Source organism: Halichoerus grypus, chromosome 1 (assembly GCF_964656455.1).
Source record: "Halichoerus grypus chromosome 1, mHalGry1.hap1.1, whole genome shotgun sequence".
Taxonomy (NCBI): Eukaryota; Metazoa; Chordata; class Mammalia; order Carnivora; family Phocidae; genus Halichoerus; species Halichoerus grypus.
This window is the reverse complement of record NC_135712.1, coordinates 206667672-207179831: the sequence shown is the minus strand read 5'-3', so window position 1 is coordinate 207179831 and position 512160 is coordinate 206667672. Positions and strand designations below refer to the sequence as shown.

At 53.7% G+C, this 512160-nt stretch overlaps 20 protein-coding genes and 7 long non-coding RNA genes across 54 annotated transcripts; 14 read left to right on the top strand and 13 right to left on the bottom strand.

The window, feature by feature from the left end:
- The first annotated feature begins 77245 nt into the window (after positions 1 to 77245).
- YJU2B (YJU2 splicing factor homolog B) lies at positions 77246 to 89410 on the top strand. 6 transcript variants are annotated; one of them, XM_036066484.2, is made up of 12 exons: positions 77340 to 77748; positions 78035 to 78075; positions 79508 to 79566; positions 79661 to 79860; positions 81114 to 81167; positions 82406 to 82488; positions 83873 to 83928; positions 85280 to 85340; positions 86067 to 86209; positions 86292 to 86464; positions 88433 to 88571; positions 88715 to 89410. In XM_036066484.2, exons 4-12 carry the CDS (start codon positions 79858 to 79860, stop codon positions 89194 to 89196), a joined length of 1194 nt encoding a protein of 397 aa, XP_035922377.1. In that variant the 5' UTR covers positions 77340 to 77748; positions 78035 to 78075; positions 79508 to 79566; positions 79661 to 79857; the 3' UTR covers positions 89197 to 89410. The 6 variants fall into 6 exon arrangements, with proteins under 6 accessions (XP_035922376.1, XP_035922379.1, XP_035922377.1 ...); XM_036066486.2 differs by lacking the exons at positions 77340 to 77748; positions 78035 to 78075 and adding an exon at positions 77294 to 77326; XM_036066485.2 differs by lacking the exon at positions 78035 to 78075.
- A 950-nt stretch (positions 89411 to 90360) lies between these two features.
- On the top strand, positions 90361 to 99195 carry MRI1 (methylthioribose-1-phosphate isomerase 1). The gene is made up of 8 exons (XM_078054687.1): positions 90361 to 90661; positions 90741 to 90979; positions 91805 to 91980; positions 93403 to 93579; positions 93657 to 93881; positions 95339 to 95468; positions 97198 to 97253; positions 99114 to 99195. The coding sequence occupies exons 1-6, from the start codon at positions 90410 to 90412 to the stop codon at positions 95464 to 95466; spliced, it is 1197 nt and encodes a 398-aa protein (XP_077910813.1). The 5' UTR covers positions 90361 to 90409; the 3' UTR covers positions 95467 to 95468; positions 97198 to 97253; positions 99114 to 99195.
- C1H19orf53 (chromosome 1 C19orf53 homolog) lies at positions 96768 to 99533 on the top strand. The gene is made up of 3 exons (XM_036066495.2): positions 96768 to 97076; positions 97198 to 97253; positions 99114 to 99533. The coding sequence occupies exons 1-3, from the start codon at positions 96857 to 96859 to the stop codon at positions 99255 to 99257; spliced, it is 420 nt and encodes a 139-aa protein (XP_035922388.1). The 5' UTR covers positions 96768 to 96856; the 3' UTR covers positions 99258 to 99533.
- Positions 99534 to 102046: 2513 nt separating this feature from the next.
- On the bottom strand, positions 102047 to 109940 carry LOC118519191 (uncharacterized). The gene is made up of 2 exons (XR_013441114.1): positions 109724 to 109940; positions 102047 to 104329 (listed from the first exon to the last, which is right to left on the bottom strand). It is a non-coding gene; the product is annotated as an uncharacterized LOC118519191 (long non-coding RNA).
- On the top strand, positions 105888 to 124181 carry ZSWIM4 (zinc finger SWIM-type containing 4). Its single transcript, XM_036066461.2, has 14 exons — positions 105888 to 106258; positions 108260 to 108461; positions 109919 to 110275; positions 110880 to 111028; positions 111128 to 111278; positions 112098 to 112265; positions 112885 to 113244; positions 114529 to 114666; positions 115017 to 115271; positions 115784 to 115919; positions 118435 to 118589; positions 119733 to 119896; positions 121700 to 121781; positions 122164 to 124181. Exons 1-14 carry the CDS (start codon positions 106106 to 106108, stop codon positions 123021 to 123023), a joined length of 3330 nt encoding a protein of 1109 aa, XP_035922354.1. The 5' UTR covers positions 105888 to 106105; the 3' UTR covers positions 123024 to 124181.
- Positions 124182 to 126028: 1847 nt separating this feature from the next.
- Positions 126029 to 132635, bottom strand: LOC118519187 (uncharacterized). The gene is made up of 2 exons (XR_013441112.1): positions 132501 to 132635; positions 126029 to 131657 (listed from the first exon to the last, which is right to left on the bottom strand). It is a non-coding gene; the product is annotated as an uncharacterized LOC118519187 (long non-coding RNA).
- Positions 132636 to 155001: 22366 nt separating this feature from the next.
- NANOS3 (nanos C2HC-type zinc finger 3) lies at positions 155002 to 157751 on the top strand. Its single transcript, XM_036066494.2, has 2 exons — positions 155002 to 155460; positions 157614 to 157751. The coding sequence occupies exons 1-2, from the start codon at positions 155007 to 155009 to the stop codon at positions 157679 to 157681; spliced, it is 522 nt and encodes a 173-aa protein (XP_035922387.1). The 5' UTR covers positions 155002 to 155006; the 3' UTR covers positions 157682 to 157751.
- BRME1 (break repair meiotic recombinase recruitment factor 1) lies at positions 157646 to 180790 on the bottom strand. 5 transcript variants are annotated; one of them, XM_078054645.1, is made up of 11 exons: positions 180534 to 180790; positions 180037 to 180100; positions 179523 to 179574; positions 175765 to 175939; positions 172175 to 172256; positions 171829 to 171939; positions 167116 to 168393; positions 163289 to 163399; positions 162948 to 163036; positions 160846 to 160938; positions 157646 to 157814 (listed from the first exon to the last, which is right to left on the bottom strand). In XM_078054645.1, the coding sequence occupies exons 1-11, from the start codon at positions 180788 to 180790 to the stop codon at positions 157646 to 157648; spliced, it is 2481 nt and encodes an 826-aa protein (XP_077910771.1). The 5 variants fall into 5 exon arrangements, with proteins under 5 accessions (XP_077910771.1, XP_077910785.1, XP_077910777.1 ...); XM_078054659.1 differs by lacking the exon at positions 180534 to 180790 and adding an exon at positions 180389 to 180429; XM_036066472.2 differs by lacking the exon at positions 157646 to 157814 and adding an exon at positions 159847 to 160600.
- Positions 180730 to 195733, top strand: CC2D1A (coiled-coil and C2 domain containing 1A). 4 transcript variants are annotated; one of them, XM_078054637.1, is made up of 29 exons: positions 180730 to 180862; positions 182215 to 182350; positions 183933 to 184048; positions 184143 to 184208; positions 184464 to 184598; positions 184697 to 184931; positions 187516 to 187640; positions 187974 to 188046; positions 188194 to 188265; positions 188376 to 188506; positions 188585 to 188657; positions 189324 to 189457; positions 189811 to 189922; positions 190004 to 190176; positions 190900 to 191022; positions 191109 to 191167; positions 191259 to 191375; positions 192625 to 192698; positions 192773 to 192831; positions 192947 to 192998; positions 193123 to 193222; positions 193303 to 193393; positions 193710 to 193847; positions 193953 to 194014; positions 194591 to 194654; positions 194749 to 194875; positions 194949 to 195025; positions 195125 to 195172; positions 195249 to 195733. In XM_078054637.1, the coding sequence occupies exons 1-29, from the start codon at positions 180803 to 180805 to the stop codon at positions 195267 to 195269; spliced, it is 2853 nt and encodes a 950-aa protein (XP_077910763.1). In that variant the 5' UTR covers positions 180730 to 180802; the 3' UTR covers positions 195270 to 195733. The 4 variants fall into 4 exon arrangements, with proteins under 4 accessions (XP_077910763.1, XP_035922359.2, XP_035922358.2 ...); XM_036066466.2 differs by having other exon boundaries at positions 193950 to 194014; XM_036066465.2 differs by having other exon boundaries at positions 189808 to 189922.
- A 14-nt stretch (positions 195734 to 195747) lies between these two features.
- PODNL1 (podocan like 1) lies at positions 195748 to 201231 on the bottom strand. Of its 3 annotated transcripts, none has more exons than XM_036066476.2 (10): positions 201081 to 201231; positions 200728 to 200952; positions 200067 to 200160; positions 199708 to 199772; positions 199472 to 199581; positions 199010 to 199166; positions 198634 to 198749; positions 197501 to 198158; positions 196754 to 196902; positions 195748 to 196602 (listed from the first exon to the last, which is right to left on the bottom strand). In XM_036066476.2, the coding sequence occupies exons 1-10, from the start codon at positions 201081 to 201083 to the stop codon at positions 196452 to 196454; spliced, it is 1728 nt and encodes a 575-aa protein (XP_035922369.2). In that variant the 5' UTR covers positions 201084 to 201231; the 3' UTR covers positions 195748 to 196451. The 3 variants fall into 3 exon arrangements, with proteins under 3 accessions (XP_035922369.2, XP_077910792.1, XP_077910796.1); XM_078054666.1 differs by having other exon boundaries at positions 196441 to 196602; positions 196754 to 197066; XM_078054670.1 differs by lacking the exons at positions 199708 to 199772; positions 201081 to 201231 and having other exon boundaries at positions 196441 to 196602; positions 196754 to 197066; positions 200728 to 200827.
- A 12214-nt stretch (positions 201232 to 213445) lies between these two features.
- Positions 213446 to 221254, top strand: DCAF15 (DDB1 and CUL4 associated factor 15). Its single transcript, XM_036066504.2, has 13 exons — positions 213446 to 213596; positions 215321 to 215418; positions 215528 to 215663; positions 216371 to 216477; positions 216560 to 216699; positions 216783 to 216953; positions 218811 to 219245; positions 219334 to 219425; positions 219515 to 219643; positions 219744 to 219829; positions 220061 to 220165; positions 220246 to 220361; positions 220716 to 221254. Exons 1-13 carry the CDS (start codon positions 213465 to 213467, stop codon positions 220769 to 220771), a joined length of 1803 nt encoding a protein of 600 aa, XP_035922397.1. The 5' UTR covers positions 213446 to 213464; the 3' UTR covers positions 220772 to 221254.
- Positions 221255 to 221335: 81 nt separating this feature from the next.
- RFX1 (regulatory factor X1) lies at positions 221336 to 252558 on the bottom strand. 2 transcript variants are annotated; one of them, XM_036066500.2, is made up of 21 exons: positions 252137 to 252558; positions 244655 to 245009; positions 237667 to 237776; positions 237361 to 237444; positions 236560 to 236667; positions 235472 to 235588; positions 234254 to 234349; positions 232589 to 232683; positions 229236 to 229617; positions 227529 to 227710; positions 226436 to 226555; positions 226233 to 226348; positions 225888 to 226006; positions 225681 to 225790; positions 225208 to 225359; positions 225026 to 225123; positions 223824 to 223973; positions 223518 to 223726; positions 222993 to 223146; positions 222868 to 222913; positions 221336 to 222758 (listed from the first exon to the last, which is right to left on the bottom strand). In XM_036066500.2, the coding sequence occupies exons 2-21, from the start codon at positions 244959 to 244961 to the stop codon at positions 222589 to 222591; spliced, it is 2925 nt and encodes a 974-aa protein (XP_035922393.2). In that variant the 5' UTR covers positions 244962 to 245009; positions 252137 to 252558; the 3' UTR covers positions 221336 to 222588. The 2 variants fall into 2 exon arrangements, with proteins under 2 accessions (XP_035922393.2, XP_077910724.1); XM_078054598.1 differs by having other exon boundaries at positions 244655 to 245005.
- LOC144379038 (uncharacterized) lies at positions 239560 to 245242 on the top strand. The gene is made up of 2 exons (XR_013441063.1): positions 239560 to 239999; positions 245019 to 245242. It is a non-coding gene; the product is annotated as an uncharacterized LOC144379038 (long non-coding RNA).
- A 16007-nt stretch (positions 252559 to 268565) lies between the features above and the next one.
- Positions 268566 to 271419, top strand: RLN3 (relaxin 3). The gene is made up of 2 exons (XM_078054580.1): positions 268566 to 268759; positions 270733 to 271419. The coding sequence occupies exons 1-2, from the start codon at positions 268566 to 268568 to the stop codon at positions 270956 to 270958; spliced, it is 420 nt and encodes a 139-aa protein (XP_077910706.1). The 3' UTR covers positions 270959 to 271419.
- Positions 271420 to 271746: 327 nt separating this feature from the next.
- Positions 271747 to 287576, top strand: IL27RA (interleukin 27 receptor subunit alpha). 2 transcript variants are annotated; one of them, XM_036066510.2, is made up of 14 exons: positions 271747 to 271942; positions 272386 to 272503; positions 275863 to 276020; positions 276109 to 276266; positions 277747 to 277906; positions 278008 to 278081; positions 280128 to 280311; positions 280406 to 280594; positions 282392 to 282493; positions 282569 to 282727; positions 285698 to 285823; positions 286213 to 286306; positions 286501 to 286594; positions 286721 to 287576. In XM_036066510.2, exons 1-14 carry the CDS (start codon positions 271849 to 271851, stop codon positions 286973 to 286975), a joined length of 1965 nt encoding a protein of 654 aa, XP_035922403.1. In that variant the 5' UTR covers positions 271747 to 271848; the 3' UTR covers positions 286976 to 287576. The 2 variants fall into 2 exon arrangements, with proteins under 2 accessions (XP_035922403.1, XP_077910702.1); XM_078054576.1 differs by lacking the exon at positions 282392 to 282493.
- Positions 287577 to 287790: 214 nt separating this feature from the next.
- On the bottom strand, positions 287791 to 296134 carry PALM3 (paralemmin 3). Its single transcript, XM_078054585.1, has 8 exons — positions 295939 to 296134; positions 293458 to 293506; positions 292369 to 292449; positions 291671 to 291813; positions 291449 to 291533; positions 289789 to 289834; positions 288574 to 289673; positions 287791 to 288321 (listed from the first exon to the last, which is right to left on the bottom strand). The coding sequence occupies exons 1-8, from the start codon at positions 295977 to 295979 to the stop codon at positions 287800 to 287802; spliced, it is 2067 nt and encodes a 688-aa protein (XP_077910711.1). The 5' UTR covers positions 295980 to 296134; the 3' UTR covers positions 287791 to 287799.
- A 4728-nt stretch (positions 296135 to 300862) lies between these two features.
- On the top strand, positions 300863 to 303242 carry MISP3 (MISP family member 3). Of its 2 annotated transcripts, none has more exons than XR_004909050.2 (3): positions 300863 to 301993; positions 302368 to 302588; positions 302860 to 303242. XR_004909050.2 is itself a non-coding variant. In XM_036066512.2 (3 exons), exons 1-3 carry the CDS (start codon positions 301426 to 301428, stop codon positions 302875 to 302877), a joined length of 660 nt encoding a protein of 219 aa, XP_035922405.1. In that variant the 5' UTR covers positions 300863 to 301425; the 3' UTR covers positions 302878 to 303242. The 2 variants fall into 2 exon arrangements, 1 of the variants encoding a protein (XP_035922405.1); XM_036066512.2 differs by having other exon boundaries at positions 302515 to 302588.
- Positions 303243 to 307397: 4155 nt separating this feature from the next.
- On the bottom strand, positions 307398 to 310221 carry C1H19orf67 (chromosome 1 C19orf67 homolog). Its single transcript, XM_036066558.2, has 6 exons — positions 309887 to 310221; positions 309034 to 309178; positions 308813 to 308913; positions 308540 to 308725; positions 308048 to 308182; positions 307398 to 307590 (listed from the first exon to the last, which is right to left on the bottom strand). Exons 1-6 carry the CDS (start codon positions 310219 to 310221, stop codon positions 307416 to 307418), a joined length of 1077 nt encoding a protein of 358 aa, XP_035922451.1. The 3' UTR covers positions 307398 to 307415.
- A 1322-nt stretch (positions 310222 to 311543) lies between these two features.
- On the bottom strand, positions 311544 to 314700 carry SAMD1 (sterile alpha motif domain containing 1). The gene is made up of 5 exons (XM_036066513.2): positions 313362 to 314700; positions 312641 to 312935; positions 312452 to 312548; positions 312242 to 312353; positions 311544 to 312148 (listed from the first exon to the last, which is right to left on the bottom strand). Exons 1-5 carry the CDS (start codon positions 314313 to 314315, stop codon positions 311990 to 311992), a joined length of 1617 nt encoding a protein of 538 aa, XP_035922406.2. The 5' UTR covers positions 314316 to 314700; the 3' UTR covers positions 311544 to 311989.
- Positions 314701 to 315881: 1181 nt separating this feature from the next.
- PRKACA (protein kinase cAMP-activated catalytic subunit alpha) lies at positions 315882 to 332843 on the bottom strand. Of its 2 annotated transcripts, none has more exons than XM_036066515.2 (10): positions 332602 to 332843; positions 325125 to 325186; positions 324536 to 324664; positions 322113 to 322211; positions 320985 to 321067; positions 320063 to 320189; positions 319865 to 319960; positions 319641 to 319763; positions 317536 to 317700; positions 315882 to 317124 (listed from the first exon to the last, which is right to left on the bottom strand). In XM_036066515.2, exons 1-10 carry the CDS (start codon positions 332645 to 332647, stop codon positions 316999 to 317001), a joined length of 1056 nt encoding a protein of 351 aa, XP_035922408.1. In that variant the 5' UTR covers positions 332648 to 332843; the 3' UTR covers positions 315882 to 316998. The 2 variants fall into 2 exon arrangements, with proteins under 2 accessions (XP_035922408.1, XP_035922409.1); XM_036066516.2 differs by lacking the exon at positions 332602 to 332843 and adding an exon at positions 329183 to 329219.
- SMIM46 (small integral membrane protein 46) lies at positions 327073 to 327735 on the bottom strand. The gene has a single exon (XM_078061999.1). The coding sequence runs from the start codon at positions 327625 to 327627 to the stop codon at positions 327475 to 327477; it is 153 nt and encodes a 50-aa protein (XP_077918125.1). The 5' UTR covers positions 327628 to 327735; the 3' UTR covers positions 327073 to 327474.
- Positions 332844 to 334965: 2122 nt separating the features above from the next.
- Positions 334966 to 343328, bottom strand: ASF1B (anti-silencing function 1B histone chaperone). Its single transcript, XM_036066523.2, has 4 exons — positions 342861 to 343328; positions 338335 to 338450; positions 336559 to 336735; positions 334966 to 336176 (listed from the first exon to the last, which is right to left on the bottom strand). The coding sequence occupies exons 1-4, from the start codon at positions 342967 to 342969 to the stop codon at positions 335970 to 335972; spliced, it is 609 nt and encodes a 202-aa protein (XP_035922416.1). The 5' UTR covers positions 342970 to 343328; the 3' UTR covers positions 334966 to 335969.
- Positions 343329 to 343602: 274 nt separating this feature from the next.
- LOC118519203 (uncharacterized) lies at positions 343603 to 385514 on the top strand. Of its 3 annotated transcripts, none has more exons than XR_013441046.1 (5): positions 343603 to 343722; positions 362637 to 362744; positions 364463 to 364601; positions 364896 to 365103; positions 384739 to 385514. It is a non-coding gene; the product is annotated as an uncharacterized LOC118519203 (long non-coding RNA). The 3 variants fall into 3 exon arrangements; XR_004909052.2 differs by having other exon boundaries at positions 364896 to 365876; XR_004909051.2 differs by lacking the exons at positions 364463 to 364601; positions 384739 to 385514 and having other exon boundaries at positions 364896 to 365732.
- Positions 358517 to 384919, bottom strand: ADGRL1 (adhesion G protein-coupled receptor L1). 6 transcript variants are annotated; one of them, XM_036066520.2, is made up of 23 exons: positions 384785 to 384919; positions 381395 to 381608; positions 377966 to 378075; positions 374296 to 374313; positions 369922 to 370722; positions 368732 to 369046; positions 367909 to 368012; positions 367420 to 367605; positions 367094 to 367132; positions 366734 to 366917; positions 366299 to 366421; positions 365562 to 365776; positions 365095 to 365265; positions 364433 to 364642; positions 364114 to 364334; positions 363847 to 363913; positions 363329 to 363420; positions 362624 to 362792; positions 361285 to 361413; positions 361035 to 361131; positions 360814 to 360942; positions 360622 to 360639; positions 358517 to 360184 (listed from the first exon to the last, which is right to left on the bottom strand). In XM_036066520.2, exons 1-23 carry the CDS (start codon positions 384852 to 384854, stop codon positions 359442 to 359444), a joined length of 4425 nt encoding a protein of 1474 aa, XP_035922413.1. In that variant the 5' UTR covers positions 384855 to 384919; the 3' UTR covers positions 358517 to 359441. The 6 variants fall into 6 exon arrangements, with proteins under 6 accessions (XP_035922413.1, XP_035922410.1, XP_035922412.1 ...); XM_036066517.2 differs by having other exon boundaries at positions 374296 to 374310; XM_036066519.2 differs by lacking the exon at positions 360622 to 360639.
- Positions 385515 to 389269: 3755 nt separating the features above from the next.
- Positions 389270 to 390703, top strand: LOC144380091 (uncharacterized). Its single transcript, XR_013443889.1, has 2 exons — positions 389270 to 389453; positions 390414 to 390703. It is a non-coding gene; the product is annotated as an uncharacterized LOC144380091 (long non-coding RNA).
- Positions 390704 to 477116: 86413 nt separating this feature from the next.
- Positions 477117 to 505667, bottom strand: LOC144379022 (uncharacterized). Of its 3 annotated transcripts, XR_013441020.1 has the most exons (5): positions 505606 to 505659; positions 492575 to 492698; positions 491718 to 491798; positions 487867 to 488000; positions 477117 to 478691 (listed from the first exon to the last, which is right to left on the bottom strand). It is a non-coding gene; the product is annotated as an uncharacterized LOC144379022 (long non-coding RNA). The 3 variants fall into 3 exon arrangements; XR_013441022.1 differs by lacking the exon at positions 492575 to 492698 and having other exon boundaries at positions 505606 to 505667; XR_013441016.1 differs by lacking the exon at positions 505606 to 505659 and having other exon boundaries at positions 492575 to 496316.
- Positions 504830 to 507887, top strand: LOC144379027 (uncharacterized). The gene is made up of 3 exons (XR_013441029.1): positions 504830 to 505121; positions 505569 to 505697; positions 506561 to 507887. It is a non-coding gene; the product is annotated as an uncharacterized LOC144379027 (long non-coding RNA).
- Positions 507888 to 512160: the final 4273 nt, after the last annotated feature.

The following is a 512160-nucleotide window of genomic DNA, read 5'->3' as shown; positions in this document are numbered from 1 at the left end:
TCATTTCGGCTCAGGTCATGATCTCAGGGTCCAGGATCGAGCCCTAGGTCGGGCTCCATGCTCAGGGGGGAGTCTGCTTGAAATTCTCTCTCCCTCTGCCCTTCCCCCTGCTTGTGCTTGCTCTCTCTCTCTCAAATAAATAAATAAATCTTAGAAAAGAGAGAGAGAGAGAAGCACCTGGGTGGCTGTCAGTTAAGCTTCTGCCTTTGCCTTGGGTCATGATCTCAGGGCCCTAGGATCAAACCCCACGTCGAGCTCCCTGCTCAGCGGGGAGCCTGCTTCTCCCTCTCCCTCTGCCCTTCATGCTGGCAGATAAATAAAATCTTTTTTTTTTTTTTTAAAGAGAGAAAGAGCGAGCTAAGAAATAACATCTCCACGTGAAATCTCTATCCCCCACCTCTTCTCTCTTGTTCTCTCTCAGCCTTTCCTCTTCTTCCTTCCACTTGTTTGAGGCTCTCCTGGGTGGTTTCACTCCTTCCTGTCTTGTCTGTGTGTTTAAACCTCAGTCAATAAAGCATCTTAATCTCACCCGGGACAAAGAAGGGTTGCTAAGACCCATGGAAATGGTATCCCCTCCAGAGTTCTAGGCTGAGTGTGAAATTCAGCAGACCGTGGATTCTAACAGCCAGGATGACGATAATCCAAATGTCATTTTTAAACGACCTTCAAACACATTTGTCACCTTCCGGATGATGTTTTATTTGGCTGATAGTAAAAGTAATTTCCGAGCCCTGAACAAACAATCTCCAGAGCAGGTAGCCAGGTATGAGGCGAGTGTCAAGGCCGTGCCTAGAAGTAAAAACTTATAACAGGGAGGAACAAAGGCGAAAATCAATACATGGAACTACATCAAACTAAAAAGCTTCTGTTCAGCAAAGGAAACCATCAGCAAAATGAAAAGGCAGCTTACTGAATAGAAGACAATGGTTGCAAATCATGATCTGATAAGAAAGTCAGCATGCAAAATCTACAAAGAACTCATACAACTCAGTATCAAAAAAAAAAAATTAATGGGCATAGGGAATAGACATTTTCCAAAGAAGACATCCAAATGGCCATCAAGCACATAAAAAGGTGCCAAACGTCACGAACCATCAGAGAAATGCAAGTCAAAACCACACTGAGATATTCACACCTATTAGGATGGTTATTATCAAAAGGCCAAGGGATGATACATGTTGGCAAGGGTGTGCTGAAAAGGCAAGCCTGTGCACTGTTGGTGGGAGTGAAAACTGGTAACAAGCAAACAACCCAGATGTCCACCCACAGATAAATGATAAACAAAATGTTGTACATATGGACTGTGGAATATTATTTAGCCCTTTAAAAGTAAGGAGATTCTTTTCTTTTTCTTTTTTTTTTTTTCAGGATTTTATTTTTAAGTAATCTCTCTATCCAACACGGGGCTCGAACCCACAACTCCGAGATCAAGAGTCCTATGCTCCACCAACTGAGCCAGCCAGGCGCCCCCAAAAGGAAGGAGATTCTAACACCTGCTACAACACGCGTGAACCTTGAGGACATCATGCTGAGTGAAATAAATCAGTCACAAAAGGACAAATCCTGTCTGATTGTACTTGCATGAGGTCCCTAGAGGAGTCAAATGCATAGAGACAGAAAGTAGGATGGGGGAGCCAGGGGCTGAGTGGGGGAGGGTGGGGGGGGATGTCCATGTTTCATGGGGACAGAGTTTCAGTTTGAGAAGATGAAAAAGTTCTGGAGATGGATGGGGGGATGCTTGTACTTAATGCCACCGAACGGTACACTTAAAAACTGGCTAAAATGGTAAAATTTTATGTTATGTGTATTTTGCGAAAAATTTCTAAATGTGTAAAAAAGAAAATCATAAGAGATGATCCAGAAACACCCATGCGTCTTAATGAAGGTACTTCATTCCTAGTGGTCCCAGTGTATCAGCCTTCCTGCCTCCCGTCCTGACACCCACTTACTGAGGGCACAGTAAGCAGAGACAGACGTCTACAAAGGCTACCCGATTCGGGCAGTGTGGACTCACCCCACACCCCACCTTCGCACAGAGACGCAAAGAGCAAGGTGCCATGAAAAATAAAGCCAGGGCCAGCAAGAACTCTCATTGCTTGGGGCAAAACTCCAGAACTGCCCCAAATACATGAGAACAGAACTGAAGAAAATGCCAGGCCAAATGGCAGAGGCCGAGGGCTGGGCTGAGACCAGACCGCCAGCACGGCCCTGAACACGGCTGCAAAGGTCCATACCCTGGTGAGAAGAAACCACGACACAGTTACTGTCCATTTTCACCTGCTTTCTCCCTCACTGGCCAAACACAGCACAGCTGGGACACGCGGACTCCCTCCCATGGGTGTGGACAGATCGCCCAGGATGCCTGGATTTCATGGGCAGCCCCAGGACATTGGCTGGGACTGAGGAGGGAGAGAGGAAGGGAGACGCCCCCCCCCATCGTGGGGGCCGCTGGGCAGGATCCACGTGAGCCACTGAATCTCAAGCTGAATTCTTCCTCCCAGTTTCATTCAGGTCATGCCTTCATTATCCTCCCATCACTCGCTCATTCACTCATGTATTCATTCGCTCACCCAGCAGTATTTATTGAGCACCTACTGTGTGCCAGGCATTGTTCTAGACACTGGGAACCCAGCAGTGAACAAAAGAGACTCGAGTCCCTGCCGTCATGGAGCTGATATTCCAGTGGGGGAGACAGACAAGAAACAAGATAAACAAGTAAAATATGCAGAATGTCAGAGAAAAGAAACTGGGAGAGGAGAAAGGTAGGGGAAGTGGCGTGTCATTTAGAGAAGATGCCCAGAAGAGGCCCCAGTGTGGAAGAAGCCTTGGAATAAAGACCTGAAAGAGGTGAAGGGGGAGCCATGAGGGTGTCTGGGTGGAGAAAAGCATTCCAGGCAGAGGGAAGAGCCCGTGCAAAGGATCTGTGGCTGCAGCATGCCTGGTGTGTTCAAGGAACAGCAAGGAGGCCTGTGTGGCTGGAATGGAGTGAGTAAGGATGAACGGAAGGAGGTGAGGACAGGGAGGCGATGGGGACAGAGGGTGCAGGGCCTTGTGGGCCATTCAAAGGACTTTGGCTTTTGCTGAGTGAGGTGGGAGCCATGCAAGATTCTAAGCAGAGAAGGGAGATGCCCAGACTCAGGTGTTCACAGGGGCCCTCTGGTAGTCAAATTGGCAAGAAACTCAAAATGCAGTGGAATTCATCCTCCCAACCACTGTGGGGCCCCCTCTCCCCTTCCTTCACCCCACATTCTACTCATTGTCAGGGCTGGTGACTCCACCTCATACTTCCTCTCCCACTGGCCATGGTTTCGGGCCCTCATTTGCCCACTCAGATGAACCGTAATGCATTCCTCCAAGCTCATAGCTCCCTGAGTATCTCCTCCCTCCAATTCATCATAGACTAACAGGTCATCCATTGGATGCTTCCAAAATGACTCCTTAGTGCCAATCCTCAAAGCACCCCCGAGTTCCACACCTCTCTGCCTCCATCCTGAATGCCCTACCCTCTCCCCACCCCAAACTCCAGCTCAAAAGATGCTTCTGCTAGGAAGCCTCCAAGGGAATTCAGCCAGTGCCCACACCCCTCACCTGTCCACACATGCCCATGGCTACCGACCTCCAACACCTGCCACTCCCTGCCTGGGGCTCTTCCTGGCCACAGGACCGAGGAACGTCCTGTGCTGGCGTCCCTGTGCTGGAGGTTTTAAAAGTAAAACGGTCAGGGGCGCCTGGGTGGCTTAGTCGGTTAAGCATCTGCCTTCGGCTTGGCTCGTGATCCTGGGGTCCTGGGATCGAGCCCCGCATCAAGCTCCCTGCTCAACGGGGGAGTCTGCTTCTCCCTCTCCCTCTGCCCCTGCTCACGTGCACTCTCTCTAGCTCACTCTCTCAGATAAATAGAAGATCTTTTTTAAAAAATAAGAGTAAAAAGGACAGACTGCCAGGGGGAAAAATTTCTCCCATGGGAGAGTTCTCCTCCAATGTTGTTTCTTAAGCTAAGCCATCCGACATCTGCTCTCTACAATGTCCTCAGCAGGAGTTGGTGGGTAGTTTTGCCTACACTCCGCATCTCTGGATTTTTTCCCCTGTTCGATACGTGTTTTTGACCTCAGGTGAGGGTTTCACTATCCCCTCGCTCGTTCTGCCCCTTCGGCCAGTCATTGGCTGTGTGTGGTATCAACATGTTAACATGTTATGACATTAATTCATTATGACGGTAATTATTAGTGCTGATGTGCTTCCTTCACTCAACAATTATTTATCGAATGCTAACTGGGCGCCACCATGATTCAGCCATCTTGTGTCTTGAGATCTTAAAACTCTCAAGAAATCATCTAGAAACTGTCTCCCCTTAAGGCTGAAAGAAATTTTAGTGATGGTTTTGGCTGGAGAGACAGAACTGGATACAAAAGTTGGAGCCACTTTAGAAAAAGGTGGGTAGCCCTTGCACCCAGTCTTAAAAAATGTTTGAAGACTGAGCCCCCCCTACACTTTGTTCTTGGTAACTAAGAATGAACATGTAGGTCCAGTGATATGGTTCTGTTACTCCTATCTGACCTGCATGATTTAGGGCAAGGGTAGGTGGATCATGTGAAAGGCAGGGAAGAGGGAAATGTGAGCTACAAAAAAAGAAATTAGAAGTGAAAGAAGCCAGACACAAAGGCTACCCATTGTATAATTCCATTTACTTTTTTTTTTTTAAGATTTAATTTTAAGTAATCTCTACACCCAACATGGGGCTCGAACTCACAACCCCAAGATGAAGAGTTGTGTGTTCCGCTGACTGAGCCAGCCAGGCGCCCCTGTATGATTCCATTTATATGAAATATGGAGAATAAGAGACCCACAGAGACAGAACCCAGACTGGCAGTTGCCAGAGAGGAGGAAGACAGAGTGACTGCTTCATCAATAGGAAACTTCCCTTTGGGGTGATAGAAATATTCTGGAACTAGATAGAGGGGATGGTTGCACAACATTGTGAGTGTACTAAATGCCATTAAAGTACACACTTTAGGGGCGCCTGGCTGGCTCAGTTGCTGGAGCATGCGACTCTTGATCTTGGGGTTGTGAGTTCGAGATCCACATTGGGTATAGAGATTACTTTAAAAAAAATAAATCTTCAAAAATAGTATACACTTTAAAATGGTAAATTGTGCCTTATGTGTATTTTATAATTTAAAAAGAAAAGAGAAGGGCCCCTGGGTGGCTCAGTCGTTAAGCATCTGCCTTCGGCTCAGGTCATGATCCCAGGGTCCTGGGATCGAGCCCCGAGTCAGGCTCCCGGTTCCGTGGGAAGCCTGCTTCTCCCTCTCCCACTCCCTCTGCTTGTGTTCCCTCTCTCGCTGTGTCTCTCTCAGTCAAATAAATAAATATTTTTTAAAAAAGAAAAAGAAGAAATTGGACATACACCTTCGCTCTGGAGAGTAATTTCAAAGTAGCCAATTTATCAAAAGTCTAATGTCCTTGTCCTTTCTTTTAAAACTCAGTGTAACTACATCCAGTGACATGTCCTCTTTATAAAATAATGTAACTTTTTTCATTAAAAAAAAAAAAAGATACAGGGGCGCCTGGGTGGCTCAGGCGGTTAAGTGGCTGCCTTCAGCTCAGGTCATAATCCCAGGGTCCTGGGATCAAGCCCCGCATCAAGCTCCCTCTCCCTCTGCCTGCCACTCCCCCTGCTTGTGCTCTCTGTCAAATGAATAAATAAAATCTTTAAAAAGTAAATAAATAAAAAATAAAAATATATAAAAACGAAACAGAAACAAATTTTAAAAGTTAGTAACTTAAAAAGAAAAAAATTGCTTATTAAAAAAGTAGCCAAGATTTAGTGAGCACCTCCTATCCACCCAGGACTGTGCATCACCTAGCCAGACCTTCCAGGAAACCTAGAAGGAGGACACCAGTGTTAGTCTGGTGGTCAGCCAGGCACACTGAGGCACTGAGGGTCCAGTCATGCTCTCATGGCTTCTCAGACTCCTACCAGCTCTGGGCTGCTCAGGATGTGTTCAAATGCAGATGCTAACTCAGCAGGGCTGGGTGGACCTGAGACTCTCCATTCCTAGAGGGTGCTGCTGGCACTTTGAGGGGAAGGTCTGGGGATTCTGATGAGCGGCAAAGTCAGTCAGCCTCCTCCATCAGACAGGCTTGGCCTTGCCAGAGGGAGTAGAACAACCCAAGAGTCCTTGCCTGTCACAGTGAAGACAGAGAGGGTTGAAAGATCCTAGAATAGAATCTCCCTTCACTTGCCCCAGGTCATTAGGGCCCTCTGGTCCTATAAGCTAACATTTCAAAAAGAATAATAAAATAAGTAAAACCCTCTGCCAGAGTTTTTGATGTCCCAGAGTTGCACTGGGCATTACTTCGCAGGTCATTGGCCCAGTACTTTGTTCAATGTCAAATCCACACTTTGTCTCTGGAACCCTGCTCCTGATCTTTCTGTTTACTGGGGTGGGAGGAGGGGTGGGTGGTGGACACACAGCAGAATTGTGTTAAATCCCTCTTATTAAACCCTCCAAAAGGAAAGATGGTATTTGCCCCTAAGTGACATCTTTAGGAGTCTCTGCAAATCTCTGGAGAAAAACAAAATATCAACAGGGATAAACTCAGCTACTCAAGATGTGTGGAGTTCCGGGGGCCTTCCTGCAGCCCGGGGTTTGGGGTGTCCTAGGGCCTAGAGGCCAAGTGGGAAGGGAGAGGCCAGCATCGAACACAGACCCCCAGCCTCCCTCCATTCCCCACCTTACCACGGCCTCCCACTCTCCCAGCCCCCAAAGGGGCCTAAGACTGTCCCTGAAAGAGTCTGCCTGGGAAATGGCAACGAAGCTCCGAAGTCGTGGACGCTGAACAGGAAAGGCGAGGCAGCCGGATCCCTGGTGGAGACCCATCCCCAGGGCCCTGGCTCAGAGCTAAGGAGTGAGGGGGCGCAGGTATGGGCTCCCCACTCCTGTCGGTTCAGCCCCAGCGAGGCTGCCGCCTCCAGAAAGGTGCTCCGTCCTCCTGTTTACAGTCTATTCTAGTTCCTTCTCGGGGCTCAGTCTCCCAGGGGCCCCCGAAGCAGGAGCCCAGCCGCCCACCTCCCCCTCCCGCCCCCTCGGGTCGCCGCGGCACGTGTCCTGCGAGGCTGTGACTGTTGGCAGCTAGAGCAGGAGAGAAGGGAGAAGGATCCCGCTGCCAGTCTCTCTCACTTCTTGAGGAACGACAGCCACCCCGAGAGTCAACTGTGTCCAAAATAAAAGGGAGGGATTGGTCTAGAGGGGTGACAAGCGCTGTCGCTGCTTGTCATTTGGCGCAAGGGAGGGGAGAATATTAAATATTAAACGGAGCAAGCGCTTTGCTAAGACGATGTAATTATTCTCAACAGCCTAAACTCCATCTGCCATCTCCCGTTTTCCAACGCATTCACGCAGCCTTGAGCACAGAAAACAAGGCTGGGCCACACGGGGCGTAGGCAACTTTTGTTTCGGGGGGACCCCCAAACACAGAAGCGATGGGGGAGGGGAGGCGCGCATGATCCCGAGCCGGGTCCCTTGTCCAGCCTGCCTGGGTCTCAAAGCGGAGAGCCAGCCGCTCCTGTAGACTTGAGTGAAGGCGGGGTGGGGGCGGAGGACATAAAAAGTACAATCTGGCTTAGATCAGAAACTAATCACTGGGAAATAGCACAAGCCCAGGGCAGGTGGCAAAGACAGAGGCGCTACAAGGTGGCCAAGCGCAGTCGAAAGAGAATGGATTTTTAAGAAACAAGTACGCGCTGGAAATGAGGGGTCTGCCCCCCACCTCTCGCGCAGAGAAACTATTCAGAAAGGGGAAGCGGTTTTTTAAGACAGAAACAAGGAGAATCTGGAAATAAACAGTCTCTCCCCCACCCCCCAAAATACTATTCTTAGGAAGGGGATGAGGGAGGTCATCACGTTTCCACTTTTGCAGACGGAGGTAATGTTGCAGCTAGGAAGTAAGGATTAGATGCCCCGCAGGACTCAGCCCCGGCATCCGCAGCTCTGGAAGACACGCTCACTTACCGGTATCGCATGAGCTCCGGGGCTCCGGCGGGGCGGCTAGTGGCCAGCGCAGCGGGTCCTCCAGCTGTCCTGAGGGTCGCACCGTGCCAGCGCCTGGGGAGCCGAGCCAGCGGAAGCCCACGCACCCATCGCCCGTCCAATGGAAAGGAGAAGAGGAGAAAGAAGGGGGGGACGCCAGGAGCAGCCGCGTTCTGAGCTGAGGGCTCCCCACAAAGGCAGGCACCAAGTGGGGCTGCTGTGCTAGCTGCCAGGGGGGTAAAGAGGAGGAGGAGGAGGAGGTTTCCCTGATTCTGGGAGGAGGGAGGGGAGGACCGACAGCTCATCAGCAACTGATCATTCCCGGCAAAGTGCTCCACGGGGACCCAGCACCGGGAGGAAGATCCAGCCAAGGACGTGCCCCCCCATTGCTCCTCAGGGGAAAATTAATTTCTTGCTCTCTTCTCCGAGCCCCTGAACACCGCACGGCCACCTCCCAGCACGGAGCAGGACCCTAGTTTCTAGAAGGATGCTGTTGATCCTCCAGTCCACCTCCCTTCGGATGGGCTTCTCCTAAGGAACAGAGGAAAGATGGTAACAGGAGGGCTCTCCGTCTTCCACTTGGGGGGTCTGCGGAGGGGGCGTGTAGAACAGGCGTGAGGCAGCAGGCTGTGGAAACACGCTTAGAATTTAGCCGTCTGCCCTCCGCCAATAGCAACCTAAATTATTGATGCCCTTACAAACACACACACACACACACACACACACACAAAAACAGTCATTAGAAGACAGCTGCTAACCCTCTCCCTGAGTGGTTTTTGTTCATTCTCCAAACAGCTTCCCCTTACCCACCCCCCACCTCTTCTTAGCCCGAGGGGTTGTATTATTTGAACAGAAAAGCAGAAAGAAGGACGACAGCCTTTCCAAGCAACAACAACAAAAAAAGCAGTTGACTGCAAGTTCCCGGGTTTGTCTGCCACAGGCAAAGACTTAGGTTCTAACAACTGAGGCAACCCTCCGGCGATTCTATTTAAAGAGGGCCTCCTAGTGAGGGTTATATTTTTCCTCTAAGAGGCTTCTGGGGGCACAGAGGGACCCCACATTTTTCCTAAGGTGGAGTCAAAGTCGGGATATCTATCTTCCTGGGGAAATCGGCACTGTTGTTGTTTTTTAATTGAGGTCTAATTGACATAGAACATTGTATCAGTTTCAGGTGGGCAACATAATGATTCGATATTTGTATACACTGTGAAATGATCACCACCTATATCTAAGAAAGTGGTGTGGTTTAGACAGGGAGAATGGAATTCAGTCTGGGTCTTAGGGAATCCTAAGGAATTAGTGTTCGTTTTTAAAGGTCTGTTAATAGTATTTTTATCGTGTTGGGTTTTTAGGTCCTTATTTGTTAGAGATTCATACTGAAGTATTTATGGGAGAGATGAGAGGTTGTTTCCAGGAAACAACCAGAACTTCCATCAAGGGACAAATGGATGAAGACAATGTGGTTCATCCATACAATGGAATATTATTCAGCTGTAAAAAAAAAAGAAAAGAAAAATGATTGAGGGGCTGACACATGCTACAACACAGATGAACCTTGAAAACACGATGCTCAGTGAAAGAAGCCAGACACCAAAAGGTCTCAGAGTATTTGATCCCATTTATATAAAACATCCAGAACAGACAAATCCATAGAGGTGGTAAGTAAATCTCTGGTTGCCAGGAGCAAGGGGAGCGGGGGATGGGGAGTGACTGTCATGAATGCAAGGTGTCTTTTGGGAGGGGAATGAAAGTGTTCTGTAACTAGACAGAGGGGGGTGATTGCATGGCATTAGCAGTGTACTAAACTCCGCAGGGTTGTTCACTTTAAAATGGTTAATTTTCTGTGATAGGAATTTCCAAAAAACTCCAACAAAAAAGGGAGGGAAAGATAAACACAAAAAGCAGAATGATGCTGAGGAAGCTGCTGATGGGGACAGGGAGCCTATTGTATTTTTCATTCTCTTCTCCCTGCCTTCTGTATGCTTGACATTTTCACTTTTAAAGAGATGGGGGTGGGGTGGAATAGGGAGAAAGCATCACGTGGTGGTGGTTGGGACCACCCGAAGGAGGTGGGGGGCTCCCCTGTGGGTGAGTGCAGCCCCCAGTTCAGGTGAGCCCCTGGCCTGCAAAGTGAAATCACAAGCCCTGGGGTCCCATGGTCTGGGACAACAAACGGGCCCCACTCCACCCTGCCAGCCCACCACCTCAGACAAGCCTCAGTCTCCTCATCAGTAAAACGGGGCTAATCCGTCTTACCTTCTGGGGATTTTGTGAGAATTACACGAAATCCCGTTGAAAAGTGAAAAGAAGAATTTTTGCTTCTGTGCATGCTAAAACCATCTCTGGAAAAAGGCCTGAGAACAAATCACAGGGGCTCTCGTGGGGGTGGGGACCCTTCCTGAGAGGACAAGGATGGAGGTGACTTTCTCTGCTTACCTTTTTATATTTAAAGGATTTTGAAACATGTGAGTATAGTACAGATTAAAACATTAAATTAAAAAGTGAGATTGTGTATGTCAAGAGATGGCACACTTTCTCTATAAAGGGCCAGATAAATATGTTAGGCTTTGTCAATCGGATGGCCCCTGTGACATACCTCAGTTCCGCCTATAGAAGCACCACATGTGTAAATAAATGGGCATGGCTGTGTAGTAATAAAACTTTATTTATAAAGACTGGTTACAGACTGAATTTGGCCCCTGGGCTGTAGTTTGCTAACCTCTGATGTATGGAAATTCCTTAGCTTCTGCCACATATCAAGTGCTTTTCTTAATTCCAGGCTCTGGCACTGGTAAGCTGTGTGGCCTTGGGCAAGTCACGGAAGATTCAATTGCCTCCTGTTCAAAACTAGGAGAATAATACTGTGGGGGTTTGTTTTGAGTATGTACTGAGACATCCAATATTTAAGTGCACTGCGTACTCTAAAATGCTGTGCAATGTAAGATATTATTATTGTTATGCCGAAAGCTATAAGTCTGTGTAATTAGCATTGACTTTTCCTATTTTTAAATTATACAACTTGTATGAGTCACATCATGATGAACATAAATAGCCATCCTGGTTTCCTTTAAAGTCCTTTGAAAATGTCAAAAAGTTCTGCTTTTTCCCTCATGCGAATGAGACCATCCTGAGTCAACCATCTTTTAAACTCTTGTGTCTTTTGCAAGAGTTGGTGACCATTAATAGATGGAACAATTGGCCCCCATTATTCACTCACTCCTGTATCCCTATCTTTGCCATGTTCTCTTTGTGGGTGGTGTGTACCTTCCCAACCCTTGGCTTTGGACTTGCTTCGATCAGTGGCTTGTGGGCAGAAGCAGCATTGAGCCAGTTGCAAGCCTGGGTCTTAAGAGGCCTCAAGTGCTCCCACCTGCCCTTTAGCACTTCTATTCTGGCCATGACAACAAATGTCCCAGGAGGAGGATGAGAGACATATGGAGCAGAGTCATCCAGCTGAGTCTTCTCCAGAGTAGCCAACTCTGGCTGACTCACAGGTGTAAGGGGATATATAACCATTGCTTTAAACTACTGAGCTCTGGGGTGTTTATAATGCAACCGTAACTGTGACCATCCACTGAGTCACTGACCCAGGGAAGAAGCACACAAACTGTGAAATGCAAGCAGAACCAGACTGAATTCAAAGTAAAAAGAAAATGAAGTCAGCCCAGTAGCCAAAGTCTGGGCACCTTCTCCATAATTCCAATTAGTTTTCTAATTCTTCTCACAAAAATGATGCCTGAAGAGAAGCATTTCAGAAGGCAATCTGATCCAGTCAAGGAACTGGGAGGACAATGGTCCACTGGTCCAGTAGAAGTACACAAAATGGTCCTTCACTTACCTCCCACTGGATTGGCTGCCCCCAACAGCAAGGAAGACCAGGACATGTGGATTTTGGTGAACACTCAGCAGTCTCTGCTACAGTGATTTTAAGTGTGGCAAGTTCACCTAATAACGTTTCTGGGAGATGGGAGATGTTCACTAAATGCACTTCTCCCTTCTCTCCCCACTGAACTTTGAGTGACAAAACTAGGCCTCAGGGACTTCACACTTGCTGTTCCCTCTGCCTGGAATTCCCTTCCCTCAGATAGTCCCCCAGCTCACTTTGTCACTTTGTTCAGGTCTCTGCTGAAATGTCACTCATTCAGAGAAGCCATTTCTATTTACGCTATCTGAAAAACATCCCCAGTCACTCTCTACCCCTTACCCTGCTTTCCTCTGTTGTCCTTTCTTTCATGCATCTAACACTACTTGATATTGTATTATATAGCTTTCTGATTATGCATGAATGCAAGCTCCATGAGACAGGAGCTTTGTTTCATTCACAGCTGCACTTCCAACACCCACAACTGTTTGTAGCATATAGTGTGTGCTCAATAAATATTTGCTGAATGAATAAAGAAGTGAGTAAATGGATGAATAAAATGAGCTCTTCTAAAATGTCAAATGAACAAGTGAATGAGCAAATTTCCTTTGCTCTATGTCTCTTTAAATAACAAAAAAAGTTTCCTCTCCTTCCTCCTTAAGGCAAGAAAAAAAGAGTTTTGCTAAGTGAAGATAAAGTGTATTTCTGAGGGATGATGGGAATGAAGAACCTGTAATTTCTGAGAGGAAAGAAAAGATGGTGTAAAGCTCCCTCCAGGACCAGGATCCATGCAAACTGCAGCTCATATGGGACAGAGGATATCTCAGGCTTTTGGACTGAGTAGTATTAATCAGGACAGGCTATGTTATGCTGCGATAACAAGCATCTCCAAAATCTCAGTGGCCAAAATGGTAGAAGTGCATTTTCACTCATGTAAAATATCCTGCACATTATACTCTGTTCCACATCGTTGTCATTCAAGTTCCCAGACTGTTGACGCTCCCACCATCTAGAACAATGTTGGTTACCTTGGCAATGAAGAGGGAGATGGAGAATTGTGCCCTGACTCTTAAGTGATCCCTCATAGAAATGACTCCTATCACTTCTGCTCATTTGTCATTGGCCAAAGCAAATCAGACAATCACACTCAACTTTAAGAGCATAGACAAGAGTAATCTTCCTCCATGTCCATGTATCAGTTAGCTTTTGCTGTGTAACAAGCATCCCATAATTAGTGGTTTAGAACAATAAAAGATTTATTATTTGTCTCAATTTTTTTAGATTAACTCAGTGGTTCATCTGATTGTGGCCAGGTCAGCTGATCTCTATAGTCTCCTGGTAGTTTGGCTGGGGCTGGGTGATCTATTATGTTCTCATTCATGCCTAGAGGTTGACATGTCTAGTGGTTGGGTTCTTAGCTGGGAAAACTCATCTCTGCTCCATGTGGTATCTCATCCACCAGTAGACTAGCCCAGTTGTTTACATGGTGGCAGAAGAGTTGTAAGAAAGCAAGAACAGAAGCTGCAAGTCTTCTTGAGGCCTAGAGTTGAAACTCTCATGCCATCATTTTTGCCATATACTATTGTTCAAAGCATGCCACATGACCCAACCCATTCCTTCATGGGCATGAGGAAATGGGCTCCACTTAGTGATGGGAAAATGTGCAAATAATGTGTGGCTATTTGCATCCATACAGCCTGGAAGTAGGAAATAACCAAATATTCAGCATGGTAATAATGTATCACTCACAAGATGATCATGAGCTACTCCAACCGGTTACTCCATAACCACTGTTTTGAGATCTCCATTCCAGGATATGAGGCAACTGAAATCAGAGACAGGAAAGAAAGAGATTGGCATCATACCAGGTCTGCTGTATACTGCTAGGGTAGCCCCTAGATTTGTGCAGTGCACAACCCATACAACCAATACAACCAACACATGCTGGCCAGTCAGTATCCCTTGCCCCATCTTTTACCCACCTCCAGGAAAGTGTGAGCATGTGAGTGTGAGTATGTGAGTGCATGGCTCTGAGCCTAGAATTGTCAAACTTCCTGTATCAAGAGCTTTCATAAGTCCTTGTCCAAAAACAAAAATGGCTACTTGGGCTTCCTTTCACCTCTACCTGGTTCTCTTTTCTCTCTCTCTCTCTCTCTCTCTCTCTCTCTCTCTCTCTCCCTCTCTCCAGTATATCTATTTCTGACCCATCCCACCAACTAAACATCTAGTTGGTTCTTATTATGGGCCAGACACATGTGGTTATGCTGAATATCCAAGTACCCCCAAAATCTATCTCAAGGGAACTTCTGGACTCAGATTACAAGAAAGAGTTTGCCTCTTCAAAGAAGACAAAAATCAGTCAACATTGTACCTCCTTTTTTTTTTTTTTTTAATATATTTCTTACTCAGGACTTGAGAAAGTGGGAGGAGAGAAGCTCATTGAGGTTAGATGGGATGTTAGACTCCGAAGTCCTATTTGTATAATTCAAAACCACTATGAGAGCCCATTCAATCTGGACTTCAGCCAAGAACACTCGAGAGTCATGTCAAAACCAAAGAATAAAAAGAAAGCAGAACACCTGAATGTTGAAAAGTCCCATTTCCTCAAGCTAGTCTCCTGACATCAAGGTTGTTGAAGCTTGAGAGGGTGCCTGAACTTTCTCCCACCTCTCACTCATGTTTCATTTGAGGCTCCAGAATAGCTGGGCTGGATGATGTAGCCCATTCATGTCTTGTTGGCAGGCTGGTTATTCTGGGGTGCTTAGCTGGGACAACTCATCTCTGCTCCATGTGGTATTTCATCCTCCAGTAGACCAGCCCTATAGATTAGCCCTACATATATCCATATACATGTCCATATATACCCCTGAATATATACAACTTTTTTGGCCACTGGGGAATAACCAAGAGATTATTCCCCATCTGAACAGTTGAGGCAGACAACTAGTTGTCTCTCAAATTCCATTTTCCCCACCTACCAGAGTAAAACAGTTTTAGCTGGGCACATGGCAAAGGACAGCATTTCCCAGCATTCCTTGCAGCTAGGTATGGCTAAGTTCTCACCAATGAAACATGAGCAGAAGTGATGTATGTAACTACCAGGTCACCTACTTAAAGAGAATCCACTGGTCCTGAACTTTCTCTCTTTCCATATTCCCCTGAGCTATATTATGGAAATAATGGTGACCAGCTTTAACCATGCACATGAGGAGAGACAGAACCTGGGTGAGACAGAACCACAAGATGGAAGGAAGCTGGGTCTTGGATGATCTCAAAGGAGCAGAACCATCTACTTATCCAAGACATCTACTTACCTCCAAGCTATTACATGAAAAAGAAGTTTCTTTTTTTTATTTAAATTCAATTAACATATAGTATATTATTAGTTTCAGAAGTAGAGTTTAGCAATTCATCAGCTGCATATAACACCCAGTACTCATTACATCAAGTGCCCTCCTTAATGCCCATCACCCAGTTACCCCATCCCCCCACCCACCTCCCCTCCAGCAGCCCTCAGTTTGTTTCCTAGAGTTAAGAATCTCTTATGGTTTGCTTCCCTCTCTGATTTCATCTTATTTTATTTTTCCCTCCCTTCCCCTATGATCCTCTGTTTTGTTTCTTGAATTCCACATATGAGTGAAATCATATAGCCTTTCGCTGACTGACTTATTTCGCTGAGCATAATACCCTCTAGTTCCATCAATGTCATTACAAATGGTAAGATTTCTTTTTTCTTGATGGCTAGAAAAAGAAATTTCTTTTTTTTTTTAAGATTTTATTTATTTATTTATTTGAGAGAGAGAGAGAGAGCACAAGCCAGCGGGGAGAGACAGAGGGAGAGGTAAAAGCAGACTCCCTGCTGAGCAGGAAGCCTAATGCCGGGCTCAATCCCAGCACCCCAGGATCATGACCTGAGCTGAAGCAGACACTTAACCAACTGAGCCACCCAGGCGCCATGGAAAAAGAAATTTCTGTCTAGCATGAGCCATTGTATTTTGGCTGTCTTTGTTACAGCAGCTTAACCTATGTGCTCACTATTATGACACATAGTGTCCATAATTATTCTACTTAATATCTACCCCCTAAAACCTGTGTTTGAAGTGAATATTTTGACTTTTTGTCCTGTTCAATGTTTCTGTACCATTCTTTGTGGATACTAAACTTTTGTTTCAGTGCCAATATGCCCTATATATACTATGACCATATGTATCTGAATCAAATATTGAAATACAGATATATCTGCAGAAACAATGGGGGCGGCAAAATTCTGAGCATGGCATCTGCAGTCCTCCAAATGCTAATTTGAATCCTCATTCTGCCTCATGCTAGTACGCGGGCTAACTTATCTCTTTGGTCCTTGGTGGACTCTGCAATAAACTGTGGATGATAATAGTGCCTACCATGAGAAGTTATGGTAAAGATTAAATCAAAAATGCAGATTGAGGGGGCGTCTGGATGGCTCAGTCCGTTGGGCAGCCAACCCTTGATTTCAGCTCAGGTCATGATCTCAGGGTCCTGGAATCAAGCCCCACATCAGGCCCTGTGCTCAGCGTGGAGTCTGCTTGTCCCTCTCCCTCTGCTCCTCCCCCCACTCATGCTCTTTCTCTCTCTCAAATAAATAAATAAAATCTTTTAAAAATGCAGATTGAGAATGTAACATGGGACCGGAACACAGCAAGCATGCATTATATGTTAACTTCTGCTACCATTATCATCATCATCGTCTCTTTCTTCTTTAACCAACTCTCAATTGCCAGTTCATCATCAGTCACTTTCTGAATCCCTGTGATTTGGGTCATTTTTCTCAGCAATCTGCTTGACCTGATTTTTTTTTCTTCTCCAACCACCAAAGGAAACAGATACAAAAGGGAAAATTAGATTCTCCAAGGAACCCCCAATAAATCTTAGGGCCTGTTCCCCCTACACATGTACATCCATCATGACATCTGGTTTTCAGCCAGCCCTCCTGAGAGAGAAGGGCCATTACTACACTACGTTCTCCTGATCATATTTCTCTCGGTCAAAAGAGCAGACAGCTGGTCAAACTTATAATGCCCTCCAGGGTGGCAGAGGTCTCTCTCAGCCCAACAGCTGAAGCTGCACACACAGCAATGATGGGACATATAACACCATCCACCATCAGCACAGTGAATGCCTCTGCCATCTGCCCAGAAGAGAGAATTGCTGCTTATCTATCCTGGGCAGAGTCCAGTGGCAGGTAACAGAGAGGGAAGGGCAATCAGGACAGAGGAAAGCAAGAGACAAAAATGTGAGATAAAATGTCTTCATTCCTTGCCTGAATGAGCCAATCATTAAAACCAAGGAAGGGCACACAGCGACATGTTCAAACTCTGACATTGAGCCTCGCTGTGTGCAGACCTCTGCTCTGCCACCTCCTACTTCCATGATTTCTAAGCTGCTGTTTTCATTTGCTAGGGCAGCCAGAACTCAATACCACAAACTGGATGGCTTAACCAACAAAAATGTATTTGCTCACCGTGTTGGAGGCTAAAAGTCCAAATCAAGGTGTCAGCTGGCTTGGTTCCTTCCGAGGGCTGTGCCGGAGAAGTATGCTCCAGGCCTCTCACCTTAGCCTGCAGATGGCAGCCTTCATGTTCACATGGTGTCCTCTCTAAAACTTCCTGTTTTTTATTAGGACATTGGTCATATTGGATTAGGGCCCACCCTAATCACCTCATTTTAACTAATTACATCTACAGTGACCCCATTTCCAAATAAGGTCACATTCTAAGGTACTGAGAGTTAGGACTTCAATATATATGAATTTGGGGGGTGCTATAGAATGAATGTATGTCCCCAAAATTCATTTACTGAAAGCCTCACCCTCAAGGGGATGGTATTAGAAGATGGGACTTTTGGGGGGTGATGAAGTCCTGAAGGAGGGCCCTCATGAATGGGATTAATGCCCCTATAAAGAAGACCTCAGAGAGAGAGAGAGAGCTCCCTTGGCCCTTCTGCCACATGAGACCACAGCAAGAAGGCAGCCATCTATGGACCAGGAAGCCGGCCTTCACTGCACACTGAATCTACCGACACGTTGATCTTGGACTTCGCAGTCTCCAGAACTGTGGGCAATAAATGTCTGTGGCAATCTGTATATTCTGTGATAGCACCCCCAACAGACTAAGACGGGGGAGACACAATTCAACCCACAAGTGTTACTTAATCTGAATCTCAGTTTCCTCTTTATAAAATAGGTTAAGAATCTCAAATGGGGTGGGGCCCCTGGGTGGCTCAGTCGGTTAAGCGTCTGCCTTCAGCTCAGGTCATGATTCCAAGGTCCTGGGATCAAGCCCCGCACCAGGCTCCCTGTTCAGCAGGGAGTCTGCTTCTTTCTCTCCCTCAGCCTGCCGCTCCCCCACTTGTGCTCTCTCTCTCTGTCAAATAAATAAATAAAATCTCAAGAAAAAAAAATAAAGAAAGAAATTCTGGGTTAGCAAAAGACATACTGAAGGCTTCTAGGTGGAGTCCAAAGGTTGGACAGGATGTGGAGGAAAGCCTCTCGTTATATCAAGTAAGGAAGCTCAATAATGCACAACATATTGTAATCGACTTCCTTGAGGTACAAATTACCTATGACGCAATGTACCTATCTTAAGTGTCCAGTTTGATGAGTTTTGACTAACGTATATACCATGTAACCATCAACACCATCAAGATTGGGAATATTAACATCACTCCAGAAGTTCCCTGCTGCCCGTTTGCAGTCAATGCTCCCATTCCTGTCCCCAGACAACCACTGGTCTCTTTTCTGTCACTATGGCTTAAACTCAACTATTCAATAATTTTATCTAAATGGACACATACAATATGTCCTCTTTTGTGTCTCACTGCTTTGACTCAACATAATGCTTTTGAGACTCATCCATATTGGTCTGTTTATCAGTATCCGTTCCATTTTATTGTGCTCTGTTTTATGGCCAGACCCACAGTTTGTCCACTCACCTGTTGATAGACATTTGGCTTGCTGCCGGTGTTTGGCTATTATGAATAAAACTGCTATGAACATTCACATATAAGCCTTTGTGTGGACATATGTTTTCATTTATCCTGGGTAAATACCCAAGAGTGGAATTGCCGGGTCATCTGGTGAGTGTAAATTTAACTCCAGAAGAAGCTACCAGACTGTTTTCCATGAGCAGTGGGCATGTTTCTCCAGCCTCACCCACACACGGTACTGCCTGTCTTTTTGATAGTAGCCATTCTAGTTGGGGGGTATGGTCATATTTCTTTGGGGTTTTCATTTGCATTGTCTTAATGGTTAATGATGTCATACACATACACATGCATGAATGAGCTCTAAAGAAATAAAGGGTTGCCCAGGAGTCAGAGAAGAGATAGCCAAGAACCAGGGGGTAGGCATGCAAGATGGCAGCACAAAAAACTTGTATAGCATAGGAGTGGGGCATTTTACTGACCCTGTGGGATGAGGGACGAGGCCTCATGTCCCTGGTGAGTGGATGGTGAATAGGAATTGACATTCCTTATAGAGATCTGGGATGTTTGTAGGATCACACCCTAGGGAGTGGATACCAGGAAAATCTTGTTTACCAGCCCAGGAGGATCACAAGGAAGTTTGTCTCTTCCCTGCACATTAAAATATATATATAATAACATCCAGTGTGGGCTAGGTATAAACTTTGGGGAGAGCAAGATAATAATTAAATATTAAATATTATTTTAAAATCTAAACACACATGCTTATATCTATTTGGGATTTTTACACAATTTTTAGTGTAACAGAAATTAACTAAAGTTAGTCTAAGCAAAATGCTGGTGGATAATTATGATGGTAAAGGGGAAATAATGCAAGATCAGAGGAACTTGGACCAGTCATCATGAAGCCATCAGAAGCCAGTAGAACCTCAATGTGTCTTTAGCCATGGGAGGTCAAGATTATGAGCCATCGCTATTATCAAAAAGACAAGGGATACCAAGTGTTAGCAAGGATGTAGAGAAAAGAGCTTACACACTGTTGGTAGAAATATAAATTGGTAGAAAAGTTCCATATTATTATGGAAAATAGCATGGAGTTTTCTCAAAAAATTAAAAATAGAACCACCATATGATCCAGCAATCCTGCTTCTGGGTATATATCCAAAGGAAAGGAAATTTGGATCTTGAAGAGATATCTGTGCTCCTACGTCCATTGCAGCATTATTCATGATAGCCAAGATATGGAAACAACCACGTGTCTGTCAACTGGTGAATAGATTTTTTTTTTTTTAATGTGAAGTTAAGTAAGTGGGCTGAAACCTATCACAGTAGCACTGAGCTATACGTTTTGTTTTGGAAACTTTAGAAAAAAGCTTCCCTGATTTAATCTCATTTCTGCAGGCTGCAAAAGCAGCTTCTGAGCATTATACTGGAAATCCAAGAGAACAGGAAGTAAGGAGCTAAGATAAAAAACAGGTTCGGAAATCATGAGTGATAGTTGGTGCCAAAAGGCTGGATGAGCTCCCCTAGGGAGTTTGGGAAGAAATAAGAGTAGAGGAAAGGCAGGCAAATGGGGAAGAAGGAGAAAACAAAGCCACCAAGGACAGCCAAGGTGAGCGGGATGGAGCAGCATCTCGAAAGCCATGGGCTGGCCGAGTTCCAAGGTGGGAGTTATCTACAGTGCCAAGTGGTAAAAATGATCAAGGAAGTTAGGGCTGAAAATTAGCCATGGGCTTGAGCAAAAGATGAAGTCACCAGTGACCTTGGCAAGAACAATTTGAGAGGAATGGTGGGTTGGGAGGCAAGGTTTGGAGTGAACAGAGAGGAGGAAGCAGAGTTGCAAAGTGCAGGCACCTCTCGAAACAGTTGGCTGAAAAAATGAGTAAGCAGGCCTGATTGCTGCAGGGTTGTCATGACAACCGAATAAGACAATGATGGTGAATGCTCTGTTCTTAAAGGAGGTATATATATATATATATATATATATATATATATATATAATTTTTTTATTGAGGTATAATTTATCTATAGCCAAATTCAACCTTTATTATGTACAGTCTTATAAGTTTTGACAAGTGTCCATAGTCATGGAGCCATCGCCAAGATCAAGATACAGAACAGTTCCATCCCCCTAAATGGCTCCTTTATGACCCTTTGTAATTAACCTCTTCTTGCACCCCCAGCCCCTAGCAATCATCAATCTGTTTTCTGTCCCTATGGTTTTTCCATCCCCAGGACGTCCTATAAACAGAAGTATACAGTATGTGGTCATTTGAATCTGTCTTCTTTCACTCAGCATAATGCATTTGAGATTCATCCCTGTTATTGTGTCCATCAGTATTTTATTCTTTTTTATTGCTGAATAATATCCCATTGTATGTGAAAGCAGGTTGTTGAACAGTGTGAAACACTACAGAAAATCGTAGGGACTTACTATTCTTGGCAAAAATATAGGCATGATGCAGCGGGGTGTGTGCCTTAGTTTGGACTCCCTCAAAGACAAACTCTTAGACACTGTTCAGTGAAAGTTGTTCATTTTAATTTTTTTTAAGTTTTATTTATTTAAGTAATCTCTACACCCAACATGGGGCTCAAACTCAGGACCCCAAGATCAAGAGTTGCATGCTATTCTGACTGAGCCAGCCAAGCACCCCAAAAGTTGTTCTTTTTTAGAGGTGGTTCCAGGAGAATCAGGAGGGGAATGGCAAATGAGGCAGGGAAGGAAGGTAGACAGTGCAGAGTGTGTTGAAAGCAAGTTCCTATGTTGGGCAACTGGAAATCAATCCCACTGGGGACCTCTGAGAGGCAGCAGAGAATACAGACCTCAGTATTGCCCAGCTGAGGGGTGAGAGAGCTGGGGTATTTATCCACCCCCTCCTACCAACCACTGGTTGACAGCCATTCATTGAAGGCCTTTCCCTGGCCTTTCCCGCCTAACTGTGTAGATTACAGTGTGCACCCCAAAGGCCAAAGAAAGTCCCCAGGCAAATGAAAGCAGGTGCTGACTCTTGGAAGTTGGACCAGGGTGTGATGATTGTGAACAAGAGGAGAGGGACCAGGGACTGACAGTACTCGTGACCGAGCTGATACACAGGCAGATCATGAACTACCTCCTCTGAATTTTCATCCCTTTCTTGAGCTGTAAACATCAAATATTTTTATAGCTACTCAAGATGTTTTGCACGAAGACCTTCTAAATCATCTCTCTGTCCTCTAATTGGGCTTGTCACTCACAGCTAATATTGCTATATTTATCCTGTCTCCATATAGGGTCTGGAGGTCTATTTTTGGGTTTGTGAGTCAGGCACGCATACCCCAAGTATGCGTGTTCATGTCGCAATTTATCTGTCTCTGTGGGAAAACAGAGCGTCACTTCCCCTTTCTTCTCCTGCCTTGCTGTGCCGACCTCTGACTCTCAGCTGGCAGCTTTCTTGTCTATATTAATTTTCATAAATATCTTCCATGAACATCATATTTTCCCAAATATTCACAGCTACATTATTTTACTTACTCTGCATTGTAACAGTAGGAGGCCAGCAGGGACCTCCTGTGTCTAAAGCATTTTCCAGATGAAGAAAATGAGGCTCAGACTTACTAAAAATCTCTTAAGTCTCTGCTACATTATTTAGGAGGCTTCTGGTTGGGAATAACTAAAATCTCAAGCTGAATTGAACATTAAAGAGAATTATCAGCTGCCATAAACTGAATTATGCCCCCCTAAAATTCACATGTTAAAGCCCTAACCCCTGATATGACTGTATTCAGTGGAAGAGCGTTGAGGAGGTAAAAAGGTTAAATTAGATCATAAGGGTGGGGCCCTAATCCAATAAGACTTGTAAGAAAAGAAAGAGAGAGAGATCTGTCTCTATATGCATGCACTGAGAGAAGACCATTGTGAGGGCAGAGTGAGAATATAGTCATCCATGACCAAGGAAGACAGCCCTGAAGAAAAAAGGAAACAATCTACTGGGACCTTGATCTTGGACTTCTAGCCTCCAGCAATGTAAGAAATAAATTTCATGGGGCATCTGGCTGGCTCAGTCAAGAGGAGCATGTGACTCTTGATCTTGGGATCATGAATTGGAGCCCCGTGTTGGGTGTAGAGATTACTAAAAAAAAATTAAAAATAAAAATACATAAAAAATAAGTAAATTTCTATTGTTGCAATCACCCAATCAATGGTATTTGGTTATAGCAGCCCAAGCAGACATAATAAATATAATAAATGAAAAGTAGGGTAGGTTTCCAAGAGAGGCATGATGTGCCAGTGCAGGGATGTCAACAACAGCTTTGCTTCTTCCAGTCTCTCTGCTCTGCCCTCCATGGTGTTTGTTTCAAGGTTGGTCATCCATCCTCAGGGTCGCAAGATGGCTGCAGCTGCCCCAGAGCTTCAGGCCTCCTGTCCACAACCAGGCAGGGTTATATACCGGCTCTGTCCTGAGACTCACTCGGATTGGCCAGTCTATAACACATGACCATATCTGAGCCAACGACTATAGGTAGGTAGATGGAGTACACTGATGGGCCTAAACTGGGCCACATGTTCCACCCAGGAGCAGAGAGTGAAATCTGCTTTCCCCAGAAATAAATGGAATCCCAAGCAAAAAGCCATGGGAAAGGAAAGATAATTGAAAGGATGCATGGAGGGCATGTATACTAGTTTGCTTGGGCTGCCATAGTCAAGTACCATAGACTGGATGACATAAATAACAGAAATTTATTCTCTCATATTTCTGGAGGCTGGAAGTCCAAGATCAAGGTGTTGGCAGTTTCTCCTGGGAGGCCTCTCTCCTTGGCTTGTAGATGGATGCCTTCTTGCTGTGTCCTCATATAGCTGTTCCTCTGTGCATGTACACCCTGGGGTCTCTTCCTCTTTTTTTAAGATTTTATTTATTTGACAGAAAGAGAGATAGCGAGAGCAGGAACACAAGCAGGGGGGAGTGGGAGAGGGAGAAGCAGACTCCCCACCAAGCAGAAGCCCGAGCAGGGCTCGATCCCAGGACCCTGGGATCATGACCTGAGCTGAAGGCAGACGCTTAATGACTGAGCCACCCAGGTGCCCCTCTCTTCCTCTTTTTATAAGGACACTAGTCCTATGGGTTTAGGACCCCACCCTTATGAACTCATTTAATCTTAATTACTTCTTTAACAACCCCATCTCTAAATATAGTCATATCAAGGGTGAGGGCTTCAACATACCAATCTGGGGAGGACACAATTCAGTTCATAACAGTGTGCTAGTTAAGAATGGGTTCCTATGGTTCCCTCAAGTCTTTGAATTCATTGAGTGTATGATTCTAAGAAATGTGAGCCATGTGCATTAGTTTGCCAGGCCTACCATAACAGAATATCATGTACTTGGTGGCTTAAACAACACAAGTTTGTTTTGTCAAGGTTCTGGAGGCCAGGAGTCCAACATTAAGGTGTTGGCAAGATTGGCTCCTTCTGAGGACTCTTTCCTTGGCTTGCAGATGGCCTCCTTCTCTGTGCCCACACACGATCGCCTCTCTGTGTGGCCACATCCCTGGTATCTCTCTGTGACTAAATCTCTTCTAACAAAGACACCAGTCAGATTGAATAAGGGCCCCCTAAAACAGCCTCATTTTAACTCAATTACCTTTTTAAAGTCCCTATCCCCAGATACAATCACATCTGGAAGTCCTGGGAGTTAGGGCTTCAAGATATGAATTTGGGAGGAGGGACACAATTCAGCCCAGAACACCATGATTTCATTTATTATACCATGCTTGAAAAAACATTTGCTAGAGGAGCTAAAAACTGACATATAACCTTCTAGATAATCCCATTGGCATTTATGTGTGTGTGTGTGTGTGTGTGTGTGTATTTATATAACTCAAACAGTACACAAAATTCCAAAAGGAAAGGGAGAATCTTCCCTCATCTCTAATTCTCTCATTACAGATAATGTATTTATTAGGATACCAGGATAAGCTGCTGAAACAACAAGGCCCCACAATACAATGGCCTAATGAAAATCATGTTTATTTCTCTTTTGCAAACAGTCCAGAAAAGGAAGTCCTGGTTCATGGGTGGCCCTGTTCAATGTGTCACTCAGGGACCCAGGTTTCTTAGCCAGGCACTTCTGTTCTTCCATTTTTCAACATGTGATGCTGAAATTTCATGGTGATCTGCCACTGGGGAAAAATGAGGAAAACAGAGGTAAAAATACTTGGCATCTGGCAAAGACCCAATGCAATTTAATACACTTCTTTTGCCATTGTGCATAGATCTGACTTCCCCTCTGCTTAACCAAGTAGGCACCACAATGTCATGCATGGTGCCTTGTCTTGAATGGGATACCCTGGAAGCAGAGCCTAAGACAAGGATTCAAGAGCAAGTAGTTTATTTGAGAGCTGGAGGATGCATTAGTAGGGACATTAAATAGGAAAAGGAAGGAGGCCAATGCAGGTATGTTAGTGAACAGGTTACCACTGACTACTGATTCCACTGGGAAACTTTGGGAGACAGTGTAGAAGATGCACCTCAGAGTTATTGCACCAGAGGGGTGAGGGAGCTGGGGTATTTATCCTCCAGCTCCATGCATCACTGGATGAGGGCTGCTCATGGGAGTATTTACATCTAGCTAATCCCATATATGATCAGCATGAGTTCCTACAGCCGGAGAAAGCCCTCAGGCTGAGTCAGAGTTGCAGACAGCAAAAAACCTTTGATGTGTATAAGAAAGTTGAAAGCCAAGGGGGTATGGAAAGTCCACCCACTGTGTCAGTACTCAATAAATATTTGTTGACTGAGGTGTTAATCACATGGAACTTCTTTGCTCCTTGTAAAAATGCAGAGCCGCAACGATGTAGAAAAAATATGGCCACAGACTTTTTTCAATCAAAATCAGTAAATGTGTAATCAATCCTACATTGGGCAGTTGAGAAATTAGAAGCTTTGCAGCTTGGGAGGTGGAAGCACATGGCCTGGGAGGCCGTGTGTGTGTGTGTGTGTGTGTGTGTGTTTCATGTGACTTTATCCCGTGTATAGATTTGTAGAACCACCATCACAATCAAGATACAGAACTGTTCCCCAGAAGAACTCCCTTGTGCTAACCCTTTATAATCACAAACTTCCCTTCCTTTACCCTTGGCAACCACTAATCTGTTCTCCATCTCTATAAGTTTGTCACCTCAAGACTGTTATATAAATGAAATCACACCACATGTGGCCTTTTGAGATTGGCTTTTTTCACTCAGCATAATGCCTTGAAATCCTGCCAAGTTCTTGTGAGGGTCCATGGTTTGTTCCTTTTTATGGCCTAATAGGATTCCACCTGGGGGTGCTTTTTAATCCTACATGCACACAGTCACAAAAACTATCCACCCTACATGGGGCAGTCCCATCCCTGTTAAACAGTCAGTCTACAACTACAGTGTTTCTAACAGGGCTGTGTCCTCTCCCATAGATTTGCTGGGTAGTGAGAAGGCGGGGAGGAGGGAAGGACAAAACCCACTGCTTGTTTTAATCACCTCCCCTTCACCCTATTGGTGAGGGAGGAATGGGATTCCAGCCCTAGGGTAGGGGGATGGCCAAGCACACAACATCCAATACTGCACAGGTGAATTCAGCAATGGCTTATTAGGCACATTAGTGACTAATAAGAATGAGAAAAGATGGGCACCATGTGCCATGCAGGGCCACGCTGGGGGAAGGGGGGGCTTGCCCTAGGGAATAGAGTGAACAACAGGCGCTGTGGGAGACAAGTTTTGTAGTACCAAGAGGTGGAGGTGGCCCTTGCTGCCCACAGGAGGGTGTGATTGGCTTGTTTGGATAATTCCAAGGGCTGGCACTGTGCTTGGCCTGTTTGATAAGGAGGCTTGTTTGGCCCAGGGTCCTTCAGTGCAGGAGTCAGGTTGGAGAAGAACTGTGATCAGGCCATCTCAGCCCCTCCCAGTTTCACCAGATGGTAAGGCCGCCCGTAATACTGAGCTTTAATTTAGACATTATACCACCTTGCTTCAGGGCAATATTTTTGAGGATTTATTATAGAGCAATGAAAAGGGAGAAACATTTCCCTGAGGGGCTCTATTCATAATTGCTGGGAGTTGTACAGAAATCAGTATGCGGTGTCTTGGTTTTTTCTCCCCTTGTCCTGGGGAACGAAGCCCCCAGTGAAGTGATCTACAGTCAGAAAGAACTTTAACCTCGCTGCCTTGGAGACCACGTTTCTCACTCATGGGGAAAAGGGGAGTTTACAGGAGGATTTCCTGAGGCGATAAGGCACCTGGCCATTGGCGATTCCAGGTACTTGATCAACAGGCAGGAAATCCTGGGAATTTCCTGGGATTGACAAACAGAGAGGGAATCTTGGGATCTGTGATTTATAAGAAGAAATACATATTTAATCTTTGTCCCAGTTTCTGGTTTAGAGCTCCTAAATCCCTTGGAATTTCCTGTGATAAGCATGATAAAGGTGTCTTTTGTTATGTTAATGAGCCGGCTTTTGGAAACCACTTAAGGATGAGGGCTGGTTGCCAGGGCAGCCAACCATGTGATCAGAGGGTTGAACTTTCAGTCCCACCCTCTGCCCCCACAAAAGGAAGAGGCTGGAAGTTGAGTTCAATCACCAATGGCTAATGATTTATTCAATCACGACTGTGTGACGCAGCTTCCATAAAACATAAAAGAGTGGGGTTTGGAGAGCTTCCAGGTTAGTGAACCACAATGCTTCCAGACTCCACGGGGACAGAAGCTTCTTAATTTGGGACCTCACCCTGTGCATCTCTCATCATCTGACTGTTGATTCACACCCTTAGAATTCTTTGTAATAACCAGTAATCTGGTGAGTAAACTAGTTTCCTGAGTGCTCTGAGACACTCTAGCAAATGCATCAAAGAAGGGGATCATGGGAACCCCTGATTTATACCCAATTGGTCAGAAGCACAGTACCAACCTGATGTCACAATTGGTGTCTGGGGTGAGGGCAATCTTACAGCCCCGAGATGTAACCTGCAGAATCCAAAGCTGTCTTCAAGTAGACAGTGTCAGAATTGGATTGAATTGGGGCGCCTGGGTGGCTCAGTCATTAAACATCTGCCTTCAGCTCAGGTCATGATCCCAGGGTCCTGGGATCGAGCCCTGCATAGGGCTTCCTGCTTGGTGAGCCTGCTTCTTCCTCTCTCTCTCTCTGCCTGCTGCTCCCCCTGCTTGTGCTCTCTCTCTCTTTCAAATAAATAAATAAAATCTAAACAAACAAACCAAAAAAGAATTGGGTTGAATTGTAGGACACCCAGCTAGTGTCATAGAACTGCTTGGTGATGTGGGGGAAACCCACACATTGGTCCTGGTATTGGAATCATCAGGATCAAAATGTTTCTTTGGAGAGAGGCCTTCTCTACCTCCTCATTCTGGATCAGGCCCCCAGTTCTACTCCCTCAGCATCTCCATCAGAGATACTCACCATTGGCAATTACACACCATTTGTGTCCTCCTTGAAGGTGAGCATCATGAGTCAGAAAGCATGTGGGCTTTGTTCATTGCTGTGTCCCCAACAGAATACACCAAGAACCAATACATATTTATAGAAAAAATGAACTCACCAATTTATACACACTTACTGACTTGCTGTGGTTTCTGATTTGATGAAATCATTAAGGAAGAGAGTAACCAACCATTCCGGTTTGCCCTGAGCTGAAGGAGTCCTGGCGCACTGAGCTTGCAGTGCTAACACCAGGAAAGTCCAAGGCAAGCCAGGATGATGGCTAACCCTATATTAAGGCACTAAATGACAACAGAATAAGTCACCCAAGCCTTGTTCCTAACTTAGAAGAGATGCTTCCCGAAAGGCCCACCCACTGCTTTCCTAGAGTGATCTCCATGCAGCCATGGAATCTTCCTTGGGTATTCAGCTCTTTACACTATTAACAAGTCCCATCCCTCAGTCTTGTTGAGTGGAGTCTTGTGGGTCTAAATCTGAGATTGGGGAAGCATCTCTCCAGAGTGGGTTTTCCTATGCTTCTGCCAGGAGCTTCTGCCAGGAACCACCACTGACCTGGGACCACTCAGACTCCCTTTGAGCCCCTTATCTCTGAATGAGAGTCCCAGACTCCCCAATCCCTACCAATGCTCAGTTTCCCAAGAGCAGGGACACTGGTGGCATCCACATCCATCAGTGACCTCTCCCACCCCAGCTCACACTTCTGTTTTTTCCTGCAAGGGGAGATTCTTGGAAGTGCTTTACGTCTTGTAGGACCAACAGTGTTCCTAAGAATGCATCCTTTCCCTGGTCTGTTTCCTGCAACAGGAGGCACCTCCCCAACATTGTGATCGCTCTGTGTCATCTTGTCCTGGAGCAGTGTGTACTGGACACTTTGGGTCTCCCAACGTCTCAGGAAAGCAGCTTTCTCTTCATCCTTGTAGCCTCAGAACCTGTTCAAGGACCCTCCTGGGACCAGCACCCATGCCACTCCTCCCTTTCCTCCCTGCCTCCCAGATCCATGGGCACCAACAGCCTCTCTCTCCCTCCCATGAAAGCCCGAAGCCCGCATGCAGAGCCATGTGGTACAGGGCACTCAGGGCCCCTTGTCCAGGAGAAGATGGATGGTAAGAAAACCGGGCAGGGGGTCACACCCATGTCAGGGGTGCCACCTAGTCTCAGCCCAACTTTGGTAAAATCCAAGGATGGCAAACCCCTATCTTTTGTTTTCCTTTTTTATGTGGTTAAATTATCTTTCTTTTTTGCTTTCTCTCTACATCCTCGTGAAACAAAGCTTCTTCAGAAAAATTCTAGCATTCCTTCACCATATGTTATAGTCACCTGGAGAGCAGAGGGACCCTCACTCCAAGTTTGATTTTGATCTTGAAGTTCATGAAGGTATGGCACCCACATACCGAGGGGGTATTAAAAAATGGGCTTATGACTCACATAATTGATATCTCCAGGGAGAGCAGGGGCGGCCTCTCCAGCAGCTCCAAAATGGTGTGAGAGCAAGGAAAAGTGCCTGGCTTTCATCAAAAGGACAAGAGATAACATGTTGGTGAGGATGTGGAAGGTAAGCTGGGGCAGCCACTATAGAAAGCAGGCTAGAGATTCCTCAAAATATTAAAAATAGAACTACCAGCAATCGCACTTTGGGATATATAGCCATAGGAAATGAAATCAGTGTTTCAAAGACCTATCTGTACCCCCATGTTCAGGGCAGCCTTATTCACGAGAGCCAGTTCTTGAAAACAACGTTAAGTGTTCATCCACAGGTGAATTTTTGGATGAACACTCTCCTAGATTAGCACAGCCAGGAAGCATGTCTTTAAAAAGCTCCACAAGTAAAAAGGAACAAGGTACTGATACCTGATACGACGTGGATGAAACTCAAAAATGTGCTGAGTGAAAGAATCCGGTCATGCAAGGCCACACAGCGAATGATTCGTTCATATGAAATGTCCAGAATAGGACATCCATAGACACCGACAGCAGACTGGTGGTTGCCAGGGGCTGGAGGAGCGGGAGGGGGAGTGAGTACTAATAGGCCAAGTTTCCTTTTGGGATGATGAAAATGTTCTGGAACTAGACAGAGGTAGTGGTTACATGATATTGTGGATCTACAAAAGGCCACTAAATTGCTTATACTTTAAAATGGTTAAAATGGTAAATTGTATATTATGTGTATTTTACCACAATCAAAAATTTAAAATCTCCATGAGCAACTTGAATGCTCAGCCAAGGAATCTCTCCCCATCACCTGCGGTTATATTCCTGGCTCTGGGAGGGGCATTCCTGGAGGAGTCTACTGGGCTCCTGCCCATTTGAGGAGAAATATGCTGACATTGAACCACATCAATGAAAGGCGGACAGGGCTTTCCAAGCAAACATGGGAGGTCAGAGAAAACAGTGGGTGAGAGATTCAAGCTTTACCCAAAAGAAGACCCCTCCCTCAAATGTGTCCTGAAGACAGCACAGTTATTTTGATGACTTTTTTTTTTAAATGGAGTTGAGAATTATTGGGACACCTGGGTGGCACAGTCAGTTAGGCATCCGACTCTTCATCTCAGCTCAGGTCTTGATCTCAGGGTCATGAGTTCAAGCCCTGCATTGGGCTCCACTCTGGACATGGAGCTTATTTAAAAAAAAATGGAATTGAGAATTATGAACGAGAATTGCCATGTTTTGCCCACTGCAGCACTGTTCTAGGTTGAATTGTGTACCCCCTGCCAAAAATATATATATATATATATATATATATATGTTGGAGTCCTAACCTCCCCATACCTTAGAATGGAATCTTAATTTGGAAATAGGGTTGGTGCCGATGTAATTAGTTAAGATTGGATGAAGTCATACTGGACTAGGGTGGGCTCCTAATCCAATAGGACTGGTGTTCTTAGGAAAAGGGGAAATTTAGACACACACACTCAAGGAGAAAGCCATATGAAGATGAAGGCAGAGATTGGGATCATGCTTCTACAAGCCAAGGAATGGCAAAGATCACCCACAAATCACCAAAAGTTAGGAAAGAGACATGGGATAAATTTCTCCTACCCCAAATTTGGTATTCCACCTAGAAGTCTGGCTGTCAAGGAACCAACCCTGCTGATACCTTGATACTGGGCTTCTAGCCTCCAAAGCTGTGAGACAATAAATTTCTGTTTAAGGCCTAGAGTTTGTGGTACTTTATTATGGCATCCCGAGGTAACAAACACAAGCACACAAGAAATTGAAAGCACGTTTGCCAAGGCCTATCTAGAACCTGTATGGAAGAGTTTGGAACAATTGGAATCACTGTCAAGTGACCCCTCAAAACATAGACACTCAGGGATACTTGGGTGGCTCAGTCAGTTGGACTTCTGACTCTTGATTTTGGCTCCAGTGGTGGTCTCAGGGTTGTGGGATCGAGCCTTGCATCAGGCTCTGCACTCAGCAGGGAGTCTGCTTGGGATTCTCTCTCTCCCTCTCCTTCTGCCCCTCCCCCCGCTTGTATTCTCTCTCTCTCTCTCTCAAATAAATAAATAAATCTAAAAAAAAAAAGAAACACACTATAGTTTACTGAGCACTTAAATTTGGTATTCCACCTAAAAGTCTGGCTGCCAAATATTACCCCATGCATTTTACACACGTGTACACCAATGGTAGGAATTTCCATAATGTTCTAAAGGAACGTTTTATCTTTGTGTTATCTTGAGTTGGCCATGGTTTTATTTATTTTGGTGGGGGTGGGGGGGAGTGGGTGCCTGGGTGGCTCAGTCAGTTGAGCAACCCACTCTTGATCTCAGCTCAGGTCATGATCTCAGGTCATGAGATCAAGCCCCAGGTTGGGCTCCATGCTGGGTGTAGAGCCTACTTAAAAAAAAAAAAGCCTCACACCATTTTTTTAGGGAGGGGGAGGAAGGGCAGAGAGAGAGAGCAAGAGAGAATCTTAAGCAGGCTCCACACTTAGCGTGGAGTCCAACCTAAGCCTCGCTCTCATGACCTGATATCATGACCTGAGCTGAAATCAAGAGTCTGACAATTAACTGACTGAACCACCCAGGTGGCCCCAAGTTGGCTTTCTTTTTTAAGATTATTTTATTTATTTATTTATTTACTTGACAGGGGGAGGGGGAGAGAGAGAGAGAAGGAGAGAGCACAGGAACGGGGAGCCGCAGGAAGAGTGAGAGGGAAAAGCAGGCTTCCCCACTGAGCAGGGAGCCTGATGCGGGGCTGGATCCCAGGACCCTGGTATCATGACCTCAGCCGAAGGCAGGAAGGCAGATGCTTAACCTACTGAGCCACTCAGGCACCCCTGGCCATGGTTTTCAAACGCTGCTCTTTTTGCTTAGCTAATGATAAATCATTGTGGGTTTAACTTGTTATTGTCAATGTAATTTGTTGTGGGGTGTTTGGCAAATCCTACAGGGCTTAATAACACTCATTTGCATCAGCAGTATGTTTGGTCTATAATTTTTCAATAAGTAGACTTTAAGTCATGTATGCATTGAGTGAAAATAGGAATCATCTACCCTTGTATTGTTAAAGCAAATGTACCCACAATTCCCCAACTTTTAGGATGACACTCCATTTTTACCACCCAATTGTTTTCCACTGGAAAGTGGGAACAGGTGGGGTCTTCATTCCCCTCTAATTGTATTGGAGACAAAAAAAAAACATTAGAGCTAATGGCTCAGTGGACTTTGTACATACCAGTTTTAATATGCTGGAAAGTTTATGCGGTGGAGCAGTGGAGTATATATTTGAAAAACTGGTCTTAAATTATGGAAGGACCGAAAGCTGATCTACACAGGGGTTGGCAAACTCCTGTAAGGACCAGATAATAAATCATTTTGGTTTTTTCAGGCTATCCTATCTACCTTGCAACTCTGGCGTTGTAGCACAAAAACAGTCATAGATCGTAGGTAGGTGAGTGGGCATGGCCAACAAAACTTTACGTGTGCCAACAAAATTTAATCACAAACACAGGCAGCCAGCAAATCTGGCTGGCGGTCCATGGTTTGCCAACCCCTGGTTTCAGAGTCTGGACTTCCTTCTGTTGAACCCCTGAGAATTTGCAAGTGTGAATTTCAATTCCCAATGTAAATACCTAAGAGAAGATGTAATTTTATTTTTTTGTAACAATTTCATTACTAGTTCAAACCCCCATTCTGTGGCATGGTGGAAACTTCATCCCAGCTGATTTGGGTACATCTAATCAAAGACCCAGGAGGATCGAGTAGAGAAAATAGAGGAAAGGCAAAACTTAGAGATAAGAACTGCAAATTTTTTCAAAACTTATGAAAAATGTGAAGTCCACTGATTCAAGAAGCATAACCTATCCCAAGGGGGATAAAACAAATAAATGTATGCTAGACACATCTTGGTGAAACTGTAAACACCAAAGACAGATCGTTAAAGCAGCCAGAGAGAAAGTACACATCACCTACAAAGGAATGTCAGCGCTAATGAGCAGACTTTCCAACAGCAGTGATGGAAGGCATACTGCACTGAAATGTAATCTTGACAGCTTTGGAGGAAAAGCCTTTACCCCACTCAAAGACCCTTGGCAGCTTGGGTGCCATGAGAGCTGAGAAGGCCATCAGCAAGGATCGCAGGGCCCTGGAGTCCAAAAGAACAGCACCCGTGGAAAGCGCTAGAGAAGGTAGCAAGGTGGCCACCACTGAGACTTTAACAGCTGTTTAAACCTGTTGTGAGCAAACTTTTGCCGGACACAAATGAAATAGTCCCTCGGAATTCTGCAACACAATGTGGGAGAGGACATGGTGAGGTCCTCCGGGCAGAAAATAAGGAGTTGTTGAAATCCAGGCATTCATGTTAATGTAGCCTCATCTGTATTCATAGGCTAGCTGGGACCAGACCCACTTGTTTCTAGGGTCTACTAACTGACCAATAAACTCTAAATTTTTTTAAACAAACTTTGACTCAGGTTAGGGACTAAATCCATTTCCCTGAGATATAGTCTAATGCCCAGATTGTAAGTGATGTGTTACTGAGCATAGAAACAAGATATGGAAGCAAAGAGACCCAGGAAAACGATGGTTCAAGTAAGAAACAAATTTCATTCTCTCTCACCTAGGACTCCAGACATGGGCAGGAGGTCTGACACAGGCAAATGGTTTCACTGTACAAGATCACTGAGGGACCAGTTACTTCTATCTCATAGCTCTGCCATCTCTAGAGTCTATCTTTATCCACATGCCCAGCCTGGCCTATCACCATGTCCTTATTCCAGCTGTCACGGAGAGTGCGCGGGGGAGAAAAAGTGGAGGACAAGCATTTCCTCTTACAGAAGCAAGACAGAACTTTATGTATTGCTTCTGCTATATTCTATTGCTAGGACCTTGGTTGCATGGCCTTATATAGCTGCAAGAGAAGCTGCATAACCATGCCCTCCGCCAAAATTCAAGTGAGTTTTACTAAGAAAAGTATGAAGTGGGAAGGGATTCCTGGGGTCAATGGCAATGCCTGCCATGGAGGGAGGGGTAAGGAAGAGCATGCTGTGACTTACTTACAATTGTTCGCACTAATAGTAAAATCATACCAGCTAGTGTTTGCATATGATATGGCAGGCACTATTCTAGTACTTTACCTGCATTAACCCATTTAATCCTATTATTGTTATAGTTACTAGTGTTAATCTCATTTTATAAATGAGAAAATTAAGATATAGAAAGGCTAAGTGTTGTGACCAGTGACACGCAGCTAGTAAGTGGTACAGCTGGAGTTTTAAAACCTTAGCCAAAAATCTTAAGAAAATCCATTTTCAAAAAGGTGACTTTGCATTCCCCTGCAAAGTAATTATTTGGGGGGATGCCAAGGGCATTCCCAGAACTGTGATCAAGAAAGCTCACAAAAGGGGCGCCTGGGTGGCTCAGTTGTTAAGCGTCTGCCTTCGGCTCAGGTCATGATCCCAGGGTCCTGGGATCGAGCCCCACATCGGGCTCCCTGCTCAGCGGGAAGCCTGTTTCTCCCTCTCCCACTCCCTCTGCTTGTGTTCCTGCTCTCACTCTCTCTGTCAAATAAATAAATAAAATCTTTAAAAAAAAAAAAAAAAAAAAAAAAGAAAGCTCACAAAACACCTGATTGGAATTTAGTACAAAGAAGGCAAATTGCTCTTGAACATAGAACAAAAACCTTCTCCCTGGTTCATCTCTAAAGGCAAACGCTTTGAGAGAACATACTCTGTTGGCCCATGGGATAAATTCAGGGCAATTTCAATCTAAGGGTTTAATCTTTCTGCCAAATATGGGCTTTGTTACTAACCCCCTTGGCTAGAAATCTTCAGGATCCAGAGAACATTCCTTTCAGGTCTCTAACACACAGATGCTGAAAGCAAATGTCTGTCCCCTGGGAACCTTGGCAGGGAAAAATCTGAGAATGGCTCTTTTTGCCACCAAGCTACTTTGGGAATTAAGATCATTAAAGGCTAATAGCAGCTGTTAGGTACTTAGCAAATGTAGCTAATCAGCCTCCCACACATGGGGAAGTGTTCTAAATACACTACTGCTGCTAAATCCCATGGTGACTGTAGTACTATCCATCTCCCTCCTGACCAATTAGAAAGAACGGGATACCCACCTTGGCCAAACAGCAGAGGCAACGATATGTCACAACCTGTGATCTATCACAATCTGTGTGGCCAGATTGCAGGTTGAAAGTGTCTCTGGACTGAGAAATATCACAGTAAAAATGATGCATAACAGAGGCTGAAATTCATTGAGATTTATCATGCTCCAGAGCCCACGCAGGAAGTTCTGATTCAGTAATCCAAGGCAGAGGTGGAGATCTGCAGGTCTAGAAAGTTCCCAGGCGCTGCTGATGCTGCTAAAGCCACAGAACCCACTTTCCGGAGCCAGGATTTCAACCAGTTCACGCCCCTGACTCCCCCTAAGAATTAGGAGCTAAGTGTCCAGATTCCCAAATTCTAGTCTCAGATCTCACACATGACAATGATTGTTTCCTAAAAAATGTTCCTCTTTCGGGTGCCTGGCTGGCTCAGTCGTTAAGCGTCTGCCTTCCGCTCAGGTCATGATCCCAGGGTCCTGGGATCGAGGCCCGCGTCAGGCTCCCCGCTCTGCGGGAAGCCTGCTTCTCCCTCTCCCACTCCCCCTGCTTGTGCTCCTGCTCTCGCTTTGTCTCTCTCTGTCAAATAAATAAATAAAATCTTAAAAAAAAAATGTTCCTCTTTCTTTGCTGTTCCCCTCTTCTGGAAATTAGTTGGATTCATATATTCAGGTTTTTTTTTAATAGGCAGATTCTCTTTCAAGCATTAGATTTCTCCCAGGAAGGTGTCACGCTTCCAAAGGGCAGCCACCATGAAATTGTGATATATGATACCACTTTCTGGGGAAATTGTGACAGCAGTCTCACCCTCTGTCTTACTCTTGCTCTCTAACCCAAAATAACATTCATTGAGGCTGTTTGGAAAAGGTGACACAAGTCTGTGCTCATTTCAACAAGAAACATTGGCTCCATAAATGTAGAAACATTCTCAGCCTGGAGGGATATTATAATCAACAGCAAAACCATTTCAGCACCCAAAACACTTATGAAATGTATCCCTGTTCCACCCCAACTCCAGCTTGAAAAATCAGCACATTCCAAAAGTAAGCCAAATTCAGTTCACAAAGGAGAAATACAAATGGTCAGTAGGTATATGAAGATATTTGATATTACTGGCAAATGAAGTTTAAACAAGGTGCCATTCTTCACCTGGAAAACAGGCAAAAACCAAAAAAGAATATTAATATCCAGTGCTGTTGTTGGTGAGAAGAAATGAGCACTCTAATTTACTATGAGGGAGAGTGTATGTTAGGAATCATGTGGTTGTAAGTGACAGGATCCTGATTCAAAATAGCTTTATCATAAAGGGAAGCAGCAGGGAGATATATCGGTTGGTGACTCTGGGAAGGCCAAAATTGAATCCAGCTGCAAATATGACTGGATCCAGAGCTGTCAAAGATGTCATTAGAGGGCGCCTGGGTGGCTCAGATAGTTAAGTGTCTGCCTTCGGCTCAGGTCATGATCCCAAGGTCCTGGGATCGAGTCCTGCATAGGGCTCCCTGCTCCTTGGGAGCCTGCTTCTCCCTCTGCCTCTCTCTCTCTCTATCTCTCATGAATAAATAAAAATTAAAAAAAAAAAGATGTCATTAGAACTCATACTATTTCTCACATTTGTGGTCCATTGGGTAAGGACCTCCCTCCCTCCCTCCCATAACCTAACCATGACAGCTAAGGTAGATGGGATTGCACTTCTAGAAATTCAGTACATATACACCCTTTTCATGTGACCATACAATGCCCTTCCACTGTGGGTGGAGTATATTTCCCCAATTCACTGACACTAGGCTTGATCAGATGACTTGCTTTGGCCAATGGATCTTAGCAGATATGAACAAAGGTTTTAAATGTTCCTGTATGATTTAATTTAGCTCTTACACTCCATTCTTTTGTTAGGAAAAGAACATAGCGAAGGGAGTTGCTTCTGCTTTATCTTGGGCCACAGAATTAACAGACATGAAGTGTAAACCCAGTCCTCAACGTGGCACCAACTAAATCCAGACAATCCACAACCTAAAGCAAAATGACCCAGCCTGTTCAAGGTTTTTGCCCATTTTGTTATTCATGTATCATCTAACTGGTTTGCAGGAATTCTTTATACTCTGAATATGAGTCCTTTGAGTATACGCAAAGCAGATTATCTTCTCCAATTCCATGGTTTGACTTTGTGTTCTCTCAATGGGCTCTTTTGATGAAGAAAATTTCTTAATCATTTTTTTTTAAGATTGTATTTATTTATTTGAGAGAGAGAGAATGAGTGGCAGGGAGGAGCAGACAGAGAGGGAGAAGCAGGCTCTCCACTGAGCAGAGACCCCAAGGCAGGGCTTGATCCTAGGACCCTGAGATCATGACCTGATGCTTAACCGACTGAGCAACCTAGGTGTCCCTGAAAATTTCTTAATCTTGGGTGCCTGGGTGGCTCAGTCGTTAAGCGTCTGCCTTTGGCTCAGGTCATGATCCCAGGGTCCTGGGATCAAGTCCCACATCGGGTTCCCTGCTCGTCAGGAAGCCTGCTTCTCCCTCTCCCACTCGCCCTGCTTGTGTTCCTGCTCTCACTATCTCTCTGTCAAATAAATAAATAAAATCTTTAAAAAAAAAGAAAATTTCTTAATCTTGATGAAGTCTAACTTGTCAATATTTATGGCTCATGTATTTGGGGTTTAATTCAGCTTCTTATTCAAGCAAAACCATATGCCTTGTCATTGAAATTCACAAAGTACATTCAATTTTAGTTCACTTTAATTAGCAAAATTTCAAAAATTTTAGGAGCATTTATTAATTTTTGCCTGCAAATGCGGAAGAAAGACATTTTCTGTTATTATTTTCTGTAATGAAAGACAATATGAGCCTACAAATCATATTGATGTTGCCTTCCTAAAAGATTTTGAAAGGCAATTTGGGTCACATGCAGCTTTTGCCTTTTTCATTGCCTTCAGAAACTTAATCATTATATAAGGTGCAACTCCACTGTAAGAACAAACTGTGGGGGCGCCTGGGTGGCTCAGTCAGTTAGGTGTCTGCCTTCAGCTCAGGTCATGATCCCAGGGTCCTGGAATCAAGCCCCACATCAGGCTCCCTGCTCAGCGGGGAGTCTGCTTCTCCCTCTCCCTCCGCCCCTCCCCCTGCTCATGCTCTCTCTCTCTCTTTCTCTCTCAAATAAATAAAATCTTAAAAAAAAAAAAAAAAAAGAACAAACTGGTTCCCCAACAGCCCATGTGCTCCTCTACATCTCCCAATACCCCTTGCATTTTTTAAAAGATTTTATTGAGAGAGAGAGAGCGTGCAGAAGGAGGGGCAGAGGGAGAGAATCTCAAGCAGACTCCGCACTCAGCATGGAGCCTGACTCAGGACTCAATCCCACAACCTTGAGATCATGACCTGAGCCAAAATCAAGAGTCAGACACTTAACCAAATGAGCCACCCAGGTGCCCCTACCCCTTGCATTCTGATTAGGATCAGATGACTAGTTTCAAATAAAGAACTGAGCAGAAATGATGCATGTCATTTCCAGACTGAGGCAGTTAAGAACTGGTATTTCTCCTCTGCCCAGTAACTTCAGAAACCATGTATTCCATTTGGTGCAGCTACAAGATGGAAGATGGGGCTGCCCAACCTACCTCAAACTGCAGGTGAATGAGAAATAAACCTTTGTTGTGTAAAGCCCCTGAGATTTCAGGAATTGCCTACTATAGCAGCTGACATTGCTTAATCTGACCCAAGGAACTCCCACTAATAGAAACTACCAAATCTCTGCAAGTGGAATTCATTTCCCAGCAGTTTCTGTGTCCTCAACTCAGTACTCAGGTTACCTTTGGCGAAGTTCCGCATCACTAATTTCTTAGGTCAGATATTCCCAGAAGCAGAACTGGAGACAAGAATTCAGATGCAAGTGATTTATTAAGAAGCGCTCAGGGCACCTGGTTGTCACAGTCAGTCAAGTGCCAACTTCTGATTTAGGCTCAGGTCATGATCTCAGGATCTTGAGATCAAGCCCCTCATCAGTCTTGGAGCTGGGCATGGAGCCTGCTTAAGATTCTCTCTCTCCCTCTGCCTCTTCCTTCCCACCCACCCCCCATAAAAAAAAAAAAAGAAGAAGCACTCCCAGATAACTGTGAAGGGAGTGGGGCATCAGGGAAGGCAAAGGGAGGAAGCCACACAAATATGCAATGTCAAGTGCAGTTCTGACTTCAGACTGATCCAGCGGAGAGTTCTAGGGTGTAAATTATACCTCAGGCAAGGGAGCTTGGCTTTGGAACCCTGTATTCATCTGCTAGTGCTGCTATAACAAAGTACCATGGACTGGGGGGCTTCAACAACAGAAATGTATTTTCTCACAGTTCCAGAGGCTGGAAGTCCATGATCAAGGTGCCAGCAGGGTGGAAGTCTAGCGAGGGCTCCCATCTTGGGTTGTGCTTGGTTGCTTTCCCACTGTGTGCTCACATGACCTTTCCTCAGTGCATGCATAAAGAGAGCTCGAGTTTCTCTTTCTCTTCTTATAAGGACACTGATCCTATCTGACCAGGGCCTTGCCCTTAATAACTCATTTAATCTTAATTGCCTCATAAAGTTCCTATCTCCAAATACAGTCACATTGGGGATAGGGCTTCAACACATGAATTTTGCAGGGACACAAACACTCAGTCTATAACAGCCTCCTAAACCCAACAGAAACTGGCCACCCAGGATGCGGGGGCAAGGTAAGATAAACTCCCCAGCACTTCTGGCCCTCCATATGAGCAAGTTGGCTCCAGTGCACATGAGTGACCCTCTGAAGGTCACAGGTGTGAACAGATAGCAAGTAAGCTTGAAGAAGCTTGGGGATGAGCACACAGAGCTGGGGTCGAGTACTTCCTGCTACTCTGGTGTTGTATCACTGAGAAACACCTTATAAATCTCTTTTAATGGGGGAAGTAAATTTCTAAAAAATTTTATTTATTTATTTATTTATTTATTTATTTGAGAGAGAGAGAGTGAATGAGTGGCAGGGAGGGGCAGAGGGAGAGGGAGAAGCAGACTCCCCACTGAGCGTGGAGCCTGAGCCAGGGCTCCCTCCCAGGACCCTGAGATCATGACCTGAGCCAAAGGCAGACACTTAACCGACTGAGCCACCCAGGCACCCCCAAGGAAAGTAAATTTTAATTGTGTACCTACAGATTTCTGTCACTCCACACCAGGCTGCAGAAATCTTCTGCTAGACTCAAAAATTTGCACAGAGTTAGTCTCCGATCTCTCACAGCCTGGCAATTTAACCAAAAGAGTTCTTAGATTTTTCACAAAATCCATAATGGTGACCACAGGGCTTTGATTCCCTCCTCATTCAGATGGTCCCAAAGTACTGCCAGCACCTGGTTGATTGCCCAGATTGGTCCCCTGCTTGATCTCTGAGAGTGAGCAAAAACACAAGCAAGTTCCACCCAAAGCCCAGTCAAGCATTTGTCTTAAGAGCATTTGCCTTGAAAGCCAGCCAACTTCTGTACAATAAAAAAGAATCCATTTTCTGCATCTATTTCTTGACCAACCCCCATGAAGAAGCAGTGATTCAGGACTTGGGCTCTGGAAGTCAGTGGTTGGCATAGGGGCAATGAGACTCCTATCAGCAGGCTGGCAGTCCCTGACCATGGTGTGTGCCTACAGAGAGCCTATGACTCAGGAGGGCAGGCAGCACTCCATCATCCCCTAGAGCAGCTATGCCAGGTCTGGTGCGAAGTATTGCAGGTGCTTCTGAGCTGGAAGAAAATCTACAGTTTTCTTCCAGTTGAAGTTGTGTTTAGCAAAGAAATTGTTCAGATTTTACAGATATCGACAGCCTTGTCATTTTCCAAGTGGGGTCAGAAAACGGAAGTTCTTGGATCCTAACAGTGGGCACATAATCGGTGTGCATTTGCTCTTTGCACTCAGAAATGTCTGCAGTGCTATCCGGCTGCATGCTGAGGAGAAATGAGGAGCTGCCAACTCCTCCTCGACCCACTTCAAAATATAAAAGGAACAGTTAGCAATTCTGAGCTGATAGCAAATGCAATTCTTTAGTTTTCTTTCCCTGCTTCAAGTCACAAATCAACTCAACCATTTCTAGATACATGGCTCAACTGGGGGTTCTGTTCCAGGTGCTATAGGAGACATCCAAACAAAGTCTTGTGTTGGGACACTGCCAACTCTCTGTAAGGTGTTTGCCTTTCCAAATTGTGCTTTCTTCACACACACGCACACACACACACACACACAACCAAGTTCAGGTTGGATAGACTTAATATATTCAATCTATTTTGAGAGTGTCTTAATTTGAATTCCCCCAGAAGTCAACCCTGAGACAGGATTTGAGGATAAGTCAAGCATTTAGGAAGGAGCCCTCAGGAAGCATCACTAGAAAACAGGGAAGTAAGATGGAGAGAGAAGGCACCCAGTAAAGGATGCGTTGACCAGAGAGTTACCGTGTGGGTAACTAGAGCTTAATCCCTCTGGGGAAGTCTGGGAGCCAGTGTAGAACATGCCCCTGAGAGTATGCCCGCCTGAGGGGCGAGGGAGCTGGGGTATTGACCCACTGCCTTCTGTCAGTCATTACTAAAAGGCTGCTCCTGGGAGACTTTAATCCCCCAGCATTTCTGGCTGCCACAGTGCGGCAAAACAGACTCTGGCTGCAAGGGAAAACTCCCAGGGAAAGAAAGTCAGGTCACTGTTCACTCGATTCCCCACATCATCACCATCCCTAACAAACCTCTCACATGGCTAATCTCATCTTGACCTCTGCATCTTGGATGTCTCAGATCCACAAGGGAAACCATTTACCAAACACTCCACTGATTTCACATGAGCAAAAATCATCCTTCTGATGCCCTAAAACATAGCTGTTACAGCAACTATTGTTACCTTAATTAACACAGAAGGGTATCTATCAGAAGCCACTTCCCAAAATGTTAACTGCAAAACCACAATCCCAGGTCATGATTCAGGGACCAGGAAGCAGGACCAAAACTTCTCTTGAAATTCCCAAAGCTAGGCACTGGGCATTGGAATTCTGCTAGGAAATAAAAATGGAAAACCAAGGTCTCCTTAGTAGTAGTAACAGCTGAAGCAGTGAAAAGCTGGCCTCCAACTCACCACACTTCCAAACCTAGCGAGCTTCCAGTTGGTTGGATGTGATTCACCTCCAGCATTCTAGCTGCAAGGGATTCTTTGAGGTACCATGTTTTGCTGTCTAGCCTCTGCATTACAAGAAAATATATCAGGACATTGGGATAGATGCTGGGTGCGAATCCACTTACACTGAACACTAGCAAAACCTTTAGGACACTTTCTGTTCTTTCACATTTTCCAACATGCACCGACTTTCCTACAAACAAAAGTAGATGGCCCATAATCCTAATGAAATGTGTCTTAGTCTGGATCTCCTCAAGAGCAGCCCTGGAGATAAGTATTTCAGTGCAAGTAGTTTACAGGGAGGTGATGCCAGGAAGCAAGGTGAAGGAGCAGAGAAGCAAGATACAGAAGGGAAGTCAATAAAAGGTGTGATGATGAGCATATCATTTGTATAACAAATTACCCAAAACCTAGCAACTTAAAACAGCACACTTTAGGGGCTCAGTCAGTTAAGCATCCAACTCTTGCTTTCGGCTCAGGTCATGATCTCAGGGTCGTGGGATCAAGTCATGCATTGGCTCCATGCTCAGCGCAGAGTCTGCTTGGGATTCTCTCTCCCTCTCCCTCTATCCCCCCTGCTCTCTACAATAACATAAAGAAACAAAATCTTTTTAAAAAAATAATAAAAAATAACAGCACACTTTAATGGTCTCTGAGGGTCACAAATCCAGGAATGTCTTAGGTGGACCCTCTGCATCAGGTTCTCTAACAGGCTGCAATGATGTCAGCACCACAGTCTCAGCCAAAGGCTTGACTGGCAGAGGATCCACTTCTAAGATCATGTGGTTGTTGGCTGGATTCAGTTCTTTGCAGGCTGCTAGACTGAGGACTTCAACCACCTTCCTTCCCGGTGGTTGACTAGCATTGTCCTCAGTTCCTTGCCACGCGGCTGTCCCCACCATAGTGACTGTTTCATCAAAGCCAGCAACAGAGAGCCTGCTAGAGCGGTGACTATCTATGGAACATAACCATGGAACAGACATCCCATCACCTTTGCCACAGCCTGTTGGTTAGAAGCCAGTACATCCACCCTATAGGGAAAGGGATTGCATGAGATGTGAGCACCAGGAGGCAGGCACCATTAGGAATCATCTTAGAGTCTATGAGCCCTGAGCATGTCCCCCCTCTTAGCAATGAGGGCTCAATCCTGCCAGGACGCTCTGAGAGACTATGTAGCAGACCCCTCAGAAGTGTCCCACTGAGAAGTAAGGAATAGCTCTCCATCAGCACCTGTCCCACGTTGTTTGAGGGCCACTCTGGAGGCATAATTTTACAGCACTTCTGACTTGCCTACTCTCTTAGTCGTTTGGGCTGATATAACAAATTGCCATAAACTGGGTGGATGTTTATTTCTCACAGTTCTGGAGGCTGGAAGTCCAAGCTCAGGGTGTCAGCATAGTCAGGTTCTGGTGAGAGCCTTTTCCAGGTTGCAGACAGCGGACTCCCTGCTCTGTCTTCACCACATGGACTAATACAGTCAGAGAGCTGAAGGCAGTTATTGGTATAAAGGAGAGCTGTTGATGCAAAAGAGAGAGGTCTCCGGGGTTTCTTTCATAAGGGTACTAATTCCATTAAAGAGAGCTCTACCCTCATGACCTAACCCCACACCAGTGTCTCACCTCCAAATGCCATCCCATCAGGGGTTAGGACTTCGACATATGAACTTTGGAGGGACACAAGCATTCAGACCATAATACCCACGCCGGCTGAGAACAAGGGCCTTAATGTCCATACCCCAAACCCTGTGAATGTGACCTCATTTGGAAAAAGGATATTTTAGGATGTAATTAAGGACTCAAGATGAGATCATCCCAGATTTTGGGTGAACCCTAAATCCAATGATTGATGTCCTCCTAAGAAGAGGAGGTAACACACAGAGACATGTGCAGAGAAGAAAGCCACGTGATGACAGAGGCAGAGGTTAGAATGATAAGGCCACGAGCCAAGAAATGTCAAGGATTTTTGGAAACCACCAGAAGCCAGGAGAGAGGCATGGGATGAGCTCTCCCTCAGAGCATCCAGAAAGAACCAACACTGCCAACACCTTGATTTTGGATTTCTGACCTCCAGAACTTAGAGATTTCTGTTTTTAAAGACACTGTTTGTGGTCAATTGTTAAAACAGCCCCAGGAAACTAGTCCAGTGGGCTGAAGGCAGTTGTTGATGTAAAAGGGAACAGCTTGCAAGTGACCTCCAAGGTGGTCCAAGGAGGGAGGAACACCAATGACATCACTGGAGCAGGATACGAATTTTTTTTTTTTTTTTTTTTGCTATCTCTGTAAAACGTTGTAAATGCAACAAAGAAATCACAAAGGTGACAGCACCTCATTCCGTCTGGAGAGCTGACTTTGGCTGTATTTCTGGCTATCCAGCATCTAACCTTCTACCTTCCTGTTAGCACCCCTTTTCCCTTTCTGCATGGGTGGGGGAGGATTCCCCTCGGAAAGTGGTCTTTGCACAAGAGCTGTCCCAACACCAGCATCCCCTCCTGGGGCAGACATGGGATCCACGCTTGGCCAACCCCTGCCCTGGCTCATTGCTTTGACTCCAGGGTGAGTGGCCCAAGGTCACTTGGGAATGTCTGAAGGGCAGGGATGGGGTAGCATGTGGCCAGAGCTGTCTTCCATGTGACCTTGTCTCTGAATCCTCTTGCTGGCCCCCAAGGAGAAAGGCTCATCTAACAGACATGCTGAGGATGAACTTCCTACAAACTTTTTATCCAGCCTGAATGTGCACAAGCATCCTGTGACAATACATAATTGACCAGGAGAAGGGGTGCACCGACCCTGGCTGGGAGCTCCCCAACCGCTCCTCACCATGTCCAGTGTTAGTTGAGTACTAATAGAAAGAAGGGGAACTCGGAGCAGAGCTGTGCTCCCAGACCTGGGGAAACCCACTGTGCCCAGCTCCTATTTCAAGGGCGGCTGTCTCCAGGCAATGGGGAAATTTGGGAGAAACTTCTAGAGGCTGATATTGACACTACTTCTCAGCCCTTCCCTCTCAAAGTGGATTCTAAATTCCTGGGTCTGGAGGCTTCTGCCATGGAATGCAGTTGTCTTCACTTGGGTCCCCCCAGAAGTAGACGCTGACCCAAGGACTCATGGGTAAATCGTTTATTTGGGAGGTGACCCCAGAAAATGTCAGTCCGGGATTGGGGGTGTGAGACAGAAAGGGAAGGGCAGCCCATACAGGTACACTGATAAACAGGTTACCCCACAGGCCACTGGGGCTCAGTTCTGCTGGGGAATGCTGTGGGACTAGGCAGTACACAGCCCTCAGAGTCATCCCACCCGAGGCCGAGGGAGCTGGGGCATTGACTTACCAGCAGCTATCAGTCATGGGTTGAGGGCTGCTGACAGTGGCAGGAGTGGGATGTAGCTGTTTATTCACAGGCACTTCTGGCCTGCTGTGCAGCCTTTGGCAGCTTTAGACAAGGCCCTTGGGCAAGCAGATGCAGACACAGGTGGCCAGGAGTATCTACTGAGGCTTACGGCCGTGCACCATTATCATCAGCAACGAACAACCCTCACAGTGCCCACTAGATTCCCAGAGCTCCTTCAGTTTCTCTCTTTCCTCCAAGCCTGTTTCTCCAGCTTCTGGTCAACGCTGAGCACCTCTGATATTATTTCTATATAACCCATCCTTTAAATGTAAGACCCACCGAATCCATTTCTGCTGCATACAAACAAAAACCCTGACTCCTTTCCCCTGCCAGCCCAATGGGGCATCTAATCTATTTTCTCCCAAAGACAATTTTCAAAGTAACAATAAGAAATTTAAAGGAAAAAAATATTTGTCCCCAGGTTTCAGGGGCACCCCCCATACCCATGTCCATAGTCCCTGTTTAACTGCTATCACCCTGGTCCAGGCCCCACTATCTCCTGCCTGGTCCAGGGCAGTCACCTCCTCTCTGGTCCCTGGGCTCCCAGGACCACTCTTCCCACCCTTGCCTCTTCCCGCCACAGCAGTCTGGGGGGTGCTTGGGAGCACTTGAGTCAGATCACGTCTGTCCTCTGCTCAGAACACTCCACCGCTCCCACCACCTCCAAGCAAAAGCTAAAGCCCTCCCTACGCACCACAAAGCCCTGCACACTCTGCCTCTTCATATCCCTGCCATCACCTCCTCCCACTGCTCCCCTCGTCCACTCTGATCCAGCCACACTGGCCTCCTCACTGTTCCACAAACATGCTGGCCCTGGTCCAGCCTCAGGGCCCTTGCACTTGCTGCTCCCTCTGCCTGGAATGTTCTTTCCCAGATATTCATGGGGCTTACTTCCTCACTCAGACGTCAGTGAGGCCATACCAAGCCACCCCATCTAAAATTGCACAAACCCTAGTTTTAAAATGTGGGTTTTATTCTCATTCAGGTATGGTGAGGCCAACAGATCAGGAGACGGCTGCTACAAAAAAGATAGTTTGTTATTCTCCATTCCCACAAGGAGGAGGCACACGGTGTCATGTAGGGCCACACGGGAAGCAGTGGGTCCAGTCAGGAGGCAGAGAGAGCAAAGAGAGACATGGGCGGGAGCCTTTATTGTGGTTCCTGTGGAAAGAAACAGGTGAGGCAGGGTGGACAGGCTCAGAATTGACTGGTCTGAATAATTTCAGTGGGTTCTGGAGCATAAGAACTGTCCCTACTTGTCTGCTGTCTGGTTCCTGTGGTTAATAAAGCAGGTGGAGAGTGGCCCAGAGCGTGAGAGCCAGCAAAAGAGACAGCTGGGATGTGGAGTCTGGATTGGAGCCCTTTACTAGCTCCAGGAATTGGCTGACCCTTCGAGGGGCAGTCTGTCCAGGCTCAGTCAGGCCCCCTATGTCAGAGTATCGGAAATGTGGTTCGTCCAAACCCCCCGCCCCAGCACTGCCCATGCACCTTTCCTGCACTATTTTTCTCCATACCAATTAACGATAGCTGGCGGACTGTATAGGTTATTATATTGTTGGGTCCCCGACTGGGATGCCAGCCCCATGAAGGCAGGAATGTTTGTCTGCTTCAGTCCCTGTGGAAGACCAAAACCTAGAACAGCGCTTGGGACAATGAACTGAATGAATGAACTGATCCATATATTCCTTGAGTTGTAGACTGACCGTTCTTCAGCAGTTGGTAGTGAAAGTTCAGAGCCTGCACAGAGCCTCCGATGTGACCCTAGAGCACTGTGTTTTTCTGCAGCTCCAGCAGAGCAGGAAATCTGCCAGGCATTCAGAATCCAGTATTGAAGGAAACCGTGTCATGTGACCATCTACTTCTCAGACTTGAGCCATTCACAGGAGTGGGCATCTCTGGGCAGTGGGTGAGGCCCCGTGTCCTGAGCAGTGAAAGGGGAGGCTTCTCCCTGGAGGTGACTCTTGGTCACATTTTTCCTTCACCCCCTCCTCTGTCCTAAAAATAGCCAGGATGCTGGGAGCGGTTGAGGCTGCACTGAGCTATTTTTAACAGATCCAGGAGTTGTGACCAGACTGGGCTTAGCTACAGAGAAGGGATGTCCGTGGGAGGTCTCACCTCAGAGGGGTTTGTGAGCATCCCTATAATGTGCAAGTTCCAATTTCTGACTTGATAGATGGTGTAAACTGAAAGTTATTAGGGGGGCGCCTAGCTGGCTCAGTTGGAGGAGCATGCAACCCTTGATCTTGGGGTCGTGAGTTCAAGCCTCACATGGGATGTTGGAATTACTTAAATAAATAAAACTTAAAAAAAAAAAGAAAGTTATTAGGAAAGAAGCAGAGGAATGAGTGAGATGCATTCATTCATTCATTCATTCATTCAGTGTTAGGCTCTGTTCTGGGCATTGGGAATACAGGAAATAACAAAGACAAAAAAACCTCTGTGCCCTGGAAAAAACAAGAAGAGCTTAGAATATCTATTCCTGTTAGAAAGCAAGGAAGGGGCTTTCAAAAACTAAAGAATTTTGTCAAAAGAATACACGAACTAGATTGAAGGGACTCTCACTTGTCACAATTCAGATAACATTCTACTCTGTTGGTCAAAAGCCAGTGTCATAAAAACCTTGCTTACAGATGTTAAACCCAATTTCTTTCAGCTCCAATCACAGCAACTAAATGAACAGACTGTTTGACATACCAAGAAAAATAACCAAATACCAGGGATTTTTGAAAAGCAAAATGGGGCATCATTTCCCTTGGGATAGTCATGCTGAGCCATGCATTAGTCAAAACATGGAGCATAGCACCCTCAGAAGCATCCCATAACCAGGAAGTGTGATTTCTGATTGACTTATTCCACTCTGGAATAGTAAGCGATGACAATTACTGGGTCCTTTCGAGGTACCAGACACTGTTCTATGTGCTTCGGGTAGATTTATCTCACTTGATCCTCGCCACAACCCAGCAAAGCCAATACCAATCACCAGGGTCTCACCGAAGAAGCAACTGAGGCTTCAGACCCTTCAAAGCACGTTTGAGCAAAGGAGGAGGAGGAGGAGAAGGAGGAGGGAGGAGGAAGTATTTTAGTAGTAGTCATTTCCCCTTTCAGTATGTGAATAAGTCTACCGATTAGAATTTGATTCTGCTGCATAGATCAGAAAACTCAAATAAAACAGTGACTATATAAGAGAGAGGATACTTTTCTCTTGTGTCGGTTTACAGCAGTAGGCAGCTCACAGCTGGTAGGGCAGCTCCACAGTTATCAAGGACCTAAGGGTCTTTTAATTTTCTGCTCTCTCATCCTGGGCTTCCATCCTCAAGGATGTGTCTCATAGCCACAAAATGGATGCTACAGCTCCAGCCATCATATCCGTGTTCTGGCACTATTAAGAGGGAAGGGGCTAGGGCACATCTCCCAACTGAGGCATTACCATTAAAGGGTTGCTAGAAGCTCCTCTCAATAACTTCCACTTATATTTCATCGGGCCACTGCTATCTTTATTAAAGGTTAGGAAATGTAGATTTTAGTTTTTGTTTCTTATTTTCTTTTTAGCAGAGTACCTTGTCATCCCCAACAAATGTCTGCATAGGGTGAGGGGGTTTCTGCTGGAACAAAGAATAAAAGACGGATACTGAGGATGTACTAAGCAAGCAGTCTCTGTACACTAAGCATGCTGCATTTTCCTTCTGGTTTTTATTTCTTGCACAGGGATTCTATCCCATGCCCCATGTCTTTACCCCTTAGTGCACACCAGCCTGTCTTCCAGCTGCCCAAATTGGGGGCTTTTGTTTGCCTCTGAATCCTGTTTGCCACACACAGGCCACAGAATTAATGCCCCCGAGGAGCAGCTCTCCAGCAGTAACTAACGGAGTTGGTGGGTAAATACCCCAGGTCTCTCGCACTTTAATGGGGGCAGCTCTGAGGCATGTGCCCTGTGGTGGCTCCCAGAGGTCCCCAGCAGGACGAAGCTTTAGTTGCTCCACAGGAAATTCCTTGAAACACACCCTTTATCCCAAATAAACTACTTGACCTCAAATCCTTGTCTTGGAATCTGCTTTTGGAAGAACTCAAGCTGGAGGGGAAAAAAAAAAAAAAAGAAGAAAAAAATGTAAAAAGAAAAACATCCACAATCCCATTACACTAATATTTCAACTTTTTTTCAGACAAACTTTCTTCCAGTCATTGCATTCCGTCTGCTGCATTCTTCAGTGAGCTCTGTCTGTTTTTGTGGTGCTGGTGGTGAAGATGTGGCTCTCATGATCAAATCATTGCAGAAAAGGACAAGCTCTAGAACCCAACCACCTATGTTTTTAACCTTTTGATTTTGAAATAATCACAGATGCCCAGGAAGTTGCAAAGAAATGTACAGAGAGGTTCTATGCACCCTTCACTCACCCTCTCCCCAGGGTAACATCTTGCATAACTATAATACAACATCAAACCAGAAATTGACATCACTGGTATCATTCTACGATTTGCAGAGCTTATTCAGATCTCATCAGTTACATATGCATTCATGAATACCCGTGTCTTGTGTGTGTCTGGGGTGTGTGTAGCTCAATGCAATTTTGTCATGCACAGCGTTGTGTAACCACCAGCACAATTAAGAAACTTAACTCTACCATCACTACAAGACTCTGTCTTGCTAGTCTCAAGCCACTAATCAGTCCTCCATCTCTACAATTATATCACAAATTTTATACAAATGGAGTCACGCAATATGTACCCCTCTGTGATTGGCTTTTTTCACTCCACATAATTTCCTTGACTGGCTGAGCCTAGTCAACCACAGCATCGTGAGAAATTACAATCGCGATTGCTCTAAGCTACTAAGTTTGAGGAGTTTCCTACTCAGCAATAGATAACTTGAACGGATAGTATAGGAGAGAGACAAACCTAAAATTTAGTCTATCCGGACTGACCTGCCCTCACTGTGTTCACCCTCTGCTCGAAGCCGAGGTTTCAAATATCTGAGCAGAATACCAGCCTCAAACAAATGTGATTTACTTGGTCTTGTGAGAGATGCGGGGTTTGCCTGCTATGGACAGTTAAGAGCAGTGGCATCTTTAGATGTCTGTTTTTCAAAAAGGGAAAGTGTTCTGACCTCTTTCATTACCCTGGAGATAGCCAGACACAATTCTCTTGTCATAGTCAAGGTACTAAAAGGCAGGTCTCTCTTTTCCCTAATAGAAAGAAAAGCCGTGTTTGGCGCTCACCCCTATGTTTTCCTACATTTCCCAGACCCCCTTGCAGCTGGGACAGGCCCATGTGACTCATTCTAGCCAATAGATGATCACGACTGGGACGGAAGTAGTGAAGAGCAGGTGCATGTGTCCCGAGGTGGTTAGGAGAGCCATGTGAGAGGTGGTGCTGGTGCCCTATGGAGGAAGGTTGGCTCTCTGAGTCACTGCTTGGAGGCGAGCCCTGCTAACCAGCTTTACAGAAATGAGAAGCAGACTTGTTCTGGGGGAAGCCACTAAAGCTTCCCATTTGTTTGTTATTGCCACTGCATGGAGCCTTACGCTGACTCTCGAGCCTGCTTTCTGGACAAAGGAAGAACTCTTGGGGACATTTTACAGACAGTACATTTCATTTTCCACAGCTACAATTTGTATAATTCATTATGCAAGAAAAACTCACAGAACTTAGTGAAGAACCAAGATCAGTGGACAGCAGTTTGCGGATCCCATTTGTTTTCATGAGAGAGGAAAAATCATTTGTTACACAATGACCTCCAAGGGATCTCTTTAAAGGGGGATGTAGCCAAGAGCCTCTCCTAAGAGTGATGCACATAAGTCACTTCTCCATTCTGGGCCTCAGTTTCCCCATTTGGAAGGCTGGATGGAAAAGTCTCTGCAATCCATTCTCTCATCAAAAAAAAAAAAAAAATCTCTTGATTGTAATTTCTGTCTGGCTAATTTGGGAAAGGAGAGCAGAAAGAAAATTTGGGAATAATTTCCCCTCGTGTAGCCATCCCTGAAAATCACGGAAAGGTTATAGTGTGAATGGGAGCAAGGATTCTAAAAACTTCACTCCTAGGGAACCTGCTGTCCTAAATTTAAACTTGGCAGAGATTTTGGCAACACCCTCATGCCTCTTTCTGCCAACAAACTCATTGAAATTAACAAATGGCCTGTTTGCTTATGTTTGGTCTGTCCTCAGTATGGGAATGGTTCCGTGCACATAACTGATTATATCCAAATTTACTTCGAGTTTTTTCTCTCCTGTCTGCTGTTGTGTCCTCAGTTTGAAAGGTCACATTCATCAAATTAGAATATGAGGGGTTGTCACCCAAACATTTCATGTAAATGCCTAAGTGCCTGGGGCAAGATGAGGAAGAAAAAAACTTTTGCAAAAGAAAAATAATTATAATAACAGCCCTGGCGCAGTCCCAAAGTTGTACATATATTAAATTTAGCACCATTGGACTTCATTTTAACTGCCTGATTTTCTCTGCATACGTGATTTCATTTGCCCAAACCATGCCAATAAATTTGTGGTGCATAAAAATGCAGCTATTATACTAAACTGTAAAATGTGAATGGCCGGTGATCTAAAATAATCCAAAGGCTAACACCCTGGTCTGAGCTTCCATCATGTCCCCCCTGGGCTGGTGCCTTGTTTCTGCCCAGGTCTCCTGGCTTCCACCCTTGCCCCCTAGTCTGCTCCCCCTGCAGCAGCCAGAGGATGCTGGTGAACACCTGAGTCAGGTCACATCCCTCCAGTGCTCAGAATTCTCCATGGCTCCCACTTCGCTTGGGGTATAGGCCCATTCCCATGGTTCATGAGCTCCTGCACCATCTGCCCCGTCACCAACCTGCCCTCATCTCCTCCTTCTCCCCAGGCTCCTCCCATCCAGCCATGGTGGCCTCACTGTTGCTCAAACCTGCCAGGCACAGTCCTGCCTCAGGGCCTTTGCACTTGCTGTTCCCACTACCTAGAAAGCTCTTCCTCCCAGCTTCCCCCCTCAGCTGCATCAAGTTTACTCAGTTCTCACATTCTCAATGAAGTCCACCCTGACTCCCCAAGCTGCAACCTACCCCCCACGCACTCTGATCCATTTACCAGTTCCAGATTCTTTTTTCCCATAGCACTTGCCACCTCTAACATATGTATACTTATTTTTTCATATTTATTGTCCATCCTCCGCCTCACTCAAATTGAAGCCCCATGAGGCTAGGAGCTTTGTTTATTCACCCCTGTATCTCAGGCCCCTAGAAAATACCTGGCCCATGGTAGGCTCATATTAGTTGAAGGAATGAATGAACAAATGAATTAAAGACCTGCTTCAGAATATCTAACTTTGGAATATCTCGAAGTTGGCTTTTTACTTTTGAATAGGTTTGCATTTCTTTTTTCCTCTCTACTGTATCCTGTTTGAGCTTGAACCCCATTCCTCCGTCATCTAGAATTCTCTCCCTCTTCAGACCACACAGGCCTCGCTCTCCAACCTTCTGTATTTTTACTAAACCTGAATCTCATGGAATTGTACTCACACCTGGGCCTTCCTGGGGACACGACAGCTCTGCTGGTTTCATATAATCAGAGGCCAGGGTTTCTCAGCCTCGGCACAGAGGGGTCCAGATCATTCTCTGCAGTGACGACAGGCCCAAGCATTATAGGATGTTCACAACATCCCTGGCCTCCACTCACTAGATTCCACTACCTCTTCACCTGCCCCCATTCCTGACAATTAAAAATGTCTCCACACTTTGCCTAATGTCCCCACGGGGCAAAGCCACCCCAGGTTGAGAACAACTGAGTTAAATATCTCTTCCAGATTACCAAACCCCCATCTCAGTAAACTTCCCAGATAAGGCTCTTTGGGTTCATAGTTAAACTAGCACTATCTTCATTTATACCCACTTCAGACAAAACCCAAGGGCACACAATAGCCAACAAGCCCCCAGCCATGCCCAGAGGCAAACACAGCACCACTCCCGTGATATTCCTGCCAGAAACACATATATCAGGAGGAAACATCAGACAAACCCAAACTGACGGGCATTCTACAAAGTACTTGATCTTCACTGTCCAAAAGAATCAATGTCATGGAAGATGAGGAGAGACTAAGGGATCATCCGAGGCCAAAAGAGGTAAAAGGGACCCAAACACCTAAATGAGACACATAACTCTGATTGTTGGGGCCATCGGTCAAATGGGAATGGGGCCTGGGCAGTAGATGGTCATATTGGTGCAAAATTGCCCTCCTGATTTTGACAGTCATGCAACAGTGTTGTAGGAGAGTGTTCTTGGGCGTCGGAAACCCAGCCTGAAGTATTACAGGGTAATAGGCATGGTGTCTGCAATGAGCTCTCAAACAGCTCAGAAATGCTGGCCATCCAGACCGTGGGGAAAGGGAATGTGTGGTCTGTGTGCTATTTCTGCAACCTTCATAGACACTGCAAACTTTAAGTTTTTAAAAAATCACCCAGGGCGCCTGGGTGGCTCAGTCGGTTAAGCGTCTGCCTTTGGCTCAGGTCATGATCTCAGGGTCCTGGGATCGAGCCCCACATCAGGCTCCACACTCAGCACAGAGTCTGCTTGAGATTCTCTCTCTCCCTCCCCCTCTGCCCCTCCTCCTGTTCTCTCTTTCTCTCTCTCTGAGATGAATAAATCTTTTTTTTTTAATCTTAAATTTCCCGAAGTTGATAATTATATTGTAGTTACGTAAAAGATTGTCCTTGTCCTTAGGAGATGCACAGTAAAGTATTTGGGAACACAGAGTCAGGGTGTCTGTAACTCTCAAAGGGCCCAGGAAAATAATAATCATTACAATAATAATGAGTAGTGGCAGTATTATGTATGTGTATACGGACATACATATATGTGTGTGTATAGATAGAGAGAAACAGAGAGGCAGGGAGATGGCCAGAGACACAGAGAGATGACCCCAGCGTGAGAAATGTTAACAACTGGGGAGTCTAGGCGAAGGGTCTGTGGGTGTTTGCTGTACTGTTCTTGTCATTTTCCTATAGGTCTGAACATGTTCAAAATAAAATGATGGAAAAAGAAGTCACCCGGTCTATCCCCCAAATTTTGATTATTTCAGGTATGGCAGCTGGCTATCAAAATGTCCCCCTTGTTAGAGCCTAATAAAGGAAATAGAAGAAAATCGGAGACTCTCAGGAAATATTTGGTTACCGCCACACACGAGCCACGGATGATCCACGTGTTTCATCTCCACCTGCAAGCAGCTATCCCACAACTATTGTGTGCTCCCAAACAGAGAGCTGCCTTCCTCCTCTGAAAGCAGGAACTCCTTCAAGATTTGCAGAAGCCGCTTTGGAGCCAGGGAACCTTAGCATAGATGGGAATCTGGGAACGTGGGCTGTTCGAATATTTTGAAGCTGGCAAGAAAAAAAAAATGGAAGTAAAACAGAATGTCCACGCGGAGGCATCTGCAAGACAACACGGGGGCCCCGGACAACACTCGCGACAGATAGAAACTTCTCTGCCCCTGTGAGAACAGATTGGGTGGAGGGAGTTGAGGGGTGGGAAGGCAATGCCGCCAGCATCCCAAAATAGAGCCGTTTAGAATGCCCTTCACAGCGCGCCAGACAAATGCCGGGTGGGGACTGTGACATCCTGGAGTGATTGAATGTCAAGTGGAGACAGAAAATGAGAGGGAGCAGAAGCTCTGCAAGAAAACATACCCTTTCCTCCCTTCCCATATCTGGGTCCAAACACCCAGCTGGGGGACCAAGCCAATTTTCTCAGCTGTCTGTGAAGCTACGGCACCTGATCCAAGTCTCTCTCAGGGCACCAAGACGGTTGGGCTTCCTATTATTAATTGATTTGTTTGGTATACAGCTGTAGAGTGCTTGTGTTCTGGGTGTTACGCTAAGCTTTGGAAAACACAGTGGATTCTCCCGGTTCCTCTCCAGTGAGGGAAAGAAAACTAGTGACCAGTGCGGTCGGTTGAATCGTTGGTCCCCACTTCATCCCTCCCCTGACCCACACCCTGCACCGTGGGCTTTGTTGTCACTCACTAGAGGCAGAGGCCCTGCCCCTTGTGTTTTCAAATGTAGCGTATTAAGAGGAAGCTTAGGGGCGCTTAGGTGGCTCAGTCAGTTAAATGTCTGCCTTCAGCTCAGGTCATGTTCTCAGGGTCCTGGGATCCAGCGACGTGTCCTCAGGCTCCCTGCTCAGCAGGGAGTCTGCTTCTCCCTCTCCCTCTGCCCCTCCCCACTGCTCCTGTTCTCTCACTCCCTCTCTCTCTCAAATAAAATAAAAAATCTTAAAAAAAAAAAAAGAGGAAGCTCAATGTATAGTAAGGCCAATAGATCAGAAGATGATTCCCATTGACAAGATGGTTTATTACTCGAAGTTTCCAAGAAGAGAGGTCGCACCTGCCATGCAGGGTCACACGGGGAAGGACCAGGGCCAGCCAGGAGGCAGAGGGATGGGGAGTGTGATTGTGATTTTCCTGGGAAGAAACAGGTGAGGCAAGGTAAACAGGTTGGGGGTTGGCAGGTTTGAATAATTTCAGCAGGCTGTGGGGCATCGGGGCTGCCCCCTTCTTGTCTGAAACCTGGCCCTGGGGCGATTAGGGCAGATGGTCAGGGACCCAGAGTGTGAGAGCCCAACAGAGGAGGGGGCTGGGACGTGAGCTCTGGGTTGGTTGGTTCACGTATGAAAGGTGCATTTAAGTGCAAGTTGTTTACTATTTCCAAGAATTGGCTACGCCTGGGAGGGCCAGTTCCTCCCAGGTCAGCAAGGCCCCAGATGTCAGAGCATCACAATACAGAAAATAAAAGACATGGTTAATACACCCTGACACTGGGTCACATGACCAGCTCTGGTCAATGAAATGTAGTAAAAGAAATCCTGTGTCAGCTTCAGCCTAGACCTCTAGAGAGGTGTTCCCACCTGCCCTCTCCTCTCCATCATGATCTCAGGGAGAGCTCCCCCCCTCCCCCGCAGCAATGGCTACTCCTTTGGCCCAGGCCCCAGAATAGACACAGGCAGAGCAGAGCTGAACCCAACTGCAGAGAGAAGCTTGAGCATGAACCAAGGTCACCCAGCAGACCCCCACTTGCAACAGCCAAGTCCCAACCCCAAAAAATGGAGTAAGGGGGGATTCACTTGTTCTTTCCCTCTCTCTGCCTGACCAGTTGAGCGGGGACACCTGCCCTCAGTGCTCCTGGTTCTCAGGTCTTCAGCCCCAGACTGGAACGCACACATCGGCTCTCCAGCTCTCAGGCCTTCAAGCAACACCATGTGGGGAGCTCCTGGGTCTCCTTCTTGCAGACAGCAGATCATGGACTTTTCAGCCTCCATAATCATGTGAGCCAACACCTTAACTACATCTCTTCCTAGATAGATACAGATATTTGTCGATATATATATAGAGAGAGAGAAGTAGGGATGGATATGGATAGAGGTCCTATCAGTTCTGTTTCTCTGGAGAACTGTGACAAATACGAGGCCCATCCTGATCCAAAATGGCTTCATCTTAACTAATTATATCCACAAAGACCTTGTTTCTATGGTCACATCCTGAGGTTCCAGGTGGACATGACTTTTGAGGGGACACTATTCAACCCTGCACAGATAGTAAGTTGAAAAGATGAGGCAGGCACTTTTTGGCCCCATGTCCTGGCCTCTTGGACCACCTCCAATTTCAGCACAGAAATGGCAGAACATCACCATAGTTCTGTGCATCCATAATGCCTCCCACCTCAGGGGCACTCCATGGTAACTCATTTTCCTGCCTCAAAGCTTTTCTGAAGCCTCGGAAGGCTACTCTCCATGTAGGTGCTGCCAGAGACACAGAGGGAATCAAGGCCCCAGGAGGGAACTCAGAGCCAGGGAACAATGAGAGTCAGTGAATGAGGGCACCTGGGTGGCTCAGTTGGTTAAGCGTCTGCCTTCAGCTCAGGTCATGGTCCCAGGGTCCTGGGATCGAGCCCCGCATCAGGCTCCCTGCTCAGCGGGGAATCTGCTTCTCCCTCTGCCCTTCACCCCAATTGTGCTCTCTCTCTCAAATAAATAAATAAAATCTTTAAAAAAAAAGAGAGAGAGAGAGAGAGTCAGTGAATGAGACTCTGCCCCATCCCACCGGGGACCATCATGAAGTGTGACCTCACCAGGTACCCCCAGTGGGAACCGACACAGTAATGCCCCATATTAACTTTCCCTCCTGACCTGCCTCCCTCTGTCAACTCCCCTGCTACTACTTCCTGAAACCACTTGCCAAATAAACTGTCAGCAAAACAAAAGTAAGACACGATAGAAGAGACGCTTTTGTTTGGTTTTATTTTTTTATTTTTTATTTTAATTCCAGTGTAGGTCACATACGGTGCAATATTAGTTTCGGGTGTACAATATAGTGATTCAACACTTCCATACAACACCCAGTGTTCATCATGGTAGCTGTACTCGTAATCCCCTTCACCTGTATCACCCATCCCCCCACCCACCTCCCCTCTGGTAACCACCACTGTGTTCTCTAGAGTTGAGAGTTTGGTTTTTGGTTTGTCTCTTTTTTTTTTTTTCCTTTGTTCATTTGTTTTGTTTCTTAAATTCCACACATGAGTGAAATCACAGGGTATTTGTCTTTCTCTGACTGACCTATTTCACTTAGCGTTATACCCTCTAGACCCACCCATGTTGTTGCAAATGGCAGATTTCGTTCTTCCTTATGACTGAGTAATATTCCATTGTTTATATCTATACCACATCTTCTTTATCCATTCATCAGTCGGTAGACACTTGGGCTGCTTCCATAATTTGGCATAGGGGCACATGTATCCCTTTGATTTAGTATTTTTGTATTCTTTGGTTAAGTGCCCAGTAGTGCTGTTACTTAATCAGAAAGTTGTTCTACTATTAATTTTTTGAGGAACCTCCATACTGTGGAAGAGAACACTTTTAAAGGCAAAGAGTGATCATAACGTCAAATGTTGCAGAAAGATCACAAGAAACAGTCATGATGAGACAAGCAAAAAAAAAGGGCTTGGGAAAGAAAGCATTTCAAATCCCTAACTCATCCCAGGGCAAAAGGAGAAGTGTTTAGTTCTATTCTGGAAATAGTGCGCTAATTCAAATTTATAGAGAGAGCGAATAAATGTGCTCCCTCTATTTCTACCTATCTTTTCTGTTCTTCCAGCATGTGGGTAGAGGTATTGGAGATAATAAGAACAGAGTTGCTAAGGAGACATGAAAAAACATGAGAAATCTTCATGATATGAATTCATACCTAGGGGCCAGCCCATCCCACCTGTGCTCATTCTAAGACAGGGAATAAAAATACAATTTCTCTGCTAAAAAAAATTTTTTTAATCCAGGTATATTATGCTAAGTAAAATAAGCCAGACACAAAAGGACAAACGTTGCATGATGCCACTTACATGAGGTCCTTAGAGGAGTCAAATTCATACACACAGAAGAGAGAACAGCGGGTGCCAGGGGCAGGGGGAGGGGAAAGGGAGTCAGCGCTTCAGTCTGGAAGATGGTAAATCTCTGGGGGTGGATAGTGGTGATGGTTGCATGATGATATGAGCATATTCATGACGCTGATCGATACTCCTAAAAATGGTTTAAATGGTATATTCTATATTATGTACATTTTATCACAATAAAAAAAGAAAAAAACAGGGGCACCTGGGTGGCTCAGTCCTTTGGGCATCCAACTCTTGGTTTCAGCTCCGGTGGTGATCTCAAGGTCCTGGGATGGAGTCAGCTCCATGCTCAACAGGGAGTCTGCTTGGGATTCTCTCCCTCTCCCTCTGCCCCTCCCCCACTATTGTTTGTTCTCTCGCTCGCTCTCTCTCTCTCAAATAAATAAATAAATCTTTAAAAAAAAATCCAGGTAGAAAGCAATCATTGTTTCGGGCAAGAACCATCAGTAGGGGCGCCTGGGTGGCTCAGTTGGTTAAGCGACTGCCTTCAGCTCAGGTCATGATCCTGAAGTCCCGGGATCGAGTCCCGCATCGGGCTCCCTGCTCGGCAGGGAGTCTGCTTCTCCCTCTGACCCTCCTCCCTCTCATGCTCTCTGTCTCTCATTCTCTCTCTCGCAAATAAGTAAAAAAAAAAAAAAAAACCTTAAAAAAAAAAGAACCATCAGTAGATGCTAACATTAGCGGTCGGAAGTTTAATGAGAAATGGGATATTTGCAAAATCTCAAAGCATCTCTCCCTCTCCACAGGACCATTAAGATATTACAGACTTCACAGTGGAGAAACCTAGTAGACACCACTGTGACTGAGCTCTCTTAGACAATACTGGGATTGAACCCATCTGTCCACTAGATATGAGTATCTCATCAATATTAATTTCCTGATTTTGATTCTCATACTCTAGTTTTGTAGGAGGTTACCATTTGGGAAATCGAGGTGAATGATATATGGGAATTCTTTGTGCTATCTTTTTTATCTTATTGAGGGGAAACTCATATAACATAAAATTAACGAGTTCAAAGTGTGCAATTCACGAAGTACACTCACAACATTGTGCAGTCTTGCCTCTGTCTAGTTCCAGAACATTTCCATCACCCCAAAAGGAGACCCTGTGTCCATTAAGCGGTCACTCCCCATCCTCTCTCCCCCAACCCCGGGCAACCACTATCTACATTCTGTCTCTATCGCTTTTCCTACTTTGGACATTTCATAAAAAAGAGAATCCTCAAGTATGTGAGATTTATGTCTGACTTCTTTCACCCCCACCCCCAATGTTTTCAAGATTCATTCACATTGTAGCCTGTGTCCATAGCTGAATAATATTCCACTCCACTGTATGATCTCCCACATTTTGCTCCTCCATTGATGGACATTCCCACCTTCCAGCTATGGTGAATACCGCTGCTGTGAACATTTGTGTACCCGTTTTTGTTTCCAATATACTTGTTTCCAACCTTGTGGGGTATATACCCCTGAATGGAACTCCTTGTACTATTTCTGCAACGTTTTTTAAGTCTGAGATTACTTCCAAATAAAATGTAAAATCATCATCATCATCACCAGCATCATCATCATCCAGGTAGGGTTGGTGAATAAACTCACACTCATGGAACCAATCAGAAGGAAGGAGTAAGTAAAAGGTTTCCTCCTGAAGCGACGTCTAAAAATCCAGCTGCCATGACAGATCTCCTGTGCCCTCCTGTGGGCGCCATGTGCTAGAGTCCCAGCACAGCTCCGAGTCCACCTGGTGAGAACCGTAGGGGCTCCGAGTTTTCAGGCGTGAGCATCCGATCCAGTGGTGCGATTCCACGCAGCAGGAGGGTGAGCAAGCTGGGACGACACCGCAGCAGCCTGAGAGTGAAAAGCTGGATGAAGCAGGCGACTTAACAGCACAATGTGGTTTGCATGAACGGTTTGGAGAGCCTCCTGGGGGCTGCAGATAATCCTCTGTTTTGATCTTGGTGGTGGTTACATGGGTATGTACATGTGTAAAAATCATCAAGACATATGCTTAAGATTTATGTATTTGTGGACCTAAGTTTTAGCAATGCAAGCTTTTTCTACCCCTGCAATTCTTCCCACCTCCAGCTAACTGCCCCTTCTCAGTCTCCAAGGCTTTCTGTCCACAGTTTAAATTTGCCATAGTTATATATACCAAGAGTTGGCAAGCCTTTTTCCTTAAAGGTCCAGGGAGTAAATATTTTCAGCTTTTTGGGCCAGATGGTCTCTGTCACAGTGATTCAACTCTGCCCTTGTAGTGTGAAAGTAACCAGCCAATACATAAATAAATGAGCATGGCTGTGTTCCAAAAAAACTTTATTTACAAGCACAGGTGGGGAACCGGTTTGGGCCCTAGGGCCATAGTTTGCCGGCCTCTGGTATGTACCATGTTTTAATTGCTTCATCTGTCTCCTCTATCAAGTGTAACTACCTTGAGGGCAAGGGCAAGTTTTTCCATCCCTGTGTCTTCACCATCTGGTCCAATGCCTGCACAAAATAAATGATTGTGCACAAACAAATCAATGGGTAAAGTAATTAATTAATTGCTCAGCTTGCACCTAAGTGAGAAGGGAAAGAAAAGCAAAGTTGAGTAGTAGTATTAGGGCATGGCAAAAGATGCAACCCCAACCCTATGCATACAACACATTCCAGGGAACCCCTGTACTATAGGGGTTCTGGCTACTGCATTCAACCTGTTTACTGAGTGCAGGGTTTTCTTTTGGGGTGATGAAAATTTTCTGGAACTAGGTAGAGGTGGTGATTGCACAACACTGTGAATGTCCTAAATGTCACTGGATTGTTCATCTTAAACTGGTTAATTTTATGTTTTGTGAATTTCGCTTTTTTATTTTTAAAGCAAAAAAAAAAAAATCTACAAATTTGAAAACTTTGCTAAAAAGGAAAAACAAAGGCTCCCTCTGGCTGCTGTATGGAGAACAGACGCTACTACCAGGCAAGAGCAGAAGCTTGGAGGCACTTAGATCCTGGAGCTTCGATCATTTTACTTCTGTTATTTCTGAATTATTTCTTGAGGGACACAAAAGGTTTGGTCTGGGTGTTACTGCGACTGCTTAGTTTCCTTGGTCTTAGGAACTGCCAAGAAATAAAGGTGCTGCCAGTGGGCAAGCTGGTGGGGTCCCCAGTTTGAGGATCTGAGACAGGTACCGCCTGATGTTGTAATCTCATACGTAGCACTGGGCTAACCCCCATGGAGCGCCAAGCACCACCTGAATCCACTTCAGCTTGACCACACCATGAGCTGATGGGCTGTTGCATCATTATCTCTGTTGCAGCAGACCCTCTGGTGGCTCGGGTCCCCTCCTCTCAGTCCCCTGGGCTTTCAGTGTAGGGGACAGTTCCTACAAGCTCTGAGTCACCTCTTGCTGACAGTATCACATTTCAAGTCTGCACCACACCTATACCTGTTCCTCCCACCCCTTCCAACTCCACAGGGCAGCCCAAAAGTGGGGTGCTAGAGAATATGGGTGTAATGATCACAGATAACATCAGCATAATGCGTGTCCCCTAATAGGATACATTCAAACAGACTGCCATTCACTGGATGTGTCTCCCCAAAATGGGCATGTTGAAAACTAACTCCCAAGGTGATGACAGAGGTGAGGCCTTTAGGAGGTGGTCAGGAGGGCGGAGCCCTTTGCATGGGATTTTGGGCCTTTATATAAAAGACAAAAAAGTAGATGGTGGGTGCCAGAGGCTGGGGTGGAGAGAAGGGGATGGGGAGTACGTGTTTCATAGGAACAGAGTTTCCATTGAAAAGAGTCCTGGAGGGGGCGCCTGGGTGGCTCAGTCGTTGGGCGTCTGCCTTCGGCTCAGGTCATGATCCCCGGGTCCTGGGATCTGAGCCCCGCATCGGGCTCCCTGTTCCGCGGGAAGCCTGCCTCTCCCTCTCCCACTCCCCCCTGCTTGTGTTCCCTCTCTCGCTGTGTCATTCTATGTCAAATACATAAAATCTTTAAAAAAAAAAGAGTCCTGGAAATGGATGGTGGGGACGGCTGCACAACAGTGTAGATGTACTTAATGTTGCCGAACTGGACACTTAAAAATTGTTAAAACGGTCAATTTTATGTTATGTCTATTTAATCGCAATTTTTAAAACTGATTTTCCAGGTATAAAACTACGATCATATTTCTGCTAGCAGTTGTGTTAAAGAAAAAAAAAAGGCACAACCTCAATATAACTGTGAGAAAAGAGCAGGAGGGACTTTCTACAAAATACCTGGTCAGAATGCTTTAAGATCACGGAAGACAAGTAAAGCCTGAAGGCCTTTCATGGACCGGCAGACAAACAGATGTGACAGCTAAGTGAAACGTGATGTCCTGGATGGGTTCCTGAACCAGATAAAGGAGACAAAGGACACTAGTGGGAAACCTGGTGAATTCTTTTTTTTTTTTTTTTTTTAAGATTTTATTTATTTGACAGAGAGAGACAGCGAGAGAGGGAACACAAGCAGGGGGAGTGGGAGAGGGAGAAGCAGGCTTTCCACAGAGCAGGAAGCCCAATGCGGGGCTCGATCCCAGGACCCCGGGATCATGACCTGAGCCAAAGGCAGATGCTTAACGTCTGAGCCACCCAGGCGCCCCACCTGGTGAATTCTTAAGGAGGTCCATAGTTTAGTTAGTTGTGTTACACCAGTGTTGATTTCTTAGTTTTGATAAACGTTCTCTGGTTATGTAAGATGTTAACACATGGGCGACGGGGTTAAAGAGCATACTGATCTCTCTGGACCTACCCTTGTACCTTCCCCATAAATCTAAAATTATTTCAAAACAGGAAGTTTAAAAAGAAAGACTCCAGGGGCACCTGGGTGGCTCAGTCGGTTAAGCGGCTGCCTTCGGCTCAGGTCATGATCCCAGGGTCCTGGGATCGAGTCCCGCGTCGGGCTCCCTGCTCGGCGGGGAGTCTGCTTCTCCCTCTGACCCTCCCCCCTCTCATGTGCTTTCTCTCTCTCTCTCTCTCTCTCAAATAAATAAATAAAATCTTTAAAAAAAAAAAAAGAAAGACTCCAGGTTTCAACCCTCCAACCTCCAACCAATGGAGAATGTGATCCAGCAGATAAATGTTCATGCCTCCAGCTTTCAAGCAGACACTGTTGGGAGAAATCTTTATCCTGTGACCCACAGCAGTGACCCCAGTGACACGCCTTCTCTTGGTTTTTCCTCCTTCTTGGTCACAGTCTCCCAGCTCTCTCACTCCTGCTCCCTGGGGTCACCTCTGACGAGGACCACTCCCTAACCAAACTGTAGGGAGGTTTCTCTGAGCTCTCTTCCAGACTAGGCCTCGCCATTGGCCTGCTGAGCCCAATTTAGTAATAATCCCCCAACCCTTGACACCTAACCAAGTTCCTCCTAGTAACTGTCCATCCACTGATTCCCCTGCCCTGCCCATTGGCTATAAATCCCCAGCTGCCCCTGCTGTGTCTGGAGTCAGGTTCAATCTCTCTCCCTCCCTGATTGCAATAGTCTTGAATAAAGTCTTCCTGGCCTGTTTAACATTGCCCCCATGCAACTTTTCTTTGGCACCTCCCAAATAAACAAACCTGAACCAAGTCTTTGTCTCAATGGGACCCGAACTAAGCGAATCCCCATGTAACAGACGAGGAAAAACAAGGTACAGTGAAGTTAAGGAGCTCTCCCAAGCTCACACAGCCAGGAAATGGAAGAGATAAAGCACGAACCAGATGGCCCAGCACCAGCATGTGCCCTCCTGATGACCGCACTACCCCACCTCTAAGAGTTAAAGGATTCTCCATTTTAAATTTCACCTACTTAGACCCAGATTTATATCCCCATAACTCCCTAATACAAACCCAAACAGCATTCTTCTGCCAACTTATTTGAATAACGTGTGTAAGGCAGAGAAAAGTGACAGCTTGAAACTACTCTAATTTTACTTACAAATAATTGAGGTTGATTCATGCTGTTTTCTCCAAGACCTTCCCCCCCCCCAAAAAAATGGTAATCTGATTGGTGTTACATGATGCCAACCCTGCCACATCTATCTCTCACAACTTCTACAATTCTCCCTCGAAAGCAACACTCAGAAGCAGTCAGTGGCAAAGCTAGAGTAGTAAGCGAGGTATATTCCAAGAGAGGAGAAAGTGCACTTTCTAAACAGATGGAGAAAGAAACTTCCTTGTTCAGTGTCACGATGTTCATTAACAAGCCAAGAAAGGAAGGGAGGGAGGGAGGAGGGAGGGAGGAAAGAAGGAAAGAAAGAGAAAAACTAAGTTGCTATAACAGACACCCCCCAAAACATGGCAGTTTAAAGAAGGTAGAAGTGGGCACCTGGGCGGCTCAGTCAGTTAAGCGTCTGCCTTCGGCTCAGGTCATGATCTCAGGGTCCTGGGACCGGGCCCTGCATCAGGCTCCCTGCTTGGTGGGGAGTCTGCTTCTCCCTCTCCCCCTCGCCCTGCTCGTGATTTCTCTCACTCAAATAAATAAATAAAATCTTTAAAAAAAAAAAAAAAAAAAAAAAAAACTAACTAACTAAAGAACGTAGGAGTATGCATCTATGGCAGGTGACCACCCTCAGGCGCATGGTACAGGTGTACATGCAGCGCCCCTCTGGTCCCGTGGGACCCATGTTCTTTCCATTTCCTTGCTCTGCTACTCTGTTCAACTCCTAGGGCTTCTGTAACAGAGTGCCACATACTAGGTGGCTTAAAACCTCAGGAATTTCTTCTCTCACAGTTCTGGAGGCCAAGAGTCTGAAATCAAGGTGTTGGCGGGGCCATGCTCCCTCCGAAGTCTCTAGGGGAGGATCCTTCCTGGCCTCTCCCAGCTCCTGGTGGCCCCAGGGGGTTCCCTGGCTTGTGGCCACATCCACTTCAACGTCTACCTCCAGCTTCACATGGTCTTCTTCTCTGTTTCTCTCTGTAGGGTCTTCTTATAAGGACACCGGTCATATTGGGTTAGAGTCCCCCCTTTAAAGACCTCATCTTAACTCGATGATATGTGCAAAGACCCTATTTCCAAATAAGGTCACTACCGAGAGAGGGGAGGGAGTTCCCACACCAACAACCAATTTTCTGATTCTCTGGACACCAACTGGGTATCCAACGATTCAATTGAATTCTGACATTACTACCCAGAATTTGCATCAGACCCATGGGTTAAAGGCTCAGTCCCACAAGACTGTCCCCACTTTAGATGCCAATCACAAGTCCCAAGCTTCCCATACTTCTGACTAACTGTCTAGAAATCAGGAGTTCCTGTGGTCGCCTTCCTGGGTTCAGTAATTTGCTGGAACAGTTCATATAACTCGGGGGAAATGATTTAGTTACTATTACTGGTTGACTATAAAGGATATTATGGATACAAATGAGCACAGATGAAGAGGTACACAGGGTGAAGTCTGGAAGGGTCCTAAGGGCAGGGGCTATGTCCTGTGGAGTTACGGTGTGCCACCCTCCTGGTACATGCATGTGCTCACCAAACTAGAAGCTCTCCAAACCCCATAATTTCGGGGGTTTTATGGAGGTTTCATGACATAGGCATGATGGATTAAATCACTGGCCATTGGTGATGGCCTCAACCTCCAGGCCCTCTTCCTTCCCCAGAATTCAGGGGGATGAAGCTGATAGTTCCAACCCCCTCTCTAATCATGTGTTTAGTCTTTCTGGCAAACAGCCCCCATCCTGAAGCTACCTAGGGGCCCCCAACCACCAATCATCTCATTAGATTATAGAAGACATTCACCAATCTGGAGATGCCACAGGTCTTAGATGGGTCTCATGTCAGGAACGAGGGACTAAAACCAAATATTCTAACAAGAGATGCTCTTATCACCCCTATCACTCAGGAAACTATAAAGGTTTTAGGAGCTCTGTGCCAGGAACCGGGGACAAAGACCAAATACCCATTTTTTAGATGACAAAATCACAGTCACATTCACGGGTACCAGGGGTAGGACTTCAACATATCTTTTTGAGGGACACAATGCAACTCATAATAGCTGTCACCTAGGGCACTGTCCCCACTGCAGGATTGAAGCTGGGCTGGAGGGCTACCCGTGTTCTAGCTCCAGGAAAAGGGAAGAAAGCACAGAGGAACATTATGCCTGGTGTTTTGAAGTCCACACCCAGACATGCTACACCTCACTCACCACTGCTCATTTTCCACTGGAGAGACAAGTGTCCCACGGCCACCTGCCAGGTAAGCAGCAACATCACCACCACTATGGAAGCAAAGCAAACCAAAACAGATTTTGGGATTTTTTGGAAGATAGCTGCCATCTTTGTCACAAAGAGGGGGGAAAGGCAATCATTGAATAAATCAAACCGGTGTATCACTTTTTAAAACCTTTTTATTTTGAATCACTAGATTTTTCAGAATAGTTGCACAGACAGTACTGAGAGTCTCCTCCAGTCTGTGGCAGTTCCTTGGCTTTTTTAAGATTACTGGTGACAGGGGTGCCTGGGTGGCTCAGCTGATTAGGCGTCTGCCTTTGGCTCAGGTCATGATCTCGGATCCTGGGATCGAGTCCCACACTGGGCTCCCTGCTCAGCGGGGAGTCTGCTTCTCCCTCTGCCCTTCCCCCCACGTGTGTGTTCTCTCGCTCTCAAATAAATAAAATCTTTTTTTAAAAAAAGATTACTGGTGACATATTTTGTAGAATATCCCTCAAGTTGGTTTGCCTGATGTTTGTATCAATTTTTATAATAGACAGCATTTAAATTTTATTTCCTTTAAAATTAACAGTCTCTTTTTTTTTTTAAGATTTTATTTATTTATTTGACAGAGAGAGACATAGCAAGAGAGGGAACACAAGCAAGGGGAGTGGAAGAGGGAGAAGCAGGCTTCCCATGGAGCAGGGAGCCCGATGCGGGGCTCGATCCCAGGACCCTGGGATCATGACCTGAGCTGAAGGTAAACACTTAATGACTGAGCCACCCAAGCACCCCTAAAATTAAGAGTCTCTTGCTCGCAAAAGGTTAAATGAGAGGCATGGTTTCCATATTTTTTTTTTAATAGCAATTAGGTGTTGACACTAACATTTCAGCACTCTTGCCTCTTTTCCCTCTGGCTATATACTTTTGTGCAGCTTGCTGGAAATAAGAGTGTATTGTGAAGGAACAGGTGAGATATTTTTACCATAGCTAAGGGTTGGGGGTGGGGGAATCACAAGTTCTGAGCACTGTGCTATGAGTTTCCCATATGTTTCTCCCATTTACCCTCACTGTACCCTGTGAAAAGTGGGTATGTGAGCCATTTTGCAGATGAGAAAAACTGAGGCTGAGTGGTGATATAATTTGGGATGAAACAGTAAGTGGCACAGGCAAGGTTTGAATCCCGGCTTCTCCACTATGCAGTGCTGCTTATCAATTATAACAGGACCTTTCTTCCTCAACCAAAAGCCAAGCACCATATGTCTGCTGTCTTTCTTCAAAAAATTTGATGACCCAGTCGTCATCTTCAAGGGGGCTTACAATCACAAACTGTCCCCCGAATCCACTCTCTCTTTATTCCTTTTAGTAATAGAACTTCCTGGATTGTAGAGGAGGGGGGACGCCTGGCCCCCAGCTGGAAAGCACATTCCCCAGGAACCCTTGCAGCCAGGTGTGGCCATGTGACTATGTTCGAGTCAATGGGATCCCAGAAAACATGAGAGAAAGTTGGAGGTCATCTCCTTAAACACAAGCTACTTGCCCTAACTTCCTCCTCTCCCTTTCTGTTAGCTGGAATTTGGAAATGGAGGCAAACAAGGTCTTCCCATGTAGGTGAGGACACCCCTAGGGGACAGAGGAACAACAAGATGGAAGGAATCTAAGGCCCCAGAGCCCGGAAAGAGAATTACTACCCACCCCTACAAAACTCTCTTTGCGGGCGCCTGGGTGGCTCAGTTGGTTAAGCGACTGCCTTCAGCTCAGGTCATGATCCTGGAGTCCCGGGATCGAGTCCCACATCGGGCTCCCTGCTCAGCAGGGAGTCTGCTTCTCCCTCTGACCCTTCTGTCTCTCATTCTCTCCCTCGCAAATAAATAAAAATCTTAAAAAAAAAAAAAAAAAGACTCTCTTTGCACTGTGTTTAATTTTTTTTTTTTTTTAAGATTTTATTTATTTGACAGTGAGAGATACAGCGAGAGAGGGAACACAAGCAGGGGGAGTGGGAGAGGGAGAAGCCGGCTTCCCGCCGAGCAGGGAGCCCGATGCGGGTCTCCATCCCAGGACCCTGGGATCATGACCTGAGCCGAAGGCAGACGCTTTAACGACTGAGCCACCCAGGCGCCCCTGCACTGTGTTTAATTTTAACCAAAGATTTGAGTCCACGTGAAATCTGTGACATGCATTAAATGGAATGACACACTAAAAAAGCTTGTTATAAGCATTCCGTAAAGCCCAAAGCCATGCAACTGGTTACTGTTAAATTATGTGCAGCAAGGCACATTCAGAAATTTCCCAACCTCATGCAAATAGAAAAAGGCACCCACTCTGACAGACAAGCTAGAAGGTGCACTGTCCTCCAACTTGGGGAACACAGCTACGCTGGATTTCAGCCCCTGAAGTCCTGAGGGATTCTCGTGCCCTCAGCCAGGCACAACTGCACAGCGAACCACATACAGTGGTTTATGTCTAAATGCAAAAAGGGGAGGGAGGGAGTGGGGGGGGGGAAGAGGTCTTGAATTTTATCTAAATGAATTTTATATAAAGTGAATAGTCAGGCACTGAGGACGTTTTCTATTTAAAGAAATTCGCTGTGAACTTCTTTGCAGAGACTGCTTGCCTAATGGAGTTAGTCACCACTAAGTCATTTCTGCAAAATCCAGATTCGTGATTTGGTCTAAGCACGATCTGGCCGGAGAAATCAGATAAATTATAGATGCCGTTAATAAATTATAGAGTACTCAAAGGCAGAAGAGGAAAGAAAAAGTGACATGTGAAGCTGAATGGGATGGACTCCGGGAGTTCTTAAAGTGGTCTCCCCCTGCACCTAATCCTGGCCAGGATCCGCCCGCCCGCGGTTGTCATTTAATTAACTGCAGATGTTCCTGGGGATAGGAAATCAACTCTTGTCCAATTTTAAGTTAATGAACGAAGGGACGAGGAACAACCCGGAGAAGCTTCGCAGAGTTTAGGCAAAAGACCGACCATTAAAGAACAAATAGAGGGGACTCAGCCGCTTTCTCGCCCCGCCCCCGTTGCCCGGACAACCGCGCCGGCGTCAGGGCTGAGCCCGGGGTGCGCGCGCATGCGCCTCGGTGGCAGCCATGGGCCCCTAGCTCCCAGCTAGGCTGTTCCCGCCCCCGCCGCCGGGACACTCGCCCAGCCGGGAAGTGGGATCGCAGGGGCTCAGGAGAGAGAAGCAGCTCGTCTGGGCGCCCCCTTGGTGCTGAGCGCCCTTCGGGGAGCTCTGGAGAAGACCCCTGCCTTCCAGGCCAGCCCGTTCCCTCAAAGCTGTGAGACCGTGGTCCAGTTCGGTGACCCCCTCCAGCCTCAGTTTCCCCATTTGTAGAATGTGGGTTCACAGCCCCTGTCTCAGAAGCTGAAGATTTAGAAAACTGAGAGCAAGTCGGGCTCCGTGGGGAACGCTCGCGAGGCCTTTGTGGCGGGAGTGATGGGGTGAAGGGCCCTCCCCAAACAGCCCTAGGATGTGGGTGTCATCATTCTCCCCATTTTACAGGGAAGGAAACTGAGACGCAGAAAAGTGAAGAGACCCGCCCAAGGGATTCAGCTAGTGTCTGGCAGGCCTAGGAGGGGAAGATACCCACCTTAGGGTAATCCCCACTGGAGAATCTGGGGGTGGGGTGAGCCTTTGTGATTTGGCAGGGGTGGGGAGAAGAGCAGGAAAAAGCAGCCCAGAATGCACTGGACACCATCTGGACCATAATCAGGATGGGGAAAGTGTTGGATTTAGGAGCCCAAAGATGCTGACCTTTGAAACAGTGCTTTGCTGACAAATTCTTCAGCCCTCTTGGCACCCCCACCATGGTCAAGATAGCCCACCTGAGCTTCCAACGTGAGCTCCCGTTCTGGGTTTTGTGCCTCTACTGCAGAGTTTCTGAACATCAGCACTAGTGGTATTTGGGGCCAGATCATTCTTTGAGGGGGTGGGGATGGGGCTGCCCTGTGCACTGTAAGCTGTTGGTGTTCAGCAGCATATCCAGCCTCTACTCACTAGATGCCATAAATGCTACAGCCCTCAAGACGTCACAACCAAAAGTATCCCCAGACGCTGCCACATGTCCCCTGGGGGGCAAGAACCCAGTTGAGAACCACTGACCAGAGCCAAAAATTAAAAGCAGATATATTTGTTAGTTTTCACTAAATAGATTTTAAATTCTCTCACCATTGTTCTGTGCTCCAAAGTATATGCTATATTAATTCTCTCTCTAAATGATATGCAGATTCTTAAAATAGCCAGATTTTCTGGAAACTAGTCCAATTAGAGTTTATGAAACAATAGATGATTGTCATGGACAGTTCAACTGAGCGGACCAAGCATTGGCCAGAATTGGAAACCTTGGGTCTGTCCCCATTTCTGCCATTACAGGCCCTATGGCTTTGTCACTTAACCTCCTCGGACTCATTTTTCCCCTCTGTCAGATGAAAATAGTGAGATGATTTCTAAGGACCTGGAAGTGCTCAGATTCTTTTTTTTTTTTCCTTAAGATTTTATCTATTTGAGAGAGAACACAAGCGTGTGTGAGCTGGGAGGAGGGGCAGAGAGACAAGCAGACTCCCTGCTGAGTGTGGAGCATGACCCAGAGCACAATCCCAGGACCCAAGATTATGACTTGAGCTGAAATCAAGAGTCGGATGCTTAACCAGTTAAGCCACAGAGGCGCCCCCGGAGGAAGTGCTCAGATTCTGACAAGATCCCCACTCCACCTCCCCCCACCCCCCCACCCCTCCCCGCCCCTTGGAGTTATTAAAGCCACCAGCCTCCCTCCCCTCCCGGTGTCCTCTTCACCTCCAAATGTCTTTTGTTACTTCTCTCAGCCTCCCCTCCCGGCCTGGTCCCTCAGACACATCTTTCAGAGTCAGTTTTTCCAGGCTGTTGCTACCACTCAGACAAATTCATTATTATTGCTGATTCTAACAAGTAAATTATGGTGGTGTTTAACACAGCAGTGGCAGGGGCTTGTTAATGGGAAATTGCGGTATTTAAACACAAGACACCCTGGTGTTTCCGTGAGGAAAAATAAAATGAAATTAAACACCGGCCTTGTAAAATGCTCCATGATGTGGTGCTAAATTATAGGAATGTCCCAAGCATCCACATAAATTATTCTGACCTAGCTAGGATTCATACAAAAAGCCATAGATCATCCCTTTAGCTAATTCTCTTCAGCACCCACCTACCTTTCCATGTACTCTGCAGTGGCCGGGTTGGGTAATGGGTCAGAAGATTCTACCTTCTCGCGGGCGCCTGGGTGGCTCAGTTGGTTAAGCGACTGCCTTCGGCTCAGGTCATGATCCTGGAGTCCAGGGATCGAGTCCCGCATCGGGCTCCCTGCTCAGCAGGGAGTCTGCTTCTCCCTCTGACCCTCCCCCTCTCATGTGCTCTCTCTCTCATTCTCTCTCTCAAATAAATAAATAAAATCTTTAAAAAAAAAAAAAAAAGAAGATTCTACCTTCTCTCCTCAAAGAACAGGAACTTGAAATAAGGAATTGAGATCCTGTTCCTAGAAAATGGTCCGCCCAGGACAATGCAACCTGAACCCACCAGAATGTAAGCTCAAGAGAAAAGAAAACTGATTTGCATATCGCTTCACCCCCAGTGCTTAGAACAATGTTAGACACCTAGTAGCACTCAGTAAATACCTGTCGAAGGAAGGAAGGAACAAAGAGTACCTGGCTTATTTGGGTAAGTAATGAATAAAGGTGATCTAAACATTTTTGCTTGGGGTTTGAAATTATGTTCTAGAAAGTATCGGTGTACTAGACATTTCCCTCTCTTTTCACCCCTTCCCCTCATTTCATACCTTTTTTCTGTCTGTTACCCTCACCAGTATTCATTTGACAAAGCATCTCCTGCCTCATTGGGTCCGTTCTGTGTGAGCAGCGCCTTTCTGGAGAGCTGTATTTACATGTGCTGTTGGTGGCCAGAGAAGGGATTTATTACATGGGGCTGGGGGTGGAGGTGGGGGGCAGTTCTGCGGTCCCTAAACCTGATTCGTGCACCCCGCCCTCACCATGTTGCACCTGGTCTTATCCCAGGAGTTTGTTCCATATGTTTGTGGTTTGCTGTTTGAAAACAGCACCTTAACTCAGACAATTCAAAACAGGTGGACGCAATGAAGAAATGTCATTTGGAAATGGAACTTCACAGGCAAACTTCATGCTGCCATTTTCTATCCCAAGGGGTCCGATCCTATTTCATAGCATCTTCATGTTTTTATTAGAATCCATCACAGAAGCAATCAAGGGACAGACTTCCTTTTAAAAATGGTCAATAATATTCATTTCTTTTGGACAACGACTTCTTAAGGAGAAGAACCATCTGTAGTAAAAATCTGTATTTGGCTCAGGGGGTGATACAGGGAGGGGGACTCCAACCTTTTCATATTTCAATTATCTGAACATAACGGTTATATCAAGCCTAACTCCCACACATTTTCAAAAAATTTTAGTTTGTCCTAATCGTAGTCTTAAAGGTGATATCCTGGATACAATTCTTTTCTTTGGGGCCATTTCTCCTACAGACCAATGTTTACTATCATGAATTGAAGCAGTGACTCAACCTCAAGGTGTCCTCGGTGCAGAAGACCAAAAGTTAGAAGTACTGGTCTCATTTAAATTTCGATAAACGTCAGTTAATTTATACAATGCGAGGGGCGCCTGGGTGGCTCAGTGGGTTAAGCATCTGCCTTCGGCTCAGGTCATGATCCTGGGGTCCTGGGATCGAGCCCCACATCAGGCTCCCTGCTCAGTGGGGAGTCTGCTTCTTCCTCTGCCCCCTCCCCCTGCTTGTGCTCTCTCTTTCTCTTTCTCAAATAAATAAATAAATAAAAATATTAAAAAAAAAGAAATTTAAAAAAATTTACACAATGCGAAAGTCAGGAGGGAACCTATTTGCTAAGCCAAAGACTTCCAGTTCAGCATCCATGGAATCTAGATGAAGAACCAGGCATCATGCTAAATGCCTTCCCAACGTTATCCTATGAAACCTCTCCAACCAATTAAGGGTCATTAGTTCCATCTTTGGGTAATGAAATTGAGCCATACAGTAGTTAACAACTTGCCCCAGGTCCCCAAACTAAGAAGTCCTCTGTGCCCCTTGACCTTAGAAATAGGGCCAGTGGGTGCCAAAAGCAGGGAAATGGGCTTCAGCTTTATGTCAAGAACTTCCTGATGCTTAGCGCCTTCCTCCTCTTCTGTCCTTCTGCTGTTGTCCCCAAAAGCTGCACCATGATTCTGGAATGCCCTTCCCAGCCCACAGCATTCTCTTTTCTTACTCAAAATGTTTTACAAATACATTCGCAGGTCCTCATTACATTCATTTCTATGGGCAGAGCCAAGATATTCCACTTTATGTTTAAGCAAACAGAGATGAGGTCCCCTGAGCTAGAATTCAGATCCTTTCCTGCCACTCTGCCCAGACTAGCTAATTACCCCTCTCCCTAAGTCGGTTCCCTTGGCCCCACAGGAACTGGCCTGCGTTTGACATCTTTATAGAACAGTCTCTTCATACGTCAGGCTGACGTTTGGGTTCCATCACCTGCTTTGTATGTGAGTGATAAGAGAGGCTCCCCATGTCCTTTGACAACCAAAGATTCTCATATCCCCTCCTCTAAATATTACAAGGTGGCATTTTATGGCTTTTCCAACACTATTTCTTCATTCAAGTGCAGGACAAGGATTCGAGCAAAATCCAGATGTGGGGGATGCCTGGGTGGCTCAGTCGGTTAAGCATCTGCCTTCGGCTCAGGTCATGATCCCAGGGTCCTGGGATGGAGCCCCACATTGGGCTCCTTGCTCAGTGGGGAGCCTGCTTCTGCAGCTCTGCAGCTCCATCTTGTCCATCAGGATCTGTGAGCATTATTCTGCCCCGCCCCCGCTTCTCTGCTTCGTTCCTTTTCATCCAGCTCAGGAGTCACCCTTCCCAGGGGTCCCGTCTCACTCCTCTCACCCCCAAACACTCCACTCTTGTTAAAGATTCTTCTGAGTTCCCATGGCCCTCAGATTTAAGGCAGACAACCCAAAGCAGCACAGCTCAGAGGTCAAAGAAACAAGGGGTACCATCAGCAGATGGAAGTCAAATCCTCCACCCCTCACTAGCTGTGTGACTTTGGGCCAGTTACTTAACCCCTCTGGGCCTGTCCCCTCATCTGCAAAATGGGAAAACTAGAGAATCCATTTCCTAGGAGCAGCATTCCCCGAGATGATACATGTAAGTGAGTGGTGAGCAATGATGAACGATGCCTGGAGAATTATGAGCACTCAATATGCAGCACCATGATCACATGAGAGCCAACTTGTGTGGGCTTTAGAACAGGGCCTGGCAGCAAATAATGTAGTAGTAGTAGTAGTATTGTCAGCATTTCTCGCACTGCCCTTGATAAATTGCCAGTTGAAGTGTCTGCGTCAACAGAGGAAAGGGTGTATCATTTGCTCTCTGAATCTCATACAACAGGCACCTAATAAACGGCTGTTGAATGACCAAATGAAGAAACAGACTCTGTTGGGCCCTACAGGGCATGAAAGTAAACTCAAAAGCCACTCCCCTGTGCAGAAGGCACATCCAGGCTGGTCTGAAGACTCCAAGGCAAGGGCCCGCCCACTTCCTCTGCAAAGGGCCAGATAGTAAATTTTTGAGGCTGCGTGGGTCACACGCTGTCTATTGCAACCATTGAACTCTGCTCTTGTAGTGGGAAAGCAGCCATGGACAATTGGGTAAATGAATGGGCATGGCTGTCTTCCAATACTATTTTATTTATGGGCACTAAAATTTGAACTTCATAGTATTTTCACAAGTCACAAAAGGTAATTCTTTTGATTTTTTTTCCCCACAACCGTTTAAAAATGAAAAAAAAAAAAGAAAGAAAAAAAATGGACTAAGCCTCGGTGGCTTAGTCAGTTAAAGGTGGGGGATTCTTGATTTCAGCTCAGGTCCTGATCTCAGGGTCCTGAGATCAAGCACCGCTTGGGGCTCTGTGCTCAACACCGAGTCTGCTTGTCCCTCCACATCCCCCCCCCCCCGACTTGTGCACTCACTCTCTCTCTCTCTCAAATAAATAAATAAAAATAAAAATGGAAAAATAATTCTTAGATCGCTAGCCGTTCAAAAGTAACGAGCAGGTTCGATCTCCCGCTTCGCCCAGGCTGAGAGTGCTCCCCGGAAACCTGGCCTCGCACTGGGCCAGGCAGGGCGGGCGGGGCCTGGGAAGCGGCGTGATGCCCCACAGTTGGGAAGGGAAAGCTCGGATTGGTCCACTCCTTTTGGCATTTAGCCAATCAAATCAGCGCGGCGCTGCCTCTTAGCCCCGCCTCGCGCCAGCGTCCGCGTTACGCGGAGAGTGTGCCACGCCCCCTTGCGCGCCCAGCACTCACTTCCGGGCACTGGCACGGCGTGACGTCAGGAGGAGGGCAGGTAAGTACGCGCGGGCGGAGGGGCGGTCAGGCCCGGTGAGGGCCCGGGGTCTGGTCGTTGCTTCACCCGATCTCGGAGCCGCCCGGTGGGGGACGAGCGCACTGGGGGCCGCGGGGCTCTGCGGTTGTGGGCCCATGTCCGGAGCCGGCTACGGTCCCAGCCGCGACCCCCGACTGAAATCCCCGGGCCCCGGCCGCGACTACAGTCCCAGCCCCGGGCCATACTATGCCTGAAGGGCCCTTAGGTTTTCTTCTCTGAAAAATGGGACCAGTGAGCCCCTACCTCACTGGGTTATGGTGAAGATTTTGATGCTTGTAAAACGGTTTGGCATGAGAAATAATCGAAGGTACCAACATACAACTCTGCATCAGGCGCTGGACTAAGTACTTCAACTCACTGAGTTTTGACAGCGACCCTATCAGGTTGATACTTTTATAAACCCTCTTTATAGATGAGAGAACTGAAGCTCAGAGAGAGATGCTTTGCCAAAAGTCGAAACGCTAGCAAGCAGAGTCGGGATCCAAGCACTGTGCCCTAAGCCAGTGGGGTTTATAATTACTCCTGACACCAAGAACTAGAGATTTCTATACATTCATCCTGTAGCCCCACCTGTGCCAGTCACTGCGGTGGTAAAACCCCTGTAAGAGCCCCAGCTCCTGAAAATGGGGTACCCTGCAAACATTTCCCAGTGTCTTATTGTATTCACAGCAACCCCAGAAAGTCCTGTCACCATCACAGACTCTTTACAGGTGAGGAAATATAAGTTCAGAGATGCTCAGACACTGGCTGAAGTCACCCAGTTAGGAAGGAGTGGAGCTGGGATGCAGGCGCAGGGAACTGTGCCCCAAAGCCTGAGTGGGCGCTTCGCTGTTTTGTTGGCAAAAGCATTTTTAGGTTGGAAGTGACCTTGGGAAAATCGGGTCCAGGGACACACTTTACAGCTGGAGGATCTGAGGTGAATGGATGTTCAGGGTCATGGCAGAACAGTGTACATCTGGAACTTTGCACCCCAGCTTTGCCTCTGATCCTGGGAAGTTTCTTAAGCCCCCATGTCCTCATTCATCAACTAGGGATAATAGTGACATAAAACAGACGAAACGAGGCAGTGATGTCGGAGTCGGTACAGCGCCTGGCATGCAGTAACTGGTAGACAGTACACAGCTAGTTGGCAGAAACAATTAGATACTTCCTGACTCTAGCACAGGGAGCCAACAGACTACACCCACAGGCCAAAACCAGGCCACTGCCTGGTTCTGTACGGGCTGACAGCTAAGAATGGTTTTGACTTCATAAGTAGTTGGGAAAAAGCAAAAGGAAGTATATTTTGTGACAGGTAACAACCACGTGAAATTCAAAATTCAGTGTCCATAAATAAAGTTTTGATGAAATGCAGCTGACACCCATTTACATATTGTCGGCAGCCTCTTTCTAGGTATGACGGCAGAGTTGAGTCATTGGGACAGAGGCAGTTGGGTCCGCATAGTCAGAGATACTTACTCTCTGGTCCTTGATAGAGAAAATTCGCCAGTCTCCGTTCTAGAATACGCTTCAGTCCCTCGTAGCGTCTCTCTTTGGTGTCAAGTAGAACTTCCTTTTATTTGACCTAAAAGTCTCTCCTGCAAACATACAGGAGGAGGGAGGTCGCCCACCCCCAGCTTAAGGAGCCGTGTGTCTGATACCCGTGTCACCTGCGCTGTCTTAGGGGAGTGGTTCACACAGTCAGCATTTATCAGGGGCTAGGCACTGTCCCAGGTGCTGGAGTTACAGCACAGTGTGACCTGGCGGAGAAGACAGACGGTAGACGAGTAAACCGCCACAGGGCCATGTGATAGGAACCCCAGGGAAGAAGCGACTTTAGATCAGGTAGTCAGATGAGGCCTCTGACAGAGATGATGTTTGAGCTGAGGCCTGTGACAGAGAACAGACAGCTGGTGGAAGAGCGTTCAAGGCAGTTGGCCTGCACCTGCTGAGGCTTTGAAGGCAGCCAGGGAGCCAGCACGACGGGAACAGAGTGAGGGAGAGGGAGAGGGGTAAGAGGCACGCTTGGAGAGGCAGGCAGGGGCCCCACAGGCTATGGGGAGGGGTCGGACTTGATTCTCCAACCGATGGCAATCACTGGAGGGGTTTAAGCAGGAGAATTTATATTTTAAGATCTCTTTCTGGTCCCTGTGGGGAAAACAGACTGGGGCAGTCAAGAGCAGAGCCAGAAGACCAGGGAGGAGGCAGCTGCGCTGGTCCAGGTAAGCGATGATGGAGGCCACAGAAGGATGAGAAGTGTCAGGTGTGAAATATATGTTGGATGGAGAGTGAACAGGACACTATCTTTCTAAACAGACAAACACCGCTCTTTGGAGGATCGTCTAAGCTGCCGACATCACACACAGCCCACAGCATCTTCTCCAGGAAGCCGTGGCCCCTCCACCAGGCTCCCCGGGAGGGCAGGACTGGGCAGGGGTTGACACTGCACAATCCGTGTCTCATCTTTTCAGATCAGCCGTGTTGAGGGCGAGGACCAGTAGGCAGCTGCCAAGATGGTGAGTGGACAGCCTTGTGCTCATTGGGTTTCTCTTCTGGTCTTCGTCAGGCCCCCAAAGTAGCTCTTTCCCTCCCTGTCCCCAAGCTGTAAGGTGGTATTTCCAAACTCTGGATCATGATCTTTTTGGTGCAGTGGTTCTCAAACTTTGCCATGCACTAAAATCGTCCAGGCAGCTTTTTTCTTTTCTTTTTTCTTTTGATTTTGTTTTTTAAAGAGGTGAAATTCATTAACTGTTGTAGAGTGTGTGACTTAGTGGTATTTAGTATTTTCATAGTGTGGCACAGCCACCACCTTTATCTAGTTCCAAAGCGTTTCCCTCTCCCCAAAAAGGAAATCCTGTCCCCATGAGCAGTCACTCCCCAGCCCCCCTCCCCCAGCCCCCGGCAGCCACCAGCCTGCTTCCTGTCTACATGGACTCGTCCATTTGGGACATTCCCTGTAAGTGGAATCATACAATATGTGGCCTTTCGTGTGTGGCTTCTTTCACCGAACCTAATGTTTTTGAGGTTCATCCATATTGCAGCAGGAATCAGAACTTCATTCCATGTTATGGCTGAGTAATATTCCCCCGTCTGGATCGGCCACATTCTTTGTATCCGTTCATCCACTGATGAACATTTGAGTTGTTTCCACCGTTTGGCTGTTGTAACTAGTGCTGCTGTGGGCATGCGTGCACAAGGATTTGTTCAAACACCTGTTTTGCAAGATGCCTTTTAAAAGCCCCGTGTCCCGGCACCACACCCCAGAGCAGACCCTGTCAGGAGAACTTCTAGGGGTGGGGGCCAGGCATCAGTATTTTAGAAACTCCTCAGCGGGATGTAATGTTCAGCCAGGTTTGAGACCCACTGCTTTGGTGGGTGATGAGGTCAGTTTATTGGGGGGCTGCCAGCATTGAAAAGCAAGACCCTCCCAGCCGGGGTAAGTGTTCTTTCACAAAACCCACACCGGGCTTCGCTCTATTACATGTGCGTGTGCTCGGTGGTAGTGTTAAATGTGGCTTTGCTGTCGGTCATGGTCCCCAAAACACTGAACGCCCTTGCCTTAGGAGAGTCTGGTTCTCGTGGAGTTTTCCGCAGTGATGATGGTGGTTCGCCAGTTCCCAAGTCACAGTCTCCATTCAGACCCTCAGAGCCCAGGGCTTCTCTAGGATGTCCCTCAGGCTTCCTCGTCTGGGTCCTGCCCCTCGAGGCTGCACAACGAGGTCTCCTCCAGGACACCCTCTCTGAGTCACGTCTCTCTTCTGCTTCCCAGGGTGAAAGGAAAGGTGTAAACAAGTACTACCCTCCAGATTTCAATCCTGAAAAGGTAAGGGCAGGTTCCCTTCCCCGTGTCCACACTAGCAAAGAGACTCCATAGCAGGGGCCGCAGAGCACATCATCGCCCCTGGGGTCAGAGCCGTGGCTGCAGAGCATGGGTGGCCTCTGAGGGCTCGCTGCCGTGCACTTGTCACATGGGGCTCAGGACAGTCTTTGTTCCCAGTGGTAAATGTGGCTGTGTCATCATTGACCTTTTACTCCGGGCCCAGCTTGGTGTGTTTGCAGCGAAGGTCAGGAGGAGGTCCAGCACACGTGCTCTGTGTCAGACCCCCTCGCTCTCCCAGGTCCACCTCCTCTGGCTTCCTCTTTGTTCCCTCGGCTGTTCCCTCTGCCTGAAATCCCTTCTGACCACAGGTTCCTTCCCTCCCTTCAGGTCTCTCCCCACAGAGGGCCTGCCTGACCACCATCTCGTCCTCTATCGCATCACCTAGTGCCTAATTTCTCTTTGTAGCCCTTATAACTCCCTGATGCACTGTCATTTCATTTGGATATCGTCCCTCTCCCCCTCTAGAATGTCTGCCTAAGGGCAGAGATGTCCATCCATCTCGTTCACAGCTGTGGTCCCACACTGTAGGCACTGTGTAAGGGCCTGGGGACAGATTGTCCCGGCTATGTGATCCCGGGCACGTGACTGGGCTCGCTGTGCCAGTTTCCCCATATGTCAAAAGGGGGAACTAAAAATCAGCCCAACGTCACAGGATCCTTAAGGGGTTAAAACGAGATGACGCAGGGCGCCTGGCTGGCTCAGTCCATAGAGCTGTGACTCTGATCTCAGGGTCGTGAGTTCGAGCCCCCTATTGGGCAGAGAGATGACTTAAAAATAAAATCTTAAAGTAACCTTTAAAAAAAAAAAAAACAAAGGAAAAAAACAAAATGAGGCCCGTGAAGTGCCCAGTAAGCGCTGACCAGTGCTGTCCCCTCACCTCAGCGTCCCCACAACACCAGAGGCGATTACAGTCACCGTCCCCAGTCGACAGATGGGGGAAACCGAGGCTCGGCAGGCAAAAGGCAACATCACTCCCCCGGGTCACGTAGCTCTTTCAACTCCTAAATGGAAGAGCAAAGATTCAAACTCATGTATTCCTGCTTCCAACCCCACTTGCTTCCCCAAGGCCTCAGTGCCTCACGCTTTGCTCTTGGCACTTGGCGCAGGACGCGAGCAGGCGGCCTCTCGGCCGGGGAGAGCCGGCGTGGCTGTGCTGATCTGCTCCCTTGTCCCCCCCACAGCATGGCTCCCTGAACCAGTACCACAGCAGCCACCCGCTGCGGGAGCGGGCTCGGAAGCTGTCACAGGGCATCCTCATCATCAGGTAAGGCCCCAGCACCACCTGGGGACCCCTGCGCTTTGCACCACCTGGCATCGGGCTCTGGGGGAATTCAGCGCCCCTGATTTTGTCCAGTGTGGCAGGGTCTTAATTCCAGAAAGCGGGAAGTCGCTCTATCCATCAGCTATTGCCGTGTAACCAAATGATAAACACGTAGTGTGTGTTGCTCACAATTGTGCAGCTCAGCTGGACGCCTCTGTTGGCCTTGCCTGGACTTGGCTGACTCGGGCTGGGCTCTCTCACCTGTTCAGGGGTCGCCTGCCTGGCGACTGGCTGGGCCGGCACGACTAGGCTCTGCTCCACGTGTGTCTCATCCTCCGGTTGGCTAGCCTGGGCTGGTTCACACGGCAGCGCCCAGGTTCCAGAAGGGAGCGAGCACAGGCATGCAATGACTCTTGAGGCCAAGCCCCGGAGCAGGCACGCCGTCCCTTCCGGCTCAGTGATTGCCCAAAGCCAGTCGTGTTGCAGGGGGTGGGGGCATGGTAATTCATCCACCTCTTGACAGGAAGCATTGCAGAGTCACACTGCAAAGGGCACAGATATGGGGAGGATAAAGAATCCCAGCCGTGACCGCCATCGAGCCAGGAGAGTGGCCCTTCCCGCAGGGCTCTCCTTTGGTGTGTGGCCCACTCCCCAGTGGCCCAGCCACGACAGGAAGCAGAAGCCAGCCTGTGGTGCCTTGAAGGACGAGCCCTTGTCTGCTTCGTGGACTCTGACCTCCGTCTCTGCGGTGCAGCCTGGGCCTGAGCGGAGGATCCAACGACAATCATGGGAGGCGGGAATGTCGATGGAAGAAGAATCAAGATCCGAGCGCCAGCAGTGACCTCGGGAGGCACGGAGCTGAAGGGCGCCCCGGAACAGCCCCCGCACCTCCAGCCCCAGAGCCCGCCACACTCAGCCGCCACGGGCCTGTGCACGCCACCTGCTCCCACTCTTGTCTGTGGGGCCCTCCGCTCGTACCACAGGGTCTTTACTTCACCTCATTATTCATCACTTCGTGGTATTTTAAAATGGAAGCTCTGTCACTCCTGCACACGGACGGCCAGATCAGTGTCGCAAATAGAACCGTGGAAAGAAATCCAGGGACCGTACAGCAACCCAGCTAAGCTCTGGTCGGGCCACTGCTCCGCTCAGCTCGCTTCCCCCTCTGCTCCAGTTGGTTTAGCTGACAGGGTGAGGCGTGAAGACAGGGCCACACCGGCGGAGGTGAGCCCGCGGGAGAGCAGGATGACAGGACCGGCCTGGCTGTAGGAACGCCCACTGCTGTCTGTCCTCCCCACGCCGCGGGCTGTGGCAGGAGGCACGGGCGCGCAGACCCAGGCAGGCCCCAAGCAGACAGGTGCCGATCAGCCATTTTCTGTTTGCGTAGGTTTGAGATGCCCTATAACATCTGGTGTGATGGCTGCAAGAACCACATCGGCATGGGTGAGCTTCGCCTGCCCTTCCGCTCCTCACCCCACCTCCGATCGTTCAGCCCTGCAGACGGCGAGCCCCTTCCCTGCCGGGCCCGTGAGAGACCGTCTCCACCAGGGGCCCCTGATCAGGAATTGGAGAGGAGATAGGCATCCCAGTGACCGGTGGGTTGTGGAGAGCAGTGAGGAGGCCCGGCTTTGCCACTTCCTAGCTCGGGGACCCTCAGTGGGTGACTTGGTCTCTGTGTGCCTCAGTTTACTCAGCCATAAATTCAGATGGTATGAGCGCCCCACCTGTGTGGCATACGAAGTACGTAGCACACAGCACACATGAAGGCTCATAAACTCAAACTGCCACTGCCCTTGCTGTTACCTTTAGCGTCTGGACCCCTGTCCATGCCACAGATGGACGGACGGACAGACAGACATGGGCCCGTGGTCCCGTGGTCAGCTCTGAGACCGCAGGCCAGTGACTTGACCCACCTGGCTTCCGTTTCCAACTCTGTGATACAGGGACCCTCAGCTCTTCGTGCAGCGCCTGGCCCAGGACAGCAGGTCGCTCTGTAAATAGGAGTGGTGGCTCTTGGCACGAGGGTCCAGCCCTCTCACAGGGACCACGGAAGAGCAGAAGGAGGGGCTGGGCCACCCCACTGCTGAGGAGGATGAGTGACACTCTCTCCTCGCCAGTAGGTCCCCCTGATCAGACCCAGCCAGGGGCATCTGCAGCGAAGTCCACCAGGTGCTCAGGGGACAGAAACAGGGTGCAGCCTGACACCAGAGGCAGGCCACCCTCAGGGCCATGAACCGAAGCAGCCACCAGGAAAGGAAAACTCAGGCCACACCACCCACCAGCCCAAGCTCTATTTTTGTAGTTTAAGCTGTTTTCACCCAGTGAGCAATATTAAGCAGATCAAGAGTATATATCATCTAATTAGTGAAAAAACAAAAAACACAAGACGTTAATAATAAAAGCCAACCCTTCTTGAGCACCTGCCACGTCCCAGGCTTTATGCTAAGTGATCTGTGAGTACTATTAGTTCTGTGATTCTCACAACAGCGCTGCGTGGTAGGCGTTATAGTCTTCCCTATTGAACAGATGGGGAAACTGAGGCCCAGAGGGCCAAAGTAGCCGGCCTAGGGTCGCCTAGCTGGAATGTGGTAAGAGTCTGGATTTGAACCTGGACCCTCCTGCTGGCCACCCACCCTCCTCTGCGGCTTGAGCACCTGTCATGGAGCCTGGACGTGGCTCTTTCCCACCTTGAATTTTAGGGCCCTCCACGGGTGTCTCTGGAGGAATACCACCCCTTTCTGCCCCCCACCCAGGGAAAAGATGCTGAGCCTCCATTCTCTCCCTCTCCTCCCAGGTGTTCGCTACAATGCAGAAAAGAAGAAGGTTGGCAATTACTACACAACCCCAATTTACAGGTACAGGGGGCCTGGTTGGTGTCTCAGAGGGATGCATCAGATAGCTGCAGGGCGAGGGGGGCTCCAGAGGAGTCCGAGTAGAAGGTCAGCCATTCCGTGATGGCCATTTCCTGCGGTCCTTTCCTGGAAACTGTCCCGGTCTGTCAATCAGGGCACATCCCCTCTGCCTAGAACCCTCCATGGCTCCCACCTTTCTCAGAGTAAAAGCCTGAGCCCTCCCCATGGCCCACAAGGCCTTGCACGCTCGGCCTGGTCCCCTCCCTATCCTCACCTCCCCCCACTCTCCCCCTCGAGGTCCCTCACACACCCCAGAAAGACCCCCTCCTTGGGTTTCTGCTCCAACACCGCCTCTGAGAGAGGCCTTTTCCAAAGCAGCGCTCACCACCTGACACTGGTTGCTCGTGCATTTGCTGCCAGTGTGGCCCCTGCTGGAATGTCAGTCCCTCCAAGAGCAGGCTGGCATCCTTCACTGCTGTGTCCCCAGCAGCTGCCCCCCAGCCTGCCTCGGCAGGGTTTGTTGAATACGTGAGTGAAAAATGAACAAACACCAGACAGCAAGTCAGTTCTGGGCTGATAGGACAGTGTGTCTCACCCACGGCCCTAACCCCAGATGCAGAGCTTGGTGTGTAGTAGGTGCTCAGTGAACACTTGTCGCGTGACGCGCACAAACAGAAGGAAGCAGGCAGGGGTGACGGGTGGCCTGACTTCCGCCTTCTGCCCACCCAGGTTCCGGATGAAATGTCACCTCTGTGTCAACTACATCGAGATGCAGACGGACCCCGCCAACTGTGACTACGTGATTGTGAGCGGCGCCCAGCGCAAGGAGGAGCGCTGGGACATGGTGGACAATGAGCAGGTGCTGACGACAGGTGAGCACAGGGCGTGGGCCCCAAGGCCAGCCGTGAGGCCGAGCGGGAGCCTGAAGGCCCTGCCGCCTTCTGGCTATTACAGAGCACGAGAAGAAGCAGAAACTGGAGACGGATGCCATGTTCCGCCTGGAGCACGGCGAGGCTGACCGGAGCACACTCAAGAAGGCCCTCCCCACCCTGAGCCACATCCAGGAGGCCCAGAGCGCCTGGAAGGATGACTTCGCGCTCAACAGCATGCTGCGGAAGAGGTTCCGGGTGAGTGGGGGCGGGACCACAAGGGAGCGGGGGTTGCCGACTTTGGAAGGGGGAGAATGCAGGGGCAGCCCTCGCCACACCACATCCTAGCTCTGAGCCTCAGTTTCCCCATCTCACCGCGTCCCTACCTCAGGGCACCCATGGGGAGCCCCAGCTTGCCACGCACTTACCTACTGCTCAGCTCGTAACACATATTTCATGGATCCACTCATCTATCCCAAAACGAAGTCCATAGATCATCAGCCCACCCCTACGTAATTGCCAGAATCAACTCTGCAGTGCCCTGTGGTTAAAAAAAAAAAAATTTTTTTTTTAAGGGAAAGTCACCTACAATGAAATGTAATCGTGCATATTTCAGTATACGAATGTTTGGCCAAGACCCCTGCCCTGGCGTGGAGAGTCGCTGAGGGTACAGGGGCAAACGCTGACTCCTGTCCCCAGGGACACAGTCCTGGCTCGAGGACACCCCGGGGGCCCTGCTGTCAGTGACCACAATGGCTTCTGAAGTTGTACCAAAGAGACTGGGTGGTGCCACGTCACAGGGAGTCAGGGCCCAGGGTCAGATGGGTGTACCATGAATGGATTTTTCACCCTCTCGGGCATCTGGCGGGGCACCAGAAAATCCTGCAGGACGTGAGAACCTTCCCTCTTCCCTCACTCTGTGAGGCGCCTTGTGCCCCCCCCAGGCAGGCAGGAGCTTCCCCAGCAACCCCCATAGAGCGCAGACTGTCACCATCCTACAGCTCCTGTCCCTTCCTGCTTCCTTTGCTGATTGTTCTGTGGTCATTATTAAGAGTAAAACTGCTAGTTTTCTTACTAATTATTTGTTATCAAGAACATATGCTTCCAGCCGAGCCTGTGCCCTGAGCTATGTGTCCCCTGCCTTCTGGGCGTCTCCCCATGAGGTGTATAAGGACCCTCAAACATACAAGCCCCCATCTGGCCCTAAGCCACCCACCCGCATCTTCCCCTTCTCGGCAATGGAGGCATCTCTGTCCTTCCAGGGGCTCAGGCCCCAAAACCTGGAGTTGACCTTGACTCCCCCTCACCCCTGTTTCCTGTTGGCAAATTTTTCAGGGTCTGACCACTCCCACAGCCCCCATCATCTCCTGCCTGGACCAGCACAGTCTCTCAGCCCTGGTCTCCAGGCGCTCGCCCCCACATCCCACCCCCACACACAATCTGTTCCCCACATGGCCACTAGGAGGCATCTGTGAATACCTGAGTCATTTCACATCTCTCTGCTTAGAATCCTCCATGGCTCCCACTTAAAATAGAAGCCAAAGTCCTCCCCATGGCCCACAGCCCGAATGATCTCACCTCCCCCCTCCCTACTGTCTCCACCTTTTCAATCACTTTATTCCAGCCACGCTGGCCTCCTCACTGTTCCTCAACCACTCCAAGCACACCTCTGCTTCTGGGCGTTTGCACAGGCTGTTCCTTCTACCTTGGAACACTTTTCCACCAGATATGCACTTAACTCCTTCATTCAGACATCTTTTCTCAAACGTGACCTTCTCGGGGAGACCTTGCCTGACCCTTCCCTCCGTCCTGCACCACATTTACAGTTGAACCCCTCACTCCCTACCTCCTTCCCAGCATTCTTTTTCTCCTCGCCCCTTTGTCTCTCTCACCCACTAGAATGTCAGCCGCGTGCGGCCAAGGGTTTGTGTCTGCTCACTGCTCTATCCCCGGTGCCTAGAACAAGGCCTGGTACAAGCTGGCCGTTCTGTGAATATTCATGGGATGGATGAGCAGAGGACTGGACAGTGCGCGTATTAATGACGCCTGCATCTTGCACTTGCCGAGTGACTTCTGCATCCTGGGCCCTGTGGGAGGCCCTTTCCTCGAATGAGCTTGAAGAGGAGGAAGCCGAGCAGAGGGACACAGCCCAGGTCAGCGGGCAAGGAAGAGGCAGGTCTTTGACACCCAGCATACCTTTCCCCCTCCCCGTCCCCCGCCACACAGGAAAAGAAAAAAGCCATGCAGGAAGAAGAAGAGAGGGACCAGGCGCTGCAGGCTAAGGCGAGCCTGGCCATCCCACTGGTGCCCGAGACGGAGGACGACCGCAGGCTGGCCGCCCTGCTCAAGTTCCACACCCTGGACTGTGCGTGGGGAGCCAGCAGGCAGGGGCGGGGGGTGGGTACTGGGCAGGCAGAGATGGGGGTCCCCGGCCACGAGTGGGCCGTGGCAGGCCAAGGCAGGGGGCAGCTTTGGACCTCCTTCCCTCTCTTCCCTCCCAACCCCCAGCCTACGAGGACAAGCAGAAACTCAAGCGGACAGAGATCATCAGCCGCTCCTGGTTCCCCTCCACCCCGGGACCCGCCACCAGCAGCAGCAAAGCCGGCAGCGTCCTGAAGAAGCTGGCCCAGAACCGCAGATCAGCAGTCGTCTGCTCTCCCATCACTGTAGGAGACCTGGGCATCGTGCGACGGCGGTCCCGGGAGGTCTCAGAGAGCCCCCAGCACGCAGCAGAGACCCCCAAGCCTGGGGAAACATGGGTGCCAGAGGGGAACACCCAGGACGGGCCCACATGCCCCCGAGACTGCTCTCCAGAGACAGCTGAGACCCCCAAGAGCAGGGGGCCTCGGGGGCAGGAAGGGAAGTGTCAGGACAGGCCCCAGTCCCCACCAGGCTCCTCTCAGGAGGTGGCCACCCCCCAGGACACGCCACACCCGTGCACCCTCAGCTCCTCTCTTGTGGCTGATTACTCCGACTCCGAGAGCGAGTGAGCAGTTCTGGGGACCGCACCTGCTCCAGAGGCTGCGACGGGCCCAGGAGGCGCCTCAGACTGCAGCCCTGCTTGCCCACCAGCCCTTGGAGAGCTCAGACGCTGCCCCTCCCCAGACCTCGCCTTCCCGCAGCAGGGAAGATATTTATTTGGTCCTGGAGAGGGTGTTTGTGCCTTGTGGGACAACATCCCAACATTAAAGCGCTGCTTCTTTGTCCCTGCCTCAGGTTGCTAGATGAGCCCAGGGGCTGTCTCCCCCACCCCCACCCACCTGAGCTTCGGGGACTCTCATCAGCCAGTGTGATGCTGCTGCCGCAGCTGTGGCCCCAGCCATGATCCCCACCCGTCCTGATGAGGGTTTCAAGGTGGAGGCTCCGGTTGGTCTGCAATCCGAGCCGACTTCCCAGAGGAGGCAGCACAGGCTGAGGGTGAAGGGTGGGAAGGGAACCAGACCGCAGGAACCCCACAGAGAAGGCTGGGGGCTGGGAACATAGGTGGTGCCTGAAGCACCTGGGCCTGGAGTATGCAAGTGTGGGGTTTTCATTATCCCCAGCCTGTGGGGATGCCTTGGAAGGTCGTGAACGAGCTCCCCTTCCCCTTCCCTACCATGATGCATCCTTTGAAGGGAACTGGCAAACTGAGCAGAAAAGGGCTCAGAAACAGCAGGGCATCCACCCAGAGATGCTGCCTGCCCCCTCCCCCGAAACCGTGGAAAAGGAAGATCATTTAACAAGTATTGATGGGGTATTTGCGGTGTGCCAGGCACTAACCTAGGTCCCGGGGATACAGTGGTGAACCAGACACACGGCCCTCTTGGGCCTGAGGTTCTGGCCAACTTCTTATTTGTGCCTGTCCCTCGGGGGGAGATGGTAGCCCCAATGGCTGTCCCCAGCTCACCAGCCTTTGCTCTCTGCTGGGATGGGAAGGTTTCGGGGCAACAGTAAGACCCCTTAGTCCTTGGAATCCCCCCAATTCGGGCCTTTCTCTCCTTGAGACCACCTTCAGCACTCGCTCTGGCCAAAGGCGCCTAAGGGTGACTTGGGGGAATCGCGCTATGAGGCCCTAATTCTCGCCGGCTAAACACAAGGCCTAGAATCCAGTAGTTGCCCCATAAACGGTGCCATCGGTGGTTTCCAGGAGGCGACTAACTGCCCAGACTTAACCGGGAAAAGTAAGGTGGGATTAGTCGCGGGTCCTGCGTGTTTGCTGTGCGCATGCGCCTCCTTGGGGGAGGGGCGCGCCGGTCCCGCCCCCTCCTCGCGTTCCGGGCGCGTCCCGCGTGCTCGGGTCGCCCCGACTGCTTCCTGAGTGGCCGTGAGCGAGGCGGTGACACCATGTCCCTGGAGGCGATCCGCTACTCTCGGGGCTCGCTAGAGATCCTCGACCAGCTGCTCCTGCCCCAGCACAGTCGCTACGAGGCAGTGGGCTCGGTGCGCCAGGCCTGGGAGGCTATCCGCGCCATGAAGGTGGGGCCACGCGGCGGAGCGGCGGGGCCGGGGTGGGAGTGGGGGCGCCCCCGCCTGACCCCAGGATCCCCCCCGTCAGGTGCGCGGCGCCCCGGCCATCGCGCTCGTGGGTTGCCTCAGCCTCGCCGTGGAGCTGCAGGCGGGCGCGGGGGGACCGGGACTCGCCGCGCTGGTGGCCTTCGTGCGCGACGCGCTGAGCTTCCTGGTCACCGCCCGGCCCACCGCCGTCAACATGGCCCGCGCTGCCCGCCACCTGGCCGAGACCGCAGCCCTGGAGGCTGAGCGCGAGGGCGCCACGGAGGAGGCGGTCCGGGAGAGGTAGGGGGACCTTGTGCCAGGCACTGCTGTATGTGGAAGCTATTAACTCATTTTTTCGCAGAGCGACCCGTATTACATATAGCGAAACTGAGGCAGGCACGGCACATCAGTCCAAGGCCACACGAGCAGGACTAAGAGTCCACCCCGGGCAGCTGGGTCCCAAGGTTCTTGCACTCAGCCCCTTCACTCTGCCTCCCCAGAACATACCCAGCCCCATCTGCTTTAGAGGTCCTTTTCCGAGCCACTGCATTCTCCTGGTTTTTGCTTTTGAGGAATTTTGTTTCCTGTCCTGATCCCCACCCTGCCCTTTTGTTTTTCCACTCTCCTCTGCTGCAGCTATGTGGTTACCTTCCGTGTTCCTTGACCCCACCAAGCTTACTCCTGTCTCAGGGCCTTTGCATATGCTATCTCTGCAGGCGGCTATCCACAGAGCTAACTCTCCAGCAGGTTTCAGATTTCTGCCTTCCCCACCGCCTCATTTAACACAGTTCATCTCCTGTGCTCTGTCCCCTGATTCGGCTGTCTTCTCCTTCACTTCATTAACTGCTCACCACCTGCTTTCCCCACCCTACTGTGAGCTCCACAGGGGCAGAGATTGTTGTCCTGTTCATTGCTGTGCTCTCCCACACACATGAGGTAAACGTGTTGTGTGAGCAACACACACGTGTGGTGTGACAGGAGACAATAACAGAAGGGTGTAGGCCCCACAGCCTGGAGGGGCTTTGAGTAAGAGGGCTCCTGCACAGGAGTGTTGGCCAGGGAAGAGGGGCCAGCCTGGGCACCAAGGCCTGGTGGCTGGTGCTGAGAGCCTCTTGTCGGCCCCAGAGTGATCCGCTGCGCTGAGGACATGCTGGAGAAAGACCTCAAGGACAATCGGAGCATCGGGGACCTAGGAGCCCACCACCTCCTGGAGCGGGTAGCTCCTGGGGGTGGCAAGGTGACCGTGCTGACCCACTGTAACACTGGTGCGCTGGCCACTGCTGGCTATGGGACAGCTCTGGGTGAGTGGGCATCCATGGGAATGGGGAAGGGGCCTTTTTGGATGCTAGAGAAAGAAACCCTAACCACTTTACCCACCAAAAAGATGTGAATTTATTCTTGTACACAAGTGCTTAGGGTGTTAGCTTCAGGCATGGCTGGATCCGGGGGTCAAATAGTGGCATCAGGATCCATCTGTCCCCGTTCCTAAATTCTGCCCTCCATGGCGGCATCATTCTCTGCTCCATAGGTCAGCAGGGAGGCTGCTAGGGTTCAGATCATGAAGAGCCAAAAGTCTCTAAGCTGACAGTGCCAGAAAAGTCTCCTCGTATCTCAGGGGCTTTGATGGGGTCACTGGCCTATCCAGGATCAATCAGTGGGTCCAGCGCAAGCCGTATGCCTAGAGAATGCGCAGGATGCGAACTCCAAGAGGACTGAGAAGGGGGGGCTCCCCAAAAGAAAGATTGGGATTTGCTCTGACCAAGAGATTTGACTACCTGCCTGGGCCCTGCCTTTGTGCCTGGGGACTGAGGCCTTGATGGCAAGACACCGATTTATTCACTAAACAAACATCGATTAAGAACCAGAGTGCCCCACCGTTCCTGCATACACGCATTCCTTTATTCACTCAGCACTTACTGAGCCCCTATTGTGTGCCAGGCACAGTTCTGGACACTGGGGACCCACCAGTGAACACAGTAGACAAAATCTCTGCCCCAAGGATTAGGAAAGTAGGAGAAACAAACACAACCAATCAATAAATATGTGTGCTGTGTTCAAAGGTGGTAAGTACTAAAGAGAAAGCCGGGAAGGAGTCAGAGGTGTGGGGTTTGGTGGGTGAGATCGAGGGATCAGGGAAGGCCTCACCGAGAAGATGTTCTCTGAGCACCCATGTACCCGGCAGAGGGGACGGCCACTGCAAGGGCCTGGGGATGGGACTGTGCCTGGTGAGGCTTTGGTGAGCTGTGCTTCTATTTTTTTTTAATATTTTATTTATTTGGGGGCTCCTGGGTGGCTCAGTCATTAAGCGTCTGCCTTCAGCTCAGGTCATGATCCCAGGGTCCTGGGATCGAGCCCCAATTGGGCTCCCTGCTCAGCGGGAAGCCTGCTTCTCCCTCTCCCACTCCCCCTGCTTGTGTTCCCTCTCTCTCTGTCAAATAAATAAATAAATAAAAATCTTTAATATTTTATTTGTTTGAGAGAGAGAGAGAGCAGTGGGGGAGAGGGAGAGAGAATCCCAAGCAGGCTCCACGCTCAGCACAGAGCCCGACACAGGGCTCGATCCCACAACCCTGAGATCACAACCTGAGCCGAAATCAAGGGACGGACACTCAACCAACTGAGCCGCCCAGGCGCCCCTGAGCTGTGCTTCTCAACAACGAGCCACCCTGCCTGTGTGTCGCTTTCCGTCTCATCCTGACATCCTGGTGGGCCGGGCCCCACAGGTGTGATCCGCTCACTGCACACCCTGGGCCGTCTGGATCATGCCTTCTGCACGGAGACCCGACCCTACAACCAGGGAGCCCGGCTGACCGCCTTCGAGCTGGTGTACGAGCAGATCCCCGCCACCCTCATCGCGGACAGCATGGCGGCAGCTGCCATGGCCCACCGGGGCGTGTCAGGTGCGCGGGCGCGGCGCCGGGGGCCGGGGCTCTGGGCATCCAGGACCAGGTTATGACCCCAGCATCTTGCTCCCCAGCTGTCGTCGTGGGAGCCGACCGCGTGGTTGCCAACGGTGACACGGCCAACAAGGTGGGCACCTACCAGCTGGCCATCGCCGCCAAGCACCACGGCATCCCCTTCTACGTGGCTGCACCCAGCTCCTCGTGTGACCTCCGTCTGGAGACGGGCAGGGAGATCGTCATCGAGGAGCGCCCAGGGCAGGAACTGACCGATGTCAAGGGGATCAGGATTGCAGCCCCTGGTAAGCTGTCCCCTTAGAGGGATCACCACAGCGCCTGGGCACCCCCCTTTAGGCACCGTGGCCCCTTCATGGGGGCCGGTGGATTTCGGGTAGAATCAGCCTTCTGGAGCATAAGCAGTTCTTTCCAGCCATTTCTTGGAACAGAAGCACCTTGAAGGTCAGATTCAAGGTCAGAGTGTACAACTAATGAGTTAGGAGACTTAAGGCAAGTTGTCCTGCTATTCTCCATCTGGGTTTCCTCCCTGAAGAAGAATGAGAATACTGCCTTGCCTAGTGCCTAGGAGAGACACTGATGTTCTCGGCTTCCCCACGCCGCCTGGCTGCCATGCGCAAGATGTCTGCATTCTCTCATCCCCCAGGGCCCCAGTGTTCACATCTGTAAGATGAGCGCTTACTACGGCCCAGCTCACAAACCCCAGGGTTGTCAGTGAATTCACCCACGTGACGTGGAGGACAGTGCCTGACCCTTGCTTAGCGCTCATTAGATGGTAACAATTATGGTTGAAATCTTTTCTGAAGAGGACCAGTTAAGAACCCTAAGTGCCAAAAATACTGTGGGGCTGCTACCCCAGAGTCCAAGTATGGAGCTGAGGTAAAAATCACACTATACAGCTAAGCAGAGGGAAGTCCCAACATTCTGTTGTTTTGTGCTCCAATTCCTTACAGCGTTTTAAAAATAGATACATTAATTCTATAAAGTTTTTTCCTTCATTTTGTTTTTGGTGCCCCTACTTTCCTGGAGGCATAATGAGCACTGGCCAAAATCACTGAGCAGAGAAAACTGAGGCCACCAGTTTGCAGCCTCTCGTGTAAAAGGTTGTTACTCTCAGCAAATATTTTTGAGTACCTGGCCGATTCTCGGTGCTGTGCTAGGGTGCCGGGGACACAGGAGTGAAAAAGATGTAAACGCCCCTGCACTCGCAGAGCTGACAATCCAGTGGGAGAGCTAGACAGCAAACAAGATAAATAACAAAACCACAGTGTATGTTAGAAGCGGGTGCGAGCGCAGGAGAAATAAACAAGGCAAGGACAGGCATGGGAAGTGTCGGTGCGGGGAGATTTAGACACAGTGATTGGAGAAATCCTCGCCGGGAAGGTGACATTTGAGTAAAGACCTGAAGGAAATGAAACAGTGAGTCATGTGACTACTGGAGGCAGAGGGGACTGCCCGTGCAAAGGCTCTGAGGTGGGTTCTTAGAGCTTCTTACAGAGACCCTTGGAGCCGGCAAAAGTGGCTTTCTTGGACAATGACAGCCCAGGAATGGGGGGTGGGGGTCTAAACTAGTTACTGGGTGCTAAAGCCCCATGTAATGCCTTCATGCACTTACAGAGTGAGCATCCCCAGATTGTCAAGGATTCCCCAACTCATGAACCACCATGGAGGAGACAGTTGACAAGGGCTTGAGAACTTTCAGAGCCAAATACCTGCCTTCTTGCCTCCCCTTTCTCTCCTGCAGGCATTGGGGTTTGGAATCCTGCCTTTGATGTCACCCCCCACGAGCTCATCACTGGCGGTATCATCACAGAGCTGGGGGTCTTTGCCCCTGAGGAGCTCCGGGCAGCCCTAAACACCACCGTCTCCTGAGGGTAGGGACCCTAGATGGACCCCAGAAGTAACCAACCTGACTCTCCATAGTCTGCCCCCATTCCCTTAGGTTTTATAATAAACTTAATGAATGGCTTGCCCCCAAACTGACCTTCTTCCCCCAACCACCCTTCTTCCTAGAGTAGGGAGAGCACACAGGGCCTTTGCATGGCTCTTAAGAGCCCTTTAACTGGAGCCAGTCTGCCCAAGTTCAAAACCCAGCTCAGCCCCTTTCTCTACAGTATGGTCTTGGCCAAGTCACTTCACCTTTCCATGCTTTGGTGTTCTCATTTATAAAATGGGGACGATACTAGCACTGCCCTCTTAGGTTGCTTCAGGGCTAGAACTAGGGCAGTGCCTGGGGTACAGAATTTTAGAGGGGACACCAAAAGGCTCAGTAATCAAGATAAATAAATAATAGCTTCATGAATTATTTTTTATTTTTTCTAGAGAAAGAAAATGAGAGCGCAAGTTGGGGGTCGGAGCAGAGAGAGAGAGAGAGAGAGAGAGAATCCCAAGCAGAATCCATGCTCAGCATGGAGCCCGACACGGGCCTCAGTCCCATGACCCTGAGATCATGACCTGAGCTGAAATCAAGAGTTGGACACTTAACCAACTGAGCCACCCAGGCACCTCCGATTTTTTTAAGTAATCTCTACACCCAAAAATGTGGCTCAAACTCACAACCCCAAGATCAAGAGTCACATGCTCCACTGACTGAGGCAGGCAGGCACCCCTAAAATTCTTTTTTTTTTTTTAAAGATTTTATTTTATTTATTTGAGAGAGAGAGAGAGTGAAAGAGAGAGCACAAGAGGGGGTAGGGTCAGAGGGAGAAGCAGACTCCCCACTGAGCAGGGAGCCTGATGCGGGACTCGATCCCGGGACTCCGGTATCATGACCCGAGCGGAAGGCGGCCGCCCAACGAACTGAGCCACCCGGGCGCCCCCTTCTTTTTTTTTTTTTTTTTAAAGATTTTATTTATTTGAGAGAGTGAGAGAGAACATGAGGGGGAGAGGGTCAGAGGGAGAAGCAGACTCCCTGCCGAGCAGGGAGCCCAATGCGGGACTCGATCCCAGGACTCCGGGATCACCACCGGAGCCGAAGTCAGTTGCTTAACCAACTGAGGCATCCAGGCGCCCTAAAATTTTATTTTTAAATGTTGAGAATACTATTTATATTGATACTGAATTTTGGGCACCCTTAAAGTTTGCACCACTGAGTGCCTCAGTCACCTCACCCTAGAGTAAATTTTATGTACAAAGGGCATAAAACTAAGTTTTACAAAACAAATGAGCCCTCAGTAAATGTTATCTTATCATTATAACCTTTACTTGGAAGTTTTTGCGAAGGTTTGCGTAAGATCTGTTTTTATGGGCGCCTGTCTCTTTAATGCTTTGCCACGTTGTGTCCCGTGAGCCGTTGCGCCCTGCGGCCCCCGCTGTATCCCGTCGCGCCTTGCGCCTTCCGGCTGCAATTGCTTACAACCCCGCCTTTTCCGGCGCATGCCAGATCATGGCGCAGGGGCAGCGCAAGTTCCAGGCGCGGAAGCCGGGGAAGAGCAAAGCGGCGGCAGCGGCCTCAGAGCGGAACCGGGGCCCGAGGAAGGGTGGTGAGGAGCTGTCAGGGGTCTGGGGGGCGAGGAGGGCCTGGGTGGTGAGGAGCTGTCAGGGGTCTGGGGGGCGAGGAGGGCCTGGAGCTCCCCGGCCTCATGTTAGCGCGTCTCTTCCCAGGTCGTGTGATCGCCCCCAAGAAGTCGCGCATCGTGCAGCAGCGAAAGCTCAAGAAGGTGAGTGGGGGCGTGCGAGCAGCGAGGGAAGGAGCCTGGAGGCCCGTGGGGGGCGGAGGATGGTGCCTGGACCCGGTGGGGGAGCCTGGACAACTCAGATCTCTTGAGTCTCAGTTTCGACCCCTGTGCCGTGGGTAGCGGAACATCACATACCACACTCGGCGGGCCTCGAAGGAGCAAGGCCTGCCGCGCAGAAAGTGTTAAACGCACGTTAGCTGCTCTCGCTGTTACCGTTCTTTAATAGAAGTGGGGAGGGGAGGTGGCGTGGCAAAGTAGAAACCCCAGCTTTGCAGAAGGGCAGTGCTGCGTGCGTCTTTTAACTGCCTGAGTCTTTTAACCTGTAAAATGGTCATAGTAATAGCACCTTTCTCCCAGGGTTGTAAGGATTTAATGCCATGGGGCACTTGTAAAGCGCCGAGAACAGCACAGGACACAAGTGAACGTTAGCTGCGTTGGTTGTCATTTTTGTGGTTGTGTTTAAATGTAGCTTCTTTATATAGGTGGGTAGGGCTGAGTTTACAGAGAAGTTTAAAGAGATTTGAAACTGGTTTTACTGGAGTCAGATTTGAGTTCAAATTGTACTCCACACTAACTAATGCGTAATCTTGAGCAAATCGTTTCGTTTCCTCAGAGCCTCGGTTTTTGAGACCTGGGTACCCAGTGATCTGCCTACCTCCATCTGGCAGCGGGAGGCAGGCTGTCTCATGGGCATCTCAAACTCAGCATATCCAAAACCAAGCTTCTGATCCTCCCCTCAGCCTCCCAGACATGACCCTGCCACAGTCTTGATTCAGGAAGACTCTGTCTTTCCAGATACTTGGGATCATCTTTGATTCCCCCCTTCTCTCATATCTGGGTCAAGTCCCATCCTTTTTGCTTTTAGTATTAATCTAGAATCCACCCATTTCCCCCCTACCTGGTCCCATCCCATCAGCTACCCCCTGGACCAGTGCAGGGACATCCTTCCTGATCTCCTGCCACTCTCCCCCTTGCTCACTGGCCCCTTAACTGTTCTTACCCCACCTCAGCACTTCACTGGCTGTTTCCTCTGCCCAGATTCTTCTCCCAGAAATCCACACGGCTCCCTTTCTCATAGTCTGACTGCAGGTGGTGCTCCTGAGCGGCTGTCCCCGATAACACGCATCCCTCACTCGTCTCATGTTCTTTCTTGGATAGCAGCACTTACCTTCACTTTAACCTCGTGGGTCATGGGCGTGTATGTCGTCTCCATACACACGGGTATGGCTGAGTGCCAGCTCTCAGAGGGCATAGGTTTTTCTGTGTCTTGTTTGCTGTTGTGTCCCCTGCACCCAGGTATGTGACAGTCATGGTGGTCATGGTCCTTGGAACTCAGGCAGGACAGGGCGGTTTGGGAAATATGATTAAACTACCAGTTTTGGACCCAAACCCCTGTGCCTTTGCTTGCTCACATCTCTATGTCTCGGAGCTCCAGTTCCACCATCTGCCAGGCGGAAATGACGTGGGCCAGGAGGGGACTGCTGCCTGGAAGCTGAGACCAAACGCTCTGGGCGTGCAGGGTTCCAGTCTCCCATCCTTCACCTGTTTGGGGAAGCCTGGGCAAGTGCCTCCTCACTGCAGGAACCTGTTTCTTCATCTGTAAAATGGAGATGAGTAGAGGTGTAGAAGCTGAGGTCCAGAGATGAGAACGGGATTTTTTGTGTGTAACACCTTAAAGAGTGCAGGACAAGACTTAAACTCCAGACCCTCAGGTGCTGTTTCAGGGGGAGTTGCTCATCCAGCCTTCTGTGCGCTCTTGCCAGAGAGAGGGCAACGGGTCAGGCGCCCCCCTCCCTCCACCTCAGGTCCCAGTCTCATTGCCCTGTGGTTGCCCCCGCTCAGGACCTGGAGGTCGGGATCCGGAAGAAGATCGAACACGACGTGGTAATGAAAGCCAGCAGCAGCCTGCCCAAGAAGCTGGCGCTGGTGAAGGTTCCCGCCGAGAAGGAGGCAGCCTCTTCCTCCTCTGCCAAGACACCTTCCTAAGGACACCAGCCCACTGGAGGCCATCGCCGCAGCCTCCACAGGCGGCACTGCGAGAAGGAGCCGTGCTCCCCGCAGCCTCGGGTGGCATGCCCCTCAAATTGCACTGGGGGCCTAGCCCATGAGCAGGTGATCAGCAGATCTGGAGTGCACTGGTCAGCTTCCCAGGGTGCCAAGGACTCCAGAGGGGAAGGAATGTTCACCGGCTTCCTGTGTCCCCCTCCTCCGGTCTTGTCTCCCCTGGTTTAACCCAGAGCAATAAACGTGACTGTGATTCTTCCTGCGTTCCCATGCTCCTGTGAGTGGGCCAGTGCTGGGGCTGGGGACCAGGTGCCCCAACTAGGTTAGTCCCAGCATTTCCCACCAGAGACCAGCCGTGTGCCCACGGAGGGACGAATGGGCTTCTGCACCTTCAGCCCGGGAGCCGGAGGAGAGTCTTTTCACCCCTCCCGCCCTGGGTGACTCCCACCAACCCCCTCACTTGCCTGCATGCCCAGGTCAGCACCTCTACCGGAGACAAGCCAGGCGTCTTCGGGAGTGACTCTCCCATCCATAGGACAGATGCTGACAGCACCCGGTGGGGTCTCAGTGCTAGTTCAACCAGAATGCACTTGGGAACTGCTCGGGGCCACCTTGATCGTGAAAGCCCTAACAGCTTGTATTTATGTAGCGCCGCCAGTGGTCCAGGCACCGTTCTAGCGCTTCCCTTGTGATGGCCCGGTTAGGTCACGTCGCCAACATTACCGAGCAGGGATTTGCACGGCCACCAGCAGGGTCCCCGCTCCCCGCTGACCAGCCGCTGTCTCCTCCAGACCGAGACCCTCTCCTGCTCCCTCCTGGGCCCCTCCGTCATTCCCCGTTGGCAGTCGTGCCCGTGAATCAGCCAAGAATCTGACAGCCTTCCTGCCCTCCCCCTGCTGGGGTGTGGGGAGCGGGTCACGGCTCAGGAACAAGGCTGTAGTCGGGGTGACGCTGAGCTGCTGCCTGGGGGGAGGTGGCAGCACCCATGGGTACAGGCAGCCACACCTGTGAGTGACTGGCCCCCAGCCAGCGAACCCCCGCAGTCGGCTTTTCTGGGTCCCACACAGTGGTGGTCAAAAAATTTCTGAACTACTAAAATTTTTCTACAAGATAGGGGACAACCACTGTGGAAAACAGTTCAGTGGCTCCTCAGGTAAGTTTAGCCTAGAATTACCGCCTGACCTAGCCATTCCACTCCGAGGCACATGCCCGAAAGGACTGAAAACAGGGACTCGACCAACAGCTCGTACATGAACGTTCACAGCCACACTAGTTATGGTCCCCTAAAGATAGCAGCAACCCAGGTGGCCCCAACAGACGGTGGGGAGCATGTGTGTCTGTACGAGGAGTGTGCTTCCACCGTAAAAAGGTACAAAGCGCCCACATGGTACAACATGGATGCACCTCGAAAACATGCTGAGTGAAAGAAGTCGGCCACAAAAGGCCATGTGCTGTAGGATTCCATTGATGTGAAATGTCCAGAAAGCGCAAATCCACAGAGAACAGACCTTGATATGGGGGTCCATGGTTGACCGGGGGAGGGGGAGTTGCTAATGGATGCTGGGGTCATCTTCTGGAGTAAGAGTTTTGGAACTAGACAGACGTAGTGGTTGCAAAACAGTGAAATGCCACTGAACTGTACACTTTTTTTTTTAAGATGAATTTTAGCACAGGGGGGTGGGGCAGGGGGAGAGAGAATCCCAAGCAGACCCCCATCAAGCTTGGAGCCCCACTTGGGGCTTGAGCCCATGACCCTGAGATCATGACCTGAGCTGAAATCAAAAGTCAGACGCTCAACCGACTGAGCCACCCAGGCACCCCTGAACTGTATGTCTTTAAATGGTGGGTTTTATATGTGAGCAATTTCACACCAAAAAAAATCCTATTTATATCTTGAAAAATCAGAACTTGTGGCAGCAGAGCCCAAATTCAATGGAAAGACTGGCTTGGGGTTTCCCCAGGCCCGATGCTCAGGTTTCAGCAGGGGCAGGGGTGGGGGAAGGGGGGCTGGAGGACTGGAGGGTAGGGCTGTGTTCAGGGGTGTGACGTGCACGCGCGCTTCCTTGAGCCCCACTCGGGCAGCCCCGACACCCGTGCCATCTGCCCACAGCATAGCAATGTCTCCCCTAAGCAGGCAGCTAGTGGCTTCTGCCTTTTGAGATGGAGCCCCTTTGCCCACTGGGCATTTATTGTACGCCTGCCCCGTGCCAACCTCAGCTAGGGAGAGCTGAGAACTGGCATTGTAGTGGGGAAAACAGAAAAACCAGGAAAACCCGCCAAGGCTGCCCCCTCCAAACCCCCACCTCCTCTCTGTCCTGCCTCCTGCTGTGGTTCCCTCCCCCTCCCGGATGTCACCTCCAAGAGCCCTCCTCTGCCCTCCCGAACCTCCAGCCCCAGGAGTGGTCACTCGGCACTCGCTCTAGACTGGTCTTTGCATCTTTGTTCACTGCTGTGTCTCCAACACCTAGGACAGTGTGCAGGAGGCGCTTAATGAACAGGTGTTCATTGAATGAAGGAAGTAATGAATTGTTCCCCTTTTTTGCAAGGAAAATTTTGCATTTCAATGAATCAGTTTTGATTATTCAGTGCATCATCTCTATACAACACGCCCTTCCGGGTTATCTGATTCATAGCATTGTCCTTGAACTCTCAGCTCTGTAAATTGTAAGCAATTGATAGCGATATAAAACCACTTATCTGTAGACATGCAAATTCCATCCCGGCCAGCAGAGGTTTCGATGACAACCCTCCTCCCCTATGGAAAAAAACAATTTGCCCCCATCTGCACGTTTATTTGCACAAATAGTCTGATAATGTAAAAGTACCTGTTCTCCAGATTCTCTTTTGAGCCGCGTGTAACATCTGCCTGGATCCCACATGAGTTCAATAAAAACGTTAACACGTGTCCATCTTTATGTATCTACGGGAATCATGATTTCTCCCTCTTCTGGAAATTATTTGTTAACCTTTTTCTGGAATCTCAGAAGAGCGAGGACTGGGACAGGGTGCCTGGAACCCGTGGGGCCGGCGGCGCCCAGGCGGGCCAGGGACTCCTGTAAACTGGCTCCTTTGTCCCTCTGACACCAGCCCTTTGGAGGAGGACCCCAGGGGCGAGGAAAGGCATTCAGGCGCAACAGGTATGAGGTCTGGAATGTCAACCCACTTGTTCCCCCTTGGCCCCATCCCCTCGGCCTCCCCAAAGAGCCTCCCGGCCCGCATGACTTCTCCCTCTGCTTGTTCCTTCCACCTGCCCATAAAAGCCCACCAATGGTGCCGAAGCCAAGAGCCCCAGACTTTGGAAAATAACTACACCTTGAGTTCAGTGCCAGTTGCTGCCACTTCCTGGCTGCATGATCTTCAGCAAGTCCTGTCCCCTCTCTGAGTCTCTGTTTGCCCATCTATTAAATGGGGATCCTAACACCCCTCGCTCAGTGTGGAGAATTCTGGAGCCTGAGGGCTGTAAGGGCTGCTTTTGTCCAAAGAGTGGAGCCCAAGACTAGCCACTCAGCCTGTCCTGTCTTGCCTGTCACACTGGCCCTCTCTGCAGGGCCAGGGCAGCCACTAAATATGGCTTTTGAGACACAATTATTCCTTCCCAAACCTTTCCTCTCCTGCTTCCACCATCCCCCTCCACCTGAATGCCCACTTCTCCTGGCAGGGTCCTGCCGCTCAGCCCATGAACCTGTGTTCCAAAAGGGAAAAAAAGAAGTGACAGAGGTAAATCTTGCCAGTTGGGCAGGCCAGAGGGGCTGCATCAGAACCAGGAAGCGAAACTGCCCGGGCTGGTTTCCCGCCTGAGTCAGCAAGGGCAGGGGTTGTGTGGGGGGCGGGGGGGGGGGGGGGCAGGGGCGGGCAGCTGGCAGAAGACAGGGACCCTGGAAATTGGGGTGGGGTGGCCACAGAGCTGGGGGGCCCCTGTTCCCCTCCAACTGAGCCTCCAGGGCCACCCTATTTCCCATGGGTCTCAAGGACATGTGGGTTTGGGATCAGGAGCTGTGGATGCCTAGACAGTGAGCTCACAGAGGCCTGGCGGGGTAAGTGCGGCTTCCATCTCCCTGCAGCCCAAGCTCACTGGCTGCATGGAGAAGGCAGGACATGTGGATGGCTGGAACCCTGCTCCCAACCTCTCCTAGGAGGAGAGCTGGCCGAGAGAGACTCCCAGGGGCCTTTCTGACCTCATAGATTCTCCGGAGATCACTGTATGGCCTTGGGCAACTTTCTGACCTTCTCCAGGCCTCATTCCCCTCATTCGTAAAATCGGGAAAATGGAATAGAATGTTGGTGCTTCCCAAACACTGTGCATTTGATTCCCAGCCACTGCGACAGAACCAGCCCACCCACAGGGCTTGAATGCTGGCCCTATCCTTCCCCTGCTGGGGGCCTCGAGCATGTCACCTGACCTTTCTATGCCTGTTTTTCACCCAGGAGATGGGGATGATGACAGTGTTAGTATCTATTGTTAGACAATAAACATCCTCACTCTGTGATAGCCCAGTCTCGGTTCCTCCTAGAGTAGTCAACCGACTAGAGCAGCCTTGAGTGACCTCAACATCTCGGGACACCCACTGAAGCATCCTCGGGGACCGGGACCCGGGCTTAGGGGATATAGCCACGCACCAGATGCTGAAGAGGACTGCTGGTAAGGGCGCCCCCGCGGTCCTGTTGGCGAGGGGAGCAGCTGACACACAGGCTTTGCTGAAGTCCTCCCTGCCTCTCCCCACACCCCAGTGACTCCTTCCCCATCGGTCCATCTTTGCCTCCAATCCTTTGCAAGAAAGGCACGTGGCATAAGTCTAGGGCTTCCCAGTCTGGGTGACTTCAGGCAAGCACTTTGCTCTCCAAGCCTCAGTTTCCTCATCTGAGAAATGGAGCCTGTGATCCCCACTTTGCAGTACTGGTGGAAGGCTTCAGCGTGATAATGCGTGGGAGCAGTGAGTACGCCATTGCCATTTTCCGCGTCCTTTCTGTTGTTGTCACTGTGGCAGGCTGTGTCTCAAGACCGCCGTTGTCCAACAGAAGTTACAATGCAAGTCACGTGTATAACTTTAAACATCCTGATACCACATAAAATACAAAACATAAAAGGAAACAGGTGGCATTAATTAGAATAATGTGTTTTATTCACCCAAACTTACCTAAAATATTATCATTTCGACATGTAATCAATATAAAAATTTTTTTCAATATCAAAAATTCTTAATGAGCTATTTTACCTTTTTTTTTTCCCCCAGCTAAGTCCTTGAAAATTACATTTACAGCATAACCCAATTCTGCCCAGCCCCATTTCAAGGACACAAAGGCCAGTTGTGGTCAGTGGTGACCCTACTGGACAGCACAGGTTGGAGGGAGTTTCCTGAATGGTGAGCTGGGGACCCGCCAGAAAGTGCAGCTGGAAATTCCTGGAAGGAAAAAGCCCGAGTTTCCAGACGCGGTAGGGAGACTGGGGGCAGCAATCAGGCCACGTTAGGACCAACTTGGGCTGTTCCTGCTTTGTAGACGTTTCAGCGGAGTGGGAGCAGAGTATGAGTTGGTTCAGTCACTAAGTTACACATTGAGTGACTGCTGTATGCCGGGCGCTCTTCGTGTGCGGGAGCTATAGCAATGCTCCGATTACACATACTACAGCCACTGGGGGTCTCCGTGGAGAGGGAAGAGACCGCAATTAAGCAACTGCTGAACTAGATAAAGAAATGTAGTGATCCTGGAGAAAAGTATGGCTAAGAGGAAATGTAGAGTTTTCTAAGGACAGGGGGAGAGGAAGGACGGCGTGGGCCGCGGGGCGGGAGGGGGGGCGGGGCCGGCGATCAAGACCACGGGCGGCTTCCGGGCAAGAGAGGCTGGCCTGGACAAAATGGGTCAGAAAAACAATCGGAGGTGATCGGATGTGACAAGTATTAGTTGAATCTTATGAAATTGCCATCATAGTAGGTCGAAAATCAGCAATTTCATACGACTCAACGTAATATTCAGGGCACAGAATGGATTGAGGGTTCTCAGCTTGGGGCATGGGTTGGGCCCTGTTGCTACAGAACAGGTCTGTAGCCCCCAAGAGCTCTACCGAGGGGCCTGTGATCCCCGCCACGCCCCCAAACATCAGAACTTGACTCCGCGCACAGAGAGGCTGAGAGAGTTTCTCGCCTCACACAGCCCAGAGGGAGGAGGGGCGGAGCTGCTGCCTTGGAATCCCGCCGCTCAGTCTCGCTCCCCGGCCGAGCCGTGTTGATTGTCCCCTTGCGGAGCCCGGAAGCGACCCTCAGTAAACAAAGCCGTGTGTGGGCGCAGCCCCAGCTGCCCGGGGCGCGCTGTCCAGCCGGAGGGGGGCGGGAGAGGAATGTTGTGAATGAACTCAGGGCCCTCCCCGAAACTCCGCATAAGGCCTGCGCCGCGGGGGTCCTCCCACTGTTATTGGCCGCCGGCGCCCCATGATTGACAGCCCGGCCCGATAAGCGCTCTGATTGGGCTTCCGCGCAAGGACAGGCAGCATATCCAGCGAGTGAACAACGAGAACTTGGGACGAGTCTGGCGGTGTAGCCAATAGCGGAGGAGATTCTCGGAGGCCGAGGGGGGTCCAATGGGGACGGGCGGTGGGGGCGGGACGACGGCGGAGGATAAAGCGGCGACTGAGGCAGCTTCATTGTTGTGAAGAGTCTTAAAGGGGCCGCATCACCCGGCCGGCCCGGCGCCGGGCGGGGGTGGGTGCGGCTGGGGTCCCGGGGCGGCCGAGCGCGGAAGACGCACTGGAAAGCGGGTAGGGGGCGCGGGAGCAGGTGACGCAAAGCGGGCATCGGACTGACCCCCCAACAGGCCCCGCCCCGGCCCCGGCCCGGCCGATGGACCCCCCAGCGGCCAAGCGGAGCCGGGGCTGCCCCGCGGGACCGGAGGAGCGCGATGCCGGGGCCGGGGCCGTGCGCGGCCGGGGCCGGCCCGAGGCGCTGCTGGACCTCAGTGCCAAGCGAGTAGCCGAGACCTGGGCCTTCGAGCAGGTGACGAGGGGTGGGGGGGGGGGGGGAGGGACGCACCCCCAACCCCTTCTCCGACTTGCCTTTTCCTCCCCTGCCCAACCCCCAGCCTCCGGACCTGCCCGCGTACGAGACATCCCCAGAGATCCCCTCCAGGATCCTTAAGTCCGCCCCGAAACACCCTCTCATCCTCCCATTTCACTCCTTCAAGCCCTGTGACCCACCCCCATTCCTCCTGCCATCCCTGCCCTCCATCCCACAAGACACAGGGATGCCCTCAGCGCCCTAGATCCTAGCTCAGGACACTTCCTTCTTCTCCTGCCCCAGGGTCCTCGCACAACCCTGGGTACCCTCTTTTCCCACCTTATCCTCAGCTCCCAATTAAGGCACCCCATTCAATCCTCACTCCTCTTTCCAACTCCTACAAGCCACCCCCACTTGGGGGACACCCCCATCTCATCCCCTAGAGACTCCAGATCTCTGCCCCACACCCCCAGTAAAGAACTCCCCCATTTCTACAGACCCCAGCCTCAAGATACTCCTTTCTGTCCCCGATCCATGCCTCCAGAATCCACCTGTCCCCTGGGGAACCCCCCTCCTCCTCCAGATCCTTCCCTGGAGTCCTGCTCCCCTCCCTCAGTACTTTTGGGACCACCTCCCACCTGGGGCTGCCCAACCCCTCCAGTGTTAGGGTACCCTCCTACATTCCTCCTATTTCCCCGATGCTCACCCTCCCTCTGTCCCCCAGCCATTCTAGTCCTTCCATAGGTCGGCAGCAAGGGCAAGGCTTGGGTCGTAGTACCTGTACAGGTGCCCCTGGAATCCCACCTCTGTAGTTTCTGGGGGTTCTGCCACAATGCCTCAGGGATGGGGCGGCTGGAGTCCCCTTTTCCAGCCTCAGAGTGTGCCCCTGGGGAATGGAGATGTGGCCTGGCTCTGACCAAGCCTGCTGCAGTCCCCATAGGCTCTGTCCTCTATCTGGCTTTGGGGGGTGTTCTTTGCTCCCTGGCCTCTCCAGAGTTAGGAAGCCTGCTGGGACCGATGAGTCTGGGCCAAGTGTGGATGGGGCAGGCTCTGATTCACGGCCTGGAAAATCCCTCCTTAGTCATCTGCCAACTGTCCCTGAGGCCTGAGCCAGTCACTGGTCCTCCCACTTCCCCCAGAAACCCAGGCCTGGGAGCTCTGGGAGGTCGCTGCCCCTTTATTGTGCGTGAGACACCCAGCATAATCCTGAAACCATCTCTCATGGTTCCCATGTACCCGCCCTGATCAGGCCTGGTGCTAGGAAAGCTCTTGGCCCTCAGAAGCTCCTGGAATCCTCTGCAGCCCTTTGGAGTTGTTGTTCTCCCTCCCACTTTGAGGAAACTGGAGCACAGAGAGGTTGAGAAACTTGCCCAAGGTCACTCAGCCAGTGAGTAGTAAGCCCAGATTGGAACATTGGTTCAACCAGCTTGGTTCACTGCCCAAATCCCACAGGGGTGGTGAGGACATCCCTCCCTTCCTGCAGGCCCTTGGAGGCTGAGAACGGAGCCTGTCTTGGGAGTCCGAGCTTGCCAGCTGAGACTGAGCAAGTGAATTCAACCCATCTCTGAGCCTCAGACTATCCACGCTGCAAAATGCGGTGATAACTAGTATCACTGAGATGTTACTATGAAAATTATGGAGAATCACATACACAAAGCTTTTAGCATAGTGTAGACTTAGAATGTGGAGGCCTGATCACTATTCTTATCACTTTTGTCTCCCTTTCTCCTGCCCCTTCAAAGCCTGGGAGGTGAGACTATGTTACGTCAGGACCTCAGACCTGACATCCAGGAGGGAAGTAGCAGAAAGTTCTAGAACACTGAGTACAGGCCAGGTGTTATTGCAAGCGCGATACTCAGGAGACAGGTGCTGTTAACATCCCCACCTCACACTTGAAAAAACAAGCTCAGAGAGGCAAAGTGACTTGCCCAGAGTCATACTGCTTGTAAGTGGCAAAGCCAGGATTCAAGCCGGGTTTCTAAGCCGCCGCCCTTCCCACAGGTGGAAGAGCGGTTCTCCCGGGTGCCAGAGCCCGTCCAGAAGCGCATTGTGTTCTGGTCATTCCCACGCAGCGAACGGGAGATCTGTATGTATTCGTCCCTGGGCTACCAGCCCCCGGAGGGCGAGCATGATGCCCGGGTGCCCTTCACCCGCGGGCTGCACCTGCTGCAGACCGGGGCCGTAGACCGAGTGCTGCAAGTGGGTGAGTGCTTGCCCCCATCTCTGCCAGGGAGGCCAGGAGGTCCAGTGCAGGTGTGGAGGAGAAGGGAGTAGAGGGGGGGCCTGGGCCAAGGCGAGGGGAGGTGCCAGACCTCTGGCTTCAATGCCCAGAGAGGGTTTTACAAGATATTGTGAGCTTAGGATCAGAGATCTGCCTAGACCCCAGGCCGCAGGCTTAGACGGGGCTCGGGGGAAGGATGGTGATCCAGAAAGCAGGGGAGGGGAGGTGTCAGAATTTAGGTGGCAAGAGCCAGCTAAGGGTGGAGGACTGAGGCTATTTCTAGATCCTAGGTGGAGGGCCACTATGGGGGTTGGGTACGGGATTCTGAGCTAAAGGCAAGGGTGGTCCTAGAGTCCTCAGACAGCTTGACTGGTGGGCGGGAGTAGAGGTGGTGACGCTGGGAGGAGGGCTGAGGAGCAATTTGTAAACCAGAGTGAGAGGAGGTTTCAAACCTCAGGTGGAGGGACCCAGTGATGCTGTGGGGCCGAGGTTTCAAGCCGGAGGTGAGAAGTAGTCTTAGACCTCAGGCAGAGGGACTCGGGTGGAAGTTGGGATCAGATGTTTAGGGATGGTGTCACATCAAGGCTTAGGTGGGAGCCTTGAGTAGAAGTTTAAGATCAGCTATGAGGGCTGGTCTTAGACCTCAGGCAGTGGGGTCCAGGTGAGGGAGGGTAGGGGGCAGAGGTTTGGAACTAGAGGTGAAAGAGGATTCTAGACCCCAGGGAGTGGGGCTCAGAAGGGGACAAGTAGAGGTTGAGCCAGAAAGCGAGTAAGCCCAGGAACAGTACACCTCCTAGCTGGAGGCAGGGGCTTGGCTAAGATGACCCTCCCTGAACCCTGTCAGCCTGGGGGCCCCCTTGCCTGGACATGGCCCAGCCCACCACAGGCTTGGCTATCTTCAGCCGGTATGAGGAAGCTGCCTTCTCTCTGCATGACGCAGTCAGGGCCAGATGGGGCCTGAGCTGCCCAACCAGTTGGGTAAGCCTGGCATCTGGGCTCCCCAGGGGCCAGGGAGGGGTGATGGAGTGGCCTGGCCCCTCGCCTGCCACATCAGCCCCTCACCCCCAAGTGTCACAGGCCTTGGGCATCTTCCCAGGAAGTTACAGGACTCCTGGAGCCCAGGCCGTATTCACAGTAACCCAAGGGCTGAGAAAACCACCTTCAGCATCATCACTATGATATTCTTCAGAATTAGAACAGGAGCAAGCATTTGACTGTATGCCTCCAGGGTTCTAAGCACTTACCAAATATTAGCTCATTAAATCCTCTTACAGACGCATGAGGAAGATGTCACTATCCGTTCCCATTGGACAGAGAGATTAAGTGGCTTGCGCGCTAGGTTACTCCATGGGATTTGCACTTGGGTCTTGCCGTGCACCATGGACGAGCACCCCTGTCCTGGGGTGACACAACGGTGGCTGGCTTGGCTTTGGTCTTAGGGTTCCATCTGAGCGGAAACATCCGGGAGCTGGGGGGCCCCGGAGAGCCCGAGCGCCTTTACCACGTCTCCATCAGCTTTGACCGCTGCAAGATCACATCTGTGAGCTGTGGTTGCGACAACCGTGACCTCTTCTACTGCGCCCACGTGGTGGCCCTGTCGCTGTACCGCATTCGGCATGCCCGCCAGGTGGAGCTGCGGCTGCCCATCTCCGAAACGCTGTCCCAGATGAACAGAGACCAGCTGCAGAAGTTCGTGCAGTACCTCATCAGCGCCCACCACACCGAGGTGCTGCCCACCGCCCAGCGCCTGGCTGACGAGATCCTCCTGCTGGGCTCCGAGATCAACCTGGTGCACGGTAAGGGCCCCCCGGGGACCTGATGGTGGCGGCATCCTCAGGTCCCCTTGATCCTTGAGTGGGGGTGGGGAGGGCGCCCTTGCCTGAAGTCGAGGTCACACACCTACTAAGTGGCAGATCCTGGATCTGACCTGGCCCCGGGCACGGGGAGCTTCAGCCCCAGGGTGTGGGTGCCCCAAGAGCACAGGAGCCAGCCTGAGTGTGGGTGGGTAGAGGGCGTGAAGGGTATGTGTGGCCCATGGGGGTGTCAGGGGTGGGGTATGAGTGGGGGATAGACCGGGAGCTCTTGGGAGGGTTGGGAGCTACAAGAGGCTGTGGGAGGATGGGGGAGGATGGAGGGTGGGGGCGATGGATGAGTGGTGGATAATTGAGGATGGCGATGGGTGGATGATGGGGTGTTGGGGTGACCTGCGGGTGTGGAAAAGCGGATGCGCTAAGCCCACGGATGGTCAAGTAGGACGGCAGGTGAATGCGGAGCTGGCGGGAGCTGGCGGGCTCCGGTGGGAGGGGCTTTGATCGGGATCAACGTGGCCTGGCGGGGGTGGACAGAGGGGGCCGGAGGGAGATTGGAAACCCCAGCCTCACTGTCCCTCCCTCCCCGCAGGTGCCCCGGACCCCACGGCCGGCGCAGGCATCGAGGACGCCAACTGCTGGCACCTGGACGAGGAGCAGATCCAGGAGCAGGTGAAGCAGCTGCTGTCCAACGGTGGCTACTACGGCGCCAGCCGGCAGCTGCGCTCCATGTTCGGCAAGGTGCTGGCGGGCACGGCGGGCACGCGGCGGCCCGGGACTCAAGGCCCTGGCACCTCGCCCCCTCCTCACCACGCCGTCCCTGTCCCCATCTCGGCACAGGTGCGGGAGATGCTGCGGATGCGGGACTCCAACGGGGCGCGCATGCTGATCCTCATGACCGAGCAGTTCCTGCAGGACCCGCGCCTGGCCCTGTGGCGGCAGCAGGGCGCGGGCATGACCGACAAGTGCCGGCAGCTGTGGGACGAGCTGGGTAAGGCCTGGCCCGAGGCGCATGGCGCGCAGCAGGGCTTCGGCGCCCGGCGGGCTCTGGCCGCCAGGTCGTGCTCACCCCGACATTAGCCTCTGGCCCCCGAACCCATTCCGTGTTCGCTAGCACCTCTGATGCTGGAGGCACTGTGGGGGGTGGGGGCCTGGGCAGGAAACAAGGGATTGACCCCCTGCGCTCCGGAGCTGCGGAGCTGACACCTGGCGGCGGAGACGGACAAAAAATACTACAGACGCATGAGTCCTTTTCTGCAAGGGCCGGTAGTCAGTCCCTTTGACTCTGTGGGCCGTTGGTCTCTGTCATAGCTTCTCTGGCGGCATTCCAACACAATCGTATTTAGAGACTCTATTTATGGGAAGTTCATGTAATTTTCACAAGTCACAAAATATTCCTCTGACGTATTTTTCCCCAACGATTTAGAAATGGAAAAGTAAATCTTAGCTTGCAGGCCATTCAAAACCAGGTGGCAGGTTCAGTTTTATGCACGGGCAGTAGTCTGCTGACCCCTGTAATACAGGGTGGTAAGTGCTATAGGGGAAAAAAACAGCAAGAGGAGTCTGACAGCCTGGGGTCGAATCCTGCCTTCCCACTTCCCCAGCTGTGTGACCTTGAGCAACTGCTTTTGCCTCTCTGTGCTGTAACGTGAAGAGACTATCGGTTGCAACCTCCAAGGCCCGAGATGAGGGGTAAACAGAGGCCAGTGCCCAGCGCACAGTAGGCACTCCACACGTGTGTGTGGCTACTTTTGGCGTGAATGTCGAGCCTCCCTCATGCCCACGTTCACCGGCCGCCCTCCGTCCCCAGGGGCCCTGTGGGTGTGTGTCGTCCTGAGCCCCCACTGCAAACCAGAGGAGCGGGTGAGCTGGCTCCAGCTGCTTGGCAAGTGGGACAAGCTGGACGTGTGCCCGCTGGAAGAGGGCAACTACTCTTTCGACGGGCCCAGCCTGCAGCCCACCGTGGCCCTCAGCCCAGGTAGGAGAGGGGCGCCCGGCCCTTGCCTGTCCTCCCCGCCAGGAGGGAGTGAGTGCCCAGGCCAGGGCGGCGGGCAGCTCGAGGTGCATGAAGGGAAAGGCTTAAGACGCCGGTAGTTCTGGGCTGGTCTCCCCACTCAGCCTCCTCCTGGCCGTGGAGGTGGGGATGGGTTGGGGGGCACTGGGAGAAAAGGAAAAAGATATTTAGAAGAGAGAGGCAGAGATGGAGGGAGAGAGAGACAGGAGAAAGAGGAATGGGGTATGGGGAGAGACGGAGGGAGGAAGAGAGGGATGAAGTCTGGGGAGGGGGCAGGATGGATAGACATACGGACAGTTATTCACCCTCCATTGTCATTTGACACGAAGGGCTGTAATAGCGCACACACACACACACACATGCACACGCAGCGCGCGCGCACACGCACACACATGCACACGCACATGCACACACAGCACGCGCTCACGCATCTCTGAAAGGCTGTTTAAAGGATCTGGGCGGATGACACACCGCCATCGCTGTGCCCAGGGTCTAGTCCCAAGCTGGTGCTCAGTCAGGGGAGCTGGCCTCGGCCCGAGCGCTAGGGCCCCCTACCCAGGCCATGTGGGCGCCCCTCCCGCAGGCCCGGAGGAGGAGGAGGAGGAAGAGGAGGCGGCGGCCGCAGGTTCCCGCCACACCGTCTTCGGCCGCGCCCTCCAGGCCGGGTCGCTGCACTGGAGTGACGCCCACCTGCAGAGGATCCTGGCCAGCGACTCCTACGGCCCCAGCCTCACAGGCACCATGGGCAGTGAAAAGCCAACCTTTGACCCCCAGGGCCGCCCACTGTGGCTGGGCGAGCCCTTCCCCACCGCCTGCGCCCGCGTGGACACCCTGCGTGCCCACGGATACCCCCACCAGGCCCTGCGGCTGGCAGGTGCCATCATCAACACGCTCCGGCTACAGCGGCGGCATCAGCTCGAGAGCTACAAGCAGCAGAAAAAAGGTGGGTGCCACGACCGCTCTGCTCCCCTGGGCCGTAGGCACAGACGCCGACTCGGGGTCCCATCAGGAAAGCCAGGCCACCCGAAGGAGTCTTGAGCCAAAAAGAACTTAATACGGGGGATTGAGGGCTCACAAAAGTACCGGAAGGGCTGTAGGATTGAAAATCAGAGAAGCCACTGCTCAGGTTCAAGAACTTGAACTTCAGAAGCACAGGGATTGCAGCAAACTGCTGACAGTGAGTGAGCTCAGCAGCCTGCAGCCCTGGCTGGGGGGCCACTCCCAAGAGAATACTCAGAACCTGCTGGCAAAACCTCCTGTCTGTGCCCTGCAGATAGCCACACACCTGCTCACGGAGGCTGCAGGAGAATCAGGGCCTCCTGGCCCCGCCTCCGTACCTCACACAAAGGAGCCTGGGACTTGTAGTTTCCAAGCTTCCAGCCCCTGTGGTACGGGGCGGGTGCCAGTCACAAGTCTTTCAGGAACAGGGACGCAGTGTGGCCAGATCTCCCAATTTTCCAAGACAGGCCAGAAATCTGCATTATGCAATGTACATTTTACTGATTTTTAAACATGGGAAACAAAGTCAAATTTGTGTTAGAGAAAAAAAAAAAGCCAGACCGTATGGGTCAAAAAAAGAACATGTTTGTGGATAAGCTATGGGGAGGCAGAAGGGAGGCCACCAGTTTCATTGTCTGGGTGATGGGTCAGTTATCAGGAAATTGAACCCCAGGTGTCATGGAACCCTGGGGGACCTGGGACCCCAGCAGAGTCCTGCCTCGGCCTAGAGGCACAGGGAAAGCCCCCCAGAACAGGTGAGAGCTATGCTGAGATCTTACAGATGTACAGGAGCTTCCCAGGAGGAGAGGAAGGAGGAACAGTGTTCCAGGTAGAAGGAACAGCAGGGGCAGGAGCCCAGAGGCAGGAGAGGGCACGGCTCATGGGAGGAGATTGGAGAATGGGGCTTTCAGATGGGGCAGGTGGCCACATGGGGCCCTGAAAGCCAGTTGGGCTCGAGAGGTGGGAGGGAGGAGAAAGACAGTGGGTGGTTGTTTTCCGAAGTGCCCGGTTTCACCCCTGTGTCCCTGCCAGGCCAGGGTCTGGCTGTGGGACAGGAGGCCAAGACTGTGGAGGTGAGGGCTGCTGCAGAGCTCCTGGGCAGAGAGGATGGCTGCCTGGTGGGCAGGTGGTGGGCGGGCACCGGGAGGCTGGGCTGGGGTTCAAGGAGAGAAGCCCCCCTACCTAGACTTGTGGGGGACAGGCGTTGAGCCCCTTATACTGCCTGCAGAGCTGCTGCAGAAAGGTAACAGCTGCATCACCAACACGGAAGGCTGGGTGGGCCACCCCCTGGACCCCATTGGCTGCCTCTGCAGGGCGCTCCTGGAAGCCTGCCGCCTGGAGGAGGAGACCCTCACCCTTTACCCAGGTACCTACATTGGGGCCCCTGGGAGGAAATGGGACATTTCCCCTTCCCCCTCCCCAGCCCAGTACCCCAAGAAAGTGGGGCCACACTCTTATCCTTGGTGACGTCTCTACACTTGGCCACACCCCCTGGCCAGTGCCAGGAGCCAACAGACTTCACTTCTCCTGAAAGCGAGGCCACCGCAGACCCACCTCTCTGCTGGTAGAAGGTGTCTGGTCAGTGCTGGGAACTGCTGGGTTCCCCATAAGCCCAACCCCCCAGTCCCCGTGTTTGAGTTGAAGAGCCCCCGGGGTCCCCGGAGGGGGCGCCCCCCCCCCCCCGCCCCCAGCAGCCCTGGAACCCATTTCCCACAGACTCGGGGCCCGAGAAGCGGAAGGCGGCCTACCAGCACGTGCCGGTGCCCGGGAGTCCCGGGGAGTCCTACTTGGCGCTGGCCCTTGAGGTGGCACTGCTGGGCCTGGGGCAGCAGCGGGCCCTGCCCGAGGGACTGTACGCGCAGGACAAGGTGGTGCGCAGCGAGGAGCAGCTGCTCGCCCTGCTAGAGGAGGTGGAGCTGGACGAGCGGCTGGTGCAGGTGCTGCGCAAGCAGGCGGGGCTGCTGCTGGAAGGTGAGGCCCCGCCCCCAGCCGGGGGTGGGGGTGGGGGGGTCCTGCCCCTGTCCTCTAGTGGTCTGGTGGCTGCTGGATCAGGAGGCCGCGTCTCCTGCCCCTTACAGTTCGCTGCTACCTTAAAGGTGAGATCAGCCCTAGAAAGTGCCTGCTGCCAATAGGGCTGGGGGGGGGGGAGGCCCCGCCCCTTGCCCCCTTTGGCGTCAGGGAGCCTGGTCCTTGTGAGGCCCCACCCCTGGAGCAGGTGTAGCCCCACCTCTACCTTCCGGCCCCGCCTTGCATCTGCATCCTGCGCCCCCACCAAGGGGTGCCCAGGGTCTCTTCTTCGGATTTTCCAGGGCTTTTCTGTCTCAGCCCTGCACTACCTCCCCCGCCCACCTCTCTAGCCCCTAGCCCCAGCCGCTCTACCTGGGGACCAGCCCATCCCCTCCTCAGAGCCTGGGGTGTGAGGAGACCTGGGGGGGGGGTGATGAGCCCTCGCGGGGGGAGCTGAGCTCAGGATGCCCCTGCAGGGGGTCCTTTCAGCGGATTCGGAGAAGGGCTCTTCCGGGAGAGCGTGCCCATGCACACCTGTGCCCGATACCTGTTCACCGCGCTGCTGCCCCACGACCCCGACCTGGCCTACCGCCTCGCGCTGAGAGCCATGAGGTGAGAATGGGCCGCTGGGGACTCGGCCCAGGGGACTGGGCAGGATTGGAGGGTGACAGTCGCCCTTGGAGCCCCATCCTCCCGCCAGAAACTCACAAGCTGGTTGATTCCGTCTCCCCCAGGCTGGCATCCCAGGTTGCCCTGTGTTTTTGATTCTTAAGTAAACATGTATATTATTATTTTGAATTTGAGAGAGATCCACATGGCACAGAATTCAGAGTTCTTGTCCAAACTTTTTTGTCCTTGCTTACCCAAATCTCTCTGGAGACAAGCAGTGTCACCACTTTCTTCTTATCTATCCCACAAGAATCAAGATTTCTGCAAATCCGTAATCTGGAAATTGAAGGCTGGTCTTCCTTTTACACCCATGATGCGTCCTGTGTCTGTTCCTTCCTCCTTATTTTCACTGAACTTGGCATCTTAAAGGTTTGGTTGTATCACATAGCATGTGAACTGCTATAAGGATGTATCATAAAAGAACCAATTTAGAGTTGATAGACAATTGACACTATTTCCCCAAAAACGTTGCTGTGAATAACCTTATCATTTTTCATGTACCAATTGACCACAGAAGCAGAATTTTTAAAGGCCCCCCTGGGTAGTACATCATGCCCAACAAGGTGAATTCTGTCCCCGGTCTCTGATCCCATCATCCAGAGATACCTATTAACAATTTAGGGTGCATCTTTCCAGAATATTTGGAAAGAGTAATCTGTGAAGAGCTGTGATTTCTAAGCCAGGAACCAGCACATGACAGCCCCTGGGCCAGATGTGGCCTGCCACGTGTTAAACCCATGAGATCAGATCAAGCTTTTACATTTTTAAGTGTTTAGAAATAAAAGAATATTCTGTGACACATGGAAAGTAATATGAAACTCAAGTTTCAGTGTCCAGCAATAAAGTTTTATTGGCACACAGCCACGCTCATTCATTTACGTATTGTCTGGGGCTACTTTTGCGTGGCAATGGCAGAATTGAATGGTTGTGACAGAGACCAAATGGCCCCCCCACAGAGCCGAAAATATTGACTGTCCAAACCTGTGCAAAAAAAAAAAAAAAAATGGTGCTGATCCCTGGTCCAAATCCACGACTCACATCACCTCATGTAATCTTTTTTTTTTTTTTAAGATTTTATTTATTTATTTGAGAGAGAGACAGAGAGAGAGAGAGCACGAGCAGGGCAGAGGCAGAGGGAGAAGCAGACTCCCCGCTGAGCAGGGAGCCCGACTCGGGACTCGATCCCAGGACCCCGGGATCATGACCTGAGCCGAAGGCAGATGCATAACCGACTGAGCTACCCAGGCGCCCCTACCTCATGTAATCTTACCAACCTAGAGAAATAAGCATGTTTACCCCCATTTTACACATAAACACGCTTAAGGTGTGTCCAGAGTCACATGTCGAGGAAATTTCGATAATATTTGAAACCAGAATAGTCTTAACTCCTATTGCATGCTGTTGATCACATCTAACAACTTTGAAGAACTTTCTACATATAAAATACATATATATGGGCTAGACGGCCCATAGAGTGGGCCGTCTAGCAATATACCCCTAGTGGGTGTGTAAAGCCATTCCAAAAATGTTTGCTGTCCATCCACCCATTGTGTACTGCTGCTGGAGATCCAGCAGTGAACAGAATAGTCACAAATGCCTGCCCTCATGTAGCTGACGCTTTAGTGAGGGAGATAAAATAATAAGTTATTTTAAATAAGTATTAAATTAATAGGTAAACTATGTTGTGTGTCAGGTGGTGACCTATGGCAAAGAAGGCGTGGGAGAAGTTGGGAGTGGGAATTTCACATGTGGGGGTGTCAAGGAAGAACCCACTGAAAAATATTTGAGTTAAGACTTGAGGGAGGTGAGGGGCGCCTGATTGGCTCAGTCTTTAAGCGTCTGCCTTCAGCTCAGGTCATGATCCCAGGGTCCTGGGATCGAGTTCGCCGTCGGGCCCCTTGCTTGGCAGGGAGCCTGCTTCTCCCTCTGTCTGCTGCTCCCCCTGCTTGTGTTCCCTCCCCCTCTCTCTCTCTGACAAATAAATAAATAAAATCTTTTTTTTTTTTTTTTTTTTAAAAAGAGAGACTTGAGGGAGGTGAGGGAGAAGCTGCAAGGATGTCTGGGGAAGAGTGTTCCTGACAGAGGGAATAGCATATGCAAAGGCCCTGAGGTAGGACTGTGCCTGGTTGTATTTGAGGGACATTGAGGGGAACAGTGGCTGGAGCAGAGTGAGAATGGGAAGGGGGGTGACAGAAGGACTATTGGGGGGCTGCATCAGGACACAAACAATCTCCTCACATTTTTATCAGCCCTTGGTGCATGAATAGAGCATTGTTTATTTAATCGACCCCCAGGTGGTGAGCACAAACCGTACTCCAGTGAACATCTGGCACACACATCTTCCGTCTTCCTGCGTGCCCGTGGCTTTGCTGGCCCAAGCAGGGAGGCTCCAGTTGAGGCAGGAGGCTCCAACCTCCTCTCAGCATGGGCTTGCTTCTCCCCCCTCCACCCCCACCAGGCTGCCTGTACTGGAGACAGCGTTTCCAGCCGGAGAAGCTCACCCCACCCCGCTGGACTCCATCATGAGCAACCGCTTCCCCCGCTGGTTCATCCTTGGCCACCTGGAGACGCGCCAGTGCGAGCTGGCCTCTGCCATGCTGACAGCTGCCAAGGGTGAGGACAGAGGCTGCCCCCTGTCCCGTTCCCCCGCTCCCCTGTCCTCTGCCTTCTCTTTCCTCTGTTCCCTCATCCCTTCCCTCTCCTTTTTATCCTTTCATCAAATTTCTGTCTTCCTTGAGCACTTTCTAGATGGACCAGGCACTGTCCCAGGTGCTGAGGAGTGACCAACACTGTTCCAAGGCCTGTGCCCTGTGGTGTTCCATTCTAGGGGGGGCAGACAGACCCTAAACAAGGCCAAACACTTAGTGACGTCACTTAGTGAGCAAGCAGGGAACAAGGGCCGTGGAGGAGGAAAAGCAGATGAACACTTAAGCCAAGAGGGCGGAGCTGTTGCCTGCATCTGGTGTCCCTGTCACCTTGAGTCGCCATAACAGCTCTGCTCTGGGGCTGGGAGTCCAAGGTCCGGGTGCTTGGTGGGTTCCCAGGGAGGACTCTCTTCCTGGCTTGCCACCCTCCTGCTGTGTCTTCACAAGGCAGAGAAAGAGAGCGCTCCCGATTTCTTCCTCTTCTCAGGACACTCATGCCATCATGCTGGGGATGAGGGCTTCCCCGTGAATTTGGGGAGGGCTCTGTCCAGGCAGGGAGAGCATTCCAGGCAGAGGGAACAGCCAGTTCAAAGGCCCTGAGGCTGGACCGTGCCTAGAATGTTTGAGGAGCGCAGGAGCGAAGTGACAGAACTGTAGGCTCTGGGCCAACGATAAGAGCAATCAAAGCTCACAGTTGTATGCTCTTGACCCATGAAAGCCTTTCGAGTACGGGCTCACTGTGGCCCTGGGAGGCAGGTACCCTTGCGCTAGTATGACCCATTTTACAGATCGGGCAGCTGAGGCACAGAAAGGTCAAGCGACTCGCTTGGCGTCACATAGCTAGTGAATGGCGGGATGGGGATTGAACCCTGGTGTTCTGGGACCAGAATCACTGCCCTTGACAATTAGGGGTCCCTAGGTGGCTTCCTCCTGCTGGGTGGTGGGGAGAGGAGAGGAGAGAGGGAGTGGCAAGAGTGGTCTGGATCTTCCCAGAGCCATTGCCGGCTACCTCTGCCTCCTCACACGTGGGCACCTGGGTGGACAGGTCAGGCGGCAGCAGGGGCTGGTGCCCGGTGTGCCGACCGTGCCCTCCTCCCTCCCTGCACCCCAGGAGACCCCAAGTGGCTGCATGCGGTACTGGGCTCCATCCAGCAGAACATCCACTCGCCTGCCCTGCTCTTCAAGCTGGCACAGGACGCCTGCAAAACGGCCACCCCGGCCAGTGCGCCTCCCGACACCACGCTGCTGGGCATTGCGCTGGAACTGGGCCTGCAGGTGAGGGTCAGAGGGGGGATGCTGCCTGAGGACAGGCCTCAGCGGGAGTGGCAGCTCTGGGAGTAAGGGTCCCGGGAATGGGGGACTGGGGTCACCAGTGGGGGATGGGCCTGTGAATGAGGGACTCCAGGGCAGAGTCTGAAGGTGAGCATCCCCTCCTGGGGGTGTGGCTGAGGAGGAGGATGCGGGGCACGGGTCCTGTAGGTGAGTGGGTGGGCCACAGGAAGAAGCCGGGCCTAGGGTGCTGGCCTTGGGGTGGGGCCTGGAGCTGGTGTGCCCACTGGGTGGGTTGGGCTGAAGCCCAGGGAGCAGAGCCTCTGGATGAGGAGCTTGCTTGGGGGCAGGGCCTGTGGGGGACCAGTCTAGAAGGAAAGGTTGCTGCTGAGGGGGAGGGTCCTGAAGGCGAGAAGCTGCCTCTGCAGATGAGGTCTGTGGTTGAAAGTCCTTGAGGCAGGGCCTGGGAGCTGGGGCCTTCGCCAGGGGCCCGGCAAGGGCTGTCCTGCTGGGGCAAGTCAGAGACCACCATGGGTGCTGCCTATAGGTGAGGAGTCAGCTGCAGGGTATGGGACCCGGAGGGGACAGGGCCTCAAGAGTGTGGCCAAAGTAAAGTAAGAATGGAGAACAGTTTGGGGCAGGCTTGCAGGGTGGGGTGGGACCTTCCCGGGTAGAACCTGCCCTCAGGGGGCCTGCAGAAGGCGGAATTAGTCCCGAACAATCTCCTGTGGGGAAGTGGAATCATTGTAGGGGGTCTGGGGGAGGTGAGATGAGGGAGGGATCCTTTAGAGAGGTGAGAGAGGTGACCCACTCCTTAGGAGCTTCCAGTGGCAGAGTCCACCAGACAGGCCCTGAGGGGGAGGCAAACAGGGAGGGTGCTTATTGGGGATAGGACCTGAAGAAGGTAGGGGCCTGAAGGGCAGGTGCTTTGTTGGGGCCCACAGGGGGAAATCTGCTGACGTGAAGCATGGAACTTTCCAGAGAGAAGGGGCAGGTTGGATTGCTGTCTGGGGTAGGCACCACGGAGCCTCAGGATAACACCCACAATAATAGCAGTAACAGTAATGCTGGCATGGGCTGAGCACTTTGAAGCAACAGATACTGTGCAAGATCTTTTTTTTGGAAGGGAGCGCCTAGGTGGCTCAGTTGTTAAGCGTCTGCCTTCAGCTCAGGTCATGATCCCAGGGTCCTGGGGTCGAGCCCCGCATCGGGCTCCCTGCTCAGCAGGAAGCCTGCTTCTCCCTCTTCCACTCCCCCTGCTTGTGTTCCCTCTCTAGCTGTCTCTCTCTCTCTGTCAAATGAATGAATAAAATCTTTTTTTTTTTTTAATCTTTTTAAAAAAAAAAAATCTTTTTTTAAAACAACTATTTTTTATTTTTTATTTTTTTAAGATTTTATTTATTTATTTGAGAGAGAGAGCATGAGCAGGAGGGGCAGAGGGAGAAGGAGAGGTCAAAACAGACTCCCCGCTGAGCAGGGAGCCCGACGCGGGGCTCGATTCCACGACCCTGAGACCATGACCTGAACCGAAGGCAGCCACTCAACCAACTGAGCCACCCTGTGCAAGATCTTTACCTGAAAATTTGCACTGAATTCTTAGAGCCCTGAGGTAGAGGTTTTCAATCCCCATTTTACAGAGGAGGAAAATGAAGGCCCAGGAGGTGAGGCCACTTGTCCGGATCACGTGGCTCACCGCCGATTCAACCCTTAACGCCCAAGTCTCCTGGGCCCCTCAGGATCCCTGATCCCCTCTGTAGGCCAGCGCGAGGTTTTGGGTGATCCCCTTCTCTCGCCCTTCCCGGGCCACAGGTGATGCGCATGACCCTGAACACCATGACCTGGCGGCGGCGGGAGATGGTGCGGTGGCTGGTCAGCTGTGCCACAGAGATCGGTGAGTCCCCGAGGGAACCTGCCACCCATCTCCCTGTGGAGAGAGAAGCAGAGCCTTTTCCCTGGCTCCAGCCCGAGGTCAGGGCTTACGCTGGTGGGGAGGCGGGCTGGGGGGACAGAGCTGGACGAAGACCTGGAAGCTGGCCAGGCTGAAGTGGCTTGGAGAAGGGACAGGAGCCCTGAAGCATAGGTAGACCCCCCACGCACTCTCCCCACCTCCCTTTGGAAGATGAAGTGCGGTTTGTGTCGAGCTGGGGGTGGAAGCAGAGGGGTTGTGTCTTCAGCCCCAGCGGGCGGGGATGGCGGCCTGAGGGCAAACCCGGGCACACCCGAGCGGCCCCTGCCCTCCTTCCTGGCCAACTTTGCCCTCTTGCCGCCCCCAGGCCCGCAAGCCCTGATGAATATCATGCAGAACTGGTACTCCTTATTCACGCCGGTGGAGGCTGCCACCATCGTGGCGGTGACAGGCACCACGCACGCCACGCTGTCGCGGCTGCAGCTGGACGCGGCCCGGCGGGAGGAGCTCTGGGCCTGTGCGCGCACCCTGGCCTTGCAGTGCGCCATGAAAGACCCGCAGAACTGCGCGCTGCCGGCGCTCACGCTGTGTGAGAAGAACCGCGCGGCCTTCGAGGCCGCCTACCAGATCGTGCTGGACGCGGCGGCCGGCGGCCTGGGCCACGCGCACCTCTTCCCGGTGGCGCGCTACATGGAGCAGCGCGGCCTGCCGCTGCGGGCCTACAAGCTGGCCGCGCTGGCCCTGGCCCAGCTCAGCATCGCCTTCAACCAGGACAGCCACCCCGCCGTCAACGATGTGCTCTGGGCCTGCTCGCTCAGCCACTCGCTGGGCCGGCACGAGCTCTCCGCCATCGTCCCCCTCATCATCCGCAGCATCCACTGCGCCCCCATGCTCTCTGACATCCTGCGCCGCTGGACCCTCGCGGCACCTGGCCTGGGGCCCCTGGGGGCCCGCCGCGCCGCCAAGCCGCTGGGCGCCGACCGGGCTCCGCTCTGCCAGCTCCTGGACGCCGCGGTGGCCGCCTACATCGCCACCAGCCACTCCCGCCTCACGCACATCAGCCCGCGGCACTATGGCGACTTCATCGAGTTCCTGGGCCAGGCCCGGGAGACCTTCCTGCTGGCGCCTGACGGGCACCTGCAGTTCGCCCAGTTCTTGGAGAACCTCAAACAGACCTACAAGGGCAAGAAGAAGCTCATGCTCTTGGTGCGGGAGCGCTTCGGCTGAGGGGCAGCAGGCCGCGGCGGGGACCCCCTTGGCCCCTGCTCCTGTGGCGCCAGCTCTCCATCAGGGGCCTCAACACTGGGGGCCCATGTGGCATTTCAGTATTAAGTCAGGGAAGGAGCCCGGCCGGAGCTAGGTGGTCTTACCTGCCATCCCCACCAAACCCTGCTGGAGGGGGGACCACGGGGGGGGGGGGGTGATGTCCTGCCACATGCGTGCCTAGGAGTGTGCGAGCGAGTGTGCGAGACACAAGGATCAGAAGCCATACCACCACCCAGAGGCCTGGAAGGGGGTGTGTGCTTGGGCAGCTGGTATGACCCCGCCTTGGGCACCCCAAAAGCAATAGGCAAGCTCTCCCTCCCCAAACTCGCAGGCCCGGCTTGGACTGGGGGTGGGGGTGGGGGCTGCAAGGCAGGACTTTCCAGAAACTGGCTCTTAAAGTCAATGTAGCAGACCCTCCCCACACCCCACTCTGGGTGGCCAGGGGACTTGTGTTAGGGCATCTAAATCTCCTTTTATACCCTCCCCTCACTGCCTCAGGGGCCCCATTCCGCAGCCCTATGCCCGTGCCAGGCTGCCCAGCTGGGACCGACGGCTCATCCCCACTGAAGGATTTAAAGAGGCCTCAGGCCTCAGCCACATACCTCACCCCCCCAGTCCGGCCAGGACTCCCATTCCCGAGGATGCCAAGGTCCCAGTGTGGGCTCGAGGGGTCACTACTGTCCCTCCCCCTACCTGCTAGTCACTGGACATACAACTCAGGAACTGAGCCAGGCTCATGCTGTCCTCCAAACCTGGTGTTGGGGGGGGAGACAAGCCCAGGAGAGCCAGGGACCCCCACCCCAGATCTGGAGAGGAGAGAGGCTGGCATCTTGGCATTTTCTGGCTCTGTCTCTGGCTCTGCCTTTCTCCTCCTCCATGTCCCTGCTCCACCCCTTCATCTTACTCTCCCTTTCCATATTTCCCTCTATTTCGCCTATTTGTGGCTCTGAATCGCAGCTGCTGTCTCTCTTGGGTCTCCCTTGCCCCACCTTGGCCCAGGGACGAGGAGGGAGAGTGTCCCACCCCGATCACCCCCCTCTGTCTTTTCTCCTCTTGTAATTAAGGACAAAATCATGTCATTTTGTAACTTTTTTTCTATTTATTGAACTGTATATTGTATTTCCTTTCTCCTTTTTTTTTTTTTTTAATATTGAACACAGCTTTTGAGACTGAGGTGTGTCCCCTCTCCCCCACCCCAGACCAGGGCTCCCTGATCCCTCCACAGAAAATCTCCAGCCTTGCTTGCTCGGGGCACAACTTCAAGAGAGGGATGGAAGGGTGCAGACTGCTGGTTTCACCCAGTGGCTCTAGTGTAGATACTATCAGATAGGGCTGACCCCCAAGAGGAATGCTTTATACCTGTCACCTGTTACAACGCCTGTCCCAACAGTCCTACGAGTCGGGAGGAATATCCTTCCCATTTTACAGAGGAGAAAACTGGGGTCCCAAAGTTTAAGGAAAGGGTACCAATTTTAGGAAGAGACAGAGCTTTACTATGCTGGAGCCAACTGACCCTGGCCACCTCAGGCTTCACGGTCCTTACAGTGCTGGCAACGGCCACTAGGGGGTGCCCTGGCTCCAGACACCGCTACTGGGGGTACTTGTCTCCCAAGTTGCTGAGCACCGGGGCCGTGTCAGTTAATGGGTGCACCTGGGAGGGGAAGACATACCCCTCCCCACCCACCAAACGAAGATGGGAATCCTGGGCTTGGGCTAGGCCTTGGTGGGCGGGCTCTGGCGTTGGCGAAAAAGGGTGGGCGTGGTCAGTGAGGGGCGCGGCCCGGGACTCCTACGCCGCGGATGAGGTTTTCGAGTCCCCAAATAGAGGAAGCGGTGTGGCCTGGGGGACTGCGAAGAAGGCCCTCGGTTGCCTTCCTTCCCTGGCTCCCTGAGAAGCAGGACCTCCCTTGGGATCTGCCTGTCTTTGGAGAGTGACAGATGGGTGAACAAAGTGTGTCTGGGTCGCCGTCAGGGCCGGGGCAGGCGAGGACAAGCTTCCCGGAGGGGCGGGACTGGCCGCTAGAGGGCGCCAAGGCGGCGCGCGCAGTCGTGGGCGGAGTATCGGCTGCGCTGGGCACAGCGATTGGCTCGTGGCGACGCCCTCCGCCAAAGAGGGCCAATTGGACACGGACCCATCTCCCGCCCCGCCTCGCCCGTTCCCGCAGGTATGTGCCGGCAGACTCCAGCTGGCCGGCGTGCTCCTTTGCGCCGCCTGGAGGCCTGCTCGGGTAGAGGTGGCAGTCCCGGCGTGCTTGGCATTTCCTTCACCCTGTAGTCTCAGCTGCCTGCAGACGCCGTCCTCGGACTTGGGCCTCTCCCCCTTACTGTGCCCCTCAGCTCTCAAAGTCATCCAAAAATGTCCCCCTTGGGCCCGGGGATTCCTTCGTGACACATGCACACTTCAAGCCCAAGTTCCCTGCCGGCATTCTCAGATACCAGCACCCCAAGTCTTCCTCAGGCCAGAGCTCTCTCTTATGTCTCAGCCACCCCCAAATATCACTAGCTCAGGACCCTCAGGTCCCAGTTATCTCTGAATGCCCAGTGTTTCCCTCAGGGTCACCGCTGGCTGCCACCAGAGGTTGGGTTTGACGCCCCCCCCCCCATTGGGGCCAGGAACACTCGGGCCAATGTCCTGGGCTTGGGGCATTCCTCATGATGACCCCATCTAGGTCCTTCCCAGAACAGTGCTCTCTGTCATTGCATCAGCCCTGAAAGTCAGGGTTTCCTTCAGGGTCACCCCCTAATCCCAGGACACCCCTCAAGGTCACCCTTCCAGCCTTCTCTGCCCATGTGACGAAATTGTGGCTTTCCTCAGAACAGGTGGGACAGAGATGAAGATCCTGTGAGGTCAGGAGCTCAGGGTGCGGGAACAGTAAATTCAGGGCCATCAACCCTCCCCACCCAAAAGGCCAAAACTGCAGGGATGGGAGGAAGGAGTAAACCACAAACTCACAAACTATCAGACCTTCAGGAATGAGGCAGGGGGCAGCTTTTATTTTAATTGGACGACAGGAGCCACACACAACACAGACCCCTGCCCCAAGCTTATGTCCGCCGCTACCCCAGGTGGGACAGGAATGCTGGGCCAGCCCTGACGCCCTAGGGGGCTGCTCCCTGTTTCCCCAGTCTCACTCCAAAAAGAGCCCCATCCCATCTGATACTGGACAGTCTCAACTCTTGGACACCCTGGCACCACCTGAGGACTGAAAAGGCCCGTTTGTGTCCTTTCTGGACTCACAGGGACCTTGCTCCCCGCCCCATGTGCCAGGAGGGTGTCAGGGCTCCTCCCCCCGAGTTAGGAAGCTGCAGGGCTCAGTGAGAAGGGGCCAGGCACACTCAGGTCAGGCCAGCCTGGTTCCGGAAGCTGGAGTTGGCATTTAACGGTCTGGGGACCTAAGGCAGCTTCCTCTTGAGTAACTGGCTGCTGGGAAGGTACAGGCCTGGCCCATGCCCCACCAGGCTTGGGAGAGAAAGGCTCCAGGCTGGGAGGGTTGTGGGGGGTGGGGGGGTGCAGACACAGCTTTTCCCTTTTTCATGGAAGGGCAACCACCCACCTGCCCGTTCTCCCCAGGAGTACAGCCCAGCTATGGGTAGGACTGTGCTGGGGGAGGCCCTCCCCAAGTACGTTGTTGGGGGAGGGGGCCTGCAGCAGACAGCTGGGTCCACCTACCCCATTCCAGGCTACATCCCTCCCCAAGTCCCTCCTCCAGACACAGGTCTGGGTCTTCCCCCCGCACCCCCCAGGCATCAGCCCACCCAAGGAAGGCAGGCGCCACAGGCTCCGAGGGGGCTCGACTCCTGTTCCTGCTGAACTGAGCCAGTCTGCACAAATCAACTGTGTTTCAGCTCAGTAGGCACGGGAGGCAGAGCCCAGGGAGGCCCCGACAGTGGGACAGGCAGGCACAGCCGCAGAGCCGGAGGAGGCGGGGTCCCGGGGGGCGGAACTTAGCCACTGTGAACACGACTTGGTGTGGACTCTGCTCACAAGCAGCTAAGCCCTGCTCCCCAGGCCGGACGCAGACAGCAGGGGCCTCTGTGCCACCCACGCCCGCCCCCATCCTCGGGCAGTGTCCTCAGCGGTGGTGGTGGTGGTGGAAGCCCCAGAGGCAGGGCTCAGGGTCGGTTGGAAATCCCTGGCAATGTGATTTGTGACAGGCAGCAAATCCCATCCCCAGGAACCCCAGCCGGCCGTGGCACAGGGGTGGGGGGGCACCGGGTGGGGCCAGCGGCTGGCACCTGGGGGGGGGGAGAGAGCAAAGGAGGTAATGAGATTTGAAGCTGTCTGTCCTGCGGGTCCCCCCGCCTGCTGCTGCCCACGGAGGGAAGCCCTCCTCCCCGCACGCAGCAGCCGCCGAAGAGAATGCTGTACCATCGGGCTGCACGCCCCCACCGCAGCCCTGCCCTCAGTCCCAGAGGCAGAGATGCCCAAATCCCTCTGGGCCAAGGAGGCTGCAGGGACTCCCAGAGCCAGGTCCCCCCCGCTTTTCCCGCCCCCCCCCACCAGCGAGCCCTGGGCGGGCTAAATGGGGCCATGAGGAGAGGAAGTCGAGGGGGTGGCGGGCAGGCGGGTGAGGAAGTGATCTCACCCCAGCTGGCGCCACTTCCTAGAAGCCTGAAGGGCAGGAGGAAACCACCAGGGCCTCCCCCCGTGGCCCCGTCTCCTCAGTAGCCAGGCCTCAGCCTGCACCCCAGCAGAGCAGATGCCTGCAGTGGGTGTCCAGCTCTCCCCTTGGGCACACACGTCCCCAAGAGCACCAGACCCAGGCTCAAGGTGCAAATCCCCACTCAGCAGTTTCCCAAATGCCCTCCAAGCCTCAGTTTCCCCATCTGTAAAACAGAGCCAAGGCCCTCAACTGCATAGCACAGGGAAGTTTCACCGGGAGTGCGTATGTCATTTCAGCAAGTGCCCAGCACCAGGACCGCCTTCCAGAACTTTCGGGAATCAGTGCAAAATGAAATTGTGGGACCCCTTCTTCACAAGTTAAGAATGTCAAGACGCTGACAGCAGAACACTAATCCAGGCTTCAGATCATTCTAAGCAAGAGAGACCCTGTGAGCTGCATGGTCACAAGCCCATGAAGCCGCCCTATGTTCAGTAAATGGAGATCTCCTTAATGGCAAGAGCCCTGTGGCTAGGACACCCCAACTCTGGAGCCAATTTGGGCAGATCTCAACCCTGGCTCTGTAGCTTCCTAGCTGGGTGACTCCTAGAAAGTCACTCAACCTCTCTGGGCCTCCCTTTCCCCATCTGCAAAGCAGGGATGTCACGGTAAGGATCTCAGAAGTGATACGTATAATTAAGATGGGGCTGGGCTGTTGTCATCAGGCAGAAACAGAAAAGATGGTAGAAATGAAGACTCCAAACACTGGTGGGACCCCGGTGCCCAGAGCCGGCGGCACCCACCACTGGGAGACAGGTGGAGAGAGATGTCCTGCTCTGTTCCCCGACCCGTCCCATACACGCACACACACACACTGGCCACCGGCTTTCCCAGCAGGCCCCAGCCCAACCCTGTCCCCTCAGGGTCTGGGGGCACCAACCGGGAGCAGACAAGGCCCTGCAGGGCGGCCGGCCTCCCTGGGCCGCCTCCGGAAGTGAGACAGCACATTCGTGTCCCAGGGACGAGAACGGGAAGGGCGGCCATTTGGCCAGGCCCGTTTCCTGTGGGGTTTCCCCTGCACAGAGCCCCGGGCCGGGGCCAAGGCCACTCCCCATCCCTAAAGGCACAAAAGGCCTGGGTCTCTCATGGATGGGGCACTGCCACGCAGGTACCCAGGAGCCAGGGCCCCCGTTACCAATGGTGTGCCTCTCGGGCTCACAAGAGGTGGTGTCCAGGGAAGGCCAAGTTCTTGGCAGCTGGAAGCCTGGGGAGAAGATGGGCCCCTGGGCCGAGGGAGCAAAGCAGGCCCCGAGCCACACCGATGTATGTATGTGTGCATGTATGTATGTGTGCGTGTATGTATTGTGCGTGTATGTATTGTGCGTGCATGTATGTGTGCGTGCATGTATGTGTGCATGTGTGTATGTGTGTGTCCGTGTATGTGTGTGCGTGTATGTATGTGTCCGTGTGTGTGCATGTATGTATGTGTCCATGTATGTATGTGTCCATGTATGCTGGAGTACGCTCGGCAGACAGGGCGTGGAGGCATGAGACAGAAGCAGGCAGGCGTACTGCTGCCCCCCCAACCCCATGCTCCAAGAATGAATCAGGGGCAGCTTCCGCCGGGGGCGCCACCACCACCGCCCCCAAGCCTGGTCCCCAAATACTTTCCACCCTCTCGGAGCAGCTGGGATCGGAAAATACCAAGGGCTACAGGCCCCGCCCTGCCCGCCACCGCCCGCCCTCCCAGCCTGTCACTAACGCTTTGCCTAATGGGCCTAGACTCTCCGCAGAGGCTCCCTGGGCCGGGCCCAGAGCCAGCCGCCAACCTGGGCTGCCCAGCCAAGTGCCGCCTGACCACCAGCCCCCCATCCATTACCCCAGGCCCAGCACAGCGACCATAACAACCGGCTGGCACCTGGGTGGAAGAGGGCAGGACAGTGGCAAGTGGGTGGGCCCCCGCTGCCCACCCAGGGCTGGGGGGAGGGGCCAGGCCCAGGAAGGGGTGAGTAAGTGAGGACTGAATCACTTGTTATAAATAGGGGAACCATGCAAGTCATATCCCAGCCCCCATTGCGCCCAGCCACGCCACACCAAACTCCAACCCCTGCCTTAAACTTTAATCCCCCTAGGGTCAGTCACAGAATTCCCAGGGGCCCCCTAACGTCCATAGTGAGAGCCCTTAACTGAGGGGCACACCCTTCTGCCATGTTCACCCCTTGCCTTGTCCTCACAGGTCCACGTCCCGGTCCTGGCCTTTGTTTTGGGGGGCCCCTGGCCTCAAGGCAAATCACTGGCTTCTGGGTCATGTCCTCCTTCCTCAACACCCCCAAAATTCCCAGGCCCAAGGCTTAGGGCCCCCAGGATCCCCAAGGCATTCTAAGGGTGTGGGTGACCACAGTCCTGGATGGTGATGCCAGACCCAGGCCAGGGGAAGGCCAAGGGTCTTAGAGGCTCAGCAGTCAGCTTCCTGGCGGCTCAGCCCAGGCCCCCCATCCCAGACCACCCAGGCCTGCTCTGCCCAGGGCCACAGCTCAGTGACCACACCCAGGGTGGCGCCAGCTCCAGCACCCTGGGGCAAGGCGCCGCTGGAGCATGACTCAGCCGTGCCCAGCATGGCGGCGTCCTTCTCTGCCCAAGGATTCCCACACGCCCACGCCCACTGCCCTCCGTGTACGTCCTTCCCAGGTGACCAGCCTTCTCCAGACACACCTCCTTGTCCACCCAGGACACCCGAAGGCAGGAGGGAAGGCGGCCAGAGCGCCCCACAAGGGATCTGCCACAGGAAGGGGAAGTGCGCTTCTCTCCGCTTGCTTTCCGACGCTCCCCATTTACAGATGGAGAAACTGAGGCCCGCAGGAATTCAGAGCCAGGCCCAAGGTCAGGCAGTAAATCTAAGGAAAAGCCAGGACTGCTCCTGGCAGAAAGTGTATCCAAATAGGAAGGGGCTGGCCAGCCAGCCCAGTGAGGGGCGGGAAAGGTGTTCTCTTAAGAACCCCCCCACCCAGGGTTCCCGGTGGTTTTCTTCACCGCAAACAGACCCCCCTCCACTCAGCTTCCCAAGGCGAAGGGCACACTCTGAAAAATGCCTTAAGGTATATCAAAGTGCCACCTGAGCCCATAGCAAGCCGGTCACCCCACTCTACCCACCCTGAGCATAGGGCCAGTCACCCTGGGACTGCAGATGAGACAGGGATCTGCCCAGCAGCTGCGGCTTCCACGGAACATCTGGCCTCCACTTACAACAGGCAGGGGTGGATACAGGGGTCCCCGGGAGGACCCTGGAGCATCCGCCTCCGCTGTGGCTCATCAGTGAGCAAGGGTCTGCGGAGACTTGGAGGCCGGGCCAGCACAGACAGGCCCGACCCCCCTGGACACGCCCTGTCACGCATGTGCTCCGCGTGCCAGCCCTGGGCCAGGCCCGCAGCTATTTTCGGGCCCCCTCTTAGGCCCACAGACGAGGCCTGCCAGTTGGGGTCTTGAAGGAGCTCCCAGAGGACATCCTGCAAGGGCAGAGGCCAATGGGCGCCCTTCTGGGAGCTGGGACAGAGCTGGCACCCGGCCCCAGGGCCCGTGCCTTCCCAGGACGGCGGCGTGTGAACACATGCGCACGGGCTGGTCCGGGCAGGGTGCGTGGGCGAGCGGACAGGGTGTGTCCCACATCACCTCGCCTCTGAGCCGGGGCACCTGTTGGGTACTGCCCTCCAGCTCCGGCTGGCATGGGCAGGGCTGCCAGAGGACACCCTTCATGCCAGGGGTCCCACACCGCCCCCCCCAGCCTTACCCTCATCCACCACCCGTCATCATAAGCGGGCAGCGGGTTAGGGCCGAGGCAGGGAGGGGGCAGGTGACAGAGAGCCCACTGCACCTTCAAGGCATTCAGGAGGCCACAGGGTCTGGCGGGGCCTGGCTGGGCTGGATAGGCAAGTCAGTGTAGGGCTGGGGGCTTTGGTGGCAGTCAAGTCCAGTGCTGGGGTCAGAGGTCAGTGTGGGGCTAGAATGCAAGGTTCAGGTTTTAGTCTGGGCCCTTTCACCCTCCCACAGCCCAAGGGCATGAGGACTGCGGCGACGACACGGGGCTGGGCGTCAGCCCTCCAGGAGTCTCCCAAACCCTGGGCCCCCTTCCTAAGGGACCCTGAATGAGCTCTTCTCTCCTGGGCCAGGAGGGGCCAGGAGGGAGGAGAGGGGTCCCCCAGTCTCCACCAAGCTGGGGCTACAATGCTGGGCCCCCACCCCATCTCCTCAATGGCAGGCCTCCCCTCCACTCATTGGCTGATATGTCGAGAACTTGAACCACTGTCACCGGCCATCCGTGGAACTCTGGGAGACCCCCACCCACTTCTCCGCCCCATCCCCACCAAAGGCCAGATAGGTACCCCAGGAGTCCAGGCACCGTATATCCATCCCTCCTAACCCCAAGCCGGGCATATGCCCTCCCCCTTCCCACCCTGCCGCGGACTCCGTGCCCACCTTGACCTGCCCCAGTCTCTGTGGGACCCGCCCTCCCCACCACGCTCTCATGGGTCTCATGGGTCTCCGGTGGGGGGGAGTGGCTAGGGGTCCCCAGTGGGTTCCCGGGGAGCGGGTAAAGGTTGGGCCGCCCTTCCCCCGCTCCGTAGGGGGCGCCCCGGGACTCTGCCGCCGCCGCCGCCGCCAGATGCACGATCCCCGCTGCCCCCCCCCACCCGCCACCGGCGGCGGGGCGGCGCCCTCCCCCTCGCGAAGGGCTGGGGACCCGCCGGGCGCACCCCCCACTCCGCCCACGAGTCCGGCGCGGAAAAGTTGCCGCCGCCGCCGCGGCGCCGCCGCCTCCCTCCCGGTTCCCTCCCCGACTCACCCGCGGGGGAGGGGAGCCGGCACTCGGGGCTCCGGCCGCCGCCCGGGGCCCGGCGGCAGAGTCGTGGGCGGGCGGCGGGCCCGAGACGGGCCGGGGTCGGTCGCCGGCCGCGCTCCATCCCACTCACTGGCCGGCCCGCCGCGGGGCCGAATCGCTTTTAAAACCTTCCCGTCTCCTCCCCCCCGGCCGGACAGGGGGCGGGCGCGGGGCGGGGCGGGCGCCGCCGTCATGTGCCCCCGGAGCCGGTCCGCCCCCACTTTCTCTCTCCGGTCCCCCAACTCAGCCCCAACTTTCTCCCTCCTTGTCCCGACTCTACCTGGGGCCCCAAACCCAGCCCAGCTTCCCCCTCCCGGCCCTGGACTCTGGAAGCAGCCCCAGATTTTAAGCGAAGGCTCTCCCCGCGGGGAGGGAGGACAGAAGCAGGGGTCCTAATCCCCCTTGCACCCCCAAACCCCTCTTGGCAAAGTCCTGCCCCTGCGCAGGAAGAGAAACCCAGGAGGCCGTGGGCAGGGGCAAGATGTGGGGTGGGAGGCGCGGCGCCAGAGGACGGAGGCCATGCCGCTACTGTGTACCTTCCCTGGGAGGGCATGGGCCTGGGTATCCTGGGTTCCTGCCAATGGGCCTGAGTATTCTGGGTTCCTGCCAATGGGCCTGGGTATTCTGGGTTCCTGCCAAACACCAATACCCACTTCCAGTTCTTCCACAGTGTCTTCTTCAAACCCAGGAAGTCCCTCCTTTTATCCCACCCAACCCTCTCCTGCTGCTGTTGAAGACTCTGCCCCCAGTCCTGGATCAAGGTTCCCTCCCCACTTTGGCTTCCCAGCATGGCAGGCCCCCCCCACCCGCCCTACCCAGGGGCTCTGGGAAACTCCCCAGCTCCTGGAGTATCCCTGGGATAGAGTCCATCCCTGGATCCCTCCCTCCCTCCCTGCCTGCGTCTGTCCCACCACATCCTCCACCGACCTCCCCTCCACCCGGAGAAACACGGCTGCATTGTTCCCGAGGACGGGGCCCTGCCTTGGGGCCTGGCCTTGTGCCCAGGTGGGGGGCCAGGAACAAAACTAAGCAAAGGAGGGGCGGGGTGCCCTCTGCCGCCAAGACAGCCTCCTTGGGCATGCCTGACTGCCACTTTGCCCTCTACAAGATGGGACAGGAGCTGCTGGCCGCCAGACCACCAGCACCAGCAGCACCACCACCACAGCGGGCGGGGTTCTGGAGCCAAAGGACCCTTCTCAGACCTGTGTGGGCATTGCTTTGGGGGACTGTTTTTCTCCACCCACTCCCGACATTTCTGAAGTCATATAATTGGGGCTGGGGGTCAGATTCTTCACCACCCTCCTCCTGGGCAGTAAGAGTAATGCTGGGGAGTGGGGAACCCAGCAGCAGGCCCAGGCAGGGGACCAGAGGGGCTGGTTGGATGCCTCTGGGTCACCTCGCACCCCAGAATTCCTCCAGAGTCCTTCATTTCCTTGGTTCAGCTCAGCAGGCTCCCCACCTTGGATCTTAGTAGGATGGGGAGAGGCGGGTGAAAGCCACACCTAGCTACCATCCCATGGGACCCAGCCTGGGGGGTTCCTGGGTCTTTCTTCTCTGTGGGGCCCAAGGGGCAGGCTGGCCCAAGCTGCAGGATCTGGCAGGTTGGGGCAGGAGGGGGCAGAGCAGCCTGTGGGGCCCTGGGGGAAGATTTGGGGTGGCACAGAATTCCCCAACTCAAGGCGGGGCCCAGAGAAGGGTGGGGCACTTGCCACATGGCCTCCTGAGCAGCTACAAACAGGGGAGTGGAGTTCTCAGGGTCCAGGGTCTCACACACACACACAGGCTTGTCATTGAAGAAATAGAAAGCGACCAAATTACTACAGGGCATCCCCTCCACGCTGCCCCTCCAGAATGCTTCCTGCAGACCCCAGAACAAGGCCTCCCATCCAGAACCATCCCTCTCCTGTCAGTAATCCGGTTGGGCACACATTTAGGAGAAATGCCTCCTCCACGCTGTCCTCCAGGGATACCTGTGCCACGGCCCTGGAAACGCCATTACCTGCACGAGGCTCAAACCACCCCAGCTCACTAAGCATCCCTCAGCACAAGCTTGGAGGGACCTCCCAGTGCCACCAGCCCTCCCTCTGGATCCCCCGATGTTTACCCGACATGCCCTGGTCCTGGGCTGACCAATTTACCCAGGGACAGCAGCCAACAGGGATAGGAGCTCTCCAAACTGGCCAGCGGATCCTCTTTGTCATGACAGGGAGGGGTAGGGGTACAGGGCCAGGGTGAGGCCAGGTTAAGTTGTCAAGTGGCACAGGGATCACACACGCCCATTTGTTTATTCTTCAAACATTCATTGAGTGCCTGCTGTGTGCGAGGCACTGTTCTGGGCACTGGGGACACAGCAGAGAACAAGCCAGAAAAAAATCTTTGCCCTCATGGGGCTGACATCTGTAGGGGAAATAAACACAAACAAAAACAGAGAGATGGGTATAAAGATATACTGTGTGTTGGGTGCTAGGTGTTAAGGGAGAACAGAAGGGGGCAAAGGAGATGAGGATGGAGCCGGTGGGGGCCAGGTCAGGAAAGGCTGCATGAGGAGGAGGTGAGGGGCGCCTGGGTGGCTCAGTCGCTAAGCGGCTGCCTTCGGCTCAGGTCATGATCCCAGGGTCCTGGGGTTGAGTCCCACATCGGGCTCCCTGCTCGGCGGGAAGCCTGCTTCTCCCTCTCCCACTCCCCCTCTTGTGTTCCCTCTCTCTCTGGGTCTGTCTCTGTCAAATAAATAAATAAAATCTTAAAAAAAAAAAAAATGAGGAGGAGGTGACATTTGAACAAAGACTGGTAGGAGGTGAAGGAGGAGCCATGCAGACATCTGGAGGAAAAGTCCAAGGTGGAGGGAACAGCCTGTGCGAGGCAGGAACATGCCTGGCGGATTTGAGAAACAATGAGGAGACCAGCGTGATGGAGGGAGGAGCGGAGCAGAGTGGGAGAAGATCTGAGTTTCAAATGCTTGCTCCCCGACTTTCTAGCTGACTATCTTTGGCCAAGTGATCACACTTCTCTGAACCTCAGTTTCTTTATCTCGAAAATGTGCAGTTTGCAGTTGTCACAAGGCTCTGAGAGGAGATGAGAATAAATGTCCTGGCCCAGGGCCTGGGGTGGGTCAAAGTTGGATAAGCATGTGCACAGAGGTGTACCAGGTCTTCGCAGTCATGTAGGCCTGGGATGGGGGCGCTGGGTCAAGGGACCCTGGCAGACCCAGCCACCCGGTAGGTCACCCCAGCTCACACGCAGGGCTGCCTGCCGGGCCCCATGGCAACGCTGCACACAGAGACATCAAACAGGCCCTGCCGAGGAAGTCCCACGTCACTGTGGTTAGGGTGGCTCCTCCCAGCCCAGCCCCCCTGGCGCGCGCGCTCCTCCTTGCCAGTCTGGGCCCCGGCCTCCCATCGCCCTGGTGACAGGCGGTGTTACGGAGTGAGCAGGGATCCCACCACCTGCCCCCTCACTGGGGCTCCGGCCATTCCCCACATCCGGAGAAGGACATTATGAGGTGGCCCCAATTCACTGCCGCTAACCCTTCCATTCAGCCCACCCTAGACCCGTGGGGGAGCACCAGGAAAGCCCTTGCCTACCCACCTAGAGTTCAGAGAAGGAGAGGCCCCCAGGGACCTGTGGGCCCCCCCCCCCCAGCCTGGTGCCTGAAATCCCTAGGACAGGGTCTGGGTGTTGCTCCGGGGCACTGGAGGGGTGAGTCAGACGGGAATAGCCCCCAGGCCCGGCCCAGCCCCCATCCGAGGACTGACTCACCACCCACCCAGCACCGGATGACATCAGGGCCTGGCCTGCCACCCTCACTTGGCACCGTGCCAGAATGGGGGCGCCCAAGAGGTGTCACATCTGGCTGCCTTCTCCCCTCTGCCTGGGGCCTGGCAGGAGCAGGGTTAAGGAGGGGCCCTCCTGGGGTCTCCCCCGTCATCCCATCCCCCCCCTTTCCCGGGGATTTCGGGCCCCAGCCCCTCTGACGTCACTGGGGGTTGCTATGGCAACTGGCCGAAGTTCCCAAATAAAATTACCGCGGGCGGGTTAAGTTTCCTAGGAGGCAGCCGACGGGTAAACAATGGCGGTGGCAGGCGGGGCCGACGAGGGGCCGTCTCCCCCTCCCACCCCTCACTCCGCTGGGACCCGGGGGTCCCCACGGCGGGGAGCAGGGTCCCCGCCCCCCTCCCGCCCGGGACCCGAGAGCCCGTGAGCAGCGAGGGCACCAGCGCACAGATGGGGGACAGCGAAGCCACCACCGGGAGGAGCGGGGGGATGGGGGTGAGGGGGGGGACCTCGGACGCGAGGCTAGGGCGGCGGGGAACAAAGGGGGACCCGAGGCCTGGGATCCGCCCTCCGCACACCCCGCCTCCCCACGCCCCCCGCCCCGACCCCGGCCGGCCGCCAGTCCAGCTGTGGCTGCTCCCAGCTGCCTGGCTCCCCACATCTGGCGGGCCGCGCGCTCACTTCCTGTCGCCCCGGCTGCCTGGAGGGAGGTAAAAATAACCCTCCCCCTCCCCCTGCCGGCGGGCGCAGACGGCGGCTCCTCCCGGCCTGGAGGAGGGCGAGGCCGAGCCGCAGCCGGGGAGAGGAGCCCCCCTGAGGCCGCCTCCCGTCCCTCCCACTGCCTCGGTGTCCTGGGAGGAGGGGCGCAAGGGGGGGGGGTGGTGGCACAGATCCCGGGCTGCAGGAGGGGGCCTTCGGGCCACCAGAAACCGAGGGAACCTTCGTGCCCAGGCCCCGTCCCCCAACCCCGTGGAGGAGGGGGTGTGCCAGCTCTAACCTGCTGGTGGACTGCAACCGACACGCCTGGTTTCCAGGCGGGGGGGTCACTCACAACTATATAGACGACTTACCAAAAGCTCTCTGGGCCTCAGTTTACCCATCTGTAAAATGGGACAATAGTGTTCACCTTGAAGTGCTTTTGCTCAATATTATTAGCTCTTCTCTTTTCCCCATCCCTGGGGAGGCAGGGAGTAGGGGGCTTGAGACCTTCGAGTATTCTTGCCAGATAAAACACAAGACACCCAGTTACATCTGATTTTTAGATAAGGAATCATTTTTTTAGTATGTTATGTCCCATGCAATACTTGGGACATATTTATACTTAAAAAATAATTTACTTGCTCTACATCCGAAAATCAAATTCAACTGGGTCTCCTGTATTTTTATTTGCTAAATCTGGCAACCATCATCTCTGGCCTGAAAACACTCCCAACAGACACCTCCCCCGTCTCCTTTGCTTCTTCCCTTACCCCTTCCACCCCTTCTCCAGAGACAATCAAATCACATCTTCCCTCTACCATCCCCTGCAAAAACTTTCTCCATGGTCCCCACCTCTTCTGACCACAGGTCCTGCTTGTCAGATCCCCACTTCTCCCCAGCCGGTCACACTCACCTGCCCACTCAGGAGCAACCTGCAGACCCTAGGGCATTACTTCTTCCAGGAAGCCTTTCTTACCTCCCACCATGACCCTCTGACTTTAGACTCTCCAGGAACCCTGTACTCTTTTGTCTCCGCACTTAACCATTTGAGCGATTTATTCAATCGTTTGAGTAAAATATTTATCTTAAATGATGCAGAGGTGATCCATTTCAGGACAGATGGTCACTTCCCAGTGGAGGTGAGGGGGGCGGGAGAGGCACACGTGCCGCGCCCCTGCTCTGGTGCTGGTACCTGTTCTTTCCCCCACCCTTTAGGGGTCCTGTGGGCAGCTTGATGGGGTCCTGGGGAGCCAGAGTGGAGTGATAACTGGCTTCTGGAAACTTTCTCCCTGCCCTCAAATAGCCTGGCAGTCTGGGAGAGAGCCTGGTACAGCTTCTGGAGGGCAAGGCCTTCAACTGTCTTGTCGACAGCCCCCACCACACACTTGCATGTCCCACCTAAACTCCGAGGTGGGCTCGGCGCTCATACCTATGCTCCAGACTCCCCCAGATAGGACCACGGCCACGATGGCGCATGCACCTGGCTGAGAGAGCCATGGGAGCCCACGTCACCCGCTTGGATTCAAACTCGGAGCTCTGCATCCTCTGGCAAAGAATTGTGCCTCTGTGCCTCAGTTTCCCCCTCTGTAAAGCGGGAATAATACCTGTGAACTGTCAGAGGGCTATTGTGAACGTTAAGTTAGTTAATATACGTAGGTACACACGTGTGTAGACCAGCTTGGAACACAGAATGTATTAAATGTTAGCCCCTTTACGGCCGGGGGTGGGGGCGGGGAGGAGGAGGAGAAGCCAAATTATCCCACTACAGCCCTCCTGATCCCCCAACCCCAGGCAGGCACCCTAAGTCCCTCTACAAAAATGGTTTCGACCCCTTGGTCACAGCTCCGGCCCAGCTCCTCAGGGCTCTTCTCACCCCACGGCGAGTGCACGGTGCCATCCCCTGACCCCGGCACCGCCTCCGGAGAACCAAGGGAGCGTCTGGCTTGCGGCGACACACCCTCTGTCCCCCGACCCCCACTGAACCACAGCTGTCTCCTGAGCCCTCATGTCTGCGCCCACCAGGACTGCAGGCCCGATCGGAGTCCTTAATCTCGGTAAGGCCACAGGTCCCGGAGCCGCGCGCAGCTTCCACCCGGCAGGAGGCTCGAACCGGGCTCTCGCGTGCGGACGGGGCGGGCCCCCGGCGGCGGTTGCCCGGCAACGCGCTGTTTGTTAGCGCGGGGGGGCGGGGCCGGCGCGCGCGGTGACTCACAGCGGCGTGATGCGGCCGGGCAACGGGCCCGGCAGCCTGGCGGGCGGCCCGGCCTCTGCCGGTCCCCGCGGCTGGAGGGGCCCGGCGGCGGGGGCGTCCCAGCCCCCAAGTGGGTGCCCGAGGCCCATGGGGAAGCGGCGGAGCCAGGCCCCAGCTCTCGGGTTCCGTTCGAATCCTGACCCAGCCTCTCACTCTTGGTCTGTGACTTGTGCGTTCGTTGCCTCAGTTTGCTCGCGGGTAAAATGGAGGCGACATTGCAGGATGCGGTAACCCTCCACTGGTGCACGAGGCAGCTATTATTCCCCTGTTACACTCCAGGGCAGCAGTTGTGGTGTGCCCCGACTCGGTTTGGTCTCCTGTGTCTTTGGGCAAACTCCATAATCTCACGGAGCCTCAGTTTCCCCGTCTTAAAAGGAGGTGGCAAGAATTCCCTACCTCTCGAGTGGCTCGAGGGTCCATGACTCGGTAGTGAGACAACGGCTGGCACATCTCAGTACCGGAGGTCTGCCCCCTACCAAGGAGGGGAGGGAGTGTAGGAAGTTTTCTCAGTGGTTTGAGCCCTCCTGGTAGGGCAAGGAGGTCAGCGCAGGGCAGGTGCCCGTGGAAATGGGTGTGGGTCCCAGGCCCGGGGTAGGATGGCATGAACGCGGCTGCAAAGGCCCCCATCCTGAGGCCGGAGCTGGCAGCACCTGCTGCAGGCGGGCCAGAGGGGGGCCTGGGCGTGAGTCACTGCCCAGCAATGAGGCGTGAGTCACGCAGGGCGGGGTCCCCCGGCAGCCCCCCCAGCCGCTCCCACAAAGGCCCTTTGAGAAGAGTTCCCCACCCCCTCCTCCGGTCCTTTAGGCCCTCTGGAGGTTGGGATGTGGGGCCAAGACCCTGATGGGCTACCCCCAGGAGCCCTGCCTGGCCCGGGAGGCCACAGCCTGTTTCCACCATGTCTGTGAGAAGTCACCGTGGGCAGCCGGGTGTGTCCCCCTGCCCCAAGGGGCTTCCAGGCCTCCTGAGTCACTCCGGGGACAGCAGTGGGTCACATGCACACAGTGGACAAACTGAGTCAGGCTGTCTGGTAAGGCCGGCAGGCAGGGGCCCTTGGACTCAGGCTTTGTGGAAACCCCAGGAAGAGCCAGCATTCCTGCCCCCTGCCCTCGCCTGCTTGGGAACCTGCAGCTCAGGGAAGCCCATGGCCTCTGGCAGGAAAAGGGTGCTGTGGGCACATCTGGCCACGTCTCCCCGGCTTTACCACCTCTCTGCGCAGGCCTCCCTCCTTGCCGACCGTGGGGCCTTCTCCCCACCTTAGCTGTCCTTGAGCTTGGTGTGGGAGGAGCAGTAGGGTCCTGCCGGCTAAGGAGAGTGAGGCACTTTGCAGGGTTGGGTCCCAGAATTCACAGGGTCACCCAAACACTCAGTAATCAAGATGAAACTTTTTCTTTTTTTAAGATTTTTAAGTCATCTCTACACCCAATGCGGGGCTTGAATGTACAACCCCAAGATCAAGAGTCACATCCTCTACTGACTGAGCCAGTCAGGCACCCCGAAGCATTTTTTATAACAGCTTTTTTTTTTTTTTAGATTTTATTTATTCATTTGAGACACAGAGATACAGAGAGAGAGAGAGAAAGCATGAGCAGGGAGAGAAGCAGAGGGAGAGGGAGAAGCAGGCTCCTTGCCGAGCCAGGAGCCCATCCCAGGACCCTGGGATCATGACCCAAGCCGAAGGCAGACGCCCAACCATCTGAGCCACCCAGCCACCCCTATAACAGCTTTATTGAGATAAAATTCACATGTCCTACGATTGTCCTATTTAAAGTATACAATTTGGTGTTTTTAGTATATTCACAGAATTGTGCACCCACCACTACAATCAATTTTAAAATATTTTCATCCCCCTAAAAAGAAACCCCGGTACCCATCAGCGGTCATCCCCCATTTCCTCTCCACCCTCCCTAGCCCCTGGCCCCCCTAATCAACTTTCTGTCTCTAGGTATGAATGGACTCCTACAATGTCACTCGGGACTGGCTTCACTCACTTTTCAAGGCTTTTTCATGTCAGAACATGTATCACTACTTTGTGATTTTTTATGTGGTGGGGATACATCACATTTTTTTTATCCGTTGATCGGTGGATGGACATTTGGGTTGTTTGCACTTTGGGGCTGATATGAATAACGCTGCTGTGAATATTCTGTACAAGTTTTGTGGGGGAGATTAAATAAGATTTGAGAGCAGTATGTTTTTTTAAGTAACCTCTACCACCAATGAGGGGCTTGAACTCACCACCCCAAGATCAGGAGTCACATGCTCTATTGACTGAGCCAGCAGGTGGCCCTTGAGTGCGATATTTTTGAAAATCAAAATTAATGTGAAAAATCCACAATGAAGAAAATAACAATTTAATTTTTTTTAAAGATTTTATTTTTGAGTCATCTCTACACCCAACGTGGGGCTCGAAACCACGACCCTGAGATGAGGAGTCAGAAGCTCCACTGACTGAGCCAGCCAGGCGCCCCCAAAATATCAACATTTTAAGTAAAGACAGGATCTGATAGGGCTGGGATTAGGGATTAGGGAGATGTGAGAGAGGTGAGTCATAAGTGGGCAAAATCGGGTCTTGCCTAGACCTGAGCCTTCCAGGGAGGTTACCACTGGTCACACGGGGCTACGGAGATGTGTCTTAAGTGTGGATTTTTTTTTTCCTTAAAGAATGTAAACAGGGGTGCCTGGCTGGCTCTAGGTGGTGGAGCTCCCGACTCTTGATCTCGGGGTTGTATGAGCCCCGTGTTGGTTGTAGAGATGACTTAAAAAAAAAAAAAGAATGTAAACAATCTCATTATTTTTTGATTACATGTTGAAATTATACTATTTTGGATCTATTGGGTGAGATGAAGTATATTATTAACATTCATTTCACCTGTTCCTCTTTACTTTTTTTTTTTTTTGATGTGGCTACGAAAAGTTTTTAAAATCACACGTGTGGCAGCTCGCATTTGTGGTTCGCCAGAGCCTTCTGCCGAAGGGTGCTGCCCTGAATTGGCTGCCCGTTTCCTTCCCTCTCGGGGACTTCTCCAGCAGCCGCCCAATCCCACCACTGACACCAGGTTGCCCAGTCATCACTGTCCTCCGTCTCTGTGTAGCACCTTGACCTTGGTGTCTTCTTTTTTTTTTTTTAAGATTTTATTTATTTATTTGACAGACAGAGCACAAGCAGGGGGAGTGGCAGGCAGAGGGAGAGGGAGAAGCAGACTCCCAGCAGAGCAGGGAGCCCGACGTGGGGCTCGATCCCAGGACCCTGGGATCATGACCTGAGCTGAAGGCAGACGCTTAGCCGATGGAGACACCCGGGTGCTCCTCCTTGGTCCCTTCTGCCTTGGCCTCAGGACACTACTTTGTCCTGGTGTCCTTCCTCCTCTTCAGTCCTCTTTGTGAAATGCCTCCTCCCCAGGCGTAGCTTTGGTCACCGTATATTGATGACCCCTTCTCTGAACACCTCCTCTGGAGCGCCCCAGGGTGGCTCCGACTTACCCTGCCCCAGTGGACCCCCACCTTTCCTCCTTGGTTCCTCACCCCCCACACTTGGTCCATCCCTCAGCCCTGTCGACCCCAGTTCCCAAAGCTGTCCATTTGCATCTGTCCCCCAGACTCCCCCTTAATCCAGTCCAATATGTTTTCTCCTGGACGGCCTCACTGGTCTCCCCACAGGCCCTCTGCTTCCAATCTTGTACCCTTGGCAGGGCGCGTGAGCTGGTGCATGTGACCTCATGTTCTTGCTTAAAACCTCCCAAAGACTCTGCTTTTTCGTGATTCACACAGTGGCTGCACAGCTATATTTATTTATCAAAGCTCATAGTTTGTATAAAGGCTGAATTTTACTCTCTGTAAATTCTACCTCAAGAAACCAAACTAAAAATAAAAACCCTCCAAATCTTCCTGTCTTGCTTAAATCTAAACTCCTCAGTGGCCACCGTGGCCCTGCATGACCCCCATCTCCCCCAGAAGCCTTCCCTGATTGCACCCTGTCCTGCAGGCTGGCCTCCGGGCCTCCCCTATTACCCACGTGTGCCTCCAGCTCTTAGCACCGAAAACTCCTCGTTACAGCCAGCTAGCTCTGTGACTGTCCTCCCATCAGTTGGGGGCAGGCAGGCACCATGTCTATGTTGTCCCCCCGCGTGCCAGGAACATGCTAATTATCAATACGTCAATGCAACAGATATTGTCTGAGACTCTGCTCTGGTGCCACAATGATCAAGACAAAGCTTCCTGCCCCGAAGGAACGGACACGTGAGTACCGGAGACAGACAAGAAATGAGATATGCAGTAAAACAGTGTGGTCAAAGGTGATAGGGTGATGGAAAAAATAAGGCAGGATAAAGCAAGGGGGTGTGATTTTAACCAGGAATGGAAGGGGGCACTGAGGAGGTGATATCTGAGCAGAGACCTGAGGGAGGCAGCCTTGTGGGTATGGGGTTCAGGGGAGAGTCTCTCACAGAGGGAACAGCCAGTGCAAAGGCCCTGAGACTGGACTATGCCGGGTGTGTTTGAGGACCAGTGAGGAGACCCGCGTACTCAGAGCAGAGTGAGCAAGGAAAGGAGTGGAGGAGGTGAGGGCAGCAGAGATGGGACAGGATTGAGTGTGCAGGGGGGTGGGGAGGATGGGAGCTCAGTCTGAGTGAAATGGGAGCCACGGAGAATTCTGAGCAGAGGAGGGACACGACCCGATTCTGGGGTTCCCAGGTGCCCTCGGGCTGCAGTGGGTGGACCAGACTGGGCAAGGCTGGGGCAGGAGAGCAGGGAGGTAGTGGCTGCCCCAGACCAGGGACAGACCTGGTGGGGGCCCCAGAGCAGCTCGGAGGCTGATGCATTTAGGAGGGACAGTAGCTGAAGGCATTCATGGGCTGCATTTTGTGAAGGAAGGTTTCGGCCCCCGCAGCGGGAATGGTAGAGCCACCATTTCCGGGGACTATGAAGAGGGCTGGTGAAGTTGGTTTGCGGTTGGAGGGAACAGCCTCGTGCAGGCTGGCCCTGTCCAGACTTTGGTGGGGCGCAAAGCAAGGTGTCCTCACAGCCTGGGCCTTGCCTTCTGGAGCTTTTCTCTGGGCTGACTCCTGAGTGTGCGAGCTGAGCTACACACCCATGTGGGGACAGGCGGCCACCACCCAAGACCCTGTTGACCTGGCCTGCGCATCCATAGCCACAACCTCGGGGACCTCTTCGGACTGGGGCTCTGAGCCCTCATTGCTGAGCAGGGCCTTCTGGCTCACACGGCCACCTAGCCCACATCCGGGTCTCTAAGGAGACCCCGGAGGGGACAGAAGGTGACATGGGGTGGGATATCTCTCAGGGAGAGGTTCAAGAAGAGCCACTGCTGAGTCACAGCCGCGGGTCCCCTATGAGTCAGCACTGGCCGGGGCCCCAGAAACCGGGGGCTGGGGGTGGGGTGGGGAGGGCAGTTCCCACGCCCAGAGGAACCAGGCGGTTGGGGCACTGGGGCTTTCCCCACTGCCTCTCCCATCCTGTGCTGGGCTCCAGGGGATATTCAGAGGACTCTGGGGGGAGGAAGCGCGGACGGGAGGGGGGGCCTGACCACTGGACAGGGCTCCTGGAATCCTCCTCTAGTCTGACCCAGTTCAGGAATGCAGAGGCTGCCCGCCCAACAAACGTGTTGCAGCAAGAAGGAGTAGAGCTAGCCATTAAGAGGGACCACGTGCAAGGGAAGCAGTTGTGGAGACCTCAGTTCTTGGGGGTTCTATTTAAGAAGAGCTCCTTACTTCGGGAGCCCCTGCATTTTGGCAGTGGAGGTTCCAGCCTGGGGGTGGGGTGCAGCTGCCGAGAAGTAAGGGGTGTGGGAGGCAAGGGGAGCTGAGCTCCCAGCCCTGCCTCACAGAGGGGAGGGTTCTGGAGTCTGCTGCCCCCTGCTGGTAGCCTCGGGAAGCTTCGCAGGCAGAAGAGTTCGTTGGAGCGCGTCTTCAGGCCAATCCTGGAAGGAAGGAGATGGGGAAAGGCCTGGCACAGAATGGCAGCTCTGCGGCCTCCAGGCTGTGCCACCTGGGGCAAGGGGCAGATCCTCTCTGGGCCTCAGCTGCCCATCTGTAAAAAGGACAATAGTCACTTCGTTGGCTTGCCAGGAAGAGTCTGAAATGATTGTCAGTGAATGAATGAATGAATGAATGTTGTATATTCCTTTTCAGTTAGGGGAGGGGAGGGCACAGGAGGTGAGCTCACCCACGCAGGCCCAATTACCATTTCCTCCCATCCTCTTCCTTGCATGCCGTCCTCCCATTTAGGGGGAGTTAGGGATAGAGTAGGGCTGGACCCTAGTAGCCTTTTGGGGGTGGCCCTAGGGCCATCCACCTGCCTGGGCCAGCTAGAGCTTGGCTTTCTGGGCTGACACCTGCGGAAGGGGGCAAGGTGTGGGGAAGGTGGACCTGTCGAGGGGAGAGCCAGGCAGGGCTGTGGTGAGGGAGTGAATGGGGAGGGGCATGGCCATGTAGAGCAAGGCCATGGCCCAACAAGGGTTAAAGCCTGGGCTTGAGTGGGGTGCAGGAAGGTTTCTCTGGCCCCCCGTCAGCCTGGGATGGGGAATAAATAAATAAACAGAATGAGAAATCTGTCAGCTCAGCCCTGGCCAATGGGAGGCCACCTGGCTCAGCAGTCTGCCCTGAGGTGACCTCCTCCACCAGCCACCAGCCACCGTGGCCACAGCAGGCAGGGACTATGCAAGTGTTGGGGGAGTTTACGGGGTTTGGAGCGTGTGGATCCCTGGAGGGAGCTCAGCAAGTGTCCGTTTCCCACTGGGTGTGCCCGCGTACCTGGTGTGTGGGTGTGTGTGTGGGAACAGGGGGCTCCATGTAAGAATCTCTAGGAGATCAGGGGAGCCCCCACCTGCGTACAACTTCTGAGTCGACCTCCTGTTCTTGTGGCCTGTGTATCTGGCCTGTGTATGTGCCCATGCCAGATGGCCGCAGGTGCACATGTCCCCAAGTGTCTCTGTAGTTCCTGTGTCCTTATGGGCCCCCGTGGCCCTGGGGACCTGCCTGGGGGGGTTTCTGGGCATGAGCATTGGTTCTATGAATTCTAGTATGCCTCTGCCCTTTTGTACATGAGTAATTGTGCGTATATTTGTGTGTCTGTGAACTTTGTGTGTCTGTGTGTGCCCCGAGCCTGTGTGCCCAGCATATCTCTATATATGTGTTTCGGTTCTGCGTATATATGCCTGTGTGTTGGGGTATGGCGCGACGGGGTGTTCCCATAACTGTGCACCCGGGGGGGGGGGGTATGTTGGTTCTGCGTGTGTCCCTGTATATGTGTGTATCTTGTGTGTGCTCTCGTCCGTGTGTGTGTTCTGCGGCCGTCCCTGCAAGGTGAAGTCTGTGCACGTCCCTGTCGGTATTTTCTCTGTGTGCCCCCAGGCTCCTCTCCAGGCGTATTTCAGCTCTGAGGACAATCCTCCGGTCCTGTGGAAGTGATGTCTGTGTTTTCATGTGTCTACGTGCTCCCCGGGTCTATGTGTGTAGCTCGGTTCTATGGACATCCTCGTGTGGCCGGCACCCCGGTGTCCCTACATGTCCCGACATCCCCTCCCGTGGGTATGTCTGGAAACCTCTTGCACACCCTTCCCTGTGTTTGTGGTCCGCGTGCCTTGTGCGCGTGTGCTCCCCGTGCGCCTTTGAGGTCTGCGTGCGTCTGGGTCCCTGCGTGTGCCCGCTCGCGCCCCCGTGTCCCCCGCGCGGGCCCCGGGAGCTGCGTCCTGACGCCCCGTGGGCATCCCCGCGTGTGTCCCGGTGCGCCCGGCGGGAGGCCTCGGGACACACGCGGCCGCCGCCGGACCCACCGCCCGGCACGGCGCGGGGAGGAGGGAGGGGGCGGCGGCGGCGGGGAGCGCGGGCACGTCACCGAGACAGACAGGCGGGCGGGCGGGAGGCGGCGGCCGCGGGTTCGAGCCGGCGCCGGAGCCCCGCGGCCCCCTCCCCCGGCCCGCGGCCTGGGCCCCCCCCCGCCCCCCCCCCCCGCCCAGCACCGAAGCCGCCGAAATACAATTTCCCGTGCAGGCGCCTCGACTCAGGGGGCTTTTCCGGGCTGGTTTGGAAGGCAGAGGGGCAACGCGGCGGCGGCCCAAAACGAGGTGAGCGCGGGCGCCGGGCGGGCGGGGGTGCCGCCCGCGGGGAGGGGGCGCGGCGGGGCGGGGCGGCGGCGGGACCCGGCTGCGGCCCCCTCGCGCACCTGCTCGCGGCCCGGGGGCCGGCGCCCCGGCCTCTGCGGCCCGGCCCTCCATTGTTGCGGAGGCTGGAGAAGGGGGGCGGGGAGGGCCCGGCGGCATCTCTGCGTCTCGCCTTCCCGGAGAAGGGGAGCTGGGAAGGCCAGACCCCCCAGAGAGGACAGGCCCTCAAGTCCCCAGGCCTGGGCCGCCGGGGGGTGGGGGGAGGGCGGGCCGAGATGCCCCCGCGGGGCGGGGACGCAGGATGGGGGGCTTGGGGGCCGCGGAGCACCGGCCGCCCGACACCTGACCACGGGGAGGCCGCGGGGCCGGGCGGCGGCGAGCTTTGTTCTTGGGGGCGCAGAGCGGGTGGGGGCCTTGGATATCCAGGGCTGGAAGAGGCTCCGGCCCGGCGCGCGCGTTCGGAAAGGCACCCCCGGCCAAGTTCACGGGCGTGCGGGCCTGCGCGGGCCCTGCGGAGATCGATCTCGGCGGGGGCCTGGCCAGGGCCTGGCTGTGGCCGTGGCCCCGGGGCTGCAGCCACGATGCCTGCAGGAGCCCCGGCGCCCTCCGCGGGCTCCCCGCCGGCCTGTCATTACCGGCGGCGGCTGCAGGGTATTTACTGGGGCCCAGGTTTACTAACAGGAACACGCCCTCCAAAACTGGCCATAGAAGGGAAAAATGGTCCAGAATCCCACTGCTGGGGGAGCCCTTTTAAAGCGACAGGACCCTTTCACAGGGACTTCGCCCTGGAGGGCATGCTGAGGGTGGGGGGGATGAAGATCTCTCATTGGCTGATAGGAGCTGAGAAGGTGCCCCCCCCTCGCACCCCAGTGCACTTCAGTTCCCCCCCATCTCTTTCCCACCCATTCCCTGCTGCCCTGGACTACTCACAGATAGATTTACAGAGCCACGGTTAGATACTCCCAAATCCCTGACAAAGTCTCCCAATCCACACTTTATACGTGGACGGACATCATCCCCATTATTACATCACCTGCAGGAATGCTTATACACACACTCACACACACAGTCACTCACAATAATACTGCCACGTGGGCACACGCATCACCCACAATGACGAGGACATCCAGGGCTGACAGCTGGAAAACACTGCTACATTGAAAAATGCAGCCACCACCGACGGTGGCCACGGTGTAGACACAGCTTTGCATATGACACTGACACACACGTAGTTCTCTCCTGCACGCGCAGAATACTCATTGTTGCATGGGCACCCGAGGGCTGTCACCCAGAGTCACCATGACTACTGCAAATATATTAAATGCCCAGACACAGGTGTAGATAGATACCATTATCCACAAGACTGGCATGTGCCTGCCCAAGCAAGGACCTACCGTCACCACAGTCCCCCAGGCAACTGACACATTCATGGTACAAGGCCTGTACAGACACTGACGTCAGGTCATCATAATCGTGACACACACACATACAGACCCCCAATAACACAGCTGCACTTGTGGACACATGGTAGCCCATGGTAAAACTGACCTCCTAGACACCCATTATGACACTGTCACCCACACACAGATATGAACACTCCAACAGTACCTAGACCTATAATCACTTACCCTAACACTTGATTATACCCCTGGACACCTAACATAATACCAACACACAGAATAACACCTGCACAATGGCACACAGACCCACAGGAAAATGACACAGGGACAGGCAGAAATCCACAGTCACCTGGATGGCCATAAATCCCACACTTGTTTATTGAGCATCTGTTAGGTACCGGGCCCTGTTCTAGCACTGGGGATGCAAGAGATCTAAATCCCTGCCCTCCTGGAGCTGACATTTTAGTGAGAGGGAAGGGGGCACCATAATCAGATAAAGCACAGACTACAATCACCCAGAGTGACACTGACAGACGCCAGACACCCACACACCCTGGCTCACACATCGACCTGCAATTCCCCACAATTAGCCTGACGCACACCCACAGTCACACTGACATCCACACACAAACAGAAGCCCACGGGAGTGCCGACACTTGGGCCAACACAAAGACACCCTGGCGTAGAGACAGGAACCCACTATAGCACACCCACCTGGATATACAGACACCCACAGAACCCCCCAGAATAGCCCACCAGAGTAGCCTGGAACCCAAGCCCACTGCAGTGCCCCCTCCCCGCCCCCGTAACGGGTCCATCGGTAGCTGCTGCCTGCGTTTTGGAAGATGGAGTCCACCCTGACCCAGACCCAGGGTCACCCTGCACCATGAACCTCAGCAGAAGTGTCTGAATTTCCCATCAACCTGCCCGAGGCCCCTCCACAAGCCCCAACCCTAGCCCTGGAGAAGCCGGAGCCTTCTTGCCTCCCCCACCCCAGCCTCTTATCTGGTAGCCTTGGGACAGAAGCTCAGGCTCCCAGCCCACTGGGTGCCCCCAGGTCTTGGTGGGACAGATGAACCCCTTGGCTGAGGACCCCACCTGAAAGGCCAGGCAGCTGCAGAGGAAGCCAGGAAGATAGCATGGGGAGGGCAGGTGGGAAACTGAGAGGCCATGGAGGTAGCAGGGAAATGAGGAGCCCCCTTCCCTACACAGCCTGGGCCATCAATGGGACCCCACTTGGGGACTCCCAAGTGTACTTTTGTTACACACTCCATCATGGGCTCTTTGTCTGCCAGGCCCTCACCAGCTCCTCCTGCATGTCCCCCACCAACGTCTATCCACACACACAGGGACAGGTGCACACTGGGACATACATACAGGGGCATGCAAGCAGGAACACATGCATGGACACACATACAGGGACACACAGGCTGCCAGACACCCTCTGGAAGCTCTGTGTCTCTGACCTCATGCCCCTGCTCCCTGTTCAACTTGACAGCAGAGCTGCCTCCATCCATCGTCTTCCCATCTGGCTCCACTGGGACCTCTCACCTGCAACTCTGACCCCCAGACCCACGCCAGCTGCCTTGCCTTCCTACAGCTCAGGGTGGGGTTGGGGGCAGGTCAGTGTGGCTTCTGGATGGCTCCCCTCACCCCGACTCCCAACCCCCTGCCTAAACAAATCCTCCCAGCTGGTATGTGTGTGCCGGGGGGGGGGGGGGATGCCAAGGATTAAGGACCAGCAAGAGGCAGAATAGGGCTAAAAGGCCCTGAAGAGTGCTCCTCCCTTGCACCAGGGTCTGGGGTTGGGGGTAAGAGGAGACAGCTCCCTACCTCCATTATGCTGGGCTTCAAAGTCAGCTGGAAACCCAGTTGGCCCTCCAGAAGGCTGGTAGGATGCTTGATGGGAACAGTCAGCCTGCCCTCTCCTACCTTCCCAAGGGCCCCAAGTCCAGACAGTGAGATGCAGACAGAGCAAGAGGCCACCCCCCATCAAGGGCCCAGCCCCAGACATGGAGGGGACAGGCTGACAGACACAGGTCAGGTGTAAAGAGGCAGACACACACAGGCAGACCCAGACAGCCAGAGACAGGAACACACACAGAGCAGGAGACCCAGACAAATACTGGCCCATGAGGGGCAGTCAGACCCAGACAGACACCAAGGGCAAGAGCAGAAGCCTGCACGGACCACTGCAGACAAAAGCAGACAGTCAGACCCAAGATAGGCCCCAGGCAAACCCCCCCCCCCATAGGACGGGTAGGGGCTGCGGGTTTCCTCCCACCGCTTCCTTTAGCTGGAAACCTCGCCTTCTTATCCCAGCCTTGAACCTCCAGACCAGGCGCCCTCTGATGGTCCTTCCCTTGTCTTGAGGTCAACCCTTCTAGGGACTTCCCTCCTTGGTAGGTCAAGGTCAGAGCCCTCAAGGAAGCAAACCAGAGAGGAGGTACAGAAGGAAAAGGGTGTCTTGAGGAGTCTCGCACCAATGTGGCCAGAACCTCATGCCTGATGACCCCACATTCTAGCTCCATAGTTATCACAAACAAAGCTTTTGAGGAACCTGGGTGAGTTCTGTTCCAAACTCTCAGAGCCTCACTATCCTCATCGATAAAATGGGTATCCTAATAATAGGGTGATGTATGTAAAGCATTATTATTATAACCCTGCCCTCCCAAACCACCCTTCTTCCCAAGAGTTCTAGGCATTCTGCTCTTTAGGACTTTGATCTCCAAGGCAGGAGACCCCACAGGCTCCCTTGGAAGGACCTAGATATCCTGAGCCTGGCAAAGGGGAGCCCTCACCCCATCGCCTGAATGGGGCCCTGTTGGCTGGGTTGATGGACGGTAGGGGAGCACTCCCTACCCTGAACTCCAGACAGGTGTGGGAACGTGACTGGACCCCTGCCCAGGGGCAAGAGGGTGGCCTCTGGGAAAGGGGCTTCATGAGGTAAGGGAATTTCACGGGGGGCGAGTGTTTCGGGGGTCTGGCTCCACTGGGTTCCGATTTGGGGACAGGTCCTGTCGCGGCAGACCTTATGGGGGTTGGGCTTCAAGGGAGTGGCCCTGGGGACTCCGTAGGGACGCGGTCTGTAGGGGTCTAGGCAGGCCGGCTTTAGAGGCGGGTCCCCCCTACAGACCGCTCCTAAGGCCAGCAGGGTGCGGAGAAGGGGGTGGGTTCTGAGGGGGGGGTCTGGGGGCAGGCCTTAGGAGAACTGGGCTTTTTGAAGATGGGCTTAGAGGGCTGTTTTGTGAAGAGTGAGTTTGGGGGCGGGCTCCATGGGGGTCTATACGGGCGAGCTTTAGGGGACGGGTCCTCAGAACCGGCCACCGGTGGGTGGGCGTTCAGGGGCAGGTTTCAGGGAGGGGCCTGGGTCGGTGGCTTCAGAGGGGCGGGTCTCGGGTCAGGCTCTGGGTGGGGATCTCGCGGACCAGGCTTGGAGAGTTGTGCAGGCTCAGTCTGCCTCCGCCAGGGGGCGTTTTGGGGTTCACTTAAGCTCAGCACACTTGGGATCCCTGATCCACCTTAGGGTTACTCCAGGGGGGTGCTTTAGGGCTCAGTATTCCCCAGGGAAGTGGGAAGGGACTGGAAATTTGAAGGCCTCTCCTCAGGCAACCCCCGGGGGTCCCCAGACCCAGGTGGGGGCGGCCTTTCCTGAGACTGCGTGCGGGGGGACCCCGGGGGACGGGCGCCCAAATCTGCGGGTCCCTGGAGGGAAAGACTGCGGACCCCGTTTTACAGATGAGGGAATAGGGAGGGGCAGCATCTTGGCGTAGTCGGAGTTCGAGCAGGGATTTGACCGACGTCTATTTTGAAGCCCGAGGGTGAGCGACCCTGTACCCCCACATCAAGACGCAGCCCCTGCGTCGCTGCGTGCATGGGCACTAACCTCAAAAGGGCCTGAATTCAGATGTCGAGACCCTCCAGGCGGCCAGTGGGTGTCCCCTCTAGTCCTCTGGCTTCTTCCCGGTCCTGTGGGCAGGTGGACCCTGGGCCGGGCCTGGCAGTGGTCCCACCGCTGGCCCCGCATTTGCAAAGGGGAACAACCCCCCGGGGTTGTTGTGATTCATAAACAATAGTGCCGGAACGCCCAGACTCACAGAAGGTATTACATTGTATTAAAATGACTTGTTTATCTCTTTGTTGCATCCATGTCCCGGGGGCAACAAGCGCCAGGCAGCCAGACGTCTTGGGGCCACTAGGAATCCCTCCTTTGCCTCTCACTAGCGGTGCCCTTTGGCCTCAGACTCCCAAACTGACAAATAGGAGTAATCTGCACCTTCTAGGGACGTTTTGAAGGTGATTTGAGTAAATGTGTCAAGAAGCAAGCCCAGCGCCCAGTACTGCTACGTCTGTGTAGCAAAGGCTACATAAATATCTACAGTTATTATTATTTATATTTATCTTGTGCTTTTTCCAGGTCCTGGAGCAGACAGGTCCTGCTTGCTGACTTACTGAGTCAGTAAGTCCCTCCCTCCCTCCTCTCTCCTTACCCACCTTATCGGGGTTTTCTGTCCCCCCTCCTCCAGTCTTGGCCCCCTGGAGAAGTTGCCAAGGGTTTGGGGGAACATTCAACCTGTCGGTGAGTTTGGGCAGCTCAGGCAAACCATCGACCGTTGAGTGGACCCCGAGGCCTGGAACTGCCATCCACCCATCATGACCCCTACCTTCCAGATCTGGGGGGCCAGGGTAGCTCTTAGAGCCAATCTGAGCACCCCTCCTTTAGGCCACAGCGAAGGTCACAATCAACATTCATTGTTGTCGGTGGGTTGTGAGGACGGAGGCCAGACCCACCGAGGGATGAATGTCACTGTGGCTGGGCCGGACACAGCCTGAGGGGAATGGGCTAGGGGACAAGACCCACTCATACAATGCCCTGACCTCAGCCTCTCACCCCTTGGAGAGAGCTGGCATCTGGGATCCTGATATCAGGCCTGACTTGGGGACTAAATCCTTGGGGGGGTGTGTGGGGGCGGAGTTTGGGGGGCAGATCACAGGCTCAGGGCTGGGCACCTGGAAAATCTTTCTGAGGGGTTGGTAAGCCCCGTTCCCAGAGGGTTCAGTAAAGGTTTCTTGAATGAGTGAATGAACGAATGAATGAATGGGGCGGGCAGGCAGCATAACCCCTCTTCTCCATGTCCAACTCCGGGGCCCAGCTTTCTCCCTCTCCTTGCCCAGCACCCACAGACCCCTGCTTCACCCTCGATTGCCCGCCCACTTAGCACCCTGGTGCCCGCTGATCCTTCCATCTGCCAGTCTCTGCCCCACCTGGTAACTCCTGGAGGTCTTATTTGAGGGGGTGAGGACTGAGGCACTGGCGAGTGCTGGGGGTCCCCCCATTAGTCCACCTGTGTCTCTGCTCCCCTCCATAATGTTTTGTCTCACCTCCTGTCCACCCTAGGGCCAGCACCTAACCTTGGGGACTACAGTAACTGGATGGGGGAGGCAGGCTTTTGTGTTTGTGTTTGTGAGTAAGTATGGGCAGGTGGCCTTATACCTCAGTGAGTTCATCCATTAAATGGGGGTTCCACTGAGATAATGGGTGTGAAAGCTCCCTGAGGGAGACCTGAGCTAGGGGCCTTAATCCTTGTCCCTCCCCCTCCCATGAGCCAGGCACCATCCCCCTTCCAGAGACAAATGGAGCATCAGTAGCTCCCCCCTTCCACAAAGAGCCCAGGGGCACCTGGCTCCTCCCCCGCCAGCCCAAGGGAAGGAAGACAGAAGTTACTAAGTTACTGACTACATCAATGCCTGTCTTTGGGGTGGGGCTTCCACACACACACACACACACACACACACACCACCACCCCCCACCCCCCGGCCATCACCCTGTGGGGCAGGAGTGGCAGGCCTCACAGGCCTCCTCCAAGGAGGGGTAGGCAGGGGTAGCCCTCCCAGTGCCCTCTGGGGGGGTGTCTCCCAATTGTGGTGGGGGCCCCCTGCAGCCTGTGTCCTGTCACCCCCCATTGCCCCCCGCCCACCCAGAGAGCATGCATCCCCTGGCAGGTGCATTTATGGGGGAGCAGCAGCAAGACCCCCTGTGACAGTAAGGAACCTCCCACAGCCTGCTCCTCCCCCTTCACACCCCCTTGGAGGTATAAGGAGGGAACTGACAGCCCAGACTCCTAGGCTCCAGAGAGGGGAAGGGAGGGGCAGAGAGGAAGGGGTAGAAAGACGAGCTTTGGGCACGCAGGGTTTATTCTCTCTCTGCCCCTCTGCCTGGCACACATTGCCCAGCTATGGGAACCTTCGACCTATGGACAGATTACCTGGGTTTGGCACGCCTGGTGGGGGCTCTGCGCGGGGAAGAGGAGCCCGAAACCAGGCTGGACCCCCAGCCACAGCCAGCTCCAGGACCAGGGGGTCAGAGGCCCAGCCCGGAATCACCAGCTCCTGAACGCCTGTGCTCTTTCTGCAAACACAACGGCGAGTCCCGGGCCATCTACCAGTCCCACGTGCTCAAGGATGAGGCGGGCCGAGTGCTGTGTCCCATCCTGCGTGACTACGTGTGCCCCCAGTGCGGTGCCACGCGCGACCGTGCCCACACACGCCGTTTCTGCCCACTCACTGGCCAGGGCTACACCTCTGTCTACAGCTACACCACCCGCAACTCAGCTGGCAAGAAGGTGTCCCGGCCTGACAAGGCAAGGACGCAGGACTCAGGGCATCGCCGAGCAGGAGCAGCCTGTGCAGGTGGCTGGGGGGACCTGGTGTGGAGGGGGCTGACCCTGGGCTTGTGGCTAAGCCCTCGGGGCCTCTGTGAAGTAGGATTAACCCCAGTGCCCACTTTAGAGGGTTGGGGGGAAATAATCAGTGTAGAAAACTTAGAACAATATTCTAGAAGTGTTGCCCAGTGTGAATAAGCTGGGGCTGGGATTAATCTGTGGCCTTGCGCAGGGGACCTCTCTGGGCCCATGGGGAAGTTGCTCTCCTTTTCCAGGCATGGGGTGCTCTGTCAGGGAGGCTATGGGGACTTGTGACAGGATCTGCAGTTAGGTATAGCAGGGGCTCCAAATCCTGTTTGGCACTTAGGAGCTGTGCAGCCTGAGAGAAGTTCTCAGCCTCTCTGAACCCCAGCTTCCTCATGCTCCTCCTTTGTTCACTCATTTGCCAAATAGCTTGTGTGCCTTTTGTTTTTTTGTTTTTGTTTTTTTTTTTTTTAAGATTTTATTTATTTATTTGAGAGAGAGAGAATGAGAGACAGAGAGCATGAGAGGGAGGAGGGTCAGAGGGAGAAGCAGACTCCCTGCCGAGCAGGGAGCCCGATGCGGGACTCGATCCTGGGACTCCAGGATCATGACCTGAGCCGAAGGCAGTCGCTTAACCAACTGAGCCACCCAGGCGCCCGCTTGTGTGCCTTTTGTGCCAAGTGCTGGGCTGTACCAGCAGTGGAAAAAGGTAGAAGGGAGAACGGCATTTAAAACAGTGTGCTGAGTGCTGAATGGAGGAGTCTAGAGGAAGCACCTGATCCAGATGAAGGGGTCGAGGAGGGCTTCCTGGAGGAAGTGACTTCTGGAAGTCTAATTTGGTTTGATGGATGCTAGAAGTGTAGCCCAGGCACTGGGGCTCATTCAGGAACTTAGTGAAGTTCAGTGTATCTGGAACAAAATGGGTGCATGTCTGGTAGAGAGGGAGGTGTCAGAGATTTGGGGGCCAGCGGAAGAGCCTATAGGTCTTGGACTTGGGTACTAGGGAACCACGGAAGGGGCAAGACCAGGTCTGCATGTTTGAGTGTGTTAGACCTCAGCTGACTGGTTGGATCGTGAGGACACTAGTCCTCCAGGCAGAAGTGTCCATGGCAGCAAGGAGGGAGAGGGGCCTGGCACCCAGGGAAATGTATGTTTGGAGAGGAACATCGGGAGTTTGCTGTGTGTGGATCAGCTCAGGAGGGCAGCTGGGGTGAAAGCTTATGAAATCTTTAGCTGAAGCCTCCCTGAGGTCTGGCTCTCCCCACACTGCTTGGCCCGCCACGTGGGGTCACCCTGTCTCATCAAATGTGGATTCCAATTCTGCAGGTCTTCTGCAAGTCCGGGTGGGGCCCCAGGACCTGCATTTCTAACTAGCTCCCAGCCGTGTGGGAAGGCCAGGGAGCAGGGAGGCTGCTTTGGGTAGCTTGAGCGTACGTGGCAGTGGTTGTTATTATAGACGTGAAAGGCCTCAGCTCCTGTGGGGTTTTAAAGCAGAAATTGTTTTAGCAACTTTGTCTTTGCAGAAGTCAGCCAACAGGGAGGTGGGCCTGACTGGGCCATACTGCTGCCCTTTTGGGTGCCCTGTGTGGGTACAGCCTCCCCATCAGAGTGTGAGCTCCTTGAGGGAGGTGACTGGGCGGGACAACCCCACCCTCACCCCCGGCAGCTGTGCAGGGAACATTTGACCGAAGAATTGAGTAGATACTATTCCCCCAAGAGATTCAATGAGATCCACCTGGGAGGTGGGGGGAGCTGAGGGGACATAGAGATGATGGTCTCAGAACCTTCTTTTTTCTCTTAAGTTGGAGGGAACAGGAAAGTTCCCTTCCCCAGGCATGGAGGGTGGGGTGGAGCCCCCCTTACCACCAGACTGGTAGAAAGGCCAGCCTCCTGTAATGTTCTGGGTGTAACAAATCTGGGGTCCCCGGAGCCCTGCGGCCACCAGGGGGCAGCACAGCCAGCCAGAATTAGAGTTTCTGTGCTTTGTGTCCAGCTCTGGGTCCCACCCTGGGCTGGCCAGGCCTGGAATGTCACAGGGGTGCTATTCTAGGAGCAGCCCCCAGGTGGCGCTAGAGCCCCAAAGCCCTGAAGTTTGAACCCGTACTTTGGGAGCATTGAATCATACCCTATTATTGTTTTTCTCCTTTTAAAATCCAGGTTCCAAAGGTGCTGGGAAGTCTTCTGGACCTTCACCCTCTTCCTGCTGCCCCTCCACTTCTGCCTAGGAGACTGGTGCAGGGAGGATGGAGATGCTGCCTTCCCCTGGGTGTGGGGACCCAGGCTCGATGGAGGATGTATTTTCCGGGAAGATCCACCTTGCAGGGACCTGTCCCTCGGCCCTTGCCCCAGCCTGGAGGCCTGGTAAGAGAGCAGGGCCTGAGAGCACAGCTGAAAGAGCCCCCATGAGGAAGGAGGTGGCCCTCAGGACCCTGGCCCTCCTTCCCCAGCACTGGGCACCCAGTCAGCGCTCAATAAATGCTTACGAATGGATCAGCGTAATAGCCCAGGTCTTGGGATGAGGTAGCGTGAACAGCTCCAGAGGGGCTGGGGCACCTCTTTTCTATCCTGACTGCATCCATGAGCCCCCACATGTCCCCACCTGTTACTTGGATTCTGGTTGATCCTGGAGCATTGGGTGAGCTGCTTTATGCTGAGAAATGGAAGTGGGCACCACAGGGTGACTGTGGGGTTTTGAGGGGTCACCCCAGCACTTCTGAGCACGGCACTCGCTGCCAGGTTAGAGCCATGAAGCCATTTCTATGATGTTTGGAATTTTCAAACTCCCTTCCAACCATCCCTCACACAATGACATGCCAAATAGGTAGAATTCTCCACATTGGAGGCGGGGGCCTGATCTGAGAGGGGAACTGAGAGACAATTAGACCAAGCCCTCCCTCCTCCTTCAAATCATCCTGACCAAGGAGGCCCTCAGTGAATGTTAGGGTCCTCACAGATGCCTCAGCAACAGGGCCAGGGAGTCACACGCCAGACTCCTCAGAACAAGGGAAGGACTTGGGGGCGCGGGTGCAGGGCTAGGCAAAGGATGGGAATATGTCCTGGGGGGGTGGGCCAGCCAAGACCTTGGTCAGGAGGCACCACAGAGGTGATCTGGCTCTGCCTGGGGAGAAATGGGAGAGGGATGGAGATCGATCACCACCCAGGTAGTGTGACCCAGTTCTCCTGGGCCAGGGCTGTGTTTGTGGGAATCCCTACTCCCAGTCTGCTCCTCTGGCCTCCAGAGGGCAGCAGGTGGCAAGTGTCCGTTCAAATTCTTCCCCCAAGCCAACGGCTGGCCTGGGAACCCGGGCTCCATCCCTAATAGCCCACACTGTCTCCCAGAGTTGGGTGGGAGCAGGATTTGGACTTTGCAGGTCCCCTCTGCCCTTGGCTTTGGACTTGAACTCCAAAGGACGTGAGGCCACCGAAGGAGGAGGGCTGGGGTGAGCTGGGGTGAGCTGGGGATGGGAGACAACCCTTGAAGACAGCCTGCTGCCCAGGCTTGGAGCGGGGAGGGGAGGAGGAGAAAGAAGACACGGAGGAGGGCTCCTTAGCAGCCCCAAGAGTTTCAAATTGAGTTAGGGGACACAACATCCCAGTTACCCCCAGCTGTTTGCAAGTGCTGATTGTATAGACCAGAGCTGCTGGGGCTTGAGACCCACAGAACCAGGAGAATGGACATGTCCTGGCAGGTTCAAGGGAGGAGCTGCACATCCAGCCAGAAGTGGTGGGGGACCTTGACCCCCCCGCCACTTCCCTCCAGCATGGGGTTTCCCGGGGTCTAAGAAGGCAGTGGGAGCGGAGACCTGCCTTGGCTGTAGGAATCAGGGTGTGGGAGTCACAGGCCAAAGGACTGATAAAGTCTCGGGTCTGGTCAACCTTTTGGTCACCAATTTAGAAGCACTGTGTTCTATAAAATGGGTTTGGCGGCAGCACCTGCTTATGACAACATCATCAGGGTTGTGTAAGGCTTGGCACTAGCTGTGTCTGTATCAGTCACAGTCCCCCAGGACTGCCTCCTTCCAGTCTGGGGCCTAGAAGCAGCTTGTGCCTCGGAGGATGGGTAAGGCCATCTGAACTGAAAGCAAACCTGCCAGCTCTCCAGTTGGGTGATCAGCTATGATGTCTCAGTGGGCTTGCTGCTCCACGATATGGGGGTGTCTGTGCTTGAATGTGTACACACACGTGCACACACACAGCCACCCATTCCTGGAGACTCCGACACATTCAGTAACTTGTGGGGACCCCTTGATTCACAGGGCCCTGCAGTAGCCCAACCTGCCCTCCCGGGGAGGATGAGAAGTAAAAGGAGAAAGAGGTGGTTAGGGAGGTTGGTGGGCGGAACATTAAGGAACTGAAAATACCTCAAACCCCAAATAGCAGGTCACAGATCCACACTAGGGAAACATTTATTAATGGTCTAAGCAGAAGAAATAAAATGGAAATCCGGAGAAAAACAAAGGTACCACCAACAAAGGGAGCCCTTTTCTCCACCAGGAAAGAAACAAATTCTGAACCTCCCATAACCTGAGCTAAAGAACGAAATTCGCAAATCCAGATAAACATCTGGGTGGCTCTGGGCTCTGCTCAGAAGCAGCTGGCTTCCGGAGGGTGGGGAGCACAGCCAGCCTCCTGCTGACTGCCTGTGGCCTCTGCCGTAACCCGGGGTGCGGGGGGAGAGCAAGTTCCGTCCCTTACCAACTCCCAAGGGAGGCAGCTGACATGGGCCCGGCCTCTTTTGTTTCCCATGGGAAGCTGACTTCCGGGTCATCTGAGGGGAGGCTTCTAGGGCCCACTAGGACCTGCTGGAGCACCTTACAGGATAAACCAGGGGGCACACAGGGCCCTGCAGGCTTTCCGGGGTCTGCTGAGGGAATGTTCCCAGCTGTTTGGCGGCAGCACCTCTGGGGGCCAGTGCAGAGCAAACACGCACAGGCGCCCTGAGTTTGTGCACGTGCATGCACACAAGGTGCTCCTGAGGTGGTCTGGAAGTAATCTACAAATCCCTCCAGGATCGCTGCCCTGGAGGGAGATTCCCAGCCCCCTTTGATGTGTAGGGTGCCGGGGCTTTCCCTGCCAGCCTCGCCTTCCGGTAGCTGAGGCGCTTGAAGGCCTCCAGGTCCCGGTGGGCGCTCATGATCAGCCGGCTGCATGGAAGTTGCAACAGGAGCTGTGTGTGCTCCACCAGACGCCCAAGTGGGGACTACACCTCCCATTCGGGCACAAGTGCCTGCTCACACTCCCACATAAGCTCACACACGTGAACACGCACAGGTCTTGGACACACAGAGGCAGATGCAGGCCCTGGGCCCTCCCTGCCATCCCCCAAGGCCCCATCCCCCCTGCCACCCCTTCCGCCTCGTTCATCCATGGAGCCTAGCCCAGTGCTTACTTCAGGTTGGAGAGCTCAACAACAAGACCGTGCACGGTGTCTGTTGCATCCTCCATCCTGGCGGCTTCACAGGCCTTGATCCCTACACAGGTCCTGGCGGGAAAGGAGGGAAGACAGGAGGTCTGACCTCACCGGACAGCTCTGCCAAACTCTGTTCTGGGGGCTTTTGCTGGGCCTGGAGCTGTCTTCTCTAGATATTAATACCTTTTCCAGATATGAAACCACCAGAGGCAGAGCGCTGATGGCCAACCCAGCTGGCTCTACCATCAAGAGCACACCCAGAGTCCAGCCTCTTCTCCCGACCACCTCGGTCCTTGTCTGGACAGTTGCCACAGCCTCCCTGGCCCCCTGTTCCGGCCCCTACAGCCTGTCCCCCATTCAGCACTGGGGTGGGGTGGGCTGTGAAAATAGAAACCCAGCCCAGCACCCCTCCCCGAAGCCCCTGCACCATCTGCCAGCACCTCCAGGCCCCCATCGCCCCCCTTCCCCTTCCTCCCCTGCTCCAGCCACATTGAATTCCTGGCTGTTCCCTGAGCACTTCTGAGGGCCCTGGAATGTTCTTTCCCCAAAGTCTCCTCCTGGTGGGGGGAGGGAGGCTTCCCTGATCGCCATGTTAAAATTTTAACCCCTTCCTCACTGTCTTTTTCTCAACACTCCACCATCTGACTAATTTGCTTGTCTCTCACCCTCCCACCCCCACCAGATGGAAGCTGTGTGTTTTGTCCCACACTGTCTCCCCCGTGCCCAGAGCAGTTCCTGGAAAAGCTGGCACTGGATGGCCTTAGTATCTATGGAAGGGGTAGATGCACCACAGCACCGGCTGTACCTAATGCATGCGGCCTGTGGATGTGGGCAGAGGGCTGCCCTCCTGGACTCAGGCCAACAGCTGTTCCTAAATCCTCCTCCACCCCAGCGTGGCAGTGTCTCCTGGGCTATCACTACAGGGACTCCAGTTCTACTCCACCCGCTTCAGTCACCCTGAGATGGCAGGCCGGCCTGGCCTTAGCCTCTGCATGTCTCACTCAGCCATGGGCCACTGAACCAGACCCATGACCTGCCTGGGGGGCTTCCAGATGTCCGTGTGGGTTACATCAGAGGCCAGTGGAGATTCAGACATGAATCTCCCTTCTCTTTGCTTAAACAATAGTAGGGTCACTCTAGCTATAAACTGCCCCTGATCCCCACATGTGCGTGCACGTGTGTGTGTGTGTGGCAACAGGTGGTACAAATGTGTGCATGAGCAGGAGATGGAAACGCGGCCACCCTCTACGCTGAAGAGGAGGAGAAAGAGAAAGGAGATACACTCTGCCAAGGGCTGTGTCCCTCACCCCTCCTCCACACCAATTGCCAGACAGAAACAGAAACTTGGCCATGAATAATCGATAAGCCGCAGCCTGTGCAGAGAGACCAGTTCAAGTACAAGGTTACAGGAGAGGACTGTCACCCAGCGCTAACGGCTGGCAGGGCTGGGAGGAAGGACACAAAGGGAGGTGATGGACGTGAGACGCTCTGGGGTGGAGAGGACCCCCCAACACCCCCCCCCCCACACACACACTCTCTCTCTCTCTCTCTTTCTCTCTCTCCATGGCCTGCAGGAGGGAGAAAAAGCAGCCTGCCTCAGGGCACTGAGCCAAGTGAGGAGATGGGGCAAGTCAGGAACAAGTCAGGACCTCAGGAGGGCCCTCTGGATGCCAGAGTGGGGGCGGGCCCAAGGCCACTGGTTTTTATCCCCGTCTGGGTCCCCTTCCCCTCCACAGAGATTCAGGGTAAGCTCTAGATCCTCTCTCTAGAAAAACACATCTAGTACATTAAAACAACCTATGGAACTGGGGGGTACTATCCCAGGGGCCCTGGGGAGAGACTCTGGTTTAGCTGTAGATCGAGGATCACCAGTTCTCCACTTGCGGGGAGCAGCGGCACGCACAGTGTGAAAGACGGGGCTCGGCTCCCTTCCTGAGACCCATGGAGGGAGAGGCAGGGCTGAGGTGAGGGAGAGTACGGGGGTGCCAGTGCCAGGAAAGCAGCGACATTCTCCCCTCGCAGGGACTTAGGGACGACTGCTGCAGGGGCAAGAGTCCTGGGTTAGCCTCCCCCTTGCCTACCTCAGCTGGAGCTCCGTGAGAAGGCCTCCATCAGCATGTGGGCTTGTGCCAGGCCAACAAGAGCCCAGCCTGGTCCCCGTAGGAAACGACTATATGAAGAGAGAACACACCTGTGAATGGCCTCGCTGGCTAAGCCCTGCACTGGGAAGGAAGAGGACATGCAGGGCACCTCTCAATTCTCCTGGGCTGTGTCAGGAACACAGAGGTAGAGACTCCCGCAGAAGGAAAGTGGTGCAGCGAAGAGACAGCATGCCCTGACAGCTAGACCTGGGGGCCACCAACCCGGGCTGCAATCACCCTCCCCATTCAGAAGGAGCAGACAGGGCAATGTGAGGCCTGACCCTGGTGTCCCCTGCTGAGTCTGTGCTTTCTGAAGGGCTGATCTGTGTTGGCCGATGGCTCTGTCCCTGACAGCTGAGGCGTCGCACTGTCTCCTGCTCGTCCTGCAGTATCTAGAAAGGTACAGAGAAGACCCTCAGTGATGCTGAGTGGAGCGAGGTGGGCACCCAGTGTTGAGGGGAAGAGGTTGGCCAGGTAAGCCACCTGTTTTGTGCCAGGGAAAGATTTTACAAATATATGGTCAGGGAAAAATTTATAATAGGGTAGAGAGCCAGATAACCCGGAGAAGCTTAAGTTTCTAAATGTCAACGGTGAGGGCGCCTGGGTGGCTCAGTCAGTTAAGCGTCTGCCTTCGGCTCAGGTCGTGATCTCAGGGTCCTGGGATCGAGCCCCACATCGGGCTCCCTGCTCGGCGGGAAGCCTGCTTCTCCCTCTCCCGCTCCCCCTGCTTGTGTTCCTGCTCTCGCTCGCTCTGTCAAATTAATAAATAAAATCTTTAAAAAAAAAAAATGTCAACAGTGGTTTAATGTTCATGGAAAATGTCAAGCTCAATCATGGAGGGGACATACGTCCCTCTGAAAAGAGGCAAAGAGGCTGGGGTAGAGTGGCCAATCCATGGCCTTTCTGAGGAGACCAAAGTCCTAGAGTAAGAAGGGATCTGTTCCAAAGACGTCCTTTCAAAAGCAGGCCCCTCTCCCCTGACGGGTGGGGGATGGGATGAAGGCCTTGAGCTATAGCTTACACCTGCAAATTGTCCCTGAATCCCAAGAACAGACGCAAAGAACTGCTTGTAGCCCAACGGTTCTCACGGGGGGATGATCACCCCTAGGCACTTCACATTGGTCAGCACACTTTGGTGGGGGGAGTGCTACCGGCATCCAGTGGGTAGGGGCCAGGGGTGCTGCTCAGCACCCAAAATTGCACAGGACAGCCCCGCCCCAGAGAACGATCTGGACCCAAGTGCCAGCAGTGCCTGCTGTGGACAACACAGTACCTCCCAGGCATCTGGCCTACTGTTTCATGTAAGTGACTCTGAATAAAATACAATTCACCCAACTCACCGGGCCATTCTTGGCCCTGAGGAATATTCCCCCTCCTAACATTCCAACCACTGCTCCCACCAGGACTGTGTAAATGTTTGACACAAGGGCAGTCCTTGTACTGAATGTGCTGGAAGCCATCACTCTACGACCCAAGAGGGACTTGTAATCAGCTTTTATTTTTTTAAAGATTTTATTTACTGGGGCGCCTGGGTGGCTCAGTCAGTTAAGCATCTGCCTTCGGCTCAGGTCATCATCCCAGGATCCTGGGATCGAGCCCCGCATCAGGCTCCCTGCTCAGCAGGGAGTCTGCCTCTCCCTCTCCCTCTGCCCTTCCACCCTGCTCATGCTCTCTCTCTCTCTCAAATAAAAATCTTAAAAAAAAATTAAAACAATTAAAAAAATATTTTATTTATTTATTTGAGAGAGAGCACAAGCACGGGGAGCAGCAGAGGGAGAGGGAGAAGCAGACTCCCCGCTGAGTACGGAGCCCAACACAGGGCTCCGTCCAGGACCACCTGAGCCAAGGGCAGATGCTTAACTGACTGAGCCACCCAGGCCCTGGAATCAGCTTTTAAATGACACTCGTCATGCAGTGTACAGAGGCTCCACCAGCCCTGTGGTGAGTGTCAGGTCCTAAGGGAGCTACTACAAGAAGAAAATACCATGCTTTCCTGGGAGGGGACCTGGGTTTGAAACTGGTCTGTCACTTCTGTGTAACCTCTGTGAGGCCCCCAGTTGCCTCCTCTGAAGCAGTGCTCACATAAGCTGTCCCGCTGCGGGGGAGGGGGGCCTGTTGGTGGGAGGCCGCTGCTGCCACCCTCCATCCACCTGCACTCTGTTCCCAAGTGTCCCTGTCCACCAGGTCTTCCTGCCGCGCTCCATCGGTACCTTTCTGTGGGAACCTGCTTGTGCCGAGGTCGCCCTGACATGTCCGGGAACGCCCAGTATCAAAACAAAACGTGTCCAGACGTCAGCAACCTTGTCAGGGCAGCGCCTCCGCCCCTGGAGGACCTGTCAGGTCTGCCCACCCCAGCTGTCTGCCAGTTCCCTGCACTGCGGGTTCTTTGTTGTTTTCAAAGCCCAAAGTCACTGGCAGCCCATCAGGAAGGGCTTGCTTCTTTGCCTGCTGGATGCCACTAAATATCCCGACTGCTTCCTTTAGCCACTGCCCAACAGGCAGAGACTGGGAGTAGCTTAGACTCTTCTTTCCAAGGGAGGGGTTTGTATCGTTCACGGGCTGAGGCTCTAGTTATAAGATTTCAGCCGTGCTGGCACCTGCACACCTACCTATCCCAGGTGCTTGTGTTCAAACTCTAGGACTGGGCTGCACTGTGACTTACTTTCCATCATCTTGCTCATCTGGTGATCGAGAAATGGGTGGCACAAGGAGCCGGGGGCCCACATGTGGCAGGGAGGGCCTGGTCTGAAGTCACCTTGCACATAAACACTGTGAAGGGCCAGAAATGACCCTTGGCCCTCCCTTGGGAAGGCGGCGCCTTGGAGACCCACATTTGCCCAACCCAGCCACATTCCCCTCTGTGGCTGCAGCAGCTGGCTTTCCTCAGCTGGGTACCAGATGAAACACTATGCTTGTGTTTCAGGGCCGGGTCGTATGAAAAGACTCTCTAAGTGCTGAAATGATAGGGTACAAAATGTTCACTCTGGGAGAGAGGTGGGAACGGTACTACCACAAACCTCACAGGGGCAGGGACCACGCCCAATCTGTTGACTCCTGGCAGAGCAGGCTCTTGATAAGCATGTAACTGAATTAATGTTTTAAAGATCTCAACAGGACAGCCGAAGAAACAGAGCCCGATGTTTGTGAAGCAAGTTGGGCTCTGCGCTCCAGGTCAGGGCATCTGAGGCACAGGTGTGGAATCAGGCCAACCTGGGAGCAGACCCGGCCTGTCTCCCTCCCAGCTGTGTCACCTGGGGCAGGTGCCTGAACTCCTTCGGCCTCTGAACCACACCCAGGATGTGGAAAGAGAACCACCTACCTCTCAGAGTGTGACTGCAAAACACTTAACCCAGACTCAGGCGTGCCAATGGTCAAGGATGTGGTGCTTCCCTGGGGGCGGGGCCAAAGCAAGTCTGCCACCCGCCCCCGGACAGGTGAATGCCAATGGCCTGCACAGGCTCGGCAGCTGGGGAAGGTGATGTTGGGTAGCTCTCCCACAGCCTGCTGGGCAGGCAGATCCCTGAAGAAAGCAAAGTCCCTACAAATTCCAGCAGGAAAGCAAAATTCTGTGTCTATGTTTGAAAAAAAAAAATCGTATGAGGACCCTGAAATGACCCTTAAGATGGGCAAAGGCTCTCTCCAGTTGGGGACTGAAGTCCTCTCCCCCAAACCCAGCTTTGACGTGGCTGGCTTTTTCAAAGTGACCCCTCAAGGTCTCAGGCATCCTCTTTATATCCCTCAGAAACCTGCAGCTAGAGCCAGGCCCTGAAGTGTGGAGAGGGTGGGTAGAACTGGGGGCTCCAGTCAAGGAAGGGAGGACCTCCATCAACTCTGCCTAGGCTGACAGAATACATGCGTGTCACTGCCTGGGGCTCTTCAGCTCCCACACAGACAGACCCCTTACAGAAAGGCAGGTCTGTCCTTTCTGGAAAATCACTGACTCCATACCCACCAAAGCTGCAACTCATTCCTCTACACCCGTGTGCTATATAAACAGATGGCCATGCACCCCAAATTCCACACACCCCCTACCGGGTGGCTTGGGACAGGCTCACGCCACTTGACACCTATCCTGGGATGGTCTGCCATAACGTGGGGAAGCTCTTACCTGCGCAGGTGAGGCTTCAAAGTCAGGGGCTTCCAGGGCATCCCGTATCTGGCTGTCTGGCAGGAAGTCAGGTTCCAGGGCCGGGGACTCCCCCAGCACAGCCTGGTCTGCAGAGCCAGGAGGGGGCTCAGACCAGCCTGTGGGGTCCGTGGGGGCATCTATGCTGTCCTGGCAGGCCCTGGTCTCCTGGGAAGGGCCGCCCACAGCTTCTCTGTGCACTGGTGGAGCAAGGGCTCCAAGAGACAGACTGAACCCCTCAAGGTCTCGTTCAGGGCTCTGGCGACCTAACTCAGTGGCTTTTTTATGTGTGGGCTGCAACAGCAAAGGCAATGCACACACACCTCCGAGCCCCTCTGTCTGATCAACACCTGGGCCCATTTCCGAGGCTAGAAGACTGGAATCTCCAGCACCTACTGTGGGCTCTCTTACCCTGTGATCCAGAGCCAGGGAGACTGCAGGGCCCCCCGGGGTGTTGCCAGGGCGCTTGTCTTCCCACCCTGCCTCCCCTCTATGTCCTGTCTCCCCAGCGAGAGGTACGTAGCTGAGCAGGCTCCCACTGCAGCCTCCATCAGGGGCCTTCCCCCTGGGACAGGTAGGTGCTCTGGTACTGGCCTGTTCATCTGGCCTGGCCACCTCTGGAGCCCTCTGTTCTGGCTCGGTGGGGTCTGTGCTCACATCTGTGATGACAATGGTCTCAAGGGAGGAGTGTCTTGGGCTGCTACAACTCTGTTCTGCTTCCCTGCCAGTCTTGCTGGGTATCTGCATGGGGTCAGAGAGGCCCTGGGCTGCAGATCTGGGCTCTGGATCCTGAGTGATGGGACCTAGGACGCCGTCTCCTTCCTCCTGATGCCTCTCAGGCAGGTCAGCCCCTGCTCCCCCTTTGGCACCTGTTCCCTGAAGTGCTCCTTGGTCTGACTCCTCTTCAGCGTCACTGCTCAGCAGGAGCCCTTTCTGGCCATGATAGCCTAGAACCCAACACCCTTCCCTGCTTTCACCATCTGGTGTCTTGGCTCCTTGCTCCGAAAGGTGGTCCTGGCTGGCCCTCTTGGAGGCCAAGGGCACTGTCCCCCATTCTGGAGAGGCATCGATGGAGGCTGAGGGCTGAGGATTCCCATTGCCAGGCACAGGTGTCATGGGGTTTTGGTCTCTGTGCTCAGGGTGGGTGCTGTCTACCTGGGTCTGGGCACCCAGCTCCCTGGCCTCCCAGGGAACAAGCCCTAGGGACTCCTCCCACAGCTGGCTTCTGGCCTGCTGGGCACTGGGCTCTGGTGGTGTTTCCTGTGGAAAGAAAAAGACAGCCTTGAGCCTTCAATAATCAACCATTCTAAAGATTTTTTGGGGTGCCTGGGTGGCTCAGTCGTTAAGCATCTGCCTTCGGCTCGGGTCATGATCTCAGGGTCCTGGGATCGAGCCCCACATTGGGCTCCCTGCTTAGCGGGGAGTCTGCTTCTCCCTCTCCCACTCCCCCTGCTTGTGTTCCCTCTCTTGCTATCTCTCTCTGTCAAATGAATAAATAAAATCTTTAAAAAAAATTTAAAAAATAAAGATTTTTTTAAGTAGGCCTCATCCCCAATGTAGGGCTCAAACTTATGACCCTGAGCTCAAAAGTCAAACACTCAACCAACTGAGCCACTCAGGTGCCCCAGGATGTTTCTAGTTGTAATTGCCCCTGTACAAAGTCTCCGATGCTGAACACGATGCACCCAAATAGGGTTCAGTACCAGGGCTGGGCACATTAGAGCCAGAGCTGGAGGGGGACCTGGAAACACAGGAACCCTCCTTCCATCAGCTCCTTTCCACCAGCATCAGGCACACGGAGGCTCTTGGACAGATCAAGGATACAAAAATGAAGGGGGCCTGTGGATTCTGCCCATGTCAACTGTCTGATGCTAGTAATGGATGCTAGTTATAGAACATGTAACCACTGGAGGAAACCGGAGGAGAGCACACACGGACCTCTCTGCAGTGTTTTGTTTTTGCGGTAAAATACACATTACATAAAACTCGGCATCTTAACCATTTTGGAAGCATACAGTTCAGTGGCATAAAGTACGTTTACATTGTTGTGCAAACATCACCACAATCCATCTCCAGAACTCTTTTCATCTTCCCAAACTGAAACTCTGTCCCTATCCCTCTCTCCCAGCATCTGGTATCTACCAACTACCTTCTCCCTGTACAATTTTTTTTTTTTTTTTTTTGAGAGAGAGAGAATGTGTGTGTGCGTGTGCCATGAGGGGTGGGGGAGCAGAGGGAGAGAATCTTAAGCAGGCTCCAGCACAGAGCCCAATGTGGGGCTCGATCCCATGACCCTGAGATCATGACCTGAGCTGAAATCAAGAGTCGGACGCTTAACTGACTGAGCCACCCAGAAGCCCCTGCCTCTACAGATTTGAATCCTCTAGGGACCTCCTATAAGTGGAATCCTATAGTATTTGTCCTTCGGTGGCTAGCTTACTTCACTGAGCATAATGTCCTCCAGGCTCATTTATGTTGTAGCAGGTGTCAGAATGTCTTTGCTTTTAGGGCGCCTGGGTGGCTCAGTTGTTAAATGTCTGCCTTCGGCTCAGGTCATGATCCCAGGGTCCTGGGATCGAGCCCCGAATAGGGCTCCCTGTTAAGCGGGAAGCCTGCTTCTCCCTCTCCCACACTCCCTGCTTCTGTTCCCTCTCTCGCTGTCTCTCTGCCAAATAAATAAATTCTTAAAAAAAAAAAAGAATGTCTTTGCTTTTTAAGGCTGAATAATATTTTATCGTATGGATATGCCATGTTTTGTTTATCTATTCATCTATTGAGGGACACTTGGGTCCGTGCTGTTTTTGCAACTTTCTAGGAGTCTATAATTATTTCAAGATAAAAACCTAAAAGAGCAAGAGGGAGAACTGAATTGTCCCTAACAGAGATAGAGATGACCTGAGCAGGGTGGGAAAGGAGGGTTCTGGCTGGGACATAGACAGCTAACTGTCCTTTAGGAGGATGTCAGCTCAATCCAGGCACTCAGGCCTAAACCTAAAGAAACACTGCAGCCCCTGGATCTCCCCCAACTCTGGATGCTGGTAGCTGACATTTCCACCTGGTATCTCCTGGTCACCTCCAACGATACACGACCAACACCAGCTCCTGAGTGTGCCCTCAGAGGCTCCCTTTCTCGACTTCAGCAACTCCATCCTTCAAGCTATTCAGGCCCCAAACCCTGGAGTCAACCCATCACCTCCTTTCCCCTCACATCCATGCCATCAACTCTCCCTTCAAACTGGACTGCAAATAATTACATTTGATAGGTAGGGACTGAGGTTTGTAACCAAGGGCACTCTATAGACAGCAACTGTCCCCCTTCCCACGCTTCTTTCATACAGTGATCAGCGCTGAGGGAGATACCTCTCTACACCCATCAAGCCCAACCTTCCTAGGAGGGTCTGCACTGCCAATATCAGACCACTGAAGGCCAGAGCCTGTCAGTCTGACTTCAGTGAAGCCATGGGCAACCAGCCGCTGAGTTACGCATAGTGTTTCCCGCACATTTTCAGTCAACAGTGAAGCTAAAACCCCTCTTATTACTTAGTTAATTTTAAGTAAGCTCTACACCCAACATGGAGCATGAACTCACAACCCCGAGATCAAGAGTCACATCCTCCACCGACTGAGCCAGTCAGGCGCCCCGACCCCTTGTTTTTAAATTAAACTTTTTGTGAGATCACTGTAGATTTATATCCAGTTATGAGAAATGAGGGGAAAGACTCCTCATGCCCTTTACCCAGTCTCCCCCAATGGTAACATCTTGCATAACTCGAGCACAATATCACAACCCAGATACCGACGTTGATAAAGCCCACCGACCTTATCTGACTTTCCAGCTTGACCTATACTTGTTTGCGTGTGTGTATGAAGTTCTATACAGTCCCCTCGTGGTGGAGGCTGTGCATCCACCACACAGACAAGATATGGAAAATCTCCAACACGGGATCCCTTGTGCTGCCTTGTGTAGCCACACTCGCCTCCCTCCCACCCTGCCCACCCTGCTCCAACACCCTGCAACCACTAACCTACCCACCATCTCTGCAATTTTCTCATTTCAATAACGTCATGCAAACGGAACTCTACAGTGTATCACCTTTCGGGACTGGCTTTTCCCACTCCACATAATGCCCTGGAAGTCCATCCAGATTGTTGCGTGTTTCACTAGTTTGTCTCTCTTTTATTGCTAGGTTGTGTTCCATGGTGTGTTCAGCCATTCACCCACTGAAGGATATCTGGGGTGTTCGCAGTTTGGGATGATTACAAACACGGCTGCCAGAAATGCCCACCCCTCACTTTTGTAGGGGCCTCTGTTGCCAGAGACATCATCACCCCCGGGGCTCAGAGTGGAAAGGATGAGAGAGTATATTGTAAGACCCATTCCCCCACCCGCCCCAAGCCACACAAAAGCTTCCAAGAAGTAAAGGGGTTCAGGGAGAGAATATGGGCTGTCTTTCTGTGTTTTTACTATTCTCATGCAACCTGGGGAAGAGGGCCGTGGCCTTGACCACTTTGCTGCAGGCACAGCTGTCCTTAGCGCCTCGCACAGGCCTGGCACGCACTCCACAGACATCTGTAGCATGCTGTACGGAAAAGGCGCACGCAGACAAGTACAGGTCTAGCCAGTGTCAAAGAAAACCAAGGTTGAACTCAGCTGCCAAGTCTGGGCCAAGAAGAAGCTGTGTCTACTGGGCTCACCTGACTGATTTTAGGGGCTCCACCCCCAAGGTCCTCTTCCCTCAGCTCTGCTTGTCTTGTCACTGTCTTCCTGGGTTTTGCAAACTGGGGGACAAACCTCCTGGCTGAGTTCTGTAAACCAGATACAACAAGAACAAAACAGCAATAAAGATAAGGGGAGGAATGAGGTTTCAGAAAACAAACGCTAAACCAGTTCCTTTCTTGCAGCCTCAAATGCAGCCCTTGCCCTCCGTCCCCAGCGCAGTCTCACCAGCCTGTCAGCCTGCTGGTGAGGAATGGAGACAAGAACTCCAGCTTCAGGGAAGCAGTGTCATTGGTTATACATGAGGCCCTAAAACAGGCTCACCTGGGAAAGAAGAGCGGGAACTGGCTCCTCTTCTGGTTGCCCGAGGAGCCTGGAGGGATCTCCTGCTTCCTCATCATGGGAGCTGGGTGGAGAAAGACAAAACAGAGGAGGTTCTGAAGTCCTAGGATGCTGTCAGTGCGTGTGGTGAGGCAAATAGATGAATCCAAAGGCAAAGTGTGCTCAGTCTCCTGTAAGGGAGGCCCTGAAGCACCTGCTTAGAGAGGGTGGGATGGAAAAGGGGAGCAGCACCTAGGGTGACATTTGGCTGCCAAGAAGGGTGCAGAGGCCCACATTTAGAATCCAAGCTGCCTGATCTGGCAGCAGTTTACTCTTATAATCCCAGGAATTGGCTCCTAAGATAAGAACAGGAATTCTCATTTGGAATGACACTCCAACCCCCAACTCTGTAAATTCTAGAGAAATGAAGTTGTAGATTTAAAAAAACAGAAACAAAAAAGTGTCTAAAAAAGGAGGTGTATTCATAATTGCCAAAATGCAAAAGCAACTGAGGCAGCCTTCAGTGGGTAAATGGATAAACTGTGTGCATCCAGACAATGGAGTATTATTCAGTGCTAAAAGAAATGAGCTATCAAGCCATGAGAAGACTGAGAGAAAACTTAAAGGCATATTCGTAAGTGAAAGAAGCCAGTCTGAAAAGGCTAAGTAGGTACTGTATGATTGCCGCTCTTTGCCATTCTGGAAAAGGCAAACCTATGAAGATAATAAAAAGATCAGTGGTGCCAGGGTTGTGGAGGGGAGGGATGAACAGATGGAACACAGGATTTGAGGCATCAAAAGTACTCTGTATGAGATTATAATGGTGGATACATGTCATTCTGCATTTGCCCAAACCCACCGAACGTACAACACAGAGTGAACTCTGAAGTAAATTGTGGATTGTGGGTGATTATCATATGTCAGTGCAAGTTCACCCTTGGTAACAAATGTACCGCTCTGGTGGGATGGTGATGGGGGTGTGTGTGCAGGGGGTGGGGGTGGCTATGAGAAATCTCCATACTTTCTCTCCAATATTATCGTAAGCCAGGCCTGGGTAGCTTAGTCTGTTAACTGTCTGCCTTTGGCTCAGGTCATGATCCTGGGGTCCTGAGATCAAGGCCCGCATTGTGCTCCCTGCTCAGTGGGGAGTCTGCTTTTCCCTCTCCCTCTGCCCTTCCCCCTGTTCGTGCTTGCTTGCTCAATTCACGCGGTCTCTCTCTCTCTCAAATAAATAAATAAAATCTTTTTTTTTTTTTTTTTAAAGATTTTATTTATTTATTTGACAGAGAGAGATACAGCAAGAGAGGGAACACAAGCAGGGGGAGTGGGAGAGGGAGAAGCAGGCTTCCCGCGGAGCAGGGAGCCCGATGCAGGGCTCGATCCCAGGACCCTGGGATCATGACCTGAGCCAAAGGCAGACGCTTAACGACTGAGCCACCCAGGCGCCCCATAAATAAAATCTTAAAAAAATTATTGTAAACCTAAAACTGCTCTAAAAAAATTAGGTCTTTTTAAAAAGCATGTGAGACTTATGGTTTTATCTAAATAAATGTGGATGTGGGCGCCTGGGTGGCTCAGTTGGTTAGCGACTGCCTTCGGCTCAGGTCATGATCCTGGAGTCCCTGGATCAAGTCCCGCATCGGGCTCCCTGCTCGGCAGGGAGTCTGCTTCTCCCTCTGACCCTCCGCCCTCTCATGTTCTCTCTCTCATTCTCTCTCTCTCAAATAAATAAAATCTTTAAAAAATAAATAAATAAATAAATAAATAAATGTGGATGCGTATATTGTTAAGAAAACACATCAAAACCTGGAACTAAAACTAAGACTTTAACTTTAGAAGGGGAACAGGAAAAAGCATGAAGATACAGTAATAGGTTTTTTTTTTTCACAATAGGTTTAAATTGTATTGGGGAGCTGATGGAGATAGAATAAATCTAGATACTGATAGCAAGAGTCTGTCAGAAAAATTTTTTAAGATTTTTTATTTATTCATCTGAGAGAGAGAGAGCGTGAGCACAAGCAGGGAGAGAGACAGTGGGAGAGGGAGAAGCAGACCCCCCTGCTGAGTTGAGAGCCTGATGAGGGGCTTAGTCCCAGGACCAGGAGATCATGACCCGAGCTGAAGGCAGATGCTTAACGAATGAGCTACCAAGCTGCCCCTATTTGAAAATTTTTATTCAGAATGGGTTGTTTGGGTGGCCTGTAGGGTACTAGTTAGGATTTCATTTCTCAACATAAATGTGTTGTTTGTTTGCTTTATATTGTTCTTTTCTGTTATACTTCTATGCACATGGTATTTCTTTTTTTTTTTAAGACGTATTTATCTGAGAGAGTGAGCGAGCACATGTGTGGAGAAGGGGCAGAGGGAGAGAATCTTTAAGCAGACTTTGCGCTGAGTGCAGAGCCCAATGTAGGGCTTGATCCCAGGACCCTGGGATCACGACCTGAGCCGAAACCAAGAGCCAGACGCTTAACCGACTGAGCCACTCGGGCACCCAGCACGTGGTATTTCTTAATAAAACATTTTAAAAACAAAACTAGAAAAAAGAGGGTGGGAACCCAGCAAGATGGGCAGTGCCTGGGACCCCACGAGCCCTGTTGGCCTCGCCAGGAGGGGGGAGCAGACTAATATTGTGGCGCCTGGGAGAATGGCTTAGGTGTGACATGTGGCTCCTCTTCAGAGCACACACACAGCAGTGCTACCTTTTGTCTTAAGACTGCAATGACCTGAGATCACACATCTTCCACCTCCAAAAACAGTTTTCTTGATCAGACCGTGTGCTGTAATTGTTTACTCAGAAAATCTGGTAGACCAATCCATGAGGCTTTCTCTGAGGACTTCTGGTAGCAGGAACCCTCCTTCTCCTAACTCCTGCTAACCCTTTCTATTTTGCTCTAGTTACATGCGGTTTAACCCCATGAACAAACTATTCTCCAGATCTTCCTTTTTTCCCCACTGTGCTTAATTACATATTCCTGAGGAAAAAAAAGGGGGGGGAGCTGGGAAACCACGGTGGTTAGGAGCACGGGAGCCAGACACAGCCAGATCCCCAGCTTGCGCTGCACCAGCTCAGTGGCCTTGGGCAAATACATCATTTGATCTCTCAAAGTCTCAGAGTCCTCGCCTGTGAAATGGGGATAAAAACCTACCTCACAGTGCCATGAGGATTAAACAAATGGATAGGTGTAAAGTGTTTATCATTAGCCCACTGTCTGACACGTAATTGCTATCCCCTTTCATGGGTTATTATTTCGCAGACCTACAACTCCATCAGTCCTTTCTTGGTGAAGAAGGAATGTGGGATAAACATGGATTTGACCAGCAGACAGGACAGATGCATTCTATTATTAAGTGACCTTGACAAATCCAAGGTTTTCCTTGCTCATGGTTAAAATATCAACCTTTATTGCTCGAGAGGGGAGTCTGGGGAAGAAGGCTTTGAGAAGCAACCGGAGGGCCGCTGAGCCCCCAGAGGGAGGTGTGGAGTTGGATGAGTCATGTTGGTCCCCTCCCCTTTGCATCCTGTCTACTGGGCTGCTGTGCTGTGTCCACTGTCGGTGGGGAGGCTTGCTGGAATGTTCCAAGCCACCTACCTGGAGGCTGTCTGTACTGGTTCTTCTGTCCTCTGCTCTGCAGAGGGAATGGGTTCTAATCTGCCTTCTGACTCTTCAGGGAGACACAAAGAGCCCCACTCAGAATTCTGGGGGGGGCCGTCAGAGTCTCCGAGCCTTGGGTTCTTTGGGGCCTTCAGAGGACGGACTCCTCCTCCTGATTTAGAGAGAAAGGAAGATGAAGGGATGGGAGATGCAGGGAGCATGCACTACCATGGCTGACAACCAAACCTGGCAGGGCCACTGCTGCAACACGAGCAAGCTAATTCCAAGGGTAAGAAACCCCCTGCTCTGACTCTAGCCTGGAGAGAGAGATGGGATGGCACCTTGTCCAAGAGTTTAGGTGGCCATGGGATTCAAAGGCTTTTTACCCAAGGACTGGTTATGACTGAGACTGAATCCTGAGGTAGCCTGGCACCAAACTATATGAGATAACCTGGCCCAGCCAACTGTCTCTCTAGGAAGGTGGTGACAGGTGCGTACTGGCTTCCATGAGTCTCAGCTCAAATGTTGCTGCAAAGGGCCATCCCTGACTTCTCTATACAACAACCCCTTTCAGACTCATGCTCTGTTTTAATCACTTCACAGTTTTGTTTTTTGTTTTGTTTTGTTTTTGTTTGAGAGAGATGGGGGGGGGGGGAAGGAAGAGAGAATTTTAAGCAGGCTCCACGCCCAGTGCAGAGCCTGACATGGGGCTTGATCTCAACCCTGAGATCATGACCTGAGCTGAAGTCAAGAGTTGGAAGCTTAACTGACGGAGCCACCCAAGCGCCCCAACTTCAGTTTTTTGTTGTTTTGGTTGTTGTTGTTTTGCCAGTATCTGACGTACTGGTTATTTTCTGTCTCCCTCAATACAAGGAGGGGCCTATCTCTGCTGAGTTTCAAGTGCCTAGCAGGTCATCTAGTACATTGTTGGTGCTCAACAAATACTTGGTAGATAACTGAATAAACACATTTGTAAAACAGAGATCACCACCAGGAAACACAGACAGGACTAAATTATGTGCAACTCTAGTTTTCCGTGATGCCTGCAGATTATCTGTCCTGGGAAAACTGGGACCTAGGGTCGAGTGCTAGGGAAGTGATGTCCCAGCTGCCCCTTGGTCCCTTGTATCTCTGCGGTATGTTCCCCATCACTGAAAAAAAAAAAAAAATGAGGAGCCTAACACCTATTTGCTGAGTGAAGGAAACTTCCTTACACAGAAACTGCCAATAGCGGCTGACTTCTAAGGTCTCCCCAAACCTGGCCCCAACCTAATTATCAAAAAACAAATGATAAGGGTTGAATCTAGTGAGTTCCATGACAGACGTTGTCCTGAGAAGTTGGGTGTGTTATGATAAACTTCAAGGTAGGGTTCCCACTGTTACACCCATCTTATGGATAAGAAAGCTGAGGCATATGGAGGCCAAGGGATCTGGAATGGGATCCAGTCAGTCCAACTCCAGAGCCTGCATACCTAAGTGTATCTGAGCATTTACTGAGCACCTACTATGTGCTGTGCCTCTGACCCCACAGAGAGAACAAAAAGGCAAACCAGACCCTGGACTGATCTTTCTGGAGGTCAGTCAGGTAGACCCTTTCCAACCTCAGCTCCTTACATACCTTGAAGTAAACCCATTGAACAAGCTCCCTCTCCCTAATACTGATCACCAGGGTTCTTATTAGCATTCACTCGGCTGTTTGTGCTCCAGTAGACTACCATGACATTTCTGTAATTTCTGAATTCTGTAAGTTATGGTGTGCCCATTTAGAACTTTACCGTACTGCTATGTATTTGATTAGCACTCTCAGTGAGAAGCATTTTTCTTTCTCTCCTGACTAGACCCTGAGGGTTATGAGGGCAGGAATTGAGTCTGTTGCACCCTTTGATCTCCTCCTTGCCCTGCCTTTCACCCCACCCTGCTTAGGTGTTCACCCCAGTGCTGCACTCAGAGCAAGGCTCCAATGAATGCTTCTTACACAAGCATATTCCCATCTTGTGATCTGCCAAAAAAAAAAAAGAAAGGTGAAATCAAGCAGCTTTGTTTATTTGGTTTGGGCTTAAGATGCCCAAACACTAGCTCGCTTTGCTCATCCAATGGACATGTGCACCAAATAAAAACCAAAATATCAACAGAAGTGAAAAGCCTCCCATTTCCTTCCTGATCTGTCCCCACAGGACTAATTTAAGAAAAACTAAAGGCAGAACCTTATGTTCAACACCAAAGGCCAAAGACGTTGGGAGGGAAGGGCTTCTTTCACCACCTGCCAGAATCGTCTTCCTCTGTCCCCACCCCCTCTAGGACACACAGAAACAGCTGTCCTGGGCCAGCCTGGGATCCACTGAGCTAGGGAGCCCACTGCCAAGAGAGGCCCCAAATGACCTGCTGTGGGTGGGCCTGGCTGTCCCCAGCTTCCCCCACCCAGGTCAGTGAAATTCCTGTGTTTCTGAGCAGCCTGTTGCTCATCTTACACAAAACATTTTCAATCCATTGCTAATTTTTCTATCCCACATTGTGGGGAAAAAAAAATGAGTGCTACTCCCTATGCTCATTATCCAGTAAGTAGTCATTTCTAAACTTTTAAGAAGTTTAAATTATCTTCGACAATGACAGGGAAATGGAGCTATGTAATATTGCGTGTTTTTCTTTGTGCATGAGGAAATTATACATATATATATTGACAAGTAAAGACGCTCATGATAAAGTAAAAAATGGGGATTGCAGATCAGCATGTGTGATGATTCTATTTTCCAGTAAAAAACACTGTATTTGTGTATACATAGAAAAAGTTTGGAAGTAGTGTACTGAGGTTCATTCCCTGGCTTTTTATGCTGTCCTGTGATTGATCATTGTCCCATGGTTGTGCTGGACATTAACCTTAGGGGAAGCTGGAGGTAGGGTAGAAAGAACTCTGAACTATTTTTGCAAGTTTTCTGTAAGCCCCAAATTATTTCAGAATGAAAAGGTTTTTGTTTTTTGGGTTTTTTTTTTTTTTTTAAGTCTGGAAGGAGAATCGTAATACCAGCATACACTTGTGTACTACCTAGGGTCTATCCTTCATGCTTCACAAATATTAATCCTCGTATGAACTCTAGGGCAGAGTTCTCCACCTTGGTACTCCTGACATTTGGGGCCAGATCATTCTGTATTGTGGGCACTGTCTTGTGCACTGTAGGATTTAGCACATCCCTGGCCTCAACCCACTAAATGCCAGTAACCAACCCCCCCTGCCCACACACACATCAGTTGTAGAAACCAAAAATGTCTCTAGACATGTCCAGTGTCCTGAGGGGCAAAAATCCTCCCCCCAACCAGGTTGAGAATCACTGTTTGAATGGAAAGGGTAGGTGCTTTTATTATCCTCTATTTATAGTACTCTGAGGTACAGAGTAAGTCATCTGCCATCACACAGGGAGCCTGAGAGCTGGGATGAATCCAGGGTTTTGGTTCCAGAGTGGAACACTTAGCCACACACCCAATGACCTTGTAGCTCTATTCAAAGGTCATCTCTGAGAGTGCACCCCTGGCCTAACCGTGGGATCCCACCAGAGATTGGGGGAAGCTCCAGAAATCTTTCACTTTTTACTGTATGCACTTTCCACAACTTATACTTTTCTTACTAGCATGTTTTAAATCACCTTTTTTTTTTTTCAAGGAGCTTGATGTGATCATGTTAGCATTTCTGCAACAAATAAGCCTACATTCCTCTTATACCAGAAGCAGCAATAAAGCAGTTGTCAACTCGAATGTCCAAATACCTGAAGTCCGAAGCTTTTTCCTCTTACTCATTTTATCCCTCTCTTGAAAAATCTGAAAACAACGAGCAAAATCCCATCATTACAAGTAGTCCCCGTCCCTGGGTACAGACCCAGTGACCCTGGCTGAGGGCAGAAGCCACCCTCACCCCACCTCAGTCCATCTGGCTGCCCCCGGGGGCCAAGCTGGGCGGAGTCACAGCCACCTTGGGCCATGACCGGGTAAGAAAACCTCCTCCACGTTGCAGAGAGCGGAGGGAACGACCCATCTGCCCATCCAGGGAAGCCCTGACGACCCCAGCTCTAGTCCCTAAATTGAGACAGGCTATGTGAAGCCCCCTCCCCCCTGGCTGTGGCCTGAGACCCTTCCAGGGACACCTGAGGATTCTGGAAGGAGCCACCTGGGGCCCTTCGAAGGGTCAGGAAGCCCTGTGGGGGATGCCTGGGGCCCTGGAAGCAGGAGTCGCCACAGACCAGCTCCTGCCAGCCCTGGGGGGCCAAACAAGCCCAAACCGACCTGGGCCACTGAAGTTGCCAAGGTCCCTCTGTCCTTATCAGGAACTGAGTAGGTCTGCCTGGATCTGTTGGGGAACAATTCGGTTAAATTATTTGCGTTAGGATTTTTTTGGAAAATAAAAGGCAAAGTTGGCCCTCACGGAGGCGGGGCGGCTGGCAGTCTGTAGCTGAAGGGCGGGTAGGTCCCGAAGCCCGAGCGCTGTGGACCCGACTTCCGGTGACCAGACCCACACTAACTCCACCCCGGCCCCCTAAAAGTGTGGGATGCCCAGATCAGGGCCGCCAGGAGAAGCCAGAGCCCGCAGGTGGCCACGAGACGCCGAAAGTCCGGCGGCCGCCACCGCCCCTCACACCTGCGCGCGCGCTCCGCCTCTTTCCCGCGCAACCCGCCGCACCGTCGCGCGCATACGCGACGCTAGCACCGCCCTCACACCCACGCACGCCCCGCCTCTTTCCCCGCGCAGCCCGCGGCCCCGCCCACCGCCCCGCAGTACGCACGCGTGCCGCGTATTGCCTGCCGGGAGTTGTAGTTTCAGTGCGGCGGGCCCAGCAAGTCCAGTGGCTGCGCTCCGGTGCCGCGGCGCCCCAGGGCCGAGGCGGAAGTGAGGCGGCCACTCCGGGGGTCGAGGGCGCGGGGTCAGCGGTCGCGGGGCACCAGCGAGGGGCGCGGGGCTCAGGAAGTGCGCGTGCGCGGCGATAGGCCCCGGGGGAGGAGGCAGGGCAAGGCCAGGCGAGGTGGCCAGTGGCCCGGGCATCCAGCCTGGAAGATGCACAAGAGGAAGGGACCCCCGGGACCCCCAGGCCGAGGTGCCGCCGCCGCCCGCCAGGTGAGTCTGTACCCTACGGCCTTGCCTAGGGAACCCTACTCACCCCTATCACAGGTTCAGGGGAGGGCCCCACCCCCCCAGGGGAACCCGATCACCACCCCCAAGTGAGCCCCTGTCCCCGCCCTCCAGATGAGGTTCTGCCCCCAAAGTGCGGCCTGCTGGCCCCTGCTCCCCAGCTCCTCAGCTCTTGGCGCCCCGCCCTGGGCTCAGGGCCACCTGTTGCCGCAGCCTCTCCAGTTTGGGAGGGGAAGGCCTCGGAACTGGGATAAGGATAGTTACCGCACTCCTGGCCTGAACACGCACGGAACCTCGCGTCTGCCAGGCCAAGTCAGACTCTTTTTATCCCCACTGTACAGATGAGGACACTGAGGCCCAGAGAGGTGAAGACAGCTTCCCAAGGTCATAGGGATTAACGGCTTGGCCAGAGTGAAGTGTAAATCCAGAGCTGCTGCCATGAGCCCATGGGACTGTGTCTGGACCTCCTTTCCTTCTCCATCTCCTCTGCCCCAGGCACCTGGAGAGTTGATTTTCTCAGCTTTGATGGAAGAAGCCCAGGCCATAGCTTAGTGCCGGGGTATTAGAGTCTGGCCAGCCTGGAGTTCCCTGCTGGTCTCTGTACGTTGGACACTCGGCTTCTCAGCTCTTACGCCTCAGATTCCTCATCTGTAAAATGGAGGCCCTAACAGTTCCTATGTCACAGGACAGTTGTGAAAATTCATTGAGATAGTTTATGGAAAGTGCTAGAACATAGCCCTCAATAAGTGTAACTTCATTATTACTATTAAAAGGAGCCATACATAATTGCCCATTTTGACCCACAGAAAAGGCAATTTTGTATAGTTCAACATAATATTATCACATCATGATTGGTCATGAACCAGGAGGGGATAGGAAGACAGGTCTGTTACACAATGAAAACCCCGCTTTCAACTTCTGTGTTGTTTTCCGGGCTTCTGTTTGCTCTTGCAACCTTCCTGCCTGGCCCCCTCTGCTGAGTATGCTGGAAGGAAAAGCCCAGGTGTGCAGAGTGACTTTGCTTTGGGCAGGGTGTAGGGCCTGCTTTTCCCACTGAACTTGGTCAGCAGCACATCATGGGCGTGGGCTCAAAGCAGGGAGCAGGGTCTCTGCCTGCCCTTCGCCCCGTGTTGATCTGTGCCAGAGGGCCTGGCCCATCTTGGGACACCTGTTGCATTCTGAGCCCGTTCCAGCCTCCTGCCACTCCCCAGGGAAAATGACTTTCCCCAGGAGGTCTGGGTTTCCTTCCTCCTGAGGGAACTCTGGGTCCATCCTGGCTGCCTCTGGCCAGGTGGGGTGCATTCCGAGGTCTGACTGGACCCTTGCTCTTCCCTCAGCTGGGCCTGCTGGTTGACATCTCCCCAGACGGCCTGATGATCCCTGAAGATGGAGTTAACGATGAGGAACTGGAGGCCGAGTTCTTGGCCTTGGTTGGGGGCCAGCCCCAAGTCCTGGAGAAGCTCAAAGGCAAAGGTGAGACTCTCAACACACCCCTGAACATTTTCTGAGCTCCTGCTGTGGGCAGGGCTCAGCGCTGGGTCCTGGGGAGAAGGAGGAGAGGAGACAGAGAAGGTCTTTGCCCTCCTGGAACCCACAGCCTGGGTAAAAGGTTAAGTGATCAACTCTGGACCCAGGGTGAGGGTTCAAATCCCAGCTCTGCCACTTACTGGCTGTGTGACTTGATGAGTCCCAGCATCTCTGTGGGCCTCAGTTTCCCCGTCTGTAAAATGGGAATAATGACTGCACTTAATCACAGGAGTTACTCTTCTAGTGTTCATAAAGCACTTCACACAGGGTCTAGCATTTCCTCCAGCTTGCAGTCCCCGTGATGAGGGCTGGGATGAGGGAAGCACAGAGTGATGGGAGAGACCTGTGAGCTGGGGCCAGATGCCCGCAAGAGGCACCCACAGTAAGGAGGGCCAGGTGAAGAGCTGGGAAGCACTTTTGGGAGAGGCCCCAGCACCTGCAAAAGCCCCCTAGGGGAGGTGGCAGGGGGCAGCAACTCTGTAGTGGGCAGTGGGGCTGGAGCTCCGAGGGCAAACAGAACCTTTATACTTTTCCGCTGATTCAGTCAACCCTCACTATTGATGAATTCCATATTTGTGAATTCCCCTACGGGCTAAACTTTATTTGTAACACCCAAATCAATACTTGGGGAGCTTTTGCAATTATTGGCAGGCATGCACAGAGCTGCCGGAAGTTGGAGTCGCTCTTGTCCCGGGGCATGCTGTAAACAAGTGTCCTTTCCCCAGTCTGTGTAAGGCTGCATTTTCTTTCATTTTGGTGCTTTTTGTTGGTGATTTTACGCTTCAAAACGGCCCCCAAGTGTAGGGCTTAGTGCTGTCTCGTGTCTCTAAGAGCAAGAAGGCTGTGATGTATCTTATGGAAAAAGACGTAACAGATGAGCTTCGTTCAGACATGAGTTACAGTACTGCTCTTGGCCTTGAGTTCGGGGTTCACAAATCAACAATATATACTTAAAAAGGTGTCATTAGATAGAAACACACATAAAGCAAGGTTATGTATTGACTGGTTGACAAAAATGTTGTGCCCAGAGGCTTATGGGACCCGAACCTTGTATTTCCTCCAGGGACCGTGGTCCAGTGTTCCCTAAGTCAGCGTTTAAGGCAGTTTTATAGAACAGAACTAACGCACATAATGAGGATAACTCAAATAACAAACTGCTGACCACATGCTGTTCTGGAGCTTCATTTATCTTTAGTTCCCACAACTGACCTGTGAGAGAGAAACTGTTGTCCTCGTCCGATAGATGGGGAAGACTGAGTCCCAGAGAGGGCAAGTGACTTGCCCAGGGCTCCAAAGTGAGAAAGCTGCGAAGCCAGGGTGCCGAATCGGGCTTGATAAGGGAGAGACGAGGCGGGCGAGATCTGCGGGGATCGGGATCATACCTGGTGGGCCCGAGGGCCGTGGGGTGCCATGGAAGGGCCGGGAGGGGGACATGCTGCCCTAGTCCTTGGGGTCATGGGTAACCGGGATGGGAGGCTGGGGACTCTTGAAGGATCCCAGTCCAGCTGGGGCCTCTACCTACCGCCAGGCCCCCTGCCCATGGAGGCTATTGACAAGATGGCCAGCCTGTGCATGAGAGACCCGGATGAGGGTGAGGATGAGGGTACGGACGAGGAGGATGTGGAGGCTGATGATGACCTGCTGGTGAGCACCCGGGGCAAGGCAGGGGGCCTCCCGCGCTGTCATTGCGCCATCCAGCGGGCCCTCATGCTCGGCCCCCGGCCGTGTGCCCCTGCAGGCAGAGCTGAACGAGGTCCTTGGGGAGGCACAGAAGACTGTGGAGTCCCACCCTCCTGTGGCTCAGGTATAGCCCAGCAACCCGCTCCGCATAGCCCAGAGTTGGAGGCCTTCCCTGGCCTCTCGGCCATGTTACCTTGGGCAGGTGACATGACACCTCTGAGACCGGAGGGGGATGATGATTTCCTCCTGGCCGGGGGGTGGGGTGGGACAGCTGGCCCAGGGGCAACATGCCTGGTGTGTGGGAGGCACTTGGCAAGGGAGCTCTTGGGGAGAACTCAGGTGGGGTCCCACCCAGACCATGCCCCGGTCCCTCCTGCAGCCGAAGGCCACAGCCCCCCGCCCAGGGGTGGAGGCCACCTTGCAGGAGAGGCTGGCCCTCTACCAGACAGCGATCGAAAGCGCTAGGCAAGCTGGAGATGGTGCCAAGATGCGGCGCTACGACCGGGGGCTTAAGGTGAGCGGGCAGGTGATGGGAGAGTGCTGGGACCCTACCACAGCCCACTGCACCCAGCTCCAGGCTCCTCTAAAACCCACTTTCACACCTTCTCTCAGACACTCGAAAACCTGCTGGCCTCCGTCCAGAAGGGTAACGCCATCGATGAAGGGGACATCCCGCCACCTGTGGCAGTGGGGAAGGGCCCGGCAGCCACGCCCAGCCACTCTCCGGCGCCCACGCCTCCGGCCTCTGCAAACCAGCCAGTCCCAGAGCCCAGGGTCATGGTAGGAGGCCCTCCTTCCACGGCTCCAGCCACATCCATAGGCTTGGCTAAGCCCCAGCTTCCTCCAGGTAGGCCAAGGGCAAGGCTGGGCTGACATGGGATTTGCGGGGGTGGTATTCAGCAGTTGGCCATTTTGTGGGGGTGCTGACTCATTCATTCATTAGATATTCATTCATTCATTCATTCATTCATTGAGCGCGAGCAAACGGTGGGGAGGGGCAGAGGGAGAGAGAGAATCCCAACTCTGCACTGAGCACAGAGCCCAAGGCAGGGATCAATCCCACAGCCCGGAGATCATGACCTGAGCTGAAATCAGGAACCGAACGCTTAACCAACCAACTGAGCCACCCAGGCTCCCCAATTGTTAGATATTCTTAACACCCCTCCTCTTCCTAGGTCCTCATGCCTCTGGAGTTCACGGATACCTTTTGTGTGTGTGTGGTGGTATAATACATATAACATAACATTGGCCGTTGTAACCATTTTTTAGTGTGCAGTTAACTGAGTGGTGTGTAGCACATTCACACAGTGTGGTGCAACCACCACCCCTATCTTTTTCCAAAGATTTTTCATTATCGCAAACAACTCTGTTCCCATGAAACACTAACTCCCCCATTCTCCCTCCCCCCAGCCCCTGGCCCCCACCATCCGCTCTCTGTCTGTGATTTTGCCTCTCCTAGATACTTCGTGTAAGTAGAACCACACGCTAGTTGTCCTTTTGGGTCCAGCTTCTTTCACTTAGTGTAATACTGCAGCATGCGTCAGAGTTCCGCTCCTTTTGAGGGCTACCATTCTCACGCAGAGAGTTGTAAGTGGATAATTTCCAAGCCCTCAGCTTGTCTGTCTTCTCTCCTAAAACTCACCTGCTGGAGGTTTTCCAACCTCCCAAGAGGTTTTCCTTCTCGGGTGGCCCTCCTCCCACTATGGGAAAGGAGTGCCCCCCCCCCCCCCTTCTAGAATATCAACACGGGCTCTGCCCCAGAGGCAGACACTCCCCAAGCGAACCAAAGAGACACTTAAAACTGGGCTGGCCCGGTTGAGGAAGTAAACAGCAGGTCTAAATCTTTCCACAGCCAGACTGGTTTCTAAGCTGTTGTTTTGGCAAAGGTCAAGGAGGATTGTTGGAAATCACCACCTGAACTTCTCCACCAAAATCACCAAAACGTTTCTCACCACGGGGTTTTGGCACATAGGTTGGCAGGGGTTCAGGGGATCCCCCGACAGGGTGATGACAAGACTTCGCCTCTTGCCATCTGTTTGTTGGTGTGAAGCAGGTTTCTTTATGCTTTAAAAAAAGAAAACAGGGAAGTTGGGAAAGAATAAACCAGGAAACAGGAGTTAATTGGTAGAGCCCCGACCATGTCAGGCAAGAGGTGCCTTGCTCATAAAATTTTACTCTTGGTATATAAAAATTCTTCATCCAGAAGCTTGATATATTTAGGCTTTGCTCAGTTGCGTGCTAAAAATACCCATGATTCAACCTGGAAAAGCATTTTCTTAACTCAGAGACTTGCAATGATAGGACATAAAACCAGGCAAAAGTCAAGGTGTTTAGCTTCAACCTACGGACAGCTTTTCAGGCAACTACACCTAAACTTAAAGCTGTAAGTGCAGTTGTCAGTCTGAGAAAGTACAACGCATGCGGCTTTCCAGGCGTTTCTAGGATTTGTGGACCCTGGATGGTGTATCTATTACACTTTGTTTTTTTATACCAAAAATTGCACGGATTGCTTTCTGTTTAGAGATACTTCCCCTGAAAACCTATTGAACTGTATTATTTGATCCTGTAACGAACACACCGAAAAGAAGCTTAACTCTTTGTTTCTTCACTTTGCCAATGCACTGCAGGGATGGATTTTGGTTACAAGTGTACAATAGGGGGGTCAAGAAAAGACTTTCAAGCACCCACATTTACAGTTGACCCTTGAACAACGCAGCTTTGAACTGAGCGGGTCACTATTTCTTTGATTAACAGAGTACAACACTGTATATTTCCTCATTGTGGCTTTCCTAGTATCATTTTCTTTAGCTTACTATATTATAAGAACATGGTATATAATGCACATAACATACAAAATGTGTAGATCGACTGCCTTTATCATTGATAATGCTTCCAGTCAATAGTAAGCTATAATAGTGAAGTTTTGGGGGAGTCAAAGTAGATTTTCAACTGTGTGGCGGGAGGGCTGTTGGCACCCTTAACCCCCACATTGTTCAAGGGTCAACTGAATGCTACTGAACTGTATACTTAGAAAGGGTTAAGATGGAGAATTTCAGGGGCGCCTGGGTGGCTCAGTCTGTTAAGCATCTGCCTTCAGCTCAAGTCATGATCCCAGGGTCCTGGGATCAAGCCCCACATCTGGCTCTCTGCTCGGTGGGGAGGCTGCTTCTCCCTCTCCCAAATAAAATCTTAAGAAAAAAAACAAAAGATGGTGAATTTCATGTGTATTTTGCCACAATTGAAAAGAAAGAAATGAAGGGGCGCCTGGCCGGCTCAGTCCGTAGAGCACGAGACTCTTGATCTCAGGGTCATGAGTTTAAGCCCCACGTTGAGGGGCTCCCTCTGACCCTCTGCTCTCTCTCTTTCTCTCCAAAATAAATATACGAAATCTTAAAAAAAAGAAATGGTTCATACGCTGTTCCCCCTTCCAGGTCCCTGCAGCCCCGGCCCCCTGGCCCAGTTGCAGAGCCGCCAGCGTGAATATAAGTTGGCTGCCCTCCACGCCAAGCAGCAGGGAGATACTGCCGCTGCCACCAGACACTTCCGTGTGGCCAAGGTGCGTGCAGATGGGCGGACGGGGTCGGAGGGCAAAGACAGGATGCTCCTGGCTTTGCATGGTGGCCAAGAGCAGGAGGTCTGCAGTCACCCAGGCCCACATTTAAATCCTGGCTCTCAGTCACTCCAGAGCTGTAGTTTGCTGTACCTCTTAAAGCCCCAGTTTACCCTGTCTGTGAAATGGGCTTAAATATTGGAAGGGGCTTAAAGCAAGATGGTGCAGAGGAATGGATAGAGCTGGGGGTCCTCTGTCAAATGGTGGGGCACAGAGGCTCCCCACAGGGTCCTGGCCCCCAGCTGCAGCCTCCTCCCCTGATCTCCTTCTTTCTGTCAGAGCTTCGATGCCGTCTTAGAGGCCCTGAGCCGGGGGGAGCCTGTGGACCTGTCCCGCCTGCCACCTCCCCCTGGTGAGAACCCTACCCTGGTCACCCTTCAGAACTTGATGCTGCCACCCTCACTGGTCACCTAGGAACCCCCTCAGGCCACAGGAGCCTGGGGTGGGGGAGGGGGTGCCCAAGCAAGACCCTCATTGGACTGGACCTCTCTGCCCTCAGACCAGCTGCCCCCAGACCCACCGTCATCACCACTGCAGCCTCCAGCTCCCACCACGGTGCCCTCCACGCCAGGTAGGCTCCTGGAACCCTGTGTGACGGGCAGGCCAGGGCAGGACAGTCTCTCTCCTTCCCAAGACTCTTAACCCGGCCCCTCTGCCTCCCGCCGCCCCCGTCTGCCCCAGAGGTTCCCCCACCTCCGCGGACTCTCCTGGAGGCACTGGAGCAGCGGATGGGGCGATACCACATGGCTGCAGCCCAGGCCAAGAGCAAAGGGGACCAGCGGAAGGCTCGCATGCATGAGCGCATCGTCAAGGTGTGTGGGGGCCCGGTGGGCAGGGAGATGGCCCCTGGAGACCTGGCCCACATAACCCTGATATTGTGTCCGCTGCAGCAATACCAAGATGCCATCCGAGCCCACAAGGCCGGCCGAGCAGTAGATGTGGCTGAACTGCCGGTGCCCCCAGGTAGGCACTGCCCCTCCCCCTAGCCCTCTGGCCTCTGAGCATGGTACAGGCCCAGGGGGCTCTTTGCTACGCATTCAGGAATTCTGCAAACTTGTTAGACGATTGGTAGCTTAAAGTTGGGTCACAGTAGGGTGTTTATACCCTGGCAATGGGCAGACACTAAAAATCAAGGGGGTTTATTGGGAGAACCTATTCATCAGCCCACCATCATCTGATCCCTCCATTTCTTCTTTGTTCAACTCACTCTTTCCTAGTCATCTGCTCTCAGTTTTACACATACCTACTTAGCCTCCCAGGGGTTTGGGGGGTCTCCTCTGGATTCTCAGAGCTGCCTGTGTGTCCCCCATGAGAGCAGTTATCACTTAGCACCTTGGTCCCCTGGGAATCCCCCCAGGCCTGTGACCACCTCTTGGGCCCAGTACCCCACCTCATCTAGTGCTAGCTTGTTGGAGTCTGGGGGTCAAGGCCCAGGGTCAGGTGAGAGGCACCAAGAGGCACGAGGGAGGTTGGAACGATCTGGTGTCTACACAGAAGCAGCAGGAGCTCCTTCCTGGATTCAAAGTATATCCAAAGCCCTGAGGCTCCTTAGGAGGGAGAGGAACCCACGTTCTCCACCATAATGGCATGGGTCTCTCCCTCCTGACTGGGTCCTGACTGGCCGCCCAGGCTTTCCCCCCATCCAGGGCCTGGAGGCCACTGAGCCCACCCAGCAGAGCCTGGTGGGGGTCCTGGAAACTGCCATGAAGCTGGCCAACCAGGATGAAGGCCCAGAGGATGAAGAGGATGAGGAACCTAAGAAGGTGTGAGGGGCTGGGGTCTTGGGGTGAGGCAGGGAGCGGCAGCAAAGCAAAATCCTGACACTGGGGAAGAACTGGCCTTATCCCCGCCCTGCCTCTTCCCAGCTGTGTGGCCATAGGCAGGCCATTTTGCTCTCTGATCCTGTCTCCTCATCTGTAAAGTGGATGTGGTGACAGTCTCTGTGTCCCAGGGCTGTTGCAAAGATTCAACGAGAACGGGACCATAGGTTGCATTCAGTGCTGAGGAAACGGCAACTAAGACGGTCCTTGCTGTCAGCATCAGGCCCTGACCCTGTGGGGAGTGGAACCACTGCAGGCACTGGGAGAGCTCTGACTTCCTCTCCCTCCCTCAGCAGCCCACCAGCCCTCCGGCCCCCATGGCCCAGCCCAAGGCCCCACCCTCAAGGGCACCCCAGTCAGGCTCCGCCCCAGCAGCCAAAACAGCCCCCAAGGGCACATCCACCAGAGGTAGGTATGCCCTCCCCTCCCTGGCTGCCCATTGCTTGGCCCTGGGCTGGGCAGCACCCATCGACACCCCGGTACCCACAGCCCAGCAGCAGCTGGCCTTCCTGGAGGGCCGCAAGAAGCAGCTCCTGCAGGCCGCGCTGCGAGCCAAGCAGAAGAATGATGTAGAGGGTGCCAAGATGCACCTGCGCCAGGCCAAGGGGCTGGAGCCCATGCTGGAGGCCTCACGCAACGGGCTGCCTGTGGACATCGCCAAGGTGAACTCTCTAGGCCTGCTGGACTTTCCCAGGCACCCACCCATGGGGCTCTGGCCACTTAGCCATGAGCCTGGGAGTATATTAGGGTTCAGGCGAAGCTGCTATAACAAATAGGTCCCCCTAAGACAGTGGCTGAAAGAAGACAGACATATTTCTTGCATGTAATGCTCAGGGCAGTCTGGGCTCTGAAAGACAAAGCCCGCTAGGGCCCAGGTTCCTTCCATCTTGTTGCTCTGCCACACCCTAGGAGGTCATCTTGGTCCACATGGTCAGAGTGGGTTGATGCCCTGTCATCATTCAGCCCATGGGAAGTGGTGAGAGAAAGAAAGGGCAAGGCAAGCAGTTGCCTTTAAAGGAAGTGACATGGTGTGCCATCACTTCTGCTCACCTTCCACTGGCCGGGACTGAGTCACATGGCATACCCAGCTGCAAGGGATGCTGGGATATATAGTCTCTTGGCCGTGTGCCTAGCTAGAACTCCATTACTAGGGAAGAGAGGGTAAGGATCACATTTGGGGGAAACAGTTAACAGAGGCTGCCACTTTGGGAAGGACTGTCCACTTTTCTCTTTGCACCACTTGTCACCTTGGAGAAGAAGAAAGACCAGGGCAGGGGCAAAACAGTGGTCCAAGAAGTCTTCTCCAGGGATGGTTGACATTTCCATGGCTGGGCCTGTTCGTTGCTGACCAGCAGTCCCCTCCCCATGATCCTTGTCTTCCTCAGGTGCCACCCGCCCCTGTCAACAAGGACGACTTCTCTCTGGTCCAGCGGCCCGGCCCAGGTCTGTCTCAGGAGTCTGCCCGGCGCTACGGTGAACTCACCAAGCTCATAAGGCAGCAGCACGAGGTGAGGCGGGCCCCCAGCCCGGCTCAGCGGGCCTCCCCCAGGGTCATGGCCCCCCAACCCTCCCCTCACTGTCTCCTGCTCTTCAGATGTGCCTGAACCACTCTAACCAGTTCACCCACCTGGGCAACATTGCCGAAACCAGCAAGTAAGTGCCCCTGTCCCCACCTCTGCCAGACATTTGCACCCCCAACCCACCCCTGGGACTAGGGACCTGAGCAGGGCTCTCTCGGTGGCAGGTTTGAGAAGCTGGCAGAGGACTGTAAGCGGAGCATGGAGATTCTGAAGCAGGCATTTGCCCGGGGTCTCCCCACGCCCACTGCCCGCTTTGAGCAGAGAACCTTCAGCGTCATCAAGTAAGGCCCTGATGCCCCTTGGCCCAGATGCCCCTTTGGAGAGGGGTTTGCACTCCCCAGAAACCAGCAGAAGACTTGCCTCTGGGGGAGAGTTTGGTTGGGTGGTGAAAGCACGGTATATGCAAGGGTCCTGAGGCAGCTGTGAGGTGCAAGTGAAGGATGGTGATGGGGTGTTGACAGTGACACATTGGGAACTGGGGAAGATCTAGTGAGTGCAGAGATGTGCCTTGTCCCAAGGCCTGGGCGAGCCCTCGGGATGGTTGTTGTTGGTCCTGCTCCTCTCAAGCCTTCCCACACCCGGGGGAGTTGGGGTCATTTTTCCCATTTATAGATGAGGTTAGGTGCAGCTACTGCAATAACCTAGGATAAGCCACACCCCTCACCCCGGCTCCCCGCCACCTCGCCTCCATCCACTGTCCCCATTTTGCTCGCCTCCTGCCACACAGGCCTCTTTTTGGTCCCCAGACGGACCAACCGTGTTCCTCCTCGGGGCCTTTGCACCAGCTGTTTCCTCTGCCTAGACCCGCTTCCCCAGGTCTCCATGTAGCAGCACCTTCCCAGCATCCAGAATCACCTGTGTGATGTCTCCTCCCCTGAGAGGCCCTCCTTGACCACTCTGTCTACAGCAGCCCTTCCTGAGCACACTCCACTCTCTCCCCTATTTTAATTCTCTGCAGGATTGCTTTGTTTCTCTATTTATATATTCATTGGTCCTGTGTTCACTCAGCTAGCTTGGGCCCCGTGAACCCAGGGATGGGGTCCGTCTCACTTACTTCCATATCCCCAGCAGCGAGGACACCGGCAGACACATAGTAGGGGCTCCAGAAATAGTGCTAAATGAAGGGAAGGTCCCCTGGCAGCTAGGGCACTCACTGGCTGGTACATGGTAGCTCAAGAAATGTCAGATGAAGCGAATAAAGAAGACCCCATAGCAGCTGGGGCACTGGATGATGAATATTAGGGACCCCCGAAATGTTAAATGAAGGAAAGCTCCCCCGGCCCTGAGGCCACCGGCTGGCACAGAGTGGGTCCCAGATAGATCTGTGCAGACTGAAGAAAGGTCTCAAAAATTAGCCATTGGCAGAACTGGACAAAGAACTCCCGGTCTGTCTGATTCTAAATCAGCCCAGGAGCTGATACACCCGCAAAGGCCAGCAGGGGGTTTGTTCCCTGGCCCCGCGGAGGGAAGAGAAGGCCAGCAGGCGTTGGGGCTCATGTGCCTCTGTCTCCCCACCTGCCCTCCCTGAAGGATCTTCCCCGACCTCAGCAGCAACGACATGCTCCTGTTCATCGTGAAGGGGATCAACTTGCCCACGCCCCCAGGTGAGGGGCGGCAGACTGGGGTCAGGGCTGAGGGACTGCCCCTCTGCCCAGCTCTGACCCTTGTCTGCCCACAGGGCTGTCTCCCAGTGACCTGGATGTCTTTGTTCGGTTTGACTTCCCCTATCCCAATGTGGTATGTGGAGAGCCAAGGAGGGATGGACTCAAGCCTCATCGGGCTGGGAATGGGTGGGCAGGGGGCCAGGGGAGGCCCCAGCCCCTAAGCTTCCCTGCCTCCTATTCGGCTGCAGGAAGAAGCTCAGAAAGACAAGACCGGTGTGATTAAGAACACAGACTCCCCCGGTGAGCTGAGCGGAGGCTGAGCGGAGGCGGGAGGCACCCCAGCCCCATGCAGCGAGAACATGAGACCATAGCCTGACCCCTCCCTCTTTCCTCTTCACCCGCCCCGTCCTCATTCCCTGAGTAGAGTTCAAGGAGCAGTTCAAACTCTGCATCAATCGCAGCCACCGGGGCTTCCGAAGGGCCATCCAGACCAAAGGCATCAAATTTGAAGTGGTCCACAAGGGGTGAGCTGGGGGTGCTGGGTGGACTCTGGGGGAGGGGGAGCTGTCCTGGGCCAACCATCCTGTCCCCTTCACACACGCAGGGGGCTGTTCAAGACTGACCGGGTGCTGGGCACAGCGCAGCTCAAGCTGGATGCCCTGGAGACAGCGTGCGAGGTCCGGGAGATCCTTGAGGTGAGATGTGGACATTTGTCCGAAGGCTCCAGTGTGGCTCTGTCATTTGTTAACATGACTCAAATGCTTCCTACAGGCCCTGGGCCTCCCAAGAGTCTTCTCTGCTGACCCAGACCCTCCCCCGGCAGGGGGGGGGGTGGTTCCAGACCTTCCTACTGCCCAGCCCTAAATATTCCCAGCACCCTGCTCCATTTTGACCAATTGGTATCTCAGCCATACCCAGGGGCTCATATTTTGGAAATCGCCCTGGTTCCCCCCTGATCCCGACCCGGGGCCTCCAGCCGCTTCTCCAGAGCCTCCCCTCATTTCCACGCAGGTCCTGGATGGTCGCAGGCCCACGGGGGGGCGGCTGGAGGTGATGGTCCGAATTCGGGAGCCCCTGACGGCCCAGCAGCTAGAGACCACAACCGAGAGGTGGCTGGTCATCGACCCCGTGCCAGCAGCTGTGTCCACAGTGAGACTCTTGCCCATCAGCAACCCCAGAGAGGGAGGCTTGGGTCGGGGGTGGAGCGGGGGCGGGAGGCGGGAATCACAGCACTGGTTCTGTCCGCTGAAGCAGGTTGCTGGGCCCAAAGCAAAGGCCCCTCCCGTGCCTGCCCCTGCGAGGGAGCCAGGGAACAGGTAGGTGGCTGGGTCAAGCCATGCTGGAGAGAAGCTCCTTCTTCCTGTCGCAGCCCCTCCCAGACAATTTCCCATCAGGCACAAATTGTAGCAGGTCTCCCCTGTGCTCCAAAACGTGTCCTGCCTCCCCTTCTCCTGAAGCATCCAGTTTAAACTTCTCAGCCTGATTTTTAAGATCTTTTGTGATATTATCAATTTACCCAGTAGTCTTCTCTCTCTCCACTTCCTCCTGTTGGCTCGTGGTTACCTACCCCTAGTTTTTACTGGCCTCTGGGCTTTTCTGTGGTCTTGCCCTGAGCACCCCTACCCACTTGGCCCCCACTCTCCTGCCCAGCTCTGACTCCTTTGGCTGCCGACTTGGCTATGGCCTCCCCTAGGAAGCCTTCCCTGACCTCCTGGCATCGCCCTGGCCTGAGTGTACAGTCATCATCCCCACTAGGTTGCGGGCTCAGCAACAGCAGGGTGGGCCTGGCTTGTCTCCTGCCATTCCCCAGTGCCCAGTGTGTCTGTTGAATTAATGGGGTCGGGGCTGGGGGGGGGGTCCTTGCTGCCCCTCACCCTTCCCCAACTCCATAGATCAGCGCGGCCCCTGCACAGCCTCAGCGTGCTGGCCTTCGATCAAGAGCGTCTGGAGCGGAAGGTGGGTGCCTGCTGTGGTGGGCTCGGTGGGGCAGGGTTGGGGGTTCCGTAGGCCCTGGGCAGGGCCATCACAGTGCCCCGCTTGGCACCCCCAGATCCTGGCCCTCAGGCAGGCGCGGCGGCCAGTGCCCCCGGAAGTGGCCCAGCAGTACCAGGACATCATCCAGCGCAGCCAGTGGCAGAGGGCGCGGCTGGAGCAGGGGGGCCCAGGCCTCCGGAGGGGTAGGGTCTCGCGGAGGGGTGTGTGGGGGCAGGCGGGGCGGCCGTCCCCATCCTGACCCGGTCCCCCCATCAGAGTACGCGGCCCAGCTGGAGCGTCAGCTGCAGTTCTACACCGAGGCCGCCCGGCGCCTGGGCAATGATGGGAGCAGGGTGAGCCAGGCGAGGGCCGGGGGGGCGGGGGGAGCGGGGGGACGCGGGGGGGTGGGCCCGGCGGCGACAGCGGCCCACTGACCACCTCTTGGCCCCCAGGAGGCCGCAAAGGAGGCACTCTACAGGCGGAACCTGGTAGAGAGTGAGGTGAGTGGCCAGGGTATGGGGTTGGGGGGGCCTGTGGCCTTGAGCACCCCCCTGACTCCCGTGGCCTCCCCCTCAGCTGCAGCGGCTCCGCAGGTGAGGGGCCAACCGGGCAGGTGGCCCGGCGCCTGGAGAGTGGGGAGCAGGCCCAAGGCCATAGCCGAGGACCAGACAAGCAGACAATCAGCGGACAGTCGGCTCCAGATGGACACATTCCCCCACTGGGTCTCCCCAACCAGGCCACAGCCTCCCTGGCAGGGGGCGTTGGGGATAGTACTGCCAGCCGGCTTGTGCCCCTTGCCCAGGCCTGGCTGGGTGGGCCCTGGACAGTCCCGTTTGCACAGCCTGGGGTGCCAGGCCCCTGGCCTGCCCCGGAGGTGGGGGGGGGCAGCTAGGACCAAGCCCCGAGGGCCCCTGCAAGCACTTTACTTCCTGTCCCTCCCCAGCCTTAACCCTGAAGCCCACCCACACCCCAAAGAAGCCGCTGAGGTCGGCCAGAGCCCCGCTGGCTCCCCAGGGCTGACACAGGGAATAAACAGCCAGGGCCACGCCTGGCTCACTCTGTCCTGTCTTTGTTTCTTGCTCCCACCCTCTGTGACTAGCTGGGTCTGCCCCCACAGTCCCTCCGGGGGTTGATGGCGAGGTGTCTGCAAGAGGGGCAGGCTTTGGGGGGGCGTGTGCCTCTGAAGGATGTGTCCGCTTTGCACACTTGCTGCCAGGATACGTGGGAGGGTCCGTGGCCCGCTTCGGGGTGTCTCCCGTGCCCCGTGTTTCTGTAGCTGGTGGCCTTGGGCGTATCTGGGTTGACACGCGTGGTCAGGCATTACGTGGCGGTTCCTGGCGACCCGCGAGTGTCTCGGGGCTTTGAGAGCCAGCCCTGCTGCGCACTGGCTATGGGACCAAGTCGCCTGACCCTCTCAGCCTCCCACGGCCTCACCTTCCTCAGCTGGTTGCGGGGATGGTGAGAGCACCTCCTGCGAGGTGAAGGGCAGCTGGCGGGTGGTGAGCACTCGGAAGGCTTAGGCTTTATTGTTGCCGTCTCCACCTGCGCGGGGGGTGGGGCGTGTGCCTGGTGTGCGGGCTGCACGCTTCGGCCTCCCCCAGGGCGCCCTGCGTGTGGAGGCGGTGGCCTTGCCCCAGCCTCCTGGCCGACACAGGTCAGGCGGCCCAGCCCTCAAGGCCTGAGAGAGCCTGGTCGAGGCCCCAGGTGCCCACTGTCTCCTCAGTCCATGGCCCAGTGGAGCCCCAGGGGTCTGGGCTGCGCTGCCGGGCCCCTCCGGGCTCAGGGGCCCCCCGCCCGTGGCTGACGTGGAGCTGTGGGTGGCAGCCGGACCAGGACCTGCTCGGGGTTCCCCGCCGTATCCACCACACTCAGGTGCAGGAGGCCCAGGAAGGCTTCAGGCGCGATGCTGGTCATGTGAAGCCTGTTTGCGCTGGACCAAGAGGCGGGCATGAGAGTGGGTGCCCAGGGAGGGGGCCGCAACCGTCCTGACCCACCCAGGCCTGCTCGGGTTCCACCGCAGCCCTCCAGGGGCGCCGACCCCCGCCCACCTGGACCCGCTCTACCCGGCCGCCCCGGGGCACCTGAGGAAGAGGGCGCGCAGGCGGGGTGTGCTGAGGAAGGCTTCGGAGCCCACGTGGCTGATGCGGTTGCCCTGCAGGTGCAGTTCCTCCAGAGCCTCGGGCAGGTCGGGGGGCACGAAGGACAGCTCGTTGTGGCTGAGGTCCAGCACCTGGCCAGAAGGGCAGAGACGGTGCCGTGGTGGCCCCAGGCCTTGAGCCATCCACGCAGCCAGGCCCCAGCCTCTCTTCCGGGGCACGCCACACCCGGGCCTTCTGCCCCTCCCCCTGCCAGAGGTACGCTGAGTTCCGTCTGGGGCGGGCCATGATCTAGGCGCTGGGACGCCAGACAGACGGATGGATTCAGTCAGTCATTCACAGAGAGGGTGCTTCCCTCACCTCGTGCCCTCCCGACACCGTTTACTTCGGATCGTGGTCGACTGCTCTCTCCCTAACTAGCATGTCTGTGCCGGGCCAGGAGCTGTGGCATCTGCAGTTCCCAGAACAGCGCCTGGCCCCCACAGATGCTCTAACCTCGGCGGAATCCAGGGTGTTCAGAAGGAGCTAGAGGCGCCGCGTTTGCTGGGGGAGGTGGGCGGGGCGGTTGCCGAGGCCCAGGTGGCAGGGCTGGCACAGCCAAAGGCCCGGAGGCCGCATCTGTCGTATCCACCCCCGGCCCACGGGCTGGGCTCTCTCTGGGGCATCTCAGGGCCTCGCGGGGAGCTGCTGAGGGGCCGTGGGGACAGCGCGGCTAACCAGCCCGCCCCTGACCTGGAGGGCCTGTAGCTCGTGCCAGGTGCCGGGCCCGATGTCTGCAATCCGGAGCCGGTTGTGCGCCAGGCTGAGCTCCCGCAGCTGGTCCAGGCCGGCCAGCAGCTCCGGCTCGAGGGCCCGCAGCCCGTTGCGCTGTAGCCGCAGGGCGTGCAGGCTGCGGGGCAGGCCGCCGGGCACCCGCGTCAGCTGGTTGCCGGCCAGGTCAAGGCTGCGCAGGGCACGCAGCGGCCGGAAGGCCCGGCCGTGCACTCGGGCGCTCACCAGGCGGTTGTAGGCCAGGTTGAGCTCGGCCAGGCCCGGCGTGCCGGCCAGGTCGCGGGCGCCCAGGGCGGTCACGTGGTTGTGCGGCAGCACCAGGGCCCGCAGGCGGCGGGGCAGCGCCAGGGGCACGCGGTGCAGCCGGTTGCCATACAGGTGCAGCGTATGCAGGCCCCGCAGCGGCCGCAGCGCCCCGGCGGGCAGCCCCGTCGCTCCCAGCTGGTTGTGCTGCAGCTGCAGGTAGCGCAGGCCCCGGGCGCCGCGCAGCCGGGCCGCCTCCACCCAGCGGATGCGGTTGCGGCCCAGGTGCAGCACGACCAGGGCGCGGGGCAGACCGGCGGGCACCGAGGCGAGCTGGTTGTGGGACAGGTCCAGGTACTCGAGGTGGTGCAGCTTGCTGGCGGGAGAGAGGGCCGGCGTTGGGCTGCGTGCCCAGAGCGGCCGGGGGCTGGGGGCAGGGGGGACCTTGGGGGCGGGGGGTGAGGAGGGGTCCTGAGGTGGAAGCTGGAGACCCCAGCTTGGGGCTGGAGGAGTTGAGGGATGTGGGCGGGAGGCACACTTGCTGAGGGCAGGGCAGCTTCCAGCCTGAGGGTTGGACGTGGAGGCGCAGGACAGGGTTCTGGGTCCAAGATGGGCATGTGGCGGTGATGAGGTTGGGATAATAGGACTGCGGCACGGAGCAGCCGGGAGCGAGGATGGCTGCTAGGGGCTTGGCTGAGCCTGACGCACAGCAGGCGCTCACCAAACGCGGCCTCGGTTTGGGAGTCATACACCAGAGGGGGATAGAGGGTTGGGGCGCCCAGGCTCTGAAGCTTCAACCCCTCCTGCCAGCACAAGGCCGCACCCCTGTCCTACCCTGTCCCAGGCCCCACCTGAAGGTGGTGGCATCCAGGCCGCTGTCTGTCAGCTGGTTGTGCTGGAGGTAAAGTTCACGGAGGTGGGTCTGGCGGCTCAGGGCTCCTCGGGGCACCTTGGAGATGAGGTTGTTCTGGGAAGGGAGGAGAGAATGAGACCGGGGGTCAGGGAGAGAGGGCGGCGGGGAGCTATGGCAGGCTCTTGAGTAAGGGAGTGACAAGGAGCTCACTTGAGCAAGGCTGTTCGGAGAGCACCTGTGAATGACCAGCGGACAAAACTCAAAGATATTTCCGACTACTGGAATTGTGAGGAGGTGGAGGGCTCCCCCAGGAGAGAGGTGAGGCGGCCCTGAGGAGGCGGGAACGTGGGGATGGCGAGGTGAGGGAGGGGCACCTGCAGGTGGAGCCGCTCCAGCGAGGGCGGCAGACTGGGCGGCAAGTAGCTGAGCCGGTTGCTGGACAGGCTGAGGGTGGCCACAGCTTCAGAGCCATGGAAGGCGTCGGGGGGCAGGCCGGCGTTGCTCAGCTGGTTGTTGTGGAGGTACACGGACCTGAGGGGAGCCAGGCTCCGGCCACCAGCCCTCCCCTGGCCTTCCCACCCACCCCCATTCCTACCCTGCTCCCCAGAGCTGCCTTCGGTGTGTGCACGTGCGTGTGCGTACCCACTGTCTCGGCCTCAGTGTGGAGTTCTCCAGACGGAGCATCCAGGGTGTCCTGCCTCAGACGGCCCCCAGGCTAGGGCTCCGCCCCCTCAGACCCCCACGGGCAGGTTCATGAACCCCTCAGACTTCCAAGGGTAGGGGGTGACCCCAGGCACACCTGAGGTCTGAGAGGTCTGGGCTGGGCCAGGGGCTACCTGAGCGCAGGCTTCTCCCCAAAGGTAAGCGGGAAGATCTCTGTCACTTGGTTGGCAGCCAGGTCCGCAACTCGGAGGGAGCGGGGCAGAAACTGGGGGGCCACCGAGAGCTGTGGGAGCACAGCGACGCTGGTCCTGGCGCCCTGCCCTGCAGCCCCCTGCTGTCCCCTCTTGCGCTCTGCGGTGTGACCCCGGCCAGGTCAGGCTTCAGGGCCAGGGCAGGTGGGGATGCTCACCTTGTTGTGGGCCACATAAATGTGCTGCAGCTGTGTGAGGGACTCAAAGGCCTCATCGGGCAGCCCTGGGAGCGGGACGGGCAGTGAGGGGACCCTAGGCCTGGCTCAGATAGGGGCAGCGAGGGAGTCTGTGCTCCCGGCTGCCCCAGGGCTCCTGTCTGGGGACTGGCAGAGGCCCCTCCAGGCACCCTCCCACACACCGCCCCACCCGTCTTCAAAAGCCACAGCCACCACCATGCCCTGAGTTTCCATCCTGCTCAGCAAAGGGCAGTTCTGGGAACTACCGCAGAGCTACCCACAGACCTGGCAGGGGAGGGAAGGGGCCGCCTCCGGCCTCCCTCCTCCAGAGGTCCCCTCACCCTCGGAGGAGATGAGATTGTTGTGGAGGTTGAGGGTCCGCAGGCTGCTGAGGCGCGACAGCTCATTGTAGGGGAGCTCCTGGAGCAGGTTGTTCTGGGGGAGGGATTCACAGCCCTGAGCCCTCAACCAGTGGCCAGAGCCCTGATTCCCAGCTCCCCATTGCCTTAATCAAGTGAGCCTTGCCACCCCTCACCCCTACACTTGATCCCCAAAGCCCCATTACCCTGCATCTAAAACAACCCTGTAACCACAAACAGCCCTGTGACCACCAAGATGTTGACCCCCGGCACCCCGTCTGTTCCTATAATTGACCCCTGACACCCATTACCCTGACTCCAAACAACCCCATAACCAAAAAGACATTGACATCTGATACTCCATCACCCCCACAATTGACCCAAATGCTCTATCACTGACCCCAAAAAACCCTATAACTGCCAAGACATTGACCTCTAACACCTCCAAACTCTCAGCCCTTCTTACTTCCAATATCTGTACCCCCACCTCCTCTCGCTCCCAACGCACAGACCCCAACACTCTCATCAAGGCCAGCTCCCACCATTGCCAAGCCCCGCATGCCCAACACGGACCCCATAGCCCACCAGCCTCAACCCCAGCGCTCTGCACGCTCCCCCTACCACGCCCGGCCCGGGGCCCCACCTGCAGGGAGAGGTGCTGAGCTGCCCTGGTGATGTTGTCTGGGAACACCTGCAGGTCCATGCCGTTGCAGTCCACCATGTCTGCCCGGGGGCAGGAGCAGCGCAGGGGGCAGGCGCGGGGCAGGGGCCGCGAGCTCTCCCCCAGGTGGGGGAAGGCGGCGTCCTCCATGCCGGGCGTGGGTGGGGGGCTTGTCAGCAGCAGGAGAACCAGTAGTAGGCTCAGCCGCTGGGAATAGAGGGACCGATGGGTCAGGGTGTCCCCAGGCCGGGCACCAGGTCACCATGGCGACAGAAGCATCCCCACCGGCAGACTCCCCTCCTTCCCCTGCCCTCCCCCCCCGACCCCCACCTTACCATAGCCAGCCCCAGCTCTGCCGTCTTGCCTGAAATGCCGACCAGGGCTCCCTAATGGAAACCAGGCAGTCACCTCCTGGAGCCTCTTCCGTGGCTGCCACCGCCCCCCATCTCTTGGCACGGGCCACCCTCCACCCAGCTTGTTCTCCCAGGGGCTGGGTTGGGGGGGAGTGGAGAACTAGCTGGCCCACCCCCGTCCCCGCCCTGGGGAGGGTGGGCGGGCTGCCGGATGGGGTGGTGAGGACAGGCCAGCCCGTCCCCTCAGTCCCACCCCCACCAACCACCCCAGCTCAGCTTGCGTAACCTCGGCCAGCCTGGGCCGGGCCACAGGAGCATGGAATGCTTGGGGGAAAGCTGAGATTCGCCCTGTCTGGTATTTGGGCCAACCACAGAAATAGGGGTGGGGGCAGAGGAGTGGAGGATGCTTCAAGCCACAGGAGGGTCCCCAAGGAACTGGGGCTGGCAGCAAGGGGTCAGGGCAGGTCTGGGCTCAGCCCGGGGTGGTGGTGGGGGGGGTGTCTCTCAGCCAGCTCGGCCATTTGGGCCCCTCCCCCGCCCTCCCCGAATGGCCACAGCTGCCGCCTGAAAGGAAATTACACGTATTGAGGCACCAGCCCGGTGGTTAAGGATATGCACTCAGCGCCAGCCTGCCTGGGCCTGAACCTGGGCTCTGCCACCTCTCTGGGCCTTGGTCTCCCACTCCTGAAAGTTGGGGGGGGGATGGTTGTCTCATCTCTCAGGAGCCGTGTAACGATCAAATGAGATAGTCCATATGAGGTGGGTGCGACAGTGCCCGGCATATTCCATGCCCTGTACCCCAGGGCAGCAGCGTGGGGAGAAGCCGACCTTTGCCCCAGATCCTATTTCCCAAGACGCACCACTTGCCAGCAAGGTGTCTTCAGGCAAATTATTTTCCTGCCCAAACCTCAGTTTTCCCACACATAAGACAGAGATGACAGAATACCCTTCCTTCCTCGAAGGGCTCTCACAAGGCAAAGCCAGGTAGTGTACAGAAAGTTCTAAGCACCACATCCGCCCCTCACAAATGCTCAGCTCAGAAGTGGGTGAGCCGATGGGCTGGATAAACAGGGTGAAGGAGGTTGAGGGGGGGAGGCTTCCCAGAAGCAGAGCCTGAGATGAGGGTTGAGTGCATTTGCCTTAGAGAAAGAAGCTGTAGGGGAGCAAGGAAATGACAGAGGGAAGGAAGGGAGCAGTCCATGATGAGTTATTGCTGGGATAATCAGCTTGCCTGGGGCTGGCCAGTATTAGCACTCAGAATCCTGTGTCCCAGGAAACCCTTAGTCCTGGGCACATTGGGACAGTTTGTCACTCTTGTTACCAAGCAACTTCCCACCGGAGGCAGATGGGGCTCAGTCCTGCTGGGGAATGCTGGTTGATTGTGTAGGACACACGTCCTACCTGGGCGGGGGGTGGGGGGAGCTGGGATATTGATTCTCCAACTCCCTCCGTCAAGCACTGGTTGAGGGCTGCCCCTGAAGGGTCTGAATCCAGTGGCACTTTGGGGAGAACAGGCACCAGCCCTAAACAGATATAGGTGCCTGATGGTGAGGCCTGAGTGGGGCATGGTGGGCTCCAGACAACACCTGTTATGGGAGGGTGGGGGCAGTGAAGTACATCAGGGGAGTGGGAAGAAGGGACCAAGATGTGGGAGAATGATGGAGAGAGGGGGTGTCTGTATTATTAATCCCTCTTCCACAATGGAAGACACTTGGAGGTGGTCATTTGCCCACATTTCCCAGGACTGTGTGGGCTTGTGACAAGAGACACTCAGGGTCCCTCGGGGCTAGGGTAGAAGATAGGTCTTAGTTTCAGCCAGAAGAGAGCAACAGTCCCCATCCCAAGTTCTCCATGTGGGACCAGTGGCTGTTAGCTTGGACACTGGGTAGAAGCTCCTCCGTCTCCCTGGCAGAGTAATGGGACTAGCCCCACAGAGCTACTGAGTTACTGCATTGATCCTAGCCCCAATGAGAACCAAGCTGTTTCTGGCAGGCCTCTTTCAGTTGCAAAGAACGGAGAACCCAAACCAAACTAGCTAGTGCAAATGAGGGCATTTATTGACTCATGAACAGAAATGTTCGGTGGATGTATCTTTCAGGCATAGCTGGATCCTGGGGCTCAAATGACGTCCTCAGGATGGATTCCCTCTCTGTCTCTCGGCTCTACCAGCAGGCTTCTCTGTGCCAGAAGCAACATGTGTGCATCCCCAGCCTCAAGCTTAAATCTTACTGGCCTCGGGGCGCCTGGGTGGCTCAGTTGGTTGGGCGACTGCCTTCAGCTCAGGTCATGATCCTGGAGTCCCGGGATCAAGTCCTGCATCGGGCTCCCTGCTCAGCTCTGCTTCTCCCTCTGACCCTCTTCCCTCTCCTGCTCTCTGTCTCTCATTCTCTCTCTCTCAAATAAATAAATAAAAAATCTTAAAAAAAAAAATCTCATTAGCCTAGCTTTGGTCACATGTCCATCTGGAACCAGTCCCTGTGGCCAGAAGGATGGAATGTGCTGATTGGCTGAGAACCTAACCACTGCTCTTATAGATGACCCACTGGCCTTATCTCCCTGCAAGAAATTCCCTTGTCTCTCCCTTGCACTGCCCAGCCCAGCCCAGCCCTGCTCTGCCCTGCCCCGCCCCGCCCTTCCTAGCCCTGCCCTGCCTAGCCCAGCCTTCCCCTATCCAGCAAAGAGTTCTGCAGGGCCTGCAGCGGAGGAGTGTGGTCGGCCAGCATAGAGCCTAGCATAATCACCATTTATTTCACCTTCAGGAATGCATGTAGGATTGTGTCTGTATGTGTGGGAAGATTTGCACAGGGAGCAAGTGTTGATGTCTCTTGGCTCTGACCTCAGAGTAAGGAGGACCATAGGGTCATGGGAACAAGGGAGAGTTGCAGTAACACTGGGCAGCTAGTGCAGCAGTCTGGTCTCATTTTGGTTGCTGGGGGGTACAGGGAGGAGGTGGGGTTGATGCAAAAGAGAACAAGAGAATGATGGGAAATGTAGTCTCCCAATTAGAGAAGGAAAGGAAGGGCCTTAAATCAGTACCAACTAATGATCCCAAGGTGCACTTTGGGCTTGCCCTTCCTCATCCTCTAATGGCATTCAACCTCAAGACAGAGGCTAAGGCCAAACTTCTCAATCAGCTTTCATCTGGCTAATTAGCCCTTCAGGATGTGAGCCAAATTCATAAAATTACTGATAGTTAGCTGGGCATATGGCTGCCTAAGATAAAGAACCACATTTCCCAGCCTCCCTTGCAGCTAGGTACAGCCCTATGACTGTGTAAGCAGACGTGGTATGCACAACTTTGAGGGAAAGGGAGTGCCTTTCTCCTCCCCGTTGTTGGAAGGTCGATGTGATGGCTGGGACTCCATCAGCCATCTTGGGCGATGACATCACCCTGAGAATAGTGGCCTTGAGTGGCGGAGCAACAACATAGAAACAACCTGCATCTCACATCTGAAGGAAGGCCATCCCTGCAATGACTAGGGTTTTGATCACCTCCTATCTACCCTGCTGGTGAAGGAGGGATCTCCTGCTCTAAATGATACAAGGTAGCCAAGCATCTGACAACCAACCCTGTATAGAAAAAATCGGCATTGGCTTATTAGTCATATATACTCACAGCCCAGAGGAGGGGAAGGACACTGCATGCCATGCAGAGCCACGTGGGGGTGTCACACATGGGAGCAGAGTCAAGAAACAGGGTCAAAACAGCTAGAATAGTCACCAAATTCACAAAATTAGCGTATTTATTTAAACTGTGGCCTCCAAAGTTTAGTAATGAAAATTGCTTATTCATAAAAGAATATGCTTAAATTAGTGTGAATCTTGTATATATAATCACCAAGAAGCTAGGATACTTTTTTTTTCATAAAGAAAAAAATTTAAAAAGCAGGAGCTATGGCAGGCAGGCTTTGTAGTGACAAAAGGATGAGGTGACCTCTGGTTCCCATGGGAGGATGTGATTGACATGTTTGGATAATTTCTCAGGCTGGCAGAGAGGTGAACCCATTAGGCTGAGGACCAGATGGGGTGCAGCTGGTCTGGCTGATAGAGGAGCTGGCTAGGCTGGGAGTCTCTCCCTCCGGGCGGGGGGCATGTTTGACAAAAGCGGGGAAACTCTCATGGTTAGGCCCCTTTGGGGCCCTATGAGGCTCAAAGATTTTTTTTTTAAGATTTTATTTATTTATTTGAGAGGGAGAGAGAGAGAGAGAGAGCACGAGCAAGGAGTAGGGTAGAGGGAGAGGGAGAAGCAGGCTCCCCGCGGGGCACCTGGGTGGCTCAGTCGTTAGGCGTCTGCCTTCGGCTCAGGTCATGATCCCAGGATCCTGGGATCGAGCCCCGCATCGGGCTCCCTGCTCTGCGGGAGGCCTGCTTCTCCCTCTCCCACTCCCCCTGCTTGTGTTCCTGCTCTCACTATCTCTCTCTCTGTCAAATAAATAAAATCTTTAAAAAAAAGAAGAAGAAGAAGAAGCGGACTCCCCGCTGACAAAGATTTTTTTTTAAATTTATTTATTATTTGAGAGAGAGAGAGAGGCGGGGGAGGGGCATAGGAAGAGGGAGAGAGAGAATCTAAAGATGACTCTGTGATGAGCATGGAGCCCAGCATGGGGCTCAACACGGGGCTCAATCTCACTACCCCAAGATCATGACCTGAGCCAAAACCGAGGGACCCTTAACTGATTGTGCCACCCAGGTTCCCCAGATGTCTTTCTTGTGTAAGCCACCATTTCTATTTTTTTCTTCTTTGAAAAAACAACATACTCTAATCCTAACAACTACAGAGGCTATCCACAGAGTGAGAGCTGAAGCCACAGTATGGATGGCACTAGCCAAGAAGAAAGTATAAAATGAGAAGGGAGATCAAGGGAAACTGTTGAGGAAGGCTTATGCCTGAGGGGTGGGCAGAAGAGAGCCTGCAGTAGTCATGGAGAAGGAGGGTCAGAAAGAGAGGAGGAACCTGAAAGTATCTGGTAGAACTGAAAATGTGCCTGCCATGTGCTTGTGATGGTTAATCGTATAGGTCAAGTGCAAGGTTATATTATAAAATGATATTGGGCTATGGGGTGCCCAGATTAAACATGATTTCTGGGTGCATCTGTGAGGGTGTTTCCAGAAGAGATTAGCATTTGAATCAGCGAACTCTCTAATGTGATAGATTGCCCTCCCCAGTGTGGTTGGGCATCGTTCAATCCACGGAAAGCCTGAATAGATCAAAAAGCAGAAAAGGTGTGGCCGGGGCTCCGGGGCACAAGTGCACCTGGTTCCAGGGGCTCCGAACAGACCAGGTTCAGCCACTTGCCGCTGACAAAATCCAAAAGCAGGGAAAGGAATTTATTTCAGTGAGGCCAACACCAGGAAAGACAGTGGACTGGTGTCTCAAAGACGGTCTCCCAAGTGCAGAAAATACTTCCAGGTTTATAGAAGGAAAATGTGGGGCAAAGGTGGGTGGGTACGTGCATGTGGGCAGTGAAGGTCAAATCGATCATTGTCTTGGAGTCAATCATGGATGGGGTCTTGCTAGCTCAGGGAGGTCCTTATGCTTGAGTGGGTAGTTTCAGTTTCCAACTCAGGAGGCTTTGCCCTCAGCGTCTTCCACCTGAGCCAAGAGACAAGCTGGAAAGAAGAACCCAACTTGGAAAGTTTGAGGTCCAGATGGAGGCAGCCAAAGTCCTCTTTCAAATGGAGGAATTGGCCCTTTTTTCTTCTGGTCTGACTTTTGAGTGGGACACTGGTCTTCTCCTGCCCTTGGACTGGGATTTGGGATTTACACTATCAGCAACCCCAGTTCACAAGCCTTGGTGCTCAGACTGGAATTATACCATGAGGATCCTGGGTCTCCAGCTTGCCGATGGCAGATTATGAGACTTCCCAGCCTCCATAATCACATCAGCTAATTCCTCATCATAAATCTCTCTCTTTTTTTTTTAAAGATTTTATTTATTTATTTGACAGAAAGAGCAAGAGAGCACAAGCAGGGGGAGTGGCAGAGGAAGAGGGAGAAGCAGATTCCCCACTGAGTAGGGAGCCTGACTCCAGGCTCAATCCCAGGACCCTGGGATCATGACCTGAGCAGAAGGCAGATGCTTAATGACTGAGCCAGCCAGGTGCCCCTAAATCTCTCTTTCTATGGATAGATAAATAGATGAGATGTAGATATAGGCATAGATAGATCGATCAATAGATAGAGATAGACATAGATCTATTATCTATATATAGATTGAAGGAGATATTTTGTATATATAAAATGATATATATATGTAAAGGGTAAACACGTATGATAAGAGATATATATAGATACAGATATATCTATCTTATTGGTTCTGTTTCACATGTGCATGTATAAAAGGATATACATATATACATAAAGGATAAAGGACATATATATGATATATATACCTACAGATACATACCATATTGGTTCTGTTTCACCTGTGTATTAAATGGGCAGGCGAGATCACAGCCCCGAAGGTCAGGACTAACACCAGAGTTGGTCATCCACACAATATGACCCCAACAGATCAGCAGGGTCTCTGAGCCACTCAGAGATCCAGCCCAACAGAAGCTGCCCCATCTTGAAAGCAGCCCCCACCGTTGCTGGACACAGTGGAAAACAGAGACAGGACTCCCAAGTCGGCTTTTCAGGGTTTGCAGCCAAAAGTACCATCTAGGGGCGCCTGGGTGGCTCAGTCGTTAAGCGTCTGCCTTCGGCTCAGGTCAGGATCCCAGGGTCCTGGGATCGAGCCCCGCATCAGGCTCCCTGCTCAGCGGGAGGTCTGCTTCTCCCTCTCCCACTCCCCCTGCTTGTGTTCCCTCTCTCCCTCTGTCTCTCTCTGTCAAATAAATAAATAAAATCTTAAAAACAAAAAAAAAAAAAAACAAAAAAAAACAAAAGTACCATCTAACCCTTCTGCTCCAGTTTCATTGGGCAGGATTAGTCACATAGTCCTGCGTGACTGCAAGGGACAAAGAAAGTGAGGGTAGGGGTGGGGGGCTGGGGAGGAGCAATTGGACTATTTGGAGTATTACTCTCTCTGCAGCACTCAAGATCCAGAAGTCTATTCTGAAAAATCACTTTTTTAAAAGATTTTGTTTATTCATTTGAGGGAGAGAGTACAAGCAGGGGAGAGGGGCAAAGGGAGAGGGAGAAGCAGGCTCCCTGCTGAGCAGGGGCTCGATCCCAGGATCCCAAGATCATGACCCGAGCCGAAGGAGATGCTTAACCAACTGAGCCACCCAGGCGCCCCTATTCTGGAAAAATTTTTACACAGCCAGTAACAGATTTGTGCAAGGACGTCCCCTGTGGGGCTCTTTTATTACAGTGAAAATTCTCCCCTGCCTGGGATCCCAGTTTTAATTCACATCACTTCCTCAGAGAGCCCCTCACCAGAACCCCCGATCGGAAGCAACATTTTTGTCTCTCTCTCCTCTTCCCTGCTTTATTTTTCTTCCTGGTATTTCTCGTGTCCTGATTTATATATTTGCCCACTATCCATGGTCCTCCCCCACTGTGGAGGTGGGCCCTTGGCCATGGTCACCTTTGTCCCCCAGCACCTAGAACAACGTCTAGCACATACCAGGTGATCAGCGAACATCTGTTGTGTGAGCAAATGGAAAAAAAAAAAAAGCCCATAAGAGGGGAATAAACAAACAAAAAATGTGTCCTATTAAAATAATAGAGACCCACCCAGATCTAGAATATACAAGGGCCTCGATCTCTACATAATGTATTAGTTTCCTGGAGCTGTTGTACCAACGACCACAGACAAGGTAGCTTAAAACAACAGACATTTATTTTTTTCAGAAGTCCAAATTATTTATTTGGACTTGGGGAAACTGGAAGTCCAAAGTCAATGTGTTGGCAGAGTTGTTCCTTCTGGAGCTCCTTCCTTGTATCTCTTCCAGCTTCTGGTGGTTGCTGGCAAGCTTTGATGTTCTTGGGTCTGTGTCTGCATCACTGCAATCTCTGTCTCAATTTCCACGTGGCCTTTTGTGTGTGTGTGTGTGTGTGTGTGTGTGTGTGTGTTCATCCTCCTCTCTCTTATAAGGACTCTGGTCATGGGATTTAGAGCCCAGCTGGTTAATCCAGGATAATCTCAAGATCTTTAACTTAATTACACATTTTTTTTCCAAATAAGGTATTCACATGTTCCAGGGGTTAGGACAACAGGATATCCTTTTGTGGGTCACCATTCAAACCGTTGTATGGATTAGTGTGAGTAGGGCTAATTGTGGAGGAAAAAAAAAAAGGTGCAGAGCAAGGATGGCAATTTTGATCATTTTCATAAATTAAAAAAGGTATCCGCTGTCTCAGAGGGAAAATTGGGTAGCTGGGGCGGAGGGGAGAGGGGGCGTTGCCACCATATATCCTTGTATGTCTGTTGAATTAAAAAAAAATTTTGACTGTGGTATTCATGACATACGAGAGAATGAAAATGTTTTAAAGATTTATTTATTTATTTATTTAAGAGAGAGAGTAAGCGAGACAAGGAGCAGAGGGAGAGGGAGAGAGAATCTCAAGCAGACTCTCTGCTGAGTGCAGAGCCAGACATGGTGCTCCATCTCACAACGCTGAGATCATGACCTGAGCCAAAATCAAGAGTTGGACACTCAACAGACTGAGCCACCCAGGCGCTCCACACAGAAACCAAATGACCTTTCACCAAAACTCTTCAAAAAACTTTTTATTTTGAAATAATTTTCAACTTACAGAAGATTTGTGCTAGGAACTAAATGTTTGTGTCTCCCCTAAATGCATATGTTGAAACTTAACCCCCAATGTGATGGTATTAGAAGGTGGGACCTTTGGGAGGTGATTAGGTCATGAGGATGGAGCCTTCATGAATGGGATTAGGGCCCTGTAAGAGAGCTGGTGATCTCTCTCTCCCTCTCTCTCTGTCTCAGCCATGTGAGGATGTAGCAAGGAGGCAATTGTCCACAATCTAGGAAGTGGTCCCTCACCAGACATTGGCTATGCCAGGGTCTTAGTCTTGGACTTCCCAGCCTCCAGAACTGTGAGAAATCAGTGTTTGTCATAAATTCACCCAGTCTATAGTATTTTTATTATGGCAGCTCAACAGGCTAAGATAATTTGCAATATTGACACCCTGCAAAGTTCTTGTCTACTCTTCACCCCACTGGCCCGAATGTTAACATCCTGCATAACCATGGGACCCTTGTCACAAAGAAGAGACTAACTAACATGGCACAATACTGTTCATTAAACTACAGACTTAGTATGAATTACACCAGTTTTCTCTCTGGTGTCCTTTTCGGGTCCAGGATCTCATCCAGGACATCACATCATATTTCATTTATTGCGTCTCCTAAGACTTCTCTAATCTGTGCCAATTTCTTGGTCATGCTTTGTTTCTCATGACCTTGACATTTAAAAAAAAGATTTATTTATTTATTTGAGAGAGAGAGAGTGAGCAAGTGGAGGGGAGGGGCAAAGGGAGAGAGGGAGAGAATCTCAAAGCAGACTCCACACTGAGCACAGAGCCCAACATGGGCTGGATCTCAGGACCCTGAGATCATGACCTGAACTGAAACCAAGAGTTGGATGCTTAACCGATTAAGCCACCCAGGTGCTTCCTCATGACCTTGACATTTTTGAAGTGTCCTAGTCATGTCTTTTGTAGAATGTCCCTCAATTTGGGACAAACATCTGATGTTTTCTCATGAGTAGATTGAGGTTATAGGTTTGGGAGACAATACCAGGGAGGTGATGTGTCCTTATTACATCATTTCGGGGATCCATGCACATGATTCATTGCTATGATGATAATTTTTTTTAAGATTTTGTTTATTTATTTGAGATAGAGAGAGAGAGAGTGAACATGAGAGGAGAGGGGCAGAGGGAGAAGCAGGCTCTCTGCTGAGCAGGGAGCCTGATGCAGGGCTCAATCCCAGGACCTCAGGACCATGACCTGAGCTGAAGGCAGACGCTTAACAGACTGAGCCACCCAGGCGCCTCCCCTGGGATGATAATGTTGATTACCTGGTTGAGGTAGTATCTGCCAGGTTTCTCCACTGTCAGGTTACTTTTTGCACTTTCCATACTTTTATTCCTTAGAAGCAAGTCACTAAATTAATCCAGCTCACACCCAACAAGGTGAATTAAGCTCCACCTCCTGGAAGGAGGAATATCAAACAATCTGTGGATTTTTTTTTTTTTTTTTGAGAGAGAGAGAACGCATGTATGAGTGCTCGGGCAGGGGAGGGGCAGAGGCAGAGAGAGAGAGAGAATCCCAAGCAGGCTCCACACCCAGCACAGAACCTGAGGCAGGGCTCAATCCCACGACCCTGAGATCATGACCTGAGCCTAAATCAAGAGTCAGACACTTAACCTACTGAGCCACCCAGGTTCCCCCGTGGACATATATTTTTAAAAACCCAGTAATTAATAAATATTTTAGGAGAGATACTTTTAGGGTAGGCAAATGTTGCGTTTCTCCTTGAAGTTTGATCCACTAATTTTAGCACTCATTGGTAGATCTTGCTTGCTGCAATTATAACTGTGGTGTTTGTCTGATAATGATTTTTTATTTCCCTCATTCCTTCTATACTTATTAATTGGACAGCTTCTATATGGAATGGTGGTCTCTTTTCCCCCATTTTTATTCAATCATTTATTTATACCAGTATGGACTCATTGCTATTTATTTCTTTGGATCACAACGATCCTTCTATTGTTAGTTTTTTTTTTTTTAAGATTTTATTTATTTATTTGACAGAGAGATAGAGCACAAGTAGGCAGAGGGAGAGGGAGAAGCAGGCTCTCCGCTGAGCAGGGAGCTGGATGTGGGGCTCGATCCCAGGACCCTGGGATCATGACCTGAGCCGAAGGCAGCCGCTTAACCGACTGAGCCACCCAGGCACCCCATTAGTTGTTTTTTTTTTTTTAAGTAATCTCTTCACCCAACATGGGGCATGACCTCAAGGCCCTGAGATCAAGAGTTGCATGCTCTACCCACTGAGCCAGTGAGGTACCCCATGGATCACAATGATCTTTTAAATCTCATAGCAGATTCCATCATCTACTAAAAACCTTCCAGAGACTTCCCTTTCTGCTTAAGAGTAAAATCCAACTATCTTGCTTACCAACACTCCCTGCCTGCTTCCGAGTCCTTATCTGTCTTCCTTGCTTATTTTTTTTCCTTGCTCATTCCTGCTTTGGCCCAATTGGCCTTTTTGCGGTGTCTCAGTCATGCCACCCTCATCCCTCTGAAGGCTTTGTCTTTGCTGGAATATTCCTCTTCCTCACCTGCACAGGGCCCCTCTCTGACTATCCTGAGCAGCCTTCTTTCTTCCCTTTGATTTCTAATCCTACCTGAAATTAGGTAACCGAAATCTATTTCCTTGTAAATCTATTTCCTTGTTTATCACCTGTCTTGTTCACCAGCGCCTAGAACATAGTAGGTGCTCAATAAATATTTGTTGACTAAATGAATGCATGAGGCTGGAAGAATGTGAAGAGCAAGATCCATTCACTTCCTCCCTGATTATAGTCACAGTTGAGGTATTCGCATGTCAGGTACTCAGGAGCACTACACTGTAAGCCTCAGTTTCATCCTGTGTAAAACTGACATAATAAAAGGACCTATCTGCAAAACTGTTGCGAAGATTAAATGAGCAAACGCCACATGAAGACGATACTCCTAGCAGACATTCAACAATTATTATTACTGTCATCTGTAAAATGGGCACAACAGCGACCTACTACATAGAATTGTTGTAAGCTCAGAACCATGTCTAGCACATGTGAAGTGCTATATAAGCGATCGATGCTATCATCGATCATCATCATCATCATCCCACCAGGCCGCCCCCAGCCCATCCGAAAGATATTTTCATTTAATCTCATCTTTTTTTTTTTTTTTTTTTGCAAAGCCCTTTCCTCGGCCTGGCCGGGTGGCCCCAGGATACTCGCCAGGCCTCTGTGCATCCGGATAGGGCGCTGTGAGGACTCCGGCCGGTGTGGACCAGGGGCTTCGATCGCCCCGCCCACGGGCCTGGACCGCCCGCGGTCTCCATGGAAACCCACCAGCCACAGGGGGGCGTGACGCCGCCGAGAGGGATAGGGGCCTTCGCCTATCCGGTCAAAGTCATCTCGGCAAGGGGCGCAAATGGGGCCTCTGACGGGTGCGTCCTTGCGGAAAGGCGGGAATACGGCGGCGAACCACGGGGGCTGTACCATCTCTACCAATCAAGGGCCGAGGTGGCTATGATGGACAGGCCCAGCGGGAAGAGGCCCCGAGTGCGGGCTTTCACCCAACCGACCGGCCTCAATGCCGAGAAAGGGCCAATGAGGAGGCGGCGGGGGTGGGACGAAAAGGCCGGTTGCTCCGGAAGTGGAGGGAGGGGGTGAAAATGGCGCCCAGCTCGAAATCGGAGCGGAATAGCGGGGCCGGGAGCGGCGGCGGCGGCCCCGGGGGCGCCGGGGGGAAGCGGGCAGCGGGGCGGCGGCGGGAGCACGTCCTCAAGCAGCTGGAGCGGGTCAAGGTAAGGCCTGGAGTCTGGGAGGAGCGCGCCGGAGGGTGGGGAGATGGGACGAGGGAGGCGGAGGGAGGGAGGGCGTTCGCGGGGTGAGGGGTTGGGGGCGGAGCCCCGGGGGAGGGGGCTCGGAGGAAGGGGGCTGGGCGGGGCCCGGGGGAGAGGGCTTGGATGGAGGGGGCTGGGACGGGGGTTTGGATGGAGGGGGCTGGGGGCGGGGTCCCGGGGAGGGGGCTCGGATGGAAGGGCTGATGGGGGTGGCCGAGAAAGGGCTTGGGTGGGAGGGGGTCGCTGGAGGAATAAGGAGGAAGGGGGCGATCCAGGGTCAGACTCATTTTTCCAAAACCCTGCTCTCATGGCCCCTCCGTTATGGAGCCTTCCCGCCCCCTTGGCGGAGCCCCTGCTACCGGCTTTGGGCTTCCTCTGCCTGGTGTTCCTCTCTCTGTCCCGGCTCTGACCACACGGGAGCTGGGAGTTCTTGTACCTGTGTCTGCCTCCCCCATTGAATGGGAGGGACCTCCTTGGAGAAAGCCTGGTCTTTCCCGTCAGATTGGGAGCTCCCTGAGCACGGCTCTGTCTTCTCCATCAGACGGTAAAGTCACAGCGTGCCAGCATGTGTCTCCCGCATCAGTTCGGGAGCTCTGGGAGGGCAGACATGTGCATCTGCTGTCAGGTCAGCAGCAACCTGGGCAGAACTGTATCCCTGTGGATAGGGGGAGCACCTTCTCCATTAGGCTGGGAACTCTGTGAGGGCAGCTCTGTGTCTCCTCCTTTTGACGAGGTCCTGGGGCAGGGACAGTCTCCGCCCTCAGCCCGGTTGTTCCCTGGGCTGGGCTGTGGCTCCACCCTTAGCTTGGAAGCTCCCTGGATGGGGATTGTGTCTCCCCTGTCAGCCTGGGCCTCACCAACAGGGCTGTTCCATCAGACTGGGATCCCCTTGAGGAGTGGGCTGTCTCCCCCGTCCGCTAGGGAGCTCCCCAGATAGGTCTCTTTCCCATCAGACTGTACTGTCTTGAGGGCAAGGCCAAGTATCTCACTCAGACTGGGCTGTAGCACTCAGGGTGCTCTCTGATGCCCTACTACGCAGCTTGTGCCTGCCTGGCCCCCCTCATCCTTCTTTGAAGTTTTTGGGATGAGGGAGTCGGTTAGAAGGTGGCTAGGTTAATTGAGAAGGGGGAATTGGGCAGGAATTGGAAGGTCACTGGTCAGCCCCACTGTTCTGCCTCTGTGGGTCCCCAGCCGAGGCCAAGGCCGTCCCAAAGGTCCTGAGCACCCTGTGTGTAAGCTAGTGGGTCAGGGACAGGTGAGTTCAGTTGGTCAAGCCTCCTTAGGGGTCGAGGACACCCACAGCCCAGTGCACCATGAAGCAGCCTTCAGGAAGTCAGCCAGTGGCCCACTGTGACCAAGGGTGAATGGGGAACCTTCCTGGGGGTGGGGGGTGATACCATTGCTGGTCCTTAGAACCTGGTTGCTTGGGCAAGAGGGGCTCTGAGGCTGGAGAGATGTGGGGCTGGGAGGGTGGCATGGGTCCCTGGTGGAAGGGGAGGCTCAGGTGAGGCCCAGCTGATCTTCCCCAGCTATTCCCACCTTCCAGAGCTTGGACCACTCTTGACCGTCATGGTTATTAGGAAGTGGGCCTGTGTGTCTGGGCCAGACCTTGGGGTGCTGCTGTGCTTTAGGTGAGGGGACTGGGGGTGATGGTACCTCATGAGCCAGGGCCACCCCTTCCCCAGATCAGTGGGCAGCTCTCGCCTCGCCTCTTCCGGAAGCTGCCGCCCAGGGTCTGCGTCTCGCTCAAGAACATTGTGGACGAGGACTTTCTCTACGCAGGGTGAGGCTGCGCGAGGCTGGGCTGAGGTGGGGGAGCTGGGCAGGGGTGGGGGAGCTGGGCGGGGGCGGCAGGCTGGTCCTGACCTGCTGTTCTGCCCCCACCCCCACAGACACATCTTCCTGGGCTTTTCCAAGTGCGGCCGTTACGTCCTTTCGTACACCAGCAGCAGCGGGGATGATGACTTCTCCTTCTACATCTACCATCTGTACTGGTGGGAGTTCAACGTCCACAGCAAACTCAAGCTGGTAGGGCCGGGCCCAGGGCTGGGCTGTCCCTTCCAGCGGCATGACCAGCAGATCACGGCACCCCCCTGAGCCTCAGCTTCCTTGTCCACAAAGTGGAGAAATTCTACTCCAGGGGTCATTGTCAGTATTCCGTGTATTTGGTCAAACCATGTGCAGTTGCCGTTTTTACAGTTGCAAGTGGGTAGATAGCGGCACTTTTGTGTGGTTCGACTCAGCATACATGCCTAAGAAGGACACCGCAGGCTCAGGCCAGGTGGGACCCGGAGCTTTGCTAGCCTGTTCGCTTAACCCTGACTTTGACTCCTTGACCCCCCTCTTTCCAGAAGGTTAGTGCATTTACCCCAGTTTACACATGAGCTTGGAGAGGTGAACAGGTTTCAGGGTGGATTGGGCGTGGAACTGATGTGTCTGGCAGAGTCGCCTTTCTTGGGGCAGGGCTCTCCTCAGCTTCCGCCTGTGCCAGGCTGGCCTCCCTGGTTCCCCTCCTCGTAAGGGGAGCCTCCCTAGCCTGTCCTCAGGAAGGCAGAGGGGTATGGTGTAGGAGCTGCTTGGGACTCCCTAGCTTGAGCACCTCCCTCCCCAGAAAGGGTGCTCCTGCCAGCTCAGCCCCAGCTCCGATTCCAGCCCAGCGTGGTGCAGCCTCGGGTTCCCTACGCCCCCCACCCTACCCGCTGTGACCCCATACCGACCCTGAACGTGCTGCTCAGGTCCGGCAGGTGCGGCTCTTCCAGGACGAGGAGATCTACAGTGACCTGTACTTGACCGTGTGCGAGTGGCCCAGCGATGCCTCCAAGGTCATCGTCTTTGGCTTCAAGTAAGACTTGGGGACACAGAAGGCCCGGGGACCGGGGAGGGCGGGGCGTGGGCCAGGCTGCTGAAGGCGTGCCGGCCCCCAGCACCCGCTCGGCCAACGGGATGCTCATGAACATGATGATGATGAGTGACGAGAACCACCGAGACATCTACATCAGCACTGTGGCCGTGCCACCGCCGGGCCGCTGCGCCGCGTGCCGGGAAGCCAGCCGGGCCCACCCAGGTGAGCGGCCGGGGGGCCTCGGGTGCGGGCCGCCTCCCTGCCCCGCGGCCACGAGTGAGCCTGCGGGCCGTGTGTCGCTGCAGGTGACCCGAGCGCTCAGTGCCTGCGGCACGGCTTCATGCTGCACACCAAGTACCAGGTGGTCTACCCCTTCCCCACCTTCCAGCCCGCCTTCCAGCTCAAGAAGGACCAGGTGGTGCTGCTCAACACCAGCTACTCTCTGGTGGCCTGCGCCGTCTCAGTCCACTCGGCAGGTAGGCCCCCCCCTCTGATGCTGGGCCCGGCACCTGCTGGAATCCTCAGGGCCCCCAGTCCCCTGACCCTGAATGAGGCCTGGAGAGGCGAAGTCCCCTGTCCGAGGTCACTCGGCTGGAAAGCGGGAGTACGGACTCCAAAGCTAGCCATGCTCCACCCCAGCGCTGTCCTCTAGAACTTTCCACAGGGCTGGGATGGTCTGTGTCTGCCGGGTCGGCTACAGCTGCCCCCCAATAGCCCCTTGAAAGTGGCTTGCGTGATCAAGGAACTGAGTTTTTAGTATCAGTTCGTTTTAGTTGAGTTCAAACAGCCACACGTGGCCGTGGCTACCATGCTGGGTGGCACAGTGCTCATTTCAAAAATTTAAAATTTCAGGGAGTTGTTAGTGGACAGCTGGCTGTCGTATGTCTTTGGGAATAGAAAAAGCGCCAGTGAGATCACAAGGTGATGTCCCTTGACAGGGTGGCCAAAGTTAAGAAGCTGGATGATGCTACCGGCCGGTGGTGATGTGGGGCCCCGGGGCCTCCCCTGCACTCTCGGGGCCGCACGGCAGCCGTGTGACCACAGTCCTGTGCCTGGGCACGTCCAAGGCTTTGGGGGCTGCCTGCTGTCCATCCCTGGGGATCAGGGAGGTGGGACAAGGCAGGTATTCTCTTGGATCAGCAGCCCCAGTGGGCGCCCCAGCGTGCATGTCCGTGGAGCGTTGCCTTAAAGACGTGCTCCAATGTAAGAGAAACGGAAGGAGATCTATAACCGGATAATGATACCACTTACATATAAATTAAAAATGTTCCGATTTTGCAAGAACCCAGTCAAATGAAAAGACCCCCCCGCTAACTACATTAAAATGGTTGCCCCTGGGAGAGGGAGGGGAGCGGATATGAAAAGAGAATTAAATGTATATAACTGAGCCCACACATCAGCAAGGGCCAGGATGCCTTGTCCCCAGGCCCATCCGGGGGCCTCCTGACCCTGGCCGCCTGAGCCGCTGTGGGCAAGGCCCTGCCCCTCGTCAAGCTGTGAGCCCCAACAAGCCGGGCCTAGCTGAGGCCCGTACCCCCTGGACTTGTGGCTATGGGTCTCTGTAGGAAGGGCCACGTGGGACAGGACTCAGCTGTGTGCATTCGAGGGTGAGGGGGGCACGGTCACCCATGTCTGTCACCTCACCATTTACACAGAAGGGGAGTGAGTTTTGTCCACGCTGGTGGACAGCAGTGCATTGGTTCGCATTGTCTTGCAGTGTGACCTTGGACAAGTTTCTCTCTGAGCCTCGGTCCCTAGTCTCTGAACTGGGAGGACACAGCCCCCACCCTCCCAGGATTGATTGTGGGGGGCCCTGCGGAGGTGGTGCCCAGCTCCTGGTGCTGCTCGCTGAGTGCGTTAGGGTTGTCCGTGCTGCGCCTACATCCCCCGGGGGGGGCGGGGGGACCGGTCCCTAGTCAGGCAGAGACAGATGGAGGCCTGGGATTTGGCTGCCGTGTGCCCAAGCCAGTCAGCTCCCGCTGGGGAGGAGGCATGGCTGTGTAGTAAACTTAGCTTTTGTCACTGTCAGCCCCCCAAGGGCGGGGAGTTTTGTGTCTTATTCGCTCATGTCCTTAGTGTGTGGCATTTGGTAGATGCTCAGAACTAAAGTCTGAATGAAAGTGTTGCTTATGTGCACGCGCGTGTGTATAAGGCCTTTTTCCCTTCTGAGTGTTCCCGACTGATCTTTAAACATAGGTAAGTCTTGTAGAAGGGTCTCCTCAAGGTGGATTTCTAAGAACCGGCCCCCGGGGCAGTGAGGGCGGTTGGCAGTGTCCTAAACTTGACCTTGTCTGTTGACCGCCCCCCACCTCCCTCTCTGGTTTTTGTTCCAGGCGAGAGCAGCTTCTGCCAAATCCTGTATGACCACACCACCTGCCCCCCCGCCCCTCCCAGCCCCCCTGGGCCCCAGAGCCCTGAGGTGCCCCCCGCCCTCCCTAGCCCCTGCCCTGAAGTGGCCCCCGCCCGGCCCCCCGGGGCCCCCGAGCCCTCGCCCGCCGTCGCCAAAGCCAAGGAGTTTGTGGCCGACATCTTCCGTAGGGCTAGAGAGGCAAGGGGGGGCGCTTTGGAGGAAGCCCGGCCGCCCCCCTGCCCGGGGCCGTCGGGCAGCCGCTGCCGTCTGCCCTCGGAGCCCCTGGCCCCAGGCGGGGAGGTGGCACCCCGAGACAGCCCTCCTGCAGCCGAGGCGCCCGCCCCGGAGCCCGGCTACGTCAACTACACCAAGCTGTACTACGTGCTGGGCTCCAGCGAAGGGACGGAGCCAGAGGACGGTGAGCCGGGAACCCACCCAGCGGGCAGGGCCCTAGGCGTGGGGGGGCCCCCACCCCCCACCCCTACTCCCATGTCCTGTTCCCTCAGAGTTCGAGGATGACAAGATCTCCTTGCCCTTTGTGGTGACTGATCTCCGTGGCCGTAACCTGCGGCCCATGCGGGAGCAGGCCGCCGTCCAGGTTGGTGCCAGTGGGGGGGGGGGCAGCCCCCCCCGGGGAGTCTGCGGGGGTGGCAGTTGAAGCAGCTCTCCCCGGCCCACCACCCACAGGGTCAGTACCTCACGGTGGAGCAGCTCACACTGGACTTTGAATACGTCATCAACGAGGTCATCCGCCATGATGCCACCTGGGCCCACCAGTTTTGTTCCTTCAGTGACTATGACATTGTCATCCTGGAGGTGGGCCCCGGGGAGGGGGACAGGGCGGGCCCAGGGCCTCTCTGTTCTGGGTGTCACCTCAGTAGCTGTCCCTGTCGTCCCCGCCCCTTCACCCCCCCAGGTCTGCCCGGAAACCAATCAAGTCCTCATCAACATCGGCCTGCTGCTCCTGGCATTCCCGTCCCCCACCGAGGAGGGCCAGCTCCGGTGAGCGAGGGGGAGCAGAGAAGCCCCTCATCTGCCCAGCACGGGGCCACATTCAGCTGCTTCTGCAGGGGTGGGCGAGTCGGGACGGGAGACGACTTCCCCTGCCCCCAAAACCTGGACCGCACACTCCATTACTGCTCCAAAGACCGAAGACCCTCAGGGTCGCCCGGGTCCCAGCTGAGGGACCCACTGGTCCCATCCCTTTCTCCTTTGCCCCCCACCCCACTGCAGACCAAAGACCTATCACACCAGCCTCAAGGTGGCATGGGACCTCAACACGGGCATCTTCGTGACAGTCAGTGTCGGCGACCTCACCGAGGTCAAGGGGCAGACCAGGTGAGGTGGGGCCAGGGCTGGGGGCCGGGGGCCGGGGTGGGTGGCCTGGGTGATGAGAGCCCTCACCCCCTTGCCCTCAGCGGCAGCGTCTGGAGCTCATACCGCAAGAGCTGCGTGGACATGGTCATGAAGTGGCTGGTGCCCGAGAGCAGCGGCCGCTACGTCAATAGGATGACCAACGAGGCGCTGCACAAAGGTGGGCCCCGTGACCCGGTGACGGTCAGGACCGAGGTCCTTCTCTGGTGCCATCCAGGCCTAGAGCACATGCGGATTCCTCAGTGTTCCTGAATGGAGTCCGCTGGCCGTGCTAGTGGAACTGGAATGGGGGGAGGGCAGGCTCGGGGAGGACTGGGCGGGTGTGGCACCTGGGGACCCCCAGCCAGTCCATGCACTCATTTAGCAGACCTCTACTGGGGGGCCGCCGGATAACTCAGCAGGGTCGCTGCCTTCTGGAACCTTGTGGCCCAAATCAAGTCAGGGAGAGGCAGGCCCCTCCCCTCAGCCTGGGCCTGCAGAGACTCCATGGCTCCCTTCTGACCCTTCCCTGCAGGGTGCTCACTGAAGGTTCTGGCAGACAGTGAGCGATACACATGGATTGTGCTGTGAGGGCCCGGCCGTTCTGGACACTGACTCCAACTACCTCCGCGGCCTGGGAGCCGGCCGCCTTCCTGGCAGCCTCTCCCCGGCTGGCTGGCCGACCGATGACTGGCCGCCCGACGACCGACCTACGGGCCGGCACTCGTGTTAGGCTGCGGGGAAGGGGGCTGGGCGGGGCAGCCCCTGGTGGCCTGAGAGTCCGGACGCTTCTTATTTATGCCTATTTAAGTTGGGAAGGGGCAGAGGGAGGGAGCCCCCTGCCCCACCAGCCTCAAGCGCCCACCTTCACCCTGCGCTGGGCACAGGCCCTTGCTCTCTGTGCATCTGCCCCTTTCCTTGGCTACGGGTGTGGACATTGCCCCCCAGGGAGGCCGAATGGACCCCCTTCCCCTGCCCACCCCAGCCTCCCCCCACCTGAGGGGGCAGACCTCGTGGCCATCCCCTCCCCCCGCCCGTCGTTCCTCTTCATGTAATAAATGTTTTATTTCTGAACCTCCCTGAATTCCCCTTACTGCCGCTTGGGGCCCAGTCGGAGCCCCGGCCCCAGGGCCCCGCGACTCAGCAGCAGCCACATAGCACAGCGGAATTTATTGTGTTTTAAGAAAGACTACAAAAAGGTAGAAAACAGCTCGGCACACTAGACTACCACACGCGTGGACACTTTCACGGCCAGGAGGGGGGGGGCCCCGAGGGAGTGGGGAGGGGACGTGGGGGGGCCACCCCAAAAGCTGTAGCACGCGGAGCACACAAAATAGTGATTTTTATACAATAGGTCAGATCTTTTTTGTCTTTTTTTTTGTCTTTTTTTTTTTTTGCTTTTTGCCATAAACATCTATCTCACAGGTTGAAGACACTGAGAAAACCGGAACAGATAAGGCCATGATGGTTGGAAAAAAACCAACAAGTTACCAACTCCGCTCAGGCGGCTCACAAATCGCACAATAGTCATGTGGGGGGCGGGTCGCACTGCACGGAGGAGAAGCACAGTCTCCCGGGAGAGAAGGAGCACAGAGGTTCCATTACAAACCAGAGGCGGGTGGCCTGGGACGCCGGGGTCTTGGATCTGAGGGAGCCGAGCCCCCAGCCGGGGCCGGGACAGGCGCGGGCACTTCCGGGCCCCACTGCCAGCAGCAGGCCCCTCTGGGCTCCCACGCCCAGCCCGGCCTGCTGCTCTTTGGAAGCTGGAGGCGGTGTCCCCAGCCGCCCTCCCCCCAACCAGGCCGGGACAGTGCCCTCCTGGAGGGCTGCGGGGCAAGGGAGGGCCCAGCTCTGGAGAAGATGCGACACCCACGGCTTTAATTGCACTTATACCAAGGAGTGGGGAGCGGTGGGGTTGCTGGGGGAGGGGTCCCGGGGCTGCTGCTGACAGTGGGGATCCCCAGGTGATGCCCACCTGTGCCCACCTGGGGCTCAGGGCTGGGCCCGGGACAGACTGTGCAAAGCCAGCGAGCTGAATAAGTTAACAGTTCCACAGGGAAGGGGGGCCTGCCTGCCTGCCCCCTGGGGTGGCGGGAGGGTGGGGCTGGGGGAGGGAGATGCTGAGGCCTTCGGGGCCAAGGAGCCTAGCTGGCTGTCCCACGGGGCACCTGGGCACGGCGGCGGGTTCCTTAAGGCACGTCTTTTGTGTCAGTTTGCAGCTGCGGCTCCGCCCGGCCCTGTGATTGTGCCGGCCCCACTGCGGGCAGGGACCCCCTAGCCTTCCCTGTCTTGGCGGCCCCCTCCCGGCCGGAGGCTGGAACGGTGACAGCGAAGCCACAGAAGCTGTGAGGGACCCTGGCGGGGGCGGGCGGCGGGGGCGGGCGGGCGGGGCGGGGGAGGCCGCGGCCTTAGCTGGAGGGCAGCGCCTGCACGAAGAGGCCACGCGCGTCTGTCCGTGCCAGCTTGGCCGGCGGCTCCAGGGTGTCAGGGCCCAGCGCGGGCGACTCGCCGCCGGCCGCCAGCGAGATGTCCTGCGGCAGCTCGTCCTCGCTCTCCTCCTCCTCTTCCTCCTCCTCGTCTGGGGCACACAGAGCAGGCCCGACTCAGCGTGCCGTCTCCTCCATCCCCACCGCCCCGTCTGCCGCTCCTGGGACTCGGGCCCACGCTAGGGGACACCCCCCGCCTACCTTTGTCCGGGTCAAGGGGGTTCAGCGAGGTGGTCAGGTTGGCGAACTGCAAGGAGGCAAGACAAGGGGTGAGGGTCCCGCCGAGGGGCGCCCCGCCCGCGCCCTCAGCGCCCCGCCGCGCGCACCTCGCCCATGACGGCGATTGGGGTCTCGCCCTTGGCCTGGGCCACGCGGTGCTCGATCAGGTAGTACATGTACTCGTCGTAGAGCAGCCGGATGAGGTGGAAAGAACCAAAGCTGGCAGCGCTGCGCAGGGTCAGGTCCCGGATCACCATGGAGCTGTGGGCGGCGGCGGAACGGAGGCCATCAGGCGCGGTGCCGCCCCTCGCCAGCCTTCCGTGCCTCAACGACCCCCCACGCGCCAGCTAGCCCTGCTACCCCGGTCCGGCCCCGCCCCGGCTTCCCCAAGTGCGTCCAACAGTGAGAGCATAGGGTCCTCACCCTGCCCACCGCCAACAGGGACCTCCGCCCTGGTGAAAGGGAACCCGAGCCCCGAGGAAGCGGGATCTTCTCTGGTCCCAAATCCTGCGAGGAGGCGGGGCCTCCCCGATCCCATTTTGGCCGGCCCCCCGGAGAGGAGGAGCCGTCCCGAGGCCCCGCCCCCAGAAGGGGCCGCCCCGCCCCTTCCCGGAGGCGGAGCCAGAGCGCACCTGTAGAAGGACCACTTGAGGAGGAAGAGCTTGGCGGCCTTGGGGAAGCCGGCGCTGCCCTGGTAGGGCTTGAGCACCTGGCTCACGACGCCGTCCAGCCAGGCCGCCCACTGCTCCAGTGAGTTCTGCTGCTGCAGGGTCACCTTGAAGTCCTGCTCCAGCCGCTGCACCACGCGGTCCTCGCAGCGGCACACCCACGAGGCCTGCTCCTGGAGGACGGCCGGCAAGTGCCCGCGGCTCAGCCGCCGCCCCGGGGCCGCGCTGCCCTCACCCGCGCCGCGCTCGCCGGCCCCGCCCCGCGCTCACCTGCACGTTGGCGAAGTCCACGCGGTTGAGGTCGCTCAGCATCTGGTTGATCTGCGCCGTGTTCTGCAGCACGGCCCGCGCCGCCTGCGCCAAGTGGTTGAGCGACGTGTAGCGTCGCAGCGTCTGCGCGAAGGCGCCGGCCGCTGCCACCTGCGGGGCCGGATGCGGCAGGTGGCGGATGTGCGCGTGGACGGTGCGATCCCCCCTCCCCCCATCCCCTGCCCCATCCGCGGCAACTTCTCTGAGCCTTTCCTTCTCTTAAAAGGGAGGGATGTACCTCTTTGCTTTTGTTGGGAGATCAAGGGGTCGGGATTTTCAAACTTCGGGTGGACACCCAAAGTACGGGGCAAAAAAAAAAACAAAAATCAATATAATGTGTGTGACCAGCATTATTATTATTTTTAATGAAAGGACACAAGAGAAATTCTCAGAGGGCACTGGCTAGAATGTCAGGTTAGGGAAGGTGGGGTGTTGTCCATCTTGGTCACTGCTGTGCTCCCAGCATGGAGAGCCATGCTAGCACACCGTAGACGCTCAGTAAATGCGTGCCGAATGAATGAATACAGTTATTCATGTTTTTCATTGGATCCAGCTTCTACTCTTTCCACCTCTCCACTCCTCACCCCCTGTCCAGTGCACCCAGGAGTAATGCTTCAGATGCCCAGTTCCATATAACTGTCTCCTTGACATTTTAAGGACAATGAAAACCCCCTTTTCTTCCTTTTATTTTTATTTATTTTTCTTCCTTTTCTTTTTTTGCTCAAGAGCAAGCACATCACATCTACTTCCTCACATCAGAGTAGTTAGTGAATATGCAGCATTGATGAAGAGGGCTATTATTCTGTTCCCTTATAAATGTTGCTTTTTTTTTTTTTTTTGCTTCAGCTGTCCGAAGAGAACTACTTCAAGTTGCGTTTGGTTTTTTTATTTTTTAAGATATCGTATTGTGTACAAAAACACCACAGAGGGGTTGTGTTTCAGAAGTGGGCACCTGAGGAAGCCGGTTTGTGAAGGCAATACCCAAAGCTCACTCTGAGGGACACGCGTGGGGACAGATCCCATGGCCTCTATCAGGGAGAGGAGCCCAAGGGCCCCAGCCCACAGTCCCACAGCCGGGTGGCAGGATGTGGGCTGTGCACCCAGGCTGGCCGCTCAGCGCCCTCCCCGTGAGCCCGTGCCCGGAAGCCCCGTCACACCCTCACCTTCACACGCAGCATCTCCTCAGGGATGTTCACCATAGCGTGGGTGAGCCAGCTCTCCAGGCTCTTGGCAAAGTTCCGGATCGCTTGGGTCAAGGCACCTGCGGGCGGCAGCAGGGGCTGATCGGGACTGTGGTGGGGGGAGATGGGGGGGGGCAGCGGCGGGGCGGCCGTCCTGCACTCACTGGGGATGGGCCGCAGCACGTCGGGGATGAGGATCTCCACCAGGCCCTGGTACAGCACGTTGTCACAGTGCTTGGTCCACTGCAGCACTGGCTCAAACTTGGAGAGGAGCACCAGGCTGGCCTTGGGCAGCCGCTTCTCAGCCTCGTCGTGCCTGTGCACACCCGCCCCAACCCCGAGGTCAGGCTGACACGAGCCCCGACGCCCCCGGGGTCAGACGGGGAGCTTATACGCCCGCTGCCGGGAGGAAATGGCTTAGCGAGGCGTGCTATCCCATGCACTGAGTGTCGGACTGATACATGAGCACTGAAGTGCGGGTCAGGAGGTCATGGGCACCCCACAAACTGCAGGGCTCAGGCAGATACCGCCCTCCCACCTGAGGTCCGAGGTCTGGCTACCCCAGCCCCGGGCGCTGACTCTCACCGTGCCCGCCCCCCTTTCCCTCCTCCCCATCCCCCCCCCCCCAGCGACTCACACAGCCAGCGGAGGCGCCTCGTTGGGCTGGCTGAGGTTGTACCTCCAGAAGGTTTTCCACAGCGTCTCCACCAGGGTGAACTGCAGGTTCACCATGACGTCGACAATGGCCTGTTGGGGAGGCTGGATGCTCAGGGACGTGGCGGGGGGGGAGGGGGCGGGCAGCATGGCTTTCCCTCGCCCCTGCCCACTCACCCAGCCGCCCTACCTCACAGTGTTCCCGGTACAGGACCTGAAAGGCCTTGATATCCCCGGGCCCGATGCCCTCGGGGAGCACTTTGCCCTGGAGGTCAAGCTCTGAGAAGTCAGGGAGACTCCTCGAGGCATCTGGAGGCAGGAGGGGATACCATGAGGCCCTTTATCCTCCACCTGCCTGCCCCCCTCAAGGCTCTCCCTGGTTATCAAGTTGTCAGCACTTTCCTCCCACGCGGGGGTCCGCCCTGGGCAGTGGGGAATGAGGAGGCTCTGGGAAGGCAGATGGAAGCACCTGCACGCTCTCCAGAGGCCTCAGACCCCGGCCCGGACGCCGCCCCATGGGCCAGGGCGCTCTCACCCAGGAACTGCTGGTACTGCTGGACCTGGGCGCTGATGTCGGACAGCCCGGTGGCCTGCTGTGGCCCCACGGCCACACCGTTGGTCATGCCCTCCATCTTCTGGATGGGCTTGAGCCTGGAGAAGGGGTGGGGTTGGGGCACTGAGACAGGCCAGCAAGCCCCTCCCCGCCCGCCAGCACAGGGTCCGGCCCCATCCTCCTACCTCTGCTTCTGCGAGAAGGGCTGGCCCCGCATGGCCATGTGCTGCTGGTCCTCCATCAGCCGCAGCAGGGGCGAGCTGGCTTTGATGCGCAGGCCGTAGTAGTGGTATTTGGAGTTGCCCCTGAGAGGGAGGCAGAGGCTGAGAGCTGGGCTGGGGGGCCTCCAGTTGTCCACTGGGGACCTTCACATCACCCCTGCTTCCCCCTGCCTGGAGGCCAAACAGCCTGGGGCAAGACCCATGTTCCACGGAGCCAGGGGGTGCTGTGCTGGGGAAGGGCAGGGGCTGTGGGTGCCAACTGAGTTCTGAGAAGACAGGGCCAGGGTCTGGGGCACTCCTTGACCTCCGATCCTAGCACGGGGCAGGAATCAGCAAGTACTTGTTGACTACTAGTTGTAACAACTTGCCAGGCCCCGTTCTGAGCACTTAGCATATGCAAATGCCCGTGTTCCTTATCCCCGTCCTATGAAGGGTGCTCCTGGCACCCTCCGGGGACAGAGGAAGAAACTGTGGCACAGACAGACGCAGTACTTTGCCCACGGGTTATGCATGTGTAAGTGAATGAGGGGACACTTAAGCCGGGAACTGGACCCGAGAGAGGAGCAGGGCTCACCCCAGGGAGGTGTGAGGGTTGCAAAGGAGAAGAAGGGAAGGGTGGGTTCAGGGGAGGGCCCCTTGTTCCTTCCCACATGAATTCAGACTTGAAGGCACTGATTAAAGCACCAACAGTGTGCAGCTCCCGCACTCTCAAGGTATGTGCATCTCGGCACTGGAAGCCAGATCAGCAACACAAAAGGCATGTGGGACGGTGCTCCGCGGTAAGGAGGGAAAGCAAGCAGGGAAGGAGGTGGTGGGGAGTGTCAGGGAGGTGGCACGTGGGAAGGCTTCAGTTTCGGTTAAGGGGGCCAGGGGGCATTGGAGTAAGGAACCGGGGAAAAGCGCAGGAAGGAGAAGGCAGAGCTGGCGCAAAGGCCCTGGGGTGGGTGTGCGTGCGTGTCAGAGGCAGGGGCCAGTGGGGCTAGAGCAGAGTGAGTCACGGCCCTTGAGAACTTGGGGTGGGGGCGGGCCTTGTGGCTTCAGGGGGTGGGTGGCCCACCTGGTGCCAAGCCGCCGGGTGCGCAGGCCCATGAAGACAGAGCGGATGAGCTTGCCGAAGGAGGCGGCGTTGACGGGCTCCAGCTTCTGCTCCTGGCAGTGCAGCAGGTAGTGACAGTAGAGCGTGCTCCGCGGCAGGCTCACCCCCTCTGCTGTTTCGTAGTTGTCCAGGAGCCACTGAACCTGCAGCCGCGCCAGGGACAGACAGCACCAAGGGTCACTGCAGTTTCTCGGGGGCTCCCTGCGAAGGGCTCTCTGTACCTCTTTCCGACTGTGATCCTGACAGCACGGCGGGGGGGATGGGACTAAACCTCATGGAATTCTCTAGAACTGCACTGTCCAGTGGAGTTGCCACCAACCACATACAGCTATTTAATTTATACTGAGTGGAAGAAGCCAGTGTCAAAAGGTCATGTGGAGGATGATTCATAGAACATTCTCAGAATGACAGCATTATAGAAACGGAGAGCGGATTCATGGTTGCTGGGGGTTAGGGATGCGGGGAGGGAGCAGGGCGGAGGTTACTATGAAGGCGGAGCAGGAGGGCGATCTTTGAGGCAATGGAACAGTTCTGCATCTTGACCGTAGTGGTGGTTTCCCAAATGCATACCCGTGATAAAAAGATGTAAGTAGACAGCCACACCGTAGCAAACCCAGTTTCCTGGTTCGAGACCATACTGCAATGGGGTAACCGGGTTGGGGGGGGGCGGCCATAGGATCTCCCTGTACTATTTTTGCAACTTCCTATGAATCTATGATGATATCAAAATAGTTTAAAGAAAAACAAACGCGGGCGCCTGCTCTCCCTCTCCCACCCCCCCTGCTTGTGTTCCCTCTCTCGCTGTCTCTAAAAAAGAAAGAAAGAAAGAAAAACAAACGCAACTCAGTTCCTTGGTGACTCCAGCCACATTTTAGGTGCTCACTAGCCACACGTGGCCAGAGGCCTCTATACTGAACAGCACAGACGGAATATTTCCATCACTGGAAAATGTTCTACAGCACAGCACTGTTCTAGTGAACCATGTTTGCAAACTTCGGGTAAGGACGCGTTACGGGGTCATGAAATCAGTTAGGTGGGTCACAGCCAGCATTTAAAAAAATAGACTAGAAGCCGGGCTGCATGGGTGTATAAGGGAGGGTCTGCCTGCTTTCCGAGAAAGCTTCTGTCTTGATTACGTAGTCCAGGATGTGTTGCTAGGTCAAAGGGCGGTAGTTAAAATCACCCCAGACCCCAAGCTCCAAGAGGACAAGGACCGCCACGGGACCACCCGGCCCTGACCCATCCACAGTCACAGAGCCAGCGAGGGGCCCTCCCCAAGCGACTGCATACAGCCCATGTCTGGGCAGAGAGAGGTCATCTCGCTGCCTTCCGGATGCACAAAGAACCTTGCTCAGGGCAGCTCCCCCCATGCTGGTGCCCGCCTCTCCCACCCCTTGCTCCATACCCACCATCCTCAGTTTTATACAGTCACAGGAGACAAGCCCCTTGGGGCACTGCTCTAACAGCTTCATGCATGTGAGCTGAGGCCCAGAGAGGCTGAGTAACTTGTCTGAGGCTACCCAGCGAGGATCTGATCCCAGAATATCTGCATCTGAGGACTCTGGTGCCACGGTTACGGTGGCTGATGGTGGCGACTGACCACGCCCCCCCCACCGCCCTCCCCTCCTCCCACTGCGGGCCTCTGCTGGGGCCCGAGGTGGTACTTACAGTGGCTGGCGAGGCACGGGTGGTGTGGGAGTAGGACTGGCTGGCACTGCCCAGCATGTAGCCGCCCTGGATCACATAGGTGCCCGCTCCGCCGCCGCCGCCGCCGCCGCCCCCCCCGCCGCCGCCTCCCCCGCCGCCGCCGCCGCCGCCCCCGCCGCCGCCGCCGCCGCCGCCGCTGTTGCTGGCCCCAGCCCCGCTGCTGGTGGAGCTGCCGACCACCTGGCCGCCGGACACGTACATGGGCACGGAGCCGCTGCTGGCCACCGCCTGGGAGGTGGCGGGCGTGCTGACCTGGGCGGCGGTGCCCGCGGCCTCGTAGTAGCTGGCGCCCGCGGTCTGGGTGTACAGCGGCGTCTCCGGGTAGGGGTAGGTACTGGAGCGGCTGGGACAGAAGCAGAGGGAGGAGTCAGAGGGCCAGGGGTCCGACGGAGGGGGCTCCTGCGGGGGGGGGGGGCGGGGAGCGGCAGCCCCGGGGCAGCCAACAGTCAGCCAGCTATGCGGGACCAGGCACCCCCCCTCCCCAGGGCCTGGTGCGGCACAATTTCTCATTTAATCGTCCAAGTGGCCCCTGGCATGGGAGTCCACATGTCAGATGGGAAGAAGCCAAGACGGAGCGGCGAGGTCACTCGGAACAGGCCCCACGCTTCAGTCAATCCAAGAAAAAAAGACTGAGTACCTACTGATGCTGGACACTGTTCTAGGCACTGCAGAGCCAGCGGTGGGTAAGACAGAGGAGGCCCTGCCCGGGGGTTAACGTGGTGGTGGGGAAGCCAGAGGAGAAGCAAGCACGAAGGTCAGGCAAGGACACTGCAGAAGGTGGGCCGTGCCCAGGTGGTAAATGAGGCAGGAAGAGGGTGCTGGAGAAGGGGAGGGGGTTTCTATTTCTGCATCCAGTGGCCCCCCGGGGAGCCACTCAGCGATGACTTTTGGAGTGCAAAGGCATGTCCCTTTGAGGCAGCGACATATCGTGCCCTGCAGCCTTCTCAGGCCATCCCAGGACCTGAGTCAGAGGATGCAGGCGTGAGGCTGAAGTCGTCGCAAGAGAGGGAAAATGGGGCCATCTTTAGAGGAATGTTAAGTGAAAGGTGACAGGATCCTATGGACGGGTGACAGAGAAAGAGGAAGGTCCTGCCAAAGAAGAAGCTCCAGAACATTCTGTCAGGTGAACGGAAGAGGTGGGGTAAAGTAAGGATGGCGAAAAGTAAGGATCCAGACAAAAGTAAGGATTTCCGGAAGAGGGGGGAGATGAGGCCCCATTTCATATGTCCGTCTGCTTCCGTGGCGGTGGAGGCCCCATGGAGGGTGGCAGGTGTCGCACAAGACATTGTGGGGCACAGTTTTGATTTCAGAGCCCTCTTGACATATTAGTGACTAAAAATAACATCAAATGTTAAAAATCCCAAAAGGAAGCAAGGCCTGCCTCAGAAGGCACTGTTGGAAGTCTCCTGAAGGAAGCAGGGGAGGGAGGCAGCAAAGAGAGGGATGGGGGGTGGGGGTGGGGGGGAATGGCGGGAGGCGTGGTCACCGAGGTGAGCCCCCTGCCTGATGGACACCAAGATGCAGCTCTTGATTGAAGCACCCTGGTCCACGTGACCGTAAGTGGCAGGGAGCGACACCAGGAAGGGACCACAGCCGGCCCGGCCCAGCCCAGCGCCCCACATGCGACATGTGCTCCAAAAATGTGGCTTCGGTAACTATCTGCTGAATGACTGAATGTGTGCGTCTCTGGACGCGGCCTGGACAGAGCCAGGGACAGAGGAGCAGGGCCTGTGGCTTTGGCCAGGGTGGGAACCCAGGCTGCCGAAGGGCTGGGAACCCAGTAAAAATCCACCACAAGAGAGAGACAGAAGACACAACGCCGCTAACGACGTCGCACGGCGGAAGAATCTGACGGCGGAAGAATCTGACGGCAGTCATGGGCTACGTGCGATCACACATCCTAATCACGGAGGGAAGAATTCAAACAGAAGCAAAGGACAGATGCTACCGGGGGAGGCACAAGGAGCCGGCATGGCACCACAAGGCCGGGGCTTGTGCCTCAGCTCTGCTTCTAACACCCCTGGAGGCCCTAGGGGGCCGCACTCTTTTCCGGAATGCCCTCTGTGCTCCCCACCCACTCTGGCCAACTGCAAGGCTAAGAGACTGGCAGTACCGGAAATACATCAACAGAACTATGAGGTAGCTGGATGCCATGGACTATGACTCAGGTGCCAAGGTCATGCCCCCTGGGATCTGCCACAGCATCATGACCCAGGGACTGAGATGCTCTAGGAGCGAATCCCCAGCATCATGCCCACATGGGACAGGGGTGGGGATGTAAGAAAAAAAACCAACAACAGGCAAATGTAAAGAAAACCAATGAAAACTTCCAAAAATTAAAACAACAATCACTTAATCCTGGAATTATTACTACGGACAATGGGAGGGGGAAGGTGGTGTGCGGAGGGTCCTGGACAAGAGGGAGCCAGAGCTGGCTCGAGGGCAGGCCTGGGGCATGGCATCTGCCCGGTGTGTGTGTGTGCAGCAGGGAGCAGGGGTCACCCCAGGACGACTGGCTACGTCGTCCATGCTCCATCCGCACAGTGGGGCACCACGCAGCCGTTAAACAGGGTGACTGGGGGCCGCTCAGAGAAACTCGCAAGAGCGTCAACATACACAGCTGGGGGAAGAAATAAGGGACAGAACACTCTGCCTGTTTCTGCACAAAAAAGGGGGTAGTTTCTATTCTCAGAGTATCTCTGGGAGGAAACAAAACAGGTCACAGCACCCCCTTTGGAGCAGGGTTGGGGTCGGCAGTGAAGGTTTCCTTTTCACTGTTTTGTTTTTTTTTTTTAAAGATTTTATTTATTTATTTATTTGAGAGAAAGAGAGAGAGAGAGACAGCATGAGAGGAGAGAGGGTCAGAGGGAGAAGCAGGCTCCCCGCTGAGCTGGGAGCCCGATGTGGGACTCGATCCCAGGACTCCGGGATCATGACCCGAGCCGAAGGCAGTCGCTTAACCAACTGAGCCACCCAGGCGCCCTCCTTTTCACTGTTTAACATTCCCTCTTACTTAAAAAATTCTGTCTCGTAAAAATTCAATTTTCTTTTTCCTTTTCTAAAAACCAGGCCCATCTGACTCCAAAGCCCTAACTGATATGGGATGCCTTTCCCAAGCTGTGAGGGTCCCCTCTGCTTTGCCCCTGCCAGAAGGCTGCTGGCTATCCTTGGGAAGCACCCACCACCTGCCACCCGAGGCCTTGAAGTCTGGCTGGTCTGCTTGGGGCTCGGACTCAGGCCTCAAGTCCTAGCAGGGTCCTGGGCAGACCTAGGTGTCACCTGCCGTCCCCTCCCGCAGCCCTCTGCCCACTCACATCGCACTGGCCGTGTAGCTGGCGTCACCACCCTCCACATACTGCACTTGGCTGGAGTACACGTGTGGGACAGGCACCTGCTGGAGCTGCTGCACCTGGTGTGGGGGGAGGGCACACAGAAGGTCAGGGTGGGCCCACTCCTCTGCCTCTGTCCCTAAAGGGCCGGTGGCTGTCCAAGCTCACAAGGACGCCTGGCTCCCCGGCTGGAAGGTTGCATTTCTGGGCTTTCTGGACACATCCTGGACAGGGCCAGGGGTCAGAGGCCCAAGGGCTGCAGTCTCGGCCCGGGCTGGGAATCGGGCGAAGCTGTGTCAGAAGCCAGGACTCTGTGCTTAGGCTGGGGACAGCAAGAGTGGGGCCTGAGGTGAGGAGGGCTGAGGGACCCCAGAGTCCTACTGTGGGTGTGAACGTTGGACCCCAGAAGTAGAGCCCAGCACTGGGACAAGGCTGTCGCTAAAGCTAAAGTTAAAGCCTGAAACTACGGACAAACAGGGCCTCGCGGGTGGAGCCTGCATCGAGGGAAGGATCCCTGTCTGCAGGGGCGCGGCCTGGAAACTAAGTACAGGATGTTAGGGGCGGAGTCAGAGGTCAGGGGTGGGGCCCCGGCTTGGGGGACGGACCCTGGACTGACTGACAGGGCCTCAGGGGCGGGGCCTGAGTTTCCCACCCCATCCCCCCACCCGTCTGTGGGAGCAGAGCCTGGGACCTGGAACCCGCCTTGGGGGTGGGGGTGGGGTCAGAGGCGGGTCCCCAGACTGGCCCGGCCGAGGTGGGGGGGAGGGGGCTTCAGGGCTTGCAGGGCCTGACGGGCAGCCCGGGGCCGGGCGCGGGCCGGGGCCGGCGGATCCCGCCCCCGCCCGCCCGATGCCCCCCGCCCGTACGTCCGCCACCTACTTTGAGGGCCGTGGCAGCCGTGCCGAACACTAGCACCTGGGGGACTCTCTGGATCCTGACCCTCTGGTCGGGGCTGGCTCGGGCCGGGAGCCCGGGCAGTGGCTCGAAGACCACTTTCTGCTGCGGCAGGAGCAGGTGCGGGGGCAGCACGCCCACCAGCTCCACCCACTGCTCGGCGCCCGGCTCGTAATGGGGCGGCGGCGGCTCGGGGCTGCCTAGCTGCGGGACCTCGCCGCTGCACGCGGGCGGGAGCGGCGGCGGCTCCGGGGCCAGCGCGCTCGGCCGGGGCCCGGGCGTGCGTGGCCGGGGCGGCGGCTCCGGCGGCGGCGTGGGCCGGGGCTCCTGCTGCTCTGCCTTCCTAGCGGGAAACTGACTGCCTGAGCTCTGGAGGACAAACAGAGACACTGGGGGGTCACCGGGGGCGGCCGCGGGCGGGGCGCCAGGCCTCCGCCGCCCAGCCCACCGGGTCGCTGAGCTCACCAGCAACCCGACAGGTCTCCCACCCGGTGTCTCTGGGAGGGGAGAATCCAGATCCCTCTCTTAGCAAAATCTGGGCCCTTGAACTGACAGGCGCCCGGGGGTGGGGAAAGTGGGAAGGCTCCAAGACCGAGTCTGCAGCCCACAGCCGCAGGTGGAGCCTGGAGCGGGGCTGGGGCCCTTGAGGATCCCCAGCTCCATTCCCTCCCCGCGGCCTGAAGGGCCTGCACCCCTCCCCAGCCCAGCCCGGGCCCAGTCCCAGTTTGCCCAGAGGCAGGTGGAGGAGGCACGCACCTCTTGAGCCACGTGAACGGGCGGGAGCCCCTGCACTGTGAGCTGCTGCACGGGGCCGGCTTTGGGCGCCTGTGGAGTGGCTTGGACCACGGATCTCTGAGGAGGGAAAAGGCAGGTCAGACTGTGGTGACCGTGGTGCCCCTGGTGGCCCACCCATCCCCGAGTCTCCCCCCCGCCCCATGCCCACACGAACCCATGTAAGCGTCAGGGCAGCCTGGTGAGAAAGAGGCCACCATTCTGCAGCTTTCCCTGCCCGCCCTTTTAGATTAATCGCTATGTTCACTCTGGGCACCCAGTTACCCATGTGAACAGAGGCTCATCAAAGTGAGGCCAACAGGAAGTGTCAGAACTGAAGCTGAACTTGGGTCTGAGTGAGGGAGTCCTTGCTGTCCCCCCTTGCTCTCTCCATGGGTTATCCCACACCCCCACATCCATGGTGCTGCGGAGATCCTGATATCACCCTCAGGGCACACAGTGAAGGACAGACACTGGGGTGGGGTGGGGGGCTGGTGCTGAGTGGTGGATTAGAACTCAAACCCAGGCCTGGATGGTCCGAGGGTCTGTGGTACGCAGCAGGAACATCTGTGAATCCTTCAGAGTGACGTTTCTGCTTTCCTTTAGGGGAAGAGTCTATGGCTTTCATCTGGTTTTCCAAGGAGTTTGGAACCCCGCAACTGGAGTGATAACAACCAGATGGCAGACACCCCTTGCCACTTCACCTGCTCCAGCTGCCATCACTGACAGCTCAGAGCAATAGCCTCTGGGGGTCCCCAGAATCCACCCTGTAGTCTGAGGAAGAGCCTCTGCCCCTCCCAAAGGCTGGCCATGGATTTGGAGCTTGGGCCTCCCCCTGAGCTCCTTAGGGGTAAGCCAGGACTTGGCCTTGGGGCTTCCTCCAGGCAACTGGGCCCAAAGAGGCCAGGTTGTTTCTCAGAGTTTTCAGCGCCTGTCCAGCGCCCGGTGTTAGGTGCCACCCGTGAGGACCAGATTTCATCCCCCAGCAGCCCCGACCACCCTGCCCCCAGGCTCCCAGGGCAGAAGCCATTATTTAGACAAGGATGCTGAGTCTGGAGTGAGGAAGAGGCGCTTGCCAAAGGCCCGGGGGGCCTGCTGAGGCTGTACCCCCATCTGCTTGGCTCCCACAGACAGTCAAGGACGCTGCAGAGGCTGCCTGGCCAGGACCCCTTGCCCCAGCCACTGCCCGCCTTGGCCTGGCACCTCTTGGGTGACGGGGACACTCTGCTGAACGCCATGGACCTGCAGCTGCTGTGGCACTGTGCCCGTGGGGGCCCCAGCCGTCTTGCTGGAGGAGCTGCTGGCCTGCACCGGCGACCGCTGCAAGGGAAGGAGACACGGGGGCGTCGTCTGGGCACCCAGGCCCTGACAGAACCCTTGTCAGGAGGGCTCTCCCAAGAGCTGTCTGGGGAGGGTGGCAGGCCGTAGAGGTCTCAACCTCCTAGGTTGGTAACCGGCCGAATCCCATGAACCCGAATGCCTAGTCCCTGCCCCGATCGCTCCCAGGCAAAGCTGGGGATCCGGCCCAGAGGTACTGGTCGGGGGACCCATCCTCCCCAGCGAAGATGGCCTCAGCTCAGAGGTCACCCGTTGCCTCCACAATCAGAGAGACTGCAGCCCTGAGGTGAGGAGGGTTAGGTGAGGGAATCCCCACTTAACAGATGAGGTTGCTAAAGCACAGATGGGAAGGGATGTCCCAAGGCCACACAGCTGAGTGGTAGCGCCAGGCACTGACCCCAGACTGGCTACAGGTCCCTGTTGGCTCTGGGCCATGCTGTGGCACTTCGTATCATTAGCTGTTTTACACATAGAAAACACTGGGCTCAGAAGGCCCCACGGGCCTGGCCAGAGTCCCCCAGGAAGAACGGCTGAGCTGGGGTCTGACCCCAAGCTCCTGATGCTGTCACCCATGCTCCCAGCCACCCATGGCCTGCTTGCCTCCAACACCCTCGTTGGTGTCGGGGGGCGGGTCCCCAGAACCCACCCTTGTAGTCTGAGGAAGAGCCTCTACCAGCCCTAAGCGGGGCTGGGGGGCCTCCTTTCCTTCCTGGGATACAGAGTCCTGAAGTGGAGCTGTGAGGCCCATCTCAACCTGGGGGGAAGCTACCTCCTCCTCCTGGAGCCAGCGGGGCCATGAATCAGGCAGCCAAGCTACCCAACCTGGGCTCAACAAGGACTCTGGAGGAGCAAGTGGGCTTGGGGGGCAGGGACCCTCCAAGTATACTCTGGGGGTACATGGCCAACCTGGGGAGAGAGGTTCAGGGAGGGAAGCTGATGGGGCCACGACCTACCTCAGGGGGCGAGTGCACCTGCTGGGGGCCATGCACCGTCAGGGAAACCTGGCCACCCTTGCCACCTGGGGCTGTGCTCTGCACCACCAGACGCTGCGTGGAGAGAGCCTAGAGCCAGGAGGGAAAAGGACCACAGTTGACTCACAACAGCCCGCCCGGCTTTCCTGAGCATCTGGCACCGTACCAGGCGATGTCCTAGTGCCACACTGTTAGCTCCCGGAACTGCCCCAACAGTCCTAGTACAGCACTGACACCAACCCCACTTCACAGAGGGTGACAGAGAGACTCAGGATGGCCAGAGTCCTCGCCCGAGGTCCTGGAACCAGCAAGTGGCAGAGCGAGGGTCTGCGTCCAGGGAGCCTGGCTCCACAGGCCACGTGGAATCGGCTCCCGCCCTTGAAGCCTGACGGGACTTTGCCCCGTTCTGTGCTGAGCCCCCCCACCCTGCCCACAGCCTTCTGGGGAACAGACCACCGACACGCACTCAGTCCCTGTGCTGGCTACGGGTTCCTGGCTCCCAACTGGCATGGGTTCTCTGCTTTGAGACACGGGCTGGACCTGAAAGTCACCTTCCTTACTGCAACTCCTCAGTTGTGTCTATTAAGAGAACTCATGCAGGTGGTCCTTCCCCAATGGGCCCTGACTGCCATGGTCTCAGTCGCTGGAGGCAGCAGGCGGGGAGGCCCCCAGACGGAGCCTATGTCCTTGCTGCTGGTGAGGGCAGATCTGAGCAGGCCACAGGGAGTTGGCTGTGCCCCCTGGGGGAGGCTGTGAGGGCTGGGCCGGGTGTGGCAGCCTTACCTGCTGGGGCACTGGGATGTTGGTGAGCTGGAGGGGTGACACGTGGCCCGGCTTGGCCTGCACGCTCGTCTGGACCAGCAGACGCTGTAGGGGCAAGGAGTAAGGACCTGAGCCACGCCGGCTTCCCCGGGGAGGCCTGGCCCAGGTGGGTGGAGGGGTGGCTGAAGTGAACAGCGTGGTAAGAACATGGGAGCAGACGGCTCTGGCAGCGGGGCAGGACGGGAGGCCGAGTTCCCGTGGCCACAGTCACCGCTGCCCCTCTCGTGTACCCTCCAGACCCGCCCCCGGGGGAGGAGTGTGTCCTACCTGCTGGGTGCCCTGCACCTGCTGAACCACCTGAGTGGGGACTCCGGTCTGGCTGGCTGTGGAGCCTGGGCTGGCCTCCGATACAGTCTCACTGGCCCGCATAGCGCCTTCTGGAGGAGGGGTCGCTGGGTCAGCTCCGCCTGCTGTCCCCACCCCCACCCTGAGCCTGAGCCCGAGCCCATGAGAATGGACGGTGGAGCCTGAAGCGGATCCCTGACAGGGCCGGGCCTCTCCAACAATCCTGCCTGCCTCCTGGCCGGCCCTGACACTGCCCACTGGGGTGAGCCATAAGGCCCTACGATCCTTGACATGCAGAAGCAGCCCCACCCCACCCCACCTCTCCTCGTCCCAAAGCCAGACCAGAAGGGATGACTGAGGAGCAGATGCAGCAGAGGCCCGGAGGGCTGGATCCCTTTTCCCAACAGATAGGATTTGTGGAACTGGCCTCCTACCCTGGGGTCTCAGCAGCCCTAGCAGGACCAAGGTGCTGGGGCCACCTTCCTCAAGATGACTCCCGGCTTCCCAGGAATAGAAGGTGGTCAGAAGAGTGACCCTAGAAGGCCTTGCCAGCCTGTGGCCAAGCACCCCCTCCCTCTCCACTGTCCCAGCTTCCCTGTCCTCAGTGGGACAGGGGCAGGAGGGGGCTGGGAGGGGGGCAGGCAGGTACTCACGCTGACAGGCAACCGAGAAGAGGCAATCGTAGAACATGGTGCCCCTACCCCCCTCCTGCCCCCGTCTATCTAGGGGAACCTGCCCCACACTCCTCACTCCTTGCCCACCTCTTTGGGAACAGCAGGGTGCGTGGGCGGCTTTATACCCGCAACCTTGGGGAGCTAATCCCCCCGGTGGATGCAGAGCTCCCCGGCTGCCCTCTTGGAATAAACACTCTCCTCTGAGCAGGCACGGCCGAAGCAGGGCCTTCTCTGGGCTGGGGCCTTGCTATGAAGTCAGGAGGGAGGCTGGTACCCGGAGATGCTATCGGGCGGGCACAGGTCAAGTTTCATGCACATCTCACTGAGTGATTAACAAGGGAGCTGAGAAGGGGAGAGGCACAGAGGGCAAGTGTCCCTGAGAGATGCTGGATGGGAGGCCCCCCACCCCAGCCAGGACACCATTCATCCTGCCCCTTCCGTGTGTCCTGGCTTGCTCCCGGCAGTTCCAGAGGCCAGGCTGGGGCTGTGGGGAGCATATGTGCCTGCCCTTCCTCCAATGTGCTACCAGGAGCCAAGGTCCCAGTGCCACCTCCTGGGGGGTCCCCTGGCAGGACAGGAGGGTGGTGGGCAAGGAGTAATAGGAGTGACTAGAGTGCTTCCAGTGCCCCAGCTGCTGTGCTAGGGTCTTCCTGGGTAGCTGGAGACAGAAGGAACTTTTATTACCCCCGTTATCGGATAAGGCAAGAGACTGGGAGAGAGGAAGTGACCTGCCCAGCTGGGAACTGACAAGCCAGGATGATGGCCCATTATCTGTGCCCACATAAACCTCACATTGTGCATGGAATCTAGAGCTTCAGGTCATGCTTGGGCTGACACCCCAAGGGCAGTGGTGAACAGTAAGGTGAGGGTCTATGGGAACGCCGTAAGGACCAGAGCATCCTCACCCTCCAAAGTGAGGAGCTGGGCCTCAGCTATGTGGGGACACAGGGAGAGGAGCCTGGCCAGGGCAGAAGGGCAGTCCCAGGTAGATGCAAGAATCTCAGGGACCAAGTCCGGGTCAGAGCTCATGAATGTGTTATGTACTGGGTGTAGGGGGAGTGGTGGCCAGATGTGGGAGGTGGTGTTGGGGGAAGCCTCCCATTGGCCACATGTGGGACAGGCATTGGAACCTCAGGCCTACTTGGCCAGCTGCCTCCACAGCCAATTCCAGGAGACACCATTTCCTACGTTTGGCTAGAATCTTCCCTCGCACCCACTTAGGCTTCTGTGAGCAGTGAGGGAAGTAGCCCTCACTGAGATGGGCCCCTGGGGAGAAACCTGAGAAAGCCCTAAGTCACGTGAGGGGCCCCAGCACACCTGGGTGTCTGCGGGACACAGGGAGCCAGGCCCAGCCCAAGGAATAGCACCCAACTGCGGCAGCCTCGGACAGGTTTTGCCTAGTTCAGGGTGGGCAGTGAGTGGGGGGCTGGCCCCAGCTACCTCCTAGGCCCAGAGGCTCGGATGAAAACACCAAGGCTGGTCCTTCCGTCAGTGGGACCCTTGGTATTTGGGAGGCCTGGGGACCTGCTGAGATCAGGGATCTGCCTGGGATGGGGAAGCCCCAGGAAACAGTCTGGGATGGCCCTCAAGGCCGGGATCCCCACATCTGCCAGGCATGCCGGGCTGTACCATGAGGATAAGGTGAGATTCCAGAGTCTACCGTCTGGATGAGAGGCTTCCTGTGTGTGTGTCCCTGTCTACCCGTGTCTTGCCCTTGCTCTGTGTGTGTGTGTGTGTGTGTGTGTGTGTGTGTGTGTGTGTGTGTTGGGGGTTGGGGTATGAAGTCTGCGAGCCTCTGCATCTGTCTGTCTGCCTTCTCCATGCTGGGCATGTGCATGAGACCAGGGAGGGCCCCAGTCTCAAGTCTGTAGTCAGGAAGTGGCAGCTGATTTCCTGTCCCTCAATCTGATGAGCATCTCTTCCTCCCTGGGCCCTGCACTTCCCCACTGAGACCCGCTCACATCTCCAATGCCGTGAGCTATGAGGGGGAAGACTGAGAGAAGCCCGAGAGGCCTGATTACGAGCTGGGACCCTACTCCTCACGGACGATGGGCGGGGCAGTCTGGCTCCCTCCCTCCTGATCCTTTGTTCCTGGAGGTGACTTCAGTCCGGGGCTCCTGAGGGGGGCCTGTGGGTCCTGGGTCCCTTGTCTGTCCTGACCTTGGTTTCCCCATCTGTGCTTGGAGATGCTGACAAACACCCCCCCCCCCCATCTCTCTCACGGACACAAGCCTTGCTGGACTCGCAAAGACTCCAAGTGTGAGAGAAGCAGGGAAGGAAGGCTGGCCGCAGACGCTCCTTGAGCCCAGCCCTGTCGGCTGCGGGCAGGCTTGGTTTCACCTTCCTGGGGGCGGCTGCCAGGACCCACAGTGCCCTCCTTCCACCTCGAGTGTCGGGCGAGAGGCTGGCAGACTGTGAGGACAGGGACTTCCGATCTAGAGGGCTGTTCTTGAGCAGGGAAACTTGAGCTGCCTTCCCATCACCTCCACAGACACCTCAGGGCAGAGCCCACAAGGACCGGGCTGGACGAGCTGCCTGTGGTGTCGTTCTCAGCCGGCTTCTAGCCTGGGCTCCAGGTTGGGTCCAGCCCCCCCCTCCCCCCACCCCCCATCCCCCGCCCGTCTCCTCCCTGCGTCTCCCTGGGTCCCTGGTCAGCTCAGATTGCTCTGCTCTGGAGGAGCCCCAGGCGCCTTGCCTCAGCCTTTACTGGTCTCAGGTACCTCCCCTACCCCCACCACGCCTGGGACGGGCTCAAGTGGCCCAAAGGCCACCCTTAGATGGAAAGGGACACTAACCCAGGAGAGGGTCATGGAGAAGCGCTGGGAAATCACTGCAAGGGGATGGGGGAGGGGTCAACGGGGCAGCAAGTAGAGTGACAGGTGCAGCTAACCCCCTCTTCCTCAGAACAGATCGAGGAAGCATCACCCAGTCACCCTCCGTGGGACAGCCTCACTGCCACCAGAACAGGGAGCAGCAGGGAAAAGAAAGTCCCCAGGACCCCTGTGAAAGACCATCAAGGCGCCACAAGACCAAAGAAGGAATCCGAGAGTCACACCAGCAGGCCATTCACTGCAGCCCACCCCCACAGAGCAGCCCCACAGTGCAATGGGGGATCGGGGCGGGGGCGGCGGGGGACAAAGGCCTTGGCCTGTAAGCACCAGGGACTGCCTGGGCATGCACCAGGAAGAGCTGGAGAGGCTGAGGGGGAGCGAGGAATGTGCCAGGAGTTGGGGTGCTCTGGGGCCTGGAGCCATGTGCCTTTTCCAGACCCTTGCCCTGAGGACCCCGGCCCCCACAAAGCAGCCAAAGCCAGCACCCGGGAGGTCGAGGGCCAACTGGATGCCCTGTAGGCTGGCCAAAGTCCTCTAGCCAGTGCAGGCAATGCCTCCCACCTGCTCCCAGGGCCGACAGACTGGGAGGGCTGTGATGGGTCAGGCCAGCCTTCGCGTGGGTGTTCATGCCACAGAGACTCAGTGTACAGAGCCCTGCCCTCAGGGACAAGGGGATGGACATCACTGCGCTCGTCATCACTTCAGGTGATAATGAGTGTTAAGAAGAAAAACAAAGCAAAGTGAGGACGCAGGGAGTGAGCAGTGGAGGTGGGGAGGTGTGGGCGTCAGGGAGGTGGCACTGAACTGACACCAGAACACAAGGGACGAGCCACCAGGAGGTCTGGGACGGGAGTGCTCCAGGCAGAGGGCACTGTGAGTGCAAAGACCTGTGGGCCAGACTGAGCCTTGTGGGTTTTGGAGCTGCAGGAAGCCCAGCAGGGCTGGAGCAGGTGTGGGAGGGGGCGGGGGGCGGGGGGGGGCCGGCAGCCTGGCGGGCCTCCCAGACCAGAGTTGGGAGGCCAGGAAATTGTCAGCAGGGGGGACACAGGAAGTGTGGAGTTTTTAAAGCCCTTCCCTTGTGGGAGGGGCCACAGGGGGCCAGCTCTCCTCAGATGAGAAAGCCAAGGTTAGGGTTCTCAGAGAGTGTCCCCAGGGCCACCTGCCTCAGAATCTTCTGGGTTGAACTGGGTTGTGATGGGCTCCCTCTTGGTCGCTGCGGGGGTGGACTGTGACCGGCGAGGGCAGAGGCTGGACCAGGGTAGGGGCCGTGGGGGTGGGAGAGGCGGTGGGTTCTGGCAGCATTTAGGAGATGGAGCCAAGAGGCCTTGCTCAAGAATGGGTAGGACAGGAATCCATGCTGACCCAGGACCGGGGGTGGTATTTATTAGGATGAAGAAGTCTCAAAAGAGGGTGGACCGGATGAGGGGAAAATCCAGGGTTCCATCTGGCCGTGCTGGCTTGAGAGGCCCATTCAATCCTGAGCAGATGGGTCACAGGCGGCTGGGGTTCAGGGCGATAGCCCAGGGCACAGGCGACAACGCGGGCATGTTGTTAGCACCAAGGGGGCAGGGAAAGCTGAGACAGTGGACTAGGCCACCATGAAGGGAGATGAGGAGGAAGCAGCAAAGGGGGCGGAGAAGGGAGGCAGGGAAGTGGGTAGAGACCGGGGCAGGGGGCGGTTCTGGGAAGAAGGGGACCAGTGTGTCAGGCGCTTCCCAGGGCCGGAGGAAGAGGAGTACCAAGAGTGACCAGCAGGCGGACAAGATGGGGGCTGTGGGTGACTCCGACTGGGGCGCTGGGTGGGGGGAAGGCAGAGGCAACAGAGGAGAGAGCACCAGTTAATAAGGAAGGGAGGGTGAATCCTTCAAGGAATTCTGACTTCAAAGGAAGTGAAGACATGGGCAGCAGCTGAAGGGGTACGGGAACTGGGGTTTCTGATTAAATCAGGAACTGTTTCATCTCTGCAGGCTGGTGGGAAAGATGTGTAAAGAGAGGGACCAAGCGATGAGGCCCTGGAGGGGATGGCCTGGGATTCGCAGCGCCAGTGGCTGGAACCCTGGGAGCTGTGAGGCTGGCTCGGGGGAGACGGGATCCTCCTTGATATGTGGTGGTTCCTGTCCCCAGTGAGGTAGGCAGCGAGGTCAGGGGTAAGGAGTGCAGAATGAAACAAGACGATGGAGGTGGGGGTGGGTTTCTTGCGGCGGGGGGGGGGGGGGCATGCTGGTGAGAAAACCTAGCAGGATAACTGGGCAGTGCTGGGAACCTGCGGGAGATTTGTGGCCTGGGGACCCTGGCTACGTCCATGGCTGCTGTTCTCAGTGTGGCTCTCACGTGACATCCCTCCAGACCAGTCCCTGTGGTAAAGCGTCACCACCCTGAGCCCTCTCTGGGGACCTCCACACTGCCAGGAGCCTAAAGGATGCTGCTCAGGGCCCCGGCTACACCTGTTCTGGTCCCATGGGGCCATGTCAGTTGCCACGTGTCACTCTATATTGTCCTATCTTCCTAAACCCAGTCTTGACCTGCCCCTTCCACAGCCTCCCAAGATGCCTTTATGATTCCCATCCCTTCCTTATTTTCCACTCTGGAAGGATTGGGCAGGGGGAGGGAGGGGTTCACCACATCCTCCCTCCTCCACTGAGCACACTGGAAACCACAAATGATGCCCAGTCCTGGTCTGAGCTCCGCCTTCTCAGGGGAATGACTACCTGTCCTGACCCTCTGCTCCCAGTTCCTTCTGCTCGGCCCGTCTCCATCCTGGAGGGAACTGGGGCATGGGGAAGATGGTCTAGGCAAGAATCACAGGTGCCACGACCTGAGTCCCCTGGTCACTTTCTCCACGGCCATAAGGGTAGACCACAGTGAGAAACAGAGGTCCTTGGCCACATGATCACGAAATTGCCCAACCAACGGCCTCCCTCAGCCCCTGGGTCCTGCCAGAACCAAAAAGGTTACACCTCCGGGGAGGCCTCCCAGCTGACCTCCCTGAAATGCCTCCGTGAACACCTCGCATGTATCCCCTGAGCTCACGAAGCTGTTACCAGGCCTCTGTGGATGAGGAAACAGGCTGAACCGGTGAGAAACGAGGCCAGGCCAGGAGTGCAGCAGCCAGGTGCTCACCCTCCATCTCCAAGAGATGTTTGCGAACTTTAAGTCCACCACCCAGTCCTTTCCTCAAATGGCAGTTGACTTGGGGACAGAGACAGAAACAGCCCTATGAGCTGCCCTGGTGGGAAGGAGTTTAGGTGGACAGAAGCCTCATTGCTTGGCCTGACGATTCCTTCCCCAGAAACACCCCCCAAGTCCCACCGGGGAACCCCAGCAAGTTTGAAAGCTGCTGTGGTGACAGGCACAGACAGAGCTTCAGTCACTGTGCCCCCCGCGCACATCCAGGATGCGGGGCTCCCCAAACTCCTCTCCGAGTTGTTCGCGGAGCACCCTGGCTGCGAGCGCATGTCCACTTACCGGAGACAGTGACCACGATGTACTGCTGGGACGCCGGGGACGGGGTGGGTGCGCCGGCCGGCTGCGGGGGCGTGGGGGTGGCCGGGAGCTCCGTCACGTACTGCTTCTGGCTGCCTGGGGGCTGTGCCTGGGGCTGGGGGCTCTGCAACTCAGTGACATATTGGGGCTGGGGGGTAGCAGTGGTGGCAGGCGGCTGGGGGGGCTGGGGCGCCGCTGGGGGCGGCGGCGGGGGCTGGGGCGGGGCCTGTGCTGGCTGGGATGGTTGCGGGGCTGCCTGGAGCTCAGTAACGTACGCTGGTGTTGCCATGCCAACAGTGGGGAAAATGATAATAAATAAGGCTTTTTTTTTTTCTTCCTTGGGAAGAAGAAGAGGAGGAGGGAAACAGAAAAAAAACAAAAGAAGGAAAAACAAGAATTAATCCACAAGCAGAGGAAACCAGGGACAGTTCCTGGCTCCCTAGAGACACGTTTAGGTTCCTCACTAACTTAATTAAATCCGGAGGCTGGTGGCCAGATACAACGAACCCATCACTGCAGGGGAACTGGTTATGGACTGAGGCTGGTCTACACCTCTTCCATTCACCCCTGTTCAGGACTTCTGCCTTCTTCCTTCCCAGCCCCTGGTGCCTGGGGGACCCCTGCGTCAAAGGGGGGGCCGGGGAGGGTGGGGTCAAATGGTGCATCTCTCCTGAGGGCTCCTGCAGACCGGGCACTGTGCTGAGTGCTTTCTCTACATTATTCCATTTTAAACTTTGCAACAACCGTGTCTGGGTTTGAGTTTGCTCTGCCAGATGAGGAGCTGAGGCTCAGAGAGGTTGAGGAGCTTGCCCCAGGCCACACAGCAGGCTGAGGCTGAATCCTGGGCATTCTGAGCACTTGAGTAGTTGGCTAACTGCTGGAAGGTAAAGTCTGGGGAAAGCGGTCTCCAGGCCAGCCTGTCCCAGTTCCTTACATGCCTGCTATCTGGGCTGGGATTCTTGGCTGAGGATCATTCCCAGTGGGGTGCCAGAAAGGGGAAGGTGTTTGAGTCCAAAAAGCCCTTAGAGCAGCCTGTGGCCTCAGGGGCTTTCAGGCCTGAACAGACCATACTGGGTTATGACACCAGATGGGGGCTCATCACAGGAAGAGTGCCGGTCTGAGTCCAGGGGCCCTGGGCTGAGAGCGGGCCCTGGCCACAGAATGGGGCCGGCCCAACCAGGCAGAGGCAGCTTTTCTGGCTGCTCAAGGGTCGTGTTCCCTCTCCCAGGTACTGGGCTAGGCACCCCGTCCCTCTTGCTGAGCTCTGTCCCTTCTAGCTCACGACCCCCCTCCCTGTGCTAAGCGCCACCCTCCCTCTCACCCGGCCCCGCCTCATCAGAAGATGAGCAAATGGTTTCCCCGCTGCCCACACTAATGGGTGCCATCCCCAACTCCCGAGCGTCTGAGGACGACGGAAGAAACACTAGAGTGGTGAAGAGGCGGAGCTCCAGCCCCCATACCTCCATGGCCCCTGCCTGGCCCAGGGAAGTATTTGAGTTGGACCTGCCTGCGGTCGGTCGCCTGGGACACTCGCGGGCACTCCAGGCCACTGAACCAGAGGCTCTTCTGCACTAACCCTGGGGCACCTGTGTGCCGTCGCGCCAGCAGGCGGCCCTCCAGCCACTGGTGACCGAGAGTGGGATTTGCAAGGGGAAGGGGGGTGGGAGAAGCAACTGCTGCTGGTTGACCAGAAGCCCCAGGAGCCTCTGCTGTGCTCACCTCTGCACAGCAGCCCCATGAGGGAGGAACCACCACGGCCATCTTACAGATGAGCAAAACCACGTGAAGGGTGCCCAGCAACTGGTAAGAAGAGGATTTGAACCCAGGTCTCTCTGACCTCCAGATGTATGCTCTTAGCCCCGAGCCCTACTCAGGGAGCCAGGCACGGGGCTTGTTTATTTCTCATACTCAGTAGGTAGCATCTTCCCTGTTTTTCAGACCAGGAGACCTGAGCCCTACCCACAGAGATTAACACCTGCCACACACAAGAAAAAGTCGCTTTCCCCCAGCCCGTGCCCTCCCAAACTCCCTCCTGCCAGCATCAGAGGGGCTGCCTGCTGGGGGCTCCTCACACCACTGGGTCCAAACTCTGGCCCAGTGTAGGGGCTGGGGTCACCGCAGCTGACTACTGTCCATCTGCCTGGTGTCAGACCCACCTCAACATAAACCCTGACCTGTCTCTTCATTCGCAGACACATTACTGACCTTCCTCTGGGCCTCAGTTTCCCCACCTGTACTGGGGATGATGAGGACACCAATTCATAGGGCTGCCGTAAGGATCTGACAAGACAAGCCCAGAACCCAGTAGCACTGGGATGTGGAAGCCTCTATTATCTTGTCACTGAACAAATACCGGTGCCAGGTGGAGATGGAGAAGGGTGGGGGCAGGAGAGACACACACATTCCTCAGGCTCTTAGAAGGAGGTGCCCAGGGGGAATCCAACCCTGGTGTTCATCAGCATCATCTGGGGAGCTAGTTAAATGCAGGTTCCTGGGCACCACTGCCCAGGGAGTCTGGGATGGCCCCAGAGTCTGCTGTTTGAGCTAACTCTCCTTCGGGATGATTCTGAGCCCGTTGGCCCTGGGAGAACTCTCTGAGAAACCCTGGCCTGGGCTTTCTGGGCCCTAGCAGAGCTTGCTCCTATGGTACCTCCCGCAAGGAAAGGGCTTTTTTTTTTTAAGATTTTATTTATTTATTTGACAGAGAGAGACACAGTGAGAGAGTGAACACAGGCAGGGGGAGAGGGAGAAGCAGGCTTCCCATAGAGCAGAGAGCCCGACGCGGGGCTCGATCCCAGGACCCTGGGATCATGACCCGAGCCAAAGGCAGGCACTTAACAACTGAGCCACGCAGGTGCCCCAGGAAAGGGCTTTAAAAGCTCCACACTTGCAGGGTGCTTTCTCCTCCTTGAGGTGCAAAGCCCACAGGCCCCATTCCTTCCACTCAGGGGCAGGGGAAGGAGGTGACAGCGAAGGCTGAAAGGCCAAGCTTGAAAAGGTGACGGGAAGATTAATGAAACAGTTAAACCCACTTCTCTATTGGAGGCCTTCTCAGCACCGTCATTGTCAATCTCTAGGAAGGGCAATACAGGATACCAAGTGTCCCACAATTATTCGTCGACCAGGGAGCCCTTTTCTTTCCATTTGTGGATGACTAGGACAAGCAGAGCTCTGCAGGGTGCTCTCTAGAGAGAAATAAGTCACAAATATAAACAGCATGAGATCCCTTCCTTTACAGAGCAGGGCACATGAAACAAGGGAATCGCTCAGCAAATCTGTTCCTTGGCAATGAAACTGCCAAGAAAAGCACCAATGGCTGCACCTAACTTCAAAGCCAACAGCTGTTTTTGGAGAATGTTTGAATCAATTACTTTAGGTCAGGGGCCGGCAAACTTCTGTAAAGGGCCACAGCCAACATTTTCGGCTTTGAGAGCAGACAGCCTCTGTTGCAACTACTCAACTCTGCCACTGCAGTGTGACAGCAGCCATAGATAATATTTAAACAAACGAGCGTGGCTATGTGCTAATAAAACTTTATTTATAGACACCGAGATTTGAATTTCATATAGTATCACATGTCCTGACATTTTATTCGGGCCACAAAATTTTCTTCTTCTAATTTCTTCCCCAATCATTTAAAAGCATAAAAAATCATGCAAATTCACAGGCCATGCAAAACCAGGTGGTAGCCATAGTTTGCTGACTTCTGGTTTGGATCCCAGATTCTATAACCAAATGGTTTACGTCTTGGAAAGGCCCTCCTAAGAAAATGGAAAGAAAACTCCCTTTCCTCATCTGTAGAATGGCTTTGATGAGGAACTTGCTGGGAATAGGGAAAATAAATATAAGGATGTGGGTTTCCTTCATCATCTATATACAGTTAGTTTTTAAGACTTCTCAATGATTCCTTCAAAATAGATCCTAAGGAGGTATTACACTTCTCTCCACATTTATCAACACCCTTCTACTCTGAGATGTCTTCATCTCTTGCCTGGACCCCTGCAACACCCTCATTACTGGCTCCTAGCTCCACTCTTGCCTCGATAGTCCTTAAGATCCTTTGAGGGTGCCTAGGTGGCTCAGTCGGTTGAGCATCTGCTTTTGGTTTGGGTCATGAACCCAGGGTCCTGGGATCGAGCCCCATGCTGGGCTCCCTGCTCAGCAGGGAGTCTGCTTCTCCCTCTATCCCTCCCCCCGCGCCGCTTGTGCTCCTGCTCTCTCTCTCTCTCTCTCTCTCAAATAAATAAAATCTTTAAAAAAAAAAAAAGTAAGATCCTTTGAAAGCACAAATTCTATCTTGTCACCCCTCTATTCAGAAGGCTCCATGGCTCTTATCACAGAGATGAAATAAAATCCAGAGTCCTTCCCAAGCGTTATGGGGCCTTGAGGTCCTTCCTATCTCACTTTGAATGTTCTAGTCAAACTGGCTCTTGCTCCTAGAATGCTCCAGACCTCCTCCTGCCTCAGGACCTTTGCACCAGACTCTTCCACCTGACTGACATGTTCTCCTCACCTCTACCCCCATTCTCCACTGCTGGCTGCTTCTTATCATTCAGATCTCAGCTTATATGTCACCTTCTTGGGTCTCAAGTATGCTCTCCTCCCCCAACCCCAAGCACTCTGAAGCACATACTCCTGTTTTGTTTTCTTCCTGGCCCTGTTTATTTTCTTATTCATAGTTCCCTTTCCCTCCATGACCAGAAATGCAAGCTCCCCAAGAGCAGAGACCCAGCCTGCCTTGCCCATCTCTGCATCTCCAGCTCTGAGAATGGGCACACAGTACGGCCTGCCTTGCCCATCACCTTACCTCCAGCTCCCTAGACAGGCACATAGTACAGGCTCAACTTTTACTGTCAAATACGTGTCCACACACCAGGAGCACACTACTAGTGAGCGTCAAAGGCCAGTTTGAGTCTACCAATTGTGAACAAGTTCCTGCTTCCTGCCTCTGCCAGCAGCAGGCTTATGGCAGCAGGGGTGGGCGATGCCCCCTGGTCCAGAATGGGCTCCCCAGCCCAAGAAGAGTACTAGGCACTGTGCAGTTGCTATCTGCAGGCTGCGTCCCTGGGGGAGTCCGCCTGGCCCATCCCCGAGCTATTGAGATGTGTATGGGGAGGGAAAGGCAAGGACTTCAGCTCCAGAGACACCATTCCCACGACACCCACACCCCTGGCTCACCCAGCTGCCTCCTGGAAGCTTTGGAGCTGAGTCTGGGCCCAGGCCCAGGAGAATTTTTCTTTTTGGCTACTCTCCTAAAGCGGCAGAAAGGCTATTCAGGAGCAAGGGGAATGGCATTTTCTCACTAGAAATTGGAGTCCTGGTATCCAGCTTCCTGGGATCTCTGTCATCTCTGTCATCAGCCCACACAGCCCAGCAAGTGAGTCAACCTTTAAAGCCACTAGGCTCTCGCCCAATTCAAAATGATAAAAATAAATGCAAGCGGTGTAATTCAGAGGGCTGAGCAGGAAGGGCCAATCATGAGAATAACAGTGGCAGCTAACAGAGTTTGAGCAATTACTAGGTTATCTGATGCTTCCAACATGTATTCTTTTACAGGATCCATAACACAGCAATATGAGCTTAAAATTATTACCAATGATCACTGCCCCTAGCTTAGGGGAAACTGAGGTCCAGAGTAGTAAACTAACACATCCACAGGCACAGCTAGAAAACAGGTGATTGTTTCCAAAAGCAAACCAAACCAGCGCTCTCTACCCTCGTCAAAAGAGCCCTCTGGGCTTGGGCCCTTCAAATATAAAAGTTATGGCGGGGGAGAGACAGTTAACAAGACTAGATGATTAGTAACATCACCTTCCGCTCAAAGTTTGCCTTTCCAACAGGTGGTAATGATCTTTCAGGCAGACTTGGTATTTCCAGATTTGTACTGAAAACTAATCTCTGTCCTCCCTAACTTTCAAAGGGGTCCTGCCACCTCTCAAAGAGGACCAGGTCTAGAAAAAGTCCCTGGAGAAGTGAGACCCACCCCCCCAACCTTATCTCAAATTCTTGAAAGCTTTAGGAGAGCCTGAAACAATCCTTCTCCTTGAAGTTTATTGATTTTAAAAGAAAACGGCTGCAATTTGCACACCACCACTCTGCTCTGCTGATGCCAAGCTCCAAAGCAAGACAGAGAATAAACAAAGTGGACTTGGCCCAGCTGGCTGTTTGAAAAAAATAAATTCTTTCCCAAGCTGGCAGATCTTGTTGCCCCGCAAAGCAGACGCTCAGATTCTCCTGTAACAAACATGGAACACTTCCCTTTCCCTCTGATCTTGATGTCCCGCTCCTGCCCACGTGGCTCTGGAGGCTGGTACCTCCTCAGTGACATGTGACCCAGTTGACACCAACTTGACTGACACAAAAACATGTGTCTGGCCAAGAGAAGCAGCTTAAGAAATCTAAGAAACTTCCTCGGGCGCCATTTGCTTCTTGTTCCCAGAAAGGGAGACTGTGATGGGTAGAATGGTTAGAAATCATCCCAGCTCCAGAAAGAAGTCCTCTGCCCAGGGACAACACCAGATCTAAGAGAGCAGCCCACAGAAAAGCAATCAAGTTTCTGTTCTGTCTCAGTCACCCGAGATCACCCCTCCCTGCCATGGGCTCTGATTTCTGCACACCAAATCCTCCCGGCTAAAGCCATACTCCTAGCCCACAGCTTCTCCATGAAACTTTGTCTCCCTTTGCCTTCTCTCAGAGAGAAGAAGGCAGATTTAGGAGCACACAGCAGTGCTGAAATCAAGATTAGTTAACTGTTTTATCAAACCGCATTCAAAAACAGCACATGGGGTAGTTCAAAGATGAGCCCTAGAGAAAGTTCGAAGATGAGCCCTAGAGAAATTCCTGAAAGGAGTTAGGAGTCCCTGAAATGCAGAAAAGGGACGACAGCAGTGATTCTCCCCCACTTTACAGGATGGAAAACTGAGGCCTGAGATGTGGCAGACAGTGTGTACTGGGAATGACTGGGAGCGGGGGCTTCGAAAGCGACGCGGCACAGGTGGCCTCCCATCCCTTTGGGATGCAGCAAGGCCCAGGAGGCAGCTGCCCCACCCGGTTCCTCCCCGGCACCCCCCGCCGCCCGCCGGCCCCGCCCACACCTTACGACCTGGCCCCGCCCACTCACCTCGGCCCCGCCTCGCCCCTCCCTCGCTCCCATTGGCCCAGCCTCCCCAGGCCCGCCTCTCCGTACCTCCCAACATATAAAAGCCCCCCGCCCCGTCCGGCCGACCTCCACTCGCCGCCCGCCTGCTAGCGCCCGCCCCTCGCGGGGGCTGGGCCCCGGACCCCAGGGGCGGGTGGTGTCGCCCCAGCCGGGCCCCGGCCCCCTCCCCCACGGCCCCGACAGCCGCCGCCGCCATTTTGACCGCCCGCCCCTTCCCCCCCGGACTATGATTACAGCGACACCCGCAGCCCCGGCCCTGCCGCCCTCCCTGGCCCGGCCCGCCACCCCGGGGCCGCCCCGGTTACCTCGGCTTCTTCCTACTTCTGTCCGCAGAAGGGCTTTCCAGAGGTCTCGGAGGCGATGTTGGGAGGGGGACGGAACGTGCCGGGGTCCCCGGGCCGGGCAGGGGGGGGGTGGGGGTGGGGGTCGGCCGGGCGGTTGTTGTTGTTGACTCGCGTTGCCGGGTTGCTTGGTCGCCACGACTACCGTGGCTATGGCGCCTCCGTTTCCCTCACCGGGGCAACTGTTGCTACCCACCCTACATACGTCACGAGCGGGGGCGGAGTCCTGGGTGATTGGCGGCGCCAAGAGAAGTGATTGGACGGCGCTAGGTCCTGCTCCTAAGCTATTGGTCCCAAGTCACGCTTTTCAACACCCTCTCGACTTCTCGGCGCTCTGATTCATCGGTGTGCATGTCCATCAAAGGAAACAACCCTCAAAGGCCGGAGAACCCGTCACTCCCGCAAGGAAGCAGCGGCCTAAGAATAAAGGGGTGGGGTCTGTGAGGTTGGGATTGGGTTTGCTGCTGTAAAACCTGCCTTACGGTTCAGCTAAAGGGACGTCAATCTATTCCAAAGGTTTGCCGCGCTCTCTAGCTGGGAGCCGTGCGCATGCGCGACACGCAAGGCCAACTGGGAATGGTAGTCCGCTCTGCGTACCTTAAACGCCTTACCAACTATAAAAGGCGAGAAAGGGAAGCTCTCTTCTTTCAGACTTCTCCCTTCTCCGGTGGGTCAGTTCCTAGCTTCGCGCGCTTACGTCACGGGAGGAATGCGGTGACGTGCCCTGCTCTTCTGTGACGTCAGCGGCGGGGCCGGGTTAGGGGTTCGATGACGTCACTGGGCGCTCTTCGCCTACCCTCGTTGCCCCCTGGTGGTGGGATGGTCGTGGGGAGCCAAGGTGGGGTTCGATCCCAGGTCCCATCCCCCGAGCGCGCGGCCACCTCTGCCTAGACCGGGCCTCCGCGCCTGCTCCCGCCTCCCCGCCCTCTCGAGCCGGGAAAGGTCACTGCTGCCGGGACAGCCGCGGCTATCTCGGCCCCGCAGGCGGTGCGGAGGGCTCTGGGAAAGGTCTCCCGCAGGCGGAGGATTTAATTAGAGGCTTCTATCGCGGGCGATAAGCAAAGGTCGGCACCCAGCCCCTCCCAGGGGAGCCCGGGCTGCCCTGCACCGCCCTCCCCGCCATTCCGCTCCCCAACACCGTCCTCCTCGCTTCAGTTTCCGCAGGGGAGAAGAGACAGAAGCGGGTTAAGATTAGGGTGAGCGCGCCTCGGGCGCAAAAACTCAATCATCAAGATAAATGACATTCTAATCCAATATTTTTTTTCGATATTTTTTAAGTATCAAAATTAATGGGAAAAAAGTCCATGAAGAGCAAAATACCGAAATTTTAAGTAAAGATAAGATCCGCCAGGACTGGGATTAAGGTGAGGTGAGCCATGCAAGTGCAGGATCGGATCTCGTCTTTTACTTGTTTAAAAACATATTTTAATCATTGAATTTTTTTGCTTTAATTTTGATTTTTCAAAATATTATCTTGATCAGTGAGTTTTTTGGCACCCCGTTCTTCAAATTTTGCGCCCTAGGCTCCACCAGATCAGAGCCCATGGTTCTAATTTCCACGTCTGCTGTGTGACAGTGAGACAAAGTGTCTCTATCTCTGAGCTTCTGTTTCCTGGTTCAACCAGTTTCACACTTCTTGTGTGCAAGGCCCAGGTTGTAAAAGTAAAGAAGCAGACAAATCCTTAGACCTTGCATTCTACTAGGGGAGACAATTATTAGTGAAATTAATACATGAGACAGGTTTATGAGGGCTGTAAGAGCAACATAAGAGGCTGCTGTCTCCTGTGTCTCCTGATCATGCAAACTGAGCCTGAGTGGTGGGTGAGGAGGAAGCAAGCCCCATAAAACCCAGGTGGTGGGAATTGCAGAGGCAAAGGCCAGGCGGGGAAGGAACAAACATCTGGCTGGGGCAGAATGAGCAAAGAGGAAAGTGTCAGGAGGTGAGGTCAGAGAAGTACAGGTAGCCAAATGACTCCTCAGAAATCCTCCCAACAGGGGTGCCTGGGTGGCTCAGTCGGTAAGCGTCTGCCTTTGGCTCAGGTCATGATCCCAGGGTCCTGAGATCGAGCCCTGCCTCGAGCCCCGCATCAGGCTCACCGCTCAGCGGGAAGCCTGCTTCTCCCTCTCCCACTCCCCCTGCTTGTGTTCCCTCTCTCGCTGTCTCTCTCTGTCAAATAAATAAATAAAATCTTTAAAAAAAAAAAAAGAAAAGAAATCCTCCCAACAACTCAGCAAAGTAGAATATATTCCCCCCCACTAGCCAGGTAAGCAAACGGACTCTTAGAGGTGGAAGGTGCTACCTCGGGACCACACAACTGGAGGCAGCAGAGCCCAGACAGCCTGTCTCCTTTTCTGGGACTTTCCAGTGTGCTTTCATGCCCCTGGATGGGACCCTCGATGGAAGAGGAGAAGCAGTAGCAGTCCCAATCTGCCTGGAACTGCCAGCTCCGCCTCAGCCCTGACAAGTCCCCCCAAGAATTCATGAGACTTCCAGGCATAAGGTGTCCAGAATAAATCGCAGCTGGCAGAGCAAAGTCACTCAGCCCTGCAGCTGCTGTGAGACAGGTGGAGGTCCCAGGGCCAGCCCTGTGGGGAGTTGGGACTAGAAGCCCTATTTCCACCTCCAACCCGTTTCCCCACCTTCCTGACATCCCTAAGCCTCAAGATGGGCACAGCCAAGCCTGAAATCATTTCTTCAATCACAAATATTCATTATAAGCCTTTGTGGCAGGGAAGGCAGTGTGGGCTAGAAATGTTCTAAATTTTTTATCTGATAGTGCTTGCATGGGTATATAAAGATTTTTATTTATTTGACAGAGAGAGAGAGCGAGAGAGGGAACACAAGCGGGGGGAGTGGGAGAGGGAGAAGCAGGCTTCCTGCCCAGCAGAGAGCTTAATGCGGGGCTCAATCCCAGGACCCTGGAATCATGACCTGAGCCTAAGGCAGCCGCTTAACAACTGAGCCACCCAAGCGCCCCATTGCATGGGTATATAGATATAAAGATTCCCTGAGCTCTCCATTCAAAATCTGTGCACTTGGGGCGCCTGGGTGGCTCAGTGGGTTAAGCCTCTGACTCTTGATTTCAGCTCAGGTCATGAGATCAGGCTCTTCGTAGGACTCTGCACTCAGTGTGGAGTCTGCCTGTCCCTCTCCTTCTGCTCGCACTCTCTCTCTCTCAAGTAAATAAATAAAAATAAAATCTACGGGGTTTCGTACGTAGCAGAGCAGCTCCCTTGCTGCGATCTATTGAAAGTCAGCCCTCAACACAAGGGTTTGTAAAAAAATAAAAATTAAAAAAAAGAAATAAAAAGAAAATCTAAAAAAAAAATCTGTGCACTTTATGTATATTATGCTCCAATTTGAAAGTTTAAAACACATGCACACATTATACCATTGGAAGCAGCTCTTGACCAACTCCTTTCTGAAACATTGGTAATTAAAAGTAAGGAATTAAGGATGGTCTTGCCTCCCTAGTATTAGCTTAAAAATTTAGAAGGAAAGGGGGGCGCCTGGGTGGCTCAGTTGGCTGAGCAACTGCCTTTGGTTCGGTCATGATTCCGGAGTCCCAGGATGAGGAGCCCACATCAGGCTCCCAGCTCAGCAGGGAGTCTGCTTCTCCCTCTGACCCTCTCCTCTCTCATGCTCTCTCTCACTCTCTCTCTCTCAAATAAATAAAATATTTTTAAAAACCTAGAAGGAAAGGGAGAATTAAAAAAATCACCATTTTGCAAAAGCCAAGGAAACAACTGATTTGGGCAGTGATCATCAATAGGCATTATAAAGCCTATTGGGTGTTACAGGTGAAAGGATGATGGGGAACAATATACGCACAGGGTGCTGGATGGCTCGCTGGCTGTAGGGGACTTCATCACGGAGGCCAGATTGTCACCAGTGTTAGCTACAATGAAGCTCCACATCACAGTAGAGGGACCTGTGTCCTCAAAAGTAAGTTCACAGCTTCTCCTACGACACATCTTGCCAAAATGTTAAACCTGACTCTGATTAAATCTCTCAGCTTAACATCCAGTTTGCAGAAAATGGAAAGGGTTGAGAGACAAGTTAAATGACAATATCGGGGGAGCCTGGGTGGCGCAGTCTGTTGGGCGTCTGACTCTTGGTTTCAGCTCAGGTCGTGATCTCAGGGTCATGGGATCGAGCCCCATGTCTGACTCTGAGCTCAGCAGGGAGTCTGCTTGAGATTCTTCCTCCCCCTCCCTCTGCCCCTCCCTGCCCCCTAAAATAAATAAAATCTAAAAAAAAAAAAAAGACAACGTTTGGAAGCAACAGACAAATCCAGAGGCTGGGGTGTCTCTTCAACAAGTCAGTCCTGGAAAAAAGGAGTGGGGACTTTTCTAGGGCCAAATTGTTCTTTGTGGTGGGGGACTGTCCTTGCATCATAGGATATTGTGCATGGTAGGGTATTGAGCAGCGTCCTGGCCACCACTAGACGCCAGTAGCTCCCTCCCTCCCCAAGTATGACAGCCAAAGAGGTCTCTAGACTGAGCCAAATGTCCTCGGAGATACTACCCTAGAAGATCGCGCAGCAACTGACAGAAGGACTTGGGGCTCCCAGCTGTCGGCCCGCAGAGACAGACATTCTCCTTATTTAAGCCAGTTATGGGGTCTCTGTTAAACTGAGAGAGCTGTGACTTGGTAATTCTGTTCCGCATTTTTATATTCGTTGAAGGTTTTGCACGAGGTAAGGATACTCATTAAGTGGGAAGCTGGAGGCCATGTAGGTGTCCATCTTTCTAGAAAGATGAAATTAGAAGGCTGCATGATATAGAATACTAAGCCAATGGTGAAAGCCAAGTAGCTCTTAAGAAATGTAGTGCTAATGGGGTGAAATCTGCACACCATAGCATTTTAAAATACAGCAACCTTGCTCCCGGCCTAAGTGGCAAGAGGAAGAGATCTCCACGGACTTTTGCTAAAAGGGAGAAAAAAAGAAGTTTAAAACTATCTACTGGGGTGCTTGGGTGGCTCAGTCAGTTGGGCATCTGCCTTTGGCTCAGGTCATGATCCCAGGGTCCTGGGATCGAGCCCCACATCGGGCTCCCTGCTCGGCAGGAAGCCTGCTTCTCCCTCTCCCACTCCCCCTGCTTGTCTTCCTGCTCTCGCTATCTCTCTCTCTCTGTCAAATGAATAAATAAAATCTTAAAAAAAAGACAAACTATCTACTAATGTGCCAGCTAGTAAGGAGAGTCTGACACTGGGTGCATTGAAATGCAAACAAGATATCCTCCTGTTATACTGGCAAATCATCATAAAAGCTGGTGCATTTCTGTTTATTATGCATGAAGTGTTAGGAATGATTAGCAGGCTAGTTCTAACAAACTTTTCCAACTACACGAATAGGTAAAAGAAAAAATAAATTTTTATATATGAATACTGTGCAGATACATCTGTGGATAAAATGGGATTGGTGTCATGGGACACCCATTCAGTTTGGGAAATACGTTGCAAGCAAGGTTTTGATGAGTTAAGATGATCTTGGGAAGGGGCGCCTGGGTGGCTCAGTCGGTTGGGTGTCTGCCTTCAGTTCAGGTCATGATCCCGGGGTCCTGGGATCGAGTCCTGCCTTGGGCTTCCTGCTCAGCAGGGAGCCTGCTTCTCCCTCTGCCTGCCACTCCCCCTGCTTGTGCTCTCTTTCTTTGACAAATAAAATCTTTAAGGAAAAAAAAAAAAAAGATGATCTTGGTAAAACACTGCTGGAAGTATTGCATCATCAGAGCCAAAAGAAAGGTTGGAAAAAAAGGAATGAACTGAGATTTAAAAATAAAAACAACAAAAGTCTGAGAGGTGATCCCCTAAATACTTGGAATTTGAGAGAAAATGCTTGGGGCACATGCATATTTACATGAACTTATGTCCACCTAAGCAGGACTCCCTGCTTTTTATTTATTTGAGAGAGAGCAAGAGCGAGAGGGAGAGGGAGCACGAGCAGGGGGGAGGGGTAGAGGGAGAGGGAGAAGCAAACTCTCCTCTGAGCAGGGAATCCGACATGGGGCTTGAACCCAAGACTCTGGGATCATGACCTGAGCCAAAGGCAGACGCTTAACCAACTGAGCTACCCAGGCGCCCTGAATAAAATCTTAAAAAAAAAAAAAAGCATACAAGATAAACATTAAACATACAAAATTGCTACCTCCTGTTGTTCAAGAATATATACCTTTTCAGGAACACATGACAAATGCCTTAGAGATTCTGGCAATGGTTTGGGAAGAGCAAGGAACTGGGGATCTGGGATGAAATTAGACCAGTGAGAGCGTTGCATGGATCAGTGAAGGTGGGATCGTGTTTGGGGAGAGACTTGGCTGGGTGAGACGTAGGCTCACTGGCATTTGGGGAGCATATAACCGATTGCAAAAGGCTGAGGGCCAACTGGGAGGTGAGGGATGGAGACGATGAATATGGGTTAGATGTATTTGGGTCAGGAAAACAGATTCTAAACCTGTACTGTCTAATATGGTAGCCACTAGTCTAGTGTAGCTACTTTTATGGGGAAGGGATACCATTTATTTCTTTTTCTTGCCAAATTGCTCTGGCTAAGATTTCCAGTACTGTGTTGAATAAAAGTAGTGACAACATGTACCCTTGTCTCGTTCCCATGTTAGAGGAAAAGCTTTCAGTGTTCCACCAGTGAGTAAGATGTCTGCTGTGGGCTTGTCATAGATGGCCTTTATCATGTTGAGCTAAGTTCCCTCTATGCCCAGTTTGTTGAGAGTTTTCATCATGAAAGTATATTGAATTTTGTCAAATGCGTTTCTGCATCTATTGAGATGATCATATGACTTTTATCCTTCATTTTGTTAATATGGTGTATCACACTGATTTGCAGACATTGAGCCATCCTTGCATCCCTGGAATAAATCCCACTTAATCATGGTGTGTGATCCTTTAAGTGTATTGTTGAATTCAGTTCACTAATATTTTGCTGAGGATTTTTGCACCTACATTCATCAGGGATATTGACCTGTAATTCTCCATGTAGCTATTAAAACTAAAAGTAACTAAAATAAAATACAATGAACAACTTAGTTCCTCATTCCTCCTGAACACACTTCAAGCACTCAATAGCCACATGTAGCCGGTGGCTACTATGTTGGAAAGCACAGATATAGAAGACTCCCACCATTGTAGAAAGTTCTATTGGCCTGGGCTGCTCTAAATCGACTCTGAGAAAACATTTCAGAGACTCAGGAAAATTTGAATACGTGTGTGGTATAAGATGATACTGGAGAATGATTGTATATTTGTCTTTGTGTAAATGTCCTTATTTTTCAGAAAGGCATGCTATAGTATTTGGAGATGAAAAATGATGTCAGTAAGGTTGAAATGAGACAGTGTGTTTAAAGCACCTAGCACAAAACCAGGCACTCATCAAATCCTTAATAAATGTTAGTGTTAATTAATTTAAAAGTTTGGAGAAATGGCAAATTGGGAAAAAATATTTACAACTCATTTTACAACCAGATGGTAAATCTCCTTCATATTTAAAGAATTCCTAGAAATCAAGAAGAAAAAGATCAACAACCCAAAAAATAATGGGCAAAGAAGGTGGCCAGAGAGGAAAGAGTAAACTATAATAGCTCTGGAACACACGGAATATGTTCTACCGCACTTGTGGAAGGGAAATGCAAATTTTCTCTGACATACCATTTTTCACCTGTTATATTGGCAAAAATCCAAAGGTTGATACACTCTGTTGGTGAGGATATAAACAGAACCCTCATTAGTTGCTGGAGGGAGTGTGAATTAATCTGTCCCCCAAAAGGAAAATTTGGAAATATCTATTAAAAGCACAAATGCGCAGGGGCGCCTGGGTGGCTCAGTTGGTTAAGCGACTGCCTTCGGCTCAGGTCATGATCCTGGAGTCCCTGGATCGAGTCCCGCATCGGGCTCCCTGCTCGGCAGGGAGTCTGCTTCTCCCTCTGACCCTCCCCCCTCTCATGTGCTCACTCTCTCTCATTCTCTCTCTCTCAAATAAATAAATAAAATCTTTAAAAAATAAAAATAAAATAAAAATAAAAGCACAAATGCGCAGAGGCGCCCGGGTGGCTCAGTCGGTTAAGTGTTGGACACTTGATTTCGGCTCAGGTCATGATCTCAGGGTCGTGACCTTGGGTTCCAAGCTCAGCAGGGAGTCGGCTTGAGATTCTCTCTCTCCCTCTCCCTCTACCCCTCCCCTTGCTCTCTCTCTCTCAAATAAATAAATAAATCTTAAAAAAAAAAAGCATGGGGTACCTGGGTGGCTCAGTCGGTTAAGCATCTGCCTTCAGCTCAGGTTGTGGTCCTGGGATCCTGGGATCGAGTCCCTCATTTGGCTCCTGGCTCAGCGGGAGTCTGCTTCTCCCTCTGCCCTCCCTCCCCCCTCTCATTCTCTCTCTCTTTCTCTCAAATAGATAAAATCTTTAAAAAATAATAATAATAAATAAATAAAAATTTTAAAAGGCACAAGTGCACATATTCTTCAAGCCAGATATCTCACTTTGGGGAATTTTTCTACAGATAACACTTGCGTGTGTGTGAACTAATGTTTCTACAAGGTTTTTCACTGCAGTGTTAGTTTAAAAACAAATGGATGAAAAAATGTCTGTCTCTGCGAGTGAAACTAACTATGGGGCATCCACACAGCAGAATACTATGTAGGTGTAGAAAAATAACAGAGTGTATGAAGAGAGTTTTATTTATTTTTTTAGAAGTGGGGGAGGAGCAGAGGGAGAGGAAGAGAGAGAATCTAAAGCAAGCTCCACGCCCAACGCAGACCCTGATGCGGGGCTCAAGCTCACGACCCTAAGATCATGACCTGAGCCAAAATCACGAGTCAGATGCTTAACCGACTGAGCCACCCAGGCGCCCCTGAAGAGAATTTTAATAAGGGGAGATCTCTAGCATTTGTTGTTAAGTGGTGGGGGAAAAGCAAGGTGTAGCAGAATGTGTAAAGCATGAGAACTTGAATTGAAATTGTGATGCAGGCTACCGCGTGGATGAACTTGAAAACATTGTGCTAAGTGCAAGAAGCCAGACACAAAAGGACAAATACCATATGAGTCTACTTACACAAGGTACATAGAATAGGCAAATCCATAGAGACAAAAAGGGAGGATGGTAGGCGTCAGGGGCTGAGAGGAAAGGGGGGGAAATGGGGAGTTAGTATTTAGTGGGGACAGAGTTTCAGTTTGGGAAGATGAAGAGCTCTGGAGATGGATGGTGGTGACAGCTGCACACGATGTGATGTACTTAATGCTACTGAACGAGACACTTAAAACTGGTTAAAATGACATATTTTATATTATGTGTATTTTACCACAATAAACAATTTTAAATGCTCCCTTTTATGTAAAAGCAGATGTGTGTGGGGGGGTAATAGAACCTATATTCATATTTGTTTATACGGGTGCACAGAAATTCTGGAAAGATACTCAGGGGGCGCCTGGGTAGCTCAGTTGGTTAAGCAGCTGACTCTTGAATTCGTGTCAGGTAATGATCTCAGGGTCCTGGAATTGAGCCCCACATCCAGCTTCAAGCTCAGCTCCCTCACCCTCTGCCTCTCCCTCTGCTCAAGCACTCTGTCTCTGTCTCTCTCTAAAATAAATAAATCCGGGGCACCTGGGTGGCTCAGTTGGTTAAGCATCTGACCTCGGCTCAGGTCATGATCTCAGGGTCCTGGGATCGAGCCCTGAGTTGGGCTCCCTGCTCAGTGAAGAGTCTGCTTGTCCCTCCCCCTCTACCCCTTCCCACACTCATACTCTCTCTGTCTCTGTCTCAAATAAATAAAACATTAAAAAAATAATAATAAATAGGGGCGCCTGTGTGGCTCAGTCGGTTAAGCATATGCCTTTGGCTCAGGCCATGATCTCAGGGTCCCAGGATCAAGCCCTGCATGGGGCTCCCTGCTCAGTGGGGAGTCTGCTTCTCCCTCTGCTTCTCCCCCTGCTTGTGCTCTCTTTCTCTCTCTCTCTCTGTCAGATAAATAAATAAAAATCTTAAAATACTAAATAAATAAACCTTTATTAAAAAAAGAAGAAGAAGAAGAAGAAAAGAAAGATATTCAGGAAATCAAGAGCAGTGGGTTACCTGTAGGGGAAAGGAGGGGTCTGAGATTGGGAGGGAGACACTGCAACATAGACATTCTCATACTTTTTGTTTCTTGACCCACCAGAATGTATTGACCATCCAGAAATAGGATTAGTTAAGAAGTTTGGAGAGAGTGGCTTTGTTTGGGATTAGTAAAAGTTGGGTGCGTTTTTATGCTGACCAGAAATAATGATGATGATGAAAATAATAATGATATTGGGAGCACATAACATTTCCCAATTCTTATTTTTTTTAAAAAAAGATTTTATCCATTTATTTGAGAGAGAGAGAGAGAGCACAAGAGGGGGGACAGAGGGAGAGAGAGAAGCAGGCTCCCCGGGGAGCAGGGACCTCAAGGAGGGACTCAATCCCAGGACCACGGGATCATGACCTGAGCAGAAGGCAGATGCTCAACCGATTGAGCCACCCAGGCGCCCCCTGATTCTTATGTATTAGTTTCCTATGGCTGTTCTTACAGTTTGCCACAAATTGTGTGGCTTACAAAAACGGAAATTTATTCTCTTACAGTTCTAGAGCCCAGGGGCCCCTGGGTGGCTCCGATGGTTAAGCATCTGCCTTTAGCTCAGGTCATGATCTCCAGGTCCTGGGCTCGAGCCCCACATCAGGTTCCCAGCTCAGCAGGGAGTCTTCTTCTCCCTCTCCCTCTGCCTCTCCCCTTGCTTGTGCTCTCACTGTCTTTCTCTCTCTCTCAAATGAACAAAGTCTTTAAAAAAACAAACAAACAAACAAAAAACCAGTTCTAGAGCCCAGAAGTCCGAAATCAATGTGTCAGCAAAGCCATGCTCCCTTCAGCTCTAGGGGAAGATCCTTCCACGTCTCTTCCAGCCTCTGGTAGCTCCAGACATGATTTGGCTGCTTTGTGTACATCACTCCAATCTCTGCCTCTGTCTTCCCATGACCTTATCTCTTCTGTCTGTGTTTTCAGCACCTGTCCTTGGATTTAGGGTCCAACCAGATAATCCAGGATGATTTCATCTCTAAGTCCTTAATTACATATGCAAAGACCCTTTTCCCAAATAATATCATGTTCAAAGTTCCCGAGGGTTAGGACGTGGAGGTATCTTTGTGCAGGTCCCATGCAACCCACTGCACTTACCCTATGCTACGTGTGGTGCTGAGCGCTTTGCATAATTTCACCAAAGTCCCCAAACAGCCCCGTGAAGGAAATATACTTATTAACTCCATCTTCCCAATGAACTCAGAGAGATGCCCCGCCTTGCTCAAGGTCACGCGGGAACTAGAATTTGAATGCAGCTGTATTGGGCTCAAAACTCTGATTCTGTGTGAGGCACAAAAGAGCCTTCTGGTTCTGGGCCAGTCAGTCAAAATCAGACAGGCAGCAATTACCTCCTGGCGTGATCTTTTCCAGCCTGTGAGCCAGGCATTGGGGATATGGAGAAAAGGGCAGGAGGATGCGTCCCTGGAGAGTCGCCGGGAGGAGAGGAGGTGGAGGGGAGCATATTATTCATCAGCCCTTTCAAAGCAGTACAATCAGATATGACTCCCACCTTCGGGAGCATTGCCTTGGCCCCAGACACCACAGGGGGCAACCGAGGCCAGGAGTTTGTCACGAACAAAAGGACAAAGGAATGAAGTTTGAATCCAAAGGGAATGTGTCAGGTAGAAATAACATTTAAACAGCGCTTACTGCCTGCCACAGAATGTTTTAAGATGCACTCATTGACTCTTCCCTATTTTACAGGTGAGAAAACCAAGGTACAGAGAGGTTAAGTGACTTGCCTATGGTCACACAGTAGGAAAGAGGCAGAGAAGGGATTCCAACCCAGCTCAGCCCATCACCAGAGCCCCTATTGTTGTTTATTTAAATTGGGGTGAAATTGATAACATAAAATTAACTGTGTTAAAGCGAACAATTCAGGGACGCCTGGGTGGCTCGGTCAGTTAAACGGTTGCCTTCAGCTCGGGTCATAATGCCGGAGTCCTGGGATCGAGCCCCACATCAGGCTCTCTGCTCAGCAGGGAGCCTGCTTCTCCCTCTCCCTCTGCCTGCCGCTCTGCCTACTTGTGCTCTCTCTCTCTCTGTCAAATAAATAAATAAAATCTTAAAAAAAAAAAAAAGCCAACAATTCAGTTGCATACAGTATATTCACAATGTTGTACAACCACCACCTCTGTCCAAAACATTTTCACCCCGCAAAGGGATACCCAGTGGTGATTACTCCCCATTCTCTCCTCCTCCCAGCCCCAGGCAACCAGCAGTCGGCTTTCTGTCTCTATGGATGTGCCTCTTTTGGATATTTTAGATCAACAGAATCATGTAATATGTGACCTTCTGGCTCTGGCTTCTTTCACTCAGTGTAATGTTTTCAAGGTTCATCCACATTGTAACATGTATCAGAACTTCATTCCTTTTCATGACTGACTTGTTTTCCGTTGTATGGGTCTAGCTCATTTTGTTTATCCACTCATCTGTTAATGGGAATTTGGGTCGTTTCTGCTTTTTGGCTGTTGTGAATAGTATTGCTATGAACACATGTGTGTATGTAACATTGAAATGGTTAATTCTATGTATAGGAATTTTACCCCAATATTTTATTTTATTTAGATTTTATGTATTTGAGAGAGAGATAGCATGCAAGCAGGGGGAGAAGCAGAGGCAGAGGGACAAGCAGACTCCTTGCTGAGCACGGAGCCCAAAGTGGGGCTCTATCTCACAACCCTGAGATCATGACCTGAGCCTAAACCAAGAGTCAGACACTTAACCGATTGAGCCACCCAGGCGCCCTTACCCCAATATTTTTATTTTTGTAAAGATTTTATTTATTTATTTGAGAGAGAGAGTGATCAAGAGAGGAGAGAGCACAAGCCGGAGGAGGGAGGAGCAGGGAGAGAAGGAGGAGCAGCCTCCCTGCTGAGCAGGAAGCCTGATGCAGGGCTTGATCTCAGGACCCCGAGATCACAATCTGAGCTGAAGGCAGATGCTCAACCAACTGAGCCACCCAGGCGCCCCTACCCCCAATATTTAAAAAAAAAATGCTATCAGCTGAGAGGACCTAGAAGTAATGACATACCTGCCCATCCCCCATCCCCAGTAGTGATGAGCACAGCACCCCAATCTTGACTTCTCAGCGCCATTCTCCATTAAAGGGAATCTCATATTCTCTTTGGAAAGTGGCTGATTCTAGGACTGGGACAGGGAAAACACAAGACAAGCCCCAAATTTCTCGTTGTGCTAGACAATAAGACGTACTAAAAAACCAAAACAAACAAAAAATACGGAGTCATGTCAAAAGGACAGTGCGTGAAATGAAATGCTTAGAGTGGGAGCCAATTGAAAGAGTTCCCAATGGCCACAGCTGGAACAATTCGGGCAACAAAATAAATAACAATAGTATTGGATTATAACCCAAAGAATAAAAATAACTGTTTACGAGTCCATATTGGTATAAATAAATGATTGAATAAACAAATAACTGGAGACAGAAACAGCTCTTCCTTCCAGAATTCCAAATCATAAATAATGGTAAATGTAGAAGGAATGGGGTAATGGAAAATTACTAATAAACAAACACCACGGGAATAATTTCTATACACACGATCCACCCAGAATGCTAAAATCAGTGGGTAGACTTTAAATGGAAACAGGATCCGGGTGCCTGGGTGGCGCAGTACGTTATGGGTCTGCCTCTTGATTTTGGCTAAGGTCATGATCTTAGGGTCTAGGGTTGTGAGATCCAGCTGTGTCGGGCTCCCTGCGGGAAACCTGCTTGAGAGTCTCTCTCCTTCCCTCTGCCTCTGTGCCCCCCCCCCACCCTGTGCGTGCACTCTCTCTCTCTCTCTAAAAAAATAAGTAACTCTTAAAAAAAAAATAAAGGGAAACAGGATCCTCTCATAACCTTAAAATATTTCATCCAAAGCATTTCTCAATTACTATACTTTTTTTTTTTTTTAAAGATTTTATTTATTTATTTGAGAGAGAGAGAATGAGAGACAGAGAGCATGAGAGGGAGGAGGGTCAGAGGGAGAAGCAGACTCCCTACCGAGCAGGGAGCCCGATGCGGGACTCGATCCCGGGACTCCAGGATCATGACCTGAGCCGAAGGCAGTCGCTTAACCAACTGAGCCACCCAGGCGCCCTCAATTACTATACTTTTAACACATGTCCACAAATTCTTCCAAATTCTCCCTCCCCAAAAGATAGAGACTAATTCTTCTGTCTTGGGGGGAGGCTGGAAATGTTTTCTGGACCCGAGTCGTGGTCACAAAGTATGTTTGGTTTGTGAAAATTCTTCCAGGTGTCCCCTTATGATCGGTGCACTTTTCCTCATGTGTGTCCTACTTTGATCAAAAGTTCAAATTGTTAGGGGCGCCTGGGTGGCTCAGTCGTTAAGCGTCTGCCTTCAGCTCAGGTCATGATCCCAGGGTCCTGGGATCGAGCCCCGCATCGGGCTCCCTGCTCCACGGGAAGCCTGCTTCTCCCTCTCCCACTCCCCCTGCTTGTGTTCCCTCTCTCGCTGTGTCTCTCTCTGTCAAATAAATAAAATCTTTAAAAAAAAAAAAAAGTTCAAATTGTTAGAATGCAGAAGGAAAACAGGAAAGAAAAGGAGACAAAGAGCCATCTGTCTCAGAGACGCACATGTGAGTGTCAGAATTGTGCCGAAAAGCAAAGCAGTGATGACTGAAGGCAGGATGGCGGCCACCTCTGGGGGGCAGGGCGGGGTTCTGAGCAGAGAGGATGTGCAGTGTGGGGAGTCTGTGCTGTTGGCACCACCTACTTCCTGACCTGAGCGATGATATCCTGGATGTCCTGTTTCTGATTCTTAAAATTTTACTTTCTAAGGGGGGGAAATCGGAGGGGGAGACGAACCATGAGAGACGATGGACTCTGAGAAACAAACTGAGGGTTCTAGAGGGGAGGGGAGTGGGAGGATGGGTTAGCCTGGTGAGGGGTATTAAAGAGGGCACGTACTGCATGGAGCACTGGGTGTTATGCACAAACAATGAATCACGGAACACTACATCCAAAACTAATGATGTAATGTATGGGGATTAACATAACATAATAATAAAAAAAAATAGAAAAAAAATTTTACCTTCTGGTGGTATCCTGGAGCCAGCTGACACCGACTTGTGAGAACTGATGGTTAACTTTGCAGGACTTTGGCGACCGACCGCACTGACATCACATTGGTAGCTTGAAATTGGCCAGAAACAAACAACTGCTACAAATCAGGGCCTTTTTTTTTCCCTGGAGAACCCATTTGTAAACGTTTCCCAGCACATCACCAGCTTCTCTATGTATGTTAATTAAACATTTTAAAATTATTATTTTTATATTTTTATATATTTTATATTAATATTAATATTTTAATTTATTTTTAATTTATGTGTAAAAACACACATAACATTTGTCATCTTAACCATTTTCAAGTGCCCAGTGACATCCATCTCCAGAACTCTTGTCATCTTGCAAAATTGAAACTCTGTCCCCATAATAATTTTTTTTGATCCTTAAAATTTTCCCTTGGAGGGCATGGATTCTGGAGCCAGATGGCTCTGTTGGAATCTCCATCTCCACCCCACCCCCTTACTAGCTGAGCATGGGCACCTTCTGTCACCACTCTGTGCCTCGGTTTCCTTGTCTATAATATGGGGATAATCTTAGTCCTAATCTCATAGTCCAGGGGCTCTCAAAAGTGTGGTTTCTGGACCACTGCAGCATCAGCAAAGCCTGGAAATTTGTTGCAAATGCAGATTCTCAGATGCTCTGTAAATAGGGCCCTATTTTAAAATGGGGTTTTAACAAGACCTCCAGGAGATTCTGAGGCTTGCTCAAATTTGAGAACCATTATCATAGGTTATTGGGAGGATTAAGTAGATATAAAATAATTAGAGAGGTGCCTGGCCTCGCAGCCCAGCCCATACTGTGGAAATGCTCATTATCATTGTTGATATTATTCATGGAGGAGGTCCTATGGGGGGGGTGGTATCTGGCTGTGTCCTCTCTTCCCATCTGGTGGGGTCTGGGTTCCTGGTCTCTGCTGAACTGAGACCTTCTCGCCCTCTCTGTTGAAGATGACAGTGAGCTGGACCACGTCACCCCATCCATGGTTAAAGGTTATCTCTTGGTCCTGGAAACGGGAAAGGTCGGGGCGGGGGGGCCATGCCTGTATCCCCTCTGCTGAAGGAGATAAAGGAGGTCACTTGCCTTCTCCATGACAGGTGGGGGGAGCCAGGATGTATAAATGGGGGGCCAGGAGGCAGCAGAGTCACAGACACCCAGGGAAGTTGCCTTGCTGTGCCCCAGAGTCCCAGGTATTCCTGTCCAGCATGGCCAAGCGCCCGCTGCTGTTGCTGCTGACCACGTGGGTGCTGGCTGGGGAGCTGTGGCTGAGGGCTGAGGCCTGGGCATCGCCCTACGGAGTGAAGCTTTGCGGCCGGGAATTCATCCGGGCAGTCATCTTCACCTGCGGGGGCTCCCGGTGGAGGCGGTCGGACATCCTGGCTCCTGAAGCTACGGGTGAGGCTGGGAGGTAGCGTGTGTGGGGAGGGGGTGGACAGTGGATGGGACATGGGATGGTCCAAAGAGCCAGGGACGGGGCAGAAGAGTCCCTGTCCTACTACGTGCAACTGGAGGAACTTGCCCAGGCCTCAAAGTTGGGCGGAGGTGGGACGAGCCAGTTAGCAGAGCCGGGACGGGGTGGCAAGCCATCCACACCCTCTAGTCATCCAAGAACTAGCTACTATTTCTGGAGCACCTGCCGAGTGTGAGCCTGCCTTAAGCAAGGCTGCTGCTTGCACAACTCCTAGGATGGGCGGTGGGGTGGGAGGTGGGATGCCATTTAGAAACTGACACTGAAGTGCTTTTCAACCTCCGAGGAAGGTAGTGTGGGGTACACAAGGCCAGATTTTGCCACCTAGCAGGTTACCTTCCTAACGAGTTGGTTACCCTCTCCGAGCCCCTTTATCCGAAAATAGGAGGCCCAGTCCCTGAATCTCCCTGGATGGTTAAGTGGCAACACTGAGTCAAAAACAGATTAGGACACCATCTAAACTGGGCAAGGGGTTCAGTCGGGGCTCAAGCAGGGGGCATGGGGCCTAGTTTCATGAGGGGCAGGAGCCTGGCCAAAAAAATAAGGGGGGGGTTCGTGATGATGATGGTATGAATATGGACCGGAAAGACACGCTGCCTGGGTTCAAGTAGCAGCCCTACAACTTCATAGCTGGGTTTTCTTTTTCTTTTTTTTTAAGATTTTATTTATTTGGGGGCGCCTAGGTGGCTCAGTCGGTTAAGCGGCTGCCTTCGGCTCAGGTCATGATCCCAGGGTCCTGGGATCGAGCCCCGCGTCGGGCTCCCTGCTCAGCGGGGAGTCTGCTTCTCCCTCTCCCTCTGCCTGCCTCTCTGCCTACTTGGGCTCTCTATCTATCTGTCAAATAAATAAATAAAATCTTTAAAAAAAAATTAAAAAGAAAGATTTTATTTATTTGACAGAGACAGTGAGAGAGGGAACACAAGCAGGAGGAGTGGGAGAGAGAGAAGCAGGCTTCCCGCTGAGCCGAAGGCAGACTCAACCGACTGAGCCACCCAAGCACCCCCATAGCTGGGTTTTCTTGCACAAGTTAGCCTACCAAATCGTGCCTCGGTGTTCTCGTCTGGAAATTGGAAATGATAACAGCTGCACCCACTTCATGGGGTTGTCATTGTGAGGAATAAAGGAGTTAATCCACTAAATCGTTTAGAACAGTGTCTGGCACATAATAAGTGCTCAATAAATGATCAGGGCTATTTTGAATGCTTCTCCTGTGCCAGACACTGTTCTAAGCTTTTCTCTGAGTATTAATTATCTCATTTACTCCATATAAAACTCTAGAAGATAGGAGTTATTAGTACCCCCACTTTGCAGAGAAGGAAACCAAGAGTCAGAGAAGTAAATTCATATGCTCAGGATTATAACTGAGAGAGGCTGGATTGGTGCTTAGTTCAGCTCCCAAACATATGTTCTTTTTTTTTTTTTTAAGAGCCCCATTTTATTTATTTATTTTTATTTAGATTTATTTATTGATTTGAGAGAGAGAGAGAAATAGCATGAGTCGGGGGGAAGGGGCAGAGGGAGAGGGAGAGACAGAATCCTCAAGCAGACTCCCCACTTCACTGAGTGCAGAACCTTATGCGAGGCTCGATCCATGACCCTGAGATCATGACCTGAGCCGAAATCAAGAGTCGGAGGCTTAACTGATGGAGTCACCCAGGTGCCCCCCAAACACATGCTCTTAACCATCAGGTTCTCAATAAATAAAGAGTAGGAGAAAAGAAATGACAAGAGAGAAAAGGCAAGCTCAGTGAGGTTGAATAATTTGCCCACCAAAGCTGGAACCTGGGTCTGTATGGAATAAAACCTTTGACTATGAGGCTGCATCACAAGAATTGAAGTAGCTGGGCCAGCCAGACTCTGGTTGTGACAGAAACTGACCCCAAGCACTAACTCTTTTCATCTTTCCCCTTCCCAGATGCAGACTCGGACCCAGACAGGGAGCTGGATGAGGCAGTAGCCTCCAGCGAGTGGTTGGCCCTGACCAAGTACCCCCGGGCTTTCTATGGGAACCGACCTGGCTGGCCGGGGACTCTGGGGGCTCTGCGTGGTGGCCGTGATGTCGTGGCGGGCCTCTCCAGCAACTGCTGCAAGTGGGGGTGCAGTAAGAATGAAATCAGCAGCCTCTGCTAGACCAGTGACTTGGTGGCCAGGGGCCCAGGGTCCAGCTGGGCACCTGTCTCTGGCTTCTCATGCATTCATTCATCCGCAAATCAGATCAGGCGCTGTGCACTTAGACACAGTCCCCCCTAAATGACCCTGACCTTTGACCAGCCTATCCTCACCCTGAGCAAACTGTCCCTACCTGGCCAAATGGAAACCTCTGATCCTGACCCCTGACCTCTCCCCAGGCCGTATCATGTCTTTGCCTAGCCTACATTGCTCTCTGCTTTAACGGTGCCCCTACTCTACGCAAACCGATCTACCCTCATCCAGACCTTTGCCCTAACTGATTCTCTCTTGCCCCAACTGCGGCCTCTGTCTCCCGACCAGCCCAAATTATATTCCTGCTCCATTCCAGCCCTCGCCCACTCCTTTCTCCCTGCCTTCAGCCCCTCCCCCTCCAGCCCCACCTGCTGGGGTTCTAAAGCCGGGGACCCTAGAACTGGTGGTGGGAGCCCTGGGTTCCCTTCACATCCTGGGGTGGGAGGCTCGGGGAGGGGACGGATCAGAACCTTCCTCAACCCCAATAATAAAAGTTCCAAAGGACTTTGCGGCGTGTGAATGTATCATAGCGGGGGCGGAGGGGTGTGTTGGGCGCCGCACGGGCTGCAGGGGTGCTCGGCGGCGGTCGCCGCAAGCCCCAGGCCGTCCCCCCTCCCCTTCCGCAGCCGCAGCCGGCGCCGCCGGGGACTTTCCGCCGCGGGGAAGGGGCGGGGTCCCGGAGCGCAAGGTGCGGAGGCGGCCGGGAGGGGAGGGGCGCTTCCCGTCGCCGCTCGGCGCTGGGGCGCACGGCCAGGCGAGCGGCGCGGCCGCGCTGGGCCGGGCAGGGCCTGGCGGGACTCGGGGCGCGGTGCGGCGCCATGCTGGGGGCCCGGGCCGCCCCCTTCCGGCCGCGGCCGAAGCTGGTGCTGCTGCCTCTGCTGTTGCTGCTGGGCCACCGGACTCGGTCCCAGGGTGAGTTGTGGAGCGAGCCCGTGGCGGGCGCTCGGCCGCCGCGCTCGCCGCGAGGCTCCACCTGCCCGCAGGTTTGCGGCATGACCGCCCCCGGTGCAGACGCCACCCTGCACCTCCCCGGGCGGGGACCGGGCGGAGAGAGCAGTTGGCGCACGGGGTGGCGGTGGGGGGGGGGGGGTCGGCCGCGAGGTGGGAGCCCGAGGCCCCGGGGTGGTAACAGGATGTGGCTGGCAGAGGGAGAGGAGGAGTTATGCCCGAAGCCTGGGGAGGGGTGTCCAGCGCCCCCTTCCTGCTGCTCATCCCCGGAAGGGACCCCCGGATCGCCCTCCACAATTGGCAGAAGTCGGGGGAAGTTCAGGTTCTGGGATGTGCAGGATGGGGGAATTGAGCCCCTTTCCCGGGACACCCTCCCTACCCCACCGCACCCCCGCCTCCCTCTCCAGACAGCCCTGGGCCACTGCAGTGCTATGGAGTTGGACCCTTGGGCGACCTGAACTGCTCGTGGGAAGCTCTTGAGGACCTGGGAGCCCCCTCCACGCTGCACCTCCAGAGCCAGAAGTAGTGAGTACAACCGGCTGACTTGGGGAAACTGAGGCTTTAGAGGGGTGGCCACTCAGGTCCCAGCATAACTCAGGTTGAGAGGACCCCAATACTTCTGCTCCGCAGCCTTAGCCCTCTCCAGCCCTTCGATTCCAGGTTTCAGCATTTCCTTGTTGTGTGAGCCTAGACCAGTCACCTTCCTTCCCTGAGCCTCTCTTTCCTCCACTGTCAAAAGGTGATAATAAAGAAACTGCCTCCCAGCGTTAGTTGTGAGGATTCAGTGAATTAGGCATTGGCAAAGAGAAATTGCCTAATAATTAGAGCTGTTTTTTATTGCTGTGTGACCTTAGGCAGGTAGCCTAACTTCTCTGAGGGTATAAAAAGATACTTTGGTCTGGTGCCAGGGATGCAGCAATGAAAGAGGTAGACAGAAAGCCTGGCCCTCGTGGAGCCCACAGTCAAGGGGGAGACCTGGATTCCTTCGTGATGAATCACACCTGCAAACTCAAATTCATTTCAAATTTGGCTAAGTGAGGGAGGAGTAAAGGGGCATTGAAAGGTGGGAACCACGGTGGGGTGGGTGGGTTTTTTTTTTTTAAGATTTATTTATTTATTTGAGAGAGAAATAGCGAGCGAGCACACAGAGGGAGAGAGAGAAGCAGGCTCCCGCTGAGCAGAGAGCCTGACGTGGGGCTCAATCCCAGGACCCCGGGATCATGATCCGAGCCGAAGGCAGACGCTTAACTGACTGAGCCACCCAGGCGTCACTTGTTTTTTTTTTTTAATGATGGTAAAATACTCATAAAATTTACTGTCTTTTTTTTCTCAACCATTTTTAAGTGCACAGTTCAGTGACATTAAATACATTCACATTGTTGTGCAATCATCACTGCCATTCCTTTCCAGAGGGGCCTAGTTTTAAATGGTGTAAGACAGAGGAGTCAGAGAAGGTCCCCCCTTTTTTTTAATGAGATAAATTCACATCACATAAAGCTAACCCATTTTTAAAATATATTTTATTTACTGATTTGACAGAGAGAGACACAGCGAGAGAGGGAACACAAGCAGGGGGAGTGGGAGAGGGAGAAGCAGGCTTCCTGCCCAGCAGGGAGCCCGATGTGGGGCTCAATCCCAGGACCCTGGGATCATGACTTGAGCTGAAGACAGACGCTCAACGACTGAGCCACCTAGGCGCCCCAAAGCTAACCCATTTTTAAATGAACAATTCATGGGGTGCCTGGGTGGCTTCCACTCAGTGGAACCACTGAAGTTCCACTCAGGTCATGATCCTAACATCCTGGGATCGAGCTCCATGTCAGGCTCCCTGCTCAGCAGGGAGTCTGCTTCTCCCTCTCCCCCTACTCCTCCCCCTGTTCGTGCTCTCTTCCTCTCTCTCTGTCAGATAAATAAATAAAATCTTAAAAAAAAAAAACAATTCAGTGTACATTCACAGTGTTGTGCAACCACCTCCTCTGTCTAGTTCCAGAACATTCTCATCACCCCAAAAGGAAGTTCCATCCCCATGAGCAGTCACTCCCCATTGTCCTCCCCCCAACCCCCCACTAGCCCCTGGCAACCACCATCCTGCTTTCTGTCTGTATGGATTTGCCTATTCTGAACATTTCATATAAATGGAATCATAAGAAATATGGCCTTTTGTGTGGCTTCTTTCACTTAGCATGTTTTTGAGGTCCATCCACATGGTAGCAGGAATCGGAACACCCTTCCTTTTTATGGCTGAGTGATATTCCACTGTATGGATCCACCACACTTGGTGTATCCATTCATCTGTTGGTGGACATATGGTTTGCTTTCACCTTTTGGCGATTGTGACTTGCACTGTTATGAACATACATGGACAAGTTCTTGAGTTCCTGTTTTCAATGCTTTGGGGTCTATGCCTAGGAGTGGAATTGCTGGGTCCTATAGCAATTCTGTGTTTAACTTTTTGAGGAACTGCCAAACTTTTCTGCAGCAGCTGCGACATTTTCCGTTCCCACCAGCAGTGTACTAGGGCTGCAATTTCTCCACATCTTCACTAACACCTGCATTTTTGTTGTTGCTGTTGTTTCATGAAGGCCTTGTTCTGAACCTCTGAAATCTAATCCTTCAGGATATCCTCAACGCCGGCTCGCTGTCACCCACATCTGGTCTGTCAGCAAGCTTTGCCGGCTTCACTTTCTTCTTTTTTTTTTTTTTTTAAGATTTTATTTACTTATTTGACAGAGAGAGACACAGCGAGAGAGGGAACCCGAGCAAGGGAGTGGGAGAGGGAGAAGCAGGCTTCCCGCTGAGCAGGGAGCCCGATGTGGGGCTCAATCCCAGGACTCTGGGATCATGACGTGAGCCGAAGGCAGACGCTTAATGACTGAGCCACCCAGGCGCCCCGCCGGCTTCACTTTCTACATTATCCGGAATCTGACACTCTCTACTTCCTGGGCACCCACCCTGGTCCAACCCCCATCCATCATGGCTAACCTGGGCCGTGCAGTTAGTAACCTCCTCCCTCCGGGCCCCTGGCTTGCACCTTCAAGCCCACAGTCTGTTCTCCGCCACAGCCGCCAGGGGGCGCCTGTGACCATCTGCGTCAGGCACATCTCTGCTTTGCTCCCCGCCCTCCAGGGGTCCCACCTCACTCAGAGTAAAAGCCCAAGTCTTTCCTGTGGCCCGCCAGGCCCTGCACACTCTGCCTGTCACCTCCCTGCCCTCACCTCCATCCACCGTCCCCCTCAGTCGTTCCACTCCTGTCCTGCAGGCCTCCTCCTTGCTGTTCCTCAAACACACCAGTGAGTGTACCTCAGGGCCTTTGCACCTGCCGCGGCTGCCTCTTCCTAAAATGCTTTCCCCCAGGTACTGCACGGCTCCATCCTCCTGTCCTTCAGGCCTTTGTTCAGAAGTCTCCTCATCTGAGAGATCTCTCCTGACCACCCTGCCTGAAATAGCACTGTCATTCCTCACCACATCATCACACTGCATCCTCTTCACCCTGAAAACTATTCTTTATCATCAATCATATACTTAGGTGTTTTGCTGACTGGGTAGTTGCATAAGTGTAAATGTGCGGACATATAAGTAGGTGCCAATAAATACAATAAGCAATGCTCACATAACATGTATTGGGCACCCAGCACTGTTCTAAACACAATCCGTTTATTGGCTCATTGATTCCCCTCACTCTCCAGCTCTTCAGCAGGTATTTCTATCACCCTCGTTTTGTAGCTGAGGACACAGGCACAGAGGAGTCAAGTCACTTGTTCAAGGTCACACAGCTCTGAAGCAGCAGAGCTGGGATTTGAACCCAGGCAGAGGAGTTATCATTATGGCTCTGGACCCAGCCCCATATACACCACACCCCCCATCCCCACCTCTCTTCTCCACAGCCATTCCAACAGAACGTGGACTGTAGCAGTGCCCACCGGACAGAGCTGGGTGACCATCCTCCGGGAACAGCTTACCATGTCTGATGAACTGCTTGTCTGGGGTACCAAGGCAGGCCAACCTCTCTGGCCCCCAGTCTTCGTGAGCCTGGAAACCCGAAGTAACAGGCGGGATGGGGGGGTGTGCTTTGTGTGGAGTGGGTGGTCCCGGAGGCCCTGGCTTAATGCATCTGGCCTCCCCTTTCTCAGTGAAGCCAGATGCCCCCCGGCTGTACCCTGACGTGGACTTTTCAGAGGATGAGCCCCTGGAGGCCACTGTCCATTGGGCCCCGCCTGTGTGGCCACCCCATAAGGTCTTGGTCTGCCAGTTCTACTATCAAAGATGCCAGGGGACAGCCTGGACCCTGGTGAGTATCAGGGGCCCCCTATTCCCCACCCTATTCCAGGCAGGGCCCAGGGCATCATCCCCAAATCAGAGACCCAGCCCAGAGCCCGTTCCTTACTTGTCCTTATAGTCTGTCCACATTTCCCACAAAAGGCCTGTACGTGCATCTTGTTCAGCTAAAAAATCACCCCCCCCACCAAATAATCTAAAATTCCATGCAGTCCCAATCCCAAATTCCACTTAGAATTTTTGAGAAACTCAGTAAACTTCCTCTAACATTTTTGTGAATGAATGGAAGGCCTCCAGTAGCTTACATTAACCTTAAAATAAGAATAATAGAAGACATTTAGAGAGCATCTACTGTGTGCCAGACACTATTCTAGGCTCCTTATTGAACCCTTGCAAGAACTCTTTGAAGTAGGTACATTTTATACCCACCCATTTTACAGATGAGGAGCAAGGCTTGGTTTAAATAAACACCCCAAAATAATGAATAAAGGCAGCTGACGTTTCTGAGCACCTGCTCTGCATCAGGTCCCAGGCTAATTGCATGGATTATCTTGATGAGTCCCTCCCAACCTCCCTTTATAGTAGATGCTTTTATTTATTTATTTGTTAATTTTTGTTTATGTTAAGTAAACTCTACGCCACACGTGGGTCTCAAACTCAGGACTCCAAGATCAAGAGTCGCATACTCCATTGACTGAGCCAGCCAGGCGCCCCTGTAGTAGATGCTTCTAAGATATCTATTTCATAGTTGGGGAAGCCAGCCTCAGAGAAGTTCAGCACCTTACCAAGCTCACACAGCAAGAAAAATGGAGGAGAACTCTAGAGCAAGGAGACCCCAGAAGGAGTTGGGGTACCAGCCCATGTACTTTGTACAACCCAGAAGTTACTAGTATCATTTCCTCTCCTAGCTCATTGGCCAGAACACAGTCACATGGTCTCACCTAATTGTAAGGGAGGCTGGGAAATGGAGTCCTTACTCTTGGCAGCCACATTCCCAGCTGATACTCAGGGCTTCTATTTCCAAAGGAAGAAGGGGAGAGTGGATACGGGGGATAACCAATTGTCTCAGCCACCTCATGCAAAACATCACAAGGTAGAAGAGAGTTGTCATTGTGATTATTCATGCAATTCAGAGAAAGGCTGAGAGATGCAGACTTTGGAATCTGACTGCCCGGGTATGAATCTCATCTCCAGCACTCCTCTGCTTTGTGACCTTGGGCAAGTCACTTCCCCTCTCTGGGCCTCAGTTTTCCTCAACTGTAAAATGGGGATAATAATAGAATTTACTACTTACTGCTATATGCGACCCATAGGGTGGCCAGTTCATCTCCTCTTTTTGCCGGGGATTATCCTAATTTCAAAGCCAAAAGCCCTGTGTCCTGAGAACCCCCATGGTCTGGGACAAAGCAGGATAGTTGGAGCCTGCTGACATATCAGGTCAAGTACTCTCAACTCAGTCCTCAGCTTCATTGCTCTTTTCCTTTATCCCCCAGCTGGAACCAGAAGTGAAGTCCATGCCCCTGGCCCCTGTTGAGATCCAGGACCTGGAGCTGGCCACTGGCTATGAGGTGCGTGGCCGCTGCCGAATGGAGAAAGAAGAGGATCTGTGGAGCGAGTGGAGCCCCATTTTGTCCTTCCAGACACTGCCCTCTGGTGAGGGTCTCCAGGCTTGCCCCTACAACCTCCTCTCTCCTCCTAGCAGTCTGTACCACTAGGCCACTCTCATTTGTACCCGCTTTCCTCATCCTTGACAGCTCCAAAAGATATATGGATATCTGGGAACCTCTGTGGGACACCAGGCAGACAGGAACCCCTGCTTCTATGGAAGGTGAGCTATGGAGAGCAGTTCCGTTCTTTCTGCACATGTCAAGAAGCCCCACATAACACCAGTGTAAACGAGACAGCAGTTCCGATGCCACCTTCTTGGGGTTGCTCCAAGGTTCCAAGGAGGGGATGCTCAGAGAGGCCCTAGCATAGTGCTGGGCACAAAGCAAGCCTCCGGAGATCTGAGCTGAGACATGAAGGTGTGTACAGGTGTTCCAAGAAGGGGGGGAACAGCAGGTGCAGAGGTTTGAAAGCAAGACTAGGCTCAGCTCCGTAAAATACATCACAGTGTGCCAGGGCTTGGATGCTAGTATCAAAATGGCATTAGGAGATCATAGACAATGATGCAGCCATCCTCACTGATCCAAATCTGTTGGACATCTGCTATGTTCCAGGCATTGCTAGGCCCTGGCTCACAGTAAATATGGCAAGGAACAGAACAACAGGGCCCATACCATCTTAGGCCACGCAATCTAATATTAATTTTAACCACACATAACACAGAGCTCTTACTGTGTGCCAGGTTCTAGCCTACACGCTCGTTTATATTAAGTGAATTTACAGATGAGAAAAGTGAGACACAGAGAGGTTGCTTCAGACCACACAACTGGTAAGTGGCAGAGCTGAGATTCACTGGCTTTCAAACAGCAGTTCACAGCCTCAGTGTCTCTATATCATAACACATACTTTGTAACACCCTTTACTATACTGAAATGAAACACAAAAAGATAACTCATTTTTCTCATGTTTTAAAGAATATATAATAAAGTGTTCTAATTGTAATATTCTGTAGAAGATAAAGGGAAAATAAGGTAACTGCATATGGCAATTATGCTGTTCACCAATATGAGATGAGCACTAAATCTGTATGTACCTAATAATATAGCTTTAAAATACATATAGCAAAAATTGACAGAACTACAAAGAGAAATATATGAACCCACAACCATTGTGGGAGATTTTAATACACCCCATCAGTGATTTCATAATAGTTGGAAAACAAGTCAAGATCTGGAATATTTGAACATGTGATTAACAAACAACCTAATGGACTCACATAGGAAATGTCAGAACATGCCTTTCTTCCATATACAATTGGGACATTTACCAAAGTCGACCACATGCCAGGCCATAGAACCAGTTTCCAGGGACTTCAAAGTGGTGAGGTGATGCAGGGCACATTAAAGAATTCTCTAATTAGAACACAGATTGTGCTGGGAATTGATCATAAAAACTGTCCAGAAAGTCCCCATGTATCTGAATATTTAAAAATTCAGTGAGTACTGGGGCGCCTAGATGGCTCAGTTGCTAAGCATCTGCCTTCGGCTCAGGTCATGACCCCAGGGTCCTGGGATCGAGCCCCGCATCGGGCTCCCTGCTCTGCCGGAAGCCTGCTTCTCCCTCTCCCACTCCCCCTGCTCGTGTTCCCTCTCTCGCTGTGTCTCTCTCTGTCAAATAAATAAATAAAATCTTAAAAAAAAAAAATTCAGTGAGTATTAAAACCGCCCCCCGCCCCACGATTTTGTCTTAGTATATCAAAAGGAGTTTGGTTCTAGGATCAGTTAACATTATTAGACAGGATATTCATCTACAAAAGTTTTTGCTCTATACAACAGTGGGAATTTTGAAATCCCAAAGAACTGCACAGGACACAGACTAGGATGAGGCGAGTAAGGCAGGCTCATACAAGTGCAGGGTCAGATCCTGTCTGTACTGAAAATCTTGAAATTTTGTTTGTCATGGGTTGTTTGGCCTTAATTTTGATAGAATAAAATATAATTTTTCTTGATTATTGGGTTTTTGGTATCCTCCCCTTTAATTTTTGCACCCAAGGGGAGTGCCTTACTCACTTCCCCCTAGTTTGGGTCCTGGAACTGCATTCTAATGTCACCTCTGCCACTGAGCCCCCCTGAGACTTAGTCTCTTCATCTGTAAAGTGTAGCCAACAGAAATATTTCACTGACTGGTTTGTCAGGTGGACCTCACTGAGATACACAGCATGTGCCTGATAAATGGGAGATACTAACCCCTTCTTCCTCTCGTCCCTCAGGAGCAGGGGCACTGCGTGCAGATGAGCTATAAAGTCTGGTTCCAGGCTGAAGACCAGGAGCTGATCCAGAAGACGGCTCCCTGCTGCAGCTGCTCCATCCCCACCCAGGCCGAGTGGGTCGGGGTGTCTGCCATCAATGCCACGAGCTGGGAGCCTCCCACCAACCTGTCTTTGGCCTGCTTGGGTAAGAGGCTGTGAATTTCCTCGGAGCAGCGCCCTGGAGAGGGAGGCGGGGACTTCCCGAGTGGACAGCTGAGACTTCTCCAACCCCCATTCAGGTCCCGATGTCGCCCCCCACGGCGTGGTGGTCAGCCACATTGCCGGCAGCACAGAGCTGCTGGTGACTTGGCAGCGGGGGTCTGGGGAGTTGCAGGAGCACGTGGTGGACTGGGCTCAAGACGGGGAGCCCCTGGAGGACCTCAACTGGATCCGGCTTCCCCCTGAGAGCCTCAGCGCTCTGTTGCCAGGTGAGGCCCTGGGACCCCTGGGTCCCTGTCCCAGCTACTGCAGAGCAGACTGACGAGTGGACCTGCAGGAGAGAATGTTGTGGTTAAAGTGTCATTAATTCCTGCAAGCAGCGTTCATTGACAACACTCACTACGTACCACGCCATGTTCTAGACACTGGTGTATGCAGTGATAGCAGCTGATGTCTACTGGCATTTACCAGCAGCATTAAATTACTCAAGCTTCCTTATGAAATAAGTTTCTGTTATTATCATGCTCGAGGTAGAGGTGAAGAAAAAGGCCCAGGGAGGTGAAGCAACTTGCCCGAGGCCACACAGCAAATAGATTGTAGAACCAGGATTTGAACCACATACTCGGGCCCCTCAAGCCAGGCCCTGAGCCATCACACCATTCTCTCTCTCAGCAACATCCCCATCCTCATGGAGCTGACTTTCTTGTGGAGTGAGCAGCCCAATGAAACAAACAACAACAACTAACCATGTGCATCTGTAATGTAATTGGGGACAAAAAATAAAACAGGGCAAAGGGGACGAGGCAGAATTGATATTTTAGAAAGAAAGGTTTTTAGAAAAGGCCTTTCTGGAAAAGCAGTGTTTGAACCGAGACCTGAAGGAGGTGAGAGAGGGAGCTATGAGGAAGTCTGAGGGAAAAGCAAGAGGGAACAGACAGTGCAAAGGCCCAGAGGCAGGAATGTGCCTGATGTGTTAGAAGAACAGCGAGCGTGGCTGGAGTGGAATGAGGGGGAGAGTGGGAGGAGGTGAGGGCAGGGAGGTGACAAGCAAATTGTGCAAGACCTGGTGGGCCACAGGAAGGACTTGGGCTTTTGCTCTGTATGAGATAGGAACCATGGAGCGTTCTGAGCAGAAGAGGGATATGCCCTGACTCAGTAGCTAACAGTTGCTCTCTGGTTGCTCTTGGGGGGAGTAGACTGGGGAAGGGGTCAGGGCTGTACCAGGTGGGAACTGAGGAAGGGAGAGAAGCAGGCAGGTTCTGATTGGAGGTCCTGGGGCAGAATTTTGGGGATCCATTTGGATATGTTGTGTTGGAGATGTTCATCCAAATGGAGCTGTCCATGGGGCTGTTGGCTACTGAGGTCTGGGGGCTTGCAATGAGTTCTGGGCAGGGGTGTGGCATTGGGGAGCCCATCCTTGGTGTAAAGAACTTGGGGGAGCACGGGAATGTATTGAGTGAAACATTTAGGAAGGAGAGAGTTCTTCCTAAGGAAGGAGGAGCCCCGATTCTGGAAAATTCCCATTTGGGGAAGGCCGGGCAGCATCAGTAGGTTTTGCGAAGGGACTTCAGGAGCTTCACCCACCATGATGGGGGGGTATCAGGATCCCACCCAGAGCCTGGTGTTTGAGCATCTCCCATTCTGGCACCTGCCTTTCCTGGCCTGAAGGCTTTCTCTGGTCCCTGAAGCATTTTGCCTATCTGAGCAGCAGTCTGGAAGTGCTGGTGATTTAAGTCGCCTCAGATGTGGCCCGTCACCAATTACTAATAAGTGTTGGTGGATAACTATCCCAGCTTCCTCCCTCCTTGGATGGGCTCCCAGAGGTCGTCAGTGGGATTGCCTGCACTGGGAACTTGTTCTCATTTACTAGCTGCCTTTCTTTCCCTATTTCACTTCCTAGCTGCCCTGTTGGCATTCTGTGGGGTCACCACCCAGAAAAATTACTGTTACCCAAGTATTTATCTCAGCATGTCCTTCAAGAGACCCAAATGAAGACGCCTACCGAGTAGGAAATGAGTAGGGGAGGGCGAGCCAACTCTGACTGTCTTTGCTCCTCCACCAACCAGGGAATTTTGAAGGAGGGGTCCCCTACCGAATCACAGTGACAGCAGTCTCTCCTTGGGGCTTGGCCCCTGCCCCCCCAGTCTGGAGGTTCAGAGAGGAACTGGGTGAGTGGTGGAGCTGGAGAATGGGGGATCCCCCTGGATCCCTGGCTGGCCTTGACCCATTGGCTTTCTCCCCAGCACCCCTAGCTGGGCCAGTGCTTTGGCGACTCCAGGATGCCCCCCCAGGGACCCCCGCCATAGCGTGGGGAGAGGTCCCAAGGCACCAACTCCGGGGCCATCTCACCCACTACACCGTGTGTGTACAGAGCGGGACCAGGCCTTCTGTCTGCATGAATGGTGAGCTTCACTGCCTCCTGCCCCCACAAGACCCACCCATCAGTCTACCCCACCCTTGTCCCCAGATGGGCCCCTTTGCCTCCCTCTCAGGCCCTGGGAAAATCTTTGATGGCATCTGTTCCCTAGTGGACAATAACCCTCGTGGCTATCAATATAATGGACTGTCGTTTGACCATTAAAAACGAAGACTCTGATCTATATTTATTGTCATTGAAAGATGCCTGTCATGTTTATTAAGTGAAAAGGATAAAAAGCTGACAAAACTCCACAAGGTGGTTCCATTTGTGTAAAATAAACCTGGCACTGAGCAAAGCAGAGGCACAAATATGAAAAGAGATTGCCCACAATGTCAACAGCATTATGTACGATTTTTATTTCTTTTTCCTACCTTTGGGTATAGGCTACATTTTTACTCAGAAGACAAATTCCTTTTTATTTTTTTTTAAATTTTTTTTTTTTTTTTTTTTTTTAAAGATTTTATTTATTTATTTGAGAGAGAGAGAATGAGAGAGAGAGCACATGAGAGGGGGGAGGGTCAGAGGGAGGAGCAGACTCCCTGCAGAGCAGGGAGCCCGATGCGGGACTCGATCCCAGGACTCCAGGATCATGACCTGAGCCGAAGGCAGTCGCTTAACCAACTGAGCCACCCAGGCGCCCTATTTTTTTTTAAATTTTTAAAGATTATTTATTTATTTGTGAGAGAGAGAGTGAGAGAGGGAACACAAGCAGGGGGAGTGGCAGGCAGAGGGAGAAGCAGACTCCCCGCTAAGCAGGGAGCCCGATGTGGGACTCAATCCCAGGACCCCAGGATCATCACCTGAGCTGAAGGCAGACGCTTAACCGACTGAGCCACCCAGGTGTCCCAACACAAATTCCTTAAAAATACCTTTATTACCCTTTTTTTCCTAATTACAAAAGTTATCTGTGCTTATTACCATAGCTGACACATTAAAGGAATATGTCATCAAGAACATCAGCATTCTCAGGGCACCTGGGTGGCTCAGTCGGTTGGGCGTCCAACTCTTGATTTTGGCTCAGATCATGATATCAGGGTCATGGGATTGAGCCCCATGTTGGGCTCCCCCCTTGGCAGGGAGCCTGCTTGGGATTCTCCCTCCCTCCCCCGCTGCTCTCTGTCTCTCAAATAAATAAATAAATCTTTTTTTTTAAGAATATGCACATTCTCATAATTTTGCTGACACTGGTAATGCAGCTTCCAGACTTTTCCATGCATCTATTAACACAGAGATAGGAGTTGTGTTCTTTGAAGATTTTTAACTTTGTGTTACAGAAAATTCAAGCACATACAAAAGTAGGGAGACTAGTATAACAAACCCTGGTGTGCCCACCAGGTGTCAACAGTTACCTACTTTCTGCCAATCTGCTTTCATTTTATCCCCTGCACTTTTTTTCTAAAGTCTTTTTTTTTTTTTTTTAAAGATTTATTTATTTATTTATTTGACAGAGACAGAGAGAGCAGGAACACAAGCAGGGGGAGTGGGAGAGGGAGAAGCAGGCTTCCCGCGGAGCAGGGAGCCCAATGCGGGACTCGATCCCAGGACCCTGGGATCATGACCTGAGCCGAAGGCAGACGCTTAACGACTGAGCCACCCAGGCGCCCCAAGCCTATTTTTTAACATAATTACTTTGCCATGATTCCATGTTACAAAAGTATATATCGATCATTAGATTAAAATTTTTATGGCTTTATTTTTATTTTTTTAAAAGATTTTATTTATTTGAGAGAGAGAGAGAGCATGTGCATGAATGGGGGGAGGGGCAGAGGGAGAGAAGCAGACTCCCCTCTGATTGCAGAGCCTGCTTTGGGCCTCGATCCCAGGACCCTGAGATCATGACCTGAGCCAAAGTCTGATGCTTAACCTTAACTGAGCCACCCAGGCGCCCCATTTTTATTTTTTTTTAGATTAAAATGTTTACACATATCTATATTATTAAATATATATACATTTATTATTATTATTATTTTAGAAAGGAAGAGAGGAGGGGGAGGGGCAGAGGGAGAGGGAGAGACAATCTTAAGCAGGTTCCACGCCCAGTGCGGAGACTGATGCAGGGCTCAATCTCACCACCCTGAGATCATGACCTGAGCCAAAAATCAAAAGTTGGATGCTTAACCAACTCAGCCACCCAGGTGCTCTTGGATTATTATTATTTTAAAAAGAGGACCATGTTATAGACTATAGTTTGGCCTCTCAATCTCTTACGACTGTGATGTTTTGCAACTTTCTTTTTTTCACCTGCTGATTTAGCTTGGATGTCTTTCTATGGCAATAGAGCTCGATCAGTGTTCATGTCTCCCATCATCCTACAACAAACCAAAAAGCTACTTCCTCTTTTGGCTTAAAAGCAAAAAAGAGGGGCACCTGGGTGGCTCATTCATCAAGCGTCTGCCTTCGGCCCAGGTCATGATCCCGGGGTCCTGGGATCGAGTCCCGCGTCGGGCTCCCTGCTCGGCGGGAGGCCAGCTTTTCCCTCTCCCACTCCCCCTGCTTGTGTTCCTGCTCTCGCTGTGTCTTTCTCTGTCAAATAAATAAATAAAATCTTTAATAAAAAGAAAAGCAAAAAAGAGCAGTTTAGTAAAAACAAGTAAACAAATACAGTTCTGGGAGGCGCACGTCTTTCCCGTCTAGGGAGAAGCTCCATTCACTGGATAAGTGTGCAGATGGGGGATACGATGCTCATTCTTTCTTTTATTTACTTGAGTAAATATCCTTTTTGAGTGCTTTCTGTGTGCTAGCCACTGATCCAGGTGCTGGGAATATGGCCCTTGTGGAGCTAACTTTCTCATGGTCAGGGAAGGCCTCACTGAGGGGGTGAAGTTTGAGCAAAGACCTGAAGGCGGGAGCCATGTGGATATCTGGGGAGAGTGTTGCAGACAGAGAGGAAACACATGCAAAGGCCCTGAGGTAGGACTTGACTGCCTCCCCAACCTCTTGGTGTGTCCTTCAGTGAGTGGCAGCACCCAGAACATCACCCTGCCCGACCTTCCCTGGGGTCCTTGTGAGCTGTGGGTGACCGCATCCACCATCGCAGGACAGGGGCCACCTGGTCCCAGCCTCCGGCTTCACCTACCAGGTAGGGGGGGTTGGGGTGGGACTGCCATAGGAGGGGACCTGCTCAATTTCAAGGAGATAGGGGTTTCAGTGAATGAGCAACCTTTTGACTTGGGGGTGGTTACTGATGACGCCTCAGGGGCATTCTGATCCTTCTAAATACTCTGGATTATCAGGCAGTGTGTCTCTCTGACCCTTTCGCCCCTCCCTGACCTTAACCTATCCCTGATGACTGTTTTATTCACAAGCCCCACTCCCACCCCAAGGTCTCCCCGCACTTAGCCCCTACCCACTCATAAGCATCCCCCCCTTTACCTGCCTCCTTCACCCAAGCCCTGCCCCATGCATGATCCTTTCCTGATCCCTCCCCCATCCCTGGTATCCAAATGTTCTTCTGCCCCTTGGCCTCAGATAACACCCTGAAGTGGAAAGTTCTGCCGGGTGTCTTTCTGCTGTGGGGCTTGCTCCTGACGGGCTGTGGTGTGAGCCTGGCCACCTCTGGAAGGTGAGGCTGTCGGACATGCGGTCTCTTCCCCGGGTCGGGAGGGCAGCTGGACACTAGCTCAGCTTTGTGGGGCGGGGGGGGGGGAGCGGCAAGAAGTGAGGGGATGCCTCAGGGCTCCGTGACGTCCTGGGCTCTGCACTCTGGGCCTGGGTATCAGGTCACCTAGGTTCTCTGCCCTCTTACCTGCTGGCCAGGTGCCTCCACCTTCGGCACAAGGTACTGCCCCGTTGGGTCTGGGAGAAGGTTCCAGATCCGGCCAACAGCAGTTGTGGCCGGCCACACATGGAGGTGAGCAAAAAGGCTGGCTTGTCTGGGCCCTCTGGGAGGTTGGCAAATGCGGGGACAGCGGGGAGTGGGTGGCGGCAGGTCGGGGAGAATGGGTGGGGGCAGAATCCCCGTCTCTTCTCTTCCCAGGAGGTGCCGCAGGCTCAGCCCCCCGGGGACTTCCCCATCCTGAAAGTGGAGGAGATGGAGCCACTACCGGTTCCGGAGCCCCCCCAGGCCCCCCCCCAGCTGGACTCTGGCTATGAGAAGCACTTCCTGCCCACCCCCGAGGAGCTGGGCCTTCTGGGCCCTCCCCCAGGTCCCAAGTTCTGGCCTGAACCCAGCCCAGGCCAGGAGAGGGGTGCCCATTTGACAGATGAAGACACTGAGGCTCAGAGAGGCTGAGTCCCTTGCCTGAGGACACCCAGCCAGGAAGAAGAGGTTGAAGGACCCCCTACAAAGGAGGGCCTGGCCCTCCTGGGAATATACGGATGGAGGAGGGAGCAAAGGACCATGTATGAATGTGAGCGGCAGCTCCCTCCCCGGATCTGTCCTGCTGCTAACCGTAGCTGGGCGCCCCGCTGCCCTCCGCCCCGCAGCCGGGTGCAGCCCGGGGTTCCCGCTGCCAGCGGACTACAGACTGCGGGCAGGAGTGCTGTGGGCTGAGGCCCCGACGAGGCCCGGACGGGGTCAGGGCTCCTCCGCACTCCCTCCCCTCGCCCACGGGCTGGAGCACCAGTGTGCCCGCGATCCAGCTCTAACCGGAGGGGACGGTGGAGCAAGAAGGGGAAAGGAAGCTCAGTCCCCGAGGGACTGCGGGACTCTGAGCCACCCAGAGAAAAACACATTCACACTCGTATAGCTCCTGTAGCTGGGGCACTTTGTCCAGCAGCCGCGTCTGTACTCACACCCACTCCATCTCCGCCACCAGCAGGAGGGAAGCCCTTGCTTTCCCACCGGCAGGTGCTGAGCCGGTCCCGTGCCAGCAACACACACTCAAACTGTCCGAATGCCTGAACGTTTTATTTTCAAGTATAAAGGCTTTGTCGTAGACGGGGACCAGGGTCACAGGCAGTGGGAAGCGCCCGGAAGCCCGGGAGGAGGTGACGTGCGGGCCAGCTGGCTCCCGGCCCCCCCCCCCCCCCCCCGTGTGCCTGGGAGCCGCCGCTGGACGCCGAGAGGCCGAGGTAGCTGTGAGAGGCGCTGGGTGCGGGGCGGAGGGCGTGGGCTCACATGACCGCACAGCACTGGCACGTCTTTTGCTTCGGGCCACTTGCCTCTTCACCCTCAGCAGGGGCAGATGGCTCGGGCTGCCGGGCAGGGGCATAGGTGGGCACGGGCCGGGCACTGGGGTGGGCCCTGGGCCCTTGCGCCCGAAGAAGTGGCTGGCACTCGGCAGGCTGCTCTGGGGCGGGGGTCTCCGCCAGGAGGGGGGTGGCGTCCCCCAAGGGGCCCTGGCCCTGAGCAGGGGTTTGGGGTCTTACAGATCTCTCCTCCAGGGAGCCTTCCTGCTTCTCCTGGGGCTGGGGTTCTTCTTCTGGCCTTGACTCTTCCTTGGCCCCCAAGGGAGCCCCTGCCTCACTCACCTCCTCTGCCTGACATTCCTGTCCTCCCCCGGACTCTCTCTGCTCTTCTGGACTCAGATCTTCCTCGACTGCTTCGGTCTTCTCTGCCTCCAGTGGTTCCTCACCTCCTCCTTTCTCGGCCTCCGATGGCTCCTCACCTCCTGTTCTCTCTGCCTTCAGTGACTCCTCACCTCCTCTTTTCTTGGCCTCCAATGGCTCTTCACCTCCTCTTTTCTCTGCCTTCACTGGTGCCTCAATTCCTCCCTTCTCTGCCTTCAGTGACTCCTCTCCTCCTCCTTTCTCAGCCCCCAATGGCGCCTCACCTCCTCCTTTCTCAGCCTCCAATGGCGCCTCACCTCCTTCCTCGGCCTCCAGTGGCTCCTCACCTCCCGTTCTCTCTACCTTTGGTGATTCCTTGCCTTCCTTTCTTTCCATCACTAATGGTTCTTCAGTTGCCTCTAGCTTTTCTTCATCTCCTTTCTGCTCTACTCCCAATGGTTCCTCATCTTCCTTCTCTGCCTCTAGCTCTTCCTCACCTCCTTTCTGCTCTACTTGCAATGGCTCCTCGCCTTGTTCCCTCTCTGCCCTCAGAGGTCCCTCAACTGCTTCCCTCTCTGTCCCCAGCTTTTCCTCACCCCCTGTCTGCTCTGGCTTGCTTCCTTCCCTCTCCACCATCAGAGACATGTCTGCTCCTTCCTGCTCTGTCCCTGCCTTTTCCTCACTCCCCTTTCCTCCGCCCACTGGTTCCTCTGCTTGGCTTCTCCCTGCCTCCCAGGCTTCCTCCCCTGCCCCCCTCTCTGCCCCCAGTGGACTCTCAGGTCCTCCCCCCTTTCCCCACACCCTTGGCCCTTCCAATCCCTCCACCACCAGCTCCTCCCACTCCTCACTAAGGGTCACCCTCTCCACCCAAATGAAAGACCCCTCCTCTCCTCCAGAGCCCCCTGGCCCATCAGCATCAGGGCTGCCCCTGGGAACGCCACCTTCTCCAGGAGCTGCTCCCTCCAGTCTCACCTGAAGTCTCGATGAGCCGGTCTGCGCAGCCTTCTGGCCCCTGCCCGCCTCCCCTGTGGCCTCTGAGTCGCTGCTGTCCGGTCCTCCCACCCCCTCCCAGACCACCTCCACGATGCCCCTGTCCGCTGTCACCCAGGAGGGGAGCTCTGGGCAGCTGGCTTCCTGCCTGTCCCCAACTGCCTCCAACACCATCTCCTCTACCTTAGCCTCCAGCTCTGGGCCCGTGGCCCCCATGGCACAGTCCTCTGTGGCCCTCAGCCCCTCCCATACCACCTTCACCACACCCCCTTTGGCCTCATCCACGCCCCCCTTGGATGCTGCCTGCCCCTGACAAGGCTCCTGCTCTGGAAGGGGGCTGGGTCCAGGGCAGGGGCCATTGGCTTCTGAGGAGGCCCCTGCTGCCCCAGGGAACAACCTCAGGGCTGGTGGAGCCCTGACAGCCTCATCTCTGGGCTCAGAGGGGGACTCTGGGGACGTGTCCACTGGTCCAGCTGGTAGGGAGGCTCTCTTGTTCAGATCAGCGTGGTCTTGGGGAGTGAGAGGAGGAAAGGAGAGGAGACAGGGGGCGACAGGGTGAGATTCTGGCCCCCCAGATTCAGGCCCCTCTTCTTGGGACCCCCAGGCCTGAGCACAAACACCCACCTGTGGGACCTGCCTCCACGGTAGGCTGCGAGAGAGGTCGGTGACCCTGCAGGGATGGCAGAGACAAGGTCAGGCCAGCCGGTGTCTCCACCTCCAGCCTCCCTGCATGCGGGTACCCTCCCCTGCTCAAACACCCTCAATGTCCCCCCCCCCCCCCCCGATCTCGCTCAGGACCAAACCCTCAGCCTTCCTCACCTGTCTTACCACCCCCTGCTCTAATGCCTCACACACTAGGTGCTTAATACTGTGTCCATGAGCCATAGCTCTGTATTAGGGACCTACTCTGTCAGCTACTGAGGTTGCTGTGGGACAAGGGACACTTACTTAAGCCTTTTGCTATGGGGACTTACATTCCGGGGGGGTGAGGTATAAACATAAACACAAATAAACAGGTAATGCCAGGGAGTGAGCAAGATTATGGCAGAAAAAATAAAAAAGCAGGAGGAGGGGCTCTGGAGGAAGTGACACTGAACAGAGAGAGACCCGAAGGGTAGGAAGAGCCAGCCTTGAGTCAAGAGGTAGGTAAGGGCATTCCAGGCCAAGGGGAAAGCAAGTGCAAAAGCCCTGGGGCTGCAATGAGCTACACAAGTTCAAGAACTAGAAAAGAGGGTCAGCATAGCTGGAGTGGGGGGGGGCAGTGCGAGAGTATGAAAATGGGCTCAGGGAGGGGAACGGAGGGATGGCCAAGCTCCAGGGATCTCCTCCTCACAGTTCTCTGATCTTACCCTCTTTCCAGCCTCCAGGCCTTTACATGGGCTGCTTCCTCTGCCTGAAATTCCCTTTCCACTCTTGCCTGGCTCCCACTCAGATTCAATATAGAGGGCACTGCCTCCAAGAAGCCTTCCCTGAACGCCCAACTTCACTCAGGTGATTCCTCTGTGCTCCTCCCCTGCCCAGGTCTCCCCCCATCACAGACTCTTGGACGGTGAGCTCCCTGAGCTCCCGTGGGCCAGGAATCCTAACTTGCACCTCTCTGGCAAGAACTCCTGGCCTATGCTAAAAACCCAACAAGTGCTTCCCACATCCATGAACAGGTCTCCTTCTCCCTCTGTGCCCTGAAATGGGCACCTAGGAGCTAAGGTAAGACATCAGGGAGAGCGGGCGACTGTGGAAAAGCTGCACCTCACTGTGGCCAGGCACAAATGGTGCCAGATCTTTGGACTTCAGGGACAACCCAGAGAGCCAGATTTTAATGTGAAGTTGTCGAAAGCCTGTGTGTTGCGTAGCATGCAGAATATATCTTAATAAAAGTGCTACTAAAACAAAAGCCCATGTGGATGCCCCAGATCACAAGAGCATCTCATGGTGACCCATTCCTCACTCTGAGGCCAAATTCCATGAGCCCCCCCCCCCACATCTTCCCACCGTATTCCTCATTCTGGCCAGATTAGCAATCATATAGGAAAACTTTTCCTCCTGCCCGTGCCTGGTGCGAAGCTGTGATCTTGTTGATCCGCCCCCTCATCTCATCCAGCTGTGTGCTGTTGCTATTCTCATTTTAGACCTAGGGAAACAGGCTGGAGCAAGGCAAGCGACTTGTCCAAGACCACAAAGCAAAGAAATAGCAGAGGACTCACTGGTTAAACTGCACTTGGAGAAATCCTGCTTCTGTCCCTGCTGGCCGCCTCCCCCCCCCCAGTTTGCTCCCCTGGCCCCTCACCTGTCTGCGCCAGGTGGGCCTGCCTGAGGACTTGTGCTGGGCACCTGTGGATGCACCTTGCAACAGCTGCAGCTGAGATTGGAGTCTGAGGAAGAGAGGAGGCTGCTGGGAGCCAGGCCCCCAGGCTCAATGCTCCCCCGCCACCACCAATCCCCAATTTGCCACTTCCCTGGAGTGGACCTGGGGACCTGGCCTAGCCAGGTTGGCAGGGGCCCGACTCACGTGAACAAGCTGTCTTCCAAGTTCTGGATTCGGGCCTGAGCCTGGCCCTCAGGTGACTGGGGGTCTTTCGAGGCAGACTCCTCCTGCCGCTCCGTCCCCTCAGCCGACCCGTCCATTAGCCAACGCTCCCGGAGAGACTTCCTCTGGGCATGGGAAGGCAGCTCGGGCTGTGCACACTGACTCCCCCCACCCCATGTAGGGTCCCCTCCTAATGTCCTAGGCTGGGAAGATTTCTTATTGCCCAAAACCACCCGAATGGGACAGACCTTTCTCTTTCAGGGTGGGATATGATACATGGCCTCACTGTGCACCCCAATATTGCCGGGTGGGACAGACACCCCATTACCAGCCCACAGTTCTTCCAGCCTAGAACAAAACACCCATCATCTTCCAGAATGGGACAGGCGCCGGCAGAGGTGAAAGCAACGTCTCTTTTGGCCCCTCCCTACCCCGAAGCTGGACAAACACCTTCACTGTCCCCATACTCTTCCCCCAAAGGTGGTACAAATGTCCCCATCACCACCACTACCTCCCCCCACTCTCCCAAGCAGAGGAAAAATGCCCCCCAAGCTGGAACCCATGCCCCCAATTGCTCCCCCAAATTGGACACAGGCTCCTATGATTCCCCCCAAACCGACTCTCATAGACACCCCCACTTCATTGCCCAGGCTGGGGAGGCGCCCCTGCCCGCCCCCAACCTTGAGCCGCTCCACGCGGAGTTTCTCCTCCTCCAGCTCCCGGCGCGCGGCGCGGATCGCCTCCTGCAGCCGCCGCTTCTCCTGCGCACAGAGGACCGGGAGCTGCCCACGGGCCGGGCGGGGCCGCCGCCTCCCTTTCCGCCTTCCCTCCTCCGCGGGGCTCGCGGGGGCTCCCGGGACTCCCGGGGCTGCGAGCCGGGCGGGGCGGCGGAGCGCACGTCGGGGCCCCGGGCGGGGAGGGGGCTGCGGAGGCGCTGACTCAGCAGCGGGTGGGGGCGGGGCGGCGGGGGCGGGGCCGGCCGCGCCCGGGATGCTGCGGAGGCCTCGCCCGCGCCGAATGGGGGTCTGTGGAAGGGGGTGGGGGGCGGGGCCTTGGAATGGGGATCCCCAAGGGGGAGACGGAGCTGTGGGGGTCCGAGATATAGGGTTACAGAGAGGGGGGTTCAGAGAAATGGGGGTCCAGTTATGGATATCAGAGGGAGGGGGTGCCGTCGTGAGCGTCCAGAGAGACTGGGGCGTAGAGATGGGGTCCGGAGAGATGGAGGTGCAGAAATCGAGGGCTGAGAGATAGGAGTTAGTGAGATGGGGGTTCAGAGAGATGGGGTACAGATATAGGGGTCAGAAGGATGGAGGTTCAGAGAGACCGGGGTGTAGAGATGGGGTCCAGAAAGATGGGGGTGCAGAAGCGGGAGATCAGAGACTAGGGATTAATGAGATGGGGTTCACAGGGATGGGATCCAGAGAGATGAGGATCCAGAGATGGGGGTCTGAGAAATGGGGTTCAGACATGGGTTGTTTGGGAGACAGGGGTTCAAGAATGGAGCATCAGAGTGTGGAGTACACAGCCTCACCATTCTGAGGGTGGTGGTGACCGCATAGAGGAACTGGGGAGCAGAGGGGCCTGAGGATTTAGGTGGGGCGCCCCAGGCAGGGCTGGAGCTGAGGGTGCCTTCCCCCTCCTCCCCCCACCACACACTTCACAGCGTTAGGCCTGCTTCCCGGATTGAGAGAGAGGTGAGGAAGAGACCTGGGGCAAGACTAGGAGGGCCCAGCACGCCGGGCGGAGCGCCCTGGGAGGGCTTCACTTACAGCGATGACCTCTAGCCGCTGCCGGTAGAGGGAGCTCTCGGCCATGGGCCTGTGGGGAGAAGGCAGACACTGCGGAGGGGGTCTCCCAGGGCCCCGCCCCGCATCAGGCCACCTCCTGAATGCTCCTCTCTGAGCCAAGATCCCTGAGCTGCTTGGAAACCAACCGAAGCCCAGCATTTTCCTCTACCTCCCCTTTGCAACTGAAAGGAGTTGGGGGAGAGCCCAGGGGTCCTATGGGGGGGCGGGGAGAGCAGAGACCATGACAAGTTGAGCTAAAGCCCTTCCTAGGCCTTACATCACCTCTCTGAGCCTCAGTTTCCTCATCTGTAAAATGGGCTGGAATAACTTCATCCTCACCTTGCAGAGAGGTTCCCTTGCAAGGAAACACCCATGCAGGAAAAAATAGGACATAGTGTTCCAAAAACAGTAGTGTCATTTATTATTAATAACTTTAGTAATTCCTATGATTAATAATGTTTATGGTTAATTATAAGAACCATTCCCAGGCTGTCCTACAGGCACTCTCAAATCCTGCCAGGCCCCTAACATGCTGTGTGTCTCTTTCCAATTCCACACCCTCTCCAGAGCTCGGCTCCTACCCAGGATACTCCTTCAGCCCTGGGGGATGAGGGAGTCTGGGGAGCAAAGTGTCCATCCCACAGTGGACACATGCCATTGCCATGGTAACTGGAGCTACCTGCCAACTCTCCTCCCTGGGAGCAAAGGTTACCAGGTCACGTAGCCTAGCGTTGGACTCTTGAGCTGGGAGGAGGCAGAGGGGTCTTGCTGTTTAAGGTTTAACCTGAGATCCCCCCATCATTGACCTCCTTGCAGCACCCCAGGATCCCCACTTCCCAGCCTACAGAGCCACCCTTTCTGTGGGTTGGGACATTGTCACATGAACCTATCATCACAGATGTGCATTGATCACTCACTATGTGCACATGCTTCACAGGCCAATATCTAGAAGGATCTATCTATTTGCCTGTTGTCCCTGACATTTAGCCCAGGGAGGAGGGCACAGGGCAAGCCCTCAAACATTTATTAATTTGAGCACTAACTCTATTGCGTGAGCATTAGCCTCATTGCTCAAACTCTGCTGGGGCCTCCCAGATCTTCCCTGGCGACACCATAAAGACATAATAATGCAATGCTTATTACCTATAGTGCTCAAAGTGCTCTAGAGGGTTTCCGCTAGGCTCCCCCAGTCACCTCCGCCTCTCCCTCCCTGCCCTGATCTTGAGACACTGTAGTCCACTCTTTGCTGAGTTGATATTCTGAGAATAAAATCAGCCAACCATTATTAGCCAGTGCATACCATATGCCAGGTGCTGTTAAATGCTTTGTCTCCAGTAATTCATTTAATCCTCCCAATGATCCTGGGAGGCAATCGTACTACTGTCCCTATTTTATGGATGGGGAAACTGAGGCTCCAAGAAGTAGTGGAAAGACTTGTCTAAGATCATTGAGTTAGGAGATCAGAACTCAGGGCTCTTAGGCCCAAAACACTGGGAACACTGCAGGGAAGAGGGGAGTCTAGGCACCCTCTTATGGCAGCCACGAGGCCAGAGATCAGCCTGGGAGTTCCGATTTCAGTTGAACTAGGGGGTTGAAGTCATGCTTTGCAGGGTATCCCAAAGGGAGCCCAGACCCCTGCTAATAAGTTCGCCCTTGGGGGAGGGCTAAAGTCCCCACCCTCTGCTGTCCCATTCCCAAGATGTAATCTCCCTGCCTCTTCCTTGCTGGGGGGGTGGGGGTGGAGATCGGGTTCCCATTGCTAGGCAACCAGGTTTGTAGTTGGTGAATAATGCAACGGGGGACCCAAAAGAGTGAGCAACCAAATTGGGGTCCCGGGGGGGGAACTCTTTTCCAGAACTCTTTACAAACCTCTGGAGTCCCTCCCCCCTCTTACTTTAAAATGCCCTCAAAACTTGAATATTAAAATTCTCTGCACACCCCGTTTGATAGTGTTTATCTCCAACTCTACAAGAACAGTGTTCGTGGCCGTGGCCTTTTGTCACCAGGAACACTTGGTGACCATTTCACTAAGCGGGTGATGGTTCCGATTTTGCCATCATCTTTCCCAGTTTGGGAGCTGTTAACTTTTTCTGTTGTATCTCAAGCATTTTTTCCCACCCTGGACACTGAGGGATGTTTCTAGAGGCAAAACATGGGAGTGAGGGACCCTGGCATTTCCCGCCCCCTCCCCAGTCAGAGCCCCACCCCCAGGCTGGACTTTGAGCTTGAAGACTGCCTGCAGAAAATCCCTGAAAAAAGGAGGTGGGGGTCCACATCTCCCACCTGACTCTCTGGGGGAGGGGGACATAAAAGCCCGTGGGGTTGGCTGCTGAGCTCTCTCCATTCCCCCTAGTGCCCTTAGGAGAGGCCAAGCTGGGGCTCTCACCCCCCGGGAAAGGCCAGCGACCTCCGAGCCCCTCCCAGGCCCTGCCCACCAACCCCCCCCCCATCCCGGACACTTACATGGGTGTGGCCGGAGACCACATCTGGCTCTGCAGGGCCATCTCTGCCCAGAAGCCCACCTTCAGGTCTCCAAGATCAGGACCCACCACCCGTTTGCCTGAAGGTGCCCTGGAGGCTGTGACTCGGCTGGTGGGAAGGGGGAGCTGCAGGAGGGCACTGGGAAAGCTGGTCCAGCTGGTTTGGGCCAGGAGGCAGGAGGCGCAAGCACGAGGCTCGAGGGGGGCTGGGGGCTGGCGGGCAGTTCTGGGGAGGTACTATCAGCTGTCCTGATAAATTATTTACCAGCCACTGGCCTCCTTGCCGCACTTGGCTGCCTCACAGCGAACACACTCACATGCATGGTGCAGTGTGTGGGCGGGAACGGGGCGTCACTGACCCCTCCAGAGAATGGCATCTGTCCTTGGCACCCCAGATGCCTCTCAAGTCCAGCTAGCTGCCCACCAAGGGTCACCAACGTGGCACATCACACGCGTGAGATACTCTTATAAACTACTGCCCTCCCTTCTTGGACCCTGGCTCTTGGGTGGGGAGGGAGGCACTGATCCAACTAAGGGATTCTGGAGACCAGAGGCTGAGCACCATGGGAACCAGGAGGCCTGGCCCCTGGGTAACTGTGGATGACTTGCCCCAGGTTTCTAGGCCGTGGTTTGCCCTTTGTGAAATGGAGAATTAGATCAAGTGGCCTCCAGGACCCCGACCCCCCTTAGATGCTATAACAGTTAGGGGTGGGGCAGTGGTGAGGAAGGTCCAGAGAACTTCTTACCCAAATCTTGAGGGTCCCTGTTCTATCATCCCCATCCTCTTCTTAAAGGGCCAGCATCCTGTTTGTCAGGTGACAGCATGCCTCATTTACCCTTTGCCGTTTGGGGAAATCATCTCTTACTTTCCAGGCTAGTCTCCCACAGCCCCCAATCCTTCCCCCATCACAGTCCTGGTCCCGCTGTGCAATTTGACGTGAACCTCAGTGAGGGGGACCTTGCCCCCGCTAGGACCCTCCCCATGTGACCAAGGGAATGTGCCTACCTAACTCTTCCCTCCCTCTTTTACATCTTACCCGGGGTACTCAGACCCCAGAATTCCCTGCCCAAATGGTCCTGTGCTTCCTGAATGCAGACCACACGGCCAGGGTGCACCTCACCCCACCACCTCCAGCCTGACAAGTGGTCAAGGGCAGCTACTGGCGGAGGGGTGAGGATCAAGCTTGGACATGCGGCACGGGGTCCCCAGGGGCAGGCACAAGGCTCCTTGCTATGCAGGAGAGAGTTGAAGGTGGGAAAGGGGGCCAGGCTGAGAGCTGAGGTCTCCCTGAGCCCCACATTCTAGTACAAGACTCTTAAGGATTCAAAATGTTTTCATTTGAACCCGGCCTTCTAAGTCATTCTGAAAATACATTTGCCATGATAGGAGGAGAGAACATACTTTTTAAATCAGTTTTTAATCGTGGTAAAATACATATAAAATTTACCATTAGTGGCATTTAGTACATTCATGGTGTTGTGCAGCCATCCCCTCTGGCACCGGAATATCTCCATCACCCCGAAAGGAGACCCCACGCCCATGCACAATCTCTTCTGATTTCCCCTCCCCCAGCCCCTGGCAACCACCAGTCTGTCCCTGTAGATTTACCTACTCTGGACATTTCATATAAATGGAATCATATACTATGTGGCCTTTTGTATGTCTGATTTCTTTCACTCAGCACAATGCTTTTTTTTTTTCTAAAGATTCATTTATTTGAGAGAAAGTGAGAGAGAACGAGAGAGAGAGAGAGAGAGAGAGCATGAGCAGGGGAAGAGGCAGAGGGAGAGGGAGAAGCAGACTCCCCGCTGAGCAGGGAGCCTGACACAGGGCTCAATCCCAGGACCCTGAGATCACGACCTGAGCTGAAGGCAGACGCTCAACCGACTGAGCCACCCAGACACCCTAACGCAGCATAATGTTTTTTTTTTTTTAATATTTTATTTATTTATTTGACAGAGAGAGTGAGAGAGCACAGTAGAGGGAACAGTAGAGGGAGAGGGAGAAGCAGGCTCCCCGCCAAGCAGGTAGCCCGATGTGGGGCTCGATCCCAGGACCCTGGGATCATGACCTGAGCTGAAGGCAGACGCTTAACCATCTGAGCCACCCAGGTGCCCCAGCATAATGTTTTTAAGATCCATCCACAATGTAGTGTGTGTCAGTGTTTCATTCTTTTTATGGCTGAATAATATTCTTTTTTTTTTTTTTTAAGATTTTATTTTTTTAGGTAATCTCTACACCCAATGTGGGACTTGAACTCACAACCCTGAGATCAAGAGTTGCATGCTCCACCAACTGAGCCAGCCAGGGACCCTGAATAATATTCCATTGTATGGATTTACCACATTTTATTTATCTATTCATGTGTTGATTGACATTTGGGTTGTTTCTACCTTTTGGAGGAGAGAATGTATTTTTTAAAAAGATCTATTTATTTATTTGAGAGAGAGAGTGCCCACACAAGGGGGAGGAGCAGAGGGAGAGGGAGAGAGAATCCCAAGCAGGCTCTGTGCTGAACACAGAGGCTGACGTGGGGCTCGATCTCACAACTCTGAAATCATGACCTGAGCCAAAATCAAGAGTTGGAAGCTCAACTGACTGCACCACACAGGTGCCCTGAGAATGTATTTTATTTAATTGTTTGTAGCTTGATTTTACAACTGTTAAATAGTTAGATGTATGGTATGTAGACTTCCCTTTGTATTCTTGTCCTGTATTCTACTTCGAGGCAAGATTGTTCTATTTATAATTGTGTCTGTCTCCCAAACTCAACTGCACCTTCCAAGTCTGATTTGTTTCTTTATTCCCAGCACTGGGGTAGGTGCCTCGTACATATCATTAAATAAATCTTAAGCGACTGTTATGTATCAGGCACTGTTCTAGGCATGGGGTAGTTGGGTCTAGGCGTGACCAAACAGAAAATGCTGTAAGGCAGCTCACTTTTGGTGGTGGTGAGGAGAGAGATGATATTCAAATAAAGGCAATTAGTGATAACTGGTAACTGCTCTGCGAGTTACAGCCAACAGCAGGGTTAGGGTTATGGAGAAGGGCTGTGTGTGATGCAGGCTGGGTGATCAGGGACTATTTGTCTAAAGAAGTGATATCTGAGTTAAGACCTGCATAGCAGAAGCCAGCCATGTGATGAGTCCTTCCAAGCAGGGAAAAAAGGCAAGTAAGTGCAAAGGCCCTGAGGTAAGAGTGCACTTGGGGTTTGAGGGAAGCACAAAAGCTGGAATGGAGGAGTGAGGGAGGGAGTGTCCGAAGATGAGATCTGAGAAGTGGGCAGGACCTTCTGGGTCAGAGGAGGGAATTTGGATTTTTCTTCTGAGTGTGGTGGGGAGCCATTGGAGGGACAGTGAAGTGGCTGGGATGAGGGTGGAGAGACGTGAACAAATTCAGAATATGTTTTGGGGGGCAGAGCCTGCAGATCCAACAGCAATCCAACATATGGATGGATTAGAGCAGGGCTGAGAGAGAGAGGTTGAGGTAGATTCCCAGGTTTGGGGCATGAAAAACAGAATGGATAAGTTGCCACACATAGTGGGAAGTAGAGTTGGGGGGATCCGAGAGTTCAGTTTTGAAAGTGTTCAGTTTGACATCTATTACACTGAAGAGTGTTGAAGATGAGTCCAAAACCCAGAGAAGTCAGAGGTAGAGATATAAATTTGAGAGACACCAGCACAGAGATGGCATTTAAAGTATGAGGTTGGGGGACGCCTAGGTGGCTCAGTCGGTAAGCATCTGCCTTTGGCTCAGGTCATGATCCCGGGGTCCTAGGATCGAGTCCTGCATGGGGCTCCTCTCCCTTCTCAGCAAGGAGACTGCTTCTCCCTACTCAGGGAGAGAGTAGAAGGAGAGGGTGGGAAGGAGGGAAGTCACCAGGGTGGGCAGAGAATTGGGGGAAGGAGTGACCAGATAGTTGGATTATTCCCGAGGCTGTTTAGCGCTCCCCCTTTCTCTAGGTAACTATATCTTTCTTCCTGGTCACCCCAGAATGGTGGAGTGGGGCCAGAGGTCACATTTGGAGAGAGCCTGGGGGAAGAGTGGAAATTGTCTTTTAGGGGCGTCGGTCCTGCCCTTGAACGCCACGGTCTGGCGCCACCTGTGGGGAGCTGCTCCATACCGCAAGCCTGGATACCTCTCCGGGGACTTTCCAGCCGCCTGAGCCCAAGGTGACCGCCTTTCAACCGCAGCTGCTCCGCTAAGCCCTGGGTGCGCTGTGTCCGTCCCTCTTCCCTCAATCTGGAAGTGCGCTTGGCCGCGGGCGCCTCGAGGACTTTTCCAGGAGGGGTGAAGGGAAAGCAGCCTCTGAGCTTGACGCGGGCAGTGGCACACCTCTCGGAAAAGGCCTCGCTGAGCCCAGAAACCCGGAGAGAGCCTGGGGCGCGCCAGGAGAGGGCTCCTGGCGCCCCCTCCAGCCTGAGCCGTACGCTGCAGGGGTGGAATGTGGATGGACCGCCCCGAGGCCAGGGGCGTTGCGGCCCGCCGGCCTGGGCGGGGCTAGCAAGGCCCCGGAAAGATGGCTTTGGAGGACACCAGCACCAGAGGGCCAGCGGTTCAAAGGCCCAGCCCGAGGCACAGTTGGGGTCAAGCCTCCTGGGAATGCCGGGGACGTGGGAGCGAAAAGGTGGCAGGGTGGCGCCCCGAGAGTTGAATGGCACCCAGACTTGTCTCCCAGCTGGCGGGCCGAGTCCAGGGAAAACCTCTTACAAGAAGTCTGGTGCCCCGAGCTGACCTGAGGCGCGTCAGAGCACGAAATGCGGTGCCCTGCCGAGGCCCCCGTCCCCTCCCCGCCCCGAGGGCGGGGCCAGGGCGGGGCCGTAAGTCTTCCCTGCAGGTGCAGGGGGCGGTGCCCGGCCCTGCCCCGGGGGGCCGTTCTTGGAGGCCAGGGGCGGGTCAGAGAAACGGCCGAGGTAGGCGACGCCTTGGAACCCGCGGGCGGTGACTGTGCCACAGGTGCCGCGCAGGGCACCGTGGTCTCAGCTCTGGGCATCAAAACTCCGGCGCTGGAAACTAAGTCTTCCAAGCTGCTCCCAACCCTGGACACCGAGGCCCCCGGGCCAGAGAGCGGAGCCCTGGGGTCGTCCGAAGAGCGGGGCCCCGAGACCCCCGGGTCAGCTAAGTCCCAGGGCCTGCCGCAGAGCAGGACGCTGAGGTCCCCAGGCCAGGAGGCAAGGTCTCCGTGCCCTCCGCAGAGCAGGACGCGGAGACAGCTGAGCAAGAGAGCGAAGTCCTTGGGCCATCAGTGGGGCTGGACGCAGAACGCCCCGGGCCGTCTGCAGCTGGGGGTTTTGAGAATCTCCGGCCCGGCAACCACGACCCCAAGCCGTCTAAAGCGCGAAGCGCGGGGTTCCCGAAGCAGTGTCCTCTTCAGGATCCCGAGCCTTCTCCTCGGGATCAGATTCCGAAGGCCCCCTGCAGCATTTTCTACTGCGCCCGAAGACCCGGCAGGCCCCCGAGGAGCCGTTCATGGAGACGCCCATCGAGCGAGAAATCCGCCGCAGCTGCGAACGCGAGGAGAGCCTGCGCCGGAGCCGAGGCCTGAGCCCGGGCGGTGCAGGCCGAGAACTCGTCGAGCTGCGCGTGCGGCCGGTGCTCAGCCTGCCCAGCCCCGGCCCCGCGCTCCCGCGCGCCTTGGAGCGCGCGCGGGCGGGCGCGCAGATGCAGCGAGACATCGAGCGGGAGGCCCACCGTCAGGCGGCGCTGGCGCGCCCCGCAGCCCCAGAGCGCTGCGCCCGGCCGCCGCCGCCGGCGCTCGGCGAGCTCAAGCGATTCTTTGAGGCCGCCGGGGGACGCGGCTCCTCGTCGGCGGCTGAAGGCGGCGCCGTCCCGCAGGGGCTGCCCGATCCCGGAGGCCGGCGGCGCTTGGCCGTGCAGGGTCGGTGCCCGGTGCTGGCCGGCGCCCCGCCGCGGGTCGCGCGGTCGCTGCTGGAGCAGGAGGTGAGCGAGGTGCGTGAGCGCGAGCGGGAGCTGCAGCGCCAGCGGCTCAGCGTCTACGGCACCGCCGAGTTCAAGGAGCCCGCGCCGAGCCTCACGGGTAAGCCACGCGCTCCCTGACGCTGGGGTCTGTCAGGGCTCCAGCCGCCCTCACCGACTGCCCAACTCCAGTGGCCTCTCTTCTGGCCCTCAGGTACCCCCTCAGGGCTCCCAGACTCCTGGGACAGCCCCCCCAACTCTCTGTACCCTGCCCACCGCTTCAGGGCTGCCCGCTCCCTGTGCTCCACCCCGTACTCGGAATGGTCGACTCCCGAATCCACCTCACCTAGGCTCTTGGTGAGAAAGGGAGGAGGATTCTAGGTGTCTTTATCGGGTTCCAGGGAACCCTGCTTGGGTTCTGGCACTCCTGGATCCTCCCTCTGAATTTACGAGTTTCCACCTCCCCACTCTGGGTTCGCCTCCCTCCTCCTCCAGGTTGCTCCCTCCTTCAGAATGGAGGCTTCCATGGGAAGCAGGGTAAACGCCTGTGTGTTTAAGGGGCGCGGCCGGCCTCCCTGGTCCTGGCCGCCTCCAGCTGGTGACAGGAGGGGCAACCCCGGCTGAGCGTCCCTTCCCCCGCAGCGAGCAGGGGCGACGGAAAGCTGGCGGTGACCTGGCCTCCCCGCAGAAAGGCGTCTGAGAGCGGCTTGGAGCAGGTGGGAGCCCCTTTCCCCCTCTTGCCTCAAGCGCTAGTCGCTCGTCCCTCCCCCCTCCTCCTCGGGCGCCAGGGTGCTGGGCCAGGGAACGTGCACCCCCGCGCCCCCTGGGAAGTCACTCTGGGCTAGGACACAAAGTTCTGGGCAAGGCTCGGGGGTGACTAGGATGCGGTAGTCCCGGGGCCCAAACTGCCCCACCCTGTGCCTGGGTGTCCCTCCTGCGGTGCGCGGGTGCTTAAAGTCAGCCTTCCGTCTGGCCTCCTCTCCCCAGGAGGAGCGGAAGCCTTGAGGTTCCAGCAGGCTGGGACCCCCTGCCAGAGGTAACATGCATATCAGAGGAAACTGGTAGGGGTGCCCAGGAGTGCTCTCGGAATCCACTGAAGGCCTGGAAGAGGGCCAGCCGTCTGCGCTGGGGAAGATGAAATCGACCAGCTCCTCCTTGAACCTGACTGTGAAATTGACCAGTCTCTTCTATAAAACTGTTAGTCCCGGCTGGGAAACACTACCACTCTCAAACTGCCAGTGAAACTGTTCAGCCCTTCTCCGCCTAACTGCAAACCCAACTGGCCTCTCCCTCTGGCCTTTGCGATTAGAGGGCCAGGGTCTCCGCCTCGGCTACCCTCACTCCCCAATAAAGCCCCTTCTTTCTGGGCAGTTCAGGCTGTTTTCCTCTGGGTCCCTTCGTCTGGGCTGCGGCTGGAGCGCGCCTGGCGGAGGAAGGCCTGAGAAAGCTGCAGGAGGCGCGGGCCAGGATACAGAATGTACCCCTTAGCGCCCTGTTCTGGGGCTGCTGGTCTCCCCCGTCCCGGCCCGGGTCTTGGTGCCCCCTGGCGGCGCGGCGCGAACTGCGGCGTTCGGACAAATGAGCCCAAGCCCTTCCTTTTTCCAGACCTCGTCAACATTTATTGGTGCCAACTGCATGCCCGGAGCTGGGCGCTGGCTAGACAGAGGTGATAAGAGGTTGTTCCTGCCCTGGGGACGTAAACAATAGCTACTAAAAAAAGGCGGTGGTGGTGAAGGGTACAAGCTTCTTAGCAGGGCATACAAGGCCATTTATAATCTGTCCAGCTATCGCAAACTTCACATGCCTTATAGACCCCAGACAGATACTAAGGAGAGAAATGGGGTGTGCTTTAAAATGCCTTGTTTCAACGGGCAGGTAAGTGTTCCTCCATATCAGCAGTACTACAAATGAGTGAACTCAGTGGTGCCAGAGCTTCTGATTTCCAAAAGCATGGGGGTGTGTGGGGGGGAACCCAGCCTTTAAAAGAGAAATCTAGGGGACCCCGGGGGGTTCAGACCATTAAGCGTCTTAGGTTCAGGTTATGATCTGCGGTCTGGGGATCGAGCCCCATGTCTGCCTTCCCACTAGGCATGGGAGTCTGCATCTCCCCCTGCACACACTCTCTCTCTCAAATAAAATCTTAAAAAAAAATAAATCTACTGAACTTTAAACGTGACTTTTGGGGCACCTGGGTGGCTCAGTCTGTTAAGTGTCTGCCTTCGGCTCAGGTCATGATCCCGGGGTCCTGGGATGGAGCCCCACATTGGGCTCCCTGCTCAGCAGGGAGCCTGCTTCTCTCCCTCTGCTGCTCCCCCTGCTTGTGCTCTCTCTCAAATAAATAAATAAAATATTTTAAAAATGTGACTATTTAGAAAACTTTTTAAATTGGGTGTGGGGCACAGGAGGTGCAACAAGCAGCACCTGTTTGCACTAGAGCTCGTAGCTGTCAACTGTCAAGGCTGCCTTAATTTCTCTCCCAAGCCCTCAATTTCTCTCCCAAGCCGAGGTTCAAGCCCCCCTTTCATGGGGTTCAAGAGAGTCTGTGAACACCCTAAGTTGAATAAGTGTATCTGTGCAGTTTTATTCTGTGGTTTTAGGGTACCAGCTTCTTAGGGGGGCACTGAGATCCAGAGAAGACCCAGGAATGTTTTAGAATCATTGTTTCAACGCTTGGATCTGTCCAACTCTTTATGCCCTGGGTCTAGCAACAGGCTTGATTCTCCATAGGGAGGACAAGTAGCTAATGAAGAATGAAATAATGCTCACACAGCATTGGACCCCAAGAGAAGCTCAGTCTAAAAACGAACCACCTGGGGTGCCTGGGTGCCTCAGTCGTTAAGTGTCTGCCTTCGGCTCAGGTCATGATCCCAGGGTCCTGGGATCAAGCCCCACATCAGGCTTCCTGCACAGCCAGGAGCCTGCTTCTCCCTCTCTCACTGTCTCTGTCAAATAAATAAATAAAGTCTTTAAAAAAATAAAAATAAAAATAAATAAATAAAAACGAACCACCTGATCCCGGCATCAGCACACTGAGCGCATACTTGATGGTGACTCTGCAGAGAAAGCAAAGATCCAGCACTGTCAAGGTGGGAAATGGAAACAGCCAGAGCTGATTCTTAGTTCCCAGCAGGGGAGCTAAGAACTAAGCCTGTAGAGTTGACAGGACTACTAAAGTGTGGACCTGGGTTCTCAACCTTTCCTGCAAATTGAAATCACCTGAGGCACCCTTATGTTGAGTAAATCAGAATCTGACGGGGAGCTTGGCCTCACTATTTTTTTTAAAGCTCTACAGGTGCTTCCCACATGGAGCTAAGTTTGTGAACCATCATGTAGGTAGCTGTATGCTAGCAGTTATCAAAGTGTAGTGCTTGGACCAGCAGCCTAAGGATGGCTTGGGAACTCCTCACAAACGTATTCTTGGGCCCCATCCCAGACTTAAAAATCAGACCCTCCACATGATTCCATGCTAAAGTTGGAGAATCATGGTTATCGAGAGTTCACAAGCAACAGGATTCAGGAAATCAAGCCTGTTTCCTTCCTCTCCCAGTACTGCCACCATGCACCAGAAACCTTTGTTTTGTTTTGTTTTTTTAATTTTTAAAAAAGATTTTATTTGACAGAGAGAGACACAGCTAGAGAGGGAACACAAGCAGGGGGAGTGGGAGAGGCAGAAGCAGGCTTCCTGCAGAGCAGGGAGCCCGATGCGGGGCTGGATCCTAGGACCCGGGGATCATGACTTGAGCCAAAGGCAGACGCTTAATGACTGAGCTACCCAGGCGCCCCCAGAAACCTTTAGTTTTAAGTGGCCTTAAGGGAGACTGTCTAAAGCTGTGTGGCTGGTCTGAACTGAGATGTGCTGTAAGTATGAAAGACATCAGATTTCAAAGACTTACTACCCAAAAAGAACTATCTCAGTAATTTCTTGCATTGATTATATGTTGAAATAATATTTTTGATATGTTGGGTTAAATAAAAATCACTGGGGCGCCTGGGTGGCTCAGATGGTTAAGCATCTGAGCCTTCTGCTCAGGTCATGATCCCAGGGTCCTGGGATCGAGCCCCACATCGGGCTCCTGGCTCAGGAGGGAGCCTGCTTCTCCTTCTCCCTTTGCCTCTCTCCCTGCTCATGCTCTGTATCTCTGTGTCTCAAATGAATAAATAAAATCTTTAAAAAAAAAATCACTAAAATTAACCTGATCTTATTTTTTACCTTACCTTTTTAAATGTGGTTACTAGGATGTTTGAAATTACGTATGTGACTCGCATTTGTGGCTCAATTTAAACTTCTTTTGGACCAAGCTAAAGAGTCTTACAGTGTGTGTGTGTGTCTGTGTGTGTGCGCCCGTGTGTAACTCACAGGGACTAACTTAAAACCGGATTGGGAAGCTTCAGAATCCCCTTGAACTCATTCAGACTAAACAATCTTGATGAAGTCAGAAATTGTACCCCCCCCGCCACCGCCCCCCAAAAGATCAAGGGTTTTGGTGTCCAATCGGGATGATTAATTTTACCTCCCACGTCCGTTTTTGTCATCTTAAACTGAGGCTTGGAATACTAATGTGCCAGGGAGTTTTAGGTGAGTGCTTTGCTCAAAAACGTAAAGGTTAGGTCTCTCCTCTGACTCCAAAAATGCTACAAGGAACGAAAAGGCATGCCTTAAAGGGGGTAACTCGCAGATGAGTGACTGCCGGGTCAGGAAGAACACTCTTCCTCTCGCAAGGGACCAGCTGCAATCGGAAAGACCCGGTTCAGGTTCGAGCTCCGCCGCTTGCTCGCTGTAGCTTTGAATAGGTGAGTTTACCTCTCTCAACCCGGGTCTCCTTTCCAGTCCAAGGTCGGAGTTAAGGTTAGAGATCTCAAGCTGGAGTTCCTTACGGCTTTCCCACCCGGCGCGCCCCGGACACCCTGCGGAGTAAGACGACCTACCCACTCCATGACCCAAAAGCTGGAAGAGGAAGATTTGACTCTGGCCTTCAGGAAACTGACCCGCGGCCCTTTCTGGGGCACGTCGGGAAAGTCTTTTCGGTAAAAAGAAGTCACTTCCGGGTCAAAATACGAGAGTGGGCGTGGCTCCGGGGTCCCTTCCCCCATTGGGCGTTGAATTTCCCGGCTACCCAAAACTTGCGGTTTTTTGGGTTCCGGTTGTTGACAGGCACTGCTACTTCCCTTTGAGCTTCATGTGCGCCTCTGCGCATGCCTTGAGCGCTTGTCCGCCAGTCGAGGGACTTTGGTTTTGTTTCAAAGACTACATTTCCCAGAAGGCTGCGCGAGTGGGCGGGGCTCCCTCGCCCCAAGGGGTGGGGCGCGGCACTGCGAGCGGACGCTGAGCCTGTGACCTCTTTCTTTCTTTTATTTAACGCAAAACTGGTGTGTCCACGCGAAGGGCTCCGCGGCCGGGCCGGACCCGGTGCGGACTGGCCAGCTCGGCCTGGCCCCTTGGAAGGCGAGGCCGAGGTGCACTGGGAGAACGAGTGAGCCCCTCCCCTGCTCCCTCTCCTGGAGTTCGGAACTGTCAAGCTCCAGCTCCCATCCTCTCTCCAGGCTCAAGACCCCTGCGCGGCCCACTCCGCGAGCCCGGCCGTGCTCGGGGGCCGGGCTGGGCCTGCCTGGCCCGTGAGGATCTGCACCAGCAGGTCGGTGGCCAGCATGTGCGAGGGCTCCTCAAAGCCGATGGTCAGCAGCTGCTGGTAGTCCCCAGGCGGCTGCGGGCACAAAATCCTGGGGGCCGGGACAGACAGGCCTGGACGTGAGCGCCCCCTGCTTCTCGGGAGCCCCTCCTCTCGAGTGAGAGGCTGTGGCTGAAAGAGGCTTTGTTTCAGCTGGGGGTGGGAAAAACCCTGGGGGTAAAGTGGTTTCCTTGTTAATGAGAAACCTAGAGGCTTTGGGAGGCTGAACAGCTCTAGCCCTGACCTGGCCTATCACCCAGCTAGCTGTGTGTCCTTGGGCTGGTAACTTAACCTCTCTGAGCACCTGTTTTCTTCTTTGTAAAATGGGGCTTAAAGTATAGACCTCAATGGGTTGTTACACAAGTCTGCATAAAGCACTTTTCAGGGCACAATAAAATGCTATCCTTATTACCAGGGGAAACAATGTTAGGGGAGGTGGATGGTCTTTGGTGGGGTTCTGCCCCTCCCTCCAAACCCCAAACCCACTTTGCCATCGCCCTAACTCCTACCATGAATAAAGGTCATCCTCGGCAGGTCCTAGCGGCACCCATCGGCCAATGGACCACAGCTTCTGGATCTGGGGGCACGAATTGGCCGGACTCTTGCCTGTGTCTTCCCATGTATCTCGATAGCACAGGAAATAGCTGGAAGGGGAAGGGGAGGGGGTGTCAGTTAAGAATGAGCAGTTTCCTAGCTTCTTCTTTTGAGGGCTTTGATTTTGGGGGTGAGGGAGAACTCCTCAGAATTTGCCCTCAAATTCTCATGTAGGGATGTGGCTCAACACCGAGGCCTTTTCTCCCTGTCAGCCTGCTTTTAAGATGAGGACTTTTATTTTAATGGGAGGGTGAAAATTTTTTTTTTTTTTAAAGGTGGGGATGGCCTTTCAAAGATCTTTGGTTTCCTGCTTGGCTTTCCATGCTTTGGTGGTGGTGGTGGTTCAGAGGCCCACACTGGCATCCTGCAGAGAGAGGGGAGAACTCTGGTTCTATAAGGGGACTCACTAATCCACATGGGAATCTTGCCCCCTGCTGCTGGGCTCTGGGGTGGTTTCCAGGTTCCAACGCATCTTCTTATAGAGGTATCGGGGGAAGCGGCTGGCGGTGTAGGCGGCTGGGGCGCAGTATCTGAAGATGGACACCTCATGAGAAGGGCTGATGGAGAACCTCCCGCAGAAGAAACAGGAGATACTGGCGGGAGATGGGAGAGTGGGGAATGAGGCTGGGCTCTGGACTCCACCCTCTCCCCACCCCCATTCCAGTCTCCTACCCTTTTACCTTAGGGGGTCAGTCTCCTCCAGGTCGACGAACCCGAAGGAGGCATACATGAGGACCAGCTGTTCCAGGCGCAGGGTCAGCTGTTGGGAGATCTCCAACAGCTGCATGGAAGAAGGGGCATAATGAGATTAGCTGGCCTGCCAGGATCGCCGTCCCCCCATCATCTCCCACTCCTGAGGGGTGAAGAAGGGCATAGGGTCTAGGAAAGCTGCTCCACACACCCCCTTTCGGACCAGCTCCTGCAGGGCTCCATAGATGGGGGGCACACTCCGTGCGGCTGCCTCCAGGTAGAGAAAGTAGGGCTCACACATCCGTAAGAAGGTGGGCATGGCCTTTGCCATCTGTTCCTTCTGCACTCGGTCCCTGCTCAAGGGAAAAGGGGGCCTTTGCCTGGAGTCCCTCACTTCCCGTTTCCCATTCTACTCACTGCTGACTTGGACCCCTGGCCTGGACCCCCTATTAAAAACTCCCCCCCGTGCCAGGCCTTTCTCAGAGTATCTTCCAGGACCATTTGCGTCAAAACCATTGGGAACACTTGTTAAGATGCTGACACCTGAGTTCTATGACTGACTTTCACTCAAAATTTCCTGTAGGGTGGAGCCTAGAAATCTAGGGTTTAAACATCCTCCCCGAGGATTCCAATGGACACTGAAGTGTGAGAATTCCAGTCCCTTTCCCCCTGGGCTGGACATCACACTATCCTTTGGTGGTGGGGGTGGGGTGGGGTGGGGTGGGGTGGGGGGGTCTCCTCACACTGGTAGCCGGTTGGGCCAAATCTGGCCCAGATTGGTTTTGTTTAGCCTGCCCAGGGTTCAGAATGTAAGCCAACAGTTAAAAAGTGGGAGTCTTCGTGAATTGGCAACCCCCCCGGGGCCACATAATAGCAGGCGCTCCCTAACCCCAAATTTCTATACAGTTCTTATCACTCTTCGAAGTGGGATCCCCAATCAGCTAGCTTCATTTACTGTCTCTGGCTCCTGCTGCTTTGGAGTTTGGGAACCTAGCATGTGTTTCCTATCCCCTTACCCTCTCCTCAGTCTCATTCTCGGGACCTAGGACCCCGTCCAGCATCACCTGTAAAGCAAGTAGCTCTGGAAATCATCTGCCTTCTTGAGCAGGTAGCGGAGCTGTTCGGTGATGGGGCTGAACATGGTGTCCAGGGGTAAGCGAGGAGGGGCGGGCCCTGGGCCGGGGCCCAGAGGCTCGGGGGAAGGAGTAGCGGTAGAGGCCTCCAGCAGCTGCCCCTGGACGTCCTCCGCTTCTGCCTCCGGTGGGTCCCCAGGCCCGCCAGGGGACGCCGACCAGGAGGGGTCTCCGCAGGGCTGCGCCCCAGGTTCCAAGTCGTCCGGGGGCGGTGTTTCCCCCGGGCCCGGGGGGAGCGGCTCCACGAACCACTGCTCGGTAGCCATCGTGGGGTCGCAGGCGAGGACCGCAGCTCTTTAAGCCTCCGCCGCTCACGTTGGCCGCGGGTTCGACCCCGCCCCGGGAACCTCGGACTTGCCGGGACTGGGAATGCGGCCCCCTTCCAACTCGCCCCTGCCTCGACCTCTCTGCCGGCGCGGCGCCGCGCGGAGGGAGTTCGCCTCGTTTGAATTTCAACACGCGGGAGGGGCGCGCCTCTCCGGTCCGCGCTGCGCGCCCGCGGGGCCCCGCGCACATGCGCGCTCCCGGAACCTGGCTTGAGGGACGCGTCCGAGACAGGCGACCTGGGCCGGTGCTGGCGCGGCCCTGTCCTGGGGTGCGGCCCGGGGGCCAGCGCCTTTCTCCTAGGCGCTTTCCTAGGGAAGAGGGGTCTTTACCGAGCTTCAAACCCGGAGCGCAGGTACATAAAGGGAGGACGCCCAGGCCTCGTAGTCTGACTCTGGCCCCAGAATCTGTATATATTTTTTAAAAACTCTAATGGAGTTGGGAAACTGCATTAGAACTTAGTAGGGACTTGTGATGTCAGTAGCTGTTTCAACTGATAACAATACTGAAAATCTTCACTTGGAAAAACGTGCCGGTCCCATGATCTCATCCTTTCTGTTCCTTTTATCGGCGAGGACCGAGAGGCCTGAAGACCCTACCATGGGTCCAGAACAGACCCGTGCCCCCCAATCGTTATAGACTAGATTCTTGGAGGCGTGCCAAGGCTGACAGCCAGCTAGGAAGCCAAATACATTAATTACACTTAAAAAGACTCTGGGTAAAGAACTCAGACAGGTGTCTGACCCCACCCTGTGTGACCCTGAGCAAGCATCTTTGCTGTGCTGAGCCAGTTGCCTCCTCCAGAAAGTGGTGTTTTATGAGCTCTGTGCCAATGGGGCTGCAGAGAGAACAACCGAGAAAATGCTCATAAAGCCTAGTTAGCTGCTGGTCACTCAACAAATATTTGAGCGCCTACTGTGTGCCTGGGCACTGTCCTGAGCATCGGGAGATGACCCAACTAAGCGAATATTCCCGCTCTCCTGATGCACGTCCTGTCCTAGCTGGCTGTCAGGCAGCCCCATGCACTACCTGTCTTCCTCCTCAAACAATTTTGTCTTAACCCTAGACTCTCCCAGGAGGCCCGTAGCTCTTCAAGCCCCTCCCCCCATTCCATTCATAAAATCGAACGCCTGGCATTTTTTTTTTTTAAAACTTTATTTAAAAAACCTTCGGTGCAATATTAAAAAGCAATACAGCCAGCTGGAGCAACAACCAACAGAAAGAAAGGAGAGGGTTAGGGAAGACCCAGAGACCCCACCCCAGCTGTTCCCAGGGGCAGACAGGGATGGGGCATGGGTGGTGGGGGAGAGAGGAAAGGCCACCCACCAGAATGAACAGGCAGAACAAAACATTTATATAGGAAACATCTGGCTGAACTGAAGAAGATCTAGGGGAGATAGGAAGCCCCCGTTTTTGTTTTTTGCTTTTTTTCTTCAAAAATGTCCTAGACTTGAGGGGAGGGCTGGCCTCCTGGGGTGCAATGAGCAGGCCCTGTCCCACCCCACACTCCTCTGTCATGGAGTACAGGATGTGCTAGGGGCCAAATGTGTGTATGCTGGGGAAACACAGGGAAGAGATGAGCAGGGAGGAATGCCCCCTCACTGGAATCGGTTACGAGGGCTGAGAGCGTCCCCATCCAGCTCCTGGACTCTGGGGGTCTTGGGTGAGATGGGGGCTGGAATGGGTTGGGGCAGAGGGGAGGCTGGGCGCTCAGCCTAGAAAGCCATCGGGGTCGTCATCCTCAAAGTGGCCTTGCTGCAGCACCTTGATGTGGTGCTCGTAGATTTTCAGGGCCGGGCCCAGGCGGATGGACAGGCCAGTCAGCACATCCGTGCGCTGCATGAGCAGCAAAGACTTGCCATCGATTTCCTGGGTGGGACGGAGAGAGCAAGCAAGCAAGGTCAGAGCAGACCCCCACTGAGGCCCTGGCATAGAGGGGTACACTGAGGGCTGGGAACTCGCCTGCTCTTGGAAAGCTGTTGCCTGCTCCGGGAAGCCGGCCTCGGTGAAGTACTCAACCACATCCATCACTGTCCACTCCACAGGGTCAGCCGGCTTCTCTTTGCGCCCAGAACTGTGTCACAACAGAGGGAACCAGTGAGCAGAGATATTCCTCTGACTCTATTACACACACACAGGCGACACCCCCATGTCTCAAATACCCCAACTTACGGACAGCCAAAGGGGGTTCCATCAGCCCCTGGTAGGGCTGGTTTTCCTGGGGGCAAAGGCACAGGGGATGGGGAGTCTGGCCCAGTGGCAGCAGAGGCTGGGAAAGAAAACACATATGCCTGTGGCTTTGTCTTGGGGCTCAGTTCCTCCCCACCAGGCAATACCCCCCCAACTCAGAGAGATCCTTACCTGATCCCCCTTCCTTATTCATGGCTGCCATGGAGAACACTTGGCGGGTACCACCGCCCGGTGCCGGCCCCCGGCTTTCATCCTGGCCCTGGTGGGGTCCACAGGGTGTCCACTCCTTGACCCTCTCCTTGGCACTCTGAGGGCCTCGCTCGCCATTAAGCTGGTGGTGCTGGGCACCTGCTGGGCGGTCACCCTCAGGCACCTCCGAGCCCTCAGACACATCGTCTTCATCATCTTCCTCTTCATCATCTTCTTCCTCCTCTTCCTTCTCAAGCACTCGCTCTTCTCCACCTCTCTGGTGCCGGGGAGAGAGCCGGGAAAGGTTAGTAGCTGTTCTGGCCCTGGGCCCAGTCCCTGGGATCCAGGACCGAGTGGTGTGCTTAACACCCACCTTTAATACCAACACGGACTAACTTTTACGCATTCAGTCCGTGCCAGGCTCTGTGTTCATAAAGCCCTCGGTAGCCAAATCTCACTAAACTCGCTCAACAACCTCAAGGGGTCGCTACTGCTATTAAGTGCCGTTTTACAAGCGGAGGAAACTGAGGCTCGGCAAGATTAAGTCACTTGCCAAGGTCACCACGCGCCGAACCCGCAGGAAAGACGCGAAAAGCCAGGGCCGCCCGCCACCCGGTTCCTCCCGGGACTCGCGCCCCGCCACCAACTTCGCCCGCACCTGCCTACCGCGCGGCACCCCCCCGCCCTTCCCCGGCGCGCTCACCTTGCTCCGCGACGCGCGGGCGCTGGCGGCCGGCGGCGCCCGTCCGGGCCTGTCCCCGCGGGGCAGCGCAAGCGCTCCGAGGCGGGTGCGCTCCAGGCGGCCCCGCGCTGCCGCCTCTTCCTCCAGCAACCCCTGCACGCGGCCGCGGGTTAGGCGGCCGCCGGCGCCGCCGCTGCCCCCGAGGTAGCGCACGACTTCCCGCAGGCTCACGGGCCGCGCCGGGCCGCCGGCCCGCGCCGCGCCCCCCTCCGGCGGCTGCTGTGGCTGCGGCGGCGGCGGCTGCTGCTGCTGTGGCGGCGCCGGCGGCTGTGGCGGCGGCGGCAGCGGCGGCTCCCGGGCGGCGACGGCGGGCGGGGGGGCGCGGCGCGGGCCGGCCGGGGGCGCCACTGCCGGAGGAGCGGCGGGCGCGGGCGGCGGCGCGGCCAGGGGCGCGGCCCGCTGCGCGCGGGGGCCCGGCTGCGCGGGGCCGGGCGAGGGGGGCGCTGTGGCGGCGGCCGCGGCGGCCGCGCGGGGCGCCCGGGCCGGGGCGGTGGCGGCGACGGGCGCGGGCGGTGGCGGCGGGGCGGGCGTGGGCGGCGGCGCGGCGGCGGCGGCGGCGGGGCCCCCGCGGGGGGCGCGCGGCGGGGCCGGCGGGGTGGCTCCGCGCCGGGGCGGCTGGACGCGCGCCGCGTTGCGGTACGAGATGCTCCCCTTGTAGCTGACCCGGAGCACGGCGCGCTGCTGGATCAGTTTCTCGAGCTCGGCGCGCGTGCGCTCCGGCTCCGGGCCGTGCCGCCGCCGCACCATCCGGCAGATGCGCTCCAGGTCCGGCCGCGCCTTGCGCGAGCGCAGCGAGTCGATGGTGTCCAGGATCCACTCTTGGTAGTGCGGGGAAGCGGCGGACGACGAGGCAGCGGCCGCCGTGGTGGCGGCCGCCGCCGTCTCCGGCGGGGGTAGGGCCGGGGGCCCCGCCATGCCTCCCGCCCGGCCCGGCTGCACCGTGCGCGCTGCCTCCCTCCCAGCGCGGCGCCCCCCTCCCCGGCTCCCCTCCCTCCGCCGCTGCCCGCCTCCTCCGCCTCCCCCCCCGGGGGGCGCAGCGCCTCGGCGGAGCGGCGGCGGCGCTGCTGTTTCTTTGCAAAAAAAAAAAAAAAAAAGCGAGAGAGAGGGAGCGCGAGAGAGAAAAAACAGTGAGAGAGAAAGAAAAGAGAGAAAAAAATATGCACACACTCACTCACTCGCACGCACGCACACACAGACCCGCTTCTGCTGGGCGCGCGCGGGGCCGGGGATGCGAGGAGGGAGGAGGGGAGCGCGGCGCGGCCGGCCCCTCCCCGCCGCCGCCGCCGCCGCACGCGCGCCCTGCGCCCGGGACACTCCGGCCCCCCTTCCTTCCCTCCCTCCCTCCTCCCCGCCGCCCGCCTTCCTCCCTCCCACCCCCACGCGCCCGCTTTTAAGGTGGAGCCCGGGCCCCCCGCCCGCCCCCTTTACCCTGCGCTCTCGCTCACTCTGGCTCGCTCCGGCCCCCCCTTACAACTCCCGCGCGCTTTTTAAGGAGGCGCCGTGGAGTTGGCGCCGGGGCGGGGGCGGGGGAAAGCGGCGGGCGGGGGAGGGGGAGGGGAGCGCCGGGGGGAGGGGAGAGGGGGCGGGCGGGGCGGGCGGGCGGCGCTCGGCCGCCCTCCAGCCATTGGGCGCGGGACCCAGACGTCCCCGGCGCCCAGCCCCCCTCTCCACGCCTCCCCAGCGCGCTCCGCTCTCGGGACCGCACTTACCGGGACTCGCCGCCCGCGGGCCGGGCCGCTCTGCTTGCCGGGCGCCGCGGGGACCCTCGGACTGTCGCCGCCCCCGCGCCCCAACGGCGCGCTTGGCCCCGCGCTCCGCGCCGAGGATGCGGGGAGGGGGGCGCGCACGGTTTCCCCCACCCTTTCCCCCCCCTGCCACGGCCGCCCCCGCCGCCGCTCGGCCTCCCGGCGCGCCGGCCCCAGCGTCTCCCTAGAGCGCCCTCTCGGCCGAGGGCTGGACGCCGAGGGGGCGCGCCGCAGATTCGGGGACCCCGAATCTAGGGTCAAAGGGCAGCTTGGCGCCCCCTTCTCCTGCGGGGCGGGGTAGTGGCGGAATTCCGGCCAAACCCGGTTTTACAAGGACTCCAGGCCAGATCCTGATCAGCCTGGACGTTGGGGTCCGAAATTCTCTTTCCAAACCCCTGGGGGTATGTGGGCGGGTGACCGAAGTCGGGAACACCAGCGACACTTTTTTTTAAACAAAACTTTATTGGTAATAGTTTTCAAATATGTTTACAACAGCACACTGTTCAAGAGGAAGTCGCGTCCTTCGCAGCACACAGGTTGAATCGCCCCCGTGCCCACCCGGGGCCCCACCCCAGGCCTGAGAGCTCCTCCTGGATGGGGAGAAGTTACGAGAGGGACAAATATGGGGATGAATGGGGTGGCTCCCCACTTTTGTGTTGAGAGAAAAAAGCACAAATGGGGGGGGGAGAAAGGGTGATGGACAGCTGACAGCTAAGCAGAGGAGGAGCGCCCAGGATGGGGGGGAGGGGGCGGAGGCTGCTGGGTGAATAAAACAGGCAGCCGCTCCCCAGCAACCCTGGCCTTGAACCCCGGGCCAAGAGGCGGGAGGAGGGCTTTGCCTTCTTTTGCGGGGGTTGCCTTCCCAATGAGCAGAGAGGAGGCTGGGCATTAAAATCTAGCTGAGAATAAAATTAGAGTTTGGGGGGAGTGCTGGTGGGAGGAAAGACCCTGGGCTTGGGGCTCCCCTTCTATCTTTTCGGGGGACAACTCCTTTTTGGCAGGGAGAGGGGCAGCTGCTTTCTTTGTCTTGGCCGAAGCCCAAGGGTGAAGAAAGGTCTGTTGGGGCAGAGGGGGGACAGGGGCTTCCTAAAGGGGCTGAGACCCTTCCAGGCTTGCCAGGGGACCCCCCAGGGTTGGGGGGAGGTGGGCAGAGGAGCAGAGGAGATTAGCAGCTTGGGGCGGAGGTTTGAACCCCAGCTCCTTCCTTTACAAATTCAGTCTGCTTCCCAGCCTTGTTAAAATGGATTTGGGAAGGGGGCAGCTTGGCAGGGGTAGGGGAAGGAGGAGGGGGAGGCACTGGTGGAACTTAAATAAGATTATACCTTTTTTTTTTTTTTTTAATTCTAGCAAGCAGCCCACTGAACAGGTCACTAAAATTTCTCCTTTCCAGGCACCATTGCTCTGAAGAGAAGGCTGGCCTTTCCTTCATTTGCCCTTAGTGGGTGATGCCTGTGGTTTAGGGGGGGGTGGGGAGGGAGTTAAGTTTGGGCCCCTCTTTCCACACCCTGTCCCTGAATACACCAGTAAGACATGGTCTGACTGGAACATAGAAACTCGTTTAAAACAGGCAGAAGTGGGCTGGGTGGGGGTCTTCTGGGGAGGAGGAAGGCAAAAGCGGTAGGGGGAGGCAGGAGGGGGAGGGGTTGAGGGGGAGCAGCTGGTGTTTCCATTCCTCTGAATATCTGGCTTCCTGCTCCCCCTACCCTGGAGGGTGGGGTGGGGGTGAAATTAGATGCAAGGAACTCTGGGGCCCTCTGGCTGTTCAATCCAACCCTCCCACCCCCCCCACCAAAAAAAAAAAAAAAAAAAAAGAGAAAGAAAGAAAGAAAACCCGTGGGGGCACAGGCACACCCCTAAAACTCAGTAAACTCCTTGCCACACTTCTCATTGATGGAGACTCGGATCTCTTCCTCCTCATAGTCGTCAAAATTACTCGTGTCCCCAGGGCCTTTAAACTTTGGTATGAAGGGAGCTTCCACCTGGAGAGGGGTCAAGAACCACTCAGACCTCCATAGTCAACATAATCATCCTTAAAACAATAAATGTGAATGGCCTAACATTCATGAGATAACTTCCTCTGACCCAGGCCTGAACTTAACATAAGGATGTGGACTCACCTTAACAACCTTAAGAATCTCATTATAGCCAGCTCACCAGAGGGGTGTCTTGTGCCCAAGGTCACAGAGTGGCCAAATGACCCCACCAACCCCCATCTAGACCCCACTGCTCTAAGGCCCCTCAGCTAGACTGACTCAGAGCCTGTGGCCTATTTTCAGATGCCACTGCCCTTTCCATCTCTCCATTGGTAGTCCTCCCTGGCTCGTGGCCTCTGCTCAAAACCCTCAGTGCACCTGCTTGGGGGGGGTGGCATGGGGAAGGAGGCGGCCCACCTTCCTCTGGTAGATGGCGATCCAGTCAGTTGTGGCAAACCACTTGTGGTTCTTGATATCGTTGACCCCATTCTTGAGGTTCCCGAAGCGTTTGGTGAGGTCCACCTGCAGCAGGTTCCGCAGCAGATCCTTCAGGTCAGAGCTGAAGTGGGATGGGAACCGCACCTGGAGAGGGGGTTAACACAGTCAAGGTGGGGGACTTGTCTGGAGTCTGGGGAATCCCAGAATGCTGCCTTTGCTACCTAATAGTCCTCCCAAGTGGAGAATCCCCAACTTAAGTGTGCTTTAGGATCCGAATAAAAAAGCTTGTTGGGGGGTGCCTGGGTGGCTCAGCCAGCTAAAGCATCTGCCTTCAGCTCAGGTCATGATCCCGGGGTCCTGGGATCGAGCCCCACGTCGGGCTCCCTGCTCACAGTGGGGAGCCTGCTTCTCCCTCTCCCTCTGCCTGCCACTCCCCCTGCACGTGCTGTGTCAAATAAAATATTAAAAAAAAAAAAAAGCTTGTTGGGCCCACTGGAGTTTCTGATTCAGGAGGTCTGAGAACCTGTATGTCTAGCCTGTTCCTCGGCCATGCTGGTGCTGCTGGACAGGGGGCCACCCTGGGAACTGCTGCTCTAAGGTAAACCCTACGATGGTTCCCGTTTTAGAGACGAGGAAACAGGCTCAGAAGGGTTAACAGCCTGCCTAAAGTCACACAGAGGAGCGGGACTAGGGGCTTTCAACTTGGGTCTGTTGGACTCCAGAACTTGCATTCTTAGCTACTGCTTCCTAAGGCAGCTCTGCCGGGGTCTGGGGACTTCTGAAACATCCACGGTTAGGAGAGAAATGACTGTTTTTGTTTCCCCCCCTCTCTCCATAGCTAAGACTCCTCCACTCTTTAAGGCTCACTTCAACTCTTCCAGAAACTTCCCCAAAGCCTTGTTTGCAAGTAGTCACTGGATTTATAGCCACCAAGAACTAAGTTCCAGCACTGCTCTACATCCTACACGCTGTTATGACCTTGGCCATGGCCCTTACCCTCTCTGGGCCTGTGCCTGCCTCTCAGGCAGGGGGCAGATATCCCAGCGTTGCATGAGGGAAGAGAATACCGCTGAGGGCGCGTGGGAACTGTAAAATGCTACAAAGAAGGGAGTTATGCTCATCTTCTCCTCTCCTCCTCAGAACCGTCTATGGTTTTTTCCTTTTCTCCCCGCCCCCCCCCCACTTTGGGCCATTTTCCCTGCAATTTCTTTTCAGCCTAGTGGCAGACACCTCGTCTTTCTCTTTTTAGTAACCCCACGTCGCAGCGGATTTCTTTCTCAGAGGGGCAAGTGTCTGGTTCCCCAGTTCTCATATGGGTAAGGTGAGGCTCAGAAGGGCAAAGGCACTTGCCCGAGGTTTCAAAGCCAATGGGTGGCTGAGCTGGGACGTGGAGCCATGTCGGCACCCCCAGGCTGAACTGGGAGCTGCTTCCACTAATTCCCAGGCCAGGTGGAAGGATGGCTGGGTCCTCCCAGCCAGGTAGTGAGCTGAGGGCAGAGGCAAGGTTCCCCTCTGTCCTGAGCCCTTGGGGCCTGTGATGATGCTCTCCAAGCCTGAGCCTCATCACTCCTTCCAAGTGCTGGGGTACAGCCGAGCAGGTGCATCGTGCGGCAGTGAGCACGTCTGCACTCTGTGACAGCTCTGCCACCCCAACCTGTACCCCAAGAGCTAGCAAGTCTGCATCTGGGAGAGGAGGCATGGGCTGCATCCCCTAAGTGACCCTGCAGGGTCTGGAGCGGCACCCGGGAACTGCACACGGTTGCTTCCTGCTGTGAAACTTGTGGAAACTCATGCTCAGTGGGATGACCAGAGGCAAGCAGAGTCTCCTGTCGGGCAGGGAAGGTGTTCGGGTGAGGCCTGGGGTTCTGGAAGCCCTGGAAATATCAGCAGTGTGGGTCCAGGATTAGACGGGGAGGCTGTGTGAGGTGCTGGCCTGTTCATGTGGCTGGTGCGCCCAGCTTCACTGCTTGGCCTAACTTAATGAACTTCTAGATTGTTCTGACACTATATGCAGGGCTCCATGGTGAGCAGAACTGGTGGGGAAGGGTCTGTGTGGGGGCTTAGCCCCTGTATCCAGGCCTCACCTTCCCAGAGACAATCTTCTCATAGATCTGGATGGGCTGGTCAGCGAAGAAGGGCGGGTAGCCAGCGGCCATCTCGTAGATGAGAACCCCCAGGGCCCACCAGTCCACAGCCTTGTTGTAGCCCTAGAGTGAGAGGCGGGGGGTATGGTGTGAAGAGAGGAGCGCGAAGAGGGGTGCAGGTGGAGTAGGCCTCAGGGCAGTGGGATGGGCGGGGAGGTGCCTACTTTGCTCAGGATGATCTCCGGGGCCAGGTACTCAGGGGTCCCGCATAAGGTCCAGGTGCGGCCTTTTACACGCTTGGCAAAACCGAAGTCTGTCACCTGCAGGCACAAGAACGGGCTGTTGGCCAGGAAGGAGACAGGGAGGGGGAGGATCCAGCCCATGGCCGCCTGGGCCTGCCCCATGCCCGTCCTGGTGGGCACCTGAATGTAGCCCTGCTGGTCAATGAGGAGGTTCTCCGGCTTCAGGTCCCGGTAGATGAGGTCAAGTGAGTGCAGATACTCGAAGGTCAGGACGATCTGGGCCGCGTAGAAGCGGGCATGCGGTTCACTAGTGGGGACAATTGGGGAGGGGACAGGTGAGTGTGGGTGGTTATGCCCAGTATGACCTGCCCACCCCCAAATGGTCTAGCAGCTGGGCCTTCAGAGCCGCCCCAAACACATAAGCAGAGCAGACTTCTTCGTATATGGTCCCACACGGGAAGGAGCCCGCATGTCCATCAACAGAGGAACACAATCAGACTGTGGTAGCTTCACACAGTGGAATCGTACCCAACACCACCGCCAGGAAAAACGATGAATACACTCAACAACGTGGCTAGATGTCAAGATGATTATGTGAAGCAAGAGAAGAAAGGAACAGAAGAATATAAACGGTGTGATTCCATTTATATCCAGCCCAAACCCAGACCAAACACATTTATGGTGTTTGAAACCAGAAAGGACAACTGCTTTCTTCAGGGCGGCAATTTGCCAAGAATGGGGTTCGAGGGATTTTCTGGGGTGATGGAAATGTTCTCTATGGTATTTTGGGTGGTGGTTTCCCAAGTGTATGCATATGTCAAAACGTTAAGCTCCTGTGCGTTCTGTCGTATATAAAGCACATATCTACATAACTAAGGTAAATGATAGCATGAATTTTAAAACTGCCAACTTAAACAGTGAGACCAAAGTCACCGTGCTTCTTCTGTTTTGTGGGGGCTGAGAAATCACAGATTCCTCGGCTCAGGGGCAACAAGAATCCAGACAGACTTGGAGAGCCCACGTCACCTCCCAGATGGCTTGGTCATGCGACGACACCTGTGGGCACACCCAGGCCCACTGTGGCAGGGGCTGGCCAGCTCACCTGAACCTTCCGATCCGCCGCAGGTGCGAGAACATCTCCCCGCCAGGCACATACTCCATGACCATGTATAAATTCGAGTTGTCCTATGGGAGACAGCGGCTGATCAGGGGCCCATCTGAAGGCCTGGTGCCTTTACATGGCGGGTGTTCCAGAATAAAGCGACAACAACAATCTTGGCTCCCATATGAAGCCTGTTCGCAGCGCCAGGCGCTGTACTCCCTGAGCCTCCTGGCTCATTTCCTTCCGCCCATGAAGAAGAAGGGGCAGCTGGGATCCTGCTCGCAGGGGGTGAAAGTGAGGGCCGGCAGGTGGGGTGGGAGGGGCCCAGCCAGTGTGCCTGGGCTGGGGAGAGGACTCTGGGGCATCTCACGTCTGCGACTGTCTTCACTGAAGCTTGAGGTCACAGTTTTGTCACCTGCAAAACGGGCCCAGGATGGGCTACAGAATTTGTGGGGCCCCAGAATAAAAATGTGAAGCCCCTTGTTAAAAAAAATTATTACAACTTTTAGGATGACAGCAGCTGAGCTTTAAACCAGGCACGGGGCCCTTGTGACTGTCTGGGTCTCAGGCCTTGAATGGCTTTCCCCAGATCTTGTGGTCACAGCTTAGGATAACACCCAAAATAGCTCACGGAGGGTGCTCACATTGTGCTCGGAATGGTCATGGCCACCCCATTAGGTGGGGAGTGTTGGGATCCCCACTTTATAGACAAGGAAACTGAGACTCACGGCAGTCAAGTCCCGCACCAGCGTCACACAGCCTGGAGGAGCACAGAGCTGCGCTTTCAATCAAGGCTGTGTGGCGCAGTTTGGGCCTAGAGTCGTGCGTGCGTCAGGTGCTTTGCTGTCAAATGGAGAGGTGGTTTGGAGGGATGTCAGCCAGGTTGGGTGATCTGCCCCAGGTTCTCAAGCTAGAAACTGGTGGGCCCAGGATTTGAACATGGGTCTACCACAGTCTCAGGCTGACTCCTGCCCCCAGCATCCCTCCTCTGGGACTCTCCTCCTTTCCCATTAGTGGGCCTGCCTCCTCGGGCAGCCACGGCTCGTCCTCGGCCCCCACCCTAGCTCTGGGAGCCCCGAGGCTGTACCACCTAGCAGTGGCCCCGGCCCCCGGGCGCTGGGACCCCACCTTGAAGGAGAACTCGAGTTTGACAAGGAACGGAAAGTTGACCGCTTGCAGGATGCGCTTTTCGTTCAGGGTATGCTCGATCTGTTTCAGCTTCACCACCTGTAGGGGTGGGAAGGGAGGTAAGAGTGGGTCTGAGAGGGTCCTCCTCTTCCCCGATGCCCAGAAGTAACCCCCTGGGCTGGGCTGGTCCCTTTGAGTGACCACAGCCTGTAGAACCTCGGGCTGGATGCTGAGGACATACTGAGAAGGCAGAAGCTGCCTGTCCCCGCATGGCATGCAGTTCAGGGCAAGAACACGAGTCACCAAGCCTCATGGCCCAGAAGGGTCAGAGCCATGGTGGGGGGAAGCTCGGGGCCTGCGGATGCCCAGGTAAGGGGCCTGGTAAAGTCAGGGGGACGGGGGAGTCAGAGAAGGCTTCCTGGAGGAAGGGGCAGCTAAGCTGAAACCGAAAAGACAAGCTAGAGTGGTGCCTAAGAGATATTTAGAAATACTTTCCCTGCATCCAGAGCACCCTCCCCACAGCCACTCAAACCCCACACTGATTCTTCCTCAGCTGTCCCCAGCAGGTGCCTCACACATAGTGACAAGAGCCCTGAGGGGTATGCACTGTGAGCATGGCATTTTGGAAGACCCAGATGCAGAGAAGGGAAGTGCCTTGCCCAAGGTCACCCACAGCTAGTCAGTGGCAGGACCGCATGTCACACGCAGGCAGGCTGGCCCCTCGGTCAGCTCTGATCTGCTGTGCTAGGGCTTTTCCCACTTTGCTCACAGCTGTATGCTCTGGGTCTACACCTGCACTGTCCAGTAAGTCCACACTAGCCATGTACAGCTGCTGAGCACTCGAGATGTGGCTAGTTGCCTGGGGAACCAAGTTTAAAATTTTAAGTTTCTAAAATGAAAATTTAAAAACGAACACTCAAGGCAGTTACTGGGTGACTTTTAAGCCTGAATGGAACAACGCGGGCTATGTGAATCTGCTTTTTCTTGTTTTTCTAGCGAAAACTGAACATCTGAACAGAGATGTAAGTGTAAAATACACACTGGATTCTGAAGACTTCATACAGAAAAAAAAAATGAGAGGTCTCATTAATGGTATTTTTACACTGGTTACATATGTTGAAGTTATAATATTGTAGATATACCGGCTTAATTAGAGCACATTGCTGAAATTAATTTTACCTGTTTCTTTTTACTTATTTTTTTTTTATTTTAATTTTAATTTTTTTTTAAAGATTTTATTTATTTACTTGACAGAGAGAGAGAGTAGCAGAGGGAGAGGAAGCGGCAGACTCCCTGCCGAGCAGGGAGCCCAATGCGGGGCTCGATCCCAGGACCCTGAGATCATGACCTGAGCCGAAGGCAGACGTCTAACCGACTGAGCCACCCAGGTGCCCCTCTTTTTACTTTTTAAAGGGGGGGGTTCTACAAAATTTAAAACCTTATATGGCTTGTATTACCTTTCTGTTGAACATGCTACCCTACAGCAGTGCCTGGCATAAAGTAGGATCGCAAAAGTATTTACAGAAATAAGGTCTGTGGGGCACCTGGGTGGCTCAGCTGGTTGAGCGTCTGCCTTTGGCTCGGGTCATGATGCCAGGGTCCTGGGATCGAGCCCTGCGTCGGGCTCCCTGCTCAGTGGGGAGTCTGTTTCTCCCTCTCCCTCTAACCCTCCTCCCCACTTGTGCCCCCTCTCTCTGTGTCAAATAAATAAAATAGAAAGAAAGAAAGAACGAAAGAAAGAGAAAGAAAGAAAGGAAGAAAACAAAGAAAGGAAGAAAGGAAGGAAAAAAAGAAAAGAAAAAGAAAGAGAAAAAAGAAAAAGAAAGAAAGAAAGAAAGAAAAAGAAAGGAAGAAAGAAAGAAAGAAAGAAAGGAAGAAAGAAAAAAAGAAAGGTAGGTCGGTTGGTCTGTGAGGGGCGCCTGGATGGCTCAGTTGGTTAAGCATCTGCCTTTGGCTCCGGTCATGATTCCAGGGTCCTGGGATCAAGCCCTGCACTGAGCCCCGCATCAGGCTCCCTGCTCAGCGGGGAGTCTGCTTCTCCCTCTCCCTCTCCCACCCCCCTACCCCGACTTGTGCTCTCTTGCTATCTCTCTAACAAATAAATAAAAAAAAAATTAAAAAAAGAAAAAAAGAAAGAAGGTCTGTATAAATACAATACTTTCCCCAGGGAGACTCTGGCTTCCTTGATACAGGGTACGTGTCTGAACCCGTGCCCACTGCCTGGACTCCCATCAGTGGCTGGTCTGGAGGAGAAGCTTCATGAAGGCAGCATGGGCGCTTCTGAACCTCGGGTCTGGCACATTATGAAGGCTCAGGAAACAGTTGGTGAATGACAGACGGGAAGACCACTCAGGCAGTGGGAACAGTCTGAACCAAGGCCTGGTGCGGGGGGGACGGTGACCTCCTGGCCGGGCTGCGCTTACCTTCTGTTTGTCGAGGATCTTCATGGCAAAGTGGTTCCCGGTCTCCTTGTGCTTCACCAGCATCACTCGCCCAAAGGAGCCCGTGCCGAGGGTCTTGATCCGTTCAAACTGATCCAAATGGGCTGTATTCTGTGGGCAGAGGGGTTGGGAGGGTCAGGGACCCCCTCCAAGTGGGGGCAAGGCCAAGGTCCAGGGCATGCCCTCTGCCACCAGCAGAGGGGGCCCTGGGGAGGGGGTGGAATGATGGGGGTAAGGACAGGGGGCGGAAAAACAAGATGGCGAAGGACACATTCCTTAAGGCGGGTGGCAGGGGCCAGATCCGGCCCTGGCCCGGGGCCCAGGGACTGCTGGCAGCTGCGTCGGGGGCAGGGGCCACCAGATGGAAGGGGGTGGTGGGGTGGGGGTGCGTGCCAGTGGGTGATTGCGTGCCTCTGCCCAGGAGCCCCCGCTGGCATCTAGGGAGCAAATGGGGTCAGGTCTGAAGCCCTCCACAGGGCCCTAAAAATCCTCACCATGTTACAGGGACATAGCTGGAGGGTGGGGGGCCATCAGCTCACCCATGTCAGGGCTCTGCATCCAGGGGGCTTACCTGAGCAGGATTTTCCCATTTTTTAAGAAAATCTTCTTTGGCTTTGGCTAAGAACTCTTTCACTGAAAGGAAAAGAGAGAGAGCGTTAGTTAGAGACCCCATCTTACCGGGGTGGGCCTCGGCTATTCCTGGGGAGATGCCCATTTGTGCAAAGTGGGGTGCAGCTGTCTCAACCTAGAGACTGACCTTTTCCCAGTAGCTTCAGGTGCCCTGGCTGAGCTGGAGGGCAGCTCTGGGGGGCCCTGATCTGGGCTGGGGGCCTGGGCCCCCTTTACTCAGAGAAGTGGGATATAGCCTCAACTCTGTCCCAAATGGGGTGCAAGGTGACTCGGGGGTTACTCTTAGGGGTATAGAGAGTGACACCCAGGCCAGCCCACCCCCACTCGCCCCAGTTCTGACCGACATTCCATGGCCAGGGCCGACGCCAGCCAAGATATTTATAGCCTGGGGATTTGGCTGCTCCTCCAACCCCTTCTCTGGGGAGGCCGGGCCCGGGGTGGAGGCCTCTGGGGCTCGGGTAGCAGGCGCCCTTGGGGGGCTCAGCTGTTGCCTTGGCCCCCAGCTGGCCCCATTCCCGCCTTTGCCAGTCCAGGGGTCCTTCCTCCAGAGCTGGTTCAAGGGGAGCCTTACCCTATGCCCACACCCCACGGGCCCTTCAGCACCCCAAGGCGAACATCACCATCCGGCTAATGGTGAAGACCTCCCGGTGGACCCTGGGCCTGCTCACTTGGTTCGCCTACTAACTTTCCTTTTATCCATTCTTCCCATTTAACGCCCTAGGAAACTGAGGCTTGAAAACAGGCATTCTTGCCAAGGCCAAGAAGGAGCCCAGCAAAGCAGTTAAGGGCCAGAACTCTGGGACAAGATCAAGTTCACATCCCAGCCTGGTCTCTGATGAGCTGTGCAACCTTAGGCAACTGACCTGACCTCAGTTTTCCTCATCTGTAAAATGGGGATAATACTAGTAACGACCTGGTAGGATGGTTGTGAGGACTGAATGAATTAATCTTGGCAAAAGGGGTTGGATAGTGGCTGGTATGGGCTTAATGCGATATAAATGGCAATTACTGATTTTGCTTTTAGGTATTTCTAAAAACTGAGGTATGAAATATAGGGCGTGGGGGGTACATTGACCTTTCCAGCTCTAAACGTACAGCTTGGTGGATTCTGGCATTACAGACCAGCCCTTGTAACCACCCCCCGGGGCCAGGCACGCTGTTCAGGGACCCTTCCTGTGTGCCAGTCCTGTGCTGAATGCTTTCTGTGCTTAATTCCTACCCTAATGGGTCAGACCTGCTGTTCCTCTCCTCGTACAGATGGGAAGACTGACCAGGCCTGAGGTGGCCTGCCGGACCTCAATGCCCACAAGATTAACTGCTTCGCTCCCGCCTGGTGGCAGTGCACAGGGTGGCCCACAGACGGAGCTGTCTTCTACCCCTTGACACCTGCCACCCTGAGGGGTCCTACGCGCTTGTACTTTGGCATTGTCTGTCATCTGCCCGGACTACCCAGACACAGCGCCAGGAATCCCACACAGCCTCATGGGTGGCCACCACTCCCACCGTTCCCAAGACTCCCCTCAGCGTTTGGAGGGAAGAACCTTCCATGGGGTTGCAGGAACGGCAGACGGAGGAGAGACTGTTGGCCAGGAAAGCCCTAAAATGAGTGACTGGGCAGAGAGGGGGCAGTCAAGGAATGGCCACGAGTCCTAGGCTGGTACCTGGCTGGGCCATCAACTGCTTGAGACCTCTCTGAGCCTGGGGGCTGCGCCAAATCCAGTGCTTTCCCTAGCAGAATCTTTTTTGATGCACAACACCTTCCTTGGAAACCTCCAAACATACACACTGAATTCTGGATGAAGGTGGCGAGGGGGAGGGTACCCTCTTGGGACTTCACCTTTGCCCACCTAACAAGGCAACGGAAGGGGTGTGGGAAGAATCCAGGAGAATGCCTGGTCCTGCTTCCCTGTTTGCTCTCAGCCCTCCCTGAGAACTACCATATTCTGCTTTTCCCTGACTTAGTGGGCCTGCCTTTGGCTGTCTGCTGGTACTCCACTGAGAGGCTCCATGGGTGCCTTGGTCCTAGTACAGCTCTTCTCTAGACTCTCAAAGTACTAAAGGGCTCAAACTGTGTCCCCTCTGGTGCCATCGGCTTGCCAGATTTGGGCACAGTGGGGAGGGGGGGACAGTGCCAGAAGGAGTGGGCAGATAAAGAGGGATAATGATGGGGGAAGCCCCAGCCAGGAGCCCCCATACTCACCTCTGCTTCCTATGTCTTCCAGCAGAGGGTGCAGTGGGGGGGTGGAGAGGGATAGGGTGATGTGGGACCCATCTACCCCGGCCAGGGAGGCTCAGGGTGCTGGCTGTGGCTTACGCGCCCAGAAGGTGTGGTGCAGGTAGCCCAGGAAACGGAGAGTCAGGTGGGCCCAGAGAAGCAGCTGCAGCCACAGCTGGAAGGTGGTCTCCGAGTCACTGCCCTGGCCACTGCCTGACCCCACATCCATCCCAGGCTGCCCTGAGCCCTCCCTGGAATCCTCCCTTTGCAGGGAAACCAGGAACACGCAAGGCCTCTGAGCTGGCTTCCTCTGAAGGGCCTCAGGGGACCAGGGAGGAGGAGCCGGTTGCCAGGGAAGCATTTAAAGGTACCTGCTCCCAGCTGGCCAAGGTTTGCGAAGGCCCTCCTTAGCAGAAGGCAGTGGGAAGATTCTCCTGAGGGTGTCCCTTCTGGCTGGCCTGGCTGCCCCAGGGGTGGAGTGCTAAAGCTAACTTCCTGTTCCAGGGACTTCACTGCTCCCAAGATGCCAGGTCCTGCCGTCCTCAGTGGGTGCTGAACTACCCAGAGGATGGCACCGAATGTGCCCAGGGCAGTGCCCACTGGGCAGAGGGGAAGGAGTTAAGGTTCAGACCCAGGCAGCAGCTAGGGGCTCCCTGGGGCCAAAGAGGCCCCAGAGCCCCGTTAATTAGCTGAAAGAGCGGATGGAGAGAAAGAAGTGGTGGGGGCAGGCGCAAGAGCCACCCTATCTCCTCCCCTAAGTCCTCTTTGAACCTGGAGCCCCCAAATCCTGTTACCCCAAGAGAAAAATGGGTATATCTGGATTTGTCTTGCTCCTATGTGGGGGCAGAGAGGGGACTAACATCGCAGGATGTCCTTGGCCTCTGTCAAACCTTGCCCTGTGCTTGGCTCTGCTTTCAGCCATGAAAGTCCAACCGGAAACGAAAGGCTAAACCTAGGGGTGGGGGAGGGGGAGGCAGCCTTGACCATCTTCCTCCTTCTTTCCACATCCCAAATAAAGTGGAGGGTCAGTGGCAGCTTCTCTGAAAGTGCCCAGCACCCGTGGCCCCTGCTGACAACAGGAAGTGGCAGGGAAGGGAAACCCAGCCAGCTCCTGGCTTATGAAACCCGCCCCCCTGCCATGTCTCCCCCGAGGGATGGAGGGGTGGTTGCCAGCCTCCACTCTGGTCTGGATTCGATTTGGGCTAACAGAGAGAACCCCAGACACCCCTCAAAAAGCCAGGGCCACAGCAGGAGGCAGGAGCCCAGCCGTGGACACCCCAGACAACAATCTCAGCACACTCAGCCCTCTGAAACCTGTTTGTCTGGGACACGGATGGATGGGACCCCTACTCTGGACTGGATGGCTCCCCAGCCGGATGGACACCCATTCTGTACTGAACCATCATCCATTATGATCTGGACTCCACCACTGAGCTGAACCAACCCCCATTCTGAGCTTAACACAACACTGGGCTGGACCACCCCACCGCCTTGGTCTGAGCTGGACCCCCTGTGCTCGCTTTGGCAGCACATATACTAAAACTGAGCTGGACCCCCGCTCTGGGTGGAACGCCCCCCCTTGTCTGAATGGGGCCACCCATACCTCTGCTTTTCCCCAGGCCCCCAAGCTCAGGGCTGTTAGTCAGGGAGAGGTTTCCAGGGCTAGCCAGGGGTCTACAGACTCTTCCTCTCCACCTGTTCCCGAAACTCCACTGCAGCCCTTCCCTGGCTTGAGGGGCAGAGAGTGCCTGGGAAGTTGCTATAGCAACAGGGCTCATCCTCACCATCGTTGGGGTTGGAAGCCATCACTCAGTCTTCCTCTCAGGGCACCAAGACTACGGTGGCTGGGAAGGCTCATGAGACCTGCTGTACCAGCTTGGCTGCCCATCCCCAAGACTCCATCTATAGGGGGAGGCAGGGAGTTGTGGGGTGGTGGCAGGAAGAGAAGCCAACTTAGGGACCAACAGGTACAGGGAAGGGACAGATAGGACCCTCAAGCTTCTGTAGGCCTGACTGGGCTAAGGGAAAAGCTGCCTTGGCAGGACCCTCTTGGGCACCCATACAACTGCCAATGCACAGAAGGTGCTTGCTGCTCTCAGGCTTCTGTAGGATGTTAGAGGGCCTCCATTCTTCCTATCCAGGGACCTCTTGGGGGCACTTCTCACAGAGCCTGGATCTGCTTGTCCCTGGGACCTGGAGGGGTATCTGGGGGCTCCCTTTCACCAGCCCCGCCCCTTCTGTGGGCCAGCTCCCAGGGGTGCCTTCGGCCAGTGCCAGCCAAGGCCTGAGCTCCACTTGGCCGCCCGTCCCCAGGCCTCTTGGGAGGCCTTCTCTCGGTTCTCCAGCTTGCTCAGAGCCCAGGGCTTGGTCTTTTTTATATGTTCTCTTAGCATCTTCTCCGGGCCCCTGCCAATGGCTTTGGCATCTTTGGGTTAAGATTTCTCCCACCCCACCCCACCAGGGCTTGTTCTCGATCCCTGCCCTCCTGGGAGGAAGCTGACACTGTGTCCTGCCATGGAGACAGGGGCACAGGGGGCTGCAGGATGCCTGACTGGTGTCTACTATGGCTTGGGCGTTTTCCTGACCCAGGTCAGGCTGAAAGCTGGCAGATGAAATTCAGGTGCCCCCTGCAGGCTGGCCTGGCTACTGCCCCCGCCCCCACCCCCACCGCACCCTGGTTACAAGACGGCAGATTTTGTCTAATTTCATCCTTTTGGACTCGGAGCTTCAAGGCAAAAAGGGGCTTCCTCTCTCATCCTATTTCCTTTTCTAAGAGCCCCTGTAAGCCTCTGGAAGGACGTACAGCTTGGGGCATCTCCCGGAAGTGTGACATGGGTCTCACTGGCAGGGCATAAAATGATTTTAGGGATGTTTCACTTTTCCAGTTACATTGTATTTTAATGTGTATCAGAGAGAATATGACTAGCACACCAATCTCCTGATTTCATTTATATTATTGCTCAGGACAGATCAAATTTTACATCTGAACAAAAGTGGGTCACAACTTTATTATTTTAAATTAAGAAAATGTAAGTGAATAGAGTAAAAATCAAGGAGGCAGCTTAAGAATGTCTGGGTCAGGAAATTCTGGGGTCTAGGAAATTGGCTGGTAAGTGGATCTGGATGTGAATCCTGCCTCTTTGACATAGTCCGTGTCAAACTCAGACAGCGTGTTTGGAAAATTCGGAGAAAACCCTGTTATGAAAATCACTCCAGCAGATAGATCTATGGAGACCATTTAGCCTGGCACATCCTAGATGCCCAATAAACGGTAGCTCTGTTTCACTGTGGTAGTCCACTTCTGGGTGTCTGGCCTGTGCTCTGGGAGAATTAGCGGTTCCTTCCAGAGCCTCTCTGATCTTTTTCTCGGGGATCCTTTTCCCTGTGCGGCTTTCCGCCCCACTCTGCATGTGTTTGATATGCCTTGAAAGTTTTCCAGGACGATGTCATCTCCCCAACTTTCAGCTGAGCTACTGCAATATATAGCTACTTGCCTCCACCTTCCACCTCCCAGCCAGCCTCACCTGCTGGGGGCCCCAGCCCCTCCCCCTCTGCCTAGTCCCCTCCAAGCTCATGCCCAGACCTTTTTTGGTCACTACCCACCTGCTCCTCTGTCATCAAGTGCTCAGCTACAGGCACTTGCCTCCCTGTCCCCCGCCCATTGGTGACATGTCAGGCCTTCCCATGGCTGCTTGGTGATTCTGAGTTCTGCCATTTGAATCCGTGTGGGAATAAAGTTCCCTGGGTTTCATGCCTGCATCTTTCTGGGACAGGGTATTCAAAGGACTCAGATGCTGGGGTCTGAGATCAGAAACTGGGAAGGGCGTATTTGGACATGGCCTCCCTTTTCAGCTCTATTTCTGGGTAACTGGAAGGGGATCCTAGCTAAGCTCCAGCTATAGGTCTGGAGTGATGACAATTTAAGACCCGGGAGAACTGAGGAAGGGGCTTGAGGTCATTTCTGAAGGCATTTCCAGATACAGAATCTCTCTGGCTGGAAAAGGCCAACACCAACATAATTTGGGGGCTGAGGGGGAAACAGGCCTCTCTCTGGCTGAGCCCTGGGAATGATCAGAATCTATTTGTCCCTTGGCAAAGCAAGTCATTAGATGTCAGTCACTACTCTCCCCAACTGTCATGCTTCAAGTCCCCTTTCTCACCATCCCAGCTCAAGCTGAATGAGCCCTGCTAAACCCAGACACTTCATACCCCACTTTTCATCCTGGGCCAGGAGAGGGTGAAGAAGCCCTGGGGACGGGGTGAATGACGGAGCCTCAGTTGTAAAACAACCATTTGTTTAGGGGCACTCCAAAAAGCCTAGAGCTCACTGCATAGCAGGAGATGGGAAGGAGCTCTGTTGCACCCCCCCCCCCCAAACCCAGGAAAGAAGATGCAATGAATCCCAGCAAGACGGGCTCAAACTTGGCTTTGGAAGCACTGAAGCAGTTCTCTAGGTTCATAAACAGTCTGCTACCTCAGCCAGGGACAGACGTTTGCTTGGAGGAGGGAACACAGGCAGAGAGGCAGAGTGACAGAGTGACAGGATGAGAGAGGGGCAGAGGGACCCAGAAAGATCCTGTCCCCCATGCCAAGTGACACAGAAGGGAAAAACAATGCTGGAGGAGGCTCTGGGAAATGCTTAAGGGGGGCAGCGTGGGTTTGGAGGGGGGCTGTGATAAGGTGAAAAGGGGAAGGGCAGGAGAAAGATGGCGGGGGCTGGAGGGGGGAGGGGTGTGGTCACTAAGTGGCTAAGGTCCCTGCGGGGTGGAGGCAGACCCCACAGCACTCCCAAACTGGCAGGAGCCTGGGTCGGGGTCTGGCAGTGGGTTCCATCAGTGGGAGAGGTGAGTGAGGAAGTGGGGGGATTAAAATCTGGGAAGAGGGGCCAGGAAAGGAGGGGGTGGGGTGGTGACAAGGCCCCATGTGGGGCCCCAGCGGTCATACGTGCCTTGGTTGGCAGTGACAGCTGGGTGTGGGGGGGCACAGTCTTTGCAGTGGGGGGTGGCCTTTGGCAAGGGGGCTCCTACAGGGGTCTTCTCCGGGCCCTGGGCCCCAACCTTGGACAGGCAGGGGGAAGGGGCGCTGGGGGGGATGAGCAGAGAGAAATGGGGGGGGACGCGTAGGGGGAGGGGCCAGGCGGTGATGGACAGGGCGGGGGCTGGCAGCGCGGGACCGGGATCGGGGTCATGGCCCGGGCACTCACCGCTCTCCTGCTCGCTGCCCTTCTTGGCGGCTGCGGCGTTGCCCATCGCGGCGACGGCGGCCGGGGCCGGTCCCGGAGCTGCGGCGCGGCGGGTGCTGGCGGCGGCCGGCGGCCCAGGAGCGCGCTGGGCGGCGGCGGCGGCCCCTCGGGTTGGCTGCGCTGGCTGCGGCGCCGCGACCCCCGCCCAGCCCCTGCTTCCCGCGTCTCTCCGCGCCCGCCCGCCCGGGAACCTCAGCCCAAGTCCGCTGCTGCTGTCCGTGACGCCCCCGCAGCCCGCCGCTCATTGGCCTAGGCCGTCCTGAGTGACGGGGCCGCGCCGCCGCCCATTGGTCTTCCGCAACCCTCCCGAGCCGCCATAGGCCCTCGGCTCCGTGACGCGTGCCGCGGACGCCCGGCCACTCGCGAGCTCGCGAGGCCTCAGCTGGGCGGGCCGGCGCACCTGACTGGCCAAGGTTTGCGACAGGGCCCATGGCCCGCCCAGCGAGGCCGCCAATTGGCGGAGGCGCGCTGTCCGGCAAACCCCCCGCAGAACATTCAGTGTCAATCCCGGGGTGAGAGGGCGGGGCGGAGATGCAGCCTACTGCTCTGGCCGGCCGGGCGGGGCGGCGGAGGCAGACGGGTGGCCGCGCCGCGCTCCAAGGCCCAGGAGGCGGTCCAGGCGGGCGCCCGCCTGGCCCCGTACGCGCCGCAGTCCCCCGCCTCCGCTTAGTGCGGCAGCGGCCGCCGGCCAGCTAAGGTTGGCGCCGGGGCCTCCCCCCCACCCTCCTGGCGCAGCCGCCGTCCACCTGCCAGCGGGGGAGGGGCGCGGCGGGCGCCTCGGGTCAGAGGTCGCCGGGCCTCCGGCAGTCGTCATTCATAAGGCCTGGCGCAGGATAGCAGGGTCCGGGCCGAGGAGCCTTTCAGATCTCCTCCAGCCACAGCCAGAGCTTTAGGAGGATGCTGGGCCCAGGGAGCAAGGGGTAGTTGGGAGGGGGCTCTGTGTCCATCGCTTTGCTGGGCATCCACTCTGGGCTTGTGCGTGTCAGCTGGCACTTTTTTTTTTTTTAAGATTTTATTTATTTATTTGAGAGAGAGAATGAGATAGAGAGAGAGAGAGCATGAGAGGGGGGAGGGTCAGAGGGAGAAGCAGACTCCCTGCCGAGCAGGGAGCCCGATGCGGGACTCGATCCCGGGACTCCAGGATCATGACCTGAGCCGAAGGCAGTGGCTTAACCAACTGAGCCACCCAGGCGCCCCAGCTGGCACTTGTTAAATACATTGCGCCCTATTCCTATCACGGAGGTACTATTACCATCACTCCCATTTCACAGATGAGGAATCTGGGGCACAGCCAGGCTGGGGATGCCCTTTGTCTGGGCAACACAAAGGGAAGCTGCCCTCCAGAGCAATAAGATGACTCTTTTTTCTGGGTGCTCTTTTATTTTTACTTATTTTTAAAGATTTTAAGTAGTCTCTACATCCAATGTGCTGCTCCAGCTTACAACCCCAAGATCAAGAGTCGCATGCTCCACCCACTGAGCCAGTCAGGCACCCCTGGGTGCCCTTTTAAAACACAGCCTGAGGTCAGTTTCTCACTGTCACACTACTGACATTTGGGGCAGGGTCATTCTTTGTTGGGGAGAGGGACGGTCCTGTGGGTTCACTATAGTTTTAGCCAGCATCCCATCTCTACCCACTGGATGCCAGTAGGACCTGCCTCTTCACCAAAACCATCTCAGACATTGTTAAATGTGCCCCAGGGGCAAAGTGCCCCTAGTTGAGAACCACTGAAGTAGAAGACCCAAACAGAACTTGCCAAGGGGAGCAGGGGGCCAGATGAGCCAGCTATCTTGACTCAAGGGCTAGCTGGTCTCAGGTCTACAAGCCAATTGGCTGCTCTGCCTATTGATTTATACAATCTGCACCCTCTCCAGCAGCTGTCTGCACCCATGTTCCTAAGTCCATGTTTCTGGGAGGGAAGAGTCAGGGCACTTCTGTGAATTATGGGGAAATGGCTCACCAGCCAAACCAGTCTACTCTGGGCTGTGCAGTTACAAAGTAAGGCTAAGTAAAATTTAATAAAAGTGTTGCTGTGTGTGTCCTTGGAGCATGATGTTAATTTCTTCCTGTGGGTCAAGGTCAAAGTCTAAAAAATCACTGGTTATGCTCTATCCAGAACAGCTGGGTTGCTTAACTTTTGACAAAGAAAAACCCCTCCCTGAACCTCAGTCTGGAGTACAATTATGTAACCAATTAAGACTAGGGTAAGAAGCTGAGCAAAGGGACAAAGGGCAGTCAGCCCACTGGCTGGGGCAAGAGCCCCCTCACCACATCATGAGGAGAGATGGACAAATCTGCCTCAGCCCACTTAAGACAAAAGCAGAATCAGTCTAGATGAAGTGCTTTTTATTTTTAGATCAACCAAACATATTTAATATAAAAACCCTTTAATATACAAACTGTAATCACAATAGCATCCACATAGCAGCAAGGGAACGGGGCATTGCGGGGAGCATGGCAGGGGAGAGGTTTTCAGGGTCCCTATGGTTTCCTGTGCCTGCAAGAGCACGAGGTCTTCGCAGAGGGCAGATCAAGGCAGGCAGAGGGGCCCTGATGCCAACACTGAGGCAGACTGAGCAAAGCAGACTCCTCCAGCATGCCATCTTCCCACCATGGCAGCCTCCAGGGAAAGCCAGATCCAGTTAGGAGATGACAGGAAGGTGGTTGTGACTGAGAGGAGAGTCAACCATCATTCCTCAGCATCCTGCTGAGCACGCCTTTGGGAACAGAGTTTTCCAGAGGCTGTTGGATTAAAAAGACTTAAAAACTGTCCTGGGAGAAGGACAGAAATTGTGTCCAAGTGCACCTTCTAACCAAGATTCCTTGCCTGTGACTCCAAAAAGCTGGGTGGATTTGCTCCGATGTTTGGGAAGGGACAGGAATGACAGAACCTTTGGCTCAACAGGGCTGGAGCCTTGCCAGGCATTGACCAAGAAACCCTCAAGGCAGGCCAGGGAGGTCTGTGGGAAGAGCTTTGGGTCAATGGTACTCAAAGGAGCATGGTGGCACAAAGGCCTGCAGGTGGAATTTATAGTGTGTGTGGAAGAGAGAAAAGACACAAGTCACAAAGAATTAAAAACTGAAGTACCTGCTTCTTACAGGCCTGGGCAGTAGAGGTAAGATGATCCTTCTGGGTCAGGGTTGGGAGAGACCTGAGGCCTGCTCCTTCCTCAGAGCCATGTCTGACTGGCCTAGGTATAGTTGATGGCCCCAAAGTCCTCCAGATGGCCTCCATGGGACTGTGTGGGAGGCCCAGCTGCCCTCTCCAGATGTGCTAGGAGACTGGCCACAGTCCTGGCTGGGCCCAGGTAGGGCCTGGATTCCCACAGTTAGATGCAGTCCATGGAATTCTCGGGGAGGAGGCCAGGGATGCAGCCAGGGAGACCCAAGCCCTTGATGGGAGCACAGCTGAAGGGGAGGCCACAGCCCAGGGCAGGGTCCTGGTTCTCTATGGCCTCTAGCCTGTCCATGTTGTTATCCCAGTTGATGTGGAAGCGGGTCACTCGGGGGTTCGAGGCCAAGATGTTCCTCTGGAGCTGGGGCAGAAAGAGGAATGTCAATCCTTGTCAGCATGCCCTGTCATTACTCCCACGGAGCTGGGGCACCCCCAGCCCCTGCCCCAAGGCCAGGAAGAACAGAACTTACTTATTCTGTCACCATCAGCAACTATGGGTAGAACTCCAAGGAGTGCCTATATATCATGACTTAGGGCTGAGACCTATCTAATCTCAATTCTGTGAGGCGTGCTTCTGAGAAACAAAGACCTTTCTTTCTCTGGTTCTAGTCTGGAGCTGCAAGATCTGAGCATGACTTGAAAACCTTAAGAAGTGACCTTGGCTCCCAGTTCCAATGACTCAACTCCCCCAGGTGCAAAGGAGCCAGCCTGTCCGAAGCAGGAAGTGCAGAGACAGGTCCCACCTGAGAGAAGTCTGGCTTCAGGGGTGGGTTCTCCCGCAGCTCGGGACTGGGGTATTCGTTGTTGACGTAGTAGCCCACACGGATGAACTCCTGTCCATGGTAGGTGCAGGTGATGAGGACCACGGTCACACCCACAGCATCGGTCTCAGGGATGAGGGATGGGTTGGGGGCGTCAGCCTAGAGGAAACACACCCTGTGCCTTAGCATTGATCGCACAGCCACACCTCCATCTTGTGATTTTCGAGCAACACATATTTACTGAGCCAAAAGTATGGTCTCTGCCAACGGGAGTTTCTAATCGAGTGGGGAAGACAGAATCAATCCCGTAAATGCCTGTAAAATGCTCAGTGTGACAAGTGCCACAAAGGAGTAAATGGTGCTGAGGAGTGTAGAGAGCAGGGGGAGGGTGGCATAAGATAAGGCAGGTAGGTACCAGGCCACCCAGGGCCTTTTGGGCCAGTTAAGGGCTTGGGGAAGAGCAAGAATATTTAGCAGGAGGTAAGTGCTGCATCACTCTTGTGGTCTGTAAAGACTGGCAGTGTGTGATGCTGTGATGGGAGGAGGGCCATTATGTGAGCAGGGAGATTCGGCAGGTTACAGTGGTCATCCTGGAGGTGTGGACAGTGACTTAGACCAGAAGGGAGAGGACAGAGGCAGACAGATTTGGGGTGTGTTGTTATGGATAGGACCAGCTACATAACTGGTACAAAATGAAACCAATACAAAATGAAACATGGGATCCCTTATTCACAAATAGTAAGTTTTAGCCAGTGACAGCAGAGTATTAGACCAGGTGCCGGGCCCTGTGTGGCTGCATGGGCTGAATGCTCAGGAAGCCAGCCCTGCTTGTGGAGTGTAGTAGACGGGCTTGGCTTGCTGGTGGCCTGGCTACAGGTGGGTGAGGCGTTAGGGGATGGGAGGAGGTTGCTTGGATTGAGGAGGGAGCGGCAGAGCGGGATGTAGGTGAGGACTGAGCAGAGCCTTTGCTTTTAATATCTTTAAGTATTTATTTATTTTAAAATATTTATTTATTTTAAAATATTTATTTATTTGAGAGACAGAGAGCGAGCGAGAGGGGGGAAGGGGAGGAGGAGGAGAGGGAAGAAGAGAATCCCAAGGAGACCCCACACGGAGCCCAATGCAGGGCTCGATCCCATGACCTCGAGATCATGACCTGAGCCAAAATCAAGAGTCAGATGCTCAACCAACTGTGCCACCCAGGAGCCCTGGTAATTTTGCTGTTCAGAATGGCTACCAGGCATAGTGCTTAGTGCAAGGTGATGATGTGCTTTATGAAGAAAACATGTGTGTTAGATAAGCTTTGTTCAGGCATGAGTTACAGTGCTGTTGGCAGGGAGTTCAATGTGAATGAACCAACAATATTACTAAATAAGGTGTCTTTCAACATAAATACACATGAAACAAGATTATGTATTGATTGGTTGACAATAGGACTTGTAGGAACCTATCCCTGTATTCTTCCAGGGGCAATGGTTTGGTATTCACAAACTCGCTAATGCAGCATTCGCAGCGACCTTATAGGACGCGACTCCCGTGAATAATGAGAATCAACTATGAATCAGTGGCTCATGGTGACAACTATGACACAGAAGTGGAGAAAAGGGAAATGTATGAAGTACTTCTGAGAGGTCAGACAGTCCCTGAAAGCAGAGCCAGAATTTGAACCTCAACTTTTGGCCCCTGAACCGCACTGTGTGCTCTCAGGTACAAGAGGATGTCTCTCGGTGCCAAGGCCTTAGGCCTTGTCTTTCTTACCTGAAAGATGAACATGTGTCTCCCCGCTGGGACAGGCCCAACTAGCACGGAGTCTAGGATTTGATCAAACTCCTCACTCTCAGCTGAGCCAACATAAATGATCTTCCACTCTAGATCTGTAAGGATATGGGATATTAAGGATTTGAAATACCTGGGCAGCACGAAGGCAGGGGAAGGTCTTCTCATGTGAGTTGTAGACAGATCCTTAATATATTGAGAGATCTTTATTCTCAAGAATACCTGACATCTGGGGACTAAGTGCCAGGTACCACAGGCCTGAACACTGGAGTGGGCATGAAACTCTACTTCTAGTGGGGAAATTTCTCCCGTGAGCCTAGGTGTGCCCAGTAACATTGACTCTGCATCTCCAGGGAAACTCGGGGATCTCAGAGCCTGAGGGTGAACCGTATGGCAGAGGTTGAATTAGGAGCCACGTGACAGAGGCGTGCTGAGGAGGGAAGAGCAGGGAATTGGGCCATTCAGGGCCCTGCCCACTGGGTGCTGGGATAGGAAGCAGCATCCTCTTTCACACACAGGGACCGGTGCCACCGAACTGAATAGATCCCTCGACAACTGGGGCAGGGCAGCGGATTCCAATCCAGCAGGAGAGCCAGCCGTCAGGAGGGGGAAGACGAGGCCACTGGGGGAGCCAGCCAGCCCCCAGGTCTTCCAGTTCCGGCACCAACTCATGCCTCCCCTCAGACATTTGGGTGACAGTGACTCAGTCAACAAACGTGGCACCGTAGGGTGATCCTTCGAACCCCAACTCGCTTGCACCCCATCCAGTAGGGGGATCTCATCCATGAGTAATTCCAGCAAAGTGAAAGGAAAAGTGCTTAAGGAGACCCTGCCCAGCAAGCACAGGAAATTCCCGGTGACTGCTGCCTCTTGCAGGAGGTCCAAGTGTATTAGGGGCAAGGTCATGCTAGTACAGGGGAGGTTGGCAGGAGACCTGCAACTTATTTTAGGTTCTTTGAAATTACACAACGTACAGCTCCAGCAGCCGGCGGAAATTTCACAAGCTATGAGTTTCACAGGAAGCAAACTGTTGTTGAAGTTGCCCTGCTTCTTGGTCCAGTGTCCCACAAGAGCATCCAACTTGGGAAACACTACTAGGCTGGGCCACAGCTACGGAGGTTTGTCACCCGAGCCCCAAGCTCTTCCTCGATACACTGATTTCCTGTCCCTTTGCAGCGTCACCCAGACCTTCTACTCAGGGACCTTAACAGGTCTGTGGCATAGACCTCATGGGGGTTAAAACCCCAGTCTCTTATTATTTGCAGGGACCGATTAAGTTTACTGATTTATCTTTGTGACAAGGAGTGACACGACTAGACAGAACGTTTCTGGACAAACAAAAATCAAGCTGGCTCTGTCCTTACCTTTCTAACACAGCTCTCTATTTTGGTAGCTTTCCTCCTGCAACCCCCTCCCCCCCCCCCACCAGTGGAGTCCTGTATGTGTGCATTTAACCAATGTGCTGGGGGGAGATAAAAAGGAGGCTGAAGGAGAGCAGGTCCTGTGAGGGTCACAGGCACTGGATGTTCAATACCACTGGCAAAACCTAAATAAAGACTGGTGTGGGTGCTGTCCAGAGAAAATGCACTGCACCAGCAGCCAGGCAAATGGGCCACCATGGCTCCCTCAAGAGAGGCTGAAAAGAAACCAGAGAAATGACCCGAGGACCATAGAGAAATACTGACTCAACGGGTTAGAGGAGCTGATAAAGTCCTCTATGGAAGACAGCAGATGCTTGAAAATAAGGACCTACAAACTGGATCATCTTAAACTTGCTGAAGCGTTTGAAGCAGAAGCATACTTAAGTGGCTCCATTTTTTAATATAACCATTTTTTAGAAGTAGGAGGTGATTGCACACGCATAACATGGTGTACCTAACTTTTCAGGCAATTCCAAGGGTAACTTGACAGTATTCAATTTTGTCTTTATGCCCTGACTTTACAATCGAACAGTCGACAACATGCTCTTCCACTATGTACAAAAACAAAACCAAAACTAACAACCTGATTAAAGGCATGTAAAAATTCATCATAGTTGAACTAGCTGGAGAATGTTTCCCACCTTAAGACAAAAACAAAAACAAAGACTATTTAGTAGGCTTTTTTTCTGTTTATCACTTTACCTTTGTTCAGAATCATATAGATGAATTGTGGCCTGACCACGGTGTTAGCTGTGGGACAGAACATCTGGTTCCATGACTTATTCAAATAGTGGCTATTGAATTTCTCAATGAAAGAGAAAAACACACCTACTGTATTAAATGTGGACCCATGCCTTGGAAGCATCTATTTCCAGTTGCCGAGGAGAAAAAAGAACCAAAGGGGCTTGGAGCCCTTGGGAAACAGGGCCAGCCACTGACTGGGGGTTGGGCCTTTCGTCGGATCTTCAGTTGCCAGTGTCAAGGAAACAAGACTGAGATTTCTCCAGAATCTGAGAGACTTCTAAAGCCTGGCCCCCTCCAACTGTTTGGGAGGCAGGAAACGGATTCTCTCTGCTCCATGGGAAGAAGGCCAGGAAGAGGCAAAAAGCAAGTTGGCAGGTCAAAGTCATGGACAGCCCTAGGGGTAGAACCAGAGTCTGGGTTTCCAGGCCAGAGTTTGCTTTCCAACTTGCATTTCTCTGAGCAAAAGCTTTATTGTTTGGGCGTAATTAATAATAGCACCCCCTTTATTCTCTTTTGAGAGTGTCCTGATGTGGAAATAAATTCTACGGTCAGTCTTATTTATGCTCCACTTCTTAAAATAAGGGATGAATTCTTTCTTTCCCAGGTTATAGCAAAGGTAGAGAACTCTGGACTCCGAACTTAGAGACAAGCTCTAGTGTCAATGCTTCTACAGACGTAGCACCAAGACTTCTACTTCTATGACCCTGGGGAAGTCATTCCATTTCTCTTTATTAAAAAATAATGCACAGCAGGTTGACTTTTGACTTTCCTGCTCGGAGTCCATAAACAGTAAACAGGGCAGAGATTTTCCTAGGAACAGAAGTACTAGATAAGGACCATGCAACCCTTTTTAAATGCAAGGAGCACAAACAGGCTGCTTGAAACCTGATCTCCTGCCTTCTGGGAACTGTGAATCCCTTAACCTATTAGCTCCTTATATCTCCTCCTGGCTTTAAAATTAAATTCTTATTCCACACTGTCATTCTACACTTTAATTATTTATTTACACCCTGCCTTGTTCCAGAAAGGATTTAACTGGGCTTATTCTATAGTTAGTCACAAGTAGATTCCTTAATTTAAAAAGGAGAGAAACTGGGAGAGACTGATCTATTGACCTAGCCCAAAAGGACTCACATCTCCAATTGTTATCAACCCCAAACTAATCCAAGTGGCTGGCTTTTCCCACAAACCACCCACCTACCACTGAGAGGCGCTAGTTAGCACACCATGGCCTCACAGAGCTCCAGCTCCTCGGCTGCAGCCTCTTCTTTAACCACCAAGTGAAGAATCTGTCTAATGGAGTACTTCCTCCTGAAAGTGGTGCCAAGAGTCCCTGGGCAACCTTAGATTTTCAATTTTTATAGACCTTTACTTGAAAGGTCTTTCATTCTTTGTGGTTCCTGTCTTCTCATCTGTGAGATGAGAGCCATGTCCACCTTTTTAACACACAGATGAATAAGTACATCTGTGAAAACACCTTGGAAAAGATGCACAAAAAGTTCCGAACTCCCAGCCAATTGTTTGAAGTCAGATACCATCATGGCTCAGCCTGGCCCACCCACCCCCCAGACTGGGTCAGACCATCAAAAGTGTTGAAAGAATTTCTGCAGTAGATCAGCTGGAACCTGGTGGGCAGACAGTGGGAACCGGCTGATGCTTGACTGGTTATGCCACCCCTCAGATATGAGTGTATTTATCGAAGCACACAGACAGGAGGGAGGAACGGGAGCTGGGGAAACCAAGTTATCCTGAAAGACTGGAGCTGGAAACCTGCCGTGCTTCCCCAGGTGGAGCTCAAGAGTGGAAAACTGGGTACAGGCTAAGGAGGTGGGAAGCCAGGTTCTAGGGCATGTGCTTTGGGGGTAGAAAACAATCAGAAGTGGGTGGGGGTGCGGTTGTTTTAAATATCAGCAGGTTGGGGAGCGGATTACTGGGAGACAAATGGGGAGATCGGGGCGAGTAAGGTCTTGCCACGGGGGAAAGGGATTTCACAGAGATAAAGGGTAACGGAGGGGCTCCGCTGGGAAAAAAGGAAGGGAGTCTGGGGAAGACAGGGTGACTGACGGTCTCTGCAGGTTAAAGAATGGAGACTGATAGAAAATACGTGCCCAGGAGGAGCTCCACAGAAAAAAAAAGAGCGGGATGATGGTCTCCACTGGGGAAACGGGAGTAACTGTGGGGAGGGGGTCGGGTTGGCCATGGGGTGTCAGGATAGTCTCTTACAAGGAGGCTGGGGCTGAAGGGGAGGGAAGGAGGGAGATCAAGGTTGGAAGGGCTTGTTTCACGGGGGAGGTCGGGGTTGGCCGGGGGGAGGGGGGGATCTCCACACAGGCCCAGCCTCACCGTCCGCCAGGGCCTCATTGCACTCGAAGCTGATCTCGAACCGGAAAGGGCTGTGGAAAGGGCTCGGATTCTCCAGCACCGCCACGTTCAGCACAGAAACTTTGGCCATCGCCTTGCCGGACTGCGGCAGAGGCCACAGCTGGGACAGAGCCCGCGCCTGAGTCCTCTGTGGTCAGCGGGGTAGCGTTACCCAGAGCAGCTCCCGCCTCTTCTGTCCGCCGACTGAAGTGCGTATTTGATCCGCGCGCCTCCTTCAAATAGCCGGCCCCACCCTCCGGCCAATCACCGTCAATGCTCTCCGGCGGCGCGAGCACATCCTCAGCCAATGCTGAGGCGCGGATCGGCGCGCGCCGAGACTCCTCGGGCCAATCCATGGAGCTCCCTCTCCGGGATGCGCGGGGGAGGCGGAACCATTTCTTGGCTTCTCTGGGTGCCCAGCGGGAACCAATCCCCAGCGTCTCCGACTCGGATGTCTAGGGAGGGGGTGGGCGGAGGCAGAGCGCGAGGCTCCTCTTGGCCAATCCCAAAGGTTCCCGCACAGGCGTGGCCCGCGCTTCGCCCCGCCCTTCCGGGAGACGCATCCCGGCGGAGGGCAGCGCCGCCAACCGCCTAGCGGTGGCGCGCGGCGCCCGCTTAAGAGGGCGGGAAGGGCGGTGCTGGCGCCCGCGGTGATTGGCAGGCAGGCGTGTGGCCGGGCTGATGCAGATTTTCTAAGAGGTGATTGGCTGGGTTGGTCGCGGGGCGGGAGGAGAGGAATACTTAGCTGGGGATTCGCGGCAGAGGAGCGGAAGTCGGCTGCAGGCGTGCTTGAACCGTGAGTGGAGAGAGGAGGAGCGTTTGTCGCCCTGGCGTCTGTCAGCAGGTGAGCGTAGCCGGCACCTTCTCTAAGGGGCTCCCGGCCCCTCTGGCCCGGCGGCGGGGGAGTCCGTTGTGAACGTTGGTTACGCTCCTGAGGGGAAACGGAGCGGCGCTCACGCGGCGCGCTGGGTCCGGGGCCCCGGGAGTCGGGCCTGGTTCGAATCCCGCTCTCGCCTTCGAGGGCCGCTGGGAGGTTTCAGGTGGAGAGGGGAGTTGGAGTCCGGCCTCTGCCACTCAGCTCCCGGGGCCTCGTCTCCCCGCCCTGTGAACGGGGCCGGTGAAAACTCACGGACTTGACTCGTGACTGCATAATACAACTAGAAACTTCTGTGCACCCCCTCGCCAGGGTCGGACCGCCGTCACGCCCTGCCCGGGAGACTCCAGGCACCTCCTGGAGCTACCCTCAGCTTCCACCCGCGACCAGTGGAGAATTAACGCGAGCCACAGTTCTCGCTTTACATTTTTCTAGTAAGCACGTTAAAAAAAAAAAAAAAAAAAAGTAAAACAAAAAACCAGGTGAAATTAATGTTATCTTTAACCCAGTGTAGCCAAGATCTTATTTCAACATGCGATGGGTATAAAAAATACAAAGGAGATGTATCTTCCATTCTTTTACTAAGTACCAAGGCTTGGAAATCCCGTGCGTTTTACCGTTGCAGCTGCATTTTCATCGGAGAGAGGCGGTCTGGCTTTATTAGGTTTCATAAAATTGAGAGTTGAGAATGTAGGTTCACATGCCCACGCCGTCTATTCCCAACATACAAGTTTTCCGGGAGCTCGACTGCATGTCGGGTTTTCAGTGTAAACGTTAATCAGTTAGAATTGAGTGATGGGGAAAGTTCTGTGCTGCAGTGGCACGAACTGCGTGCAGGTCTTCCTGAGCCCCTGTGGCAAGTGGCTGCTGTATTCCTGGACAGTGTAGGTGTGAAACAAACTGGATCAGCCACTCTTAAATATGAGTGGTTTTCTATTCTCGGGATGAGAATACAGTGTTCGAGAATCTACATGCTTTGTTTCCTACTACCCCCTTCCCCCAACCCCAGCTTCAGTTCGGCCAGACTCTTTTGGTTCCTTACAAATCTGACCTGGCATTTCCAGTGCAGAACCTCCACCTAGAACCTCTTCTTCCCTGCTCTTGGCATGGCTGACACCTTCTTGTCATTCAGTTCTACCTGTTCAAATGTGCTTTTCTCAGAGAAGCCTTTGCAACGGTCCCCTGGCCACTATTCAGACTCATAGAGTGTAGGCCTGAACACCAGTTTAAGCCACGAGCATTTCTTACCCAGCCACCTCTGTGGTGTTGGTACAGTTGTAAGGCCTCATGATGCTAGACACTTTTTTTTTCTTTTTGTATATCTGCATTTCACATTAAGTTAAAATGTTTTGTGGTTAAAAATATTGACAGCTGTTTTTCCTTTGAGATGATTTGGCTGCAAGAAAATCCCCGTTTATGATCAGCTATGATTTCTTGGCAGTCATTGGGTATAGTTGCGAATTTTTGTGATTGAAAAAATCTAATTTTCACATTATTTCCAAATGTAATTCAGACGTTTATATGAATACTAAATTTAATGATGAATGAAGTTGCCATGATGTTGTTTTCTAGATATTTAATTAAATACTTATTCATTCCAGCTTCGTAGTTTTCTTTTTGCATTGTGGAACTTTCCCCCCACCCCCCAACCTTTTCGTACCCCCTGAGAAGCTCATCAGCCACAAGCATTATGTCTTTGGTGCTAATGAAGAAAATGGCTCTTGGGACGCCTGGGTGGCTCAGTCGTTAAGCTACTGCCTTTGGCTCAGGTCCTGATCACAGGGTCCTGGGATTGAGCCTTGCATTGGGCTCCCTGCTCCACGGGAAGCCTGCTTCTCCCTCTCCCACTCCCCCTGCTTGTGTTCCCTCTCTCGCTGTGTCTCTCTGTCAAATAAATAAATAAAATCTTTAGAGAAAAAAGAAAATGGCTATCTATAATGAGTACTCCATACAGCTGGCTGAATAATCTTCAGTTGTAAACGAGATCATGTCATTACCCTGCTTAAAACCTTCAAAGGCTTATCATACTTAGAATGAAACCTAAGATCTTTACTGTGGCTTAGGAGGCCCTGCATGGTGACCTCAGCTGACCTCTCAGGCCTCATCTACCAGTCTTCCTCTCCAGCCTTGCTGGCTTTATTTACTGTTTTTCTTTTCTTTTCTTTTTTTTTTTTTTAAAGATTTTATTTATTTATTTGAGAGAGAGAATGAGACAGAGAGAGCTTGAGAGGGTCAGAGGGAGAAGCAGACTCCCTGCCGAGCAGGGAGCCCGATGTGGGACTCGATCCCGGGACTCCAGGATCATGAACTGAGCCGAAGGCAGTGGCTTAACCAACTGAGCCACCTAGGCGCCCTATTTACTGTTTTTCAACACACCAAGCTTATTCCTGCTGCGGGGCTTTGCACTTGCTATTCCCTCTGCCTGAAATGTGCTGTCTTTAGACAATTGCATGGCTGTCTCATTGTCATCATTTATGGTTCAACTCAAATGTCCCCTCAAAGAAGCCTTCCCAGGCCACCCTAGTTTAAAGCAGCCCTTCCTTAATCATATTACCCTGTTTTATTACCTTAGTAGCATTCAGATCCAGTACTTAAATTGGTTTTAGACTGTGCTTATCTCTCATCATCCCTCAGTAGATTGACAGCTGATTGAGGGTAGAGATCTCTGCTGCCTCACATTGACCTCTGAGTGTATTTAAAAGAATAAATTCATATAGGGGCGCCTGGGTGGCTCAGTCGTTAAGCGTCTGCCTTCAGCTCAGGTCATGATCCCAGGGTCCTGGGATCGAGCACCGCATCGGGCTCCCTGCTCGGCGGGAAGCCTGCTTCTCCCTCTCCTACTCTCCCTGCTTGTGTTCCCTCTCTCCTGCCTCTCTCTCTCTGTCAAATAAATAAATAAAATCTTAAAAAAAAAAAAAATTCGTATACAGGGCTTAGTATAATACCTGGAATGTGAAAAGCACTCTATAACGTGAGCTGTTAGTAGTATATAGTAATAAGTCTTTATTCTTCCTACATAATATCTCAGGTGCACACACATTTGGAAGGGTAGAAGAAATGCTACAACAAAATAAATTTTTACCCATTACTCTGCTTAAGGAATCAAACATTAGAGATTCTGTTGAAAGGTCTTCTGTACCCCTGTCTCAAACCTAGTCCTTTCCCCTTTTCCTCAAATGTAACTACAACCCTAGATTTGGTGTTTGTTTTTCTGTGCATGTTTGTACATGTTTATTATATACGTGTCTTTAAACAATATATAGTATTATATATCATGTTCTACAATTTTATATAAATGAAATCTGTGCAAAAAAGTTACCATTCTAGGCATGAGACTGCTGTCTTTAGAAAGGCCTGTTTGCAAGGTTGGCCCTTGACTGGCCTCTAGGAACTTGGATTTCAGGAAGGTTCCTGTCATCCCGTAAATAAGAGTGCCTCATGGTGCCTAAACTGTACAATGTGATTTATGTTGAATACCTCCTTTCCTTCTGGGTTCTGGAATTTTGGTACTTGACCAGCGCCCAATAAATACTGTGGGCATTGAGTCTCTAAGCTTCCCTGGTGGGCAGCAGTTCACACGTGTTGTTACAACTTTCCTGTAGGAACTAAGTGCATCCCATGTGACTTCACTAGGTGAGGATTCTTGAAATCTTGTGTCTGGTTTCCTCTAGACTTCACACCCTGTGCCTTTTCCCTTGGCTGATTTTGCTTTGTACCCTTTCACTGTAAGAAACCATAGCTGTGTGTAGGCTATATGCTAAATCCTGTGAGTCCTCCTAAGGAATCATCGAACCTGGGATGATCTTGGGGACCACTGACACAGTAGCATACTGATATATACTTACAGGTTGAGACGAGCAAGGCACCTATGGCCCAAAATTTAAGGCGGTGTTCACTCTCGGGGTCACCCAGGTGTCCAGCCTGTACCTGTACAACCCTGAGGGTGAGTGCCTCCTAATATTTTCACTCTATACACTCCGCTTGCTTCACTCTAGTCCCAGCCATTACCTTCTGAAACTTTCTTTTTTTGTCCAATGTAATGCTTTTGCAATGTATCTACATTTACACGTATGTAACTCTAAGTCATTTATTTTTACTGCTGTAGCCGTGCTGTCTGATGTGGTAGCCATTAGCCGCATGTGGCTATTTAGATTTCAGTTAATCAAAATTAAATACAAAGTTAAATTCCCTACTCACTCTTAGTCACATTTTGTGCATTTAATAGGTACCTGTGGCTGGTGGCTACCACATTAGACAGCATGGGTAGAGAACACTTCATGGTCACAGAAAGTTTTCTTGGACAGTATTTACTTATCCATTTACCTCTTGCTCGATATTTAGGTGGTTTCTCATTTTCTACTCTTACCAGCAGTGCTTCAGTGGTCACTGTTCTATGTAGGAGTTTCCCTAGGATACACATCTAAGAGTTGAAATGCTGGGTTATGGGAATATCCACCTTACTAGATAACTGCCAGTTTGCTCTTCAAAGTGATGGTTGCAGTTCTTACTCCCACCAGTAGTGTTGCTATTGCTCAGTGTCCTTATCAACACTTGGTACTGTCAGATTTTTACATTTTTTGTTTCTCTGATGGGTGTACATGAGTGGTTTCAGTTAGCATTTTTCTGATTACTAGTGAGGTTGAGCTATTTATATCTGTTTATTGACCATTTGTCTTCTGTGAATTGCCTTTTGATATCTTTGCCCATTTTCCTGCTGCATTGTCTTCATCTTAATTAGTGCAGAAGTTCTTCTTACATCTGATACTTGCCTTTTCATTTGCTTGGTGTCTTTTGATGTTCAGGATTTATTATTATTATGTTAATGTCATCAGAGTAATCAATCTACTTAGAGTTTGTGTTTTTTGTGCTTTGCTTAAGAAATCTTACCCTGAGGTCGATAAGATATCCTACTGTGTTTTCTTTTTCTTTTTTTCTTATTTAAAGGTTTATTTATTCTAGAAAGAGAGAGAGGGGGGCAGAGGGAGAGGGAAAGAGAGAATCTCAGGCAGACTCCCCGCTGAGCACAGAGCCCAACATGGGGCTGGATCCCATGACTCTAAGATCATGACCTGAGCCGAAACTAAAGGTCAGGCGCTCAACCAACTGCGCCACCCAGATGCCCCATCCTACTGTGTTTTCTTCTGGAAGTTTTACTTTTCACATTTAGCCTTTAAAAAATCTACTTGGAATTTATTTTTGTTTATGATGTGAAGTAGGACTGTGATTTAGTTTTTTCCAGACAGAAACCAGTTGTTGCAGTTTCTTTTACTCTGTAGTTAAGTAGTTTTCAAAATGTGATCCTCTGTGGATCCAGGAGATAAACTATTTTCATAATAATTCTAAAGTGTTACTTGCATTTCTCATCTGCACTGTGTTGTCGTGTGCCCTACTGTTACAAAACCAATGGTTGGGTAAAACTGGTGCTTTAGCGGGAGTCCATGCAGTGTCCCCAAACCGTAGTAGTAGTTGTCATTGTATTCCTCACTGTTGCTACACATTCAGTGTTAAAACAATTCCATTTAAGAGTGTCTGTGAAGAAGCAGTGAAAAGTAGTAATCTGTGTTAAAACTTAGCCCCGTGAGCAAGTCTTTCTAGTATTCTGTGTGGTGAAATGGGAAGTTTGCATAGAGCAACATGCTGAGAGTGGTGTTAGTTGACATAATGCACTTGTACAGTTGAGTTGAAGTGGAACTGGTGACTTTTTTCATGGAACACCATTTTTACTTGAAAGAATGAGACTGCAGTGATTCAGTTAGGATATTTGGCAGATGTTTTCTCAGAATGAATGAAGTGAGCTGGTCACTTCGAGGACAACTGATGGTTTGTTGCCAATGATAAAATTTGAGCTTTCAAGCAAAATAGTCTTTGGGAAAAGTTTTATTCACCATGAGCCTGAACTTCTCAATATTTAAAGATTTTTCTAATGAGATCAGTGGTGATACTAACAAAGAAGATTTTAAAAATATTGTATAGCTAAATGTAGTAATTCAGTAGATCAGTATTTTCCAATAGACCAACGGGTTTCAATGTAACAGTGTGAAAAGTTCATTGATACAGTTTCATATTCCTCATTATAACTAACTTGAACATACTACTACTTTTTGAGTTTTGGTATAAGTAACAAAGTAGAATATTCCCAATTAGCTAAAAAGGAAATAGCATTCCTCCCTCTTCCAATTATATATCTGTGTGAGGCTGGATTTTCTTCATGTACTTCAATCAAGAGAGCATATTGCAACAGATTGATTGCAGAAGCCTGTGTGAGAATCCAGGTTTCTTCTGTTAAGCCAGACAATTGGAGCTTTACAAAATGTAAAACAAAGCCATTCTTTTCACTACTTTTTTTTTTTTAAATTAAAAAAATTGGGGTGCATGGGTGGCTCAGTCGTTAAGCGTCTGCCTTTGGTTCAGGTCATGATCCCAGGGTCCTGGGATCGAGCCCCACATCGGGCTCCCTGCTCGGCGGGAAGCCTGCTTCTCCGTCTCCCACTCCCCTGCTTGTGTTTCTGCTCTTGCTATCTCTCTCTGTCAAATAAAATCTTTTAAAAAATTAATTAAAAAAATTTTTTTACGAGAAAGAGCATGTGCACATGTGAGGAGTAGGAGAAGGGACAGAGGGAGAGGGAGACAATCCCAAGTGACTCTGTGCAGAGCACGAGCCCAAGCCCGTCACAGGACTCAATCCCATGACCCTGAGACCACAACCTGAGCCGAAATCAAGAGTCAGACACCAACTGAGCCACACAGGCACCCCTCACTACTTTGTTTTTAAAAATATATAGTTATTCCCACAAAATAGATTATTTATGTTAACATCTAATGGATTTATTAGCTAATTTAAATATTTAAAAATTGTCAGTTTTAATTTCTAATTTAGTAAATATACACAGATCTACTCCTTATCCCTTTATTTATTTTTTTTAAAAGATTTTATTCATTTGACAGAGAGCAAGAGAGCACAAGCAGGGGGAGCAGTAGAAGGAGAGGGAGAAGCAGGCTCCCCGCCAATCAGAGAGCCCCATGTGGGGCTCAATCCCAGGACCCTGGGATCATGACCTGAGCCGAAGGCAGATGTTTAACCATCTGAGCCACCCAGGCGCCCCATCCCTATCCCTTTAAAGAACAGCTTTTTTGGGTCCTCAGTAATTTTTTTTTTTAAAGATTTTATTTATTTATTTGAGAGAGAGAGAGTGGAGCAGGGGTAGGGAAAGAGGGAGAGGAAGCAGACTCCCCGCTGAACGGGGAGCCTGATGTGGGGCTCGATCCCAGGACTGTGGGATCGTGATCTGAGCCAAAGCAGACACTTAACAGACTGAGCCACCCAGGTGCCCCTCGTTAATTTTTTTTAAAGAGTTAATTTTTTTTCCTTTTTCCTTTTCCTTTTTATTTTTTTTAAGAGCAGTTTCAAGTTCACAGGAAAATTGAGAGTGAAATAGAGATTTTCCATATGCCCCCTGCCCCACCTTCCCTCATGCATAGCCTGTGCCACCATTAACATCCCTCACCAGAGTGGTACATTTGTTATAGTTGATGAACCTACATTGACACATCATTATCACCCAAAGTCTGTAGTTTAGGGTTCACTCTTAGTGTCGTACATTCTGTGGATTTGGACAAATGTATGACACATGGCCATGATTATAGTCTCAGTGTTTTTCCTGTCCCCCAAATCTTCTGTGGTCTACCTAGTCACCCCAAATGCCGCTCATTAATTTTTAAGAGAGTAAAAGGGATCCCAAGACCAAAACCCTTGAGAGCCTCTGGATGAATCCATCCTTTCCCTAGTGATTTGTAACCTCTGTCTAGAGCAAGTTCCCATCCAGTCACAGGTCTCTTCCATGAGCCTGTTTATCTCTTCCTGTGCCCACAGCACATTGTCTTAAATACTACCACATTAGAACCAATCTTTGTAAGACTAGTTCTAACACCTTGTTCTTTATTCTTTCAGAGGTATCAGTTATTCTTGGTTTTTGTTATTCCACAGAAAGTAGGATACACAAATACTTCTTCCTATTACAAAAGTAATATATGGAGGGGGGAGCCTGGGTGGCTCAGTCAGTTAAGCATCTGACTCTTGATTTCAGCTCAGGTCATGATCTCAGGGTTGTGAAATCAAGCCCTGCATTAGGCTCCATGCTCAGCACGAAGTCTGTTTAAGATTCTCTCTCTCCCTCTGCCCCCCCTCCCATTCTCTCTCTCTTAAAAAATAAATAAGTAAAAATAAAGTAATATGTTTAAAGAAATAATTTTTTAAATAGAGAATTGCAAGAAAGTAAAAATTACCCCCTGTTAATATTCTGATGTATGGCTTTAAATTCGGATATTATATGTGTGTATATATATATATATGTATATATATATAACATATGTATATAACATATGTAATGTTAACCTCAAAAATTAAGCTATCAGTTTTACCAGCAAAAATGGATTTATTTGGGAATAAGAGAATTGCATTTTGGGACTTGTAAGCTGCGACAAAACCATAACCATAGGCAACTCTAGATAACAAAGGAGAGGTATGCTCTTTTATAGAGAAAAGGAAATTGGGACGGCTGTTACAAACCAAAAGTCCTCTGGAGTGAACTGGGAGTTCAAAGCGTAGTGGCTTTTCTTTCTTTCTTTTCTTTTTTTTGTAGTGGCTTTTTATTGGCTGAGTCATCTGTGTCTCGAGGGCTGCGCTATTGCGGGGTTGGGGGGGAGTTGTGGGGGAGGGGGGAGAAAATCTTCCTCCTCCTGGGGTAGTAAAGTAGTGTCCACTTGCGAGGTACATCTCTTCCTGTTGGGTCTGCAAAGGACTTGTAGTGCTGGGGCGTGAGAGCTCCCCCTTCTGGCCTCTTGACTCCATTTTAGTGAGGTTTCCCTTTATTCCTTTTCGCAATATACACACACGCATGCGTTCATATGCACACAGTTTTATGTCCTTATACACACACTTTTTGCATATATATATGTCATTTAAAAAAGGTGGGGTCATTCTTTACCTTGTATTTTATGTCTGACTTTTTACACAGTCTTATTATGAATATATTTCCATGTCAGTTAATGTTTTTCTGCATCATTGTTTTTAATGGCTACATGCATTCTGTTTGTGTGCATGATTTATGTAATGATTTTCTATGCTGAAGTTTTATTCATTGTGTTTCACTCTCAGAAGCCTGACCACGGTGAACCTTCTTGCTGCTAAGTCTTCATGTGCATGTGTGATTCCTTAGGAATTATTCCCAGGAGAGGACTGGTTGGGTTACAGTGAGGGCTTCAGTTGTGAGAGGGTGGGATCATTTAGATGGAGGTGGAGGCCTGTGGGAGACAGTGGGACAGGATAGCTAGAAAAGAGTAGCAGTTGCAAGGGCTTTGGTAAGAGAGTCCTGATGAAGTGAACATGACATAAATAGGGGAGGGAAAAGCCAGCAGGGGCCTGTCATCACTGCTGGTTTCCATGACTGATGTTTGAAGGAGTAAGAGAAGAGTAGAATAAGCCAGTGGATGTTGTGGGGAGGATGGAGGACTAGCCTCAGCCTGGCTCCCCCAGGCCTTTCCAGGAGTTTGCGGGGGAGAGGAGGTTTTCTCAAGGACAGAGTCCCCCAGTGCCTTTAGTCTTTTGGGAGTCTAAAGAGAATCTTCTGTTGCTCTGCATTAAGGCCTTCCCACTCTGGACAGCCTTAATACTAGCTACATGGGGACTGTTGGGGTGTGGCATGGTTAGTGGGCACATCTCTTCTGGTGTGGGGAGCCAGATAGCCTCCTTTATTGTGTGCCACGTGGGATGGGTGAGCAGTGATGAGGAGTGGGCAATTGCAGTTGAGTACGGACATCCCTAGAAGCAGCCCCAGGGATCAGAAGACCAAGATGGAGGCCTGGTCCAGGTTAGAGACTGTGTGGACATTCTCTAACCTTCCTGGACTTCTGCTTCTGCAGCTGTAAAATGGGGCTAACATCTGCCTCATCGTGTCATTGAAAGGATTAAGTTGGGGCATGGAAAGCCTCTACAGGATGCAGACCCTTTCAACTGCCTAGTAATCTTGTTGAGTAAGTCAGTTAGTCACTCTAACTTCAGTTTTCTCATTTGAAAAATAGGGATAATAATACATACCTTGTGATAATTAAATGAGATGAAACACAGGAAAGAACTTTGAAGTGATAAATCTCAACATAAGTGTTACTGTTTGTGGGCACGTGCAAATGGTTGCCTCAGGTATGTACGGGTGCCACTAGCAACCACCTGAGTTCCTAGGCATCCGGCACAGCAGATTTAGATTGTGCTAGCAGAGAAGGATGTGTGCAGTGCTGGGGAGAGTAAAGGACACAGAGGTGAAAGAGCTGGTCGTGTTGTAGAATCTCATGCTGGGATTTGATTTCAAAATCAGAGCATGGAGTTAAAATCATACATAGTTAAATTTAATTATCCTTTAAAGTCCCCAGACTGGCTCACAGAGTGTCTCTCCTTTAGTCCAGAGAATCAGCTCCTCTTCCAGCATAGGAACAGGTTGCCTTTTCTTCGGTTGGGTACCAGCTAAAATATTGAGCTTAGGTTTCAGGACCATGCTAAATTAAACCTTAGCATTGCACAGTGAGGGGCACATGGGAGCTGAGAGCAGTGGAGGAAGTGGTAGATTCATAGTTCCCATTATTCGTAACTCTTATGTCAGGCTCACTCGGGTCTTATGCTGATTTCAGCTTTCCATCCTTTAACAAATATTTATTGATCACTTACTGTGTGTCTGATGCTGTGCTAGACACTGGGGAACGGTAGTGAAAAAAACCAGACCATTCTACATTACATTCTAGTCGGGGAGGTAGACAATAAACCAGAAATGTCTTGGTTTGCTAGATAGGAGTGCTATGGGAGACAAACAAAGCAAGATGTGTGGGTTAGGGGGTTCTGGAGTGGCCAATTGCAGTTTAAATGGAGTGGCCTGGGAAACTGATTTTCATAAGCCCTGTAGGAGAATAAATGAATGCTATGGAATGGCCAGTGCAAAGGCTCTGAGGCAGGTGCTGCCTGCATGTTTGTGTACAGTGAAGAACCCCATTGTGGCTAGTGGGGGGAGGGAGGAGAGCCATGGGGATGAGATCTGATGTTGTAGAGTGGTATAGGTCATTGCAGGCTGTTGGGCTGACCTTGGCCTTTTGTCTGGGCAAGAGAGGAGTATATTGGAGAATTTTGAGCAGAGGAGGGACGAGATGCTTACCAAGATCATTCCGGTTTCAGTGTTGAGAAAAGCCTGAAGGACAGACAAGGGAACTAGTTAGGGGACTGTTGCAGTGAAGTCTTGGTGAGACCTTGGCTTGAACCAAGGTGGTAAGAACTAGTTTGCTGTGGATATTTTGAAGTTAGAACTACCATTGCATTTACTGTCAGATTGGGTCAGGGTTGAACAAGGACATAAGTACAAGGGAACCTCTGAGGGTTTTATTCTTAAGTCTCTGGATAGACTTGCTATTAACTGAGGTGGGGGAGATTTTCGGAGGAGCTGGGGGGACAGGTTTGGACAGGTTAAATTTGAAGTCCTACCAGACACTCGGGGAAATGTGGAATGGGTAGTTAGATGTGTATGAATTTGGAGCTCGAGGGTAAAAGTTCGGGCTGGAGCTCTGTTTGGGAGTCATCAGTTTATAGTTATTTAAAACCATGCTACAAGGCTAAGATCTCCCAGGGAATGAGTATAGGTAGCTGAGCTCGCCAATGTTAAGAAGTAGGGAGATGAGAAGGAACCAGCTGCAGAGACTGGGAAGGAGTGGCTGGAGAGATGGGAAGATAATTAGGGGAATATGGCATCCTGGATGCAGATGTTGAAGGCAGAGGTGTGGAGAGAGATGCTCACACTGTTTGAGTAGTCATTCCTTTCTCTCTGAGCACTGGCAGCTATATTTGAGAATGTGAAATACACAGGATGCAACATAGCAGGGGCGCCTGGGTGGCTTAGTCGGTTAATCAGGTAAGCTTCTGCCTTCGGCTCAGGTCATGATCTCTGGGGGCCTGGGATTGAGCCTCGAGCCCCGCATCAGGCTCCCTGCTCAGTGGGGAGTCTGCTTCTCCCTCTCCCCTCTCTGCCTCCCCCCCCCTCCGTGTGTACACACTCTCTCTTTCAAATAAATAAAATCTTAAAAAAAAAAAAAAGAAAAGAAAATGCACCATTCCAGCCGCGTGTGGGAGTCTAGGAATGGCTGTTGGAAGGAGACAGGCACAGCATACGGTTCTTGTGCTCTGCTCTAAATACAGCTTGGAGGGCTTCTCTGAGACTCGATACGGCAGTGGCCTGGCCCAGGGAGACTTGGGCATGCATCTAGGCACTGTAAGCTAGTTTCCCCATCTGTAAAATGGAGATCTGATAACCTGCACCCTAGAACATTTATGAGGATTCAAAGAGAAACTGCACCTGAAGTGTTCAGCCAGGCCCAGGAACTTACAAAGTTCTCTGTAAATGTTAATGATGCTGTGACTCACCAGGCCTCTGCCGTGGGTTCGAAATGGTGCAGTGCAGGTTCCTCACTGTGTCAGCCTAATGGGGATACTTTGAGCAGATCCACTCACCCCTTTCTTACCCCCCAGTGAGTCACACCACTCTTGTCATTCCAAGAAATCTTAATTTCTTTATTGTTTGATTTTTTTTTTGACTCAACAATTTTTTTTAAACTTTTTGTTTTTTTCTGAAACGTTCTTGTTATGAGCCTTTTGTTTTGTTCTCGTTAAATGCACTCGACCCAAAATTGGTTTGGCATATCGAAAAGGAGACCAAGGAGAGATTGGGGTGGGGGGAGGGGTGGGAGAGAGGGGAGGAGGCCCGAATGGACACAGAGAAATCGAGGGTGAAAGAAGAGGAACACAGAGACAGTGAGAAAGACACAGGGAAAGAGGTGGAGACAGAGAAAGGAAGGCAAGGGAAACAAAAAAAAAACACCCCCCCCCCCCCAAAAAACAACCCAGAGAAAAATATTAGATTTAAAAGCAAATGAATTCAGGAGCCCAAGGAAGGGAGTAGGAGAGGAAACCAAGACCCTTCCTTCTCTATACCGTCCCAGCTGGGGTGGGGTGTCAAGGCACCAGGTCTGGTTGGGGTAAGGGGACACCTGGGCTCTTGGGGGTAGCTTTGCACTAGGCTGAAGTGGTGTCCAACCCCACCAGGGGGCCCTGCCATGCAGATCTGAGGCCTGGGAATCCACCTTGGTGATTTTGGCTGGAATGGGAACCTAGGGACCCACCCCACCCTCTCTCCCCTTGATTGTCAGTGTCTGGAGAGGAGGGTTGGTCAGGGGCGAGGAAGCGGATTCCTCGTATACCTCCAGTCCCCCAGGGAACTCTCCTGCCAAGCCTACTCTCCTAGTCCTCTTGCTGGTGTCAGAGGCAGCCTCTGGCTCTAGCCGGACTGATGCCGGGCCAACTCCATCATCCCTCCTCTCTTGCTAGCTCTTCACAGACCTCTGGCTGCCCCTGCCTACAGTGGAGTTCCTGGCCTAGTGATGCCAAGGAAGGCCACAGAGCTGTCTGGGCAAGACTGTCCCTATCCTTATTTCTCTTCCCCATCCAGACTTACACACGGTCTTCAGCTGAGTTAAGCCTTCCTACCCGAAAAAGCTAGCAATGGAACCCAACCCTGCCTTCTCCCCACACCTGTCTCCCTACATGGGACAAACCACCATCTTTGGTCTGACCCCTTCTCCCCTAACTGATGGGGACAAGCCAGCCCCAGCTCCCCAGGAGAAGGGAGGGGCTTTCTAGCAGCAAAAAGGGTTCCTCCAGCCACCTACCTGTTCCTTTCCCCCAGTTCCTCCCTAGAGCCTCCCCCCTTAACCCAAAGAAGTTTATGGCAGCAGCAGGCTGAGACCCGAAGATGTTTGAAAACTCATGGCACTTGTGAGAAAAGAGAGAGGGGCAAAAGAGACAAGAAGGGGTCAGAGTAGAGGTGGAGGGCCACCCCTGGGAGAATGGCAATGACAGGGCTGGGCTACTGTGGCAATGGGACTACCCTACTCAAAGAGTTGGGGGGGCGGCGTGGGAAGGCCAGGGTGAATGGCTGGAGAAGAGGGTACTGGAAGAGGTACTCAGGAGACATCCCCAGCCCAGAGCTTCCGGAGCCTAAGGTTTGGGGTAGAGCGCTTGGTATAAGGGTGTCCTGACTGCAGGCCCTGATACCTGGCTTTGCCTCCCCTGCAGGAGGGTGTAGGGTAGGGAAGATGATCTCTCACCTTTGCAGCCCCCCTCCCCCCAAGAGAGAAGACAACTTCATCACTCCCAGCCTCCCTTTCACACCCGCCACCTGCTGCCTTCTCTTTTCTTCCCCCATCACCCGCTCTAGGTGGGAAGTCAGTCCCTTCCTCCTCAGCCCAGAGTCCCAGAAGCAATATACAAGAAGCAGGAACTCAAAGGGACAGCGCAGCCATCTTGGCAAAAGCATCTTTGGGTGTGAGGGTGCCTCCCCTGGGCCAGTGGGGAGGGGAGGGGAGACAAGCCCCGGTCCTGGGGCAGGCAGTGAGGTACACGCCCCAGGAGGGCTGACTGATGCCAGGGAACAGGCGGAGCAGGGAAAGAGGCGACAGAAACGGTGCCGGGAAGGAAACAGGTTCTTTGTTTCGCTGTTGCTTCTAGATTTTGTTTTCTGTCTCTGGATTGTAAAAAGCTGCTCTGGCGGCCCGCCCACCCCGGCTGGGGATGCACACATACACAGAGAAGTCCTGGCTGCCAGGGCCCGGCGGCGCCACTCTGCTCCGGAGAAAGCCCCGGGCTGGCTGGGCCACAGGCTCCCGGTGGCTTCAAGTGATGAGATTTTCTTTTTTCTTTTTTTTTTTTCTTTTTTTTCTTTTCCATTTTGTTGAAATATTTACAGCAATGGGGGAGGAGGAGGAGAGAGGAAGGGGTAAGATGGCCCCCTAGGGAAAGATCCAAGCCCAGGACCCACTCCCCAGGGAGATCCAGACCCAAAATCTGCTCCCCAGATAGCCGAGCCCACAGGACTGGGAACTGCCCGAATATGGCCACCCCTGTGGGCTGGGGGCCCTGAGGGGAGTTGTGCTTCATCAGGAGTCACCCCAAGGGAGGGGGTCACTGGGTGCACTTGAGGAGGCTGATGGGCAGGCTTGCTGGGGAGGCAAGGACAAAGAGCAGAGGGAAGGAGCTTCAGAGAAAGTTCCACCTTTAAACCAGCAGCCACAATCGCCCATTCCGCTTGCCCTGGGGCTTTCTCTCAGGCCAGAGGCCCCAGTCTCCAGGAGTAGGGAACTGTAGTGCAAGAGGAACCTGTCTGTCTGTCTGCTCCCACTGCTCCTTCCTGGTGCAGCATTTCTGGCTGCAGAGAGGAGCAGCTGACAGGTTCCTTCCAGCAGGGCCCAGGAAACCAAAGCCCTCATTTCACTCCAGGGGGCAAGAAGGTAGGGGAGGGGGAAAGTAAAGAGTGGGTTGCACCCATCCAATTTCTCCTTCCTTACTCCCTTGGGGACCTCTTGGCTCCTCCTTCCTGCACTTCCCCCAAATCGAGCTGGTGCGCATGGCTGGTAGGAAACCCTGTCTGTGAACCCTGCACCACAGGCCCCCACGGCAGAGCTCCTGAGGGGCCTAGAGGGCCCACGGCTGAAGGGCACCTGGAGAGAGTGGCCCACCAGCCACTGCCTCCATGAGTCTCCCTCTCCCACCGGAGCCCCACCCAGGGTTCCCTCCCCGGCCTGGGCCACCAGCCCCTGGTCCATGAGGTCCCTCAGAGACTGGTGACCAGCTGCATCTGCCCATCCCCATCGGGCCCTGGCCCCTCGAGACTGGGGGCCGCCAGGTAGCCCTCATGGCTGGGCCGCCGCACCTGGTAGTAGCCCTGCAGGGGGTTCCGGGCCACCAGGGCCGGTGGGCGCGAGGTGTAGTAGATTTCAGGGGGGCCAGGGGGTGCAGGCGGGGGTGGGGGCAGGGCCTCACTGGGCCCCTCGGGGCTGCTGTCCGGGTAGGAGGGCGAGTCCCGCAGGTTGGCCCCGCTGGCATAGAGCGAGTCCCGGCCTGGAGGGGAGGATAGGGGCCGGCTGGTGGCCCCATCCTCCGCAGTGCAGCTCTCCGACTCATCCAGATCGCTCTGGTACAGCACCGACTGGGCCCGGGGCAGCAGCAGCGGCTCCTCCAGGGCCTTGTAGAGAAGTTCGATCTCTGCCCGGTCAGCACCCCCGGGCCCGCCTGCTTCTTCCTCGCCACCACCCCCTGGCACAGGTGGCACGGGGGGTTCAGGTGGTGGGGGGCCCTTGGCCCCGCTGCTGCTGCCCCGCAGGTTGTTGTGTACCAGCTCTGAGATGATCATCTTCTCGAAGGCAGCAGCATCGGCCAGGTTCCGGCCTCGGGGTGGCTCAGAGGCCCCGTCCCCTGGAGGGAAATCCCCGCTTCGCAAGGAGTAACTGTTGTTGAAGTTGCCGTTGAGGGGCAGTGTGTCCATGCCGCAGGCTTCCCGGCCTCCCAGAGGGTGCTCTGCCGGCAAAAGGGGGCCAGCTCAGGAGGAGTATGGGCAGTGACCGGGGTGTGGGCACGTGGGAGAGGGGGTGCCTGCTTCCCCGGGGGCTGGGATCTCCTATTCCCATTCTTCCTCACTCGTAGTGGGGACACCAGCCCAGCAGCACGTTGGGGGAATGGGGGTGGGGACCAGCTCCCTCTAGGTCTCCTCCCAGCTGGAGGCTCAGAATCTCAGCAGTGTGAAGAGGCCTAGTGCCCAGTTGCATTTCCTGTGCTCTGACCATCATCACCTTCATTGCCTACTTGAGGGCCAAACATAACCCCCTCCAGCTGTATGTGTGTGAGGTCTGGGGGTGGGGCACCCGAATTCTCCTCTCTGAGTGAGGTTATCCCAGGAGGCCACTATCGCATTCCCCTCCCGGCCTCAGAAACGTTACCAGGCAAGTCACACTTACTAGGTTCCCGGTAGCTCCCTGTAGGTGCCAGCCAGGAGGGAAAAGAGAGAAGGTGAGCATGTGCTTGGAATCAAGCCCAAGCTCCAATTCAGGAAGCACTAGGATGCCCCAAGCAGAGACCCTCAGGATGCAGACCCCACCACACTCCCTGACCAGGGCTGTCACCCTCTTCCTGTACCAGAGTACTCTCACCTGGAGAGTTGAAGACAGGGGGTGAGGAGGGATTGAAGCCCACCGACTCGGCGATGAGGGTGTTGTAGGGGCTGGTGCCCCCACGGGGCTGCAGCACGGGGTTGGTCAGCAGGTGGTTCCCCATGGTACCTATCCAGAACATCAGAGGTCACAAGGTGGCCCAGAGCCACTGGTCCGGGAATCTTGAGGGATAGAGCCAAGGGCAAGGGACGCGATCTCACCTCGGTTCAGGGTGGGGGTGCTGTTGATGTCGCCTGCCATGAAGGAGGACTCCGTCTGTTTCCTCACGGTGTCATTCCACATCCTCCGGATTCGGCTCTGGGGACACAGCCCAGATGTGAGCCCCCCCCTCCCCCCCAGGCTACCCACCCTCCAGGATCTTTCTGGGGCCGCTGGCCTGCTGAGCACCACTAGGGACCTGGGCTAAGTGCTGCCCTGCCTCCTCAGCCCCAGGGAGCCCTGCCCGGGTACCTGCGTCCCTGTGTAGTAGCGGGTGTTGCTCCGCATGGCTGAGGTCTTGAGTGAGCCATGAGCGCCCCCGGGTGGGGAGCGGATGCAGCAGTAGGAGTGACGCAGGCACTTGCTGTACTCCTTGTGCACCTGGGGGAGGAGGACATGCAGCTGGCAGTGGGTGCCCCTGTAAGCCTCAGAAACCTTGTCTCCTGTCCCCGACAGCCAGCCAGCCAGCCAGCCAGCCAGCCAGCCAGCCAGCCAGGCGCTCGCCCTGCTCAGGCCATCCTCCTTTCTCTACATCCACTGAGTTTCTCATTCACTCTCTCAACAGATCTTTAATGAGCATCTGCTATGTTCCAGGCATAGTTCAGGCCCCAGGGATGACGGTACAGAACAAATCACTCACACAGCCCTACCTCCAAGAGCTAAATTTTGGTAGAGACATATGTAGATGCAAACAACAGCACACCGTGTAGGATGTCTGATGCTGCCGGGTGCTGTGCAGACCAATATGGGCAGAAAGGGGGTCAGGCAGTGCTGGTGGGCTGGGGGATGTGGTGGGGGTTTGTGAGTTCTAATAGCCCAGGGGAAGTCTCCCTGAGGAAACATCCCAGCAAAGATCTGAAGGAAATAGGGCCGCAGGCCTTGCGGATATCTGGGGAGGAACAGGAACAAGCCCTGAGGAGGATCTTGTCTAGGCGGTGGTGGTGGTTTTTTTTAAGATTTTATCAGAGAGCGCACGCGCACAAGCAGGGAGAGCGGCAGGCAGAAGGAGAGGGAGAAGCAGGCACCCCGCTGAGCAAGGAGCTGATGCGGGACTCGATCCCAGGACCCTGGGATCATGACCTGAGCCGAAGGCAAACGCCTAACAGACTGAGCCACCCAGGCGCCCCTGTCTAGGTGTTTGAGAGAAAGCAGAGGAGAGGATGGCTGGAGGGGAGGAAGGGAAGGGAGGCCTGGGCAGGAATGTGTGAGCCTGGGGGCTCCTGTAAGGATGTTGGAAAGGAAACTTTATAACCACAAAACTCACAGTTTATCTTGTAAATATTGAAGTAGAAAACTTCTGTCTGGGTGGTACTCAGTCCTTTCCTTCCCACACACCTGATTCCTGCCCCCACATCATAGGTGGGGGGGTGGGGGGGGTTGGTCCTCTGTTACCACAACCCTGCCCTGTGCTCTCCCAACTCCCCAAATCCGTCCTCCTCTCTTGCTCCCCCAGGTTGCCCTATCTTACTCTGTTCCAGAACCCTCTTCACCCCTGTCTAAATCCTCACTGACCCCAAGCCCGTGCTCCCCTCACAGCAGACACAGTTCCCACTACAGAAGGCAGGCACTTGGACCCCTTCCCTGACCTCACCTTCTTTTGTAAGGCGCAGTGAAAGACAAAGATGAAGACCCCCTGGAAGGCGTTGAAAGTGGTGAAGAGATAGGCCATGACCACTGACTCCTTATTGATGAAGAGCAGGCCGAACGCCCAGGTGAGGCCCAGCAGGAAGAGCAGCGCGATGGCCCCCAGGGCCCAGGATCTGGGGAGGAGGAGGGGACAGGGATGTCAAAGTCCTTGCCAATGGAGAAACCTCCCCCCGCTGCTGTGTGTCCCTCTTCAGGTGGGTCTGGATGCTATCTGCAAAGACCCACCTGGGGTGAGTAGGCCTTTTGGGGTGGGGGGGAATTGCCTACACAGTGGTACTTTCACCCAGCCTGGGTTTGGGCTTTTACAAAGGTCAGTCATTTGCCTTCAGCCTTAGGCCATATTTCCAGACCCTTAAACTATCTTATGCTGCCAGTTTCTCTTTAAGTTGCCCTCAATTGGACTTACCTTTTCAACTTGGCCTCACCTTAAGAAGTTATGTCCCCAAAAGCACAGATTGGATGTGTTAATACCATGTTTTCCAGTACTTGTTAAGTAGATACACAACAAGCACAATAAAATACTACGTTTGTTCTTAAAATCACATCTTGTGGTACTGGAGGTGAGCACCCCACGTTTTAGGAAGCCCTGGGAGAGACCAGGCCTGGTACGGAGCTATGAGGGGCAGGGGGGTGGGGAAGGGGTGCTCACTTAATGTTGTCCAGGCGACTGGAGTCGGGCTTGAGCACAGATGAGCTCCGGATCATCTTGTGCAGGGTCACCATGAGGAACACCAGGTTCACCTGGGGGTGGGACAAGGGGAGGGGCTAGGCTGGGAGGGGTCCCTTGGGGTCCCTCCACCTCCCAGTGCAAACCCCTGCCCAAGTCTCAGCCTCAATGCCCCCTTCTTCAGGGCCTCCTCTGCTGATGTACCTGCCCTCAGGTGCCTGCTGACTGGTAACAGCGGTCTGTTAATGTGGCTCCTGCTGGTGGGAGGGCAGAGCCCACAGCCTGACACAAGGCAGGGGCTCAAATCACAGTTCCTGGATGGACGGGCCTTGGTGCTGGAGCTTTACAGACCCGCTCTGTTCTTGTCCTCTTAGTGGGCTGCTCAGTTTTGATGGTTTTCAAACCAGCCCTCTTAGGGCTTGGGGAGAGTGGGGGCAGGGCTCAGGGGTCAAGGCTAGCTTGCGTGAAGAAGGGAGACATAGTACCGCCTTCCCACTTACCACGATAACAAAAGAGACTGGTCCAATGAAGCTCCAAATGAAGTAATTGTCCACTCGGAGCCAGCAGCTATAAAGGAAGCGGGGCTGGGGTAGACAGAGGCGGGGAAAGCCCTTCCCTCCCATCCTAGCCCCCGGGGACTCTGCAGACTGTGGCCTTAGACCTCACGAGCAGGAAGGCCACTGTCCTGAGGGTCCTGGCCCAAGGGATTCTGCTGAGCAGGGAGCCAGGCAGGAGACACCCCGGGGGATGAGAGGGGGGACACTCACGCCTTCTCGGTGCCATAGCTGCGGTAGTCAATGGCCGCCGCGATGCCGACTACCAGGGCCGGGAAGCAGTAGCCGCCTAGGTAGTAGTACTTGGTGCGGGAGTACTCGCTCTCAAACACTTCCACCAGCAGCAGGTAGAGGTGCACGCCCTCCAGGCACAGCCAGGAGAAGGCAGCCAGGAAGAAGTAGTGCAGCAAGCCCGCAAAGATGGGGCAAGCGATCTGGGGGCAGCAGGGAGGGGCACCACAGGTGAGGAGGGGCTACCCAGGCCAGCGCTGCTTCTCCTCCCACCTGCCTCTGCCCCTAAACCCTGGCCCACCTCATACTGAGTCTTGTCTATCCCGACCAGGAAGAGCAGCTCGGCCAGAAAGAGGTTGATGCACAGGTTCTTGTGGATGGTGTTGCGGTCGGTCTGCAGCCCCCGCAGGAAGCAGAAGGTAGAGATGCAGATGGCCAGGCAGACGAGGGAGATCACGATGCCCACCCAGGTGATGACCGACAGCAGCAGCTCATTGATGCGGCCCTGGTACTGGGGGATAGGAGCAGGGGACGCACGCTGCACCTCTGGCCTTGTACATGGCCAGGCTCACCCTGGGCTCAGCCAGGTGCTAGTGGCGGGCAAGGCCACAGGCCATGAGCACCACCGGGGCTGCCCCTCTGGCCTTCTGCCCCCTGGCCAACTTGCTGGCCCCTGCCCTTCTGTAGGTGGCACGTTCACTTCCTCATGCTCTGGGAGGCTTGTGGAGAGATGACAAAGGTGACACCAACTTGCTTCTCCACAGTGCCTTGGGAGAAGGTGGGACCATGACCAGAAAGAACCAGACATGTGGCCTCCTGCCCCGAGCAAGACTGGTGCCACCCCCCCAATGCCCACGAAGCTGGTCTTCCCTGGCACTGCCCATGCAGCGCTCTCTAGGATGCCATGCAAAGCCAGGCCAGCAAGAGGGCCTGCCCAGAGGAGCGGAGCGCCAGCCAGCTTACGATCTCTCGGTGAGCCATTAGCACGGCAAAGTTGGTGAGGTGGCTGCAGGCACACGTGGTATGGGTCTTGTTGGACTCCACCAGGCGGCAGCCCTGGGTTGACCAGTAGCCCAGCATGGAACGCTCCGAGTAGTTCCAGAAGGAGCAGTTAGCATTGAAGTGGTTCTTGGCCTGTTGTGTGGTGGTGGCCGGGCAGTCAGATCCAGGGAGTCCCGTTCCAGCCCCCACACCCAGCTATGGGGATGGTGACAGGCATGAGAAAAGTGCCGGGGGCTCCAGGTGACAGTCTGGGATCTCTGGGGGCAAATGGCCCAAGCTGGTGAGGTGGGGGTTGGGGGACCGGTGCCCCAGGGAGGGGTCGTAACTTGCTCTTGGGGTGGGTGAACGCACAGTGGGGAGAATATACAGCCTGGGGACACGGAAGCTGGCGGGACCCCCGGGGGGGGGGTGGGGACGCCTCAGCTCACCTCCAGGTGGGCCACGGTGAAGATGACAGGATCCATGAGAAAAACGCGACTGGACTCCTTGTTGATGGACGCCGCGATGACCTGTGAGTTCACCACCAGGGAGGCGCCGCCAGGGCCGCCTGTACCTGCTTCACCCGCCAGCTTCACTGTGGCGTTCTCGGTGGACAAGAAGAGGCCCAGGTTGTTGTAGAGGATGAAGACAACTTTGACCACACCTGGGGAGGACAGGCACCGTGGGGTGTGCCATCAGTCCTGAGCCGGCACCCCTTCAGCTATCCTGGTCACTGGGACCTCTGAAGCCAGGCTGTGGCCCAGGTGAGGGGGATTTGGGAGCCCTTCCACGTACCATTGCTCTGTTGTAGGCAGTTCCAAATGGCAAGGCAGTATGCCAGGACACATAAGGACTGCGTCCCCAGCCCCCACCTCACTTGCTGTGTGACCTCGAGCAAATCCCCAACCTCTCTGAGCCTTACTCTCAAATGGGATAGACCTCCCTGAGCTATGAGAACTGCCACTGCATAGGAGTGAGCCCTGCAAACTACAAAGTGTCCTATGCTCTGGGGCTTTGGGGGGACCCCACAAATCCCCTGAAATGTTAGGCTTGCTTGAATGGAGAACAACTCTGTGTGTGGTTACGAGTCCCACCCTTTTCTCGGATTCTTCAACCCAATACAATGTAAGAACTGATGTTCTTCACACGTGAAGCGGGGATGCCAGCCCAGGGCTTAGGCACTGACCGTTGCGACTGTTCTGCTTGATGGTATTGGCGGACAGCTGGATGGAGTTCTCGCTTGGGTATTCCTGGGGGAACACCAGCTCCTGCACTTGGCCCTCTGTGTTTAGGACTGTCACCTCCAGGACTGTGGGGACAGGGGATGGCAGGGCAGATGCAGTTGGGGTCTGTCCCCAGTCCAGAGGCCCAGCTATGGCAAGAGGCCCAAGGCTAGGGCATCTCCAGCTGGCAGGCCCCATGGTTCAAGATTTGCACCTGATCGTGATCTCAGGGTTGTGAGATTGAGCCCCGCATTGGGCTCCGCGCTCAGCATGGAGTCTGCTTGAGATTCTCTCCCTTTCCTCCCCACTCATGCGCATGCTCGCTCGCTCTCAAATAAATCTTGGGAAAAAAAAAGATTCGCACCTGAACTTGCCCTGGGCACAACTGCGGCACTCACCCACATTCTGTTTGGCAGCCAGGAAGCGGGCGGGCTCCCTGACATTGTCGGCCAGCAGGAAGGCGCCCTCCTCCAGCACATCCAAGAGCATGGTGGCTGTGTGCACCTGCTCCGTGGCATTCATGTCCTTCCAGGACTCCAGAGCCTCTGGCCGCAGCAGGTTGTCCACTGTCTCCACCACGGCCTAGGCAGGTGAGGGGGTGGCACCGTGAATCCCCCCCACCCTCCAGTTCCCTGGGCTGGACTCTGACTCTGCATACCCTCCTCTCAGCCTCCATCCCCAGTGTTGTGTGGGGTGTGCCCACGTGATGAGGGCTGCCTCACCCCCTCCTTGGCCGGCAGGAACCCTCCGGGCCTCACCTTGATGTAGTCTTTGCAAGTTCTCTCCCGCTTGTGCATCTGAGAAAGGAGATGGAGGTGCTGTCAGCTTTCCTAATGCCAACACGTCTGGGCCCTGGAGAGCTGGCGCTTCCGCAGCTGCCACCAACCCAGGGCTGGGTGTGAGCAAGACCCGATCCTAAGGGACCCTCAACCCTAAGGCCCATCCAAGGGCAGCTCAGGAGGAAGATCCAGTATGCCTAGGATCAGTCCTCTCCTCTCTGACCACCTAGCTTGGAGGTACCAGGCTGGACTCTTCTTGAGCCCTCCCCCCCCCCCCCGCCGCTGGCCCCAGTGCCGTGCCCCACCTTGTTGTAGTTCTTGCCCGCTGACTCGCGCTCAATGGGCCGCAAGGCCTGTAACTGGGCATCCAGAATATCCAGCAGCTGCTCCATCAGCTTCACGGAGGAGGACACGTCACCCGCATAAATGGAGCCTCGGGTGTGACGGGCCAGCTCGCTGGCAATGTTGGCTGCATTCTCCCCACTCTTGATCTGTGTGAGGTGGGAGCAGGGGCCCCGGACTCTCTCAGAGACCATCTTGCTTCCCGCATATTCCCTTTTCACCGGCCCAGCCTGCTTGGCCCCTCTCCCCCCTCCCTCTCTGACCCCTTCCTCCTCCCCATCCGTCTCTTCCCTCTGTAGGCCAGGGAGGGGACCCACACAGTCCTGGCTCCCAGACCTGCCCGTTTGTCTCCCCAGTTGCTCTCCTGCCCCCAGTGTGCCCTGTGCCCGGCCACCCAGGGCCCAGTGTGCGAGCAAATGTGCCGATCTGGGAGGGACAGCTGCTGCTGGTACCTTCTGGGCCACCTGGTTGACCCAGGGGGAGGTGCAGTTGCTGAGGTCAGGGCCCCGGGGGTTCCAGAGCCCCAGGGCTGGTAGACACTGGAAGGAGGCAATTCCTGCAGGGACAGACAGACAGGAACAGAGAAGGGAGCCACAGGGAAGGAGAGAAAGGGGGGGCCATGGCAGGGAAAGGAGATGACAGAGAGGGGGACAGGTAGGTGGAGAGAAAGGTGAAGGAAACACGGAAGACCAGACATGAAGAGGGCCAGACAGTCAAGAGAGGTGTCACTCGGAGGTGACATAAGCTACCCCTTACTTCTAAGCTCCCCCTCTTGGCTCCTCTTCCTTCCATCTTTGCCTATCAGAAATGGAACTTTCTAGCAAAGTCCATCTTGTAAGCCCCTTCTCCCTTACGCCCCTTCAGACCCTGCCCTTGGATCGCATCACTTGGGAGCATGTGCTCCCGGCCCCACCCCGTCTGGCACTTCAGCGGCTCTCCGGACTGCCACTGGCAGTCTCAGCCCGAAGCCGGGGGCCCAAGTCACCTCCTGTGGGCTCCCTTCATGGTCTGCCTGGTACTGCAAGAGGGGACAGGGCAGGGGGACTCACTGAGCTGCTCCCGGGCCCTGAGAGCTCGGCTGGGCTCTGGGAACACAGCTGCAGGTGTCAGGCGTGACCCCTGCCCTCAGAAAGCCCGCACTCTGGCCGGGGAGGCGAACAGGTGCATCTGGGCTAAGCTGAGAGGTGGGATGTTCCCTGGCCCTTCCCGGGCCAGACCAGGTTCGGCCCCTCCCCAAGCCAGCGCCCGTGAGGTGACTGCAGCCTCTGTACTCACCACGGGTCCCCTTGGGGCAGGGCCTCTCAACCAGCATGCCCTGCTGGGTGGCTGGCCATTGGACCCGCCGCACCTCTCGAGGTTCACAGAAGAGCTCTGGGGACACGTGCAGATTGGGGGCTGGGGGCCGCCGGGTGCTGGGAGCCAGGGCTGTGGCTGGAGGCAGGTCAGGTCCCAGCTGGTTGATGGCGCCCACTGGGTGTGTGGTGAGGGGTACTCGGCGGAGCGGGGTGGTGGCTGCGGGCGAGGCCGTGCTGGTGAGGGGTGTGGGTCGGGCTGTGGTGGTCGTGCTGAGAGGCGGGGAGGTGGCTGGGCCTGGAAGGGAAGAGGGTATACAAGACAGGGTCACCCCATGCCCGGGGCCCCGCCATGGTGTGCCCAGGCATGGGGTCCCTTGCATTCTAGCATCTTCCCCGAAGTGGGAGGATATCCTGGTCCCCCTGGGTCTGGAAGATCTCCCCTGGCCTCTCTCTGCCCCCAAGACCATGTAAAGCATCAGAAGGCAGTAGAAATTCACTTGAGTGTAGCCTGAGGTCTGAGAGTAACCAAAGAGAACGGGCCAGGGAGGGGATGTCTGAACACAGCCACCTCCCATCCTCATTCTACTCTGTACACTCTGGTCCCTGTAGCCTGGCCGAGTCCCTTCCCTGTGTGGGCCTTAGTTCCCCGTTATGCAAATGAGGCTGGACTGCATCAGGCACCCCAGCGCCCTGGGGCTGCTCAGAGCTGGCTGAGGGCCGCTGAGAGGGCAAACAGAGACTGCAGAGGGACCCTCACCCTCAGTGCTGGCAGCTGGGCTTTGTTCTGTTTCACGGGTACGGGGCTTCCACCCAGGGTTGCGGCTGATGAGGGTTCCTGGGCTAAAAGTGCACAGGCCCCTGGGAGAGGCGGTGCAACTTCGTGGTCCAGAGTTACTCCTCAAAGGAGTAAACTACCCGCCCCCCCCAGTGCCTCAGTTTCTTCATCTGTAAAACGGTAATAGCCCTCCCTACCTCCTAAACTGACAACCGAATGGGTTAACTGGGAACCGCTTAGACCAGCCTCTGGCCCGCGCTGCGCGACTCTGCGACTCTGACCTCCAGGGATCCCCGGGGACCACCTCCTGATCCCAGCTCTCAGCGCACAGCGGGCTCCCCCCCACCCCCGACCCCTGGGGCCGAGGAGGCGGAGCGAGGGAGAGCCATCCCTACCGGCACTGGGGTCGGGCGGCCCGAACTCCAGGCTGTAGCGCACCACGAAATAGTTGTTCCAGACGTAGAGCTGGTTGTCACGAGGGTTGTAGTCCACGGAGGAGACGAACTGGTAGGGGTTGGGGAAGGCCAGGCTGACCGGCTCCTCGCGGTTGGCGTTGGTGTTGAAGGCGTAGTCCACGCGGTTGCCGGCCGCCTCGCTGTCGTCGTCCACGTACACGGAGCGCAGCACGTACAGGACTCCGCACACCATGAAGGCGTTGGACGCCGAGCGCTTGTCGTAGCCCGTCTCCCACGTGCCCTCGAAGCGCAGCGTGTAGGGGTTGAGCTGGCTCACCACCAGGCGCCCGTTGTTGCCCTCGGTGGCGTAGATGACCCACAGCCCGTTCTCGTCCACAGCCAGGTCGATGTCCGTCTTGCCCCCCCAGCGGTAGGGCGACGTGTCGTGGTAGTTGGCCGTGTTGATGACCGTCTCCCCGCTCTTGATGCGTGTGCGCAGATCGTACTTGACGATGTTGCGCGTGCGCTCCTTGTTGTAGAAGACCGCGCCGTCGTAGACCACGAAGCCCGTGCCGTCCACGCGGTTGGGCAGGCGGTAGGTGGTGGTGTGGCGCGCGGCCACGTAGTCCTCCCACGAGGCGTACTCAGTCAGCGTGTCCGTGCGGTAGGGGATCCAGGGCATGACGTAGATGCGGTCGCCCGCCTGCAGCGGGTCCTTGCACCACGCGCCAGACTGGTGTTCCGACTCGTGCGTGGAGGTGGGCTCCAACACCTTCTGCAGGGTCCCTGGGCACACGAAGACTGGGCCGGGCGGGGGGGGGGGGGCGGGGCGGGGAGGACACGGGGAGAGGAGGAGCAGAGGCGAGGGAGGGGGAGAGAAAGAGGCAAGTTGGTCACGCGGCCTGGGGTAGCCAGGCTGTCCCCTCCTGCTGCTGCAGTCACGGTTGCTTGGTAGGGCTGGTGATGGGAAGGGGGTTTCCGGGCTGGGACCCCTGCCCTGCCCAGCTGCCCCTCTCCCTGGAGATGTGAACCCTGGAGGCCATTAAGAGCAGGGTTAGTGGGGGGAGGGGGGAGAGGTGGTGCCCCTCTTTCCTTCCCTGGCTGCTAGAGACCCCACAGGCTGGGGACAAAGGGTTTGGCAAGAGCCCTCCCAGACTTCCTCATGTGCCTTAAGTGGGGGCGGAAAGATCTCCTCACTGGTGGCTTTGAGATTCCAGGGACTCAGTGCCCTGCTCCTTCGCCACCATCAAAGCCTCCTGTGGAAGAGCTAGGGTCCAGGGTCCCATCCTTCACCAACCACACCAGGACACAGGTTTTTGTTTGTTTTCTTCCCACCCACCCCCCCCAACCTGCAAAAATTGCAAGGTAGAGTGATGTTTCCGTACCCACTGTGGGTGTCAGGAATGCCCCCCGAGTCCAGGGTAGAGGAGGCACCCAAAGTTCCTGATGCAGCCTGTGCCCGCCCCCCACACACACCCAGTACCCACGCAATCAGTAGGTGAGGAAGGGTTTTTGGAAAAGTCCAGCCCCTCCCTCAGGGTGCCCAGCCCTGCCCCCAGCCGGCAAGGTCTCTCATGGGGTCTGTTCAGCAGCAGACACTGACACTGGTGCACAGGGGTGGGGGAGGTGGGGGACATGGGAAAGGAGGGGCCTCCCCGGGAGAGCTGGGGAGGGGGGAGGAGAGCTGCGTGGAGGGAAGAGAGACAAGGTGGGGGGCCTCGGCGAGGTCCTGGCTCCAAGGGAGGCACGCTGGAGACCACCTGGGAAGAAAGGGTTAGTGCTGGCGAGGAGAGAGGGGTGAGCAGAGAATTCACTCCAAGGCCCAGGCCCGACTGAGGGTCCCTCGGGGGGGCAGTCCCAGGTCCAGCTCAGAGGGGGCAAGGGAGGGAACCAGGAGCTAGGATAAAGACCCAGCCCGCCCCAGCCAGGCCCCCCCCCCACCCTCCCCTGCCCCGGACCCCGATTTACCTGCGACCATCCCCGGCTCGGGAGGAGGGACCAAGGCAGCGCTGATGTCAGAAAGGTGGGGGGCCCCGCCCCACCCCCCCATTCCCTGAAAAGGAGGAAAACCTCAACTGCATCTCGTTGGCCGCCGCTGGCCTGCCCACCCTTGCCCCGTCACATCCCAGGGCCACCTGCTCCTAGCCTCCCCTTACTGACCCAGTAGGGGTCTGGACTTGGGAGTGGTGATGTCCAGATACCCCTCCATCCAGGATGGCTGGGCCTCCCTCTCACCTCCCTGCTGAACCCACAGACAGGCCAGGGGGGAGGGTTTGCAGTGAATTCTCTGCTCCTGCTTGGCCTGTCACCAAAGCAGCCGGCCACCAGGGGAACAGGGAGGGCTGGGACCTGGTGTGGGCTTGGGGGGGGGCCGCCCCAGTGGCAAGAGGGTCATGGACAGGCACCACTCCTCATTCCCCCACTTCCAGCCTCACTCTGACAGGCTTAGGTGGGGGGATACCTAGCCCTCCCTTCACAGCATCAGGGGACAGCTAGGCCCGAGGGGCCCCAGGTGCAAAGCGGCCGGGAGCACACCTTGTTTTAGGAGGGAGAGGGGAGCCTGGGACCCAGAAGTGAGCAGGAACCGGAGGGATCCTGGCTTGCATCCTGGGGCTCCACCATCTCCTTGTCCCCAGTGCCCTGAGGGGTTGGCCTGCACCCTGTGTCCAGCACACCTGGCCTCCACCTTTTTCCTCTGTGCCCAGGTCTCCCCTCTCCCCAAGCCAGGACCCCTGCCAGCTCTGTGGCCCCTGAGCAGACACGTCTGTGTGTGTGAGGGGGCGGTGGGAGGTCTCAGAGCCTGACCTGGTCAGAAGGGTGTGCAGGAGGAAAACATGGTTAGAGGTTACCCTGGGGAAGGGGGAGAAGATGAGGAAGGGTCTGCCTGGGGCCTTTGACAGTAAGGACCCCTCCCCAGCACCAAGCTCCCGACACCTCCTCTTCCCTCCCCCCTTCCCCCCCCTTGAAGAGAAAAGATCCAGGGCTGCGGTATCCAAACCACCACCGGCCTGTAAGAAGAGTGCCTGGTACTGGGTGCGAGAGAGACTCAGGGAGAGAGAGAGTGGCGGGGCAGCGAGGGTCGGGGCCTGGGCTGGCTGCCCAGGCCTCTGAGATGGGGGAGGGCAGGGGGAGGGGAGCAGCTTGGAGGGACCCCGCCCCACCTTCCTCGAAGGGGATGCTCCACAGACCACCGTAATTTCAAGGCAAGAGCGATCCTGCAAGGAGGGCTCACCCTGGGCCCTGTCCCCGAGGCCAGCCTCGGAGCTGTCAATTTCCCCCAAATTTCAGGGGAGGTCTGGACCATCCCCAATATCCCACCCTGGAAGTTCCTCCGCTGCAGCCCCTCCCCTCTCCAAATGCCGGGGAGAGCTCCACCCACCATGGAGTTTTCCCGGTCCCCTGCAAGAAATTACGGTGCTCATGGAAGTCCCCAGACCCAGCCTATACCTCCCCAACCCCCCTCTCCCTGGTCCTCTAGCCAAAACAGCCCAGAAGAAACCCTGACTGCAGCTTCGCAAGTGTTTCAGAACCAGAGAAAACGTTCCCCCACCCAGCGCTCCCCCCACCGTGAGGCCCACCCCCGCCCCGTCGCCCCCAGTTTGGCAGACTGCCCTCCCAGGGCTGGGGGCAGCTTTACATCCCTCCCCAGGGCTGCCCCCCCCCCCCCGCCCCGGCCGGTCAAGGATGGGGGTTGGGGGTGGGGGAAACTGGTGCTCCATGCTCCAAAACAGCTCTGGGCCTTGGAAACGCCAAACCAGAAAGAACTTATGCCGCCAGGAGCCCGAGAGATAGAAGGAATCTGCTCCCCAAAAGGAAAACAAAGGTGTCCCCTCCATCCCGCCTCCCCTGAGCCAGACACGTGGTGCAAAAGTTGGGGCAGGAAGAAGAAGAGAAAGACCCACTCCCCCCCCCCCCCCCCCCCCCCCCCCCCGGCTCACCCCGGTGCACTCCGCCCCCAGTCGGGAGCCAGAGAAGGGGGTCCCGCCCTCCCCTCCCACCCTGGAGGCTTACACACTTCTCCTGAAGAAGGCAAAATAAGTATGAGAGAAGGCCAGGTCCCCCCGCAAGGGCTGGGACCAGGAAGGAGGGACAGGGAGACAGAAAGAGAGAAAACGAGGCAGAGAGAGAGAGCGAGAGACAGAAGGTCCTGCCCGTGCTCAGAGAGGAGCTTCCTCAGGTGTCTGGCGGGTGGAGTCGCCCATGGCGGCACCAGGGCTGGCCCCACCGGGAGGACACCCGGGGTGGGGGGTACCAACTGGACCCAGTTGGGGTGGGCAGAAGAAGGGGCCGAGCGGGGAGGGCGGGTCACATAAGTATGGTACAGGTGAGAACAAAGTGTGAGTTAGGGGTTAGCATTGGTAACAGTGCGTTTACCTTTCTGCTCCACTTCTACTTTAAGCATCGGAAGAGAGAGAGAAAACAAATTGAAAAAAAATGTGCAAGAAAAAAAAAGAGAAAAAAAAAGATTAAATTGCTTTCGTTTCTTATCTGGCAACATGCCCCCTTTTCCTTTCTTTCCTCATCCTGGTTCCCCAACCCCGAACGTAGCATCAGCTCAGCCCCCGCCCCCAAGTCCCTGCCTCTGGGGAGGGTGTCGGGGAGACAGTCACAGGGAGGGGGAGACACGCGAGGACAGAGACCAAGAGAGACATGGGGGGGGTGTGTACAAACAGGCAGGTGGACATAACCCTCAGATGGGTGGGGGCACCCTCAGGGCAGTGGGGGCTGGGGAGGGGGGAGCTTCAGCTGGAAGGTGGGCTCTGGTTAGGGGAGCACCAGGGAGGGAGTGGTAGGGGTGGAAGAGTCACACAGTCCCCCCCACCTCCGCACAACCCACCTGCTGCCCTCCTGCTAGAACCAGGGGCCTGGCGGGGGGAGGGGGTTCAGTGCCTCCAGGGGCCTGGGCGCCCCCAGCTGAAGGAACATGCTGAACTCCTTCCCTTTCTGTGCTGGCCTTGCTAGGGTCCAGCTGAGTTCCCCCAAGCCCTCACAACCCAGAAAAAGCCAACACAGAGAGAGAGGGTGGCAGAGTGGGACACAGGATGACAGGCAGCGCCCCTGGGCCTCAGAGAGCCGGGTGAGGGAGACAAAGGCAGAGAAGGAAGAGGCTGGGGTGGGGGGGACATCACAGACAGCAGGTGGGGGCACAGACACGCTCCCACGCTCCCCCGGGGCCAGCCTGTGGCTCAGTTTGTCTGCCCCCCCCGCCCGCCCCCCCGGGGGCCCAGGAGCCAGGCGCTCCCTGCCTGCTGCCAGGTGGGCAGGCGCACCTAGGGGAGGAAGGGGGCACGGTTAGAATGTGCTCAGCTGCAAGGCAAATCCAGCGTTAGTCGGGCCTGTCTGGGTGTGTTTGTGTGTGTGTGTGGGGAGGCCCACACACCCACTGCCCCTCCCCGCGGTGGGCCCCTGCACCCACCCGACTCGCCCGCACCAGCACTGGGGGCACCCCAGCCTCTGAAGCCCAGGGCAAGATGGCTGCCCAGGCTGCTCCCCCTTCAGGCTCTGTGTCGCCGGCCCCTCGGGCACCTCTGACCAGGGCCTCGCTCTCCTGCCACCTCTCTAGAGGCGCAAGCAGGGAGTTCCACAGGGGAGAGTTTGGCTGCTTCCCAGCGCCTCATCCAGGGCCTGGCACACAGGAAGTGCTCAGTGAACACGAACAGTGGGGACAAGTGAGCACCCCGCCTCCCTGTTCTCTGGCCCTAGCTTCGGTCACCCTTGAACTCCAGTTCCCCTTCCTTTGGAACCAGGAGCTACAGCCCCTCAGCCCTGGGTTCTGCCTGTCGAGGGCACGCGTGGCCCCCGTGTCCCAGATACAGTCACTGTGTGTCCTGCCTCCCCCGGGGCTCAGGCTCACTCTCAGTCGGATGGGGGCTGCCCATCCCCTGGGCCATCCTGGTCTCCGTGGGTCACGCCCCTGGCCCACACTGGAGGGGGGGGGTCAGCTTCAGGAGGTCCCTATGCCTCTTTCCTCCCTGCGCCCTCTAACTTTTGTCCTGCTTCTTTACCCGCATGGTGTCCACTTGCTTTGGACTCCACTTGGACCAAGGGACGCTCTTCCTGCCCTTTATCTCACCTGTCTCAGGAGGAGTGTGATCCTCATCTGTCATTAGTTTTATTTTTCATTTCCAACAGCAATAACTGGTAAAAATCACTACAAGTAGTCACAACAAAAGCAATGACTACTAAGTGCCTTCTGCTTCCTAAGTGACTAAGTGCTAGGAACCATGGTAGGTGCTTCCCAGGCAGGCTTTCCAGAACCCTGTCTATAGACGGGGAAACTGAGGCTCAGCGCAGTGAAGCAACACAACTGAGTCCACACAGTTGGCAAAAGTGGGCACCGTTTCTTTCATATGTACCTATGGCGTGGGGCGCACGAGGAGCTTTACCCACGTTCTCTCTGCTCCTGGCAGCATCCCCCGGAAGGGATCCCCCCTCCCACCGTCACAGATGAAGACACGGCTAAGCTGGCTTCGAGGGGCACCCGTACCGTTACTGAGCACGTCCTGAACCAGGCTCGGGTCTGGGCGCTGGGGGTTGAGGACGAAGCCTCTGCCCTGGGGGGCGTTTACATCCAGCACTCTGCCGCAGGCAGTGGGCTCGGGGGGCCAGCCCTGGGCCAGGCGCGTCACACGCATGCTCTCCTGGCCTCTCGCCTCCTTTTGCAGCAGCTCAGAGAAGTTTAAGTCATTTGCTCAAGTTTCAGAGTCAGAAAATCCGAGAGCCAGGCCGAGCCTCAAACCCAGCCTGACTTCCCTGCCGTGCAATGCTCCCGGCCTCCCGCCTCCCTTCCCTGCCGCCCCGGCCATGGGGGTGGGTGGAGAGTGTCCCCAGTGCTGTGGGGAGGCTTCAAGGCTCAGATGGGCATCCCCCTCAGGTGGCGGCTGGAGGCCTCAGCTGCTGAAAGGAACGGGTGAGGAGTAAAAGAAGGTTATGGAAGCACACAAGTGATCCTGTTTCCCCCAGCACGTAGGTCATCACCTGCAAGGAGAAATCAAAGGTTGAGGGGGGAGGCTGGGGTGGGAGGGCCACAGGGCCTTCTGCTCCCCTGCCCCTGCCCCCCACACTCAGACACTCTGGTGGCCCTGCCTCCTCCCCCATCTGCCTGGAGGTCCTACCTCCAGGTTGGCTACATGAAGCTGGCAGGGAGAGGAGGGGAATGGATGGTGGGGAGGAAGGGAAGGGACAGTGAGGGCAGGAAAGAAGGGCCATGTTAAGAGCATAGTGCTGAGGAGGAGAGACCCTGTCTTTGTTGCTCCCCTTGGCCAGATGCAAGAAAGCCAGACCCCTGGCTCCCCAGATCACCCTCCTCAGGCTTCCTGGGGGCCACCCTAGTCCAACATGGCAGCACTTCCCTTGCAGACAGGAAGTGCTATCATGGTCATGGGCACACTAACCAGGAGATAGGTATCTGTGGAAGATGCCCCTAGCCCCTCACACCAGATCTGCCGCCAGGCCTGAGGGCGGTCTGCCACTCCATGGGTTTGGAGTCCGGCTTCCAGGACTGGGAAGTGGCAGGACTGGGAGTACATGAGAGGTGAGGGGGGACAAGAGAAAGGAGAGGGAGTTGAGAAAAGAAGGGGAGTGAGTAAGAGGGAAGAGTGGGCACGTAAGGGGGTGATCAGAAAGGGAAGGGAGGTAGAGAGGTTGGAGGGCAGCAAGGTCCAGGTGCAGGGAACCAGGAGACAGGTAGGTGCACCAAGCAAGTTCTGGGGTGTGGCCTTGAAGGGTGTAAATGAGCCCTTCTACATGTGAAGGGGCAGGGCTAGTGGGCCAGGGTAACAAGAGTGGGAGAAGGTGGCCTGTGAATGGGGACAGAACCTGTGGGGGGTAGGGTGGGGCAGGGACTGACTGTGGAGGGGGGGTCTGGGAGGAGAGAATGTGTGAGGGAGGGAGCAGGCCCGGCTGCCCCCCCCATGCCTGGTCCTAACTTGGCCCTGTGTGTGTGTGTGTGTGTGTGTGTGTGTGTAAGGCCAAGGTGTCTCCTCCTCGCTTGCTTCTGGGAGGGGGAAGGGCCCGTGTCCGCACGAGGAACAAGATGACTCACTGTAGGGGACACAGTCGTACTGCACCTCCAGGTACTTGTAGGTCCCAGGACAGGGGTCGGGAAAGGCATCAGAGCCAGCAACCACCACGCACTGGGTGCGGTTGTTACACCTGCAGAGAAGACACGAGGAGCTGGGAAAAGACCGGCCTAGAACTGGGGGGCGGGGGCGGACATTCAGGGTCAGGAGAGGAATGAGCACTCCCAAATGGAGAAGGAACTGGGGCGACCAAGGCCAGGGGCCTTGTGGGGGCATCATCTTCTGTGTCCTGCCTGCTCTCTTTCGCACCAGCCAGGCTTCGACTCTGGGCCCCGGCCAGGCAGCAAGCTCAGGGCTGGGCCAGAGACTCTGCCCCATAAACTGTGTCCCCAGCTCCCCGGCCTCACAGCCCATCTGCGTGTCACTGATGCCATCGCGTCCTTGGCATCTGTCCTAAATGGGCTGGAAAGCCCCTCGCCGTTCATTGAAGAGTAAGACGCGAAGGCGCGCGTACGAGGCGGTGTCTTAGCCAACATGCTGCTAATGGGATGCTCACGGCGCCCGTCTGTGTCCCCCCCCCCCCCAGCCGGGCCTTAGACAGGTCCCGCGCTCTGGGTGGCGCTGCTGTGAGGATCTGCAGTGAGGACGGGGCAGTCTCTTCCCCTCACGCCCAAGCCATTCTCACTCCCCCCCGGGGACTCGGAGTCCCCACCAACTTCTAGGAGCCTGGCTAACATATAAAGGGAGGCCTACGTACGAACAAAAAGATGTTTCTCCTCTGCCGTCTGTCTCTCCGAGGGCTCTGGGCCCTAGCACAGGGCCAGGACGTTAGTTAACGAGGGTCTGCTCCTACCCGCCCACCTCAATCCCCTTCTTTAAAACCTCAGCCCTGGCCTCTGAAGGTGAAGCAGAGTTGCCTGTGACCCAGCAGCTGCATCCCTAGCTTTGTTCGCCAAGGACCCGGAAGCAGGGGCTCAAACAACTGCTCGTTCGTGAATGTTCTCTGCGACGTCATTTACACAGTTGCCAAAAGGTAGGGACAACCCAAGTGTCCACTGACAGAGGAATGGCTAAGCAATGTGGTCCGTCCACACCGTGGAATATTATTTGGCCATCAGAAGGAAAGCTCTGATGGGCCACGGCATGGGCAAGCCCCGAAGACACCGTGGAGCAAGAGAAGTCAGGCAGAGAGGGCCCCGTTTCATGATCCTATCTGTACGAAATGTCTGCGGCGGGCTGGGCCACAGCGACAGAAAGCAGATTAGTGGCTGCCCAGGGCTGGGGGAGGGGAGGGTGGTGGTCACAGCTCACGGGGATGGCATTTCCCGTCGGGAAGATGGAAATGTTCTGGAACTAGAGAGAGTTGGTGGTTGCACCATGCTGCGAATGTACTAACTACCGCTGAATCGTTCGCTTTAAAATGACGAATGTGTTATGTGACTGTCACCTCAACATCCAGAAGAGACAAGGGCTGGACACCGCGCGTCCCAGCCTCCCCTGCAGCTGACTACTCGTGACCGAGTTCCGGCCAGGGAGGTGGGCATGGGCCCGAGGTGGCCTTTAAAAGGGCTGGGTGCGGGAGCCCCCAAGAGAGGGAAGCGAGGGCTGAGGGTCTCTCCCTCCGATCTGGTTTAAGGTCACTCTGCCTATTCTGTGGTGTCTCCGTCAGAGCAGCAGGGCTGTACCCGAACTAACATGAAGAGCCTCGCCTCCAGGCTTTAAGGTGGCAGAGCGGTGGCCTCTCACTCCCTGGGCCCCCGGAACCACACTGTTCAGCGTTCCCCCTTTTGGGACCGAGAACCCACAAATGCCAGAGCCGGGCCAGTTGCTGTGCTGGCCGCTGGGGAGACCGTGGCGCACCCCGCAGACCCCGAGGCCGGGGCTGAAGGCATGAGGTGGGCAGGGAGAAAGCTGGAGGCAGGAGGCGGGAGGAAGGGGAGTCCCAAGGGGGACGGGGCACAGCCTAAGCAAAGGCCGGGAAGCTGGATTAGGGGCTCTCATGCAGGGGTGTCAGGGAAGGGGGAGGAGGGCGAGGACTGCTGGAGGGGCACACGTTTGAGGGAGAAAAGGTGGGGGACAGGGAACGAGGTGGCTCCAACTTGGCCCACTGGTCTGAGCCACCTGACCACGCCGGTCCCCTGCCCAAAACTCTCTGGATGTTCTCCGTGACCCTGCCCAGTGCCTTATTCTAGAATCCTCTGCCAGCATTCAAGGAGCTGCAGAGCTTGCTCCAGCCCTCCTCTCCTTCTTCCGTTCTACGCTCTGGGTCCTGGAGGGAACCTTGCCCTCTCTCGGCCGTTTAGCAAAAACTCAGTGAGTGCCTGCTGTGCATCTGGCGGGGGACCAGCACCCTGTCCCCGTGGGGCTGATGGCCCCACGAGGAAAGACAAACATGATAAAGAGGCAAAATATTCCACACAACTGTGGATGGTAATCAGGGCTAGAAGATAAAGCAGGGAAGGGGCTAGGAAGTCGGGGTGGGGGGGGCTGCGATTTTAGAGAGGGTGGTCAGACAGGCCTTGCCGAGAGGATAGTCAGGTAAGGGAAGGGGTGAGCCATGCGGGTGTCGGGGAACAGCATTCCAGGCAGGGGGAACGGCCGGTGCAAAGACCCAGAGGAGGCCGCGGCAGACGATGGCGGCTGGAGTCGGCTGAGTGGGGGGGAGCGTGGAGACGGGGAGGCCAGGAGCAGAGCACAGGGCAGAGCGCGCGCGCGGGGCCTTGTGGGCCTCAGGGGAGACAGGCTTTTGCTCTGAGTGAGGTGGGTGCCCCTCAGGTGTTCACAGGCACCCCCTGGCTGCTGTGTGGGGGACAGCCCGAGGCAGGCAAGTCGGGGCAGGAGACAGTGCGGCAAGCCCGGGGGGTGGCGGCGCCAGGGGCGGTTAAATCTGGGTGCACTGTGGAGGAGGAGCTGACCAGCTCTGAGTGGCCGGCAGTGGGTGTGAGGAAGGCTTTTGCAGCTTCGCACGCACGGTCCCTCTGCCTGGCATCCCCTCCCCACTCACACACACAGCCTCGCACACTCAGGCACTCACTTTTTCTCTCACGCTCACGTGCACTTCTGTCATCTGTGTTCAGACGTCACCTGCTCTGGGAAGCCTGCGTGACCTCTGGGCTCTCCCTCAGCTCCCGTGACACTTTCCCCCTGTCCTGCTAATTGCTTTTACACTGCGAGACCTCCACGCCCTCCCCCACGAATCCTGGAACGAGCTTCTGGAGGTGCCTAGTGGGTGCGGGCTGCCGGGGAAGAGGGGCTGGGTCTTCCCGGCTGTGTGCATGGGACCTGGCGCCTAGCGGGTGCTCAGGAAACAGGGGCTGGACGCCTAGAAGGAAGGCGGAGGGGGAACAGGGTGCCCGGGCCAGGGGCCGCGTGGAGGACGGGCATTTACCCAGGGCCCCCAGGAACCGCCTGCAGCCCTCCTCCCAGGAGCCCGGTGGGGTGGGGCCCCTCACCTCTGTGACATGATCTTGAAGGCGTCGGGCAGGTAGCACTGCACGTTCTCCATCTGGAAAGGGTCGGCGTCGCAGATCTTGTCGTCTGTGCGCCCATAGTTGGCGTTCTCCACCATGATGACGTCGCTGCCTGGGCACCGCAGCTCGATGGGGTAGCCTTCGCACGCCAGCTCCCGGCGCATCAGCCCGAATGGGAGCCCGGCCCGGCTCAGGCCTACAGGGAGGGAAGACCCCGCTGAGGAGAAGCCCCCTCCAGCTTGGCTGTATCCGGGACGTGGGCTATACGGACCTCCGTTCTTTCATCTGTCAAATGGGCTTCTCGGTGTGCCCACCTGTGCGGTCAGGTCTTTGCCCTCGGCTCCTGGGAGGTGCCTCTAAGCACTGGGGGTGTCCTGCCCGATGAGCGTCTTTGTCTACCTGGGGGCCTCGGGCCAGGCCAGATGGCCTATACTCCTGTGATGGGTTGAACTGTGTCCTCCCCACCTCAGATTCATATGCTGAAGTTCCAATCCCTCGTACCTCAGAGCGGGACCAAATTTGAAACAGAGGTGATCAAGTTGAAATGAGGCCGTTAAGGTAGGCCCTAATCCAGTATGACCAATGTCCCATAAAAAGGGGAAATTTGGACACAGAGACACACACAAAGGGAAGACGGTGTGGAGACACAGGGAAAGATGGCCAGCTGCAAGCCCAGGAGAGGGCCTGGAACAGCAGCTTCCCTCACGGCCCTCAGAAGGAGCCGACCCTGCCGACCCCTTGGTCTTGAACTCCCAGCCCCTAGACCTGTAGGGCAATACAATTCTGTTGTCGAAGGCCCCCGGCCTGTGGTCCTTTGTTACAGCGGCCCTAGCAAATGAGCACACCGACGATGAGAGTAGGAGCTTTTGGGTATCAGCTGACCTCCAGAAGGGCTGGGGACTGAGGTCAGTCATGTGGGTGGGCACCATGTCTACTCTGGACCCCGAGGCTCAGGGGAGCGTCCCGGGTTGGCAGCGCACCGCGCATGCGGTCACACACCTGTGCCCTCGGCTGACGATATCTGTCACCGTTCACCGTACTGACCTGTCCCCGTGAGTGTAACAGCATTTGGGAATTCTGGGAATGCTTCTAGGGAATCACCAAATCCGAGGGTGGTCTAAAGGACTCCCGAACTTGTAACTGGCGTCAGAGGGGAGAGTGGTCTGCGGTACTTCCCTAACTTCACACCACCCCATGCAAGGGGGAGCGACGGCTCGGGAGGAAACGCTCTCACGTCCTGAAGGAACCCCCAGCGCCTGGCCTGGCCTCTCCTCAGCCGACAGGCCTGGCATGTCCGCGGGGCCAGAGCCTCTCGGCGGGGCCTGGGGGTCGGCAGCACCGGCGGCGCGCGGCTCCCCACCCCCAGGCCTGCTGACTCAGGCTCTCCAGGGGGAGGCCAGGCGCCTCGGACCTGTGTGCCCACCCACGTTTCTGACGCGCACTCGGCTTGAACAGCCAGCTCCAGCCTCCTCGGGCCTCCGTCCCCGGTGTACGATCAGCACGGACAGCCCAGGGCTCCGCCTCGAGGAGTCCACGCGCTCCAGAACGTTTCCGAACAAGCCCCGGGCATGGCGCCCTGTGTGGTGAGGGTCAGTGTGACGATGAAGAACACGCCCGGTGGGGTTGCCCGGTCACACGTCAGCCCCCCTCCCATGCCGTGTGAGGACCGACAGCTCCGGCTCTGGAGCCAGACGGCTGGGGTTTAAACCCCCCGCCGGCGGCCTCGTCCGGTAGCCGACCACCCCTGTGGCCCCGGTTCCTTCTCCCAGGAGCTGCCGCTCCCACCTCACAGCACCGGGACGGCTGCAGCAGGCGCGAGGGCCCCCCCACAGTTACATCTGGACAAAGGCCTAACGGGGACAGTGAGGTGACGGGAGCTGAGTCCACTATCATTAAGGTTATCGAGGGGCGCCGGGGGGGCTCAGGCGGCTAAGCGTCTGCCTTCGGCTCAGGTCATGATCTCGGGGTTCCGGGATTGAGCCCCGTGTTGGGCTCCACGCTCAGTGGGGAGTCTGCTTGAGATTCTCTCCCTCTCCCGCTCGTGCTCCCTCTTTCTCTCTCCAATAAATAAATAAAATCTTAAAAAAAAATTATTGAGGCAGCCAGTCTCTACAGGACAGAGTGGGCTCCGCGTGGTCCACAGCTGCCGGGTCAGCCACCTTCTTAGACGCTGGTCCCAGCCAGGCCTCGCGGGGTGCTGGCGGGGGAGTGGGGACACGCAGAGGGACTCACAGGCTCCGAAGTGCGGACTGTGGCTTGTGGGTACAGAGAAGTAGGGGTGCCCTAGGGCAGCAGTGCCAAGCAGACCCCTTTCAGAGATCTGCTCCCTCCACTATCAGGTGGGGGGCCCCAGGGGGATGGCAGCTAGGCCCCGGGGGTTTTTTGGGGTGAGTTGAGTCTCACTTGGGGGAAAGTATTACATGTGTTCCTCTAACACCATCTGCTTCCACAGCTAATTTTAGTCTTTCCCGGGCCTGGGAGGGAGGCCGGGGGTGGAGGGCTGGCTCAGATGGGTCTGGGGGTGGAAGTGGCCCCTCCCGGCCCAGCTGGGGCAGTGGGACAGGACCTGGATGGGCAGAGAACGTGGGCACTGGGAGAGCAGAAGGCGTCAGCTGCCCAGAGCAGGGCCAAGGCCCCGGGGCCTGGCGGAGCAATGCTCCCTCCACCTCTGTGGCTTTCGGGAGTATTGGGCTAGTGAAGGGACACTGGGGAGCAGAGTCCCTCAACAGTGCTCTCCAGACAGAGCTGGGGGGTGCCGGCTGGGGGCATGCCCAGGGCTAGGGGCAAGGCCAGCAGGCCCCTTCTTTCTGCCTCTCCTCTTGCCCTGCCCTTGCCCCCGCCTGGGCCCGCCGCGGGGACCATAATTGAGTGATTGGTGGAGGTGGGCGGGCAGGCTCGGGGCACTAATTGTTGCATGTGCAGGATCCTGGGGCCGGCATAGGGCCGAGCCGGGTAATTAGTTGTTTTTAAATAAACGTCAGCGGGCATGCTTTAATTAAGCCTTCTTCCCAGCGAGAGCCTCAGAGATGTAATCACAGAGAAAGACACACACATAAGACAGGGGTGTATCGCTCACCGGGAAGGCCGGTCCTGGTCCCAGGAGGCCACACCCCGCATCCCAGGCTCCAGGACCCCTGGCAGGATGGGCCCTGCTGCCCCGGGTGTTGGGGGTGAGGGGCTGGTCCAGGGACCGCTCAGTGGTGCTGGGAGGTGCGATTACCAAGTCTTCTTCTGGCTTGGTTCCGCCGCGGCCTGGGGCGAGCTGGGGACTGCGGTTCTTCACCAAGTGCATGGGAGGTATTTCAACATTTTCTCTGCCCTCCCAGCTGCATTTTGGAGGCACAGCTCCTCCCCAGCCCCAGCAGCACCTACCTTGGGTGGCCGAAGTGACCAGGACGGCGGTGATGCAGAGACTCCAGAGCACTGCGGCCAGGCGGGCCATGGCGGCGGCCAGGGGCGTGTTCGGGGCGCTCAGTGTCCTGTGCCGGGGGCCTTGCCCCACATCAGCAGGTGGGCGCCACGGCCTGGCCCACCAGCCTAGGGAGAACAGGGAGAGTGAGGCGGGGGCAAGGCCCCAGCAGGCCCAGGAGGAGAGGCATTTGGGCAGGTCCCCTCTCCTCCTCCTGGTGGCTGAGGGCTTGTCCCCGAGAGGGGCCAGTCAAGGTACCTCCCCCCGAGCCAGCTGTATGGGACTGAAGCTGCACCCTGGCCGCCCCTCCAGGCCCTCTGGCCTACACTGCCAACTCCCACCCCCAGCTGGCAGACAGACCCACCCATCTGGGCACGTTGGACCAAAGGGGACCTCCTGGAAGCTCCTCCCATGGTCTCACAGCCCCTCCTCGGGTAGCAGGGGCAGCTCACTGGGATGTCATGGCTGTGAAGGGCCTGCCCGCATCCAGGCAGGCCTCAGACCCTCTCTCACGGGAGATAAAGGTGTTCTGGAAGCCTCTTCTCCATCCCCAAATCCCAACCCTGCCCACTTGTCTCCCTGACCTGGCTTCCTCACCCAGCACTGCGGGGCGGGGGTGTCCAGGCATCCTGGCCTTGAACTGGCAGCCTCCCAGTCTTGGGCAGGAGTCCAGGCCCCGCCCCCAGCCCTTGCTTCCTGTCTCTCCCTCTCTGGTAGCTAATTAGAATCCAGCTGGCTGGCGCCACAGATCAGGGACCAGGGACAACTGAGTCCCCTCTTTCCCCTCTGGGGGGACCCTCGAGGTAAGCTGGAGACAGGCAGGCGGGGGTAAGGGAGGGGTGTGCAGTCCCCTAGGGGGCCGGGATGGGGGACTGGCATTGTGTGCTCTCCCCTGCAATCCTCCCACCCGTCTGCCCATCCCTGGGCACTGCAACTCCGCGGGCACAGGGCTCCGTGCTGACCCACTTCCTCCCCTCTCAGCTGCTCCTCCCTTCTCCCTTCCGGTCTCCCCTGGATGCTCTCTGAGTTGCAAATCCAGATCTCTGCTCTCAGCCCTTTGTTTTATCTGCCCCGCGGTTCTCAAGAGTGGCCCTGACCCAGTGGCACCAGCATGGCCATGAACTTCTACAAACACGCATTCTCTGGGGAGGGCCAGCATCTGTGTTTTTACCAGCCCTCCAGAGTGTGAACACCCACTTACTCGGTCTTCCCTCGCCGCCACCCCAGTCTGTCCCATAGTTTCAATGCCATTAACCAACAAATACCTTCCATATCTCTTATTTTCTGTTTGGAATCTCTCAACAGAGCCCCGAATTACTGTTTTTCCTCCACCAAATGAAAGCCTATCCACCAGCCCCATCAGCTCCCTGATCCCATTTCTGCTCAGGCCACTCTTGCCTCCTGCTATTCCTTGACCACACCAGCCCCTGCCCCAGGGCCTTTGCGCTTGCCAGTTCCTCCACGTGTATCTTCTGCCCACCAGTTACCCACAAGGCTGCTCCCCCTTGCCTCCTTTAGGCCTTTGTTCAAATGTAACTATTTAGGGGCGCCTGGGTGGCTCAGTTGGTTAAGCATCTGCCTTAGGCTCAGGTCATGATCCCAGAGTGCTGGGATCGGGTCCCGAGTCGGGCTCCTTGCTCAGCAGGGAGCCTGCTTGCTTCTCCCTCTCCCTCCCCCCTCCCCCCCGCTCATGCTCTCTCTCTCTCAAATAAATAAAAATCTTAAAAAAAAAAGTAGTTATTTATTTCTTGCATGGAATGGCCCCTGCACAGACACGGATCACTGGATTGCTTTGCTCACAGCTAGCCCCAGCTTCTAGAACGGGCCTGGCACACAGCAATGTGTTTGTTGAATCTCAGACCCCAAACCTAGGAATCTGCCTCGATTCCTCACCCTTCACCACCTCTCCTCTTCATAAGCTCCACCAGCAAGTCCTGACAGCTGCCTCCAAAGCACCTCGCCAACCTGCCCACGCGTGGCCCCCAGTGCCCGCATCCAGGACCAAGCCGCCTGCCGCGCCTGGATGCTTGTCTCGGCCTCCCTGCCTCCACGCCTGCCCTCCACTCAGTGCTAAGGGATCACTGAATGACGCAGCTCCGAGTGTTAACCTTCCCCTCAGCTCTCCACTGGGGTCTGCTTCCTCACCAGGGCCTAGAGGCCACCGGTGACCTGGTGTCACCCTGATCTGTAACCAGCCCCCTCCAGTTCCTAGGATGCTCTAGCTTCTCCCCGCCCACCCCCACCCCCGCTTTGCCAGGGCTGCTCTCTCTGCCTGGAATGCTCTCCCAGGATCCCTGTACACCTGCTATGGCTTCACCGGTCAGGGCTCCACTCCAAGGCCACGCCAGCAGGGCAACCTACCGGACCTTCCCAAACGTTCCTGCTGCTCCCACTTGCCATCCTGTTGCCCCGTTTTTGATTTACAGCTTTCAACCACACCTGAAGTTACCTGGAGGATATTAGCAGGTCTGGGGTCAACCTTCCCTACCAGACCATGAGCTCCTTGAGGGCAGGGACTTGGACAGTTTCTTAGGAAATAAAGGCAGGAACAGCACACTCCCAGGCAGGACACCCCTCCCAGGCCTCAGACTCCTCTCGCGAAACGGGAAGTGATCTGAGAGCGCGGCCGGCATACGGGCGCCCTCCCTGCCCCCAGCCTTCAGGAAGCCCCCCCCCCCAGACATGGCCTGTGGTGCTTTGGGCTCCTTTCCCAGCATTTCACAATGCTACATTGTGGGGGGCAGGGGCTTCCTCGTCACCCCCCACTCCCCACCTCGGCTCCCAGCCACGGTCAAGCTCAGGAGAGGCACCGACCCCACACTAAGGGACACCCCCCTCCCCGGCTCTCCCCAGGGGGACTCAAACTAGCTAGTGGCTGGCTAATGCCGGAAAGGCTGCCGGGTGCCAGGCTCTGGGGGCAGCCAACCCACACGGGTCTGGATCCGACTCTGCCATTCACAAGTGGTGTGAACTTGAGCCAGTCCCTCCCCCCCACCAACCCCAGTTCCCTCTGTGCCTCAAACCTGCGGGCTTCTCTGCTAAGGACAGTAGCCTGCACAGGTGACAGGCCAGCCCGGGACCCATCCGAGGGCGCTGTCCACAGCGCGGCGCGAGTCAGGGCACGGGGAGCACGCGTCTGAGTGCGAGGCGCCCCTCGCTCCTCTGGGCTGCACCCGGACCCAGGACGCTGCGACCTCAGGTGGAGTCCCCAGGCCTCTTCCCCACCCGCACTCCTTCCCGGGGGCTCTAACTGGCCTCATGGTTTAGACGCCGTCTAGACTGTGATGACTGCCACACTGGAGTGTCAGCCCTGCTTCTCTCCTCACCGTCTACACCCTCGGGTCTCCGAGGCACCTTCGGCCTGAACAGCCTAAAACAAAGGCCCCCTCCCCATATTAGTCCATGGGCCCAGCATCCCCCCCCCAGGTCCTTGGGCTGCAACCCCAGGAGTCAAAATCCCTGGTTCCTCCTTCCCTTGCCCCGACGTCCAGTTCAGGATTGAGTCCTCGGTCTGTGCCTCCGGGACACCCCGGTGTCTGTCTGTCCCCAGCAACCGCCCTCCAGACAGCCCTGGCCTCCTTCCAGCAGCCCCCCCACCCTTCTTGCTCCCGCACTCCGGGCTCCCCACCGGCAGCCAGAGAGGCCTTTAAAAAATTATGGTATAATAGCTATGTCACATAAAATGTGTCATTTTAACCGTTTTTACGTGTATAATCCAGTGGCATTAATTACATTCTCCATGCTGTGCCCCCGCCACCACCATGGTCTATTTCCAAAACTTTGTGATCACCCCAGTCCCTCCCGATCCCCCACCCCAGCCCCTGGCAATGACCAATCTTTACTGAACGAATGCAAGGTGCCGGGGTGGGGCAGCCGGAGACAGGTGTTTGTGACCCGCGGGCCAGGCCCGACCCACACAGCCCGGGCACCATTGCTCAGCGGTGTAGACAGCGTTCCCCTTGGGCTGCCCACCACTCCCTGAAGGCCCGTTCCCCAGAGCAACTCTGCCCGGAAAGGCCCAAGCGCCCCCAGACCTGGCCCCCGCTCGGGGCTGGGGTACGAGGAGCCGGGCACTGTGACTTCCGTTCCTCCCCTCTCTTCCAGGCCAGACGGTGTGCCCACCAGCCCTGGGCGGGTCTGCCTGCCGCCTGGTGCCCACCTACATGGGGAGGCAAGGTCAGATGTGGGGAGGTGGGAGCCATATCCTGGGAGGCCTGAGCCCGACTACCCCTGAGGCCTTGGGAGGGGGTGTTATGGACTGCCCCCCACCCCGCTGCCAAAAAAAAGATACGTTGGAGTCCTGTTCTCCAGCACCTCAGGATGGGACCTTATTTGGTCTTTAAAAAGGTAATCAAGTTAAAATGAGGTCATTAGGGTGAACCCTCGTCCAGCGTGACTGGTGTCTTTACAAAAAGGAGATACTTAGACACAGACTCACGCACAGGGAGTACGCCACGCGAAGACGGAGGCAGAGGTCGGGGCGATGCGTCTACGAGCCAAGGAATGCCAAGGACTGCCAGCGAACCCCCAGAAGCCATGCGGGAGGCGCAGGCAGACTCCCTCAGAGCCTCCGGAAGGAACCGGCCCGGCCCACACTCCGATCTTGGACTTCGGGGCCCCGGAGCTAGGACAGTGAGTTTCTGTTGTCAAAGCCGTCCGGTCTGCGGTACTTTGTCGCAGCAACCCTAGCAAACTGGCACGGGGGGTCAGGACACATGGTGGGCTGGGACGCAGAGCTGGGGAGAGCCTTTCACAAACTATGGGAGTGGGAGGCCTGCTGGATCTCCAGTCCCAGAACCTCCCGTGATGCCGGGGACAGCAGCCGACACCTCGGTGCCCCATTCCAAGCACTGTATACACACAGCTCATTTAACCCACAGGCACTGAGTACATGGGGTGGGGGGGGGGTTAGGGGAGAGGCACACGCCTACATCTTACAGAGGAGGAACGTGAGGACCCAGGGCACCCAAGTGATAAGGGGACTTTGACCCAGGCAGGTTGGCCCCGCCAAGCTGGGCTGGGGAGCCCCCGGTGGCCGGGAGAAGCCCCTCCTGCAGCCCCCCCGCTGCACGCGTGTGACAGCACCCTCAGAGCTGGGCACACCCACAGGGGCTGCAGCCACGGGCCAGAGGCGCCTGCACCTGCGTCTGTCCCCACCTCAGCCTCAGCAGACTTGGGTGACCCTAACCGAATGCATGGGAAATTGGGCCTCCTGCCGTCCCATGAAGGGGACTAGACCCCAGGCACGTCCAACCCCCAGGTCACGTGCGCAGCCCACCAGCCTCACCCACACCTGCCTCTGTTTGCTCCTGAGCCCCACGTTGGTGTCAAGTCAAGGGGGTGTGTAGCAGGGGTCCTGGGGATGGGTGACATGGCCCAGGCTCTGTCCTCAGGTGCCCTGAAATGGGGCAGGGGAAGGTGACAGGAGGAGAGGGGGCGCCTCCAGTCTGCCCTAGAGTGCAGCTGCCATGGCAACCCTCTGCTCGAGTGGGTGGGAGTTTGAATGCCTGGGGGGGGGGGGAGGGCACCAACAGAGGGGGCTCTGGGCCCCTCACGGCCCTGCCCCTTCACGGAAGAGTCTCCTGCTTCTAGCCCCAAAGCCAGCAGCCTGAGAGCCCAGCACCACAAGCCTGCCTCCTCCACGAAGCCCTCCGGCATGGCAGAGTAAGGAAGCAGCAGGCCAGGCCACCCGGGTGGCTCAGTCGGTTGTGTCTGCCTTCAGTTCAGGTCATGATCCTGGGGTCCTGGGACTGAGCCCCATATCAGCGTCTCTGCTCAGCGGGGAGCCTGCTTCTCCCTCTCCCTCTGCCTGCCGCTCCCCCTGCTTGTGTGCTCTCTCTCCCTCTCTCTGTCAAATAAGTAAATAAAATCTTAAAAAAAAGGATGCAGCAGGCCCCCGGGGAAGGTACAAGGAAAGGCTCCCGGGTCTGAACCTGCTGTGTGCCTCAGGCTTAGCTCTTTGCCGCTCTCAGTGCATTTCCCCAGCTCCCCTCGGGGACTAACAGATAAACCTTGCAGAGGTGGGGCAAGTGTCCAGGCAGTGCCCAGCACACAGCCCTCTCTGCGAAGGGCACTGTGGGCTCAGAGAGGGCAGGGTCCTCCCCAAACCTTCCACTCCAGCCCCATCTCCCTCCATCTCCCCCAGAGGACAGCTCAGTCCCCCCAAGTGCTCCTCCTGGACCCCTCTCTCCTCACCCCACATCCAACTCCAGCAGCTCCTGCCGCCCCTCCTGCAGGATCTGCTCACCTCCCACTCCTCGGCCCTCCCTGGTCCAGCCCCATCACCTGCCCCTGGTCAGACCTGCTGCCTCCTCTCAGGTCTCCGGCCCTTGCTGCCCGCAGCCTGTTCCTCCCACAGCAGCCAGAGGGCGGAAGTGAGTACCTGGGTCAGGGCGCATTCCTCCTGGGCTCAGAACCTTCTATGACTCCTACCTCACTCAGAGCAAAAGCCCAAGTCCTCCCTGGGGCGCACACGGCCCTGCCCACAGCTCCTCCCACTCTCCTCCTTGCTCACTCAGCCCCTGGTTCCTGGAGGAAGCCATCAGGCACAGTCCCGTCTCAGGGCCTTTGCACAGGGCCTTTGCACAGGCTCTTCTCTCCTCCCCAAATGCCCGCACGGCTCCTCCCTTGCCTCCTCGAGCTCTTTGCTCCAACATCGCCTGCTCAGGGCGGCCCTGCTGGTCCCAGCACTCCTCCATCCTATCCTGGCTTTTTTCTCCATGGCACCCATCACCGGCATGCCAGCCGTGCATTTTACTGTCTGTTATCTTTCTCCCACTAGATGTCAGCGCCACAGGGTGGGGTTTGTCTGATTTGTCAGTTTTAAAAGGTCACTCTGGCTGCCCAGTGGCACTGGACCACAGAGGGGTGGGGGCGATTCGAAGCAGTCGCTTTTCCCCCCAGGCCTCCTCCCTGGTCTCCCCCATCTATCTGCCACTCCCACCCCATCTGCTCTCCGCCCAGCCCAAGTGATCTTTGTAAAATGAAAACCCAATCATGTCCTTCCCAGCCTACCACCCTCCATGGCTACCTATTGTCTCAGACGCCCTAGCATGGCATCTCGGGCTCTGGTCTCCAGCCACCTTGTCAATCCCTTCTCTGCTCTAGCTTCCTAAGGTGCCTGCCCCCACTCCACACACCTCTCCCTTGCCCATACACACAGTGCTAGGGCTCCTGTCCCTGCTCCCACTCTTCCTTCAAAAGGTTCTGCCCCCAGGACTGCCTGCGTTGGTCTCTCCTACTCCCACACTCATGGCACACTGGGCCTCCACGTTTGTCCCCACTAATTGGACTTGGCTCTGTTGTTGAACGTCTATCTTTCCCACCAGCTGGGGACTCCTCAGGGAAAGTTCCATCATCGGTCAGTCTGGCTCTCTGTTGCATGCCCAGTCCTGGGCAAGAACAAGTACTTATTAATTTGTTTAATGAACAGAGACAAAACAGACCCAGAGAACAGGTCATCCATTCAGTGCATAGTTACCTAGTTCCGACTGGGTCACAAGTGCTTTGGAGGAAAATAGGCGTGAAGGGGAGGATGGGGGTGGGGGTGTATCTGTGGGTACAAATGTAAACGGGGTGGTCAGGGAACACCTCTCCCAGAAGGAGACATTTTAGCAGAAGTGCCAAGGACGTGAGCCATCTAGATACCTGGGGAAAGAACATCTTGGGCAGTGGGAACAGCATGTGCAAAGGTCCTGAGGCAGAATCTGCTGGAGCGTGGCTGCGGCCCAGTGAGCAAGGGGGAGAGTGGAAAGAGGTGAGGGCAAGGGCAGGTTAAAGGACAGAGCTAGCAGGGCCTTGTGAGTCGAGGGTAGGACAGGCTTTTATCTCCAAGTGAGGTGGGATCCAAGGAGGGTTCTGAACAGAGGAGGGGCATGGCCTGACTCAGAAGTTCAGAGACTCCTTCTGCTGCCAAGGGAGATTAGACTGGGGGGAGGTGGGGGCTGCTGAGAGCAGTGGGTGAGCCCCACCCCCACCCCCACCCCTTTTCTCTCCCTGTCCACTCAGCCGTCAACGCCAGAATCCTGCCATTTAGCCCATGCTTCCTTTCTTCACCCTCCTACCAACCACCCAGCAAACCATGTCAACTCCTGTCTTGAGAACCCCCGCACCAGCCCATCTCTAATGTCTCAAGGCCCTTTCCAGAGTCTTCACTTTGACAGCCCACAGTGGCTTCCTCTTCCTGCTGGCTTCCTGACCCCCCTGCTTCCCTCTGTGGTTCTCTCCCTCCCAGGAGCCAGAGAGAACTCACGCTGAATATTCCCATCCTGTCTGGTGCTCCTTGACCCCTCCATAGGCCTTCCCAGCCCCATGGACACACCTCATGGCACATACTCAATTCTTCTGCCAAGACCAGCCTCCAGCCTCCTTTCTACATGCCTGGCCGTAAAACCTCTTACATTTTCCCCTTTGAGCCACCACCTTCTTTCTGAACTCAGGCAGGCCTCTCCTCACATACTCTCTCTCCCCTCCACTTTATCCCTCCTTCCCCCTCCAGGCTGCAGCTGGGAGGCCCCCTCCCCCAGGAAGCCCTCCCTGACTTATAGACTGGCCAGGTGCCTCCTCTAAGCTCCTTACCACAGGAGGTTGGTACTATGGAGGCCTGTGGTCCGTTTCCACTTCATACTGTTCACTGCCCATCCCAGAGCCTTGCACTTTGAGCATGACAGAGCACAGCTGAAAGAAGTGGTAGGAGCCACGGCCCAAGGCAGAGGGTGGAGGTGGCAGGAGCCTCTGGGCCTCCAGATGCTGGCAGTGAAGAGGCAGGGTGGGGAATACAGAGACCAGAGGGAGGCGGACATGATGCCCAGCAGGGCAAGAGGGAAGAGTCCCAGGGTCGTACGTTCAAATCCCAGCTCTGCCCACTTCGGGCTGTGTGATGAGGCCCCCCATGTTCTTCCTCTGAATTCTGTCTCTCCCCAGGGAAATGGGATGGAAGCCTCCCGCAGTGGCCACAGGGCTTAGAAGTAATATAAGGCGACCTCACATATCCTTTTTAGAGCACCTAGGTACCAGGCACTGACCTAGGAGCTGGACAGACATCCGTGGATGAGCCGGACACAAAGAGCACTAAAGAAGTCAATTCTATGATGTACTAGTTTTGTGGAGGAACAGGGGCTCTGGGGTGTGTGTGGGGGGGCAGTGGGGGTGTGTGCATGTGCACAATTTAAAATAGGGGGATCTAGAAAGACCAGACACTTCGGCAAAGCCCTGCAAAGCTCCGCAAAGGGAGGAGCCATACAGGTGGCCAAGGAAGAGAAAAGAGTTCCTGTCAGAGGGCACAGCCTGTGCAAAGGTCCTGGGGCTGGCCGATGCATGTTTGAGGACAAGTGAGGAAGCCAGTGTGACCAGTGGCGTGAGCGTGGGGCAGTAGGAAGAGGTGAGGGCAGGGAGGTGACAGGGACAGACTGTACCAGACTTGCCATGTCCTTAAGTGCACAAGCGTGCCCCAAACGGGGCTGCTTCTCTGCTGAGGAGGGTGCATCCACAGGTCCCCCAACTTCCACCACCAAGGGCAACTGGGGGGCACTCTGGGGCAGGAGCTGTCCACCTAGCCCCAGCAACTGACTGTTTTTGCACAGCCAGTGGACTAAGAGTGCTCTCGCCACTTTTGAAAGGTTATGAGGAAGAGGCAGAGGGAGAATATGCAGGACAGCAGCCAGGCCACCTGCCCGTCTCCGGGATTTACTGTCTGGCTCTTCACAGAGAAAGTCTGCCGACCCCAGTCCTGAGCGGTGGTCCTCAACGCGGGACAATTTTGTTCTCTACCCCAGGCTGTTTGGCAACGTCTGGGGACCTTTTTAGGTGTCTCAACTGGGGGTGGGAAGGATGCCACTGGTATTTAGAGGGTGCAGACCAGGGATGCTGCCCAAGGTCCTAGGATACCCAGGACAGCCCGCACAAAGAACGACCAGCCCCAATATCCGGACTGCCATGTCTGGGAGACCCTGGCCTAGACAGCCGGCCCCGGGCCCCTGGCCTGCCTGCACCGCCTCTCCAGTGGCGGGACACGGGCATCCGCTTGGCTTCCCGGCTTGCCCACTCCTGACTTCCAGGGTATTCTGAGCATCTCAGGGAGGGGCCCTGGCTATTTTTAACTTTGGGGGGCAGGGCTATTTTTAGCCTCAGCGTCTATATATTGAATTTTTATCTTTCCCCAATTTTGGAGTTCAGGGTGGGGAAGCAGAGGGCTTCTGCTCCGCTATTTCACCAGGGCCCACGCAGCCTGAAACAAGCGTGAGGGTCTCACCCCATGAGAGAGAGAGAGGCTGCGTCAGTGCCCCAGGAGGAGGGGCTGCTCAGGCCCTGACCCTGGGTTTCCTAGCCCCTGCCTGAGCAGAGGGCCCCTACGTTTCCCACCCCAGGCTCTAAACCCCACAGCGCACGCACAGTTCCATGGGCAGGTGGCTCTATACACGTACCCTCACCCACTGGGGCACCCACGAGGCCACCTCAGAGAGAGTACTCACAGGTGGGCACAGCGGACAGGTGCAGAGCTGGCCCGGTCAGGCCCCCAGTGGCAGCCCTCAATCCCCCCAGAGGGGCAGGATGGGTGGGGAGTCCTTGCTATGCATAGCCAGAGGACTCACCTGGGAGTCTCCAGTCCTTTGACAGACCCCTTCCCATTCACTCAGGTAAGATCCCTTGAACACCTACTGTGGGCCAGGGAGGAGTCTAGGCATCTTGGATCCAAAAGCAAACCTTGAGTAACAAACTTCCTGAGCACTTGGATCCTGGTTGGGATGATAAATAAACAGGCATAATAAATCAAGAAAATTACAGTGTGAGAAAAGCCATCCGTGCTCGGAAAAGTCAGGAGGTAGGTGGGAGGCTGCGATTTTAAACAGGCTGCACGGGGTAAAGGTTACTGGGAGGGGGGGTGACATCTGAAGCGGGTGAAGGAGCAAAAGCCTTGCAGATGTCTGGGTGAGAGTCCCAGGTGGAAGAACAGCCAGTGCAAAGGCCCTGGGGTGGAATCTTGCTTAGATGTTGGTGGAGCGGCAAGGAAAGAGGGAGTGAAGGCGATGAGGTGATGGGGAAGATCACGCAGGGCCAAACCCCAAGATGCCCCACTGCCTGACCTGCGGCAGTGCCTGGACGTGGGGGCTGCTACCTTCCGACTCCGGGGCTGCCCCCTCCCCAGCTGGGACCCCGGCCACTCCAGAAAGGAGACATAAGCTTTCTCCCCGACTCCTGTGATACAAGCCTCTTGACTCAAGTCGCTATGTGTGGCCAGACTGTGAGCTCTGTGAGGACAGGACCAGGGCACTGTCCCCATGGCATCGCCAGCACAGTGCCTGAGACAAGACACTTGGCACGTGCTCACAGACTGCGTGAAGAAGTGCCCCCAGCCCGGTCCCGAGGAGCCCCGTGCACACACCCCGTGGGCACACGGCTGCAAGCGCACGTAAGACGCAGACCCTCCTCCTGTGCAGGGCCACGGACACGCACGGGCCGCCCACTCTGCCAAACTCACAGCCCCAGCACCCAGGAGAGCCCGACCAGCATAGGGCTAGCCTGCTGGACACGTGGTCACACACAGGCTTAGCCAGGTCACCATCCAAACCACACACGGAACAACACGGACATGGGACCGAGGACTGGATTCCGGGGGTGCTGAGACCCCCGCCCCCATGGCTCTGTTCAGCAGCAGCCTCCTCCGGGGACCCTGCTTTCCTCTTTCACGGGGGTGGCCAAGACCCAGCCCAGGCACCTCCAGGGTCACTGCAGCCAGGTCTGCTTCCAGACCCAGGGAACCCCTCCCGCCCCCCAAAGAGGGGTCTGGAAGAGGGGAAGTGTCTGGCGTCTGGAAATCGGATCCCCGAGAGGCGCCCACATAGAAACCGGAGCCTTGTCCTTGGCCACACAGCTGGCTGGAGAGGTAGGAGGGAGCAGAGCCCTGGAGCTCCAGCTCCCCACGGCTGGCGGGTGGGGACCAGGAGGGTGGGGACGGCAGGGATCCCGCTCCTCCTCTTCCTCATCGGGGTACCCACTCTAGCCCAGCAGCACAACCTCCTGGGATCAGCACCCCCTCCCACCAGATGCCCAAGTTGGGGCTGAAGCACCTCATGCTCTCCTACCAGCCCGGCTGGTGGGGGGGGTACAGGGAGGCTGCAAACTCCAGACGCAGGTGGCTTTCACAGGTGGAGGTATGGGGGGGGGCTCGGAGTCCAGACGGCTTGGTGCAGACTTCAGAGAAGCCAGGGAGCCTGCCAGCCCCTCCCCCACATGTCTGGAGGGTTCTCCTAGGCCCCCTCAGGAGAAGGGGCTCCCCAGGGCACGCTGGGAATAGAAACAGGGCTTCACAAGTCTCCCTTCCACCTCCTCCCTACAGGCACCAGGGCCCAGGTACGCTGGTCCCCAGCTCCCCACCCTCCCTAACCCTGCGTAGCCTCCAAGCCCAAGATCAGGCATTAGCAGGGGTGATCATGCCTTAAGCCAGCTCCCCAAGAGTAGGGGTTGGGATGGGTGCGCTGTGGAGGGATGGCCTAGTGGGGCATTTGGAGGGCAGCACCCACGGCATGGGGCGGGCTAAGGCCCCACGGGGGGTCACTGAGGGAGAGGAGGGAGGCGGGCCCTCACATGTGAGCATACACGTATGTGGCTCAGTGCATGGGTGCCGCTGCCACCAGCCAGGGATCGAATTAGTTCCCTTTTCCGCTTTCCAGATGATTTTTCATCTCTGTAATTAATGGGCAAGTCAGTTCTGAACGGCATGGCAGGCAAATTGCTAGTTAGGAAAATCACGGATAATTTTCTCGATATGATAATGAAGGTTGTATTCCTTCTCTTATTCTCCCTGTTTTCATCCTACTTTTAAGTAATAAATTTGGTATTAGTGGGTGGGGAGACAGGAGGAAGGAGAAGTCACCTGCCCCCACAGCTGGGGCCTGACCCAGGCCCACCCGGAGTCCTGAGCCCCTGGCCATGGGGCAAATGGAGGGGAGGAGAGATGGGGACCCTCCATGGGGCACCACAACACCCCAAATGATCAGTTCAGGGTGTCAGGCCTAGAAGAGCAGGTTGGAGGGCAGGGAGCCCCCAAGCTGTTGGCTGGGCTGAAGGGGTTGAGTCTAGGGTCAGGTTACAAGCTCTTGCCGGCCCCTGGGGTGCTGGAAAGAAGAGCAGAGACGCACAGCCTCTCTCCAAGAAGCAAGCAGCATCGAGGTCAACAGGCCTAGAGCAGACATCACCCTTAGGAGTCCCCCACACCTGTCCCCACACTGTCCAAACCCTTCTCTGCAGTGACTCTGGTAGCAGCTAAGGGAACAGAGCAAGCAGAAAAGGGAAAGAGAGAAAGAGAAACAGACAGAGGCGGAGAGGCGACCAGCCATCTTGGCAGCCATTTTGAACCCCTCCCCCTGCTCCCCCAGGCACACCACATGTTTGGATGTGGGCAGACAAACCCAGGCTCTGGGTCCTGCAGAAGCCAGGAGGAAAGGGGAACCTGCCTCCAGACTGGGACGGCGGGACACCCACGCAGCTGCCACGGCCGGGGAGGGTCATGGGGGGCGGTGGTTATGGCCCAGGGACGTACAGTGAGGTGCTGGGCGAGCACGGGGCTGGGTGCTGACCTAGACCGGACGGGCAGGGACAGGGCTGTGCGTAGGGGGGCTGTGCCAGGAGGGTGCTGTCTTCAGATGGGTGCCAGGGGTGCACCGGAGCAATGCCTGCAGGGGCATTTTCTGGCCGAGGCTGGAGCACCCACAGCACTCTCCACCCTCTTCTGGTCCGGGCTTCTGTCCCAGGACCCTCAGGGCGAGGATGACAGTCGAAGCCCCATAGCTCTACCCAATGAGCACCCGGGGGAGAGGGAGGGCTCTCCCCGTCGAAGCCCGAATCGGGGCGGCTCAAACCCCACAGCTTCCCATGCTTAACCGGGTACCGCGGAGAGAGAGAAGACGCCGCCGGGCTGCACACCTCCTGACAGCGGTGCCCCCCGGGCTGCAGCCGGCCGGACCCCCAGACAGACCCCTCCCCATCCACCGCGTCTCTGCCTCCGGGAGAAAAACAATCCGCGGCCCAGCATCCTGCGGTGCCAGCCCCCGACACAGCTCCTCCGGGGGCCGGGGCCCGCGCACGGCGCGCACACGCACCCTCTCCGCTCACACCCAGACACCTACACAAACAGGGCGCCAAGCACCCGCGCGCACACGCACCGGGGACACGCAGGCACCGCCGCGCCGCTTCCCCACAAAGGCTGGCGCGCGCGCGGGCACACGCAGCCACGCGCGGGCACACTCGCGGTCCCCTCCCCCCGCCGGCACCCCGCGGCCGCCCATCCGCACCCCCGCATCCCCGGCGCTCCGTGGGGGCCGCCCCTCTTGACCCCCAAGCCGTTGGGTATGAAGTGCAGGCCGCCCCCGACTCCCCTCCAGCTCAGGTGCGGGGAGTCGCGGCTCCAGCATCCCCTCCCCCTTCGCGGCCCGGACAGGCCTCGGCTCCGGTCCTGCCCCCATCCGCCTCGGCCCCCACACCTGGCCCAGGTGCGGTGTCCCCCTCGCCCTGGGCCCGCAGACACTCACCTGTCCAGCGCAGCTCTGGGGTCGGCCCTGCGCGTCTCTCCTGCGGCTCCGCGAACCCCGGCCTCCCGCCCGGCACATCTCCCGGAACCGGGGCGGGGGGGAAAAGGGTGAGGGGTGGCGGGGCGAGGGCGGCCTCCGTGTCCCCTCCTTCCCCCCGGCCCAGCACCGCCGCCACTAACCAAAAATTAAAAAAAAAAAAAAAAAAATTAAAAAAAAAAAAGCGGATTACACAGCTCCAGAGGCGGCCCCCTCGCGGCAGCGGAGGCTCGGGGCTGGGGGCGAGCGGGTCCGCGCCCCTCCCGGGAGGGAGGCGACGGAGGCGGCGGGGCGGGGGCGGCGTCAGAGCTCCGGGGGCTGGGGCGAGGCGGAGCCCCCCGAGGCGGCGCCGACAGCGGCCCGCATCTCCCCCGCAGCTCCGCGGCCCCGACGGAGGCGGCACGTGTGCGCCCAGGCGACTTCCCAGCCCCCTCCGACGGCGGCGGCGGTGGCCGAGGAGTTAACGGGCCAGCCGGAGCGCCCCTGCAGCCCCCCGCCGCCCGGCGGCGCCGCTCCGGGGCCCGCGCGGCCCCATCCGCCGGGGCCTCCTCGGCAGACGGCGGGGCGGAGGCGCCGCAGCGCCAACAGCTCCCGCGCCGACGGCTCGGGCTCCCCGCAGTGGCCGCGGGGGGCTCGGGTTGGGGGCAGGCGGCGCGGAGCTGGGGGGGCGCGGCTGGAGGCGGGAGCGGCGGCGTCGCGCCCCCGGGGCGGCCGGAGGGGGGGCGCCGGAGCCGGGGCCGGGCCCGTGGGCACCGCAGGACGCGCGGACCGAGCCGGCGCCGGGCACCAGCAATGACAAGCCGCCTGCTCGCCCCTCTCCCCGACGCACCCGCTCCGGGAGGGGGGCGGCGGGCGCGCGCAAAATCCGGCCCGGAGCCGCGGCCGGGGATCGGCCGCCGCAACCAGCGCGAGCGCACCGGGGGCCGACCCGAAAACCCGGACTAGACTTTCCTTCCCCCTGCCTCCTCCAGCCCCTCTGGAAAAGCGGAGAGAGAGAAGGCGACGTGCTGGGTCGCTGCGTCGGAACGAGGAGTGGGGGAAGGGAGACGGGCGCAAGGAAGACCCGGAGAGGATTTCGCCGGCAGTTAAGTAAAGGAAAGACGCGGAGCCGGCGAAGGGAGAAATGGAGGAGCTCTGGAAGGGGTATGCAAAACCCGGATCGGATTAGACAGAGATGGGAGGAAGGTGGGGGGGGCGGGGGGAGGTAGCTGCGACAGGGCCAAATGCAGCCGGGGCACGCAAATTTGGGGCCGGATTCATCCTCGGGAGACGGAGTAATGCGTCATGCCTAATGCAGTGGGAGCAAGCAAGACCTGGCCTAGAATTTCCAGACCTGGGCTCGCAGGGGGCTTCAGGAAGGGGCTGCTTAGTGGCTGAGGCGGCACAGGCTGCCCCAATCTTTCTGGCAGAGACATGCAAGGGGGAGGGGCAAAAGGAGGGCTGGACTCCCGCACCAAGGAATCCGGAGCGCTGGCTGCAACGAAGCAGGCTGGTAAAAGCGGCTTCAGGATCCAGAGAGGCGATGCAAAGGGAATGCACTGAAGAGGCCGCTACCCTGGGAGACTAGACCTACAAGAAAAGACGGGGGAGGGACGCAAAGCTTGGACCGGAATCTGCGACACAGGACAAGACCCCAGGAGAGGATCCTGGGCAACCGGACAAGGGCTTGGAGCTGACGGGGCAGCAGGGGCGGGGAGGGGAGTGTTAGGTGGTGGTTGTATCTATAAACGCCTCAAAAGTCTAGCTTTGGGAGGGGAGACGGACGGGGGGGGGGGGGGAGGGTGGAGAGAAAAAAAATGAATTTTATGTTCTTGGCAAGAGCAAAAACCCGGTACGGAATTTCACAGCCCAGCAACTACACTGCAGCTGGTGGACTTGGAAGAAGTAGGGCAAGGAACCAGAGGGTTCCTAGGCATGTGGCTGAGTGAGGTGAGGGGCAGGTTTCAGGCTGAAGCTGCAGAGGGAGCCCCGCACCCCCTCTCCAGGGTGGGGAAGGCTGTCCAACCTGGCTTGGATCCCCAGAACCAGACTGTCACTGCCAAGACCCACAGTGGGGGCTATAAAACCGGGCCCCAGGCCAAAAATAAGCACTTCAGCTGAATAGATAACTCAGTGCCAGGTGGGGGCTGGGGGAAAACTGGAAGAGTGAGGGCTACTGGAAGGTCCTGCGAGGTAAGATCCGGTTAGGATCTCAGGAGATGGGCACTGGAAGCCTGGCTGCCGGGTCCGTTTTATGAAAGATGGGTGCAACTCTCGGACTGTTGGATGGGGAGGAGCAAATCCCTGGTTTGGATCCTCAGGGAAGGGAATCCATCCAAGCGGGGCCTAAATAGTAAAGCAGCCAGCGCAAGCAAAGTCCAAAGTCCGGGCTGAATCTTGATGGGTCCAGAGTGGGCATATGTACAGTGGGGTTTGGTGGAGAAGTAGGGCAGACAAATCCGGATCTGGATTATAGAGGAAGGGAAAGAGCTGAGGAAGGGGAGGAGGGCAAACCTCTTTTTCTGTCTCCAGGAAAGAGAATGCATTGCCACCCCAGCTTGGCTCTGCAGAATGGGTGATGAATAGGTTGGAAGTAGCAGTGGGAGGGTTTGGGGAGGTAAATACACAAAACTTGGGGCAGACTTGGGTGGGAACTCTGAGTATCTAAGAAAGCCCAAATTGAACATCTGCAAGCAAATTGACCTGGCCTCTAAGAATCCTTTCCAAGAAGCATCCTGGTGGCTGAACATAGGGAAAACAGAGACACCAGACTTCCAGGCCTGCTGGGTGACCAGGGGCAACCTCCATGGCAACCTACTGCCCTCCACCCCCTTTTATGGAGAGTCTTCATTTCAGGACTAGGCAGGGATTTTCATAGCCCAGAACCTGGGGGCCAATCAGGCCCCAAAACTTCCCAGGGGAAAGAGGGTAGGTGGACCACGTTTGCTTCCCTTTCATGACCAGGACTCTGTGGCTGTAGAGCTCAGACCTTGAATATGGGTGGTGAGGCCCAACAACTGCATTTAAGAGAACAAACGTGAAGGAAGCAGAGGTTGGTGGATGCAGAAAGGATTCCATCTATCTGTGGTTCCTTGACTGCGGGTCTGTCGGGTGTGGGGATGGGGGGGGGGGACGTGTCTCACCTCTCCACACCTCAGTTTCCCATTTTGAGATATATCAATAGCACCTGATAGGACCCATGGAAGGTTTTGGTGCTGGGGGCGGCGGGGGGGGGGGGGGGGGGAGAGGCAGTGCCTGCGTTCTATAAACCCAGCAGGATCGGAAGGGGGAAAGAACGTGCAGCTCAGAGAAAGCTGGACATCTCCAGAGCCCTCTGGCTCCGAGCCTCCTCCCCGCCCCTCTCCCCTGCCTTGAGCAGCCCACCCACCTCCTCCAGCAGAGCAACCCTAGGAATCTATGAGCTTGCCTAGGAGGTGAGGTGGTTCTAACTTGCGTTCTCCAGGGACTAAGAGAAGGGGTGGCTTTTACTTGTATAAAACGAAGGGGTGGCATGCTTTAAGGGACTCCCGGCTCAGTTTGGAAAAATCCCGGCCAGGACCCCCGCCCAGCCCCTCCTCTTTCTCCTACTGCTCTTGCTCTCAGCCAGCCGCCATTCCATCCCGGTCTTCTGGCCTCGCGGGCGAGGGGCTCAGGAGGCAAAGGATGGGGAGAGACTGGGGGCGCGAAAGAGCCCTGACGGCCCCCCCACCCCCACCCCTCTGCTGCGCAGCCGCAGTGGAGGCTGCGAGAACTGCCCGGCTCCGGGAACCAACGCGTCGGCGCGAGCGCGCAGTCTTGCCGGGGAGCCGCGTGCCCTGCACCGTGCGGGTCTGTGCCGGCGCACCGGACGCCCACTCTCCACTCCCAGGGTGACTCTCGCTTCGGGCATCCTACCGTGCGCTGCGGTTCTCCCATGCCCAGCGTGCCCCGCGTCTTGGGTACCCCACGTTCTGTGCACCCTATACCAGAAAACCCCCACACCCGGGGTGTCCCGCGCTGAGGGCAACTCACGTTCTGATCCTCCCATCTCGGGGACCCTGCATGTTGCGCTCCTTAGCATCTCGGGCACCCCGGCTTCAGACATGGCTCAAATCCCTCGTGCCCTCTGTCCCCACCTTGTGCCCTCCATGTGTTGTGTCCATTGCCTCAGATTCCCATGTCCGGGTTCTGCGCCCCTCCACCCTCCCCAGTCCCCAATGCTCTGCGACCTTGGCCTCAGGCTCCTGCCTCAGGCTCCTTAGGTCCTCAGTGCCTGCTTACGTCCTAAGCGCCAGGCCAGACCTTGTAACACGTGCGAGGGGTGGGGGTGGGTGGGACAAGGTGGATGGGGATGAAACGCGTTCCTGGACTCAGGAGGAACTGAGCAATGCCCAGACCTCCACCGCTTGCCAGACGCGCCCAGCTGGGCTTTTCCTAGAGCCCACTCAGCACAGGATGCACAATCCTGCAGGTCATTTTACTATTCGGTTCATATATTCACTCCCTCCGTTTATTCCTCAGACACAGAGCACCCCTTACATGCCCTTAGTGCAGGCATGGGGCTAGGCGTTAAGGAAGTCCTAGTGCCCCAAGAACAAGCCTGGAAACCTACTCAGGGGCATTCTGGTTCTAGTGGGTAAGGCAGACACAGGAGGCATGATGGAATTAGCCCTGAAAAGTGAGCAGGGTGATAGGGAAGTGGATGGCAGAAGTGTCCAAGCCTTGAGGGGTGAGCAGGTGGGGCTCTGTGTGCCCCTGGCCCTCCTGGAGGCTCCCTGTACCACACCTTGGGCAATGTTTGAACCCCATCCCATCCTATGCCTTCACTCAAGTGAAAAACCAGGTGAAAAGATCTCAGAATTGGACCAGGAGAATAGAGTGTGGATGGAGATTAACATCAACTGCTGTCTTTGGGGGTGGGAGGGTTCAGCTAATCAACAAACGTCTATTGAGCACCTACTATGTGCCAGGCACCGTACCAGGTGCTGGGGACACAGTGGTGAACGAGGCAGAAGAAATTCTCTGTTCTTGGGACTGACGTTCTAATCAGAAAGACAGACAAGAAATCAGACAAGCAAAAGATACAGGATGTCAGATGATAAGTGCTATGAAAAAGATTAAGGAAAGAAGACAGAGGGCATGCTGGTGGCTGCAATTTTAGATAGGGGAAGTCAGGGAAGCCTTCTCTAAGAAGCTGGGATTTTTGGATAAAGACCTAAAGAAGTGAGGGAGGAGTCATGGGGAAGGATGTTCCGGGCAGGGGCAACAGTCTGTGCAAAGGTCCTGAGGCAGAAACATGCTGGGTGGGCAAAGGATCCATGACTCGGCCTGTGTGGCTGGAGGGAGGGAATGGGGGGGAAAGAAGATGAGGTGGGGAGATGATGGGGCAGATGCAGGGGGTGGGGGGAGCTCTCTGAGGAGGAGACAGCTGAGCTGAAACCTGAAAGCTGAGGAGCCCATCATGTGTGATCCAAGAAGAGTGGACAGCAAGTGCAAAGGCCCTGCAGTTGCAACAGGCCGGACTATTTGAAGAGCACAAGGGCCAGCATGGTGGGACCACGAGGCATAGCCTCAAGGGCCATGAGGAGGGTCAGGATTGGATTCTCAGTGACAGGGGGAGCCAAGGGAGGGCTATGAGCAGGGGGATGGCATGTTCCAATTTAAATGTTTAGCAGATTATAGGCGTGGTTCCCCAATAAATACAACATAGAATTACCACATGACCCAGCAATTCCACCCCCGAATGTGTACCTGAAAGAATTGAAAGCAGGTACTCAAAGGGATACCTGTACACCAATGTTCACAGCAGCATCATTCACAAAAGCTAGAAGATGGAAACAAGCCAAATGTCCATCAAAGAGTGAACAAACAAAAGATTGGATATCCATGCAGGGGAATACTATTCAGCCATAAAAAGGAATGAAGTCTTGACACACACTACAAGGTGGATGACTCTTGAAAACACTATGCTGAGGGCGCCTGGGTGGCTCAGTTGGTTAGACGACTGCCTTCGGCTCAGGTCATGATCCCGGAGTCCTGGGATCGAGTCCCACATCGGGCTCCTGGCTCAGCGGGGAGCCTGCTTCTCCCTCTGACCCTATCCCCTCTCATGCTGTTTCTCTCTCTCTGTCAAATAAATAAATAAACAAAATCTTTAAAAAAAAGAAAAAAGAAAACACTATGCTGAGTTAAAGAAGCCAGACACAAAAGGCCAGCTATTGTATGATTTCGTTTATATGAAATATCCAGAAGAGCTAAATCCATAAAGACAGAAAGCAGATTAATGGTTGCCAGGGGCTGGAGGGAGGGGGGAGGTGGACTGACTGCTAATGGGTACAAGTTTCCTTTTGGGATGATGGAAAGATCTGGAATTAGATAGAGGTGGTCGCACAACACTGCGGATGTACTAAATGACAATGAATTGTTCACTTGAAAATGGTTAGTGGTTAATTTTGTTATATGGATTATACCTCAGTTAAAACAAAATTACAGGGGGGATTTGACAAGGAGCCAGGAGACTAGGAAAGTGGCTGCCAGTTGAGAGGTGACAGAGGCCTGGAACAGGATGCTAGGGCAAAGTGGTCAGATTTGAGAAATATCCTAGAGGCAGAGCCAATAGAATGCTTAAACTTTGCACTCCCCCCCGGGGCCCCCATCAGGACTGATCAACTGTCATCTCTTGACAGACACACCACTGAGAACTGTAAACACCCCATCCCCCTCACTCCCGAAAAGGAAGAGAGTCCAGGAAGCAGACGGGGTGCAGCCTGAGCAGCGGGCAGGCAGGAATGGTGGTTGGTTCCCAGTTAGGTACGAACTGGGCGGGAGGCGGGGGGGGGGGGGGGGGGGGGGGGCGCCCAGCTGCGCTTCCCTCCCCGGCCGCTAGGGGCCGCTGCCCCGCTGCTCTGCGGCCTCCAGGTGAGGAGGCCCCGCCCCTTCCCCCCTAGGTGCGCAGGAGGCGCGGCCGCCGGGACCGGGGAGGAAAGGGAATAGCGCAGAGCTGGCGGAGGGGCTGGAGGGCGAGGGGACAAAGTGGGAACGAAGGGAGCGTGCCTGAGGTGGGGGCTGCTGAGAGGAAGGAGAAGGCCAAGGGGAGGTTGGAGGTGTGAAAAGATGAGGGAGGAGGAGTAAGCAGAATGCTTGGGGGAGAGGAGGTGTGAGCAGGGGAGAGCTGAGGGCTCTGATGGGAGAGCAGAGTTGGGAGGAGACCACCGAGGGCACAGAGCAAAGCTGGGGGAAGGAAGATAGGTGAGCAGGTGAGGAGTCAGGGAGAGTCCTAGAGGTGAAGGAATTGCCTTGGGGACTTGACCGGGGGCGGGGGGGGGCACATTTGGACAGTGTTTAGGGACGGCTGGGATGGTTGGGGGTGGGCCGACCTGTGGGAAGTTAAGGTCCTCAGAGAAGGGGCCCTATGCTTTGCCAGGCTTGACCGTTATGGACTTGGGGCGGGGGGGGGACTGGGGGGGACTTCTCAGGCCCTGACCTCTTGGGCCAGTCCCGGGGAAGGAGCTTATGAGGGTGAGGTGTGCCTGCCCAGCCCTTCTGTAGAGGGTACGGCCAGGTAAGTGGTATATTGCACCTGGCACGAGGGCTCTCCCTCTCTCCCCTTTGTGCCCCATGCCCCATGGCCAGTTTTGCCCGTGCATTGAGCCGATGGTGGGCAAATGGCGATAAGACAGATGCAGTCGCAGTTGGCTGGGAGCTGGCAAGGACTTGTCAATGCAAATGTGAGGGACTGTGGGAGAGTACCCCTGGGACGCCCTCCCCAGCCAGAGGGCTCAGAGAAGGCTGCTCTGGGGAAGTGACCTGTAATCAGACAGCAAGATCCCACAGGCTGAAACATAGAGGTTTAAAGGGACTGCAGGCTCTGTGAGATGGAGGAGAATTGGGAAGGGTATTGAGAAGGGAGGTGAGGGTCCCATGAAGGTCAAGGCCATGGCCACAGGAAGGTAGGAATCGATTCCTGACCTTGCACGGGTCCAGGACAGGTGCCACAAAGCCAGATGCCAACCAGGGAACAAAAACATAGAAATGAGGCAGGTGTGAGGCCGCGAGGAGGGAGGGCGGCAGCTGTGGGGAGCTGGAGACGCACCCCCCTTTTAAGCCAGCAGCCACTTGCTACTACTTAGCTCCAGCTGAGTGCTACCATGTGCAAAGTCAGGCTCGGAGATGCCAGAATAGATTCTTCAAGAGAAGCCAGAAGTCAGGATTTTTGTGCAAACTTCCCTGAGCTTTAGCACCGACTGATCGACTAAGGTTGAATTGCTCCAACCTAGCAATTCCATTCCTGGGTTTATTCCCAGTGGGAACGGGCACTTATTCCCACCCAAAGACACACATTCATCATCGTCAGACCCTGGACACCCCTGAGCACCAGCCAAGTGGCCACCGACTGGCAGATGGAAAATAATTATATATTTACACAATGGAATACGATGCCGTGATGAAAAGGAACGAACTAGGAATGCGTGGAGAGTCTTGGTGCCTGATGAATCTCAAGACATAATGTTGAGCGAAAGTACAAGACACAGTGAGGATGCGCTGCATGATCCCATGACATTCAAGGACAGGCAGAAGTAATCTGTGGAGTCCGGGGACCCTAAGTTTTCCTGACTGTAGACCACTGACATTTAGGGCTGGATGATTCTCTCTTGTGGGAGACCTGTTCTCTGCATTGGAGGATGTTGAGAAAGCATCCCTCGTCTCTCCCCGCTAGATGCCAGTTGTGACCTCTGTCCCTTGTGTGATTGAGTACAATCACCTTCAGGGGAGGGCCGCTGGGAAAGTGATACTTTGGGGTGGGACCATTCACTGGGTAGTGGCCTCAGGGAGCCTCCAAGAGGCTGGAATATTCTATATCTTGAGCCAGGTGGTGGTGACAAGGATGGAACATTATTTTTTAAATTCTGTCTTCTTAAGCTATATTCTTAAGAAGTATGTGCTTCACAATAAAAACATGAGTGACCCTTGAAAACATTATGCCAAGTGAAAGAAGCCAGACACAAAAGGCCACAGATTGTATGACTCCATTTACAAGAAATGTCCAGAATAGGCAAATTCAGAGAGACAGAAATTAGATCAGAGGTTGACCAGGGCTGGAGGAGGGGGAGCGGGGAGTGACTGCTCATGGGTATAGAGTTTCCTTTGAGGTGATGAGAATGTTCTGGATCTAGGTACCGGTAATAGTTGCCAACACCTGAGTATACAAAAACGCATTGAGTCGTACACTTTAAAACGGCTAATCTTATGTTGGGTGAATGATACCTTAAAAAGAAATTATGAGAAAAAAAAATGTTAACTCACATAGCCTGTAAGAGACAGGGCCCCGGGCCAGCTGGCCATTTTGTCTGGAGGAAAGCAGATCGGGAACTGTAGGCATTCTTGGGGAGCGGGGGCTACAGCTCAGAGGCAAAGAAGTCTGCCTCAGCTCAGGGGAGCGCCCCCTCTGAACCCAACCTGTCAGGCCTGGAAAGAAATGGGCTGCAGGTCAGAGGCCGGCTGGCAGACTGTTGAAGGGAACAGAGAGTTCTGGCATATGAAGGAGGGATGACAGCCACTCAGCCCAGCCTCCCGCCGAAGGGACCATCCGTGGTGCTTGCCCAGTGCTCTCTGCAAGCTCGGGGGAAGGTAGGGGGCTCACCCCAGCTCTTCGGCAGCCTGCAGAGAAGCAGCCTTCCTGAGGGCTCTCGGCCTGTGTTGGAAACAGAGGGCCATCAGATGGCACTTGGGCCTATGTCTCCCCTCCTGGCAAGGAAACCGCCCCGTTCATCCCCCACTGTGGGCCAGGGGCAAGGAGTGGGTGTCCAAGGTGCAGTTATCCACTGGCTTCCAAAGATCGAGTCAGTGAAGAGAGAAGAAAGCAAGGCAGGACTCCAGAAAGCTGCGGAACCTCTCCTGCACTGAATGGTGGCCCCCACAGGATATGTCCACCCAGAACCTGTGAGTGTGACCTTATTGGGAAAAAGGGGTCTTTGTAGATGTGACTAGGTTAAGGATCTTTCGATGAGATCATCCTGGATCATAGTGGGCCCTGAATCTAATGACAAGTGTCCTGAGAAGAAAAGAGAAGGAGAGAGGACGCAGAGAAGTCCACATGGAGGCAGAGGTAGAGCTTGGAATGATGTGGTCACAAGCCAAGAACCACCAGAAGCTGGGAAGGGCAAGGAAGGATCTTCCCCTAGAGCCGATGGAGGGAGCGCAACCCTGTGGACCCCTGGATATCAACCTCTGGGGGCGCCTGGGTGGTTCAGTCAGTTAAGCGTCTGCGTTCGGCTCAGGTCATGATCCCGGGGTCCTGGGATCGAGCCCCATGTAGGGCTCCCTGCTCAGCGGGGAGTCTGCTTCTCCCTCTCCCTCTGCCCTTCCTTCCTGCTTGTGCTTGCTCTCTCTCTCTCTCTCTCAAATAAATAAAATCTTTAAAAAACAAAAACCAACAAACAAAAGAAAACTTTCCGGTCTCCAGAACAGAGAGAATCAATTCCTCGTTTTAAGCAGCCCCGTCTGTGGTACTTTGGTACAGTAGCCCTAGGCAAGTAATACAGGCCCTGATATTCAATGCCACAAACACATATGAAGCCCCTGCGGGGCCGTGAGGGACCGTGGGGAAGGCAAGCCCAGGACTCCATCATTCCAGTGTGCTGGGATCACCGTCAGTGGAGAAGACTGTCAGGGACGGGTATGCGGTGGGGTGGAGGGAAGCCCTCACAGCAGAGGCAATAACACAGAGCTGAGCCACATCCCACAGGCGACAGCAGGTAATACAGACACACCAAACAGCCAAGTCAAGACCAACCATGTCAGCAATGGCACAGGTGGCCCTCAGCTTCGGTGCTGGGGGGCGAGTAAGGGGTGGTAGGGACCATAGTGAAGACTGATGATAATTGTTAATATTTATCAACACTTGCTAAGACCTTTCCTTATACAATATTAACTCATGTAACCCTCACATCAACTCGAGAGGCGGGTATTATGCTTGTCCCCATTGACCAGGTGGGTTCACGGAAGCACAGGGGCTGTATCCGCTGGCCCTGGCAGGAAACACATGCTACATTCAAAGTGGGTAATGTAAGTAGAATTCAATGAAGGAACACATTTTCAAAGTGTGGGCAGATGTGGGGAACTGTGAGGAGTAGCACCACCCCTTGGGCTCATAAAATTGGGGAGCTCTTAACACCCCTAGGACTGAGAGGTGAGGCGAGGGAGACATCACAGGCGATGTGGATGGTGACAGCCTGTAACCTATGACAAGGACACAGCGGGCCCACAGGGGCCACAGCGTGAGGGGCCGAACTGGGGACTAAATACCCTTGCTCCCTTGTTCCCCCACCTCGGGGGTTCTCAATGGCTGAAGCCAGCACAAGCCAGAGGACCTGGGAGCCCATTGGTGAAGTCCACAAAGCCCAGTCTCCTGGCAGACCATGCTGGATGGAGAAGTGAGGAGAATCCCTCCAGGTGGGCACACAGAAGATTCCAGAACAGGAAGGTTGAGTGATTCCAACCTGGGCAGTCTGGGTTCAGAGTCCCCTTAGCCACTCACCACGTGAGAACCCCGGAAACAGCAAACCTGTGCCCTCTCCTCAGGGGGCCACCCTTGCTGAGTGCCACCCCCTGCGGGGAATGTGACCTCAGCTCCTCAGCGGCTGTATCTTTTGATGGAAAGCCAGGAATACAGATTTTTATGCAACAGTTGCCTGATATTTAAAAGCTGGCAACTCATTACATTTTTTAAAAACCCTGCATGGGCCCAACACATGACATCGGTGGGCTGGTTTGGGCTCTGGGTGTCAAACCCCAGGGCTCAGGAGGTGGACACGGAGGGGGCAAGGCCTCCAGGTGCCGGAATCGGGATGTTCAGAGAGGCGGTCACGCAAAGCCTCTGGGTGAGATGGGGACCACACATGGACCGCTGGGTTTGACTAGAAGGTGCCTGGGGTGGGGGCAGGGGGGCCTGACGTTGGGGGGATGAAAGTGAACAGGTATTTGGGGTCTAAACTGGGAAGGGCCATTGGAGCCAAGCTAACAGGTTTCAACTTGGAAGGAGAGAAGCCACCGATGGTTTTTAAACAGCTAAATGACTCAGTTGTGTTCATCTCTACTCCCCACCACCCCAAAACTGGCTGTGGATCAGGCTTTGGTAGGGGTGGGGTGTGGATAAACGAGTGAAACAAATGAAAGAGCCCCCCCCTTCTTTCACTGTGCTCCCAGTTTGGTGGGGAGGGCGGATGCATCAATAATGTCAGGGTATGATGCATCGGGTCATGGTGGGTTAGCCCACGTCTGCCCACGTGGGAGCAACGGCGTGTGTCCCATGCCAGGGATGAAGGGACGGGGCATGGCCCTGCCTTGGAGGAAACAGCCAGTGGATGAGGGAGGAAATAAGGGGGGGTGGGGAATCCCAGGTGCTGATAAGAGAATGTAAACATTAAAGGAAGGGTCTCAGGTCAGGTGCTGCCGGCAGGCCCAGCAGACAAAGTGGGCGCCGGGCAGGGGGACAGGGAGTCCCCTCCTCCCCTGGGGCCCAGCAGCCTGGCCCGGCCCCCCCTCCCCTGTCACCCCATCACACCACCAGGAACAAACCCACGGCTGACATGGATTCCTAACGCGGAGCCTAAGCAGGGGGAGAGAGGGGAGAAAAAACACCCATCTGTTCTCTCTCTGATGGAACACGATTCTTCACCCAGTGCTTAAACCCCGCGCTTCTCCTCCCATTTCCTCTCTCAGCAGCCGCGGTGACGCGGTATAAATCGCTGCAAATGGGTTTTCCCTCCGGTAGCCGTGTTGTTTTAATAATGGTTCATTTTCTGCTCCAGGAAAAAATATTCTGTCGAGAAATTGGGGTCGGGGGAGGGGGGGTGGCTCATTCTGTGTATGTGTGCATGCGTGTGCGTGCACGCATGTGTATGTAAGAAGATTCTGGAACATCCTGCTGAGACACCAAGTGACCTGTCTGGTTGGGTGATGCTGGTCTGAGGCCCAATGCATGTCCCTCACTGGGACAGAGGAATTTGTTGGGAAACCTCCTGGGCATATTTCTTGAGCACCTACTGTGTACCATTCCTGAACTAGGTATAAAGGGACACAGTGATCTCCTGGGTTCTGCCCTTCCCAGGCTCACATTCTAGAAGGGGGAGAGCAGGGGCGCCTGGGTGGCTCAGTCATTAAGCGTCTGCCTTCGGCTCAGGTCATGATCCCAGGGTCCTGGGATCGAGCCCCGCATCGGGCTCCCTGCTCAGCAGGAAGTCTGCTTCTCCCTCTCCCACTCCCCCTGCTTGTGTTCCTGCTCTCGCTATCTCTCTCTCTGTTAAAGAAATAAATAAAATCTTAAAAAAAAAAAAAAAAAAAAGAAGGGGGAGAGCAAAAAAACAAAACAAAACAAAACAAAAAAACTGTGCAAAACTATGTAATACAATTGTGGAAACTGTTCACAAGGGAGTATTGGGTGAGATGAGAATGGATAATAGGATCTTGGTATAACTGAGGCTCCCGAACTGCAGAAGGGACCCTCAAACTGAAACTTGAAGGACAGATGGATGGAGTTGCAGGAGAGAATGCCATTCGGGTGGAGGGAACTTCCTAGTCGAACATCTGAGACCTCATTTGGAAATAGGGTCTTTGCGGATGTTATTAGCTAACATGCCATGCCATGATATCATGCTAAATCGGGGGGGCGGGTGGCCCTGAATCCAATGACAAGTGTCTTTCTAAGGAGAGGACATACGGAGAAGACAGAAGTAGAGACTGGAACGATGTGGCCATGTGCCAAAGAATGCCAAGGAATGTCTGTAGCTCCCAGAAGCCAGGAGAGAAGCAAGTAAGGATCCAGCCCTGGAGCCTTCAGAGGGAGCATGGTCCTGCTAACCTCTTGATTTTGGACTTTGGACCTCCAGAACCATGAGACAATACACCTCTGTTCTTTTAAGCCACCGAGCTTGTGGTAACTTATTACAGCAAGCCCAGGAAAGGAACACAGTGGGATCTCCAGAAGAGACACCCTGATCTGAGTACAAGTGGTTTACCTGGGAGGCGATGGCAGGAAGCCCTGGTAGGGGAGAGGGGAGGCGAGATAGGGAAGGGGGAGCACCCAGTAAAGACTGTGCTCATGAGCAGGTCACACTGGGATATCTTGGGTTTAATCCCTATGAAGACCTGTGGGACACGCACCCCAGAATTATCTCGTGTGAGCGGTGAGGGAGCCGGGTTGTTTATCCACCAACATCCAGCCTTCATTGGGTGAGGTATGCTAGCAGGGGCAAGGGGTCCCCCAGAACTGGCTGCCCCAGGCAAGCCTGAGCTGTCTCTGCAGCCAGAGAGAGCCGCCAGGCAAAGTGAATTACAGGTGCTGGTGGTATGAGGCCTTTGGATTGATGTGCATGGTGAGGTGGCAGCCTCCAAATAGCCTCCAAGGGTCCCCACTCTGTGTGAGCCCTTCTCCTCGGGTGTGGATGGGACCCCGAGACTTTCTTCTAAACAACAGAATGTGGCAAAGGTGATGGGATGTCACTTCCAAGATTAAGTTCCAAAAAGACCGTGGCTTCCGTCTTGGGTGCTCTCTCTCACTCTCTTTTTCACTTGTTTCGAGGGAAGCCAGTGCCATGTTGTGAGCTGCCCTGCGGAGAGGCCCACATGGCGAGGAACTGAAGGAGGCCTCTGACCAACAGCCAGTGAGGGACTGAATCCGGCCAGCAACCAGTGAGCCTGGCAGCAAACTTTCCCCAGTCGAGCCTTCGGATGAGACCACGGCCCCAGCCACCATCTTGGTTGCGGCTCTGTGAGAGACCCCGAGCCAGAGACACCCCACTAAGGCCATACATACCTGGATTCCTGACCCGCAGAAACTGTGAAGGAATACGTGTGTATCGTTTTAAGCCACTAGGTTTTTGGGGTAACTTGTTATAGGGTGATAAATAACTGGGCATGCTGAGTGCCACAGGGATGTGGGGAGGGCAGGGATTGGTAAACCATCTACTCAATTGCTTTAGATTCTCATCTCTCTCTCAGCCCTCACATCCAGTCCATTAACAATCCCTGTCAACCTCAACTCCCAACCAATCCTGAATCCATATACCCTTCCCCACCTGCACGGCTACCAGTTCATGTCAAGTTATCCTCATCTCTCACTTTCATTAAAGCAAGGGACACCCCTCCCCACCAATCTCCATCCAGCTGGTTCTCCACAGTCAGGGAGGGCTTTCAAATCAACCATAAATCAGATGGTGGCATGCAGTAGGTGCTCAATAATGATAGAGGGGATTCAGATATCAAGTTAGGCTGGACTGGGTCTCTCTCCTAACCCTTAGGTCAGCCCCTTGCTCTTTGGGCACATGCATAAGGAAGGGATTCACGTAAGAGGCAGGTCGTTAGACCACCAGCACTGACCTTCAGGCCCTGGGAGGCAGCTCCCTGGCGTCCCTTCTTCTTCCATGTATACACTCCACCAGCCCTGCCTGCCCAGACATGGGACCTATACTCTTTAAGCACTTACTCTATGCCCCTGACTTCTAAATATCTGACAGGCATCATTTCATACCTTGAAATGAGCCAGAGCAATCCTGAGAAAGAAGGACAGAACCAGAGGCATCACACTTCCTGATTCCAAACCGTATTACAAAGCTATAGGAATCAAAACAGTACAGCACTGGCATTAAAAAAAAAAAAGACACACATGCCAATGAAAGAGAATTAGGAGACTAGAAACAAACCCATGCATATCTGGTCAACTGATATTTGACAAGGGAGCCAAGAATATTCAATACAGAAAAGACAGTGTCTTCAATAAGTGATGCTGGGAAAATTAGATATTCACATGCAAAAGAATGAAACTAGACACTTCTCTTTTACACCACTCATAAAAATGAACTGGAAATGGATTAAAGACTTAATCCTCGGGGTGCCTGGGTGGCTCAGTCAGTTAAGGGTCTGCCTTTGGCTCAGGTCATGATCCCAGGGTCCTGGGATCAAGCCCCATGTCAGGTTCCCTGCTCAGGCTCCCTGCTTCTTTCTTTGCCCCTTCCCCTGCTCATGCTCTCTCTCTCTCTCTCTCCCTCAAATAAGTAAATAAAATCTTAAAAAAAAAAAGACTTAATCCTCGAAATGGCCCTACGAGGTAGGATTGTCATTGTCCTGTTTTACAGTTAGGGAAACTGAGGCACAGAGCAAGAAAGCCACTTGCTTAAGGGTGACTCAGCCAGTCCCAGGCAGGGCTGGGATCTGGACCCAGGCAGTTTCAACACTAGCACTGGGGTCTTCATTGAGATTCAGCTCATATGTCCCATGTGTTAATTCTCTTGCTTTCAACCAGAGGGGCATTGTTGAGTGCCCGGAAACCTAAGCCAGTTTGCACCCCTAGGCTTTGTCCAGAAGGTAGTTCTGTCTTGCCCGTGAAAGGGCCATTCCCTGCCTTCAGGGAGGTCCCAGCCTAGCTGGGGAGCCAAGGGCATGGATAACCTGAAATCCACAGTAATGACAGCGGCTACCTCAAAGCGTGCTGAGCACCTGAGAGGGGTTAATTCTGGGGGGAGATTCTGGACAGCTGGAAAGGCTTCCAGATACTTGGGGTGCTGCTGTGCCCACTGATGGAGGACACTCCTTGTCTGTGTCTGTGCCCTGGGCCTGCAGAGGGTGCTAAAGCACACAAAGGAGTGGGCAAATGCTTGGTTCCAGGTCGGGTAACTGGAAGCTCCAGGGAGCCTTGTGCATTGTGTCTTGCTGCCTGCCATCCCTCCTGTGTAAATGTCCTGTGGCTACCAGCACAAAGGGCCACAAACTGGGGGCTTAAAACGACAGGTCTCGTCTCACAGTTCTGGGGGCCAGAGGTCTGAAATCCATTAGAGGGACCACACTCACTCTGAAGGCTCTAGAGGAGGATCCTTCCTTTCCTCTTCTAGCTTTTGGGGGCAGCTAGCCATCCTTGGTGCTCCTTGGCTTGTAGACACATCTCTCCAGTCTCTGCCTCCATCTTTATTTTTTTATTTTTATTTTTTATTTTATTTTATTTTTTAAAAAGATTTTATTTATTTATTTGACAGAGAAAGAGACAGCGAGAGAGGGAACACAAGCGGGGGAGTGGGAGAGGGAGAAGAAGGCTCCCCACTGAGCAGGGAGCCTGATGTGGGGCTCGATCCCAGGACCCTGGGATCATGACCTGAGCCGAAGGCAGACGCTTAACGACTGAGCCACCCAGGCGCCCCTATTTTTATTTTTTAAAGATTTTATTTCTTTATTTGACAGAGAGAGCACAAGCAGGGGGAGCAGCAGAGGGAGAGGGAGAAGCAGGCTCCCCGCTGAGCAGGGAGCCTGATGCAGGGATCAATCTCAGGACAGGACCCTGGGATCATGACCCGAGCCGAAGGCAGACATATAACTGACTGAGCCACCCAGGCGCCTCTCTGCCTCCGTCTTTATGTGGCATTCTCCCCCCATGTACCTGCGTCTGTGTCTTGTGCTTTAAAATAAATTTATAATCCAGTCATACTGGATTAAGGTCCCTCCTACTCCAGCATGACCCCATCGTAACTAAATATATCTGCAACAACCGTATTTCCAAATAAGGTCACATTCTGAGGTATGAGGGGTCTAGACCTCAATATATCTTTATCTTTTGGGGGACACAATGCACCCTATAACATTCTCTCTTCCTTATTGACAGTCTCTTTCTGGGCTGCACCTAGGTAAATTCACCCACTCCTTTATGCGGCAGTGCCCAAGCCTCATTCTATATTCTAACTTAAAAAAAAAAAAAAATCAACCAACAGCTACACTGCCTGGAGCATTTTTAGAGATCCAGAGAAATTCAGTATCATCATTCGGGGGTGCCCTGGGCTGCAAGTATCAGAACACCTAGCTGCGGTGGTTTAAACAAAAGGGTTACTTTTCCCTCCGAGAACAATCTGGTGTTGGCGCCCGGTGCTGTGGGAGGCCAGCAGCTAGGTGGCACCGGGGCCAGGACCCCCCAGTTCCTGGGGTCCCCTCACTATCCCTCTGGGTCACTTATGAGACCCTGACCACAGTGAGTTGCTGTTTTGTCCCCATTTCACAGCTGAAGCACATGAAGTTCAGATAATCACACGCCCACCTTTCCCTGAACCCCCTGCTGACAGACCGTCAGTCTGCCAGAAGTGTGCCACTTGGCTACTTCTAGAATTCTAGAAGCGAGGCAGGCTGGGAGGCATGCACAGAGCAGGGCACATAGCCCCTCAACGAGCCAGAGCTGTTCGCAAAAGAAGAAAGCAAGAGTGAGTGTTGGAGGCAATAAAATGTGTCTCCCACAGTTCTCCCTGCCTCTAGGTCTAGACCAGGTATATCGAGGGCCCTCGACAGGCGAGGCATTAGGCTACAGGCTGTTTGAATTATGTCTGAAAGTTAGAAACCGCAGTATTTAGCTCATGGAATCCTAAACATCTGTGAGGCACATGCGATTAGCATCCCATTTAACAGATGAGAAACCTGAGGCTCAGACAGGACCGGTAGAACCTCACAGAGTTACTCTTTTATCAAATCTTTATTGAACATCTACTGGGTGCCAGGCCATTTGGGCACTGAAGATATAACAGTGAATAAACTGAACACCGCCCCTGCAGTCTTAGCCCTCAGGAAGGGAGGAGGGAGAGGGCGTACCCAGAAATAAGACAAGTAATATTAGTTCTGGGAATAACACCCAGTGCAGGCCAGGCACTGTTCTGAGGGCTTCCCACTGACTAAGTCACTTACTCATCCCAATGACGGAACTGAGGCTCAGAGAAGTGAAGCAACATGCCCTACGTCACACAGCCAGGAACTGAAGCCAGGATTTGAACCGAGTTTCCAGAGCCTGAGCTCGGGTAAGCAATATAATGTCAGGAGGTGATAACACAGGTGAGGAGGGCTAAGTGGCCAGGGAAGTTCCTTCTGAGGAGTGGACATATGAGCAGAGACGGGAATAAAGGGAGGAGGAACTGTAGGGATATCTAGAAAGAAGAGCTAGTGGGAAGTCACAGGTGAGACACCGGTGTGTTTGGGGGCTCAGTGAGGGGCCAGTGTGGCTGGAGCAACAGGACTAGGGGCTGTCATACCCACTTTACACATATTACCCTCTTTCAGCATCATAAGAGACTCGTGACATAGGCTTTTGTAATTATCCTCATTTGATAGATGGGGAAATTGAGGCTCTGAATAGTTAACTGAGCCGCCTGGGGGGCCACATAGCCAGAAAGAGGTGAGGCCCAGGCCGCCTTGACTCCATTGCCCACCACAAGAGAAACAGTGAGGAGCAAATGCCAGCAGGCTTGAGGGCTGCCTGGAGGAGGTGGCTGTCACCGGGACTTGAAGGGATCGGAGGAGCAGGGAGGGGGTAAGGGAGGGTGCTGCTTGAGGACTCTGACTGAGCAGAGCACATGACTATGTTCCTGGGGCCAGTTCTTCGAGGACAGATTTCCAGGCACAGCCCTGCCCCGGCCTCCCCCAGGCCAGCTCTGCAAAGAAAAGGGAAGGCAGCAACAGGGGCTTCATTAGCGCCTCAGAGGCCCCAGCAGCCCTGGGGGGATGAAAAGGACCCGAGAAGGGAGCCATCCTAATTTTGGCACACCTGGCAGGGGGCACAGGGCCACTGAAAAGGAAGCAGCTGGGGCCGGCTGGGCAGGCCCCGTCATTGTTCCAGCTGGATCCGCTGTCAGCGCTTCAAATGCAAAACCAGAGTAAAGGGGGTGGGGGCGCCGGTGGCCTCTGCTCTTCCTTTAATAGACCAAAGGACCCTGGCGGCTTAGCTCTTTTTCCTAATTTAAAGATATTTTCAGGCGTTTGGGAGCTCCCCTATGGTGAAGCAGGAAGGTTGGAATGGGGGGGGGGCCTTGAAACTCTCATCATGGTTGCCCATGGAGGATGGGGGAGCAGGCAAGGAAGAGGAGGGACTCAGGGTGGTCTGGGGCCAAGAGTGGGACCCTTGGGGAGTAAGGAGGTCACTGTGTTCTAGGCTCTCTTCTGCCTCCATTTCCCCCCTCTGGCACCTCAAGAGGCCTCTCCAGAAAATACGATCCATGCAGATGTACCTAAACATCCGTCCCTGCTAAGGAAAGTGGGGGCTCTTTGGGGTCCACACTGGAGGCCTTGAGTTGGGACATGGTGGGGGTCTTGCCCCAGGCCAACCCCTGGGCAGGGCAGCCCCGCCACAGGGGAGGTTGTCAGAAGCCTGAGAGGCAAAGCCGAGGGAGGAGGCTGCCCGTCTGCCCAGAAGAAGACGAATGGGGGAGGTGTGTTCCCTCTCAGTTTGGCACTTCTGGTACCAGGGCAGGAAAGAGGGTGGGGAGCCAGGCCAAGGGGGTGCAGCCACCTCCCTGTGGGGGGATGGGGCTCCTTGGCTCATCTCCACGGGGAGGGTGCACAGGAACCAGGAGAGAGCCGTCCAGGGACCCCGGCAGGAGAGGAGGGTGTAGCCTAGGGACAGCTTGGGGTGGGGGCAGGTCGATTCCCTTCAGTCCAGTCTCCCCTCACTGCCTTTTTCTCCCCCCCGCCCGCCGTTTCCTTCCCCCGCTCACCCCACCCCAGCCTGCCGTCCTTCCTGCCCCCCCCCGCCCTCTCCCCCTCGCTTCTCCCCTGCCTCCCCCCTACCCCCGTCCCCCTCCCAGCTCCCTGGCCAGCTCTCCAGCCTCCCGCGGTGCCACCTCCTTGGGCTGCCTTTCTCTTCCCTCCTCCCGGCTCCCAGCCATCCCCTCCCCCCCACCCAGCCCGCCCTCCTCCCTCTGACTGGCTCCCGCCTCCCCACCATTCTCCCAGCCCCACCTTCTCTCTCTCTCCCTCTGTCTCTCCCTCTCTCCCCCCCTTCTTTCCTTCATCCCGGCCTCTCTTCCCACCTTCCCCAGCAGGAGACAGGGGCCGCACTCTCCCCCCTCCAGCCTCCTCCCCGGGCCGGCGGGCTCGGCTCCGCGCCCTCCGCTGGGGCCGCCGCCATCTTGCAGGATGCTGGGGAGGGAGCCGCGAGCAGGCAGTCGAAACAATGCATCTTTTATGAAGCCCCCCCCACCGCCTGGAAATCTTACATTAACGCGACATTGATTTCCCTCGGAATGGAGGAGCCTCTCGTGCGCCCCCAGAGGGGCTGGAGGGCGGGGCGGGACTCGGGGGGGAGGGGGCCATGGGGGGGGTAATCTGCTCCCGGCCGCGAGTCCAGCAGCCGGCGCCCCCCCCCCGCCCTACACCCCAGATCCCGGGGCCGCGCTGGGGCAGCCCCCGAAGGTGGGCTCCTCCGCGGAGGGACGCAGTGGGCCGGTTCCCAGAAGGGGGTCCGGGAGCGAGGCTTCGGAGTAACTCCTGGACCGAGGGCGCCCAGCGGAGTCCCTCGTCGGCCTCGGCTGCCCATGGGCCGGCTCCCTGCGGCCAAGCCCGATGGGCCGCGAGTTTCCCCCCCAAACAGCCGCCTGGGCTCCCTCTCCCCTCCCCGCCCAGTTTCCTTCCTCTCAGCTCTCCCATCTTGCCACCTAACTCCCATCCTTTCCAGTTCCCGCCTCCCTCCTCTTCCCTCGTTCTCTCCCGCCCCCCCTTCTCCCTTCCCTGCTGACTGCTCGCTCCCCCCACACCCCCTTCCCTGCGTGCTAATGGCCCGGTGGCAGGCGGCTCCACGGCTGTTTCCGGGGGAGTCGGGTTTGCAGCCAGGGGAGATGCTGGAGCGATTGAGGTGGGGGGAGAAGAATTATACACACATAAATCTGGGATAATGACGGTGGTGCTAATGGGGCTGGCAGCCACAGCTCCCAAGCACAGCCCCCCACACCCGCCCCCCAACAACCAACCAGGGCTTCCTGGCTCTCCGAGGGCCCATGGATCCGTCATCTCTGAATGGGTCCTGCTGGTATACAGGGCCCAGGCTAGTTTGGGACACCTCATGCCACATTGGGTCTCAGTTCAACTTGCAGCTTGCCACTTGCCTGCCCTGCAGTCCAGAGCAAGTAGGGACCACCATAAAGACAGGTATTTTTGGGGTCTGCAGGTTCCCCCCCAGTTGCTCCCCACCTTCTGGAATCCACATATCTCTAGGTTTTCTAAGACCATGCCACCCACAACATGGCATCTTTCATATAATTGAAAAGTCAGACTTGAATTTTCTTGCCCTTTCCCCATTTCTTAGATGTGTGACCTTGGGCAAGTCACTTGACCTCTCTGAGATTCAGTTCCCTGTAAGTTGAGGATGATAATAACCATCTTCAACTAGAACCTGAAGCATGGTTCTCCCACAGGTTCAGTGTTATGTGAATGACACCAGACAGAAGAGGGCGTGCAGTATGGTTGCATTTATATGAAATTCAAGGACAGGCAAAACACATCTATGATGACAAAATCAGACTGGGGGATATGAACTTCCAGAAATGGGCATGAGGGCATTTTCTGGAGGGACGGACATATTCTTTCTTGGTTTGGGTGGTGGATACACAGGTGTATATATATGCATAAAGCTCTTTGAGCTGAAACTTAACATCTGTGCAGTTCACCTTATCCAAGTAATACTTCATTCAAAGAAAAGAAAAAAGAAACAGAGAAAAGAAAATGTCCCCCAGACATCACCCACTTCTTCCCACTTCTACGGTCCCCACCCTAGTCCTGCCCCCATCACGGCTCACCTGGATTATTGTTGCTCCTGCCCCAACTCCTGCTTCTGCCTTCACTCCTATCAGTCTTTGCAGGGGCCCAGAGGGGTCTTTGAAAAGACAAGAAGTTCATCATGTCATTCTGTCTTTGTGTCCAGCTCCATGGTACTTCGTCGCTGGGACTTTCCCAACCCCCCCCACCTCCCCAGTCATGCTCTATCCACCACCTCTCTGGCACTTTCCCCACTCTGATATGACCCTGATTACTTGTCTGAATGTTTACAGTCTGCCTCACCACCCCCCACTGGAACACAGTTTCTTTTTGGACCTTGACTCTTGTTCTCAGTGTGTCCCACAATATCTGGCATCTATTAGATTTTCAAATAAAGGTTGAATAAGTGAATTAAATAAGAATGTTGTAACTATTTAAGGATATAACTGATGGAAAGTCCTTGGCATTCAATAAACCAGGGCACCTACCTTCTTCATGAAGAAGGAACCGGAAAAGAATAATCTGTGGTTATTTGCTCTTGTGCCTCTCCCAGTCCAAAACTTGGGGAGATAATTTGGAGTAGGAAATATTCTCCCAGAAGGAAGATATTTGTAATAGTATATCTGACAAATGATGCATATCCATAATATATAAGGAGTTCCTACAAATCAATGCCATCAGTCATCAGAGAAATGCATATAAAGCCACAATAAAATACCACAACACAACCAACTGGGATGGCTAAAATGAAAAAAGCTGATGATACCAACTGTCGACAAGGATATGGACAACTGGAGCCCTTTTTTTTTTTAAAGATTTTATTTTATTTATTTGACAGAGAGAGAGAATGTGAGAGAGGGAACACAAGCAGGGGGAGTGAGAGAAGGAGAAGCAGGCTTCCCGCGGAGCAGAGAGCCCGATGCGGGGCTCGATCCCAGGACCCTGGGATCATGACCTGAGCCGAAGGCAGACGCTTAACGACTGAGCCACCCAGGCGCCCTGCCTTTTTTTTTTTTTAAGTGGGCCTTGAACTCACGAACCTGATGTTAAGAGTCATGCTCTACTGCCTAAGCCAGCCAGGTGTCCCAGAACTTTTTTTTTTTAACTTATTTTTATTTTTGTTTAGTAATCTCTACACCCAATGTGGGGCTCGAACTCAGGACCCTGAGATCAAGAGTTGTATGCTCTTCCAACTGAGCCAGCCAGGCTCCCTGGCACTTTCATATGCCACTGGTGGGAATGTAAAATACTACAGCCACTCTGTTTAGGAAAACTGTTTGATGATGTCTCCTAAAAATGCACACACACCTGCCCAGTGACTCAGCAGGGGCACTCCTGGGTATTTACCCAATAGAAATGTACACTGTGTTCACATACAAGAATATTCATGGCAACTTTATCACAGGAACCCATCTGTAAACAACTCAAATATCCATCAACAGTAGAATAAATAAGCAAATTGTGACACATTCTTACAATGGAATATTACACAACAAAGAAAAAGGACAGTAATAATACTTGTGATGATAAGGATGATTCCCACAGGTTCAGTGTTATGTCAAAGACATCAGGCAAAAGAGGCCGTGCAGTATGGTTGCATTCATATGAAATTCAAGGACAGGCAAAACTCATCTATGATGACAAAGTCAGATTGGGGGATATGGACTTCAAGGATGGGCATGAGGGCATTTTCTGGAGGGATGGACATATTCTCTCTTGGTTTGGGTGGTGGATACACAGGTATATACATGCATAAAACTCATTGAGCTGAAACTTAAGATCTGTGCCCTTCACCTTATCCAAGTAATACCTCAGTCAAAGGGGAAAAAAAAGGAAACACAAATGAAAATGTCCCTAGAGCTGTGTATGGACCATAGGCTGTGTGAACCCTGATGTGTTCCTCCTCTGAGGCTTCACAATAGTACTACTTCCAGGGTGGACAAAAGTTGGAAAATTTAAACAGCTGCCCCAGATTCAGGATGGAAGTTCAAGGGTAGGAGTGCCCCTCCCTGTGTCTCTGGGGTGATGAGGGCTCCTAGCCTCCTCTGGCATTGGGGCGTGGGTGGTCCAGTCTGAGGGCAAGGGGATGCCCTTGAGGTCTCCTTCCTACCCCTTCATCCCCTCCAGCCCAAGCTGTGGGCTCAACCACCTCCTGTACCAGAAACTGCTAGTGAGTCTGGTTGCTATGGCAACAGGGCTGCAAGGCCCCCAGGAACCCGCTGCTCCGCCTCATTGCATGGGGAGCTTTTCCCCCCTTTAAAGTGAAATGGGAGTCGGGGGAGGGGAACCCCCTGCCTCTGATCTTGAAAGAGATGCTTGCCTCTACCAACTTTATCCCAAACCCCTGGTTTGGAGAGGAGGGTCTGGGTGGAACCCTGACAGTGGTTTAGGATGGAAAGGGGAGGGGTATCTGCTCCCTGGGTTATACCAGCCCTCCTAGTCCTTTAAAAGCCCAAGAAAACAGTCTTTCTCTAGCTTCTTTTCCTGTCTGCTCATTCATTTTTTCCCACAGGAAGTGTGGGGTGATGGGTAGAGAGAGCACTGCACTTGGAGTCAGAAGGCAGGTCGAGGGTCTGGCAGCCTTACTGTGTGGCCTTGACTCATTCCTTAACCTTTCTGGTTTCTCTTTTACAAAATCAAGACAATAATAGCTCCTCCTTGGGTGCCTGGGTGGCTCAGTCGTTAAGCGTCTGCCTTCGGCTCAGGTCATGATCCCAGGGTCCTGGGATCGAGCCCCACATCGGGCTCCCTGCTCCGCGGGAAGCCTGCTTCTCCCCCTCCCACTCCCCCTGCTTGTGTTCCCTCTCTCGTTGTCTCTCTCTGTCAAATAAAATCTTAAAAAAAATAATAGGTCCTGTTTCATAGCTTATTGTCAAGACTCAAGTGGACTCACATATGAGAAGCACTGAAAACAACTTCTGGGGTACAGTTGTTTCTCAACACATCTGTGGCTGTGTTTATGTGCCAGGTCCCGTGTCAGTCACTTTCATGTGTAATAATGTATGTAACCCTAACAAGCAGCTTTGTGGGATGGCCATTATCACACCCATTTCACAGATTAGGTAACCGAGGCTCGAGTACTCTTATAAAGAGGGCGTTCTCCAGGTTCCCAGAAATCCTGGACGCTTGAGCCACCCCAAGCTCTCAGCTCAGCTGTAAAATGGGCTGGTGGTTCCCTGCTGAGGGTGCAAAGAGGGTGTCCTCTACCTCCTATCTTCCTGCTCCTAGTGTGCGGTAAGAGAGTCATAGCTGCTTCAGGGCTGGTCTTCTGGTCAGCAGTAAGTCGTGAGTGCTTCCTGATCCTGCCCCCTCTGTCTGTTATGTTCCACAGGGGGTGCAGGAAATCCCTCCTTGGGGAAAAAAATGCAGGTATTACAGACGAACCCTCCTGTCCCCCCATCCCCGTTCCCTCATTAGAGGACCCACTGTTGTCTGTTTGGGGTATATCCTTATAGATCTTTTTCTGAACATTTACACACACCTATACTATACCCACCTATATAAATGCAGTCTTTGTGCGATGTCTTAATCTGAGTTCCCTCAAAGACAAACAACTCTGAGACAAGCAAAGATTCGGGGGCAAGTTGTTGGTCTGGGAGGTGATCCCAGGAAACAGCTGTAGAGGATTGGGGAAGTCAAAAAGGAAAGGCAGGTTGTGATTTCCAAAGATGGCCACCTCTCATATTTATCACCTTGTACAGGCTCTTTCTACAATATTCTGAGGCTCCTCCCACAAGAGGCGGGGTCTGTGCGCCTCTCCTTGAATCTGGGTGAGGTTCGTGACTGCTCCGACCAATGGAGTATAAAGGAAGTGATTCTGACAGGCTTCAGAGGCTGGGTCACAGAAGGTAAGACGGCTTTCATTTCGCTCTCCCCTCTTTGCTTTGTTTTTCTCCTCCTCCCGCCATCCTCCTCCTCCCCTCATCCTCCTCCTCCCCCATCCTCTTCCTCCCTACCCTCCTGCCCAACCATCGTCCTCCTTCTCCCCTTCCTCCTCCTCTCCCCATCCTCCCCCTCCTTGCCCCATCCTCCTCCTCCTCCCCCTCCTTGCTCCCTCCTCCTCCTCCTTCCCCTGTCTTCCTCCCCCCATCCTCCTCCTCCCCTTCCCCCTCCTCCTCTCTTTCTCTCAATGCTTGCCCTTGGAACCCAGCCATGTTGTAAGGAAGCCCAGATCACACGAGGGGCCACATGTGGGTGTTACAACAGCCCCAGTTAGGTCCTCTGGCAACAGCCCACATCAGCCACCAGTCATGCAAGGAGTGATACCCTTCAGATGACTCCAGCCCCAGTATTTGAGGCTTGCAGCTGAGGTCTCAGACATTGAGGAGCAGAGACATGCTGTTCCCCTTGTGTCCTGTCAGAATTCCTGATTTGCAGACACAGGAGAGATAATAAATGATCATCCTCTTAAGCCACTGAATTTGGGTAATTTGTTAAGCAGGATTAGATAATTAATACAACAGGGAAAGTAGGAAACCGACAGGGTGGGGCATTAGCGAGCAGGTGACCTCTGTGGGCACCTGGGGCTCATTCCTACTGGGAACCTCTGGGTGTCGATTGTACATCTGAGTTGCCCCCCGCCTCCCGCCACCAGGTGAGGGAGTTGGGGCATATCCACCAGCTCCCATCCCTCCCTGATTGAGGGCTGCTCCTGAGGCCAGTAACAGCCTTGCCCACCCCTAAGAGAAGCTCCCCAGGTGGGGATGTGGCTGCCTGGGGTGGCGTGCTGTAAGCTTGTATGGAAACCGTCCACTAAAGCTTCAGGTGACCCCAGGTGGCCCCAGGGCAGTTGGCAGGGCATTGCCCACGATGCTACTGTGCGCTTTCTAACAGTTTTCACATCACACTGCCCACATTGTTCTGAAACTTGCTTGTATTACGTAGTCGGTTCCTTGTGGCGGCCGCCACAAACTGGGAGGCTTAAAGCAATAGGAACGTGTCCTCTCCCAGTTCTGGAGACCAGAAGTCTGAAATCAAGGTGTCAGCAGGGCCACACTCCCTGGGAAGCCTCTAGGGGAGGATCCTTCCTGGCCTCTTCCAGCTTCTGGGGGTTCCTGGCGTTCCTTGACCTTCTTCCCTGTGTCTCTCCAACCCCCTTTCCTTTCTCATGTAAGGACCCCAGTCCCTGAACTTGGGGCCCACTCTAAAATCCAGAATGATCTCATCTTGAGATCCTTACCTCATCGCACCTGCAAAGACTCTATTTCCAAATAAGGCCCCATTCACACGTACTGGGGGTTAGGACTTGGGCATGCTTTTTGGGGGGAAGGGCACAATTCAATGCACTCCCATCACAATAGATTTGGGTGCTTTTTTTGCACCACCTTTTTTTTTTTGGTCTCGTTTCCCATAGTAGGGGCCATAATTCACTTAATAATTCATCATTCCCCATGGCTATTATCTAAGATTGCTACCAACTTTTTGTTCTTGCCAAAGTCCTTGTCTGTACCATCTTGTGCAGGAGAATAAATATTTCTCCAAAAGGTGTTTTTACCAGTGGAAGAGCAGGCTGGTTCTGAATTCTAAGTTAAGGAGGGTAGTATAAGATAGTTCCCATGTGGCCTTCAAGATTGATGCTTCAGGGCGCCTGGGTGGCTCAGTCGTTAAGCGTCTGCCTTCGGCTCAGGTCATGATCCCGGGGTCCCAGGATCGAGCCCCGCATCAGGCTCCCTGCTCAGTGGGGAGCCTGCTTCTCCCTCTCCCTCTTCCTGCTGCTCCCCCTGCTTGTGCTCTCTCTCTCTCAAATAAATAAATCAAATCTTAAAAAAAACAATTGACGCTTCATTGGCGTGTCTGGGTGGCTCAGTCAGTTAAGTGTCCGACTCTTGATTTTGGCTTAGGTCATGATCTCGGGGTTGTGGGATTGACCCCCATGTTGGGCTCCACCCCCAGTGTGGAGGTTCTCTTTCTCTCCCTTTGCCCCTCCCCCCCCAAAAGATTGACCTTTTACTGTCCTCCACCCTGCTTGGGGTGCTGGGGCGGATGGGGCTCCCTGGTCCTCTGGCTTCCTCAGCTTTAGCCAACAGGAAGCTCTGGTAGAAGACAGAGGGCAGGAGGGGCGTGGGGGCAGCTCTGAGCCTGTCCTGCAGGGTGGTCACTCACCTGAGCAGTACCACAGCTCCTAGGGGTGGTAATGGCTCCCCAGCCTCACAGGGCCCCAGGGTCTCCTATGCTATAGCTTCTCTCATTCCTATAACAGACCTCAAGTCACCTACTTAACAGAGTGCTTCCTGTGGGGACCCTAACCACAAAGGGTTTTCCCCTTTGAGCTTTTCCTCTTACCTAAAGGGTTATTTTTAGAAAGAATTTAAAAATATTTAGCTTTATTATTATTGTTACTAGCACAGGCAGGAAACACACAGAATACACCAAAAGACAAGAGTGTTCTTCCACATTTGCAGCCTTGAGGGTATCACTGCTGATCTTTAGGTGTTTATTCTTCTCGTCTTTCTTGGGGCAGGACTTTGGGGTCACACAGAGCCGGGCCTGAGTCCCAGCCTGACTGTTACATGCTATGTGATCTTGGTCAAGTTTCTTAACCTCACTAAGCTTCTGTTTCCTCATCTACAAATGCAATAATCATAGTCCCACTTCATCGGCTTGCTGGGAGGTGCAAATGCCCAGGACTGATAAATATCAGCTCTTATTACATATATCAGTGTTACAGGTAGTTCTTCAAACCTCCATTCAGGCTTTCTATAGATAACAGGATCTCAGCCCTCCTTTTTGTGGCCAAAACAAGTTCTGCTCTCATTTCAACAGTCCCAAGGCAAGGTTGCTCCTAGGCTGCCATGCCCTTTTTTTTTTTTTTTTGAGGTCTTATGTCTGTTTTTGTCGTTTTTCTGTTAGCCCCCTAAAAAATTCAAGTTAATGTTTATCTAGTACTTGCTAGGTACCAGGCACCATGTTAGAAACTTGACAATAATTTTCCCTAATGCTCACAATAACCCATTTTACAGAAGGAAGAACGAAGGCGTGGCTAGTAAGTGGTGTAGGCAAGATTTCTTCCCATTCCTTGCCTTCAGCACTGTTGCTTTGTCCACCCTGAGTAGCTCCTTGCGCCCATTGAACCTGGCCAATGTTGTTACTGTGTCTGACCTAGGAATGAAGGGGCTGTAAGTAAAGGTCATGACCATTAGTCCAATTCAATTCCACAAAAATATTTTGACCACCCACCTCATGCCAGATGTTAGGCTTCTCGAGACAAGATTAATGGGATCCCCCCTCTTTCTGGAGCTTATACACTTTCTGGGTCACATGCTTTCATTGATGCACGGACTTTGTGTCATGTGCTTAGGTTCATAGAGTTTTCCCTTGCATGTGGATGCTCCATTGACTTCCAGGTGGTTAAAGGTGTTGGAAAAACGACTAGGGGACAATACATTGGGGTTATTGGTCTTGCCTTTTCTAAGAGTTAAAGCCAGTTTGTGGGGGGGGGAGTCAGGGGGAGGGGCATAGGACTGTAGTTCAGAAGGTTAGGGGCCCACACTCTGAACCCCAAATGCCTGGATTTGAATCCCAGATTCATGGTTACTTGTGGTGTGACCTTAGACAAGCCCCCTCATCTCCCTCTGCCTCTATTTTTCCATCTGCAGAGTAGAGCTCTTGGTAGCAACCTGCCTTCTAGAATTGTGGTGAAAAATCAGGGAGTTCTATAAAGCTTTAGACAGCTTCCAGAATATAGCAAGAATTCCAAGAGTGACAGAGACTATGACAATGATCCCTCCAGGCTCCCCGGGGAGGTAGCTGGGGGAGGACCCTGATTCTGACCGGGCAGGGCTGGTGTGGAGGAGTAAGAGGGAGCCAGGACCCCAGCCCCGGGCTTTGTAGGGGCTGCCAAATAGGGTGGAGGTGGAGCTGAGGGGTCTGGCCGACCCCAGCAAGCCTGTTAATTACCTCTCAGGGTCACGGGTCTTAAGGAGCCCCTCAGCGGGATCTCACCCGGCCCTCTCTATATTGATCTCATCTAATCTCTCCGCAGGCGGGCCGGTCTCTAAATCCTCCTTAACTCCCCTTTCCTGCCCTCGCTGGGCAGGGAGGCCCCAGGCAGGGCTTAGCTCGCTGCGAATGAGGGCTGGGAAGCTGGAGCGCTTTGGGGGACATCTCTGCCCATCATAGTGGAGGATGGACAGCGCGATGTGCACGCGGGGGACCTCGGGGGGGGGGGATGGCACTTGACCCCTCTGCCCGCCATTGCGCCAGGACCCCGCCCACTGCTCCCCCCAGTCTGGGAATCCACCGCTGTGGCTGCAGAACCTGGGAAAGGGCCCCTCCTGGGCAGCCGTGGCCCCCCACCTTCCCCATGGGGGGCTGGAGGATGTTTGGGGAGCTGGCAAAGGGCACTGTTTTGCTGCTCCCCTCTCCTTGCTGAAGCCAAAGCTGCTGGAAGAGGCCGCCTGGCGCAGGCCTGGCTGGGCTCTGCTGGGGGGATTCGGGTCTGCGGAGGGCTCCTGTTTTACCTGGAGTTGCCAGCCCTTTTCCCACCCTTGCACGATGTCCATTGTTCTGGGGGTCCCTGGGTGTCTGGGAGGCCCGGTTCCCACTTGAAAGTTAGCTGTGGTTGGATGGTGGGGAAACCAGGGGTTCTGCAGAGCTGCCTGGCTCTCAGGGGCGGGGTCCAGGAGGGAAGGTTGAGGGAGGCTGGTGCGACTTGTGGGGAGCTAGTGAAGGAGAGGGGTGTGGACGTAGGCTCCGAGAGGAAGCATGGTGGCGTATTTTAAAGCTCTGAAGACAGAGCAGCCTGGGTTTGAATCCTGCCTCCACCACTTTTTGCTGGGAGACCCTGAGCAAGGGACTTTGCCTCTGGGGGTCTGTTTCCTCACTGGTGTTACTTGTCACCTCCTCTGTTTGGGTCAAGAGCTCCTCTGAGTGAGTGCTCCTTCCAGCCAACAGATAGGTGAAGAACGGTGAGGGGTGGCGGCAGGCGGTAGGACCTCCTACCTTCTGGAGGTCCGGGCTGCATGCTGAAGCTGACATGAGCACTTGCCCACACCCGGGCTGGCATGCATGGCACGGGCAGAAGGTAGGTTTCTGTGGGGGTGGGGGGTGCCCTTTGGAGGGTCTGGGCAGGCTCCAGCTCGCATCTCCCTCCCTGGAATGCATGATGGAGCTCTGTGTCTTGTCTGAGTTCAGGGTCAGCACAGGTGTGCCCTGACCTGTGCCTCAGTGGTTGGATGTCCCTGGCACACTCCTGGAGCACGTCTTCCAGGCTTCCAGCCACTGGTCCATCTCGGTCCTGTTCAATCAGCATCAGAGACCTGGGTGAGGTCACTTTTCCTGGTAAAACACAAAATCAGGAACATGGAAAGAGTGCTTGCTGTATGCCCGGCACTGTCCTAAGCATTTCACATTACCCTACTTAATTTTTACGACAGCCTGTAAGTTGGAAGCCCGTCAGTGCTGCTGGCCAAGAATTGTGCTTCCTGCCCACCTTGGGGAGGAGGTCACATGACTGGTTCTAACCCATGAGTTGTGAGTGGAACTGACGCGTGTCATTCCCAACTAGAGCATTTAACTGCCTGTGCACGACCTTCCAAAGCTCTTATTTCCTTCTGGCATGACTGCAAGCAATGTTCTAGAATGTTCCAGAGTGTGACTGCTCCACCAGTGACCATGATAAGCAGAGTCTCCCCACGATGACCCAAAACAGACATGAAGCATGAGTGAGAAATAAACCTTGTAATTTTCATTCACTGAGATGTTGGGTTTCTTTAGTTTCTGCAGCCTCGCTTAGCCTAACCATTAGAAATTACACCCCCATTTTACAGATGAGAAAACTGAGACACAGACAGGTTAAGTCCCTTGCCCTCAGTCACCCAGCTAGTGGGTGACAGAGTCAGAGTTAGAATCTGGGCAGTCTGACTCCAGAGTCTATGCTTTTATATCTAAACTATCTCTCTGGACAGGACACAGTCATCCTGGGGGGCCTGGAATGTATGGAAAATTGTAGTGACAACTGTAGTGGATTCTGGGTGAGCTTGGCTTCTGCTAGCCCATTGCCTCCTATTGTTGGGGGCTTTTTGGGTTTTTCTCTCTCTTGAGCACACGCTCTCCAAAAAGGTTCCCTCCGTTAGCTCCCCTGCAGCAAAACTGGGAGGCAGGGTGGGAGAAGCGGGGCACTTTCTCCTCTCCCTGCCTCACTTAGAAAGTTTAGCTCTGGGGTGCCGGTGCGTGAGTAGCTCAGTCGGTTAAGCGTCTGCCTTCAGCTCAGGTCATGATCCCAGGGTCTGGGGTCGAGCCCCGCGTCAGGCTTCTTGCTAAGCAGGAGCCTGCTTTCCCTTCTGCCTTTTCCCCTGCTTGTGCTCTCTCTCTGTCAAATAAATAAATAAAATCTTAAAAAAGAAAAGAAAAAGAAAGTTTAGCCCTGCAGCTCTGCCCTGTCCCCCCACCCCCAACCCCAGGGACCAATTCCGCTCCACCCCATTCCCCAGCTCCTCCTACACCCTGTCCACAGGAGCCCCAGCATTCCCTCCAAGGCTGCCCGGAAGAGAGGGAGGTCACACATTGCAAAGGAGAAAAGCCCTGAGGCCAGAGAGCGGAGCCCTGAGCTGAGCTTTCAGAAATGTCTTCTTACCCCTTCACCTCAGGCTGCTTCCTTTTCTCTCCCGGGATCCCCGAGGTCCCGCTGCAGCCCCCAGAGAGCCAACACTACAGCAGCCCCTGCCCTTGGAGGCTCTCGGGGAAAACCAGCCAGGCAGGGCTCAGGACACCTCCGTGCAAACCTCAGCTCCTCCTGCCCTGATCGGTTAACTCGATACTTACTCTACATTAAATACCAATTGGGCCAATTTTCTACTGTAATTAAAACCTCTGCAGATGTGTTCCCTGCTCATCAGTGATGAGTTTATTAACCTCCAGCTCCGAAGGAATGTGGGGCAGGGAGGAGAGAAGGACAGAAAAGTGTTTGGCTCCGGGCAGGGGCAGGCGGCCGGCAGCCGTGTTTGCAAAAATGTCAGCATCTGTGTGTTGGCTGCTTCTGTGGCCGAGACTCAGAAATATCTGTCCCTGCCATGCTGACCTGCTGCAAACCTGGGCCCTGCTGTATCATAACTGTGTGTCTTTCAAGAGCCCCATTTCCCAGACTGCATGTCTGGAACCCAGAAACACGGCCTCTTCTAGCTCAGCAATCTGGGCTTGTTTGTTACGTAGCATAACCAACTGTTGTAACTATTACATATTATAGCCCCACTTACGGATGGTGAAACTGAGGCCCAATTGGCTTACTGATCCAGGAGAGACCAAGATGGTTCTTGGTGAGAGAGCCCCAGATCCTGGAAATAGACTCTCAAGGTTGACAGAGGAACTGTCCAGTGCCAGGCTAGTTCCCTGGTCTGCCAGAAGTGTGAGGTTCACGGCTGCCAGCCATCCCTATGGATGCTCATCCCTGGAAGCTCAATGCCTAGTGCACTCACGGCCTCTCCAGCAGTCAATTGTCTCTGTTCATCAGAGACTACCCACAGACTGGAGCAGGATCCAGCCCCAAGAAGCCACTGTTTTGGTTTTTTTAATCAATAGAATATATATATATATATGTTTTTTGAGAGGGGGCAGAGGGGCAGAGGGAGAAGGAGAGAGAGAGAGAATGTGCAGAGCCTGACGAGGGGCTCAATCTCATGACCCTGAGATCATGACCTGAGCCAAAATCAAGATTGGATGCTTAACCAACTGAGCCACCCTGGCGCCCCTAGCTTGTATATTTTAAAGCAGTTTTAGGTTTACAGGAAAATTGTACAGGTAGTGCAGACAGTTTCCATATACCTCTCCAATTTCTCCTGTCATTAATGTCTTACATTAGTGTGGCAAATTTGTTGCAGTTGGATGAACCAATATCAATTCAGTCCACTGTCTACCGTAGGGTTCACTTAGTGTTGCATGTTCTATGGGTTTTGACAACTGCAAGATTTCATGGATCCACCATTTCAGTATCATACAGAATAGTTTCGCCACCTTAAAAATCCCCTGTGGTCCACCTTGTCCTCTCCCTACCCTCCCCCACACCCAACCCGCAACAGTGGTTCTTTTGACTGTCTCTATAGTTTTGACTTTTCCAGAATGTCATATAGTTGGAATCATACAGGGTGTCGCTTTTTCAGACTGGCTTCTTTCACTCAGCAATATGCATTTAAGCGTCCTTCATGTCTTCTTGTAGCTTGATAGCTCATTGCTTTTGCTCACTGAATACCACTCCATTTTTTTTTAATTTATTTTTTAAGATTTTATTTTTAAGTAATTTTGACACCCAACTTGGGGCTCAAACTCACAGCCCCGAGATCAAGAGTCTCATGCTCCACGGACTGAGCCAGCCAGGCACCCCTCCAGTCTTTACTTTTAAGTACCCCCTTTATCACCCAGCCTCCACATTGTCATCTAATTTTTGTTGCTTTATAGGGAGGAACACAATCCAAGAGATGCCTGGGAAGGAATAGCCTCATGGAACAAGGGGGCTGTCTTGCCCGTGTGGAGTGGGGGCCCACCCCATGGCCCATGATCACTCCAACTCCTCCTCGCCAGCACATCACCGGGTCCCAAACCCTTCAGGCCACTGTCTCCATGGTCCACCTTTTTGGGTGCACTCAATTGTCTGCTAGCAATTCTGCGCATCTTTTGATTCTCTACTGTACCTCACGGGCTAGAAGTCTGAGCACTACATGCTTGAGACTCCCTTATCAACGGAGCTATTGGGTGGAGTCTACAACTGAGAGGCATTCATGCAGAATTTGTCAGGTGGAAGAAAATAGGGGCCATCATTTGTCCTGTCAATGGCAGGTAAATGGCAGCTGTGAGACTTGCCGGGCACCTTCTGGGCATCATCCTACAAATAGTCTATTTCAATGTTGAGAGTAGACACTTGAGGTCACCAAGCATCAGCAGTGATTCTCTACGGTTCCTGTATATGTTGCCTTCCTGGATGTTGGCATGACTCCCCCCAGCCCTCTCAGTGGGTTGGCTGGCTCTGATTCCCTGCGTTAAATCTGTCCCTATTGAAATATCTAGACTGACTTCTGTCTTCCTAGCCTGAGCCTAACTGATGCAATGGGATTCTGGGAGAAGATCAGACTACGGGAGGAAAGATCTCCAGTCTGGCCATGCTCTCATCTCTCTGTTCCTGGCCTGTGTCTGGGGTTGCCTGTCCTCTGCCTGTAGTGGCCACCAGACTAATGCACAGAAAAATCTTAGTGTTCCCCCAGGCCTACTTTTATAGGGTCATTAAATGTTGGGTTTGGGGGGCTCTCCATCTCTCTCCAGACCACCTTTTCATGCCTATGTGGTTAAGTCATGATCCTGCTCTCCAAATTTTCCCAGTTCTCCCCCATCTGGGGAATTACATTTCCTGGCATCCTTGTGGTTAAATGGGGCACATGATGAGTTCTGGCCAATGAATTTTGAGCGAACTAAAACATGCCACTTCTGGGCTGGATCATGTCATTGCCAACAGAGGTCCCTCCAGAGTAATCTTTCCCTCTGGCATGGCAATTGGCAACATTCAAGATGGTGGCTGCTTCATCAGCCTGGATCCTGGAGTGCAGATGGAGAAAGTCATACCCGCCCTACCACTTCTATTTTTATTGTGATTGCATTTTATTTTCATTCATTCATTCATTCATTCATTCATTTTAGTAAGCCTAGTAAGCTCCAAGCTCAATGTGGGCTTGAACTCATGACCCCAAGATCAAGAGTCACATGTTCCATTGACTGAGCCAGCCAGGCACCCCATCCCCCGTCCCCCACCCCCTTGCCCTACACCTTCTGACCCATCATGGCCATGTAGTATGAGCAAGAAATGAAACTTTGGTGTTTGAAGCCCCAGAAATGTTGGTCTTATTTGTTACTGCAGCATAACCCAGCCTGTCTTGACTGATACACCATAAATGATGAATGTCATATTTATGTTCCTGAAGACTAGAGCCTCATCCAACTGCCTTGTCAACATTTCATTTCAATGTCTCAAAGGCATCTCAGACCTGCCATGCCCAAGTCTAGATGAAATCTCTTCCTCCACACCTCCACATCCAATCCACCACCAAGTCTCATGAACTCTACTTCCCCAAAAGGGTCCTGTAAAATCTACTTCCACAGCCATCCCTTGAATCTACCTACATCTCTCCATCTTCATCAACCCTCCTAGTCCAAACCATCATCAACTCCACTTGGATGACTACAATAGTTCTATTGCTCTTAAAATGAAGACCAAAAATTGTAACATGTCCCACAAGATTTTGACTGATTTGACCCCTGCCCATCGCATCAACTTCCTACTGCTCTCCTCTACCACTCCCTGTCCTCTCTTCCAGCCACCCTGGTCTTCCCACTGTTTCGCACATGCTCTAAACCCTCTTCCTGCCTCAGGTCCCTTGCACATGCTGTTCTCATCATCTGCAAAATTTCTCCCTCTCCTCCAAATTCCTCTTGTTAATACCTACTCATCCTTTGGATTTCAGCATGTCCCTCTAGGACACCTCCCCCCTGGTGCCATCTATGTCAAGTTTCGGCTGGTTTAGGCTCTTTAAGAATTGGTTCTTTTCTCTGGAGCCCATACCTCAGTATGTAATTGCACTTCATTAGATTGCTGATTTGATCCACATCTGTCCCCTAACTAGGTTTTATTCATCAGGAGCCCAAAGACCAGGTTGGGCTTTGCTGACCATTTCATCCCCAGTATCTAGCACAACACCTGGCACATGATAGGTGCTCACTGAACATTTCCTCATCCATTCAACAAATCTGCAGTGTCTCCCCACTCTATGCCAAGCACTTTCCTAAGCCCTTGGCATATTCAGTCGTCCAATCCTTCCAATTGCCCAGTGTTGTAGGTACGGATGTATGTCCTAGGGCTGCTGTAACAGACCCATTACCACAAACTGAGTGGCTTAAAACAATATCAATGTTCTTTCACAGTTCTGGAGGCAAGAAGTCTAAAGTCACTATTGCTGGGCCAAAAACAAGGTGTCCCTCCAAAGCCACCTTCCTTTGCCTCCTCCAGCTTCTGGGGGCTCCAGGCATTCCTTGGCTTTTGGCCATATCACTCCAGTGTCTGCCTGCATCTGGACAGGGACTTTATCCCTGTGTCTGTCTCCCTTTCTCCTCCTTATAAGGACACTCTTCCTTGCTAGGCAATTAAAATCAGACTCTGTGGGTGGGTGAAGGGGCTCCAAAGAGGTACAGCCCCTGCAGGGGCCCCTGGCTGGGGTCTGGCATCCAAACCCCTGGGGACCCCCAGCCTTTCTCAGGGCTGCCCTTAATTTCTCACGCTCATCCTTTCCTCCTGTTCACCCCCCCTTCCCACTCCCTCCCTCTTCAGCTCCCATCTTTCCTTCTGTTCTCCCTCCCAGACTCCTCCTGCCCGCTCCTCCCTGCTCTCTGCCACTTGCTTGCCCCAGACGTGGGGATGTGAGAAAGTTCCGGCAGAAATTGCAATCTCCTCTCCTCTCATGTGGCTCCTAGATAAGACAGTAAAAATCCGATTTTCAGCAATTTGCTTCATTTGTGAGCTCTCCCTCGTCTCCCTTTCTCCCCCTGACACCAGCTTAGCAAAATTGCCTGGGCGGAGTGGATATTTTTAACCACTTAGTAGTCAGGGGAGGATCATAAAAAGTTTTGCAAGAAACCGGTCCTGGCCCCTTGCAGCCGGCTGGTGGTGGTGTGCTTTGGGGGTTAGGGGAGGAGCATTTCAGGAAGCGAGGTGGGCAGGTTGAAGGGAACTAACTAGGCAGGAAGGGACGTGGGGAGGGAACAGAGTTACCAGAATCAGAGGGGGAGCAAGCTGCGGGAGAGGGTCTGCCAGACAGGAGCTGTGGTTGCAGAGGAAACCAGTCTGGGGTCTAGGTTTCTTGCCTGGCAACAAAGGACATAGCAAAGGAGCTTCCTCAGCAGTTTTGGAAGGGGCATCTCCTTCCCCAAACCCAAGGCGGCGGTGGTGGGGAAACAGCAAACATTTATTGAGCAGTTTCTATGTTCCAGGCACATGCTCATGGCTTTACGTGGATTCCTTCACTGAATCCCCATAGCAGTTGATGAAGGAAGCATTTTTCCTCTGTGGGTATGAGTTAAGGCAAATAAATGTTAGGCTGCTGTAGTGACAAGGCCCCCAAATACAGGTCCCCCTCCCTGTCCAAATGTTCACTATGCAGTCTCCACCACTATCTGAGTTTGACATCCAGGCTCTTGCCGTCTGAACTCGGGAACTGAAAGGATGCTGATAGGAGGGAAGTATTATGGCTTGAAGGACACAGGTCATTTCTGACTCACATCGCAGCTGTAGCTGCAAGGCTTGTGTTCTGTAATAGACCCAGTCTATTGTATCTGTTGTAACAGCCCAGATGGACTAAGCCACCTAGAGCTACAGGCTGTCTTCATGGATCTCACAGGTGCCAGGTGGCTTAGTCCATTTGGGCTGTCATAACAGATTACAATAGACTGGGTCACTTATAGACAAAACTTATCTATTTCTTGGTTCTGGAATCTGGAAGTCTAAGATCAAGGAGCTGGCAGATTTGGTACTTGGTGAGGACCGGCTTCCTGGTTCATGGTCGGCTGTCTTCTAAATGTGTTCTCACATGGTGGAAGGGGCAAGCGAGCTTTCTGGGGTCTCTTTTATAAGAGCAGTGATCCCATTTGCGAAGACTCCATCCTCATGACTTCATCACCCCCAGAGGCCCCACCTCCACTAACCATCCTGTTGGGGATTCGGTTTCACCATCTGAATTTGGAGGAAGACCCACATTTGGTCTATAGCAGAGGGCTACCTAACTGTTTTGTCCCTGCATGACAAGGGCCACCAGCTTCCCAGCCCGTGATGTGTGAATTCTCACCAGCTGCCTACCCACTAAGATAATGCCAGGTATTTTAAATTCTATTACCAAATTGACAGTTACAATATCATTTTGGCCACTGGAACAGAAATCCAACATTACAGTGGCTCAAAGAAGAGATACATTTTTTAAGGTTATTGACTTATTTAAGTCATCTCTACACCCAACATGGGGCTCGAACTCATGACCCTGAGATCAAGAGTTGCATGCTCTTCAGACTGAGCCAGCCAGGTGCCTCAAGAGATAACTTAATTTAGTACTTACTTAATAGTCTGAGTGTAAATGGTCCAAGACTGGGGTGGTTGGCTATATTGTGGTGAGGATGTAGGCTCTTTCTGTCTTCTGTTCTGCCACCTCCAGGGTGGACCAAGATGTCTCCCCAGCATGGCCACTTTCCAGCCAGTGGGAGGAGAAAGGTCAGGGGTGGCTCCACTCCTCTCCTTCAAGAGCATCACCCAGAAGGTGCACAGGTCACTACTGTTCACTTATCATTGGCCAAAACAAAGTCACATGGCATATCCTCAAGGAAGGCTAGGAAATGAAGTCTTTTTCCTGGGTGGCCATGTGCCCAGCTTAAAAATGGAGGTGCTTTATTAATACAAAAGACAAGGAAAATTGAGGGGAGAACAGGGAGTGACCACCTAATGGTCATAGGGTTTCCATTGAGAGTGATGGAAAAGTTCTGGAACTAGGCAGTGGTGGATGGTTGCACAACATTGTGAATATACTTAATGCCACCGAGTTGTGCACTTTGAAATGGTTATAATGGTAAACTTTAGGGTGTGTGTATTTTATCACAATAAAAAATAATTTATTTACAAAAAAAGACAAGAAAAGGGATACTGGGAGACAGTCTATGCCCCAAGCAGAAACCTGAGTGAAGAGAGAGAGCAAGCCATGCAATTGTCAGAGGGCAGATTTTTCCTGGAGGGAGGAAATGCATATGCAAAGGCCCTGTAGCTAGAACTTGCTTGGTGTGTCTGAGAAACACTGAGGAGGCTGGAGTGAGGTGAGAGAGGGCGACAGTGGTAAGAGATGAGGGCAGGGAGGTGACAGAGGCTTATAGGCTGTGGGGAGGAGCACAGATTTTTTTTCTGAGAAGCCAGTGGAGGGTTCTGACCATGAAAGTGACCAGGTCCAATTTAGGTGTGAAAGCAGTCACTCAAGCTGCTAAACCTTAGGGTGCTCTCAGCACCCTAAGAGGGCTGAAATTCAGGTGTCCCCAAGCCCAGGCTTCCTGGGGATAGCCCAGGCCTCCCATGGCTCCCGCCTGCCCTCCCTTATCCAATCTCCCTTCCCCTCTGCAGGCTTTCCCCTCCTCTGTTGGCTGTAAGGAGCAGTGGCGAAGAGCTTGGGTTGTGGATTCAGGGTTGGAATCCCAGCTCCAGCACAGAATAGCTCTGTGATCCTATGGACTGAATGTGTCCTCCCCACGTTCATATTTTGAAGCCACAACTCCCGATGTGACTGGATTTGGAGATTGGGCCTTTATGGAGCTATTTATGGTTAAATGAAGTCATAAGGGAGGGACCCTGATCCAATAGGATTAGTGTCCTCTAAAGAAGAGATGCGAGCTTGTGTGCATGCTCACCGCACTCTCTCTCTCTCTACCATGTGAGGTCCAGGGAGAAAATAGCCATCTTCAAACCAGGAAGATCATTCTCACCAGAACCCAAACCAGCTGGCAACTTGATCTTGGACTTCCAGTCTCCAGAAACTGCAAGAAATTAATTTCTGTTGTTTAAGCCACCCCGTCTGTGGCACTTGATTACAGCAGTCCAAGCAGCCCAATGTCCCTGTTTGAGTGACTTAACCTCTCCATGTCTCAGTTTCCTTACCAGAAAAATGGACGCTTATTAATACACCATAGACTATCTTGAGGCTCCTTAAACAAATAAAGAGCTTGAACAGTGCCCAGCTCTCAGCAAATGTCAGAGTATCGGTCAGGACAGGCTCGATGAAGCAAACACGGTGGGTGCCCTGCACATGTCCCCATGACATTTACCGTGACAGTACCGCGGCACCTGCATCTCTCTGCTTGAGGGCTTTTTCTCAGGAGAAAGCACCTGGGAGTTAATGCCCCCGGGAGCAGCTTTGGCAAATGAAAGATGAGAGTTGAAGGATAAACACCCCAGATCCCTCATGCCTTGGGTGGAACAACTCTGAGGTGTGTTCTTGCAGGGTGTAAAAGTCCCAAGGCCACCCTCGCTTCTACCTCCAACAGCAAGTTTGGGGTTCCCAAGACTACCTCAGGTTCAACAATTCCCTAGGACTCACTGATAGCTCTCATACTCCACATTATGGTTTATTAAAGCGAAAGGATACAGATTAAAATCAACCAAGGGAACAGGTGCATGGGCCAGGATCCAGGAGACAACAGGCATGAGCTTCCAGGCGTCCCCTCCCAGCGGAGTTGTGTGAACAGCGCTAACTTCTTCCAGCAACAATGCATGACAACACTCATGGTGTACTGCCAAACTGGGATGCTCATCCCAGCCTTGGTGTCCAGAGTTTTTATTGGGTCTACGTCATATAGACATGGTTGACCATCCGTATAGCTGACCTCAGTCTCCAGCCCATCCAGAGGTTGAGCTGACAGTGGGTGGCCCAAGGCCCCCACCATAAATCACACTGTTAGACTGTTTGGCCCAAGGCCCCAGGTAAACAAAGATACTCTTACCAAGCAAAACATTCCAGGGTTTAGAGGTCATTCAGGAGCAAAGGGCAAAGACCAGACCTCTCTTTGGGTGAGGTTAATCATTTATTGCACACTTCTACAATGTCCCCCAGAATTCTCCTGTGGGTTAGAGCCCCAGTGGCCCACAGCACTAATCTCAACAATGTGCCCATTCTTTTCTTCCTCATTTCCTCACTCTCCTTCCTGGGATTACTTCCCAAATAAATGATTTGTCTTTGAATCCTTGCTTCTAGGTGAACCCCCTGTTGCAGGCTGAATAATGGCCCCCCAAAGATATTAGTTCCTGAGCTCTGGAACCTGTGAATGTGACTTTCTATGGCAGAAGAGATTTTGCGGAAGGGATTAGGTTAAGGCTCTTGAAATGGGAGATTATCCTGGATTATCTGGGAGGGCTCTAAATGCAATCATAAGTGTCCTTAAAAGGGAGAAGCAGAGGGAGGTTAGAAGACGCTACACTCCTGGCTTTGAAGACGGAGGAAGGGGCCACGAGCTAAGGAACACAGCACTGCAGCTCTAGAAGCTGGAAAAGTAAAATGACTCTCCCCTAAAGCCTCCCAAAGGAGCAGGGTCCTGCTGACACCCTAGTTTCAGTCTAGTGAAACTGATTTCAGACTTCTGACCTCCAGAACTCTAAGGAAATAAATGTTGTGTTCAGCCATCAGATTTGCGGTAATTTGTTACAGCCGCCGTAGAATACTATTACACCAGCTGAGACTCTGGGTCATGTTGTGGTAGCCCCAACATCTCAGCGACTTAAAAGTTTATTTCTTGCTCATGCTACATGACCATTTGGGACCACGTGAGGCCTCTGTTTGGGTCATCCTCATGGCAGTATATAGGCTGATGAGGCGGCAGCTATCTGGAATGTTCTTAGTCACTGCAGCAGAGAGAGAGCAGAGGGTCCTGCATCAGCAATTAAATTCTCCACCTTGGCAGTGACGTCATCACTTCTGCTTGCAGCTGACTGGCCAGAACTCATCACATGGCTCCAGCCAACCACAGGGGAACCAGGAAGTGCCACCCATCATGTGCCTGGAAGGTGGAGAGCTGGGAATAGTCAGGGAGCAACATCAGTGGCCCCCAGAGTTGGATATTACTGGAGTAACAGGATGCTAAGATGGACATTTTCATTCAGGCCCAAAATAACTAGACAGGATGACCAGTGAGAGGCATCAGACCACAGCAAAGATTTCTAAAGTCGATGGCTCACAATGGGTTTCACGACTCTCACCTTGACCAGGGTCTAAAGGGCTCGGGGAAGGCAGGTTTAGAGAGGATTTTATGAGGAGGATTTCTTTGGAGGAGGCTGTGCTGTGACCTTCATGCTCTCCCCGTCAAGAGAAAAGGGACAGAGCAGAGTGCCTTCCTCACCTCAAGCCCAGGAAAGAAAAAACATCAGCAGGATGTCCTGGAAAATCTGCTGTGAGTCCCCTGGACTTTGGGGACCTCATGGCCTCTGGAGGGCAGAAGAAAGGGGTTGGTGACTGCTCTGTGATCAAAACACAGGGTACATCCAGGGGGGCTTCCTGGAGGAGGTTCTGGGACTCCGACTGCAAGCATATGACTGGTTTCAATGGGGGAGAGAGTCAGGCTAAGCAGGGAGCAGGTCCTAAGGGAGAGGCAGGGGCTGGGTAAGAGGTTTCCTTAAAAGCATTTACAAAAGGAAGGCCGGGCTCTGAACACCTGCTAGGCCCAGGAAAGGCAGACCCCTGCTCCCCCCCTCAGCCAGTTCCACCTGGACCAGCTGCCCCCTGGTGTCCTGGGGCTGCCACAACAAAGGACCACAAACTTCAAGAAACACAGTAGGAATTTATTCTCCCTCAGTGCTGGGGGCCAGAATGTGAAATGCAGGTGTGGGCCAGGCCAGACCCCTAAGAGCTCTAGGGTAGAACCTTCCCTGACTTCCTCCTGTTCCAGTGGCCCCAGGTGCGCCCTGGCTTGTGCTGCACTGCTGTAATTTCTGTGTTTGCCCCTCTCTTCCCCAGGGCTGTCTCTGTCCTCTCATTTTCTGTCCCTTATAGAGACACTCATCACTGGATTTAGACTCTCCCACCTGATCCAGGATGATCTCATCCCAGGATTCCTAACTTAATCCCATCTGCAAAGACCTTTTTTCCAAATAGAAGTTCCAGGGGTGAGGATGTGGGACCTATCCTTTTGGGGACCACCACTTGACGCCCCCCACTCACCCTTCCCTCCCTGAGCTCAGATCCTGAGCGTTGACCGGTCCTCAACCTTGGGCTTCTCTGTGTCCTTCCTTATAGAATCCAGTTTTAGCAAGAATCCTGCTAAGTCAGTGGAGCTAGAACCTTCCCTTCCTCCTGATGTTTGCTCCTAGTAATTTTCCATCCACTGCCCCCGACCCTGCTCCTTGGCTGTAAATCAGAACTGAGCCCGGTTCTACACTGAGCTCTCTTTTCCCCTACTGCAATAGTTTTTAAAAAACAAAATTTATCTTCATCGCTTTAACATTTGTCCAGCTCTGGTTTTCTTTAACTGTGACAAGAAAGGTGAGCAAGGAGGGAGGGAAGGATGGGCCCCTGCACCACTCCGGGCCCCCAGAACCAGGCCCTGGGGAAGGGGGAGAATATTTAAGTCTAAACCACAATCTGAGCTCAGATCTGGACATTCTTTTCTTGAATCTTGCCTAAGCTGCCTTGTGACTTAAGGCAACCACAAGAGCATCTGTGATCTGAGATGCGTGGAACAGTCAGGAAGCTAAGAGTTTATCCAGTTAACATCCCTGCCACCCCCCACCTCCCCCCACCCCCGTCCCGTGAAAGCACGTTAAGGAGCAGCAGGAAGCCAAACAAGAACTGCATTTGATCCCACCCCATGAGTAAGACGGGCTCCATGCCGGTTCATTTTCCTCAGTGTCCTCTTGACTCCAGGATTCTTCTAGAAGGTCTTTCGCTCTCCCCCCTCACACTGACCTCTCTCCTGCCTTCCTTGGGCCCTGGGTCCTCCTTCGCACTGGGGCCCTGCCTGCCCTCCATTCCATTCCACAAACATTTATCGAGCAACAGCTGGATGCCAGGGGCAGGGGTTGGGGAGGTGCCGTGGAGTCAGGAGAGAACAGCAGAGACAAGGGACCTCCCTGGTGGAGCTGTGGGAGAGCCAGACAAGAGATAAGATAAGCGAGTAAATATCTTTGGTATATCCCAGGGCAGTGAGTGCAATGGGGAAAAAGAATGGGGTAATGGCGGTTTGTGGTGGTTGTAAATGGGGGAGATGGAGGGTGTCAGAGAAGGGCTTCCTGGGGAAGGGACACGGGAAGGGAGACTTGGAGGAGGTGAGGGAGGAGGCTTGCAGATATCTGGGAGGAGATAATCCAGGCCCAGGAAATAGCCTGTGCAAAGGCCCTGAGGCAAGAATGTGCCTAGTGAGGAGGCCCATGTGGCAGGAGGGAAGGAGGGGAAGAAAGTGGGGAGACAAGGGCAGGGAGGTGATGGAGGACTTGGGGTTTTGCTGAGTGAGGAGGTTGGTATACAGAATGACCCCCCAAAGATGTCTACGTCCTAATCCCCAGAACTCCTGAATATGTTCCCTCACACAGCAAAAGGGACTTTGCAGATGTAATTAGGTTGTAAGGATCTTCAGACAGTGAGATTATCCTGATGATGGGGTGGGCCCCATCTAATAACACAAATCCTTAAATGCAGGAGAGGGAGGCAGAAAGGGGGTCAGAGAGATGCCATGTGAGGAAGACAATCCCCACCGGCTTTGAAGGTGGTGGGAGAGGCCACAAGCCAATGAGTGCAGGCCACCGTTTCAGCTGACATCCAGCAAGAAAATGGGCTACATTTTCTTGGGCTACAACCCCAAGGAGCTAAATTCTGCCAGCACCTGAATGAGGTGAGGGCTCCTTCCCTAGAGCCTGGTGGTCAGCTGACATCTTAGCCCAGGGAGACCTAAAGCAGACTCTGGTCTCCAGAACCTGAGATGATACACGTGTGTTGTGGGAATTCGTGAGGGCGGCAACAAGAAACCAGTCCAAGGTGCGAGCCGGCTGAGTTCTGAGCAGAAGAGGGGCACACCCGGCTCAGCTGTTCACTAGTGCCCCCTAGGGGCCGAGGGGAATAGACCTCTAGGCGAGGCCGGGCTGCCCCGGGGCCAGGGTGGAGGCGGCTGCAGGTGCAGGTCCAGGTGGGCGATGCTGGGCTGGACCAGGCGGGGCCGTGGAGGTGGGACAAGTGAAGTCCAAGGTTTGGACGTGAGTGGAGAGAGAGAAAAAGAGAGAGAGAGAGAGGAATCAAGGATGACAGGAGGCTTCGGACCTGGGTACCTAGCTCCCCCAGTCCTCTCCGGCCCCCTGCTCCACCAGCCCCCCACCCCCGGCTCCCTCCCCTGCCCCCGCAAACACACACTTCAGGCATTGGCCACATGCTGCCCTCTCCTCTGAGGCCTGGACTGTGCCCTGTGGCCTCTCGCTCCTGGCATTCGGCCTCTCCATTCTCAAGACAGGAAGTCAGCTGAGGCTGAGGAGGGGCTGAGGCTGCCAGCGCCCTGACCCCCCCTCCCCCCCTCCACCTACAGGACTGGGAAGCTGCCTCCTCCCTCCCATCCGAGCCCAGCCAGACCAGCTCCCATTTCTCCCCTGGTCTGTGCATCTCTCTCTCTCTCTGGAATTTTCGTTGTCCTTATGGTAACCGAATTATCCCATCTCTGCCTCTTGCCGGGGGGCCACCGCAGCGGTGTGGGTGAGGAGGGCCCGGGTCCCAGCTCGAGCTATTAAACCATCAATCACCCGTCACTACCGACTCCCCCGCACCTGGGACCCTCTGCCGGCTGGGCTGCTGGGCCTCAGACACAAGCCTGGAGACCTCCGGACCCTGCAGGGTGGGGCCTCAGAAGAAACTCACAGACCCTGCTCACCTGGATCCACGGAAAGCCGTCCTGGGTTCTCTTGCCAACCTGGGCAAACCACTTCATCTCTCTGTGCCTCAGTTTCCCCACCTGGAAAAGAGAGATAATAACTTTTTTTTTTTTTTAAGATTTTTATTTATTTGAGAGAGAGAGAGAATGAGAGAGAGAGCATGAGAGGGGGGAGGGTCAGAGGGAGAAGCAGACTCCCCGCTGAGCAGGGAGCCTGATGCGGGACTCGATCCTGGGACTCCAGGATTATGACCTGAGCCGAAGGCAGTCGCTTAACCAACTGAGCCACCCAGGCGCCCCGATAATAACCTTTTTTAAAAAGATTTTTTAAAAAAGTAATCGTTGCATCCAGCCTGGGGCTGGAACTTACAACCTTGAGATCAGGAGTCCCACACTCTACCAACTGAGCCAGCCAGGCGCCAGAGGTAACAACATTTTTGTTGTCATTTCGGTTTACTGTGAGGATTACATGAGTGAATATGATGGTAGTATCTGGCACATAAGAAGTCCTTTCTAGGATTTGTTGCTATGATTGCTGTCCCGCTCCTAGCATTCACTGGGGATCATCTACTGCTGATAGAAATCCAAGACTTGGGACACCTGAGTGGCTTAGTGGGTTAAATGCCTGCGTTTGACTCAGGTCATGATCCCAGGGTCCTGGGATCGAGTTCCGTGTGGAGCTCCTTGCTCTCCCTGCTTGTGCGCTCTCTCTCTCTGACAAGTAAATAAATAAAATCTTTTTTTAAAAAAGATTTTATTTATTTATTTGAGAGAGAAAGAATGAGACAGAGAGAGAGCGTCAGAGGGAGAGGCAGACTCCCTGCTGAGCAGGGAGCCTGATGTGGGACTCGATCCCGGGACTCCAGGATCATGACCTGAGCTGAAGGCAGTCACTTAACCAACTGAGCCACCCAGGCACCCAATAAATAAAATCTTAAAAAAACAAAAAAAGAAATCCAAGACTTTTGGCTGCGGGTTGGGGGTGGGCGCGTTTATGGGGATCGTGGCTGTACCATCTTCCAGCCGGTGCTTCATCCAAGTCAGAACTGGAAATTTTTTAAAAAGCCTCCAGCAGAACCTTAACTACTGCTGAGCACCCCACATTTAGTGGTACTCATTTCAGATAACAAGGCTCAACGCTTTGCACTGGCTGTTCCCTCTGCCTGGAATGCTCTTCGGGGCCACGTGCCACGTGCCTGCTCTTTGCCTGCTTCAGGGCTTGGTTCACAAGTGCCCTCCTCAGTGAGGTCACCCAGTTAAACTTGCATGCGGTGCCCCTGTCAGCCCCAGGCATCCGGTATTATTGCTTCCACAGCGCGCATGCGCGGCCACCTAATGCGCTGTTCGCCGTTTTTGCTGCGTCTGTCTGTCCATCCCACTGGAGCGTCAGCCCCAGGGCAAGGGTGTATTCCTTCACCACGCCACACAGTAGCTGGCATGAAGTAAACGCTCGGTAAATATTTGTTGAGTGAATGAATGCATTCCAAGGCTGCTCTGCTCTGGGCCTGTCAGCAATCCTGGGCTTTTGGGGGGTACGGGGGGTATGATCAGTCCTGTGCAGGGACCCAGCTGGTCTTCCATCATCTTTATGTGGATCTATTTTCCTTCCTCCGTCCCTTCTTTTCTTCCTTCCTTTCTTCCTTCCTTCCTTTTTTGAGGTGAAATTCACCTAACATAAAATCAACCATGTTAAAGTATACACTTCAATGACATTAAGTACCTTCACAATGTTGTGCAGCCATCACCTCTACCTGGTTCCAGAACATTCCCATCACCCCAAAAGGAAATGTGTACCCATTAAGTCACTCCGCAGTTTTCCCTGTCTCCCCGGCCTCTGGCAACCACCAATCTGCTTTCTGTCTCTATGCATTTACTTATTCTGGACATTTCATGTAAAAGACATCATGTGTGATCTTTTGTGTCTGGCTTCTTTGAGCATAGTGTTTTCAAGTTTCAGGCACATTGTAGCATGTGCTAGTATCAGTAGTACTCCTTTTTAGGGCCAAATAATAGTCCAATGTATGGATGGAGCACATTTGCTCATCCATTCATCTGTTGATGGACATTTGGGTTGTTTCCACCTTTTTTGTGGATCCTTAAAAGGCACCCTTTCCTCTGGGCCAATGAAGGGTGTGGTGAGGGGAACAGAGGACATCAGCCCTTGCTCTGGCTTCTGTCTGGCACTCTTGTGCAATGAGCAACCGGCACAGCTGTTCATGGCAGCTCTGATAGTACCATGCGCATCCCCACCAGCTCAAAGATCAAGTAGCCCGGAGCTGCGCCTCCTCACCTAGGCTTTCAGACTGCCAATCCCTGACCTCTATGGCCTGCTTACCCCTGCGGAAGATCTGCCAGGGAATCGGGCCACTCTGGGTGGTGCTCCAAGCCCCCTCCTTCCTGTTGCCCCTGGCCGGGCCTTCCTTGCCTCTCTAGACTCTGGGGACCCTCATGCTCCACAGCCCCTCCCCCATCCCTCCTCTGCAGGGTCTCCACTCAGCCTGGAGTCCCACACCCGCCGACTTCTCCCAACCCTCTCTCTGTGTCTCCAGCACAGTGGCTATTTTTATTTTCCCTTCTTATTAAATTTCCAACTTCTGCAAACACCATGGCCCCTGCCTGGCCGCCCCCCCACCCTTTCCCTTGGAGCGGATTTGATTCACTTGCGTTTTATTAACAGATTAAAAAAAAAAAAAGCACGCAGCTGCCACCACACTGTGCCTTCTCTGCTTTCTTGGAGGTTTAGAAAAGCCAGAGGGAGGAAAAGCGGGCTGCAGGGTCCCTCTGGGGGTTGAAATCCACCCTCCTCCCTGTACCCCAGCATATGTAGACCTTTCCATCACAGCCTGAAGGCTGAGGGGGAGGGGCTGGGCAGTGAGACTGGGCCCTTTCCTGAGTTGGAGGGATAATTTGAGGGGTGTCAGGCCCGTGTGATCCCCTAGCCAGCACCTGGTCCCAAGGTGGAATTGGAAATTAAAGAAAAAAAAAAAATCCGTATGGAGGCCACGCCCCCACAGACACTCGGTGGGGAGCTTCCCAGGCAGGCCTTGGAAGTGGGGGCTTAGATTTGGAAGCCTCTACACCAGAGCTGGGGTTGCCTCCACCCATTCTCCCTTCCGGTAGCTGGTGGGAAGCGGGGGGGGGGCGGGGGGGGGCGACACAGAAGGTTCCAGGCTCCCTGACACCACCTACCCTGGCAGAGCTCTCTCAGCTTTTTCTTCCCAGGAGATTCTAATCCCAGTCTCCTCCCCCCACCCCCTGCCTCCCAGAGCTGAGAGCCCAAATTGCTTCTTCATGCCCCCAGGGTGTTTCCCCCCCCAAAATTCTTTGTGGCAGTCACTATGGCAACCCAGAACCCAGCTGCACTTTATTTCCTCAGGATACAGGATGGGGGGTAGGGAAGTAGATGGGTGGGTTCAATTGGGACTTTCATACCCTCTTATTTCCACTTCTGATCCTCCTCCTCCACAGGGCCTGGTCCAGCCTCGGTCCACAAGATATTAGGCTGCCGGCCTGGGTGCCCATCCTGGCTTGCTGGGCTGCAGCTCCCCACTGGGTCCCTCATCCATTTGAGGAAGGCTCTTCATCTGGCCGGAGTGCTAAGGTTAAATGATGCCCTGGATCCCAGTGGAATTCCTTTCCCTTTCTTTTTTCTTCCCTCTTCCTCTCCAATCCCATAATCAGGGTAGGCTGGGATGGTTGGGCATGTTGGACACTGCACAAGGGGACACAGAGTGAGCTCAAGCCACGCTGTGAGTGCCCCTTTCTCCTTTGCTCAGGGGCACCTTATGGACTAACCTCTGCCCTGCTGTAGCTGACACCGACTCTCGGTTCACTATAAAGAGAGCCAACTATTTCAATAACAAATTTCAGTTCCAGTCACACCCCAAAGCAGAGGAGGAAGGCAAGCCTCATCAGAAATTTGAGGTTTTGGACAGTACAAGCTACAGGTCCTCTGAGACCTGAAGAGAGCAAACATGGGCAGGAGGAATTCTAGAGGGGCCAGAGCTGGAGTCAAGGACCTTAGAATGCCTTGGGGGTAACCAGAGAGGGACAGGAAGTGATTATCAAAAGTCCCAAAGAAGTAAAAGAGCTGGTGTAAAAGGACTGCCAGACGGACCCAGCTCGATGCCCTCACCGTCTATACTCTGTGCCTCAGCACTGAGTAGGTCCTGCCATCAGGAGGTGGGGCCTATTTCTGTACCCCTCGAATCTGGGCTAGCCTTGTGACCTGCTTTGGCCAATCCAATGCAACAGAAGTGCCCCAGTGGTCCCGAATCTGGGGCTCAGAAGCTGCTGCGTATTTCTGCTCACTGGAAACCCTGCCTCTGTCACCTGATGAAAGCCCAGGCTAGCCTGCAGAAGGATGAGGGACATCAAGGGGACAGCCCTGTCATCCCAGCTGAAGCCATCCCAGACCAACATATGGCCAGCCGAGCCCCAAACATATGACAGAGCCCAACCTGGGTGGATAAAGAGTCCCTCACAGACCCACAGCTGACCAAAGACTCATGCGGGAGCCCAGCGAAGACAGAACTGTTGTGCTGATCCGTAGACAGTGGGGCCATAATTAAGGCTGATTGGCTAAAGCCACGGGACTTGGGGGCTGTTTGTTATGCAGCATAAGGGGCAATAGGTAACTGACACAGGGTCTGACTGGCACACGGGTCCATTAGGCGTAACTTGTCCTTCCTCACAGAACTGGACTCAGTTCTAACAGGCCTGGATTTGGTTATCATCTCCTTCCCTTTCTTACAAATTCTTTCCTATTCCTTCATTTCCTGATCTCTAGCCACATTCCTTTCACTCTCCTGCTCTCACTTCCTTCAGCCACATCAGATGATCCTCACACCCTCCAAGCTTGTACCCACTTCCAGCCTTTGTGCCTGTTACCCACACCCCCGCCTGCAACTTCCTCCCCTAGATCTTCATGTGGGTCCCTCCCTCGCCTCATATGCCCCGCTCATGTGTCTCCTCCTTTAAGAGGCCATCCCTACCTCAGACAGGCATGCTGCCTTCTGGCGCCTTATCAACTCCTTCCTCTAATTTTTGTGGTTACTCACGGCACTTACCACTACCTGAAACTGTCTCCTTCCCTTCCTTGTCTCACTTCCCCATGCCCCTCCCCATGCTTCCCACCTCCCAAATAAACTGCATCTGCTCTCATACCCTTGTCTCGGGGTCTGCTTCTGGAAGGAACCCAACCCAAGACAGCTAAGGGAAGATTCTAGATTTGGGACAAAGACACTCAGTGGTGCTGGGTACTTCTGCTGCTCCCCCCTGGAGCCACTCGTGTCCAGCTGTGCCACATTTAGGGATGCTAAGGTTGACCTGGGGCTTCAGATGGGGGCAAAAGAAACTTCCACCAATATACTCCTCATCTGCCCTTTCCCCGGTGATTTCACCGTCCATGCATGAGCGTGTCCCAGATCCATGATTTCATTACCGGTTGCAAAATAGCGCCGTTCCCAGTCTATCAGGGCGTTTTCTCATTTATACATCCGTCTCCTTCACCAGGCTGGGAACCTCCTGATGCTAGCAATAGAGCTACTTCCATACCAAGGAAACATTTGCTAAAAGTACTTGAATTCTGGAGATGGAAACCATTGGGAAAAAAATCAAACAAACAGGTACTTGTTTTCCGGAGCAAAGAAACCTGGCATCACTCCTCTTGCTTCTGGGATCAAAGACTGCCTGGCTCCAGCCTCCTCTGGACTCCAGCCTTGGCCTCCGCCCACCTCCATCACCCGCCATCATCCGATGGATTCGGGAATCGCTGGGGGCTTTGGGGAGGAGAAAGATTATCTGCCTAAAGGCATCAACATCACTTGCCTTAAAAATTTTTTTTTTTTATTTTAAACCTTCCCACAATTCAAATGTTTCTCTTATTATCTTCTGCCGAGGGAAAAAATTAATAACACGGCGCAATATAAAACACTAAATTAAAGGCGTTTTGGAACCAGCAATTATTTCATAAGCTTCTCTTTTATTGCCGCGCTAATGTGCCTAATTGCTGTCTTAATGAGGACATTAATTTCTAGCTAATGTGATGTTATTATAGAAATTGCAGTCAATCTCTTAAAAAGGGGAAAGTGCTAGAAAGCTGTCCCACGAGGCAGGGGTTCTGGTCACCCTGGGGCTGAGGGGCAAATGAGAGGGGAGGGGATGGCACGGGGGAGCAGCCAGGAGCCAGGGAAGGGGGAAGGCAGGGGAGTCTCGCAGGTAGTGGGCATTCTGGGGAGGCTCCGGTCAGAGAACCAGCTGTTCTAGGGACCTTAGGAGATGAGACCCAATAGGGGAAAGCATTAGAACAATAGTAAAACCTAACATCAGTGGCAGGGACTGTTGGAGCATCTTATTTATATCTTCATCCTTGCAATAACCCGATGAAATTGATAGTATTGTTAGTCCCATTTTATGGATGGGGAAACTCAAGCACAAAGAGGTGGAGTGACTTACTCAAGGTCACACAGCTAGCAAATGGTGGAGGTGGGATTTGAACCCAGCCTGTCTGGCTTAGCCATTGAGCTGAGCTGCTTCTTGGCCAGTGCCCACCACTGTCCACGATAATAATCTCAAACATTTATTGAGAATTTATTAGGTGCCGGCCCTGTACCAAGTCCCTCATATATCATCTCAGGGTGGGCTTCTCTGAGAAGAAGAGGGGCAGGTCAAGCCACACCTGAGCCCTCCCTAATAGAAGAGGGAGGACATACTAAGGCTCAAGGCTGGGTCTGCAACTGCACCTCCCCCCCCCCCCCCCGCCCCCACACACACATGGGAACAGGAAATCCAGTGTAGGGGAGGGACTTCAGGGCCCAGGGAGGGGAAATGTCTTTGCCCCGAGCCGTACCTTCTGGCACGTTACCATGGAGGGTCAGAGTGGGCTGTGAAGGCAACTGGTCTGGGTTAGAATTCTCGCTTTCTCACTGCCTGTGTGACGTTGGGTATGTGGCTGGCCCTCTCTGTGCCTCATTTCTTCATCTATAGATCAGGGATAACAATCGAACCTATCTCAGAGGGCTGTTTTGGAGGATTAAGCAAGTTCAAATGATATATTAGTCAGAATCAGTACACCCCAGTGGCCGTGACAAGCAATCCCCAAGCCCCGTGGCTTAATACACCAAAGACTTATTTCTCACTGACATGGTACGTAGCTCTGCTCCGCTTGGAAACCAGCCACCCTCTGTGCCGTGGTGTCACCTCCTCCAGTGCCTCAGAGCCCTCGGGGGGACCCTCTCTGTCCAGCCAGCAGATGACAGAGCAAGAGAGAGAGCACGGAGAGAGGAAGGGGTGAGGAGGTCGGGAGGCCTGCATCTAGACTATTCCGACCCATACTCGACAGTAGCAGATCAGGAATGACGGGGAATGGGTGTGAGGGCAAAAAACACAACCAACCCCTTTTAAATTCCAACAGCTACTTACATGAAAAGCAAAAGAAGGAGCCCCCTGAGGCCCGTATCCCACACTCAAAAAAAAGCAAAAAAAGACAACCACGAAACAAAAGGGACCTGATTCGCTGCAGCTCAAGCCTTTGCCAGTCTGGCTCATAGAGACACACACAGAGTTGCCGGGCGCCATCGCAGAGGTGCTCCCCTTTATTTACAAACTTGACTTTCCTTTGTTTTAAACTTAAAGCAAGTCACTCACAAAGGAGACTTCTCTCATATGTATACGGAGAGGAAGGTTTATTTTAAGAAATTGCCTTTTGCAGCTGTGGAGGCTGGCAAGTCCCAGATCTGCAGAGTTGGCCAGAAGGCGGGAGAGTCCAAAGGCAGTCTGCTGGCAGAACTCCTTCTTGCTCGGGGACAGCAGTCTTTTTTCTCTGGAGGCCTTCACCTGATTGGATAAGGCCCACCCACACAATGGAGGGTAAACTGCTTTCCTCAAAGCCCACTGATTTCAATGCTAATCTCACCCCCAAAAAACACTGTCTCAGAAATTTCTCAAATAACGTTTGACCAAATGTCTGGGCACCATGGCCCAGCCAAGTTGACATCAAATCCAACCATCACATCTGCTCAAGCCCAAACTCTTTGTTTTCTATTACAGTAAAGCAAGTATGGTTGGTACTATTTCTTTTCTTTTTTTTTTTTTTAAAGATTTTATTTATTTATTTGAGAGAGAGAGAATGAGAGAGAGAGCACATGAGAGGGGGGAGGGTCAGAGGGAGGAGCAGACTCCCCGCTGAGCAGGGAGCCCGATGCGGGACTCGATCCCGGGACTCCAGGATCATGACCTGAGCCGAAGGCAGTCGCCTAACCAACTGAGCCACCCAGGCGCCCAGGTTGGTACTATTTCTATGCCCCCTTGGCGCATACACCCCTACGTCTCTCTGCCTGGGGCTTGTATACAAGCATGCGGGGTCTGCAGGCAAGAAGTGCTGGGGGCGGACACTCCAGGAGTGACCATCGTCAACAAGAGACAGAATTTTGGATGGTAAATACTCCAGCTCTCTCCCCACACTGGGGAGCTGACTCCGAAGTATGTGCTCTCTGCTGCCTCCTGGATGTCCCCAGAGGAACTGCATCCCAGTTACCACATTGGGAACCTGCTCAAGAACACACTCTGTACTGGTTGTCTTCCCTTTCCTGCCGCACTCCCCATCCCTCTCTACCTGTGTTTCTTGGAATTACCTTGCAGATTAAATGCTTGCATCTAAATCCCTGTCTTAGGGTCTGCTCAGGCGGAGACCCAGCTCATGGAATTCCCTCTTTAACCTCTTTCCCAACTCTACAGCAACAAAGCATGAGTGGGTGGGAGAATGAGTAGAATTTCTTTTTGCAGAGAGGCAATACACGCTCGTGATTAAATGAAAAGAATGCAAGCCCCGTCAAAGGGAGAGCACGTTGAGTTGAGTCCCTCTCTGTGCCGCTCCTCCTTTGGCCTCCATATAGCCCTGCTAAGACCTGCCCAGCGTATCCACCCTGATGTTTTGTATTCACACTCCAGCATCTGCATGAATATCCTCTGCCTTTCACAAATGGGGATCATTGCAGACGCACTGTTCCACATTTGCTTTTTCTCCAGTTAATTATATAGCTTGGATACCCTCCCCAAATCGGCACATCCAGACCCGCCTCATTCTGCTTAATGACTGCAGATATTGGAAGATGTGCTTTCAGAGGAAGAAAGGATTTGTCTGGAAGGCTCCGCCTGGAAGTCCTGGACCTGAGCTAATGAGATGGAAGACCACACTCCAATTCCTCTCCCTCTTTTCCAGCTCCTCTGTGCCTTGGGAAACCCACATGGACCCAGTGTCTGGTCTGCCCCACCTGAGCGGGATGGACAGGCCTGTGTCTGGGTCAGGGTGAGAGTTTCAGGCTCTTGCTCTGGCCATCAACCGTCCATGCAGAAAAAAACCAAACCAAATCTCAGAGCTCGGTGCCCACTCTGTGGGCCTCCACCCTGGGAGCACTTGGCGTCTCCTCCTGGCCTTGAATGCCCCTGACCCTCGACAATCTAGGAAGATGTAGCGGCCAATCCATTTGCAGTGTGAGTTGTCATGTGCTTCAGAAGGTGGGCCCTGATTGGTCCAGATCCATCGGGCGTTCCCTTCCCCTCACTGATGATTGGCTGAGGCATGCCACCTGAAGTTGTGGGCATCCTGCCGTATCCACTCAGCGCTGGCTGTTCCAGCCCGGGGGTGGGCAAAGTACGCCTTGCCACCTGTCTTTGTAAATAAAGTTTATCGGTGCACAACCATGCTTATTTGTTTACATCTCTTCTTCAGGCTGCTTTTTGTTCTAGAAGGGCAGAGTTGACTAGTTGCAACACAGACTGTCCCACCTGAGAAGCTAAAAAACACTTACATCTGGGACCTTTACAGAGTTTGCTGACCGCTGGGCAAGTGTGTGCTGACAGCATTCTTAATCACCTGCAGCTCTCTACCTGGGGGTTTTCTCCTGATCCACATGGGGGACAGGTCGGAAGTGACCCTGGGAGCAGCCCTCAGTCTATGATAGACCGGAACCAGAGGATCCATTTGCAGGTCCCACTCCACTTGGGTGGGACATCTCAGACGTATGTGTCCACATAGTCTCTGCAGCGTATCCCAGTGGAATTGGACCCCAGGTGCCCTTGGCAATCACTGCTTATTTACACCTTGCGTCCGTTGCCCTCCTTTTCCTATATCATTTCCCTTGTCCCCACCAGTGTTTCCTGGATTTACTCCCCAAATAAACCGCTTGCACTCGAGTTGTGTCTCTGAGCGTGCCTCTGGAGGAACCCCAAACCAAGACAGCCCGTGACAGATTTCAGGTTAGGGAGAACCAGGAAAGGGCTCCTTCCTCTTGAAAAGAAACACGTTTAAGAGATGGTCTCTTCTGCTGCTGGAATCTGTTATTTTCTGCACATGACACCTGGAGTTCTAGAATCTGTCTTTGGACCATGAAGAGAGCCTGCCTTAGGACAAAGCTTAAGATGTGGGGAGGGCAGAAGGAACCTGAATCGATGACACCATTGGGTCACTGAATTAATCAACCCAAGAGCTGCCCTGACTCTGAACTTATTGCTCTATAAGATGGTGACTATTATTATTGTTTAAGTTAGCCTGAGTGGGGCTTTTCTTCTTCCTTTATAGAAGGAAAGATCTGGAGTGGGAGGAGGAGGATCAGTCTAATGGAGTAAACACTGGGCTATCACCCTTGGGTGAGGTCAGAGGTGAAGTCTTTGCAGCTGCCAGAACATTTTTTTTGTTTGCACGTAAGAAAACCCTTAGTTGCCATAACTTATTCAAAAAGAGAAGACATTGGCTCATACCACTGAAAAAGTACAACAGCAGTATGACTTCAGGCATGGCTGGATCCAGGTGCTTGATGATGTCACCAGGAGTCTGGTTCCATCCATTTCCTAATTCATATTTCCTCTGTGTTAGCCTCTCTCTCAGGCCAGCTCTCAACAAGTAGCGGCAAGATGGTCCCATGCATTCCTGACTTACAACCCAACAACTTAGCAACCCTGGCAGACAGAAAATATCTCTTTCCCAACAATTGCAGCAAAAGTCTAAGGACTGTCTCTCATCTACTATCTTGAATAGGTCCATCCCTGGGCCAACCAGGAAGGGGGAAATGTTCTAATTGGCCTATCTTGGACTATATGCTCACCTTCAGTAAGGGGGATTTGACCCTGCCATGGGGTTCCACGTTGACCAAAAGGGGATTAAAGGTGGTTCCTCCAAGGAAACCTGTAGAAAAGAAAAGGGATGCCAGGGAAACAAAAACATCAGGATTCTATGAGCCTAGACTCTGTAGGCTGGTGATTGAAACAGAAGGTTCAGTAAGCCCAGAGCATTAAGATCTTGAACAAATGAAGTCTGAACATAACCTCTCTATCTGACTCTCATCTCTCACATACTGGTGTTTACTCAGGACACAATCTAGGAAGATTTGTGCAGGACATCAGAGTCAAAAGAGGGAGGGAGGTACCGTGGTGACAGAAATGGAGGAGCTAGGTCAGCAACCAAGCAGTTAGCCTGGAGAGAGCTGATATTGCATTTGTCCTGCACAAGCTATGATGCTGTGACAAAGAGGCCCAAAATTTCAGTGGCTATAACAAGATGAGGGTTTCTTTTTTGCTCAGGTGTCCAGAGGTTAGCCTAGGTCCAGGGCTGGTGGGACAGTTTTGCCATCCAATCACTGATGGATTCCTTCTGGAGTTTTGAGGAGAATCAAGGAAAAGGAAGTGGAAGGCAAAAGCTTTCTTTGAAGGACGTACCCAGAAGTTGCACACATCACTGACGCTCATACCTCATTGGCCAGAACTTAGTCATATGGCCACACTTAGATGCAAGGGAGACTGGGCTATGTAGTCTCTAACAGGGGAGCCATGTGCCCAGCTAAACTGAGAAGACTCTAATACCCAAAGGAAAGAGGAGAATGGATTCCAGGGAGTAGTTGGTATTTCACCCCGCTGGCTGAATCTGCTTCATCTGGGAATGGGCTCTGCCATCCGGGACTATTGGCCCCATAAAGAGGGACAGGGCCATCCCCACTCCATATCCCATACCCCCTCTCCATGCATACATGTCATGTGATCACTTTATCTATTATACTTTATTTCAAAATTTTTCTATTTAAAATTTTAAACAATTTTTACTAATTTATTTTTTAAAGATTTTTAAAATTTATTTATTTTAGAGAGAGAAAGAGAGAGCAGGGGGAGGGGGTCAAGGGAGGGGACTCCTGCTGAGTGCAGAACCTGGCGTGGGGCTCGATCTAATGACCCTGAGATCATGACCTGAGCCAAAATCAAGAGTCAGACATGCAACTGGCTGAGCCACCCAGGCACCCCTAAAAAATGTTTACTAATTTAAAATTTTATTTTTAAAAAGTTTATTACTATGTATTTGTTCTTTTATTTTTCCTTCCTTCCTTCCTTCCTTCCTCCTTCCCTCCCTTCCTCCCTCCCCCCCCCCCCTTTGCAGCACTGAACAGCAGAACATGGATAAAGTACCTGGAACTTAGTAGGCACTCATGGAATATGGTGACCACAAAGCCACGGTCTCATCAAACCCATTTCCTCTTCCTGTACACACAGGAAGACTGCGTTTCCAGCCTCCCTCATAGCTTGGCAGGCTCATGTGGCTGAGTTCTGGCCAATGGGATACAGAGGAAATGACTGTTCTACCTCCAGCACAAGACCCTAAATTATCCTGCTAAATCCTCCACTACCCCTTCTCCTCCTGCATCAGATGGTCAGAGGTGGAGGATGTAGGGCTGGATTCCGAGCCTCTGAAGAGGTTGGGGGGGAATGGTGTTTCTGTACCCCTATATTCTTATCTATCAATAAGGTAATAAGTGCCTCGGCTGTATTGAGGATCCAACGAAATAAATTAACATTTGAAAGTTGAAATGAATTTTCACTAATATTTGAAAAGTGAAATTAATTCATTTCAATTAAATAAATTAATATATATTTTTTAAGATTTTATTTATTTATTTGAGAGAGAGAGAATGAGAGAGAGAGAGCACATGAGAGGGGGGAGGGTCAGAGGGAGAAGCAGGCTCCCTGCCGAGCAGGGAGCCCGATGCGGGACTCGATCCAGGGACTCCAGGATCATGACCTGAGCCGAAGGCAGTCGCTTAACCAACTGAGCCACCCAGGCGCCCTAAATAAATTAATATTTGAAAAATGCCTAGAACAGTGCCTAACAGGGGCCAAAGGGCTATATGTGTGTTCAGTATATTTTTAAATGTATAATTTCACAAACCAAGCACCCATACACCTGCAAGCCCAGTTAGGGAATAGAACACTGATTGATGCCCAGGCGTAGATGAAAAAAATAGCCAAATGACACAAATTTGTCATTATTAAACTGTGATAGATGCCTTGAAGCAAGAGAACAGGAAGCTACAGGAATAACCCAGTGAGCTAATTTAGATCAGGAGGGAAGTCGGGAAAGGTGTCTTCCAGACATTTCACTTGATTTGAGTTATGGGGACAGAGAAGGTAGCTGGTGAGCCCTGAGGAAGGGCAGCCTTCTGGGGACAGACTACAGTGAGTGGAAGGCCCCAAGATAAGCCAGCTCGGGGCACAGTCAGGGAACGTGACTGGGAGCCAGGAGGAAGGAAGAACAGCAGACAGCCGGGGTGGGGGAGGCCAGCAGAGGCCAAAGGTCATGGCAGTTACTTTGGTCTTGATTCTAAAAGCCACAAGGAATCGTTAAAGGCTTTTGGTCTGATGTACATTTTAAGAAGATGGCTCGGCCACTTGAATCCCACACACTGGCAGTGGGAGGGTGGATGACAATATTTTGGAAAACTGTTTCATTACATCTACGAAAGCTGACTATCCACTCGTCCATGATGGAGAAATTCCGCTCCCTCGTAAACCATCCCAAACTGGAAATGACCCAAATGCCTATAAGAGTAGAGCTGACAGACTAATTATGGTATGGTCCAACAATGGGATACTATGCAGCAGCGAAAAAGAGCAATCCATTGCCGCCTGAAACAACACAGATGAATCTCACAAACAGTATTGGAGAAAAGAAGGGACTACAGGGCACCTGGGTGGCTCAGTTGGTTAAACGTCCGCCTTTGGCTCAGGTCAGGATATCAGAGTCCTGGGATCGAGCCCCTTGTCAGGCTCCCTACTCAGTGGGGAGTCTGCCTTTTCCTCTCCCTCTGCTGCTCCCCCTTCTTGTGCTCTCTCTCTGTCAAATAAGTAAATAAAATAAGTAAATAAAATCTTTTTTTTTTAAAAGAAGCAAATACAGAAGAAGAAACATTGCCGGATTCCATTTATATGAGGTTCTAGAATAGGCAAAAATATTCTGTGACCATGGAAATTAGGATAATGGTTATCCTTGGGCAAGGGGGTTGTGGCTGGAAGTGAACATGGGGGGATCTCTGGGGGCTGGGATTCTATCCTTGATCTGGTGCTGGTAACACGGGAATATTCATTATGAACATTCATTGCACTGGGGGCACCTGGGTGACTCAGTCAGTTAAGCTTCCGACTCTTGACCTCAGCTCCGGTCTTGATCTCAGGGTCATGAGTTTGAGTCCCAAGTTGAGCCCTGCATTGGGTTCCACACTGGCCATGGAGCCTGGTAAAAAAAAATTCATTGCGCTGTATGCTCATGCTATGCACACTATGAAGTATGTTCACCACGTTCCAGTAAAAAAGATTTTTAGAAGTTAAAAAAAAAACCAAAGATGGTTATGGCCACTCTGGGGAGAAAAGATGCGGAGGGGCTTCTATTTTGTCACTGAAGCAAGAGGGGCCGTTATTGCGAGGCGGAAGGTAAGAATGCAGGCCCTGCTGAGCCGAAGCTGGTTCATGTGGCACGCATCTCTTTCCTCCTCTATGTGAAGTGACCTCACACTCATGGCCTGAAGTCTGCCACGGTGGGAGTATTCACACCATGGAAACTAGCAGATGCTACACGTTTTTTCATTGTTTTTTTTTTTAAAGATTTTATTTATTTTTGACAGAGAGAGACACCAGTGAGAGAGGGAACACAAGCAGGGGGAGTGGGAGAGGGAGAAGCAGGCTTCCCGTGGAGCAGGGAGCCCAATGTGGGGCTCGATCCCAGGACCCCGGGATCATGACCTGAGCAGAAGGCAGACGCTTAATGACTGAGCCACCCAGGCGCCCTACATTTTCTCATTGTTAAAATTTTTCACGAAGAGTCAGTTTACACACACTCACTATACCCCTGGGGGTGTAGATAACAGGATGGGGCATGACAAGGCAGTGCCTTCCACCAGCTCTATTTGTGCTGGGCCCTGAACCTGAGGACCCACTGAACAAGACTCACAGAGCTGGCCCCCACAGGCCACACAGGTTATGTGTGTCAGTTGTGGGGTGGGGGAGGGGGTGGGGAGGAAGAAACAAATAAATCTACTCAACAAAATAAGAAAATGCTTAGGAGGAGTTCCAGGGGAGTTCTGCTTTGAGTAATTTCTGAGTAGAGTTTTGTGGGATGAATAGGAGTTTTCCATAAGAGTGGGATGGCAGACCAGGCAGAGAGAAAAAAATGTGTGCAAAGGCTTGGGGTTTTTAAAGGATATGCCAGGTTCTTGGAGTTGTAACTTGCTCCAGGAGGTTAGCACAGAGGGTGAGAATTGGTCAAAACCAGCCCATGGGTATGCTTTGTTTTAAGAAATATTTGGGTTGATCTCCCAGGCTTAAATAATTAATGATTTTACATAAAAATCCAGATTTCTGCCCTTCTATAAAACCCAGAAAATCTGGTAACCCAGGGCCTGCAGTCCCACGAGGCAGTAACTGACCAGAGCATAACAGGAATGTGTCTCCTATCTTCCCCAGTCCCCACCGCTCCCTACTGCCTCCCAACGGTGTGCTGAGGGTCCCTTACCATTTTACCATTTTGCTCCCAGTTTGCTGCTTTCTCTATAATAGAGCAAGATCCAGCCATACTCCCAACTCTATATAAAAGAGGAAAAATGAAGAAGTCCAGGAGGACCTCCTGTTTCTCGTCCCCAGCTGGCTTTGCCCTTTGTCTTTCTTGCCCAGTGGCCTCTGTAGACGTTCAAGTTTGTCACCCCTGATGTAGCATCGGGACATAAAGCTGGGTCACGGTGCTTCTCTGTGCCAGCTCCAAAGTGTCCTGTAGATGCCGGGGAACTATTGAGAAATCTGCATTCAATTATTCAACTAATAGTTGTAGCAGAAGGCGAAGCAGAATGTTCATGCCCCATTCACATCCCTCCAGCCTCACCATCTCAGCAGGCTCCTGCTGTGGTCCAGTTGCTGCCATTTGCAGCAGCTCGTGGCCGGAGGGCTCTCTCCAAAGCTCTTGAAGGCCCCTCTGGCCCAAGCATGGTAGGTTGAAATGGTCCCCCTACCCTGGATCGCCTCTCCTGCCCGGAGGTGGTGGACAAATGGGCGTCTCCTTCACCTCTCGGCAACGTCTGACACCGCCTGCCAGAGGTCGCGGGCTGGAGGACACACCCGTCAGTCACCAGCTGTTTCCCTTCCCAGCTCCCCCACTGGTGCTTCCTGGGGTCGTCACCTCCTAGATAAATGACTTGCCTTTAAATCCTCACCTCAGGCTCTGCTTCGAAGAAGCACAAACTAAAACCTCCTTATTCAGCAGCTGCTCTGTGCTGCGGGACAAAGAGGACAGTTTCTGCTCTTAGGGACCTTACGTGGTAGCCGGATGAGAGAGCCCCCAAATAAGAAAACGAGCGATATGTATCCTTTTAATATGGGAAGAGAAGAAATCATTCAGTAGAATGTGGTGGTTTTAAAATATGTCCACCCATGCCCGTTTCACCCATGGGTGAATGTGGCCAAAAGGTACAAACTTTCAGGGGCGCCTGGGTGGCTCAGTCAGTTGAGCATCTGCTTTAAGCCCTGGTCATAATCCCAGGGTCCTGGGATCGAGCCCCGCATCGGGGCTCCCTGCTCAGCGGGAAGCCTGCTTCTCCCTCTGCCTCTGACCCTCCTCCCTGCTTGTGCTCTGTCTCAAATAAAAAAATAAAATATATTTTTTTAAAAAGGTACAAACTTGCAGATATAATATAAATAAGCCCTGTGGTTGGAATGTCCAGCATGGTGACTATAGGTAGCCATACTGCCTATATAGTTGAAAATTGCTAAGAGAGCTGATCTTAAAAGTTCTCATCACAAGAAAAAAATTGGTACTATATGTGGTAATGGGAGTTAACTAGGCTTATTGTGGTGATCATGACATATATATGTATATAATCATTATACATACTATATATATGTATATAATCATTATATTATACACTTAAAATGAAATGTTATGGGGTGCCTGGCTGGTGTGGTCAGTTGAACGATCGACTCTTGGTTTCAGCTCGGGTCATGATTGGGAGATCGAGCCCCAAGTCGGGCTCCATGCTCAGCACGGAGTCGGCTTGAGATTCTCTCTCCTTCTCCCTCTGCCCTCCCTCTCATGCTCTCTCTCTCTCAAATAAATAAATATTTTTAAAAAATGAAATGTTATATGTCAATTATATCACAATAAAAAGAATTTTAAATATATCCACAAATTCTTTGATACTCTCTCTTTCAAGGAACAGAGCCCCATCTGCCCCCCTCTTGAGTGTGGCTGGATTGAGTGACCATCATCTAATGAATAGAGTATGACACAGTGACAGAATGGGGCAGAACTTCAGCCTCTCTCTCTCTCAGATCACTGGCTCTATGGAAAGCCAGCCATCATGTTGTGAGGGCATTCAAGCAGCCCTCTGGAGAGGTCCGCATAGTGAGGAGCCAAGGGCCCCCCACTGACAACCGTGTGGGTGCACCATCTTGGAAGAGGCTCCTCCAGCCCCAGCCCAGCCTTCAGATAACTGCAGCCCCAACAAAATCCTGATGGCAACCTCATGAGAGACCCTGACCCAGAACCACTCAGCTAAGCCACTCTCAGATTTCTGGTCCTCAGAAACTGTGAGATAATAAATATTTTTTAAAAGATTTGTTTATTTTAGAGAGAGAGAGAGAGCAGGGGAGGGGCAGAGGGAGACGGAGAGAATCTCAAGCAGACCCCATGCTGAGCACGGAGCCTGACTTGGGGCTCCATCTCACGACCTGATATCACTACCTGAACCAAAACCAAGAGTCAGACGCTTAACCAACCCACCCGGGTGCCCCAAATATTTGTTGTTTGAAGCCACTAAATTTTAGGGTAATTTGTTACAATAGCAATAGAAAATGATGGGTGAGGGAGTTTATTTAAATGTGTGGTCAATGAAGCCTTCTCTCAAGTGGTGACATTTAAACAAGGATCAGAAAGAAATTAGCCATGGGGGTAACTGAGGAAGAGGATTCCAAGGAGAAGGAAGATATGATCTGTGCAAAGGCCCTGAGGTAGGAGCACACCTATCCAAGGAACAGTGATGAGGCTAACACGGCCAGAGTGGTGGGAGCACAAGGGAGGTAGGGCCCGAGAGAGGTCAGATGGAGCTACAGCAGTTCTCAATGAGGGGCACTACCACCCCTCAGGTTGGGGGTAGAAACAGGCAAGAGTTTGGTGTTGTCACAATGCGTGGGGTTGCTTATTGGATTTGGATATGGAAGCAGGGACACATAACATCCTGCACTGTGACAACCAGTCACCCGTCATGAAGAACTGCCCTGCCCAAGATGCCCAGATCGAGACATAGGAGAATTTGGAACAGAGGAGAACGATCCTATTTGTTCTTTTAAAAGATTTCTCTGTGTAGAACAGCATGTAGAGTCTGCTACCTTTTCTGTACAAAGGGGGCAGAAAAATATATTCATATTTGCCTGTTCTTGCATAAAGACACTATAGAAAGATATATCTGCTTCTGGTAATAATGGACATCTGTTGGGGTTTTGCAAACTGGGCCAGTGGGGGCCTGGGGTAAGAAGGGAGACCTTTCAAAGAATACCTCTTTGTGTATTTAAATTTTTTTGAACATGTGACTATACTACTGATCAAATAATTAGAAATCAAAAGGGATCATCTTGGCCATTGAAGGCAAGGGGGAATTTTAGAGAAGCGAGGCTGGAGGGACAGGAGTACAATATGATTTGAAATAGGAGTTGAAATTGTGGGGTGGGGGAGGTTGGCTTGGAGCTCGGAGGGAATGGGGTTCAGTTTTTAAGACCGCGTTCCAGCTGGTGTGTGAGGGGCTGGCTTTGCCTACTACGAAGGTGACCATCTCAGCTTGGGCTGCTGTAACAAAATACCATAGGTGGGGAAGCGGTGGGGGGCGGCTTCAACAGCAGATGAATTTCTCACAGTCCTGGAGGCTGGGAAGTCCAAGATCAAGGTGCCGGCAAATTCGTTCCTGGTGGCAGCTCTCTTCCTGGCGTACAGACAGCCACCTTCTGTGTTCTCACATGGCAGAGAGAGAGGGGGAGAGAGGGAGGGAGCGTGACAGAGAGGGAGGGGGAGAGGGAGGGAGGGTGGGCTTGCAGGAGCTCTGGTCTCTACCTGTTCGGATAAGAACACTAATCCCATCATGGGGGCCCCACCCTCACGAGCTCATCTAAACCTAATCACCTCCCAAAGGCCCCACCTCCTAATACCATCACACTGGGGGTTAGGGCTTCAACATAGGAATTTGGGGAGACGGCAAATATTCAGTCCACCGCACCTACCTGGGAACAGAACCTGAGGCAGGGACCCAGATGCCCGTTAATTTGCGGGGAGGACTCTCAGGAGAAAGAGAGTGAGGGAAGCAGGATGGGCCGAGGAAGGGGCTCAGCCAGGATGTGGGTTCAGCTGGATCTAGCCCCAGCCCGATCCCACTGGGAGCGCCGGGGTGTGAACTCCATCATATGGTCTGTTCCAACTTGAGGCAAGGGGGCTGGCCTTTAGCACCCCCATATCAGAAAGCGATTGGCTGTGGGCTGCACCTGGGGGGAGGGGATGCCTCCCTGGCATCTCCAGAGGAGGGGGCTCCCAGCACATGTCACGCTCCAGAGAAAGGGCAGGTGTGAGTCACCGGCAGCCGACACCCGAAGCAGGCAGAAGATGGGTGCGCTGGCCCAGAAAAGGGGACGTGGCCTGGGCGGGGACACCGGCAGTGTCTCCCGCAGTAGCCACCGGCCACGCACAGCTAGGGGAGGGCTGGCCCCATCCTTCATCTTATTTTTATTTAGCAAACACCTAGCACGCCGGGCACGGTTCTTAGAGCCGTACACGTTTAAATCTGCACAACAACCTATGAGGCAGGCACTGTTTTTACCACTACTCTCGACTGCGGTCGCAGGGAGCCTCCCCCCGCCCCGAGCCCCCAGGCCCACTGAGCCCCCCGCCCCTGCCAGTCACCCCCATCCATCTTGCAGCCCAGCGCCCCCAGCTCTCGCCGCCTCCGCTTGGCAAATCCTTCTTCCCGCTCTTAATTGATTCTTAATCTGCAGCCTTGGGGCAGCGCTGCTGAGAAGGCAGGTGGAAATCATTTCCTTCAGCGCCAGCCGGAGCTCAGGGCATCTGAGGGGAGCCCCCATCCCCACCCGACCTCCCCCAGCTGCCCCGTTTCTTGCAGTCCTGGGCCCACAGTCCCCACCTACGCTCGTCCCCTTTTCCCTCTGCTTCCCCACTTGCTCTCATTCCCCAGGGCTTGAGGGGGAGAATGTGGCAAAAAGAAAGGACCAGAGCTTTCTGGGGGCACTGGGAGACAGTGAAAGGGCATCATGGTGCCCATCCAAGGCCCACTTGTCCGCTGAGCCCAGAGGTTCTCACGGGGCCGATTCTGCCCCCCAGGGGCAATTTGGCCATGTCTGGAGACATATTTGGTTGTCACGACTTGGGGGTGGGGGGCAGAGTGCTACTGGTATCTGGCGAGCAGAGGCCAGGGATGCCACTCAACACCCTTCAGAGCACAGGAGGGCCCCACCACAGAGAAGGATCTGGCAGGTCCCAATGCCAACAGTGTCCCACTGAGAACGCTCTAGGCTTTGCCTGGGACCCTGTACTTGCAGCTACTTCCAGCTGAGGGTGCAGCCTTGGGGGGCGCGGGGGAGGCGGGAGATGCCGGGACATCAGAGACATTTTAGAGCAGGTGACCCTGATGTGCAGCCAGGGCTGAGAACCACCCAGCAGAGGGTCGGCTTTCAGTCCCCCCCACCCCCATCGTCCTCTCTGGGCACCCGAGTCTGTCGACGGAGGGGGCGGAATAATCTTCTGGAAACAGCCCCACAGACCCCGGCTCACATCGCCTTTCCGCCTCCCTGCATCTGCAGCAGTCTCTCTGGGCCTCCCCCACACGGTTAGGGGACCCGGAGGACCTCCAGGGAGCAGAGGACTCTGAGGTGGCCCAGCCCCCTGACCCTCCCGCTGGGGTCCGGACAAGGGGGATGAGGCGGACAGGCCCCAGACGCTCAAGTGTGACGTGGAAGTCCAAACACACAGAGAAGGGAGTGAGAGGCTGGACCGAGGGAAGCGCTAACCCCTCAGGAGGACGACGGGGTGAGTGTCCGAAGGAGCTGGGGCAATGGGGGGGGGCAGAGACTGAGGGAGGCCAGAGCCCAGGTGTGGGTGCAGACGAGCCAGCAGGTCACCCGTCCCCCAAACACACACTCACATCCCCACACAGTCACATAAGCGCACGCCCTCAAATTCCTCAAATTCCCACACAGCCACACGTTCTCACACCTCCACACACACATTCGCACCCTCACCCAGTGACACACCTTCACACACTTAAATTCCCACATAGCCCCCACACACACTCACAACTTCACACCCTCAAGCTCCCCCCACCCGTCCCCACAAATCCTCCCAGTTACACATTCTCCCTCTCACATGTGGTCACACACACAGTCACGATCGTCCCCCACACTCACACACACATACGCACACACGCAGGCTTGCCAAACACCTCTGGCTTCCCTGCCCTCGCCCCCCACCCCTCCGCCAAAGCCACCCTAAGACTCTGTAAATGTCACCGGCTGCCTGCCCTGGCCTCGGCAGGCCAGGGAGGCCGGGGCGGGAGGGGAGCCGTGGGCTGGGCGCTGACCCTCAGCTCCGCCACAAGCACCCCGAATCTGTCTGCTTTAGGGCTGGGCAGATTTAAAGACAGAGACCCCCCCTCAAAAAAAACACCAGAAACTTCCCGCCCCATCCCCAGCACCACCTGGGTCTCCAAGGCCAGGCCGACCAGCCCCCGGCCTGGAGTGGTCCTTTGTCACTGTTCGTTCATTGCTTCATTTTGCATATTTGATCGAGTGCCTCCAGTGTGTCCGACCCCCACCCCTGGTGGAGCAGGCCTGGCGGGACCCGGTCCCCCATTCTTTTTCCCCTTCAGCCAGGGATGTCTTCTGAGTGGGCTGCACCCCATCCTGCAGCCCCCACTAGGGAGTACCACGGGCATTTCTAGCCCACTCTCCGCTGCAGAGACTTTGCTCGAAAACAGCTAATTATATCCCTCCCCCAAAGACAGTGTGGTGGGGCTTGGGTGGCGTTGGGTGAGCGTGCCCCGCGTCCGCAGCCGGTGGCCCGCGGGCCAACACACAGATTTCTATATATTTCTAATTCCACAGCAATACTTTGATTAGAGAGCCGAGGTGTTGTGTACGACCTCAGGGACCTCATTATTTTTCTAACTCAAATAAATACGGCATTCAGAAGGCAGGGAGGGGCGGAGGGGGTGGAGGAAAGAAAAGTCACAGGAAACCTCATCTATAAAAAGAATTCAGGCCTTAATGAGCTTTTAAAACTTGCCAACCCCTCTCCCCCCTCCTCAATCTATAAACAGAAGACATGGCTTCTGGCTCCAGCCCCCAGATTTGGGGGGGGCAGGGTGGGCACAGTGGGGTGGGGACGCAACTGGGTGTCTAAGATTTTGGGGGGCTCCCAGATGCTGGGAGGATGGGAGCGGTCTCTGTCCAAGCTCAGTGGGAATCGTCCCCATTTGGGGGCCCACTGGGGCTGGGCCCAAGCTGGCATGAGCAGGAGGAAGAGAGAAGCTGCCTTGCCTCATCTTTGTGTGTCTGGAAATTCTTTCTAGAGCTTCCTGCAGGAGAGGCTGGGGTGGGGAGATGGGGAAACTAAGGCAGGGCAGAGCAAGGAAGTCTGGACCACCGGCACCCTCCCTAACCCCCCTTCATGCTGGGGCAGACAAGCCTTGGGTCTGCCCCGGGCTGTTGGGGGGCCCTGCCACCCTCAGTGGCTCTGACATTGGGATGGGTGTGGACAGAGTGAGGTGGTGACCACAGAGCTCCCCGGAGGGCAGGGTGACCTCCGAGTCACTGCCCATGTCGCCTTTCTAACAGGAGCAAGGAAGCTGCCCAGAGCGAGCAGCAAAGCCAATTTCGGGTGAAAGATGAGTTCAATGAGCAGAAATGAGCTTGGAACTGAGAAATTTTTGCATGACGAAAATTCTCGGAACAGAGCAGACCCAGGGCAGCGGGCAGGGGCCTTAAGAAGGACTCAGGGGTGGGGTGGGGGGGAACAAGAGGGAATCTGTAAGAAAAAAGATTCAGGGCACTCAAGTGACTGCCGGGGGGCGGGGTGGGAAGATGCAGGGGCCGCGTGAAGCGCCAAGGGGCTCTCCCTACCCCTCAATCTACAGAGCAGCCCCTGTCCCTCACTCTCTCCCCACCCCGCTGCAGCTTTCTTTGGGACACTTCTTCTGTCACCCTCCGATGTGATGTTGGTCTTCGGCCTCACCTTTGCAAAGAGGGTTTTGTTTGTCTTGAAGGGCAGGTAGGAAGAGGTCAGCTGGGAAGGTGGTTTCACCTTCCAGCGGGGAGGCCAGTACCCCCGGCTGAATGCTTGTGTCCCCTCAAAATTCAGACGTTGAACTCCGAACCCCCAAAGGGATGGTATGAGGAGGTGGGGCCTTTGGGGTGATTAGGCCCTCATGAATGGGATCAGTGTTCTCATAAAAGGGATCCCAGAGAACTCCCTTGCCCCGTGCGCCATGTGAGGACGCAGCAAGACCACCATTTATGAACCAGGGAGAGCGCTCTTACCCGACGCTGTATCTGCCGGCACCTTGATCTTGTACCTCCAGCCCCCAGAACTTTGGGAAATAAATGCTGATTTGTAATAAGCCACCCATCCTATGGCATTTGCAGCCTGAACAGAGACAGGGAGTGTGAGGGGTGTGCAGAGGGGTGTAAGCTGCGGGGTGCTGGGGAACCGGCGGGGGCAAGGGGACCTGGTTTGCGGTGTTTGCCAACTTCCATGGTGTAAGTTCTCCCACCTTGGTTGATTTCAAGCTGCTAACGTGGTGTCACTAAGCCCCAAGCTAGGAAGAGATGTGCAGAATCGGCTCCGTGAGCCAGACCTGGAGTTGGCCCTTTTCCAAATCTGGCTCAGGAAGAAGAGAAGGGGAGAGGATGAAGCAGGCCTCCTTCTATTCCAGGCCCACTGGCTCTTCCCTCGGCCAGCCTGGCATGCTCTTCCCCCAGATAGCACCTGAGTCTTCCCCACCTGCTCCGAGTGGACCCCATCCCACCCTCTTGCTGGCCCTGCCCCTCCAAGCCCACCCATGCAGGTCTCATGACTGCCATAATCCCACTTTATAAATAGGGGACACTGAGGCACGGAGGTGATGTGGGGTGGGTGGAGCCCTGGCCTGAAGGGACAGAGCCAGAGGGCGACAGACTGGCCGCTGAATCTACATGCTTAACCACCGGGCTTCACGGACGGACGCCCTCCTCGATTCTGTGATTCCCCTCCTCCGTATGATGTCATGGGCACTCTTCACTGCTTTTTGTGCTAAAGAGCAATGCAAGCCCCCAGTTCTGCTGTCTGAGCATGGCCAAGTCACTTCCCCTCTCTGGGCCTCAGTGTTCCCTTCTGCAAAATGGGAAGAGAGTAGCACCTGCCCCTGACGTGGGGCTGTGCGCCATCACGTCAGGAACACGAGGTCCATGTACCTCTAGGGCAAGGTCTTTTGACTTTGGCAGGACTGACATCTGAGGCTGGGTCAGTTTTGTGACCTGGCCCGTCCTGTTCATTGTAGGATGTTTCGCAGCGTCCCTGGCCTCCACCCACTGGATGTTGATAAAACCCACGCCCCGACTTGTGCCGACCAAAATGTCTGCCGCTGTTGCCTAACGCCCCCTGGGAGGGCAGACTCGCCTCCTGCTGGAAAACACCGCCATAGATGAGCGGGTTTTCACACTGTCTACATGTTGGAATCAGCCAGGGAAGTTTGAAAGCTCCCTAAAGCCAAACCGACCCAATTACTTCAGACTCTCCGACCGGGGTCAAGGGTCATCATTGTGAAAGCTCCCCAGGTCATCCCAATTTTCAGCGAGGGCTGAGACCAGTGATGGGCGGCCAGCGGCGCACGCACAGGGGACAGTGGAGGAAGGCCTAGCGAAGGTGTGGGGCCCCGTCCAGGGAAACTAGTAAAGGGTGACGTGAGGTAACCCCAGGGCCGCTAGCAGCCACGTCACTGTCCTGTTTCAGCTCAAGCTGTCACAACAGAATATCACAGACTCACTGGCTTACAAACAACAGATCTATACACAAGTAACAGATTTACAACTCACAGCTCTGGAGGCTGCAAGTCCACGGTCAAGGCGCTTTCCTCCTGGCTGGTTCACAGCTGCCTCCTCGCTGTGTGCCCACGGGGCCACGCCTCTGGGTGTGTGCAGAGGGAGCACGAGATCTCTGGTCTCGTCCTCTTCTTATAAGGACACCAGCTCTATGGGATCAGGGCTCCACCCTTATGACCTCATGTAACCTTAATTACCTCCTTTAAGGCCCCATCTCCACGTGTAGTCACACCGGGGATAAGGGCTTCCCCGTAGGAATTTTGCAGGGACACCATTCAGTCCACACTAGGGCGAATGGAAGAACATCCAGCCCACAGCCGGGCCGGGAGCCTCTCAGTGTCGTGTGGGCAAACAGACCTTTTGTGAGCGTGGGTTCTCCATGCACCTGCAGACAAAGGGCAGGAGGGATGAGCGGGGCCTGCCGAGCACTGTAGTGGCTCATAAATCTATGCATGAGGAACGAGGTACGGGGAGCACGGCTGTCAGAGACCTGTCCAAAGGGTGATTCATGCAGGACAGTGTCCCCAGAGCTGATGACCCCTCCTGACATGGGTGCCCAGGCAGCTGCAGAAGGAACAAGGGAGCCCCAGTGGACCGGGGCCCGAGCCAGGTTCCCCAACTCTCCAAGTTCACCCTCAGTTGACAAAGAGGAGTGCTTTCTGGTTCCATATTTGGGCAGGAAGAGGATTTCCCATCCCTGAAAAGTTCCGGAGAAGCTGGGGAGATGTGAAAGGTATGCAGACCTGATGGGGGGAGGGGTGGCGGGCAGGAATGGTATGCACACAGCTCGGCTCAAGGAAGGGGGACACCCCCTTTTTTCCTTTTTTTAAGTAGGCTCCACATCCAGCGTGGAGCCCACTGTGGGCTCCGAACTCACGACCCCGAGATCAAAACCTGAGCTGAGATCAAGAGTCGGACGCTTACATGACCGAGCCACCAGGTACCCCACCATCTCACCATTTTTAAGTGTCCAGTGGCCTCAGGCGCATTCATAGTGTGGTGCAGTTGTCACCATCGTCCACCTCCGGAGCTCTTTCCATCTTGTAAATCTGAAACTCCGTCCCCAAGAAATACTAACTCTCCATTCCCCCTCCCACCAGCCTCTGACACCCTCCATCCTACTTTCTGTCTCCATAATTTTTCCTGCTCTAAGTCCCTCCTATAACTGGAATCACAAGAATTTGTCCTTTAGTGTCTGGCTTATTTCACTCAGCATAATAATGTCCTCAGGGTTCATCTATGTTGTAGCCTGGGTCACAATTCCCTTCCTTTTTAAGGCTGAATCATACTCCCTCGTATGAAAGCACCACATTTTGTTTATCCATTCTTCTGTTGATGAGCCCTTGGGTTGCTTCTACATTTTTGCTATTGTGAATAATGTTGCTGTGGGGGCGCCTGACCGGCCAGTCAGAGGAGCATGAGACTCTTGATCTCGGGGTTGTGAGTCCGAGCCCCACATTGGGTGTAGAAATTACTAAAAAAAATAAATAAACTTAAAAAAAATATGCTGCTGTGAACATGGGTGTACAAATATCTCTTCAAGACTGGCTTTCAGGGCTGCCTGGGTGGCTCAGTGGGTTGCACATCCAACTCTTGATTTTGGCTCAGGTCATGCTCTCAGGGTCGTGAAATCGAGCCCTGCGTCAGGCTCCATGCTGGGCATGGAGCCTGCTTAGGATTCTCTCTCTCCCTCTGCCCCCAACACCCCACCTCACTCACACATGCACTCTCTCTCTCTCTCTCAAAAAAAAAAAAAAAAGAACCTGCTTTCAATTTTTTAAAAAGATTTTATTTATTTATTTGAGAGACAAAGAGATAGCAAGAGAGAGCACAAGTGGGGAAGGGGGAGAGGGAGAAGCAGACTCCCCACCGAGCAGGGAGCCCGACTCGGGGCTTGATCCCAGGACACTGAGATCATGACCAGAGCCAAAGGCAGATGCTTAACCACCTGAACCACCCAGGTGCCCCTCAGCTTTCAATTTTTGAGGGGTATATAATTAGAAGTGTGATTGTTGGATCAGTGGTAGGTGTATCATTAAACCCAGTGAGGTCTACTGTGTGCCTATCAGTATTTTAAGACTGGGGATACAGCGGGGCACCTGGGTGGCTCAGTCGTTAAGCGTCTGCCTTCGGCTCAGGTCATGGTCCCAGGGTCCTGGGATCGAGCCCCGCATTGGCTCCCTGCTCAGCGGGAAGCCTGCTTCTCCCTCTCCCACTCCCCTGCTTGTGTTCCCTCTCTCGCTCTCTCTCTGTCAAATAAATAAATAAAATCTTAAAAAAAAAAAAAAAAGATTGGGGATACAGCAATGAACAAAACAGAGGCCCCTGTCCTCCGAGAGTTAATGTTCTAGCAGGGGGAAAGGCAAGGCAATTAATTAGTTAAATAAAGGAAAACCAAGCAGAGAAGAGGAATGGGGAGTGCTGGCTTGGAGTTGCAATTTTATTTTATTTTATTTATTTATTTATTTTTTATTTTTTTGGAGTTGCAATTTTAATGGGGTGGCCAGGGAAGGCCTCACGTATGAAGAAAGTGACTTTTGAGCAAAGACCTGAAGGAACTGAGGGAGTTTTATTAGTTATCTACTGCTGCGTACCAATTACCCCCAAATCTAGTGGCTTGAAACAACATGGGTGATCTTCTGGCATCTGTGGGTCAAGAATCTGTGCGCAGCTTAGCTGGACTGGGTATCTCATTGAGGGTGCAGTCAAGGCATCCCCTGGGGGTAAGGTCATCTCAAGGCTCTGCCGGGGAGGATCTGCTCCCAAGCGCACACACAGGGGGCTGTTGGCAGAATTCGGTTCCTCGCTGGCTGTGGGCTGAAGGCCACTCTCCCTTCTTTGCCACATGGACCTCTCCATAGGACAGCTCACATCATGGCCACTGGCTTCATCAGAGTGAGCAAGCGAGAGGATAAGAGAGAATGCTAGTGAGCGGGAGAGCACGCCAGGAGGGAAGTCACAGTTTTATAACCTAATCTTGGAAATGACATACCACCACTTTTGCCACACACGTCCTATTGGTTAGAAGTGAGTGGTCCAGCCCTCACTCGAGAGGCAGGGACCATGCGAGACCATCTTAGATGCTGCCTACCACAGGAACCATGCAGATATCTGAGGGAACAGCATTTCGGGCAGACGGAACAGCATGTGCGTGCAAGAACAAGCCTGGAATGTGCTCAGGACAAGAAGGACAATGTGAATGGAGCATCGCCTGAGGACAGGGGAGGAGTAGAAGGCTGAAATTTTTTCTAAGAGCCATAAGAAGCCACTCGACTATTTCAAGGCAGGCCACGATGTCATTGGATTTAATTTTGAGAAGTTTCATGTGATACTCATAGAAGTAATATGGTACCTGGGATTTGCTTTAAAATAGTCCATTAAAAAAAAAAAAAAAAGTTGGGAGGTGAGAGATAAAACAAGATGGGCAAATGTGGATGATCATAGAAGTCAGGTGACTGGGCCATCCAGGCTCTTCACATTCTTCTATTTTTGCATGTGTGTGAAAGTTTTCTATAATAAAAAGGGAAGTAATAAAGATAAACTATGTACCTGGTTTTGGTGGGGAGAGAAGCAGCTGTGGGGGATCCAGGGCAGAAGCAGGGTTTTAAGGCAGAGGTCACAGCAATGGTCCAGGCTACAAGCCATCAGCCTGACCAAAATCAGAGGCCGACAATACCAAGTGTTGACAAGATGTGGAGGAACTGGAACTCTCATCCAGGGCTGGTGTGTGTGAAACAATTTGCCAGGTGTTTTCTGTTTTATAAAGTCACACACTACAGCCCAGCAATTCCCTTCCTGGGTATTTACCCAAGAGGAATGAACACATATGTCTGCGCAAAGATCTGTTGGCAAATGTTCATAGCAGCTTGGTTCGTTCTTGCCAAAAAGCTGGAAACACCCCAAATGTCTACCAACAGGAGCACGGATGAACAGGCTGAGGTCCATTCACACCATGGAGTACTCCGCAGCAGATACTGGAGACTAGGAAATCTCAGGATGCTCACTGCTGAGAAGCAGCACCCAGACCAAAGAGGCCGCCCTCTGGGGTTCTATTTGCATGGAATTCTCCAGAAGGCTAGACTAACCCACAGAGATAGAAATCAGAAGAGTGCTTGGGGCGGGGTGGGGGGACGAGAGGGCTGGGATCCTTCTGGGACTTTCTGGATGGAAAAGTTCCAGACTCTGGCGGGCGGCGGGCCCAGGGCCCACGCACGTGTCAGGCACGCAGGCAGCAGAACCTGCTGGATGGAAGCGGTGTCTCAGTAAAGTTCCAGGGCAGGTGGCGCCACGCCCGGTGTGAAGGCAGTGGCGTGAGCAGTGGGATTCCGAGCTGAGCTCCGAGGCCAAGCTTGCAGGCCTCGCTGGCGGCTGGGCTGGCGGCTGGGCGGGACTTGGGGGCGTCAGAGGAAGCCCCCCGCCGCCCCCAGGTAGGGGAGGGGGAAGCCTAGACCTCCGACCCCGCCGGGACGCGCCGGCGGGTCTAAAAGCTTCGCTGCAGCGGTCCTGGCGGTCGATAGCAGACACCCCGGCTCCGTCCCGCCTGCCCGGCAGCCCAGCCCCTTCCCGCCAGCCCAGCCCCCGGGAGGGGACCCCGGCCGGGGGGAGCCTACTCCGCAGCCCCCCGCCTGGCGCTGGTCCCCCTCCCCGAGGCTCCGCCTTCTCAGCCACTGAGACGTGCCCTCGTCCCGGGGGGTGGGGGGGGTGGGCGGCACGGGCCAGCCAGCCAGCCAGCCGCGCAGGGGGCTGCCCTGGGATGAGCCTGCCCTTGCCCCCCTTTCCCCCATTGAAACTCCTAAAGAGCAGGAGCTGAGGTCTTCCCTCGTCGCCAGGGGCGAATAAATCTTTGACTTAGAGTCACCTCTTTGGGGCCATTCAGGCTTGAGGTCATTCATTCATTCATTCACCAAATATCTATGGAGCGTCTAATCCCCCCCGCCCCCCGCCCTCCTGGAGTGGACATCCTAGCCCTGCTCAGAACAACAGATACACGACGAAGCCACAAACAAGGGCACACAGGTCTTTTAAAATTTCCCGGGATCCACACTTTAAAAAGTAGAAAATAAGTAGATGCAATTAATTGTAATCCTATATTTTATTTAACCTACTATGGCCAAAATATTCCCCATTCCACATGCACTTCAATATAAAAAATGATTAATGAGATATTTTACATCCTTTTCTCTGTACTAAGTCTTTGAAATCTGGTATGTTTTCACTTGGAGCGTATCTGAATTCTCAGTGGTCATTTTCAAGCACTCAGTAGGTACACTGTAACTAGTGGTGACCACGTGGGCTGGCACAGGCCAGGAGGATGGCAGGGGACAGGTGAGAGGGATGAAGGAGCACAGGGGACACAGTGAGGCCTTTGGGCTTCAGTGTAGTGAGACCAGGTCCTCCAGAAAGTTTTGAGCAGGGCAGGAGCATGATCTGACTTTAAAAAAAAAAAAAAATCCCTTTGGCTGCTGTGTTAAAATAAGTGGGGAGGAGGCAGGGACTTAACCTTGAAATGCACGAAAAAATGAGGTGAACGGATGAACCAACTGTGGTCCACCCAGACAGTGGAGTATTATTTCGCGCTAAAAAGGAATGGGCCATCAAGCCGTGAAAAGACAGGGAGGAACCTTAAATGTCCATTGCTAAGTGGAAGAAGCCAATCTGAAAAGACTCTAGGTACTGTGTGATTCTCACTATATGACATTCTGGAAAAGGCAAAACTATGGAGACCGTAAGGAGATCAGTGGTTGGTGGGGGCTGGGAGGGATGAACAGGTGGAGCACAAGATTTTTAGGGCAGTGAAAAATACCCTGTATGAGATTATAATGGTGGATACACGTCATTCTGCATTGGTCCAAACCCACAGAACGTAGAAGACGCCGAGTGAAGTGTAACGTCCGTACGTGACGTCCGACTTTGATTGGCTATGACGCGTCAGTGTGGGCTCATCAGTTGTAACCAATGCACCCTCTGGTGGGGCCGGTGATAGCGGGGAGGCCGTGCCTTGGTGGGGGCAGAGGGTGTATGGGAAATCTCTGTACCTTCCCTCACAAGTTTGTTGTGAACCTCAAACCGCTCTAAAAAAGATAAATTCTTAATTCGCAAAAATTGTAACGAGGTGGGTGGGTGGGTGGATGGAAAGACAGATAATGACAAATCAAGCCAAGCGTCAACCGCGGACTCTAGGTGGTGGGCGTACACGTGGGTGCTCACCGGACAGTTCTTTCCATTTTTCTGTACATTGCACAACAGTGATGCTAAATTGTGGACGAGCAGACTGTGTTCACGTCCTGGGGCTGCTGTGACAGATGACCACAGACCGGGGGGCTTAACCAACGGGAATTTTATTATCCCACAGTTCTGGAGGCCAGCAGTCTGAAATCAAGGTGTCCTCAGGGCCGCATCCCCTGGAAGGCAATAGGGGAGGATCCTTCCAGGCGTCTTCCAGCTCCTGGGGGCTCTGGTGTTCCCTCGCTTCCAGCCGCATCACCCCAGTCTCTGCCTCGTCTTCATACGGCCTTCTTCCCTTCTCTCTGCTCTTCTGTCTCTGATAAGAACACTTGCCAGTGGATTTAGCCTCCGCTGTATAATCTAGGACGCTCTTATATTGCTCCTATCTTTATTACTTCTGCAAAGACTCTATTCCAAATAAGACCACATTCACATGTTCCAAGGGTTAGGACTTGGACATATCTTTTGCGAGGCACAGTTCGACCCACAACATAGGCCATGTTTCATGGATCAGCCGTGGGACCCAACACTCAGCACAGCCTCTCTGAGCCCTTCTTGGTGGCACACAGTAGGTGCTCAATAAACAGGAGCTATTGTTTCCATCATGCCCAGGGCTTCTCCTGGCAGGTGGTCCACTTGTAAGCAGCCTCCGGGGACCCAGAGGACACATCGGAGCATCAGGCACACGGTCTGGTGCCATCTGGAGGAGAGGGAAGTGTCCTGGTTGATGGCCCAGGCCCTGGCATCAGAGGGACAAGGGTTTAAATCCTGGTCTCGCCACCTGAAAAACATAGTGACCTTGGGCAGGTGACTTTGAACCCCTGAGCTCCAATTTCCTTGTTTGTAATGAGGTGGGGATGTCATTCATTTATTCAGCAAGTGTTTACTGAGTACCTACTATATGCCAGGCGCTGAGTGTGAAGGGTGGGGATACAGTGGTGAACAAGAGAGGTGAGGTCTGTCCTCAGCAGGAAGATGAGAAATCTGCTCTGATGAGAAATGTGCTGTTTTGAGAATTTAAATGAGCTGATGGGTTGGTGTAAACAGGTCAGTAGAGAGCGCTTCCTGGAGGAGGCAACATTAACTGGAGTCTAAATGACAAGAAGGAAGGGCGCCTGGGTGGTTCAGTCAGTTGAGTGTCTGCCTTCAGCTCAGGTCATGATCCCGGGGTCCTGGGATTGAGCCCCACGTTGCTCCCTGCTCGGCGGGGAGTCTGCTTGTCCCTCTCCCTCTTCCCCTCCCCCTGCTGTGCTCTCTCTCTCTCTCTCAAATAAATAGATGAATAAAGTCTTTAAAAATAAATAAATAAATGACAAGAAGGAGCTGGCCATGTGAGAACCATCGGGAAGGGCATCCCAGGCAGAGGGAGAGCAGTCCCGGCTCCAAGGGAGTGATGATGGACTCATTCACTTTTTCATTCAACAAACATGTGTTCAGCACTGTGCACCTTCCACAGTGAAGAACAAAGAGATGACAGTTCCTGGCCCACGGTGAAATGCTCCGTGAACTTCAGCAATTATTGGTGGTGAGTAAATTTGGGGATCTCTCCGATTCCTTCCTTCTCAGTGGCTTCCCCGAGGGAAACACCTCTGCCCAAGACCTTCGCTCCATAGTGAAGTTGGCTTTCTTGTTTTTATTCTGGTTGTAAGATGACCCATACCACGGGGGAAAATCGAGGCCAGTACAAGGAGAGAGAAATACCTGAATTTTCACCGCCTCGAAGAAAGTATAGTTAGCTTGAAGGACATCTTTCTGCATGTTTCTCTGGGCATTCGGGCATGCGCGCGTGCACACACAGGTAGGCACACACACATGCACACATGCCTACAAATTCCTATATATGCACAGGTGCTCGCAGCCATGCATACGCAATGCACACACCACACACATAAATGCATAAAAGCATGCAAACGCACGTGTATTCACACCCATACTCATAGATACGTGCCCAGATGCGTGCAAACACATGCATGCACAGAGGAGCAGGATTAGGGTGAAGTGAGTGAGGCTGATTTTTGAAACCAGGGCCAGATCCTGGCTGTATTTAAAAATTTGGCATTTTGTTCCTATGGATTTTTCCATTATTTTGATTTTTTAAAATATTGCATTAAAATATTTATCTTGATGACTGAGTTTTTTGACACCCCCTTAGATTTTCCTCCTGAAGTGACTGCCCCACTTGCCTCTCCGTCATCCCAACACACAGGCACACATGTGCATATCTGTATGCATACGCATGCACACACTTATGAGCGCGCACACACACGTACATACCTGTATGCACACACGTGCACATGTGTAAGCACACACTTATGCACGCACACGCACACATGTGCACATAAGTTCACACATACAACCCACTCACAGGTGTGAAGTCAAATCACACTTTTCCCGTGCCCCTAACCCTTTTTCCTAGTCACTACCCAGCGGTCCGGTGACATCCACCAAAGCCTTGAAGAAAAATAATACTGTATTTATGAGAACGACCTGCCTTCCAAAATGGAACAGAAGAGAATAGAAAATGTCAGAACTCAGTGCACAGAGATAGGATAAATATTACTTCATGAAATTTTTTTTTTTAAAGATTTTATTTATTCATTTGAGACACAGAGATACGGAGAGAGAGAGAGCATGAGCAGGGGGGAGACAGAGGGAGAGGGAGAAGCAGGCTCCCCGCTGAGCAGAAAGCCCGATGCGGGGCTCGATCCCAGGACCCTGGAATCATGACCCGAGCCGAAGGCAGACGCCTAACCATCTGAGCCACCCAGGCGCCCCGACTTCATGAAATTTTTGCTGCAGTTCTGAACCTGGGTAAGACTACATTACAATGTGAAAAATAAATGCTCTGATTCATGGTCAAAATGCTTGAAATTATGTGGCTATATGTGATGTTTGAAACCTGTGTTCTTTTTGTTTTTTGTTCTTCTTTTTTGGAAGTCCCATGTTAATTACAGCATATCCAAATATTGAACTTAGCTGGGTCCCTGAATATCTGTTTGGAAGAAATTCAACAGAGTCACTTGCTATTTGAAAGCCTCTGTGTAGGCTTTATATGGAGTAAGTATAAATTTGTAAAATGTTCAAACAACCGATATTTTCATGCGTATCTGAAACATAGCACCTAAATTTAATTTAAAGATGTCTTATATAAACCTTGAGTATCATATATTAAAGATTTATCAAATTTTAAATATACGGCCATTATTTTGTTTCGAGATTCTTTTTGTTTTTCTGTTAATAAATTGCAGAGGTCACATGGTGTCGATGAATCTAGGTTTGCTCATTTTCGTTTTCTGCTCCTTATTTAGCCCACCCCCTGCACAAGGACACTTTCACTGTTTCCCAGCTTTCTATGAGGGTTTTTGTCCTGGTGATAGTGGCAAGCACCTACTATGTGCTTGGTGAGGCGCTAAATGAGGATTTCATATACATTATCTCATGGAGTCCTCATGATATGCCCAATGTACAGGTGAAGAAATGGAGACTCTGTGACATTAATTCATGTACCTGAGGGCACATAGCTCACAGACGGCAGAGCCAGGATTGGAAACCCCAGCCATCTGATTATGGGGCTCTTAACCACCCTGCATCACGCTTTATAGATCTTTGCATATTCCCAGAGATGGACTTGTTGGGTCAGAGAGTTCACACAATTAAATGTTTAATACAAAGTTCTGGAACCACCCTCCATGAAGGTTGTATCAGTTTACATGCCCATGAGAGTGCACAGGTGTGCATCCCCAAAATTTCACACATGCTGATAAGCTTGACAAGTAAAAATGAGTCTTTTTTTTTTTTTTTTTTTTAGATTTTATTTGAGAGAGACATAGCGAGAGAGAGCATTAGCAGGGGGGCAGGGAGAGGAAGAAGCAGGCTCCCTGCTGAGCAGGACTCGATCCCAGGACCCTGGGATCATGACCTGAGCTGAAGGCAAACACTTAACTGACTGAGCCACCCAGGCGTCCCTAAAAATGAGTCTTTAGCTGATAAAATGGTCGGATTGTTCATCCTTGTGAGAAGTTTGGTGACTTTTTATCATTCCTTTGTGAGTCTCCTATTTATGCCCTGTGCCAATTTCACATGTGAGATATTTGTCTTTTTCTTATTGATTCATAAGTGCTCTTTGTATATTAAGGTCCTTAACATTTTTTTTTTTAAAGATTTTATTTATTTATTTGACAGAGAGAGACAGCGAGAGAGGGAACACAAGCAGGGGGAGAGGGAGAGGGAGAAGCAGGCTCCCGGCCGAGAGGGGAGCCTGATGCGGGGCTCGATCCCAGGACCCCGGGATCATGACCCGAGCCGAAGGCAGATGCTAAACAACTGAGCCACCCAGGCGCCCCAAGGTCCTTAACATTTTATCTGCCATATATGTGGCCAAGAATCTAATCTTTCTTTTTTTTTTTAAAGATTTTATTTATTTATTTGACAGAGAGAGACACAGCAAGAAAGGGAACACAAGCAGGTGGAGTGGGAGAAGGAGAAGCAGACTTCCCGCTGAGCAGGGAGCCCGATGCGGGGCTCGATCCCAGGACCCTGGGATCATGACCTGAGCCGAAGGCAGACGCTTAACGACTGAGACACCCAGGCGCCTGAATCTAATCTTTCTTGACCTAGGATCACTTTGAAGGGCCAGACAAGTCTGCTTTATTGCCCACCTGGCCTCAATGAATGTTTTTGTTCTGATGTGTCCTTGCTGCAGACTGCGTATTATTGGTACTTCCAGAAGCAAAAGTGGAGACCTTGAAGTTTTATAAACCTCAGTCTTATCCAAACCTGCATTTGAACAACACCTCAGCTTTCCGTGGCAGGAAAGTTGAGGCCTAGGAGTCAGGAGCCTCAGGTTTCGGTCCCAGTTCTACGGCCCACTACAATGACTGACAGCTCCTCTTTCCTCCAGCGTCAGAGATGTTGCAAATCCAGGCACCCCTATGGCCCGTCCAGCCACGCCCACCTCCCACCCAGTCACGCCCACCTCCTCTAGCAGAGCGTAAGTAGCAGATGGAGAGGAATGGGTGACACCTCAAGTACGGTCAGGGAAACTGTACGAGGGGTCCCTGGCCTCGGAGGCTGGCAACCCCTGGTGCCCCCAGCACTTACCTGGCTAAGGAAAGAAAGCCCCTGGCTACTTGGAGCTACATTTGTCACCCTCTTTTTAATATACTCTTCTATATGGTTTCTCTGTGCCCTAGTTTTATCATCTGCAAAATGGGAATAATTTTAATGATAATGTGAGTTAGAGTCTGTAAAGCAGTTGAATGGTGCCTGACACATAGTAGGTGCTCAATAAACAACATCAGTGTTTCAGCGTCACTGCTGTATTGTTATTGAGGATAAGGTGTGGGATGGAAAAGCAGGGCCCCCGGGGGCACCTGGAACCAGCCCCAGAGGCAGGTGGGGCCCTGCACAGCGGTCTTTACCTGGTGCCATCTGGGTGGACCCTCAGGGGAGAAACTGAGGCCCCACCAATGCCCTTCCTCATCTCGGTGGCCCTACCCCAGCCCCTCCAAGGCCCAGAGCGGCCCCCTGGGAAAGTGGCACCGTGGGGACCGCGCTGCCCAGCACAATTACCGTTTTCATCCTCATTAAACCACATTTTCATTCTAATTAGAGTTTCACTGCCTCCCAGAGAGAAGGGCCGATTACTTTTCAGCATCATTACCAGCCTCTCCCTCCCTCCCTCCTTCCCGCCCTCCCTTCCCACCCTGCCCAGGTGGCTGTTCCACACCGGCCAGCCTCTCTCTCTCTTCTCCCACCCTCCCTCCCTCTTGCCATCTCTTCACAGACTAGAGAGAAGTATGGGACGTTTATTTATTAGTCTCCTACTGGGTGTGGAGCTTGGTGTTAAGGACCTTCACCTACAGCATTGTCACCTTACCTTTGCCCTGCTCTAATTGATTCTTTTTCTTCAACACATCCCCCCGCCCCCCCCCCCCCCCCGCGCCAAACATGCCCGTGATGTGTTTGTTCTGTTTATCATCTATCTCTGCTTTCCCAGAACGCCAGCAACCACCCATATCCCCGCGGCATTCCTGGGCATGCTGACCCCCTTCTTCCAACAGCCAGCCCCTGGCAGCCGGACCATTCCCAGGGCCAGCAGAACGTTCTGGAAAGCAAACACACTGCTGGAGCAGCCCCTGCCCAATGACTGATGGGGAGTGGTGGACAAATACCCCGGCTCCCCCGTCCCATGGTGGGAAAGCTCTGAGGGGTGTGCTCAACCTGGTGTCTCAGCAGCCCCCGTAGGACTGAGCCCCACTTGCTAGCAGTGGAAACTCACTTGTGAACACACCCTCACTGACTGCCCTCCCTTCCCTTCCCTGCTTCCTCTCTCCCTTACCCGTGCTTTCTGGGCTCACCTTCCACCAGAATCCACTGCATCCAGGATCTCTACCCCCCTCCCCCCCTCTCCCCCTCGAGGTTCAGGGAAGTCCAAGAGAGTTTCTTCCCTACACAGCACCCAAAGGATGGGTCACGAATACTTCTGCGGCTCTCCTTAGAAGCACCATTTCAACAAGACTGCAGCCTCACTGGGCAGTTCTGACCCACATTTGAAACACACTCTTGGGGTGCTCTCCTTCAGAGTGGGGGTAAACTTCCTGGCACTTTTGTGGGGGGGGGCGCTTGGCAGTGTTCATTAAAATGGGCAGTTTTCCAACCCTCCACCATCAGTTCCCCTCCTGGGAATAAGCGCTTTTGAGCATGGAGGTGGGAGCCAGGGTGGTTTTGGCAGGCTTGTTTGCGACCAGGCAAAGCGAGAAACAGCCCATGTGTCCATCCACAAAGGATGAGGAAATCAGCTACGGTGCTGTGGGACACCACGTGATTTCAGAGAAAAACTCAGATAGATGTCTATCTTGGGTTTTTAGGGCTGACAAAACAAAGTACCATAAACCTGGTGGCTGTAAACAAGAGGAATTGATTCTCCCACAGTTCTGGAGGCCAGCAGTCCCAAGTCAAGTGTGGGCAGGGTTGTCTCCTCCTGGAGGCTGAGGGGGAGAATCCCTCCTGGCCTCCCAAAGCCGGTGTCATTCTTTGGTGTGTGACCGCATCTCTCCGATCTCTGCCTCTGTTTTCACGTGGCCTTCTCTGGGGTCCTGTCCCCTCTTCTAATAAGGACACCAGTCATACTGGATTCAGGGCCTACCCTAATCCAGGATGACCTAACTTCGACTTAACTGATTATGCCAACAAAGACCCTATTTCCAGATAAGGTCACATTCCCAGGGACTGGGGTTTAGGACCTGGACATATTTTTTGAGGAAACACAGCTCAGCCCCCCACAATACCGCCCTGGGACTAATCATAAGTGCGGTCTGACTCCCTTTCTGTGATCAGACTTGGCCTGAAGCAGGAGGCACCCCTACTGCCCCAACCCCATACCTCCGTGCTTTAGCGCAATCACAGTGGCTTCTTCTCTCTCTGCTTCAGCTCATAATGTGTTCAGCACTGTCCTAATCATTTTAGGGGCATTATTTTATTCAATTTTTGCAAGAATCCTACAAAGTCCATACTGCGTTAGCCCCATCTTACAGATGGGGAGACTGATACCTAGGTACAGTGAATCCCTATTTCCAGGCCACTCAGCTGGTAAGCAGAGGAGCTGGCCCCAGTGGCCTTTTGTCACAGCTGTGGCTACTGGTTATGACTTCCACGGTGACAGTGTGGATCTGCCATGAAATACACATACGGTCATTTATTTGCTCCAACAATCTGCAAGGCAGGAATTACACTCATGTCATAAACGAGGAGGCCAAGGCAAGGAGAGGGTAAGTAACTTGACTGATGGGACACAGTAGGTGCCGGGGTGGGGATCTGAGCCAAACACGTGGCCTTTCGGGGAACCGCAGGCTCCATCTCCTGGCAAATGGGATGAGGGTCCCCTCCAGCCCAATTGTTTTTCTGCCGCCACAGGACCTCACAGGGCCCACGTCTCCGCCTCTGGTGTTTGGGCTCCGGAGGTTAAGGCTGTCTACTGGGGCCATCGACGGACCCCGCTCTTGGAGCATGCCGGGCCCCAGCAGCCGGGGTAGAGCCCCTCGCCCACCTCAGGGCCCAGCTCAGGCTCCAGCTGCCACACACCAGGGACCCAAGTCAGCCTCCAGGTCCTTCAGAGCTTGGGGATCGACAGGCAGCTCCCTCACTCCTCAGGGGTTATTAATTAATGCTAATTAATATCTGTGTTCACAGAGCCAGCCAGGCCCCTGGGCCTGGAGCATCCGAGAACGGAAAATATGAGAAAGCTGGTGCCCTGCCAAGAAACATGGATTATTCAGACTGGCTCGGGCTGGCTAGTGGAGAAGGGCTCCTAGTGACTGAAGGGGACACTAAGACACAGGTGAGGACCAAGCAGCCCCGGACAGCTTCAAAAGTGGTTGCCGTTTGAAGGGCGCCTGGGCGGCTCAGTCGGTTGAGCATCCGACTCTTGGTTTCGGCTCAGGTCAGGATCTCAGGGTCGTGAGATGGAGCCCCGTGTTGGGCTCTGCCCTTAGTATGGAATCTGCTTCAGATTCTCTCTCCCTCTCCCTCTGTTTCTCCCTACCCCCCACCCTGGCTTGTGCTTGCTCTCTCTCAGTCTCTCAAATAAATAAATAAAATCTTGGGCGCCTGGGTGGCTCAGTTGGATAAGCGACTGCCTTCGGCTCAGGTCATGATCCCAGAGTCCGTGGATCGAGTCCCGCGTCGGGCTCCCTGCTCGGCAGGGAGTCTGCTTCTCACTCTGACCCTCCCCCCTCTCATGCTCTCTCTCTCATTCTCTCTCTCTCAAATAAATAAATAAAATCTTTAAAAATAAAAAAAAATAAAAAAAAATAAATAAATAAAATCTTAAAAAAAAAAAAAGCAGTTGTCATTTTTTTAAAGATTTCATTTATTCATTTGAGACACAGAGATATAGAGAGCATGAGCAGGGGGAAAGGCAGAGGGAGAAGTAGACTCCCCGCTGAGCCAAGAGCCAGACGTGGGGCTCGATCCCAGGACCCTGGGATCATGACCCGAGCCAAAGGCAGACGCTTAACCATCTGAGCCACCCAGGCGCCCCAGTGGTTGCCTTTTGAAAGAACGAAGAGACAAGTCTTGGAAACCCATGAGCTCTGGGTCCCACCCCCAAACCTCAGTTTCCTCATCAGTAAATGGGATGAGAATTCCTTTTTTCAATGTGACAGGGAGGGGACTCATCAAGCTTTTATGCATGTAAAACGCTTTGCACATAAAACTTCCTTTCCCTGGCTGCTCACGGAGAGGCCTCGTGCAGCCAGGTGCCTCAGTTTCCCTTTTCAGACACATGAGGAGGGGGGCAGGGCACCTCCTTGCTGCTGCTACCTCTGGGTGGGTCCCCAGGGCAGGGCACCCCAGGCCCGATCTCAGGGAACGCTCGGAAAGACCATTTCCAAACGGCCTGATTAATAACACCATTGCTAGCATGGCGATGAGACGGTTCTGGCCCCTGATTAAAAACAGAAGTTTCCCCCACGTTTGCGGAGATGGAGCAGAAGGGAAAACAAAGACGCGCACACTCGCGCCAGATAAATACAGACGCAAACACATGCACGGCAGATAAACACACACTGGCACACCAAATATACACACAGCCGGCTGCGGAAATCGGGGTGGGCTGGCACAGCCCAGCTCAGGCAGCCCAGAGACCTCCCCAGGAGCAGCCAGCCACAGGAAAGGGTGGAGGAACCCCCCCTCCGCCCCCCACAGATGCTGCCAAGCCCCGACCACATCTGGGCCCTGACCACTGCCGTGCACATGGCCAGGGGCCAGGACCGCTGGAATGCGCGCCCCTGGGAGCAGCCCTCAGCCCACGACAAAAGGGACTTGGTGGAAAAATGCCCCTACTCCTTCTCCCGGCAGGTGCACGGCCCACATGGTCTCCCAGGGGCCCTCAGCCCCCTTTGTTCTCCCCCTCCCCAAGTTCCCTGCCCGTGTCTCGGGCTGCTGTAGCAACGTACCCCAGAGTGGGTGGCCTATGAGCAACACACATGTGCTTCTCCCAGTTTTGGAGGCTGGGAAGTTCAAGATCATGGTGGCGTTCTAGTGAGAGGCCTCTTTCCGCACCCACAGACAGCCGTCTTCTTGCTGTGACCTGACGGGACAGAAAGAGGGCGAAGGAGCTCTGTGGGGTCTCTTTCATAAGGGCACTAATTCCACTCATCCCCTCTCCACGCTCACGACCTAATCACCTCCCCAAGGCCCCACCTCCTGATACCAATCACCTTGGGGGTTAGGATTTCACCATAAGCATTTGGGGGAAAATGCACAAATATCTATTTTTATCTCCCAAATAAACTATATGCCCCCCCGCCCCGGATCCTTGTGTCAGAACATGCTTCTGGGTGGGGGGGAGCCAAACCAAGATGGCACAGAGAAGCACACATGCACAAATACACACCAGCGGGGGGACATGCCAGCAGGGTACACAGCAGGAGTGCTCAAAGGGGTGATTTCGCCCCTCATCGGACGTGTGACAGCTTCTGCAGACATTTCTAGTTGTCACAGTTGAGGAGCGGGATGCTACTGGCTACAGGGCACAGAACAGCCCCGCCCCCCCAGCAAAGAAAGGCCAAATATCTGGCCTGCAATGTCAAGTACTGAGGTTGAGAAACCCTACGGGAACCCAGTGGATCGTACACCTTGGCACACCCACTGACCCCCACGTGGAAAGAGCCGAGCGCGCACACCTCAGCCAGATGCAGACACAGTGGGATTCACAGGCAGCCTCAGACCACAGAGAGGCACTGCGGGCCAGGCCCTCATACCAGAGAAGTAGCTGGAACGTTCCAGCCTGGTATGTTTCCCACCGGGATGTAGAGACCCCCGGAGGGGACCTGCACGGTCTGGAGGCAGCCTGGACGCCAGGTTCTGCTCTAAGGGCTTTTCCGTGAGAATAACTCCTTCAGTCCTCACAGCCACTGGTGGTGGGGGGAGGTGGGGGGGTGGCGGGGGTGGGGAGGTAGTTCGATGACAATTATGCACATTTTACAGGCGAGGAACCTGAGGCCCAGAGAGGGGAAGTGTGTGCCCAGTGACCCAGCTAGAAATCCAGGTGCCCCCTGCAGTAGGTGTAGACAGAGAAAGCAGGCTAGAAGGGGACCCCCACCACCACCACCTGGGGGCTGAGGTGAGGAGGGTCAGGGAAGACTTTTGCTTTCCAAAGGGATTCCTGTATCACTTTGGGTGACTAAGAAATCCACTTTTCAGTGTTTTTTAAACCAGCTGACCCGGGAGTCAGGCATACCTGGGACTCCAACCCCTGCCTCACCATTTCCTGGCTCTGTGAACCTGGGCGAGCCATGTAGCCTCCCTGAGCCTCAGTTTCCCCATCTGCAAAATGGGGGTCCGCCCACTCACTATTCCACAAGTGTGCTTCAAGGGCCCACTGAGGACCAAGCATTCTGCCCGCCTCGGGCGTGAACAGGATTAAGCCGGGATGGACGCAGAGTGAACGTTCCACCCGTCCCCCTTCTCCCAAGCATGGGGCTGCTTAATTAGTTTTGGGGGGTGGGCAGGAGTATGCGCAGGGCAGAGCTTTCAGCTCCCCCCCACCCCTCAGCATACCATCCCCGTGCCTCTCAGGCCCCAGGAGTCGGGCCCCGAGCTGCGTCCCAGGGCTTCGCGTCCAAATTCGGGGTCAGGGCTTGACAGCAGGAGGCGGACAGGGGAGTGGGCTAAATGGTGGTGCCTCCCCCACCACCAGACGCTGGGATTTTCCCACCACTGCTTCCCGCCGCTGCAGCGCAGGGAGCGAGTGCCACCTGTGGGCCACCAGGGGGAGGTGCGTGCGACTCTGGGAAAGTGGGTCGCCTCTCGGGTTTCTCCCCAAGCAGGGTACCCGGGGGGTCCCCGAGAGGTATTGGAAGCAGCCCCCCGCCCATGAAATTCTCCTCTACGTCCCGCTTTTCCCAGGTGCTGTTCCCACACTTAACCTTGTCTTCCATTTAACCCGCCAACAACAATAAACATTTATTGAGCACCTACTACTGTATTCGGAGATTCAGGGACACAGAAGGAACAAAACAGTTAAACCTCCCTGCCCTTCTGGAGCTTACCATCGGCGGGGAAGACAGAAGAGGAAGGGGACAACAACCTATGAGATCATCGCTGGTTAAGTGTTTTAAAAGAGGAAGTAAACAGAGGGATGTAACTAGTGGTTGTAGAGGGGGAACCTGCTCTGGATAAGGTGAGTGGGGAGATTCTCTGGGGCCACAATGTTTGCACTGAGGCCTGAGAGGGATATGGCCTTTGCCACGCCAAGACTGGGGCAAGGCCATCCAGTGGAGGGCACAGTAAGTGCAAAGACCCTGGGGCAGAAAGGAGTTTAGGGTGTTGGACAACAAAGGATGACAGGATGGCCAGAGCTGAGAGATGAGGGAGAGGTGGGGTAGGATGTCAAGGCCCCTTTTGGAGACAAATCTGACCCCACACTACCAAGCTGGGAGTAAACGTCACTCTGAGCTGACAGCGCTCCATCATCATCCAGCTCCACGCAGATACCCTCCTGCCACCCCCACCCCATCCACAATGCCAGCCCAGGACCAGGTGTCCCCCACAGAGGAAAGTGCCAGTCCACGTGCCACACCTCATTCTCCTGGGCCTTCGCCTCTGATGATATTCATTTCAATTGCACCACCAAGGGGGCAATGCAGAGGAAATGGGGTGCGGGGAGTGGCCTAGGGCTTGGAGGCGCCCAGAGTTGGCCTCAAACGTCCCCTTGGGGATGCCACGGGCTAGACTGTTGGGATAGAGGCAAAGCATGGACCTGCATGTCTCCAGGTTCTTTGGGTACCAGCTGCCCCATGCCAGGCACTTCATGGGCACTGAGGCTGGGGGTCGGCTCTTTTGGCAAAGCTCCCACCTCGTCCCCCAGCTGCCTCAATGGGAGACCCAGGAACCACAGAGCCAGCCTGGCTCCTGAGGCCAATGCCTCTCGACTGAGGTGAGCACCCCCACAAGAGGGCCTCCTCTGTCCTCTCTGAGCCCCCAGGACTCCTCCATCCTCCCTGTAGCCAGCCTGTGTCCCTGGCATCCTCAACCCCTTTTGAAGCTGGAGTCTCTGTCTCAGCTTCCCTCAGCCAGAGAGTCAAGTTCTCAGCCCCACACCCCAGACCCCAGCTGAGCCCAATCTCCCTTCCTTCATGCCCTCCAAGGACAAAGTCTCCCCGCGTTGCCTGACAACCCCAAAAAGGACTGCACAGGGAAAAGCTCAGGTTCCATGAATGCTATTCTCCAGGTCCCTGCCTTGGGTGCCATGAGGGAAGCTATGGGTCTCACTCAGCCCCATAAGGGGAACAGATTCCATCCCCAGTCCTCCAGTCCCGGCTAGCTTCAGCTGTGGGGGCTGCCTGGCTCTTGGGGGAGGGGGCGGAGCCTCCTGAAGCTTCTAATTATGGTTTCAGAGGCACAGACTTAATTACTGCCTTTCGAAGGGTTAATTACCCCTAATCGGTTGGGAATCAGGCAATTCTCGAGCCCTCTGAGAACCAAAATATTTCCCCTCCCAGAAGCTGCCAGGCCCCCACCCCCTCCACCACTCCTGTCTCCAACCCCAACTTTGGATCTTCTCAGTTTCCCTGTATGGAGGTATGTGGTGAGCTGGGCAGAGTTGGGAAAACCCAAAACCACTCGTCTGCCCTCAGAGAACCCACTTGCTGGGCCTGACACAGGCAAGAGCTGAATTCAGAGAAGGGGAAGGCCTGGAGTCAGAAAAAGCTGGGAAGACTTCCTAGAGGAGGAGGCCGAAGGCTGGTCTTAACGCCCCAAGGGACCCCTGTGAGCCTCCAGGGCTTCTAAGATTCTGTCCTACCTGGGGAGCTGCAAATCCTTGAGAGGCTAGAGTTATGGGTCCAGGCCTGGGGGGGCTTGTTTGGAGCCTTGGTTTTCTCATCTGTTAAATGGGGGCAAAGGCACAGTGAACGAAGCACCAAGAGTGAACAGAATTAAGCACATCAAAAATGGCTGCCCTCCTGGAGAAAACCCTGGTGGGTACTGAGGTGACAGCCCTCAGAGGGAGTTCACCCAGCCCCACCAGCCACCCTGTTCCTCCCAGTGCCCTCTACCAGGCCTTTTAGCAATGTGAATATTAGAGCCTGCTTTCCTCTTGATCCCTGAGCTGGAGCCTAAACGTACCAAACTGGTTCCCACCTCAGGTGGTTCCCACCTCAAGGGCCCTTTGCCCTTGCATTTCCCCATGCCTGGCTGACTTTCCTCCTGATGAGGCTATGTCTGGGAAGCTCTGGTCCTAAACAGTCATCTCCTCCAGGGAGCCTTCCCTGACTATTCTGCTTCCCTAGGAGCCACTCCCTTTCCTGGAAATTCTCCAACCTATCATGCTTTTATCCCTCTGAAAAATTGCCTTGTTTATATCCTGGCTGGGTGTCCTGGGGCTCAGTTTCCTCATCTGTAAAATGGGCATGATATCTATAGTCCCCTCAGAGTCCTGGCCGCTGACTGGTGGCCCCAGAGGCCAGGATGCACTGGGACTCTCTGCGGGTCACGGGACAGACTCAGGGGATTTTGAGCAAAGTGAAGGACCTGTGAGCTGGAGCAGGGCAGGCAGGTGAGGCCCCCGTGACCAGGCAGTCAGAAGAGGTTAGCGAGAAGGCAGACCTGGGAACAGTGGTCAGGCTGTCATACCCGTTTCACAGAGGTGAAGTCACTTACCAAGGGCACACAGCCTTCTGGTGGGGGGAGCCAGGATTCACAGCCCCACTTGGCAGAGTCCCATGCACACAGGATGGGAGAGGGCTAGCCTGGGAGGGCAAGGGGAGGGAGTGGTGCAGAAGGGCTGTTTGGAGGAAAGGTGAAAAGTTAGTTTTGACTCAGCTGTGTTGTGGAGGTGGAGTCCAGGCCAGGGTGGGGATAAGGATTAAATTAGAGACAGAAGGAAAAAAAGGGAGGAAAGGAGGGATGAGGGAGGAAGACAGGGAGGGAGGGAGGAAGAGGAGAGAGGGAAGGAGGGTGAGAGAGGGAAAGGGATGAAAAAAAGAGAAGAAGGAAGGAAGGAAAGATGGATGGATTGGTCAAGACTATTTCAGTCTCCAGTAAAAATCCAAATCCAGACTCGCTTAAGAAAAAAATCTAAAGAATGTTGGCTTCAGGAATAGCTGAATCCAGGCTCTCAAACAAAGTAACCTCCCCCTCTCAACTAAGCTTTCCTCTGGAGAGCTTTACGCTCAGGCAGTGATTTCCCATGGGGCTAAAATGGCCTCAGCAACCTCTGGTTTATCTTTTAACAGCCAAGAAACTCCAGAAAAAAATGAGAAAGCCGCTTTTCCAACAGTGCTAGCAAAAACCCAGTGGCTGCCTCTCATTGGACAGACTGGGGTCACATGTCATTCAGAAACCAATCACTGTGGCCAGAAAGGATGGAATGTGCTCATTGGCCAGGCCTGGGTCATGTGATCGCTCCTCGTGATGGTTCAGCCCCATCAGACTCAAGTGGGCAAAGGGCAGAAGAGGACACCATCCATTCCACAAGTGTTTGCTGATCGCCTACTGTGTTCCTGGCGCTGGCCTGGGTGCTGGGGTACCGCAGTGAACAAAGCAGAAAACCCCTGCCCTCGCGGGGCCCAGGCAAACAGTGAATGGCAGTGTTACCAGAAGGCGATGTGTGCTTGAGGTTTCCCAAACCTCAAGCAGAAAAAAGGAAGGGAGCTGAGCTGAGACTTTATTTATTTTAAGATTTTATTTATTTGACAGGAAGAGGGAGCACAAGCAGGGGGAGTGACAGGGGAGAGGGAGAAGCAGGCTCCCGCTGAGCAGAGAGCCTGACATGGATCTCGATCCCAGGACCCTGGGATCATGACCCCAGCCGAAGGCAGGCGCTTAACCGACTGAGCCACCCAGGCGCCCTGGGAGCCGAGACTTTAAATAGGAAGTGGTATCTTAGCAGAGACTTGAGACAGAAGGAGTGAAAATATCTGGGAAAGGGTGTTCCAGGCTGAGGGAATAGCCCATGCAAAGACCCCGAGGTAGGAGCATGCCCGGTATGTTTGGGGGACAGCAAGGAGGTCTGTGTGGCTGGAGGGAGGGTGGAGGCAGATGATGGGAGGTGACAGAGGGGCGACAGGGCACATCATGCAGGGCCCTGAGGGCCTTGGGAGGACTTTGGATTTTACCCTAAGGTGGGAGCCACGGAGCGTCCTGAGCAGAGGAGGGACAGGACCTGACCTGACTCTGGTGCTCATAGGAAGAATGGATGGTCAGACCAACAGAGTAGCCCTCATACATACAGAGAGAGATTTTATGTGTAAAAATGACTGGATTTTGCCTCTCTGTGAGCTCGTCTTTCACCAAAGGCTGGGTCTCTATCCCCCATGGCCTCCGAAGTTCTGCCTGCTGCCGTCCCCTCCCCACGTCTCCCTAGGTTTGGTTTGTTGCCCTTAACCAGGGCCCATGGGGAGAGGCACAGGTGAGGTAAGGGGCTGGGAGGACAGACCACTCCTGGGCTCCCCTCCCTACGAGCTAGGGAGCCCCCAGCCCCACCCCGATCCAGGATGCGCTTGGGCGGGGTTGCTAGGAATGTTTGCTTTTTGCCCTCTCCAGGTTGGTGGGTACAGGTGTGGCTGGGGACACAGGAAGCCACAACCTAACCTGAGGTTTTGGGGAGGAGGGAAACTGGGTCACTGAGAGGCCGACACCGGGAGGGGAATGCCGAGGAGACAGGAGCTGCCCCCTCCAAAAAGTCCCAGGGGTCTGCTGGCCCTGCTGACATCTTGCTCTGTTTGGGTATCAAGGCTCCTGGATAAGCCCCAAGCCCCTGGGAAGGACAAGGGTGGAGGGGCAGGCCCTGTGGTCGGGCTCCGTCAGAACTGCCCAGGACGGCCGATGGAAGCGCCGATAAGGGCCCTAGAGGTTGGATTTGAGCCCTGAGAGGGTTGGGCAACATCCTGTTTGGGCAGGCTCCTGTGGCTTTCTCTTCTAACCCTGCCAGGCCCCGATGGGAGAGGTCCAGGCAGGCGAGCAGGAGCCAACTGTTAACTCCGTGAGAAACACAAATAGCCCCGCTTTGAGAATAGGATAGACACTTGCAAGAGGAAAAACAAGACCAACAACTTAGGCTCTGCTTCACGTCCTACACAAAAAGTAACTCTAAATAGACTGTAGAGCTAAATGTAAAACCGAAAACAATAAAGCAGATGAAGAAATCTTTGCAACCTTGGCTTAGGCAAAAATTCCTTAGGTATGTCACCAAAAGCACAGCCCATGAAAAAGAACGTTGGTAAATTGGACTTCATCAAAATGCAAATGTGTCCCCTTCAGAAGACATAAGGAGAATGAAAAGACAAACCACAGCCTAAGGGGGAAATATGTGCAGATTGTACATCTGATGAGGGGCTTGTATCCAGAGTATATAAAGGATTCTCAAACCCAATACTAAGATTCAGCACTCGTTCATGTTTAAAACTCTAACCAAATAGAACCAGAAGGGAACTTCTACACTCTAATATGTTACCTACAAAAAAAGAAAGAAGGAAGGAAAGAAGGAGAGAGAGAGAGAAAGACAGAGAGAGAGGAAGAAAGAAAGAAAAAAGAAAAGAAAAAGAAGAGAAAAGAAAAGAAAGACCCACAGCAAATATGAAACTTAGTTGTGAAAATAGTGGAAGATTTCCCCCCAGAGATCAAGACAAGAAAAGGATAGCTGTTATCACCGCTTCTTTTCAACACTGCACTAGAGGCTTCCAGCCAGGGCAACAAAGAAAGAAAAGACAAGAGAACACGTAAGGATCAAAATGTAATAAATAAAACCGTCACCATTTGTGAGTGAAGAAATTAGGTAATTGAGGGATATAATAAAATCTACTGATGAATGAATGGGATTAAGTGAATTTAGCATGGTTCCTGGATACAAGGTCAATCTACAAAGATGAATTCTATTTCTCTGTACCAGCAACAAGCAGTTGAAAAATAATTTTCTAAAAACTCAAGAAAAACCAGAGTCCCAATTTGAAAATGGGCAAAGGATTTGAACAGTTACTTCAGCGAAGAGGATCTCTGGATAGCAGATAAGGATAGGAAAAGATCCTCGACATCACCAGGCGGTAAAAGAAATGCAGAGTAACACCACAATGAGATACACTGCACACACATTTTGGAACAGCTAAAATAAGAAAGGCTGATACCTGGCGGTGGGGAGGATGTGGAGGATGAACCAACCAACCACTCCCGGTGGGGATCGCTTTGGGAAACAATCTGACAGTTTCTTAAAAAGTTAAATGTACATCGACCATATAATCCAGAAATGAGAGCATATGTGTACACAAGTGTTCACAGCAGAATTATTCACAATAGCTAAAAGGTGGCGACAACTCAAATGTCCATCAACAGGTGAATGGATAAACAAAACAGGGTCCATCCATAGAGTCAGGCTCCCTGCTCAGCGGGGAGTCTGCTTCTCCCTCTCCCACTGTCCCTCCCCCCACCCCAGCTCGTGGTCTCTCGCTCTCTCTCAAATAAATAAATAAAATCTTTTAAAACACCATACTGCATTGGGGTGCCTGGGTGGCTCAGCTGTTAAGCATCTGCCTTCGGCTCAGGTCATGATCCCAGGGTCCTGGGATCGAGCCCCACATCGGGCTCCCTGCTCAGCAGGAAGCCTGCTTCTCCCTCTCCTACTCCCCCTGCTTGTGTTCCTTCTCTCGCTTTGTCTCTCTCTGTCAAATAAATAAATAAATAAAATCTTTAAAAAAAAAAATACTGCATTTAAAAAGTCAGACACAAAATACTACAAATTGTATGATTCCATTAATGTGAAATTTCTAGAAGAGGCAAAGCTATAGGGAGACAAAGCAGATGAGTGGTTGCCTGGGGCAGGGGAGGAACAGGGAGAGGGACTGCAATGGGGACAGGGAACTTTGGGGTTATAGAAGTGTTCTCAGACGCTGGATTGTGGTAATGGATGCACAATGCAACAAATTTACTAGAAATCATTTATCTACGTACATACAGTGGGCAAATTACATGCTAAGTAAATTGCACCTTGATAAAGTGATTTCAAAGTTGCTCCAACCATCTGCAGATGGGATTGTCACCTTTCGGTTGATTAAACCAACAGGTGGCTTCGGTGATAGGCCCTGTTCTGCACACGGGGGACACTCGGGTAGGGAACAAAACGGACAACAAGCCCCACCCTCACAGAGCTGGCATTCTCCTGGGGAGACAGACAGGAAGCCAGCTCAAGAAGTAAAATCTACAGTGTCAGGTGCTGGTGTGCTATGAAAAATAAAGTAGGCATGGAGACAGTGCAGTTTTAAGTTGGGGGTCAGGGAAGGCTTTCCGAGGAGGTGATGTCTGAGTAAAGACCTGAAGGAAGTGAGGAGAGAGCCATGTAGGGGTCTAGGGGCGGAGGGCAGCAAGCAGGGGGAGCTGTAAGTGCTCCCCTGGGGTGGGAGCATGCCAGGAAGAGTGAGGAAGCCAGTGGGCTAGAGGGAATAGTGAGGAGAAGAGAGGGAGGAGAAGAGAGGGAGGAGGGGAGGGCGGGGAGGGGATGGGGAGAGCACACAGAGCCTTGTGGGTCATGGGGCGGACTTTGGTTTTTGCTCTGAGAGAGATGGGAGCCGTGGAGGGTTCCCTGAGTCAAGAAGGGATAGGATCTGACTCAGGTGTTCAAGGGCACCCTCTGGTCACTGTTAGGGGGACAGCTGTGGGGAGGGGGGTGTGAGGAAGCCAGAAGACCAGAACAGAGGTGACTGCACTGATCCAAGTGGGATATGATGGGGCTGATCCAGGCTGGGGCCCTCGAGGCAGCGAAAAGCAGGTGGATTCTGGCTGGATTTTGAAAGTAGAGCCCTCAGGGTTTGCTGGTGCAGGACAGACAGAGACAGAGACAGAGAGAGACGTGGATTACTCCAAGCATATTGAGCTGAGCATCTGGGCCACTAAGGAAAGAAGCGGAGGCTCAGAGAGGCAGAGGGAGGTGTCCCGGCCACATATGAGGCCCTCATGGCACCCGAGGCATGGCCCTAATTTGAGAGCTCAGGGGGTGTGGGTACCACATGGTGTGGAGGCTGCTCCGAGCCAGGCACCTCCTCCCGCTGCCTCCCAAGTCTGATCCCAGTACCCCTCTGGCTGTTCTCTTCCTTTTAGTCTTCGTTTCCAGAACTTCTCCTCCCTGGGGAATCCAGTCCATGTGCTTCTGATTCCTTTGTCCTGAACTCATGTGGCCTGAGCACCCCTGAAAGCCTTATGTGGAAGAGTCTAGAGGCAGGGGGTGGGGAGGGGGGCACATTCCTCCTGGGGGCCAGGGCTGCATCTGGCAGCATCTCCAGCGTGTCCGGCAGCAAAGACACCTCCTCCCAGGCCAGGCCAGACCGGCAGCCGCCCAGCACAGACTTTCTTTGGGGCCTGGCCGGCGCCTGCCCACAGCCCCAGCTCCAGCCGCCTTGACCGCCACCCCCCCCAGACCTCCCACACATTTCCTCCTAGGAGCCATGACCGTGGGATTTGGTTTTCCCCACCCTCTCCCTCTCTACCCAGCCTGCCACTCCCATGAGCCTCCTCCCTGGTGGCCACAGCAGGCCCGGCTCCCCAGGCAGCCCCCTGGCAGGGCCTGTGTGTGGCCAGAGAGCCATAGGGTGGGCGTCTGACCCTCCCTGGCACCGCTCCCATCCTCTGGCTTCTGTGTTCCTCCTCCTCCTCCCCAGCATCTGGGCTGTCTCTGGTCCCCTCCCGCCTCCCTGTGTGAAAGGCTTCAGAAGGGTCCCCCTAATTCACTGGCTCCTTATGAGCACTGACCAGCCAGACCTTGCTCTAGCTACTGGGGAGGTAGAGTGGCCAATGCTTAGAAGCTAATACTTACCAAGACCTTTGCAGGCACTGATAAATCCTGCCCCCCACCTCCCAAGGAAGAGTGAGTGCTCCTGCTCCCATTTTACAGCCGGCGAGACTGGAGCACAGAGAGGGGATATTGGTTGCCCTGGGGCACACTGCCAGAAAGTGGCAGAGCCAGGACCAGACCCCCGACCACTCTACTCTTCCGCCTCTCATGAAAGTGACAGATGAGGTCCTGGCCTTCTACAGTCCTCGATCCAGAGGACAGAGACAGGAAATAGTAAATGAGCAAGGACATACCATTCAGTGACAAGGGTGACAAAGATCCAAAGAGGATGGCTGGGGGCTTGGGGACTTGATCCAGGGGTCCCCAGGACCACCCTTAGGGTGAATGATTTCCTAGGATTCACAGAAATCAGAAAAGCTGTGATACTTACGGTCACAATTTGTTACAGGGAAAGGATACAGTTAAAATCAGCAAAGGGGGGCGGGTGCCTGGGTGGCTCAGTGGGTTAAGCATCTGACTCTTGATTTCGGCTCAGGTCATGATCTCAGGGTCATAGGATCGAGCCCTGTGTCAGGTTCCATGTTGGGTGTGGAGTCTAGTTAAGATTCTCTCTCTCCCTCTGCCCTTCCCCCACTCTAAATAAATAAATAAAATCTTTTAAAAAATAAAGTAAAATAGGGGCGCCTGGGTGGTTCAGTCAGTTAAGCATCTGCCTTCGACTCAGGTGATGATCCCGAGGTCCCAGAATCGAGCCCTGCATTGGACTCCCTGCTCAGTGGAGAGCCTGCTTCTGCCTCTCCCTCTGCTGCTCCCCCAGCTTGTGCTCTGTCAAATAAATAAATAAAATCTTTAAAAAATAAAATAAAATAAAACCAGCCGAGGACCAAGGTGCATGGGGCAGGATCGAGGAAAGACCAGGCACGAGCTTCCAGGTGTCCCCTCCCCGTGGAGTCATGCAGACAGCCTTTGATTCTCCCAGCAGCAACGTGTGACACAGAGTATTGCTAACCAGGGAAACTCATCTTGGTGCCCCGGGGCTTTCTGGGAATTGGTGACATAGGCAGGCTGACCTCAGGCTCCCTTCCTCTAGAGGTCAAGCTGATACTGAGTGGTGACTCAAGGCCTTCACCATAAATCATATTGTGGACATAGACTATCTGGCATGGCTAAGGTCTTACACAGACACTCCTATCAGGCAGGACACTCCAGGAGCTTAAAGATGGCCTCCCAAGAGCAGGGTAAGGGTCAGTCCTGCAGACAGAATGTGCAGGATTCGAGCACCCCAAACCTGCAGAGTTAACTCTTTACTGAGCAGGGTTAAATGTTATCGTGGACCAGGAATACATCTTTAAGGATTTCATGTTGAGACTAAAGCCAGAAGGAACTGGGTCCTTACCTGATTAAGCCTTCAAATGAGACCACAGCCCTAGCTGATGGCTGGATGGCAGTCTGGTGAGAGAACCTGAAGAAGAAGCCATGCCAATGTCTGAGGGCAGAGAATTCCAGGCAGAGAGAACAAGAGGTGCAAGGACCCTGTGGTGGGACTAAGCTTTTAAGAAGAGGAGGAAGACCAACATGGCCAGTCGAGGATGAGGGAAGGAGGTAAGACAAGAGGGGCCATCTGGAACCAGGGTAGAGGCCCTTGTGGACAGGATGACAGAAAGAGAGGAGCTGAGGGAGGCACCCCCATTTGGGGCCTGAACAACTCAGCTGGTGGTCAAGCCATACACTAAGGGACAACCTCCAAGATGACCCCCATGATCCCTGCCTCCTGCTATAGGCACCCTGTGTAATCCCCTCCCCTTGAGTGTGAGCAGGACCTTGTGACTGATTCACTTCTAACAATAGAATGGGACAAAGGTGATAGGATGTCACTTCCAAGATTAGGTTACTAAAGATTAAGGCTTCCTTCTTGCTCTCACTGTCTGCCTGTCTGTGTGTCTCTCTCACTCTCTTGCTTGCTCCAATGAAGGCAACTGTCATGTTGTAAGCTGCCCTATGGAGAGGACCAGGTAGTGAGCTTGTTTTATTTTTTTAAAAGATTTTATTTATTTATTTGAGAGAGAGACCCAGAAAGAGCATGTGAGTGTGAGCAGGGGGAGGAGCAGAGGGAGAGGGAGAAGCAGACTCCCCACTGAGCAGGAAGTCTGACATGGGGCTCCATCCATGGGACTCCAGGATCATGACCCCAGCCCGACTGAGCCACCCATGCACCCCCCTCGTGGTGAGTTTAGAGCCAACTCCTCAACAGCCAGTGAGGAACTGAATCCTGCCAACAACACATGAGTGAGCTTGGGAGTGGATCCTTCCCTCACCAAGCCTTTAGATGACACTACAGACCCAGCCTATGAGGGACCCTGAAGCAGAGGACCCAGAGAAGCAAGACCCAATTCCTGACCCACAGAAAGAGTTTGCTGTTATTTTAGGACCCTACGTTTGGAGTAATTTGTTACACAGCAATAGATCACTAACACGCCAGGTTTGGCCAGAGGTCGGGAGGAAAATCAGGAGCTATAGTGTTTGCCATGTTGAAAAAAATTGTAATCAATGTAATAGCCTTGGGTTGGCTTCCCCTGGTTGCAGAGCCTGAGACAAGGATTTGAGTGCAGCTACTTTATAAGAAGGGGATCCTAGAAAGCATGGGTGGGCAAGCTGAGAAGCAAGATAGGGTGGGGCAGGCAGCAAATACAGAGTTTGAATAAGTGCATTACTACTGCAGGCACCTGGGGCTCAGCCCCCCGGGGACCTCTGAGAGACTGTGTAGGACATGCACTTTCATTATCCCACATGAGGAGCGAGGTGCCCAGGTGCTGACCCATCGAAAGCCATGGAGACTTATTCTCAGGGATGTCAATTCCCTCCCAATTTCCACCTGCATCCACATGGGCCCTAGAAGGCCCCCAGGCAAAACATCATGGGTGTTTACCAGGCTGAGGCTAGAGCAAGACGAGTGAGGCGCACGTAGATTTTTTTTTCCCTTTGCCTCAGGCACCAGTATGTCTCCGCCCATCACTGTGACTGACCCCATCTTCATTTAGAATGTTTCTATTTTATTTATCATGGATATTTTGCATTAATTTTGATGATTTCAAACACTGCATTAGAACAGTATTTGCCTTGACTATTGAGTTCTTTGGCACCCCCTTAAATTTTGCTTTCCGAGGGGAGTGCTTCACTTCTTACCCTAGGTCCAGCCCTGGGGTTCACAGGAGGAGCTCATCAGCACACCGAGGGGACTCGGACGCCAGCTGCCCCATCAGAGGCAGGCGGGCTCAGTTCCACCGTGGTAACAAGTGAGCCCCGTATCTTAGGGGCTTAACACATCAGAGATCTCATTTCTCACTCGGCCACCGCCTGCGACATCGCAGGTCGCTATAGCTGAACGAAAAGAAAACAGGGTGGCCGCACCAGCTCTTAAAGCTTCCGCCCGGAAGTGACGCATGTCACGGCTGCTCACATTTCATTGGCCAAAGCAAGTCACATGGCCACACAAGTGGGTAGGGCAGTGAGTTCCGCCCTTGCGCCTGGAAGGACCGGGTAGCACCTGGGTTGAGGCCGAGGGGGCAGCTGGGTGTTTGGGGCTGGTGGGGCAGGTAGGGGTGGAGACATACAAGGCGTCAAGGTCTGATTGGTACCGACGCCCTGGAGGGCGGGTACCAGATTCTTGACACCTGGCAGGCCCGTGGGGCTGGTGGATCCAGCCGCCGCCCCTTTTTAACATCTCCCCCTGGACTTTATTTGTTCTTACTTTTAAAAAGATTTTATTTATTTATTTGAGAAAGAACGAGCACAAGCGGGGGAGGAACAGAGGGACAGGGAGAGAGAATCGTCAAGCAGACTCCACACCTAGCGTGGAGCCCAGCGCGGGGCTGGATGCAACCACCCTGAGATCGTGACCTGAGCAGAAATCAAGAGTCAGGTGCTTACCCGATTGGGCCATCCAGGTGCCCCATTACTTTTTTAACACATTTTTTTTTTTTTAAAGATTTTATTTATTTATTTGAGAGAGAGAGAGAGAATGAGAGACAGAGAGCACGAGAGGGAAGAGGGTCAGAAGGAGAAGCAGACCCCCCAGCTGAGCAGGGAGCCCGATGTGGGACTCGATCCCGGGACTCCAGGATCATGACCTGAGCGAAGGCAGTTGCTTAACCAACTGAGCCACCCAGGCGCCCTTACCACATTTTTTAAATGTGGTGAAATACCCATAACCCAAAATTCGCCATCCCATTTTTTTTTTTTTTAAGATTTTATTTATTTATTTGACACAGAGAGAGACAACGAGAGAGGGAACACAAGCAGGGGGAGTGGGAGAGGGAGAAGCAGGCCTCCCGCTGAGCAGGGAGCCTGATGCGGGGCTCCATCCCAGGACCCCAGGATCATGACCTGAGCGGAAGGCAGACCCTTAACGACTGAGCCACCCAGGCGCCCCATCGCAACCATTTTTAACTGTCCAGTTCCGGGACATTAAGCATAATCACACTGGCATGCAGCCAACCCCCTCATCCATCTCCAGGACTGGTTCATCTTCCCAAACTGAACCTCTGTCCCCATGAAACACAGACTCCCCACCATTCCACCTTCTGTCTCTATGGATTTGACCACTCTAGAGACCTCATATAAATAGACTCATATGGTGCTTGTTTTTGTTTCGTTTTGTTTTTTTGTTTTTTTAAAGATTTTATTTTGCAAAACTGAAACTCGCTACCTACTAAACAGCAAGTGCCCTTTCGCGCCTCTCCCTGGGCCCCTGGCAGCCATGTACTTTCTGTTTCTTCGAATGTGACTAATTCCATTACTTCATATACGTGAAATCAGGTAGTGCTTGTCTTTCTGTGACCAGCTTTTTGCATTCAGCATAATGTCCTTGAGGTTCATCCATATCACCATGTGTCAGAGTTTCCTTCCTTTTTTTTTTTTTTAAGATTTTATTTATTTATTTGAGAGAGAGAGAATGAGAGACAGAGAGCACGAGAGGGAAGAGGGTCAGAAGGAGAAGCAGACCCCCCAGCTGAGCAGGGAGCCCGATGTGGGACTCGATCCCGGGACTCCAGGATCATGACCTGAGCCGAAGGCAGTCGCTTATCCAACTGGGCCACCCAGGCGCCCCGAGTTTCCTTCCTTTTTAAGACTGAATAATATTCCATTGTGTGAATCTACCACATTCTGTTTATTCATTTGTCCACTGATAGAAACTTGAGTTGCTTCTACTTTTTGGCTATTGTGAATAATGCTGCTATGAACTTGTGTGTACAAATATCTCTCTGAAACCTTCTTTTCAAGTCTTTTGAGTATATCTACCCAGAAGAGGAATTGCTGGATCATATGCTGAAAATTTAACTTTTTAACCAGACTGTTTGCTGTAGCAGCTGCACCATTTCACATGCCCAGTAACAGTGCACAAGGGCACCAATGTCTCCACATCCTGGCCAACACTTGTTATTGTTTTTTTTTAATAGTAGCCATTTGAGATATTACAGCTAGTATCTTGCTGTGGTTCCGATTTACATTTCCCTGTTGATTAGTGATGTTGACCTCTTTTGCTGGGCTTATTGGCCATTTACCTGGGGATTTTAACAACTCTGTTTCACAGAAACTTCAGGATGTGGGTGGCAGTCTCCTTGCCAATGTCAGGGCTGCCTGGCCTCGTAGGCAACCGAGCAACCTGCAGGGAGGGTCCCCAGGGCTGACTCCTTGAGCCGAGCAGAAGCTGGAGGTGAGAGGCAGGCGCTACTGAACTTCATCACTCGGCACCAAGACCCACACCAGGGGCCAGGGAAAACCCCAGTGACACCCTTGCCCCCTGATATGGGGTGCTGATGTGAAATGTTCTCAGAAAATTCCCTCCTCGGGGGCGTCTGGGTGGCTCAGTCGTTAAGCGTCTGCCTTCGGCTCAGGTCATGATCCCGGGGTCCTGGGATCGAGCCCCACATCGGGCTCCCTGCTCGGCGGGAAGCCTCCTTCTCCCTCTCCCACTTCCCCTGCTTGTGTTCCTTCTCTCACTGTGTCTCTCTCTCTGTCAAATAAATAAACAAAATCTTAAAAAAAAAAAAAAAAGAAAAGTCCCTCCTCGGGCCACTCAAAAGAAAATGATGCTCTGTCCAGAGGGGCCCTCACTTCCTGGTTCCCAGTCGTACCACAGAGGACGCTTTGGGCCAAGGTGGCTTCCCACCTGCACACAGAACCCAGGCGAGCCACCCCGTCCTCACCTCCTGCGCCAAGGAGTTGACTGTTGGCTCACAAACATCGTCCATCCATTCCTCTCTCCATGGACCGCAGATCGTTCCTTCAATCAACTTGCTTTTCCTTTTCTAATTCTTAAAGGAGTTTATTTTGGAAGGAACCGTTATGTCACTACCACAGAAGGAGACCTGAGCCATCTCCAGAAGTGGAAAGCAGCAGAAAAAAAAAAGACTTGCATTGGTAGGGGCGGAGGTGAGTGATATTAAATCCGGTTAATGCTGCTGCCTGTGGAAGGTTTGGGGCTCAGATTAGGATGGGGACAGGGAGGTACCCAGGGGCAAAATTTAGGCAGTCACTCACTCTCAGGGCTATGCCTGCACTCCCAGGAAACTGAGCTGTGGCCTCACCCTCTAGTTCAGCTGTGGAGCAAAGCGACTGCTCTTTCTGTTGAGAGAAAGAGAGAGGGGGGAGGGAGGGAAGGAGGGAGGGAGAAAGGAAGAAAATGACAAAAAGTTGGGATGCCTGGGTGGCTCAGTCGGTTAAGCATCAGACTCTTGATTTCAGCTCAGGTCATGATCTCAGGGTCATGAGATCGAGCCCTGTGTTGGCTCCTCACTGGGCATGGAACCTGCCTAAGATTCTCTCTCCCTTTCCCGCTGCCCTTCCCTCTCGCTCTCTCAAAAAAAAAAAAAAAAAAAGACAAAAAGGAAAATAAATGAAAATGGAAAGAGCTTACCGAGATGTTTGAAGGTGTCAAAGATGCAGCCGCGATAAACACAGACTTTGGCATCCGCCCATGCAGCCATTACGGAGCAAGTGCTGTTAAAGGTACAGGGGACTCAGCCATGGCGGCAGCAGGTGCACAGGGTGGAGGTGGACAGTGAACAATGGAAACAACACGTAGAGGGTCCAGGTCCCTCAGGTCCTCAGCAGAGGCCATCAGAGATGAGGGGACAGAAGAGAAACCATGGGGGGTTGATGGTGCTGTTCTGGCTGGTCATGCCATGCTGGGCATTAAGTAGTTTGCATATCACTTCTGACTTCATTGCTTGCTGCACACAGTCTCACTCCGTTATGTCTCCGGCCTTCTCTCCCTCCTCTCTCCCCCTCACTCACTTGGCTTCAGCCACACAGGCCTCCTTGCTATTCCACACCAGCCATGCTCCAGCCTCAGGGACTTTGCACAGGCTGCTCCCTCTGCTGGGGACGCTCTTCCCCAGACAGCTTCATGGCACCTCCTTCCTCACCTCCTTCAGGTCTTTCTTCAAATGTCACCTTCTTAGTGAGGCCTTCCCCAACTGCCCTATTTAGTTTGTCAACCCCCAACAGCCCCTCCTTCGTTAACCTGCCTACTTTTCCGTTCCTAACACCTTTCACGGCAAGCTTATCTATCACATTCGCGGGTTCCTCTGGGGTGGGGATGTCAGCCCCACAGGGCAGAGGTTTAGGCCTGGCTTCTTCACACCTGCACCCCCAGTGCCTGTCAAGCCGTGTTTGTTGACTGACTACATGACCGTCAGATCTGTAAAAAGAGGAGGGTAGTGCCTGCTTCCTCTCAGGGCAGGAGCAAGATGAACTGAGGGGTGGCCTAGGAGCCACAGAGGAGAGGCTGTGACGGGAGAGATGCCCAGGGTGGGGGTGGGGGACACTGCCATGACCCGCTTAGGATTTTTTTTTTTTTTTACATTTAGGTGAAACTCACATGCCATAAAATTAACCACCCAAGAGTGAACAATCCAGTGGCATTTGGCACATTCGCCAAGTTGTACAACCAGCTCCTCTGTCCATGTCGTGGTGTGCACCAGAATTTCCTTCCTGTTCTGTGGTTAATATTCCATTGCATGGATGTGGCACATTTCGTTGATTCATTCACCCACTGATGGACACTTGGGTTGTTTCCCCCAATTTGTTGGAGTCCCTGCCTTCAGCTGTTTCGGGCATCTACCTAAGAGTGGAGTTGCTAGGTCTCAGGGTCACTCTGTTTAACATTTTGAGGAATGGCCAAACCGTTCTCAAGTTTGAGGAAGGGAGACCTCAATCTGAAAGAGTGCTGGGGGTGGGGTTTATTCTTTCTGAAGCACCTGGCTCCCAAAATACATCACCTCTTTCTGGGACTGGTCATGATCATCAGTACCAGCACCGTGGCCCAGGACCCCAGAGACCAGTGACGTAGGGAGCCCTGATGGGGACACTGAGGCACAGGGAGAAGTTGATGTGGGCAGTCAGCCTGAACCCTCTTCCTTCCCCTCCCTGTCCCACATCCTGGGCCCCCGTGGCAGGGCCCCTGGAGATGGAGCTCATCCTCACTGGGCACTGGCTGCCTACAGCCCCCCACTCCCAGAAACCCTTGCAAAATGGGGAAGAGGCTGAGAGCTCCGTGAGGAAGAGGCAAAAAGGGCCCCCGAGTGTCGCCCAGCGTTCCCAGCTCGGGGCTGCAGGGCTTCCTGTTAGTGGCTGCCAGTTCCCACCCACATGACCCACTGCCACCTGCCTTGCTGCTCCCTGTCCCCAGCTGGGCCTCCCCTGGGCACTGCCTTCCATTTCTCTTCGCTTCCTCTAAGTGCTTCTCATTAAAGCCTTCAAACATTTTAAAATTTCCAAAAAATATTTACAAGGCCTCCAGTTCCCAGAATCAATGACCATCAGTCTATCCGTGACCCACTTTAACTTACTTTATTCACTATTTTTTTTTTAATTCCATAAGGCACACCCATGAGCCCCTCCCCTCACCGTGAGCTGGGACAGGACCCTGCTCCCCCCCTCCAGCACCCAGAGGTCTGTTTCTTATTCCCTCCCCCACTGGCTTTCTAAAAGTGTTCTTACATATGTTTGTATGCTGAAATCTTTTTCATTTTCTCTGTGTGTGAGCTTTAGAATGAGGGTAGCTTTCGTGTGGGGCTTTGGGTACTTTTTTCCTCAAGATTCTACTATAATCAAATCATCACGTCATATGCTTTAAGCCTATCACAATTTTATTTGTCAATTATGCCTCAGGAGAGCAGAAAAAAAATTTTCTACCATGACACCCGTCAAATAAATGAAGGTTTTTGCACGTCACTCTTTTTTAAATTTTTTATTTATTTTTATTTTTTAAAACATTTTATTTATTTACTTGACAGAGACAGACACAGAGAGAGAGTGAACATAAGCAGGGGGAGTGGGAGAGGGAGGAGCGGGCTTCCTGCTGAGCGGGGAGCCCGATGCGGGGCTCGATCCCAGGACCCTGGGATCATGACCTGAGCCGAAGGCAGATGGCTTAACCAACTGAGCCAGCCAGGCGCCCCTTCACTCTTTTTTTTTAAAGGTTTTATTTTTAGGGGCGTCTGGGTGGCTCAGTCAGTTAAGTGTCCGACTCTTGATCTCAGCTCTGGTCTTGATCTCAGGGTCATGAGTTCAGGCCCTGTGTTGGGCTCCAGGCTGGGTGTGGAGCCTACTTAAAAAAAAAAAAAGATTTTATTTTTAAGCAATCTCTACACCTAATGCAAGGCTCAAACCCACAACCCCGAGATCAAGAGTTGCACAGTCCATCAACTGAGTCAGCCAGGAGCCCCTCCATTTGTTAAATTAAGAAAGGAGCGTGTTGCCAAGAGCCAGCCCATCTGGTGGCACATCCTGGGCGTTCTTTTTCACTGACCGTATGATATTCCAATCCTGTGAGCCCGTAGCTGAGGAAGCACTAAGCTTCCATTCAAGTCTCAGTGGCCATCGAGTTAAGGTGCTGCTTTAAAGAATCATTGACGTTGCTGGTTTTAAGCAACTTGTCTCTCACGTCCCCCTTACTTCCCCAAATTTTGGCAACTGCTGGGAGGGAGTGACACTCTGGGGTCCTGCTGTCCATGAGAAGCCCTCTGGGCTCCAGGGCCACCGTCTGTCCCAGCTGGCTCTGCAGCTGCTTATAAACCGGCTATTTATAGCCCCACCCCCACCCCCAGCCATGTCACCAGCCCCCACCCGGGCCACCAGTGAGATCAGCACCGATGGGGAAGGGGAAGTGGGTTGCTAAGAGCTGGCATTTGTTTGGGGTTCAGGGCTGTCCCTGCAACTTCCTGGGGGCCTTTATTTCCTAGAAGCTGAGAACATTGTGGTGACACCTCAGTCCACTTTCCCTACTCCAGTGGGTCTTGGGGTGAAAGAAGGAACGGGACATTGGGGACACCAGGCACAAACGTATGCCGTCCTCCTGGGCCTGGAACGCGCCTGCACCCCTTTCGGGTAGTTTCCCTGTGCTGTGGCTGTGGGCAACTCTACCGCGGCTCTTTCTGTGTGCCCCCACTCAGACAGACAAACTGCCCCCCCCATGAGCCCCTGCAGCCTCAGCGCCCGGAGACTGAGAGGCCCAAGCATCTCAAGGGCCCAGGCCAGGGAGGCACACGTGCGGTGCCCTCCGCTCCCACTCCACCCCAGGGCCGAGGCCCCAAATAGCTCGGCATCTATATTTAGAAGTTTGCTCAGCAGCGCCAGGGAGCTATAAATATGGCCCCACTCAGCGCTGCCTCCTAACTCCCCAGGCTGGGCAGGGCAGTGTGGGTGGTGGGGGTTAGGAGGATGCCAGCTGGGGCTAGGCAGGGCTCTGCACCAGGAGCCCCTCGTCAGGTGGACCCTGGGGGCCCCAGCCTCAGGGGAAATCCAGGTGTCCAGCCTGCAGGAGGAGACCAAGGGCCCATTGTCAGACCTGCCCTGGGTCGGGGGTCAGGGTCAGCCAGCGACCTCCCACTTTCTTCCCTGGCTTCCTGGGGCTTCCTGGCTCAGGGACAGCTGTCTGGCCTCACAATAGCTGTGTCGCCCTCCTGGAGCCGGCAGCTGGGCTCATCCGCATGGGGGTTGGCCCGGCCCCTTCCTCTGCCATTGTCTCCCAGGCAGGGGGCTTCCTGTTAGCCCCCCTCCAGCTGGAGACCCCATCTGACCCCCCCACTTCAGCATGGGCTTGCGTGGGTGCTGGGCAGAGACAGGCAGCACAAGAAGCCGGGAGGCAGGACCCTGGGGTCCCCTTGTCTCCCTCTCCTAAGGGCCAAGCTGCTGTTCACTGAGCGTCCACTCCTAGCTACACCCCTGCGATTTGTGCTCTTCTTTAAGACCATGACCACACGGTCCCAAAGAGGAAGAGATCGGGTTTGCCGGGGACCTCTGATCTGAGACGGGCGTGCCCTGTGACCATGCAAGCCTCCATTACCCCGCCCACCAGATGGAAATTACGGCACCTGCCTTCTAGGGCTGCTGCCTTCTAGGGCTGGCAGGAAGATAAGTGAATTCAGTCCCTGTAGAGTGCTTAGAAGGGGGCCAGGAATACAGGAGGCGCTGGATGAGCACTATCTTCCACCAGGATGATTTGTTACTGTCGTAGCTACAATAACCAAAATATAGAATAGAATGTAATACAATGCAGTATAAATAGTATTATTATTATTATTATTTGAATAGTCCTGGCTTAGCCACTTCCTAGTTGAGGAACCTCCTACCAGTGGTCCAGCCCTCCAGGTGCCAGTTTCCCATCTGACACATAGGGACCCATCATGTCCCTGCCTCCCTGCTGTGATACAGAGGTCACAAGATTGTCCGGGGAAGGGGGGGTTGCTGCCAAATAGGTCAGCGGGCCTGGAACTTCAGGGCAGAGGGAAGGAGGAGGAACAGTGCGATAGCCCAGCAAGGGCCAGATCAGGAAGCTTGAAGGGGGTTTCCTTCAGTGGGGGGAAGGACAGGGGTGTGTGTGTGTTGGGGGTGGTTACTAAGTATAGAGCCCTACTGGATGCAGGCTCTTTGCCGGCATTGCAGAGACACGAAGGGACCAAAGTCCTGCCCCTGGAGCTGACAGTCTAGTAGGGGTGGGGGCAGACGGTAAACAAGGTAAATAGGGATAGTCCATGATGAGAGGTGGCGAGGTGCTACAGAGAATGGAGAATCGAGAACATTGGGAGGAGCTGGGGTGCTGAGGATGGGAGGAGATTACATTTGGACTCAAGGGGTGGGTCAGGAAATTGAGCCAAAACATGAAGAGGAGGAGGGAAGGAACCAGGAGGTTATCTGGGGTAAGAATATTCCAGGCAGAGGCAGCAGCTTGTGCAAAAGCCCTGAGGTCAGACTGTGCCTGGTGTTTTCCACAAGGAAAACTGCAGCCAAGTGAGCACGGGAAGTGCAGGAGGAGGTGAGGGCACAGAGGTGACAGGGCAGATCATGCGGGGTCTTATGTGCTGTGGGAGGACTTGGGGTTTTACCAGTGAGGTGGGAGCCATGGAGAGCTCTTGAGATGAGGAGGGGTGTGACCTGACTCAGGCGTTCGCAGGTGCCCTTGGGCCACTGTGAGGGGAACCGAGTGTGGGGGCAGGAGCCAGAACACCAAGGCTGGAGGTGACAGACCTAGACCAGGGCGGGGGGGCCAATGAGGAGAGGTGGGAAAATTCTGGGTCTATCTGAAGGCAAGGCCCCAGGACTTGCTGACAGGCCAGATTGTGGTGGTGGTGCTGAGGATGTCCTTCTTCGTGCCTTCCCCAATCTTGCAGCCAACATCTCCAAGTCTTTTCTCCTGTTACCCTGTTCCTTCCTCACCCTGTTCTGTGAGGCCAGTGGGCAGGCATTTTAATCCCATTCACCAGACAGGAAAACTGAGTCCCGGGGAGGTCAGACCTGCTCCAAGGGCCCAAGACACACACCAGGGAGGAAAAGGCCAAAGAATAGATGGACACCGAGGGTGAGGATAGGTGTGGGGACAATACCTAAGGCAGCTCCTCCAGCCTCCCCCAAGCTGGAACCCCCAAGCCCCAGCTTCTCCAAGTACCAGCTGTCTGACCTGTAATCCTGTGAGGAGGGCATGTCCAGCCCTGAGGCTTCCAGATTCTGGAAAAAAAAAAATTCAAAAATCCACTCCAGATCTGGTCTGGCCCCCTCCCCTCCCAGCCTCCTCCTGGGTCCTCCCGCCCCCAACACCCAAGTCCCTTGGGTCCTTTGGCAGAACCCTTCCCATGCCCCACCCAGGACAATGGGATTGGAGGCGGGGAGGGGGGAGGAAGAGGACAGGAAGGGGTTAATTCCGGGGGTGGAGGTGTTCCATCATCTCTGGGATAACGCTTCTCTGCTTTCAGCCATTTGTGACCTTTTTTTTCCATGACCAGCAATCTTCCCCCTTCGACCTATCATGTACTTACTATTTTCTTTAATTTTCTACACTTTTGCAGCCCCAAAACCATTCATTTAAAAAGGAAGCTTTATATTGACATCCTAGTTGCAAAACCCTCTCGTTGCCCCGAAGAGTTGGTAAATCAAAAAACAAATGATAGCACAAGGAACATAAAACCAGCTA

What these genes read in the sequence shown, in the direction of transcription:
- YJU2B (XM_036066483.2), top strand. An exon ending in CAAGAACCACATCGGCATGG is followed by an intron (nt 83,929 to 85,279) that starts GTGAGCTTCGCC and finishes CTCTCCTCCCAG; the next exon opens with GTGTTCGCTACAATGCAGAA. An exon ending in CAAGTTCCACACCCTGGACT is followed by an intron (nt 88,572 to 88,714) that starts GTGCGTGGGGAG and finishes CCCAACCCCCAG; the next exon opens with CCTACGAGGACAAGCAGAAA.
- MRI1 (XM_078054687.1), top strand. Translation starts at nt 90,410, where the DNA reads ATGCGCCTCCTTGGGGGAGGGGCGCGCCGGTCCCGCCCCCTCCTCGCG. An exon ending in AGGCTATCCGCGCCATGAAG is followed by an intron (nt 90,662 to 90,740) that starts GTGGGGCCACGC and finishes CCCCCCCGTCAG; the next exon opens with GTGCGCGGCGCCCCGGCCAT. An exon ending in GATCAGGATTGCAGCCCCTG is followed by an intron (nt 93,882 to 95,338) that starts GTAAGCTGTCCC and finishes TCTCTCCTGCAG; the next exon opens with GCATTGGGGTTTGGAATCCT.
- C1H19orf53 (XM_036066495.2), top strand. Translation starts at nt 96,857, where the DNA reads ATGCTTTGCCACGTTGTGTCCCGTGAGCCGTTGCGCCCTGCGGCCCCC. An exon ending in CCGGGGCCCGAGGAAGGGTG is followed by an intron (nt 97,077 to 97,197) that starts GTGAGGAGCTGT and finishes GTCTCTTCCCAG; the next exon opens with GTCGTGTGATCGCCCCCAAG. An exon ending in AGCAGCGAAAGCTCAAGAAG is followed by an intron (nt 97,254 to 99,113) that starts GTGAGTGGGGGC and finishes GCCCCCGCTCAG; the next exon opens with GACCTGGAGGTCGGGATCCG.
- ZSWIM4 (XM_036066461.2), top strand. Translation starts at nt 106,106, where the DNA reads ATGGACCCCCCAGCGGCCAAGCGGAGCCGGGGCTGCCCCGCGGGACCG. An exon ending in CTACAAGCAGCAGAAAAAAG is followed by an intron (nt 113,245 to 114,528) that starts GTGGGTGCCACG and finishes TACTGCCTGCAG; the next exon opens with AGCTGCTGCAGAAAGGTAAC. An exon ending in CTCGCGCTGAGAGCCATGAG is followed by an intron (nt 115,920 to 118,434) that starts GTGAGAATGGGC and finishes CACCCCCACCAG; the next exon opens with GCTGCCTGTACTGGAGACAG.
- NANOS3 (XM_036066494.2), top strand. Translation starts at nt 155,007, where the DNA reads ATGGGAACCTTCGACCTATGGACAGATTACCTGGGTTTGGCACGCCTG. An exon ending in AGCAGGAGCAGCCTGTGCAG is followed by an intron (nt 155,461 to 157,613) that starts GTGGCTGGGGGG and finishes TTTAAAATCCAG; the next exon opens with GTTCCAAAGGTGCTGGGAAG.
- BRME1 (XM_078054645.1), bottom strand. Translation starts at nt 180,790, where the DNA reads ATGCCCGGGCCACTGGCCACCTCGCCTGGCCTTGCCCTGCCTCCTCCC. An exon ending in TGGCAACTTCAGTGGCCCAG is followed by an intron (nt 179,575 to 180,036) that starts GTCGGTTTGGGC and finishes CGTTGTTTTCAG; the next exon opens with ATTTTTCAAGAGAGGGATAA. An exon ending in GAAAAAGCTTCGGACTTCAG is followed by an intron (nt 175,940 to 179,522) that starts GTATTTGGACAT and finishes TCTCTAAATCAG; the next exon opens with GAGGAGGAGTCCGTCCTCTG.
- CC2D1A (XM_036066464.2), top strand. Translation starts at nt 180,803, where the DNA reads ATGCACAAGAGGAAGGGACCCCCGGGACCCCCAGGCCGAGGTGCCGCC. An exon ending in TCATAAGGCAGCAGCACGAG is followed by an intron (nt 191,023 to 191,108) that starts GTGAGGCGGGCC and finishes CCTGCTCTTCAG; the next exon opens with ATGTGCCTGAACCACTCTAA. An exon ending in AGGTCCGGGAGATCCTTGAG is followed by an intron (nt 193,394 to 193,709) that starts GTGAGATGTGGA and finishes ATTTCCACGCAG; the next exon opens with GTCCTGGATGGTCGCAGGCC.
- PODNL1 (XM_078054666.1), bottom strand. An exon ending in TGGAGCGGCTCCACCTGCAG is followed by an intron (nt 198,750 to 199,009) that starts GTGCCCCTCCCT and finishes CTCCCTTCCCAG; the next exon opens with AACAACCTCATCTCCAAGGT. An exon ending in CTGCGCGCCCTCTTCCTCAG is followed by an intron (nt 196,603 to 196,753) that starts GTGCCCCGGGGC and finishes CTCTTGGTCCAG; the next exon opens with CGCAAACAGGCTTCACATGA.
- DCAF15 (XM_036066504.2), top strand. Translation starts at nt 213,465, where the DNA reads ATGGCGCCCAGCTCGAAATCGGAGCGGAATAGCGGGGCCGGGAGCGGC. An exon ending in GTCATCGTCTTTGGCTTCAA is followed by an intron (nt 216,478 to 216,559) that starts GTAAGACTTGGG and finishes GCCGGCCCCCAG; the next exon opens with CACCCGCTCGGCCAACGGGA. An exon ending in AGCCAGCCGGGCCCACCCAG is followed by an intron (nt 216,700 to 216,782) that starts GTGAGCGGCCGG and finishes GTGTCGCTGCAG; the next exon opens with GTGACCCGAGCGCTCAGTGC.
- RFX1 (XM_036066500.2), bottom strand. Translation starts at nt 244,961, where the DNA reads ATGGCAACACCAGCGTACGTTACTGAGCTCCAGGCAGCCCCGCAACCA. An exon ending in CGTGCTGCGGCCCATCCCCA is followed by an intron (nt 225,124 to 225,207) that starts GTGAGTGCAGGA and finishes TGCCGCCCGCAG; the next exon opens with GTGCCTTGACCCAAGCGATC. An exon ending in CAATCGCCGTCATGGGCGAG is followed by an intron (nt 222,914 to 222,992) that starts GTGCGCGCGGCG and finishes GCCTCCTTGCAG; the next exon opens with TTCGCCAACCTGACCACCTC.
- RLN3 (XM_078054580.1), top strand. Translation starts at nt 268,566, where the DNA reads ATGGCCAAGCGCCCGCTGCTGTTGCTGCTGACCACGTGGGTGCTGGCT. An exon ending in GCTCCTGAAGCTACGGGTGA is followed by an intron (nt 268,760 to 270,732) that starts GGCTGGGAGGTA and finishes CTTTTCATCTTT; the next exon opens with CCCCTTCCCAGATGCAGACT.
- IL27RA (XM_036066510.2), top strand. Translation starts at nt 271,849, where the DNA reads ATGCTGGGGGCCCGGGCCGCCCCCTTCCGGCCGCGGCCGAAGCTGGTG. An exon ending in CACCTCCAGAGCCAGAAGTA is followed by an intron (nt 272,504 to 275,862) that starts GTGAGTACAACC and finishes TCTTCTCCACAG; the next exon opens with CCATTCCAACAGAACGTGGA. An exon ending in AACCCCTGCTTCTATGGAAG is followed by an intron (nt 278,082 to 280,127) that starts GTGAGCTATGGA and finishes CTCGTCCCTCAG; the next exon opens with GAGCAGGGGCACTGCGTGCA.
- PALM3 (XM_078054585.1), bottom strand. Translation starts at nt 295,979, where the DNA reads ATGGCCCTGCAGAGCCAGATGTGGTCTCCGGCCACACCCAT. An exon ending in GGCCCACCTGGCGCAGACAG is followed by an intron (nt 289,835 to 291,448) that starts GTGAGGGGCCAG and finishes CCATCCCTGCAG; the next exon opens with GGTCACCGACCTCTCTCGCA. An exon ending in CGTGGAGGCAGGTCCCACAG is followed by an intron (nt 289,674 to 289,788) that starts GTGGGTGTTTGT and finishes TCACTCCCCAAG; the next exon opens with ACCACGCTGATCTGAACAAG.
- MISP3 (XM_036066512.2), top strand. Translation starts at nt 301,426, where the DNA reads ATGGAGACGCCCATCGAGCGAGAAATCCGCCGCAGCTGCGAACGCGAG. An exon ending in GCCCGCGCCGAGCCTCACGG is followed by an intron (nt 301,994 to 302,514) that starts GTAAGCCACGCG and finishes CTTCCCCCGCAG; the next exon opens with CGAGCAGGGGCGACGGAAAG.
- C1H19orf67 (XM_036066558.2), bottom strand. Translation starts at nt 310,221, where the DNA reads ATGGCTACCGAGCAGTGGTTCGTGGAGCCGCTCCCCCCGGGCCCGGGG. An exon ending in AGGAGCTGGTCCGAAAGGGG is followed by an intron (nt 308,914 to 309,033) that starts GTGTGTGGAGCA and finishes TCTTCCATGCAG; the next exon opens with CTGTTGGAGATCTCCCAACA. An exon ending in GAGGAGACTGACCCCCTAAG is followed by an intron (nt 308,726 to 308,812) that starts GTAAAAGGGTAG and finishes ATCTCCCGCCAG; the next exon opens with TATCTCCTGTTTCTTCTGCG.
- SAMD1 (XM_036066513.2), bottom strand. Translation starts at nt 314,315, where the DNA reads ATGGCGGGGCCCCCGGCCCTACCCCCGCCGGAGACGGCGGCGGCCGCC. An exon ending in GAATAAGGAAGGGGGATCAG is followed by an intron (nt 312,549 to 312,640) that starts GTAAGGATCTCT and finishes TTTCTTTCCCAG; the next exon opens with CCTCTGCTGCCACTGGGCCA. An exon ending in GGAACCCCCTTTGGCTGTCC is followed by an intron (nt 312,354 to 312,451) that starts GTAAGTTGGGGT and finishes GTTGTGACACAG; the next exon opens with TTCTGGGCGCAAAGAGAAGC.
- SMIM46 (XM_078061999.1), bottom strand. Translation starts at nt 327,627, where the DNA reads ATGGATGTGGGGTCAGGCAGTGGCCAGGGCAGTGACTCGGAGACCACC.
- PRKACA (XM_036066515.2), bottom strand. Translation starts at nt 332,647, where the DNA reads ATGGGCAACGCCGCAGCCGCCAAGAAGGGCAGCGAGCAGGAGAGCG. An exon ending in GGGCAGCGAGCAGGAGAGCG is followed by an intron (nt 325,187 to 332,601) that starts GTGAGTGCCCGG and finishes TTTTCCTTTCAG; the next exon opens with TGAAAGAGTTCTTAGCCAAA. An exon ending in AATGGGAAAATCCTGCTCAG is followed by an intron (nt 324,665 to 325,124) that starts GTAAGCCCCCTG and finishes CTCTGCCCACAG; the next exon opens with AATACAGCCCATTTGGATCA.
- ASF1B (XM_036066523.2), bottom strand. Translation starts at nt 342,969, where the DNA reads ATGGCCAAAGTTTCTGTGCTGAACGTGGCGGTGCTGGAGAATCCGAGC. An exon ending in CAATGAGGCCCTGGCGGACG is followed by an intron (nt 338,451 to 342,860) that starts GTGAGGCTGGGC and finishes ATATCCTTACAG; the next exon opens with ATCTAGAGTGGAAGATCATT. An exon ending in GACACATGTTCATCTTTCAG is followed by an intron (nt 336,736 to 338,334) that starts GTAAGAAAGACA and finishes TGTTTCCTCTAG; the next exon opens with GCTGACGCCCCCAACCCATC.
- ADGRL1 (XM_036066520.2), bottom strand. Translation starts at nt 384,854, where the DNA reads ATGGCCCGCCTGGCCGCAGTGCTCTGGAGTCTCTGCATCACCGCCGTC. An exon ending in CGGGCAAGAACTACAACAAG is followed by an intron (nt 367,133 to 367,419) that starts GTGGGGCACGGC and finishes CTCCTTTCTCAG; the next exon opens with ATGCACAAGCGGGAGAGAAC. An exon ending in TAGACAAGACTCAGTATGAG is followed by an intron (nt 364,335 to 364,432) that starts GTGGGCCAGGGT and finishes TGCTGCCCCCAG; the next exon opens with ATCGCTTGCCCCATCTTTGC.